This window comes from Callithrix jacchus, chromosome 1 (assembly GCF_049354715.1).
Source record: "Callithrix jacchus isolate 240 chromosome 1, calJac240_pri, whole genome shotgun sequence".
NCBI lineage: Eukaryota > Metazoa > Chordata > Mammalia > Primates > Cebidae > Callithrix > Callithrix jacchus.
In genome coordinates this window covers 64,028,919-64,492,413 of record NC_133502.1, presented here as the reverse complement: position 1 = coordinate 64,492,413, position 463,495 = coordinate 64,028,919, and the positions used below count along the sequence as shown (strand labels likewise).

The 463,495-nt window shown below is 41.7% G+C and overlaps 6 protein-coding genes, 2 long non-coding RNA genes and 2 pseudogenes across 26 annotated transcripts; 3 read left to right on the top strand and 7 right to left on the bottom strand.

Annotated features, from left to right (window-relative positions):
- Positions 1–72,378: 72,378 nt before the first annotated feature.
- On the bottom strand, positions 72,379–88,863 carry LOC118153123 (uncharacterized). 2 transcript variants are annotated; one of them, XR_004742387.3, is made up of 4 exons: positions 88,776–88,863; positions 76,812–76,950; positions 74,460–74,655; positions 72,379–72,908 (listed from the first exon to the last, which is right to left on the bottom strand). It is a non-coding gene; the product is annotated as an uncharacterized LOC118153123 (long non-coding RNA). The 2 variants fall into 2 exon arrangements; XR_004742386.3 differs by lacking the exon at positions 72,379–72,908 and having other exon boundaries at positions 74,329–74,655.
- Positions 88,864–98,970: 10,107 nt separating this feature from the next.
- WDFY2 (WD repeat and FYVE domain containing 2) lies at positions 98,971–287,576 on the top strand. Of its 5 annotated transcripts, XM_078356370.1 has the most exons (13): positions 98,971–99,334; positions 102,013–102,132; positions 174,706–174,773; positions 194,161–194,234; positions 222,199–222,253; positions 235,164–235,314; positions 243,659–243,771; positions 254,560–254,686; positions 272,760–272,865; positions 276,772–276,873; positions 278,013–278,143; positions 279,200–279,308; positions 280,742–287,576. In XM_078356370.1, exons 3-13 carry the CDS (start codon positions 174,767–174,769, stop codon positions 280,769–280,771), a joined length of 1,005 nt encoding a protein of 334 aa, XP_078212496.1. In that variant the 5' UTR covers positions 98,971–99,334; positions 102,013–102,132; positions 174,706–174,766; the 3' UTR covers positions 280,772–287,576. The 5 variants fall into 5 exon arrangements, with proteins under 5 accessions (XP_078212496.1, XP_002742698.1, XP_035153569.1 ...); XM_002742652.7 differs by lacking the exon at positions 102,013–102,132; XM_035297678.3 differs by lacking the exons at positions 102,013–102,132; positions 174,706–174,773.
- On the bottom strand, positions 148,169–148,597 carry LOC118146873 (small ribosomal subunit protein eS26 pseudogene; annotated as a pseudogene).
- Positions 226,803–227,987, bottom strand: LOC103791417 (RNA-binding protein PNO1 pseudogene; annotated as a pseudogene). Its single transcript, XR_013529740.1, has one exon. The product of XR_013529740.1 is annotated as an RNA-binding protein PNO1 pseudogene (transcript).
- On the bottom strand, positions 281,970–323,948 carry LOC128931563 (dehydrogenase/reductase SDR family member 12). Of its 8 annotated transcripts, none has more exons than XM_078356418.1 (8): positions 323,642–323,948; positions 319,114–319,262; positions 318,436–318,612; positions 317,489–317,570; positions 308,871–308,952; positions 295,650–295,711; positions 294,572–294,676; positions 281,970–288,052 (listed from the first exon to the last, which is right to left on the bottom strand). In XM_078356418.1, exons 1-3 carry the CDS (start codon positions 323,776–323,778, stop codon positions 318,557–318,559), a joined length of 342 nt encoding a protein of 113 aa, XP_078212544.1. In that variant the 5' UTR covers positions 323,779–323,948; the 3' UTR covers positions 281,970–288,052; positions 294,572–294,676; positions 295,650–295,711; positions 308,871–308,952; positions 317,489–317,570; positions 318,436–318,556. The 8 variants fall into 8 exon arrangements, 5 of the variants coding, with proteins under 5 accessions (XP_078212544.1, XP_078212569.1, XP_078212663.1 ...); XM_078356443.1 differs by having other exon boundaries at positions 319,114–319,247; XM_078356537.1 differs by lacking the exon at positions 323,642–323,948 and adding an exon at positions 292,446–293,487 and having other exon boundaries at positions 319,114–323,572.
- An 8,295-nt stretch (positions 323,949–332,243) lies between these two features.
- On the bottom strand, positions 332,244–364,813 carry TMEM272 (transmembrane protein 272). 4 transcript variants are annotated; one of them, XM_078356006.1, is made up of 6 exons: positions 364,695–364,813; positions 364,454–364,593; positions 357,424–357,504; positions 346,036–346,095; positions 341,426–341,508; positions 332,244–335,886 (listed from the first exon to the last, which is right to left on the bottom strand). In XM_078356006.1, the coding sequence occupies exons 1-5, from the start codon at positions 364,796–364,798 to the stop codon at positions 341,477–341,479; spliced, it is 417 nt and encodes a 138-aa protein (XP_078212132.1). In that variant the 5' UTR covers positions 364,799–364,813; the 3' UTR covers positions 332,244–335,886; positions 341,426–341,476. The 4 variants fall into 4 exon arrangements, with proteins under 4 accessions (XP_078212132.1, XP_078212100.1, XP_078212064.1 ...); XM_078356050.1 differs by lacking the exon at positions 332,244–335,886 and adding an exon at positions 341,089–341,334; XM_078355974.1 differs by lacking the exon at positions 341,426–341,508.
- Positions 364,814–367,803: 2,990 nt separating this feature from the next.
- On the bottom strand, positions 367,804–374,295 carry LOC128931564 (uncharacterized). Its single transcript, XR_008480051.2, has 3 exons — positions 371,701–374,295; positions 370,271–371,431; positions 367,804–368,387 (listed from the first exon to the last, which is right to left on the bottom strand). It is a non-coding gene; the product is annotated as an uncharacterized LOC128931564 (long non-coding RNA).
- On the top strand, positions 370,206–382,950 carry CCDC70 (coiled-coil domain containing 70). 3 transcript variants are annotated; one of them, XM_078355787.1, is made up of 2 exons: positions 370,206–370,465; positions 382,033–382,950. In XM_078355787.1, exon 2 carries the CDS (start codon positions 382,080–382,082, stop codon positions 382,779–382,781), a length of 702 nt encoding a protein of 233 aa, XP_078211913.1. In that variant the 5' UTR covers positions 370,206–370,465; positions 382,033–382,079; the 3' UTR covers positions 382,782–382,950. The 3 variants fall into 3 exon arrangements, with proteins under 3 accessions (XP_078211913.1, XP_078211936.1, XP_002742696.3); XM_078355810.1 differs by lacking the exon at positions 370,206–370,465 and adding an exon at positions 378,380–378,422; XM_002742650.6 differs by lacking the exon at positions 370,206–370,465 and adding an exon at positions 378,402–378,633 and having other exon boundaries at positions 382,033–382,949.
- A 38,716-nt stretch (positions 382,951–421,666) lies between these two features.
- Positions 421,667–425,343, bottom strand: LOC118153108 (melanoma inhibitory activity protein 2-like). The gene is given in 2 exon segments (XM_078347988.1): positions 421,667–425,182; positions 425,185–425,343. Coding segments are annotated over 2 exon segments (1,929 nt in total). The 5' UTR covers positions 425,261–425,343; the 3' UTR covers positions 421,667–423,329.
- An 11,910-nt stretch (positions 425,344–437,253) lies between these two features.
- On the top strand, positions 437,254–463,279 carry LOC100415409 (serine/threonine-protein kinase Nek5). Its single transcript, XM_035297680.3, is given in 12 exon segments — positions 437,254–437,359; positions 437,362–437,397; positions 446,191–446,287; positions 450,883–450,975; positions 451,146–451,150; positions 452,622–452,705; positions 452,791–452,861; positions 455,107–455,193; positions 458,590–458,644; positions 460,879–461,079; positions 461,157–461,238; positions 462,924–463,279. Coding segments are annotated over 12 exon segments (1,128 nt in total). The 5' UTR covers positions 437,254–437,272; the 3' UTR covers positions 463,154–463,279.
- The last annotated feature ends 216 nt before the right edge of the window (positions 463,280–463,495 follow it).

Here is a 463,495-nt window from a genome sequence, read left to right as displayed (position 1 = left end):
TCAGCTTGTCCAGATCACGCAGAGAGTGGGTTCCTCATAAGCTCGCCTGTGCCTTTCCTTCAGCCTTGTCCCAAATACCGTGGGAGGGAAGGCATTCTGTGGCTGCTGTCACCTTACCTGATGTAAGGAGTCCATGCCTGCATGTCAGAGGAAAACAGTTTTCGCAAACGCATTAGTTGAAAAACTGAAGACATTGCCTTAAGTACATACCGAGTTAGAGGCAGCCCTTGTAATACTAGGTAGGTATTTATAGGGCCTCTCCCACTAGCTTTGTTTTTCCAGAGTTTGTTCTTTATCGGGAAATTCTTGATTTGCCCACTGATCATTTAAATAAAGAATTCTATTAACATTGACATAGAAGAGACACTTCGTGGCACTTTTAAAAAATCTGAGTTTCGTGACTTGGACTTATTCCTTTAAGATAAGTTCTGAAACTTAACTGTTAATTTATAGTAGAGCTATTTGAGTAATATGCTCTTCTGTGAGTATGGACAATAGAAGTGTGATATTTTAAAGAGATTTGGACTACAAAATAAGCATGGAATATACGTTTTACAGCCAATACTTGCTGAGGACCTACTGTGTATTAGGTGTGGTGCATATAAAAAATAAAATGTGGTTCCTAACTTTAAAGAGCTTATGTCTTCTAGGCAGAAAGTTGTTAGACACCAAATCAGAAAAAATAAAAATGTATTACCTTGGGGTGATGCAGGAACTTTTTCCAAGGTTGGTATGTTTAAGCTTTGCTTTAAAGTAGTGTTTCTCAAACAGATCGTAGATCTGAATGTAAGAATCAGAGTTCTATGCCAAAATACAAGTTATTTTACCAATTATAAAGATAAAATTTTTCAATGTGATCATTTGCATAATTTTTATAAAACAGTTGGTCTTTAGATCTTTATATTTGTGCTTTTCAAACTGGTCTGTGGACCCCAGCCTACTGAAAATATATTCTCTAGGATCATAAGAATTTATTTTAGGAGTCTGTACATTATCCCGGTTTGAGAAACAATGTCTTAAAGGACTGGGAGGATTTGGATATGGGTAAAGAAAGGGGAAGCTGCTGGTAGAAAAGAGCTTCCCAACATTGAAAATGTGAAGAAAGGAAGTTAGGACAGCATTGCTGAGGGCTTCCTTAGGAACAATGAAGTTCAGAGTTGGAGCATCAGATGCATGTAGAATAGTATAAGCTCTAGAAACACAGGTCAGATCTAGACAGTAGAGGGCTTTTATTCTAATCTAAGGAAGTTTTTTCCCTAGTAAATTGGAGATTTATTTTTCTATTGGGTTGCTAAGTACAAAACAATGTTTGAAAGGAATCAAACGAGAATACTGAAGTAGATAACCATGCATTCATAATGACCTTACTTATTAAAATTATTTGAAGTCATTTTTCAATGGAGCCATTGTCACAGGATCCTTGAGTGTCACTTTTCCAGCCGGAAAAATGGCACCTCTGCCTGAATTTTGGTCGGGCCTGCTGGACTTATTCTGCCAAGTGGGCCTGGCAGGGTGCACTCTGCTCATACTACTGGCCTGGATCCCATGCCTGCCAAGAGCAAGCCAGGTGTGGAGCAGCGAGGGGTGTGTGAGCGAGCAAGTGTGAGGGTCCGGCCACTGCATACTGCCAGGCATGCCACCAGCAGCACGGTGGCCAGCTCCAGGTGCTGGCTCCCTGAAAGGCTGTGGCTGGACCAGGTGTACCACAAGCAACTTCCACAGCTGTCACCATAGAATGCAGTGGTGCCTGGAAACTTGGAGATGCCGGGAAGCAAAGTGCCCCAAAGAGGGTGTCACAGGGAGCTCCTAGGTCTGAGGTCCCTGAAGGACCACAGCTCTTCTCTCCTTCTCTCTTCTGTGCTTCTCTCTTCTGCCCTCTCTTCTTTCCTTTCCTCTTCTCGCCTTCTTATGTTGCCCATAACATGGCGAGCAAGGGGCATATTTCAGCCCTGTTTGTGTTAACAGTTCTTTCAGCCCCGCCATTTGGCAGGTTTTGAGTTCTTGTCCCACATCCAGGAAGAATGAGGTATGCGGACAAGTGGAGAGTGAGCAAAGCAAAGAGGTGCTTTATGGAGCAAAAGAAGAGCTCAGAGGAGACCTGAGGGCAATGGGTAGCTCCTCTCCATAGGCAAGTCATCTCGTTAAGTGTACAGCTCTTAGCAGAGAGGAGACCCACAGTAGGTAGTTCCTCTCCACAGACTGTCCCTGGCCTGAAGGTGGGGTTTTAACGGAGACCTGCCCCTTTTCACCCAGGAGCCTGTCTGGCTCCTGCTGCCATTAACCTGCCATCCACAGTGCCCATAGCACCCAGGTTGTTCATGCCAAGGGGCACTTACAGGCCTGCACTGAGCTGCACTTACTCCCTCCTCAGCCTGCCTTCCTCTTATGCTCGTCAGTGCCCAAACTCCAGAGGGGACCAAGATGGCAGGGGGCTGGCATGTCAACACTGCCCCAAGCATGTGCACACCCGGCCAGGTCATGACAGCACCCAGGCTTGGTCACAACTTTGCTCTGAAATCAGAGAGGGAGTGGAGAGAGGCCAGGCAACGGGAGTAGGCACTTCCGAGCCTGTGGGAGCAGGGGGGCTTCCTGGGCCCGTGAGGGTGGGGAGCCATTGGTCCACAGCCATGGCTGGGCAGCTGCAGCTCCACCCAGGAATGCAGGACTCCCACTTCTCCAACTTGGAAGGGGGCTGGGCTTTTGCCTGTTCCCAGCTCCTGCTGGCTCTATGGTGCACCCAGGCCCTAGCCATGCCTCCCCCATTGCAGCCAGCCTCAGGGCAGCTGCCGCTTTAGACAGGCCACGGCCATCTTCACCATCATGGCTCCTTTTTCCCTGACTCGATGGTGTTAGCAGGTTGTCATACCAGGGTCATAAGTGAAGGTATGTAATAGGGTTAGATGCAAAGGTAAGGAAAGCCAAGTACAGTGAGCCAGCCAGAACCTATGCTTATGAGGATGACTTCTGAGATCAAAGATTATGTTTCCAGTTCAGAAGTCCAGAAGTAGTGGAAGGCAAGGCACTGAGGCAGAACAGGAAAGAAATGAGTACATACATAGGCAGCAATCAGAAACTGGGAAGCATTGACAAGCAGTTCCTAGGCAAAGTTGTGAAAGAAGCTAAGTTTATTCTTAGTGACTCTAGTTGACAATTTAGGTATTGGTGGATGGCAGCTTAAAGCAGTGATTATTAGTCAAGAGATGCACATCAGTATCACCCATAAGGCTTAAAAAATAATGTGCCAAGTGCCCATCCCCAGAGGAAAGGAATTAAGTAGATTTGATATAGACCTTGGTCATGTCTTTTTTTTTTTTTAAGTTACTCAGGTGAATCTTATATATCTAATTAAAAACCACATGCTTAATATAGAAGAGTAATGTATGTAGTACTCATCTAGTAGTACTCAGTAAATAACTTTAAAAATTAACCAAACCTTAGAGTTACTGCATTTTTTGATAGAACTCCTAAAATAAATCTGCACACTAAAGGAAAAAAAAATCCTAGGTGATCACCAATATATTTAAACAATAGATTTGTATCATATGCATATTTATGAACTCAATTATGTTTGGCAAAAAAAGTAAAAGAGAAAACTAAATAATGCTGGAGATTCCCACTGTTCCCTCAGTGAGCTTAGGTCCTGGAGTGAGCAAAAGATGAGAACCATGAATCTCCTCTTCACTCAACTTCTATCTGTGATTCTAGAAAGATTCTGGTTATATTCAGCCTTATTTACTAAAACATGGCCCCCAAATGCAAGACAAATATTTCACCAGACTCACCTGAAGAAACAGTAAGCTCTTGCAATGCTAGAGGGAAAACTCGTTGAAGTCGTCTGTGCTGAGCCTTGTAATGTTGCAGTCTAAAGAATTAGAGAAGATTTTTCTGGGAGGGCATTGGTCAGAATAGGCATTATTGACGAAACATCCTGTTTCCTGCTGTTTTTAAAGGAATGTTTTCTTAATGCCCTTGCTCCAATTTAAAAGGGAGTAAATAAATTATATGAAAATCTTTGAAAGAATGGTGACCCTGGCTTAAATAATAACCGAAATTGTTGAAATGGAGCTATTGTAACAGAATTAAAACTGATGAATTAGATTCATTTGTAAGAGCCAACCAGAGCCCTTTTAAATTATTTTAAACCAATTAAGCAGGGTAACACAGTTTAAAAATAATTACGTGCCAATGACTTGGCTTTTGGTGTCTGGATATGCCATCTGAGCAGAATAATCAGATGAACTTAGTGTTCCTCATATGTAACCTAACAAAGTTTCTTTTGGATGTCTTACCATTTCCTCAGCTCTCTGTTATAATACTCTCTTTGAGATCACATCAGTCAATGATATGGAGAGGTTGAGAGCATCAAATTGAAAGTTATAAGAATAAAAAAATTAGATGCGAAGCTATCCAGCCAATGTAATCAGTTAATACATATCTCAGGAAATTTAATTTTGGTCATACTAATGTTATATCAGCCCCCAAAAGAAAATGCTAGTAGAGATGACTATTAAGAAGAAATTAGATTTTTCCAATGAGTGGTGTTTCACGGTAAGAGTTGAAGTCTCAGACAGTTCAATATCAGCCCTGAATATGGATCTATCCAGATTGAGAATTAGAATCAGGGAACAGCAAAAGAACATGAACATTGCAGTCATTCTTTCAACTAATATGAATTCCACATCTAATATGTGACAGCCACTGTGGTATGTCCTCAGAGAACTTACAATCTAGTATAAAGACAAGACAGATAAACAGATAATGAGAATACAATATTACAATGTCAGCAGACCCCAGGCATAAAATAAGATGACTTATCTTACAGGGTTCCTTTGACAATTTGAGATAACATACCATATTTTGTCAATTTTCAGTCCATGAGTTGTAAGAAACACCATTATTTTTGAACCATGGAGGAGGCCAGAGGGAAATGCTGCTATTCAAACGACAACACAGTAGTTTCTTATCACTTAGAATTTTTCCACATTTGTACTGAATTTTGCAAAGAGGATTAGTGATGCAACATTTTTTAAAAGACTATTTCACTATTATCTTTGGCATTTTTTGCAAATGTTGGGGTCCATTCTATGAGTTTTGATGCTGGTGCTTTCTTACTCCAACTTGAAGGTATCAAGGGTTTTCAGATCACAACCAGGATTTAAACCTTTCTTTAAATGATTGATTGACTGAAATGTCAAGGGTTTGCAGTTGTCTAGTCATGCCATCAAGAATAACCAGAAAGTTGCACATGTGCAGGCTATGACAACTACATCACAACTGCCTTCTGGTGACAGCATTGTAAGGTGCCATGATTGTAAGATGCCATTCCAATTTTAGAAATGTTAAAATGGAAAGAAATGTACATCTTAGATTTGGCAAAATACCATTTCTTGCTGGCAGTTATTAAAATAAGTGTTATTAGGAGAATATACAAAGAGCTCTGTGAGCACTGAGGATAGAGCTGCTAACTCTCACAAAGGAAGTGATATTTGAGCAGACAGAAGTCATGAGGATGCATGAGTGGGTAAGAAGGGGCAGTAGAGCTGAAACTGTGTGTGGGGGAGAGTAGAGGGATTGGGTGCTGGGGCATGTCAAGAAGGGTTTCTTGTGCTCAACTAAGAAATTTTGAATTTTATTCTTTGGGTGATAGACAAAGTTTTGGGGTCAGAGAGTGACCCTGATGGTATACTTTGGCTATATCAAATCTCATGTTGAAATCTGATCGCCAGTATTAACGGGGGTCTAGTGGGAGGTGATTGGATCATGGGGACAAGTCCCTCATGAATGACTTGGTGCTATTCTCTGAGGATTGAGTGAATTCTCACTCTTAGTCTCTGCAAGATCTGGTTGTTAAAAAGAGCCCGGCACCTTTCTCCCCTTTTCTTCTTGCTCCCTCTCTTGTTGCATGACACACCACTTTCCTTCCCCTTCAACCATCATTGGAAGCTCCCAAAGCAGAGGCTCATGCCATGCTTCTTGTCCAGCCTGCAGAACCATGAGCCAAATACACCTCTTTTCTTTATAAATTACCCAGCCTTGGGTATTCTTTTATAGCAATGCAAAACAGACTAAGACACCCAATAATGACATTCTCATTTTAGAAAGATAAATTCAGTAGTGATTTGGAGAATGGATTAGAATGAGAAGATGATAGGCAAGAAGACCAGTTAGAAATTTTCTTTTTTTTTTTTCTGACTAAATCTCACTTTGTATCCCAGGCTGGAGTTCAGTCGTACTATCTCGGTGCACTGCAACCTCCATCTCCCAGGTTCAACCAATTCTCATGCCTCAGCCCTCCAAGTAGCTAGGATTACAGGTGCATGCCACCATGCTTGGCTAATTTTTGTGTTTTTAGTAGAGACAGGGTTTTGCCGTGTTGCACAGGCTGGTCTCAAACTCTTTGACTCAAGCCATCCACCTTTGGCCTCCCAAAGTGCTGGGATTGCAGGTGTGAGCCACCACGCCCAGTTTATAATTTCTGCATTAAACCACAGAATACATAAAAGCAGTGTGGAAGTGGCAACAGGGAAGGTGAGGAGAGGATTGTCAAAGACATTGAGATGATAGAATGGATGGACTTGGTGAACTGAGTTGATGCAGGCAGAATCATGATATTGTGTGATTAAAAATATATAAAGTGAATATCATCAAGCTACTGATAACTGTAAATTCCAATAAGATGTATAACTCTTTCTAAAGAACAAATGATGTTTATTCAGTCACTTGCTTAACAAATATTTATTGAATTTCTACTATGTGTAGGAGCTGGGAATTTAGCAATGAATAAAACAGGAAATAATGCCTGTCCTTATGAAGTTTACCTTATAATGGGAGAGGTAGACAAATAAGTAAAATATGTGGTATATTCTCACACTAAGTGCCAAGGAGGAAGAATACAGCAGGGAAAGGAAATGAAGTGCTGCAGAGGGAGGAGATTTGGAGTTTAAGACATGGAGAATAGGCAAAGGAGTCGCTGAGAGCATCCATGATGTTTCAGTATAGACAGGAGAGAAGTGACAGACAGAGCTGTGCAGATATCTAAGGAAAACCCCATTTTATCTATTTATTTTATTGAAGTGTGATAGTCTGAATGTTTGTGTCCTATCAAAATTTGTGTTCAAATCCTGACCCCCAAGATTAAGAAGCGGGACCTTTGGAAGATGATTAGGCAGAGACCTCAAGAATGAGATTAGTGCCTTTATAAAAGAGGCCTGGGGGGGCTCATTCACCTCATGTGAAGACAGAGCAAGAAGGCACCATCTGCACACCAGGTCCTCATCAGACAGCATATCTGCCAGCACCTTGATCTTGGATTTTCTAGTCTCCAGAAGTATGAGAAATTTCTGTTTATGGTTTTGGTTTTCTGTTGTTTGTTTGTTTTGGAGACAGAGTCTCTGTTGCCCAGGCTGGAGTACAGTGGTGCGATCTCGGCTCACTGCAACCTCTGCGTCCTGGGTTCAGGCAATTCTCCTGCCTCAGCCTCCCACGTAGCTGGGATTACAGGCACCTGCCATGATGCCCAGCTAATTTTCTTATATTTTTAGTAGAGACAGGGTTTCACCATGTTGGCCAGGCTGGTTTCAAACTCCTGACATCAAGTGAGCTGCCCACTTTGGCCTCCCAAAGTGCTGGGATTATGGGTGTGAGCCACCGCGCCTGGCCAGTTTATGGTATTTTGTAATAGTAGCCTAAACTGACTAAGACATGAAGTTTGGTAAAACATTTGCAGTTTGCTATGTTGATACTAAAGTATTATCTGTTGGCGAATATTCTTTGCTGATTCTTTAACTATTCTTTAAATATAAGAATATTTAACAACTATTAATAATATGTATTCCTCACTAATGCTTAATACAAAGCCTTACTAATAGCATTATTAGTATTAATTTGTATTAATCAGTATTTTTTGCTAATAAGAGTTCTCACTGACAGAAAGTCAATTATTCATTAATATTATTGAGATATTTCTTGATCTTATAGTAGACAGGTACTGTTTTAGATTCTTGGGATTCAGTCCTATGTGAGATAGATCTAATCCCCACCCTCATAGCGTTGCCAGAAAATAAAACATAGGACTCAATTAAATTGGAATATCAGATAAATAACACATAATTTTTTAGTATAGATATGTTCCATGTGATATTTGGAACATGCTTATACTAATATTTATGTGTTGATAATCTAAAATTCAAATTTAACTGGGCTTCCTGTGTTTTTATTTGCTGAATCCGGCAATTCTATGCCATCACTATACTTACAACCTAACATTCTGAAAGCAGAGATTTTTAAATATAGTTAGCATACAGTGGACAATGCTGTATAACCTGGGAAGCCATAAATTAGAAGGCACCGGAACCCTAAATGTATGGAGGAAAACTGTCAGCCAACCAGGAACACACACCCTTAAAGCAATAAATAAACTGCTGTTGTATTTTGAGCCGTTATGTTTTGGATCCATTTGTGCCATGGTCTATTTGTTATGCCATCTTAACCGAACTAACATAGTCCTGAAATCTACTATCATTCCCAAATTTACTATAGAATCAAAAGTTTTAATATAATGTACCAACAACTAACAAAATATATATAAATAAAGGCAACAGGAAGATGGGCCAAACCCTAAAAATGGTTATACTGTGGTCATCATTCTATTAATAATATAGCTTTAAACCTAAGTATTTCCAAAATGATCATGAGAGATATCAGATCATTTTAGGAAAATTACATAACTTGATGGCTTACCTAAGCAACTAATACTGCACATTTATACATTATTCCTGGCTATTGAAACATTTTCTTTCAGATAATTATTGAAAGTAGGACAGGTTTTGTAGGCTCTAAAACTGTAAATAAGACATGGTTTTTGCCTTCAGAAAGTATATGGCCTAATAGAGGAAATAAAGATACAAAATACTAGCAGAATATGATCAGTGCCAAAAGATACATGCAAATTGTATCTCTAATTAGAGTAAGACATTCATTCAGACTAGAGGGGATTAGAAAACTGAAAGAAGCAGCATTTTTTTCCTCAAAGCATTACAGTTTTCTGTCTTTTTTGATTTTAACAGTAGAGCTTATTTTCAAGAATTTGCAAAATACAAATATAAGAGAGAAAAACAAAAGTTACTTCTAATCTCACTATCCAGAGATAGCCACTAATAACATTTTTGTATATATCCCCTCCTTTATGTTTTAAATAAAATTGGGGTATTATTAGATACTCTTTTTTTCCTGTTTTTCCACTTAACATAAGGTAAGCATTTTTCATATCATTAAATAATTTGTAAAAATATGACTTTTTCATAAGTGCATAACCTATCCCTTAGATGTATTGTGATTTGTTTTCCTCTTATGACAAGACATTTTGTTCATTTCTCAATGTTTTACTTTTATAAATAACATTGCATTGAATAGCCCTATACATAGATATTTGTAATAATTCAACTACTATTTTTTGGACACTACTTATTGCTTGGATATTGGAGATACATTAATGAACAAACAGTGCAAAGTCCCTGCCCTCACAGGGAGGAGGAAAGAGAGACAATAAATATGTAAACTATAAATTACTCCAAATAGTGATGAGTGCTCTAATGAAAACTAAATCAGGGATGGAGAATAAGAAGTGATGATGTAGGGGCCTCAGGATTGTACTTGTAAATAGAATGGTCAGGAAAAAATGAGAAAATGACATTTGATTAAATACCTGAAGGTGATGGTGAGGCAGCAAACCAGGTGGATATTGGAGAAAAACGTCCCTGGCAGAGGGAAGCATGTAAAGACACTGAGTTTGGAGTGGATCTTGTATATTTAAGGAACAACAGCAAGGAGGCCAGAATAGCTGAAGCGGAGTTCATAGGAAAGCTGTTGGAGGTGAAGAAGTCCAAGAGGACCTTCTGATGTTATGTGGAATTTGGCCTCTATGCCCAGAGATAGGAAAGCATTAAAGGGTTTTGCACAGAGCGCTATCTGATCATTTTGGCTATTATGTGGGAGTAGACTATACAGGGTGGAAATAGGGAAAAGTCAGGAGGTTATTGCTGTAATTCAGGTGGGCAATGATGTTTGGACAGTGGGGATAACAGTAAAGGTGGTGAGAAGTGGTTTTTTAATTGGCTTAGTGTGGGGTTTGAGAAAAAGGAGTCAGGGATGACTTAAAGCATCTCCAATTAGTTCCTTGGGATAAATTTCTAGAATGAGAATTTATTAATGTGTTTTTAGAGCTCTTTATACATATGGCCACATTGTTGACCTGCAAAGTTAATTCAGTTTATATTTGCAGTATTCACCATGGAAAACAGCTTATAAAAGTTTTTGAGAAAAAGTCTTGCAGCTAGAATTTTTAATAGCTTTGCAAATTACATAAGAATAGAATTACTAGAGCTCTGAACCATTCACTTAAAGTTTGCCTGTATATGTTACTACATTTTAACCAAGAAGATCTTTCTGATAGAGGTTACCAAAGTCTAGATGTTTCCCTTTTGAGCCTATACTATTGAAATAACTGAAACATGAAGTGGAATTTGATAAATGCCACACCCCCAAAAAAGAGTTCCAAATACCATAAGGAACATTTACCCAAGAGAAAAGGACAAGAAAGAGGAACTTTAAAAATTAGCAGAGAAAAGGGTATAGAATTAGGGACCTGACTTGCCAAAAACAAGAGAAAAAATAATTTCTCTTGCTCTTAGAAAAGCAAGTATGTTTTTTAAAAATTACCAAAGCATCAAATGAAGCAAAGACTAAGATCTTTAGATTAAGAAAGCCATTTTTGACTTTTGTAAGTCTTTTTAGTGGAATATAGATACAGAATAAATAAGATAAATTAGATCACTAGGAGTTTTAATGCATGATTGAAGTCAGAGAATATATAACTTCTCTTTTTTCACACACAAAAAAAGGGGGAATAGGATAGTAGTTCAAAGGACCAGAGAGGACCTTATTTTCAAGATAAAGGAAAAACTCGAATATGTTTTTAGGTAGAAAAAGAGCCTGGAAAAACTGAGGCTGTGACAAAGGTATGATTGGTATAGCAGGTCTCTGGAGCAGAAGACATGGTCAGCAGCATAGGTGGGGCTGTTAGGATGTGAAGGATGGAGCAATGACTTCTCTGAGACCAGAAATAATGACAAGAATACAAGAAAAGCAACTAGCACAATTCCCAGTGTGATAGTTAATTTTATGTGTCAACTTGACTGGATCACAGAATACCCAGATATTTGCTCAAATACTATTCTTGGTGTGTCTGTGAGGATGTTTCTGGATGAGATTAACATTTGAATCTATAGACTGAGTACAGCAAACTGCCATCTCTAATGTGGGTGGACCTCATGCAATCAGTTAAGGGCTAAATAGAACAAAAAGGCTAAGTAAGAGAGAATTTCTTCTGCCTGACTGCCTTTGAGCTGGAACATTGCTGTTTTTCTCTGACTTCAGGCTCAAACTGAAATATTGGCTCTTCTTGGGCCTTGAGCCTACTTGCCTTCAGATTGGAACTTCACCATTAGCTCTCCTGGTTCTTAGGCCTTCAGGCAAGACTAGAACAATACCACTGGTATAGTCTCTAGTTTGCCAACTTCAGATCTTGGTATTTAGTCTCCATAATCATGCGAGCCAATTCCTTATAATCTCTTGATCAATCGATCGATAGATAGATCTTCCATTGCTCTTGTTTCTTTGGATAACCCTAATATAACCAGTATTTAGTAAATGTCTAATACATGTTGAATGACAATTACAGAGAAATTCAGAGGTGGAGAGGATGGAGCAGACGGAGCTGTGAGAAGTAGACAGCTGGCCACACTAACCAGTGAAACTAAAGACCTAGCCAGGTTCTTCAGGGAGATTGCTTTGGTAGCTATGGGAATAATATGGACAAGCAAGCAAGTCATCTGGATTCTTGATGGGCAGAGATGCCATGCTGGCAAGCAGGTGGTTAACCTCTAGGCGATTCAACAAGCATGCCTGTGAGGGATGAGAGCGCTGTGTCAGGAATGTGATGGGAAGTAATGGGCAAAGGCAAAATATTATTGGCATTAAGGAAACGGCATTAAAGAAAGCAGATGCTTCACTGTCTACTTGTGTTAGAGCTTCCCCATGGTCATTTAATCTAACGAGCCTGTAAGGTAAGTGTTCCTATTTTTTCAGAAAAAGATGTGAAAACTCAGTAATATTAATTAACATAGTCCAAGGTCACAAAGCAAACTGGAACAAGAACCTGGATTTGAATCCAGAGGCAGAATGCTGAGTAAGTATGACAGTACTTATTGTTGGCCCACCTATGGGAATTGGGGGTTAGGGACAGGTCTCCCAACCCTGTGATGACTATAGGAATCAAGATTCAAGGAAGACACAGACATAGAGGAAAATATTAGGGGGACCATCAACAAAATGGCAGGAATTTGCTCACAGAAAAATGGGAAGGATAAAAGGGGACATTCGTGAGAATATCATTTTAATATTCTGTTCACTAATCTCCAAAGACCCATGTTCTATAAGTATGAATGAAATAGCTTAACATCTTATTATGCAATATCTATCAGTGATGATAGGCACATAAGGAGCTCTGATTACATCCACTTAATTTACCAGATTACCTGATGCTCCTTGTTCCTTTTTACTTTTCCTTTTTAGAGACAGGGTCTTGTTCTGTCACCCAGGCTGGGGTGCAATGGCATGATCATATCTCACTGCAGCCTTGAACTCCTGGGCTCCAGCAATTCTCCTGCCTCAGCCTCCCTTGTAGTTGGACTACAGGTACAAATCACCATGTCCAGCTCTTGTTCTTTAACACATATTCATAGTGCAAAACTAGTAGAATTCTCTCTGATAAATCTGTGAACCGCTGCTCCCACTACGAGTTTTATGCTACTGAAGTCAGTTGCCTTTTTTAAAACCTGCTTATACCAGTTAAACTTGTTATTGAGGTTGTATTAATTAATTATTTAATCCAGCGAGATATGAAACCAAATCAGTCACTAAAGAAATTACTGTCAAATTAAGTGTAAGCAAAACAACTGCAAAAGCCTAGAAAAAGTGAGCAGAAATCTACAGATATTTTGCTGGCAAATGAAATACATTTGTAGTTTAAGCTAAAATTTAAAATTCAAAATCTATATGTACCATTTTTAAATTTCTCTGTTTTAATTGACTTTTTTTATTCACCAATGACATACCAGTGTTGGATAAGGGAACTTTTGCTATATCTTGTGTTGTATTTGTATAGTACTTTTGATCATTCTGTTAATACAAACACAATATCTAGAAAAGCAAAAATAAAGACTGGAGTCCATGTTCTTTTAGTGACTCCATTCAGCACTTTCATGTGAACCCTCAATACTGCATCTAATACTACATATCTTCTTAAACTGTTCCTCTAAGTCTTAGGGGGAATATGATTCTTACATATTAAAGTTTGTATCATGAACATTTATGGCTCACTTTTATTCACAAGATTATGAGGAATTACATATTTAGGGTCAGGTTAGGTTGTCATCATCATTGTTTTTTCATGATAAGCCAGTGTGTACATCATGTTAATAGTTTTCTCTGTAAGAAATCTTAGAAATAATTGAGTACACTTCTCTTGTATCAAAAATGAGTAAACTGACAGGTGGTATGCACTTTTAGTCTCAAGCTACTCAGTTCTGGGCTTTAGTGTGCTATGCCAAGCAGGCATCTGCAATAAGTTTGGCATTAATATAGTAACCACTTGGGAAGGGAAACCACCAGGTTGCCTAAGGAGGGGTGAACTGGTCCAGGTTGGAAATGGAGCAGGTCAAAACTCCCATGCTGATCAGTAGCAGGATGGCACCTGTGAATAGCCACTGCCCTCCAACCTGGGCAACATATCAAGACTCCATCTGTCTCTGATTTTTTAAAAATGAGTAAATTGAGAACTAGGGTTAAAGAAACTTGCCCAAGGTAGAAAATTATTGAAATAAGGGAAATGTTTATATAGCCCTTAACATTGTATCTTCTCCATGATACATAACACTTTAAATGCAAGGATCTCAAAACACTTTTAAATCAGATCATTAATTCTTCTGATAACTATGTATTAAATTATTCTATTTTCTACCAGCTGGGTTGCCTCTTGTCAGACACTAACTTAAAAGTCAACATTTTCTTTGCCGATGAATCAGTTGAGAGTTGAATTCATCTGGGAATAACAAGGGTTTGCCTGAGAAACAAGGGTTATTTTGATCACATGGCTGAGGTAGGAAGTCCAGGGCTCATCTGTCCACTGTGTACTTCATAATATCAGAAACATTAAGCTTTCTCTGTTTTCTTGTTCAGCCATTCTCAACATGTGCTTGTCAACTCATAATTACCTAATTCACCTCAAGTATTGTAGGTTTGGTTTAGTAGGAGTAATGGGAAGCAGAAAAGAAAGCATGCCAGCTGAGCTGGCCTTCCTTACTTTTGTTTTCTTTTTTTTTTTTTTGGCCTTCCTTACAAAAGAGATTTTCTAGAACTGTGCCTAAGTGGTCAAATATTGATCTGATTGGCCAACTATGTCACATGGCCATTTCTATTTGCACAGGAGGCTGGGAAATGTAGTTTTTGTCTGGGCATATTGCCACCTCCAACAAAACTGAGGCAATTAGTAAGGAAGGAGAGGATAGGTGTTGGGCAGGGGTGGGGCAGCTGGCGATCTCTGTCACTGCAGGGCTGTTGCCAAGATTAGAAAGAATGTATGTGTGGTTCTTGGCATATACCTGTCACTTAGTAGATGCTGAAAAATGGGGAGCTCTTATTTTGTTAGAAAACATAAAACAAGTGGTAATGTGTCCATTAATGCATATTTCTTTCATAGTAATTGTGCAGTGTTTTCATACATGCAATGAATCTAATGGGGCAATAAGATAACTTATAGTAGAACACATTTTTACTAAACTGCCATTTGGCATGAAAATACTGGTACCACAACTTTTAAAAACTCATTTGATTAACCAGGTTATCATTTGGACAATGGGCAATGAATGTGTACTATAGTCTCAAAAATTTTTAATATAAGTGAATTGTTTCTCTACTTATGTTTTATGAGTTGGAAAATATTTGTTTATTATATAGTCACATAATGATGTTTCCATCATGGATGCACCACATATACAGCTGTCCCATAAGATTATAACGGAGGTGAAAAATTCTTAGGGCCTAGCGACATCACTTGCAATGTCATAGCACAACAGCTTACTCATATATTTGTGGTGATGTTGGTGTAAACAAACATATAAAAGTAAAGTACATACAGTTATGTCATATAAAAGTAAAGTATGTACAGTTATGTACATTACATAATACTTGATCATAAATGACTGTTACTGGTTTATATATTTAGTATACTAAACTTTTTATTATTATCTTAGAGTGTACGCCTCTTTTTATACAAAAAGTTAACTGTAAAATAACCTCAGGCAGCTCCTTCAGGAGGTATCCAAAGGCATTGTTATGGTGGGAGATGACAGCTCCATATCTGTTATTGCCTCTGAAGACCGTGCAGGACACCATGTGGAGGTGACAGACAGTGACATTGAGGATCCTGACCCTGTGCTGGCCTAGGCTAGTGTGTGAGTGTTGGTATCTTATTTTTAACAAAAAAGTTTATAAAGTAAAATAGAAAATAAAACAAATAGAAAATAACATATAGAATAAGGATATAAAAAAGGGAAATACTTTTGTACAGCTGTACAATGTCTGTGTGTTTGTTTTTTCTTTTGGGAGGTTTGTTTTGTTTGCTTTGTTTTTTGAGGCAAGATCTCACTCAGGTTGCCCAGGCAGAAGTGCAGTGGTGCCTCACAGCTCACTGCAGCCTCAACTTCCCAGACTGAGGTGATTCTTCCACCTCAGCCTGCCAAGTAGCTGGGACTGCAGGCACACACCACCACACCTGAGTAATTTTTTGTATGTTTAGTAGAGGCAGGGTTTCACCTTGTTGCCCAGGCTGGTCTCAAACTCCTGAACTTAGTTCAGCAATCCACCCCCTGCTCAGCCTCCCAAATTGCTGGGATTACATGCGTGAGCCACTGCATCTAGCCATATGTGTGTTTTTATCTAAGTGTTATTACTGGAGAGTAAAAAAGTTAAAAAAAAAAAAAACAAAAAACAAAACCAGGGGTGGTGGCTCATGCCTGTAATCCTGGCACTTAGGGAGGCCAAGGCAGGTGGCTCATCTGAGGTTAAGTGTTCGAGACAGCCTGGCCAACATGGTGAAACACTGTCTCTACTAAAAATACCAAAAAATTAGGTGGGCATGGTGGTGGGTGCCTGTAATCCCAGATGCTCGGGAGGTTGAGGCAGGAAAATCCTTGAACACAGGAGGTGGAGGGAGGCTGGAGAATCACTTGAACCTGGGAGGCAGAGGTTGCCATGAGCCGAGATTGTGCCATTGCACTCCAGCCTGGGCAACAATAGTGAAACTCTCTCTCAAATTAAAAAAAAAAAAAAAAAAAAAAGCCAGGCCTGGTGGTTCATGCCTGTAATCCCAGCACTTTGGGAGGCTGAGGTAGGCAGATCATGAGGTCAGGAGTTCAAGACCAGCCTGGCCAACATAGTGAAACCTCATCTCTACTAAACATACAAAAATTAGCCAGGCGTGGTGGCACACGCCTGTAGTCCCAGCTACTCAGAAGGTTGAGGTGGGAGAGTTGCTTGAACCTGGGAGGCAAAGGTTGCTGCGAGCCAAAACCACGCCACTGCACTCCAGCCTGGTTGACAGAGCAAGACTCCAACTCAAAAAAGAAAGAAAAGTTAAAATAGAAAGTTTATAAAGCAAAAAAGTTATAGTAAGCTAAAGTTAATTATTGAAGAAAAAGAATTTTATATAAATTTAGTGTACAGTATTTATATAAAAAGTCGACAGTAGTATAATGTTCTAGGCCTTCACATTCACTCACCACTCACTTGCTCACTCAGAACAGCTCCCAGCCCTATAAGCTACATTCATGGTAAGTGCCCTAACCAGGTTTGCCATTTTGTTCTTTTATATCATATTTTTACTATACCTTTTTAATGTATACACACATACACACACACACACAGAGCATTGTGTCATGATTGCCTACAGTATTCAGTACAGTATAAGTTGCTGTACAAGTTTGTAGCCTAGGAGCAATAGGCCATACCATATAGCCTGGGTGTGGAGTAGGTTATACCATCTAGGTTTGTGTAAATACACTCTATGATGTTCACACAATGATGAAACCATGTAATGGTGCATGTATCAGAATGTATCCCATTAAGCAATGCATGACTATATTATTAAATTATGTATCATATCATAAATAAAGCCTGTTCACATGGGTGATGTGTTTAAAAAATAACATCTATTGAACCATTAAAATTTTACCATAAATATTTATTTGTACTGTTCATATATTAAGATCTTGACCTTCAAAAGATGTATATGTGGGATTCATTGAGATTTTTTTGTTTGTTTGTCTTTTAGAGCTGGGGTCTCATTATGTTGCTCAGGTTGGACTTTAACTCCTGGGCTCAAGCCTGGTGGGCTTTTTATGACAGTCACAAGAATTTCTAGTTTGCTGTAGGCATGACCACTGGAATGGCAACACCAGAAGTTTTATACAGAGTACCTGATTTTGTGAAGCAACAAGAAGAAAAAGACAAATATTTATTTTTTTAAATCTAAAATGTTAGACTAACATTTGTCTCACACACATGATACATTGTGTGCAGTCAACACAATGATAAAACAAAAAGCCGAAAAACCATGTTTTGTTATGCTGGACTTTAATCATCAGGTCATTGTTTTTAAATAAGTGGGCCAAAATGTTCATATGAAACCTTTTTCTAAATATTTTCTTAATGCGAACTAATTATGAAAACAGTGGATGTATGTGTGTGTGTAAAAAGGAAGGGAATCTAACCATTCTAAAAGTTCATTGAATTCATTCTGTAAGTGATGAATTCAGTCAGTGTATAAAGTTCAAATCCAGACTTTTCTCCTTTATTGCAACATTTATCTCTTTTTTTTAATTACTAAAATACCTGACTTGACTCCATTATCCAATTAATTAATATACGTATGTATGTACATATATACATCTTCAAATTGCGGTTTTAAGCTACCATAGTTTCACCAGGAAGTTGTATATGCTTTTTCTTTTGAACTTTTTCTTGCTTATTTTTTCTTAACTTAGGTTTTTCCCATCACCTATAGTTCAGCTTATTTTAGCCAACCTTTGTCTTTACTTATTTCATTTAGCCTAATTTCACTTCTTCCATATTGATGCCACAATGCTATTTCACCCCAATTTAGCACGTCTTGTTCTTTCTAATGGTACTTGTGTCAACATTATCATTTCATTGGCAACATTCTCACTGCTTGAAGTCAGGCTCAATGATGAAGGAGAATTTAATTTTGTTTTTTATTGACAAATAATAATTGTACATATTCATCATTGAGATGTTTGGATTCCTGTAATCTATAGTGATCAGAAAGCATAATTAGCATATTCATCATCTCAAACATGTATCATTTCTTTGTGTTGGGAACATTCAATATCTCCTAGCTATTTGAAACTATATGTTGCTGTTCACTACAGTCATCCTAAATCTATACAGGGTATAGAAAACTAGAACTTATTCCTCCTGTCAAGCTGTAATTTTCTATCCTTTAACAAATCTCTCCCTAACCCTCCTTTCCCCATGATAATTTATTTAGGTATAAATATATTTTAGAAATAGCTGAAATAAAATGCACATATTTAATTCTTTCAATTTTTTTCTAAACTTCTTAACCATCCAGATCGTACTTTATCTTGTTTTCTTTATTCCTTCCATATTTATATTTCTTTCTAGTTTTTCATGATCTTCATTGTCGAATCTTTGTAATACCCAATTTGTTTTATGTTCCTTCCCTTCCCACATAAACAGAATGTGTACTCATTTCACTAAACTTAATTAAATTGTAGTTTCTCAGGATAGCTGTATATCTTTTATGATTGCTAATATAGTTCTCTCCTTCTTTCTGCATCACCTTCTCCCACAGAACTCCATTGACCATCCTTAACATCCCCTCATCTAGCCAAACTCCTTGTCACTCTTCCAAACCAGTTCAGAAAACCACTCCTGACTCTTGAGCCCTTGGTTCGATACTCAGTTCCAGTACTTAGCAGAGCTTGGGACCATGTCTTACTCGTCATAATATCTGCTCAAATATTTGTTGAATTAGTGAATGATTAGAATACAGGCCTTACTCTAAATTCCTAGTCCAGTTCATCTCTATTTTTCTAGGTAGAACCCCCATTCTACAGTAATACAATTTTTTTCATCTTGAACTTCTCCTAAACATTTCACTCTCTGTGTTACTTGTTGTCTCCCTTTAATCCATTCAAACTTTTGCAGATAAAAACATTTTAATTTAAGTTAAAGTGCTCTTTATTTTTCTCACCGATAAGATCCTTTTATACTTTAAGGACCATTTTCACTTTGATAAGGAATCTGAAACCTCTTGAGATCCAATAGTTTGCTCTTTTTCACAGATCAAGCTAAGCAAACTCCCCTGGCAGGAAGCCACCAGAAATTCCAGTTACAGGATACTGCCATATTCTTGCACGAAATGGGCCTGGAAAGTGCAAGTGATGCCCTATTTCTCTTAGCTATCTCTAACCCCTACTCAAATAAAGGGTAAGTAACAATGGGTGACATGTTAGAGGTTTAAAAATGAAATAAAAATGCATACACACATGGATAAACTGCTTTCTAAAGTATGATCTGGCTTATTTTCTCAGGTATAAAATTATTTCAGGGAAGTTTCAATAAATGTTAAGAAACCACTAAAACATTTTTTGTGAGTTGCTTTCATTTTGTCTGATTTATAATATGTATTTCAACACTCTGCTATACCACAGAGTATGTAGGTTTGTCTGTCATATCATAGCTTTCCAAGGGATATTCTTATTTTAAATCTCTACATCATCATTAAATTGTTCTAATAATAAGAGGCCTAAATTTTAAGTCCTCAGGGACATCAAGGCATCTCATCTGCTGTTATTCAAGCCCTGACAGCATATCACAAAACATACAGGCAATAGAGGGCAAGAACAAAACCTAATGTTGTTACCTTATTGACAATTCCTAAGATATATCATAAAGTTATAAAATATTTTGTTTAAAGCTGGTAGGCTATTTTAATAAGTGAACAAAAGGGAAGGAACTTCTGAGTGTATCTATTTCAAGATACATTTTATAATTGACCATTTTTCTCCTTAAATAAATGTATTCCTCCTAGTACATAGCTCAGAGCATTGTTATAACATCCTTGAGAATGAGTCATTTAAAAATGGAGTTAAGAAAAGTTCACATTTCAGCTTGTAAGTAGTTATGTGATGACCTTGAAGATTTAGCTCCAATTGTACAGTCTCGTAAAGGGTACCTGGCATAGCTTAGAAAAGACAAGACCCCAAAATTTATTTTTACTTAAATATTTTTGCTTATTATGGTTTTGTTGAGGAAGGACTGGAGCCAGTAAAAGGGCAACAAGCATGTGTGTAATGGTCTGAAGTTTGACAGCCAAAAATAAACATAGGAAAAATATCATGACTTTCAGATGTGTGACTTTGAGATCACAAGCTGAAATCCAGTTTACCTTTGCACTATTAAAAAAAAAAGTTTGCTAGGCAGATGAGTAAACAGTAGAGTTTATCTTACTTTATAGTGAGTGTTACACTATCCAGGATCTCAAAATTGTTTATTCGCAAATAATAAAGAGGACCATTGCAGCCACACCTAAAAAAGACCTCATTTTCATACCTGTTTCTTTGCCTTTCATTTATGTTGCTGTGTTTTTAAAGTTATAGCAGTTGTTAAGTTATGAACTTATTTATAAAAACATATGAAACTTTTAGAAAACTTCTAGTATACACACACACACACACACACAGAGCGGGGCATATGCATCTATTTATTTTTAAATGATACAGACTCCCCTGCTGACTCTCAACCAGAGACATTTAACTGGGAAACATTTGAAAAGGTATGAGGGCATTTTTCATTTCTCAATGATAGATGAAGGTCAGGCAGTGAACCACTGACTTTCAGTGCCAGGAACTAAGGATATGAAACAGTCTACAAAATGTGGGACTAATTGGCCTGCACAACCATGAATTATCCCATCCAAAATGCCAATGATGCTGTCACCCTTAAGAAACCCAAAGGACTCAGCTATAAAAACAAATGAAGTGTTCGTCTTGAACAGGTACAGAAGCAGAGGCGGGTAGGAACTCTATGTGAACTGCAGAGACAGCTTGAGTTCAAATCCAGTTTATAGCTGTATGACCTGCATGTTTAATAACAATAATGGTCTGAGACTCAATTTGCCTATCTGTAAAATGGGTATAACAGTAATACCTGACTCATAGACTTGTTTTAATAATTAAACAAGTTAAAAGAAAATGTTTGGCATATGGTAATCTCTCCACTGATGCTGGCTACTGCCATTATAAGTTTGTTTCAGTCTGTTTTATGTTAATTAGTATTGGTGTGAAAAATGTGCAAATATATTTTTTGAAACCTGAAGCTTCTAAATTAAAATACCTTCAGGCCAGAATCCATTATGCACTAGAAGATATTTATTGATGATGATAATCATAATGTAAACATGTTCTCAGTCACTACATGTATTCAGACAAAGCAGTAGGAGAGGGTTAAGGGGTGGAAGGAGCATTCCCAGGCTGAAAAAATTTTTGTGATCTGTGGAAAACAGAGGGTGTAAGGGAATGCTTCGCAGGGTGTAGAGATGCAGAGGAGGCCTAACTGAATTATAACCGCGAGTTTGCAGTGGTGAGCATAGCCGATGAGATGCAAGCAAAAAGAAATTATTGCTGACCTAGGACCATGAGAAAAAAACAAATCCAAGTCAGTCAAGTTGGAGGACATTTGTTGAAAACTCTGCACTTCCATGAGGTCTGTAGCCTTGAGCCTATTAGTGCAGACACAGAACGTTCTGAATAGTTCAATGCCTCTTTCTGTAAAAGGGAGGCATCTCATTCTGCAGCTAAATCTTGGACTTGTTTGTGCACAGAGGTCCTTGCTTATGTAACACTCACTTTTAACTATAATTCAGAGTCCTTTGAACACATAAAGGAAAAGCCCATGAAAGCCAATTTCACTCCTGTTAAGGATTTACAAGCACAAAAATGAACAGTGAATTAATCCTAGTGTTTTATGCATTTAAACAAACAACAAAAAGAATCTAAACCAGAATGGGGTTACTGCTTGTGGGAAGAAGAAGATAGTTCATCATAGGTGAGTGTAACACGTTTTTCACATGTACAAATTAGGCAGCCTGAAACTAAAAGAATGCCAGTCACTCTTCTGATTTGTCACAGTTCTGTGAACTGTTAGATGTGTTGTATGATAATTCAAATGATAAACACTTTAATCACAAATAGGATTGGGTAATATCACCATTAGTAGGAGACTTCCAAAAATAGCAATAATAGTACTATGTTGACTCATTCTCTTTCAAAGACTGAGTCACGAAGTACAAAATCTAGTGAGTTACATTTGATGATGGCAAATATCCTATTCCCCATCACTCTTGCTTCCTCTTCCTACTCTCTAAACCTTCACATAGCTAAAGATTCAATCTCCTCCGTTATGTTCCCTAGCTGTATATTTACATCGTGTACACACGCCCACTTTGCTTCAGAGACCCTCTGTAAAGTTTGCCTTACTTGGTCGGCACTGCTGTGAATGTTTCTCAAATCTCTGTCTTCACTACTCTCCCCTTCCTAACACTCCAGTCTTCATGTTACTGGGAGCTTTTAGATAGTGCTACTTAAATACAAATATTCTACCCTGAAATTCACATGTTTTCTTCCTACTGTTCACATTCAAATCATTAATATATCTGGTCTGCTTTTTAAAAAATACATCTAGAATCTGGTCATTTCTCACCGCCTCCATCCCAGTCTAAGCCACCCTTAACTCTTCCAGAGTTGTTAGAGTAGCCTCCTCACTGATCTTGATGCTTCTGCCCTTATTCCACTATTCCACTTCTCTCTCTCTCTCTCTCTCTTTTTTTAAGACCTCACTGACCTCACTTTGTTACCCAGACTGGAGTGCAGTGGCATGAACACTGCTCACTGCTACCTCAACTTCCTGGGCACTCAAATGATCCTCCCACCTCAGCCTCGCAAGTAGCTTGGACTACAGATGTATACCACCACACTCAGCTCCACATTATTTTAAACTCAGCAGCCAAAGTGATGCTTTTAAAATAGAAGTCACATCCATGACACCCAGAATAAAAGCCAAATTATTTGTGACTTATAAATTTCTACACAACGACACTCTGACCTTGTCTCTTACTCTTCTTCCCCTCGCTCTTGTTCTCTCTGGCTAGAATGTGTCTCCCTGCCTCCCAGGCATCTGCATGACTTGCTTCCTCACCCCCTTGAGGTCTTGAATGAATTCTCCATGAGGTCTCCCCTGACTACCCTGACCCTAGCTTATTCCCTTTTCCCACTTTTCTCCACAATGTTTTGTGCTGACATAAACTTTATAATTTTTTGTCTCTCCACACTGGAAACGGTAGGAACAGGGGTGTTAGTCTCTTTTGTTCGCTGATGGATCTCTAGTGCCTAGAACGATGCTTGGCACACAGTTGCCATTAAATGAACACTTCTTAATAAATCCCAAAATCTCTAACTCTTCTAAAACTGTCTCCAAATATGGACTATCCTACTTTTCCTGAAGATTCAGTTTTCTCCTGCTAAAAGTCTATCCAGTTTCAAAACTGCGCAGTTATCTCTTTGTCTCTGTCCATCACTAAGGCGTATTAGTTGACAAATTCTTTCGATTCCATAATGTTATCAGACTCAGTTCCCCTCTTTCTTAGTTCTATTGCTGCTGTCTTTGTTACTGACAGCTTAGGTTGGTTCAGGCTTGGACCTGAATCCTATCTCCACCATTGATTAATTGTAAGATCTTGGGAAAGTTTATTATGGGAGGGAGGAGGTCTCAGGTTTTCTTTCTTTATTCTCATTATTATTGTTATTATTGAGACAGAATCTCACTCTTTCACCCAGGCTAGAGTACAGTGGTGCAATCATAGCGCTCTGCCACCTTGAACTTAGGCTCAAGCAATCCTCCTGACTCAGCCTCCCAGGAAGCTAGGACTGTATAGGTACATGCCACCATACCTGGCTAATTAAAAAAAATTTTTTATAGAGACTGAGTCTCACTTTGTTGCCCAGTCTCTTACTCCCAGCTTCACATGTTTCTCTGAACTCAGACTCCTAAAGTGCTGAGATTACTGGTGTGAGCCACTGTGCCCAGCCTCATGTTTTCATTGATCAGGTAGTATCTACTTTACAGGATGTTTATGAGCATCACGTGAGATAATGTGTCTAAAGCACACATTCATACCTGACACATAGTAAACAATCAGTCCATTCCCTCATTCCTGATCCATGGCAATGGATTTCTGTTATTCCTTCTCCTTGCCTTATTCCTTTTCAGTACATCACACCAATGCTACCAAAAAACCTTTTGTAAGTGTTGCTTCGATCATGCTACTCAATTACCTGCAACTTTCAAAATATTTCTGGGAAAGGGAATTATAATTTGTGTGCCTACTATGTCCCAGGTGCTATATGTACATGACATAACTTAAAATGCCAAATCATTCACCTGACATTCATACCCTACCCAAGTCTGCCTTTCTACTTTCTAGCTATGATAGTTCATTTTATGTGTCAACTTGGGTAGGCCATGGTACCCAGATATTGGTTCAAGCACCTGTCTAGATGTCTCTATGAAGGTATTAGATGAGATTAACATTTAAATCTAAATTTTGAGTAAAGCAAATTAGTCTCCATAATATGCATGGACCTCATCCAATCAATTGAAGGCCTTAGGAGAAAGAATTGAAATTCTTTTTTTTTTTGTTGAGATGGAGTCTCACTCTGCCGCCCCAGCTGGAGTACATTGGTGCAATCTAGACTCACTGTAACCTCTGCCTCCCAGCTTCAAGGGATTCTTCTGCCTCAGCTTCCTGAGTAGCAGGGACTACAGGTGTGTATCACCATGCCTGGCTAACTTTTGTATTTTTAGTAGAGATGAGATTTTACCACATTGGCCAGGCTCTTCTCGAACTCCTGATCTCATTCATGATCCACACTCCTTAGCCTCCCAAAGTGCCGGGATTACAGACGTGAGCCACTGCACCCAGCCAAGAGTTGAAATTCTTAAGAGGAAAAGACTAATGTCTCTCAAGGGACAAGGAAGTCTCCCTCCAGACTGCCATGTGACTCTGGCTATAACATCAACTCTTCCCTCCTAGACTGACTTGCAGAATTCAGATTTGTCAGCACCCACAATTTTATATACCAATTTTTAAAGCAATCTCTCTCTCCCTTCATCACTCCCTCTCTCCACATCCACACACATATACATCCTATTGGTTCCCTGACTATTATACTAGCCATATAAAGACCTATCAGAGTCCTATATGTTTCTTATGGCCCGTCTCTTCCCTAATCTGTAACTATTCCAGCCAGAAGTTTATTCTTTACTCTACATTCCTTGAACTCCTCAAACCTCCTTCTTTGCATTGACATAATTTGCATTTGTAATTATTTCCCTACCAGGAAGTCTGCTGTCCCACCTCTCTCACTGAGTTACCTAGAGAAAGCTATTTAACATCTCTGAGCCTCTATCATTTCATGGTAAAACAAGAATAATAACTTCCTTATTGAATTAATTTATGGGGAATATCCATGCTTACGGTCTTGTGAAACACATATCATAGTTTGAAAAATGTACTTAACACCACCAATCTCCTGGAAAGCTTGTGTGGCAATGAAATGAGCCATATTATGTCCTATCAGGTCCAAGAATGAAGACAGATCTGCGGGGTTAGGTTGAAAGTGAGAGTCTCAGAGCACAGTCAATCTGATTCTAAAATGAGTACATGAGAAGTTAAGTGTCTAAGGCAGATCCACAACCAGAAAGTTAGTCCGAGACAAAGACTGCTGACGAGACTCAGTACTCAAGATCTAGGGTACTCACCCATTTTGGGAGAGTGCAAGCAATCACCAGTGCTTTACATAGACAGAATGCTCAGGTCAGGAAACTCCAACAGTAAGAATCCAGAATCTGGAAGTGAAAGTACAAGGCAGGTAAGTACACAGTCCTAGGGACTGAGTTTCCCACATCAATGCAGGACCAGGAGTAAGAGTGACTCAGTGTAAAATCAATGAATAACATTATGCCCACCTACCTAGGGCCAGAAATGGTTCTAGAAACAAGATTAAGGCTAACTAATTAGAGGAAGAGAGACAGTAAACCTGAGGACTTCGTTGGTAGCATCTTGTGTGAATCAAGACCTAGGGTTACCTCCCTCTTGTCTGTGGGTGTGCTCACTTTCTTCATGCATAGATCAGCATCTTTATAAAAGTATGGGATTAGTTTTAGGCAGCTCAGTTTGATTACCAATGGTCCCTCTTAGTTGCATGGCAGGATCTGTGCAGGAGTCCAAGGACTAGACAGAATTATGATTGAAATTAAATTTTGCTGCTGATGCCAATCAGTAAAAGCAGCTATTGATTACGGATAGAACAACCTCAGTGTTCCCAGTCATAGGCCTGGTCAATACTTACTGCTCATGTTACGATTTACCAGATATAGCAGATATATCAGTCTGGGTCCCAGCAGGAAACAGAGAACACTCAAATCAGGACAGTTTAGGAGCGTTTATAAGGGACTAAATACAGGGCAGGGTTAAGGGAACAATAAGTGATAAAAAGTATTCAGATAGCAGCTGAGCAGTTACCTCTCTTGGGCCCAAACGGAGGAGGACAGGGAAAATTACGGAGCCTGTAAGGAGAGAGCATCAGGCCTTGCAGGTGCCTTGAGAGGAGCAATGAGTGACCTTTGGATAAGGACCATAGCCAGCTTAAGGCAACCTCTCACTTTCCTCACTCTTCTTGACCCCCTCTGACTAGACCCATTCTGAAGACAAAGGTCATGGTGCCATACAGGGTAGTAAACTCTGGGGCTGACAGCAGAATGAAGAAGGGTAGAGAGTGAATCTGGAGGAGGAAACATAAGTTACCTGGCACCCCTGGATTTCAAAAGCATAGTAGGATCCACCCTCCTTTTTTTCTTGCAGAGTTTCACTCTATTGCCCAGGTTGGAGTGCTGTGGCACGATCTCGGCTCACTGCAACCTCTGCCCCTTGAGTTCAAGCAATTCTCTTGCCTCAGCCTCCTGAGTAGCTGTGATTATAGGTGTGTGCCACCACACCTGGCTAATTTTTGTATTTTTAGTAAAGATGGTGTTTCACCATTTGGTCAGGCTGATCTCGAACTCCTGAACTCGTGATCTGCCCACTTTCGGCATCCCAAAGTGCCAGGATTACAGGCATGAGCCACCACACCTGAATCCCTTTCTTACTTCTCCAACCAATTGATCTTTGTCTCTTCTTCCTCCGGTTCTTCTTAAACATGGCCATCTGCCAAGGCTTCACTCTCAAAGAAGTCCCTTCAGAACTCCAGCTCCCTCTTGCTCTTACTTATGAATTTCACTCTCACCACTATGCATGATTCCTAGGAATGTAGCCCTATCTCAAATCCAACTGCCTGCTCAATAACTCAACCAGATAGCCATTGGCACCTTAAAATCAACAGATCCCAAAACAGACCTATAATCTCCCACTATCTCAGCCCCGGATTGACTTCTCCTCCTACCTCATGACTCCTAACTTCTGTTAATATTAGGTTGGTGCAAAAGTAATTGCCATTTTTGCCATTAAAAGTAATGCTCTGCTAACTAGACAAGTAAAGGGGAGTTATCAAAGGCTTTTTAAAGCACTGGGTTTTGGAGGTAGTTGATGCAGATGAGCAGTTTCTCTGGGCCTCATGTCGTTACATGCAAAATGATTTGCGCCATCATCCCTCCAATTATTCGTCATTGCAAGCTCAGCCATGCTTATCTGCGTGCTTTTTTTCCCCCTCCACTGATTGCAAAGTCTTATACTTGTTCCTTTTCCTATGCTTTTCTAGTGTGGTCTAATCTCACACCTGTCCTAGTGAGGTGTGAGATTAGACCACACCTACCTTTTACTTGGACAGTTGTAATAGATTTCTAAATATTACCCTGGCTCCAATCCATTCCATACCTATTCCAATGCACAGACATCTGTCTGTTGCACCAAGTTACCTCATTGATATAGCCATAACTTTTTCCTCTGCTTTCTTGAAATGGGACATTTGAGGAGAGGGAACAACCTTTAAGATGAATCTTCAAAAAGCAATGTGTTACTCCTTTCAACATGGAGCCTTTACAGTGTGTGTAGACTTAGAGAAGGAGTAACATCCCCCACATTTTGCAAGTAACGACCTGAGGCCCAGAGAAACTGCTTGTCCACATCACCTGCCTCCAAACCTCAGTGCTTTAAAAACCCTTTGATAACTCCCCGTTACCTGTCTAGTTAGAAGAGCCTTGGCTCTGCAGCTTGTTACTCTAGGCTATTTCCACAATGAGTTCCCAGCTCAGGTTTCTAGTTCTTTATCCTGCAGCCACCCTCTATATACAGACTGTCCTCTACCTGAAGACACATTCTGGAATACCAGTTGTGCTTGTCCTCACTAATGGCTTTGTACATGCTTTCTCTTTGCTTGTATTGGTCTTTTCTCCCCTAAATTCTTCAAATTCTACCTAGTGAAAATCTATCTACCCTTCAAAGTATATGCCATTGCACTTTTCCATTAAAATATCTTTTATAAAATCTTTCTGAATTTTCTTTGATCAAATTGTAAGGTTTATTGCCGAGTTTAAAATGAGGAAACTGAGGCCAGTATAAGAAAATCCAATTTATTCAGCTCCCAGGCGAGGTTCCATGGTCCCGGGGAAAGGGGCCGGGGAAGTGGCGCCAACTTCCTGGGGCGTGGGGTTTTTATGGCTAGAAGGAATGAGCAACAGCTGGGTGCTCTGATTAACTCCAGGGGAGCGGAATTGAGATGGGGCAGGCCGCTATTGGTTGGCAGGTTGTTGGGTGGGTTTTCCAGTGGGAGAGCCATCCAGGAGCCTTGCATCAGCTGGAGCCTTCCAGGGGAGCCATGCAGCAGAGCTAGGTGCCGAGTGCAGAGCCTGGTGCCAGGTGCAGAGGTGGGTGTGTCCAACCTCCCGGTGAGGCAACCGGCCCTATGCAAATATGATATTTTCCTCTTTTGAGTCTCTAAAAAATGTTCTGCACTGTTATTTTACCCTCTACAGAGTACTCATATTTCTTGTCTTAGCCCTGTATAGTATTATTAGCTTCTTATAAGCATGGCTTATGCTACCTTCTTCAACCGTGTATTTCCTATAGAATTCATGCAGTGTATTTCCCAGAAGTACTTTTAATCCCTCAATCATTTTAAACCGTGGGCTTAATAATACTTTTTCTTTTTAGAAAGAATTGACTATGTCTATATACTTTCTCCACTATATCTCATGTATAATCTGCTTGGCAGGAAGGGGTAAGCTTTTATTTTTAGTGTTGGTCTTTTGTTTACTAAAATGATATTTACCAGAGTATATCTTACTCCTCTGATTTCTTACCATCTTCCTTATCTAGTAGGTAGGAGATAAAAACCAACTAGTCTAGTCTATTTTGTAAGCAAAGTCTCTTTTCTAGTTAAATATTGTGTGCAATATATTTTGAAGTAATGAATGAGTAATCAAAAGATTTCATATATATTGTCTTAAGTCTCTTTGTGCTGCTGTAACAAAATAAGTGAGACTGGGTGACTTATAAAGAACAGAAATTTATGGCTCACACTTCTAGAAGCTGGAGGTCCAAGATCAAGATTCGTTTGGATGGTACCTTGTTGCTGCATCCTCCAAAGGGGATGAACACTGTGTCCTCGTGTGACAGAAGGGATGGAAGGGCAAGAGAGAGACCAAACTCCCTCCGGCAAGCCCTTTTATAACAGCGTTAATCTGTTCATAAGATTAATCTGTTAGGCCTCATGGCCTAAACAACTCCCACACAAAACAATATTAAAGTATAACTTTAAGCAGCTCAAGGTCAATATGGCAGTTTTACAACGCCTGGAACTCAGGCTCTTGCTGTCTTTTTGCTCTGCCATCCCAGAGTGTGGCATCCCTGTCACCTCCTAGAGGCCCAACACATGAATTTAGGGAGACAAATTCAGAACACAAAACATTTCATGACTGCTTTAAGGCATGCTTTCTGTCTCATTGGACATATTTCTGCTGTAATCCCACCTCTGCTACTACCTATCCTGAGTACCGTGGAAAAGTCATTTAATGTCTCTGGAATTTAGAGAGTATGGACTAGGTCTACACTTTCAAGATTTTGTTTTTAAAAAAAAAAAAAACACTCAAACATGTGTTTTGTAAAACTGATGAAATCACAGTCGATGTAGTTTGGTTGAAAACTGAGGGAGTTTTGAAAAATGAGATGTAACAAACAGTAGACTAAGTGACCTCAAGAGTTCATTTATGGCTAACTGCTCCATTAACCATTTTATTAGAGAATACAACCAAGGCTTTTTATTTTTAAAAATAAGATTCTTGAAATCTTGACACTGGCCTGCATTAATATTCTCATTTTTCTTGTGGTGAATTTATAATCTTTTCTAAACTCACCATAAAAAGAAAGACTCATAGTCTTTCCTTAATGTTTAGATCTCATTTTCACTGCCTTAATTTTACTTTCACTGTAAAATGCAATAGGATTGCTATGGTAAGCAGTCATGAATCTTTGATGCATTGCTTTTTCTTTCATTGACATTTTAAATTCTGTCTTAATAGAATCTGATTTCAGCTCTGTTCTGTTGCCTATGGATATTCTAGGATGGTTTAAACAGTTTGATTAAGTAATAAATTTCAATATATTGATTACCCGAGTGTATATATCTATGTATTAATTGTGAATAAATGACTTCCTTACAGATTATTTTATTTCACATGCTCTTCACTTCTCTGAATGAGTAGTTCTCAATCATCCATACTCAGAGAAAAAGCAGTGGAATGAAAAATCCAAAATGGCAGATCTTCCAAAAATTATTCACATTCGACCTCATATTTAAACACATGTAATTAAACCAGACAGACATTGTAAAGGGCCTGGAATAGCACTTAGCATTTTACATATCCATGGTTCTCAATCCTGGCTATGCAGCAGAATCAAATGTGGAAGTTTGAACATCCATGCCAAAGTCTTGCTCCCAGCATTATTTGATTCAGTAGGTCTGGAGGGGAGTCTTGGCTTTAGAACTTGCTTGCTTTCCTCTTCCACAGGCTTAGCCAATTCATTGAGGCTCTTCGTGTTACTCTGGAATCACAAAATGTAAAAACAAAAGGGGTAGAAAGTCTTGTTGTCCAATCACTCATTCAGTACTCAAGAACCTTAAGCAACAGCCTCAAGTGGTCATCCAGCCTTGCTTCAATCCCTCCAGCGCAGCAGATTCACTTCTTCCTAAGGCAGTCTGCCCCATTTCTGAAGATTGGTAGAATTTCCCTGAATTGTACATTCATACTTTCCTTTGCAGTCCCCAACTTAGGATCTCTTACTGTCATTCTTTTTCTGTTTGTTTTGTTTTGTTTGACTGTTACAAACATTTATTTACAAAACATTTAATATGAAAATGCACATAACCCAATATTTACAACATAGTAAAACAGTCCCTTTGAGAGGAGACATGAATGTCTGTCCTAAACACAGCCATTATATATCCTTGTTCCAAGATTTCTAACAAGATGACACCATTTCCTCATATCACCAACATTCTAGTTTTGCTCTGTTACCCACCAGCTGCGATCTCCACACATTCATCCATCACAGGATTCATGAAGGGATCAAATCCCCCACAATATTCCTTGGACATGTCTGCTACCATTTAATTTCACTGAAAATGTTTTGCACATAAATAATTTCAACTTGGAAAGGTGAGCTTTGCTCATGGTGTCTACTCCATGGACTCACAGAGGTCGAGGTCTTGAAACTGAATTTCTCTTACTGTCATTCTGTCGCATATACTCCTAATCTCTCAAATGTTGCTGCAGGAAGTCACAAAAAAGTATTGATTGGATCTATTCTGTATCTGAGTTACTCACTATGGCTTGCCAACTCTTGTCATTCATATTTTTTGTCTGCTTCTCAAATTCCCCACAGTGGCTGAACCAAACTTTATATATTCTTTTTTTGTTTTTTGTTTTTTTGAGAGAGTTGCCCAGGCTGAAAAGCAGTGGCAGGATCGTGGTTCACTACAACCTCTGCCTCCCAGGTTCAAACAATTCTCCTGCCTCAGCCTCCTGAGTAGCTGGGACTAGAGGCACCCACCACCACGCCTGGCTAATTTTTTTTATTTTTAGTAGATACAGGATTTCACCGAATTGGCCAGGCTGGTCTAGAACTCCTGACTTTGTGATCCTCCTGGCTCAGCCTCCCAAAGTGCTGGGATTACAGGCGTGGGCCACCGTGACTGGCCAACTACATATTCTTAAACCCCATCCCTATTTCTACATTCCCAAAAGATTATCTCATCTCCCAGTTTTTTGTTTGTTTGTTTTTGAAGATTGAGACCGTCTTTTCGTATTTGTTTTTTCCATCTCTGCAAGTACCTATTTTCACCACTGAAGATGATACTTATGATGATCCTCTATTGTCAAGAAATGTTAAATATTTTTCCAACTTTTTTTCTTTTTTGAGACAGAGTCTTGTTCTGTCACCCAGACTGGAGTGCAGTGGTGCAATCTTGGCTCACTGCAACCTCCGCCTCCAGGGTTCAAGCGATTCTCCTGCCTCGGCCTTCTGAGTAGCTGGGACTACAGCATGCCACCACACCCAGCTAAATTTTTGCATTTTTAGTAGAGTTGGGGTTTCACCACATTAGTCAGGATGGTCTTTTTTTTTTTTTTTTAGGGAGGGAAGGAGGAAGGGAGGGAGGAAGGGAGGAAGGGGGGGGAAGGGAGGGAGGGAGGGAGGGAAGGGAAGGGAAGGAAGGAATTCAAGCAATGAGAGAGACATTGCCGACCTGGACCTAGAGGTTTACAAATTGATTCCTTTTTTTGAGAGAAGGAAAGAAAAAAAAATGAGTAAAGGAGAGAAAGAAAGAGGAAGAGAGAGAAGGAAGGTGAATGGAAATATTGCTTTATTCTGAAAAAAAAAATGGGTATTAATAATGGCCAATCAATGTTTCATTTAAACCTATGAGTAGGTGTGATGTGGTATTGACAAGAATGTATATTTTGTGTATTTGAAGTGGAGAGCTCTATAAATATTTATTAAGTTTACTTGTTCCGGATCTGAGTTTGAGTCCTTGATATCCTTATTAATTTTCTGTCTCATTGAATCTAAGTCTCTATGTATCTGGGTGTTAGGATCATTAGCTCTTTTTGTTGTATTGATCCTTTTACCACTATATCTTTGTTGCTTTAAAATCTATTTTATCCACTACAAGAATTGCAACTCCTGCTTTTTATTTATTTATTTATTTATTTATTTTTGCTCTCCATTTGGTTGGTAAATCTTTCTCCATTCCTTTGTTTTGAGTCTTTGTGTATCCTTGCATGTGAAACAGGTCTGGATGTAATATGCCGTTGGGTTTTGGCTGTGTCTTTTGATTGGGGGATTTAGTCGATTTAAATTTAGGGTTACTGCCATTTGATGTTAACTGGCTGTTTGATCCATTCGTTGATGAAAATTCTTCTTTATGTTGGTGCTCTTTACTTTTTGGTATATTTTTAGTAAGGCTAATACTGGTTGTTTCTTTCTGTGTGTAATGCCTCTTTCAGAAGCTCTTGTAAAGCAGGCCTGGTGGTAATAAAATCTCTGAGTTCTTGTTTGTTCATAAAAGATTTTATTTTTCCTTCAGTTGTGAAGCTTAGTTTGGCTGGATATGAAATTCTGGGCTGAAGGTTCTGTTCTTTGAGGATGTTGAATATTGGCCCCCACTCTCTTCTGGCTTGTAGAGTTTCTGCTGAGAGATCTGCTGTAAGTCTGATAGGCTTGCCTTTGTGGGTAACCTGACCTTTCTCTCTGGCTGCCCTTAGTATTTTCTCCTTTGTTTCAACCCTGGTGAATCTAACGATTATGTGCCTTGGGGTTGCTCTTCTTGAGGAATATCTTTGTGGTGTTCTTTGTATTACCTGGGGTTGAATATTGACCTGCTTTGCTAGTTCAGGAAAATTTTCCTGAATAATATCCTGAAGGGTATTTTCCAACTTGGATTCATTCTCTCCGTTGCATTCAGGTACACCTATCAAACGTAAATTTGGTCTTTTCACATAGTCCCACATTTCTTGGAGACTTTGCTCATTCCTTTTTATCCTTTTTTCTCTAATCTTTTCTTCATGTTTTATTTCATTAAGTTGGACTTTGACCTCTGTTATCCTTTCTTCTGCTTGAACAATTCGAGTGTTTAAACCTGTGCAAACTTCTCGGAGTTCCTGTATTGTATTCTTCAGTTCCATTAATTCACTTATATTCCTCTCTAAGTTGTCTATTCTCAATAGGATTTCATCAAACCTTTTTTCAAAGTTCCTAGTTTCTTTATGTTGGGCTACAACATGTTCTTTTAACTCACAGAAGTTTCTTATTATCCATTCCCTGAAGAGTGATTCTGTCATTGGGATGCGCTGTTCTCCATCAAGCCTTGTTCTGTTGTTGATGTGGAACTGTGATCATCTTTAGAGGGAGAGGCGTTCTGATTTTGAGTATTCTCAGCATTTTTACGCTGGTTTCTTCCCATCATTGTAAATTTATCCTCCTGTCGTCTTTGAAATTACCAACTTTCAGATTAGGTCTCTTGACTGGATGTCCAAGTTGTTAGTTCCCAGGGCCAGAAGAGCGGCGTTAAGACTGATGGTGCTTTTCTGCCCAGGATTCTCCTGTCTGTCTTCCTTCTTGTGTCCGTAATGGGTGACTGTGCCTTCCTGGGGCTCCAAACCTCAGTCTGAAGGGGAACCAGTCTTGTTTACTCTGCACTGAGAGCTGCCGCGCTGAGGTGCCTTCACAGCCGCTGCACTGGTCTCAGGAATCATGCTGGGGACCTGTGTGGGTCCTCCAAACCTCGATCAGAAGGGGAACAGGCCCTGTTTACTCTGCTCCAAGAGCTGCTGCGCCAAGGTGCTGGCGAAACCGCTGCGCCGGCCACAAGAGTCGCGCTGGTGACCCGTGTGGTTCCTCCGCTGGGGATCTTCTGCTCCGTGAGCGACCAGAATTTGTCTGAAAGTGTGGCGTCCTCTAGTTCTCTGCGCTTTGACTGAGAGCTGCAATCCCGAGCTGTTATCAATCGGCCTGGAGGCCTGGATCATTCCCGTCAGGATGGTCTTGATCTCCTGACCTCGTGATCTGCCTGCCTCAGCCTCCCAAAGTGCTGGGATTACAAGGCATGAGCCACTGCGCCCGGCCTATTTTTCCAACTCTTAACAAATTCTCTTATGTCCATCACAGTCTTTCATGCTGTGCATGAAACATTTTTCCATAATTTGCCTATTCTTTCTTACAGCTTTCCTCTTTCTCATTTGGGTCTCTTATATTTTAAATGCTATTTGGGTCTCTTGTATTTTAAAAATAAAATGAAAAAAACTTTTTCAGCCCCGACAACCACTCAATCTAGTATTTTCTCTCCCCTTCCTTTACACAACATATTTCTAGGAGAAAAGATCCATTAATCTCTATTAGCTTCCTTGTGTTCCTCGCTTCTTCATGGTACACTGTCCTCTCCACCTTTGCCATGGGATGGACTTTCTGCTCTACTACAATAGACTTTTCTCAGTCTCGCCTTCTGTGACCTCTTCACAGAATGTTATGTGTCTCCCCTTGATGTGACTTCTGCTTTCTCTGGCTTTTCTAGCCCTCGATTGATATACATTCCTGCTACAGCACCTAACCCCTTCTAATGGGTGTAACAGTATCTGCTGCTTGTCTGATCTATCCCACTGGACAGGAGCTCACGTGTAGCAGTGACTTACACAGAGAAGGCTATCTGTGCATATTTGATGAACAATGTTCAACATTTTAGAAATTTATAAGATTTTAAGTAACAATGAAGCCACACAGTAAAAATATGTCTGGGCAGCCAGCCTCCCTTTTTTCGATTTTCCCTCTTCTTGCTTCTCCTCACTTTCCTCTTCACATTAAAAATAGCTTCTATAGTGGATAAAATTTATGTGAGAAACCAAAAGGAAGCCCAGCTTAACCTTCCTCAACTTTCTCTTCTTCTTTCTGAGGTAGAGTACATTTAATTGTTCATTAAATCTTATTTGTGTGTGTGTGCGTGTGTGTGTGTGTACACACATGTAATACACTCTTATAAAGGATTCTCACCAAACTAAAACAAAAAGCCCCCTGCAACTGAAAGTTTGATGGGTATGTTTTAAGTTATTTCTTCCATGCAATTAGTATCTTCAAAAGAAATGTAACCCAAGATTTGCTATAAATAGTTCTGATCAGGATAATCAAATTCTGTAGTCATGTGACTTTCTATTTTTTCTTTCACTTTGATTTATATCTGCCATGTTCTTTAGACATAGCTACTAATGTTTATTGCTGTTAATTCCTTAACACCAAATCTTTCTGAGGGGAGTGTATCATTTTCCATTTTTCCCAAATATACATGTATGTTACAAATCTTTAAGTGAGGAAATTTCTAGCAAACAAAAAATGTTGCATCTGTTCAAATTGTCAAAGAAATTCTGAAAGAATAGAAGTGAGTAGATTTAGCTGAGTAACAATACCAAACTGATAAATTCTGGGAAAAATTATGACTTGGGAAAATGTAGACCACAATAAATACACAAAGTCTCAAAATGAATTCTGTGACATGAATGCAGTATAAAACTCATTTTTAGTCATAAATGGTTCATTTGCATAAGCACTTATTAAGTATCAGGCACTGTTGTAAGCACATTGCATGCATGATGATGGGATTCAATCTTCACACCATCCTTTAGAGATAGATACTGTCATCATTCACATTTTATCGATGAGAAAACTGTACTCAAGTCACACTATTTGTAAGTAGTAGATCAAGTATTTAAATTCAGGTCTGTCTAACTTGAAAGCTCACTTCATTTCTTCAACAAATATTAATTGAACACCTACTCTGAGGCAGGCATTGGGAAACAAGCTGACAATGGTGGCTGTCCACATGGAGTTTACAATCTAGCAATGGAGACAGGCATTAATCAGTTAGTAAAACAAATCATTATTTGGATTAAAATTCTCATACACACAAAACCTCTGGACAGTGGCTGTTAGAGGTCCAATAAATTTGGTTGAATATTGAATAATATTGCTATGAAAGTAAAATGTGGTGGACTTAACCCTGTCTTGGTGGAGGCCAGGGAAGGCTTCCTGAGAAGATAACATTTAAGCTGAGACTTGAAATATTATTTCAACTGATAGGAGGTAGGAAAAGCTTGCAGGGAAAGGGTGTTTTAAGCTGCATGCCTATGGTGCTTGATTCAAGGAAGAACCTTGGTAGATAGAAGGATAGAAAGTAGACCAGTAAAACTGAAGCATAGAGGGCAGGTGAGCATGAGTACGTAAGGGCAGCCCAAGACAAACTGTGGAGGCAAGAAAGCTGTGGTCACCCAGAGGCATATGAGCCATATAAAGACTTTTATCTTGATTTTAAGAGCAATATGTTTCCAGAAAAGGGTTTTCATAAGGAGAATGCCAGCAACAGATTTCCACTGATCATTCTAGCTGAAGTGCAGTCAGTGAGGAAGTCAGTTATCAGTTGCAGCAGTTCAGACTTGGGCAAGGAAGGATGCCAGTAGCAGGGAAGAGGAGAAATGAACAGGTGAGTGTTGCTTTGGAGATGAGTGTCTAGATACCAAGCGTAAGACGGAGTGCATCAGCCAGGGTGCCTGTATTAGTTTTCTATTGCTGTGTAACAAATTACTCCAATGTATAGCAACTTCATACAACAATTATGTATTATCTCACACAGTGTCTTCAGAGGTCAAGAATCTGGGAGCAGCTTACCTAGTTCTGGCTCAGTCTTTCAAGAGGTTGCAGTTGGGCCAGGCACGGTGGCTCAAGCCTGTAATCCCAGCACTTTGGGAGGCCAAGGCGGGCGGATCACGAGGTCAAGAGATCGAGACCATCCTGGCCAACATGGTGAAACCCCATCTCTACCAAAAATACGAAAAAAAAATTCGGTTGGCATGGTGGCATGTGCCTGTAATCCCAGCTACTTGGGAGGCTGAGGCAGGAGAATTGCTTGAACCCAGGAGGCGGAGGTTGCAGTGAGCTGAGATTGTGCCACTGCACTCCAGCCTGGCGCCTGGCAACAGAGTGAGACTCTGTCTAAAAAAAAAAAAAAAAAAAAAGAAGAAGCTGCAGTCAAGCTGTCGCGGGTGTTGCAGCCATCTAAGTTGGGAGCTGCTTTCAGTCTCACTCACATGGGTCTTGCAGACCTTACTTCCTGAACATGTGGTTCTCTCCAGGGGACTGCTTGACACAGAAGCTGGCTTCCCCCAAAGTGAGAATTCCAGAGAGACTCTGAGAGGGGAAGGTGGCGGTGGGAGATGGAGAAAGAGAGAGAGAGAGAGAGAGAGGGAGAGAGAGAGAGGTGAACAAGAAGGAAGCTGCAGTGGTTTATTTTTTAGATCTAATCTCAGAAGTGACATATTATCACTTCTGTCATATTCTACTGGTCACGTAACCAAGTCTGATACAACGTGGGAGAGGACTACATAAGGCCTTGAGTACAGGAAAGATATCACTATGGGCCACCTTGGAGGCTGGTTACCACCACCATGTGATGGCACTTTGAAATTAGGATAATTTGTGAAATTTCTCACACACTCATGCACGTGTGTGTGTGAACAGTTTGTTTTCTTACAAAGGGACCATTTACAAAGATATATGGAGGGGTTAAGCAGAGCACAGAGGGATCATGCAAGTTCCTAGAACTCTGAATGAGACAGAGTTGTGGGGCAAGGCCATCTTGAGAGGAGTCATGCTGGGAGACACACACAGGGATGTGCTGGAGCCACCTCACTGAACACACGAGAGCTGACTGCATCTTTTCCCAATTTGTATTCAATGATGTCACACTGGTAGCCTAAAATCAGTCATGGTGGGAATAAGGTACCATAGTAATCAGCAAATACTATAAACCAGAACCTTTTTTTTTTTTTTTTTTTTTTTTTTTTCAGAAAGCCAGTTGTTAAACATTTACCAGCACACCACTAGGCAGACATACTGAAGCAACCTCCTAAGGTGGCAGCTAAGAGAACAAGAGAACTCACACCCAGAACCTACTCTCTCAAGGTAGAGAGAGGACGAAACTCAACTAGGAAGCCAGAAAACACAGGAGCCACTCTACGTGCTCTACACAAGCCGACCCCTGGAAACGAGAGCAGGGTAGAGACTAGAACCCCCATAGTAAGGCTACCTATCACGAATGGCTCTCTGGTGTATTCTTTAAGCAACTGTGTGGACAGTGATTCAAGTAACTGAAAGAGAAACCAACAAGTATCGTTTGTCACAATAGTTCAATGATTTTATCTTAACTATCCTTATCATTCTTGATATCCCCCTATCAATGGGGGAAACTTTGGCAGACAATTGAAAATATTAGATTTTCTGGTCAGGTCAGTGAATGAGTTTTGCTTTTTGTAAACAATAGAAAATAACTTCTCCAAGTTAAGAGAAAAGAGAAAGATATGGGACAGTTCCCAGAATGGAAGAAGAACCTAAAGAATGAGAGTCAGAAAGAGCAGCCCTGGGTTATCGAAGGGGTTGAAATTGGGTGATGATCTCTTCAGAGCATCGCTGTTGAAATCCTGGTCCAATTTTTTATGTGTGTGTGTGTCTATATATATATATATATACACACAGTCCTTGATTTACCCTGCTTAAGATACACTGTTCTAGAATAAAATTTGATTGGCCAACTCTCTTGGCAAGAAGCAGGCTTCCTTAACTAGCAGTCCCACTGGGACTGCCACAATGAGAAGCCATTAATTCCCAACAAGCAACTCACAGTGCTCTTAGAAACAGAAATGGGAGCTGGGAAGCCAAGGAGCAGCCAACATCCTGGACAATCTAGGACATGACCTTGCTGCAGGGTCTTTTCTAAGTTGCAGGTGGAGAGGAGCAACATTCAGACCATTAAAGTGGAAGCAATTGAGAATTAATTGTTCTTTTAAAGTCTTTAGGCATAATATCAATAATTCAGAATGCCATAGAATTTGACATTAGGAGAGTTAACATTTAAAAATCAAAGATATGTAAATAAACATTGGAACTAAAATAAATAGGAAACTGGAAGAAAAGATGAAATGTACTCCTGTATAAAAGGAAAATCAAAGCCACTGTTTTGCCATATCTGAAGACCACATAAATATGTTCCAGTAGCACTGGGAATAAGTGGAAAATCTGCAGTTAAAATGGAGACAGTAAGCACTGTGAGTTTGTAGGAGACTTTCTGCTACACTGGTTATAAATATGAGGTCAGAGAAAATTCTTGGCCTTGGTGGGGCACAGTGACTCATGCCTGGGAGGCCAAGGTGGGCGGATCACATGAGGTCAGGAGTTCGAGACCAACCCAGCCAACATGGTGAAAGCCCATCTCCACTAAAAACACAAAAATTATCCAGGTGTGGTGGCTCATGCCTGTAATCCCAGCTACTGAGAAGGCTGAGTTACAAGAATCGCTTGAAGCTGAGAGATGGAAGTTGCAGCGAGCCAAGATTGTACCATTGCACGCCAGCTTGGGTGACAGAGTGAGTCTCCATCTCAGAAAAAAAGAAAGAAAGAAAATTCTTGGCCTTGAAGGCTGTGAGTCCCCCTGGTCTGCACTGTTCTGCTCACTCCACTCCTCCAAGCCCTGCTGTCCTTCAAGACTCAGCCCACATGTTTTCCCTCTGAGTCTTCCTGGACCAAATCCAGCCCAATCCGTGATTAAGTAGTGTTTGTCATCTATGCCACGTACTTGGCACTTTTCAAATGTCCCCTTAGCTTGTTACACACATCCTTTTCCTGATCTTCATCTAGGGTTCAATAATATTGTAGGCAGGATCTCTGTCTGACAATGGTAAGTTGGCTGTTGGAGGTTTACTACAAATTTGTAAAAACTTGATCTTTCTTCCTTTTTCTAGTTCCTCTCCTTCCTATACCTCGAAAATATAAACCTTGACAAAGGTTTGCTCCTCTTCCTTCTTCTTTCTACCTCACAATGTTATGTGTTAAAGATTGATTAATGGGAGTATACATATAAAAAGCCCAGGAAGGACTTATGCTCAAAGGTTTTAATTGCATTTGATGTTCTTCCCACTACAAGGTCTCCTAAGCACATGCACATCCCTGTAATGCTAATGGTGATACTATTTGCCTCATGCTGCATGTACTTCCTCAATGATTTCATCTACTTGGATAGTTTCACTGTGATTTTTTAGGGGATGACTCTCCATCTGCCTTCAGCTAACTATCTCCCAGCCCCAGGCCCATATTTCCAATTGGATGTTCCATATACATCTCAGACTCAACACATCCTAAATTGAACTTATCCTTCCATACAAACCTAGTCCTTCTCTCTATGGAAGCACTTGATCTCAAGTCATAACTGTGCTAGATGTGAGACATACTTGAAGTCTCAGAACATTTCAGCTCCAGAATCCCCCTCTCACCCTCTCCTACTCAATATTGGTTGCCAAATCCTGGTTGAGCCTCCAGTCTTCCTAATGTTCTATTTAATCTGTAGCCCCATGTCCAACCTTCATGAAATTTCAACTCAAATCCTACTAAACCATCCCAACTAGTTCCTCTATCTGGTCCCCACTCCAGCCCATCCTCTATACTGTCACCAGAGTTCTTCCCCTAAAACACCAATGAGATTATGCCAAACCCAGGAACGACCGCTTCCCCACAACCATAGATCCAAGCTTTTAGGTCTCCTGCTGTTGCATGTCAACAAGCTATCCACAATTTGTAGCCCCAACCAAGCTTTCTGGCCTCATCGCTCCTGTAATCCTCAAACCCTGTACCATCTCCTTATTTCACATTCCCAGAATATGCCCTCTGCCATCATACAGTTAACTTGGCTGAAGCGATTTCCTTTGTCTAGAGTGGTCTTGCCACCAGGATCTTTATAATCCTGTGTCCTCCAAGACAGCTTACAAATTTTACCAGCCAAAATTAATTATTCCTTCCAATAGTAATAACTGCCTATTATAGAGAACGCAGTGTGTGCTAGGGCCTTGACGTACCTCATCTCATTTAATCCTGACCACAACCCAGCAAGTTAGTTATAACAGGCCCACAATCCCTTATCCAAAGCCATGAGGCCAGCTGGCTTTCAAATTTAAAATGTCTTGTTTTTCAGAAGAGTAATACATTGCTATGTATTTGTTTCCCCACCTGTAATATGAAGGATAAATACAAGCACAGTACATCCCTTATGGGATTGTCGTGAAACAGGCAAGGCGCCCATTCAAATGCATTTTTGGGGTCTATTTGTTTGAATGTTATTTTGGCTTATGAATAATGTGTTACCAGGAAAATAAATGGCTATAACTTAACAGTTACCTAGTATGTAGCAGGAAGGTAATTTGAGCCTTCCTGTTATTGTGTGCTGTGTTTCTTTTTCTTTATTTGCAACTGTTACTTCTTTCTGCTACTTACCCTACCCCACCCTGTACTCAGCATTTTCTATCAAAAGTGCAGTCCTCCTACCATTGCAGTTAAAACCCTTTCTAGGCCAGGTGCCGTGGCTCAAGCCTGTAATCCCAGCACTTTGGGAGGCCAAGGTGGGTGGATCACGAGGTCAAGAGATCAAGACCATCCTGGTCAACATGGTGAAACCCCGTCTCTACGAAAAATACAAAAAATTGGGTGGGCACGGTGGTGTGTGCCTGTAAGCCCAGCTACTCAGGAGGCTGAGGCAGGAGAATTGCCTGAACCCAGGAGGCGGAGGTTGCGGTGAGCCAAGATCGCGCCATTGCACTCCAGCCTGGGTAACAAGAGCGAAACTCCGTCTCAAAAAAAAAAAAAAACAAAAAAACCCTTTCTTCACTTATCTGGCCTATTTTATTATTAATTCTTAATTTTATCTGGCAAAAGAAAAATTATGCTAGACAATGATTCACTTCTCTGACAAAACCACTTCATGACAATGACACTAAGTTTTAGGAATTCAATGTAAACACCATGAATACAGGTTTTCCTTTTACTCCACCATGGGTCTGGATGCAGAAGAGACCAAGAATTTAGTACTGTAAGTGACCCTGAAGCTCAGCTAGCACAGATGACCTGGGATTGTTTAATTATCTATTACATTTGAGGAAACGAAGGAGCAGGGAGGTCGAATGATCTGCTCAACCTCACCTGACTAGTTAGCGAGGCAACACTGGCTAGACCCTAGCTGATTTCACTCTGGATCTGCTGTCACTATTAATTAGTTTTTCCTAAAATTTCAAATAGAATCATACAGTGTGTATTTTTTGTATCTGTCTTCTTTCACTCAGCATAATGTTTTTGAGATTCATCCACATGGTTGCATGTATTGGAAGAATATGCTTTTTTATTGTTGAGCAGTATTTTTTTGTAAAGACATACCCCAATTTATTTCGTCATTCTTCTACTGATGGACATTCGGGTTATTTACAGGTTTTGGTTGTTATAAATAAAGCTGTTATGAGCATTCTTATATTAATACATGGTGTTTTGTGAACATGTATTTTTATTTCCCTTGGATAAATATTTATGAGTAAGTTTGATGGGTCATAGGGTGGGTACACATTTTATTTTATAAAAAATTGCCTGTTGTTATACATCCTTACCCACAGTTGGGGTTGCCAGTCTTTTACATTTTAGTCTTTCTAATGGACGTGAAGTTATATCTTATTGTGATTTGGATTTGCATTTTCTTGGTGATTAATTTGCATTTCCCTGATGGATTTTCATCCACTTACCAGCCATCCCTGTATCTTCCTTTGTGAAGTGTTGTTTCAAATCTTTGGCCCATTTAATAGGGTTGTTTTTCTTCTTAATAGTGAGTGGAAAAATTTTGTTATATATTCTCAATAAAGTCCTTTTTCAGATATATGCATTATAAATATATTTTTCCAGTTCATCATTTGCATTTTTGTATTTTAAAAGAAGTTATTAGAAGAGCTAATTAAAAACAAAATTTAATGAAATCAAATTTATTATTTTCTTGTATGGATTGTGCTTTTAAAATTTCATTTTACTTTCTTTTATGATTTTTTTCAGTATCCCTGTCATGGCATGAATTATAGTTTTTTGTATCTTATCAAAAACATCTTTTTATATTTGCATACTCCACTGCCACAAAGATCTCCCATTTTTTCCAGAAGTTTTATCATTTTAGCTTTCACATTTATGTCTATAATCCACTTAGAGTAATTTTTATGTATGGTGTGCGATAAGGGTTGAGGTTCATTTTTGAATGTGGATTTCTAGTTGCTTTGGTACCATTTTTGAAAAGACTCTACTTTCTGATTGAATTATCTTTGTGCCATTGTTGAATATCAGTTACCATAGGTAACTGCCATCTTTGATTTCTTCCTTTCTCTCATATGCTGCATTTAATCCATCATGAAATCCTATTGGGTCTACCCTCATCATATATCATCCAGAATCTGACCACTTTCAACTAACTCCTCTGCTACAGTCCTGGCCCAGGTCATCATCTTTTCTTGCCTAATTTATTATCTTATCCCCCAACAATCCATATTCTGTAACAACCAAAGATTCTGGGAACCTTTGAAAATCTAACCCAGATCAAGTCAGTTCTCTGATCAAATCCTTCCATGGCTTCCTATCTCAGGCCTAGTAAAGCCAAAGTCACCATGCACAGTAGCTCATGCCTTTAATCCCAGCACTTTGGGAGGCCAAGACGGGTGGATCACGAGGTCAAGAGATCGAGACCATCCTGGCCAACATGGTGAAACCCCATCTCTACTAAAAATAAAAAAAATTAGTCAGGCATGGTGGTGGGCACCTGTAATCCCTGCTACTCAGGAGGCTGAGGCAGGAGAATTGCTTGAACTTGGGAGACGGAAGTTGCAGGGAAGCATAGATGACACCATTGTTCTCCAGCCTGGGCTACCAAAGTCCTCACAATGGTCTGCAAGACCCCATAAGATCTTGGCCTCCAATTCTACCTTTTACCAATCGAGTCTTCATTACTCTTATTTCCACTCACTCTATTCATCCACATGAGCTTCCTTGCTATTATTCTTCAGATATTGGCAAGCTTCTACTGAAGGACCTTTGCATTTTCTGTTCCCTTTGCCTGGAACTCTCTTCATCCCCATTGCCCACTCCCTTATCTCCTTCAGTCCTTAACTCCCATGTTATCTTCTCACTGAGGTCTTCCCTGACTACCCTATTTCGCTCGGTAAGCATTCCCTCTACTCCTCACACACACGCTGCCCTAGCACTTCTTTCCCCCTTCCCTGCTCTATTTTCTCCACAAACATTCACCATCTTCTAACATCCTACATAAATAATTTACTTATTTAATTCATTGTCTGTTTATCCCCATTAGGCCAAAAGCCCCATGAAGGCTTGTCTGTTTTGTTCACCACTGTTTTCTCAGCATCCAGAACAATAGGCATTTACAAAATATTTGAGTAGTGGAATAACATGTACTTCTCCAGAACTCTTAAGGTTAAAAAATGAGTGGATTTCTTCTGTGACCAGGTTGGAGTGTTTTCTCAGGCAAGGAATGCTAAGAAGAGGGAAAGGTTGCTGGTTGTTAAGGAAGAGTTAATTGTAGAAGTGACAGTTTAGTTTAGTTGTGAATGATAATTAGGAATTTTCAAAATAAAGAAGTAGATGGCATTATAGTTAGATGAACATAGTGTGCAAGGCCAGAACACTTTGCAAAAGCACGGCGTGGTCAGAAAATGCTGAAGGGTACTGCATCAGGGAATTGTGGAGCAGGGAAAGAGAATTGGTGGGACCAGAAAGGAGGGCTGGGAAGCCATTCAGAGCAAGCTATGGAAGACAGAGACAGATCAGACTCCAGTCTCCCAACTTCCTCTCCAGCACCTTGTCTATTGCTTCATACAACCTCCCTTTTAAGTCTGAAACACATTTTCTTTTGGCTATTATAGGTTAATACCTTCACTACCCACATCTTCCTTTAGAAAAAAAATGCTTCATGATCCCAAAGTGTAAAATTTAAGGCAGGTAATTATAAAAATATACACATTTTAAAAAGCAAAAACCGAAAGGATTTATATTTTAAAATAGATGATAAATTTGTGATTACTCAAATCAAAAAGACTAAAATAACGGAAACTTCAAAAGAAATGACAGTGCTGCCTATTTTCATCATCAGTTTTATTCCACAGAAAATAAAATGCCATAGAGAGCTGTGGAAATAAATGTAAATTTGGAGGGATTAAAAAAAATGTCCTTTAGGCCCAGCGCAGTGGCTCACACCCGTAATCCTAGCACTTTGGGAGGCCGAGGCAGGCAGATCACTTGAGATAGGGAGTTTGAGACCAACCTGACCAACATAGAGAAACCCCGTTTCTACTAAAAATACAAAATTAACTGGACATGGTGGCACATGCCTATAATCCAAGCTACTCGGGAGGCTGAGGCAGGAGAATCACTTGAACCCAGGAGGCAGAGGTTGTGGTAAGCCAAGATTGCGCCACTGCACTCCAGCCTGGGCAACAAGAGCAAAACTCCGTCTCAGAAAAAACAGTCCATTAAATTTGTTTTTGTCAACAGGCATCTGTTAAACTGAAATTGATTTTATATCATTACTGTTATTATTTGAATTGTTAAATTAAGCAATGAGGAGTGAGAAATTGTGTGTAGTGAACTGATCATGGACTATAATATTAGTTGTTTTTTTCTTAAAGGTACTTTAATTCGATTAGTAAATTTGAAGATCTCGTACCTTTTATTACATTAAAAATAGCCTGGGCAACACGGTGAAACCCCATCTCTACAAAAAAAACTACAAGAAAAAAAGTTAGCCGGGCATGGTGGTGTGAGCTGTGGCCCCAGCTACTTGGGAGGCTGAGGTGGAAGGATCACTTCACCTAGGAGGCAAAGGTTACAGTGAGCCAAGCTTGCACCAGTGCACTCAGCCTGTGCAACAGAGTGAGACCCCATCTCAAAAATAAATAAACAAATACAAACAATAACAATGAGCAGAACAATTATACATTCATTCATTTAACAATTTTTTCTACTTCATTCTATGACCAAGAACTGTAATTTAGTTTTGGATTTTATGTGACCACAAAAGCAAGTAGCTATTTCTCTTTTATTAAAATTCCCATGAGGAATGCATTGATCTATAGTGTGGAGAACAACCATTCAAATTAATCTTTGAGTGTACAGTCTAATATATTAAGAAAAAGTAGTGATGAGAATCTTCCAAAATTCCTATGGAAATCATATCATTTCCATTGACTTGTATATATAAAACTGACTAAAACTTTGTTGATTTCAGATGCTGGTAGAAATCTGTATTTGCCTTCAAATGTCTCTAGGACTTCCTACGTTAGAATACACTCAGCCCCCATCCAGCTTACACAGTCCTGATACTGCTATAACAAGACCTATTTTTCTATACCTAAGAAAATATATTCATGGGACTTTTAAATTGCATGTAGTAAGAGCCACACAGTTGTTCTGTCACTCTGACCTAGCAATCCTGCTCCTAGGAGCTTACTCATAAGAACTAATCCCACAAAAGCAAAAACCCAGTTGCACAAAGATTTTAACACTATCTATAACAGCCAAAATCTGAAAGCAAAATTATTTCTACAACAGGAAAATGACTTTAAAAAGCACAGCGCATCAACAAGCTGTCCTATATGTGACCATTAAAAAGCAGACTAGGAAGTGGCAGAAATGTCAAAAATATTTTTGATAAACCTTAAATTAAAAAGCAGTATTTTTAAAATGAAATTTACATTATGATTATAAATATGCAAAAATAGATGAGATAGTGGAGGACTAGAAGATAATATGGAAAATAAAAACAATTGCTCAGGTTAGGATAGAGGAAATTAGGAGTTTATTCTACTTCTTATAAAAATGTCTCTCATTTTGTTTTACATCAGCTTTTCAATTGAAGAAATATAACCACTTGCTATGCAAAATCAATTTATACCATATAAACATGCCCACATAGGTCACAAATAAAAGCTGGACTTTGACAGAATTGATCCATTTGTGTTCTCCTATAGCTATCTTTCTGGTGCCATAATTTTTACCAGTGTCTTTAAACCATGTGGAGTTGCTTCCAAGATCTGGGCCCCCCTCAAACCTATGAAACCAAAATCTCTGGGGTTTGGGCTTGGGTATATGTATTTTAATCCACCCTCCCATCCCCAGGTAATTCTAACACACAGTTAGGTTTAGAATTAGTGGCCTAAAAGATGACCTTCCAAAAATCTGAAATTAAAAAACAAAACCAAACCTCATTTTAAAGAAATAGAAAAGTTATAGTTGACATTCAGATGTCTACTTTCAATTTTGATTTATTGGGCTGCAGAAAGAAGTGGCAGATGTGTTCACAGTACTACAGTCCAAGGCATGATTTTGTGCTGTCCTTGGAAAGCACCAAACTAAACAAGATCCTAAAGAAAGTAGATGACCCCATCGCAGACCATACCCTCAAGGGGCCAGCCCCTGTATCCACGTGGCCTTGCTAAGAGGCAGCTAGAGGTTCTCAGGGATTTCCCAAGAGGCAAATACGTCTTTCCTCATTAAATTTGCATATGGTGCTCAAAAGGCTCTAGGTAGTCCAGAATTTCTATTATTTTGATTTCTAGCCATTTTCAGTTGCCCAGCTGCTCTGCTCAGGCACATAAATCTCTGTAGCCACCAAGATCAACCACAGCAGAGAGGCTGCAGAGCTTGCAAGAGGTGCAGGAGGAGAGAGCCTACCATAAATGGTTCTCTCAGTTCTAGCCTGATGCAATGGGGCCTGCCTCTTGAACTGCCTTTTTCTCCAAAATGAGTGCATCGTAATCCAGTTTGACCCTTCCCTTTTCTCTGCTTTGTAGGTTATGTTATTTTTGTTCGCTTTACAAAAACAGGCCATTGTCACAATTTAATATTAATTTAGAAGGAAGCTGGCCCAACAGATATGAGAAAACCAAGACCCAGAGAGGATAAGTGACTTGCCCATAGTTACGTAACTTGATGAGGCCAAGCTGATTTCCTGTCTCAAAAGCCGCTTTTCATTATTCTGAGGAAACGCATATGATCGTTTCCTCATATGATCAGCCCATACTCTGTAGGGCATGTGCTTTAGATTGTTCTCATAGCAGGGATGATTGGCAGTCTCTCATCCACACCCTCCTGCCCAACCATCCTGGACGGGTGACACACAGCTGAGACATCTGCCATGGAGTATGGAAGGCTTCACTGTGGGACACCCTGGAGGGACAAATTGGGAGACACAGAACCTGTGGCACTGTCCTTGTTAACAGCACATATTCTTAAGATTAGAGCATCTTAGGAGTGGAAAAGGAGAAGTAAGATTCATTTGTATCTCCAACCTAGGTCACACGTGAAACCACTCACCACAACATGCAGAGCAGGAGGTAAATAATTCAGTGTATTCAGGCTCTGCATGTATGTCATCAACCCTCAGTATGTTTCTATATTCAGGTAGTTGTCAATATATGAATGAGATATAACCTATATTACTCCAAAGAATTTAGTATTTAAAATTCTATATCCATTTTTGTTAGAGAAAAGATTACTGTGCAAAGGCCTACTTAGCCCCATATCACTGGATGTGACACTGATGGTTTCAGGAAACTTAACTGCTAAGGACTGAATTATGTCCCCCACCCCAAAATTCGGGTTGAAGCCCTAACCCCTTATGTGATGATAGTTAGGAGGTAATTAGGGTTAGATGATTTCATGAAGGTAGCGTCCTCATGATGGGCTTAATGCCCTTCTAAGAAGAGACATCAGAGAATTTTCTCTCTCTCCCATGTGAGAACTCAGGGGGAAGGTGGCCAACTGCAACCTGGAAGAGGGTCTTCCCCAGTGCCTGCCCAGGCTGGCACTGTGATCTCAGACTTCCAGCCTCCAGAACTGTGGGATAATACATTTCTGCTCTTTAAGCCACCCGGTCTATGGTGTGTGTTTTTTTTTTTTAATTAGCCTAAGCAGACTAATATACCGACTTCCAAGAACCATACTGATTCTGTTGGCGCACAGCATGGGTACTAGGAATACCAGATGCTGCTTGCCCCAGGCTGCCAAATGGCCACCTTTGGAGGGAGGTCAAGGATCCGAAACAGTAGTATACATTCTAATGCTAGCTTTGGAAGCTATTCCTGTGCAAGGTATCCAGAAATTAGGCATGTCATAGATAAACATAAAAGTACAACTGCACACCAAGGTATGCATTCAATCATCCAACACATATTTATTGAGCACCAGCTATGTGGCAGGCACATAGGTACTAGGGATATAGCAGTGAACAGAACAGACACAAATCTCTGCCTGCTGGGGAGGACAGATAATCCATGAAATAAATAAGTAAAATATATAATCTACCAGAGAGTGCCAAGTGCTAAGGAGAAAAATTAAGCTGCAAGGTGCTAAGGGATACTGGTGGTGATGTTAAATAGGGAGGTTAGGGAAAGTCTCATTAAGTAGATGCTGGGGGAGGTGAGCAAGGGAGCTGTCTATATATCAGCAAAAGAACATTCCAGAATAGAAGGGCAAAGGGCATGAGGGCATGCTGGGAAAATATCAAAAAGGCAAATGTGGCAAAAAAAAAAGAAGAGAAGAAAGGAAGTGAGGGCAGGGGGTGGCGCAGATCAGGCAGCGTTCACCCCATTCCATCAACTCCCCTTCTCTGAGCAGAGCTGCAGCACGATCTGCTCCACGTTTCAACACAGTCTCCCAGGCTGCTGTGTGTGCAGGGCTGTTCAAGTAAAGGCAGCTTTGAAATGCATGCTGTGTGGGTGTCCTAGGGCTGCCGAAGCAAACTGCCACAAACTGGTGGCTTAAAACAAGAGAAATGTATCAGCTCATATTTCTGGATGATGCAAGTCTGAAATTCAGGTGTCTGCAGGGCTAATTTCTTCTGAAGCCTGTGCCTAAGAATCTGCTCCATGGCTTTCTCCCAGCTTCTGGCGGCAGCTGGCAATCCTTGGCTTGTGGCTACATCATTCCAAGCTCTCTGCCTCTGTCTTCATACAGCCTCCCCGCCCCCCCCCCATCCCATGTGTGTTTCTGTATCTTTGGGTCTCAATCTCCTGCTCCTTTCTCTTATAAAGACACAGTCATCGGATTTAAAGCCCATCCTAATCCAGTGCGACCTCATCTTAACTGTATCTGCAAAGATGCCATTTCAGTGCCCAAATAAGGTGGCACTGAAAGTTCTGGATGAGCATGAACGTTGCGGGGAACACTATTCAATTCATTACCTTTCACTAATATACAGCATTTAGGTTTATAAACTAAAAAAAAAATAGCCTTTAAAAATAATCAGAACTAAATTTTAGTCTGTTCCTGCAGTTTATAGGAAGGCAAATAGCAGGTGAAATCAGGGTTGGCTTATCAGCAAGTTAGAATTGGCTGAAAACAAAGTATAATAAAGAAGGCCAGAGTCCAAAGACTCTGAGGAACTAATCTGGCTTATTTTCAAAGTAATAGTGAACATATATGAAAATCAAAAAGGAAATAAAAAAGATATTTTCACAAAATTTTCAGTAATGATGACTTTGGTCCTGGCGTTAGTGAATGGCCTTGGCTCTAACCAGGTGGTCCAGTCGATCTGTGCCTGGGGTCTCCAGTATAAAGTCAGGCTAAATTCCTGCCAATCTTTTACCAGTGACTTTATTTATTTATCTATGTTTTTAGACGGAGTCTCACTCTGTCACCCAGGCTGGAGTGCAGTGGCACAATCTTGGCTCTCTGCACCTCCACCTCTCTAGTTCAAGCGATTCTCCTTCCTCAGTCTCCCTAGTAGCTGAGATTAGAGGTACGTGCCACACCTGGCTAATTTTTTCAGTAGAGATGGGATTTCACCACGTTGGCCAGGTTTGTCTCAAACTCCCGACCTTGTGATCTTCCCATCTCAGCCCCCAAAGTGCTGGGATTACAGGCATGAGCCACCACACCCAGCCTACCAGTGACTTTTTAAAAGGGAACATGTTAGTGCTCCATGAAACAAAAATGTGAAATAAATTCAACCTCTACAAATAATAATTATCAAACCTAAATTCTTATTCTGGCACATCTCTACCCCAAACTCACTCCTTGGCCATTTCTTTCCATGATGCCTTCTATGTCCAGGTCACCAAACTTCAGGCAGAAATCCCTGGAGAGAAGATCAACAAGGACAGCATGGGGGCACTGCTTCTTTTTCCTGTCCAGTTTGCTATGGACAGCCACGCTCCCCTAATGGCATTGCCTGAACATGTTTATGTGGCTGTGCGCCCCTCAGAATAATGTCCTTCTGGGGATGATATTTCACCCCCAGTGCCTGGCCTTGCCAAAGGCCTGCCCCTTAGCCCTTCTACCCTAATGCTGCCCACTTGATGATACCCAAGTATGCTCCTGCCCCCTTCCCATTTGCCGTTGTGGCATATAGAGCTTTGGATGGATCACACATGAAATCAAATTGCCTGCAGGACAGCTACCTGTACAATCCACAGTATGTTGAGAGACAGGCATCCCACCAAAGCCTCCAGTGCAGCACCCATGGAGACCAGTAGTACACACACCCTTCTCCCACTAGGCTACTATACTCAGACCCTGTGCTCATATTTTGGCATGTTAATACTAAGCCCAAAGATACTGAACACATTTTCTTGCATACTTTTTCATTGAGGTTCAGTCTTTTTTGCCTTTCTTTTTGGTTTCCTACTTTTTCATTTAAATGGTAGCATATTAAATACACTATGGTACACCCTACTTTTTATATAACTGTATTGATACATATTTAGCATATCATAAAATTTACTCGTCTCAAGTGTGTACAATTGAATGATTTATTTCTATTCATTTATTTTATTATTATATTTTGAAATAAGTCTCACTCTGTCGCCTAAGCTGGAGTGCAGTGGCATGATCTTGGCTCACTGCAACCTCCACCTCCTGGGTTCAAGCAATTCTCATGCATCAGCCTCCCAAGTTGCTGGGATTACAGGCACGTGCCACCACACCTGTCTAATTTTTGTTTTTTCTTCTTCTTCTTTTTTTTTTTTTTGGTGGAGATGGGGTTTCACCATCTCTATTAAAAGATGGTCTCGAACTCCTGACCTCAGGTGATCCACTTGCCTCGGCATCCCAAAGTGCTGGGATGATAGGCATGAGCCACTGAGCCCGGCCTGAATGATTTATATTTTGTTTTCAGTGAATTTACCAGGTTGTGCAACCACATGCCATAAATCAGCTTTCAATCATTTTCATCCCTCAATAAGATCCCTCGTTCCCATTTATAGTTACCAGTGCCCCTCTTCCCAGCCCCAGGCAACCTCCTTTTCTCCTGATGAATGACTATGAGAGAGTAGTTCTTGGTGTTGTCATCACAATCTAAACAGATTTGGCCCGTTTCCCTCCCATCCTAGGAACCAGGTGTTTTCACCGTGGCTGTCTTTTTGGTATGAGCCAGAGGACGGTCACAGTGGTGATGCCAAAGGCAGGGGGAGGCAAGAAGGAAGCTGTGGCTCGCATACCTCCATGTACTTGAATCCACAAGCCCCTCTCCACCAAACCAAAACACACTGTCTGCCTCCTATGCCAACTCTGCTGACAACAACTTTTTAAAAAACTTTAAAACAAAATTTTCAAGGAAAATGACGAAATGCCTCAGTCTTAATTTTTCTCTAACTAAAAACAAATAAATATATTTTTTACAAATCCTGGATTATAATGACCTAAAAGGTTTTTTCTAAGTAAAAAACACAAAGTTGAGATAAAATAACACATTACCATGCTCAGGTACACAAGGTTATGCCTGTCACTGACCATTTGGAGTTTTGATTTTGTTTACTCAGGAAAGGTCAAAGCAAACACAGGAATCAAGAACCACAGAACTCACATGAAGCCTCCATCAAGGGCTTTTTGAAGAGCAATGGTCAATCACAGAATGAAAAGAGAGACAATTGGCTGGGTGCAGTGGCTCCTGTCTGTAATCCCAGCACTTTGGGAGGCCGGGTGGGTAGATCACCTGAGGTCAGCAGTTCAAGACCAGCCTGGACAACATGGTGAAACCCCATCTCTACTAGAAACACAAAAATGAGCTGGGTACAGTGGCATCTGCCTGTAATCCCAGCTACTTGGGAGGCAGAGGCAGGAGAACCACTTGAGCCCAAGACGTGGAGGTTGCAGTGAGCCGAGATTACGCCATTGCACTCCGGCCTGGGTGACACAGTGAGACTCCATCTCCAAAAAAAAAAGTAAGAAAGAAAGACAATGAGGTCAAGTTGTAATGCATTTTTACTTAAAATGCTCAAACACAAAATAGCTATTTCTGCCTCCACTTTCCTCTATATCTATGCTCTGGAGACCAGGAACATAAAAGGTCTTCAATTAATATTTCTCTAGAGAATGAATAAACAAATGAGGGCCTATTATGTCCTAAGCATTATGTAGCCCTGATGTCGAGAAATTCAAGTGTAATGGAGAAGTGGACATATAAACAAATTATTTCTATATGCAGTAGTCCTCCTTTATCCATAGGGAATATATTCCAAGACCCCCAGTGGGTGCCTGAAACTGCAGATAGTACCAAACTCTGTCTATACTATGAACAAGTTTATTTTTTCTTCCTCACAATAACACAGATAGAAATTTCATTCTTACTGTAGATCTTAGCAACCTTGGAATATGAGGTGTTTCTTGAGTAATCTGATAACTTTTACCTTTTCACTTAAAGAAAGCACTTGATGTCTTTTCTTTGGCATATCCAAATTGCCAGCATCACTACTCTTGCACTGTGGGACCATCATTAAGTAAATTAAGGGTGATGTGGACACAAACACTGCAAAACTCTGACAGTTTATCTGATAACAGAGAAGGCAAATAAAGTGACTCAGGGGCAGGGAGTGTCAACAGTGTGGATCTGCTGGACAAAGTGAGGATTTCCGTCCTGGGCAGGATGGAGAAGGATGGTGCAGGATTTCATCATGCAACTCAGAGTGATGGACAATTTAAGACTTATATTAATAAATTGTTTATTTCTAGAATGTTTCCATATATTTTCCAACCACAGTTGACCACGGGTAACAAAATCGCAGGATGCAAAGCCGTAAATAAGGGGGACTACTGAAATATGACAATCAACAGAAGTAATGTCAAGGTATCATAATACCTCACCATGAGCAGTGATTAATTTGGGTTGAGGAAGGGGGCAATGATGAGGGAAAATGCACATGCTAAATATGAACTTTTTAGGAGCAATAAGCATCCTCCAGGAAAGGAAAGACAAAGAAGGTCATTCCAGGCAGAGGAAATAGCCTATGCAGAGGGAAGAAATAGCTTAGTCTAGCCAGAACATAAAACATAGATAAGTTTCCCTCTGTGGCCATGAGGCACAGGGTAAGCCTGAATGAATGAAGTCCTGGGTGAGGTCAGATGTGGGATGCAAGAAACAGTTTGATGGTTGTATTAGTCAGGGCCCTCTAGAAACGTAGAGCCAATAGGATATATCTATACAGTACTACGTTGCTTAATGATAGAAATACATTCTAAGATGCTTTGTTAGGCACTTTTGTTATTGTGTGAACATCACAGAGTGTACCTACAAAAACCTAGATGGTATAGACTACTACACACCCAAGCTATCTGCTATAACCTACTGCTCCTAGGCTACAAAGCTAACATGTTACTGTGTGAATACTGTAGACATTTGTAACACAATAATAAGTAATTGTGTATCTAAACATAGATAAATTACAGTGAAAATGCAGTGTTACAATCTTAGGGGACCATTGTCCAATATGCTGTTTGTTAACTGAAATGTATTATGTAGCACAGTAACTGCATATATATTCATATAGAGAGAGACAAAGAGATTGTATCAGGCTGTTCTTGCATTGCTACAAAGAAATACCTGAGGCTGGATAATTTACAAAGAAAAGAGATTTAACTGGTTCATGGTTCTCCAGGCTCCAACATCTGCTTCTGATGAGGCCTGAGGAAGTTTTCAATCATGGCAGAAGGTAAAGAGTGTACAGACATGTCATATGGTAAGAGCCAAAGCAATAGAGAGAGGGGGGAGGTGTCAGACATTTTTAAACAACCAGATCTTACATGAAACAGAGCAAGAACTCACTTATCACCAAGGGGCTGGTGCTAAACCTTTCATGAGGGATCCACCCCCATAATCCAATCACTTCCCATCAAGCCCCCCTCCAACACTGGGTATCACGTTTCAACATGAGATTTGGAGGGCCAAATACTCAAACAATATCAGAGATTGATTATAGGAATTGTCTGGTGATTATGAAGGCCAAGTCCCACAATCTTGCATCTGCAAGCTGGAGAACCAAGAAAGCGGTGTTGTGATTCAGCGTCAGTTCAAAGAAGTGAGAACCAGGAAAAGCTGAAGATGTAAGCCTCAGTCTGAGGCTGAAGTCCCAAGAACCAGCAACAATGTCTGAGGGCAGGAAAACATGGATGTCTCAACTGAAAAAAGGAAGAAAATCTGCCCCTCCTCCACCTTTTTGTTTTATTCAGACCCTCAACCAGTTAGATGATACCTGCCCCTATTGGTAAGGATGGATCTTCTTTTTTTAGCTGCTGATTCAAATGCTAATCTCTTCCAGAAACACCCTCACAGACACATCCAGAAATAAGGTTTTACCAGCTACGTGGGCATCCCTTAGCCCAGTCAAGTTGACACATAACATTGACTATCACAATGTTCAAGTTTAAGGGAGTTGGGGGAAGCTGAGAGCTGAGAATGTAGGAAGTTGCAGTTGCAGAAGCCATAGTTTTGATAGAATAGGTGGCATATGGAATTGTTGTATGTGAATTTGGGGATGGGGAGGCATGTGTACCAGATAAAAGTAAAGCAAGCAAATACTCTTTAAATACTCAGTTGAAGAAATTTTAACAATATCTAAAATATCTATTCTATTAAAACCAGTAGAAAAACAAAATACTTGAATTATAAGTCAAGTATAAGGACAATTTACGGTGTGCTGAGTCAGGATAAATTAGCATCATGTGAGATCTGCAAACAGTTGCCTTTGTGGTTAAAACACACTCCCCTCCCTCTAGAAGAAGTCGACTGTAAGAATTATAAGGGCAAAAAGAGTAGAAAGTCCTGCCTTTAATCTCTGGTGCCTCTTGGGATGCAGTGGAAAAATTCTAATTAACATTGAAGAGCAGCTTCTACTCCCAAACTTGTGATGCTTTGTCCAGCACACATGGAATTCTTTTGGATAGATGTGATGTGGTTGATATACTCTTAAAGTGGGTTCTTAAAAACCCATTTCTCAGAATTGGCCAGGGTTCAATGCTACAGACAGTGGTTAAGAACTGTCCAGACCAGAGGACCATGAGATGTGTGAAACATCACTTTCCACTACCAAAGAGCATACAAAACGCTGGGAATTAACCCACAACTTCAGAGATTGCCTTTGTTGCAAGTGGAGAATCCAGTTGACTTGAGTTAGGGTACAGAGACTCAGAACTGGGTGTGGGGCATGGTCTTTAGCAGTGGGATGCCAGAAAAAGGAAAACACAGTCTCTGACTCAGGCAGTAGTGAATCTGGGGAGAAAGGTACAGTCTGAGGTATCAGATTGCAAGGGCACAAGAAGTAGATCACAATGGAAGTGAAGACCAGAAAGATTCCTGAGACTGTGGTATGCAGAGAAGGGAGCTTACTGTGGAGTCCTGTGGTCTGGTCCAAGGACAATTTGAGAGCTATTTAAGATGCTACTGATTAAAATTCCTCTCCCCTCACCCACTATAAAACACTCCTGGAAGGTTTTCAGGTTCTTTCAAAACTGTCCTGAGCAATCTCACTAGAAAGATGTGGAGAATATCAGAAACCTTTAAATTTGTTCGGGGGGAAAATAATGCAAAGCAAACTGCATATTTCTACGAAATACATTCTAATTCTAGAGAGTAACTTCATTGTCACCAAATCTTTTGTGGTTTTCATAAACTTCCAAGTTAATAAACTCTTCTGCTGTTACTTATTATTTTAATTTTTGAGACAGAGTCTTGCTCTATCACCCAGTCTGGAGTGCAGTGGTGCCATCTTGGCTCACTGCAACCTCTGCCTCCCAAGTTCAAGCGATCCTCCCACATCAGACTCCCAAGTAGCTGGGATTACAGGTACATGCTGCCATGCCCGGCTAATTTTTGTACCTTTTGTAGAGACAGGGCTTCGCCGTGTTGCCTAGACTCGTCCCAAACTCCTGGGCTCAAGTAATCCACCTGCCTCAGCCTCCCAAAGTGCTGGGAATATAGGTATGAGCCACCATGCCCAGACTGTATTATAATTATATATCCTTAGCCAAGGTGAGCAATATCTATTTGAGTCCAGTCTACATTTCTGGAGTAGATAAACCCGAGTAAACAGTGCCCTTGCAGAATTCCTCTCTGCACAGTTTTTAAAGGGTTTTTTTGTTTTGTTTTGTTGGTCTAGATATACGCTTATTCATCTACATAATACCATAATAACTTGTAGACAAGATAATCACTTGGTGACTTTGTCTACAGGAAAACAAGTCATAAACAGTTCTGTTTTCATACTGACATACTCCTGATAAAGGAAAGATATTGGGGTCTAGAGTGAGCAGCTCAGCTGATACATTAATGTCTCATTCAGAGAAAAGGGAAGCAGGAAAATGTGGACTGTGACTACATTACATGAGTGAAGTGTGGTAGTTTAGGGGGGTAAAGTGAGGATATTTGCCTTATTTCTCATTGCTATAGCACACGCTGGTTCTGGAATCCCGGCAAAGGCCCCTGTAAATCACCATGCCCTCTCCGACCCACAGTGTTGCTCAGGAAGTCACCACCTTTTCTTGGCATCATAAATTATTTAGCAAACTATTCACAAAAGCAAAACATTATAAACTTCCATGAAAATTATTTTGAGCTCTGAATGACTATATCCAAATCAATATTAATCGTACACGATATTCTTAAAAGGTAAAGCTCAGCTGAAGCTTCCACTAGTTGATTATCTGGCATTTTGAGAAGTCATGGAATAGAAGAGACAGCCTCTTGCTTTACATCACTAACCCTGAGACAGCCGTGGCCACGCCCTGGGTGAGGTTTCCTGAGGCCACTCCCTTAGGCCCATGACTGAGACATGATGTCCTGTGCCCTGGAAAGGGGGCATGGCCGCACTTTGGCACATCTGCCCAATTTGAATGCTCCCAAAACATTAACAGCTGCAGCTGGGCCTGCCAAGGGGCTGCTTTAGTGACACAAAAAGCCTTTCATTACAGTTCTCAGTGCGATTTGTGATGTTTTGGTTCTTCTGTTGTTACTGCTACTCTTGAAGTTTGCTTCCTGTTTTGAGCACTGGTTAAAGCTTGGGAATGTCTTTTCCGTAGACCAAAATTATTTTGTGTACACAGACAGTAGTATATAAGCACACTAAATACTCCTTTGGGACAAATGATCTTCCAGATGGAATGAAAACACCTGAGCTATTCAATACAAACCCACATTTTTAATGTGACATACCATGTCTTATATTTTAGTATTGTATCCTTCTGGCTTTGTCTTCCTCCTGCTTTAAATGTGAAGATTTTTCTTTAATCCAGTTTCTTAATGGAAAAAGAAACTGTTAGGGAGATAAAATGTTTAGCATTTTTAAATGTATGTTTCAGGGATATTGATTTATTCACTTTGTACCCCTTGGTGATACAAATGAAAAAAGGATATCAAGCTAACTTAGAAGTTAGCAGGGGTTTTCTCTCTTAGGATTCTGTGCAATTAATTAGGACAACAGGGAAGCCCCTCATGAAAGTTGTATCTTTGGGCTTACCCTCATGTTCTTTCATCTTGACATGTTGGTTTCTAATCCTCCCACTCCACTCACACAATGATGTGGTTTAAAACCCAATCAAAAAGCAAAGAGACTTTTTAATATTCAGATTTTAATGTATTTAACATGATAAATCATATTTCTAATTTCCAATTCTATCTTTAATTAAGAGGGAAAGTGAGTTTATAAAAGTTACCATCTTCAGGCCAGGCATGGTGATTCATGCCTGTAATCCCAGGACTTTGGGAGGCCAATGCAGACGGATCACTTGAGGTCAGGAGATCGAGACCAGCCTGACCAACATGGTGAGACCCCCATCTCTACTAAAAATACAAAAAATTAGCTGGGTGTGGTGGCGTAGGCCTATAGTCCCGGCTACTCTGGAGGCTCAGCATGAGAATCACTTGAACCCAGCTGAGGTTGCAGTGAGCTGAGGTTGCACACCACTGCACTCCAGCCTGGGTGACAGAGCCAGACTCCATCTCAATTAAAAAAAAAGTTACTATCTTCAATTCACAGTTAATATTTTGGTTAATTTCTTTGATTTTTATCTATCAAAAATATTATTCAGTTCCTAACGGCATCTTAGCAATACGGTACATTTAATACTTCTTTTGAGCCCAGGATAAAACGGGGATCTGTTGGTAAGGGTCTTGTGAACTAGTGGGAGATATCAAGTGGGCGTATATGAAGACATCATTACCAAGCTCTTCTTTGGCATTATAGAAACTGTGGCGCCTTCTGAAGGACTGTGGCGCTCACTTCCCCAGCTGCTGGGAGTGAGGCAGACTGAGTGCCTTCATGGAAGTCCTTCTTTCAGAATTGCCCTCAGTGAAAGACTGCCACCTTGCCCAGGGTCATGCTGCCCCCATGAAAGCAGACTGTATCAATGACTGGTTGATTAGGGAGGGGGCATAGAGGCTCCAGGCTCTTGCCTTAATGCAGAGCAACTCAGAAGGGTCTTTCCAGCTCTGAGATCACTTGATCAATTCAACTCCCTCCTCTGCCCAACCCTAAGTCCTTCACTCCCCTATAGGTATTTACCCCAACGGCGCTCCTCACTGTATTTGTTGCATGCATATCTCTGTGTCAGCGTCTGGTTTTTGAGAGGGACTCAGCCACAGTGGCATTAAATACTTACATAATAGAATTGGGAAGCCCAGGTTTTGTCTCACTCTGGCCACCCTGGTAAGTTACCTCTCTTAGCTTCATTTAGAACTAAAGGTTGAACTAGATCCCCAAAGTAACTCACATCTCTAAAGGTCTATGATATGTCACAATAAGCACTCAATCTTGATTTCTCTTCTATAAATCGTAACTATTATCAGTGGAAAAGAATGTGGAATCAAAATTCAATGACTTGGTGGCCGGGCATGGCAGCTTACATCTGTGATCTCGGTACTTTGGGAGACCAAGGTGGTAGGATCACTTGAGGCCAGGAGTTCAAGACCAGCCTGGGCAACATAGTGAAAGTCCCATCTATTAAAAAAACCCAAAGCCAGAATATTCAGTAACTTGGATTCGGTTACTAGTGTGGTTTGGCAATACAAAATAGATTTTCCCACAAATACCTAAAAATCCCTTTGACAAAACAAGATACTACTGTAAGTCATTCCTATTCTGAGTTTAATTCCACAGCTTTCAGCTCCTTTCTTTTCTCTGAAAGGTTCACAGGTGCAGAGGTAAAACCACTCAATATCTCATTTCCATCTGGAATCTGGCCAGTGGTCTCATAGATGGTTAGTAAAATCCATCTGGAATCAGATATTTCAGAATCAAACAATACTGTATTAGCATTGTTATGTGAATCTTAAAAGAAGGGACTCTTTTATAACAATTTAACAAAGATAATATGGAAAAATTGTGACCAGGTTACTAAATGAAATACACATATATGTGCTACAATATCACTAGTTTTGATACATGACTCCACTACCTAAAGCCTCACGTCACTTGTGTCTTGTTTTATCCTCTTTACTTTTTCTGATTAGATGTATTAAAGCCATTGTAGTACTTGCATCAACCCTCTCCTTCTTGGTAGGTAGCTTTGAGAGAACTTAAACTTCCTCTGAAAGAGACACATTGTCAGATACTGCCACCAGCACCAAGTCATTCTTGCTAGGATAAAGTGGGGCTTTTTTGTTGTTATCATTGTTTTGTTTTTACAGTGATGAGAAAGAATCTTGAAGACAAAGACAAAGGGGAAAATATGTTCTCTCCATCGTTTCTTTGCATATGCTGTTTCCTCTGCCTGGAACACTTCTTTACTGTTTCTTCATCTGGTTAATTTTTTTTTTTTTTTGAAATGGGAGTCTCCCTCTGTCACCCAGACTGGAGTGCAATGGCATGATCTCGGCTCACTGTGACCTCCCCTTACCAGGTTCAAGTGATTCTCCCACCTAAGCTTACTGAGTAGCTGGGATCACAGGCGCCCACCACCACGCCTGGCTATTTTTGTATTTTTAGTAGAAGCGAGGTTTCACTGTGTTGGCCAGGCTGCTCTCGAATTCCTGACCTCAAGTGATCCGCCTACCTTGGCCTCCCAAAGTGCTGGGATTACAGGCATGAGCCACTGTGCTCAGCTTTTCTGTTTAATTCTTATCATTATTCACATCCTTAAAATTCTCAACTCTGACATATCCTCACAGAAAAGCTTTCTGATGGGTAAGGAGGTTTCCACAGACTCCTGTCATGTTCTTAGCAGACAGTCATTTGTCTGTCTCCTTGCGCTGACTAAACTGAGCAACTTAAGGCCAGGATGGCGGACCTCAGCTTTGTAGCCTTAGTACCTAGCACTTAGGTGTCTGCTACATAATATGCGCTAAATATGGGGTAATTAAATTAATGATGATTAAAAACCTGGTAATCTTTACAAGCCAAGAGGACACTTTTTGAACAGCCATGTCATTGCTCTAACAAGCAAAGATATGTATTGTAGTGAAAACCGTCATTTTAAAATGGCATAATAAGCCAAATTTCATTAAATCCCTTTTCTCCTCTTCCTGAGTAGTAAATTGTTGTGGAAGTTACATAAAAGAACATAACTAAGTTAAATGGTGAGAAATTAAAATAAAAAGTCATGTTATCTCAGTGAGGTAACCATGGAGCTAGTAACACTAGTCCGAAAAGCCTAACAGACAACAGCCAGGCTGAAGTCATTTCTACACAATAGCATTGATTTTACTCCTTTATAGAACGATGGGGGAGAAAGATTAATTCCTCCACATTAGAAGTATTTTACAGAATACCTTTTAAAATGATAAAGACGTTGTCTCTGGTTGTTACGGAGAAACAACAGATGTTAATCAAAGTTAAGTGAGTGATTTTGGTTAATGCTGGGGGATTTACTGCTATGATAATCCAGACAATGGTTTAGGGTTACCTGAGAGTCAGGTGTGCAGGCTTTCTTAGAATCACGTTACCATATCAACCTTAGGCTCCTCCAGTATGCAGGGAAGGAAGACTTCAGTAAGAATGCCTAAAAATGGTCCCTCCAGAGGAAAAGGGTTTCAGCTTCCCTTCCCTGCTTTACTCTGATGATCTTTGGTATACCCACCACCCATGGGTGTCTGCCGCTTCCTCTCCCATCACACATGCAGCCTCATCTCAATGCAGCCAGGGGCCTCCTGCTTTCTCTGAGCCTGTTAGACCCGGAGCCAGTGAGGCCATAACCAGGAGGGTAAAAAATGGCCCAGAAAGTTTAACTTGTGATTCTAGGCAGGGCTATCAGTATTTTAATAGATAAAGTCTTAATGCAAGAAAACGAATTCCTGACTTTCAAAGTTTCAGGCATCAACAAGCAAGCAGCAGAAGGGGTTTTCGGGCCTTGCCCATGGCAGCTGTCTGCTCCACCTACTTAGATGGCTGATGTACCTTAGATGTTAGGTTCTTTTTTTTTTCCCCCCCATTTCTAAAAAAAGTCTTTTCCTTCTTTCATAAAAATTTACCTAGGCTTGTGGCCCCTTAAAAATTACAATCTGTTGGGAGTAGTGGCTCACGCCTGTAATCCCAGCACTTTGGGAGACCGAGGTGGGTGGATCACGAGGTCAGGAGTTCAAGACCAACCTGCCAAGATGGTGAAAGCCCATCTCTACTAATAACACAAAAAATTAGCCAGGCGTGGTGGCACACACCTGTAGTCCCAGCTACTGAGGAGGCTGAGGCAGGAGAATCACTTGACCTGGGAGGCAGAAATTGCAGTTAGCCAAGATCGCACCACTGCACACCAGCATGGGGGACAGAGCGAGACTCAGTCTCAAAAAAAAAAAAAAATTGTAATTATTGTACTGCTTTGAGGAAAATCCACAATTTTGAAAACCTCAGGGTAATTCTTCATTCCAACATTTCACATTATCTGAAATTATCAAAAATTAATATGGTTACAACCTCCCACTCCCCAAATCTGATCAGAGGGAAAAAGTTTTGAAGTTAACAGTCTTTCCCCAGCTAATATCATTCTGGGAAAAAAATCAGCATTCAATCAAGTTCAGACAAGATTTTTTCAGTTGTTGTTTAAGATTGCTGTAATGGTTTCATATTAGACTCCCTTACCCCTTTCCAAATTGTTTACAATCACCCCTCCTTCCCCAGGGATTCTGGAATGAATCATCAACTTTCCTTTTTCAAGTACACTATTAAATTAGGATACAGCCTGGAACCTAACATTTGTTTTTAGGAGCATTTCTTTCATGTCCTCAGCTGTAATAGAAACCAGAAATTCAGTAGGCAGGCCTTATCTCCGAGAAAGCAGAAGCAGGACACCCAGGCCCACACGTCTGCCATCGTACACCATTTAAATACATGTAAGAATCATTTTTAAAGGTTGGAGAATTTGTGCTAAAATATAAAAGGCTAATTTAAATGTATATGAAAATTCATAATTTTTTAATTCAGAAGCAACGTATGTCATTTATATTGAGTAAAAAGTTCAAAACAACTTCTTCCTCTGAATGTCAATCTCATGTCCAATGCCTTTAAAAGACATCCACATGTCGAATAGTGATTTTCAAAATCCAGCTTCAAGAAATTAAAGATGCTTTTAATCCTTTTTTTTTTTTTGAGATGGAGTTTTGCTCTTGTCACCCAGGCTGCAGTGCAGTGGCACAATCTTGACTTACTGCCCCCTCCGCCTCTTGGGTTTAAGTGATTCTCCTGCCTCAGTCTCCTGAGTAGCTGGGAATACAGGTGCCCCCCACCACGCCAAGCTAATTTTTTTGTATTTTTAGTAGAGACAGAGTTTCACCATGTTGGCCAGACTGGTCTCAAACTCCTGCCCTCAGGTGATCTGCCCACCTCAGCCTCTGTAAAAATACATGATTGTAATAAAAGCTGCCATTTAGTGGCACATTATTATGAAAATCAAACCTTTACCAAAAGATGTAACTGAGATGTAAAAGCACCTGGCATCATGCATGAATTCATTCATCCATTCCACAAATAATGCTCTCACTCTGCCACTATGCTAGGGACTAGGGATGTAGCAGTGCAGCCAATGTACCAAAACCCCTGTCATGAGGAACTTTTGTTACAGGGAGGGTGAGGTGAGACAGATTATAAACAAGATACATCAAGACATATACTGTAAGTTGGATGGTGAAATGCTATAGAGAAAATATAGGTGGGAAGAAAACTACTGAGTGTTGGGGGTGGGGAAGAAGTTATAACTTTAAGTAGAGTGGTCAGGGAAGGTGGTATTTGAGTAAGCCATGCAGGAGATGTGACTTAGGAGAGGAAGACTCCAGGCACAGGATACCATAAGTGTAAAGGCCCTAAGGCAGGAATGCCTGGCATAGTTAAGGGACAGCAGAGTCCAGTGTGCAGAATGAGTAAGGGGGAGGAGTTAAGAGATGAAGTCATAGAAAGTTCGAAGGAGGTGGGTGAGCAGGTTATATAAGCTTTGTAGAGCATTGTGAAGACGTTGGTTTTTACTTTGAATGATGTGGAAAGATTCTGAACAGAGAAGTGACATGATCAGATTTACTCCTTTAAAAGATGGCCGGGCGCGGTGGGAGGCCGAGGCGGGTGGATCACGAGGTCAAGAGATAGAGACCATCCTGGTCAACATGGTGAAACCCCATCTCTACTAAAAATACAAAAATTAGCTGGGCATGGTGGCGCGCGCCTATAGTCCCAGCTACTCGGGAGGCTGAGGCAGGAGAATTGCCTGGACCCAGGAGGCGGAGGTTGCGGTGAGCCGAGATCGCGCCATTGCACTCCAGCCTGGGTAACAAGAGCGAAACTCCACCTCAAAAAAAAAAAAAAAAGATTATTTTGGCTACTACGTTGCAAATAGATTTCAGAAAGGCAAGAATGGAAGCAGGTTGATATTAGCTGCTCCAAATCACCTGCTTATTGTAAATTGCATTTTTACATTAAGTGCTCCTTTTTTTTTTTTTTTAACTTACTCTACCTTCAAAGAAATTTCTTTATTTTCTTATTCTCCATGTATTTGGGGTGCAATATATTCACATTTGGAAGCAATACAATGGCATTTCTATAAAACATGGAATAAGTTTCAGACTTTTCATCAGCAGGTCGGACTGGTCTCTCATTCGATGTTTCATTTTTTTTCTAATTTGGGCAAAGGTTTAAAAATAATTTATTCTTCCTGAGCAGAAACAACTGCAAATCAACAGAAGTAGGTAGGAGTAGCCAAAAAGACTAATGGCCAACAACTTTTGAGTGTTCTACATACACTAGGTACAGGGCTAGGTTTTCAGCAATGAATTAGCTCATTTAATCTTCACAGTGACTTGCTGAGGTTGATACTATTATCATTCCCATTTTCACAGACAAGGAAGAGAAAAGTTAAAAAATTACTTGAGGTTACCCAGCTGGTACATGGCCAGGCAAAGATTGGAACAAAGGCTGTGGAGCTCAGAACCTGGGTAGCTGACTGTCACATTGTTACTCTTGCCTCTTAGCGATCCGTAGAAAAAGAGACTGAGGAGAGAGGGAAGACTTCAGTAAACCTGGACTGGAGAGTATGCAGTAAAGCGAGTCTGGTTCACACGATGTTATTGTGGTCCATATCTGGAGGAATGATATGTTAACAAAAGGTACTGGCATGAAAAGACAAAAAGAGTTGAGACCACAGGTTAACATATATCAGGGTTTCCCCAGCATTGCCCAGGGAATAAAGAGCTGTATTTGTTGACCAGGAGTATCCTGATCACGCATAGTGAGTATACTCTATTGCAGAATGGGACAGCACATTAAGTTTTTCTGCAGAGTAAATAAAACATCCCTCTAATCCCCCTGTGCTGGTTAATGAACAAATGGCATTTCTGTTTATAAATCAGCCTTTTGTGAGTTCGGTTTGCTTGAGTTAGTACCTCCCCCTTCCCTACAACCCCCTCTCCCCATCAATCCCCTGCTATTCCTCTCCCATCTGCCTCCACTTGCAGAGCTTCACCATTCCCTCTACTTCCCCCCACCCCCAGGGTGAACTAGAGTGGCTACGAAAGCTGCTGGCTTGCACCAGCCAGCTCGCTCTCCAGCTTTACACACCACGATTCTGAGCGGCTGTTCTGAGTTGTTTACAGCATAATACAAATTTATCTGGGGAATGGCTTTTAAGTTATTTTTGTGCCATGGTTTTGATTTATTTAAGCTTCTCCCATCTAATTGAGGAAGCTTAGTACATTTTGGTACAGAAATTTGATTTGTCATTTTGTGCTCTTGATCTGTTGCCTCTCAGGAATGTGTGGTTCCTATCTTATTTGCCATCTGACGCAGGGGAAAGCTTAGGTGGTGGACATTTATATTTTGTGCAGTTAATGTGGCATGGATTCTAGATTTATCTTTTGCTGTAACTTGGTGAGAAAATGTATTTGGAGTTTAAATAAACTGGTAACTGACAATATTGGAAAAGTACCAGAGTTTTTCATCTGCTTCTCTCTGTTTTTGAACAGACTTCCAGACTCCTTCTCAGGTCTTAGCCTTCCATTTGACTCCTTAAAACTACTGAGCACATTGTTTTGTTCACATAGATATATTTTTGTATATATTGCTTATATTTCATATATCTATCTCCCTGTGTGTGTGTATTACATAGGTATATACTTTTTAAATTTATTTGTTTTTTAAACTCTGCTCTAAGAGAATATAGCAGTTGCTTGCAAGGAGAAGAATATGGTGGCCAGGGAGCAGGGTGAAAGGAGATTTTATTTCACTGTGTATACTATTAATATTTTGACCTTTTGAAATTTACATGATATTTGTGAACCAGCTATTCAAGTTCACTAATTGATTTACTTTCAAAATAAAACTATCTCAGATTGAAAGAAATTAATTTTCTTCTTATGCAGGGTAAAAAGCATCATATCATTTATGAATAAGAACTTTAAAAAAAAAAATAGAATAATAGACTGAGCATAGTGGCTTATGCTTGGAATCCCAGCACTTTGGGAGGCCAGGGCAGGAGGATCGCTTGAGCCCAGGAGTTCAAGGCCAGCCTGGTCAACATAACAAAACCTCATCTTCACACACAAAAAATGTTTAATAAGCTGGGAGGCTGAGGTGAGAGGATCACTTGAACCTAAAAGTTTGAGGGTACCGTGAGTTATGATTACGCCACTGCACTCCAGATTGGGGGACAAAGCAAGACTCTATCTTAAAATAAGTAGGGCCGGGTGCAGTGGCTCAAGCCTGTAATCCCAGCACTTTGGGAGGCTGAGGCGGGTGGATCACAAGGTCAAGAGATTGAGACCATCCAGGTCAACATGGTGAAACCCCGTCTCTACTAAAAATACAAAAATTAGCTGGGCATGGTGGCGCATGCCTGTAATCCCAGCTACTCAGGAGGCTGAGGCAAGAGAATTGCCTGAACCCAGGAGGCGGAGGTTGCGGTGAGCCGATATCGCGCCATTGCACTCCAGCCTGGGTAACAAGAGTGAAACTCCGTCTCAATAAATAAATAAATAAATAAGTAAAAGAATGACTCGAACATGAAATGTGGTAGACTTGTGCAAAGAATCTACAAATCCTGACTAAGGGTCATCAAGAACTAAATGAACAGGAGGTTAAACTCTGTTTCTGGATATTTTAATATTGTAAAAAGTAAGTTCTTGCTAAATCCAAATATAAATTAAATGGTATCTCAATGAAAATCCCCTCAAAAATCTGAGAGGTGGAGGAAAAGGGGAAATGTGCCAACATTTATATTTAAAAATATGGAAGAATAAATATGTAAGAACAATGGACATTTTGACAAAGGAGTATAAACATGAAACATAATTTTTAAAAAATAAAGAGATAAGTCATGTCAGATATTAAAATGCATTATAATTTATTTAATTAAAAGTATCGTACAGCCATAGAACTCACAGACAAAACAAGCAATTAGAATAAAAAGTCCAGAACTGATTAAAATTTATTGAAGAATTTTTATATATTAAAGACAGCATTTCAATTGAGGAGAGAAAGGAATGGATTATTTTATGAATGTTGGAATAATTACCTACATAATGGGAAAAAATAAAATTAGAGTCCCGTCTCAGAGATATAATCAAAAGTTTAGTAAGTTAAATATTTAAATATAAAAAAATTTTAAATGAATTCATAAATTACTGAGAGAAAGTACAGTTTCCTCTTAGATCGTTCATCTTAGATCTTGAGTATAGAATGTCTTTTGTTTGTTTGTTTGAGACAGAGTCTCGATCCGTCGCCAGTCACCAGGTGCCAGGCTGGAGTGCAGTGGCGCCATCTCTGCTCATTGCAACCTCCGCCTCCCGAGTTCAAGTAATTCTTCTGCCTCAGCCTCCCGAGTAGCTGGGGCTACAGGAGGGCGCCACCAACTAATTTTTTTTGTATTTTTAGTACAGACGGGGTTTCACCATGTTGGCCAGGATGGTCTCGATCCCTTGACCTCGTGCTCCGCCAGCCTTGGCCTCCCAAAGTGATGGGATTATAGGCGTGAGCCACTGCACCCGGCCTAGAATGTCTTTTTTTAAGCAATGCATTCTAGGCCGGGTGCAGTCTATAGGTAGAATTATATCTATAGATAGAATTATATCTATAGGTAGAATATCTATAGGTAGAATTATAAATTAAAAAATGTTATACATTTGACTACTTCAAAACTTTTTGTACCAAGAAAATCAAATTTAAAATTAAGAAAAATTGGAGAAAAACTCATTAGATTATAGGTAATTCTACATATATGTATGATAAACATGTAGACAGAACTCTTAAAACTTAATAAGATAAATATTAGAATTCAATATTTTATATTCAGAGGACCTGAATAGGCAGTTCAAGAAAAAAAGCAATATGCATAGCCAATAAGCATTTTATTTAAAAATTCAGACTTACTAGAAATCAAAGAAATGCCCCAAAACCAATATCTTGCTTTTTATCTATTTCATTAGCAAAGATGAAAAATAATTAAACATCCAAGTTGACAAAGTTGTGGGGAAAAGGTATTCTCAACTACTGCTGGTGGGAATATAAATGGGAACAATTTGGCAATAAGTGTTTTAAAAAATCTTATATATGTACATACTCTTGGATCTAGAAATTTCACGTCCAAGAATTTGTTCTATGGAAATAACCAGCTAAATGTACAAAGATTTATTCCCACAGATGTCCATTGATGCATTGTTTTTATAAGTTTAAAAAGTTAAGATTAAAACATTAACAATATGTTTAATGGCAAGTTATTAATGAAATAAGTTTGGATTTAACCATACTGTAAATACCATGCATGTTTTTTTTTTTTGAGACAGGGTCTTGCTCTGTCACCAGGCTGGAGTGCAGAGGTGCAAACATGGCTCACTGCCATCTCCACCTTTATGTATCTATTAAATAATATTTTAATGGTGTGCTTATGGCATGGACTACATTTATTATATATTGGTAAGTTAAATTATAAAATGAAAAATATAGTTTAAAAAATTATAAATTCTATATGCATTATTTTGGCAAAAGTATGAAAGCAAATAAATCACCATGAGATGTGGTTTATGAATTATGGATACTTTTTGTTTTTCATTTATCTTATTTACATCTTTCTATAATTATGTAATAAAAAATGACTTTCAGCAGGATGCAGAGGCTCATGTCTGTAATCCCAGCACTTTGAGAGGCCAAGGTAGGCAGATCGCTTGAGCTCAGGAGTTCAAGGCCGGCCTGGGCAACATGATGAAACCTTGTATCTTCAAAAATACAAAAATACAAAAAAAAAATTAGCCTGGAGTGGTGGCAATGCCTATAGTCCCAGCTCTTCAGGAGGCTGAGGTGGAAGAAGTGCCTGAACCTGGAGAAACAGAGGCTGCAGTGAGCCATGTTGGTGCCACTGCAACTGCAGCAGAGCAACAGAATGAGAGCCTGTCTCAAAAAAAAAAGACGTTCAACAACAACAACAGAATTCAAAGATTGAAAAGGAAATAAATGGAGAAGTAACCATCGAAAAATAAGAGAATCCTGAAAACAGATCCACTTTGACCGAATCTCTGAATGTAAGTTAGGCTGTGTTGGTGCCATGTAAAAATACTTTGAACTTTGCCAAACACTGAGCTACAGCTACCCAAGTGGTCTAAGGGAAAAGTCTGAACATTCTTTGTGAATTCCTACCTCCACAGCCGTATTTAAAACCTCTTACTAATTTTTATTACATAATTGTAGAAAGATATAAATCAGATCAATTTTTAAAAAATTATCCATAATTCCTAAACTACATATCGTGGTGATTTATTTACTTCCATACTTTTGCCAAAATAATATGTATAGAATTTATCATTTTTAACTATATTTTTCATTTTATAATTTAACTTACCAATATACAATAAATATAGTCCATGTCATAAGCACACCATTAAAATATTATTTAATAGATGCATAAAGGTGGAGACAGCAGTGAGCTGTGTTTGCACCACTGCACTCCAGCCTGGGTGACAGAGCAAGGCCCTGCCTCAAAAACAAACAAACAAAAAAAGGTGCGTGATATTTGATAGTATGGATACAGCATCACTTACGTCATCAATAACTTGCTATTAAACATACTATTAATGGTTTAATGTTATCTTTTTTTTAAGTGTTTGTAAAGAATCTCAAAAAGTGAAGGCCGAGTAAGTTCCAATGATGGAAACCAATTAGCAGAAAGGATCTATGCTCTAGGAGTTGTTATGGGTACGATAAATCAACATCAAAGGCCTGTATTTTATTTGCAGCAGCAGAATCCATACTGAGGAATTCTTAGGGAGCTCCGTTGAAGTGGCAAACACATTTTATTTACTCTTCATTTTTTCCAACTATACCCTGCCAAAGCTAGGCTCCCTGTTGTTATACATCTTTAAGAAACAAAAATAAATTCTAGCATAATGGGAGCAAAACTTGGTAGTCTCTTATTGTAATGAATTCAGAGATCAGTTATAATGAGCAAAGAGACTACTTCCTTCGACAGCCACAATCGTACAGTACCAAACAGACTTAAGAAGTTTCTCTTCCATGAATGGATGTGTGATACATGTGAAGTGCATACAGCAAGCCCTGGGAGTGTCTGATCACGTATTCTATATTTTGGGTATTATCCACCGTGTTTCCTTTTTTACACTGTGGCTTCGTCTACACAAAAGGTAGAGAAATCTGTATCATTTGATTATTTATTACTTGAATATGCTTAATGACGTCTTTTACTGTCTTAGGTTGGGTTCCCCAGGAAGTAGATTCTGAGGCAGAGAGTTGTGTGCAGAGAGTCTGCTGAGAACACATTTGTGAGGGCATGAGGAAGTAGGATGGAGGCAGAATTTGGCCTGAGGTGCCCTCTTGGGGAGGGGTGCTCAGGAGGTGGGATGACTCATTCAATTTGTCTCAAATTGAGTTAAAAGGATCGGGTCTTTGCATCTTCCACCCCTGTTGCAGCCACCCCCTCACCGCTGTGGATAGGAGATCTTGGGAGAGGCCACTTCCTTCACTGAAGGCAAATCTTCGGGAAGCCTCAGTTGTAACCTGTCAGCAGCCAACACTCCCTGCAACAGAGAGTATGAGGGTCTCCAGCCTGAAGGGGGTTCTGGGCTGGGTGCTATGCAATGGACCAAATGTTTGTGTTCTTCCAAAATTTATACGGTGAAAGCCTAATCCTCAATGTGATGGTATTTGGAAGTGGGTCTTTGAAAGGTAATTAGGGTTAAATGAAGTTATGAGGGTGAAGCTCCTGTGATGGGATTAATGGCTTTCTAAAAAGAGGAGGAGACGAGCTCTCTCTCTCTCTCTCTCATTTTCATTCTCTCTCTGTCTCTGTCTCTCTCTCATTCTCTCTCTGTCTCTCTCATTCTTATTCTCTCTGTCTCTCTGTCTCTCTCTCTCTCTCTCTCTGGATGCATGCACCAAGGAAAGGCCTTGTGAGGACACAACCAGGAAGAGAGTCCTCACCAGTACCTGACCATACAGGCACTCTGATCTCAAACTTCCAGCTTCCAGAATCATGAGAAATAAATGTTGGTTTTTGTAGCCACCCGGCCCATGGAAATTTGCTATAGCTGCCTTAGCTGACTACCACATCGGGCATCACAGCAAACACTACAACCAGTAAGTCTCTGCTTGTATTAACAGTAGGACATTTCCAAAGCCTGGCCTACTCAGGATAAATGCACAAAAGAAAAGTTAGTAGTTGAAGGCAGAATTCTTAAGAGAGCAGTTTTGCATTTTTACCAAGTAACACTTATTTAACTTCTAGGGCAGTAAAGTAAGAAAAATTATTACTCTCCACCTCCTGCCATTACAAATTTAGGAAATGTAGAAAGGTACTGTGTTAATAAAGATGTTAACTTGTTGTCGAAAAGAAAATGTTTATCTGTTTCCCTGTGTTTCTGCCACTTCAGGATTCTGTCCTGTAATTTATAAAACACAGAAATTTATTTTTCACAATTCTGGAGACTGAGAAGTCCAAGATCTCAAGACTCTGGCAGGTTTGGTTCTTAGAGGCAGGTTCTCTGCTTCTAAGAGTGTGCCCTGTTGCTGCATCTTCTTAAGGGAAGGACAAGAGAGCCAAATTCTACGTGAAGCCTCTTTTATGAGTTCCTTAATTCCATCCTTGAGGGAGGAGCCTTTATAAACTAATCATCTTTTAAAGGCACCAACTCTTAATGCCATCACATGAAACATTAGGTTTCAACATCTGAATTTTGGAGGGGACGCAGTCAAACTATAGTGGTCCTTTTGCATTTTGTTCATAATATCAAAAAGGCCACTTATATTTCATAGTAAATAGTGAAAAAGCTTGGATTCAAACTTTAGTTTGAAAAATGCAATACAAATTGTGAGATCACATTTATTATACTTCACATGTAACAAAGTGTAAGCTATAATGATATCTACATACTTACTCTTAGAACTAAGAATAAATTTATTGGAATTTGGAGATATAATTTTCCAGCAAAATTCAATAGTAGGCCAAAGACATTCTTCACTTCATATTTTATTTGTACATCATGATAGTGAAGATGGATATTTTGACAAAAATGTTTGAGGATTTTAGGAAGTTTTCCCAGGGCCTCTCAATCCTTTAGTTTTGGACTCACTGTTTTGGAAACATCTCTGCTCTGCTGTCATTATCCTCCTTGATGTTTCTCCAATTGTAGACACGTCCACTTCGACATCTAAGAGGCATGCCAGTCTTAATGTGTCCAAATCAGAACCCTTGATCCTGTTTTCCTTGCACGCTCTTCCCACCTTCACTCTATCTTCTCTTCTCCTCCACTTGCTCAAGACAGATATCTAGAAATTATTTTTTATTTTTATTTTTCTCTCATACACGATATCCACCAGCAAGTCCAGTTGCCTCCACACCCCTGAACTCACTACTTCTCACCACCAGCTCTGCTGCTCCCTCCAAGTGCCAGCCACCTTCAGCCCTTGCCTGAACTACTTCAGTGGCTTCCTAAATGGGCTCCAGCTTCTACTCTATTTCCCTACAATCCACTCTCCACAGAGCTGTCAGAGTGATTTTTAAATGGATTTGTTTGTATTAAGTACTACATTTTGACAAGGTTCAAAATTTAACACACTATAAAAAGAGATGTTCAGAGAAGTCTGCATTCACTCCTGCACTTCTCACCCCAACCCTCTAATAATAATCCCTTCCATCCATGTATTTTTAAAATCCTCCTAGGGTTTTTAAGGCAAATAGAAACATATTCAAATATATTTTCTCCCACCTTATTACACAAAAGATAGCCTACCACATGCACTATTCTATATCTTGCTTTCTTTCCCTTGCCATATGTCCCAAAGCTCTTTCCATATGTATCACTACATAGAGATCGTCCTTGCTTTGACAGCTGCATGTCATACCATTGTTTATTCAACCAGGCCCCTTTTGCTGAATATGGGAGTCAGGTCCATTTTTTTACTCTTACAAATAATGTAACAATAAATAACCTCATACATGTGTTGTTTCTACACATGGATATGCATCTATGGGATAGAATCATAGAAATATGATTGCTAGATTATATATTTTAGTGTATTTGCCCATTTCAAAATGAAAATTTTAAAGGTGAATCTAATGATCAGTTCCCCTGCTTAAAAGCCAATCAGAATGAAAACCGTTAGTGAAACCCATAAGGCCCTCCCTAATTTGGCCCGTCTACCTCTTCAATACTGAAACTGTGCCCCAAAGAGTTAAAGAAACCAATGACTAACAAATTCTTGAGTTTACAGGATGGCAGATTAAAAAAAGGAACAAACTGCTGAAACTCATTCTGCTTATCAGATAAAACAAATGGCTGAAATCCTTTGGAACCAATATGACCAACTGGAGTCAGTGCAGAATAAGCTTGCTGACAACACACCCTGAATTTCCACTGCATGTTTCATACCAACTTCCCCTGAATTTGCACATTGACACATAGGATACCATGAAGAGATAACTGAGCACACCCAAGGACTTTCCAGACTTCCCCTTTCCTTCCACCAATCACTTATTAATCCAGAATCCACCCCCTGAAACTTTTCTAATAAAAATACTGCTTTGGGCCAGGTGCGGTGGCTCACACCTGTAATCCCAGCACTTTGGGAGGCCGAGGCGGGCAGATCACAAGGTCAAGAGATCGAGACCATCCTCGCCATGATGAAAGCCCGTCTCTACTAAAAATACAAAAATTAGCTGGGTGTGGTGGCACGCGCCTGTGGTCCCAGCTACTCGGGAGGCTGAGGCAGAAGAATCGCTTGAACCCAGGAGGCGGAGGTTGCAGTGAGCCAAGATTGCGCCACTGCACTCTAGCCTGGCAACAGAGCAAGACTCCTTCTAAAAAAAAAAAAAATACTGCTTTGAAGCCAGCATGGGGAGACAGATTTGAACTTGACTTCTGTCTCCTTGGGAGTTGACTTTCATATAAAGTTTTTCTTTTCTCAAAAACACAGTGTCATAGTTTGGACTTCCTATGCATTGGGCAGCGAGCCCCTTTTGCTCGACAACAATATCACCTGTGTTCTTCTCCCTCTTTCACTGTGAACTAAGCAATCAGCTTTCTTTTATTAATCTCATAAAATCCTATGCCATTTGCAATATTTGTTTTATACACATTGGCAATACAGTACAAATATAATGTGTTTGATTTGCACTGAAGTTGTGCTGTATTGGCACTGTGTATAAAAATACAGTCATCAGCTAGATACCCACCTAACAAAGAAGTTACTCCTAGAAGGAAGGCAGCAATGCTAATGTTTAATGGATATGACTATTTGAGTGGCTTTTATAAACAGTCATTTGATAAGTAAACATTACTAGGCTATGATGACTTTTAGTTTCCTACATTGCTTCAAACTTCAGGGACTCAGATAAGATAATGAATGCTGAGATCATGTGGATGTTTCATCATTCTGTAGCATTGTGATCATGGATTCCAGACACATAAAGGTAAAGTTCTAACCTTATGAAGAAACAACATGGTCAGCTAAAGATGATTGGGCTGGAAATTACAAGTCCCAGGTTCTGATGCAGAATCTGCCACTAAGTAAGCTGTGAAGGTGTAGGCAAGCCTTTTAACCTTTCTCTGGCTCATCTTATTTCTATGAAAAGAAAGAAAAAGAAATTCATTATGATTCTCAACCTTTTCACTCTGCAAGGATTCCCTTTATTCCTCCCCCAATTTTCATATGTTGAGAAATTGTGTCTACTAAAATATATTCATCAGTAGTTTGTTCATGTTCTCATGTTCATTGTTTATTATTAACATAGTCATGTTCATTGTTAATTTATCAAAAATATATACATAAAATTTCTAATTCGGCTTAGCATTGCAAAATCAATTGTCATTAGTTGAGTTGATGTAATGCCCTCCAAAGCAAAGAAACCAGATTAATTTGTCTGAGTGGTTCATCTTAATTCCCAAGAATTAAGAGGCTGCAAGCTGGGACTCTGCTCCTAGTTAACTATAGGTTTTTGTTTTTTCTTTTACAAGTTTGAGAGTCAATGATATTTATATTTGTATTTCTATTCAGTCCAGTGCTTGTGCAGATGGTACCTCAGAGGGGCGTATGGGTTCAGCAATGCAGCTCAGGAGCAGAAATGGGAGTGGGAAAAGAGGAGTCTTAGGGACCCCAAACCTATTTCATCTAGAGCAGTCTCATTTTTTTCTGTTCTGTATGCTGGGTTCTGCTTAAGATTTTCTTGTTCTTGTTCTTTTTGAGACAGAGTCTCGCTCTTTTGCCCAGGATGGAGTGCAGTGGTGCTATCTTGGCTCACTGCAACCTCTGCCTCCCGGGTTCAAGCGATTTTCCTGCCTCAGCCTCCCAAGTAGCTGGGATTACAGGCATGCGCCACCAGACCCAGATGATTTTTGTATTTTTAGTAAAGATAGGTTTTCACAATGTTAGCCAGGCTGGTCTCTAACTTCTGGCCTCAAGTAATCCTCCTGTCTCAGCCCCACTGAGATTATAGGCATAAGCCACCATGCCTGGCCTTAAGATTTTCTTTGAAGAAAGGGTTTAAACCACAAAAATAATTTGAAAAATATGACTTTATCAAACTCAATTATATAGATGAGAATAATGAGACATAGAAAAATTAAACGAAACTGGCCCAAGGTTACAGAGCTAATTAATAGCAAAATACTCATTCAGTCTGTCAACAAATATATATTGAACACCGTAGAAATAAAAATTATAAAGCTAAAGCTTTGATTTGATCTTGGTTTAAAAACATATTTGAGTCACTGTATTGGATCAGAAGCATTAGGATGAAAGAATCTTGTTTTCATAAATTGATGGAGAACCGACATTATCATGTATGTTACTATTGTTCAATAAAACAAGGAAGTAAGGGCAGGGGCATATTTACATTCAGGTGACTGCAGGAGGTTGGGGACAGGCCAGGTTTGGTAAAGGGCTTGTTTCAATTTAAATCTATGGTGGCTCATTCTCTGACTGTCACACTATTGCTCTCATTAATGTGCACCAGGAAGGATCCAGGAGCCCCACTTGACCCAAGATTAACATTAAGATTTTGTTTCATTTCCCAGATCAAACATGTGATTAGCACCAAACTTGGAAAAACCAGTGGCTATAGGATATGTGTAACTTTATCTAGAAAATAAATTTATAAAAGCTAATTGGTTGTACTTGTTCAACTCAAGTTCACTGGCATTATGCAAACTTATCCATGACTAGGTATTGCATGTTTTCCTGTTAGTCCAAAAGTTACAGCCCTTCTGATTCTAACTTTCTCTTTACAAACTATTTGCAATAAAGCTTATCTTTAGCAGATTCAAATCCAAATACAACACAAAACTTTGTTCTTTGCCAGCACCAGTCAGAGCAAGCCCTTCTTCTAGGCATGGAGGATACAGCAATGAGCATGTTGGAAGAGTTTCCTGTTTCTATGAACTAGCCCTGGGTCTCTTGCTTTCTGGTCCAATTCTGTTTCCAACACAATATGCAAGGTTGAAGACACATTCTCCAACCTTTTATATTTGTGTTCTGCAAATTCTTGTCAGTACACCTTATGCTTATATCTCCACATTATTTATTCATTTATTCAACAAATATTTGTTGAATAGCTTCTATTACCAGACTATATTAAGTGCTGGGCATCCTGATATGAATTAGCTCTCAAGGTGTCCACAGACTTATGAGAACATAGACTCGTACACAAATTTTAAAGCAGGATAATGAGTACAACAGTGGGAGAGGAAGAAGGTTCAGTCATAATACACAGTAGCAACCGATTAACTCCTTCTAGCATGATATCCACACTTGAATTTGAAAGGTTACTAGAGGGTCCCCGGGCAAACCAAGGACGGTGGGGGTGGAAATGGCATATGAAAAGCTACAGAGGCAAGGGAGAACGTGGCTCATTCTGAGAACCACACCCTGGTTTGAAGGAATATAAAGTACAAGGTGGGTGGGGGGCAGGCAATTCATGGAATTTCAGTCTAATGGCCTGTTTTCTCTGTGAGATGAGAGTGACTGGATGTTTTGAAATGGAGGCAGAAGCTGGGTAGGAAACTTGGAGGGAGGTTTAAAAGGACTGCTGAATTGTTTGTAAAGCAGAAAGGAGTAGGAAAAACCTAAAGGCTCATCAATAGGGCACTGGCATAACAGATTATAGTCCACACATGCAATGAATACCATACAGCCAGGAAAAAGATATGCATTGATACATATTGATATGAGAAGATCTATAAAACATAAATTGTTTAGTGAAAAAAAGAAGATGCAGAACTATGTGTGCCTTTATGTTTTATGTTAAAGGCATTAAAAGAAAAAAAAATCCTGGGGTCTAGGAGAGGGATAGCAGGGGGTGGGGAGATTGGGGAGGGACAAGATTAGGAGAAATACCTAATATAGGTGACAGGCAGCAAACCACCATGGTATGTGTATACCTATATAACAATCCTGCACAATCTGTACATGTATCCCAGAACTTAAAGTATAATTTTTTAAAAAAGAAAAAAAATCCTAATATGCATAAAATGTCTCTGGAAGAACGCAGAGGTAAGTCACAGTGCTGGTTGCCCATAGGTAGAGAATCTGGATGGCTAGGATAAAGTGTTTGAAAGAGTCACTGCACACTTCTGAATTTTGGATCATAGGACTGTATTATTTATTCAAAATGTAAAAATAAAAATCCCTAAAATCCATTTGGTAAAATAAAAAAGAATAATTTCTGAGGTTAATGGAAAATAAAATAACCAAATTTTGGCCTAATGGCTATGTTCCTCTAGAAGCTTGTGCTTAAGCCTAACTTGGGAAAATATGAAGGAAATAGTTTTTTTCATTAGGAGTTCCTGTTTGGAAAACTTGACTTGGTGGAGTCATGGGGATCAGAGCTGGAGAGAGATTTACAGAGAAACCTAACCAAGATTGCTGATTTGGCCCCTCATGGCAGGGTCCCCAGCCAGGCTCTCTTCAGCATCCTAGCAAAGTTGCTTTAGTTACATCAAAGCAGTACCTTAAAAAAGGATTTCAAATAGTTTACTGCACCTATTGGTGCAAAATCCTGTTGGTACAAAGTGAGTTAAAACCAAATTCTGCCCTTTAGGAGCTAAGATGTGGAATGGACACTAATTGTTGCTCAAGACATTAGCAAATAATAAACAAGACTGACTTTTGTGTGTGAATTGTTGAATCAGATTCATTATCTTACAGTCATACTCCTTTATCTCTAACTAATGACAGAAAGAAATATTCTGGGTGTTCGACAAGGAGCCTGTGAAGTACTGTCTCTCTGTGCCAGATTGTTAGGCTTTGGCAGCACAAGGACAACTAAACCATTGCCCTTAGTGTCAGGGACCATATAGAGAAAGACACAAAGAGAAAATTAGAATAAAACGTGATCTACTGGAGAGGCATGAACAGAATTCTGTGGGAACCCCAAAGAGGGAGAGAGTAACTCTGCCTAGGAGGAGTGAGGAAGGGCTTCATTGAGGAGAAAATATGTAAACTGATTCTTAAATGGAGAGTTGAAGTTGAGGGAAGATGATTGGGACATTCCAAGCAAAGAGAATCCAGGGTGCTCAAACAACAAAGCTCAAAATAACACAGTGTGTTTGCAGTATACCATGCAGCTGGCTCTGACCCCAGCATCAGGTGCCTTTCAGGGAGTGGTAAGAGCCAAGGCTGGACAGGCAGGTTGGGACAGGATTATGAAGTACATTAAGGGCCTGGCTAACAAGTTTAGGCTTCATCATGTTGGCAAAACACTGCGTTCTCGGTCAACACGCCGAAAGATGGGTTCCTTTGCCATTGCTGTCTAGCCCCTTTACAAGCAAGCGTCCTCCTGTCAGCTTCCATATTGTTGTTAAAGGCAGAACCATGATATGGAAGGCCGGTTTGCAGACTTGGTCTTGCCTTTTCCATTCTTCTTTTGTGTTCTTCTTTCACATCTAATTAGTTCTCAGAGTCTGTGACTCTTCTTTCACTCTTTTTTCTTAGCTCCACCATGGAGCTAAGCCATGCCTCTCATGCCCTCCACAGCAGCCTTGAAAAATCTCAATCTGACCACAGTGCCTTTGCATCACTACCCCTAAGTTCAGAGAGCTGTGTGCACACCAACTGGCCCTGCTCAGAGCGTGGCACACATCTGAGCCCTGCACAGGGCTAAGCACTTTATAAGAGCCATCTTATTCAATTCCCAAAGCAACCCACTGAGGTTGTATTCCAGTCAAGGTTCTTGGTGGCAAGCAGCAGGTAACTCAAGCAGAAAAGGAACTTGCTGGAAGTATGTATATCAGGCAACCTGCAGCATTCATAGGAAGGTGGAGCACTGAGAGCCAAGGAAAGAAGTGGAGCACGGAGTTAAGGTTCTACCACTGTAACCATTTCCCAGGACATGTTCCCATGCCTCTGGACTCTCATGCCCACCAAAGCAGCCTTGAAAATCTCAAACTGACCACAGTGCCTTTGCATCACTACCCCTAAGTACAGAAAGATGTGTGCGCACCAGCCGGCCCTACTCAGAGCATGTCTATACCCTAGCTGCCAGAGGCAGGCAGAGAACGTTTCCTCTTTGTGACTTCCCACTTACATTGAAATTCACTCAAGTCAGGAAGAATTTTCAGATACCAGACAGCAAAAATGACAAACTTCTACTAGTGTATTACTATTTTCTGCATTTTGTGGATGATGGGATAGATTTAGAGCAGGTAGGTTAGTTACCCAATTACCCAAGTTACACAGTTAGTCAATAGTGAAGCCAGGATTGAAGCCCAAGTCAGTTTATCTGAAAAGCCCACGCTGTTATGCAATCAGCTGCATTGCCTGCTCTAAACGATTCCAGCTTTATTTCACAGCCCACACACGAGTCCAGGCTCCCCACACCTCGTTTGCATTACTGCCTCCTACCTGGTCTTTCTGCTTTGTGTTCCCCCATCTCAGTTCATCCTCTACTCAGTTGCTAAGATAATATTTTTCGAGTACCAGCTACATCGTGTCAGTCTCTTGTTCAAAAAACCTGTGACTCACCCCCTTCAAAAGCCTGCCCTGACTAATATCATTCCACACTGATCACTCCCTCTGTAATCAGTCAAATAATGTTGCTGCTGTGCCATCACAAATGTATAATTCATACTATACTATCTTGTACTTATTAATAGTCTCTAGTCATTACATTTATATGTGACTTTGCTGAGGTCATGGAGCCTGTCTTCTGCTGCCTTTGTGCCTTCAGTGACAGATTCTAGCATCTAACACAGTGCATGTCTTCTCATCTTGGAATCCCAGGACCTGCCAGAATATTTGCATTATGCTCATCCATGTTATTCTTTGCAGAGCACTTCTCAATTGCTAATTCATTATTTGCATCCTTGAAGTTGCCCAACTGCTTTCTATGTTTCTCTGCCACATGTAGTGTGCCCTACCAAGAATAAGTGTATTTAAAAATTGTTGCTAATGATGATAGTTTTATTTCATCTTTTGTAAGTGTTTAACTCTTTGATAGTGTAAGTCGACGAAAGGTAAAAGTGGTGTTTTTCAGAACTGTGAGGGAAAGGAAATAGTATTTGGGGCATCCTTGCTCCCTCCTTTCTGATCAGGACTAATAAAAGGATCTGAAGCATGGATTGTAACATGCAATTAGGTCATCTGGCTGGCCGGGTCACCAGCTTGAGGTTCCCATCGAGAAGCTTCTTGCCTCGTTCCTACCTTTATGGGGCAGATGGCATCTTTAGCAACTAATAATTCCCTGCATCCTCAAATACCTTTAGATTCCTCTAAATCCAGACCAAGAGAGCAAAGACCAGAGAGAGAGATATAACCACTTCACCGTCCATCTGCCGGCGCCCCTCTCTCCAGATACTTCTGAGGACCCATCTCTTTCTCGAGTTTATGATGACAGAGAAGGTCACACCTAACATGCAAAGCACACAACTTGTTGATCCATATTTAAATTGTGAATCAGAATTCATAAACCCCAGAATTTATCCAAAGGATACTCACATGTGCTCTGGGCATTTCATAGGAGCTAAGAGTAAAGAGAAATTGGAGTTTCTGCCCTCAAGGAGTTAAGCTTCTACCTGGGAAGACAAATCTATTAAACAAATAATTGATGAGCAATGGGAAAAAACAATACATTAAGTCTGTACTGGGTATAAGAATGGCACATGGAAGGGTGTGATATATTGTATTTGGGTGAGAGATCTCAAAAGGCTTTACAGAGGATGAGATAGTTGAGCTGGGGTTGAATAAGAGTTATCTAGAGAGAAAGGTGGGAAAGAGCATTCCAGGAAGAGGGCAGAGACATGTACTGCATAATAAAATAATTGTAAGTAGTTTGGATTCTGAAGATGTTTATTCAGCATCCACTCTTTCCTTCCCTCAAAATTTCACAGCTATGGAATTGAGGCTGGAATTGTATAACTGATCTCATGCCCAGCTCCAGGGATGGGCCCTGATTGTCCTTAGCCAATTTGCATAATCCATTTCCTTGCCACAATTGGTTCTCAGACAGGCATGTCCACCAGGCCTAAGCAAATTCACCCTGGAATTCCTCAGGGACATTAGTTTAGGACTGGATATGTATAACCAGAAAGAAGCCCAGAACTTTGGTTTGATGATTGGGGAAAGGGATGCACTCACAGCTATTGGACACAGAAGAGGAAGAGGAAGCACAGAAACCTGAGCTGTTGGTTCCATTTTCTTCCCCTATGGGAAGCCAACCAGAAGACAAGAGAATTGCAGAGAAATGGAGCCAATGACCTAATCAAACTCTGATTAAGTGGCTGCTGGTCTCCTTTTCATTGTTTAAAAGATCAGATGAATGACTTGCAACTAAAATCACTGAATTAGGGCTTGGTGGGGTAAAGGTAGGAAACGAGATTGTAGAAGGAGGCACAGGCCAGATGATGACTGTAGGTTCCATTCTAGAGACATGGAATGCTCTCAAAGCTCTTAGACCGTGTTAGGGAGTAACATGATTTGATGTCAGTTTTAGAAAGATTTCTCCAGCAGCAATAAAAAGGATGGCTTGGAGGGAGCAAGACTGGGGACAGCAAGACTACTGTGGAAACAATGCCACATTTTCACTTCCTTCATTTCACTCAAGGTGCTGGTTATAAGTTCCTTTTTACCAACCTCAAACAGGAACCATCTTTTTAAAAATACTTAGTTCATGGACATATGTTATAGGATATAAGTCCTTTAGAATTGTATACCCTGGAAGGAAAGATGCATGTTTTAGAAGCCCATGGAATTTTTCCAGGATTTAATGTAGGACATCAAAGTTTGGGTTATACTAATTGGGCTATCAATAATATCTTGGGCTCTTTCTGTTTCTGCTTCAGACTTTCAGTTTGTTCTATACTGTGGCTGAGCTCTTTTTATTTTTTGTGGATGCCATCTCTTTTTCTCCTTGTTTTAGAGTTTTTTGTTTGTTGGTTTTAGCACTTTTTCCCTAGAGACAGAATGGCAGTTGAAGGGAAAGAATAACATTAAGTCCTTTGGCACAAAAGCCCTTTTCCCTAGGTATGTTCTGCTCTTGAGGGAAATTAATCTGATCCTAACCAATTTTACTCAAGGGGAGACATCTTTGATAACAAACATTTGTCCTGATCTTTTTGGCTTCCAGTATTAACTGCCAAGTAAATTCTATTGATAGGAGAAATATGGGTATGTGACTCTTCTCTGCTCCATTTCACTGGAAACTGTGCAAAGCTGCTAAGAGTCAATCAATCTTTCTACTGACATGTCATTACTGAGTTCCCTTTTCATGCCTTGCAGAGTGCTTGAGACTTAGGGCAAAAAACAGGAGAGGAAAGGTGAATCTTTTCTTTTCTTTTCTTGGAAACAGAGTCTCACTCGCCACCCAGGCTGGAGTGCAGTGATGCAATCTTGGCTTACTGCGACCTCCACCTCTTGAGTTCAAGCGATTCTCCTGCCTCAGCCTCCCGAGTAGCTGGGATTATAGGCGCCTACCACCATGCCCAGCTAATTTTTGTATTTTTAGTAGAGACGGGGTTTCAGCATCTCGGCCAGGCTGGTCTTGAACTCCTGACTCGGCAACCCAAAGTGTTGAGATAACAAGCGTGAGCCACAGCGCCTAGCTAAGTCTTTTCTTAAAGAGGTCCTACAAGATGGAGTGTGAGGTGGGCCTAACACCATGTCTGGGAGGCCTAAGCAGACACAACAACAATAGCTGGTTCATCTGTAGAATACTTATGCTGTATTAATCCTTGATGCTTATTAAAAAGTTTTTTAAAGTGTCATCAGATATATCCAAGGAGTTTCAGATGTCATTCTGCCAGGACCCCAGTGACCACATTAGAATTTTGGTCATTAACCACTGACTTTTAATCACAGTCCTTGAGGATAAAGATGATCTCATTCTTTGTTAACAGAATCATTTATCTTCCTCATGTGTATAATTTTAGGTGGAATATTAAACCAAAAGCAGGCACTGGTTGAAAACTGTGCTATCCCCCAAAGTTCTAGAAAGATACAAACTGTCCATTCTTTTGTAAACAACTTGAGTTTGGGACAAGTGAATACATCATTTTGCCTAAATGGCAATATATCTCATTCTGCCCATTTCACTATTTCATATGGGCAATATTCATTCCCCATAAGTCCCATTTAATTCCTTTATACCTTCTATTGAGCATTATTTGATGCAGAAGACTCACAGCAGATCTGTGCACAGTTATGCACTGGAACTTTGACATAAACACGGCCTTTACTTTTAAAGCAAATGCTTACCATGCTAACTCCTCCTCTCTGCTTGCTCATTGTTCCCTAGAGCCAGTGGCCCTCTAATGATAAACTTAATGTGTGAGCCACGTTGAGCTCTGCCCTTGACTGTACAAGAGAGTTAATCATATCCAGCACCCAGCTCACTCCCTGGCACAAAGCAGGCTCTAAATAAATATTTTCTGGAAGAATGAATGATTTCAGACCCTCAAATGGCAAACTGAGGAAGAGTTGAGGTTTTCATTCATGGTTTCAGTTAATATTTTTTGAGGGAAACCTTGTTCTAAGAATAGCAGACCCAATTCCTCTTGACCAGATGCACTTGGGATTTCCCTGCTCTGGGTTTTCTAGGGAACAGACCTAACCAGCCACAGTTCTTGTCTCTGACTTTTTAGCCCATTTCAGGGCTAGTGTATGGGTGGATCTGTGGTGGCATGGAAGTTATTAGAAAAGAGAAAGCATAAAAGGAACAGAAACATAAGCTCTCTTCCTTCTGTCTTTTTTGTCGCTACATCACCGTATCGCCACTTCCCTAGGTTGGTTCCCACTCCCACTTCATCCTACCTCACTCTCCTCGTTCCACTGCAGAAAATTCCAGAAGAGCTGGTTTTCCTCTGAAATTTAGATCAACCTCTCATTCACTGCTGGGGGGAATGTGCAATGGTACAGCCACTTTGGAGGCAGTTTGGCAGTTTCTTATAAAACTAATCATACTTTTACCTATGATCTGGCAATCATTCTCCTTGGTATTTACCCAAGTGAGTAGAAAACATATGTCCACCACACAAAGACCTGTATACAGATGTTTAGAGTGGCTTGATTCATGGATGCCAAAACTTGGAAGCAACCAAGATGTCCTTCAATAGGTGAATGGCTAAATAAACTATGGTACATCCAGGCAATGGAATATTACTCAGTGCTAAATAGAAATTTGTCATCAAGCCATGAAAAAACAGGGAAGAACCTTAAATGAGTATTACTAAGTGAAAGAAGCAAATCTGAAAAGGCTCTGTCTGGTGTGATTTCAACTGTATGAAACTCTGGAAAAGGCAAAACTATGGAGACAATTTTTTAAAAATCTGGCTGGGCATGGTGGCTCATGGCTGAAATCCCAACACTTTGAGAGGCCAAGACAGGAGGATCACTTGAGCCCCAAAATTCAAGACCAACCTGAGCAATATAGCAAGACTCCATTTCTATTAAAAAATAAAAATAAAAACAAAAAAAGATAAAAGAAAAAAATCAGTGATTGCCAGAGGTTGTGGGGAGAAATGGGTGAATAAGTGGAACACACAGGATTTTTAGGACAGTGAAACTACTCTGTATGATATTATAATGGTGAATACATGTCATTACAACTTGTCCAAACCCATAAAATGTACAACACCAAGAGTGGATCTTAATGTAAACTATGAACCTTGGATGATGATGATGTGTCAATGCCGGTTCATTGATTGTAACAAATGTACTACTGTGGTGGGGGGTGTTGATAGTGTGCTTAGGGAGTGGGCAGGAGGTGGCACATGGGAGCTCTGTGATTTCTGCTCAGTAGTGCTGTGAACCTAAATCTGCTCTTAAAGTCCATTTTAAAAAGGATAGGTAGGGCCAGGTATGGGGGCTCACGCCTATAATCCCGGCACTTTGGGAGTCCAAGGTGGGTGGATCACGAGGTCAAGAGATCGAGACCATCCTGGTCAACATGCTGAAACCCCATTTCTACTAAAAATACAAAAATTAGCTGGGCATGGTGGCGCATGCCTGTAGTCCCAGCTACTCGGGAGGCTGAGGCAGGAGAATTGCTTGAACCCAGGAGGCAGAGGTTGCGGTGAGCCAAGATTGCACCATTGCACTCCAGCCTGGGTAACAAGAGCAAAACTCCATCTCAAAAAAAAAAAAAAAAGGATAGATAAGCCTTCATTTAGTCCTTTATGTATATAAAAACCTATTTTTAGCACACACTTGCCCAGGTTAGAGAGGAATGGGGAGGACTGGAAAGGTGGAGAAGGTGTAGGGGGAAGGCTTGCTAAAACTGGGTGACTTCCAGCCCAGGTAGGGGAAAAGCAGCAGGCTGTGTTGTATTATTCAATGGGCTATGGGAAAGAGACACTTCCTGCCAATAGTCGAAAAGCCAGCAAGCTGGCCAGTCCCTCATACTGGGAAGGAAAAGGAAGTAAGAGCTGTATCCTGTGGTTGGAAGCCTTTCCCACTATATTGCTGGTCACTCTTCCTGCATGTTTCCATTGGATTCCCAGGTCCACGTTTCCAGATTAGACGAAGCATGGAGATGAAACCATTTGCATAAGAATAATCTGGAAATACTTAATAAAAATTCAGCTTCTCAGGCCAAGCTCCTGGAAGACCAAATTCAGTCATTTGAGAGAGGGTCCAGGAGTCTGTATTTTCAAAAAGTTCCCAGGCATTCTGGTGTGCAGCCAGGCATCAGAACCACAAAACCTTGTTGCTGAAGGAGCTACACGCCTGCTGCCAGAGAATGAGGAAAGGAAGAGGAAGACAAACTGCAAGATGTTTATCTGATCTTCCTGGCTGTAACTAAGACATTCTTCTAGAGAAGCATTATTCATCATGAGAGTTAAATGCCAAGTGAGCATTAGTTTTATACCGTAGGGATTTTTGTGAGCACATCTGAGAAAAACCAATGCATAATTAAGTTAGCAAAAACATTCACTTTAGTTCATTCTAAACACCTGACTTACCCAGGACGGTGGAAGTTATCTGTAACTCTGGTATCAGAATTTTCATCTTTGGAAGACTGGGCCTTCTACAGCAAGATGGACTGGCCTTGACCTGTGACTCAGTTCTGATTGTTAGATTTCTTCCTTGTTTTGTGACATCATCTCTGCTTCCTTTCTTCTGTCTATCCTTCCTGTGGTTCCTTTCCAACTCTTTCTCATATTTCTCCTCTTCCCTTAGAGTACTGCTTGGTAACACTGGGTTTATTCCTTCCAATGAAAGATCTTATTTATACTTCACAACCACTGTGTAAGATTGGTGCTGTGATTACCTACAGGCTACAGATGAAGAAAGGGCAGGGGCTCCAACTGATTAGGTGATTTGCTACAGGACACCCTATTTAGTAGCTCTACTCCTACTTTGTTCCTAGTTCTGACACCTAAGATCATGCCTAGGCTTCCAGCTCAGAACACCAGATCCTTGAGCCCCAAGGCCCTGCCTTGACTTCCTAAGCTATCACCACAGATTTGATTCTTGCCTTTGAACCCTAGCCTGGAGGTTGGTGCACAACTGCTTGTCAGCTGACTGACTGCCTAACTGGGTCTCAGAACACTGTCTGCTTCTAGATTCCTCTTGCTATATGTGGGTTTCATCTGATAAAACCAGAAGCCCCAGATCCCAGCCCAGCCTTCTAATGCCAGTTTGGGTTGCCGAGGATGTGCCAGAAAAACGCATATTCCTTACTACAAGGGCCTTAGACTCTGCTATGGGACTCCTTTTCTACAGTCTCACACTGTTTCCTAATTGGCCTTCCGAGGGTGAGTCCAGTTATTGAGAATAATCCCTTTAATCCTACCCCTACCACAAAGTTCCAGCCACCACTACAGCTGCAGCCCCACTTTCTGTTTCCTAGACTAGAGTTCTCTAAACTGTGACCCGTGTAGTGTGACTCTGGTCTGTGAAAACGTGTCAAGTGGTCCATGAACAAGCCTCGTTTTAAGAATATCCATTTCCAGTGCTCACTTAGGCAGCACATACACTAAAATTGGGATGATCAAAAATTAGCATAGCCTCTGTGCAGAAACATAAATAAAAATAAAGCTGTTTCCAGATCTTTAATTTTTTTAATTTTAATTTTTTTTTTTTAGAGGTTCTGTCACCCAGGCCTGCATGAAGTGGCACAATCTCAGCTCACTGAAACCTCTGCCCCCACAGATTCAAGTGATTCTCTTGCCTCAGCCTCCTGAGTGGTTGGGATTACAGGTGCCCACTACCACATCTGGCTAATTTTTATATTTTTAGTAGAGACAGGGTTTCTCCGTGTTGGCCAGGCTGTTCTTGAACTCCTGACCTCAGGTGATCCACCTGCCTCGGCCTCCCAAAGTGCTGGGATTACAGGTGTGAATCACTGCACCCGGTCAGATCTTTAATTTTTATAGGTACTTTTTCCTAAAACAAGTTTGCCTGAGGATGTGCTAATGTTCACTTCACACATTCTCCCATTTCATAGCCTTTACCCATCCCAGAATGTGCTGTGATGCATTGCCCTGGGTAAGAGAAAGAAAACCTCTTGTGCAGCAACAACAACAAATACCAAAATATTGATTTGCGGGAAACTGTGATGATTAATAAAGCAACTGAACTATAGATCTTTCTGTTGTTCCTTGCCTTTATAAATATTTCTGTTAGGGGAGAAAAAACAAGAATAGTCTGACTTGTCTTTGGAGGTTCTGAATATAAGTAGAGGGTAAATAGAGTGGTGGGAGTGAAGACGTTTTTGTTTAATGATTTTCTCTTCTGTCTGCTGTTAAAAAACATTCATTGTTCTGGAAGGAGAGTACTGTGAGGGTGAAGCTAAGTTACCTGCAGTAGGAAGACGGAATGACCCAAGGACCTTTTCTCAAGTATTTTAAACTAAGCAGCTCTTTTCAGATATTCTCAATACTACTCATGCCTAGCATGAGTCATTAACTAAAAAAAACTTCACAAAAGCCAAATTAGACAAAATTAGTGATGCTGATTCTTTTCTGTGCAACAGGAAGATATTTTAGTACTACCAAGTTTTCAAAATATATTGTAAACAGAGCTTACTGTTAAACTTATTCTTTTAGATTCAGTTATTTATTCAATAAGGTACAACCTATTTACCAAATCATATGAAATACTTATTTATGATCAATCAGCAACTTATTTTATTCTATAAAATGATTAATAGTTTCTATTTTCTATTAACAAAAAATTAAATTATATGCTAGTCCCAGACCAATCACTTTTTTATTTTTTGACACAGAGTTTTGCTTCTGTTGCCCAGGCTGGAGTGCAATGGCACAATCTCAGCTCACTGCAACCTCCACCTCCCAGGTTCAAGCATCAATCACTTTTAGCGTATACATCTTTCTTTTATTTAAATATATAAGAAATTTTTGATTATGATTTTTAACCAAATTAATGGAATCATTTATGATTTTCATATTTGATACTTTACTTAAATATTCATAAAAGTTCAACACAAGAGTTCAACACACATATACACAATTACCAAAAGAATATCATATCTTTTATTTTTCTTGTTTCACAAAAATTTATAACTTAAGCCACACATTACATTATATTAAGTAATAAGAAAAGCATGTTGGTTTACTATTTTCATAAATTATTAACAATTGATAATGATTGTATGTATATTATTAAAATCGTGACTATATTTAATAGTCCATCTTAGATTCATTCCATTATATTTTTGCTGTATTCTTCAAAATGCATATTAATAATTTTTGGATGGAAAAAATGAAGTTGGAATTTTTAAAACAGAAAATAAGTCTGATCTACCTAATTGTTTTGACAATAGCATTTTAATAAGTAGGCTATGCAGTGGACTTTTTCCATAAAAATCTGCAGTTCTAAAATTTGGAGGAAAATATATAAGAATATGATGCAGCAGGAGAGGTGGCTCACACCTGCAGTCCCAGCCCTTTGGGAGGCAAAGACGGGAGTATCACTTGAGCTCAGAAGTTCAAGACTAACCTGGTAATGAGACACTGTCTCTACAAAAAATTGTTTAAAAGTTAGTGGGGCATGGTGGTGTGTGCCAGAAGGCCTAGCTACCTGTGAGGCAGAGGTGGGAAGATTGCTTTAATCCAGGAGTTTGAAGCTATAATAAGCTGTGGTTGTGCCACTGCACTCAAGTCTGGGTGACAGAGTGAGAACCTATCTCAAAAAAGAAAAAAATATATATTTATTTTTAATTGCTGAATAATATCACATTGTATGGATATACCATATTTTATCTATGTATCAGTTGATGGACATTTGGGTTATTTCTATTTCTTGGTTATTATGAATAATGCTGCTATGGACATTTATGTTCAAGTTTTTATATGAACCTAAGTTTTTACTTCTTTTGTGTATATAGCTAGAAGTGGAATTGCTGGGTTACATGGTAACACTATGTTTAACATTTTGAAGACTTGCCAGACTGTTTTCCAAAGAGGTGGCACCATTTTATATTCCTGCCAGCAGCAAATGAAAGAAATTACACCATATCCTTGCCAATATTTGTTGTTATTTATCTTTTTTATTATAGCCATTCTAGCAGTTGTAAAGTGCTATCTCATTGGTTTTGACTTGCATTTCCTTGATGGCTAATGATACTGAGCATCTTTTCATGTGCTTATTGGCCATTTGTATATCTTCCCTGGCGACATGCCTATTCAGATCCTTTGCCCATTTAAAAAATGGGGTTGTCTTTTTATTATTGAGTTGTAAAAGTTCTTTATATATTCTAGATATAAGAACCTCATCAGATATATGATTTGCAAAAATTTCTCCCAACTGTGTGATTTTTCATATTTAACTCAAAAAGAATTCAAAGAACTGAGTGGTAGCCAGACGTGGTGGCTCACACCTGTAATCCTAGCACTTTGGGAGGCCAATGCCTGTGGATCACCTGAGGTCAGGAGTTCGAGACCATCCTGGCCAACATGATGAAGCCCTGTCTCCACTAAAAATACAAAATTAGCTGAGTATGGTAGCACATGTCTGTAATCCCAGCTACTTCGGAGGCTAGGCAGGAGAATTGCTTGAACCTGGGAGGTGGAGGTTGTAGTGAGCCAAGATCGGGACATTGCACTCTAGACTGGGCAACAAGAGCAAAACTCCTTCTTAAAAAAAAAAAAAAGAACTGAGTGGCATTGCTACACCAAAACTCTTTCCATTCCCTCCATTTACATAAATGAGGTTGCTCATTCCCTACATTTACAAAATAAAATGTAGGAATAGAATTGATCCTGAATCCTGCTTAATTCTAAAAATGTTATTATTTATTTTTGAATACAAGGAAATATAAAAACCCAGTCTTGTTGATCTCCAATAAAAATTTTTATTAAAAATTTACTTTTTTGTTGAATAGTTTTATATAAAACTGTAATATATTTTTTTTGTTTTAACTATTGTGAACTTACCATTGTAATGACCAGTTAATCTAGAAGAAACTGAAAAATTAGAACTTATGGCCTTAGTATATTAAGCAAATTATGGAGTTTTAATTTATATATACATATACACACATATATATTTTTTGTTTCAGATAATATTACAAGGGGAATCAATAAGAGATTCTTGGGCCAGGCACGGTGGCTCATGCCTGTAATCCCAGCACTTTGGGAGGCCAACGCAAATGGACTGCCTGAGGTCAGGCGTTGGAGACTAGCTTAACTAACATAGTGAAACCCCTTCTCTACTAAAAATACAAAAACTTAGCCGGGTGTGGTGGCAGGCGCCCGTAATCCCAGCTACTCAGGAGGGTGAGGCAGGAGAATCACTTGAACCTGGGAGGCAGTGGTTGCGGTGAGCTGAGATTGCGCCATTGCACTCCAGCCTGGATAACAAGAGCGAGTCTCCATCTTAAAAAAAAAAAAAGATTCTCAAATGTAAAAAATCTTTATAATAAATGTTAATATTTACAAGGTGCTAGAATTCAGACTCAAACATTGAAAATTATACTGAATTTCTGCAAGGGGTTAGCAATTTTCCAAAATTATTTAAAGTGGTATATAAACAAAGAAATTTGAAAATCATTTTTCTAGAAGTCTACTCCTTTCTGTCCTTGATTTCCCATCAGAATGCCCTTTCTTGTGTGACGGGGAATGAGGCTAAGTAGACTTACATATTTCCTGACCAGGCAGGCATCCCTAAGCTGGATTTCTGATAGTCGTGTGCCTTCTGAAACTGCATGTAAAATTTAGTTTGTACATGGGTACATGCCTCCTCCTACAGCAGATGTATCATGTTGATCTGATTTCTAATAAGGTCTGTGACCTAAAAAGTTAAGAACTACTAGGGTAGTCTTCCTCTATCAGGAAGGCCATAAGCTCTAATTTTTCAAAGTTTCTACTACCTATTAGAACACCTCATTTATTTCATGCTAGGTCTTCTCTTAGATACAAATTACTAACCTGTTGCCTTTACCATACTGATATTTTCCTATGCCTGTTGGACATATCTGCAGTTGTGTATTTTTTCCCAAAGTCAGCCTCATCCCACAAAGTAGGGCAAATTCCAGATTCCAGTGTTTCCATTATGCCTTAATGGAATAGAGTTGAACAAATCTGGACCTGCCTCTGGCTAGTCATTCATTCAACAAATATTTAAAACATGCCTCCTAACATGCCAGGTGTTACTCTAGGGCCTAGGAGTGCAATGGTGCACAGTCAAGATCCTTTCTCTCCCGGTGCTTGTCTTCTAGAGAAGGGAGACTAACAAATACATATGAAACAAATAAGATGATTTTGGGCAGAGGTAAGAAATGTGAAGCATATAAAAGAGTGATATGACAGCAAGTGTTATGAAGAGGTGGGGTACTTTAGAGGTGGTAGGTAAGATTTTTTTTTGTTTTTGAGATGGTGTCTTACTCACTCTGTCACCCAGGCTGGAGTGTAGTGGTGCAATCGGGTCACTGCAACCTCCACCTCCTGGGTTCAAGCGATTCTTGTGCCTCAGCCTCTCAGTCAGCTGGGACTACCGGCACATGCCACCATGCCCAACTTAATTTTGTATATTTAGTAGAGACATGGGTTCGTAATGTTGGCCAGGCTGGTCTCAAACTCCTGACCTCAAATGATCCAGCCACCTCAGCCTCCCAAAGTGCTGGGATTAAAGGCATGAGCCAATGCACCTGGCTAGGTAAGACTTTTTTAGGAGCTAATACTGGAGCTGAAGTCTGAGGATGAGAAGAAAATAACCAGGAGGTACACACAGCTGGTACAAAGACCACCAGCAGGAATAAAGTTTGTGTTTCTGTGGACTTTCTAAGCCATTACTGAGCAGGATGAGAGGTGAGGTTGGCAAGGCATTTTATCCCAGGTGTAATGATAAGCACTGAAGAATTGAAAGCAGTGGAGGGATATAATAAGGTTTATATTTTAAAACAAAAATTACTCTGGCTACTGTGATAAAAATGGATCATATAGGGTTGACGAGAAGGGTTCAACAGAAGAAGCAGAGAAACCAGTTAGGCTACTGTGCCAGGGGCCAGAGATTATGGCAACTGTAGAGACAGCAGAAAGTGGGACAAGTCAAGATATACTTTGCAGGTGGAGCTGACAGGACTTGTTAATAGTTTGGATATGAGTCATGCGAAAAAGAGAATCAAGGATGACTCCTAGGAACTTACTTTTGAACAACTGAGTGACAGATGCAGTAGACTTAAAGATACTGAGGCCGGTGTGGTGGCTCACGCCTGTAATCCCAGCACTTTGGGAAGTCGAGGCAGGTGGATCACGAAGTCAGGAGATCGAGACCATCCTAGCTAACATGGTGAAACCCCGTCTCTACTAAAAATGCAAAAACTTAGCTAGGCATGGTGGCACACGCCTGTAGTCCCAGCTACTGGGGAGGCTGAGGCAGTGGAATCGCTTGAACCCAGGAGGCGGAGCTTGCAGTGAGCCAAGACTGCGCAACTACACTCCAGCCTGGTGACAGAGTGAGACTCCGTCTCAAAAAAAAAAAAACAAAAACAAAACACAATTAGGCACGGTAGCCTGGCACCTGTAGTCCTAGCTACTCTTGAGGCTGAGGCAGGAGAATCATTTGAACCTGGGAGGCGGAGGCTGCAGTGAGCTGAGATCACACCACTGTAGTCCAACCTGGGCGACAGAGTGAGACTCTGTCTAAAAAATAAAAAAATTTAAAAAAGATACTATTTGGGAACATTTAAAACATTTTCCCTACAGACTTGAACCCAGGCCCCTAGTGCTGGCTTCTTTCCATTTCCCGAGCAATCCAGCCTTTTTAGCTTGCTCCAGACACAATGGACAGAGTTATTGTAGTTACTGAATCCATGTTAGGTGCCTACCACAAGGCCTGGCATGTGGGGTTGGTTGTGAAGACTATAAGCTCCGATTTTTTATCTTGTCCAAAATCCTTTCTAAGGGGTCTGGGGAGTCATCCCCTATAAAACCATAAATTCTCATCAGATGGGTTTTCACCCTGTATATCATGATTTACTTTCCAATCTCACTATGACATAACAAGGAAGAAAATCAAAATGTTTTATGCCAAATTATATTTCCTTGCCAAACCTTAAGATTGCTCTGCAAAGGTTCTTGTGGGAAAAATCCACATTCTACATCCCCTTTCCCCTTTGTTTTCCTTCCTTTCTTCCCACACCCAGGAGATCATCAACTAAGAGCCAGGCACACTTTTAGGCCTGGTAAGGAATATTTTACCACCTTCTGTCTCTCTAAAGTCTGCGATCTAAAAGATTCCTCTGCACAATAAAACTTGGTCTCCACAATCCTTTACCTTAATCTGAACATTCCTTTCCATTGATCCCAGGTCTTCAGATAAACTCAACTGTGAACTAAAAACTATTAAAATTTACCTATAGCCTGGAAGCCCCCGCTTTAAGCTGTCCCACATTTCTGAATCAAACCAATGTATTTCTTAAATGTATTTGATTGATGTCACATGCCTTCTTAAAATATATAAAACCAAGCTGTACCCCAACCACTTTGGGTACATGTTCTCAGGACCTCCCAAGGGCTGTGTCATGGGCCACAGTCACTGATATTTGGCTCAGAATAAATCTCTTAAAATGTTTCACAAAATTTAACTTTTCGTCAATAGTCATTATGTGATAATTCTGAGCTCTCCCAGAATAAAGTTAGCTGAAGAGTAGCCATGGTTTATGTGGTGTGATTGAGTTGCAGTGCTCTGGAAGTGAGAGAAGTAATGCCAGAGCTGGGGAGAGAAAGGGACAGGCCTCGTGGAAACACATTTCTAAAGTAGATGTTTGGCAGTCAAGGATCTTACCAATCACTAGAGACATAAGAGAACAAGTGCAAATAACCTGTGTCGAAGCACACAGGGCAACTCTTTACCACCTTCCATTTTGCAGAAATTCTATAAGAACCTCGAAATAGGATTGAGGTATTTTCCAGCTGTAGGACCTAGGGCAGGCATTTCACTTCTCTGAGTCTCAGGTTCCACATCTATTTAAATAGGGCATAACACCTACATCAGGTGGTTCTGGTGGCAATTACAGTTATGACCCAGACACCTTCCCTCATCTCCTTAAAGTTACAAAGGAGGTAGCACTGGCTGCTCCCACCCCAGGTTTTATGGGAATTAGAACCTGAATAGCATCACCACAACCCTGAGTCTGATGCTCAATTCCAAAGAGGCAGAATCTCTATCTTGTCATTCATTCAATAAATATTTAATAACTACTAGTGATAGGCAATGAGAACACAGATTTGAATGCAAACCTCTCAATTCTCAAGAATCTCACAGATCACTAGAGACAAATAGGAGAATAGGTCATCATAGGGCAGTGATAATGGCAAGAATTCTAACAGGGGACTCAGGAAGCTGAGGTAACACAGGAGAAATACCCAACCGGATCTGCAGTGGAGAGGGTTGGGCGGGAAAACCTGCCTAGAGGAGACAAAGGCTAGACGGAGTCTTGAAGGGTGAGCAGGTGCAGTCTAGTTACATGAGTTCAAAGAGTATTTGGGAGTGGGGTGAGTAAAGTAGGGGCAGGCTTGTTAGGGCAGTAAAAGGCATAAGCATAAGAGAGAAGTGAAGGTGAATACGTTACAAGTCCTGAGTGTGGACCGTGGCCTGATAAACCTTGTTCTTGGTTGCAAGGGATGCACCTGGGCACCTGCTACATCATCCTCAGGTGGAATGAGTACTCAAACAATTGATTACTATCAGAGTGGCAGCTGCCACAATGGAAGTGCTAGGAAATGCAGTGAGCGCTGGAGACTCTCAGCTGTTAAATTAGGGAAAGTTTTCTGGAGCAGAAAGAGCTCATCTGGAGTTTGGACCTAGTAAATCCAGACAGAGGAAACAGCATGTGCAAGTGGTGAGAAGTTGGGAGAATTGCCTAGGCTCTTCTGGGAACCTCTAGTAGCTGGTCACAGAGGAGACGTGCTCTGAGGACACAACAGTTCTCCATCACATAAAGGTTAAAACTCAGTCTCGTAAACAAGTCTCTCCGCACCTGTCCATATTTCCAGGCCAATCTCTTGACCTTCCTCCCTCCTCAAAATTTGCCCTCCTGAGCTCCCCAGGCCCACAGCGCTGAGAAGTAGGCGATAGGTCATTCCAGGACAAGGGGGCGGAGGCTCCAAGAAACTACGACTCCCAGGAGGCCATTGGGTGCCATCCGGCAGCCTGGGTCTGATGCATGTTGGGAGCAGTAAGCGGCCTCCCGCCGAGTTTCATTGTTAAGACCGCTAGGCCATGTAGCCCGCGCGCATGCCCAGTGACATCCCAACTAGTTGCGCTTCTTTCCTTCCTCCAGGGCTCTTCTCTTTCCGGTCTTGCTGAGCGCTCTTTCCCCGCCTGACTGCCGTCCCTTTTTCAAGGCATTTCGAAGGGGCGTGGCCTCTAGCAAGCGCGTTCACGGGAGGTTAAAGAGGGAGGGGACTAAACGTTGGATGTGAAAGGCGGAGAGACGACCGCGGGAAAGGAAAGCGCATGCGTCCTAGTGGTGCTGCAGGATCCGCGGAGTCGCGGAGGGGAGGGGGGAGAAATGGGTTTGAGGGACTGACGCACGCGCGTTGGGAAACCAGAGCCCCGCCTTCTGTTCCCGGTTTCCTCCTTCGCCACCGTCCCGGAAGTGGAGCCGCCCGTGCGCCCACCAGCGGCCACCCCCTGCGGCAGGCCCCGCCCACACAGGCTCCGCCTGCCGGCTCTCCGCTCCCCTCCTCTGGTAGTGGCCCCGGCTTGCAACCCCGGTCGTGGCGGTTTTGGTGCCTGAAGCAGGGAGCGCGCAGCCGTTCCCGAGAGAGGCGGCCAGGCTATGCTTGCTGGTTTCCGGCGTTCCGCTCTGGCCAGCCAGAGTCTCTGTCTCAACCTGTGTCTGTGCCCTAACAGTCTCCTCAGCCCGGCCCCGCGGCGCGGTTGGCGGCGGAGCCCCAGGCGCGCCCCCTCCTCCGATGGCGGCGGAGATTCAGCCCAAGCCTCTGACCCGCAAGCCGATTCTGCTGCAGCGGGTCGAGGGGTCCCAGGAGGTGGTGAACATGGCCGTGATCGTGCCCAAGGAGGAGGGCGTCATCAGCGTCTCGGAGGACAGGTACGGACTGCAGCCCCTCGGCCGCGAGAAGCGGCGGGACGGGCCGACGGCGCCCGAGCCCGCGTCAGGGGCTGTGCCTCCACGTCGGCGCGAGTGTAGACTTGTTCCCCCAAGTTTTATTGTAATGCGCATCCTGGCGGTGCCAGTGTCCAGCTGCCCGCCTCCTCTGCTATGTGGCTCCGGGAAGCGGAGCCGGGACCGCGGCGTGCACTCCGGGTTCACTCCGTGCTGAGTGGCGCCTGCGGGAGCCGGGTGGCCCTCGGGCTAACGGTGCGCCCGAGGGACTTTGGTCCATCCCTGAGGACTGGAGGGAAAGAGGGAGGAGCCGCCTGGCCCTGCAGGTGTGTGCTTGGGGAACGATGCTCTGAGCCGCCTCTGCAAGATTACCAAGGGGTTTGGGGTACTCTCTGGTACAGCTCCCGGGGTTTCAAACGGAGAAACCAAATGCCACTCCCTTCTCCCAGACATTCCCACCGAATTCTGATAGCCCAGTCATCTTAGACTGAATTCAATGAATATTTTAAGTTGCACCAGGAGTAAGTTTAGGCTTCTGCGTGGTGCCTTCTCTCCTTTTCCCTCCTCATCTCTTGGAGCTCAGGGAGAAGCGCATAGAACTTGCAACGGATCACTGCTGCAAATAGCTCTTGAGTTTCTTCCCTTTGCCTGTTTCCTTTCTTTTTGCTGAATTTTGCTTAGTTTGCAGAAGTGGAACTAGTTGTTCTGCCTTCAAATATTCTCCATTTTTGCATTTTTTCTTTGACTTAATGTCCTTTAACATACAGAAATAAGGCAGATGAAGCGAATTTCTAGAGGAATGTTGTTTGCATATAGTATTATAATTTCTCTGGAATTGTTTCTTTGCTAAAATCTATTTTTAAAAAACACGGTAGAGGTACGTAACACAGGGGTTTTACGGTAGGTGGGTTTTCTTAATATAAGTTCAAATAATGCAGTGGTAAAGTATCCTTCCTTGGTGGCAATCAAAATTGAGAGGCTAAGCAACAAAGTGCTCATTGCTGTCTTTGTAGTCATCTCAGCACTTTGCATAGTGTGTGGCCTCAAAAATTTTGCTTACTAGGTTTGTTCATGTCTTAGGTTCTTCCGTATAACTAGGATGAGTGTATTAATGACACGTTCTTGTCTACATCATGCTCGATACAAATGGCGCCTGATTAATTTCCTATGTCGATCCAATGGAAAATATTGTAAACATACACCAGTGGCAAGAATTCTGCAATGAACAGAAGAAATTCCTGGCTAAAATGGAATACGTGGATGTGGGATCCTTTTGAAATTCACGGAGAAGCCTTATGAGAAAGTTTGATATTTTCCATACAGGCAAAATTTTATTTAAAAGGCTGCTTCTGGACCTAGAAATTCTTTATCACGGTATTGTTTTTATGCAATATATTCCATAAAATATATTGAAGGGAATATATTGGTAGATGTTACTTTCCCAGTCTGTAGCTGCTGGAGATGGAACTGATCAATTTCTAACTGCTGTGGAAAATTCATGAGTAAGTTCTTGGAATCAAGAGAAGGAGAAAGGTAGTTAAACCTAAGCGCCTTTAAATTTAATTTAATTTTATTTTATTTTTGAGACGGAGTCTTGCTCTGTCGCTCAGGCTGGAGCACAGTGGAGTGATCTTGGCTCACTGCAACCTCTGCCTCCCAGGTTCAAGTGATTTTCCTGTCTCAGATTCCGAAGTACCTGGGACTACAGGCACATGCCACGATGCCCCGTTAATTTTTTGTATTTTTAGTTGAGATGGGGTTTCACCATGTTAGCCAGGATAGTCTCCATCTCATGACCTCTTGATCCGCCCACCTCAGCCTCCCAAAGTACTGGGATTACAGGCATGAGCCTAGTCAAGTAGAGTAGTGAGAAAGGGGAAAGTGGAACAGGAGTTCAATCTGTAACTGACTGTGAACAATTGAGAAGATAAAATTACCTTCAGACCAGCCTAAGCTCCTTTAATATTATAGTGTTATTATAGTACTGAAACTTCTGATTCCCATTTTACCACATTTACCCTGAAGGAAACAAGCTTTACTGGGGTATGTTTTTAAATGTTTGGAGATGCTGAAGTAGTGTATATGAATAAAACTGAAGAATCAATTTCATTTGCTTATAGGATGAAAGAAATACAATGTTTAGCCATATCTTAGCCTAATTTTCACTTTTCTAGTTTATAATTTAAATAATAGAAATTATTTTGTCATGGCGTTACTGTTAAATAAGACTCACCCATAAGTCCAGGATTATTACTAATATACTTTTTAAATTCAGGTTGACAAGTCTGTGCTTCTTTGGGCCATATACTCAAACATGAAAATAACTTTAGAGCTCAGTTTTGGTTATGGCTTCCATTAAAATAATCTGTATTCTTGCTTTCCAAAATTCAGTGTTAATATCACTTGATATAATGCTAAATATATGAAAATGGAATATTGATTTTCATCACAACCTACAAGGCCATTACAATTCACTGCTTTGGCTAGAAACCAGTAATCTTCATTCCTGAACTCTAAGGTTAAAGCCACATGTAGTGTCCCATACCTGAATGGCAGTGTTTCATAAATTCTTAGGAAACCCTGGTTTCTCTTTTTGACCTTTGACTCCTTCATTTCCTTTATGTGTGCCTTTGAAAACACTTAACATTTCCATTTTTTTTGAGGTGGAGTCTCACTGTTGCTCAGACTGGAGTGCAGGAGCGCAATTTCTGCTCACTGTAGCCTCTGCCTGCCGGGTTCAAGCAGTTCTCCTGCCTCAGCCTCCCCAATAGCTGGGACTACAGGTGCGTGCCACCGTGTCCGGCCAGTTTTTTTGTGTTTTTGGTAGAGATGGTGTTTCACCACAGGGTCCATGCTGGTCTTGAACTCCCGACAACCACCTCGGCCTCCCAAAGTGCTGGAATTACAAGCATGAGCCACCGTGCCTGGCCAACATTTTCCATAAACAGTGTTATACAGTATATACTTCATGTCCATTTTATTTTCTCTTCTGTGAGTTCCCTATGGAGCTTTGTGTGTCTTATTCATTGTATCATCCTTAGGGCCTAACATAGTACCTGGCATGCAGTAGGTTCTCAATACACATTTGTTATATCACTGACTGATTTGTTTTTTTTTTCTTTCTGTTCTTGAAAGCACAGCATCTTAACTACTGTAGGCATTTAGTTGGTATTTGTTGAATGAATTATGTTATGACCTATGAAAGCCTTATGTGGATGAATATATACTTGTAGTAAAAGTACTGGACTAGGTGAACCCTAGAGTGCTTCAGAAGTCCATGAGTTGCTTCATTTATTCTGTCAACAAAGGTTTGAGTACTTCTTGTGTTCCAGTCACATGCGTACATGGTGGTGATGAAAATGATAAGGTCCTTTCACCATGGTCACAATTTAGTGGAGGAATTTTAGAAGAATATTGCATAATAAAAACGAAACCATTACTTCCAAGATTTAGTATTGGAAAAAGAATTTGCAGATGGAGAAGAATGGCTGCTTCCACAGTCCATATTGTCCCCTAAATTTTACCTCCCTTTGGAGGAATTTTTCACTCAAACTGCCCTGGGTAGTGGGCCGATAATAATCAAATCTTAAAGCTGAAGAGCAGATAAAAACGCTTGCCTTCAAGTTCCTCTTAGCAGAGTTCAAACAGCCTGCAGCTTTACTCAGTGGAGGAAAAGTAAAGGAGTAGAAGAAGTATAAAAACAATCTGATTTATAAGTAAAGATTTCTGGTGCTACTGTAATACAGAGCCTGTTTCAGGAACTCCCCAGCCTTGTCTGAATCTATCTTTGCTTTGTAGTTAGGTTATATACTGAAAGGCCATACCAAACTTTAATACTTTGGATTCCTCATTTCTCAGCTTCCCTTTGGACTGTCTTTTCTGAGTGAATGCCATTTTAGCATTCCCTAGCTTCCTTTCAGACATCTCCGCTCTGTTTTGGTCATGATTTATGTTTAGTCTAAAGCTTTTCAGGGGCTCCTTTGTTAAGTGGCTGCTGCTTCAAGTGGTGAAAGCCAGGAGAGACCCAGTCCCATGCAGACCTTTAATCTTTATAAGCATATCTTAACACAAGTCAATAATCTTAGCATTCATACAGAGACTTTCAGTAACTAGATACTTTCTATTAGGCATTTATAGGAAATCATTCCCTGACTAGGAGTCAACAATAGGTACAAACATTGTCCTTTGGGGTTGCCAACACATCTCTTGCTGGTGGGGTTAGAGAAGACCAACAGTTTCTTCTCCAGATGGGTCTTGCAGGGTGAGTAGGAGTTCTTGTAAAAAAGCCTTTCTTGTATAGGAAAGGGCATTTTAGATAGAGGAGGAAAGAAAACTCCCGTTCATTAAGAAGCATTAGAATGTCCTGATTAAGGTTAGACAATGGAGCCAGGTGGCTTGAGTTCAGAACTCAGCACTCAGTGTCCTCACATTTTGAGGAATCTGGAAATTAGTGTCTCCAGAAGTGACTATGATAGCAGAAATTACTGAACCTTTTGGGCGAAAGGTTTCAGGTTCTTTTTCTGGATAAAGAGGCCCATGTTTGGTGATAGGTTGTGGAGAAGGAAGCTTTGGGAGAGAGAACTGTAGGGAAGGAAGGTACTGGGGAGGGGGTATGGGGAATGAATTGCCTTTTTGTATTCTGACTTTATTCAGGACCAATTTATACAACATAATTAGCTCTGTTCTGTCTTAAGTTCTGAGGGTAGAACACAAGCAGTTGGTAAGATACCCCAATATAAGGATATCTCACCCCCAGTGCCTGGCACAAAGGAGATATGCATTATATGTTCCTTGAATGAATTAAGCAATGACTGGTGATCACCTTTTTGAATTGAAATGGACCTGAGGATGTTAAGAGTTTCTGTCAGCAAAGGTATTTAAGTTGAGCCTGAGAAGTTCAGCAGCTTGCTTTAGGCCAGGGTGACCAACAATACAACATGGGATGGGAGTGGGAATGGACTGGGACAAGAGGGTTGGATTTTTTTTTTTTTACCTCAAGGGCCTTTTTTTTTTCCCAACTCTAAATTACTATTATTTGAAGTGGCCAGGACTGACTACTTGACTATTTCCTGAAAAAAGTATGTTAACATTTTATTTCATCTTTTGAATTCTCGTAGTATTGGTTCATTTACCATTAATTCTTTTCATTATGAAATCGCACTATCTCAGTTCTCTGCGTCAACTATTAGTTTGACTGATAATTAGACCTTGGCACAGTTCAGTTGAGCTCCTGATAGAGTTTTATGTACCATGTATTTCATAACATTTGCACAACTATTTTAAAGAAATACAAATCAAAGTTTTACAGTGCCTAGTACAGTTCTAAAAGTTGAGGACTTCTCAGAATGATGGAGTGAGGTCTCTGAAGTCAGCAAAATTAGAACCCATTTAAACTAATTTTTGAGTGTGTGAAGTCTCTAATAGTATAAAATTAATACACTTTCAACTACGCACTTGAGACTCATCACTTGGTGGTAATAATTGCTAATTTCAAGGTCCCAAAGAGGGAATGTGTCCTGTATGATTGTAGAAAATTAGACCTTTACTCTGAATTCAAAATATGAAGCACTCTTTATGCCAGCAAATCTTTCTGGAAACAGGCTGTCTCTGTGTCTCTAAAGGTCAGAAACAGACTGATTTTTTAAAAAAAGATCACTATGGGAAAGCTTATTTGAGGAGGCTTACTAGAGGAGGATTAGCTTCAAGTGATCCCAAAGCTCCTTACGGTTCTGAATTTTCTATTTTTATGTTCTTAATTAAACCAGAGTCTATCCACGACTCACAGATGTTAATCAGTATATATTCACCCAGATATTGCAACACTATGGGAAAGTTAGGGTGGCAGTTCAGACCCTCTTAAAGTGAGCGATTTTTAAATTATGAAATCCTGACCAGCGGTCTTACACTTCAAGTGTTACTACTAAACTTACTTTGGAAAAGAAATATAGGTAAAAATCATAGGATTTAAGTAGCTAGAAGAAACTTTAGAGAGATGGCCTTTTCCAAACAAACAAAATCAAAACTTTAGAAAAGGAACTGTGACTTTTTCCTTGCACAGCATCTTTCTCTGGCTGTCTGTTTTCATTGCATTTGGCTTTGAGAAAGCGTGGAGAATCATCTTGATGTCATTAAAAATAACAGGTTGGGGGAAGTGAATCCACTTTGTGGCGTTTAGAAATCAATAAATAGATTGTGATTTAAGACTACACAGGTGATGATTTGTTGATACCTGTAACACTAAACTAAATTATGTACTGTATGTACTTATCTGAGAAGAGAATGACCACCATACCAAGCTTTTCTTCTCAACTACTGTCAGAATAGAAAGAATTCAAAAAGAGCATACTCCTTTATTTTTATATGAATAGGTTTCCCAAGGAGAGTGTTAAACTTAACATAGAAATTCCCTAACAAACAAAAAAACTCCTTTTGTGCAACTTGAGGAAGCTGTCTTTGTTGGTTTGTTTGTTTGTTTATTTGTTTGAAGGACAGGGGGCCTCTTCATCCAAATGTTTTATTTAGTCCTTAGTAAAAATTAATTCAGAAGTGTAAGAAACTAACCAATAAGACCAAAAAAGAAAAGGAAAGGTCATCTACTTGTCTCTTGGCAGGGAGTGTTGCTTTATGCTCTTCTATGCTTTTAATTTAAGGATTCTTGGAAAAGAACTAGGAGTGGGAGTCTGGTCTCAGCAATCCTCTGCATTGACCTTGGCATTTCCTGGGGCATTTCATCACTCTAAGCCTCAGTTTGTCCGTCTGGCAAAGGAGGGAGTTAGATTTCCTAGCTTTGACTTTGGCACTATGATGTGCTCACATAGATAAGTGTAGTCTCTGCAACTGTATCTTCCTAAAGTCTGAAGTAGAGGAAAGCAGGCATTAGGAAAAAGCAGCATGCTTGTGTGAAACTGTCAGCACCTCACATTGTGCAATTGTAAAACCAAGCTTTCTGGAGTCTTTGGATGACAGCAGTTATTTATTCCTGGACAAAATATTAAGAAGTATTTGTTTTGTGTTAGTGCCTAACACCCAGTTGAACTGGATTCACTACAGTCCTACTTCTAGATGAGTCCTTTAGTTTCAAACAGTTTATCTCTGGGTGGTTCCCTAGCACCCAAATCAGGGCCTGGGTTATCTAGAGTAATGCTTTGGAAACTTTTTTTGACCACAAATCAAAGTAAAAAATATAGTTAGTCTTGCTATGCAAGACGGACATACTCTCTCAAACATATACACACAAATGACAGAAACAAAGGTTTTATGAAATGGTATCCTCTTAATGTGACATACACACCATTTTCTGTTCCATTGCAGCCCTTATAAGATCCTAGTTGTGACCCTTTCGGTTAATTTCATGACCCACTAAAGGATTGTGAACAACACTTTGAAATACTGTAGAGCTTTAGAGAAACTGGTAACGTTTTGTATCTTCTTTTCCTTCCTAAAGGAAGGAAATGTAGTTTTGGTTTTCTAGAAGATGGAAATGTAATTCAACTTGGCGACCTAAACACCACCAGCCTACCCTACCCCTACCCTGGCCTGATTTTCTGAAATTCCCCCTGACATTAAAGAATCGACCCAGTCTGACTGGAAGCCTTCAAGTCAAGAGATAACTATTCTAAAGCCTTACAGCCCAGAGCCAGAGAGGGTTCAGAAAAAAGTAGGAATGCAGCAAATTGAGCATTTGCTATTGTTTGAGTGGCTGCATTTTAGCTTCCTGCCATATTTTATTATTGAGTTAGGACTCAGAAATGATGCCTCTCATCTAAATTATGAATGTCACCAGGTGGGGTGGCTCACACCTGTGATTCCACACCTGGCACTTTGGGAGGCTGAGGCAGGTGGATAACCTGAGGTCAGGAGTTTGAGACCAGCCTGGCAAACATGGCGAAACCCCGTCTCTACTAAAAATACAAAAATTAGTTGGGTGTGATGGTAGGAACCTGTAATCCCAGCTACTTGGGAGGCTGAGGCAGGAGAATCGCTTGAACCCGGGAGAGGGAGGTTGCAGTGAGCTGAGATTGCATCACTGCACTCCAGCCTGGGTGACAGAGTGACACTCCTTCTCAAAATAAATAAATACATAAAAATAAAGTAAATAAAATAAAAATAAATAAGTAAATAACGAATGCCAGTTGCTGACCTCTGCATGACTTTGCTTTTCTTTTTAGCTGGTCAGATTTACTTACAATACACAGCTATTTAGAGATTTTATGTATTTTCCATTGGTTATTAAATTATTCTCTCTTCTCTGATTCGAAGGATCAACTTAAAATTTAAATAATAATAATAATAATCATTCTGAAGTATGTTTGCATTTTAAATAAAGATAATATAGGCCAGGCATGGTGGTTCACATCTATACTCTCGGCACTTTGGGAGGATAAGGGGGGAGGACTGCTTGAGGCCAGGAATTTAAGATCAGCCTGTGCAACATAGCAGGACCCTGTCACTACAACAAATACATAAATAAAAGATAATAACCACAATAAAGAATTACTGCTCATAACCGTTAGCGCAATGACTGTTAGTATTTCATGTTTCCTTCTAGCAGTTTTTCTAATGCAGTTTTCAAAAATATGATTGTAATCATACACTTTTATATTCTTGCTCTCATTTAAAATTTTGCCAGCAGCTACCTAGATTTTAACTATTATTTTAAGTGACCTTATATTTTTGCTTTCCTTCAGTATTCACTCATATTTATTTAATGATTATACTGTATATACTTAGCCTCTCATCTCCCATCATGAGCAAGGCACATCCTGCTCTCAAGGTACTGGTAATCTAGTGACTACATCATAATTTATCTTTTCCCTTTTGTTTATTTACATTATTTTCAGTTTTATAAATGTTATTACGAACATTGTTAAACATATAGGTGTCCCCTTCTATCCCCCTGCCCCAAGGTTTTGGATTATGTTTTAGGAAAGATTGAAAGAAGATTGCCATATTATTTTCCGAAAAGTTTATGCCACTTTGAAATGCTTACAGTTATGTATGCATATGAGAATATTAGTTTTGCTATACCTGACCAGCCATGGATATTATTATTTTAATATTTTTTTTATAATTTGCTTGATAAATGGTGGTACTTTATTGATATTTAATTTATATATTTTTGGCTGACTAGTGAATATTTTTCTGTTAGTTTATTTCTAGTTATTTTTCATTTTGTGAATTGTCTGTTTCTTTTGTCTGTTTCTCCACTGAAGTCTCTTGGTTCTTCTTAACAATTTTGTGTACATATATTCTATAGATATAGTAAGAATATTAACCCCATGCCTGTTATATATCCAGACATAGCTTACATTTTGTCGTTGTTTGCCTTTTCATTTTTTTTACATAGAAAATATTTAAATTAAGCTATACAATTATTTATTTATTTTAAAAATGTTTAAATAAGAGACAGGGTCTCACTATGTTGCCCTGGCTGCACTGCAGTGGCCATTCAGAGACACAATCCCACTACTGATCAGCAAGGGAGTTTTAATATGCTCTGTTTCCAACTTGGGCCAGTTTACCCCTCCTTAGGCAACCTGGTGGTCCCCTGCTCACATGAGGTCACTATATTGGTACCTGACTTAGGGTGGACACCTGATTAGCATAGTGAACTATAGCCTAAAACTTTTGGGCTCAAGTGAACTTCCTGCCTCAGCTTGCTGAATAACTGTGAACACAGGTATGTGCCACCACACACCTTTTTTTTAATAATTGAAATTTCTTCTGCCACTCTTAATTTTTGAAAGTAACATTTTTCCCAGAGAGCCACTGATACTCATTTTTCTTTCATCTTAGTTATATAATTTGATGGAAAAATAACTTTTTGATTTGTTTGAAATGTATTTCATTAGGTGGCATAAATTGGGAAGTGTAAATGGATTTTCCTAAAACTTGCTGGTGGTTATTTCAATATTACTTATTGAGTGGTCCTTATATTTTCTTTTGTATTTATTTGTGAAACTACTTTTATCACAAAATTAAGTTCTCATAATCAGCAGGGCCTACTGTGGCCTCTGTTGTGTCTTAATCATCAGGGCCTATGTGGCCTCTTTGCCTTTTTTAATGCCAGTTCTGCACTTCTAATTATTGTAGCAAATGAGTTTTTCTTGACTGCTTGCCATTATGTGTCTGCAATGATAGCCCTAATATCTCTGGCCAGGTCTTCTGGCTAATGGGAGAGGAATCAGATATTGGCTCTTTCTGAAGCCTTGGGATTTTACAGTCTCAGTTTCCACATCTGCAAATTGGGAATAATTACTCTTCCTAGTGTTGTTGGGAGGTTTACATGAAATGATCTTCCTGCAGCACCTGCCTCAGCACTTGGAGCATTGTTTTATTTTTTGTTTGTAACACCAGCACGCCTCTAAGCAAGTAAGCTTTTTCTGTTGCCATGGTTCTATTAGGCAATTTTTTTTTTTTTTTTTTTGAGACGGAGTCTTGCTTTTGTTGCCAAGACTGGAGTGCAGTGGTGTGATCTCGGCTAACTGCAGACTCCACCTCCCAGGTTCAAGCAATTCTCCTGCCTCAGTCTCCTGAGTAGCTGGGATTACAGATGCACGCCACATGCTGGACTAATTTTTGTCATTTTATTACAGATGGGGTTTCACCATGTTGGCCAGGCTAGTCTCGAACTCCTGACGTCATGATTCAGTGGCCTCAGCCTCCCAAAGTGCTGGGATTACAGGCATGAGCCACCGCACTGGGCCCATTAGGCTATTTTAAGACTCACTTTGGATATACAGAGTTTGGGCTGTCGAACTTTTTGTTTGTTTTTGTAGAGTTCTGAGCCCCTTTTTTCTTCTTTAATATATAATGGTGAAGTTAACCCTGTCATCTTTATATCGCCATTTCCCAAATTTGCCCTGTGACAGCCAGTGGTAAGGGGAGGTATGTGGTGGGTGGGTGCTGTGTTCTCCTTTGCAGGCTTCTCTCTTTCTCTTCATTTGCTATCTTGCCCTGAAATGGTGTGTCCCTTGTCCCCACTGGTCTCCTGGACAGCAAGGATTGTGTCTTCATGGCTTCTATAAGGAATAAATTTAAGGAAGGATAAAGGTTTAACTAAATTGTTCTCAACTGGGAGTTTAGGCATTATAAACTAGCAACTAGCGGACTGAAGTCCATCCTTGGACAGATTTTGAGTGGTCCACACACAGTGTTTTTAGAAGTTTTGAATTTGTCGGCAAGGTTTAAACATATGGATTTCATATAAACATCCAGATTGCCAGCTTCTCCTGACACATGGGAAGACAGAGCTGTGCCAAGTCACGAAATTATCTCCTGTGGACCCCTTGCTCCTGCTTTGGAGCGAAGGCCCTCTGAGCTGGCTGTGAGAGGTGAAGGTGTGCTGTCATGGTTGCCTGCTGGTGGGAAAGCAGCGCACGAGACCCAGAGAGTCTTCCTCTAAAATCTGAAATGCTTCCCCTTTTTTGGAGTAAGTAGTTAGAGCTTTTTTGATATTTAGAAGAAGAAAAAGAAAAAAAGGAAATCAAAAGATATCCAGAGTGCTCATGTTTCTAAGAACTTAGGTGTGAGTCAAGGGAGGAAGCATATACATAAAAAATTAAGGCACACCTTTTATAACAGATGCTGATATAGCCAGTAAATATATAAATAAAGGTGGGCATTGGTAAATTAAGGATGGCATTTACCCTTCCTGAGTCCCTCTCTGGAGGCATTTTTTTTGGGGCCAGGGACTGGTGTCAGAGAAGCCTGGGTTTGACTCTTTGCTCTGCCGCTTCATATTTAAATACATTTAAATTCTAGTTTTAGAAAAGTTTAAATTACATTGTTGCTTTTTATTTTGTGCATCTGGATTAATATTTTCCTGGAGTCAGTTTCCATGCCATGCTGTTAGAATATCAGTAACCTGTTTTAGTGTTCATTGGGGGAGGAGGAGTGTTGGAATGGTTAATTTATTTCATTATATTTTGATCTGGGGGATATTTTTGAATTTATGTTTGAATGGTTTAATTAATTCTCTTTACATGTCAAAGCTTAGATTGTTAAACAGTTTTGAAGGATGAATAATTTTTATATAGAATATAAAATTAAATTAAGGAGGTTAATCTGCATGCATAGTTAGATGACTTGGCATGCTGTTTGAATGGATTAAATTGGTTTGGAATTTGGTTGCAGTGTGACTTTTCTGACTTTTCTTATTAAGCTTCCATTTGGGAAATTTCTGTCATATCAGATGTGCAAAATATAAATCTTTGACTTTAATGTGGATAGGACAGGGTAAAGTTTGAGAAAGTAAAGTTCACTCAATCTGACAAGGTTCTGTCAACCTTAAATAATGAGATTCAGAAAATATGATTTAAGTATGGTTTGTCTGAGTGCAAAGCTAGAGGATGGTCACCCAGAAACACTGACTGCAAATGAATGGGGTCAGTGTTCCAAAGCAAAGTTAAGGTTTCACTTATATAGGTAGAGATAGAGAAGTTCCAGCAGGATTTCATTGTTCATATGAGACCTGAACATATACCACAGCAATTCGATTGGTTATAGATGATTGCTACATTCCAGGGAAGATTCCTTACTCCCTGAGAAGGGACAGGAGTCTCAGGGGTCTTATCTCTGGTGCCTCTTGACCTTTCAATTATGTACAGGAAAAAAGGCAGAAGTTGCAACTGTACACCATTTGACTGGGGCTGCATAGCCACATTCCTCTCAAGGCTCAGAGTAAGTTAAAGTTTCAATAGCTTTAAGTTTGAATTATTTTAAGTTTGAACAATTTAATTTCACAGTTCAGTGTAATATAGGGAAAATAAGCTGTCCAGAAAAGTACTCTTGAGGTTCTGGGGGCATGTGTGTGTCTACAGGTCATGTTTCTCCAGGATGTGGTCCTCCCACCTCACTTTAATTTTTTGTTTTCTTTTTAAAAATGTTGCACCCATATTCTTTAATAATTTCTTATTATTGAATTAGTGGAAGTATAGATCAATGTCAATATTGGACCCAGAAGAACTATATACTATATACCAAGTTGCTGCTTTATTGATAAGTGAATGAAAGGTTGAGTTCTTGAGATTACTGTGTTTTCTTGAGGTTACTGTGTTGAGATTTTCAATGGTCACAGACACTTTTCTAAGGGTCTTTGGCTATAATTGAAGTTCTTATATTTTGAGCATAAGAATGATGTCCTTACTACTAAATAATTACTGGGAAACTTCATTCTTAATTAAGCTTGAAGGACTGAACTTCAGCTTGGAAGCTTTCGAAGCAATGAACTGTTTTCACATTATACAAATACGTTTGTCCTTTGAAGGATGCTACTGTAGTCACTATTTTCAGGACCCAGCATTGCTTGTTTCTGCTTTTTCAAAATTTTTGCTTAAAAAGTTGATCTGTCTGTTGCTTTCGTTGCCTAGTAGTCCATGCTTATACATGTGGAAAAGTGAGGTTAATGATGGTGACAAGTCCTGGATGGATTTGCAGAGAGTATGGGATCAAAATGGCAGAAACATTTAGTTATTTGAAATGGAATTTAGCTAGGAGATTGCAACAATTTGAAATTAAATAATCATAGGCTGAAAGAAGTAAGGTTTTGAAAAAGTTACTTATTTGGTAGTTTGTTTCCCTTGAAGAAATTCTGAATATTTGAATGAAAAACAGCAGGTAAAAATAGATACTAGCATTTACATTTACAAAGTAACCTTGGTTTTTAGTTGATGGTACATGTATATGCAAAATTCAGAAAGTTATGATGAGAAAAGTCTCCCACTCACTGGTTTTTAGATTTTGTGAAAGGAAAACTGATAGGATTCGCACAAGATCTAATATATATGTTCTGATATGGATTGCAGTGGGCATTTCCGCTTCAGCTGTGTTAAACTTCTCACTTATAAAACTGCTTTGTGGGGTCCAGGTGCAGTGGCTTACACTTGTATTCCCAGCACTCTGGGAGGCTGAGGCAGGTGGATCACCTGAGTTCAGGAGTTCAAGACCACCTGGCCAACATGGCAAAACCTTGTCTCTACTAAAAATGCAAAAATTAGTCAGGCATGCTGGTGGACACCTGTAATCTCAGCAACTCAGGAGGCTGAGGTGGGAGAATTTCCGGAACCCAGGAGGTCAAGGTTACAGTGAGCTGAGATTGTGCCATTGCACTCCAGCCTGAGGGACAGAGTGCGACTCTGTCTCAAAAAATAAAATAAAATAAAAAATAAAAATAAATAAGACTGCTTTGGGGAATCTGGTCAGGGTCACAGGGATGCTAAGACTGCTTGCTGCGTTGGACCTTCACTGCCCATGCTGTCCTGAGTGTTACTTTTCTGATGCTGCCACAGTGGCCCCCTCTCTAAAAACACAGCCTTCCTAGATCCAGGAGGTATTGCAGGCAGCAAGGATCTTTCACACAGGGCAGCCAAGTCTTGCCTGTCTACTATCTCTTCCTGAATATGGAGGAAAAATTCTTTTTGGGCTGATCCCTGAGGAATTTCTCATTTCTTTATTCTAAAACCACTGTAATAGGACTGTTTGTGCTTGGAAATGGGTTTATCTTGTTTGTATTCTCTATCCAAAGGAATATGTATGGCTATCCTGGAGACCTTCTCTACTATATCAGTAGTAGGGTTACTTGTCTATGTAATTAAAAATGTTCTCCTCTATTGGAGAATTTGCTGATAAACTCAATGAGCAAAAAATTGCCCAATTAGAAGAGGTAAAGCAGGCTTTCCTCAAACAAATCCAGCGTGAGATTGATTTGGAGAAGTCATAGCAGGCACTGGTTCAGAAGCGCCATTTACTTTTTTGATGCCCAGAGGAATAACACAGCTATGGCCTTGGAGGCTACTAACTGAGAATAGCTGCGTAAAGTATTTAAGGCTATAAAGAATTGTCTGGGCCAGGCGCAGTGGCTCATACCTGTAATCCCAACACTTTGAGAAGCTGAGGTGGGCAGATCACAGGTCAAGAGATTGAGACCATCCTGGCCAACATGTGAAACCCCGTTTCTACTAAAAACAGAAACATTAGCTGGGCATGGTGGTGCACACCTGTAATCCCAGCTACTTGGGAGTCTGAGGCAGGAGAATAGCTTGAACCCAGGAGGGGGAGATTGCAGTCAGCTGAGATGGCACCACTGCCCTCCAGCCTGGGCGACAGAGTGAGACTTCATCTCAAAAAAAAAAAAAAAATTGCCTGGACTATCATATCTCTGTGCAGAATATTATGGAAGAGGCACAAAGTGCAGAGCATATCTGCACGGCAAGAAAAGGAGGCATTTGTCAAGCACATTGCTCAGTAAAGCTGCTCACAAAGAAGGCTCAAGCACAGCCAGCTCTGTTAATGTATCTATCCCAATTGAGACAGTTGGACACAGTTGACTGACTAAATGGAAACTAATCTATGTAACAACATGTTTTTGTATTGCTTTCTACTGAAGTTACAGTATATGTTTCCCAAAAACAAAAGTTTGAGTTTCATGTAGTGAGAGAAAGAAGTCCGTTGGCCAGTCATATGTTTCTCATCCTTCTTACTCTGGACTTTGAGTTGTTCCAGGATCACTTTTGAACAAGCAGCTTACTTTTATTAAGCCTTAGTAAAGATTATAAGTTATAGTTTAAATTTGTAATTAATTCTGCCATCTTGCAATACAGTGACAATTGAAACAAGGTTTTCCATGTTGCATAATTTTATGAAGTACTATTCAATTTGTGTCATATGGGTGAAAGTTAAAGTTGCCGTTGAACTACTGAAAAAGCAAAACCCAAACTGCTCTTGGGCTTGCAGTGCTTGCACGTGGCCACTTCTCCCTTCCTCATCTCCGAATAGCTGCATTCTCTTAGCACACTCTTCGCGTATTTATTAAAGTACTGCCTCGCATTAAAATTCTTTCTCTTCTGCCCTGTGATCCTTTTCATTGTGTCTCTCAAGACCTCTAGATCAGGCTGAGAACACAGGAGGTAAAATTGAAACAATATAGGTTTGCGTTATGTATTAGGTCATCCTGAGGGAGGGAGTTTGTAAATCATTTGTCTCCTAATGATACATAATAATGGAGTCCCTTAGGTTTCTTTGATACAGAAACCAGCTCTGGCATTTCCAAGGTAGGAGACTCAAGTATCTTACAGAATCCAAGGGATGCATTTGGGCCTTAGGAATATGGACAACCAGGAAGTCTCTTTTCCCTACTGCTCATCAGTTTTTCTGTATCTGCCTCATTCTTCTCTCTTGCACACACTGGCTTCCTCTGTTTCTTTCTTAGTCCACATGGCAGAACATGGCTGCCAGCTGCTCCTTAATTTTACATTACAGTCTAGAGAAGCAGGGAGAGATTGATCTCAGGCTCCCAGAGTTGCAGAATTCCTTAAGAAGGAACCTCATGGTGTGGCCAGGGTCAGCTGATCTTGCTGGAATTATGGCCAGAAGTAGGGTCATGTTGCAGGGATATGGCAGTCCCTGCTGCAGTTTGTGGATGGAGAGAGGAGGGAAGGGAGGAGGAGCAAGTCTTAGAAAGAGATGAAAGATGAACAATCCAGCAGGTGCGCACTACTGGGCCTTGTGGACATGCAATGAGCCCATGCCCTTGTGGCTTGGAGTATCATTGGTCATTGCTTTAGTAGCAGCAGAATAATGAACACTCGCTGACTCTTGTGTTTCTCCTGACCTCCATTGCTATTTTCCTTGAAGTCTGCTCATATAGCAGGTGACATGTTCAGATAGCCATTTTCGCATTGCTTTATTTGCTGATTTGACATGTGGACTATTTTCTTGTAGTGAATTTAAGATGAAGAATGTATAGATATTTCACTATGAAGGTGCTGAGCAAAAGCCATTGTTATGTGACAAAGTTTAGGATTGGTGAGTAGACCCCATATGATAACCATATTTTCTAAACTCCAAATAAAAACACATGGCTCAACAACAGATTTTTTTCTTCTGGTGGATGAACTTATTAAATTGCATTTTGTGATATATTTAACAAACTAAAATCCAAAAAATAACATGAAACTAGACCACCAAGCACATGTAGACAGTGTATATCCTGTATCAGGGAGGAAGTGGAAAAGCCTCAAGTATGTTCATAGTAATTAATACTAGGTTACTCTTTCTGAATATGTACCATTGGCCAGACACTGGGTTAGTCTGTTTTATGTGCCATTTCTTATTTAATACTAAAAATGATTTTATGAAGCTAGTAGTTTACTGTCATTTTAAACATGTAGATACTGATACAGCTAAGAAGAGGCAGAGTGGGGAAGGGAGCCCTGATTCATCAGACTCCACATCCTTTCTACTCCACCTCACCATACAATGCCACCTCTCCACGAGGCTCTCTGGAACAAGATGGAGAGGAGGGGTGAGTAGGGAGCCTCCATTTAAATCACAACAGGCTGAACTTGAACTCTTTTTCAGAGAGAAAGCTAGCAGTCAGCTAGCCAATCAACAAATGACAATACACATTAAATAGAAGAGGGCAGACACCCCTAAGACATTCCTTTTAGACCCTTGAAGCTCCCTTCTTTACTTGCTCTGAGTAGTGGCATTACACATTTGTAGATATGACTTTTGAGTTGTATCAGGAAAAGCTGATACATTTATTGTTGGAACAGGGTCTTTGAATGAGGAAGTACTTAAGACCTGGGTGGGGCTTTCATTAGTGTGGCCTAACCAAGTACAATTATGTATCACATAACAACATTTCTGTCAACAACAGACTGCATATAAGATATTTGGTCTCATAGATTATAATGGGCTGAAAAATTCCTATTGCCTAATGACATTGCAGCTGTCTTAACGTTGCACTGCAACTTTTTCTTTGTTTAAATCTGTTCAGATACATAAATACTTACCATTGTGTTACAGTTGCCAGTAGTATTCAGTACAGTAACATGTTGTACAGGTTTGTAACCTAACAGCAATAGGCCATACTGTATAGCCTTAGATGAGTAGCAGGCTATATACCATGTAGGTTTGTATAGATACACTCTATGATGTTTGCACATTGATGGAATAGCAACTGTACTGGTTTATTTTGCTCACATTACAAAACGTGTAGAAATAGGTGTTCTTAATCTCTTTCTTCTCCATTATCCCCAGTATGTGGCTTTCATCCTTGTGGTTGTCCCATGGTTGAAGATGATTCTTTGACCCTCCGCTTCACATCTGCTTATAAATATGTCACAAGACCACCTAACTGCAAGGGAGGATAAGGGCATTTATTCATTCATTATTTTTAAGCAATTGAGGTTTTTTGTGTTTTTTTTGCTGAGCACATTGATAATTGAACAAATATGGATATTGGAGAAATAAATACATTAGAATGCCCTCCCATGAGGCCTTTAGTTAAGGGAAATCCTTTGTACTCATCTGACCAGTGTTCATTCTTTAAGCTTGGGAGTAGCTTTTTCTCCAAATGGGTTCCGTTTGCATTTTGTACCCTATAAAAGTGATTATAAGTCTCCTACTTCCAAATCTGCCCCTTCTGCTTGTATTGCAAGATTGCCTTTGCTTCCTGGAACATATTTCCAGATTGGACTGAATGCTGTAATCTAAATCCTTATATCTGGGGTCTTGTGGTTTCTTGAGTTCATGCATGTAGGCCTGGGACTTTTATGACTGATACAAAGTGCTTTGACCATGGACCACCCTGAAGTTTATTAATTAATATGGCAAATGGAAATGCCAGAAAGATGGCAAATTTTTGACTGCCTTTAGGTAACACCAGGAATCATTCCTTTGTTCTTTTTATTTAGACAACACATACTGAAATGCTGGAGGAATTCATAAGAGCCCAACCACTGCATGTTTCCTACTAATGTTTTTATTCCAGAACATCTGTAGCAGAAGTTCCCTTGTGGGGGATTGGGTTACAGGTGTAGTGAGGTAGTAATGGCTGGTAGAGCCTGGAGCAGCAGGAGCCCCAGGGTTGTGTGCTTCCAGCTGTTAGAAGCCCTGGTTAGTTCTTTGGGGTGCTGTAAAAGGGCAAGAGGTACCTCTCTGGGGATACTCATGACTTTTCATGTTCTGTCTACAGCAACCTGGCCATACTTTCTCTGTGACATTTTCAGCAAAATATTGAAAAATGTTTTCTTTACATTATAATGTAAGAAATTTGCCTGCAATTTAAACCATAGATTTTTCTTGGGCTGTTGTCAAGCATTGTCCTGTGGCAAAAAGAGCATGGAAGAAGGAGTTATAAGGTCTGAGTTAAAACCATTTTTTTCCAGTGTATACTTAATTTTTCTGAGGGCTTCCTTTCTAATTTACAAATGGGAAGAATAATGCTCCCTTCTTGACAGGATTTTGGTAAGAATTAAGCAAAATAATGGGTATGAAAAAAATCTTTGTAAAGCTTTATTATTAGGGGTCACTGACTCATATGGCCTTAGGCACAAGGCAGGTAACGTAAATGAGTAAAGCGGCATGCTTTACCTGGATGTCAGCAATATTATGCAAGAGGGAGCAGTGGGGCTTTTGGCACACTGGAGTGTTTGCCTAGTGAAAGAGGGCAGCAATTTCTTGGCACTAGCCAATGTTTGCCATGTGGGAATGCGAACCTAGTGTCTCCAGATCACTGGATTTTCCCAGAAGTGCTAGAAATCAATTTTCATATGAAATATTTACATTTTTAAAGTTAATGCAAAACATTTTTTTAACTCTACAGGACCAAGCACAGTATTAATGTACACGGAGCCAGCCCTTTGTGCTATAAAGACTAATTTCTTTGGAAAATAATGAATGCCAATTTATAATATTTATTGACAAGGTTTCCATAGAAAAGACATTTCTATTTGGGTGGCCTCCCTCATCTTGCCACCTCAGAAATTTTTGCTTTAGATTATCCACTGAAAGATTATTTCCTGAATGTGTTGAGAGAAACATCTATGGTTCTGCTTCAAACAAGAGGCCATTTTCATAGGAATCAGACTATGTTTTGATTTTTAGTTATGAAACAGGAGTGTTCCCAAAAACCTAAGGAAAGGGAAGTTTATTATGAGCCTACAGGGTAACTCCTGGAAGCCAAGGACAGAAGGAAGGTCACTAGACATTATGAATGTCAAGGTTTGGGACAGGCAGACTTGAGGACTATATAGGACAGTGCTGTCCATTATGGTAGCCACTTACTACATGTGGCTATTTGTTTAAATTTAAATTAATTAAAATTAAATAAAAAATTCTTCAGTGGCACTAGCTGCATTTCAGGTGCTCAGAAACCACATGTGGCTAACGGCTACCATACTGAACAGTGCAGATTGTAGAACGTTCATCATCACAGGAAGTTCCATTGGGCATTGTGGATAGAGGGTCAGGGGCATAAAGTGGGAGGTCTAGTTAAAGGTTAAACTAAATAATAGTGCTGTCTGAACTGAAGCATTGTCAGGAGGGTACATCGAGAAGGATTTCAGAGTTACTGACTGAGAGGTAGTGTAGTTCAGGGATTATGAGCAAGGTTTGGGTCAGATGGTCCCTGCTTTACCTTTATTTAGCTGTACCTTTACTTAAAAAGTACTTAAGGCTCAGTTTTCTATACCATAAGTGGGGATTATTGAAGCCTTGGGGATGGATGCAATATTTCAGGAAAGTAGGTAGAATGAAAACGGAGGAGGGTGAGCAGAGCAATCAAAGAGAATGCTGCAAAAGCTGGCACTGAGGAATGGCCATCAGGGAAGGCCTTGGAAAGAGATGGTTGCTCACTGTGTTTCAAAAGATGAGTGGATTCTGGTTCTCTGAGTTGGTCAATGCCAACATATGGATAGCACATTGGATCAAGAGTGGGCAATGGAGTCTGACCTGGGTCCAACGTCACCACTTTCTAGCTGTGTATATGCAGCAGTTAGCACACAGCACCCCATTACCCAGACCTTTGTTTTCTTAGGTACGAAATGGGAATGATAATAGAATTTATCTCAAAGGTTGTGATGATTAAGGGATATAATTCATATGAAGTTGTAGTAAGGGGTCTGATAACTGGTAAGCACTCAACAGATGTTAGTGTTTGTTATTAGAATCCATCCTTCAAAGGTGTAAGTTCAATATAGTATCATGGTAGACATGGGTTGTATAAATATGAAGAATTTTAACCAAATATATATTATTAAAACACCCTATCAGAAACTAAGGATATGAAAGAAATAATTTTGGTAAAATGAAAAGTTTCACTTTACATAATTATTACCTGTGGAACTTATTACCCAGAGCTTTGTAGAGAAATAAGTTTAAGTAAGTTTAGAATTTTGAATTCATTGTTGATAAATCCACAATGGGTGATGAAGGAGAGTGCAAAGGGTATTTGGTGCATCTGAGAGAGCATATTAAGATTCAGGAGCCATTGTAAATGTTCTCCTTGAGGACGAATGGTCACGTGCCTTACAGGGAATGGGGAAGAGGACTTTGCCAGCATTTTATCATGATGAGTTGCCTCTAGGACAGTTCCTTTTTCATCGTTGCTCTATAGATTTTCCTTCTCTTTTTCCTTCTCTTTCATTCTAACAACAATTGCAGTTCATCTCTACTCACTTTAAATAAAAAGCACAATGCAGAGATGGCAAAAGGCAGTTTTGGATGGTGAAGAAAGCCAGTAAGGTCTATTTGGATTATATTCTAGCTCTTCCACTTACTAGCTGTGGGACTTCTCTTAGAGAAATTAAGTCATTTTAGAAATGTGTCATGGTGTTGTGAGGATTAAAGAACAGAAGTTCCTGGCTAATGATAGGATTTTTAGATATTACACTAATGCATTAATTTAGTTGGTATCTCTCATTTACAAATTTTGATTTGATTCTTGGTGAGAATTTTGTCTCCCTCGTCTCAAGTTCAGTGTCAGGCATGTTGTAAGCACCTCAGTAACTGCATTAGATTAATAATCTAAGAATTTATCTAACTCTTTGTATATTTGGAGAAGAAATTCCCTAGGCTGGTATTTCTATTGCTTTTTTATTTAAAGTGATATATCCAAGTTATGTGCTTTTATAACTGTAAATGGGAGCTATTAGAATAATCAAAAACTTGGATTTTAAAAGCAACAGTGTAGAAAATTTACCTTTCACAAGGAAGCTGGCATTGAAACTTTTATTAACAAATATATCTTGTTCATATCAATGGCATATGAACAGGAATGTCACAACATGCCTATACATGCAATACTATAATAAACATTATTGTATTTAGAATTGATTTGATTTAGAATTGATTTGATTAAAAAATTGCAAATGTAATAGGTCCTGGAATGCACACTATGTCAGTCTATTTTCTGCTTCTTAATATACATATATATTTTATATAGGAAAATGGAGAGACATTTTCCAGTGTTGTCACTCTTAATTTATAATTAATACTACCTACCTAAATAACAAAATAATAATTTTTCACCATTCTAGAGGTTGCTAGTTTCTTTCCCATTGAATGAACAAGATGATTTATCTTGCTCTAATATTCTGTGGCAGAAAGCAGCATCCCTTCAGTACCAGCTGTCATTTATTCCGTGACTTAAGCTATATGAAATATAACTGAAAAACAGAAAATAAACAAAAACAACCTTTAGCATCCAGAATGTGGCATAAAACTCTTCTCTAAAATTCGTATGCTTTTCTCTCTTAGAAACACCCTTTAGATACTTACTTGTATACTGACATCATAACATAGCATAGTTCACTGAATTTACTGTTGTGTTACAGTTGCCTTTAGTATTCAATATAGTAACATGGTGTACAGGTTTGTAGCCTAAGAGCAATAGGCCATACTGTATAGCCTAGATGTATAGCAGGCTATGTATCATGTAGGTTTGTATAGATATACTCTATGATGTTTGCACATTGATGGAATAGCAACTGTACTGGTTTATTTTGCTCACATAACAAAACATGTAGAAATAGGTGCTCTTAATCTCTTTCTTCTCCATTATCCCTAGTATGTGGCTTTTACTCAGTGATTTAAACTATATGAAATGTAACTGAAAACCAGAAAATAAACAAAAATAACCTTTAGCAGCCAAAACGTGGTGTACAAACTGTTCCTTAAAATTTATATGCTTTTCTCCTCTTAGAAACACCCTTTAGATACTTACTTATATACTGGTATCATAACATAGCATATTTCATTGATTCTAAAATCCAGTTTTTCACCTTTAAGTATCTCTAAAATCAGGGTTAGTGACTTAAAACAACAATCATAATTTGCACAAGATTCAGTGAGTTGTCTAGGGGTGGTTGGGGTAGCTGGCATGGCTACATAGTCTCTTTCCTTTAGTACACTTGCTTGGATGTGTTCACATGGTAGAAAGACAGCAGCAAGAAGCCACTTCTGGTGCACCAGCACTTCTCAGCCTCTGCTCAGATCATGTTTGCTAATGTCCCATTGAAGAAATAGACTGCTTCTTGATAAGAGAAGGACTCCAGTCACATTGCCAAGGAGTGTATGTCTTAGGATGGGAGAGATTTCCGAGAACATTTTTGCAAACAACCACTATGATACCACAAGGAATATAAAAGTTTAGTGTTTTTTTTTTTTTTTTCTGAGTCATTCATAAAATAATGTATCTTATAATCATGGGCATCTTAGAGTTGATAAAATATAATATAGTCTGGTGGGTTTCTAATTAAAACAATGAAGCATTCAATGTAAAAAATAATACAGAACTATCAGAGTAAAAATACTCCGCTACTCCCATACCCCAGGTCTCAGAACTTAGCTGCACAACAGTTTGGCAAATACTGTTGTGATAGGCTGAATGATGAGGCCCCCCCAACATGTCTATGTCCCAGTCCTCAGATCCTTTGACTATGTTACATGCAAAAGAGATTTTGTAGATATGATTAAGGATCTTGAATAGGGAGATTTTTCTGGACTATCAGGATGGGCCCAATGTAATCAATCACAAGGGTCTTCATAAGAGAGAGTCAGAAGGATTAGAATCAGAGAAGACAAGGCAATGTGTAGATGAAAGCAGAGATTGGAGTGGTATGGCCACAAGCCAAGGAATGCTGGAAGTCTTCAGAAATTGGAAAAGGTGAGGAACAGATTCTCCCTAGCGCCTCCAAAGGAACCATCCCTGTTGACACCTTGATGTTAGCCATTTAACACTCACTCTGGACTTCTGACCTTCAGAACTGTAAGAGAATACATTTGTGTTGTTTTAAACCACAAATATGTAGTAGTTTATTACAGCAGCAAATGGAAATTAATATATTTGTTTATTTAACTTTTAATACTTTAAAAGAAATACATGGTTATTGGCCAGGAATTCAAATAGAATCAAATGGTAAAAAGTAAAATCCCCTATTTTTCCTCATGAACCATTCTTGCATCCTATAGGTTAGCACTGTTAACATTTTCATATGCATTCATTTCTTCAGAAATAGTCATGTTTGGCCGGGTGTAATGTTTGCCAGCTCAGTGGCTCATGCCTGTAATCCCAGCACTTTGGGGGCCGAGGTGGGCAGATCACGAGGTCAGGAGATTAAGACGAACTGCAATTCCAACACTTTTGGAAGTGGTCAGATCACTGGAGATCAGGAATTTGAGACCAGCCTGGCCAATATGGTGAAACCCTGTCTCTACTAAAATTAGAAAAATTAGCCAGGTATGGTGGCACACACCTGTAATCCCAGTTACTTGGGAGGCTGAGGCAGGAGAATCACTTGTACCCAGGACATGGAGGTTGCAGTAAGACAAGGTCACACCAGCGTACTCCAGCCTAGATGACAGAGTAAAACTCTGTCTCAAAAAAAAAAAAGAAGGAAAAGAAATATTCACATTTTTTTCTCTCATTTTTGGTCAAGTAATAGTATATCAGGTATGCATATTTTGTTTTGCAACTTGCTTATTTAATTAAATATATTTTTGAACATATTATCAGTCAGAGTACATTGATCTGCCTCATTCAGTACCGTAATGTATTTTACCATTTCTTTATTAGGGGGCATTTAGGTTGTTTCCAGGGCTGTTTTTTGTTTTTTTTTTTTATTTTCACCTTTTTCTGTTAGGAACAATGCTTAAATGAACTCTCTTCTTCAAATAATGTATGGTTCAATGCACTATTGAAAAGTGAACACTCATATAGTCACCATTCATGTCAAGAAATTGAATATTGTTGCCAGGCACAGTAGCTCATGCCTGTAATCCCAGCACTTTGGGGGCCGAGGTGGGGAGATCACGAGGTCAGGAGATTAAAACCATCCTGACCAACAAGATGAAATCCCGTCTCTACTGAAATACAAAAAATTAGCTGGGTGTGGTGCGTGCACCTGTAGTCCCAACTACTTGGGAAGCTGAGGCAGGGGAATTGCTTGAACCTGGGAGGTAAAGGTGGCAGCGAGCCAAGATCATGCCACTGCACTCCAGCCTGGCGACAGAGCAAGACTCCGTCTCAAAAAAAAAAAAAAAAAAAAAAATTGAGTGTTGTTAGCACCTTGTATCCCCTCTACTGATCACAACCTTATTTCCACTGTTATTTTGAGTAGAACTCTTAACAAAGTTGGTCATGTGTCTTTTTAGCCCTCAAAAGATTAGACTTGTAAAAAGGACTGATTCGGGTATTCATAATAATACAATCAAGCATTGACAGTTGACCTTGGAAAAAGTATAGAAAGTAGATATAAAAACTAAAAATAAAGTGAGAATTTGGGACATTTAGTATTTGTATAGGCAGTCCTCTGTGCAGGTCTGTAGCTCCTGGGATATCTGCATTTAAGGCATCAAATAAAAACAAAAAACACCCACCTCCCGAAAAAAAAAATATGGCTTAACATATGTTTAAGAACACAGGAGAATATTTTAGAAAGGAGACCATCCAAGTGATTAAAAGAAAAAAAAAATAGGGTTTGAAAAGCCATCTGCCTGTTACCTTGAAAATTCGGTCTGAGAGATTGCCTTAATGTGCTGAGATGTCAAATACAGGCATCCATTATATGATGCATTAAGCAACCCCATCTTCATCTTTAACAGTTAAATTGATTCTAAGGGAAGTTCCTAGGAGATTTCATTTAGAGTAGCCTTGAAGGTCTAGTTCTTAAGTCTATTCTGCTTTGTAAACTCCCCGGAGGAGTTCTTTCTGATTCATGCTGATTGGTCAAAGATGAAATTGAATCCTCAACACATACGATTCTTGTCTTTCTTTTTCCTGATTTATACCCAAGTACAGAGAGTAGCGCTAAAAAAAAGCAAGAATGAACTCCTCCTCTACGGAAGACTTGGCTAGGTTCTGGGTTGGGGTGGTGAATGTGTGGAGATGGGTGTGCATAGATGGAGAGGTCTCATCCCTCATCTCAAATGGCTTAGAGCTCGGAATGCCATCTGAGTTGGACTCCCGAGTTACCATCTTCGCTAATTTTTGTCCCCAAACTTATTTGGGTTTTTTTTTTTTTTGGCATAAAAGCCTACCATTTAATCCCTTTTCATTGATGATTTGTATGAATATAGAGTTTCAGGGATTTGGGAAGCATGAAAATAATTAAAATGGAAAGTTTAAAGAAGGAATAGTAATAAGAATATTATGTATTTATTATATGAAATTTGCTTTATTGTATGAATTTATTATATGATTTTTTTGTATGAAATTACTAAATTCTTTTGACTAGTACCCAGGAGATGAATAATTGCTTAAGTACATAAATTTCATTCCCATTTTTAAGTTGTATGACTCTATGGTATCATTTAACTTCATTTGAAGAGTAAGGCAACAAATCCTCTTTGCATCCAATAATGTTATCTTGTTTAGCAAGGATTGTCATGAACATAACATTTACTTGTAAGACTCCCAAATGAAAGTATAATGCCAAATCTACTATCTATTAATGGACAACGGTCATGAAAAACATTCATTGTAGTTTGCTCTTATGATTGATTCTCTGGTTGTATTTTGTGTGTATTTGGTTGTTTTTATACTGTACACGTTGCTGCTATTTTAGTTCTGCCCTTTGCAAGTATCATTTTCAGAAATGATAGCTGAAAGGTGGTCTTCTTTTTTGGCATTCGTCTGGAATTGGTGGGGGGCGGGGGCAGTAAACAGAGGAATTTGAGTAACTCATCCTTTGCTGTATTGGTGAGCACCTGTCAATTTCTTTCCTCTAGATTCATGATTTTATTTTTGGGTGGTACAGGGAAATAAGAGAAGTAAACAAAAACTAAAGTTATCCTAATTAATTAAAAATTATATGTGTTCTGCTAATTTGAGTTCAATGTATGTTTAGTAATTAAGAATACTTGTCTCCAAAAGTATTTTGCAGTTAAGCGTATGCTGTAAGCACCAAGGCAGGGATTTTACTCTGTTCACTGATGTGTCCCCAGTGTTTACATGTTGCCTAGTGTGTAGTAGGTGCTCAGAAAATATTTGTTGAATGTAAAATGGAAGTATATATTGGCCATAAAACCTATTGCTGATGCTTCATTTGGTCAATCTGCATATATTTGAAGAATATGTATTTTCACAGTTGTTCAGAATCTCACATTTTACTATGTTAGAAATGGTGGTCATTATAGTTCGCTATTTTGTGATTTTTTTTTTTTTTAAAAAGAATATCCTTTGTTTTCAGTGAATTTATTTTATTGTTGAGATTTTGCCTAAACATGTAACAGAGCTCCTTAAATAATAATCTCTTGCATAAAGCATTTGATGCTTTGCAGTTTTTCCTGCTTTATCATTTGATCCTTGCTACAGTACTGTGAAGTAAGGGGTTCCCAACACTGTTGATTATCTGTTCAGTTGTCTGCTTCATTCTTTCTTGCTGGTTGAACCTCAGTTTTGTCTAGGTATTTACTCCTACCTCACATGACTCAGGACTGGATCCTGATTACTTCAAGTCTATTATGATAAATTCATTCCCTTTGCCGGGGGTTGGTTTAGGACTAGGCATGAGACCCAGTTCTGGCCAATGATAGGAAGGGGGAAGTCTGCTCGGCATAAGGAAGGAGATACCTCTGGGAGGGGAACGTTCACTCCCTCTGGAAAGAAATATGCAAGGAATGATCCCTATTTTTCTGCTGCCCACTACTTGGAGCTACAGTCATGCGCCCATAAGGAGAGGTAGCCTGAAAATAAGCTGACTAGCTGAATATGGCAGAAGAGAAATATGGAAAGAATCAGACACCCAATGAACCAACCCTGGAGCTGCCCTACTGTTTGACTTCTTGTTACCAGACAAATTTTCCTTATTGTAGTTGAGAGCAGCCTAACTCATCCTGGTATCATTATTACCTTTTACAGGCAAGGAAACAGGATTACAGAACTTGACATGGAATGATTATCCTTAGATGGTGAATTCACTATTGAAGCTAGGAGAATTAAAACATACTGATTTCTGGTCTGTGGCCTGTTCTATTGTGTAGCTTCTCTATAAAACAGCCCTGCCTTCCTGTTTAGGAGGGAACTGGATTACCAGATTTAGGTATTTGTGTATGAGATCCATTTTAGACAGTTTCTTTCTTTTTTTTTTTGAGACGGAGTATCGCTCTTGCTACCCAGGCTGGAGTGTAATGGCGCTATCTCGGCTCACCGCAACTTCCGCCTCCTGGGTTCAGGCAATTCTCCTGCCTCAGCCTCCTGAATAGCTGGGATTACAGGCACGCGCCACCATGCCCAGCTAATTTTTTGTATTTTTAGTAGAGACGGGGTATCACCATGTTGACCAGGATGGTCTCGATCTCTTGACCTCGTGATTCACCTGCCTTGGCCTCCCGAAGTGCTGGGACTACAGGCTTGAGCCACCGTGCCCGGCCCTAGACAGTTTCTAATTATTTGGTGATTGATTACCTAGGACAGATAGATATTACTTTGGAATTCTTACTGATAATCTTGTTATCTACTTTTCTTAACTTGGCTGACATAAATTAGAACTTCGAACGCTTTCAAATGGTGATTCAAATTAACACTTTGAACAGAAGTCTTTTTGCAATTAAAGTAATTTTTTTTAACTCTTTTGTAGATAGGTATTTCAAAAAGTTTGTTAAGCTCTATCTATACTTGTAGATATATATGCCAAAAAGGGTATTAAACTCTGAGGAGTGATACGGTCCATTTGTAAAAGGAAGAATTAAAATAGTAACTAACCAATGTATTGGACTGGATGGGAATAGGGGATTTATGCCTGGCTTTCGCAGCTATATAGTTCTTAGTTAATGTGGATAGTTGAGACCATACACATATATTCTGTGCATTGCCCTTTGTTGCCTTTCTTCTCTGTATTCTACTCTATTCTTTCTCTACCTTCCTTCCCCTTACAGGTAGAGGGTAAAGAAATTGTGATCAGTAGCATGTGGTACACTTCTAATTATAGAGGCAAATCAGGACAGTGTTCAGTGTGAGTAAGGGAGTTTATTCATAGTTGAAGAACTCAATTAAAAATATCTGATGCCATGTGAAAGACACTTTGATGGGGGATGGTTAGGTGGTTTTGAAAAGAAAATTATTCTTGGTCGAGGCCGTGGTGGCTGATCATGAAGAAGCTGCTGCCAGGTGCAATGGTGCCTGCCTGTAGTCCCAGCTACCTGGAAGACTGAGGTGGGAGGATCACTTAAGCTCAGGAGTTTGAGGCTGTAGTGTGTGATGATCATACCTGTGCATAGCCACTGCACTCCAGCCTGGGTGACATAATGAGACCCTTTCTCTAAAAAATAAAAAACGAAGAAGCTGCAAAGATGACAAAGCTAGTCCTCAGTCTCCTGGAGCTTAAAGCTTATGCCCCCCATGTCCCCTTCTTTCCCAAGCTGAAGTGACTGCCATCCTGGAGAGGACCTCTGTCGAGGGCTGAATCTGCTACTTTGTTGGGGCTTTTGCTCCTTTTTCAGCTTTGAAAGACTGGCTAGCTGAAGTGAGGACTAAAACAGGACTACATTTGGAGACTGCTCTCTCTAGTAGCAGAGTGGTTGAACAGTTCCATTACCTTGTGCTTTTCCTTTCTTATCTAGTGAAATACTTTGAAGAACATGATTTTGGAGAACGATGGGACTTTCCCTTGGCACATTCTGTAATATTTTCTTAATTCTATATTTCAAGCTACAAGTGAGCCCAAATTCCTGGGAATAGATTAATGACAAAAATACATACTCAGTCTTGTATAATTGTTAGGAATTCCTTTTCAGCTGCGACTTTTTTTTTCATTGAAAAGTCTTACATGCCTAAATTTTATGTCACAGCTAAAACAAGCCATGTGGTATGCTGATAAGGGTAATTTAACACCAAGTTAGCACAGGTGACACCATATGTTGCTGATTACTGACTTCTCCTTAAGGGTGCTCTTGAATTTTATATTTGAAGTGCTTAATGATTTGATTTCTCCTTTTAAAATTAAGTATATCTGTGAATAAGGCTGGGCATCTTGACTCATGCCTGTAATCCCTCACAAGGTCAGGAGTTTGAGACCAGCCAGCCAGCATAGTGAAACCCCATCTCTACTAAAAATACAAAAAAATTAGCTGGGTGTGGTGGCAGGCACCTGTAATCCCAGCTACTTGGGAGGCTGAGGCAGGAGAATCACTTGAACCCAGGAGGCAGAGATTGCAGTGAGCTGAGATCACGGCACTGCACTCCAGCTGGGGCGACAGTGTGAGACTCCGTCTTAAAAATAAATATACAAATAAAATAAAGTGTATTTGTGAATAGAGAACTTGTCTTTCAAACCAGCATAACTTTCTTTCAAGAGATTATCTCAAGCAATGAAAATGAAAGAATTGTTTTAAAATTTATATGAAGATGTTGGGTGAACCCTGACATATAGTTTAGATATAGATTCTGCTGTGATGAACAGAAAACCTGACTCATTCATAATGTCTTAAACATGTAAACAGCTATTTTCCTTCTATACCAAGAAGTCGAGAGGTAGGGATTCTAGGGTTGGTCAGTGGCTCAGAGAAGCTATCAGAGACCCACGCTGCTGCTGCCTTTCCATTCAGCCCACCTTAGTGATCTTGTCACTTTGAAGCCTCACAATGGCTGCTCTCCAATCAGCATTGCATCTGCTTTCCAGGCAGGAAGGAGGAGAAGGGCAGATGGCAAAAGGCACATACCAGCTGTGCCTGTTCTCTTTCAAAGAGCTTCCAGGAAGCTTAGTTCAGTGACTTCCGCTTACATGTCATTAACCAGAACTGTGTCACATTGCCACCCGTAGCTGCAGACGAGGCTGGGAACTGTAGTTGTTTTGGCTGGGCATGTTGTCACCCTAAACACAATTGGAATTCTGTTGGAAAATATTTTAAAAAGAACTATGTGTCTGTTGTCTCTAAACCAGTGGGACTCAGGAGGAATGAAATAAATGAACATTTATTGAAAATCTACACACTGGATGTTGTGCTGGGTGCTTTTGAGTGCCTTAGCACTCTGAGAGATCATATACACATTGATATAAAAGAATAAAGTAAACTTAGAGTGCACATAAAGAGGTGAAAAAAACCAGGATTAATTGTATCCTTTGTGTATATGTACTCTCAATTGATTTATTAAGCTTGGAATTAGTTTAAAAACTGTATCTTGAAACACAGAAATTATAATGGGAAATTTTGACAAATCTAACCATAAAATCTATATGTTGAAAGCCAGCATTTATAAATGAAGAGTTAGAGAACATATTTGCAACGCAAATTGAAAAGTCTTAGTATTCATAATAGATTAAAAGCTATGAATAAAATTAAAAAGCTAACCCTATTAAAAAAAAACAGAAAAATATGGTCAGGTAGATATTTTTCCAAAGACAACATACAGATAGTCAAAAAAAGTTACAAACAAATAATTAAATCAGTACAAATTTAAAAAAACTCAGAACATGGAAACATCATCTTTTGGTTCTCAGATTGGTAAATATTTTTTTAAATGGATAATATCCAGTTTTGTGAGGATCTAAGGAGAAAAGACACTTTCATGTATTTTGATAGTACTGTTGATATCATCATTTTGAAGAACAATTTGGCAGTACCTGTTGATGTGAAATATACATACCCTTTGATTGTTTAACAAGGGCCCTTTAAACAGGCCCACTTCTTGGGATAAATTTTACTTGTTGGGATGAATCATGCATTGCAATTAAATAAAAATGTGGAACAAGCTGAAATGTCCTTCTATAATAGGGACATAGTTAAATAAATTATGTTATGACCATATAATACAATTGTTAACTGGAAAGCTGTTAAGTAAGGACTTTGCAAAGTAATAGGTAAACACTTTCTGTGACACCGTGTCTCTCTTAAAAAATAAATCTAGGTATGCATATAAAGAAATCAAGGTAAGAGGTTTGGTTATTTTTACTTTTTATACTTAGGAGTTTGAATTTTTTGCTAAGGTGAGTTATTCTGTATGTGTGTTTTGCAAGGATGGATTTCTATTTTTTAACCAGTAGTAAATTTCTGAAAAGGAGAATATTTAAAAAAATAAAATGACAGGCCACATGTGGTTGCTTTTGCCTGTAATCCCAGCTCTTTGGGAGGCCAGGCAGGAGGATCACTTGAGCCTGGAAGTTCAAGACCAGATTAATCAGCAGAGTGAGACTTTGTCTTTACAAAAACATTAGCTGAGTGCAGTGGTGCATGCTCCTAGTCCCAGCTACTGGGGAGACTGAGGTGGTAGGATTGCTTGAACCCAGGAAGTCAAGGCTGTAGTGAATTGTGATTGTGTCACTGTGCTCCAGTCTGGGCAACAGAACAAGACCCTGTCTCAATGTAAATAAATAAGTAAGAGACTGCATAAATTCATGATTCTCATAATGCAAAAATTCAGATAGCAATTTTTATGACTTGTTTTCTGGGACAGTTTGGGGAGCAAATGATATGGCAGGGAAAAAGTTTGGAATAATAAACAATCTAAATTACAGAATATTAGAAAAGAAACTCTATCTTCTTTTTTCCAACGATCTAGTACTCTTCTGCATCAGTTTGGATAGGCTAGGTTAAATTGCAATAACAGATAACTCCCAAATCCCAGAGGCTTATACCCTGAAGATTTATTTCCCACTCATGGTTCCTGACTCTTGATAGTTCTGTGGGTCTCTGCTAATTGAGCTGATAGGCTAACTGAGGCTCTACCAACCTGAGCATTGCCATCTACCATGCTAGGGGAGGAGATTTGGCAGATCCTGCACTGGCTTTTAAAGACTTACGTCACCCAGAAGTGACATGACTTTCTTCCACTTACTCTTCATCAAAGTAAGTAGCATGATCATGGCTAAATTTAAGGAGGCTAGAAAGTGCCATCCTATCATGTTCTTAGGAGGAGGAGAATCAGAATATTTGGTGATGCTTTGGCAGGGTACTATGAGATGAGTTACCGTATGTAAAGCTTTTAGAATAGTGCCTGGCACATAGTTTTAAGTGTTTTATTTTTATAGCTACAGTAACTTACACCAAGCTAGAAGGATTTCTTAAGAAATACATAAGAAATGTTTTTCTATTTATTAAATCAAAAGATATTTGTTGAGTTCATGTCACTGTGATAAACCTGTGAAAGATAAAATGATTTGTATATAATTAGGTGAGATTTTGTGAAAACTTTTCTTAAATTTTTTCAAAATCTTCCTCACTTCTCAAACACGTTTATTCCAATTTTATAAAGGAAATTTCTGTGGAACTTTTAGTGTGCTTATGAAAAACTCCTAGTGTTAACCTAACAGAACTCTAACTTAATCTATTTAATAAATGAATTCCTATTTCTGTCAGCTATCAGATGTGTTTAACAGCTGTAACTCCTTAGCTCTACTTCTAGGTTTCACTGAGTGGGAAGGTTCATTCCATTACGAGAAAGGAAATCTTTCTAGATCCTTTATATATGAAGTCCAAGTGCAGAATTCTTTTTTTTTGAGACGGAGTCTTGCTCTGTGGTACAGTGGTACAATCTCGGCTCACTGCAACCTCCGCCTCCTGGGTTCAAGTGAGAATTCTTTACTTGTTACGATGCTCATTGTTCAGTACAAAGTTGTCCTCATCTGGACATCATAAAGTTATTCTTTCCTCTCTGATCTTCTTTTCCCCCATAATTCTCTGTCTTTTGATCCTTACTGTCCTCAAGGACTCAACTCTTGACTATAGGTTTCATTCTGTTTTCCCATAAATGAGCAGATTTTGCAGGCCTTCAGATTCCTTAGAGTGGAACATCTATAAGACAGAGAAACCTTTCTTCTGCAATCTAGGAGGACGTGGAAAATTCCTCCTGACACTTTAATAAAATGGTGAGTTGAATCTCAAGAACTCAAGTCATATGTCCACAGCCTAGTTTATTTGAGATGCAGGCTAAGTTTCTAGGCCTTCAATTTTTCATACTTGTTTGATTTATTGGTTTTATTTTTCTTCTCTACCATTGACCACAAAAAGTTAAGTCATTGCCATATTTAAAGAAATTTGTTTATAAAAGATAAAGCTGCCCATTTGTTTCTATTTACTATTAATTTCACCCATCATTATTCAGCAGCCTTGGTCTAACTATAGATACCAACATCTAGTTAAGAGAGCCATCACACCTTTTTTGATGTAGACATATATGTTAATGCCCAAATTTGAGATAACTGTTAAGTACAAGTGACAGGCACTCTATTAATTCAACAGAATTTTATGTAATTATCCTCAGGCCCCCTGTCGTTAGTCCTCTATTTTGGCAGCACTTCCTGAAGTGTATTAGTATCGACACTTCTTTGAGGACAGGAAAGAGATTTAGCATTTTTCTGAGCACTGACTATGTGCCAGCATCATGTTATTATATACCTTGTTAGAAATTTGCTTCAGGCTCACAGATGGCTTCACTTCTCATACTACTATCAATGATATTGATAATAAATGGAGAATTGATAGTTTGGTGCTTTGTCTTTCTCCGCTAGCTTCTGAGCCTGTTGGATGCAGAAATTGTATCTTGTTCTGTGTATCCACAGTGTGTTATCAATAAAATTAGTTAATGAATGCCTGTGTATATGGATGAATAATTGGACAAATGAGTGGACGTAGAATCAATTACACAACCTGGTCCCCAATCTGGAGAACTTTATGATATAGAAATAATGAATCTTGAAAATGATTAGTGAATGTTAAAGGGTTTCCTAATTTATAAAGAGTATAGTGAAGCTTGTCTGACTTGTATAAGGTGAGCCTACCTCTTCTTGTCATTCATGACACTGCCCCAAACCCTCATTGCTATTGTGTTGCATCACAGCCTGTGGCTAACTTAACTCACATTCTCACAGATCATTGCTGGGAATTTCCCTGAACATAGAACATTTCAGTTCTAGAAGATGGGAGGTCGGCCAGTGAAAAACAATTAAGGCTTACAGTCCTCCTCCCTGCCTTTTGCCATTATGAGTAGTGGAGGAGGGTGTGTTGAAGAGAGAATAGGCAGTACCACATACCTTTCATCAAGCAGCAATCACAAGACTGCTGCAGCTCATCCACCTTTGGTAAGGCTAGGGAAACGAACCAAAACTGTGATCCCCTTTGCTGCTCTAAAAATGCTGTTACTCTAATGGTGAGCTACAGAGCTCTAAGTAGGAAAAGCAAATTGTGTGCCTCACTTTCTTTGATTTTCTCTCACATCTATGTCTTTTCTGTCATTCTTCACAAGACCTACTTCCTCCATCTTCAAAAACAGGCAAAGAAAGAACTTGAGGCTGCACATGGTGGCTCATGTCTGTAATCCTAACACTTTGGGAGGTTGAGGCGTGTGGATTGCTTGAGCCCAGGAGTTTGAGACCAGCTTGGGCAACATAGTAAGACCCTGTCTGCAACAAAAAATACAACAACAACAACAACAACAAAATTAGCCAGGCATGGTGGTGCACGTCTGTGGTCCCAGCAAGGCAAGAAGATCGAGGCTGCAGTGGGCTGTGATCACACCACTACACTCTAGCCTGGGCAATAGAGCCAGACACCCATCTCCAAAAAAAATCTCCAGAAGATATCAGAAGGTATTTGTATCCCCTATTTAAATTTAGATAATGAAAACTAGGTTTTCAAATACAACTGGGAACTATTTTCTTCATTCTGTATCATACTGTGAGCAATTAAAATAAGGGTCAGAACAAATAATGGTTATTTATGGAGCATGCAGGCAAAGAGAATAAGTCCTGTTAAAAGAAAAACTTTAGACAAATTAAACAGAGCTTGATTGAGCAAGGAATTATTCATGAATTGGGCAGTCCTCTTAACCAGAATAGGTTCAGAATGACTCCAGAGCTGCCACATGGTCACATAACATTTACGGACAGAAAAAATGATGGATAGAAACAGAAGTGGGGTACAGAAACAGCTGGATTGGTTACAGTTGGGTGTTTGCCCTATTTGAGCCAATATAGCATAGTTGGCTGTCTATGGTTGGCTGAGACTTGCCTACTTGTTACAAGAATAGGTTATAGTCTATTTACACATCAGGTTAGGTTATAGTTCCCTATATATGGAGAAACCTTTAGGCCTAACTTAAAATATGTATGGAAGCAGCTTTAGATCAAACTTCATTTAATAGTCTTTCTTTTCTAATAATCTGGGCTGATGTTCCTTACAAGCTTCTTGCCAGTACAGAAATACAGGAGAAGAGGCAGTGCCCAAATCTGGTTCAGTCCCGTAAAATTAGTCTGATGCAAAAATTTAATGCCTTTTAGATAAATGTTCCTTTTAAAAAATGTAAAATGTGGCCAGGCGCGGTGGCTCAAGCCTGTAATCCCAGCACTTTGGGAGGCCGAGGCGGGTGAATCACGAGGTCAAGAGATCGAGACCATCCTGGTCAACACGGTGAAACTCCGTCTCTACTAAAAATACAAAAACTTAGCTGGGCATGGTGGCATGTGCCTGTAATCCCAGCTACTCAGGAGGCTGAGGCAGGAGAATTGCCTGAACCCAGGAGGCGGAGGTTGTGGTGAGCCGAGATTGTGCCATTGCACTCCAGCCTGGGTAACAAGAGCGAAACTCTGTCTCAAAAAAAAAAAAAAAATGTAAAATGTTGTGCTTCTCATATTTCCTCACTAAGATGGCATCTGGGTGTGGGGTGGGTGGTTTGGGAGACTGTGTGGGTAGATGGAATCCATAGACCCCCATGGAGTGACCTCTGGGTCCTTTTTGGCTCTGCCATGGAACAGCTGCTCTGGCCTGTTGCCTGGACCGGAGATGGCTGAGGACGGCATCCTGGTGTCCTCTGTTGAAGACTCTGGCACATCCTTGCCTGTCTTTGCTTGGTGATGTCTGGTGGTGCTCCCGGTGGGCTCTACTTTATCTCTTATGGCATGATTCCCCTCTGGGTCTCTGTCTTATCCTTTATCCTGCTCTTGCCCCAGTGGTACCCTGTAGCCTTTGAAGTGGCATTATCTCTCCTGTACCACTGTGGACTCTCAACCCATCCCAGCCCATCTGCATCTGCTCCCTCCCATCCACCTCTATCCAGACAGGATTTTTCTGCGTCTGTGTAAACAAGTCAGGCCCACAGAGGAAGGATACACTCCAGCCATTGTTCTGTCTGACTTTGCTGTAGCACTGAGTTTCCTTTGATGTAGCTGAGCTGGGGATGGTGTGGTATGGTCTGTGAGGCAGCCTTTCCCCAGAATCCTAAATAGGAAGTGTGGCAGAAGCCCTTGCATGTCGATATTTCTCTCACCCAGTGAGGACTCCTTCCTTCTGAGAGGGAAGTTGGATGTACTCATCTCATCCACTTCTTCTGCCTCTGGCTCTCCTTCCCTCTCCCATTTTCCTCTGTGCCAGGTTTCCCTCTGTCCTCATCCTGTCAGAATAGAACTGCCCTTACACACAATATATAAAACTCTGCCATCAAGTCCTGTTGTTTTTAATATGTTTATTGATGTGAAAGGAATTTAGAAGAAACATTTTCTCTGAATAAAGCCTGAGGTAAACACTCTGTCCTCCCCTCTCTTTCCCCATCCTGCGTTTCTGCTGTTGCACAAGCCTTACTTACACAAATGCATACTTTTAATACATTGGAAGTGGTTGTGTGCAGAACAAGTATATTAATAGCTTTTGAAAATACTCTTGGCTGGACGTGGTGGCTCACACCTGTAATCCCAGCACTTCGAGAGGCCGAGGGGAGCAGATTACCGGATGTTAGGAGTTCGAGACCAGCCTGGCTAACATGGTGAAACCCTGTCTCTACTAAAATTACAAAAATTAGCTGGGCGTAGTGGAGGGCACCTGTAATCCCAGCTATTTGGGAGGCTGAGGCAGGAGAATCGGTTGAACCCAGGAGACAGAGGTTGCAGTGAACCAGGATCACACCACTGTATTACAGCCTGGGTGACATGAGCAAAACTTCATATCAAAAAACAAAAAAAGAAAGAAATATTCTCTTCATTAAATCTAGAGAAATTAAAGGTGCATCAATTACCTGGGAAAGCAGATCTTGATGCAGTTGAGACTATTTTGAATTGAAGGTTCTTATGGACTTCATATCCTAAATAAAGTTGCAAATAATAAAGTGGTGGCTGCCTCAGCTCTCTGAAAGTTTTAAAGAATGCAATGTGATCCTGTCCAGATTTGTCCTTTTGGGTTCCCTCAGACCTAAATGGCAGTCACCATCAGAAAAAAATACAGTTAAGAGTACACTGGTTCTGGAACAGCCATGTCATATTAATGACTCTTAAACTTGGGTGGAAGGTTAAAAAAAAAAAGAACTGAAGTATTAAAAGAAATAGCCCCTGTTTCCCCATTTATTGCAGTGGGATTTTCTGCCTTTAACTCAATTAAAAATCACACCTCTGTCTTTTTTTCTTAATTTTAAAAAATATTTTTGCTCAATTTAGCTTGATGTAGAAAGATGGGTATGTGTGTATCAGAGAGAAGGGAGTTGGAAAAGATGGATTATATAACTTCATCTTCAACATTATATTTTGGGTTGATAAAAAGGCACTGAAATTGGAGGTCATTATTAGTTCTCTTTTCAGTAAAGCACAGGATTAACCTGAAGCACATTTGTGCTGTGATTGCTGCAGGAAGCCATACGCCAACAGTGCTAAGCTTTGTAATATTTGTATTTCTAAAGATGATACATGAATCAAAAAAATTTTTTTAGATGGAGTTGTCCTCTTGTTGTCCACGTTGGAGTGCAGTGGCGTAATCTCAGCTCATGACAACCTCCGTCTCCCGGGTTCAAGCGATTCTCCTACCTCAGCCTCCCGAGTAGCTGGGATTATAGGCATGCACCACCACGCCTGGCTAATTTTGTAGTTTTAGTAGAGACAGGATTTCTTCATGTTGGTCAGGCTGGTCTCGAATTCCTGACCTCAGCCTCCCAAAGTGCTGTGATTACAGGTGTTAGCTACAGCACCCGGCCTTTCAATATTTGAATTTGTTGTGTCGTGAGGATTCAGTGAGTTAATTCAAGGTCCTGGATTATTGCCTAAAGTAAGAGTTTCATTAAAAAAAAAATCTCAATTCTTTAATAACCACCTGTGATTTTCCTTGGTTATATTTGTTGATTATTTGTGTTGTGTTTCTTACAAGTAGCCTCTCAATGATGATTGTGGTTTAATCTTGTTAGTACCACCCATCTCTCCACTGTACCAGACGTCAGAATGTACATCCTGTGAACATTGGGAAGCTACCTGGTTTCCAACTTTTTCTCATTCCCATGAGAAATTTTGGTTATTCTGTTGTTCCTGTCCTTCCAATCTTTTGATCATTTCTGTCTTTCTACAACAGGCAACTTTTAAAGGCAGTTTTTTTTTTGTTTTTTTTTTAATTAAAGGGATAGGCCCCTTTTTTTTCTATAGCAGTTATTCCTTCATTATTTCCACACCATCCCTGCCGTGCACACCAAGCTTTTAAAACAAAGAGGCAGAATAAAGAAACATAACTAGACTGTGTTCCCACTTTTGCTCAGCATTCGTTTAAAGAGCTGTCTTGGAAGTGAATGACCCCTATTTTGAGATAATAAAGGATGACAAATTAGAGAAAGGACCAGGTTGGGAGAAACCTGTATACAGTGAAATTGATTCATTTAGTCAGAGGCGACTCAAGGCATACACTTTTCTTGGAGCAGTTTGGACAGATTACTGTTCTGATAGAGTCAGAACTTGCTGAAAGCAGGAGTTCAGATTTGATTCGATGTATTCAAACCCTGTGTCTCAGGCTTTACCTGATTATTTATAGCTCTGTCCCCAAGAACTGGTATGAGCCGTTGCTCCTCCACCTTTTCCACCCCGATTTGCTTTTTCCTGTTCTATTCATTGCTGGAAGTGGAAAGAGTCTTGTGTGTTGGGTTCTTGATATGACTGTATTATCAGGCCACGTTCACTCTCCTAGTTTTACTTTAATTCAGCATGTGTTCAACAACTGTTAGTTGAGCCCCTGACTCTGCACCAGGCACTATTCTAGGCAGGGGCTAATATTAGTAAACGAACAGAGATCCCTGCCACCATGGAGCTTATGTTGTTGGGGGGGAAAATACATAATGAACAATGATAATGATTGATAAGAATATGTTAGAAAGTGATAAGCACTGTGGACACAAATACAGAGCAGGTGTAAAAGTCTGAGAATGTAGGTCTGAGTCAGAGAGGAGGTGAAGTTTCTACTTTTAAAAAATGAATGGCTTGGGCAGCTCTCGCCAAGGAAACATTTGAGCAAAAATCTGAAGGAGGTATGGGTTTTGCTGTGGAGCTGTCTGGACATGAGTCTTCTTGGCTGAGGGAACAGCCAGTGCAAAGGCAGGAACATCTCTGGTCTTCAGCAGGCCAGTGTGTCTGGGAGGAAGTGAGAGACAGGAGGAGAATATAGGAGGCAAGATTAGGGGGATGACAAGACAGAAACTGTTGTAGAACCACTGTGAAGATTTAGTCTTTTGCTCTAGTAAAATGGGGAGCCACTGCAGAGTTTTGAGCAGATCAAGATCAAGATTTCACTCATTTTAATAGTATCAACTGACTGTTGTATGACAGCCAACTAGGTGCAGGGTGGGATGGATGAGGCCAGAGGCTGGAGGACCAGTTAGGAGGACATTGCAGTAAGGAATGTACGAGTGGCTGTGACAAAGGTGATCTAATGATGGCTGGGGTGGGGAGAGGTGATGAGGTCTGGATATACTTTCATAGTTGTTTCATAATTCAGACTTGGCTTGGTATTTCTGGTCAAGTATATCTGATTGGGCAGCACTTAAGCCACACACATTTCTAATATCTGCATGGCTTCCTCCTCACTTAAGAGTGCATGTGCATGGCATTTGTGTGTGTAAATGTTTGTAGTGTAAAGCTCCTATTCACTAGTTTTAGATTGTTCTGTTTTAAAGCAGGAAGGAATGTAGCTATCCTTTAGCCTTAACTAGTAATAAAAGAGAAAAGGCAAATCTGTTTGATCTTAAAAGTAGTATAGCCTTTAAAAAACAAACTGATAGTTAGCTTTGCTTCTCCCCATCCCAAGGCAACTATCACTAAAATTTGGTACCCATTCTTTTAAGAGTTCATTAAAAATACTCCTCAGTTCAAAGGGTTTCAGAAATTCAATACAAAGGTGGCAGTCATGTATAGAGTTAGTATCTCTGAACTTGAGAACTTAGCAAAAATATTACTGAGGCCAACTGAAATCCTGTGGAATTCAGCCAAGATTAGCCAGTTCAGAGCACTGCCAACATTGGCTGAGGGCAGAATGCTGACAGGGCAGGGATGAGGCACAGCCAGGACTTCGAAAAGGAAACTGATAGCAATGGAGGGAATTTTTCACCTGATGCAGCATTTCATATACTTAGCATTCCAGTGAGTTCCTCCTGTTTGTTTTAATGTTGTCATGCATTGTTTATATATTTATAAATAAGCCCAGATAACAATTTTTCATGCACTCTTTGGTCATAGTTGGGTGCCCCAGAGCGCCCCGGCAGCCAAGCATAGCCTGCTGGCACACCAGTGGCCTGACAGCACAGATCTGAGGGAGGACAGATGCTGAAGGGAAAAGAATATTTCAGATTTCACTTGAAATTCTGAACTCTTAAATAAGTGCGGGAATGAGACCCAAGTTTGTCTTTAGAACATACATTCTTCAACAATAAGATCTGAGTTTCTTTCCATTTCTACAAATACTTGAGGCAGCATTTGTACAGTAGAAAGAAGACAGACAGGGCTTGGAGTGAGACTGGTCTGGTTGAAATTCCAGTATCTCTTCCTGCTATCTGTGAGGCCTGCACAACTTAGCTTCCTTAAGCCTCCATTTACTTCTCTATAAAAGAGGGTTTTAAAATATCTGCTTACTAGAGGTGTGTTCTAAGCATCATACCAACATACAGAAAAATACAGGAACATACACAAAATATAGGAAGCACCTTCCATTGCACAAGGCTCAGTAATAGCTCCTTTCTCTTTCTCCACCAGTGAGGTTTACTCCATACATTTTAATGGATGATTAACAGGTATTTATACTTTGTTCAACTTTGTATATCAAATGTATTATACTTAATAAGTTATGTGATTAATGTGGCAGGGGCTAAATGGAGCTAAAAGGGTGTACTAATACAAATTTTTATTTTAGTATGTTTTTTGTTTACTATTTGTTGTTTATAAATTCCTCTCTTCAGTGTTTCATAGCACATTACTAAAGACAACCACAATAATACAAAAAGGCAGAGATTAATTTTCATTCCTTGGAGAAGTGTCATGGGATCCTTGGGGTGTTGCTTTACCAGCCAGAAACCTCTGACCAGCGGCGCCTTCTGCCTGAGTATTGCTTACACCTGCTGGGTTCATTCCACCTATTCGGCCTGGCAAGCTATGCTTGGCTTGTGGTGCTGGCCCAGATCCCACACCTGCCAAGGGTGAACCTGATGCACAGTGGTAAGGAGGGTGTGAGCCAGCGGGTATGGGGTCCAGCCACTGCGCACAGCTAGGATGCTGGCTGCTGTGGAGGGCGGGCAGCTACAGGTGCCAGCTCCATCCCAGGCTGCGGCTGGACCAGGTGTACTGCATGCAGCTTCTGTTGCAGGCCCCTGTGTCCAGAGGAGGGTAATATGGTGGCACCTGGAAGCTTGGAGACGCCAGGAACTCCAGAGCCTCAGAGAGGATATCACAGCCATGACTTCTTGAGGAGCTCTTAGGTTTGAGATCCCAGAAGGGCTGCAGCTCTTCTCCCCTTGTTGCTGTCAATGTGGTGAGCCGGTGGAGGGGGAAGGAGGGGTGCGGGGCGGGGCATGTTTCAGCCCTGTTAGTGTTGCAGCTTTTTCAGGCTCGCCATTTGACTGGTCCGTAGTTCTTATTTTTAATTTTTTGAGACGGAGGCTCGCTCTTGTTGCCGGGGCTGGAGTGCAGTGGCATGATCTTGGCCCACTATAACCTCCACCTCCTGGGTTCAAGCAATTCTCCTGCCTCAGCCTCCCAAATAGCTGGGATTACAGGTGCTTGCCACCATGCCTGGCTAAGTGTGTGTGTGTGTGTGTGTGTGTGTGTATTTTTAGTAGAGACGGGGTTTTACCACACCGGCCGGGATAGTCTCCAACTCCTAGCCTCGGGTGATCCATCTGCCTCGACCTCCCAAAATGCTGAGATTACAGGTGTGCTCCCCTCCCTCCACTGTCTGGGTCGGTAGTTCTTGTCTCATGTTCAGAAAGAATGAGGTATGTGGACAAGTGGATGGTGAGCAAGGTGAAGAGGTGCTTTATGGAACAGAAGAGGGTGAGCAAGGTGAAGAGGTACTTTATGCAACAGAACAGCTCAGAGGAGACCTGCAGTAGGTAGGTCTCCACTTTAAGGTCAGTGCGTCATCTGCTTAGCTCACAGCAGAGAAGACCTACAGTGGGTAGCTCCTCTCCACAGGCAGGTCGCCCAGTTACCTGCCTGAGTCCAGGGGGGTTTTATGGGCTTCAGAGAGGAGGAAGTACATGCTGATTGGTCCATGGGCAGCAATGGGCAGACCCAGAAAAAGCACCATAAGTTCTCACTCTGGGCCGGACTCCACCTAGAACTGGCAGCCTGGCCCCCAGGCTTCAGGCCATCCCTGGCTTGAAGGTGGGGTTTCACTGGGGACCTGCCCCTTTCTGCCCAGGAACCTGTCCACTTCCTGGCATCAACATGCTGTCCATGGCACCCAGGCTGTTCATGCTGAGAGGTACCTGCAGGGCTGAGCTGAGCCGCCCTCAGCCCCCACTGGGTTCCTTTCCAGTGCCTAAAGTTTCAGAGGGGGCCCAGGCGGCGTTGGGGGTGCTGATGTGTCAGTGCTGCCCCAAGTGCATGTACACCCGGCCATTTCACGGCAGTGCCCAGGCTTGGCTTCAACTTTGTTTTGAAATCAGAGCGGATGCCAGAGCTGGGAGAGGTCAGGGCCCTTTTGAGCCTGTGTGGACATGAGGGCTTCCCAGGCCCGTGAGAGTGCAGGGATGCCTGGGTCTGGAGCTTCACCTGGGTGGCTGCAGCTGCACCTGGGAGTACGGAGTTTCCTTACCGCCAACTGCACAGGGGTAGGCTGTTGTTCCCTGCTCTGGTTGGCCCCACAGAGCGAGTATTCCTGGTGGCACCTCCTCTGCTGCAGCGGGCATCTTCCCAGTGACCCCTCCAGACGGCCGCAGGGGCAGCTGCCATCAAAGGAGAAAAGGCAGGTTGAGCTAATGAGCCCTTGATGCATCACAGATGCCAATGAGCTGCTTTACTCTGCAAGTCATGTTTAACTAAATGAGATTTTCTAACAGGTAGAATTTCAATGTCTTAAAAAGGGCTTTAGAAACCCATTGACCAGCATTTTAAAAATAGTGTCATAACTTTAAGATTGACCAGCAGACTAAATTCTTCCAGGGTTTAGACCTCTTCTAAAGACATATTTGTATGCTCTGTGGGACTTTCTGTTTCTGTGATCCATTCTGATGGTTTAAAACTGTATATTGACAGTTTCCTTGTGTGGGAAATGAAGAGTTTGATTAGATTATTTCTCAGGTCCCCTTCAATTTTGAAATTGAAATTCTGAGACCCACATTTTTAGTTTTAAGCTATGGAGAAGATAGTCTTGGAAAATGCCTATCAACTAAGGGAAAAGTGATATTCCTCATGTGGAAAGTCTCTCAAGCTGTTTTCTGTCTTCAGTGAGGAAGGCTAAGAGAGGAAGACCATGAAGCACACCAAATGGATAGTGTAGGTTTCTCCTAGCCTGCCTTGGTCTCTAAATGTTCATGTCCATAGATTACAGTAGACTTAGGAATGCAGATGGTTACTGGTATTAATTAGATACCTAAAAGAATTTTAAGTCCTTGGAAATTGATATAACCATGGATTTGTTTTAATATTATGTTTGTGAAGTATGGTATATGAAAAGAGGATGTTATTTGAGCTGATTTTGATTTTCTCAGTTTAATATGACTTTGGAAAAGGTTCTTCATTACAAAATGGTCTATTTTTATTTTCTTTATAAGGGTTGTATTCAGTAATGTAAATCAAATAAAGGTGTGTGAAAAGCTCTGTGAACTGTTCTATACAAGCATTGCACTCTACATGGAGGATGATCTTTAACATCATGAGCTTCCTTTTTATACAAAACTGTGTGTGTGATGGAGAATTTCAAAACCTCATACAACAAATCAACTTGAAAGAATTCTAATTGGAAAACACAGAGAAAGTACCTATGTCGTTGTGGCCAAGGGGTAATTGAGCCTTTTTGTTTTCTTCAGTAACATTTCTCTTTAGTTCTTTGATTTTTTTGTTCTTTGTTTTTTTTTCTTTTTGGTCAATACATGTGTTACATCTGAAAAATATGGAAAGTACAGAAACAGTATAAGCAGGAGGCATGAAACCACTCATGATCCCACAATCTAGGAGCAACCACCATTAACATGTTTCCTAACTTTTTTTTCATTGATCTTAGTATAGTTAAAATCATTTTATTTACAGTCTTATAAACCTTGTGTTCACTTAACATAATGTCTCTAGCACACTGATAATGAAAGAGTAGAAATATGGAGCCTTAGCTATTCAAGACATTGAGTTACTGAATCAGCCTGGAACTAACTTCTAGTCCTTTGTTTAAGTCAGACCCTTTTTGTTTAAATCACTGAAGTTGGGTATTGTTATTTGCAGCCCAAATCTTCTTAAACTGAGAAAACTGTCTTGAATTTCTTATTTATTCCCATGTTTGATTTCTTACTTTTACAGCACGTGAATGTAGAGTAAATTTCTGCAAGTGGAATTTCTGAGTCATAGATTATATACTTTTTTAAAATTTCTGATGACTTATTTTCCTGTCAGCTCATCATAAAACTTAAAAATTCTTATTTTAGTGATTTTCTGTGTGTGTGTTTTAAACTGGTAGAGTTTCCTTCCTTTTTTTTTTTTAATATTTGGGTCACCACAATGTGCAACATTATTTCTTTATTTTTGCATACTTTTTGAATAACTGTATGTGTGGCACTTTAGCACACGTTGCCTCATTTAATTACCCAGAAGAATGGGTGATATTTTGCTCTTTCATCCAGTTTATAAGGGTTTCTCCTTTATAGGAGTATTTAACCCATTAGCGTTTACTGAATGTTTGATCTTAACCCTTGGCTTTTTGTGTTATGTTTTCAAATTATTATGCTTTCTGATTATTTTCCTAAATTTTTCTTTAAATTTTTCAAGTTTTCCTTTTTTTTTTTTTTTTCAATTTTCTTTTTTATTGAGACGGAGTGTTTCGCTCTTGTCACCCAGGCAGGAGTGCAATGGTGTGATCTTGGCTCACTGCAGTGTCTGCCTCCTGGGTTCAAGCGATTCTCCTGCCTCAGCCTCCCAAGTAGCTGGGATTACGGGTGTGTGCCACTATGCCTGGCTAATTTTTGTATTTTTAGTAGAGACAGGGTTTCACTATGTTGGCAAGGTTGGTCTTAAACTTCTGACCTCAGGTGATCTTCCTGCCTCAGCCTCCCAAAGTGCTGGGATTTCAGGCATAAGCCACCGTGCCTGGCAAGTTTTTCTTTTTTGTTGTGGGAAGAAAACAAGCTGGGCATGGTGGCTCACACCTGTACTCTCAGCACTTAGGGAGGCCGAGGTGGGAGGATCACTTGAGCCCAGGAGTTCAAGACCAGTCTGGGCAAGACAGAGAAATCCCATCTCTACAAAAAATGATAAAATTAGCTGGGTGTGGTGGCTTGTGCCTGTAGTCCCAGCTGCTTGAGAGACTGAGGTAGGAGGATCACTTGAGATTAGGAATTCTAGTCAGCAGTGGGCCATGATGGTGTCACTGTACTGCAGCCTGGGAGATGAAGCAAACCCTGTCTCTTAAAAAAAAAAATTATAAAGCAGGAAAACAGTTCTCTTGGGACTTGGAAATTATATGTCCAAGTTTTGTTCTTCTGGGTAATTTAAAATTTGAACTTACTTGTTTATCATTAGAACAGTATCTGTGGAGTTCCCCTAAGCCATATGGTCATGTCAGTACATTTTCTTCTTTCCTTCTCCTTACCTTCTAAATTTTGTTGAAATGAGAAATATTTGTTCTTTTTTTTTTTTTTTGCATTACGCTCCTTCAGACATGCTTACTGAATGTTTGCATTATGATTTCAACATTGACACATTATTTAGACCCCTCTAGTTTTGTTTTAATTTCTTGTGGAGACGAGGATCTTGCCCTGTTGCCCAGGCTGGTTTTAAACTACAGGGCTCAAGCAGTCCTCCCCTCTCAGCCTCCCATCTCAGCCTCCCAAGGTACTGGGATTACAGGCGTGAGGCACTGCGGCTGGCCTAGACCTCTCTAGTTTTGTTAGCTTTAGTGCTCACTGCTGTTTCTCTTATACTTCTATTTATTTTTTACTTTCTTGAGTTTTTTATTCTATTTTTTCAGTTGATTATATATCCTCCCTTCCTTAAGAATATTACTGCAGATAGGGTAAATGGAAATATACTTTTGGCCAGTCGCGGTGGCTTACGCCTTTAATCCTAGCACTTTGGGAGGCTGAGGTGGGTGGATCACGAGGTCAAGAGATCGAGACCATCCTGGTCAACAAGGTGAAACCCCGTCTCTACTAAAAATACAGAAATTAGCTGGGCATGGTGGTGTGCGCCTGTAGTCCCAGCTACTCGGGAGGCTGAGGCAGGAGAATTGCTTGAACCCAGAAGGAGGAGGTTGCGGTGAGCCGAGATCGTGCCATTGCACTCCAGTCTGGGTAACAACAGCGAAATTCTGTCTCAAAAAAAAAAAAAAAAAAAAAAATCCCAGTGCGGAAAATACTTTTGAGTCCTTCTCTATATATTATTTCTTCTACTTTCTAGTAATGATAATTATAGTATTGATAATTTATCTAAATTTAGAATTTTTGTGTCATAGACTTATCCTTTCAGAGTCCTATAAATCTTACTCCATTGTGTTTTAACACTTAGTATGGTAGATGAGAAACCCAATGTTTGTCTCATTCATGTTCCTCTTTATTTTTTTAATCTTGGTGGAGGAGCAGATGTCTATTGGACAGTTTTACTCTCTGACATTCCAAAACTCTCCTGGGATGAGCATGGTTCTTTTGTGATTAATTCTGCTAAGCTCTGAATGAATTATTTTATTCTAAAAAAGTCAGTTTAAGTTATTTTTCCCCCCCATTATTTACTTATTACTTTTTCTTTACTTAAATATTATTTCTTTTTTCTGTTTTGTTTTCTCTTTCTGGAATTCCTGCTAGACATAGATTTGATCTTCTCGATCTCTGTCATTCAGGCGCTATCTGTTTCAGTCATGATTTTTCACTTTCCGTTGCTTTCTTGTGAGTTCTGGGAGATTTCGTGGAGCAGGTCTTTCAGGTTCCCATTTGGTTTTCTGCAGGAGCCAGTCTGCATCTCAGTGCATCTCTTCTTTAAAAGCCTACCTGTTTTGCTTTTTACTTTCATATGCTATGTTCTGTTGCTCCTTTTTCATCTTTCTTCATAGTAACTTTTGTGTCAGTGATGCAGATAGAAAAGTTTAAATCTCACCGAGAATATAAATTTTATTTATTGTTTAAGTACATTCTCCATTTTATTTTTCTCTAGAGAATAGTCTGTCTTCAGTCTTTAAGGACTCAGCTCCTTATGTAGGTTTTGGTGGGGGTCGTGGGGCAACAGTTGCAGGTCTAAATCGGGGTAGGGTAGTTTGGTCCTTTCGGGCTTCACGAGATCGATTCCTGACTACTTTGCTATTAGTCGCACAACTTAAACAGTAATGTAGCTTCACAGACAGCTTGGGAAGCACATAGGCATCAAAGACGCTCGCTTCAGAAATGTCCCTGACTGCTGTGGCCTCCACTGTGTTTCGAATGACAAATTTCTTAATGGCCTTGTCTTTGGGCATGCATTGGGCACGGTTAGTGCAGCGAATAGGCTGAACGTGGCGAGGCCCTTTTTGGCACAACCATCGTTCTTTCTTTTCTTTGTCATCTTGAGACACGGACTGGAGAGAGTGAGAATACATATTTTAAAGTAGCAAAACCATATTTTAAAGTGTGCACACTTTTTTTGTTTCTTGCAGTTACCCTAATTATTTAAAAATTTTCACTTCACTTAAAATACTGGGTCTTTCTCCTGTCTAGTTTGCTAGTTTCTCTGTTCACTCATCTGCCAAGTAGGTCTAATTTGTTCATTATTGGTAACTGAAATATGCTTTGTCAGAGGTTGTGTAGGTCATTATTCAGTTCTTTTCATTCCAGGCAAAAATAGGGGAAAAATTATATTTACTGTGATTTTTTTTATCTGCAGCTTGGAGTTCTAATAGTTTGTGTGGGGTAGGGTTGAAGCTGTAGACACTAGGAAACAACTGCAGGGCAAACTTTGTCTTTGTTCAGGAACAGTGTCTTGTGTCTGCCTTGGCAGCTCCTGGCCCACTGGGGTAGTTTCCCTCTCCTCTGAATAGCTGGCTGGACTAGGCATCTAGGCCGAAACTCCAGCATGGCTGCTTCTCCAGCACTAGCCTGGCCTCCAGCCTCTGCTCCAATTCTGGAGCTGTCAGTGGGCTCTGAAGTAGGGATCCTGGTAGACTTGCCACCCCATGTGTAGTAGAGTGATTAAGAGTTTAAACTTGAGTCTGATCGCCTTTGTGTTCTAGTCTTGGTTTTGCTACTTGAGAACTGTATAATATTGGTCATCTTGTTCACCTTCTGCTGTGCAGAAGCTGTGAAGTTTGATTAGTCTTCTATCCAGTAACATTTGTCTATTTTGGCTTTTGTTGCCAATGCTTTTGGTGTTTTGTTCATGAAGTCCTTGCCTATGCCTATGTCCTGAATGGTTTTGCCTAGACTTTCTTCTAGGGTTTTTATGGTGCCAGGTCTTATGTTTAAGTCTTTAATCCATCTGGAGTTAATTTTAGTGTAAGGTGTCAGGAAGGGATCCAGTTTCTGCTATCTGCACATGGCTAGCCAGTTTTCTCAACACCATTTATTAAACAGGGAATCCTTTCCCCATTGCTTGTTTTTGTCAGGTTTGTCAAAGATCAGATGGTTGTAGATGTGTTGTGTTGCCTCTGAGGCTTCTGTTCTATTCCATTGGTTTATATCTCTGTTTTGGTACCAGTATCATGCTGTTTTGATTACTGTAGCCTTGTAGTATAGTTTGAAGTCCAGTAGTATGATGCCTCCCGCTTTGTTCTTTTTACTTAGAATTGACTTGGCTATGCGGGCTCTCTTTTGGTTCCATATGAAGTTTAAGGTGGTTTTTTCCAGTACTGTGAAGAAGGTCATTGGTAGCTTGATGGGGATAGCATTGAATCTGTAAATTACTTTGGGCAGTATGGCCATTTTCATGATATTGATTCTTCCTAACCATGAGCATGGAATGTTTCTCTTCATCTGTTTTTGTCCTCTCTTAATTCTTTGAGCAGTGGTTTGTAGTTTTCCTTGAAGAGGTCCTTTACATTCCTTGTTAGTTGTATTCCTAGGTATTTTATTCTCTTTGTAGCAATTGTGAATGGCAGTTCGTTCTCGATTTGGCTCTCTTTAAGTCTGTTATTGGTGTATAGGAATGCTTGTGATTTTTGCACATTGATTTTGTATCCTGAGACTTTGCTGAAATTGCTTATTAGCTTAAGGAGTTTTTGGACTGAGATGATGGGGTCTTCTAGATATACTATCATGTCGTCTGCAAATAGAGACAATTCGGCTTCCTCCTTTCCTATTTGAATACCCTTTATTTCTTTTTCTTGCCTGATTGCTCTGACTAGAACTTCCAGTACTATATTGAATAGGAGTGGTGAGAGAGAGTATCCTTTTCTAGTGCCAGATTTCAAAGGGAATGCTTCCAGTTTTTGCCCATTCAGTATGATATTGGCTGTTGGTTTGTCGTAAATAGCTTTTATTATTTTGAGATACGTTACATCGATACTGAGTTTATTGAGGGTTTTTAGCATAAAGGGCTGTTGAATTTTGTCACAGGCCTTCTCTGCATCAATTGAGATAATATGGGTTTTGGTTTTGGTTCTGTTGATGTGGTGAATTATGTTTATAGACTGCGTATGTTGAACCAGCCTTGCATCCGCGGGGTGAATTCTACTTGATCATGGTGGATAAGCTTTTTGATGCGCTGTTGCAGTCGGCTTGCCAGTATTTTATTGAAGATTTTTGCATCTATGTTCATCATGGATATTGGCCTGAAGTTTTCTTTTCTTGTTGGGTCTCTGCCGGGTTTTGGTATCAGGATGATGTTGGTCTCATAAAATGATTTGGGAAGGATTCCCTCTTTTTGGATTATTTAGAATAGTTTCAGAAGGAATAGTAACAGTTCCTCTTTGTGTGTCTGGTAGAATTCGGCTGTGAACCCATCTGGACCTGGGCTTTTTTTGTGTGGTGGGCTTTCAATTGCTACCTCAACTTCAGACCTTGTAACTGGTCTATTCAAGGTTTTGACTTCTTCCTGGTTTAGGCTTGGGAGGAGGCAAGTGTCCAGGAATTTATCAATTTCTTCCAGGTTTACTAATTTATGTGCATAGAGTTGTTTGTAATAATCTCTGATAACTTGAATTTCTGTGGAATCTGTGGTGATATCCCCAGTTTCGTTTTTATTGCATCTATTTGGTTATTCTCTCTTTTCTTTTTTATTAATCTGGCTAGTGGTCTATTTTGTTGATCTTTTCGAAAAATCAGCTCCTGGATTTATTGATATTTTGAGGGGTTTTTAATGTGTCTATCTCCTTCAGTTCTGCTCTGATCTTAGATATTTCTTGTCTTCTGTTAGGTTTAGAGTTTTTTTGATCTTGCTCCTCTAGCTCTTTCAATTTTGACAATAGGGTGTTGATTTTAGATCTCTCCTTGCTTCTCATGTGGGCATTTATTGCTATGTATTTTCCTCTAGAGACTGCTTTAAATGTGTCCCAGAGATTCTGGTATGTTGTGTCTTTGTTCTCGTTGGTTTTGAAGGACATCTTTATTTCTGCCTTTATTTCCTTGTTTATCCAGTCAACATTCAAGAGCCAGCTGTTCCGTTTCCATGAAGCTGTGCGGTTCTGAGTTAGTTTCTGAATTCTGAGTTCTAACTTGATTGCACTGTTATGATTTCCGTTCTTTTGCATTTGCTGAGGAGTGATTTACTTCCAATTATGTGGTCAATTTTAGAGTAGGTGCGATGTGGTGCTAATAAGAATGTATATTCTGTGGATTTGGGGTGGAGAGTTCTCCAAATGTCTATTAGGTTTGCTTGTTCAAGGTCTGAGTTCAAGTCCTGGATATCCTTATTAATTTTCTGTCTGGTTGATCTGTCTAATATTGACAGTGGAGTGTTAAAGTCTCCCACTATTATTGTGTGGGAGTCTAAGTCTCTTTGTAAGTCATTAAGAACTTGCCTTATGTATCTGGGTGCTCCTGTACTGGGTGTGTATATATTTAGGATCATTACCTCTTCTTTTTGCATTGATCCTTTTACCATTATGTAATGTCCTTCTTTGTCTCTTTTGATCTTTGTTGGTTTAAAGTCTATTTTATCAGAGATGAGAATTGTAACTCCTGCTTTTTTTTCTCTCCATTTGCTTGGTAAATCTTCCTCCATCCCTTATTTTGAGCCTTTGTGTATCCTTGCATGTGAGATGGGTTTCCTGGATACGGCACACCAATGGATTTTGGCTTTTTATCCAATTTACCAGTCTGTTTCTTTGGATTGGTGCATTTAGCCCATTTACATTTAGGGTTAATATTGTTATGTGTGAATTTGATACTGCCATTTTGATGCTAGCTGGCTGTTTTGCCTGTTTGTTGATGCAGTTTCTTCATTGTGTTGATGCTCTTTACCATTTGTTATGATTTTGGAGTGGCTGGTACTGCTTGTTCCTTTCTATGTTTAGTGCCTCTTTCAGGAGCTCTTGTAAAGCAGTCCTGGTAGTGATGAAATCTCTGAGTACTTGCTTGTTCATAAAGGATTTTATTTCTCCTTCGCTTATGAAGCTTAGTTTGGCTGGATATGAAATTCTAGGTTGAAAGTTCTTTTCTTGAGGATGTTGAATATTGGCCCCTACTCTCTTCTGGCTTGTAAGATTTCTGCTGAGAGGTCTGCTGTGAGTCTGATGGGCTTCCCTTTGTGGGTAACCCGACTTTTCTCTCTGGCTGCCCTTAGCATTTTCTCTTCCATTTCAACCCTGGTGAATCTGATGATTATGTGCCTTGGGTTTGCTCTTCTTGAGGAATATTTTTGTGGTGTTCTCTGTATTTCCTGGACTTGAATATTGGCCTGCATTTCTAGGTTGGGGAAGTTTTTCTGGATAATATCCTCAAGAGTATTTTCCAGCTTGGATTCATTATCTCCATTACATTCAGGTACACCTATCAAATGTAGACTAGGTCTTTTCATATAGTCCCATATTTCTTGGAGACTTTGTTCATTCCTTTTTACCCTTTTTTTCCCTTATCTTGCCTTCTCGTTTTATTTCATTGAGTTGATCTTCGACCTTTGATATCCTTTCTTCTGTCTGGTCAATTCAGCTGTTGAAACTTGTGTATGCTTCGCGATGTTCTCATGTTGTGTTTTTCAGCTCCAGCAATTCACTTATATTCCTCTCTAAGTTGTTTATTCTCATTAGCATTTTGTCAAATCGTTTTTGAAGGTTTTTAGTTTCTTTGCATTGGGATAGAACATGTTCTTTTAGCTCACAGAAGTTTCTTATTATCCACCTTCTGAAGCCTGATTTTGTCAATTTATCACACTCATTCTCCATCCAGCCTTGTTCACTTGCTGGTGAGATGTTGTGATCCCTTGTAGGAGGAGAGGCATTGTGGTTTCGGGTGTTTTCATCCTTTTTGCGTTAGTTTCTTCCCATCTTTGTGGATTTATCCACCTGTCGTCTTTGGAGCTGTTGGCTTTCAGTTTGGGTCTCTGAGTGGATGTCCAGTTTGTTGATGATGAAGTTCTTTCTTTTTATTTCTTAGTTTTCCTTCTACGAGTCAGGCCCCTCTGCTGTAGGACTGCTGAGGTCCACTCCAGGTCCTGCTTGCCTGGGGAGCACCTGCAGCAGCTGCAGAACAGTAAGGGTTGCTGCCAGTTTCTTCCTCTGCTGTCTTTGTACCAGAAGGACACCCACCAGATGTCAGTCTGATCTCTCCTTTATGAGGTGACTCTTTGGATATACAGGGGTCAGGGAGCTGCTTGAGGAGACAGTATGTCCTTTATAGGAACTCAAGTGCTGAGCTGTGAGCTCCATTGTTCATTCAGAGCTGCTGGGCAGGTACGTTTAAGTCTGCTGCAGCAGAACTCACAAACCCCCCTCCCCCCCTTTTTTCCCCAGGTGTTCTGTCCCGGGGAGTTGGTGCTTTATTTATGAGTTTCTGTTGTGCTGCTGCCTTTTTTCAGGGCTGCCTTGCCCAGCGAGGAGGCAGCCTAGTCACTCTCTGCCTGCAGAGGTTTTGCTGAGCTTCTCTGGGCTCCACCCAGCTGCCGTGTGAACTTATCTCCGTCACATTCAGGTACACCTATCAAACGTAGATTAGGTCTTTTCATATAGTCCCTTTCAACTTCCCTGCAGTTGTTTATATGGGTGTAGTTAGAAATGCCTCAGCAATGGTGGCCCACCTCTGTAATGGTGGACTCACTCCGTAATGGTGGGCTGCCTTGGCAATGGCAAACTACCTCCGTGGTGGTGGAGTGCCTCAGTAATGGTGGACACCCCTCCCCCACAAAACTGGCCCTTCCCGGGTTCTGCTGTGCTTGTTGTGAAACTCTCAATCTAGAGCATTTCAGATTGCTGTTTTTTTGTGGGGGTGGGACCAGCCAAGCCTGATCACCTGGCTCCCTGCCTCAGAGCTTTTTTTTTTTTTTTTTTTTAGTTGAATGGTCGACTGTCTCCCAGGTGTTCCAGTTGCCTGTTGAAAAGGCACCAGGATCAGTGTGATTTTCCATGCAGCGACCCACTGCCCCAGCTGAAACAGTGGCGGCACTGAGATTCGTGGAGCTTTTTGGCCTGTGAATCTCCTGGCCTGGCTTCCTGTTTCAGTCTCCCTTTTAATCAGATGAATGGGCGACTCTGCTTTCCCGGACCTCCAATTGCCAGCTAAAACAGCACCTGGACCCATGTATTTTGTATAGAGAACTGCTGCGCCAGGGCCATGGCAAAACAGCCGCGCAGGCCAAAACAGCTGCGCTGGCAACCCGTAGGGCTCCTCTGCCTGATAATCTGGTCTGTGGGCAATAAAAATCTGTCTGGAAATGGGGCGTCCACTCACCCTCCGTGCTTTCACTGGGAGCTGCAATCCTGAGCTGCTCCTAATTGGCCATCTTGGATCCCTCCTGTGATGACATTTGTTTATTGATCAAAGCAATAGGGTGCATCATGGTTGGGTTAAGTGGATTTTATCCAAAGATCAAAGTTGGACAAGAGGCAAGGGAAGAATGCAGAGTTCCCCCAAAAGGAAGCTCTAAACATTTTATTGATTTTTTAATTTTTTAGTTTTATTTTATTTTTTTAGAAAAGGGGTCTTGCTGTCTCCCCCAGGCTGGAGTGCAGTGGCACACTCTAAGCTCACTGCAACCTCTGCCTCCTGGATTCAAGGGATTCTCCTCCCTCAGCCTCCGAAGTAGCTGGAATTACAGGCATGTGCCACCATGCCCAGCTAATTTTTGTATTTTTAATAGACACAGGGTTTCACCATGTTGGCCAGGCTGGTCTTTAATTCTCCACCTTCAGTGATTCACCCATCTCAGCCTCCCAAAGTGCTGGAATTACAGGCTTGAGCTACTGTGTCCTTCAGGAAGTCCTAAACCTTTTAAATGGCAAAATTGAGAGAGAAATTATGAAGTGATCATCATTTTTCATGCCAGCCTGTGAAGAACAGCAGCTTTGTGTAATTGAGAGAATTTCACAGAACAGCATGTATTTTGTCTCTTGTACCTTGAGGCATAAATTAGACATGATCAAATCCAGATCTAACTAATGCACTCTGCAAGGTGCTCTAAATTCCTGTAAGGCATTTTCCTTGGCTTCCTGTCTTCTGTTTTCTAAATAGTGAAAACTTTTCACCAGTCTTCCTCCATTTCACCTTTTTTCCTCCAACTCTGATTTCTTCCTCTCTGTGAGCATTCAGACATCTTCAGAAATAGTCTCATGGTAAGGCTTAGGCTTTTGAGTCAGACTGCCGGGAGGACCTCCTGGTTCTTTCTTTCCCTGTGACTTGGGAGACAGACAGGTGAGGGTTTCCACACTATAGTCCTTCACTTTTCAAGGGGAAGTGAAAACAGGATCTCCCTTCCTCCTAGAACTTTTGTGAGTATTAAATGATATAAAGCAAATAAAACACGTGTCTGAAAATAACAAATGCTCAGTATGTTATTATTCCTTCTGCTATTATTATTTAATTTTCCCAACTAGTGGAAGGAAAACTGGCAGCTTTACTCTAACTATACCCTCATTCCCCATTTCTCTTCTGGTATCCCTGTATCTGGGCAGTGCCAAAGTGTAATTCCCTTCTCAGACTATGGAAGCACTTACATATACTTTAACCTGACGTGACTCTCTTAATGGAAGGAATGCCTACTAGACGTTTCCTCATCTTTTTTTTCATCATGCTGGGTGCGTGCCCTCTTTACATATATCAGGAATCCCAACAGTGATCTATTAGGCAATTGGTGATGTTTCTTGAAAGATTTTGATTTTTGCTGTGTTGTGTTCATTTTCAGGTCAATCAGTGTTAGCTTCAGCTACCTCTGTAACACACATTTATACATGCAGACTTGCCGTTCACACGCTGGCACACACTGATTTGTAAACACGCTTTAGACTAAAAAATTCCTCCTTTTACAATTATCTTAGTTAACTTGGTCATGGTTAACTGGTTATTATCAAAATAGACCTGTAGGCTATGATCAACTCTCAATAACCTCGGAAATACCAGTTCTAGCAGAGAGGCAGAGGGAATTAACCTTGATCCATTAAGGCATGATGGAAAACAGCCAGTCCTTGGGCTTCCTGATAAGAAAGTCTTTTTAGACAGAAAGCAAAATCATTGCAGCAACTACCCAGGGTCAGTTATGGAAAGTAATCACAAGACTCCAAAAGTATATTTGCCTGAGGCAAAGGATACAATACAGTGGGGGGGGGGGGAGAAAACAAGGCAAACATCCAGGAGTTCTGGGATATTCCAGGTCCTCTGTTATTTGAAAGAATGCTCTTTGTCTTTGGATCATGATCCATCTAGATACATGTGAATGAGATCACTTGGCCTAGACAAATAGGTCAATGGAACAGGGTAGAGTCCAAGGAGACCCGCATATATAGGGGTCACTTGATTTTTGACCAAAGAGCAAAGGCAACTCGGTGGAGAAAGAATAGTCTTTTCAACAAATGGTGCTGGAACAATTGGATACCCACATGTGAAAAAATGAACTTCGATCCATACCTCATACCACATGTGAAAATGAATAAATACAAAGCAGATCATAGACTTAAGTGTAAAACTTCAAATTATAAAACTTCTGGAAGAAACACCAGACAAAATATTTGTGACTAGAATCTGTGTTTTAACAACATCCCTAAGTTATTCTTACGCACATTAAAATTTGAAAAGGACTGTCCTGTCCTATAAGGTGTATTAGTTTTGCAGGTGAAAACTGGGGATGGAGGAGGAACAGTTGCCTCAGCAGGAGGTCAGCATCTGCAGGGACATAAACATATGATGTAGTTAGGGCAGGGGTTTCATTGAACAAGTTCATGCAAAAGTTTTTAACAGTGTGCAGTAGAATTTTTTAAAAAGGAGATGGGGCAATGCAATGAGCATTTTATTTCTAGAATTAAATTTCTTCATGTTTTAAAATGATAAGATAATGTTTTTCTTTTTGTAAAATGAAGGTACTAGCAAATTGTAAACTTTTTGTTTAAAATCATTAAAAAAATTTTTTTTGGCAAATGAAAAGTTGGCAACCCTGTGCTTTACTCACTACCTTTTTAGTTGTTTTTGTTACTGTTTTTCCTGGCCTATGAGATCCAAATGTTTGTCACCTACCATGTTAGAGAACTGAGTGTTACAGGAAGGAGGTCCCAATCCAGACCCCAAGAGAGAGTTCTTGGATCTCGTGCAACAAAGAATTCAGGATGAGTCCATAGTGCAAAGCAAAAGCAAGTTTATTAAGAAAGTAAAGTGGTGAAAGAATAGCTACTCCACAGATAGAGTAGGGCATTCCTGAAAGTAAGAGGAGAAACATGTCTACCCTAGGTATGGTGCTTGTATATATAGGATAAAAAAGATTATGGGGAGATGTGCTCTACTGACAAGGGTTTGTGATAAAGGATTGTCTTAATTACTATATTTTGCAAGAATTGATATTATTATCTTTAAAGGAAAATTAGGAATGCTTTTTTTCTCAAGATATTGGGACATTAGGACACTCCAAATCTGGGTCTGTTTAGTAATCATTATTAGTTTGTTCCCTTAACCATAAATATCTAGAGGCCAGGAATACCTAACTTTCTGGGAATGTAGCCCAGCAAATCCCAGCCTCATTTTCCTAGCCCACACTCAAGATGGAGTCACTTTGGTTCGATTGCCTCTGACAAGAGTAGTTTAGTAGAGTATGGGGCCAGCGTTGGGCAGCTAGGGTGGATAGGGCCAGAGAAGCAGACAGAGGTCAGCTCTTGGAAGGCCTGGTAAACTATAGAGTTGGACATGGTTCTCAAATCTTTGAAGGTTCTGACATAATTAGATTTGGATTTTAGAAAGTTAACTAAAGTGACTGGGTGAAGAAGGGATCAGAGAAGGATGAAATGGGAGTAAAGAGACGAGCTAGGATGCTCCTGGGGGTGGGGTATTAATGAGAGTGTGGACAAGGCAATATAGGTAGCAGAGAAGACAGATTTTAGTCACATTAAGGAGGTAGAATTTGACAGAGCTGAGCAACCTTTTAGATGGAAGAGATAACTTTATATTGTTTAAATTATTCTCTGACTTTAAATTTTGGTGAATTTAGTATTCCCAAATAAGTGCAAGTGAGTACATTTCTTAAATCTCTTAAATGGATTGATTTAAATGACTGTAGGGTGATTGAGCTTCCGTGCAGTGTAGTCCCTCAAAGACAAAAAGAAACTCATTAAAATGAGATCAGAGGGTTAATCCATTTGCACACATCAGTACCCATTCATGAAAAGCTGTACTGTGTGAGTCAGAAATGCTGATTTCATTCATTTTATTACCTATATAACTCCTTGGGAGTATGCTGGCTAGTAAAAATATTGGGCACTGCTAAGCTTTTTGGATTCTTATTTTTGCAGGGCTTGATACTGCTGCATATTATGCAGAGCAATGATTTACATATTATGCTTTATAACAGAATGGTCTTTGGTGGAGGGACTGTGTGACTTGTCAGCCTTAGCTCCAGCTCAAGATTCTTTAGAATTTCAGAATCTTTTTGCAGTTTAATAAATTCTTGAAGAAGAAAATTTTAGGAAATAATTTAGTTACAACTATTGCTTTTACCCCACTTTCCCCACAAAAACAAAAATAAGGGCTAATAAACAGAAGGTTCTGTGTTTGTGGCTTCTCTGTGTATTTAATGAGTTTACATGTATGCTTTTTTATTGGCACAGTTTAAAATCAAGGGAGGTCAAGAATATAATGAATTGTCTCTGGCAAGCGACTTTTCTCCAACCAAAAATACAAAGAAATTTTGCTATCGTGGGCTCATCTCCACTTTCGTACACCATGTGCTTTGATATATCAAGGAACATTGAGGCACAGTTCTATAGACGCTTATGAGAAAGGCTCAGTGTGGAAAGAAAGGTAGCGTGATTTTGATTTATGAGATTTATTAACATTCATGAGTATACATTATGTATCACAAAATCCCACAGGAAGAAAGGTTGATTATAGGAGGATATACTGTGGTTTTCCAAGATAACATGAGATTTTTTTCAGCCATTCATTCAAAATCATCATTTTATTCCAAGCAGAATTGTAGAGGGCAGTAGTTATTGTTGTTTGTTTATTTGACTTGGCAGAGGAAAGATGTATTATCATTGTCTTTTTTGATTTTTTTTTGTTTTACACCTCGTTTGTATTTCTACAAAGCATGTCAGATGTATTTAAAGATTTGTGAGAAATGGTTAATCTTACTTTTTAAAATAGGCTAGATTATGAGGGCTTTTATGATTCCATCTAGAAACTCTACTTGTTTCTTTGTCATAAAAGGAAAGTAGATGGATATTCAAAATAATGTAGATTATTTAATGTGGAATATAAATTATGTTATGCAATTTGGTGTTTTTCAGTAGTGAGTAGAATTTAATCTTCTAATGAAAATACATTTAAGCACTGCAGAAGTAGGTCTTTTCATCTACTCCACTAACTTCAAAGAAGCTTATATGCTATTACCTCCTTTCTCAATTGACATGTATACTACCATAGTATATATTAGGAATATTTGACATGAGAGCTTTTAAAAAATTTCTAGCAGGATTATTCTGATACCGTGTATCAATTATTATTTTTGACATTTAGGCAATTATGCTAGATAATTAGCCTCAGCTGTTCAAATCTTTAAAAGCCTAATTTATTCAAGGTGTTCATTCATTTTAGAAGCCCACAATTTGTTATCTAGAAATAAAGTGTTTTATCTGTGAACTTTTTATTAATACCAATAAAGGATATTAAATCCATTCAGATTGCTATGTAAATGACAAAAGTGTTTAGAACTGCTCGAAATAATAATCACTACTATTTTTCTACTCATAGTCTCTTTGTGCTCCCAGAGGCTGTTGTATATATTTATACAATTGTTGATAAGAGTCAAAAGCCGAAGATTTTTAAAAACAGTTTCTTGTGGGCAATTTCAAATATATACAGCACACAAAAATAGCGATATATCCATCACCCGGCTTTAGTTATCAACCTTTGCCTATCTTGTTTCATCTATCTACTTCCTCCACCCTTTGTTGGGTATGGATGCTGGTATTTGCTGTGAACAAATTTTAGATTACGATATCATTTTGCCTGTTAATGCTACAGTACATACCTATAAAGGATAACTGGTTCCACATACCCCAGTACCTTTATCACACAGAAGTAAATAAATAGGCTGGTGCGTTGGATCACTTAAGGTCAGGAGTTCGAGACCAGCCTGGCCAACATGGTAAAATCTCGTCTTTACTAAAAATACAAAAAATTAGCTGGGCATGGTGGTAGGTGCCTGTAACCCCAGCCATTCTGGAGGCTGAGGCAGGAGAATCTCTTGAACCCAGGAGGCAGAGATTGAGTGAGCTGAGATCACGCCATTGGGCAACAAGAGTGAAACTCTCTCTCAAAGTGGGGGAAAAGGAAATGAATAATAATTTCTTAATATCATTTAACATTTTCAAATTTCTTAATTTGAACATCTTTTTGCTGTTGATTTATTCAAACAAGTAGACAAAGTGCATGCACTTTATTTAAGACACTAATATTTTGATGTGGCTTACTCCACCGTCTTCCTACATAATATTTATCAAATCATTTAATTCATCTAGAGTCCTAGCTAGTACCTTCACACATCTGCTGGAGTTGATTATATCTTTGCTCTGCTTACTGGGGTGATTTATCAAGGATAAAAATAAATAGAGACAGTGAAGACAGAAGAGTTGTTTTCTGCTCTGTTCTATTTGATTTTGTTAGTGAAAGTTATTTTCTAAACCCACATTCTACCCAATTTGGGTTCATCTTATTCATGGAGCATTTCTAGTCACTACTGAAATATAAGTGATGGTATTGAAAAACGTGTTTGTTATGTTTCTTATGAGAACATAGCAAAGAAAAGTGGTTATAATCTAATGATGTATAATTGGATTCCTTTTTTCTCTAATGAGGTCTACATGCATTCCTAGAGAATATTTTGTCTAATGTTCCAGGATATCAGAAAAATGGGAGTGTAGTTGAGTTACAGTCATCATAATAATCATACCATTTTGTCTGGGAAAGGAAATAAATATTGATCTGATCTGAGCTAATTTCCTTGTCACTAACTGTCTTCATTTTAGGATTGGCATTTTTCAAAATTTGTCTGAGTTTGAAATATTCTCTCTCAATTATTGACCTTTTCCCCATTTTCTTATTAGTCTTTCCAGTTACATATATCTTAAACCTTTTCATTTTAATCTTTTTTACTTTGTTTTTTATGTTGAACCTTTCACATTTTCCATATGTTTGTTTCTACGAAGACTGTATTCTATTAATAGACTGCTTTTCATTTATCTTACAGTTTATGTATTCTTTCTTTACTTGTATCTACTCTATTTGTCCATTGAGATTTTTATTTTATTTATTTTATTTTTTGAGACAGAGTCTTGCTCTGTCACCCAGGCTGGAGTGCAGTGGCACAATCTCAGCTAACTTCAACCGCCACCTCCTGGACTCAAGTAATCCTCCCACCCCAGCCTCCAGAGTAGCTGGGACTACAGGTGCACTCCACCACTCCTGGATTATTTTATTTTATTTTATTTTTGTATTTTTGTAGAAATGGAATTTCACCATGTTGCCCAAGCTGATCTCGAACTCCTGAACTGGAGTGATCCTCTCAATGTGCTGTAATTAGAAGTATGAGCCGCCATGCCCAGACAGGGGTTTTTATTTTAATAATAACATTCTGAACCAGAATAACTTTTACGGACCTGCTTCGTGGCCAGCCTGTGGGCATGTGTCTTTAATTGCTGCACCTTTGGCAACTCTATGAAGACAGTTTTAGAGAGAGTGAGTGTCATTCTGCTGTTTTCCTTTTTTGTTTATTTGTGTTTTTTTATTGTGGTAACTAACATATGTATAACATAAAGTGTATAATTTTAACTATTTGTAAATGTTCAATTTAGTGTCATTAGGTATATTCACAATCTTATGCAACCATCACCACTATCCATTTGTATAATTTTTTCATCATCCCAAACAGAAATTCTGTATCCGTTACACAGTCACACCCTGTTCCCCTTTCCCCAGCATCTGCTGCGTGTTTAAGATGACTGACCTGGAAGACAGCAGTTAATCCCTCTTGGATTCAGAATAGTAACAGCCAGGGGCATTCTCTGAATCACTGCTCTTTCCATTTACTATTTCATTGTTTCTACTGAGCATTTTTCACATGACTGCCACTGTAACTCGCTGGAGGAATATAGTGATGGGTAGGATGACACAGACCATGCCCTCCCACTGTGTATGGAGCCAAGAACAATATTTAAATCTATATTATTTCTCTAATGGTATCATCCTGATTTCTCCTACTGGGTGGTATTGATGAACACCCTCATATTGTTGAATTGCTCAGGCTGCCAGTTCAAGGCTGATATTCGTGTTTCTCTTGCCTGTGAGGGACTCTGGCTGAGGAGCAGATGGCATGGCTAACGCTGTTAACCAGGACCCCATCCAGCCTCCCATCCAGCCTCCTTGATCTTCTGGTGCATTGCTGTTCCGGCTACTTCCTTGTGGGCTCCTCCTGACCATTGCTTGGACAGTGTTCATTTTTCTCTTTAATTTCCCCTTCTTTGTTCTTTCTTTCCCCCTGTATTTATGTAACCTTTTTAAAGCACCTCCTGTATGCTAAATACTATATATGAGAAAAATGAAAGTATTGTAGGTACTCTAAAAAAATCAAAGATAAAAATTTTTAAATTTTTGTTCAAATAAAGAATTATTGATTATTCAAGGAATTTCTTGTGTCATGGAAAGAAGGACTTGCCAGCTAACATTAATTAATGTGATTTGTCCCAACACAGGCCTGTGCAAGGAACAGTGGGATTCTGGAGCTTAGTTTTGCCTGAGGAATTGCAAAGGCTTCATAGGGAAAGTGGATATGTATGTAACTCTGGGGAGAGACAGGGAGTCAGGGAAGTGTAAAACCCACAACTATGCAAGGACAGGAAGCAGTGCTTAAGCATTAGCCAGTAAGAGTTAAATTACTAAGAAAACAAAAGCAAGTCTATGGTGCAAGGGTGCAAGGGCACTATCTACCGACACAAAATAGTGCTATTTGTAAGAAAACTACTGGAATTAAGGCCTTGTGGCTTCATCTGTTCCTTCCCTCTCTGAAGGCTCTTACTACTGACTGTTTAAAACAATCAGTTTCCAATTGTTTGTAATTTCTCACCTGGTATATGGATCCATTTATCCTCATGTTGAGACTTCATTTTACAGATTTTAAAACACCGAGAATGCTGACACTTGACTGTGATTTTAAAAATTCTAAATTGTGAAGGCTTTCACAGCCCTTGGATTAAGAGAAATGACCCAACTGATAAAAACTCCAAGGGGAGATGGCTGGAATAATACACCTTGCTGAAGCACATGATTGCAAAGAACTGGAATGGCAGTGAATGTTTTTAAAGCAAGAGTGCCATTAAAAGCCCAAGGTGTTGAAATATAAAATAAATAGCCACACCTCTTGTCTCATCACTGATTGCTGAGTTGCTACAGCTATAAGAAAAATTCCAGGTGTATGATTCAGCAAAGTTGTTTCGGTCTGTTGTACCAGGGTCATTAATGTGAGAACTGAGCTACTTGGCAAGAGGGGACCAGAGGCTGGACAATACTGGACAACACCCAGCTTGAGCCCCCCATTGTTGAAACCCTTGGCCACCTCAGTTCACTTGCGGTTTCCACACAGTAGCGTCTGTGTATCATGGAGAAACCCTGAATACAAAAGATGCACAGTGCATTGTAGAAGATTGGGTTTAGTTTATTTACTATATGTGGTCAGAATGCATTTGCTGGGAACCTCTCAGTTTGTTTTTATTACAAGTAACTAAAGAAATCTGATAATCATTGAGAAATCAACTTTAAAAAAATCTTTCACCTATGTTTTCTAAGAATCTCTGCAACATTTTCTGCATTTGAATCATTTTTTTTTTCTCTTTAAATGAATGACTATAAAAACAACAAAAAGGCATTGCTGACCTGACATCCTGTTGCTCAAAGTTTTTCTATTAGTTTCCAGATCGCTGGGGGCTGCCTTCCTTCTGTTTGTTTTGCTGTTGTGGGGTGTGATCTGTAGAAAATGATTCCCTGGAAATTCAGGGTCTTCAAAACACAGTGGGATTCACTTCTCCCAGCCCCTACCCCAAGTTACTTCAGTGGTGGCAAAAATAACAATTGTCCCCTGGGAAATGAAGCTCATTGCTATGGTAACTAATGAAGGTTGCATCATTCTAGGGCACATTTTTAAAAGCCTGATTTCAACATGGGTAGACGCCCCGTCTTATTTTATTCAGTAGCTTAGCAACCTGTGGTATACTGTTTGTTGCCACCCCCAGCCTTCCCTTTTCTCTCAGAAAAATGACCTATATAGATAGTATTTTATTGTAGGCATGTTTTCACTGTGAATATAGTTCAGCTCTTAGTTGTGCTTATGATGACCTTATTTTCTGGACCAAAATTTAGGACTTATTTTGTGTCTGTGAAGTAAAGAAGGATTTTCTTCTGCCTCTTTCCTGGCATGTGCTAAGGTCTTTGCAGATGTTTTTCTCTTGACACCCGTTAACTCTTGGTGTTTGTCTTTATTGTTGGCTTTCTTTTCTTATTCTCTGGTAGCTACTCCTTATATGCTGATGTCTCCCAAATCTTAATTTTCAGCCCAGGTCTTACCCCTGAACTTCATGTAGACAGTTTTCTCTGCAACAGTCCTAACTGGATTTTCCCCACACGCATGTGTTCAAGATGAACTCAACATTGCCTTCCACCAAAATCACTTATTGATGAATGACACCACCATTCATGTGACACCCCATATCCAGCCAGCCCCCAAGTCCTGATGCTTCTACTTCCTGACTGCTCTAAAATCTGTCTCTCTCTCTCTCTCTTTTAGGCCTTCGTCCTGTTTTACTTGGTTTACTGCCTACATCCTCCACACTGGTTACTTCAGGGTAACCCAGCCTTTTCCAGGCTGCCCCCAAACAAACAAAAACAAGCGTGGTTTTGTGACCAGCATCCTCATCCTCAGCATTGGTGGCCTTCTGCCTGTTCTTTGTCCAGGCTGGATTCTCGCCACTCCTGCTCACTTTGCCTTTGGTGGCAGAGGCCATGGTCCTGCGAACATGCTCCTACGTCCTCTCCACTTTCCTCTGACAAATGCCTGTTCACCTTGCATTTCAGACACTATCATCTCTGAGAAGTTTTATCTAACCCCGCCTGAGCCCTGGCTTTGTAGTCAGAGTTAGATGACCCCACGTGTTCCTGTCACAGCATGGACATCTCCATACCTTACCTCTTATCTTGCTGTGTTGTAATGTCTGTGACCTGTCTGCCCCAGTGGACTGTGAGCTTCCTGAAAACAGAGGTAGCACTTGTTTGTCTTTGTGGTTCCAGTGTGTTTCACATACTGGTAGTACCTAGTATGTGTTTGATAAATGTTTGTCGAGTAAATGAACGAATCAACAAGTCGTTGAATGAATGTATAGAAGTGCACTTGCGGGGCAGAGGGGGAGAATTCCTAACGTCTAGATTTTAGTAGTCTTGGAAAATCCCAGTTGTTCCAGAACCTGTTGTTCATTATCTCCATCATTATAAGCAGACTCCTAAAGATTGCTAGAATATAGCACAAAGGATATAACTTGGCAGGCTAGGATTGTTAGGGACATGAACCTGGTGTGGTGCTTTGGCCATATACAGTTTGCCCTTCTTATCTGTGGATTCTGCATCCATGGATGCAACCAAACTTGGATAGAAAATATTTGGGGGAGGTGGGGAGGAAGGATGGTTGTATCTGTACTGAATATGTATAGACTTTTTTTCCTTGTCATTATTTCCTGAACAATACAATATAACAACTGTTCACATAGCATTTACATAGTGTTAGGTGTTATAAGTAATTTAGAGATTAAAGACTACGAGAGGATGTATGTAGGTCATATGCAAATACTGTGCCATTTTATAATAGGGACTTGAGCATACAAAATCTAGGGGAGGTCCTGGAACCAGTTTCCCATTAATATAGTCATGTGTCACTTAACAGCGAGGATGCATCCTGAGACATACATCATCAGGCAGTTTAGTCATTGTGTGATTGCCATAGAATGTACTCACACAAAACTATATGGTGTAGCCTACTACATACCTTGGCTGTATGATACTTTTAGCCTGTTACTCCTAGGCTGCAAATTTGTACATCATGTAACTATACTGAATGCTGTAGGCAACCCAGAACACAAATGGTAAGTATATGTGTATCTAAACATAGAAAGTGTATGGTAAAAATATGGTATTAGAATCTTAGGGGGACCAGGTGCGGTGGCTCATGCCTGTAATCCCAGCACTTTGGGAGGCCGAGGCAGGAGGATCACTTGAGGCCAGGAGTTCGAGACCAGCCTGGGAAACAGTGAGACACCCGTGCGCGCACACACGAGTCAGTTTAGCAACTGTGTCTGATAAAACTCTACTGCAGCTTATGTATGTCAGCACAGTTTAAAACAAAGTCAAATACAAAACTAAAAAATTAGGATCTCAAAAAGGGAGCATATGATTCCCTGCTCCGCTGAACATGTGAGTCCCCCTCTGCATAGTCATACTGGCTACTGTGCTCAGTGCTGTCACACTTCCTTCCCCTAGTTAAGGTTGTAACTGAGGCAGGCACTGAATTCAGTCCTTTGGAGAGAAGTTGGTGTGAGATGGGAGTCATTGTGGGAATTCCCTGTTCTTCCTTATTTCTTTAGGAAGTAAGGGCTGGAGCTGTGCAGTTAAGGATTCATAGTTCCATCCCATCATCTCACCCAGAGCAGTATATAGGCTTCTCAGCATCAACCTAGCTTCCTTACTGCCTTTTTGCACCAGGCCTCTGTCCATGTGCAGTCAGAGGAGTTCCTGACAGTGGACAAGTAGGTTGGGGTGGCCATGGCCATAGGAGAGAGATTTTTTTATTGATTTTTAATCTTTCATGAACAATGAGCACCAGTTTTTGATCTGATACAGTCCTTAGCCTTGGGGCAAATATCAAGTATGGTAAAATACGGTTCCTTCTCTGCTTGTATTTATAGTCCAGTGAAGGAGCAAACCAGCACTGATCCTAGTAGAATTTTGATAAATACCACAATTTATCCAACATCTATTTTAACCTTAAAGAAGCAATTTTGGGGTGAGGTGAGGGAACTTAAAGGACGGGTCAGTAGGTACAGCAAACTCCCATGGCACATGGATACCTCCGTAACAAACCTGCACGTTCTGCGCAGGTATCTTGGAACTTAAAGTAAAATAAAAATAAAGATAAAAGCAATTTTGTTTTAGGTCTAACGAATAGGGCTAATATCTAAAAGTAACTTTAATCTGTTGAAATGTGATCAACTACATCCAGTATAGAGTGAGATCACGCTGTTTTTGAATAGCTCAGGCTGGGCATGGAGGTTCATGCCTATAATCCCAGCACTTTGGGAGGCTAAAACAGGAGGATCACTTGAGGTCAGAGATTCGAGACCACCCTGGCCAATATGGTGAAACCCTGTCTCTACTAAAAATACATAAATTAATTGGGTGTGGTGAGATGTGCCTGTAATCCCAGCTATTTGGGAGGCTGCAGCAGGGGAATCACTTGAACCTGGGAGGTGGAGGTAACAGTGAGCCATTGTACTCGGCACCTATGTAGTAGGTGTAGCCTACTACATACCTGGGCTGTAAGATCACGCCACTGCAGTTCAACCTGGGTGACAGAGTAAGACTCTGTCTGAAAAAATTAAAAATTAAAATAAATATCCCTGTTGCTGAACTACTTAGACCCACTGTGGGCTACCTCGTCTTGGTATTTTTTAGATGAGCATTGTATCTCTCGCAGTGTTGGTTTCTGCCTTGTGCTGGGAGCCTGGGAGAGAAGAAGAGGCAGGAAGAGAAGAAAACAGCAGGTGCAAGATGGACCGTGCAATGCATTTGGCCTTGTCCGTTTTCTGCGAACCCAGGGCTTTGTGTGGGGGGTGAAAGGACACTTTCCTTGCATTTCAGTGGTCAGACATTTTTCTTCCTAAATATCCTGACCTCTGCTGGCTTAATGTGACTCTTAATCACAGTTGTCAGTTGTCATTTTCTGAAAGTTTTCTTCAGGGAAAAATGTTTTTCGTGTTGCTTTTAAAATGCAATTTTCAGAAAAATCAAAACTTCTAAGGCTTTGCATGGTAAAAGTTACATTTATTTAGGAAATTCCTAACCATCCAAATGGTACTTTTGATTTCTAAGATGCAGAACCCTTTTTTCTTTTTAAAACTGCTCTTGTACCTCAGGAGATAAGAGAACAGATACTTTTATATGCTGTACTTTAATTTTTAGGTGTAAAGATTTATCAATTGCCGTTAATACAAGTTGGTATAAGGAGGACAGTACATTTAATGAAGACAGTTCTATTTAATAGGGTATTGTAAAGATTAAATATATATGTAAAGTGTTTTGGGGGCTGTAATTTCTTTAGAAACGTTTGTTATTAGAAACACAGCTGGTTTTTGTTTGCCGATCTTGTACCTTGTAACTTTGCTTAATTTATTAGCGTTAGTTGTTTTTTCTTGAGTGGATTCTTTAGGATTTTCTGTAAGTAGAATCATGTTGTATTCAAATAGAAATAGTTTTACATCTTCCTTTCCAGTTCGGATGCCTTTTGTTTCTTTTATTTGCCTAATTACTCTGACTAGGACTTCTAATAATGTTGAAGATCAGTGATGAAATTGGACATCCTTATTTCTGATTTTAGGGAGAATGTTTTCACTATTTATTATGATGTTAAGTGTGAATTTTTCACGAATGTCCTTTATTAGGTTAAGGAAGTTTTCTTCTACTCCTAGTATGCTATGTTTTTTTCTATGAAAGATTGTTGAATTTTGCGCACTCGTGTGTGTGTTCATTCTATTAATGTGTTGTATCACATTGATTGATTTTCCTGTTTTGAACTACGCTTACATTCCTGGGATAAATCACACTTGGTCATGGTATGTAATCCTTTTAATCTGCTGTTGAATTTGGCTTACTAGTATTTTGTTTTAGAGTTTTGAATCTCTCTCCATGAAGATTTAAGTATGTAGTTTTCTTGTGGTATCTTGTCCAGCTTTCATAGAATGTGTTATAAAGTATTTCTTCCTCTGGTATTTTTCTTAAGTTTGAATAGGATTGTTGTTCATTCTCTTTTACATGTTTGATTGACCTCATCAGTGAAGCTGTCTGGTTTTGTACTCTCTTTGTTAAGAAGTTTTTGATTATTGATTCAATCTCTACTTTTTTTAGGTTTGTTGATATTATCCATTTCTTCTTGAGTCAGTACTGGTAGATGGTATGTTTCTAGGAATTCGTTTATTTAATCTAGATTGTCTAATTGGCTGGCATATAAATTTTCCCCTGTAATCCTTTAAATTTCTGTTTAGCTAAAGATTCGTTACTTTCGCTGATCTTTTCAAAGAAATAACTTTTTGTTTCATTGATTCTAATTTTTTTTCTTTCCTGTTCTAATCTTTGTTACTTCCTTCCTTTGCTGACTTTAGGTTTAGTTTGCTTTTCCTTAAGGTATAAAATTTGGTTATTGATTTGTGATCTTCTTTTTTAATATAGGCATTTATAGCTACACATTTCTTTCTGAGTACTGCTTCAGCCCCTAATACATTTTAATGTGTTGTGCTTTCATTTTCATTCATCTGAAAGTATTTTCTAATTCTCCCAGTCATTTCTTCCCCAGTTTGTTATTGGTTTTAGCCTCATCCCTTATAGTTGGAGAAGATACTTCGTATGATTTCAATCTTAAAATTTATTGAGAATTGTTTTACAGCCTAACAACTGATCAATCCTAGAGAATATTCCATGTGTACTTTAGAAAAAAATGTATGTTCTGTTGTTGGTTAGAGTGTTGTTTATATATCATTAGATCTAGTTGGTTTGTAGTGTTTTTCAAGTCTTCTGTTTTCTTATTGCTCTTCTATATGGATGTTCTATCTTTTATTGTAAGTAGTGTCTTAAAGTCTGCAATTATTGTAGAACTCTATTTCTCCCTTTAATTCTGTCAGTACTTGCTTTTCATATATTAATATTTTGGGGGCTCTGTTCTTTGGAGTATTATATTTGCAATTATTATATTTTCTTGATGACCCTTTGTCAATACAGAGAAATATCCTTTTCTCTTGTAATAAATTTTAACTGAAAACCCATTTTATCTGTTACTAGTATACTCACCTAGCTCTCTTTTGGTTACTATTTGAATGGAATGTCTTTTTTATTGTTTCTTCTTCAACCTATTTGTGTTTTGGAGTTTGAAGTGAATCTCATTTAAGTAGCATAGATTTGGACCATGTGTGGTTTTTTTTTTGTTTTATTTTTAAATCTCTTCCTATGGCTTTGAGCAAACAGAACCATGTTTTCTTTAAACTCCATTCTGCCAGTCTTTCTTTTTTTTAATTTGTGAGTTTATTTATATTTAAAGTGATACTGATAAGGAAAGATGGACTTCTGCCATTTTGCTATTTATTTTTTATGTCTTAAATCTTTTTTTGTTTTTCAATTTCTCCACTGTTGCCTTCTTTTACGTTTGATTGATTTCTTTCTCATGTACCATTTTGATTCCCTTATTTTTCTCTTCTGTATAACTAAATTTATATTAATCTAGTTTAAATTAATATCAATTTATTTTTACTAGTGTACATTAACTTTGCTCCTAGTTAGCTTTGTTCCCACCCCTTTTATTGCCCATTTACATAGATAGATTTAAAATTCTTGTTTTATGTGTATGTCTTTTAATTCATTTAGGAAACAGAAAGAGGAGTTATAAACAAAATATACAGTGATACTTGCTTTTTATATTTACTTGTGTAGTGACCTTTACCAGTAATCTTTAATTCTTGTATGGCTTCAGGTTACCATCTAGTGTCCTTTTGTTTCAGCCTGAAAAACTCCTTTAACATTGTGATATAGCTGGCCTAGAGTTAGAACCTGTACAATGCCATTTTATAAAGAACAAAGCTGTTTCCATTCTCCTCACAATGGCTGCTAACCTTGGCTTTTGTAAATTGGTAGATCATTTGCAGGATGCAAATTGAGGTAAAGCGGCATACCTTCTTTTATCTGTAAATGCCAGAATTGCTGGCCTTTGTTTACCAGAGTAAGCACCCCCAGATAATTCCGTCCTGGCGCCAAGTAAATAAAAATCTATGGATCCCACCCCTACCCAGACGATGTGTAAACAAATGTCAATCTCAGCATCTATGAACCCCTTAAATAACAATCAGAATGTCAAATAGTCCCCCGGCCCTCAAAATGTTTGGAACCTCCTTACCCTTCTCTCCGCCCAGAAGGTGATTTGAATCCCCTGGCCCCCTCGGAATGTCTGAAGCCCCTCACCCCATCCTCTCCCCTTACCCCCAAGGTGATTTTACGGGTATAAAAGGTCTTGTCACCCTCTTTTACAGGGCCACGGGTTGGAGAGACGTGAGTCCTCCGTGGTCACCGGCAATAAACCCTGCAATTTGGCAGACTTTTGTTCTGGTGTTGACTTTCTGTGCTCAGTTCGATATAAAAACATTTCTTGTGAAGAAGGTCTACTAGTAATGATTTTCATTAGCTTTTGTTTATCTGAGAATGTCTTAATTTCCCCTTCATTTGGAAGGATAGTGCAGCTAAATAGAGAATTCATCTGTCTTACTATAGGAATTCCATATTGCATTTGTTGGTACACTTGATGTCCTATTGGTCTCTCATGGTCTTTATTTTTTTTTTCTTTCCTCAGACTGGATAGTTTCAGTTGTCTCATTTTTGGGTTTGCTGGCTCTTCTGACTCTCAAAACCTGCTGTTGAACCTCATTATGGAATTATTCATTTCAGCTATTGTACTTTTCAGCTCCAGAATTTCTATTTGATTCCCTTTTGAAATTTCCATCTCTTTATTGATATTACCCATTCGTTCATAGAACCTTGTCCTGATTTCCTTTGTTCTTTGTCTATTTAAAACTGTTAAAGTCTTGGTATAGTAAGCCTGTTCTAGCTTCTTCATGGATGGTTTCTGTCCATTTCTTTTCTTCTTTTTCTGTCAACTTTTTTATTTTTATTTTTCTCCGTGTATTTTGCAATTTTTGTTAAGAACTAGACATTTTGAATATTATAATGCAGTAATTCTGGAAGTCATATAATCCTCCCTCTGCAGGGGTTGCCGTTCTTACTTGCTGAATGCTGAAGTTATCTGTTTAGTGACCTTTCCGAAATATTTTTGCAAAGACTGTATTCTTTGTTGCATGTGATCACCGAGGTCCCTGTTCTGTTATCTCTATGGTCAGCCAGTGATTTCCTTAAATGCCTGCATCCAATAAGGGTAAAAAAGTTTCTGTATCTAATTTCTTTTGAAAGATCCTGCTTGGGAAGCCCTTCAACCCTAAGGGTTTGAAACAATAGGCAACCTTTGCTCCAATCTCGAAGTGAATTTACAGGCAAATCAAAACACACCCCCTGCAAACTGTGGAGGACAATGTTCACTTCCTGGTACAAGCAGGCCAGTCAAGGAATATGAGCCACAGTCTCCATGGCTGCCTACCATAGAGATGGAGCTGACAGTTCTTGCCAGCTTAATAGTTGATTTACTGAAGGGACTGCTTTGGAGTGTCTTACTCCACCATCTTCTGCGATATATGCTGATATATATATCACTATATTAGCAGTATGTGTATGCATAGATTTAATTCTTATAAGTTATTTACCATTGTATCTATTCACCTTACAAATTAGTATAGTTGACCAAAAAGACTGAATTTTGCACATATATGTAGTGGTGTCACTACATTATCACTACGTCGTAACTTCTGACTGTGCAGATAAAATGTTCTTTCTTTATTATATCTGTAGTTGGTCTTTTTTCTCCTACTTATTTATAGAAGACCACCTGATTAGCTGGAGCGGGGGAAGGTGGCAAATATAATTTAAAACTTTGTCCAGTGTGATGACTTAAATAATATCTTTAGGAAGTATCTAACTCTCTCTGAGATAAAAGTGCTCGTTTCTCACTCTGCTTTTAACCCTGGGATGGTTTAAGAGTGTCGGGTGAGGTGTGTAGCCTATGATATCTTGGCAGTAGGACACTGACTTTTTCCTTCTGTTTGATGTTCACTGTTTCCTCTGGTCTCTGGAATAATACCTTTTAACCTCCTACTTGTGTTTGCCTTGCTGGCTTAAGCTGATGATGTTATAGCTGGTAATTCATGGTTGGGCATTTCTGTTTGGTCAGAAACTCATGGTGCTTCCCAGGTAGTTCAGTCTTTGGCGTCTGCTCTGAGTTCTCCTAGGTATCTGCCTTGTCTCTCTACAGCTGCTGGCCTGGAACTTCATGCACAGCCTTTGCTGCAGTATCACCCTGTTTCATAGCAAGCTCCATGGACACCACTAGCTCAGAAAATCTGCCTCAGAGCTTATAATTATTTGAGCATATTGAAAAACTCCCTTGAGACAATGGCTTGACTTACAAAATCATGGACTGTATAATCCTTCTGTTCAGGTCAGATACTGCATATTTTTTCATTTGACCTCTTTGTAGTTCCTTCACTAATAAAACCAAATCGTTCCCCAGCCAGATGAATGCTTCCAGCAGTCTTGGGCAAAGATCAGATGCTTGGAAAGGCAAAACAACAAGAATGAAAATAATAATTTTTAATTTTTAAACACTCTCATGATTATACACGTGTGGCATGATATTTAAAGAGTTATATGTAATTCTAAATGTGTAGAAACCTCAAGCTTAAGGAATGTAGAATCTTTAGAGAGGTATATATGGTGTTCATGTGTATGTATTTATGTTAAGATACATATGTATATATATTATGTGTAGTTAAGGTATTCTCTCTCTCATTTTTTAATTTGTTAGATTTTTGAGACAGTCTCACTCTTGTTGCCCAGACTGGAATGCAATGGTGTGATCTTGGCTCACCACAACCTCCGCCTCCCAGGTTCAAGTGATTCTCCTGCCTCAGCCTCCCGAATAGCTGGGATTACAGGCGCATACCACCATGCCCTGCTAATTTTTGTATTTTCGGTACAGACAGATTTTTACCATGATGGCCAGGCTGGTCTCGAACTCCTGACCTCAGGTGATCTGTCTGCCTTGGCCTCTCAAAGTGTTGGGATTACAGGCATGAGCCACCGCGCCCGACCTCTCTATATAATATTAAGAGGTTTATTTTCTATGTATCGACATTTTCCCATGACTAAGAATAATGTGATTTCATGCACATATTTTCTTCTATTGTAGGACAGTTCGTGTTTGGTTAAAGAGAGACAGTGGACAGTACTGGCCAAGCATATACCATGCAATGCCTTGTAAGTATTCCAATCTCTGTCTTGAAAAACCAGACATGTACCCTAACTCTCCTTCCTTCCCAGATTGCCTTCTCTGTATTTTTTTCTTAAGTAGAGAAGACTGAGGTTGGGATTCTCATTATAATGAAAAGTACCATATTAAATCATTTTAGATTTTCTAAGGCTTTCACTATGTAAAGTAAGAAAATTGTTCTGAAATTGACTGTATATTCATAGCTTTTGAATAAGATTAATGGAAGAAGGACTACAGCACATAGGCTTTCTGATTGCAGCAGTCTTCCTCTCTTTTCCAACTTTTTGTTCGGCTATTTTGTAAAGTATGTCCTTAGGCAATTCAGAATTTTGTCCAGTGATTACATTTGTGAAGTAAATTTGTCCTTGCCTTATTGTTATATCATTTATTCAAATTCAAGACATTCAGCATTGAACATTCAATTCTAAAAGGATTTGCTTAGGATTGAAACATTCTAATTAGAAGTTGATTTCATTTTTCCAATCTTATCTGAGAATTTTGTCCTTGCACTGATAAATAATGAATCTTCCAAGTACACTTTTAAAAGAAAAAAGATATGTGTGATTCTTAGATTATTCCATTTGCAGAAGTTCCCCCACAGCTGGAGAAGAACTGACCCCCCCCAAAATAAAAAGTTTCTTTTTAGTCTAGCCTTTTATTTTTAAAATTAGTGAAGTTTGGGCATCCTATGCCATGTTTATTTTAGTGTAAAATAATTATTTAAATTTATTATCATTTGTATTAAACATTTCCCTTACTCCCCTCCCTTCAAATCTTAATTAAAATGGATATTGTAGAAAAATACCCCAGGTTTGTTGTTTGGACTCCTATACTTTTGGCTTGCTGCAGTGTATACCTCCTTTCTTGATATAAGTATCCCAGTTTCAGAAGGACATGCCAAAATAAATTCATGCTAAATTGTAGATTTGCTTAAAATTATGCTTCTGGCAAAAGAATACTATAATAAATAACAATTTTGCTTGTTTATAAACAAATGATTATTAACAATGTAATGGTTTTCAATGACTTTCAAATTATCTTTGAAGCTTTGCATGTTTTTAGAATTTTATAGTAAATAGATGATGACAACCGAGCTGAACAAAGTATTCAACCCTTTTTTTGAGAAGAAACTTCATGTAATTCTAAATACTATATCCTTTCCTTACCTGTTTTGATTCTAGAAGATACTATTGTACATTATGAAATCAAGCTGAACTTTCTTTTTAAGCCATGGCAGTGATAAGGGGTTAGCTAAATGAAGAAGGAGAGCATTCTCTAGTTTTTTTTTTCTTCCTGATTTTTTTTTTTTTTTTAAGGATAGAGTCTTGCTCTATCGCCCCAGCTGGAGTACAGTGGCACCATCTTGGCTCACTGCAACCTCTGTCTCCCACGTTCCAACGATTCTCCTGCCTCAGCCTCCCAAGTAGGTGGGAGTATAGTCTCGTACCACCACACCCAGCTAATTTTTGTATTTTCAGTAGAGACGGGGTTTTACCATGTTGGCCAGGCTGGTCTCAAACTCCCGACCTCAGGTCATCCCCCCACCTTGGCCTCAAAGGTGCTGGTATTATAGGTGTGAGCCACCATGCCCAGCCATTTTTACTGTTTTTTAAATGATTTAACCAGTTTTTTTTTTGTGGTCTTGCTTCATCAAACCTGCCACAGTTTCTAACTGTAAGAGATAAGGGAAGGCTGTAATCCAGCACGTTGAAGTTGGCCTCAGAGATAATAGATCCCATGACCTGCAAATAAAAGAGACTAACCTGGGCAAAATGATGGGAATTTGAAGATGGCAAGCAAGGAATCTTCTTGAGATAGGAGAAGCATTAATAGGAACCTCATGAAGGCACAGGATCCCAAGCAATTGGTAACTTATTCCCTTCCCCCTATACAAATACATATACATTTTGGTGTCATCCTCTAATGCTCTCTTTATTGGATATCACTGAGAATGCAGAGAAGTTTTTAGTTGCATTTTCATCATTTATTTTATTTATTATTATTATTATTATTATTTTTTGAGATGGAGTTTCACTCTTGTTACCCAGGCTGGAGTGCAATGGCGTGATCTCAGCTCACCGCAACCTCCGCCTCCTGGGTTCAGGCAATTCTCCTGCCTCAACCTGAGTAGCTGGGACTACAGGCACGCGCCACCATGCCCAGCTAATTTTTTGTATTTTTAGTAGAGAGGAGGTTTCACCATGTTGACCAGGATGGTCTTGATCTCTTGACCTCGTGATCCACCTACCTCGGCCTCCCAAAGTGCTGGGATTACAGATGTGAGCCACCGCGCCCGGCCCTATTTTCATCATTTATTAAGCTATATGCAAGAATGACTAAAGTTCACTGTAGCTCCCACATCTGGCATAGGTGCTGCGTAAATACTTATTGAAGGATTTAGTCTGATAGGATTACCATCCATTTTCCTTATGACTGAACATGAACTTTGAGAAAGAGGACCTTGTAATTATTTGTATACGTTGCCTTTTGTGTTCTACTAAATAGAGTTAAAAAGGGATTACTTTGCTATTCAAAATGTGGTCTCTGGGCCAGTAGCATCAGCATCACCTGAGAACTTACTAGAAATGCACTCTTGGGTTCTACCCCGGAGCTACGCAATCAAAATCTGCATTTAACAAAATCTCTAGATAGGCTGGGTGGGGTAGATCACGTCTGTAATCCCTGTGCTGTGGAAAGCCTATGTAGGAGGTTTCCTTAAGGCCAGGAGTTCAAGACCAGCCTGGACAACACAGTAAGATGCCACCTCTCTCTCTCTGTCTCAAAAACAAACAAAAAACCCAAACCCTAGATAATTCAAATATACATTAAGGTTTGAAAACATTGTCTCGTGACATTATACCAAACATGTTGGTGATCTATGTACGTATGTTTATATGAACACATGTAAAGCCTTATCTATATACAGTATTGATTGGTAAATATATGGATATAAGTATACATGCTAGGCGATCAAATATTTACTGTGTGTCTGCTGTATACAGGCCACAGATCAAGATGCCAGGGATTTGCAGACAAACAAGATGTATATGGTCAAGATAATTTCAGTAATCTTTTGAATGTATTCAATGTGTAGAGATGAAAAAAAAAAAAGTTATCTTCATCACAATTGGTTAGAAATTGGATTTTGTGTTCCAAGGAATCTTATGCATTCAGATGACAGAGTAACTGACCTCTGAGCAAGAATTTAAGATTTGTTTAACTTGAGAGAGGCAGAATCTTATTCCGTAAGGAAATAAGCTACATTTCCATCAGAGAACGTGAAATAGATTTGAGTTTCCAAGGAATTGTTTTGTAGTCCTTCCTATTGAAAGGTGTTTTGTTAAGAGGTTACTCAGTATTATTCTTACATGATGGTTATGTGGTAGTGGTTTCAAAATAAGTGAAAATATACAATATATTCAGAGGCTATAAAATAAATACCACAAAGCAGATACAACCATATTTTGTGTTTATTCTAATACATAACAAGTAGTATTCCAAGTACAGAAGAAAATAAAATTCTGCACATTTATTAAAATATGATTTATTTATTTTGTCCATTAAAATACCTTTTAAATATAGTATTTGCCATGTTCCAGCTAAGAGAGTAAATTCATTATAGCTTTGAGAAGAATTTGAAGTTTAACTAAGGTAGGAAGTGGAAGGCATTGAATGAGATACAATAAACAATGAAGGCCAAGTTTGATGACCAGAAAGCAGCTTGAAAGGCAGAGTGTGATGAGGCTGAGTGATCTTGGAGGACTGGCAGACAAGAGAAAGAAGAGCAGATGCATCATGGTCAAAAACAGAAGCCCTGCTTTGGGGATGTCTTCCTATCCTGTCTTTTCTGAGAAGCTCCTCCTCCATAGGAGGGAGCCAGGAAAAACCAAGCTTGCTTGGTTAAGGCTGTTTGTCCCTGGGCCAATCTGATTTTCCCAGGAATTTAGAATTTGGAGGTGGACATGCTAGTTTCAGCCTGGGCAGGGCCATTTTACTGGGAGCATATAAACCCAAGAGCTGTGAAGCATTTGTGTGTATGGAGAAAGAGTGAAAAAGCTGATCTGCAGGAAAGGTATGGTGAACAGGGAGAGAAGAACATTTGGCTCCTAAGGAAGAGAAAGCAAGCAAGTGATGCTCAAGGTTTTCTTCATCCTCCTAATCCCCTGAGAATCCTGGCTCTGTTCTGCCTTTGAGCTCAAAAGATACCCCTCTTTCTTATTGGATATGCCCATTTGTACCTAAGTTCACATGAGCAGATTTCTGTTACTTGTGACAGCAAGTATTAAGCCTGGGCCTCATTGCACACCTTTTAATTCCTACTCTTTCGGTTTTTCTGGGATCTCTGTGATATTTAATGAGAAAGGACTGAGTCATGGCCCTATTGGTCCATGGTGGAGTTGAGCTTAGCATAGTCTAGGAAAGGTGTAAAGAAGGAAAGCAGAAAGTAATATTTGATCTTGTTTAATTTCTTTGGATAGCTCATTCAACAAATGTTAAGTGTTTCTTCCACATCCAACACTGTGCAATGTACTAGGGATGTAGTAGTTAAATATGGCAGATGGTTCCTGTCTGTGGTGTTTATACTCTGGTGGGGAAGGCAGACATTAAATGAATACCAACCATGATGTTTGGTGAGTGTTGTAACATGGGAAGTAGGCATAATGGGGACATGGTCACAAAGTCTCCCTAAGGCAAGTTCATTTTAAAACGTACTCTCTGTAGAGAATTTGGGGATGACTGCTGCCTTGTTTTGTAGTTTGCTATAAGCTAGCTGATTCTTATGGATGAATGAGAAATCAGAGCCTTTCCTTATCAAATATTCTTTCAAAACGGAATATCCCCTTGGTATATCTTATGTAGTAGCTGTGCATCACCTGTGACAATATCACCTTGCAACCTACCCATCTGGAACCCTGCATGAGCTTGTAAACCAGGTCCTCAGGGTAAGAGTGGAAGTTTCAGTTACACCCGTAAATGTGATTATTTGTTCTAGGCTTCTGATAGATGCAATTTCAACCGCCATAGTCGCATCACATTATAGAGAAAAATTATGTAAAAAGCACAAGCATTTCTATTTCTATGGCTGAGTTATTTCATATTTACTTTACTAGCTGGTTTGCCATTCATGGGGTCAGACCTTTGTCCTTTGAAAGGTTGGGGAGGAACCTCTGCGTATGCAGAATAGATCAATCAGCTTGGCCGCCAAAGATGTTGTTAAAAGGAGGCTTGAAGAGAGCTGGAGTCTCTGGCCAGGTGTGTTGGACAGTTGGAAACCCTCTTTGGGCTCTGTTGTTGCCAGGGCAGGTGAGTGGAATTTACTTTGGCTCCTAAGTGTTTATAAATTTTTCCACAAGCCAAACAAGACTTTTTTTTTTTTCCATTTTTTCAAATGTAGTTACAAATAAATAGGCACACCTAATGTAGCAAAAAAAAGTCCTGTCTTGTCACCTTCCCAGTTCTCCGCCTTGGGCTTGGTGGGATGGCATTTGCCCAATCTGAAGTGCAGTTGGGCTGCTCAGTTTTCACACAAGTATGGATACCTACCATCTGTTCAGTTAACGTTTAAAGTATAGGAACTCAAGTCCTCTCTGAAACATGTGATTTTGAACTGCTTGCTTCCCAGTTTTATCAAAAGCCTGGTTGAAAGGAAGGCTATTTCTGGTGAACAGCGTGAAAGATATCTAGTCTGATTATTCCTCTAAATTTGGAGTTTTCCCACTTTGTGTTAGCCTTCTGCAGAAATGCCTTCATTCGGCCGGGCGCGGTGGCTCACGCCTATAATCCCAGCACTTTGGGAGGCCGAGGAGGGTGAATCACGGGGTCAAGAGATTGAGACCATCCTGGTCAACAAGGTGAAACCCTTTCTCTACTAAAAATACAAAAATTAGCTGGGCATGGTGGTGCGCGCCTGTAGTCCCAGCTACTCGGGAGGCTGAGGCAGGAGAATTGCTTGAACCCAGAAGGCAGAGGTTGCGATGAGCCAAGATCATGCCATTGCACTCCAGTCTGGGTAACAACAGCAAAACTCCGTCTCAAAAAAAAAGAAAGAAATGCCTTCATTCATTGTGCCCTCAGCTTTCTTTGATGTGTACATTATATGAAATGCTTTCTGGCTGTTTTTGAATTAATTGTCTACCATAATATGCAGGAGCAAAAAGGTAGAATATTTTTCAGACATGAGGGCTGGGAACTTTTTGCTGTCTCAAATGCAGAACTTCCCAGCCTATGTGACACAGCCTTCTGGTGTTGTCTAAATGGATTACAGGTTCCCGGAGAACTGATCCCTTTAGCTAAGCAAAGAGGTGGAGAAAAGTGTAGAGGGAGGGCGAATCTCTTCTGTTAATTTTAGTGGCTGTACAAATGTAATTTTCCATGTATATTATGAGGCAGAAAAGATTGGGGGCAACAGCCCTAGGACCTGGTACTTTGTCATTAATGGATAATGTGAGACATGAAACTTAATTGAATCTCACAACAGATTTTTATTTTAATTTTTTTTCTGTTTACACACACACACACACACACACACACACACTCTCTCTCTTCCTTAGTCATGACTTCTTTTTGCTCATTTCTATTGTTTGGTTTTATTGTATCTGCTTTTTAAGCCATTTCAAATGGTAGGGAATAATATATTAAGTATAATAAATAATCTTAGTTAAGATAACTATGGAAAGGATATTTGAACAAAGTCTGTTATTTACATTAAATTCATCCTCCAAAAATGTATCATTTCCGATTGGAGTATTCAAAATGGCCTGTAGGTTAGACCTTGTGCCTGGGTAGGAAACTGGAATCTGATTTTCATTTTTGATACAATTTGCTGAATCACTTTGGGCAAGTTCTTCACATTTTCTCTGCTTTGAAGCCTAACAGATAAACTGTTCTCTTTGTTCTCAAATTTTCAAATATATTTTGGTTGTTAGATACACCAAATAACTATTTGTAAAATGCTTTCCGGTTCTTGATGTTTAACAGTGTTACTCAGTTGATAGTAACTCAGCTGATAGTAACTCAGAGTTATTAGGAAAAATTGGCTACTTTGTGAGGTTGTAGCTGGGTTGGTTTCCTTTTCTCATTTATTGGGACTATAATCTTAAGGTAACAATAAGTTAAAATTGGGGATTTGGAAAATTAAGTTGGTTAATATATGTACATGCTTTTATCTGGAATGGAAATGAGTTACTTTGTAAGTAAGTTGAAAGTGTTAGTTTTCCCATTGGTGAGGAGGACTTTCAGTACCTTAGACTGTGGAGGTGCTTTGTGTGCTTATTCCACCTCCTCTGCTGGGTTTTGTGGAGTTTGGGGGAAAAGTTCATGTGGGTGTATTAGTGGTATTATAGAAAGATATTTAGAATTATGAACTAGGCAGTCTGCTTTTATAAGGTGGTGATTGTTTTCCTGACCTTTAAACATCTTTAACTCAGTTGATATAATTTCTTGGCAGACTGGGAGAACAGGTTTATACTTGAGAAATGCTCATTCTGTTGTTTTAATTTATACCTAATTTCAAGAAAAACCTCTGGGTTCCTGGTTGTGAAATGTATTGACCCATTTATTGCTTTTTTTTTTGGATATAGGTTATATTATGGAATCATGTGTAAAAACAATTTGTTGTTTTTACTGTTCATAGTCTTAAAAACTATAATATAATATAATCTTTTAAATCTGTATTTACTAAGAAGAAAAAGGTACTTGAGGAACTTTTCATTTTTAACGGAAATGAAGGAAAACATAGATTATCCAAACTAAACATGCTATATATTATTTAATTTGATTAAGTACAGCATTTATTTAGCATCCTCTTCTTTCATTTTCATCTGACAGGGCATTTTAAAATTTACTGTAGTTAGATCACTTTACTGTAACTTAAAACTTGTCTGGGAGTGACCACGTCTAATTCACTGTGCTGATATTACTCAGACTAGATGAGAAGAAAACAGAACGGTTAATGTTAGTAGAGTAAATAAAATGTTGGATTTAAATGTGAAATGCTTTTTAGTGCTAGAAAATTAAAGTCCTGAATATAGGTATGCTTAATAAAAATAAAACATGGGTTGTGTACTGTAAATCTAATAAATATTATTCTGTTATAAACAGGGCTGAATCAAATAGTGTCCATGAATTAAATTTTTGCTTTGTTGGGGTGTATTGCTCATTGGAGGCTCTATTGAAGACCCCCCTATTGTAGAATCTTGGCATTCAACTTCACCAGGTTACCGTTAGCACCTGAAGTTTTATTTGCAGAAGTCACCATTGTTTATTTAGCTTTAAAGTTTGAACCAGAAGCTCTCATGAGGAAGATTAGTGTCTCCTGCCAAATAATGCCCTTAGCATTGTAAAGCAGTGTGATTGAAATCCACAGCTTAACTTTCAATGAAACTTGTGTTTATTTGAGCAAAGTTAACTTTTCAGCAAAGGACAAAAAATACGTTAGTCATAAAATGAAAGAATTATTGGTATCAATAACATAAATTAGAAAAATTTCCTCCCAAATCGAAATATTTTGAGATTGCCTCCTTTTAAGTACATGTTTTTTTAAATAAAAAGGGCAATTTTTAAAATATCAATTTGAGATACAAGTATTAGAAATGCAAATAGTTACTTTCTCCCTAATCCATTTAATTATTGACTCTGAAGAGATTTTATGCTGATCTCTTGGGTCCCCTTTGTCTAGGGCTGTGTCTCCTGTGCTTTCCTCTCATCAAATTATATGGCCTTGACAAATGACATCACTGTACACATTTCACTCTGTATGGTTATTCTCATGGGGAAATAGTTAAAAGTGGGGGTAATAAATATATCTTCGCAATTTGTATCATGCTGTATTTATTTCATCTATCAGGAATGTAGTTTTGATAGAGGAAGTCAGTAGAGAGCAGCTATATTATAATTTTATGGTTCTGGTCAGGCACTTCAGTCTTTGGAGAAAGCAATTTTGTTGTTGTTGTTGTTGTTGTTCATGGTAGCTTTATTCATACTTGTCAAAACCTGGATGCAACCAAGATGTCCTTCAGTAGGTAAATAAATAGGGCACATCCAGACAATGCAATATTATTTGGTGATTTTAAAAAATGAGTTAAATTCCAGCCGGGTGTGGTGGCTCACGCCTGTAATCCCAGCATTTTGGGAGGCCGAATCAAGCAGATAACCAGGTCAGGATATTGAGACCGTCCTGGCCAACATGGTGAAACCCAGTCTCTACTAAAAATACAAAAATGAGCCAGGTGTGGAGGCATGTGCCTGTAATCCCAGCTACACAGGAGACTGAGGCAGGAGAGTCGCTTGAACCTAGGAGTAGGAGGTTGCAGTGAGCCGAGATCGAGCCACTGCACTCCATCCTGGTGCCTGGCTACAGAGCAAGACTCCGTCTCAAAAAAAAAAAAAAAAAAAAAAAAAAATTCTTGGGATTTCTTTTTTTTTTAATTGTGCTTTAAGTTCTGGGGTACATGTGCAGATCTTGCAGGATTGTTGCATAGGTACACTCATGCCATGGTGGTTTGCTGTCTCCATCCCTTGTCACCTACGTCAGGCATTTCTCCCAATGTTATTCCTCCCCAACCTCCCCATCCCCCACTGTTGCCTCCCTAAACCCTCACCTCCAGTAGACCGCAGTGTTTGACGTTCCCCTCCCTGTGCCCATGTGTTCTCATTGTTCAACACCCACCTATGAGTGAGAACATGCAGTGTTTGGTTTTCTGTTCTTGTGTCAGTTTACTGAGAATGATGGTTTCCAGATTCATCCATGTTCCTACAAAGGACACAAACTCATCATTTTTTTATGACTGCATAGTATTCCATGGTGTATATGTGCCACATTTGCTTTGTTCAGTATATCATTGAGAGATATTTGGGTTGGTTCCAGATCTTTGTTATTGTCAACAAATTACAAAGTGCCACAATTAACATATGTGTGCATGTGTCATTATAATAGAACGATTATAATCCTTTGGTATGTACCCAGTAATGGGATTGCTGAGTCAAATGGAATTGCTATCTCTAGATCCTTGAGGAATTGCTGCAGTGTCTTCCACAATGGTTGAACTAATTTATACTCCCACCAACTGCGTAAAAGTGTTCCTATTTCTCCATGTCCTCTCCAGCATCTGTTGTCTCCAGATTTGTTGATGATTGCCATTCTAACTGGCGTGAAATGGTATCTCAATGTGGTTTTCATTTTCATTTCTCTAATGACCAGTGTTGATGAGCGTTTTTTCATGTTTGTTGGCCTCATATATGTCTTCTTTTGAAAAGTGTCTGTTCATGTCCTTTGCCCACTTTTGAATGGGTTTGTTTGCTTTTTTCTTGTAAATCTGCTTCAGTTCTTTGTAGATTCTGGATATTAGCCCTTTTTCAGATGGATAGATTGCAAACATTTTTCCTGTCTGTTGGTTGCCGGTTCACTCTGATGATGGTTTCTTTTGCTGTACAGAAACTCGTAAGTTTAATTAGATCCCATTTGTCTATTTTGGGTTTTGTTGCCATTGCTTTTAGTGTTTTAGTCATGAAGTCCTATGCCTATGTCCTGAATGGTTTTGCCTAGGTTTTCTTCTAGGGTGTTTTATGGTGTTAGGTCTTATGTTTAAATCTTTAATCCATCTGGAGTTAATTTCAGCTTTCTGCACATGGCTAGTCCGTTTTCCTGACATCATTTATTAAACAAGGAATCCTTTCCCTGTTGTTTGTTTTTGTCAGGTTTGTCAAAGATCAAATGGTTGTAGATGTGTCGCATTACTTCTGAGGCCTCTGTTCTGTTCCATTGATCTATATCTCTGTTTTGGTACCAGTATTGTGCTGTTTTGATTATTGTAGCCTTGTAGTATAGTTCGAAGTCAGATTGTATGATGTCTCCAGCTTTGTTCCTTTTGCTTAGGATTGTCTTGGCTCTACAGGATCTCCTTTGGTTCCATATGAAGTTTAAAGTGTTTTTTTTTCAGTTCTGTGAAGAAGGTCAACAGTAGCTTGATGGGGATAGCATTGAATCTATAAATTATTTTGGGCAGTATGGCCATTTTCACCATATTGATTCTTCCTAACCAGGAGGATGGAATGTTTTTTCATCTGTGTCCTCTCTTCCTTCCTTCAGCAGTGGTTTGTAGTTCTCCTTGAAGAGGTCCTTCACATCCTTTGTTAGTTTTATTCCTAGGTATTTTATTGTCTTTGTAGCAATTGTGAATGGGAGTTCACTCATGATTTGGCTCTTTGTTAGTCTATTATTGGTGTATAGGAATGCTTGTGATTTCTACACATTCATTTTGTATCCTAAGACTTTGCTGAAGTTGCTTATCAGCTTAAGGAGATTTTGGGCTAAAACAATGGGGTCTTCTAAATATACAATCATGTCATCTGCAAATAGAGACAATGTGACTTCCTCCTTTCCTAACTGAATATCCTTTATTTCTTTTTCTTGCCTGATTGTTCTGGCTGTAGCTTCCAATACTATATTGAATAGGAGTGGTGAGAGAGGGCATCCTTGTCTCGTGCCAGTTTTCAAAGGGAGTGCTTCCAGTTTTTGCCCTTTCAGTATGATATTGGCTGTGGGTTTGTCATAAATAGCTTTTATTATTTTGAGATATATGTTCCATTAATACCTAGTTTGTTGATAGTTTTCAGCATAAAGGCTGTTGAATTTTGTTGTAGGCCTTCAATGCATCTACTGAGAAGATCATGTGGTTTTTGTCTTTGGTTCTGTTTATGTGATGGATTATATTTATAGATTTGTGTATGTTGAACCAGCCTTGCATCCCCAGGATGAAGCCTACTTGATCCTGATGGATAAGCTTTTTGATGTGCTGTTCCATTCCATTTGCCAGTATTTTGTTGAAGATTTTTGCATTGATATTCATCATGGATGTTGGCCTGAAGTTTTCTTTTTTAGTTGTGTCTCTGCCAGCTTTTGGTATCAGGATGACGTTGATCACATAAAATGAGTTAGGGAGGAATCCCTCTTTTTGTATTGTTTGGAATACTTTTAGAAGGAATGGTACCAGCTCTTCTTTGTATGTCTGGTAGAATTTGGCTCTAAACCCATCTGGACCTGGACTTTTTTTGTTTGGTAAGCTATTAATTGCTGCCTCAACTTCAGCCCTTGTTATTGGTCTATTCAGGGATTAAAGTTTTTCCTGGTTTAGTCCTGGGATGGCGTACGTGTCCAGGAATTTATCAGTTTCTTCCAGGTTTACTGGTTTATGTGCATAGAGTTGTTTGTAGTAATCTCTGATGGTAGTTTGTATTTCTGTGGGATCGGTGGTGATATCCCCTTTATCATTTTTTATTGCATCTATTCAATACATCTCTTTTCTTTTTTATTAGTCTGGCTAGCAGTCTGTCTGTTTTGTTGATCTTTTCACAAAACCAGCTCCTGGATTTGTAGATTTTTTTTAAAGGGTTTTTTTGTTTCTCTGTCTCCTTCATTTCTGCTCTGATCTTAGTTGTTTCTTGTCTTCTGCTAGCTTTTGAATTTTTTTGATCTTGCTCCTCTAGCTCTTTCAATTTTGACAATAGGGTGTTGATTTTGGATCTTTCCTTGCTTCTCATGTGAGCATTTATTGCTGTAAATTTCCTTCTAGACACTGCTTTAAATGTGTCCCAGAGATTCTGGTACATTATGTCTTTGTTCTCATTGGGTTCGACAAACATCTTTATTTCTACCTTTATTTCATTATTTATCCAGTTGTTATTCAGGAGCAAGTTGTTCAGTTTCCATGTAGTTGTGTGGTTTTGGGTTAGTTTCTTAATCCTGAGTTCTAATTTGATTGCACTGCAGTCTGAGAGACTTATGATTTCCGTTCTTTTGTATTTGCTGAGGAGTGGTTTACTTCCAATTATGTGGTCAATTTTAGAGCAAGTCTAATGTGGTGCTGAGAAGAATGTGTATTCTCTGGATTTGGAGTGGAGAGTTATGTAGATGTCAATTAGGTCCACTTGGTCCAGATCTGCATTCAAGTCCTGTATATTCTTGTTGATTTTCTGTCTCATTGATCTGTAACATTGACAGTGGAGTGTTAAAGTCTCCCACTATTGTTTGAGAGTCTAGTCTCTTTGTAGGTCATTAAGAACTTGTTTTATGTATCTGGGTGGCTGTATTGGGTGCATATATGTTTAGGATAATTAGCTCTTCTTGTTGCATTGATCCTTTTACCATTTTGTAATGCCCTTCTTTGTCTCTTTTGATCTTTGTTGGTTTAAAGTCTATTTGATCAGAGACTAGGATTGCATCCCCTGCTTTTTTTTTTGCTCTCCATTTGCTTGGTAAATCTTCTTCCATCCCTTTATTTTGAGTCTATGTGTGTCTTTGCACATGAGATGTGTCTCCTGAATACAGCACACCAATGGGTCTTGACTTTTTACTCCGTTTGCCAGTCCGTGTCTTTTGATTGGGGCATTTAGGCCATTTACATTTAACATTAATATTGACCTGTGTGAATTTGCTCTTGTCATTTTGTTACTGGCGGGTTGTTTTGCTCATTAGTTGACACAGTGTCTTCATTGCATCATTGGGCTTCACCATTTGGTATGTTTTTGCAGTGGCTGGTACTGGTTGTTCCTTCCATGTTTAGTGTTTCCTTCAGAAGCTCTTGTAAGGTAGGTCTGGTGGTGATGAAATCTCTCAGCAATTGCTTGTCTCTAAAGGATTTTATTTCTCCTTCACTTATGAAGCTTTTTTTTTTTTTGGCAGGATATGAAATTCTGGGTTGAAAGTTCTTTCTTTAAGGATGTTGAATATTGGTCCCACTCTCTTCTGGCTTGTAGGGTTTCTGCTGAGAGATCTGCTGTGAGTCTGATGGGCTTCCATTTGTGGGTGATCTGACCTTTCTCTCTGTCTACCCTTACCATTTTTTCCTTCATTTCAACCCTGGTGAATCTGATGATTATGTGCCTTGGGGTTGCTCTTCTTGAGGAATATCTTTGTGGTGTTCTCTGGATTTCCTAGATTTGAATGTTGGCCTCCCTTAGTAGGTTGGGAAAGTTCTCCTGAATAATATCCTGAAGAGTGTTTTCCAGCTTGGATTCATTCTCCCTGTCCCATTCAGGTATACTGATCAAGTGTAGATTAGGTCTTTTCTCATAATCCCGTATGTCTTGGAGGCTTTGTCCATTTCTTTCAGTCTTTTTTCTCTAATCTTGCCTTCTCGGTTTTTTTCATTGAGTTGATCTTCAGTTTCTGATATCCTCTCTTCTGTTTGATTGATTTGGCTACTGAAACTTGTGTACTCATCATGAAGTTCTCAGGCTGTATTTTTCAGCTCCATCAAGCCATTTATATTCTTATCTAAGCTGTTTATTCTATGTCGCATTTTGTCTAATCTTTTTTCAAGGTTTTTAGTTTCTTTGCACTTGGTTGGAACATACTCCTTTAGCTCAGAGAAGTTTGTTATTACCCACCTTCTGAATCCTGCTTCTGTCAATTTGTCAAACTCATTCTCCATCCTGTTTTGTACCCTTGCTGGTGAGGTGTTGTGATCCCTTGGAGGAGGAGAGGCATTCTGGTCTTTGATGATTTCATCCTTTTTACATTGGTTTCTTCCCCTCTTCATGGATTTATCTACCTTTGATCTTTGAAGTTGGTGATTTTGGTTGGGGTCTCTGAGTGGACCTCCTTTCTGTTGATGTTGAAGCTATTTCTTTTTGTTTTTCAATTTTCCTTCTAAAGGTCAGGTCCTTCTGCTGTAGCACTGCTGGAGGTCCACTCTAGACCTTGCTTGCCTGGGAATCACTTGTGGGGGTTGCAGAACAGCACGTATTGCTGCCTGATCTTTCCTCTGGTAGCTTCATCTTGGAAGGGTAACCACCAAATGACAGCCAGAGCTCTCCTGTACGAGATGTCTTTTTGGTTATACAGGGTTCAGGGAGTCACTTCAGGAGGCAGTCTGTTCCCTGTCTGCCTGCAGAGATGCTGCTGGGCTGTCTCGGACTCAGTCCAGCTGCTGTGTAAGCTTCCTCTGGCTTTTGTTTACACAGGTACGTTTAGACCTGCCTCCGCAATGGCAGACACCCTTCCCTCCACCAAGCTCAATTGTCCCTGGTCAAGCTCGAACTGATGTGCTGGCTGTGAGACTCTCAAGTGAGAGGGCTTCAGTTTGCTGGTCTTTGTGGGGGTGGGTTCCGCCTGTATCACCTGTCTCCCTGCTTTCAACTCCCCCTCTTTCTGGGAAGAGAGTAGCTCCGTCCTGCAGGCACTCTTGGTGCTAGTCAAAACGTTCACCCAGATCTGTGCCAACAACCTGTGGCGCCTGCCAGAGCTGCCACTCAGATCTGTGTTGGTAACTCATGAAGCCTTTCAGCCCAGTGGGGATCTCCTGGTCTGTGGGTTGCAGAGGGCATGGGAGAAGTGCAGTATCTGAACCAAAGTGCTGGTGGCAGAGGAGGGGAAGTCAAAGAAAGCACTTTTAAGGTCAGGGAATTGACAAGTCTCCAGCCAATTTGTCTGTAATTTGCATATTCAGATGTCATAGAGACCAATTATTACTTTATTACCTTATGAATTATTTGTCTTATAGCATTTAAAGAGTCCACCCAGCACTTGGAGCTGCACCTTTAAGGAATTTCCATACTGTTTTCCATAGTGGTTGTACTAGTTTGTATTCCCAACAGCAGTGCAGAAATGTCCCCTTTTCACCACATCCATGACAACATTTATTATATTTTGATTTTTTGATTACAGCCATTCTTGCAGGAGTAAGGTGGTATCGCATGGTGGTTTTGATTTGCATTTCCCTGATCATTAGTGAATGTTGAGCATTTTTTCATGTTTGTTGGCTATTTGTATAAATCTTTTGAGAATTGTTGATTCATGTCCTTAGCCCACTTTTTTATGGGATTGTTTGTTTTATTCTTGTTAATTTATTTGAGTTCCTTGTAGATTCTGGATATTAGTCTTTTGTTGGGTGTATAAATTGCTAAGATTTTTTCCAACTCTTTGGGTTGTTGGTTTACTCCGCTGATTTTTTTTCTTTTTTCTTTTTTTTGCTGTGCAGAAGATTTTTAGTTTGTCTCATCTATTTATCTTCGGGGTTTTTTTTTGCATTTCCTTTTTTTTTCTTTTTTCTTTTTTTTTTTGACACAAGGCCTTGCTCTATCGCCCAGGCTGGAGTGCAGTGGCGCCATCTCAGCTCACTGCAACCTCTGCCTCCCGGGTTCAAGCAATTCCTATGCCTCAGCCTCCCAAGTAGCTAGGTCTACAGATATGTACCACCACACCTGCCTAATTTTTGTATTTTTAGTAGAGAAGGGGTTTCACCATGTTGGCCAGGCTGGTCTCAATCTTCTGATCTCACGTGATCCATCCATCTCAGCCTCCCAAAGTGCTGGGTTTACAGGCGTGAGCCACCTCAGTCAACCTGCATTTGCTTTTGGGTTCTTGGTCATGAAGTCTGCCTAAGCCAATGTCTAGAAAGGTTTTCCAGTGTTATTATCTAGAATTTTTATGGTTTCAGTCTTAGATTTAAGTCTTTGGTTCATCTTGAGTTGGTTTTTGTATAAGGTAAAAATGAGGATCTAGTTTCATTCTTCATTCTTCTACATGGGGCTTGCCAGTTATCCCAGCACCATTTGTTGAATAGGCTGTCTTTCCCCACTTTATGTTTTTGTTTGCTTTATCAAAGATTGGTTGGCTCTAAGTATTTGTATTTATTTCTGGGTTCTCTTTTTTGTTGCATTGATCTGTGTGCCTGTTTTAATACCAGTACCATGCTGTTTTGGTGACTATGACTATATATTTAGTTTGAAATCGGGTAATGTGATTCCTTGAGATTTGTTCTTTTTGCTTAGTCTTGTTTTGGCTATGTGGGCTCTTTTTTGGTTCCATATAACTTGTAGGATTGTTTTTTCTAGTTCTGTGAAGAATGATGGTGGTATTTTAATGGAAATTGCATTGAATTTGTGGAATGCTTTTGGCAATATGGGGATTTTCACAATATTGATTCTACCCCTCCATGAGCATGGGATGTGTTTTCATTTGTTTGTGTCATCTGTGTCTTCCAGCAGTATTTTGTAGTTTTCCTTGTAGAGGTCTTTCACCTCCTTGATTTGGTATCCCAAATATTTTATTTTACTTTTTGCAGCTACTGTAAAAGAGGTTGAGTTCTTGATTTGATTCTCAGCTTAGTCATTGTTGGTGTATAGCAGAGCTACTGATTTGTATACATTAATTTTGTATCTTGAAACTTTGCTGAATTCATTTATTATAGGAATAGTCCTTTGCTTTTAATTCTGGTCCTGTTTCTTACTATGCATAAAATGATTTGAACCAATAGGGTGAAAGTATCTTGCAGTTTCTATATACAGTTGGTTTCACAATGTATAATTTTTTTGATTTTTTGATGGTAGCAATAATACCTTATATATAATTGTAGGACAGGCCTTGAACATAGTAAGCATTCTAAATTTTTCTTGAGAGAATAACAAGAAATATACGAAATTGGGGGGAAAAACAAGGAATAAAGGAATGACCATGAAGATCTAAGAGTAGCCTATGCTTTTTGTATAAAAGTATTTTAAATTACATTCAAAGTTCAGTGGATTTTCTAATTATAGCATAACTGGATATGGACTTTGGAGGAAATCACACAGGAAATACTTTCAGATGGTCAAGTGAGCAGCCAAATAAGGTTGTTCCTGGCTAGTCACTAGCCCCTTGGGGCTGAAATAGAGTTTTGCTTCATATGCTCATACTTATGGCTTCATAAATTATGACATACTTGAAATTAATTTTAATAGGAATAGCAAAATAAAAGTAAAGACAGTGTTATAGAAATAATCTTATCACTTGAACACAAGAATAGTTATTTTATGTATCCTATACTTTTAAGTGTGTATGTACTTTACACAGTTGTAATAACTGTGTGTTTTTTTCATTAGAATTTTTTCAGCTAACATGATAATTTTCCATGACTTTATTAGATTTTAATTCTGCACATATGTTATGGGATTTTGAGACCTGGCATCTTACTGTTGTATGGAAATTGTGCCAACATAGTTTACAGGTCAAGGGCAATAAAACTGACTTTCTTAGGGCAGTGTATTAAATATCATTTGATTCCTGTTTTCAGCAGTGTACTCTTGGGAATCTGGTTTTATTTTGTAACCAAGTAGGAAGAAGTCTGTTGTACTGCTAGAAGTTTTAGGGGGAAATTCTTTTTAGCATGTTTTTATTTCTGAATATATCATGATAGAAAATGAGAAAAAGCTAAATTTCAGTTTAGAAGATCTGTTTGTTGTTTTATTCAGGGCCCTTTTATAGAGAGTGAAAAATATGTTACTAAGTGATATGTTTATGAAGTGGCTGTCAGTAGAACTTGAAGTTCTTTTCTAGGTTAAAAATAATCTAAGTCGGTTGTTTGAAAATGGGACTGTACGTTTGAATGATGTCTTTGAGTCTTTTCCAACGGTTTCCTATGTTACCTTGGGTAAAATATCTAATCATAACTGTGAAAAGTAGGAATAAAAATATTTGATGCTGACTGTGATTATGGTAATAGGTAGTTCATGATCTATGTAGCTTTTGTGAATATGAAGGGAGACATATAAAAACTGTGTTGGACTCCTTAGAATAACTATCAAATATTTCAGTATTGGGTAAATTGTCAAAGATTGAGAAGGCAGGGGTGTAGGAGCTGAATGTGTAGTAAGCACTTGTTGACCACACATGGCTTCCAAGCATACCTAATTTACTTAGGCCCAGGTGTCCTCAGGCAGTCAGTCTTGCAGAACAGGGAGACCCAGATCAGTCCTGGGTGTACTGACTCACCTGGTCTCTTTCCTACAGTGTCTAGCCCTATGATGAGTTGGTTCTTTTTTAGATTGAGAAATACACCTCAGCCATTTTTAATCAGCAGACTCCAGCATACCCTCAAAGGCCCAGAGCAAAAAGTTCCTGTTAATTCACACACCCCAAATCAATTCTGAATCAAAAAATAGAGTCTGTACTCATATATGTATGTGTCTGTATGTGGGTAGGGAGGGTGGAGGGATAATAAGATCTTTCGTTTGTGTAGTTCAGAAAGGATAGGTTATTTCTATTTAAGATGGAATTGGAGTGGTACATAGAGAGTGGTAAGAGAAACATTACACAGCACAAAGTATTGTTAATCTAGTCAAGCAAATTTAGACTCCATACTGACAGAACCAGCCACCAAGCCCCTTGGAACTTGTCCAGTTTGAGAATATCTTGTTATATTCATTAAAAGGATAACTCAACAACTATGGGGTGGCTGTAAAATTACTGTTCTTATTTTTTGGTGAGTGGGTGTTAAATGAAATGTTTTCTAGGAGATAGTGGGAAAATACAGCTCCACACTTTTAGCTAGTTGGGCACGCCTGAATCGATGAGAATCATGGTTTTGTTAATTTCATCAACATGTTCATTTCTTTCAGCTCCATGTTCATGCATGTCTTTTAACCCGGAAACAAGAAGACTGTCCATAGGTCTAGACAATGGTACAATCTCAGTAAGTACACATAAATAAGATTTCCAGTTGAAATACTTCCCTTCCTGTGGAGTATGTATATGTATTTATTAGTTTTTTCAAATTAACAATACTTTTCTTGCTAAGTAGAGTGAAAATTGCAGCATAGCAAGTTATGTTGAGGTAAGAGATTCTAATATAGGGAGAGCTATTATCAGTATCCACTTAAGTGCTGACAAAGTTCAGCTTGACCTACCCTGTAACACAGTGGCTAGGATGGGGGCATTCGGAGGCCAGTGAGTAAACTTCATGAATCTGCATTAGCGAGAGCAAGCTGTGATACTAGCGGCTTTAATCAGATGGTTAATCATGGTGCCTTAAGCTTTGCCACATAAGCAACTGAACAGGAGGAAAATGCTTTCCCTTATGTCTGCATGTCTGATCTGGTCTTTGATACTCTGTGTTCTTTCTCTCTTCCTTCTGCTTCTTGTTTTTTTTCCAGCTCCATCTAGCATCTGAATAGAATTCTGTAAATTTGTATGAATTGCGAAAACAGCATGGAGTCTTGATTTAGTCTATAGAGTAGATCCACATAAATATTAGACCCTTTGATTATAGATGTTGGAGGAATTAATGTGATTAAAGATTGGAATTTTGGATTTTATTTATCTACTTAATCTTTCTACATATTATGTTTCAACTAGTATACTAACAGTAACGTGACTGATCTGGTAAATTCTCCATTTGGTAAATTATCCAGCATTGCTTTTAGTCCTGGGCAAGAAAAGTCCTGCTTCAGAACCCATGAATTTAATTAGAAGGCCCTTTTTTGTTCACACTTCCCCATAAGGTGAAGGATCTGAAGGGCCAAGGGGATGTGATCAGCCCAAGTCCTCCCTCTCTCCCACTTCATAATCCCCCTACCAAAACTCTGGAATTTCCTGCCCCCAAGCTGCTTAGAATCTGCTTCCAAAGTCTTCACTGGCCTTTTTCCTGGATCAGTCCTTAGATAAAACCAGTGAATATGCTTTTAGGCCTGAGAGGTGGCAAAGAGGTAGCAGTTTGTGGTAGACAGGATGTCCACACTTGAGTGCAAGGTCCCTCAAGGTCTTGACAAAACTGGGGAACAAAAAGGGGGGAGTAGGCTAGCCCCAGTGTCACCACAATATGGCATGGAACTTCAAGGAGTCTAAGAATTCTAAATTTGAACCTGTGTACCTCCAACTGGTGAAAGGTGTATTTGTCAAGATTGGAAGATGAGACCATATTTTATTTACTAGTTCAACTGGACTTGTAACTTTTAAATATGTAAACATGGGACATGGGCCTCTATTTGTAATCTTGCCCTAGCCCCTACAAATGTTACTGGGTCTGAAGTTTTCTATTTGATCTTTAGTCAAAACATTTGCTTGATGGCCTTTTTGGGACTATTAATAATATTGTTAAATATAAATCAGCCTATTGACAGGTATTTATGAAATTTCTGCAATATTCAATACATTTGGTAGATCTGTAAACTGTGTTTCTTAGGTGGATAGAAGTTTACGATACAAAGTTGTCTAAGGAGAGCCATTTTAAAAAGGAGGAGTATGTATGAGATAAATTTATTTTTAAAAGATAAAGGGAGATCGTTGGATTATTCAATGGACTTCTGAAGTGTTCATTGCAAAGAAAATCTGAAAAGATGAACTGAGATCCCTCCATTACCCAACAGTTACAGGATAGTATCCATTATGCTCACTGTTCGTGAGAAGACTTAGGTTTATATATAACATAGGAGTGGTTTGTTGCAGTTTTGAAATCAGTGTAGGTGGTTTATGGATACTGATAAATGTGGCTTTGAAGGCAAGAAAGATGAACAAAGTAAGTTGTGGAGAATTCTAGCTATTTATTCTATGTAAGAGGAGAAACCACCTTAGCTATTATTTAACCTGCAGTAAATGAAACTGCCAGAGAAGCAGAATATGAATCAGGGCCAATCTTTTCAAGTATGTCAGTATACGGTGAGACCTTAACTTACTCCAGTCTTCTGAAAAAGATTGAGGACCCTAGCTTATATGAAATGATTTCCTTAAAAGTACCACCTTTGTATTGTTGAGGAAGATGAGTTACACACCCTACCTCTTCTCATCTACAGAATTAGAACAAGTTCTAAGTTAGCAAAAGGTACACTGACAGAACAGCATGTTTCAGGTTCAGGATTCTCATTGATCACTACAATAACAGGCTCTTTACTGAAAATGCTGTCTCAGCTGTTTAATAATTTACTTTTTAGACATGAGAAATCCTAGTCAGAGACTATATATTCCGTTTCCCGAATATAGCCAATACATTTTAAGAAGAAATAGTGGTTAACTTATTTTAAAACTAAGAAAGTGTGAAATCAGAAAGTAACATTATTATTTCACTTGATTTTACTGAATAAAAAGAACACATTTTGTAGGATATAGAGACAAACTTATCCAGCTAGGTAGTGAATTAGAGATGAAGTAGAGATAAGACCTAGAGACCATTATTTCAAAAATGTGGCCACAAAGAGCAGGAAGAGGGAGAGCATGAGCAGTGGAGCAGGGTCTGGTAGGAGACAAGCAGCAAGAGGGTCCTGAACAATGTGGGAAAGTTAGCTGTGGGAAAGAATGGGGACAGTTGAGAGAGAAAGAAAGGAGAGAGGAATGTCATTCAATTTTGAGATATAGGAGAGGAATGTCTTTTACTTTTTCCTGTGAGCTAGCAGGTGAGGTCACCTACTAAGAGAAGCTAAAGATATGGGGTGAGTAATTTTCTATCTCTGCCTTTTGCTCTTTCTGATCATACAGCCCAGAATCCCTCTCTGCCATCTTGGTCTACAAAGTTGTAATTATTTTTCCCACCTCATTCAAATGTTATCTTTTTGTTTACATTTTTATTTTTGGCGATGGTTCCTGAGCCCTACCAATGGAAATCAGTCACACATGGTACTCAGTAGATTTGCTATATTGTATTGTGTATTTAAATTCTGCTTGTGAAGTGTTTTTAAGTCTGTCTCTTCCATTAAACTGTTGGATGTTGAAGAGTTGACTAGTCTTTTATTCATCTTTCTTCCTGGTAGATCTTATTGTGACTGCTTGTATACAAATTGGGAACTCAATGAATAATTTGTTAAATAGTTTATTGATTAAAGTACAAGCACTATTACTTAATATAGCTGATTGTAATAATCACGTGCTTAAATTCTGAGATAGTTTATTTGTACAGTTCTTTTACCATTCAAAATGTTTTTCAAATAGAATGACCTTCTATAGGGGAAAAATTTATGCCAGTAGTTTAATTTATCTTGAGCTTTTTCAGAAATGTCTTCTGTTTTAATAGAGAAGTCAGGCAGATTGTGCTGCTATTCATGCTGAAGTAAAACTTTAAACTTTCCATTTTTACATCTCATGTATTTTAGCCAACTAACAAATATTTGAATATCAGCTCTGTACAAAAGGTTATGCTCAATTCTAACATAGTGTGGCTTCTGTTCTCAAAGTATTTATTTTTCACTTAGGGAGTTAAAATGAAAAATGAAGTTATGGAATAAGTAATGCAAAGTCAACAAATAATCGCAGAAGTACCGTTACACCAATGAGTGTGGTGTTGGCAAAGCAGTGATGTCAGAAGACAGTGAGAGATAATGGTCTAGGATGGCTCCCTGGAGACTGGATGTGAACTGGATTTAGAAGACTGGCTAGGATTGGATTAGCTGAAGATAGGAAAGTCAGGTATTTCGGACAAAGTTAATGGAGTAGGGGGAAAAAAACCCGAAACCATGGAGGTGCCAAAGGACCGAAGATGTTTGGAGAGAAATAAACCAATTTGTTAAGAGGATTAATAGGATATCCTGAAAGCCTTGATTCAGGATGAGTGGTAAGCATTATGTAAGGTAAAGGAACTGGATCCGTAACATGGAAGATTCTCTCAATTCCGCTCTAAGACTTCATACCATATTTAAAAGGGATAATTGACTGATGAGGAAATATCAACACAGCCATAAAGAATTTTCCATTAAATTAATTTTCACCAACCCTACTAATAATTGCTATAGGATAGTATAGGGTGGATGTATATATCTTTACGAATACTTATTTTCTTCTTCATCACAACTTATAGGGAACCAGAAGTTTTATTAATATCTTGCTAAGATAAATTCATGGTCATGGAAGATTTTTTGAAAAAGGACTTAAAATGGTAAAAAAATCTCTGTTCTCTGAAGATTAATCTCATGTACGTGTTATAGGAAATTTGATTGGGATGAGCGGATTGATTGGTAAATGGTCAGCATTCAAAATGGTGATTATTGTATAAAAGTAAATTATATTGACTATGTATGGATTTGTTGTTGTTTTGGTAGTTCTTGCAATTGTGATTATTATACTCTTACAGTATATAGTTCACGTGAGTTATCTGGTATGTTAGTTTCCTAGGGCTGCCATACCAGTACCACAGATTGTGTGGCTTCAAATAGCAGTTTTTCTCTCATGGTTCTGGAGCCTGCAGTCTGAAATCAGGGTGTCATGGGGGCCATGCTTCTTCTGAAGGCTGTAGAGCATTCTTCTTTGCTTTTTCCTAGCTTCTGGTGCTTGATAGCAATCCTTGGCATTCCTTAGCTTGTGAATGTGTCACTCTATTCCTTGCCTGCATCTTCACATTGCCTTCCTTTCTATGTCTCTGTGACTTCACATGGACTCCTTGAAAACAAACAAAACAAAACATGGAGTCTCTTTCTGTTGTGCACACCAAAGAGCAGTGGTGCAGTCATGGCTCACTGCAGCCTTGAACTCCTGGACTCAAGTGATCTTCCCACCTCAGCCTCCGGAGGAGATGGGGCTATAAGTGTGCACCAGCATGCTTGGCTCATTTCATGGATGTTTATTTGTTTGTTTTAGAAACAGGGTTTTGCTTTGTTGCTTAGGCTCGAGTGCAGCGGTGCGATCATACCTTACTACAGCCTCAAAGTCCTAGGCTCAAGTGATCTTCCCGCCTCTACTTTCCAAGTAGCTGGGACTGCAGATGTGCACCATCCCACCTGGCTAATGTTTTTGGGTTTTTTTAAATAGATGGGGTATCACTATGTTGCCTTGGCTGGTCTTGAATTCCTAGGCTCAAGGGATCCTCCCACCTTAGCCTCCCAAGTAGCTGGGATTACAGGTGTGAGCTACTCTTCCTGGCTCCACATGACCTTCTTAGGAAGACACCAGGCATTGGATTTAGGTCTCCCCTGATCCAGTATGATCTTGTTTTAGTTACATCTTTCAAATACCCTGTTTCCCAAATAAGATCACATTCTGAGATTCTGGGTGGACATGAATTTTGAGAGGATATTATTTAACTCAGTACACCTGGTAATATTGTATCTACTGTGTTTCCCTAACAGTGCTAAAACGGTTTTCTCAATATGAGACATGATGTCTTCAGGAAAAAGTATCTAAGGATATTATAAGAAGATGGTTCTAAATCTTCTTGTGGGAGATAAGAAAATATAATTGAAAGGGACCTTCTTCTGCAGCTAATGCCACTATCTTCTAGATTAAGTGATACCTTGAATAGGTCCCATGGCAGGATAATGGTGGCAGAGCTAGGACTTCCCTGAGCCCTAGACAAATTTTGTTTGTATTGTACCAGGCCAATTTCTTCATACAAGTAGGACAGCACAGCTGCAAGGAATTGCCCTAGGGTACTCACTAGTGAATTAGGAGTGAGCTTGTGTTATTCTATGCGTCCAGCCACTTTTTAAAAATGTGTGTAGGGTCGGTGGGTCGGGGGTGGATTTTCAGCATTTAATCTAACTAGGTGTTTTGGAAAAGTTGTTTATTACCATGGATTATGAGCCTATGGGAAACTGAACCCAAATGATAAGAGCATGTTCTACAGTGATGACAAGTGGCATCTGAATAAAGCGCTTCAGCTGTACCCAAGCCAGTTGACTATATAGCTAGTTCACTCCTGCTGGAGAGAAAGTCTTGAAAATTTTCACCTTAATCAGCTTCAAAACAGCAGTGTAATCATTGACTTTCTCTTATTCAGTCATCATGATGCATTCCAAGTTTTGTACTTACAGGAGAATTGATATTGCTTCTGGAATTTTCTGTTTTCCAGGATTTCCAGTGTGAAACCATTTATGAACAATATCCTAATCATGAGGGTATAGAAGGTGAATTTGAAGAAAATTTCAGGAAGTTCTGTGTTCAGAGAAATCTGGGCCTGGAATCTATGGGGCCTACTCCTTTTAAACTGTTTCATAACCCTGCCATTATTTATGATTCTGTCATTATACCATGGTTTCTGTCACAGAAGACCAGTATTTCTGAGTCATTTTATCATTCTGAATCACTGGACTTCCTAATGTGAGGAGTTCACTTTACACAATGTTAAGTAAGTAGCCATTTTCTTCTGAGTTTGTGCTAAGTTACAGTGAATTTACACACACACATATATATTACATATATAAAATATGAAAATATGCATATTTTAATACTATAGGTGTGGAGTTATGCTTAGCAGGAAAATAGTCTTAGGATGCTGACAATCCACTTACTGTTTACTTATTTAATATCATTTGTTGGTGGTTTTATCAAAGAAACCCTCATTATATTGTAGGAGTTATTGTGCCCTTGATATTTGTGTGGATCAAAGACCTCTCAAAAACTAACCTTATCCCTCAGGTATATCATTGTACATGGAGCCCAGTCATCTTCTGCTCAGCACCTACATTTTGTCTAAAAATTCGGTCAAGCAGTCGTGAATGCAGATGCCAAGAGCATTTTTTGACCTGAGATTAATTTGTGGCACTTCCGTTGCAGTTGTGAACTTTGAAAGGCCTTCCTGAACCAACTTTTAGACCAATTCTGTAGTGTGAATACCCATACAATCACCCAGATTGCTCTGTGTTTTGAATTAGTTACTGAAGAGATTCAGTAGAGTGGGTGCTGGATTGAAATCATTTATACACTGTCTACAGGAGTTATCTTGGCCACATCCACACAGCACCTCTACACTTCAGAAAGCAATGGCTGGGAACTGATGAGGGTATTATGTTCCAAGCTACTTTGCCTTTGTCCTAGGAACTTTATATCTAAATAATCTCTTTCCCCTGGAATAATCACTGATATAATTATTTTATTGATCACATATAGTCAGCATAAACTCTACAAGGCAGGGACTCTGCGCACTTGACTCTGTTACAATCTGGCACCCAGTACAATGTCCATGAGTTTTAAGTGCTCTGTAAATATTTATAGACTGAATTAATGAGTGAGTAAACGAAGGAATATAGTTTATTTAGTTGATATTATATAGAGGTTAAGAGCACAGGCCCTGAAATCAGATTGCCTCTACTCCCTCAAGTGTATCACTCTGGGCAAGTTGCTTTACTCTCTGTGTCTCAGTTTTCTTATCTGTAAAATGGGAATAATGGTTGTATCTATTTTATAGCGTTGTTATCAGGACTATCTGACATAATACATGGGAAGCTCTTTGAACAGTCCCTGTATGTATTAAATGCTTCATAAATATTAGCTCCTGTCAGTGTCATTGGCATCATTATGAGTAGCAGCATCCCTCATTTACAGTAACTGGGAAGCCTTGGTTGAGGTCTATGTCATGAGCATTTAGTGGGCCAGTTCCAAGGGGAGGAAGTGTCTTAGTTATGGCATATTCCTTAGGATGATTCAACATGCTTTTTACCCCATCTTCAGTCTTTGCTACTGAATCACAGTAATTTACCAGTGATTTGCAAAAACATAGACTGTCAGACACTATTTTTTACTGCAGAAGAGTTTCTTATTCCAAGTTGTCGCCATTTTAATCTTCATCATCCTCAAGAAAAGGAGTTGGGCTTGGAAAGATGTACAGAGTACTGAAGATGCTTTGAATGGATGACTGGAGAAGACATAGCAAATTTATCATCACAAGTGACTCCCTCATTTTAGTGGATTGAGAATGTGGAAGAAGGAAAAGTTGCAAGCCATTAAGGGTTAAATTGCTTTCTATTCCTTTAGGAATTTGGATTTTATGGATCAATGTCCAGAGAACTATCTGTGGTCCTACAACTTTTAAAATCAACAATAGTAATCAGTCTTGTTGGTATCAAAATTATTTTCTTAACCATGTCCATCTAGACATTTGGGAATATTTTCTGTATATGCAAATATTTTGCCAGTTTTTACTTTGAGTTCATCTTTATACAAACTTGAGGTAAGCCATGGTTCTCATATCACTGTCATTCGTATTGCAAGGTTTCAAGCTCAGGTGGGCTGGTGTGTGGCATTTTACTGTTAATCCCTTTGAAGGCATTTCTCTCAAGAGTATCTTGACAACAGCAGAGTCATGAAACATACCCTCTAGAGAACCATCTGACATTTACTCTTTTGCAGTAAAGCTTGAGAACTCACTAGAGCCAAAATGCATGAAGGAAGCAGTTACTCTTTTATAGTCCCTGTGGTTGCTGAACTGCTGTCACCTGATGTTGCTCCACCTGCTGTGTGATCTGAGGCAAAAGGCTGCCTGCCCCCTTGCTGGCTAGATGCTTACATTAGCAGAGAGGGGAGTGGTATTCAGTATGTCCTAGTCTCTGGGGTTTAGTGCTGGTTTAAATGCTGGGCTTGTATGTCTTTGCTTGGCTGCAGTTGGATGCTACAGTGACCCAGGGTGGTGGAAACCTGAGTAGTTTTTCTTTCTGAGATATATGCCCTTCCTTGTTTATTTACTGCTCCTCCCGCACAAAGCCTTGAATGCAGACTCCACACCTCACTCTTCTGCAGCTTTAACTCATTACAGATGGAGGAATAACTCTTCTCTTAGTTACCAGTGAATGTTTTACGTTTTTATAAACATATACTCATTTAGTGTAGGAAGACAACCATCAGTATTAGACCTTAAGCTTATTGGAGCAAATTGCACAGTTGCAAAAAGACTTGTAACCATATTGGCACCAAGAATAGAACAGCATTTCCATCTGTAGCAATCATCGAGGTCTAGCTTGTTTCTTGAATTGGAGAAGTCAAAACATTAGGGCAGCTTCTTCAGCCCAGAGCTATTGTTATGGGTAGAAAAAGAAAGGAGCAAAAAAGATGCCTTCCAGTGGATTGAGTGGTATCATGGTTGAGTATTTGGTGTGGTTTTTCAAGTTTAATAAACCCTGAGTTCTCTCCAGATTTTTCTGTTGGTTCTTTTTTCTCTGTCAGAGCTTAGATGTGAATTAAGCCAGAGGTGTAGCTCACCAAAAAAAAAAGAGTACGCAGCAGGAGGGCAGAACCTTTGGGTTAAGACAGAGTTAAGCCACAGAACCTATGACTTAATTATCCTTTACTTACAGTTCTCAAGACGGTGTCCCATTCTGTTCTCCTGAGCCCGAGACTGCACTCCAGTTAGCATATTCTAAATAGAAATAATTCTCTTTCCCCCCAAATATGCTCTTCTCTGTTCCTTCAGTAAATGTCATCAGTGAGTAACCCCAACCAGAAATATGACCCACATTTTTCCTCTAACCTCATGGTATCAGTGCCCGTGGCCTGCTGACTTAGCTCAGAGCTGTCTCCAGACTCTGTCCCTCTTTGTCTGTTCCCACGAGTACTTTTGAAATTTCTCTCTCTTGCAGGTTTGCTTGGATTGTTGCAATAAGCCCTAGATTGGTCAAACTGCCTGTCTAGTTTCCTCTAGCTGCTCCACCATCAGATATCTAGAGTTCTATACACATTCCACAGTGTATAGATGCAAACCACTTTTAGAAGAATGAAGCTCAAAGCTTCATTCTCCCCCTTTGTCAGCCTCACCTGTCACAACTTTCCCACCAAACATCAAACTTGTTTGGTTCAGACATCCATGCCTGTGTGCATTCAGTCCTCTACCAAAAATAGATGTTCTCCTTCACTGACCTCCTGCTGCCCCTATGGAACTTCTTTCCTACCCTCAAGAATTAGCTGTAAGCCCCAAATCCATTCTTATGAGAAGCCTGCCCTACTACAGGACAGGGGTGAAAGATCTTTGTAAGAATTCTTATAACCCTTAGTTCAGAGTTCTACTTTAGTATTTATGTATCATTAGATTACAGGTACCTTTCATTTGTATAATTTTGTATTAAGTAAGGTATATATACAGTTGACCTTTGAACAATATGGTGATTAAGGGCACTGACTCTCTCCTCGTGCAGTTGAGAATTTGAGTATAACTTTTGATTACCCAAAAACCTAACTACTAATAGCCTACTGTTGACAGGAAGCCTTACTGATAGCATAAGCAGTTGGGTAACACATGTTTTGTATGTTCTATTTATTGTATACTGTAGTGTTAGAATAAAGTAAGCTGGAGAAAAGAAAATGTGACTAAGAAAACCATAAAGAAGAAGTTTGTTTTCATTAAATGGAAGTGGATCATAAAGGCCCTCATCCTCACCCTATTCACGTTGAGCAGGCTACTGAGAAAGAAGAGAGGTTGGTCTCAGGTGGCAGAGGTGGAAGAAAATCCATGTATAAGTGGACCTGTGCACTTCAAACCCATGGTTCAAGGGTCAGTGTAGTCCCCAAATGTGTCTAGTAAATAACAGTTTCCTTGTTTTCTTTATCTCCATTAGACAGAGCAACTTGGAGTCAGGAAACATGCATTGGCATTTCCAATACCCAGTAGAGAGCCTTGTGCAAATTGGAATTGCAGTTTTTTTTAATGAATGAAAGCCAAACCAGTTTCCTTTGTGTTTTCATTCATAAGTTTATTCTCCTTTTACCTTCATTCTTATAGTCCAGTCATCTTACAGAAACCCTTTCTTCCCAATAATTTGATAGGGAAGCAATTGTTTTATTCTCTTCCCTCTCTTCATCAGGTAGAGCTTTCTCAGAGTCTATGGGAGAAATGATTGTTAACATATCTTGCCTTCATAGAGCAAGAGCAGATGTGGTAGTGGTTGATGTACAAACTTTGCTCCCATAAAGGTCTGTATCTGTATTCCAGCTCTTCTATCTTCTAACTTGATAATCATGAACAAGTTGGTTAACCTCACAAACTCTTCAGTTTACTCATGGTTGATTGAGGGTGATCTGTGCCTCTTGGGGTTGTTGTGAGGATTACATGAGGTAATGTTTAAAGGTCTTGGCACTCAGTAAGCCCTCAGTAAGTGGTAATTATTGTTTTCACGGCAGAAATTGTATTCATTTCAGTAGTAGGTGAACTTTAACTTACTTTTGGATAAGGTTAATTTTATCTGAAATTAAAGAGTAGCATTTTTTACGCAATTATTTGCCACGTCAGGTTTAACGATAATGTTTAAAAACTCACTGTTTTTAAACTGGTTTCTTGTGTGTGCCATTTTTGACACACATAAGATTGAGTTTTACATGTGATATTGGCTTTCTTTTAGTGCTCATTATTTGCTAAATGTGTATTTCTGTTTGAATAATGTTCAGGACTGAAAGTATATCAATTTAAATCCAGAAAAAGAGATAATTATAGCATTTTAGTATGGAGACCATGGTTATAAACAGCTCGAAAAAGCAACATATTGTTATGTTTTCTATTAACCCAAGAAGTAAAGCATAGTTAATACTGAGATTTGAGTCAAAAGTATGTACTATTCTATTTTTCAGTATTGATTAGGAAAAGTAATAGTTTACTTAGCAATTAGGCTCTCTTTTTTTGTTCTTTTATTATTTGAATGTCTGGTAATTGGACATATTTTCATTCCAAACTACTGTGGGTAATATTGAACCCTCAATTGAGAAATCTAGTTCCTACTTTCAAGCCTACTATTGATGAGCAAATTGTTTAATCTTTCTTTGATGGCTTATCTAAATGAAAATACTAATATTGTCACACTCATTTATTGTAACCATCACTGAAAAAAGTTATATGTAATATTTTAATAATATATTATGTATTAATATTTTCATATATTTAAAATATATTAATAGAGAACTATGTAAATTAATAAACTTAAAATAACGCTTTTATTCAATTTTTAAAATATATATTGAATACCTACTATGTGCTAGTCAGTGTTCTAGGTACTTGAAATGCATCAAAATATACCCCCTCTGCTGAAAAACCCCCTCCCCTTGTTTATGTTGCATTTAGTAATCTCTATATAAATAAATTACGTTGTAATCTATATATGTTAGAAGGTCATAGAAGTGATACATGCTGTGGGGAAAAATAGAACAGAGTAAGGGGGATTAGGAATGTGATCACGAGGTAGAAGGACTGGATGCTGGTAGGGTAGGCTTCATTGAAAAGATACCATCTGAGCAGAAGCCTCAAAGGTTGGAGGAATGAATCTAGTGTTTGTCTGGGAAAGAGTGTTTAAGGCAGCGTAACAGTCAGTACAAAAGCCCCACAGCAGGAGTGTTTATAATAGTAGTACAATTAAAATCCTGACTTGATTTTTGTTTTTTTTTTTTAAAAACCAAGGAGTATTATTTCTTTATTTTTAATATTTATTGATTACCTCTCATATATTGTGTATTAGGAAAAATGTTGGACATGTAGGGGAGACATATTCGGAAAACAAGAATTTCATTCCTCAAAATCTATAAGGAGAGATAAAACGATCTGATCGTTGATAGCTTTCATTTAGTGCAGATTGTGTTGAAGAGCCTAAAAGAGCTACAGAGTCTCTTGAAAATCAGCATGGAGAGCTCCAACCTGCCTAAGGTGATTATATGAAAGCAGACCATTCAGAAGGATAGGTTTGAAAAGTGATGGAGATTTGGGAAATGAGACAAATCAAAGGCTAGGAAACGGGGATGTGCAGGTCACTGTCGAAACATAAATGTGATTCACTTGAAAATGCATTGGAAGGGGCTTGGATTCCGGAATGATGGTAAGGATCTGATGGCTAGATGTGTAGGAGAAATTGAATGGGGAGAAGGGATAGTTGGCAAAAATAACTCCCAACCAAGCTTATGTTCAGTCAATACACAGTTGCTGCTGTCTGTAGCCAGCGGCTGTTCTGCTTTGCCAGTGTCCATGGCAAGACCATTTGGTCCTGCTTCCAGGTGTCAGACATTGGTAACAGGGATCATGATGGAGGCATTAGTTGTGTGTGGTGCTTTCTGCTTCTTTTTCTTTTTTTTTTTTTTGAGATGGAGTTTTGCTCTTGTTGCCCAGGCTGGAGTGCAGTGGCACAATCTGGGCCCACTGCAGCCCCCGCCTCCCAGGTTCCGGTGATTCTCCTGCCTCAGTGTCCTGAGTAGCCCAGATGACAGGCATACACTGCCACACCTGGCTAATTTTTGTATTTTTAAGAGAGATGGGGTTTCTTCATGTTGGTCAGGCTGGTCTCGAATTCTCAACCTCAGGTGATCCACTTGCTTCAGCCTCCCAAAGTGCTGGGATTACAGGCGTGAGCAACCACGCATAGCTTCTGCCTATTTTTCTTTTGTGTTTGTTATAGTGCATTGTCACCTGGATTTTTCTGAAGAGTGTAGTGGCTTCAGAATTTGCACTGTAATTTTTTTCTTTGCTCATAGAGATTCAGTGAAATATTCTCCTAAGTTTCAATGTCATTTTGAGGGGGCTATTTGAGGGTTATGTGAGTCAAAGATCAGTGGATTAAAAAAATCAAGAGACAGACCCACATTTTAAGTGTGGGATATGCAACCTGCAACCAAGTGAGCCTCTGACCCTGATACTTTTTCCTTAGTATCTCTAGACTTTCATTTTGCTATGTAAAAAATGAGTCATTGTGCCAGGTAATCTCTAAGAGCCCTTAAAAACTCTGAAACTCCACCAAATCCAAAACTTAACTGAAGATCCAGTCTTCTTTTACCAGCCGCTTTCCTAAGTAGAGAAACAGTAATTATCAGCCTCTTAACCATTAGGCTAAATATGATGATGATGTTAGGTGTAAGCAGTTTTAAATTTCAGCAGGGAGCTTTTTTGTTCATAATTATTTTCTCAAAAGTTTTGAGCCATTTGTTCTTTTTAAAAATAAATACCAGCAACTAGACTATCTAAGCGGATCTCATGTCATTTTCTATTTAATATTAAGGCAGAATTTTTATTGTGTATAAATGTTACTTAAAATACCCAACACCCTCTTTCACTGAAGGGTGGTGGGGGCACAGAATACTTCAGCTAGCAGCTTTCTTTGTGTGATATATTACATCAGTGTTCTGGCTTCAGATTTTGGCCATGAGCAGGATATTCCCCGTATTCTGAATAACTTCCAAGATCATCTGTCCTTAAGATTCTGAAATTTGCCAGAGGCAGTCTTGAAAGTGGTTGCATCCAAACCTGTGTGTGTTTTCTCTTTTACCTTCTCCCTTCCATCCTCTTGGGAGGGGTATTATTGAGAAGCCAACTACATCTGGTTACTTGCAATCAGTGTGGGGGACTGGGGGTGGGAATATACAAAAACATGTTACCATTGATGAGAAAAGATGATGACAGGTAAACTGTGAAGCATCCAGGCAGACTAGAGGGGCAGCAGCCAGACAATTAAACTGTTCTTGTGTGGAGAAACCTTGAAATTGCTTTGTTTTGTGTGTTATGTGTCTAAACCTGAATTTGAGCAAGAATTTATAGGAAGAGTTTGTAAACCTGAATTTGTCTCTTTGTAGGTGATACTTGGAATCTGGAGAGGCAAGCAGCTGTGATTGCTGCACAAACTCCAATTATCTTTTATCTCTTATTTCTCATGCTTCCATGTCATGTGGCATATGCCAGTCTTAGAAATGTGACCTGGGGTTTCCTTTCCTTATGGAGTTCAGAGCCTCAGTGGGGGATTTGTATGTGAGGCATCCGTTCCCCCGACTTTTTAAAATACATGTGGTCAGAAAAGATTAGGCTCATAGACATTTGACAGGAGGGGGAAAAGGCACCTACCCTCTGGGTTTCTGGGTTAAACAGTGTCCCATTGTTTAGTAGCCAGCGAAACCGTTTTTCATAATTATAAACAAACAAGAATAATTCTTTGAACTCTGTAGCACATTTGCAGAATCTGAAATGAAGATTAAGCAAAGCCTAATGTCAAGTCAGTCACTGAAACCAGTAGTTTTCAAACTGTGATCTGTGAGATGAAAGCTATTTTCATAATAATACTAAGATGTTATTTGCCTTTTTCACTCTTATTTTCTAAGAAGTGACCCAACTGTATGTAGAAGCAGAATGGGGATCTGTCTTCTGTTAAGCTACACATTAATGAGATTTGCTAAAATAGAAAACAGTGCCACTCTTTTCACTAAATTTTTTGTTTTGTAAAAAATTGTTATTTTTATAGGTTGTTATTTATATTAACATGTAATACATTTACTATTGTCATTTTAATAAATTAATATTTTAGGCCGGGCGCGGTGACTCAAGCCTGTAATCCCAGCACTCTGGGAGGCCGAGGCGGGTGGATCATGAGGTCAATAGATCGAGACCATCCTGGTCAACATGGTGAAACCTGTCTCTACTAAAAATACAAAAAATTAGCTGGGCATGGTGGCGCGTGCCTGTAATCTCAGCTACTCAGGAGGCTGAGGCAGGAGAATTGCCTGAACCCAGGAAGCGGAGGTTGCGGTGAGCCGAGATCACGCCATTGCACTCCAGCCTGGCTAACAAGAGCGAAACTCCGTCTCGGGAAAAATAAAATAAAATAAAATAAATTAATATTTTTAAATTTTCTGTTTTAATTTCTTTTTTTTTAAATTTTTTATTGCATTTTAGGTTTTGGCGTACATGAGCAGAACATGCAAGACAGTTGCGTAGGTACACACATGGCAGTGTGTTTTGCTTCCTTTCTCCCCTTCACCCACATTTGGCATTTGTCCCCAGCCTATCCCTCCCCACCTCCCCTCCCACTGGCCCTCCCCTTTTCCCCCCAATAGACCCCAGTGTTTAGTACTCCCCTCCCTCTGTCCATGTGTTCTCATTCTTCATCACTCGCCTATGAGTGAAAATATGCGGTGTTTCATTTTCTGTTCTTGTGTCAGTTTGCTGAGGATGATGTTTTCCAGATTCATCCATGTCCCTACAAACGACACAAACTCATCATTTCTGATTGCTGCATAATATTCCATGGTGTATATGTGCCACATTTTCCCAATCCAGTCGATCATCAATGGGCATTTGGGATGGTTCCAGGTCTTTGCTATTGTAAACAGTGCTGCAGTGAACATTCGTGTGCATGTGTCCTTATAGTAGAACGATTTATAGTCCTTTGGATATATACCCAGTAATGGGATTGCTGGGTCAAATGGAATTTCTATTTCTAAGGCCTTGAGGAATCGCCACACTGTCTTTTACAATGGTTGAACTAATTTACACTCCCACCAACAGTGTAAAAGTGTTCCTATTTCTCCACATCCTCTCCAGCATCTGTTGTCTCCAGATTTTTTAATGATCGCTATTCTAACTGGCGTGAGATGGTATCTCAATGTGGTTTTGATTTGCATCTCTCTGATGACCAGTGAGGATGAGCTTTTTTTCATATGACTGTTGGCCTTCCTGTTTTAATTTCTAACATGATATATTTTAATCAATACATCCCACATAAATAAAAGCACATCAGAGCCCTTACTAGTTTTTTTGGCAGTAAAGATAACCTGAGACCCAAAAGTTTGAGAACTGCTGATTTAAATGAAAAGACAACCAAAGGGTGCAAGTTCTAGGCCACTGGTTGTTCAAGTGTGGAGACAGCCATAAATAAGAGGCATAAATATCCTAGAGGGTCTTTTGTAGAGCCATTCTTATGGGATTTGACAGTTTTTTTAAGAGCAGTTTTAGGTTCACAGCAGTGGGGTTTTTTTAAGAGCAGTTTTAGGTTCACAGCAAATTGAGAAGAAGGTACAGAGACTTCCCACATACCCGCTTCCATACACATGCATAGCCTTCCTCCTCATCAACATTCCCTGTCAGAGTGATATATTTGTTACAACTGATGAACCTGCATCATGAATGCCTCATTACCACACATAGTTCATTGGTGACAATTAGAGTTCATTCTTGGTGATATACATCCTATGGGTTTGGACAAATGTGTAATGACGTGTCCACCATTGCAGTATCATACAGGGTAGTCTTAACTGCCTTAAAAATCCTCCGTGCTTTGTGACGGCCATGTGCAAACTCCAGTTATGAGAGAAGAGAAGCTGACCAATCAGAAGAGACCAGTTGGTTGACAAAGGATAATATGAGCAGATTACTGCACCTACAGAAAAAAGCAGAGATACCAGGAGAGAGGCCCTGAGCCTGTGAGACACAGAGAGTAACTAACTAGTAGTACAGCTTCACTGGCCAGTGCTTTTCCAATTATACCTTCTGTCTCTACAGTAGATCCTCTCTTTTCAAGTGGGCTAAAGTTCTTGCAACCAAAAGAGCCAAGTAAAACCTAGAATAACACAAGTATGGGGATTGTAAGGACCAGCACAATTTTTATGATTAAGACTTGATTTTGGTTCTGAACTTCTTGGTAGTCAAGGCAAAAAGGAGACTGTTAATCTTGAAACTATATAATTTTTTAAAAAGGCAGTTTTAAAGGTAGTAATACTTTTCTAATACTGAAATTAAATCAATCACTGTCTTATGCATAGAGGGTTTTTTTTAACTATTAAAAATAGAATTACCATATGATTCAGCAGTCCCACTTTCAGTATTACCCAAAAGAATTGAAAGCAAGATTTTGTAGAGACATTTGCACACTCATGTTTCTTGTAGCGTTATTCACAATAGCCATGTCTATCAGCAGATGAATGAATAAAGGAAAATGTGGTGTATATATACGATAGGATATGATGCAGCCTTTAAAAAATAGGAAATCCTGTCATATACTATAATATGATAAACCTCAAGGACATTATACTAAGTAAAATAAGGAAGTCACAAAAGGACAAATGCTTTCTGATTTCATTCATATGAAGTATCAAAAGTAGTTAAAAATCATAGAAACAAAAAGAGTGGAAAGGTCGTTGCCACAGACTTGGGGTAGAGGAGAAGAATAATTAGTGTTTAATAGATAAAGAGTTTGTTCTGCAAAATGCAGAAGTGGTGGAGTTTGATTGTACAACAATGTGAATATACTTAACACTGCTAAAGTATACGCCTAAAAATGATTAAGAGAGAAATTTAATATTGTATGTTTTTACCACAGCAAAAAAAAAAAAAAAAAAAAAAAAATCAGTCACCTTCCTTTCAATTAATAATTGAGACACTAAATATATTTGACAATATCCTGGGCATTTCTAAAGCAGATATAGAAATCAATTTTATATGGAAATATAAATGAGAAGTTTACTAATATCACGCTTCCCAACTAGACTTCACCTTTAAACCAACTTCTCTTTTATGTAGGCAGATGCAGAAAGAAAACAGCTTTATCCTCAACCAGAAATGTTGTACCTTTGTATTCGTGAAAATTTTTATGTATATATCTCTTCTCTTCAGTAATGGCTTTAGATAGGCACACAAATAATATTACTTCAAAGCCATATATACTTTCTTTTTTTTCTTTGAGATGGAGTTTCTCTCTTGTTACCCAGGCTGGAGTGCAATGGCGCGATCTCGGCTCACTGCAACCGCCGCCCCCTGGGCTCAGGCAATTCTCCTCCCTCAGCCTCCTGAGTAGCTGGGATTCCTTTCATATGACACTTCTGCTGGGTAGTTAAACTGATGACATTATTCTTTCCTTCATTTTTTTATCGCATTTGGGCCAAATTAAGAATTCCTGTTTGTTTATTAAATGAACTCCTGGATGGTTTGAGGTGTATATTTCTAGGAGGAGAGAAAAATGTATATGGGAAATGTAACTACCATTTCGTTTTCTTCCAAAAATTGGATCTCTCAAACATTTCATCACTTTATATCTCTAATATGCAATAAACATGACAAAGAATCAGTAACAAATCTAATTTTAGATTATTTTCTAAATATTTTAAGAAATAAAAGATAATTGGCAATTTCAAGTAGAGAAACTAGCAATTGATTTTTTTTAATGTATAAGGTGCTATGGTTCTATTATTATAATTCTTGAGGATCTATTTCATTGAAACTTACTTAATAGATGAGCAGGTAGGTAGTGCCTAGAAACTGTATGTATTCCATTATCACTGAAGATAGAGCATGAAAAGTCAGGGTGACCATGGGAACAGCAAAAGAACCAAGCTCATTGCTTTCTAATTAAATTTTTTATTGTTCAAAAGTTCTTTGAATTGTTATTATTTTTAATAGAAACAGAGGTCTCACTGTGTTGCCTAAGCTGATACTGAACTCAAGTGATCAAGCCTCGGCCTTCCAAAGTGCTGGGATTACAGGCATGAGCCACTGTGCCCACCCTGTTTAAAAGTTTTTATATTTTGCAGTGGCTGAACAGTACGTTTAAAAAGAAAGAAAAAGAGACACAGCTGTGGTGGCAGGGTGGGGAAGGGGAACAAAAACTGACCAGTAAAAGTACTTGGCCCCAGGGTAGGGGCTGTTGCCTCAACAGGTTCATGAAATTGAAAGTATCTTTGTGTGGGGTGCAGATACTTCAGATTTCTTCCTGCATGTGTTAGTCTGTTCCTTCTGCTGTAATAAAACAACTGAAGGTGAGTAATTCGTAAACAACATAAATTTATTTCTCACTGTTCTGGAGACTAGAAATTCTAAGATCAAGGCACTAGCAACTTTATTGTCTGGTAAGGGCCTGGGCTCTGCTTCCAAGATAGCACCTTGAAGCCTGTTTCCTCTGTAGGGGAGTGAACACTGTGTCCTCACATGGCAGAATTGATGGAAGGGGCAAAAGGGGCAAATGCTCCCTTGAACTTCTTTTACAAAGTCCCTAATCCTATTTAATAACCTCTTAAAAGTTGCACCTCTCAATACTATCATACTGGCAGTTAAGTTTCACCACAGGAATTTTGGGAGGGACACAAACATTTAAATCATAGCGCTGCACCTAGGCCTCACTGTGCCCTGCCATACTCACTTCCATGGATGGAACCAGAAGCCACAGCACTTGTGGACCCATAGTCTTCCTTTCCATTTCTTCCTGCTTTTCACAGACAGATTCCAGACATCACTGAGAACTTGTGATGTGCAGGAAGAACCTAAGGATGACCAGAAAACAAAATCCTACCTTTCATTTAAATAAAAAAAGAAAGTCCTGCCTCTTGGCCTCTTACTTAGACTGACAGAAAGCTGAGAAACAATTTGACTCAGATAAGGCGACCTCTGTTACCAAACAAGAGATATGGTGTCTGTTTGGCAGATGCATTTTTGTAAGCCAGTAGAAAATGACTGTGCTTGAGAAAAGTGCCACAAGAGGGTTGTAAATGACATGTGTATATGCAGGCATGGGCCTTGTACATTCTTTAATGACGGCATGCTAGAACCTTTTTTTTAGAAAAAGACAGTGTTGCCCAAATACAGTAATATTACCATCTGATTTACTCATTCTGCAAGGCTTGGCTTTCATAGGAATTTAAAGAGACAAAGAGGAGTAGAAAAGGCATTGACAAATGAACAAACAGGCTTATATTATTAGTTTTCTCCATTTTTATTCTTTTTTCCACCCCTAGCCCAAAGCATTCACTGCTAATAATGTTGCAGCCTAGTCTTCTTAAAAAGTCTTTTTTTCTTTTCTTCTCTTTCCTTAATTTGTTGTGATACATCAAAGAAACCTTCTTCCTTTCCCTCTAAATCTTAGGAATTAGGAGTGTGTTAAGTGTCCTACGTACCCTATCCAAGATTGTTCAACTCACTCTGACTATCACGTATCAAGATTTTAAATGGATTGGTAGTGAGCCTTCCAGGAGCTGTGATATCAGTGTTTTTCAGTTTTGGTCCAAAGTTAGCACCTATAAATCTACTTTTTTTTTTTTTAAATTCAGAGTTTACCAAGCAGTAGAAAAATGATCCCGTTCACAGAAGTTACTATCACATAAATATAGAAATAATTTCAAAAAATATGTAAATCAGTTGAAAAAAATTATAAAAATTTACTAATATATACAAAAGAAGACCTTTAAATGTCAAATCTTTCTATATATAAAGATTTAATTCAATTCCAATAAATAGTTGATGTGATTTTTCTTTTTTGTTATTAAAAAGGTTATTTATTATGTTCATCTAGCTGCATTTTTTTCTTTAAGAAGAAAGGAGACACATAGCCTTTATATTAACACACAAGTTATATCTCCTATTTTTGTTCTAGCAAAGGAATAAAGCAGCATTAAAGAACCCCCAAACAGACTGAGTTCAATGAAAAAAAATAAAATATGGTAAAGATGACCACAAGTCAGCTGTGGATAGGAAAACTTATTAAATAAATAGTGCTGGAGCAGTTGGTTTGCTTTTAAGAAAAAGACATTTTAATTCTCACCTCTTGTCTTATACCAAAATTAATTCCAGGAACATGAAGCAGCATTACATCTACAAAGTAAAGCCTTAAAAAAGAAAAAGAAAAACTAGAAGTCAGTTGACTAGACATTTATAGACAATCTACCGAGAAGAATGTTGTAAGCTTAAAAGAATGGAAGTCATAAAGAAATTTATTATTATATTTAACTATGTAATATTCAGAACTTCTCAGCATTAAGATAATCTACTTAAATATGTTTTTTGAAAAGCAACAAATAGTTCCTTGGAATATAATAGAGAAAGGGAAATATCCTCAGTTTATGATAAGCATATGCAAATAAGAGAATCACTAAAATCTTGTAGATAGAAAAGTCATGAAAGAAGAAATACTAAAGGCCAGTAAAAATTTTTAATTCTATTTTTGTCTAAGTTGTAATTTTAGAATATACATGTCAGCTAGAATTGAATAAAATAGGCACTCTAGAACATTAATGGACATAAATTGGCACAAACTATTTAGAAAAAATATTTGTAATATTTATCCAGAGCTTTAGAAATATTTGTACCTTTATGTCAGTAATTTCACTACTAGAACCGCATCCAAATAAAATAATCTGAAAAATAAGCAATGATTATTCATAGGGATATTCCTATTTTTGTAATAATAAAACATTGGTTTCTTAGAAATATAATAGACCAGATGCAGTGACTCTCACCTGTAATCCCAGCACTTTGGGGAGGCTAAAGCAGTCAGATTGCTGGAGCTCATGAGTTCAAGACCAGCCTGGGTAACATGGTAAAATGCCGTGTCTACAAAAATTTAGCCAGGTGTGGTGGTTCATTACTGTAGTCCTAGCTACTCAGGAGGCTGAGGTGGGATGATCCCTGGAGCTTGGGAAGTTGAGGTTGCAGTAAGCTATGTTCATGCCACTGTACTCCAGCCTCTGTGACAAAGCAAGGTTCTGTCTCAAAAAAAAAAAAAAAAGGAAATGTTATGTAGTCATTAAAATTCATGTTTTCAGAGAATATTTAGTGACATGAAAAATGCCCATATAATAGTGTTAAGTTAAAAAGGAGAGCTACAAAACATCATAAAGATTATTTCTATTCCAATTATATGTGTTTGTATGTATACACAGGGAAAAGCTTAAAAAACTGAATTCTAATTCTTCGATTATAATTGTCCAGTATCTCTCAAAGATTTTTTTTCTTTTTTGAAATTACTGAGCAACAAGGCAAGGATCTGAAAAAGACTTTTTTTTAAAAGAAAAGTTTCTTAATTCATTTTACAAAAGGTAGCTTTTTTATTTTTTAACCTGGCTCTCATAGAGTACTTACTATGTGACAGGCCTTGCTTTAAATGCTTTATAAACATTCACTCCTCATACATGAGGCTATTACACAGAAGGAAAGTGAAGCTAAGAGCTCTTGAGCAACTTGTCAAGCTCATTTAACAAGTATGCGTTTTAGCTCAGACTTAAACTGGACAATTTGGTTCCAGTGCCCAGGCTCTTACCCACTTTGCTTTGGTGTCTTTAAACCACAACCTAATGAAGAAGATAGCACCAAAATGGAAAACATAGACCAGTAATACTCTTAAATGTATGTGTAAAAATTCTTATCAAATATTAGTATATCAAATCCATTAATGTAATAAAGGAAGAATACATCAGGGCAAGTTTGGATTCTTTCAGGAAGTTAAGAATGGGTGACTATTAGAAAACTGTTTAACAATAATCAATTACTTTTATAAATTAAAGGTAACAAATTTCACTTAATAGATATCAAAAACACATTCCATTCAATTTAGTTAAATTCAGCAGCTGTTCTTAATAAAAATTACAGATAAAACCAAAATAGCAGGGATTACCTAAACTCAGTCAGGGTTATTTGCCAAGTGAACAACAAATGCCGTGTTAGGTGCTACAATAGCATACTTAAACTTAATATATGTATATCTCAAAACCAAGAGCTGTTTTCATTATGTGTGAGGAGTAACTCATTAGAAATTTAAATAGAGTTGGGGGAAATGCCATTTAAACTAGTAAAGAAAAATTATATTTAAGTACTTGAGTATATTACAACTAAAATATTATTCCTTCCCAAATTAAAACATAAAAGATATAATGCAGTTTTAACTCATAATGCCATGGTTGGTTGTTAATTTTAAAAAAAATTCAATACTACAAAAGGTTTAATAGATAAAATTCAAAGGCAGAATATTAGGAGAGAAAATACTATCAATTCACATATTAAGTAAAGGATAACTATCCCTAATAATCAAAGAATTGCTACAATTTAGTAAGACAATTAGACATGCAGTAGACAAAAAGGATCAAAGGATATGCCTGGGCCACCTCATATATACTGCCTCAGATTTTCATGATTGTACTTGTTTCCTGGACTCTCTTTGCACCTTGTTCTTCTCTGAGATCAAAGCCCAAAAGATCTGGTTCCCCTGCTACTTCTGGATTACACGAAGCACAGCACTGCAAGGCTACAGATCTGACTTTTCCAGTGGCTAAGACGGGGCTAGATGGTACAACTGTCTGCAAGGACAGAGAAATTAGATTCATGTGGAGCTATGATCAAAATGCAAAGGGAGATGGAGACAGCTGGTAGATAAATTCCCTCTCCACCCTTTCCTCCAGTGGATTTTTCCAAAACCTGGTGTTTCACTTCTGTGTGTCCAGAGACTTCCTGAATGCTGGAGGAGCAGCTGGGCTTCTTCGTGAAACTTAGGCAAACTTGGTAATGCACCACCAACTTTGTCTGCTTTGCTTTGCTTTGCTTTATCCTCACTTCTGCTGCCAATATTCCACCTTCAAATAAAGCATTAGACCTAAGCTTTGCCTCACATGCTGTTTTTCAGAGAACCAGGCTACAGCCTTGAACAGAAAATTTCTAAAACAAGAAATGAATGAAAATAGCAAATAAACACAGAGTTCTCCAGCTCATAAATAGTGTAATGAACATAAACCACAATGAGATACCCTCTTTTTTTGCACATCAGTTTGGCAAAAATTGAAAAGATGAATAGCATCCAATGCTGATAAGATATGGGGAAATACACTGTCAGGTGAAGGTGGGGGTAGGTGAGAGAGTGCATGGCTGCATGCTTCCTGGAAAGTAATCTGGCAGTTTTTATTAAAACATTAAATATACATAGTATTTGAGCCAGCATCTCTTCTACATAGACATTAGTTCATATGGATATACTTGCAAAGACCTTTCTCAAAGTACTGCTGTAATTGTAAATTGTTGCAGACAAATGGAATGTCTACTTCAAATGTGAAATACTTGAATAAAGTTTGGCATATCTATTTTATGGAATATTATACAGCCATCAGAAAGAATAAGTTAGAATTATGTACTTCTGGAAAATAGCTCTGCTGTATTTTAGGTTAAAGCACCAAGTTACAGAATAATATCTATAATGTTGATCCTGTTTTTGTACAACAAAACAAAAAAAATGTATATATGTTTGTAAAGGGACTTAAAAAAAGACATGGAGGGATATACCAGACTGTTAACATTGGTTGCCTTAAAAGGGTAAGATTGATGGTGAAGACAATTGTTAGCTTTTTGCTTGTATATCTTATATTGTTTGATGTATTACAGTGATCATTAAAAACATCTAAGTGATAGATGGGTGGACAGCTGAATGGAAAGAGGAAAGGATAGAAATAATTAAGGAATACAAACTGTTTTATCCAAAATAATTTCATATGTGTATATCTTTTATCTAATTTCTTTTGAACTTTCATTGGTCTATTCTAAGAAAATTATTGCAGCCAAAGCTTTTCATGTTAATTGTTTGTGAGTGTTAATAGATAAAATCTTTTAAAAACTCAATTTGGCTGTATCTATCAAAATTTTATTGGTCATACTCTTTGTTCCAACAATTCTACTTGTAGGACTTTTATAGAAATACTGCTGGAGACATATAAAGATGTAGTACACTTAATGTGATATTTTTATTTATTTATTTAATTTTGAGATGAAAGCTTGCTCTGTTGCCTAGGCTGGAGTGCAGTGCTGTGATATTGATTCACTGCGACCTCTGCCTCCCAGATTCAAGCAATCCTCCTGCCTCAGCTTCTCAAGTAGCTGGGACTACAAAGGGCACCCACCACCACACCTGGCTCATTTTTTTTTTTTTTTTTTAGTAGAGACAGGGTTTCACCATATTGGCCAGGCCTTGAACTCCTGACCTTGTGATCGACCCACCTTGGCCTCCCAGAGTGCTGGAATTACAGGTGTGAGCCACCGTGCTTGGCTAATGTAATGTTTTTAATAAGGAAAACTGGAAACAAGATACACATTTATCAATAAAGGAATATTAAAAGAATATTATAGGCTGGGTGCAGTGGCTCACACCTGTAATCCCAGCACTTTAGGAGGCCAACCAAGGCAGGTGGGGATCACAAGGTTGGGTGTTCAATACCAGCCTGGCCAAGATGGTGAAACTCCCTCTCTACTAAAAATACAAAAAAAAAAAAAAAAATTAGCCGGGCATGGTGGCAGGTGCCTATAATCCCAGCTCCTTGGGAGGCTGAGGCAGAGAATTGCTTGAACCTGGGAGGAGGAGATTTCAGTGAGCCAAAGATCTCGCTGCTGCATTCCTGCCTGGGTGACCGAGTGACACTCTGTCTCAAAAAAAAAAAAAAAAAAAGAATATTATAGTACATCCTATGCAGTCATCAAAAAGAATGAACTTGATGAATATGTACTCATGAAATTATATGCATGAACGATAAAAAGGAAACAGCATTGCCAAGTAGTTTTTATGTTTTGTTTTATTATACATTATTGCAGTTGTGCTTTCTGTAATACTTATCTTTGAGAAATAGTATCACAAGGGATTTTTAGTGTTTATTTTTCTTACATTTCTTAGAGTAGTATGTTGTGTTTCTATGATCAAAAAAGTAATAACAAAAGCTGACAAAATCTAAATTTTCTCCATAATTACATTTTTATTATCACAGGAAAAATAAATGACCAAAAAATTAGGTTTTACCAATGCAGGGAACTGGTAATTTTATTTTTAGTGTATATATTAAATCCTAAATGCAAACCTCTATTAAGTTGTATTATTTTATACCTTACATTGTTTCAAAAGGAATTGAGGTATCTTTTGACCAGGCCAGAGAACCATTTCAATATATTTAAAATAGCATGAACTATATGAACTCAGAAAATGCTTAGCCAAATAACAATTGTTTTTACTAAATTTATTTGTGTGTGTATGTGTTAGGACATTTGGGACCCTGTAAGGTGGGAGTTAGGGTCAAGGTCCTGTTGCTGGGGTTGAAAGGTTGCTAGTGAATTGTTGCTCGGGCTCATGCCACGTTTTCTTACCCACATTATAGTGCTTTGTGGGCCAGCTACTTTGCTTCTTTAAAAATGAGTCTGCTCTGTCAAATTGTAGGTCTGATTCTTCCAAAACAAGGGGTGGATCTAGCACCACTTCTTGAAGAAATAATGATATGAATTGTTAAAGTGACAAGTTGAATAATGTTATTACTGAGAAAATCGTGGTGAAAATTCATTTGTAGATAAGCTTTTTAAAGGGGCCTGGGGTAGAAAAGTGAATAAGCAAAGGAACTTTATTGCCTTGTATATTCTCTCATATCATCCCCTACTTTGCCTGTGTGACATTTATCACAAAAACAATAAAATAATTATTTCTTTCTAAAAAATTACACAAACTGCCGAACTCAGGAAAACCCAGATAGCAAGTAAGGCATTTGCATATCAGTCTTCCCATTCCCACGGTTTTTAAGTTATCAAAGAAAAATCCTGGATGTTTCCAAATGTTTTGAAAAGATTGATTGTGCTGTTTTTAAACTCAGATAAAGGCATCAATTTATTATACTTTGCAGTTTTCCTTACGTTTCATAATGAACTGTTTAAAAATACCTGGATATTTTGCATTTGAATGAAGCCTAAAGATTCAAAACCTGGCTGGATCTCATAAACACTCAGTCGATTTCTACATACAGGTCACCGTTTATGCAGATGCTTGGGTGAAACAACACACACCTTTTATGTGTCCCCACAAAGGGGATATATAATGTGCAATATAGAAACTGATTTTTTCAGTAAATTTGACATTCAGACTAATCTCATTAGATTAAGAGGTATCTTCCTCTCAATCTAATGTGATCATTGTTTATTATATCTGTGTGACCATTATTTATTATTTACCTGCTGTACCAAGGGACTGTGCCCGATGCCCTGGGGATACAGGGATGAGTAAGATGCAACCTTGAAACACTTGTAGTAAGTAAGGGAAAATAAATTACTAATCTTAGAAAAAGAATCTTTAAAATATCTTTTAAAAATAAAAGAATAAAGTTTATTTCTTTATTAGAGAATTGCTATCAATTTCCTTACTGGTTAGAGCCTTGCAAATTTTTAGCTGCGGCACCCTTGAAAGAAAAGTATTTTGAATTATTTTTATCCTCAAAATTGACCAGTATCAGGATGCTGAACTTGATCTGGTTTTCTTCTCATACATGCACAAAAAAGTCAATATTTATAAGGTAAAATTATGATAACTGCATTGGATCATAATTATGATTGTTACTTTTAAGGGGTACAAAAATTCTGAGTTGATGGGTACAATACAAATGTTAGATGTAATTGTCAGATAATTTGCCCTGTACAGTCTGTTTTTACCAAATACAGTAATTCACTTAAAGAATTTATTTTCATCTAATATTTTTATTTTCTTTTACAGGAGTTTATATTGTCAGAAGATTATAACAAGATGACTCCTGTGAAAAACTATCAAGGTAGGGAGTGAAAGGAGTACTTTCATTACCCAGATTCTAAAATATTTCTTGATGGTTTTCACTGCCACAAGAGAATACATACTTGATAATCATCAAGGGGACAAAACAGAGCAACCTTTTGAGTGAATGTTATCCCTGTTTTTGGATTAAAGAACTGAGGCCCAATGAGGTTGGGTGACTTGCCTGGGGTTCTAGTCAAGAGCAGGGCCAGATCACGTCACTGTGACTCCCAAACCCACAGCCTTTGTCTTCCTGCTATACCACGCTGCCTTGCAACAGTACAACAAGTTTAGAAAGTGGAGCCAGTAAAACGCTGCCATACAGAGGACTCATCTTGTATTTGGTTAAATGTTTAAAAATGCTCAGAGTGTATTGTCCAAGGGGAAGAATTGTGGTTTTATCATGTCTTCAACATTGGCAGGCCATCTGCCAACAATTTTTGGAAGGGATTTTTATGCAGACTAACAGTGTTGTGGAACCAGAAAGTTAGAGGTAGACCTTTTAACTCTTAGAGGTCATTTCATCCAATTAATTCTCTTGACTCACCTTTGTGAGTGGAGAGTCATCCAGCCTCTCTACCTCCAGAGACATAGTACCATTATGATTTTGGAAAATTCTGAGCATTAAGTTTTTTATTTTAGGGTTTGGAGCTAAAATTTATTTCCCTTTATTCTTTAATTTTTTTCACGTATCATTCATCAAATATTTATTGGGTACCTATTGTGTTCCAGTAACAGAATTGTAATAGTGAACCACACATGTATAGTATCTATGTGTAAGCAGTTTATAATCGTGGAAAGGATACAGGTAGTAAGCAGGCCATTAAAACATTGTGTGAGGCCAGGCGTGGTAGCTCACACCTGTAATCCCACCACTTTGGGAGGCTAAGGTGGGCAGATCAAGAGATTGAGATTATCCTGGCCAACATGGTGAAACTTCATCTCTACTAAACATACAAAAAAATTGAACAGGTTTGGTGGTGAACACATGTAGTCCCAGCTACTCAGGAGGCTGAGGCAGGAGAATCGCTTGAACCTGGGAGGCAGAGGTTGCAGTGAGCCAAGATCGTGCCACTCCACTCCAGCCGGGCGACAGAATGAGACTCTGTCTCAAAAAAAAAAAAAAAAAAAAAAAAGGTGTGATAAGTGGTAAATGTTTCTGTATTGGTGTTTGCTTAGCCTGCTGGACCTATAGAAACTGAGTACAATCTCTTACACATGGCAGCCTTTCAGTTATTTTAAAACAGCCGTGAAAGTTTCTACCCCTGCCCTTTTGTCTCCTCTTTCAATCTTCCGTGTTCTGCTTTCACTTTTCTTTTTCAGCCTATATATTTTACATCTCTAATTTTTATTTTACATTATCTGAGCCTTTACTCTTTAAAAGTTTTTATATCTGTCCTGTAAATATGTACAATTATTATTTATCAAATTAAAAAATATATTACATAACAAAAATTTGTTTTAATTGGCTTGGTCACATATTTGGGATATCGTATGTTACTTTTAGAACATACGATATGTTATGTACCATTTAAAAATATGATACCCTGTTGTAGGTAACCTTTAAGATGGTTCCTAATGATCATTGCCTCCTGAAATTTACCGTGTACCTCCAGTGTGGGCAAGACCTAGAACATGGCAAGTGATGGATATCACTTCTGAGATTAGGTTAAAAGATTACCAGGACTTCCACCTTGCTTGCCCTCTCCTGCGCTTGTATGTCCTTGCTCTGATGAAAGCCAGCTGCCATGTTGTGAGCTGCCCTGTGGAGAAGCCCATGTGCTAAGAAACTGAGGGAGGCCTTGTCAAAAGCCAGTAAGGAACTGACACCCCAGTTTAACAGCCCACAAGGAACTGAATCCAGCCAATACTACGTGAGAGAGCTTGGAAGCAGATTCTCCCCCAACAAGCTTTCAGATGAGACCACAGATCCATTCCATACCTTGATTCCATCCTGTGAGAGATTTTATTGGCAGAGGCACCCATCTAAACTGTACCAGTATTTCAGACTCTGAGATAATTGACATTTACTGTTTTGAAGCACTATGTTTTGGGGTAATCTGTTACACAGCAATAGATAACTAATACATACATGTAATCTGATAAGTACAACATTATATTTCCCTTCTCTCTTCTTAACACTCTTCTTGTAATACGAAGAGTGAATTTTTGGCAGTCGTTTTACACCATGGGCTCATGTGGAGTGGTCAACTCAGGCTTCTCCACAGTTCTCACTTGAATTGTTTGGTTATTTTAGTTTTTTTTACTTTTTAATTTTTATGGGTACATGGTAGGTATATATATGCATAATAATCACATCACAGTAGATCTGTCACCTCAAGCATTTATCCTTCATGCTACAAACAATCCAGTTAACTCTTTTGGTAATTTTAGAATGTTTTGGGTTATTTTTAAGCTGTATCTTTACTACTTTTGAAGCTGGTTTTTGTTTTTAGTTTAAATGCTAGACTTGACATTCTGATGTTCACTGTCTTACTTTATTTAGCCCATCACCCTCAGCTTATCAAGATATTTAGAAACCCCAGTTGTCATTAAACATACTAATTTCTACCTAATTTTGTGTTTTCCTTAAATGTATAAGCCCAACATGCCATTTTCTATATCTTTGTTAAAATAATGATTGGCCTCAGAGGTGTACATATTATGAGCGTATCACTAGAAACCCCTCTTCATATGCCATTATTCTTTGGGTTTCTTGATATTTTTTATGTTTATTTTGTCTACAAGAGGATTGTGAAAAATTGATAACTAGAGTACTATAGAAACCTGTTCTCCACAAATACCTGGAGATAATGACAAAATGGCGCTTCTTGTTGTTTTCGTCATTCTTCTCAATACAATACTAGGCTCATGAGAGATACAAATAGAAAATTCCTATGAGCCAGAAACAAAGAGAAAAGTAAAACTCAGAGTGATATACGTACGATCTGTCATTGCAGCTGTCTTGGGGAGATGGAGAACCAGTAAGAGATAGATACTTGTGTATCAACATGTACTTGGGAATAAGAAATAAGGCCTAGGGCCTGATTGAGATGAAAAATTGGAACTTAGATTTTCCATAAAAGGCTGAATCTTATAAAGAACTGTAGCCACACAAAAATGAGAGGAAAGACTTTCCACTAATTGTCCCTGATGACTACAGGGAAATGTATTCCTGACCCCAACTCTGGATAAAGGATGAAATTTTCCCATGATAAATCAAGAGCAAACTGAAAACTTTTGAGTTGGGAATACAAATTTTAACCAATTATAACATGCTGGAACTCCATGTTAAGAAATTAACATAAGGTTGGTCCTTGGCCAATAAGACCCAATGGTTACCTGCTAGAAATAAATGTAAAAGCTCTTTTCAATGAGACAAATTGCACAAAGGCCCTACAGCAAAAACAAGCACTGCCTAAGATGAATTCTTAATTTTTTTAATTATAAAACTAACAAGCAATCAATCCACCATGAGTAAATATTAGGAGATATCACAAATAGAATGGTTAGAATACCAAGAATCTTAGATAATGATCAATAAAATGAAAGAAGCCATAACATAATTTGTTAAATGATGAAGAAAAGAAGTTTCAGAAACAATAAGGGAATAAAAAGATTATTGAAAAAACAGGGAGATTTTTAAGAGAACCAAATAGAACTTACAGATATGAAACTTATAGTCATTGAAATTTAAAAATCAGCAGGTAGATTAGATTGCTTTAGACACAGACAGATTAGTGGAGTGGGAGATGGATTTGATGTCCATTGAACAACATTTTTAAACGTTTTTTTTTTTGAGACAGGGTCTCATTTAGTTGCCCAGGCTGGAGTGCAGTGGTGTGATCTCAACTTACTGCATCCTCTGCCTCCTGGGCTCAAGCAGTCCTCCCACTTCACCTTCAGAGTAGCTGAGACTATAGGTGTATGCCACCACACCTGGCTAAATTTTATATTTTCTACAGAGATGAGATTTTGCCATGTTGCCCAGGCTGGTCTTGAACTCCTGAGCTCAAGCATTCCGCCTGCCTTGGCCTCCCAAAGTGCTGCAATTACAGGCAAGAGACACTGTGCCCAGCTCATTTTTAAAATTCTATAAGAAGGAAAAAACTTTCAACATAGAGTTATATGCCTAGAGAAAATACCTTTCAAAAACCTAAGTAAAATAAACATTTTTTTAGACACTCAAAAACAAAGAATTCATCATTCATAGACCTACCTACACTAAAAGAAATGTTAAAGGAAGTCCTTCAGGAAAAAAGAAAATGATGCTGAAGAAACTGTGTGTCTACTCAGAAGAAAGAACGATGTTAAAAATGGGAATAGAAAGGTTTTTTTTCATCCATTATATGAATCTCTTTAAAAGACAATTGACTTTTAAGTTAAAGTAGCAAGGGGTTAATAATATATGTAAATTAAAATGTGCGACAACAATAACACAAAGGCCAGGAGAAATGGAAGAGTACTATTGTAGGTTCTGGAACGATATATATGAAGAGGTGTTATAGCATTTAGAGGAAGACTGTGGTAAGTTAAAGATGTATATACTCTTTTTTTTTTTTTGAGAAGAAATGTTTATTAATTTTTATGAAGTTACGAATTTATAAAAGTATAAATTTATGAATTTATAAAAGTATAAATTCACACAGAGCTGTTTAAACAAGGAGTTTCCAAGAGTATTATAAACTATGCAGTCTGCTACATGTGATTTCAAAGAAATGATAAATTACATCTAATGTGTAGATATAATAATAGAATCAATTTTTGATATTTAAATTATCCTAAAACCTGTTCAGTGTGAATACTCTTAAACCTTTCTTTTCTGTTTATGCTTCTGGCTGAGAATGGAAGAAAGGATGGAGGCTTCAAATGACTGCAATTCTTCAGATGGTTTCTTGTGACCACTCGTAAAGTATTTTTCTCCAGAGTCCAAAGGCAAGATAAAAAGTCTCCGACTTGAAATCAGAATCGATCTGTTGATCTGCTAGCCACAGCTCGAATATTGCCATAAACCTTGGCAGGAGGAGGATTTCCCAAGATTAGGTTGCAAATGGCAGTTTTTGCCATCTTGATGTTTTGGAAGGAGCCAAGGATGTGAACTTTGACATCAGCCAAAACTATCCGCGTCCGTGTCACATTCTCTATGGTGAATTTGTTTTTTCCTCCTTTGCCAGCAATTCTTCCTATTGCCCTGGATAGATGGTCTCCCTTTAAGGGTTTAACAACTGTAATTTCAAAAGACTCTAGGAAGAGGTCATCCAACCTGATGAGGGCAAGTGCATCCTCCACCTGAAAGCCAAGAATAAAGGCTTTCACAAAATCAGCTGCTTTTGTCAGAGCACTAACATCCCTTGTTTCTTTACAAGTCCTGATTTCTACATTCCTTGATTTCAAGTTAAAGCGTATCTGAAGTCCCAAATGTTCCACAATAGGAGTAAATATCTTCAACCAGTTTTCTTTTAATGGTGTGTATCTGTTAGCTGGGACCGGAATTTTCCTTGTTTCTTCTTTCCCAGTCAGGAACCCGTCACCGCAGAGGGGCGGGAAGACTGGCCTCTTTGCCGACCTGGCCTCTTCTGTGTCCATAAGGCCCACATCCCTGCCCTCTCCCGCTGCGGACAGCTGTTCAGCCTGCCGTTTTTTCGCCCGCCGGCCACCCTTGCAGGTGACCTGGGTAAAGCCCTCCTCTGCCCCGGTGCTCTCTGCTTCCATTTCGGATTCCAACCCTGGGATTCCTAAAGATGTATATACTCTTAACTCTAAAGCAACTATTTTGTTTTTTCTTGGAGATGGAGTCTTGCTCTGTCACCCAGGCTAGAGTGAAGTGCCACGATCTCGGCTCACTGCAGCCTCTGCTCCCCAGGTACAAACAGTTCTTCTGCCTCAGCCTCCTGAGTAGCTGGGATTACAGGTGCCCATCACAACACCCAGCTAATAATTGTGTTTTCAGTAGAGACAGGGTTTCACCATGTTAGCCAGGCTGGTCTTGAACTCCTGACCTCAGGTGAGCCACCCACCTCGTCCTCTCAAAGTGCTGGGATTACAGGCGGTAGCTACCATGCCTGGCCTAAAACAACTATTAAAATACAAATTGAGGACCAAGTACAGCTGCTCACACCTGTAATCCCAGCACTTTGGGAAGCTGAGGTGGAGGATCATTTGAGCCCAGGAGTTTGAGACCAGCCTGGGCAACACAGCAAGACCCCATCTCTTAAAAAAACTTTTTTTTTAAATTAGCCTGTAGACTTAACTACTAGGGAGGCTGAGGTGGGAGGGTTGCTTCAGTCCAGGGGTTTGAAGTTACAGTGAGCTGTGACTGCACTTATTGTACTCTAGCCTGGATAACAGCAAGACCATCTCTAAATAATAAAATAAAAAATAAAATGAATAGCAAATCAAAAAGTGACCATTAAGAGGCAAACCCAAGAGATAAAGTAGAATCATATAGTAATTCCCAATTAATAAAAAAAAAAAAAAGCAGACTAAGAAGAAAAAAAGGATAAAGAACAGTAGGAAAATATAAAACAAAGAGCACAATAATAGATTTAAACCTAACAATGTCAGTAATCACATTAAAAATAAATGATCGAAAGGCAATTAAAAGGTGGTTAACGTCAGATTGAGTGAAAGGTGAGACCCAAATATAAACTGTTTACAAGTGTGCTTTACATATTAAAGACACAAATTGGTTAAAAGTAAAAGGATGGAAGAAGCCATACACTGAGAATACTAGTCAAAAGAAAACTGAAGTGGCTTTTTAAATATCAAAGTAGATTTCAGAGCAAAGAATATTAGCAGTGATCAAGAAGGTATCATAAGGGCCAATTCACCAGAAGACCATAACAATCTTAAATGTTTATGCACCTAATAACATGGTTTTGAAATATGTGACCCAAAACCTGATAAAACTTTAGGGAAGAAATAGATACAAGTTACAGTTAGAAATTTTAATACTTTGAATAACTTATTTGAACATGTTAATTGATAGAATCGGTAGGAAGAAAAGTATAGCAGACTTGAACAAAACAGTCAACAAACTTGCTCTGTAGAACATTCTATCCAGCTAAAGTCTGTTTTATTTATACATTATTTTCAAGTACACAGAGAATATTTATCAAGACAGACAATATTCTAGGTCATAAAATAAATTTCAATAAATTTGAAAGGATTTAAGTCATGTAAGGTATGTTCTCTGATCAAAAGGGAATTGGGGTAGGAATCAAAATGGCTCACACATATTAACCCAGTGCTTCCGGAGGTGGGAGGATCACTTAGAGGAGTTCAAGCCTGAGCAACATAGTAAGACACTCTCTCTATTAAAAGAAATTGAAAAAATAAAAATAAAAAAGACCAGGCGCAGTAGCTGACGCTTGTAATCCCAGCACTTTGGGAAGCCAAGGCAGAGGATCACGTGAGGTCAAGAGTTCAAGACCAGCCTCATCAACATGGAGAAACCCTTTCTCTACTAAAAATACAAAATTAGCCAGGCGTGGTGGCACATGCCTGTAATCTCAGCTACTTGGGAGGCTGAGGCAGGAGAATTGCTTGAGTCCTGGAGGCAGAGGTTGCGGTGAGCTGAGATCACAGCATTGAATTCCAGCCTGGTCAACAAGAGCAAAACTCTATCTCACACACACCTTAAAAAAAAAAAATCAGCTGAGCATGGTAATGCACACCTATAATCTTTGCTACTCAGGAGGCTGAGGCTGGAGGATCACTTGAGCCAAGGGCTTCAAGGTTGCAGTAAGTTATCACAGTTCTACCACACTCTAGCCTGGGCAACAGAGCAAGACCCTGTCTCTTAAAAAAAAAAAAAAAAAAAGAAAAGAAAGATTGATCTCTGGAAAATCGCCAAATATTTAGAAACCAAATAACACACTTCTAAATAATTCACAAGTTAAAGAAGAAGTCAAAATAGAAATTGAAAAGTATATTGAACTGAATAAAAATGAAAGCACAGTATAACAGAATTTATGGTATGATGCCATAGCAGTATTTAAGGAGAAACTTACAAGACTAAACATCTATATTAGAAAAAAAGAAAGGACTCAGATCAGTAACTTTGACTTCATCCTTCGAAAGCAGAGAAAGAAGAGCAAAGGAGACCTAAGCTAAGCAGAAGAAAGATAGTAGAAGTTGATGAAATAGAAAACAGAAAATAGAGAAATATCAGTGAAACCGAAAAGCTTATTTTTTGAAAAACTCAGTAAAATTGAAACATATTTAGCCAGACTTAATCAATATCAGGAGTGAAGGATATTACTACAGAGAGTCTATATTTAAAGGATAATAAGTAATATTATGAACAACTTTATCCTAATAAATTTGAAAACAAATTTTAAAAATCTTTGAAAGATACAAATTGTGATAGATCACTAAAAAAGGTATAGGTAATCCTAATAGTTCTGTATCCACTAATGAAATTGAATTTAATATATAGGTAAAACCTTCCCACAAAGAAAGCTCCAGGCCCAGATGCCTTTATTGGTGAATTTTATGAAACAGTCAAGGAAGAGGCAATGCAAGCTTTATAAAAACTCTTTCCTAAGTTGCAGAAGTGAAAGACTTTCCAACCCATTCTATGAAATCAACATTACCTGTTGTTAAAACTAGACCAAAATAATACAAGTAAAGAAAACTATAGGAGACCATCATTCCTTACGGTAATGGGTACAAAATATCTAAAAATTTCAGCAGATGAAATCTAGCAATATATAGAAAAGATAATACATCATGATCAAGTAAAGTTTATCCCAGAAATACAGTGTTGGATTAACATTCAAAATTTAATTAGTGATATACGCCCAGAAGAAATGAAAGTAGAGGCTCAAGAAGATATATGTACACCCATGTTCGTAGCTGCATTATTTACAATAGCCCAAAGGTGGAGGCAACTTAAATGTCCATCAACAGACAATGAATAAACCAGTTTGGTGTATGCATACAGTGGAACATTATTCAGCCTTAAAAAGGAAGGAAGTTTCATCACATGCAAATGAACCTTGAGGACATATGCTAAGTAAAATAAGCCAGTCAGAGGACAAGGGCAGATGTGGCTCATTCCTGTAATCCCGGCACTTTAGGAGACCGAGGCAGATGGATCACCTGAGCTCAAGAGTTCTGAGACCAGCATGGTGAAACCCCATCTATACTAAAAATACCAAAATTAGCCAGGCATGGTGGCAGGCGCCTGTAATCACAGCTACTCGGAAGGCTGAGCCAAGAGAATCACTTGATCGCAGGAGGTAGAGGTTGCAGTGAGCTGAGATCACACCACTGCACTCCAACCTGGGCAACAGAGCAAGACTACGTCTCAAAAAAAAAAAAAAAAAAAAAACGAATACTGAAGGATTCCCGTTATATATGAGGTAGTTATTGTAATCAAATTCATAGAGACAGGAAGGAGAATGACGATTGCCAAGGACCAGGAGAGAGGGAAATGGCAAGTTAGTGGGTATAGAGTTTCAGTTTGGGAAGAGGAGAAAATTCTAGAGATTGAAAGGTGGTAATGGTTATTATACAAACACACACATTAGCCCAGGCCTACTTAGGGTCAGGATCATCATATCATCTTCCACCTCCACAACTCATCCCACTGGAAGCTCTTCAGGGGCCATAGTACCTGTGGAGCTGCCATGTCCTATGATAACAGTGCCTTCTTCTGGATACCTCCTGCAGGACTTGCATGAGGCTGTTATACAGTTAATATTTTAAAAAATATATATAAATAGAAGGAGTACACTTTAATGATTTTTAAAGTATAGTACAGTAAATACGTAAGCCAGTAACATGGTCATTTAGTATTATTATCAAGTAGCATGATTGTCTGTGGTACACTTTTATATGACTGGCAGCACAGTAGATTTGTTTACACCAGCATCACCACAGACAGGTGAGTAATGCATTGCGCTAGAACAGCCATGCCCTTTCAGCTCCATTATAATCTTATGGTGCCACAGTTTCCATCACTGACTAAAGCATCATTATGTGGGGCATGACAGTATTCACACAAAAACTCATACATAGCTCCTCATAGCAACATTATTTGTAATAACCAAAAATGGAAATAACCTCAGTGTCCATTAGTGATAAATGGATAAACCAAATGTGGTGTATACATACAGTGACTTACTTGGCCATTTAGGAATGAGGTACCTGCTACAGTATGGCTGAACCTTGGAAACTTATGCGAAGAGCAAAAAGCCACACACAAAAGGCCATGTATTGTATGATTACATTTATATGAAGTGTCAGGAATAGGAGAGAATTCATAGAGAAAGATAATAGATTAGTGTTTTCCAAGGATGAGGGAAGAGGTAGTTGGGGACATAGAGTTTCATTTTGGGATGATGGAAATGTTCTGGAAATAGATAATAGTGATGATGCACAACATTGTGAGTAACTAATAGCCAGTGAATTATATACTCTAAAATGGTTAAAGTGGTGAGTTTTCTGTAATGTTAATTTTATTTCAATGCAAACTTTAAAAATCAACCAGTGATTCCAAAACCAAAGGCCTTACAAGAAAGAAAACTACAGACCAATATCTCTCATGAAAAAAAACAAAAAACAAAAAAAAACCGAAAAACTGGCAAGTTGATCCCAACCATGTATAAAAAGAATTGCGCAGCATGACCCAGTGGGATTTATTCCAGATATGCAAAGCCAGTTCAGCATTCAAAATCAATGTAATCCATTAGATAAACAAATTAAAGAAGAAAACCATATTATTATATTAATGTGAGAAAGCATTTTGTGAAATCCAGTTTGTTATAAAATATTCTCAGCAAATTAAGACTAGAGGAAGCTTCTTCGATAAAGAAATATCTACGGAAGCCCTGCAGCTAACATCATCTTCAATGGTGAGAAAAGAGATACAAGGAAGGTGTCCCCCTCACCACTCCTATTCAAGAAGTATAGCCAGACATCAAACCTGCATTTTTTCTTATATGAGTTTCTGAAGCTTAGTGATAAGTTATGTATCTTTGAAGTTTTTCAATAAAAGAATCTTTTTCACCTTAAACAAAAATACGTGATCTGAGTGTTGTGGTTTTTTTGTTTTTTGTTTTCCAGTAGTCAAAGGTAGCCTGTCACTGAGAGAGAGAACCAACTTTAACATCAGGGAGAATAGGGTTTTGATTCTATCTTTGTCATTCATTGGTTTTGTAGCTTTGAGCAAGCCACTTAATGTTTCTTCTAGCTTTTGACTCCTCTGGCCCAGGAAGGCTGCTCAGAAGGCTAAAGCCCCTTATTATCTAGGGCTGCTGTCATCCCCTTGGGCTCGAATATGATAGATAAAAGTCTAAAGGCCCCCTCAGTAAAAAGAGGGGTGAGGTGTTAGGGGCCACTTTCTGCTTGAAATAGACTTGAGTATACTTGAACTCATTAGAGAGTTCACTTTTTATTTCATCACTGACAGAACTTGAATTGAACATTTGATGATAGAGACATAAAAAGATCTTCATGAGTTTCTCCAAGAAGCCACATCCTTTAGTTCAGGTCTATGTTTTGATCTTGATGGTGGCTGGTACTCTGAAAGATGTGTATTGTAGAGACATCACAGTGCCACTGCTTCCCTATTCCATTCAATTCTCCAAGCTTCAAATACCAGCTCTTAAAACATCAGGCATTTGTTGAATGACCGCCCTATGGTTCTGACTATACTGTGTGGTAGCAATGTAAAAGGGCCATCTTGCTAAGATTGTATTTGTTGTAAACTGATGAAATCACCCACTTTGCAGGGTCATTACAATGATTAAACTAGAAAATGTCTTTAAGTGCCTGGCACTTGTTAGACACTCAGAAATTGGCAGATGATATTGTTATTGTCAGCAGGGCTGTATTTATTCACCCATACTGTCTAACTCCATTTTCATGATCAGAATGTGAAATCAGTGTCTTCTCCGTGACCTCACCACAATCATGATGGGTGTGTTCATGCCCCATCAGACTGCCAGCCCTTGAGAGCAGGGCCCGGTGGGGTGTAGGTTGCAGGATATCAGTCTTTGTTCATTTCAGTTAGCTCTGTTCAGTGACTGCAGATGCCCTCTACCTCACTGCCTGGAATATATAATAAGAATGCAAAAGTCCTTCCACCTGATTTCATTTGGTAATTGAGAAGCCATAAGACTTCAGCCAAACTACTCCACCTCATTGTGCCTCACCTTGCCCATATGTAAAATAGGGAGATGGGTTAACTGGTTTTAATAGCTCTTCTAACTCTGGAATTGTATGACGTGATAACTACGATCACATTGCTCTTATTAACAACTCTAGGAAATGTGCTATCATTATTCATACACACACACACACACACTTTGACATAAAGGTTGCTTCACTTTCTTCTATATGGTTCTTAGAAATAATTATGTCCTTCCCATGCATTTAATTTTTGAAGGAAAGTGTTTATATAGAACTTTTGTATGGCTTTATAAGACAGACTTCATTGAAAGAAGAACAGTATATGCCAGTTTTTTTATAAGGGCACATAAACTGATGGTAGTGATTATGTTACATGAACGTCACTGCTAATGTGTGTTGTGGTCACAGCTGGATGTGGCTCTCTGCAGTTCAGCAGCCCTAGCATGTCTGAGGGAGGTGGCCCAAGCCCTTTGGTAACAGGAGCTATGTGTGGCAGTAATCCTTGGCTTGGCATATGTGGGGCAGGAGGGGGAACATTGGGAAGAGATGGATAGTTTTTTTAAAATCACCAAAAACACTCAGACACGCCTGCCTACTGGGAAATATGCCCACCCCCAACAAGAACCACTGTTCTACCCTGTCCTTAAAATGGTTCTGCTGGTCAGCTTATTCTGGAGTGGGGAGAAGAGAATGGTGCATCCCCTTGGGCCATGTTCTTCCAACCTTCTTAGGATGCTTTATAGGTTGTTTTCTTTTCTCTTGGTTTTCAGCGCATCAGAGCAGAGTGATGATGATCCTGTTTGTCCTGGAGCTGGAGTGGGTGCTGAGCACAGGACAGGACAAGCAATTTGCCTGGCACTGCTCTGAGAGTGGGCAGCGCTTGGGAGGTTATCGGACCAGTGCTGTGGCCTCAGGTCTGCAGTATCCTTTGCTGGATAAAAATCTCTTAGTAGGAACTTACCTGTTGACCTCTTTGTTTCATGAAATTTTGGAGTATGTGCAACTTGTACGTTTTGTTAATGATTGAGTTGCCCAGTGTGATTACAGTGCTCATAGAGTTTCCTAAGGCACAAATCATTAAGAGTTCCCATGTGAGCAGAGTGAAGTGCGGTCACTTCACCTGAAATAATAGACTGCTGGGCCATTTGTGAGCCTAGTGTAACACAAGGTCTGACATCTAGACAGAACACAGTGCAGATTCATGAACCTCAGCTGTCAGAAATTATGGTACATGAAGATGAAATCGTCACCAAAATGTAATCTTTGCTTTTTGTACAAAAGTAATTTACACATAGATATCAAGGTTGTGAACATTACTGTTGGTGCCTGGGAAAAGAAACACAGGATTCCTGTTCAGTTTTAAATAGTTATTGAGGGGCTACCATACCAGGACCAAAGTAGGTGAGCTGTTATCTACATGGTAACGTTAAAAGTTTTGTTCCAGGAATGAGACATTTTCAGGATAGGTAGAATGATATTTTTGTCTCCCAAGTTGCCAAGGTCCTCGTGCTCAGGGTGAATCCTTGCTGTTGCTGGGTAATGCTCACATCTGCCCGACTGGGCTCCAGCTAAACACAGTATTGAGCAGTGCATGACATATGGATGAAGCTGCCATTGTAGGGAGTAAAGGACCCTACAGTTCTTAGTTTAAAAGGAAGACAGTCTCTTTATCTTCTGACAAATTAAGAAGTTGGTAGAAACAGGTCACTTGTCAGTGAAAGCAGAAACAGTAAGTCCTGCTTCCTAATTTCATCTCCGTATTTATAAAACGCCTATTCAGTGATTCTCAGAATCTGACAAAGTACATTGCTGTTTCTTTGAAACCATGTGGCATTCAAAGGTATATTTTTGTGTTCATGTAAGGTAATATCACTCTTATTTTTCTCACTGGAAGAGCAAGGTAAAGAAACTAAGAATGACCATTGTGGAAAGTTGTGAAAGTAGCAAGTTGCCAAGAAGACCAAAGGCAAGGATAATAAGGAATGACAGGCAGGATCAGCTCATCTTTGAGAGGCTAATACTGCCTGTTAATAAACTCCAACCTTTATTTTCAAAAGCCAATTCAGATGAGCATAATACTGAAATTGAAATACATGAGCTCTCTTGCCAATACATTAATGACTTTTTACAGTATTAGAGCTGGAAGGGCACTTAGAGATCACCCAGTCCAACCCTTCTGTCTTTGTCCATTTGGGCTGCTATAATAAATTACTGTAAACTGGATGTCTTATAAAAAATAGAAATTTGTCTCTCACAATTCTGGAGGCTGGGAATTCTAAGATCAAGGCACCAGCAGCTTTAGTGTCTGGTGAGGGTACTTGCTTCCTGCTTCACAGATAGCATCTCCCCATGTCCTCACATGATGAAAGGGCAGAGGAGCTCTCTGGGACATTTTTTTTTTTTTATAAGGGCACTAATCCCATTCATGAGGATTCATATCCAAACATCATCATACTGGGAATTAGATTTTAACATATGAATTTTGGGGAGACATAATCATTCTGTCTTATTTATCTCTCTATCTCACACACACTGTTAATTATGGGCGGTGATGGATGTGTTAATTTGACCATGATGATTATTATACAATGTATATGTATATTACATTGTCACATTCTACATTTTGAATATATACAATCTTTGTCAATTAAATTTTTATTTAAATTCAGTCTATAGTATCCTTATTTTAGGGATGAGCTGACTGAAGCCCAGAAAGGGTCCTGTGTCTTATCTGAGGTCACCCAGCTAGTAAGAAGGAAAATACTCGCAAGAACCCAGGCCTTCTGCCTTGGACTCCTATTTTTTCACCATTATACTGCATTGCTCCTTCAAGAAGGAACTAATGGCATCAATTTAATTTGGTCTTATGCTGGTTTATATATTACTTAGCCAAGCCCAAGGAGTATGGAAAAAAAATGCAGATATTACCCACAGGAAGCTAACTTTTTAAACTATTTGAAAATGAAAAACAAAAAACAGATGCACAATGTTCAGCTTGCCCAACTATTGTAGTCTTTGATGCAGGATTATAACCACCACAGCTACTCCCTTTGGGCATCTCCAGGAGTCATCCTCATTTTGTGACTATTCCCTTTTGCCACACCATGTGGCTTACCAAGCAGAAAGTCATGTGACTGGGTATCAGAAGCCTGTGTGTGTGAGAGCCTCTGATTTCAGTTCCATCCAATCACCCTCACTGTTCAGGTGGTAAAGAGCTGCAATACTACAGACAGTCCCTCCCAAAAGATTCCCTGACCTCTGCCAGCTCTGCCTTGCCAACTATGATTTTTGGAGCCATGGTGCCAACCTTTGCTCTTGAGTATTTTTCCATTGCTAAACACCGATGGCATGAAAGCTCTGTGCTTTTGTCAGAGGGTCTTAGCCAAGAACCATGTGACTTTTCTAAGGCTGGAAGTTTTTTCTTGATGCTGGCTGGTAAGCAGACTGTTAATAGGCAAGCCATACAGTATTAGCTTTCACATTTAAATTTGGCTTTTAAAAACATTTCCTCTTGTGAACATCCCACCCCCACCCCTCTCCTTTCCTTCTTTCTGTCACCTTCCACACTTACAGGGGTTTTGGTTTCATTGTTCGTTTGTTTTAGTGATGAGAAGGGAGGAGGAAGATCTGATAAATCAACATGAAATATGAATAATATCATTACCCCTATTTATCTTAATAGTACATAGCTAATGGTTGATAAGAGACCTCCGCAGATGACTCATTCTCTCCTAGTTCCACCTCACAGTCATTCACCCAAGGTAACAAGTGACAGACTAAATCAGATTGAATTCTGCCTTTATTCCTTTTCTTTCAGGCATCTTAGTGGAAAATAAATATGCAGTGAAAATAACCAAATTTCAAGTAGAAAAATAAAGGAAGACAGACTGGTTCATAAATTGAATTATCAATTTATGATAATTCATAATATCTTAGATTGCAGGCTTTTACACATTACATTATTCACCGTCAAAACAATAATGTGAAGTAAAAACAAAATTGAATTATCAATTTATGAATAACCTCAAATTATTTGTTTTGACTGAAGATCTGAAGCTTTAAATATAAATGACCTGTAATAGTAACAATAAGAATGACAATAATAATAAAGAGGAAGAGAAAAGGAAAAGGAAAAAGAAAAAATATCTTAGATTTGCAGGTTTTTACCCATTACTTTGTTCACTGTCAAAACAATAATGTGATGTAAAAACAAAAGACCTAATTATTGCTTTTCACAATGTAGAAACCATGGCTCAGGAATAGGTGACTTGCTCAAGTTCACATGCCTGTTAACTGGCAGAACGAAGATTAGAATTTGGGGATTATAATTTTTCAGCTGCCCAGCAGAATGGGGTTATTTCCCGAAGGCCCCATGGGAGGTGGTACATAATAGGAAGTGGAAATGTGTTCCTTCCCCACTTCACTTGTTAGTCTTTAAATTTGTAAGTACTTTATCCAGCTTCATTTGTTAGTGTCTTGTTTGACCATATTTTGATTATGTTTTTCCTGTTTTTACAAAAATACTTCAGATACTCTATTTTAGGATTTTATTCATGTTGGAGATATTTCCAAGATGTCACCATGTGTAGTGGAATGTTTCCCACCTAAGGCAATCTCTTAGATTTATTTCTGTTCAGGTAAAGAGTTCTGAAAAACTGTTAAGATTATGTCAGTTTCTTCATATCATTCTTAATGCCAGTCACTCACATCCACTGTTGATTCTTCTATCCCTTTTTGCTTTCTCTCAATGTTTGCTATTTTACGGCAAATTCTAGACCTTATTTCATTTTATCCTTATATACTTGATTGAAAATATTTGGGTTACTTTTTCAGCAATCATAATACCATTATTACATCTGAAAATTAACAATCACTCTTTGATCTCCTTGATATTGTTGAATAATCAATCCATTTTCAGATTTCACTGATTATTTTGAAAATAGCTTTTTTGTAGTGGGTTTGAAATTGGATCTAGACAAGATCCACACATTGCACATGATTATCATATCTTCTAAATCTTTCTTCATCCAAAGCAGTGCCCCCTTCACTTTCTTTTTAATGCCACTGCCGAGTTGAAGGTACTGAATCTGTTCTGCACAGTCCCACATTCTAAATTGATGTCATTTAACTTGCTCCTTTGCCTATCCTCCTCACATGTTTTCTGTAAACTGAAAAACTGCCCCTATAATCTTGATTTCATTCAGATTCAGCTTTTTAGTGAGAGCATTTGGTTCTCACCAAGTATGCTTCATAGAGCTTCCCATTAAAAGGCATGTGACATTGCATTGTCGCCCTTTCAGTTATGCCAAGATTGATCGGCAGTTCTGGTGGTGACAGCCAGATCCCTGCAGCCCTGTCCTCCATACCAGTCTTTTCATGGTTTCATCCACTACTGACTTTGCCTGAACTCTTTTTTCGTTAATGTTGCAAAATGGTGATTTTCTAATCCTGTCATTTCTCCTATGTATTTGTTGGAATTCTAAAGGATAACTTCCCCCTCATTAACTAGGGCTGTTTGGTTACCCTGACATACAATTATTATAGGAAAAGCAGGATACATTCTTATATCTTTTTAGTTGCTAATTTTCAGAGTACAGATTTAGTGCCCTGGTTACCTTTAATAGGAATCTTTTTTTTTCTTTTTGAGCACTATTATAAATGTTAGGTTGTTTGTTTTTAAATAATAATATGTTCAGTATATTTCAATAAATTGCCATCTTTTTATTTTATGTTCAAATTATCCCATCTTTGGCCAGTAACAGCCCCATTAAATGGACCCCAATGTCTATTTTATTTTATTTCGAGACAGAGTTTCACTCTTGTTGCCCAGGCTGGAGTGCATGGTGTAATCTCAGCTCACTGCAACCACCGCCTCCTGGGTTCAAGTGATTCTTCTGCCTCAGCCTCCTGAGTACCTGGAATTACAGGTGCCCGCCACCATGCCTGGCTAATTTTTTGTATTTTTAGTAGAGATGGGATTTCACTGTGTTGGCCAGGCTGGTCTCAAACTCCTGACCTCATGGTCTGCCTGCCTCACTCAGCCTCCCGAAGTGCTGGAATTACATGCGTGAGCCACTGCACCTGGCCCAGTTTTTATTTTTTAAAGACTATTTTTTTAGAGCTGTTTTAGATTCATAGCAAAATTACGCAGAATTTCCTGTGCACCTTATGACCTCAACATGCATGTCCTCCCCATTACCAGCACCCCCACACCAGAGTGATACCCTTGTTACAATCAGTGAACGTACTTTGGCACATCATTATCACCCAAAGTCCATAGTTTACGGTCCACTCTTGGTGTTGTACATTCTGTGGATGTGGATAATATATAAAGACATGTATCTACCATTGTAGCATCATATGGAATAGTTTCATGCTGTAAATAGCCTCTGTGCTCTACCTGTTCGTCCCTTACCACCGTGTCTACAAGAAGCCTATTTAGCCTTTGGTAGCCTCCTTGCTTTCTGACTCAACATGTCTCATGTTCGTCTTGTACTTTTTTCCTGTCTAGTCCTGGAATCAGTCATTTTTTTTTTAGTGAAGAACAATATTCAGAGGTAGCTAAGAAGTATATGTAAATGAGTGTGTATTTTTAAAAAGAGAATGGATCATCAGTTCATATATTTCTTAATTCAAATTTAACATTACAGGATTTTTACTTTTTGGTTTTTGTACTTGATTCTTTATCTTAAGCTGAAAATCTTAGTTGTTAAAACATTGGCATAGTTCCTCATTTGCTTTATCCTATGGTTTATTTAAATGGTTCAAAAATAATGAGCAATACTAAATAACAATAAGACTAGTGAATGTGATTTTAGATTTCTTTGCAACTCTCTTTGTCCTTAGAGTATATTCTACCAGTGTTGGGGGTGAGACTTCTCCCTTGTCATAGTTCCCATTTTGGAATCCTGTAATATTTTGATGTATTAAAAAATACATAAAATTTTTGGTCAGGCATGGTGGCTCATACCTGTAATCCCAGCACTTTGGGAGGCCAAGATGGGAGGATCACTGAGCCTAGGAGTTTGAGACCAGCTTGGGAAACAGAGTGAGACACTGAAACATTAAAAATGTTGTGTTTTAAAGGCACTTGAAATCATTCTAACTATGTGATTATGTCACCAATTTGATAGTTATGTTCATTCATTTTACTTTGTTTTCAATATGGGGGAGTTTAAAAAAAATTATTTGAAATACATATATATGTGTATATATATTTTTTAAATTATTTGAAATACACACACACACACACACACACACACACACACACACACACACAATTTTAAAGACAAGGTCTCACTGTGTCACCCAGGCTGGAGTGCAGTGGTTTGAACATGGCTACTGTAGCTTCTACTTCCCGGACTGAAGCAATCCTCCTGTCTAAGCCTCCCATATAGCTGGAACCACAGGCATGTGCCACTGTGCCCAGCTGATTTTTTTAGTTTTTGTAGAGGTGAGGTCTCGCTTTGTTGCCCAGGCTGGTCTCAAATTCCTGGGCTCAAGTGATCTTCCCTCCTTGGCCTCCCAAAGTGCTGGGATTACAGGCATGAGCCACTGTGCCTGGCTACAAATTTTATGTACCTTTTAATATGTAAAAATATTACAAAATGCCAAAATAGGAACTATGACAAGGTAGAGGTCTCACTCCCATCACTGTCCCCTCACCTTGCAGGAGCCACTTTCGTAAGATCTTAATCCTTCTAGTACTTCTCTTTCTAAATATGAGTAGATACATGCACATGCACACACTTACATACACATTTGTATTTCTCTCCCTTTCTTACACAGAACTAGTATAGCTTTTAAACTCTCATATGCCTTGGCTGCCCCCCCCCAACTTAATAATATATCCGGTCGTTCGTGTATAAAGATTTCCATTCTTCCCCCAGCTGCGTAATATTCTATTGTGGGGATGTAGCATAGTTAATTCAGTAAGTCCACTATTGATAGACACATTATTTTCAAACTTTACCTATTAAAATAACATGGAGTGACTAGCCTTGGGCATGTGTCATTTTGTATTTTTGCCTGTGTATCTCTGGGACAGATCTTTAGAAATAGGGGGTTGCTAGGCGTTGTCAACCAGAGAAGCTTATTAGAGACTCCATGCCTAGGGCTTTTACTGGTTATGTAGGCAGGTACCTGGGACATTCCAAAATTCCAGATTCCCAGAAGGAAAGCAGCTATTCAGCATAAGCCGTATTGTTTGAACAGTTAAGGCACAGTGAGTCACTTTTATCAGTTAATGGTGAGAACCTTTGCAAAATCCAAATTCTCAGACACCATGCCAACTTTGTAAGCAGACTTTCAGAAGATCACAGTCAGAGCTGCTGTGTTAACTCTTTTTGCACAGCACCATTTTGATTTCTCCTAGATCTACCTATTAATAGTTCCATTCAAATTTTGCCCATTTTTCTATTAGGTTTGTGATCTTTTTCTTCTTGATTGCTCTTTTTATGTTAGAGATTTGGGCCCTTTGTGACATAAGTTGCAAATATTTTTTTCCAGTTTGTCTTTTGGCTTTGGTCAAAGTATTTGTTGTGGCTTTGAGTCATAGCTTTTCCCACTCTGAGGTTACAAAGAAACTTTCCTACCTGAGCTTATGTTTTCATTTTCTACATTTGGATCCCTAATTCATTTGGAATCTGTCCTGGTATACAATGTGAAATACGGATTCTATTTTCTTTTTCCAGATGGCTATCCAGTTTGTGCCAGCATCATTTTTTTAAATCTATCTTTTCCTTATTCATTTGAAAAGCTACCTTCATCAGACATTTACTAAATTTAAGTGTGCTTTCGGGTCTATTTCTTGACTTTGCATTCTGTTCTATTAGTCTATTTCTACATCAATACCATGCTTTTAATTAAACTTTCTAACATTTTAAAATATCTGGTAGGGCTAACCTCCCTATCACATAACATACTGTTCTTATTTTCAGAGTATTCTTGCTTCTTTTTGCTTATTTATTTTTCCATATGAACACTTACTAGAAAACATGTGTTGATAGTTTAAAAATGTAATGTATAGATTTTAAATGTATACATTAATGGAGCAAGAAGTGACATCTTTGAGTTTTAATCCTTATCGTCCAATAATACTGTATGTCTTTCATTTGATTAAGTTCACTTTTGTGTCTTTCAGTACTCTCTTCCAAGTTTTCCTCAGGTGGCATTTGTGTATTTCTTGTTAATTGTATGTCCTGTTTTTTCATTGTAAATTCCCCTATTCAGTTTTGAGAAACAATCCTTAATGCTTACATGACAGATTTGATGTTGAAACCCGGCATGTGTTTATTGGTGACCACTCAGGCCAAGTAACGATCCTCAAACTGGAGCAAGAAAACTGCACCCTGGTCACAACATTCAGAGGACACACAGGTAGGATCAACAGCAAAATCATCATGTGCTGATAACACAGTGAGATATTGCCTGCTGCATCTACTGATGTTCAGATATGTTTTGAAAGTGGCAAAGTACAATCCATGCTTGTGCAAAAGTACACATGATATGCTTAACCAATTTCAAAATGGTTCAATAAAATGTAACATCAAACATTTTTCTATATAATCCAAACAAAGAGAAACCAGTCTATTTTGAAAATGTTGATACTTTGGTTCTCTGTCATATTGCGCCAGAGAAAGCCAGTGTTGGCTTACAATAATGAAGCATTGTTTGAGACCACGTGGCCTCGGATGGCTCAAATCCCAGAAGGCCCAAACCCCAGAAGGTCAAAAAGACAGCTGCCTTGGTCTGACCTTGCCCTTCCTGGAGTTAGAAGATGGTGTACAACAAAGATTCCCATTTCCAACTCAAATGAAAAGACAGGTATACTCTTTGTGGGTAGCTAGACTTTGTGAAAAAGGTCAAGTTCCTCTCCAACTTTCCTTTCTTTGTATTCTTTTCAGTTTAAAACCCAAGGTCCCCTTTATGTTATTGGTCTGCTCAGGGTCATTTAAGCAAGGTAACATAAAATATTCATCCTTAGCCTTTGAAAGACTTCATAGATGATAATGATTAACTTTTTACTAGTAGTTTTAAACTACTATTGACTCTAGAATACATTGACCCTAGAAAATGAGTCATTGCCAGTTTTCATGGTTATTTTCTCTGTTTTTTACTGGCTACCAACCCATGATTTTGTGCAAAACAGGATATCCTGAGTTTAGATGTTTTAAGAAAAAAGTAGGGGATAGAGGATGTAAAATTGGGTAGTACCTAGATCATAAAGGGCTTCCTAAAGGGAAAAAAATGGAATGCTGGAATAAGAAACATATAGTAAGGAGAAAATTGAATTCAAGGAAGAAGATTCATAAAAGATCAACTTTATTTATGCCTTTGGGAGGAAGAACACATTGAAATATACCCTATGGATAGGACCCTGGTCTTCCCTCATGGAATTTCTTTTTTAGCCACTCACCAAACTTTGGCCAAGACTGGGCTTAGGGGTCTGGGGGGCACCCAGAACTGTCCCACCTCAGAACTCTTAAACTTGTGTGCTTCATTGCAGACTCCAGCCTCCTCATCCTCCAGTTCCCTACACCTTTACTTTGTTCCACTTATGGTTTCCCCTTGTGGTACATTCCAGCCCGCAGTCCCTCCCTTTTCCCAGCACCTCAGCCCTTGCATCACCTTTCCTCCCAGTGGTGCATTAATTCACCCATGCCTTCCCAGTGTTCTCAGTTCTGTAAATGTAAATATTCTGCCTTCTTGACAAGCCTTTCTGATTCATACTAACTCTCTACCTTTTCTCCTTGTGCAGCCAGCTGCTGAGTCTACAGTAGTCATGCTGCCTTGAGGCTTAGACCATCATGACCATTGCACACTCATGATTTCCTCTGCAGAGTCATGAAGTTGCCTAATAATCCCTCTCCCTGTTCTCAGTTCACTCCTTCTCCCAGGCCCCTAAATAGAGACCTTCACCATTCTTCCCAAGCCCCTGTCTCCATCTCATTCCTTGCCTCGTCCTTCAAAAGCTATCAGATAGAAGCTTTTTTAAAAAAACATATTTCTTGTCCACTGTATATTCCCCCCAGCCCAACAAACAAATTTTCTTCTCCCCATTTCTCCTCTTCTCCGTGCAGGAAAGCTGCTTTCCTCTGGCTCCAGGCTATTCTCAGGGTCACCATACCAAAATAGATTGCCTTGGTCTCTCTTTTGACTAACTCAGCCTTCTCCATTTATTAACATGCTTATGTTTCTTGCCTCTCTGGTAGGAAAACAAACCAACACCCTCTCAATCCCATGTCTTATAGCAATTTCCTTCTTATTCTCTTAATAGCAATGTTTTTTTTAAAAAAGTGGTAAAATGGAAAATTTACCATTTTAACAATTTTTAAATGTGCTGTTCTTTGGCATTAACTACATTCACACTGTTGTACAATCATCACCACCTTCCGTCACAGAATCCTGTTCATCTTGTGAAACTGAAACTCTCTTCCCTTGGATATTAAGTCCCCATCCTCCCCACCTTCCTGTGCCACCCCCCACCCTGACCCCACCATTCCCTGGAAACTGTTATTCTGCTTTCTGTTTCTATGAATTTGGCTAGTCTAGGTGACTCACAGGAGTGGAATCATGCAGTATTTGTCCTTTTATGACAGGCTTATTTCACTCAGCATAATGTACTCAAGGTTCATCCAAGTTGTAGCAAACAACAGTGTTTCTTAGAAGAATATAATTTTCCCAGCTGCTTCATATTTTTCACTTCCAATTTGCCTTCCAGCTCCCTGCAATCTGGTTTGTCATTATTACACCACTGAAACTGCAGTCCCCGAGGTATCCAGCGGCCTTCTGAGGCATGCTGTAAACCTTGTGGTACTTAACTTTTCAGCAGCATTTTACATTGTTGCCATTCCTTCTGGCTGTAACTGCCTTCCTTTGGCTTTTCTTCCACTACGCTGCTGGCTTTCTCGGGCCCCATTGTGGTCTGTGGCGTCCAGGATCTTCCCTGGGTCCCCTTCTCTTTACACTCTGTGTTGTCCCTTGTCATGTCAGCCATTCCTCCCAGCCACAGAGTAAAAGGCACAATCATTGTCCTCAAATTCTTCACAACCCAGTGAGAGAGAGAGAAGCTGAAGCACAGTTCTAGTGCATGGTGGCAAGGGCAGGCAGGGAGTGAGCACCTTGTGCTTCTCGGAACACGGAAGGGCAGCCCTTTTGAAGGAGGCGGAGGCAGTTAGGGATGGCCTCCTCGGGAGTCATTGCCTGACCTCAGATCTTTGGGGATGCATAAGTATTGAGTTCATGGAAAACAAATGAGAAGAGCACCTCAGTCAGAGAAAACCAGCGTGTTCAAGGCAAGGAAATGTGCAAGAGCATGGCTGTCTTGAGAACTGCTATCACTCTTTTTTTGGTGGCAACACTGAGTATGAGGGAGGGAGCGACGGGGAGGTCAGGGTGAAGGGGCAGCCAGAAATCACTTCCCATCACTGAGGCAGTGCTGGCACATCACTGAGACTATTAAAGAGTTTGAAGCAAAGAAGGTAACCTGATTGGATTTTAAAAGATTGTCTGGCAGTAGAGAGTAGAATTGGAAAGCTGGTAGGGAACTGTCTCTTGAGATGGGACCGTGGCAGTGGGAAAGTAAGGAGTGGATGGATTCAAGGTAGAATTCAGAGGTGTATTCTGCAGGCCTGATAATGGACCTGATGGTTTCCAGGTTTGCTTTAGGCAGGAGTGGCTTTCAGCCTGACCTCTTGAGTCTCCAGTAATCAGGCACTCACCCACTCACCCAGTCACTGTATGGCAGCTAATAGGAGCCCTCTGAGTTTTATATTGTTGCCTCCAGGTCAGAAAAGGGGCAGTAGCGGTTTCTAAGCCTGTTGTCAGCCACATGTGGCTCAAGGGTCCCATGTTTTACAGGCTTGTTCTGATATGAAATATGACCTTGACATTGTGCCTTATCTTTCTTAAAGAGTTTAAAGCATTTTCATTTTATTTTTATCAAGAAATATCTTAGAGAAAAACAGGAAATGGCCCAGGAAGTTCACTAACGGACAGGAAGGCAAATGTAGCAGGTCAGATCGTTACCTAGTCGTTATTCCTAAACAGTAGTATCTGCCCATCACGAATGTGGCTACAACACAACTCATTCCTGTAAAGCTAGAGTGAGGGCATCTAAGAGAGTCCATGGTGGTTTCAACATATTGTTGAGCTCTTCCTAAGTGGTAGGCTCATTCTGGGTCCTGGGAGGTCCCAAATACAGCTAGTCTCAATTCTGGTAAAGGGATTTTTGAAAGGACAAAACGAACACCCTAAAGTTAACCCAGTTCCATTAAAGAGCAGCTTTGGAGGTCCCATCACTCCAGATGCAAACTCAGAAGCAGACAGGTCTTCAGTATGTGTCCAGAGTCATAGCCTTTCACCTCATCACTCTCTCTCACAGTACAGAAGGTCATACAAAAATGTGGGTTAATGAGGGGATCGACCTAGTAGTCATGCACAGAGGCCAAAGCATAACGTTTTTCTAATCCCTTGGGATTTAGGAAACTAGTTTTATGTTCTTATGCTCCCTCTGCTGGTTTTCTTTCTGGAGCTAAATGCCAAGTATCATAGTTCTCTGCCATTTCTGCTGTTTCTGCAGAAAGTAGAATGTATTTCTGTGAAAAAGTCATAAACTAACTTTAATAAAGAAGAAAAAAATCTTTTTTTTTTTTTTTTTTTTAAGACAGTCTTGCTCTGTTGCCCAGACTGGAATGCAGTGACAGTGGTGTGATCTCGGCTCACTGCAACCTCCACCTCCCAGGTTAAAGGAATTCTCCTGCCTTAGCCTCCGGAGTGGCTGGGACTACAAGTGCCCGCCACCATACCCGGCTAATTTTTGTATTTTTAGTAGAGGCAGGGTTTCACCATGTTGGGCAGCTGGTCTTGAACTCGTGACCTCAAATGATCCACCCACCTCAGCCTCCCAAAGTGTTGGGATTACAGGCCTGAGCCACCACATCCAGCCAAAAATCATATTTTGACCATTGGAAATTAATAGTGTTAATAACAGTCTTTTTTTCTTTTATTTCTAAGAAATTATTTTATTAGCATGAACATATTTGAAATGGGGGACTTGAATGTAAATCTGCCAAAACATACTCATTAATGAAGAATTAAATACAAACTTGTTCATGAGCCATAAGGGGATTATTGAAGGGAACAGTGTAACTATAACAAAAATAACTAAACAAACTAAGAAAGTCACAGTTCAATGCAAAGATGCAAGTTCTTATAATTTAGAACTTCAATTTTTGTTTAAGGTGGAGACTCACACAGATCCAGTTTATATAAACTGCAGGTCAGTAGGTGTGAATTGTCATCATATATAGATATGATGGTGCCAGGATATGTGAGTGAATAAAACAAGCATAATTTTTGCCCTTACCCATCTTCCAGCCAGCATGCATTAGACCAGTGGTTACAGATAATTCATCCAAACATTATGAGTAGCAGGCACTGTGGAGCCCTGATGTGCAAAGTGGCTTCTTTGGAAGCAAATTACAAAAGATCCTCTCCTCATGCAAAGAACTAAAGGGGAGGGTTCCCAAAGAAGGGGTTTTAGTTTTGGTTTTTTCTTTCTCTTCTCTTTCCCCTCCCCTCCCCTCCCCCCTTTTTTGAGATGGAATATTGCTTTGTCACCCAGGCTGGAGTGCAGTGGTGCAGTCTTGGCCCACTGCAACCTCTGCCTCCTGGGTTCAAGCAATTCTCCTGCCTCAGCCTCCCAAGTAGCTGGGATTTACAAGTGCATGCCACCATGCCCAGCTAATTTTTCTAGTTTTAGTAGAAACGGGGTTTCACTATGTTGGCCAGGCTAGTCTCAAACTATTGGCCTCAAGTGATGTGTTCACCTCAGCCTCCCAAAGTGCTGGAATTACAGGCATGAGCCACTGTGCCAGGCCAGAAGTGGTGTTTAAATAGCACCTTAAGGAGAAAAAGGAATTACCTAGGTGGTGGGGCCAGTCCAGCAGCATAGAGTGGGAAAATGTTAGCAACCACACAAAGGCAAATGACCTTACAAGTAGTGTTAGGAGCGGCATTATTCTCAGGTTGGTGGGAAACCAGTGATGAAGTCTAAATAGAGTAGCGACATGATTTGCATTTTAATAAGCCACCGTGGCAGCAGTAAGTGGTAGATTGACTGGGAACAGAACAGATGAACAGACACTGAGAGGCTACTGCTGGAGTCCGTCGGAAAGCTGACTTTGTTTGGACTGGGGGACAGCAATGTGTGGAGACAAGGCAGGGAGATTTAAGATCTGTTTGGAGAGCAGGGGTCAGTAGCACTTGGTAACTGAGTGGGGTAGCAGTGACTCCCAGGGCTTCTGTCTATAGCATGTATTGCTGGTGTGTCTGGTGATGGCATTTCCTGAAACCTGGAGCACTGCTGAGAGAGAGCAGGTCTGGGAAAGAACAGCACTGTGCTTGAACTGAACATGTCCCTGCGGTGGCAGAAAAGAGACAGCTGGGTGAACAGTTATGGATCTCAGAATGAAGATACAGTCTAGAGATGGAGGGCATTTCGCTTGACAAAAACCCTTAGAGCAAAATGCAGGAATCAGAAGGTCAGATATTTTATTCAAGAGGCTCTTCCTCTCCTTTAGCCTCATGTTGGCCTGCACCTATTACCCTTGAGGGTGGTGTGACACTCCCTCTGCTGAGTTACCAGATCACACTCTGGGAAGGACAGACCCAGCAGTTTCCAACCCTGATTTTGTAACACTCCACGTGGTCTTTCACTTTTGCAAGGTATGTGGTAAAGGTCTCAAAAAAAAAAAAAAAAAAATTAGTTCCCTAAGCATTTTGGTAATATATATTAAATTTCTAAAAATCTTTATACTCTGATTCAGTTCTACATTTGGGATTCTCTTCTAACTAATTGGAAATGTGAACAAATTTGTATGCATAAAAATGTTCATCTTAGCAAAATATATAATACTTAAAAGTTAAGAAAAATCTAAAAATAGGTGAAATAAGATATATACATGTGTGAGATACTAGTCAGCAACTGTTATATTTATGAGGGTATATAGTAGTATAAATTGTATAATTATGAAAACTTTAAAAAATATTTTGGCAATTTTAAAATTTTGATTAAATACATATAACATGAACTTTACCATTTCAACCTTCTAGGTGTACAAGTCATGCACTATACAAGTCAGTGACATAAAGTACATTCACAGTGTTGGGCAGCCATCACCAATATCCATTTCCAGAACTTTTTCATCATCCTTAATAGAAGACCTGTGCCCACTAAAGAATAAGTGGAATATTTTATTTCTAAGAATTAAACCATTTAATTAAAAAATTATTCTATAGGTCATATTAGGGAGGCCAAAGGAAGGAAGAAGCATAAAATAAAACACTTAAAGGGACCAAAAAGATGGAATAACTTGAAATGAAATCAAATGAAATGGAACAAATGCTTTTTATTATTTAAAATAGAAACACTGGAAAACCACAAGCATTGAAGCCCTGGGCTCTGCCCTCATCATGGGTTGGGGGGTGAGGTGTGAAGTGGGGTGCACTTCTTGGAATGCAGGCTGGCTGAAGGTGGTTTCTCTGCTGCCAGAAGCGTTAGTTCATCAGGAAGCCCTATGTGCAGAGAGATGTAGGAAAAAATAAGGGAGAGGCTGTTTCCATCAGCACCTCTCCCCACCGCATCTCTGATACTTGGTGTCTTGCACAGCCTTCCCATCAGCTCCCACCCAAGGGTGTCCTGGATGCCTCTTGCTTATTGCTCTCCCATTCCTCTCTGCCATTCAATTCACCAGAACAGCTGAGTAAACATTTATTGAGCACCTCCTGTGTACCAGTCACTGTGTGCTGTGCTGGAATACAAAGATACATAACCCAAAGTCTATTGTGGGGACAGATTTATAATCCAACCAAGTTCAATGTAGTGGGGTCTTTGTAACAATAGAGATATGCACAGAGACTGGAACCTCACCTCCAGGAAAGCTTCCTGGAGGAGAGGGTATTTGAGCTGCATCTTGAAGAGGGAAAAAAGTTACTTGGGTGATAAAAGGCAGGACAGGCACTCCAGATAGGGGAAGCAGTCACATATCACATAAGAGAATGGATCCACCAAGCATAGGGTGTGTGCTCTTCTTGTTCTCAAAGGTAATCCCTCATCATATTGTGCATTTTTGGTGGGTAGAGTCTAAGTCTTATTTTATTATATCTGCTAAGCCTAGCATAGTTCCTCCACACAGAAGAGGCTCAGTACATGCTTATTGAACTGATTTGAAATGAATGCTGTAATTTAGCATTTATAAGCCGACTTTAAATGACATCATTGTTAGGACATTTACACAGAGCAGGTATGGGACTCCAGAGTTATTTACTCCCTACCCCATCCTAAAGTTTTTCTAGTCTTGCAGCTTTTCCTTCTTTCTCTTCCACTCTGAGCCCTGGGAGGGTCTGATGAATATACTCTGACTTGCTTTAACCAGATTATCTATTTCCCTTCCTAACTCTGTGTTACTAAGAACTCCCCTTCCTAGCCCTGGCCTGATACAGTGTGGCAAAGCTAGACCTTAATTGATCTCATGATGGCTGGGATAGCACAGAACAAGATGGTCACTGCCTTAAGGCTGACTCAACAAAGGACACTATCACAGAGATTGTATAGATGAGGTCTCTTGTACTGTAATCATTTAGTGAGTAATGCTTCCCATATGCTAGGCACTGTTTTGTGTGCTTATATATATTAACCCATTTAATCTCAACAAAACTGTAGGTTAGGTACTATAATCATCCCTGTTTTACAGATGAGACATCTGAGACACAGAGACATTAAGTAATTTGCACAAGGTACTGTACCTAATAAAGATAGATTTATTTATTTATCTGGGATTTAAGACTAGATTCCGGTTTCAGAGCCTGTACACTTATAACACCATATCTAAACTTTCTCTTCTATCGCCATAAACCATCCTCATCCCATAGTCATCAACAAAGAAAGCAGAGGGACTGCTCTTCATGGCACAGTGTTGTTAGATGTGTAGGTGTATATTGGTCAGGGAAGTCACCTGGCTCATGGTAAGCCCTATTTCAATATTTCCATGTTGATTCTGACAGGATGAACAATGCTTCCAATTAAGTCTTTTTAAGTGAGTCAAAAAAGCCTTTCTAATCATTGTTTTTACCAGTGCCCACCATTATTAAATCTGATAATGATACCTTAAAGAACCTGAACTACCCATTTCATGTGTTATATAGGGGAAATTAAACACTTGTCACCTTTCTCTTATCTAGCCCCTCACTTGTAGTGACTTAGTCAGTCAGGCAAGACCATCTCAGATATTGTCCTTGACACAGGTATGCCATGACCTAAAGAAGTGAGCAGTCGAATAGATGAAAGCATCACATTAACAGTAGTAGTCAGCCAGGCACATGCTTCCTGTGTGCCAGGAACTGTTTTATGTGCTTATATATATTAGCCTATTTAATCTTAACATATTTAACCTAATTAACCCATTTAATCTAACATTAACCCATTAATAGGTGTTGTATGTCTGTTTCATCAGCCAGAAACAAAGCCAAGGGCATTCTTTCATATTCTTACTTCATCATTAAATCATTTGCCCATTTGTCCAGGCTTATTGAGTGCTTGCTATAGGTAAGGCAGGCAGAATTCTAGGTTTTAGGGATCCTGTGGAGAACAAGCCACAGCTCCAGCCCTCCTAGAGCTTCTGTTCTACTGGGGCAGTAGACAATCAATTAAAAAAAAAAAACGGAGTAAGCAGGAGAGTGATGAGCGTAGTCAAGGAAGGTGTCTCTGAGGAGGTGACATTTAAGCAAGGGCTTGTGTGAAGTGGAGAAAATGATCTTTATTTTGCATTCATCTGCTCCTTCATTAATTCAGGAGACAATACAGTTTAACAGACAATACAGTGAGTGGCCTGTCTGCGCCCATCACTGTGTTTGGTTGCTGTTGTGGAGAATGTTGGTGGTCGGGGGAGAAGGCTGGGCTGCAGACAGTAGCTAACCACATATGCACTGGGGGAAGCTGTGTTTATTTTTACAGGGGCAGGGGTGTACACCAGCAGCACTGGTGCAGGTTTAAGAAGATACTAGGAAGCATAATCCCGAATAGTAGAGTTTGGGGTTTCCCTCCCCTTTTTGAGCTTAAAAAAAAAATCTTACTAAGAAGAGTCATTTGAAAAATAAGAAAGTATTCTTCTGAAACAAATGCATGAGAGAAACTTCCCTCAAAACTTTTAAAGTATAGCCCTTCATTAGAACAAATTGATAATCTAAATAAGAAAAATGTCAGATTCTAACAAATTAGGAGCTATTTTATGTTATTTTCAGAATACAATATTTTTTAATAATACAAAAATAGTATTTCTGACATGTAGGCTTTGTGCTCATCTTATGTGGAAAACATTGTCAGTACATAAGGGTTTGATTTACAAGGAGACTACCATAGAAAATCTATTCTAATATTTTCTAGCCATCCACTAGAGTAATCCTAATAACCCACATCTGTACTGCACACTACAGTTTAGAGTGGTAGAGTGGTCCTATGTAATTGATCTAATACTCACTACAACCCTAGGAAGTAGGTAATGGCTAGGTTGATGTTATCATTCTTAGTAATAGTCAAAGTGGTAGTGGTGTTACTGTCATCTGCATTTTACAGTTGAGGAAACTGACATTTAAGAACATAAGTAGTTTGCCCGGAATCTGTAAATTAAAATTCCCAAGGAGAAAACGTAATTTAATTTCTGATATTGTGGCCTAATTAAATCTGATATTCAAGAATAAAAAAATCTAATTGAGCATTTGTAAGCCCTATTTTTTTCTCATCTGTTATTGTCAGGGGTGGGAGGTAGGCAGCAGTTAAGAAAATGTGGTTAATATTTTCGAACAGTGCAATATTTTTAATTCTTCTTAGAATTACGTCTCCCTTTTAAAGGTCAATTTATTATCTTTTAAATTTTCTTTTGGTCTTTACAGTAATTTATGGTACATTAAATGTTGGTGAAGAACACTTTAAGGGTGGGAATTTCCTTGGAGCCAATTTTTTTCTCTTTGGGGACTTGTTTGTTCTTTCAACAAAAATTTATGGTGTGCCAGGAACTGCACTAGGTCCTATCTCCGCTGCATTCACATTTCTTTGGTGGGTAAGAGTCTTACCTTGTGACTGATGTCTGGCTGTGTCTGTCCTCTCAGGTGGGGTGACGGCTCTCTGTTGGGACCCAGTCCAGCGAATGTTGTTCTCAGGCAGTTCAGATCACTCTGTCATCATGTGGGACATCGGTGGGAGAAAAGGAACAGCCATCGAGCTCCAAGGACACAAGTAAGGCTGCCAATGCTTTCATAAGGAACTCTCAGAAAAGATTCTCGGCTAACAGCTAGAACAAAGGAGTACAGCCCAGTATCTATGGCAAGATCCTAGCATGGGAAGGAACATGGCGGGAACACAAATACTGGCCACGTTGATTTATAACTGTGTAAAGCTGTGTTTATATACTTATACCCCATTTTATTCCACAGAGCATCTGAGAGTGCTTATAAAACCATAAAATAATAGCAGCAAATAAATAAAAGGCAAAAATTAGAACTGAGAAGAATGTAACAGTAAAAATTTGAGAGTGAGGAAAAAAAGAGCTTAAAAATACAAGCTGTGAAGGCTTACAAAATTTCTATAATTGAGTTCAAATGTGGCTTCAAGCTCCTTGGCAGCGTATAGAAAAGAGGAGAGGTAAGATCCTTCACAGTACATTTTGTACTTGACTAAATATTTATTGAGTTCTTGCCTTGATTCGTGTTAAGCTCTTCTTCCTTAAGGGTTAGGTTTTATGGGACTGCAATGAAGTGCAGAGAAAGACTTGCATTTCCTTAGAGCAGTTCTCAAACTTTGCTGGGCACAGAGAATCAATGAGGAATTTGTGAAAAGTTGCCCGGTCCCTGTTTGCTAAGATTCTGGTTGTCCTCTGGCGCTGTGTGGATCTGTGTTTTGACAAGCTTCCCAGGCAACTCACCACTGGTGACCCTCAGCCCACACCCTGAGATGCCCTGCTGTCCCTGGGGGAAAAGCCTAATCTTTTTGCATAAAAGAATGTTAGATCTGCTTTACAACTCTAGTGCTCATCATTGTTTTTTACTTATAAAGTTTTCAAAATTATATTGAGCAACCCTTGGCAGCCATAAACAAATGTTGGTAATGCTCCTATGAACTAACTGGTTTTAAGCAATGTTAGCTTTTCCTCTAAATCTGCTTGGAAACCCTAGTTTCAAAATATTCTGCTAAATAATTAAATGTAGTTTGCAGTTGTTGGACATAAACTAAATTTTGGAGGACCCATATACAAATAATTGTTTTAGTTTTAGAATTTAGTGTTAGAGAAGTAGCTACTAAGCGCTTCTTTCTCATATTGGAGAACAGAACAGCTGTCTGGGGTCACTCCTGGCTTGTGGGCCACTCAGACCTTGTCATCAGTTCATTAGAGGAATCGTTCCCTTATGTTTATCTTATGACAAGGGAACACACATCCAGGTTTTGTAGAAGGAGTTCACATCATCCATGTAAGAGAAGAAAAAAGAAGCCAGGGCGCCAGGCACGATCATGCCTATAACCGCAGCACTTTGGGAGGTCAAGGCAGGCAGATCACATGGTTAAGAGTTTGAGACCAGGCTGGCCAACATGGTAAAACCCCTTCTCTCCTAAGAATTCGAAAATTAGCTGGGCATGGTGGCATGTGCCTGTCATCCCAGCTACTCGGGAGGCTGGGACAGGAGAATCACTTGAACCCCGGAGCTGGAGGTTGCAGTGAGCCAAGACTGTGCTACTGCACTCCAGCCTGGGCAACAGAGCCAGACTCCATCTCAAAAAAAAAAAAGCCAAACCACAGTTCTGTTGAATAACACTATTATCATCTAATCTGCCAGGTAATTGCTGGCAACTTGGACTCTCTCAGAGAAGTAAAATGCAGGTTTTGAATGAAAATGACTAATATTTACTGGACTCATTCAGTTTAACTCCTAACTAGTTTTATTTTTACACAGTGGTTTAAGACTGCGAGCACTCTTGCACGATTTCATGCACCAGACGATCAACTACAGCAGGGCTTAACACCAGCATCACTGTGTGCAAAGGGCCCTTGACCTGAATGGAAAATGTGGTTCTGAGAAACTTACACCTACAGTTTGTTAAGCAAGGAAAAGATATGAAGTTTAAATAAGTCTGTTGGTCCTAGAAAAATAAAACTTTAACAAATAGGTCTTTCAGTTTCTAAGTATAGACTTGCCCTTTTAGAAAATGGAATAGACCCTGCTTGGAGTCCATGCTGATAGAATCATGCCCTTAGAACTTGCACAGGTAGGCAGGCAGGCTGCTGAGATAAGGAGCAACTAAGCAGAAGTGCCTTTACACAGGATGAAGGGCAGAGGGCCTTTGCCTGGTGCTTTATTTAATTCAAGCTTAGTAATACGTAAAGTGAGCTCTATGAGGGACTCCTTGTCATTAGGTCTTAGCCCTGAGAGGTGGCTCTGGTATCACAGAGCCAGGAGAGTAAACTTCCTCAGCATCAATCAGTGTCACTCTGTTAGAGTGGGTCTGAATACCAGGGTGGGGATAGAGAAGTCCCTGGAGCTGCTGGAAGTAGTGAGATGGCATGGAAAGGTTTCAGGATCATCTGGCAGAATAGGAGACCACTTTCAGGCCAGCAGGGAACAACTCACAGCCACCATTCCTTCACCCTGAAAGTCAACTGCTGGCATTCAGTGATTCTCATATTTGAGTAGCACCTAATATTTTGTCAAAGAGCTGTCAATCTTTTTCAATCAGTTTAATCTTGCAATAACACTATAAAAGAGAGCGCTCAGATACCATTTTTAGAAGAGACTATTGAGGCACTGTATTCAATGACCCCAGCTGGTAGCTTAGGTCTCTAAACCTTAATTGAGTCCAGCAGGGAGCTAATTAGTACCTTTTGTATATCCAGCCCTCAGTAAGGCACTTGGTATTCTAAAGTGAACATTGACTGACACATGGACCCCAACATGCCTGGTGGTGCTTAGACCTCATGGCTGCCCTTTGCTCTCCTACAATTCCTGGTTTTCCCTCTACCCCCAGGTGACTGATGGTGGCCAGAGTTCCAAATCGGGGGCATAATTGGTGAGCCTGGAACTAGGGAGAGCAGACTGGCTTTCCCAGGATGGAAAGACTACCTTTCCTTGGTATGGAAATGTCCAGCCATTCTGTTGAGGGACAGCTGCACATGTCTTCTGTTCTGGGTTCTCCAGCTTCTTACCATCTTTCAGCAACAGAAAATGTGACATTTTTATAACTAGCTTGATTTGGTGTGTAAAAATCCCATATAGCAGAGAAAGCTTTAGCACCAAACAAAGTGATTGATGACAGTAAAACTGTTTCCAAGTCCAAGGGAAACAAGCTAAGAAAGTATTCTTTTATACAATATTATCTGCATTGGAAGCATTTTGGTGTATTTATTCCCTGTAGCAAGTGGATTGTGATTGCGTGCTGTGCTAGCTCTGTGGGAGGAAGGGCCAAAAAAAAAAAAAAAAAAGATTTAGATTCCAGGAACAGTTATGTTTGCAATCATCAGTTACTAGTTGGATGGTTGTCACAGAAACATAAACCTGGACATGTATTCTCTCATGCCTACCTTGTCATAGATAATAATGGTACTTGGTCTTTTTAGATCCCTTTTAAATTCTTACGTAATCCTGTCATTTCATGACCAACTTTATGCCCATAATTTTTCTTTCTAATAGTGTTTTCCTAGACTTCTAAGACTTGATGGTAATTTAATATTACCTGACTTACAGTACAAGTAAAGTTCTTTGCTATTCCTCATGTTGGAACCCTCACCAAGACTGGATTCAGCAGCTTGTGTGAGGCTAGGTCACAGCCATGACCCTTGGCACTTAACAGTCTGTGTATTTGCTTTCTCCTTCCAAAATCCAAGCTCTTGATTTCTGTCTTACTACTCTTAGCATTTGAGAATTAGCATTGAGAATTTTGTTATAAGCCTCCTTAAAGCTTTTGGCAAAGAAATAAGCCACTTGTAAATAAATATACATTGAGAGAATTTGTGCTTTTCCCCTTGTATGGAGTAAATTGCATTGAAAGTAATAAAAGGAGCAGAATTCTTGCATTCAGCTTCTGGATTAGGGGACAGGAGCACAAGCATCACTATGAATGACAGCTTGCTTTCTGTGCAAATCTGTGCAATTTAAGAGCATTTCCCACTGTAGTACTAGAGTACTGTTAGGATAGAGGGGAAGAGATGTCTTTTTTATTTCTAACTATTTAGCTAAACACATAATAGATCAAAGTATTAGCTGTGAGAGTTTTCATAGAAGGTAGAATCTTCTCAAAGACGGAAGGGCTGGAAAATGTGGTCATTAGTGTGCAGGCCTCTGAGTCGGGTCAGACTATATTTGAGCTGGCCTTCCTGCCAATGGCCTGCAGCCTCAGGTGAGGCACTGTGCTTCACTGATCTTCAGTTTTCACATCTCTAAAATAAGGACAAAATTGGAAGGAAAAACCCCCACAAAGTTGTCAAAAAATATAAATGATGTAATACATATAAAATAATCGGCCCAGGAATTCGGGCCTGGTAAATGGCAATTGTTAAGATTACTCTTGTTAATAAAAATTCCAAGTCAAAAAACCTACTTTGGGATTCGACTGTTTCTCTCTGTAGAAAATCCTGTGGAAATATTAACATATATTCATAACTCAGTCAACACATTTACTGAGCTCCAGCTGCATACCAGACTTTGTGTTAAGCACTTAGGACAGAAAAGTGAGTTAGGAAACAGCCCTGCCTTTGTGGAGCCATGCTAGAAGTATGAAAATAAACAGGTGGCACCATTCACTTTTATTTGAAAGTGGGAGGCCTCTGGCGGGGGGGCGGGCAGGGGTGAAGGGGCATCACTCTTGGTTTGGATGTTAGATGAAGAGATTCTCATAGTTTTCAGGATTAGGAAGTTACCCAGAACAGCAAACAACATGAACTAAAATACAGGGGGTTCAGGAAATGCCAGTGGACAGAGAGCGAGAGCCTAATCTGAATGTCCACCCTGCCACCAAACAGCAGAGCATCGCTGGTGCTCAAACCAGTGCCCCTAGACGAGGGTCTGTGAGTTCAGGTTTAGCCTGGCAGTGGCCCAAGGATCCCTGAGGAAGCAGATCCCTTTTAGGGTCCTTTGGCTTGGGATGACCGTACATATTGTCTGGGAGACCTCACTTGTGTGGATTGCTCACAGCTTTCTCTGGTCCTTGGTGAAGACTTATGCACATAGGAGAGTGAGATCTCTGGTAGAAGCATAACTAATTAGATGCCCACCAAATAACATAAGCTTTTCATCAAAGAAATGAACAATACTATACATTTGAGTTCCTCCTACTTTTAAGGATGAAGGAAAACCTTAAGTTGACCATTGGGCAGATGTTAGCTTGTGTCCGAGATCTGTTTCTCTAAAGAAGATAAGGCCTTCTCTTCCCTCTTTCTTAATCATCAGACACAGGACTGGCTTCATAGGTCTGTGACCTGTGCAGTCACACAAGGCCCCATTCTTAGAAGGGCCTCACACTTGGTTTAATGCACTGCTGCCACCATCTTGTAATTTCTAATAAAAATTTTTAAAGGGACTTTGTATTTTCATTTTAGACTAGTCCCTCGAATTGTATAGCTGCTAGGACTGGTGAGAAAGGAAATGAGGCCATCCCACTAAGTGTAGTATTTATAGACGACAGATCCTGGTAGTTGTGAAAAGTGGAGGCTCTGTGTACTTGTAAGAGCATTTGCAGTGCAGTACATGGAACACTCATCCATGAAATAATTATCAGTCTTAAAATGCTTTCTAGTATAAACGTTACAGTGATGTCAGCTGAAACATGAATGTTTGAAGGTATCTTTTCATTCTTCATAACCCTTAATCAGTAACCTGGGATGTTCCCTCACCTAGCTTTTAAGTGCAAGGTGGTTACATTTTGAATCCCTAAATCAAGAAGTCCCAGAGCAGCTTTGTTATCAAGCTTGGAATCCAGCATTCATCACTGTGTTTCACTCTTCTATGTTGGAATATTAACAGTACTGGAGTCCCATAAATTATGTATTTGTTGCTGAATGTTGCTGCCAGCTATGAGTGGCAAAGAAGTTCCTTATGTAGCTTATTTTGGTTTTACAAGATCATTGATGTGTATCAAGATGCCTCAACAAATGAAATGTAATTCAAATCATAGAGTTACGAGTCCGTGCAACTAGATAGATGTTTCTTGCCCTTGAGTGTCACAGTGGTGGCACTCTGTACTTTTATTAGTAGTAGTATTTTATATATATAATATATATATTAGTAGGACTAATATGTATATATATTAGTAGTAGTATATATATAATACTAATAATAATAAAATATATATATATATATTATTGTACTTTAGGTTCTGGGGTACATGTGCAGAACATGCAGGATTGCTGCATAGGTACATACATGGCAATGTGGTTTGCTGCCTCCATCCCCCCATCACCTATATCTGGCATTTCTCCCCATGTTATCCCTCCCCAACTCCCTACCCCCTGCTGTTCCTCCCCTAGTCCCCCTCAACAGACCCCAGTGTGTGATACTTCCCTCCCTATGTCCATGTGTTCTCATTGTTCAGCACTCACCCATGAGTGAGAACATGCAGTGTTTGATTTTCTGTTCTTGTGTCAGTTTGCTGAGAATGATGGTTTCCAGATTCATCCATGTCCGTACAAAGGACACAAACTCATGTTTTTTTATGGCTGCATAGTATTCCATGGTGTATATGTGCCACCTTTGCATTGTCTAGTCTATCACTGATGGGCATTTGGGTTGGTTCCAGGTCTTTGCTATTGTAAACAGTGCCACAGTGAACACACATGTGCATGGGTCTTTATAATAGAATAATTTATAATCCTTTGGATATATGCCCAGTAATGGAATTGCTGGGTCAAATAGAATTTCTGTCTCTAGGCCCTTGAGGAATCGCCACACTGTCTTCCACAATGGTTGAACTAATTTACACTCCCACCAACAGTGTAAAAGTGTTCTCCACATCCTCTTTGTCTCCAGATTTTTTAATGATCGCCATTCTAACCAGCATGAGATACCATCTCAATGTGGTTTTCATTTTCATTTCTCTAATGACCAGTGATGATGAGCATTTTTTCATATGTTTGTTGGCCTCCTATATGTATTCTTTTGAAAAGTGTCTGTTCATGTCTTTCGCCTACTTTTGAATGGGTTTGTTTGCTTTTTTCTTGTAAATCTGTTTTAGTTCTTTGTAGATTCTGGATATTAGCTCTTTGTCAGATGGGTAGATTGCAAAAATTGTTTCCCATTCTGTTGGTTGCCGGTTCACTCTGATGATAGTTTCTTTTGCCGTGCAGAAGCTCTGGCATTTAATTAGACCCGATTTGTCTATTTTGGCTTTTGTTGCCAATGCTTTTGGTGTTTTAGTCATGAAGTCCTTGCCTATGCCTATGTCTTGAATGGTTTTGCCTAGATTTTCTTCTAGGGTTTTTATGGTGTTAGGTCTTATGTTTAAGTCTTTAATCCCTCTGGAGTTAATTAGTGTAAGGTGTCAGGAAGGGGTCCAGTTTCTGCTTTCTGCACATGGCTAGCCAGTTTTCCCAACACCATTTATTAAACAAGGAATCCTTTCCCCATTGCTTGTTTTTGTCAGGTTTGTCAAAGATCAGATGGTCGTAGATGTGTGGCATTGCCTCTGAAGCCTCTGTTCTGTTCCATTGGTCTGTATCTCTGTTTTGTTACTAGTACCATGCCGTTTTGATTACTATAGGCTTGTAGTATAGTTCAAAATCAGGTAGCATGATGCTTCCAGCTTTGTTCTTTTTGCTTAGAATTGACTTGGCTATGCGGGCTCTCTTTTGATTCCATATGAAGTTTAAGGTGGTTTTTTCCAGTTCTGTTAAGAGGGTCATAGGTAGGTTGATGGGGATAGCGTTGAATCTGTAAAGTACTTTGGGCAGTATGGCCATTTTCACAATATTGATTATTCCTAACCACAAGCACGGAATATTTTTCCGTCTGTTTGTGTCCTCTCTTAATTCTTTGAGCAGTGGTTTGTAGTTCTCCTTGAAGAGGTCCTTTACATCCTTTGTTAGTATTCCTAGATATTTTATTCTCTTTGTAGCAATTGTGAATGCCAGTTCATTCTTGATTTGGCTCTCTTTAAGTCTGTTATTGGTATATAGGAATGCTTGTGATTTTTGCACATTGATTTTGTATCCTGAGACTTTGCTGAAGTTGCTTATCAGCTTAAGGAGATTTTAGGCTGAGACAATGGGGTCTTCTAAATATACAATCATGTTGTCTGCAAATAGAGACAATGTGACTTCCTCCTTTCCTAATTGAATACCCTTTATTTCTTTTTCTTGTCTGATTGCTCTGGCTAGAACTTCCAATACTATATTGATTAGGAGTGGTGAGAGAAGGCATCCTTGTCTAGTGCCAGATTTCAAAGGGAATGCTTCCAGTTTTTGCCCATTCAGTATGATATTGGCTGTTGGTTTGTCGCAAATAGCTTTTATTATTTTGAGATATGTTCCGTTGACACCTAGTTTATTGTGAGTTTTTAGCATAAATGGGTGTTGAATTTTGTCGAAGTCCTTCTCTGCATCTATTAGGATAATCATGTGGTTTTTGTCTTTGGTTATGTTTATGCGGTGAATTACATTTATAGACTTGTATATGTTGAACCAGCCTTGTATCCCCAGGATGAAGCCTACTTGATCGTGATGGGTAAGCTTTTTGATGCGATGTTGCAATCAGTTTGCCAGTATTTTATTGAAGATTTTTGCATTGATATTCATCATGGATATTGGCCTGAAGTTTTCTTTTCCTGCTGAGTCTCTGCCGGGTTTTGATATCAGGATGATGTTGGTCTCATAAAATGATTTGGGAAGGATTCCCTCTTTTTGGATTGTTTGGAATAGCTTCAGAAGGAGTGGTACCAGCTCCTCTTTGTATGTCTGGTAGAATTCAGCCGTGAACCCATCTGGACCTGGGCGTTTTGTGGTCAGTAAGCTATTAATTGCTGCCTCAAATTCAGCCCTTGTTATTGTTCTGTTCAGGGTTTTGACTTCTTCCTGGTTTAGGCTTGGGAGGGTGCAAGTGTCCAGGAATTTATACATTTCTTCCAAGTTTACTGGTTTATGTGCACAGAGTTGTTTGTACTAATCTCTGATGGTAGTTTGTATTTCTGTGGAATCTGTGGTGATATCTCCTTTATCATTTTTTATTGCATCTATTTGATTCTTCTCTTTTCTTTTTTATTAATCTGGCTAGTGGTCTGTCTATTTTATTGATCTTGTCACAAAACGAGCTCCTGGATTTATTGATTATTTTGAAGGTTTTTTTGTGTGTGTGTCTCTGTCTCCTTCAGTTCTGCTCTGATCTTAGTTATTTCTTGTCTTCTGCTAGCTTTTGAGTTTTTTTTTTTAATCTTGCTCCTTAGCTCTTTCAATTTTGACAATAGGGTATCGATTTTAGATCTTTCCTTGCTTCTCATGTGGGCATTTATTGCTATAAATTTTCCTCTAGACGCTGCTTTAAATGTGTCCCAGAGGTTCTGGTATTTTGTGTCTTCATTCTCATTGTTTCAAAGAACATCTTTATTTCTGTATTTATTTCATTGTTTATCCAGTTGACATTCAGGAGCTGGTTGTTCGGCTTCCATGAAGTTGTGTGGTTCTGAGTTAGTTTCTTAACCCTGAATTCTAATTTGAGTTCTAATTTGATTTCACTGTGGTCTGAGAGACTGTTTGCTATGATTTCCGTTCTTTTGCATTTGCTGAGGAGTGATTTACTTCGAATTATGTGGTTAATTTTAGATAGGTGTGATGTGGTGCTCAGAAGAATGTATATTCTGTGCATTTGGGGTGGAGAGTTCTGTAAGTGTCTATTAGGTTTGCTTGGTCCAGATCTGAGTTCAAGTCCTGGATATCCTTGTTAATTTTCTGTCTCCTTGATCTGTCTAATACTGACAGTGGATTGTTAAAGTCTCCCACTATTAAGTCTCCCACTATTATTGTGTGGGAGTCTAAGTCTCTTTGTAGGTTGTTAAGAACTTGCTTTATTTATCTGGGTGCTCCGTTATTGGGTGCAGATATATTTAGGAATTAGCTCTTCTTGTTGTATTGATCCTTTTACCATTATATAATGTCCTTCTTTGTTTCTTTTGATCTTTATTTGTTTAAAGTCTATTTTATCAGAGACTAGGATTGCAACTCCTGCTTTTTTTCTTTTTTTGCTCTCCATTTGCTCAGTAAATCACATGTCCTTGCATGTGAGGGTTTCCTGGATACAGCACACTGATGGATTTTGACTTTTTATGCAGTTTGCCAGTCTGTGTCTTTTGATTGGGGTATTTAGCTCATTTACATTTAAGGTTAGTACTGTTATGTGTTAATTTGATTCTGCCATTTTGATGCTAGCTGGTTGTTTTGCCCATTAGTTGACACAGTTTCTTCACTGTGTCAGTACTCTTTACCATTTGTTATGATTTTGGAGTGGCTGGTACTGGTTGTTCCTTTCTGTGTTTAGTGCTTCTTTCAGGAGTTCTTGTAAGGCAGGCCAGGTGTTAATGAAATCTCTGAGCAATTGCTTGTTCGTAAGGACTTTATTTCTCCTTCACTTATGAAACTTAGTTTGGCTGGATATGAAATTCTAGGTTGAAATTTCTTTTCTTTAAGGATGTTGAATATTGGCCCCCACTCTCTTCTGGCTTGTAGGGTTTTTGCTGAGAGATCTGCTGTGAGTCTGATGGGCTTCCCTTTGTGGGTAACCTCACCTTTCTTTCAGGCTTCCCTTAGCATTTTTTCCTTCATTTCAGCCCTGGTGAATCTGATGATTATGTGCCTTGGGGTTGCTCTTCTTGAGGAATATCTTTGTGGTGTTCTGTGTATTTCCTGGACTTGATTATTGGCCTGCCTTGCTAGGTTGGGGAAGTTTTCCTGGATAATATCCTGAAGAGTGTTTTCCAGCTTGGATTCATTATCTCCATCACGTTCAGGTACACCTATTAAAGGTAGATTAGGTCTTTTCACATAATTCTATTTTTCTTGGAGGCTTTGTTCATTGCTTTTTACTCTAATCTTGCCTTCTCGTTTTATTTCATTGAGTTAATCTTCAATCTCTACTATCCTTTCTTCTGCTTGTCGATTCAGCTATTGAAACTTGTGTATGCTTCATGAAGTTCTCGTGTTGTGTTTTTCAGCTCCATCAATTCATTTATATCCTTCTCTAAGCTGTTTGTTCTTGTTAGCATTTCATCAAACCTTTTTTCAATGTTCTTAGTTTCTTTACATTGGTTAGAACATGTTCTTTTAGCTCAGAGAAGTTTGTTATTACCAACTTTCTGAAGCCTGTTTCTGTCAGTTCATCAAACTGATTCTCCATACAGCTTTGTTTCCTTGCTGGTGAAGAGTTGTGATCTCTTGGAGGAGGAGAGGCATTCTGATTTTGGGTGTTTTCATTCTTTTTACACTGGTTTCTTCTCATCTTTGTGGATTTATCTACCTGTGGTCTTTGTAGTTGGTGACTTTCAGATGGGGTCTCTGAGTGGATGTCCTTTTTGTTGATGATGAAGTTATTTCTGTTTCTTAGTTTTCCTTCTAACGGTCAGACTCCTCTGCTGTAGGACTGCTGGAGGTCCACTCCAGATCCTCCTTGCCTGGGGATCACTTGTGTCGGCTGCAGAACAGTAAGAGTTGCTGCCAGTTTCTTCTTCTTTTATCTTTGTCCCAGAAGGATACACACCAGATGTCAGCCTGAGCTCTCCTTTATGAGATGTCTCTTTGGATATATGAGGGTCAGGAAGCTGCTTGAGGAGATGGTCTGTCCCTTACAGGAGCGCAAGTACTAAGCTGTGAGCTCCATTGTTATGTTCAGAGCTGCTGGGCAGGTACGTTTAAGTCTGCTGCAGCGAAACTCATAGCCACCTTTTTTTCCCAGGTGCTCTGTCCTGGGTAGACGGGGTTGATTTGTAAGTTCCTGACATGCTGTTGCCTTTTTTCAGAGATTCCCTGCCCAGTGAGAAGGTAGCCTATTCACAGTCTGCCAGCAGAGGCGTTGCTGAGATGCCGTGAGCTCTGCCCAGCTGCTGTATTAACTTCCTTGTGGTTTTGTTTGTAGAGTATAGTTAGAACTGCTTCGGTAATGGTGGTCTGCCTCTGTAATGGAGGACTGCCTCTGTTGCGGTGGACTGCCTCCATAATGGCGGACACCCTTCCCCCACAGAGCTGGACCATCTTGGGTCCAGCTTTGCTTGCTGTGAAACTCTCAATTCAGAGCATTTCAGATTGCTGGTCTTTGTCGGGGGTGGGACCTGCCAAACCAGATCACCTGGCTCCCTTTTTCAGGTCCCCTTTTTTCAGTTGATTGGGCGAGTCTGTCTCCTAGGCGTTCCAGGCGCCAGTTGAAATGGCCACCCAGATTTGTGTGAGTTTTTGTGCAGAGACCTGCTGTGCTGGCTGAAACAGCTGTGCTGGAAACTTGTGATACTTTTCCGCCCAGGAATCTCCTGATCTGTGGGCAGTAAAAACTCTTTTGGAAATGCAGTGATCACTCACCGTCTGCATTCTCACTGGGAACTGCACTCCAGAGCTGTTCCTATTCGGCCATCTTGGATCCTCCCCCTACCACCGCAAACCCCTACCCCCACCGGCACTCTATACTTTTGAAAGTTGAAATAACAACTAGGAGAGAGAGGGAAAACCTAACGGGCTTTTTAAAAAATGAATACATGTGAAAGATTTTATGTTAGGCATTAATAATTAATTAACTGGCAGAGTAACATGTTACAGCCAGTCCAAAAGAAAATCCAGAATAGGCACATACATAGGCAATGGAGAATGTGAAAATGAATTTGTTAGCAGACACACAGCTGGCTTCTCCCATGGGGAGGGTGGGGTGTGGGGATTAGGTATGTCTTCTCTGGACAAGATTTGTTTACAGTAATACCAGTATTCTTTTCAGTTGTAAATAGGTTAGTAAAGATACTGAAAGGTGTAGTCCCCTGTGGAATCAGCCCAGAAGAGTGTGCTAGACAACACCTGAAGTTCCACTAAAAAGATACCCAGTGATCTCTTTTTGCCCATTTCAAGTCTTTCTCAGTTTACCTGACTGTGCTTCCCCCCTCCTCCCCTGTGATCATTATGATCTCAGTGATTACCGTTCATCACAAAAAAACAGTCTAGTCTTAAAAGGTTAGGCCTAATTATTTATGTTGGTACAGTAAAGAGTGTTAATTAACCAGATAGGCACTCAGATTTGCTTTGTATATACAGAGCCACAGAGTATTCAACAATTTTACAGTAAGCCCACAAAATTCACTTCTGCCTGGAAATTTTTATAAAAAATCTTGGACTGGACTTTTTTTTTTTCAAGACAGAGTCTTGTTCTGTTGCCCAGGCTGGAGTGCAGTGGTGCAATCTTGGCTCACTGCAATCTCCACCTCCTGGGTTCAAGCAGTTTTCCTGCTTCAGTCTCCCAAGTAGCTGGGATTACAGGCATGCGCCACCACACCCAGATAAATTTTGTATTTTTAGTATAGATGGGGTTTTTCCACATTGGTTGAGCTGGTCTCAAACTCCCAAAGTGCTGGGATTACAAGTGTGAGCCACTGCAGAACCGGACTTCTCAAAGCCTCGATTATTTGCCATACCAAGGCTAGAAAACCAAGCCCAAGAAACTCTACCATATTTCACCTACAACACTTGCAGCAGTTGAATTCCTCAAAGTTTCCACCATTTGCTAGGTTCTTGGCCTGGTATCTTCCTTACCAGCTGTAAGGCCAGGACCCTGCAAATCAGTTACCAGGCCAGTTTTCCTGGGAAAGCTTTGTAAGCCTTGGCTCCATGAGTTCTTAAAGTGGCTAGTCATATCTGATTCAATGAGCATCATTCTCACATATGACATGCCAGGTTATACAGTTGATTTGCCCAGTTTTATCTTGTGGATAGATTCTCATTGAATCGATACAAATAACTATGTTTCCATGAAAATTAAGGAGTCTCTGTAACAGTTTTTTTAAATTCTGGGCAATCAGAACTGGATATCATTTCTTAAATGTTTTGATTTAACTTATAAAAATAGAGTTTATGAAATTGTGGGTTAGAGATAGCTTTAAAATAAGAGAAAAGGCATCCTTACATATCCAGAAAATAGAATATTAAAACAGCATTAACAGTATTCCAGACAAATAACCACAATAAAATTTCCCTCTTCAGTTTATTCAGTTCTATGAATGAACTGTAATTAATTCTTGTTCTGATGGTTCTTGGTTTAGCAGTTCACATTCATGAAGCCATCTGCATCCAGACTAAAAAGAGTCCAGAAATGCAAGGAAATCCTGACTCAATCCACCAGCACAGCTTAAAAATTATCTAAGCAATGGCAGCTTAGCAGCCTGTGCCAAAGAGTCGGTTCTTTGAAATATCAATATTTTAAAGTACTAGTACAAATAGTTCTTTTCCATGAAACTCTGAGGCCATCTTTTATTGAAGTCACAAACTCTACTTTATAGCAGAGCCCTTAGGCAAGGATGAGAGTAATACAAAAATTATCTACAGATTACAAAGATTTAGTGACTTAATGGTTAATTTGTAATTGTGATCAATGATATCAGAATGAGGGAAAGTAAAATTCCCCATTGAGATATGCTATATAACTATTTCCTAAGAATTGTGATTAGTATTTCCCCAAGGGTAGAAACATATTATAGACAATAATGACATTGGGAAATTGCTACAGTCTTCCAATAAAACATATAATATCTGAAATACTAATAAAATTTTTTACTGACTTAATCTAGGGCAGGCTGAGCATCTCTTCTGATCTGACAATTTTTCTGATGTACTCTTAGAATAGTAACACATCAAACAAATGCAATTATTTATAGCATTTCTTTTTTAAAATTTTTTTCATTTTTCAGACAAGGTCTTGCTCTGTCTCCCACGCTAGAGTGCAGTGGTATGATCACAGTTCACTGCAGCCTCAGTCTTCCAGGCTCAAGCAATCCTCTGATCTCAGCCTCCCTAGTAGCTGGGACTACAGGCGTGGCGTGTACCACTATGTCTAACTAATTTTTTTATTTTGTAGAGACAGGGTCTCACCATGCTGCCAAGGCTGGTCTCAAACTCTTTGGCTCAAGCAGTCCTTCTGCCTCAGCCTCCCAAAGTGCTGGGATTACAGGCATGAGCCACTGTGCCTCACCACATTTCTCATCTTTATGGTTTTCCAGGACCTCTCTGGGAAATCTCAAAGAAAGTTTTAGGCATAAAGCACATCCTAAAATTTTTATTTTTTCAAAATAGAGGGTTCAGTTTGAAAAGGCAAAACCAAAGTCATCAAGGGAATTTTAAGTAGGGTAAGACAGGAGCGCAGATGCTCAAGAAACAATACCTGGTTATCTGTATATTCAAAGCATTAAAACATTTTAAAATAAATGTAGATGATAACACAATTTTAAATAATTTAAAATTCTTTTCACAAGTGAGTACTCCTTGTTCTTTTTTTTAAATCAAGAACATTAATCAAGTTAATATAAAGCACTAAAAATAATTCTGGTGAGACATGGAATTTCTGCTAGCTAGGCAGACTCCACAGAAGGTAAAGAATATCCTTTCACATTGTAGGCATTAATCAGTAAACTAAGGAAGCAAGCCATCAAAACTGAGGGAACTTAGCCAAAATTGTAATGCTTTTATAGCTGTTTTTTATACTAAAGTATTACAAGCCAAAGCAAGTAAAACTCACTTTCCAAGTTTTGTCCTTCATTTTTTCTCTTTCATATTCCAAGACAAACTGACATTTTAGGATTGCCCTTTTCATCTCCATTCTCTCAAAAGTATACAGTGGAGTTTTCCAGAAGCTACATGATAAGTGATATTATGATTATGATAAATGTAGAAAGAGATGATTATCCAGCTCTCCTATTAAATCAGACATTAGAAAGACTTGCAAAAATAGTAAACAATGTCATTTTTCTCAACAAAATTTTTTTCTTTTGGAAAACATTTTTTTTTTACAGAATATGTGACCTATGTTGAAATGGATTCATCATTTCTATTTTCAAATGAATATTTTTAAAATTTCTGTTTTAATTGTAAATACAGTAAATATCAATCATTATCACTTATTAAACCAAAGCTCTTTGGTGCCGTCAAATAAGTTTAAGAGTATAAAGGGATTGTGAGAACCAGGAAGTTCAAGAACCACTACTTTGAGACAAAACTACTCTGTTTTTCTTTGAAAAACAAAACACACACATCATTGTATTTCTTTTTCAGTATTGCTTCTGGTGTAATCTCAACCACCCATTTAAATTATAATAATTAACCAAAGAAGCTAATTTATATTTCACAGAGAAAATGAGGAGGAGGGAGGATATGGACAATTGAAAATCATCCCATATTATCATTTTAGCAGACTAGCAAAACTCGTGAACACACATTACTGAAATTTCCATAGTGACATAAGGTACCTTTACATTCCCTTAAAGTGATAAAAAATGAACTCATTTATTGACACAACCAAAGGTATAGCCTCACTGTAGCACAGAAAAATAAGCAAACATATAAACTTAATATTATACTTTATAATCAAAGTCACAGTATTCTAACTTACTTAGAAATTATCTAGGTATCCAATGATTATTGATTAGCTCAAGTTAAGATTAGTCCATTTTATTACGTAAAGATCTTGGAAATTATCTCTAAGTTGATATGCTACAACACATAATTGCTATTCATATAAAAAGTTTGTCAGAATAATTATTCAATTCAGCTGAATACAAATTTATATATATATATATACTTTTTTTTTTTGAGACAGAGTTTCGCTCTTGTTATCCCAGGCTGGAGTGCAATGGCACGATCTCGGCTCACCGCAACCTCCGTCTCATGGGTTCAAGCAATTCTCCTGCCTCAGCCTCCCGAGTAGCTGAGACTACAGGCATGCACCACCATGCCCAGCTAATTTTTTGTATTTTTAGTAGAGATGGGGTTTCTCCATGTTGACCAGGATGGTCTCGATCTCTTGACCTTGTAATCCACCCGCCTCGGCCTCCCAAAGTGCTGGGATAAATTTATATTTTTAATAATTTTAAACATTATGTATGAGATCATTTGACCAGCTATCCTGAATAAATTTAGGAGAAATAAACCCACATAAAATAAAATACACACTTGTATTCTGCTTTAAAACCTATATTACTAGTTTCATTTGCCAAATGAAACTTAATTTTATGAACTTAGATTCTTAAAATATTACTGATTGGCTAGCAGTTTTTGTTAAAATAATTTTTATGTTTAAGTCTAGCAGGTTCAAAATAGTAGAAGTTTGATCTGTGATTTTAGGAGGATTCAATTTATAAAAGCACTTGTTTATCAGTCAGAATAAGTTCTTTTAATTTAAAAGGTATCATAATCCAATTTATTGACACCCTCTACAAGTAGGAAAGCATTCCACATACAGCAAGAGTCGAAGGCTTTTCTGGATTATAAACACATAGACACACAGAGCTTAACAGCTTTAGTTTTTCAACTTCGGCCACAGATCAAGAATAAACAGAAACACAAAAAATCACCAGTCTAGATATCAAAGAGCTGTTCTCCTTCCCAGTAGAAACAAAAGTCTTCATTGATTTGAGCTCAAAATAGATGAACATACAAAAAAAAAAAAAAAAAAAAAAATCAAGAAACTTCTCTCACCCAACAGAGAATGGATCTCTATAAATCCATTGTTAGTGATCACTCAGACCATAAAACTAAATTCTCCATCATTTTTGCTGCCAAGAGGGAATAACTTGTCAGACATGCACAAACTAGAAAGAAAAATAAAACAGAATCAGGAGAGAGGGAATAAAAACTAGAGAAATACAGAACCTGTGATATTCAAGTCTGTTACTGATATGGATTCACTCTGGGAGCCAAGAAAAGGCACAGCTGGTCCCAAGCCACCTGTGAGATGCACACCTCAGGTAACACAGTTTACCTGGCTGTGTCAGGTAAATCCAGTGGGCATCTTGACAGATGACCTCTAAAACTCTTCAAGAATAATTTCTTAAAAGGGAAAATCATGACTCTTGAAGAAATATAAAATGAACACCTTAAGTGTTAAAACTGACAGATTACTTCTTCCTGGGGCCTGAGCATGTCAAGGAGCATTCAGACTTATTTTAAATCCTGGACATTCTCCTGACCTTTAGCATGCTGAAAATTCCATCAGGTTTTTAAGATCTACACTTGGGGCTAGTGAGTGTGCCCATTGGCTGACTTTGCTGAGGTTTCTGCCGTAAGGCCTTGCATTTGTTCTCCTAAACAGTCACTAACCCTTGGTTTCTTTCACAGCGACAAAGTACAGTCCCTCTCCTATGCACAGCATACACGGCAGCTGATCTCCTGTGGCGGGGATGGTGGGATTGTCGTCTGGAACATGGACGTGGAGAGGCAGGAGGTAAGTGGCACAGCAGGGTGGGGTGGGCCCTTTGGTTCTGGCCCTGCCTCCCATCCTGCTTATTTCTTATTTCTTTTATGATTAAACCATAAAATAAGGCATGGAATGTCAAAGAATTAGAAATTATAGCATAAAAGGAGTTGAGTTGGGTTTCTTTGGGGTTTTTTTTGCCCCTCACAAATTGGCATGTAACATTACTGTGATGGAGATTTCATAAGAATTTTGACTGAGACTAAGCTGTTTAAATCTGTTACACCATTCACAGCAAAAGTGCAGGCGAGAAAAAGAAACCATCTATTTCCTGGTGATTAGTCCTTTTTTAGTATAAAATGCGCTACAAAAGCAAAGGACTCGTAATATATTTTATGGGGGAAAATAGTGGCTAAGATGAAGCAATAATCCTTAGTTTGGTATTAATAGAAATACTAGAAATAATTATTTTGTACTTCATAAGTCATGTTCTAAATAGTTCCCCAGATATAAATATATCATTAGTTTTTTAGCATGTATTTACATGTTATCAGAACATTCTTTTTTATGAGTTTTCATTTTAATCTTTGAGCATCTTAACGAATATGTTTCCTGCATATCTCCTTTGATAAGTACTTTGAAGTTACCGTTTTCCTGTTACATTAGAATTATTCTGGGCAGACTTTCCCTTTGATAAGGCACATTCTTATAATTAATTTCTTGCAGGATGCAAGAATTAAATAGAAAAGCAACTCTTTAAAAAGACAAAAGGAGTCTCCCACCTTCTTTCCATGCCCTCACCCCAGTCTCATTTCAAGAGAGTAGTTGCCATTACCCACAATGTAATGCCTTTTCAAATGCCAGTAATTATATGCTTAAGAAGATTAAAGCTTTATTTGCTCAGATCTTAAGTCCATGGGAGTTTTATCAGTAACTAATCAAAATGATCATTACTGTTAGAAGGTGGGGAATTGTAGAACATTGCTTTTGAAAACTATACTTGGCATCATCAGTATAACGTCTGGGGATCTTTGCAGTGTCAATCATACTAACCAGGTTCCCTTGTGGCCGATGATTATGTCGTGAGTTGGTTCTGCATGGTAGCCTGCTTTCGGTTAGGGACAGTCACACCTGGTCTGTCCTGACTTCCTTCACCCACCTAATCAAACCAGGGGAGGGGAGAAGGACCAGATTCTTTTCCCTTGGTGCACACAGTCTGGACCCTGTATGGATGGGGGGCCAAAGGAGGATAACAGTGTGGTGTCCAGAGATGAAACCAAGTGGTTTATTGGCAGTTCTTTGAGCAACCTTGTTAAAATTATGCCTCTTGCTATGCAGATATAGGGACACCCTATATCTATTGACTAATTTAAAATCTTGTCCAGTGAGTCAACACTCTAAATAAGCAATGGACATTGTTACCATTCATTTTTTGCAAGTATCATTTTTAAAACATATTTCCTGAGATTTTTGTTTTAATCTTAGCCTCAGTGGAGCTGCTTCCTGGTTATGATAAGTGCTGTGTGATGCTCACCTTGGGAGGTCTGAGACATATAATGAAGTCATCTCTAACTTGAAGTACTGATAGACTTCCCGGAAGAAAAGGCTTGTAGGAGGAAACTTCAGAATTCTATCAAATGGTGTAAATGATGAAATTACAGTTGATACATGCTAGAACACAGTGCTGGGTATTTCAGAAGGGATGGAGTCATCTTTGGCTAATGTTCTCAGTAAAGGATTGATGGAGGAATATTGTGATGAAGGATCAACAGGGTCTGGATGTGCTCTGAGCAGGAGGAGCACATGGGCTTTGCAGGCCAAGAAACAGTAAGAGTACGGACAAGGTTAACATGATAGGTTGATGTGTTCCTTAGTGCTCATGTACACTTTAGAGAATCAGTCAGAAATGAGAGGAAGGCAGCTAGCTGAAAGATAAGGGCAGATGGTGGAAGACCTTGAGTGGCTGGATGCAGATAGAGTGACATCCCATAGGTTGAACAGGGGTTTTATACAGTTAACGAAATCCCATTTTTGTTAACTTTTAGTATTTTTAAAAAGTATATATTGTATATAATATTCTTGGTAGAAAAGTTACAAAAGGCTCAGTAGTAAATAGAGAAGATGCCAGTTACTCATGCTACCACCACCCAGAAATATCACTCTGAATGTGTTGGCAGTCATCCTTCCTAACATTTTTCTCTGCATGTAACATGTGTGTAAGACTTTTTTTTTTCAACAAAAAGACTCACAAACATGCTGATTTTTCCTCCCTTTATTGGTCCTTAACTCCTAAATGCCTCCTCACAGATACCCACTGTGATGCATTTGATGTGTGTCCTGAACACACATGCTTCATGCTTCCTTATAAATGTGTGTGTGTGTGTGTGTGTGTGTGTGTGTGTGTGTGTGTGTGTGTCAAAGTTTACATAACTGGGCCGGGCGCAGTGACTCATGCCTGTAATCCCAGCACTTTGGGAGGCCGAGGCAGGTGGATCACTTGAAGTTAGGAGTTCAAGACCAGCCTGGCCAACATGGTGAAACCCTGTCAACAATACAAAAAAATTAGCTGGGCATGGTGGCACATGTTTGTAATCTCAGCTACTCAGGAGGCCGAGGCAGGAGAATTGCATGAACTTGGGAGGCAGAGGTTGCAATGAGCCAAGTTCATACCATTGCACTCCAGCCTGCGCAACATGGCAAGATTCTTGTCTCAAAAGAAAAAAAAAAAAAAGTTTACCTAACTGATGTTCTGTAACTCTGGTTTTATTTCCAACTTTCATCATTGAACCCTTCTGGGCTCTCCCATCCTGCTGTTTCTTGTGGTGCTTCTGCATAGGACCCCATAGTGTACAGTAGTCACATTTTACTTGTTTCCCAAGCAAAGGGCATGTAGATTGGCACAAACTCCCTGATAACCACACACAGTGCCCAGATGACCTTGTATGTGTCCCCTCAGAGACCTGCCCTGTGTGAGACTCTCAGGGCCATAAACCCAAGGGTGGGATCAGTTGAAGGTATATTCTTGATTTTGCTACAAATGAGTACAGCTATTTGGTTGTATAAACAACTGTACTCATTTATACTTCTAATGGAGAACAGGGAGGTTTCTGACACCTCACATCCTCACTAATAGCTATTGTTACCTCCTCTCTGTTTTTGCCCTTTTGGAGACAGAGGTAAAATAGCATCTCATTTTTATTTGCATTCTCTATGTAACAGTAGATTTGAGCATCTCTTATGAAGAGAGGCTCACTTTAGCAATTCAGACTTCCCTGCCTATGAGCTGCATGCTCATATCTTTTGTATCTTCTGCCAGTTTCTCAACTGTTTCATGTTATTTCCATATTGATTTTCCAGGGGTTCTTTGTACACAGTAATTTGCAGGAGTTGTTAGTTACAAAGTTTATAAATATCTTCTCCTAGTGTCTCTTAACTTTGTGCTACTATACTATTTAATAACCTGGGGGGGTTTGTTTTAGTTTATTATATATTGAACATGTTCCATTTCTTTAAATATTTGTTTTTGCTATATAGTTTTAATGGTAATAGGCTGGTATTTGAGAAATTGTTTCACAAACAAACATTAATACTGCCTCCTCCAGCCTCATCCCTTGTTTCCTCCATCTGCACTCCAGCCATCCCCAGATCTTAGTTGTCTTGTCTGAGAACCTCAGCCTGGGTCAGAGGCTCCTGTGATGCCTGATGCCGTGATCATATTCTCATGATGGTGGAGATTCTTATTTACCACTGCATCACATCCCCAGGGCCTGCCACAGAATAGGCATTCAGTAAATGTTTTTTGAATTATTGACTGAGAAACCACACCTCTGTTTCTTATAAACACATCCTAATTACTCCATAAATTTCATCAGGGTCAGTGGTTCCATTGTCCTTACCGCTGGCCACTGTGACCTGTTCTGTGCTTTATTTGACAAGACCCCTGAATGGTTGGACAGTGATTCCTGCCAAAAATGTGATCAGCCTTTCTTCTGGAACTTCAAGCAAATGTGGGACAGTAAGAAAATTGGTCTAAGACAGGTGAGTGATACGGATGCTTCATCAAAATGCAATTGTGTGGAAATAGCTCAGCCCATGTGATCTTAGAAGAAATAACACCCCTGGGTGGGGGTTGTGGTGGGGGTAAATTATTACCCTGGAGTCACCTTGTGATTGCACAGTAATTTCCTTGTCTACCATAGCTCATTCCTACTGGATTTGGTTTCTGTAGTTGGGTGGTTCGCAGTAAACAGGGATATGATTTTAGAATTCTAGTGGCCGTTATTGCAGTACACCTTACAATTAGAGGTGTCATGCTTAGTTTATATGTATACCAAACCATGAAATTATATAAGTGATATTTCTCTCTCCTTAATTATTTTACTTTCCCTCTTTCTGATTAATTTTAGTTATTGAGATCTACTTACAATACTCAGTCTAATTCCATGGTTCTGTTTGGTCTTCCCCAAGGAAATCCAATGTTAGGTTGCCTAGACTTAACACCATGGCCAAAGTCAGCAGATTGAATCAGGTTTCCTGCATGTTCTCCTTCAGCAGCATAATCTCCAGAGATGGCACTTTCTCATACACCCTCTCTAAAATCACCTGGTCACTGGGTGGTTCCTCTGTAGTTCCTAGTGTGATAATTGGAAAGGACCAAGAGTAGGGAAAGCAGGCTGGGTGCGGTGGCTCATGCCTGTAATCCCAGCACTTTGGGAGGCCGAGGAGGGCAGATCACGAGGTCAGGAGTTCTAGACCAGCCTGGCAAATGGTGAAATCCCATCTGTCCTAAAAATACAAAAATTAGCTGGGCATGGTAGCCGAGGTCACCATGAGGCAGAAGAATCGCTTGAACCCAGGAGGCAGAGGTTGCAGTGAGCCAAGAGTGTGCCACTGCACTCCAGACTGGGCAATACAACAAGACTCTGTTTCAAAAAAACGAAAGAGTAGGGAAAGCAAGAGAGGTGTCCGTCCCTGTCAAATGTGTTTCCCAACTGTCCTTGTTGAATAAACAGAGCCCCAAATGAGAACATAATCTAATGTGTTCCCTTTAGTTCTGGGGCCCTCTTGTTCAGCATCCTCACCTGGATGCAGTTAAATATACCTCTCTCTGCCAGGAGGGGTGAGGAGTGGGGGCCTCAGGAGCCATGATGACTATCTATTTTCTCTCCCTCCTCCAGCACCACTGCCGCAAGTGTGGGAAGGCTGTCTGCGGCAAGTGCAGCTCCAAGCGCTCCTCCATCCCCCTGATGGGCTTCGAGTTTGAAGTGAGGGTCTGTGACAGCTGCCACGAGGCCATCACAGATGAAGAGTGAGTTCTCGCAGCCTGCATACTGCTTGAGGTTGAGGCAAGGATGGAATCTGAGCACTGCGCTTGGTTCTGCAGCCATCACCCGGGTTGTTCTAGTTTCTGCTGGTTTAGAACATAGTCTGTGGTAACTAGTACAAGTTGTCCTTTGCCACTGTGAGATTTGTATCATCCTGTGAGACAGGAGAAGAGAAAATAAACTCAAAGAATTCAGCTAAAGACGCAGACCCTAAGAGTCTAAGGGACTTACAATTAAGCCTAACTCTTCTAAAAATTTAAAGTAACCATTTTAATATACTGAAGATCTATCCTGCAGATGAAGCTATAGAAAAAAAGTTGTCCTGAGAGAGCCTCCTGCAGTGGAGTGGATCCCGTGAAGCATGAGAAGAGCGCTGTCTCCTAGGCTGCACCATGCGACCTTCTCCACTTGTGTCCTCTGCCTTTTCTCTGAGGAAGCACTTGCATTGCCTCTGGAGCACCTAGGCAGTTGACAAGCCTTCTTACTTTAAAAAATATATATATCTTTTAAAAAATCCAAAAATGATGATGTTTATTTTTTATTTTGTTTTGCTTGTTACAGCTTTAGAATACTGTAGAAGAACCAAGTCTGCAATCATACTGGTGAAAAAGGAAAAATGAATAGAGGTGGATAGTTCTCCAGTTAGAATGACACTTAGTAATATCATGGCCTTTTTAAAAATTAAATAGACCAAGGTAGACTATTTTACTGGCAAGTCCTTCTGAGCTCACACTTAGCAGAAGCACTGTGGTTTTTAAAAGTTCAGGTGGAGATTATCGCTATATTAGACATTATTGGAGCAAGACATTCTCCAGAAAGACTTTTGGAAATTTCATCTCTTCCATTTTAGTAAGAATCCTTATACTTTTTTTTAAAATCATAACTGGTTGTAAGGGAATAAAGGCAGATCTGAGGAGCATTCCTGTGAGTGAAGCTGTTTTAGCCATGAGGCCAAAATGTAGAGGCTAATGTCATTCTAGATCTCTTTCATTTCTATGTCACCACCTTTTCCTCTCAGAAACTTTATTTGCTCCTTCCAGACGTGCACCCACAGCTACCTTCCATGACAGTAAACATAACATAGTGCATGTGCATTTTGATGAAACCAGAGGATGGCTACTGACTTCTGGAACTGACAAGGTTATTAAGGTAAGATGCCATCTTATTAAGAAGCTTTCCATCTTTGGCCTCACATAAATACACAGGAGCACCAAGAACATGGGGAGCACTGCTCTAAAGGTTATCCTTGAGTAGCCAGGCTTGGTGGTATGTGCCTGTAGTCCCAGCTACTTAGGAGATTTAGGTGGGAGAATTGCTTGAGTCCAGCAGCTGAAGCCTACAGTGAGCTCTGATCACATCACTGCACTCAAGCCTGGGCAACAAAGCAAGACCACATCTCTTAAAAACAAAAGTTACCCTTGAAGATGAGTGTTTTTGAGAACCTGTTATAAACCTGCTATCTGATACATGCACAGCCTCATGCCACAAGAAATAAAACATAGCTCCAGCCTGCAAGGGATAGTCTACTTGGGACAGACTCTTTAAAAAGACTGTAATAGGTCACATGTGCAGCAGTCAAAACAGTAATACAGATGAGAATTTATAGCGCACTGAGCTCTACCTCCCTGACCTATTCTTTGAGGTCACAACAGGATTAGGTGGCTAAAACAACCCACTTTGGAAGCTACCAGATCTTCATGACTTTGAGAGGAAGTTTAAAATAAACTCGGGCCTGGGTGATGGCTCATGCTTCTAATCCCAGCACTTTGGGAGGTGAGACTGAAGATCACTTGGTCCCAGGAGTTCAAGACCAGCCTGGCCACCATAGTGAGACCCCCAACTCTACAAAGATTTTAACAATGAGTCAGACGTGGTGGTGCCTGCCTGTAGTACCAGCTACTGGGGAGGCTGAGGTGCAAGAAGTGCTTGAGCCCAGTAAGTTGAGGCTGCAGTAAGCCATCACTGCACCACTGCACTCCAGCCTTGGTGACAGAACAAGACCCTGCCTCAAAATTATGAATTAATTAGTTAAAATGGAATAAACTTTGGGAGCCTCAGGTCCTTTATTTTTGAAAGCAAGATATCTTGTAAAGTGGAAGTTTAAATGGAAAGGACACAGCATGTGCTTGGTGTCCAGTTAATAGATTGAGTTATTTAATGGATTCAGTCTATTTGGAGGGTAGGCCTAATCTATGTTGTCTCTTTAATGTTGGCTCATCTAAAGCTGCCTCAGATATAAACACAGTGCTCTGCAACGTTACCCTTTTAGTGACTCACAGGAGGATCTGCAGGGCAGCTTGTCTTCCCAGTCCTCTTAGCCAGTAATAGATTGTCTTCCCAGTCCTCTCTGCCATTATTCTTCATTAGCTGCATCAAAATTTCAAGTTGTCATTGTCATGTTTTTGAGCTTTCTTTGAAGTTTTTTGATGAAAAAATATTTTATAGATTTAGAAATCATATTAGTATAGTATGTAGTTTGTTAAATGAAAAAAAAAATTCCTTGAAGAATTTAGTTATAAGGACTGTTATCCTCAACACAATTTAATTTTAGTTCATTCTGTATTTTCTTTTTCTTTTTGCAGCTGTGGGATATGACCCCAGTTGTGTCTTGATGACTCTCCCAGGAATACTAAAGGAATGGTTGTTTTAATCCAAATCATCACCAGAGCAGTAAAGCAGATGTGTGAGAAGTCAGAAACTGAAGACCCTGGATGAATTTGCAGATTACTTGTGCGTACAGTGGTAACCCAGCAAGTGCACACTTGCAAGGGGACTCTTCCAACTTGTTCATACAATAGAAAAGAAGCTATTTTTTTAACAAATGGTTTATACGGTCTGGCTGTGCTGCATTGTTTTGATTATACCGAAAAATCTGTGTGGGGTGTTTAACTTTTATACTTTTCAACACTCCATTTTACTTGTTGCTTTGTGTGTCAGAGAAATAAGGGAAGTATCTATTCAGAGTATTTTGGTCATTATAGTTTCTGTGTTTTCTTTACTTCAACATGTGTCACGTGGCCAGGGTCTTTTTCTTATCATCCCTCTGCATCTACCTGCACCTTCTCTGCCTTTACTGGAGGGGATGTTTCTACATCATTTATTCCAGTGTTTCTGCTTTCATGTCCTCCACAGTGGAGAGACTTGCAAACCCATCATGTGGGTTCGCCAGCTGGCTGTAGGAATAGCCTGAAGATTTGTTTGGAATGTCTGCCTCATTCATGGTCTTATTAAGTAGAAAAGACTGTGTTTCTGCCTCAGTTGCCTCTGTCTTTCCCACATTAAAAAAAAAAATGCTGTGAGAAAGCTGCTCCCAACCATGGTTATCACAGAAGTAGATTATTTTAACTCAGAGCTTCGATGATCAGTGCCTGGATCATTTAGAATTCAGTTGGAGCCTCCTGAGCCTTAGTTTTTGGACACAGCTCTTCCTCAGTCATAACAATGGAAAAGGATGACACACACACAGAACCCTACATCAGCAGTCCTCAACTTTGTTGGCATTAGGGACTGGCTTCAAAATGAAACTGTTGCACCTCAGATCATCAGCATTAGATTCTCATAAGGAGCATGCAACCTTGATCCCTTGCATGCACAGTTCACTATAGAGTCCGTGCTCCTATGAGAATCAAATGCCACCGCTGACCTGATGGGAGTCGGAGCTGAGGCAGTAATGCTCACTTGCCCGCTGCCCACTTCCGATGTGCAGCTCCATTTCTGTCCTCACAAGCCATGGACCAGTACCCATCCGCAGCCCAGGGTTGGGGACCCCCACCATACATGCTCAGAAAAACACATTTTCTGTGTGACATCATTTCTGAACTTGAATGTGTTTATTACAGCAAGGTTGTACTTCTGCTGTATTCCTCATCCTCTGTAGTTTGTCCCTTTAAAAACTAGGTATTTTTCTTCAGAACACTTTGCACACTTTCTTACTAAAACAGTATGTGATTGGTCCAAGATAGGTACCTCCAGCGCAGGCTGTGTTCCCATGGGGAATGGAAAAGAGGACTTTAGAGAGTACACCTGAAGAACTCTTATTTCTAAGGGAGTCCAATCAAGCTTGAGAAAATGAAATATTCTTGTGTGTAGTGGCTCAACTCAGGATATTGAAGTCCTTTTTAAAGTCTTATTTTCACCTGTAAAAATGGAAGGAAAATTAATGGAAAGCCTGCCCTGGGTGCCTGCCCCTCCTAAGCACTTTACACATACAGCTCATTCAGCCTCGTGTGTCTGGAGCATCAGGGAGCTCACCAGTCTCTTGAGGATCACAGGCCAATTGTTTGTCCTTCTCGACCCAAGCCCCACCCACAGTGTCTTGCCCTCTTCTGATTTTGCAGGTTTTTGGTGGTAATACATATGGGAGTGAAATTGTAATCCCCCCTATTATTTTCCCTCTTTTCCTGGAAAGCCATTTTTTGCCCTCACAATCATCCATTCCTTCTCTAACTAGGGGGCAGGACTACAAGCCATCCTCAGTTACTGCCCCTACGTGTGCTTTCTTCCTAGAGGTGATTCTGCTGCCCCAGCATTGGGAAGTAGGACCAGCACATGTGTCCCACACAGCCATGCCTTGCTTGCATCAGTCAAAACCGTTATAACTACTTGGAATCCTTTCTGCATGATTGCTCTGTGAGAGAGCTTTAATAAGGGAATGAAATTTAAAGTATTCAAATGTCTATTTTGTAGTTTATTACTAGAACCTGCAGCCACTTACTAAGTTGTATGTAATAGAGGACTGCTGTGGGAAATGAGTAATAGACATGAATCACTCTACTGTCCCTTCCTGAACTTTGATCTTGGCCTGTCTACAGAGAGAGGAACACAGTATTAGGACAGCAAAGCCCCAGCAAGCCTGTGTGGGTTCTGAGATGGGTCTAGATGCATTCAGACCTCATTCAGGAAGCAGAGTGTCCTGTCAGATTGCCTATGTACTCTACAATCGCTCTGGCCTATGGCCCTGCATGCCACTCTGCCATCTCCCTCCCAGCCCACAGAGCCACTCAGAGGCTGAAGCCACTTCACATCTCACTGGTGTGAAAATTCACGATCAAGAAACCACAGATAAGTCAAGGTATCCATTGCTCTTCCCTTTTCTCTCATCTGTGTGGGTGCTTGAATTTGGTGAAATACGTTTAGCAAACCAACTGTGTGTCTGTAATACTGTGAATTCTTGAGTTTTGCATTAAGTGTCTCCCCCATTTTTGTAATTTGTAGAGAAATATGTACTGGTGTTGAGTGTCTTCCAAGCATTTTATGGAAATTGAGGCTCCATTCCTTAGGAGTGAAAGCTGGCGCCGGCACTTGGCTTTTGTCCTGTCCAGGTGAACTCTCATAATTCTTGTTTCACCTTTGGATTTGCACTTTACATATATTTTTGCTCTATTACTTAAACATACAGCAGCTCTTGCCAATAATGCCTAACGTGACTATGTTGAGAAAGTGGCAGATAGACACATCATACACAGAGATGTTCTCTGCCTGGCAGGACAAAACCAACCACATGCTCTCGGTTCCTCCCAATGAATGACATTACTTGACATTACTGCCTGAATGTGTCTTCACAATAGCAAAACTGTTAAGCGTTTGGAATCTTGTGTCATTTTGCATTAGGTCAACCCACCGTGAATTTCTCATTTGATTGTTTTAATTATTCAAGAAATCATGAAGTCACAACACTGGAAGGGATCTTCAGAGATCTAGAATGTTCCAAGCAGAAAACACATTTAGTTATACCAGGCAGTTAGCTATGGCTGAGATGTAAACAAGAGAATCTAAAAGAATGTTCAAGAAATAGCTGTTTTTGAACATTACTTAGTAATGGCATAAGTGGGAAGAGAGACTGTCAGCGCTTTGAGACAGGATGCTCTCTGGAACCAGGTTTGTTCCTCTTACTGCAAGCGTATATGACACTTACTTTGGCCCCAGCCCTGTGGTGGGGGAGGTAATTATTGCCTTCATCCACATAAATTCCTTCCTATACATCCCCCTTAGACCACCCCAGGGGCAAAATTGAAACAGAAATCTAGGGGCACTTAAAATTCACCCTACCCCATTTGGCCATGATTCCTGGGCTTACAGCACTGCCCTTATGGAATTATTATATTTTCATTTTCTGAGATTCATTTTACAAAAGTATAGGCCAGGTGCCCTGGCTCACACCTATAATCTTAACACTTTGGGAGGACAAGGTGGGAGGATCACTAAGCCCAGGAGTTCAAGACCAGTCTGGGCACCATAGCAAGACCCTGTTGCTACCAAAAATATAAAAATTAGTTGAGTGTAGTGGCACACTCCTGTATTCCCAGCTACTCAGGAAGCTGAGGCAGGAGGATCACTTGAGCCCAGGAATTCAAGGATGCAGTGACCTATGATTATACCACTGCAATCTAGCCTGGGGAGCAGAGCAAGCCCCCGAATAAATAAATAAAAGTAAAATTTATTTTTGCCTGACATTAATCACTTCTTAAGGCCCAAATTTTGGTTTTTAAGCAAAAGGATAGCTCTAACTGTGGGTCACAGTTACTGGACATTCACTAAATGAGATTCCTTTGGTTATGGCTGTTCATAGAAGTTTAATTGTATATAAGTGTTCCTGTTCACTAAGATTTATATTTCAAAGTGAAAGAAAGCACTTTACCAATACATTCTTATTTTTTTCTCCTTTAACATAATGTTGTTATTTTTCCGGTATGAAGGCAGATATGTATTAACTTGAGATTTGAAAATGCAGAAATTAAGTTCATGTTGAACACTGAGTTATCTAGATGATCTTTGAGATTTGGATGTTCATATCAACTGTGCTGAGTGCTCACCAGGCTTTAAACTAGGCACTGGCGGTGGAAGGCATCTGAGGCCCATTCCCAGGCTGGGCAGAGGTCACACAGTGAGTAAATGGGTCATTTCAGTACAATGTGGTCGTGATAGAGGCACGCCAAGGGTGCCACTAACCCAGCAGGTATGGCAGGAGGAGCTTCACAGAGGAAAGGACTTGAGCTCAGTGTTAAAGAATGAGGAGTGAGTCATAAGGGGGAAATATGGAAATGACTTTCCGGGCTTCAGAAGTAGCATAAACAAAGGCTTGAGAGCTGGAGTCAGTGTGGTGTGTCCAGGGATCACAAGTGGGCTGGAGCAGCTGTAGAAAAGCCAAGTGGCTCAGCTGCAGTCCCGGAACCAAGCTCTCGTCACTATCAGATGTTGCTGCTCCCTGGCCTCAGAGGAAGTAGCACACCGCTCACCAGGAGGGGTTTCCCCAGGGGCTCCTCCCGCAGCCAGTGCTACTAGTAGTTTGTATTATAATCGTATCCGTTTCTTTTTCTTTGGAAATCTAGCCCTTGAACTGCTATCTGAAAACAACCCAGGATAACTAATTTTGGATCTTTGGGTGCACAGCCTCTCACTGGAGTCTGGGAGGAGGAGGAGGTGGAGACTATTACATGCACAGCCTGCAACCAGGAAGGACTCCCAGACTGACACCAATAGTGTGCTGGGCTCAGCTGGTCCACTTTGGTAAAGGAAAGCCCTGGACCTGCGGCAGGAATGGATTGTTCTAGTCGTGTGGCATTGCACGGACAGGCGGTGCCGAGGCTTTGGGTGCAGATGCTGGCAGCTGCTGCCCTCCACTTCCTGCTCTTGCAAGTCACAGATCATTCCAGTCCGATGTGGGAGATCCTGTTCACAGCAGCACTTGCAAGGGGAAGGGAGAGATTTTGTTAATTCATGTACAGGTCTGCCTGGGAGACCCAGCCCTGTGGAGGCAGGAACACTGCACCACATGGGGGCATGGAAGTGCCTGTCTTTGCTATCACATCATTTGCCTTTTCCTTGTAGGACCCAAAGATCTATGTCCAAAACAGTCCAGAAACATCTGTGTTCCTGTTTAAACTTCAGCTCAGCTTCATAAAGAATCACATGTCAACCCTTCAGGGTTGTGGTTTGTATTCTTGCCTTTAAACATTATCCTTTCCACCAAGAAGCCTACTTAGGTTTAACACATGAAAGCAGTGTCTAAAAATTAGATCTGTCCTAAACTGGAATGGGGTGTCTTCCTTGTATGTCCCATACTAGGGATTTTTTTTTTAACAGAGTATGTAGCCTTTGCCAGCCATGTTGAAAGGGAGATTAAAGGCTTGAGTAAGGGATGAATTTAATCATCATTCTTAGTGCCTTCCAGTCCTGTGAGTCTATGATTCTATGGGTCTTGTTTATTACTGGACTTGCCTAACCCATCACCAGTGACCTGCCCGCATATTGCTGCCTTTGCTTGGATAAAGGAGAGTCTATCACCACATGCCTTTGTTGTCTTCCATCATATCGAGTGAGTTGCTTTCTGGACTTTTTCCATCTAGAGCCTACTACGTTTGGTTTTGGAAAAAGATGAAGTTTCTTTTCATGAGTTTGTAGGAAAAAAATTTTTTTTAAAGATGGTAAGGGTGGAAATTAATCATGGTACCATCTCATTAAAAATAGATACCTCAAAATGTTTACCTTTACAAGTCAAGAAGAATACCTGACTTGGAAGTGTCAGGAATTGCAGGTTAGCTGAAAAGTTAGATTGAGAATCTGACCTTGATATTTATGATTCTTTTTTCCCTTGGTTCTCGGGGATGCATGAGAAGGTGAGCGGTCACTCACAAAGGAAAAATGGTTTGAAAAATACGTTTCACATATATATACTCTTTTTATCATTTAAGTGGATGGCAGCCTTACAGTAGTATATGCCAATATGAAGTATGGACCAAAATACTAGTGTCACTCGTAACCATTGTACTTTCATGTATTTGTGTCTTATACCATTTGCCTTGCTTTTTAAATGACTTTGTTTTTTCAAGGTACTGTCATTTTGCAAAAGGTAATCTTTATATGAAAAGTACAAAAATTGTTACTAACTGGACAACAGGGAAGGTGCTGGCCCCACATTAGTGCCTGCCTACCACTCAACTTCTAACCAGGGACATGGATCTTCCATTCTGTACCTCCACCGGGCTGCAGCCCACATGTGGACCTGGCTGCAGTGGGCATGTTACTGTATGAGTATCTTTTTCTTTCTTTTTTTGAAGTGAGGAGATTCTTCCGGAGGTCAGGCTGAGAAGGTAATAAGCCTGGCATTGGAACAAATTTCTCCTGTGTGGTCTAGCTGGACCCCTCTGGCATCTGCCACACTCCCTGCCAGTCCTGGTCAGTCCTGACTTTGATTTCCTGAATGTGATTAGGTGGTAATGAGCAAAAATTTCCGAGGATGTTGAAATGTCTGTATCCAGGCGTCCATTCAAATGCTGCTGAATATTGTGAATGTTTTTACTCCGCTCACTTTCCCACTGTGCTTCCCTTTAACCGAAATATACGTGCAGCCATTACCAACATACAACTCTCAGTGTGGAGTTGCCTCCATGGTTTAAAATAAATGTGTGTGAAAACCTTTCTGCAGCTGTGGTCCCGTCACTGTTCCATGTGGCCACACACACACCGACAACCTTGCTGTGTGCTGTTTAGCCCCATGGGTTCTGTCAAGTTGGTGGGAAGGGGAGCTTCCGACCACTCCACCTGGTCTAGATGCCAGGGAGAGCTGCCGTCTGGAGGTGAATTTGGGCCCGTTCACCCCAGTCTAAGCACATATGCGGGCTGTGGCTAGGGATCCCTTTTTCTGTCATGTAAGTCGGCTTTTTCCTGTGTTTAGTAAACTTTCCAAATGAGGAGGACTTCAGGGAAAACACTGCTAGGGAAAGCCTCTTTTAAAACTTATGGGGTTCATTTTATGGAGAAGAAAAATAGGTACAAAGATACCAAGTGACCTGCCTGTTACGGAATCACCGTCGACAAGGTGGCTGAGTTGTCCTGTCCCAGTGCTGCCAGCACAGCCTTGCCCATACCCAGCACTGCTGAGGCCCATCTTCCTCCTGCAGAAAAGGAGGCATGCAGTTAAATGGAGCTGGTGCATGCTTGACAGCACTACCTGTTGTCAGAAAGGTGCTGATGTTTCAGGCTGGCACATCCAGAAAAAACCCTTGCCTTGAGGTCTTGGCTGATGAGACACTTCCATCCAGGGCTCAAGGACCACTGAGAAGCTGCAGCCATCTGGGTTTTCCTCTGGGGTATAAGTTATGTTTATTCCACCATGGACACCAAGAATCTATGTAGATATATTCTAAATCTGTGCATTGGTTTTGCTACAGCTTTCTCTGGAGCCACTAAGAGGTAAAATGCTATAAATTAGACGTTTTATCACAGTATAGTACCAGAATGCCAGATGCATTACAGAAGCCACTCCTAATCTTAAGCAAATGTAAACTAGGCCTCATGTAAATGGTTTATGTGAATACACATTGTCCCTTGATTATGCTGTGCTCCTGGGACCATGAACAGCAAAGGTAGTGCCCAGCCCTCTCCTGCAGGGGGGCCCAATAGCAGCCTCTGACACTGAAGATCTGAGAAAGGGAGGGGAAGCACAGTCCACAGCAGGGCATTCCTGCTACCTCCACCCCTGCCTCCCCTCAGACTGACAATGGTGGTTCATCTCAAACTTCAAATTCTTTAGAAAACCACATTTTCAAATAAATGAGAGACTTAAACAAGAAAAGAGCCTGCTGCAGGAGTTCAGAGTGAGCCTAATCACAGCCCCAGTAGGATTTATTTTGAAACAAAAGTTCCCATAACTTGAAGGCCCCTCACTGTAAGGCACATCTTCAAGGGGAAGTTGAAGTGAGGTCTGTTCACCGGTCCCTAGACCACACCTTCTGGTATTTTCTAAGGCAATTCTGGTACCACATTGTGTCTGGGTTGGCCTATTTAAATGTCTGAGCCAGCTGTTCTAGGATTTCAATGAGTTTCTTTTCTTCAGCCGGTGAGGAGGACGTTCTAGCGAGAGGCAAGTGTATAGAAACTGGTTTCCGATCTAAAAGCGACAGGGAACAGCAGAGACATGTTAGCCGCCGCAGCAAGGCTGGGGCTGTCTTTGTGCTGCTCAGGCCCTGAAGTGACACCTGCTCGGGAGGGAGTGGTGGTGGCCCGCGGGTGTTAGACCCCATCCTGCCCTCAGAGGTCCCACATGGATTAGGCAGCGTGGGTCTATTGTGAAGTGCACTTTGGGAACTGGCAGGCTGCACCCAGGGCTGGGCAGGAGACCACTGAGTGATCAGCAGGAAGGGGCACGGCCATCCTCCCAGACACCCCAGGGTCACCAGAGCTTCAGGATCCCTCAAGCAAGGTGGTTCTCATCAAGGAGAAAATAAAGAGAAGCAGAGCAAAGAGCCTGGCTTCCACCCAAGGTTAAGTGTTCTCTTTAGATGGCATGCACCCATACCCCTGGCCCCTTAGGAGCCCACTGGGAAAAGGCGTGAACAGATCACTGCTTCCAAAAATAGAGTTGATTACTCCCTTTGCACTGGAGCTTTAAATAGCGCCCCTCCTGGGCCTCAGGAAACTGCAGAGAAAATCCCCAAGGTACCACTGCCTCTACCTTGTCCCCATAGGACCTTGATGACAGGGTTATCACAAGTCTTCAAAGAATCTACCAATCAGGGGTAAGGCACTTCACAAAACTAACCTCAGCAGGCAAAGCAATCATCTCGCCAAAGAGGTCCAGGCACCCCCCCAGGGGTTGATCCCAACGGAGGGGAAGGTGCACCTCTAAGGCCCAGCTGCCCCCAGCCCTGTGTCAGCTGCCTTCATAGCCAGGGAGGACGTCACCTTGAAAGAAGCAGCCATTGGGCTGCGCGGCTGTGGCAGAGCCAGCTACAGCATTGTGTCCGTGCCCTGGGCCTCAGAGCACAGGCGGTCCCTGAACCTGGTGTGAAACCCCAGCACCGCCTGCCTCACACCTGGGAAAAGGAAGGGGCAGGCGGGTTAGGACAGAATTCTCCAGCAAATGTGGTTGACTTCCCTTACTAGAAAAAAAAAAGTGTAAAAATGAAATGGGATCATAAACTGCTCTTTCTACTTGAAAGCAGCCCTCACAAGCCACTCCCAAGTTCTTTGGAACCGATTCCAAAGAACCTTGTTAAAAAGCCCCTGAGGTGTCCCTGATGGGCCTGATTGAGTCCCCATGACCCAGGGACACCAGCACCCAGCCCAGCCGGAGAGCAGAGTCTCCAACAGAATCCCCCTTTCCACCCTAGGAGAGGATTCTAATAAGCGGTGGGCCCACAGAGAGGCTAGGCCGAGCAAACCTTGACTCCGCCTCCTGGGTTTGGGTGCCCTCTCAAACCATCCTAGGCTCGGAGGATCCTGGCTCTTGGTTCCTTGGACTGTTTTAGTATTTTCCTCTTTTTAGGGAGGAGTAGATGAGAGGAACTAATTCTTCACTTCCTCTGCCAAACCCCTCGAGGTGTCCCTCCCTCTGCATCCCAGGGCTACAGGGAGGTTTTTGCCTGGAGTAGCCTGCCCAGGCCTGGCCTGTGCTGCAGGTGGCCCCAAGCTGGCGGCTCTACCTGCCCACGCCTTCGAGGACTCAGCCATGGCTCTGGCTGCCGGCCACACCCCATTTTCCTACAGACTCCAGGGAACACAGTGTCTCCACAGTGAGCACGTTGGAAAACAAAATAGTTCTCTCTCAAAGCCAAGGAAAGAAACGAAACCAGAGAAAACAACTATTAAGAGCCTTACTGAGATCATGAGCTTAGAGACTGAAAGGATCACCTAAGCTAAGGCCCTCCTTTTTTAAATTAAACATCTTTTTTCTTTTTACAGAAGCAATACTTGTCAATTGTAGAAAAGTCAGAATGCTCTGCTAGGCAAAAATGAAAAAATCTGAAAACCTGGTGTATCACTCAAAGGTGACAAATGTCCACATCCTCAGCCCTCCCAGGCCCCTGTGGCCACAGCCAAGGTCGTGTGCACCTGAGAGCTGCTCTCTAACCTGTGAGCAATACATGGTAGACCCAGATGACAGATCCCAGTGGAAGGCGTGCCAGGCAGATTTTAAACATCTTAGCTGATGTTGGGATTCTCAGAATGGTATCCTTGGAGGGTAAGAGGCTAGGGGTCCCCTATGGTCTCCTGGAATTCACCTTGGACAGACAGAAGCAAGCATGTCTTCCATTAGGCAGTCAAAAGAATGGAGAAGCCACGCTCCCTGAGCCCTCCCCTGGTGCACTTTGCTGAGAACGTCCTATTTGTATTTAAGGCAGGAGACTCCCATCTGTGCAGCAGAGGGCTAATTTCTGCCAACTCTCCAAGCTGGTCTCCATGGGATGTCACAAAGCACCAGCGCACACCTCTTTCTATAGGGATGTGGTAGTCACAAAAATAAGATCACAAGGTATGTACTATTTGGGAACTTGTATCTTCATTTAATGATGTAGTGCACACAGGGGTTTTTCCATAGGCATGATTGACAGCAGCGTCTTCAGCCCTGAGCAGATTTTGTACAGGTGTTCCATAATTTATCAACTTCATCTCCTACCACCAGCACTGTGATAAGCAGTGCTTGTTTTCCCTATCTTTATTTATTAGGATGAATTTCAAGGCTTCTGATATTCAGAAAGGCCATGCCAGCAGTATGTGAGAGCCTAATCCCCAATACCCCCTGGCCAGGACCAGCCTCTTTGGGCCTCAGTTCCCTCATCTGTAAATGGGTATGATAACAGACAGTAGTGGCCACCCCACGGGGGCTCTTAGGGTGAGTGAGTGAATCCACAGACAGCACTGAGACCAGCTCTTGGCACCGCGGGTGCACCCTAGGGTGTGTGCTGTGGCTGCTGCTGCTTTCAGTTCCCTTATTTGTGGAGGAGAAAAGAGCTGCAGAGAGCCCAGGTGAGCTGCCTGATGTCACAGAGTTGGTGAGGCAGGTCAGAAAAAGAATTCTGCTCCCCTCTACCGCTGCCCCAACTCGCTTTCAGATCATTCGAACTGTGTCCTTGTGGCCATCATTTACCTTCAAGCATCATTATTTCCAAAAACCTGGGGAGTGGTGAGGCAGCCTGGGCCTCTCCCACTACCTTCCTTCAGGCCCTGCTCATTCCTGTCTGACATGGAAATGACAGTGGTCAACAGCTCCCTGTCTTGCCAGGATATGCTGTAGTTAGGAGGGCAACCCAGCACCGCCTGCTCCGGTTCCCACCGTCCCTTTCCCTGACTTGGGCAGGGCAAGCTGCAAGCAAAAGCTCTGTGTCTGCATGAGGCTTCCCCCAGGTGCAGTCCCAATGCATCCCTGCCTAAATGGGAATGAAGCAGCTCCTCAGTCCTCATTATGCTGGTTTTAGGTCATTCCTGGGGAGAGTCAATCCTGCGGCGGCTGCTCAGGTATTCTTAGATGAAACCTAAGTGGCTCAGCAATTAAAGGTTATGACATACCTGGGGTGTCGGCCCAGCCAGGATGCATGGAAGAAAAATGGATGACCGGGTGCCCTTGGGCCCACCGCTCCATCAGAACCTCTGGACAGGAGCAAGGGGGTGAACAGCAGAGAGGAGGCACCATTAGGTGCAAGGGCAGGAGATAAGCCCTGCCCAGCCTAGCATCCCTTACACTGGACTCTGCAGTATGTACGGCCCCTTGATATCACCCTCATCCAGAATCACTCTTGACCAAGAAGGTCTGAATAGGACCTAGAAGGTTCTGCCTCCTCCAAAGGAAGGGAAAACAAGCAAACCCAGCAAAATGCTGTGAGAGGGGAGAACAGCAGACCCACCACCCATGAAGTTATGCCCCTCAGCGCCCAGGTGTTTCTCGTCCACAAATGGCCTGTTTGACTCTATTCTTTGCTGCTCACTGAGGGCAGGGGTGGTATCTGTCTTGTTCACTGCTGTACCTCAGGCCCCCAGCACAGACTGGCATGGAGTGGGTGTTCTGCTAATATGGGAATTAAGGCCAGGTGCGGTGGCTCACACCTGTAATCCTTGCATTTTGGGAGGCTGAGGCAGGTGGATCATCTGAGGTCAGGAGTTCAAGACCAGCCTGGCCAACTTGGTGAAACCCCAGCTCTACTAAAAATGCAAAAACTAGCCAGATGTGGTGGTGGGTGCCTGTAATCCCAGCTACTCAGGAGGCTGAGGCTGGAGAACCACTTGAACCCAGGAGATGGAAGTTGCAGTGAGCCAAGATCACACCACTGCACTCCAGCCTGGGCAACAAGAACGAGACTCCATCTCAAAAAAAAGGGGGTGTGGTGGGGGGAATTAACTCCTGCCTTAGGCAGAGCATAGCAAATGTACTTGGAACAATGTACTAGAAAATACATCGGTTATAGACATTAAAATCCTTAAATACTTCCCTTTCCCAGCTGCAGTCACACTACTGCCCCATCCCAGGGCAGCTGGAACATGCTTGGCAGAGAACTCCATCTCTGGGCCTCATTTATAACAAGTGGATGGTTTCTTCCCATGTCCTCTGGGAAAACTGTAAAGAAGTGCGGCTCTTTCAAATGTCAGGATTTGGAGTCATGAGATGTAATTCACCAGGATTTGGTCTGGGGTCAGGGAGCAAAATTGGGCACACCTGGGGCATACAAGCAGAAGTGGAGGCACAGAGAGTCCCAGACAGGGCCCCCTTCAGAAGGCACACAGCACCGACAGGGAAGGTGGAGGGGCTGGCAGACTTACAGACAATGTGGGCGCCCTACCAGGTGAATTTAAGGGCAAGAACTGTAAATATGGAAGTTATATATATCCGGCTTTTAAATATAGCTGTAATAAGCAGAGACACAGCAGTACAGGATGAGCATCCTTCATCTGAAATGCTGAGGCCCAGAAGTGTTTCGAATTTCAGATTTTGGAATATCTGCATATACATAATGAGATACCTTGGGGATGGAACTTGAGTCTAGACACCTTATACAAATAGCCTGAAGGTAATTTCATACACTATTTTAAAAATAATATTGTGCATGAAACAAAAGGTGTATTGGTGGAACCATCAGAAAGCAAAGGTGTGGGATTTTCCAGTCATGACATCATGTCAGTACTCACAATGGTTTAGATTTTGGAGCATTTTGGATTTGGGATTTTCAGATGAAGGATGCTCAATCTGTAGAAATGTACTTTCTGTTCAGAGTACTTAAGGGTTCTGGATTCTGGCCCCTTCGATCCCTCAAAATTCCATGTGCAGCCCTCCCAGTGAGCCTGGGCATCTGTCTAGCCGGGGGGAGCCAGGAGCTGCCAGAGTAGAGAGGAGGGACCTCATTCCTTTTGAGCAGCACAGGACAATGGATCTCCCTGCTAGGATTCTGTTCTGTTTGGGTCTGAGAAACATCAAGAGGAGACGTGGCAGCTTTGTAGCTTCTCCTTGGATGCTGCTGAAAGCCCCCCCGGGCCTGAGCAGCGCTGTGCTCCCCAAAGAGGGGCCCTCTTGGTCTGGGAACATTTTCAGGTGCTACGTAACTGCTAAGGTTCAATTACTGTGCATCCCAGAGTAAGCTTTCCTTGGAAGAGGGCCTGCACAGCCCGTGGGTACAATGCAGTCTTGGGAAACCCATGTCTCTGACCTTGTTTTGTGCATAGACCACAGTTCCATCAAACGGTGTTCTTTCAGACCGGAGATCATTAGTGTTCAGTTTCTGAACCAACATTCCTCCTGAGGAGACAGTTATCTGCAATAAAGGTAACAGATTTACAAAGTAAAGCCTGTGACTCCTTCCACTCTTCGCCCTCTGTGGAGCAGAACGTTTGCTATGGCTTGACACAACACACGTATTCTCCTACAGGATTCTCCTCCATGTATTCTCCCTCGGTTCTGGAGGCCAGAAGTCTGAGATGGGGCTCATGGGGCTAAAATCCAAGGGTCAGCAGAGCCTCGTCCCCTCTGCTGGTTTCAGAGGAGACTCCATTTTTTGCCTTCAGCTTCTAGAGGCTACTCCTTGGCTCACAGCCACATCCTCCACCCTCTGCTTCCACAGTCACTTCTCCCATGACTCTGGCCCTCCTCCCTCCCTCCCATAGGACCCTTGAGACTCCATCAAGCCCTTGGATACTCCAGGACATGCTCCCCATCTCAAGACCCTGAACTGAACTGCAGCTACCAAGTCCCTTCGGCCATCTAAAGGTGACATAGTCACAGGTTCTGGGATTAGGATAAGAACTTTTGGTGCAGGCTGAGGGGGTATCATTACTCTGCCCATCACAGCAGAGAGAAGGCAGCCTCCATCAACTGTCTTCTTCCTACTTCCTCCAATGTAAGATATTTCAACCCACTGGGGGAGAATAGGCTCCAGTAGCCAGTCACTTCCCCTCTGAGCAGGGGAGTTCCCAAGAACAGCACCACCACCCTGACCTGAGCACCCTACAAGCTGCCCCTGCTCTTCAGAGGCCTCCCTCCCCAGTGCTTTACCAACATCCATGTACAGCTGGGGGTGGGGTTGGGGGGGTTCAGAGAGGGCTAGGGTCTAAATGTTCTCTTGGCATGCCTCCACCTCCCTCTTGGCCCCCCCCAACAGAATTGGGGTTTTGCTGTGGATGTGGACAGAATGGCCCCCTTAGGGCAGCCTGGCAGCAAACCTGGGCCCACCAACTTCCCATCAGGAGCAAAGTCCATTACTCTCAAAATATCCCACAGGGTCAACTCACCACTTGGGGGTCTTGTTCTTTCTGAAGCACAGGGATCAGGCTGGTTGTGAAAATGTACACACCTGCGAGAGCACACAGCATCCTGTGAGGGGCTGCAGGAAGCCCCACTCGGGGTCCTGCAGGGCTGATGTGGAGGCCTGTCTGCCCGCACCCACCCCCCTCAAGAGGTCAAGGGGCCACCTGGGGGCAGCCCTCCTGAGGATCCTTCTCCCAGAAGTGGAAGGAATATGCCTTAGAGCCTGTACCAACAGGAAAAGTCATCCACACTACAGAGATGCAGGAAGGGAAAGAAAACTGCCAAACAGCAGGTGGATCCACTTTGCAGAAGGGAAAATGCATCTACCTGTCCAGTCTGTGCACAGAAAAATGTGAAGATGAAATTTAGTCATACTGCTTAGGTCTCCAGGGTGGAATTCAGTAAAACTTTTCCTTCCTTTGCTATGCATACCGCACTGTTTGGAGTTGAGTATTTTTACAGTGAGTATATATAACTTTATGGTTTTGTTACATCTTCAATCAAGAAATATACATATAGCATTTCTAATGGAATGAGAAAATCACCGAAGTGTATTTGACTTGGAGAGACATTCCTAACGTAAGGAATGAGAAGTTACAGAATGGTGGGAACACCACCATTCCCTTTTGGTGAGGAAAGATGTGTCAAGATGAAGAGAAAGTGTCTGCAAGGATGAGACTGGTGCCCTGAATGGTGACAATGCTCATCTCTGAATGGGGGGATTATCACTTCTAAATACTTCTTACACGTTCTATATTCTCCTTATACATACCTGTAATTTTTTTTAAAACAATGAGCACATATTACCCTGTGTTTACAAAGAAGGGGAGCATTTAAAGCCCCTTATCCCAAAGTGAGGCAGGAATCTAGTTAGGGGCTTCAAGTGGTGAGTCCTGGGCTCTTTTCTGGGCTGCGCCATGGAGCTTCTGTGTGACAAGCTCTCACCACCGTTTCCTGCACCGCCCGTGACGTGGTCTGCACCCAGCCTGAAGGAGCTTCCTGACATCATGGGAAGGGTGCTGGAGGCAGATCCAGGGGCCTGCCTCTCAACCCTGGCTCTGGCACCTATCAGCAGTGTGACCATAGGCAAGCGCCATGGCATTTTCAAGAGCTAATAGCTGGTCAGCCCACCTCACAGGATCAGAGGAGTTTGTGGTGGAATAAAAATGTGTGCATGATCTGTGAGGACTGGAAAGTTCTCTGGGCAGGCTGCGTTTGTCCTGCTCTTGCCGTATTATCATTTGTGATTCTGAGTTGTGACTTTCATCCCAGACAGCATGCTTAGTTGTTCACAGAGCAATTTATTTGGAGGAGCCTGCCTTGTTAGTATTTGCGGATTTGTAAAGTCTCCTGAACCCTGGGTCGCTAATAGCTATTAACCTTCCAGCCAGCGGTCTTGGACTTTCTTTGTATTCACCTCCGGTGGCTTTCTCTGTGATTTAATTTATGACAAGTAGAAAGGACTTCTGCCAAAAGCGATCTGCCCCATCAGCCTGCCCTGACGGGTTGTCATAAATGGCTCTTACGAGGAAGGGAAATGAAGGTCGGCGGCTGGCCTGGCTCTGCTGCCTGTCGAGGGCACCTCCTCTCCTCTCAGAACGATGAGAGCTGGGGACAGCCCCTTTGCACCTGTACTCCCTGCCTGGGAAGTGCTCGGCTTTCATTTTCAGTCACCTGCAGGAGGGCTGGCCGGGCCGATTGTCCCTGCCAGGTACCTGTCCTCTAGGGGACAGCCAGGTAGCAGGTGCTTAAAAAAAAAAAAAACTCCTAGAGAATGAGCACAGTTTCTAGCAGTGGGCCTTTCAGATCTTTTTAAAAGTCTCCTTTCTCCCCAAGTCTACAAAAGGTTCCCATGCTCACCCAGCTCCCAAAGGGAGCAGAGCTGAGACAGTGCTAGTTTCTGCTCACTTTTAGCCTCCTGGGTCACCAAAACATGCCTAATTCTTCACATCCAGCAAGCATCCCTCCCCCATGAGATGACAAAGCAGCTCTCTTCCTAGCTACAAGCAATTTACAATCCTCCAAACTCCAGCAGGCCTTCTGAGACCCTTCCTTTCCAGGCCAGCAAAGAGAAACACAATAATAATCTGCTAAAGTAATACACATAAGTATGTAAGTGTATACATATGTGTGTACACATATACGTATGTGTATATATATAACCTATTAATGAAAGAATTAGAGTTACAGAATCCCATAGAGGTTCAGTGACTTATCCAAAGTCCCAGCAAATTCATACAATGTGGAAAACAGAGGCAAATCTCCCTTTTCTTGAGTCGTTTAGCATGCTGCATGCCAACCAATGCCAGGGAGAAGGAAGATGCCCATCATCTGCAAGTCTTTCTTTCCTCAGTGGACATGGCACAACTGCTCCTTGCCCAGCTCACACAGATCCAGAGAGAGGCCTGTCATTAACACATGAGGCAGCATCACTCTCCTGCCCCCAAAGTCCTTTAACACTCTGGTCCCCCATCAAATCAAGCAAAACTCAGCCTGGTCCAGTAAACTTCTTTGGGAGACATGCCCCATTCCCTCTCTTCAGGTAGGCCCCAAGTACATCCTGTTTATAACAACAACAAACACGTAACTGAGTCTTTGCCCCAGGTGAGGCTCTGGGTTTATCCCATGTGGCCTTGATCCCACAGGCTCTCCTGGGGTCTGGGCCAGGAGGGTGACACCTGGTCCAAGCTGTCCCAGCCGAACCCTCTGTGCAGGAGTGTGAACATGGGACGCTGAACGGGGGACAGGTGACTCAGTGGCAGCCGTATGTGACCCAGATGCAAGGAAAAGCAGAGACGGGGAGTGAACAAGGCAGTTGTGGTGAGAATCCATGGAGAACAGTACCAGGGAAGCAGAAGGTCCCCTCAGCGCTGACAGGTTCTCCAGTCCTGTCTCTGGCCCCCAAGCTCAGCTGTACCTCTGCCACTGAGTTCTGTGAGGGCTGCCCTTGTAGCCTATTGATAAATCATGTTTTTGTCTAGTCTTCTTGTGTGGGGTCCTGTTACTTGTGACCACACAAACCCTAAGACACTTGGCTTGTCTCAGGAAGTTCACCAGTTCTCCTGAGGTAACCAGCTACCCTTTAAAATAAGAATGTCTTAACAGGCACAATGGCTCACACCTGTAATCCCAGTACTTTGGGAGGCTGAGGCTGGTGGGTCACCTGAGGTCAGGAGTTTGAGACCAGCCTGGCCAACATGGTGAAAGCCCATCTCTATTAAAAATACAATAATTAGTTGGATGTGGTGGCGGGCACCTGTACTCCCAGCTACATGGGAGGCTGAGGCAGGAGAACTGCTCGAATCCAGGAGGTGGAGGTTGCAGTGAGCCGAAATCGTGCCAGTTATACTACAGCCTGGGCAACAGAGTGAGACTCTGTCTCAATGAATGAATGAATGAATGGTCTCTGGACAGACAGGTGAGGCATGGATCTAAATGGTTAATGGGTGTTGTTAGTCATTCATAGCTTTGTGTGAACCAGTTCAACAACTTCCTTTTCTCTAAGACTTCCTATTAATATCAGGGACATTTGGGTGATTCAAGGTTTTGATGAGAGAGAGAGAGAGATATTTTAGAGTACTGAATCCCACGGGAGCGCAGGCCTGGGTGGGAGGAAGGCACCTTCAGCTACTGGAAAAGTTGCCCAAGGTTAGTCCTGCTCCCAGTAATAAGGAAAATAATTCATTATCATTAAGACTCATTAGTATTTTTAATTTAAGTAATGCCTTTCTTCCAAGGACCTCATTATGTCGATGGAGGTTCATTACGAGAAAGAGATCTGGGAGTGGAATTTATGTTGGACACAGCCTTCTAAATACGGAAACAAGAACTTTTATCACATGGGTACATGACTCGAAGCAAATCTATCAGCTAATTAAGAAGGGAGGTAGAACTGTGTCAAGCCCAGGTAACACTAAAGGAGAGATGCCGCGTGTTCTTAGAGCGCTGTGAAACCCATGTTTGTGTCCTCCAAATATTAAATTCATCGTGTTTCTCAAATTATAAGGTATCTTGAGTATGATATTTTAATGGCATTAAAGGTAATTATTTTTAATGCAAAAAATATATTGCAATTTTTAAACTTAGCATAGGAAATCTGATTGGCATTTCTATTAAGAAACCTTCAAAGCCGCCTTGAATTAAAGCTACTTTGGGTACTGGCCAATGGGTTGTGTACTTCCGTCCATTCTATCTGCTGGAGAAAATCATTGTCCTGTTATCGCTGGGAAGTTTCTGTGTCAGTTTTAAAGGAGAAGACAGCTGCAATGGGGAACGTGGTTTGGTAATTCTTTTGTAATGGTAACAAAAACATCCCATAGCGAGCCTGGGGGCTCACATGCTAATCTCACAAATTATATAAAGATGATTTCAAAGATCACATTACCTGGAGAAGCCAGTAGGACAGAGTCCCAGAGAAAATGAGCTATTAGAAGACATTCGAGGCACTGGCCTCTTATGGAGTATTCTTGGTTTAGGCTCAGAGGGTGGTTAGCATGAGTTACACCTTCTCCTTTGCCCCCAACCTCAACTCATCCCCACCAACTTATCCAGTTTCATGGACTGAACAAGTATTTCTCAAGGGCCTGCTGAGTGCCAGACCCAGTGCTAAGTACTCAGGATACAGACTGAGGGCTCCCTGGCCTCTCGGTGCCCAGCAGGCATTCCCAGGCATTATACATGTTACTATGTGACTAACCTACACTCATGATCGAGGTAAGTGTGAGGCTGCTATGGGCACGTGGGGGTTCTGCATGAACTGTGAAGGGATATTTCAGCTAAGACCTGGAGGAGAGGTGGGGAAAGGCAGGTGGAGGGCTGGGGATGGGAAGGAGAGCTGCAGGTATGGAGCACACCTGTGCAAAGAGGCCCTGAGGCTGGAGAGTGCAACCAGGACAGCTGCAGCCGAGTGAGCATGGCAGGGGTAGGGCAAGGTGAGGCTGCAGCTCCGAGGGCAACGCCACATTCACTCACCTCGTATGAAACCAAGGGGTGACTTTAAGCAGAAGGAAACAGATTCGCATGCATAAGGATCACACTGTCAGCCTTATGGAGGAAGCTTCTGTTAGGGAGGTGAGTGCAAGGGGGCACATAGGGCCCCCATATTACTTCACCACATCACAATGAGTGCAGTGGCTTGGGCGGCGTGGTCGCAGTGGAGCTGAAGAGCAGGAGACAGACTGGAGACAAGCTGTACAGGGGGTCCAAAGGCACGATCATTGCCTGGATATGGGAAGTGAGGGGGCGTCAAGGATGAGCGGTGATGGACATGATGCTGGCCACTGGGGTAGGGCCCATTAAAGGAGAAGACTGGTGAGGGACTAATGGTTCAGTTTCAGGCCCGCTGAGTCTGAGCTGTGAGATCTGGGCCTGGAGCACAGAAGAGAGATCTGGGCTGGAAGGAGGCCCTTGGGAGCCAGTCACACGATGGCATTTGGGGCAAGGATGAGATCCTCACGGAGAGTGTGGGAGGAGGAGAAAGGAGGGTGCAGGATTGGTCTGGGAGAGACCTCAACATTTAAAGTCCTCACAAACATGCTGGCTAAGGAGGCTGAGAAGGAGCGAACCCCCGAAGTTGGAATTGCAGGTGGTTTGGAGGCCCACATGCCATGGGAGCATGGACAGCTGCGCCCAGTGCTGCTGATGGACATGATAGAGGCGCACCCTCTGGAACCGGGAATGTCAGGGTCATAGGTGACCTCAGCACGACAGTGGCCAAAGGTGAGGTAGATAAGCCGCCTGAGTGAGCTGCAGGATGCCCGGGACTGCGGGCAGAGAGGCTGGCTGAGGAACTGCTGTGAAGGCTCTTCCCAGGGCCTAGCCAGGTGACTCATGTCACCCCTGCTGTCACAGCCGCAGCCTTGAGGGTCCTGCATGCTTCACTGCGACGTATGAAAGAACCTGCTTTACTGCAGGGGGAACCAAATGTGGGCACTTGGGCCTCAGCTCATTAAAAGGACAAAGGTGCTTATTTGGGATTTTGTTTCTAAAACTCCCCAAATGAATGCTTGTTACCAGCATGCCTTTGAAACACTCACCAAATCCCTGCTAGATAATTAGATAAGGTTCTGGCCCACAGGAGTCAGTGCCCTTAGGCCAGGAGACTTAGAAGGATAGACACCACAGAGCCCAAAGAGACCCCTGCACCACCACAGAGCTGCCCAGAAGGAAGAGCGGGCCAGAGTGTGCTGCACAGCGCGGCCCAGGAAGCTCAACTCTGGGAAGCTTTTGTGTCTAATCAGAAGCAGCTTCCATGGCAGGCAGAAAACAGAAAATCAATGGAAAAATGATCTGACTTCTGAGCTTGTTCATTGTTGCTCCTTAGGAGGGCTCCCAGTGCAGTTTAAACCAAGAGCCTCACCTGGGGCTCAAAGGCCCTTCTAGGGGTCAAGGGGAAGGAGGGTTCCTAGAAGCTCCAGACTCCACCAGCCTCCCCTGTGGTCTGAAATCTGCCCCCACCCCAAGCTGGACAGGATACAACAGCAGTTCACTTGTTACTGAGGAAGAGCACCAAGTAACAATCATAACGAATAATACTCCTCTTGCGATGGAACAGACTCACTACATGCCAGGCATTGTGCTGAAAGTTACAATGCTTTTTTTCTTGTTCATACATATAACTACTTTTTTTTTTTTTTTTTTTTGAGACAGAGTTTTGCTCTTATTGTCCAGGCTGGAGTGCAATGGCACGATCTCAGCTCACCACAACCTCCACCTCCTGGGTTCAAGCAATTCTCCTGCCTCAGCCTCCCAAGTAGCCTCCCAGGCATGCACCACCATGCCCAGCTAATTTTTTATTTTTAGTAGAGACGGGGTTTCTCCATGTTGGTCAGGCTGGTCTCAAACTCCTAACCTCAGGTGATCCCCCTGCCATGGCCTCCCAAAGTGCTGTGATTACAAGCATGAGCCACCTCGCCTGGCCTAATTTTTTTAACAGAGTAAAATCTTCTGTGTGTGTGTGTGTGTGTGTACACACAGTTCTGAACTGTGACAGATGCAGAGTTGTGTAACTATGCATTAGCCTCTGGTGTGACTGACAGGAACTCTATCACCCCAGATGTTCCCTCACAGCCACTCGGATTCCTTTGTAGTCACACCCTCCTCCTGCTCCTCACCACCCCTTAATCCCACCCCAGCAGCCTCTGACCTCTTCTTGGCCCCCTTGGTTGCCTTTTCCAGAATGTCCTATAAATGGAATCAAACAGTCTGCACCCCTTGGGGTCTGGCTTGACTTTGGCTGGTGCATGTAAGAGTCACTCACATTGTTCTGCATGTCAACATTTTGTGCCTTTTAATTACGGAACAGCATTCCGTTGAATGGAAGTTCCAGTTTATTCACCACATGAACACCATCTATGCTGACTCCAGTTTCAGGCAATTATGAGTAAAGCTGCTATAACATTCACATGCATATTTTTGTGTGCACACAGGTTATTTCTCTTGAGTTAAATAACCTACAAGTCTTTTTAAAAGTATTCACTTCTGGCCCCTAAAAGTATCATCATTCCCATTTTACAGAAAAGGAAAGTAAGGCGTGGGGAGTCTGAGGACATTCATAGAGTCAGTAACTGGAGGAGGTGGACTACAGCCCCACTCAGTGCAGCCAGGGGGACTGAGAGCCTCCTGAGAGCCAGGTGGATTCCACCCTCAAGGATCCACACTCTGTGCAAGGAACCCCCCCATCAGCAGGTGGCTTCTACTGAGCCATGACAGGCACACAGAGGGGGCTGCAGGAGCCCAGAGGGGTGCACCTGACCAGGCTCTGGGTGGGGAGGAATATGTCTAGCAGAGTCACAGAGGAGCAGTACGATTTACTCAGGTGGGGGACATTTCTGGCAGGAAAGCAGCAGGACAAAAGCAGGGAGGTGGCACTGCCAGTGGCAAGTTCCAAAGTAAAAGGCTGATGGTTAGAGGGTTCATGTAGGAAAATAACGGGAATACTTTTAGACAGGAGGTGGGGTCTGCTAACAAAGGACTTCAATTCCAGGTTAAGGAATCTGGATGTTAAACAACATTAGCTGCCATTTCTACAGTGCTATTTCCCAGGCTCTGTGCCTCTCTGGTAGCCTTGAAGGTTTGTGACCTGGAAGGAGATCTTAGGAACAAAACGGTGTGCGAGGAAAGCTCAGAGTAAAGGTTATTGACAGGTAAGAATGCCTGGCACCAAACGCATGCCCTGTCTAAGGAAGCATTCTGCCTGGGAAGCACTGTTCTCTGTTTTCCTCTGAGTCTCCGTACCAATATCCCTTCATGGATGAAAAGAACTTTACCCTATGATTACTGAAATTGTGTATGTGTCTAATGCCCCCACAAGGCCAGCAGTCCCTTCCATTTCTCGATCCCTATAACTGGCCACACATCTGGCATAAAATGGACACTATAAATGTTTACAGAACAGGCCATGTGTGGTGACTCACACCTGTAATCCCAGCAATTTGGGAGGCCGAGGCAGGTGGATCACCTGAGGTCAGGAGTTCGAGACCAGCGTGGCCAACATAGTGAAACCCCATCTCTACTAAAAGTAAAAAAATTAGATGGGTGTGGTGGTGTGCACCTGTAGTCCTGGCTACTCAGGAGGCTGAGGCAGGAGAATTGCTTTATTGCTTGAACCCAAGAGATGGAGGTTGCAGTGAGCTGAGATCCTGCCAGTACATTCCAGCCTGGGTAACAGCGAGACTCCATCTCAAAAAAAAAGTTTATGAAACAAATAAGGTGCCTTTGTTCACTCGGTATTTTGATTAATAAATAGTTACCATATTAAACTCACATGACCCACTTTCAAAGAATTAGAATGTAAAAAAAAAATCTTGTGGCAGATTATTGTTCAACAATATTCATTCTCTCCTCGCCACCTCTGTGGGAGAAGCATACTTCTCTGATGCTTGATTTGGGGCTCTGTGAAATGGTTTGCTTTGATTAACTGGATATCTACTGATTTCTGGATTGGTTAAGTGGATATCTACTGATACCCAGTTAATCACAGGGGCTTGGATGCAAGCAGAGGCTTGGAATTGCTTGCACAGCTGGGCTCTGCTGTTGCCCTGAGAGCACAGCTTGGTCAAGGAGGATACAAGACATTTGGCACATACTCCACACCAAACCTGCAGCTTGGAGACACATAGCTGAGCCCGGCTGAGATCAGCCTGCCCCGTGGGTCTGCAGAAGAGTCAGCAAAAATGCAAGCTTATCACTGTGCGCCCCTGAGATTCTGGAGTTGTTTCGTAGCAATAGCTAATGATACAACACTAAACTAAAAATGCCCCAACCACCATTTTGTTGTCCTTTGTTTATGAAGCGAATCACAAACTGGTTTCAGACTACCTCTGAGCCTGCTTCCTCATTTATAAAATCTGTAAAATGGTTACGAGACTGAATGAGACCATCCAAGAAGAGCCTTCAGCGCAGCCCGGGACACGTGGACTGTGCTCAGTGTGTGCTGTTGTTATGAAGGCGTCTCTGGACCTGGGGTTCCCGCGTTGAACAGCAGCTCTCACTAGGCACTGGGACGTGCCCCTGAGGAGGGCAACAGATAACAGAATGTCAAGAGACAACACTCTGTCTCCTGACATATGTCCTTCCAAAGTGACCTAAGGTGAACTTCCTCTCCTTCTGCCAAAGAGCTAAGGCACCACTGCCTGTTTATCACAGTCAATTAATTGGTGATGCAGCTGTCCTGGTAGAGATAGAATCAGTGTCCTCGTCTTGTGTCCTGTGGTGAGAGAGGCTAAGATGCGGGTGAGAGTTTTAATCTGCTAACGCTAGGCTGTGCCAGGCTGCCAGCAGGGCACTTAGCTCAGCCTCCCCATCCTCCCCCTCCCATCTGTCTTCACTCCTCATGGACTCTTAATGCCACTGAATGCTAACAGGGAAAACGTATGTGACTGGAGGAGACCTGAAACAAAGGGGTGAGAACAGTCACCCAACAGAAGCTGTCTCCTGCCATCTCTCCCTCTCTGTGGCTCATCTGCCCACCAACCTACCCAGGGCAGCTCACTTTTGTCCCTCAGAATAAGCTATGAAAACCTCTCCAGGCCCCACCCACCCTGCAAAAGATTAAGAATTATTCTTTCCAAACTATCTAATTCATACACTGTGATGTCTCAACAAAGCCGTGTGCAGGCATGGGCACTGAAAGCATTTTGCTTTTAACTATTCCACCAGCTTCAAAACCCTTAGGATCTGGTGATAAATCCTGCAAATGCTGAGGTTTATGCTCTCCTCAGAGTATCAGGAACCTTCTGGTATTTGGCTGGAGACTGCAAATGTTTCTGACAGCGCATATGAATCTTAGAAAATAGAAAACAACCTATCCCACATTACATAATCAGGCCAGGAAAACATGTTTCATATTAGAAAGGCAGCCAGCAATCTCCCAGGACTCAGACAGAGGTCCGGGTTTTTTGTCTGGCCTGGTTCTGCTGAGGAATCATGGCACTTTAACCTCTCTGGATCTCCTCGTCTCTCAAGCAAAGACCCATGGAGCTGCCCCTCTGTGCTGGCATGCCTCTTTGTGTATTGTATTATTTCTTTCACTTGAGAGAAGATGAGTAAATATCCAAGCCTGAGAATTATTACGCTTCTCAGAGAGGTTGGAATGATCAATAAGATGCTTCTAACACAAATAGGAAATGAAAATGGAGAGATAGCAAGGTCTTTAGACGCAGGCTGGATCCTTACAAAGGTGCAACATAATCAGCTGCATAATCAGACAGACAGTCCCTTTACAGTCTATCAAGCCTGTCTATATTCCCAAGCAAGGTCAGGTTCCTCAGATTACCCTCGTTTTCACCTTCCAAAACCTTTGGGCTTCTCTGAGAGGTGCTCCCAGCCCCAGCCTCCCCTGGCTCAGCTGGTCACCCACTCCCAGTACTCTTTAGCACTTATTTAGGATAACACAACAATGGGGTGAGGGAGGACATGCTGGGGTGGGTGGAACTGTGCGCTGTGATGAACATGGGCTGTGGAGGAAGTCAGACCGAGGTTCACATTCTGGCTTCTCCAATTGACCTTGGGCAAGTGAAACAATCTCTCTCAGCCTCAGTTTCCTTATCTGTAATGTAGGAATATCTCCATCATCGCACTAAATGAAGAGAGAGAGAAAGAAAGAGAGAGAGAGAGAGAGAGAGCGCGCGTGAGCGCGCGCACGCACACATGCCCCAGCGGTAAACACTTGGCAGAATTGTCTCAGATGGTAGGCGGATGGGTGAGCGAAAGAGCTGGCTTCATCCTGCGAGGTCACACAAAGCCCAGCACTCGGAAAGACGCTGCACCTGGTTTAATGCTCTGTTGTCGCTTCACTGAAATCCTTAATTTTTGAACATGGAGCCTCACATTTCCATTTGGTGCTGGGCTCTGCAAATTATGTAACCAGTTCTGCCAAATAGTGCCTCAGGGGCCAGCTGTGGCACTCTGGGAGTCTCAGCTGTCCCATCAAGTTGTGAGCCAAACTCTAGCATGACCCCACATTTTGGTATTTTTGGTAATTTCGGCAAGCATACCACATTTGGAACAAAGTCAGTGATGAAAATATTTTGTAGTAAACCTTGTCATTTCATACAAGCTTCCAGGTATTTCTTTTTAAAAAGGCAACCTCATCACTGGGGAGAAAGCATCTTCCCACTCCTAGCCTTTCTTTCCTTGAAAAGAGAGTGCAATTAGGGTGAGTCCTTTCTCCCTGGGATGTTCTTCCATCTGCCAGGGAGGTGGAGCACATTTCAACAGTAAATTTAGGCTGGGAGCACTGACTCACACCTATAATCCCAACACTTTGGGAGGCTGAGGCAGGAGGATCACTAGAGGCCAGAAGTTTGAGACCAGCCTGGGCAACACAGTGAGAGCCCACCTCCACAACAACAACAAAAATTTTTAATTAAAAAAATTAGGCATGGTGGTACATGCCTGTAGTCCTAGGGACTTGGGAGGCTGAGGTGGGAGGACTGCTTGAGCCCAGGAGTTCGAGGCTGCAATGAGCCATGATCACATCACTGCACTCTAGCCACGGAAACACACCAAGATCCTGTCTCAAAATAACAACAACAAAAACAGTAAATCTGGGGACAATGTGCGGGGCTTGCTCAGTTCTTTTCCTCCTTTTCTGCTCTTTCTGGGAGGAGTCCTGCTCTTCTTCCCCAGAAAGAAGAGCAGGTGACCAGGTAGGTGAATCCTTCTAATTCTTGGGTTCCATATGAGGAAACCCATCTGGCTCTTGCACTGAGCCATGCCTTTCAACCAGCCTTGTCAGCAACAACGTGATATACTGGCTTTCAACTGTTATTCATCGGCTTACTCCTCAGTTTGCTCAGTTCTTGGTTGGGAACAGGGTTGCTATATAGTGGATAACCTCAGTGACTCCAACAACCACCCAAAGCCCTGCCATCCATCTTGTGGCCCAGAACAATACTTAATTAAAACACCTCCCTCATTACAAAGTAGGATAGGTCCTGGGAAGAGTCTTAGATTCACTGCATCTCAAAACTGAAAGGCAGGAAGACAATCTACTCCAGACCCCTTGGCTCAAGGAGACTAAAAGCATGGTATATCAGTTATCAATTTTTAGTGTGCATCAGAATCATCCAGAAGGCCTGTCAAAATGGATTTAAACTCTTAGCCTCATTCCAGAGTTTCAGATTCTGTAGATCTGGGTGGGAATCTAAGAATGTGCCTGTCTACCTAGTTCCCAGGTGATGCTGATGCTGCTGGTCTGGGAATCCCACTTTGAGAGCCACTGGCCTGGTATAAAATGACTTCACTCTGTTATTACAGAGGAGCAACCAGGGCCCAGGTATCCTGTGCTCTAGCCACCACCCTTCTCAGTCCATCTTCTTGCCCATTGGATGCAGCTTCCTCAGCCCCGGCTGGAAGTTCCCTCGGCTGTAGTTTTTATATTTGTACTCAACACTTAAGCTGAACTTGCTCTCCTCTTCAAAATAGTATCTATAAAGAGCATTAAGCTTCCTAAAAAAGAAACACTTTAATACTAAGTATTTCTGGCACTAACACCCATTATAAGAAACATGAAAAGAGAAAGTGTTTTATGAAGAAAAATAAATACGATTCAGGATAAACTTAAAGCAAATGCCATCAGGCCCAGGACCCAGAACCCAAAAAGCTGGTCAATGTTGTTGTTGTTTTTTTTCCTTTTTTATCCTTCTACGGTACATTCTATGTTTATTTTCCTAAAAACAAATAAGAAAACTTCTTGTACTTACCCAGAGTACTGGTAGCGAAGTTTTTTTCAAGTCCGTCTTCTGTGAGTTCTCTTTTATCGATCATGCAACCTGCATTATTGATCTAAAAATTATAGTTCCTATTTCAAAATAAAGAAAAATAGGGCCAAAAGAACTATTTCCATCCCCACACCTCCACTACCCCACCCCAGCTCTTTCTCAACATTCAAGCGACAATGACAATTTGCTCAACTCATTCTTCATTCCAAACCCCTTACAGGAAAATACCACTTGCACAGAGGACCCAGCCACAGAACTATGCAAAGATCGCTGAGTGGGAGGGCTTGGCCAGGCCACCTAATTCATGAGAGAGTGCTCCGGAAATTCATCTGGTCCACAACTGTCCAATCAAAGTGTCTAATCTTCAGTTTTCTAGTAGCCACATTAAAAAGGTATCAAGAAACAGGTAAAACTAATTTAATATATTTAACAAAATATATCCAAAATAGCATCATTTTAACATGTAATCCATACAGAATATTAATGAGATGGAATGCCTAGTTTTTTTTAAGTCTTTGAAACCTGCTAGTTTTTATACTTACAGCACATCTCAGTTTGGACTAGCGACATTTCAGATACTTCACACTGGAGAGCACAATTCCAGACCCTGGGACAACATTTTAGAGCACATCGGAGACTCTTTGGACAGAAAAGCAACTTAGCTCAAAGCAGAGCATCTGGGAAGAGCACACTGGCACCTTTCTGAGTCCACCCAGGGTCCCCATGGAGTTTTGTGGTAATTATGTTACTAAAAACTTTGCTTGCCGGCAGTCAGTATTCTTTTGGACTAAAAGAACTTCTAATTTCAATACAGCAATCCCCAAATCTACAGAACCAAGAAATATTTATATACAAATTTTATAAAAAACGGAACATATCTATCCCCCCACAATACCTACCCAGTGGATGTCCCCTTCCTTTCCCCACTAATCTAACTACATGGGTCTCCTCTCAAATCCAATGAGTAAATCTGATTACATGAACAGGCCCAAGCATAAGAGTCTTACTAAGATTCTTCCATAAAGACACGCAAACATACATATTCGTCCACATCCACACAGACTAAAAAAATGTGCCAACAGAAGTTTATTCTCCACTTTTGTTTACAAAGCTCACCAGGACATTGAGTTTATGTTCTTGCTTGAATTTTTCAACAAATTTCCAAATTTGCTTGGGATCAGACAAGTCCACAATGTGCAGAAAAATGTTCCAAATTAGAAAGCGAAAAAATATATAAACCCTTTTTAAAAAGATATGAACTAGCACTTTTACTTTAAAAAGTACATGATTTTTAAAAAGCAAATACTTTGAAATGATATAAAATGGAAAATACCAGTCCCACTCCTCAAAAATAAACCATTGTTCACAGTTTTTTGTGAATCATCCAGAAATATTTTAAGCATACACTATATATACAATGTATATTTTTTAAGATGAACACACACACACACACACACACACACACACACACACAAATAGGATCAGACTATGCATTGTTCTACATCTATCTCTTTCACATAGTATGTCTTTTAGTTTACAGCAGTAAAAACACATTTTACTTTTTTTTCTTTTTCCAAGATGGAGTCTTGCTCTGTCACCTAGGCTAGAGTGCAACATGATCTCGGCTCACTGCAATCTCTGCCTCCTGCGCTCAAGTGATTCTCCTGCCTCAGCCTCCCAAGAAGCTGGAATTACAGGCGCACGCCCAACTAATTTTTGTATTTTTAGTACAGATGAGGTTTCACCATGTTGGCCATGCTTCTGTCGAACTCCTGACCTCGTGATTCACCAGCCTCACTCTCCCAAAGTGCTGGGATTACAGGTGTGAGCCACTGTGCCCTGCTTTTTAAATTTTATTATGATAAGAATACTTAATATGAGATCTACCCTCTTAACAAAATTTCTCGCATGCCGACTAGGTAGATGTTGCACAGCACACCTCTAGAGTGTATTCACCTTGCCTAACTCACACTTTGTGCCCTCTGATAGTGACTCCACATTTTCCCGTTGCCCCAGCCCCTAGAACCACCATTCCACTCTTTGGTTCTATGAATTCGGAGTACTACAGTTACCTCACATAAGTGAAGTCAGACAGTCTCTGTCTTTCTGTGCCTGGCTTATGTAACTTAGGTTGGGTCCTCCAGATTCATCCATGTCATCGCAGGGTTTCTCTCCTTTTAAGGCTGAACGATATTCCACTGTGTGTATGTCTGTACCACATTTTCTTTATTCATTCATCTGTCAATGGACATTTACGTTGTTTCCACATCTTGGCTATTGTGAATAATGCTGCAACGGGTGTGGCAGTGCTAATGGCTCTTCAGGATCCTGCTTTCAATTCCCTTGGATAAGTACCCAGAAAAGCAATTGCTGGGTCAGATGGTAGCTCTCTTTTGAATTCTGGGAGGACTCTCCGTACTGTTTTCCATCCTGGATGCACCAGTTTGCATTCCTACAATCGGTGTGCATGGGTTCCAATTTCTCCACAACCTCACAAACACTTTTTGTCTTTTGTTTTTTTAACAGTAGCCATCCTGAGAGGTGTGAGGTGATATTTCACCTGGTTTTGATTTGCATTTCCCTGATGACTACTGACATTGAGTATTTTTTCATGTATGTGTTGGCCATTTATTGTTTTGTTCCTTGAGATGGATTCTCACTCTGTTGCCCGGGCTGGAGTGCAGTGGCATGATTTTGGCTCACTGCAACCTCTCTGCCTCCCAGGTTCAAGCGATTCTCCTGCCTCAGCCTCCCGAGTAGCTGGGACTAGAGGTGTGTGCCACCATGCTCGGCTAATTTTTATATTTTTAGGAGAAACAGGGTTGCACCATGTTGGCCAGGCTAATTTCAACTCCTGACCTCAAGTGATCTGCCTGCCTCGGTCTCCCAAAGTGCTGAGATTACAGGCATGAGTCACCTTGCCCAGCTCGTGTTGGCCATTTGTATATCTTCTTTGGAGAAATGTCTATTCAAGTCCTTAGACCTTTTCAAATCAGTTTATTAGTTATGTTGTTGTTTGTTTTGCTACTGAGTTGCAGGACTTACAAAAGGTCGTGGAGATAATTTTGTTATACATGAATATACCTATTCCTTTTAATGACTACATAACATACTTTTACATGGATATGTCAGTTTCTTGCTACCGATCATTTTTTGTCAGAACTTTGCTCTTAAGACAGTACCTTAGGCACATCATAAATAAGAGGACAACTTCTGCTGTGACCCTTAGTCCTTGCTCACAATGCTTTTCAATCTCTGCTTTGTATCATGGTTACCACTAGACACAGCCGCCTCTCCAGGAGACTTAGAACTCCGTCTAATGCGCCCTTGCTCCTTGTGGTATTACACAGAATCATATGCATGGTATTTGACCAATGGACCTTGGCTGTCTAAACCTTTTTCTCTGTACCCAGAACCTAAGTCCAAACTTGCACTGTTAGCATCCAGTGAATGCAATGGCATCCTCTCTGAGTATCAGTGGACATATGTGACTTATCACTAACCCAAGGCAGAGACTCCTGCTGCTGCAGGCACCCAAGTGAACCTACAGACAAGGATCTGAGCAAGAGCCACAGCTCCTCAGTTTCCCCACTAATCGAGCTATAAAACCCAAAGCTGTAGTCAGAATTTCTTTCTACTGATCTTCAAACACATTGTTTTCTCACCTGAGACAAATGAGAAAACAGAAGCAACTCCACATTTTCATGACTCAGAAAGTCTGGTCAGGTTGAACACCATATTTGGCTTAAGCCCGGCCCAACTGAATATTCCTCTGCCTTCAAAGGACAGGGAAGATGTTGTCCATACAGAACTATTCTCTTTCAAAATGTCTGTGAAGGCCCTTACCCAGCCAGAGTGAACAAGGCTGCTGAGTCATACCTGAGTCAGCCGGGAGCCTGTACCAATCACTGCAAACTGAGTCTAGACACCTAATCCTACCATGTTGAGGCCTTCCCTGCAACCACCCTAAACTCCCTCCTACCAAAAAGTGCTGTGTAACATGCATACAAAATCCAGGTTTAAACAGCAACAAAATTCAAGGGAACTAAAACCAATTCTGCTTTAAACATTCCACAAGTTCTCTGAGCTTCCTGGAAGTGGCTGAGAAGTCTCAGAGTGAAAAGGAGATTGCAGCAGGGAAGAGAGAATCACACTGTCCCAGACAAATCAGCCATGGAGCTGGTGACACGAAGCACCATGAAAAGAGGAAGGAAACCATCTGTGTTCCTCTGAGGTGAAACAGGAGGCCACAAAGCACACAGAGGGCGAGGCCAGCAGACTGCTGTGGCCAGGAGAAGGAATGGAACTGGGAACTAGTGCATGTGTTTAAAAGTCCCAATCTGCAGAGCCACACACTGAGAAGGCTAACCCTAGGAGCCACTGGGCCCCAACTATGATACAAGTGTGGTTACTGAAATTGAACAAAATAAAACTCAACTGGGATCCTCTCTGCAGATGAGCCACCATCCACAGTGGCTGTGTGACTCAGGAGTCATGAGGTGACATCATGGGGACTGACCCCCTGTCAGAGCAGTTCCCACAACGAACATGGTAAACCGTGCATGGAGGTGCTTTGTCAAGTAGAAATCATTCTGGGGAAATGAGGCAGGATTTCATAAAAACACTGAGGTCTTGGAAAGCCAAACCAGTCATTCTCAAGAAGCTAGAAATCTGCACTGGCCTGGAGGACCTGGAGAGTAGAAACCCGTTTTTTATCACGGCGTGTTATGTTGGTGGAGTCAATCCCCCACAAGACCTAAGCGCTTTCACAGAACCTTCCAGCCACACCAGGAGGCCTGCAGGACCAAAAACGTCACCCAGGCACCTGTACCTCTGTGATCCTTCCTTCTAAAACCCATGACTCCAGTGTAATCATGAGAAAGACATCAGACAAATCCCAAATGAGGGGCATTCTACAAACACCTGACCAGTACTCCTCAAAACTGCAGTCATTAAAAACTGGGAAGTGTGAGAAACTGTCACGGCCAAGAGGAGCCTAAAGAGACATGTAATGTCCTGTGGGATCCGGAAATAAAAACAGAAAATTAGGGAGAAAACTCAGGAAATCTCAAAGTATGAAGTCGACTGATTTTAATATTGCATAAATGTTGGTTTAGTAGATGTGGCAAATGAACCACACTCATGCAGGATGTTAACAAAGAATAAACTGGCTGGGGACAAATGGGAAGCTCTGTACTATTTTCACAGGTTTTCTGTGCATCTAAAACTATTCTAAAATTAAAAGGTTGGCCAAGTGTGGCAGCTCACACTTGTAATGCCAGCACTTTGGGAGGCAGAGGTGGGGAGACTCTTTGAACTCAGGAGTTCAAGACCAGCCTGGGCAACATAGTGATACCTCATCTCTACAGAAAAAGAAAGTAAAACCAGCTGGGTGTGGTGGCATGTGCCTACAGTCCTACCTATCTGGGAGGCCGAGGCAGGACAAGCTTGGAGTCCAGAAGTTTGAGGCTACAGCAAGCTATGAACACACCACTGCACTCCAGCCTGGGCAACAGAATAAGAGCCTATCTCAAAAAATAATAAATAAAATACAACTATTTTTTTTTAAATGTTGCCCATGGGGGTAACTGCTAGACAAAAGTCTGGAGCCAGGAAGTAAGGTGGGGCTGAACTGCGACCAGAAGCCTGGGGAGAAACATCCACGCTGTTTCTCCCCCAGGCCCTTTGGGAGGATCGTGTCCAGTGGACTGGTGAGCGGGGAGGCTGCTCTACAGTAACCAGCACTCCTTTCCCCAAACTTAGGCCACACATAACCTCTCTGCAAAGATCACCTCGGCATGATATTCACCTCTCTATAAGACCAAACGCCTGATCTTACCAAGCTAGCATGCACAAGCAGCCGAGATTCCCTCGTGACACTGAGTCTTACCTGGCGCCTGCACTCCCTGGCTCAGCGGGTCTGCTGCACACCTCACCCAGACCCTCCTGCCTGAGGGATCCTCTTTCTTTGATGTTCACCCAACCATGCAGGCAGGAGCAGCTGCTCCAGGGCCCTCACTGCTCTACCACACATTTCTGCTTCTGGGGGCCTGCAGGCTTCCACCTCCCACTGAGCAAGGTCCAAGCACTGAGTCAACAGAACAAAGCTGAAGCATGGAATGAAAGGTTGGGAGTGGTAATAATATTAGTATACACAATACTGATAATACCAACAATAATTATAGTAGCTGCTTCTATTGACTGAGAGCTGTTTATTCTTAGGACACCCTGAGCTTCCCATCTTGTAGCCCTTTGTTATTTCAGTAATGTCTAACAGACACCTCTTTCAAGAGAGGGAATTGAATGCAGGGATTAACTTCCCAGGTGATTAAGGAAGATGAGAACTCAACCAGGATTGGTGGAGTAACCCAGAGATTAGTAATAGCAGCATATTATCACCAGCCCTAGGCTCAAGGAACAAAGGGGAATGCAGTGTGGCCTGAGCCCAGGAACCAGAAGGAAGAACCAGAGAGGAGATTCAGCTGTCACCGGGGAAGCCAATATCTCAATTCCCCACCTTCCTTCCACCTGCCAATCTTCCTCTAATTCCTGCCATTGGTCAAACCCAGCCAAAAGCTGTCTGGCTGCAGGAGGTGAAGAAACATGTAACTTGAGGTTCACATGATTTGTCCCCCAACCCACTTGGGCTGTGATACACAGCACAGTGGCCAGGCCCAGGACAGGCACACAATTCAAAGAAACTGCTTGTTAATCGCTTTTATCCTGCATAAGACTGTCAGGGGCTGTGTCTGTCCCAATCACCTGTGTCTCCAGTTCCCAGCATGCTGCTTGGCATATAATTCACCCTTAAATACACATTAAAAAACCAATAAAGTCGTTACCCCTGTTTTTCAATGAGGAAAGGAAGGTTCTGGGAAGCTAAGAACATTGCCTGAGCTCACAGGCCAGGAAGGGCAAAACCAAGACTCCTATCAGAGCCCAACTTCCTCCTGTATACCATGATTTTGTGTGGGGGCTGCCTACCAATGGTAGACCAGATGAGGCTGTGGAGTGGGGCCTCTTCATAAGCAGGGAGGGGCAGCTGATCCCTGGCAGGGCTTGGAGGACACACTGAGTCAAAGAAGCCACAGGCACTTGCATAGGCAGACTGGGACCCTCATCCTGCAGGCTCCACCTGGAGGATGGAGCTGGAGGCCACTTATAAACCCAAGAGAGCAGTGACTGTCTGCGTGTGCATTCAAATCCCACCGAGTGCATCTGCATGGAGGTGACGGGGGCAGTAGGCAAGGGCCGGTTTCCTCCCCAGTCCAGGAACATGCTCGCTTCCCTTTTCAGCTCTCTTCCCCTCCTAAAGATGGTGGCATTGGTTATAAGCCTGGCTGGATATTACAAACAGATCCATACTATCATCATTTTCCATTTAAATACACTTTTTAAAGCCTGTGGCCCACACCAGAGCAGGCAGGAATCCAGGCAAACCTCCTCCTGCCGGCGGCCTGAGATTAGTATTCTTGTTGCATCCGGCAGCAGCACCACTGAAAGTTATCAGCAGGCAGCCAGCCAGCTTTCAATCTCAAGAACTGCAGCCCGCGGATCGCAGTGGCACTTGCAGACATTAGAGGGAGATTTAGAGACCCTCACGCTCACAGCCAGCACGAAGTCTCTGGTAGGCACCTGATGGCATGAGACTGGGGATTTCCACGCATAGGGGAAAGAAACAGACACTTAGTGTGAAAATGTTATTTCAAAGTTGATGCAAAATATTCCTTCCTAGATGGGGACATTCTGCTTTTTGGCCAAGGTCCATGCCTGAGTGGGGGTACTGTCTGTCCCTCCCCAGCTCCTCTTCCACAGGCCCTCCAACTGTGGGGTCTCCTAGGGAAGAGATGGGAATGGAATGAGGATGTTCTTTGGTGACAGTGAGCGAGCAGCCATGGTGACTGAGGGTCCTTTCTCTCCACTTGGTGGCAGGGGTCAGGGTTTTCCATCCAGGGCCAGCCTCATGGCTGCACAATGTATCATGGGAACATGATCCATACAGATGCACAGGCCCTGCAATCAGGCCTCAAGCTTGGTTTAAAGTTCTGCCTCTATTGTGTTGAAATTCCTAAATAACTTTTACACAAGCATCTTGCATTTTCATTTTGCACCGAGCCCCACGAGCCAGTCCTGGTTCCCGCTCTCTCAGAAGAGAAAGACCACAAAATGTGAGGCAGCTCTGAAAGCTCGTGTCGGAAAGTAGCTCTCATCAGGACCCAAATGCTGTCGGCGGTTTCTCCTTATTAGAAGGCACAGGGTCAATGCAGGGCTCTGCGGCACCCAGGTGACCCTTGCTGATGTGGCTGGTAAGAAGCCTGGCACTATCATTGTCCAGCATAACGGGCCCCTGCCTGCTGGCCTCTGCTGGTTTCACAGGCAGCCCAGAGCCGTGCAGTTGAGCCTGAGCGTCCCACTTATCTCCTGGTCAAACCTAGCCATTCAAAAGCAGGGCCCAGCTCTCTGCGGGGTGAGGCTGCTTCCAAAGCAGAAGCACAAACACAGGCCGTCGCCAACCCAGGGAACGTGGGCAGGAGTGCAGCCTGCTCACAGCTGACCATGGAGGCAAGAAAACCCAGCAGGAGGGGTGAAGAGCTGCTCACCTGGTTACCGTTCCCCGGATGATCTCACTCCTGGCATCTTCTGCTCGGGCTTGATCTCGACAAACCAGGTGAACTGTGCCACCTGGTGGAATTCAGTGAAAACATTTGTGAGTTACAGCGAGAGCTACAGAAACCAGCTCCTCCAAATGAAAAATAAAGACATATGGGCTCACAAAAAGAATACCTGAAACTGACACCCTTCTGTTAAACCTAGATGGGTGGTCCCCACAGTTAGAGCAGCGAAGGCGATCGTGAGGGAGGTACTGGAACCTTCTTGCCTATCTGGGCCGACAGTGCTTCTGGGAGAACATCCTGATTTTTTAAGAGCCTGAACACATCAAGTATAAGAAACATTGATCCAGGTCGCATCTGCCTCCCTAACATCTAGCATGGCAGCTGGCACGGAGATCTCAAACCTGGCTGCACTTTAGACTCACCTAGGGAGCTTTTAAAGATCCAGGCCTGAGTGTGTTTTACAGGCTCCCTGGTGATATAATGTTCAGGCAAAGCAGAGAACCACTGGCCTAGCATGTAGTAGAGACTCAAGTATAGACTGAGCAGCGCTCATATCCCAGCAAATGCCACACCATCATCAATCAAGGTCAACTTAAAGCAGAACGTCTTCGTCGCGGCAGCTAAGGAATCATTACGGAGTCTGCTTTCTCTTCTAAAAATCACCCACTTGATTAAATGGGGTCTGTTTCACTGGAGGCTACAGGCTAACCATACCACTAGCCCCTGTCCTCTCCCTTCCTCTCCACACTTCAGAGTGCTTCCCAGCTGCTAAGATGCACTTAATCCTCTCCCTGACTTGGCAGATAATGAAATAAAGCTTCAAATGACATAAAAGTCCCCTGAAAAATGCCTAACTTGGATTTAGAGAGAGGAAAAAAAGAAAACATCTTCAGCATCTTAAAAAGTGATAAATTCACAACCTAGTTCCCCACCTTCTGCTGGAACATCCATTTTTCCAGAAGAGGCTCTGGAGAGATGCAGGAAAATTTTCTAGCCACTGCAGAGCCAACTGGTGACCCAGGATAGTTGAGCTCATGCAGGAAATTCTGGCATTCACCCATGAGGAAGACTTCTGCTGACTGAAGACTTCACAGGCATCTGCGGTGCCTCTTTATTGTCAAGGTTAGGGGAGGGAAGCAAAAAGAAGGAAGTTAGTTCCACACACTCCTCTCTCCAGGTATTTTGGGGGCATTGGTTCATAACTACCGTCCACATCCAAATAGTGGTGGACTCCCAGGCTCCCCCTCCCCTTTCCCCATCTCCAGGGAGTCTCACTGAGAAGACATGAGTTAGAGACCAGGTGTTCATTTTTTTTAAAAATTAAATTCCACGGGGGATTCTGATGTTCAGGGTTTGCTTCAGCCCCTCACTGCTCTTAATCAGAAAACACTGGTACACGTGCGCAAAACCCGAGCTCTCCCGTGAATTAATTGTTGAGGAAAGGCCTCCTGTTGCTCTCGCCACCTCTAGCTTGAGGCTCAGAAAGCTGACACCTGTGCCCAGAACCATGGGATTGCCATCCAGGACTTCCTGACCTGCCTGTGACACAGTGGTGAACCGGCCACAGTCTGGCCGTGGGGCTCAGTGGACACATGTTAGCAGCTGCTCACCTCGCTTGGCTATTTCAAGGGCAGTTGCTTTGCCAATGCTGCTGTTTCCTCTGGTGACCAAAAAGACTCTTCCAGGAACCTGGACCTCCAAGTCATTAGGGAGAAAGTCCTTAGATGCAGATTCATAGTCACTCCTAGAAACAGCAGACCTGCGAGAAGACCAGCTGTAAGGAGTGAGGGACACAAATCCCTGCAGAAGAAGCCGAACTCTAGGATAGGCATTATTGCTGTCTCTGCCTCTCCCAGAACATCGTGAAACTCCTTTCTCACTCGCCCTCCCTGGTCTCACAAACACCACCATGTCAGGGCCTGCATTTCCTGGGCCATTATCTTCCCAAACTTTTGAAAATATTGGAGATTCCAACACTTTGGCATCCAAACTGTTTTCTTCTGACTGCGCCGATACTGGGGAGTGGCAAAAAGAAAAAAATCCTTTGTCAGACGAATTGCTCTGTTCCCTTTTGTGGGGGGCAGGTTTCGGGAAGCTTAGGAGACCATTTGCATTGTGCTTACTGCATTGCAGGACAGATATCCTTCCTTACCAACTTGGAGAAATGGAGAGATTTGCAAGTAGGGGATGAAGAGGAGGAAGGTAGAGGCATTTAAGCTCTGCGCCCAGCAGAGGAAGCCAAGGCTCCTTCAGGGACACAGGGTGTGCACTGCACAGCACTAGGGAGTGCCATTTGGATCATAATGATGGAAGATTTGTATCTGCATTATGACAACGTTCTGGCAGATGACAGAAAAGCATATTGCGGAGAGGCACTTTTTCTGATTTGCACGAAGGCATCATATTGGATTGATGCAAACCATGAGTTCCTTAACTGTTTCTCTCTCTCATTCCTTTGGAGCTACCTCTCTACCTTTACTCTCCTAGTATTTCCTGGCTATGAATTGACTAAGGGCAGTGGTGGCAGAAGGGTGGGGTTGGCAGCAGGAGACCCAGAGGGCAGACTCTGCCCACACACAGGCAGGCTGGGGTCTCACAGCTTGCATCTCTCCCCCAGAGCCAAGAGATTTCTCCCCGTCAGTACAGAATGGACTGTAATCTCAAGGCTCCACAGAGGCCGAGAGCCCTCCCACAGGACCTAGTGACAAACAGCTAGCCAACAGCTGGCCTCCTGCTCCATGCCCCGGTACAGCACAACTGCCAGTTACATGCCCTGGATATTTATGAGCTTGGGTTTTGGTTTGAAAGTCACTGCCACAGGGCAGGCATTGCCACTTGTTTCAGTAAACTCAGATGTTCTTAAGAGAACAAGAAAAATGTTCCTGTTTGCACCATCTGTAACTCACCGGAACATGCAGGGCAGCTTAGAGAACACCCTACCCATGACCAGGCATGGTGGCTCACGTCTGTAATCCCAGCACTTTGGGAGGCCGAGGCGGGTGGATCATGAGGTCAAGAGATCGAGAACACCCTACCCATTGCTTCTGCTGTGAGTGGCAAGCAAGATTTCTTATTCCAAAGCCTTCCTGAAAGGTTGACTTGAAACTCAAAAATATTAATAGCAAGGGCTTGAATAACCTGGGTTTGTCACAGTTCGGCCTCTTACTAGCTGTGCAGTCTTGTGTGTTGGCTTGACCTTTCTGGGCCCTTAGATCCTCATCTGCAGATAGGGAATAATAGAGATACCTCTTGGGCAGCATTTATGGCACTACTTGGAACATATTAGGAGCTCAATAATTAGCAGTTGACATTATTGTTATTATTTAGACGGAGTCTCTCTCTGTCACCTAGGCTGGAGTGCAGCTCCAGCTCACTGCAACCTCTGCCTCCCGGGTTCAAGTGATTCTCCTGCCTCAGCCTCCTCAGTAGCTGGGATTACAAGCACCCACCATCACACTCGGCTAATTTTTGTATTTTTAATAGAGACAGGGTTTCACCATGTTGGCCAGGCTGGTTTCGAACACCTGACCTCAGGTGATCTGCCTTCCTTGACCTCCCAAAGTGCTGAGATTACAGGCATGAGCCACTGCACCTGGTCAACATTATTATTCCTATTAATAATGACAGTAGCTTCCATGTTCAAACTTGTACTCATTTGGCCCCCAAGCCTTCAAATCAGTAGGGACTTTGAGCATTTTAAACTACAAACAGAAGGAACTGAAAGTTGTCCCCCCTTATACACAGAGGTGAGCCCTGGAATCTCTGTGAAAGGCTTTTCCGGTAGAGGCAAGGGCCTGAGTCAATAAATAGGGGCTTAGCTAGGAGGAGGCATTGTGGGGAAAGAGTGAGAACTTCCCAAATACAATAGAGCCAGAGAAAAAGCTGTCCACAGGGAATAGGCTTTAAGAGCCCTTCTCCAGGGGCAGGAAGCTGACAGGCTTTTCTGTGACACCCAGCCAGAGGGGACATTAGCCTCTGGGCTCCACACTGATCCATATGTTTGCTGAGGGTGGCTCCTCTGGGTTAAACCTCTTCCTCAAACAGCATGCTGGGAGTGCTGCCAAGTGGGCAGTGCCGGCCTGGGCTGCAGGACATGCCCCTGCCCTCTACCGGGTATCTTGCCTTCTATACAAGAATTCATTCTGGTCCAATCTGTTGTTAGTGGTAAGATTTGTCTTTTATGTACTCTGCCCCTTATTGGGAAGCATTTTATTTTCACAAACTCTAGATAACAGTCTCTATTCTTCAAACACAGACAGACATGATTTTCCCAAGGTCACCAGAAAGTAGTAGATCAGGCCAAAGGCTGGGTGTTCCATTCTTCAACACCCAGCCTCGGTGCCAAAGGGCGGCGCCCAGACACGCTGCATCAGCATCACCTGGAAACCTGTTGGAGATGCCTTGCCCGCAGACTCAGAAGTGCTTGCTCGGCAACCTGTGGTTGCATGTGCCTTGCAGGGGATTTTGATTCAAACTTCGAGAGGACGTCTGTACTTACTGTTTCCTGAACCTGAGGGGACAGGGACGGGGAGGGGAAAGCTCACAAGTATCCGTGTCTCCTGCCCCCTCAATTTACCCAAATATGGAATTTGCTTAGGACCCATCTATACTTGCCCAGGGTTTAGAAGTCTGTTTACAATTGCCCCAGGGAATTATTAGGTTCAGCAAAGTTTAGGAAACAATGATTAAATCCTGCTGCCTAGAAGCCCAAAATAGGGAAGCTTTATAAAAATCCTTGTGCCAAGAGAAACGCTGCAAACCCTAACTCCTCGCTCTCACTCTGAAGTCAAAATAACGTTGTTTTTCTCTCCCAGTCACTAAATCCACAACAGCGGGAAAACCCACCTAAGTTTGCCAACTGCCTTCCCCTCCCCGCCCCCACAATTGGTGTTGGATTGGGCCCCTTGGCCTCACTTCTACTTTCCCTCCCTCAAGGTGGGGAAATCAGAGCGAAAGAGTCCTGGGAGAGATTTTTAGAGCCTGCCTTCCCTGGGGCCCACCCCGGGTTGGAAACGGACTCAAGCTTTCATACTGTGTCATGTGGAAAGATCCATCAATGAATGGTCATTGCCAGAGGACACCCCTTTGAAAGAAAAAGGCCGACACTGTATTCTCCGAAAAGCAGTGGGACAGGGCACAGGGCTACACTTTCCCAGCATTCTCCGCAGCAGGGGCTCCAGGGGCAGAGCTGAACTTTTCCCAAAACGATGTGGGGTGAAGAGAAGGGAGTTGCAATTCCTACCTCCCCTAGGAGTGCTGGCCAGGTTGCCGTGGGAACCGAAAAAGCCCCAATGCAGGGAGAAGCCTCTGAGATGAGAATCACCTGGGGGATTTGCATAAAATGCCAGTCCCGGCCCCTGTGAATCAGAATCTCTAGGAATGTCAGAATCTCTCTAGCTCAGAAAACTGGTACGTTTAATCCTCCCGTGATTCTGATGAGCTGACAGGGTTGAGAACCACTGGTTAGCCTAACCAATTCTAAGATAAAACCTCCATCTTGCCTCGGTCACAGGAACCTGTTACCTCTAAAAACCACAATGAGGTGGAGAGCCAAGTAGGGCTCACTGAGCGTGGTCACGGGGCGGCGAAACCACCATGCACCGTCACCCAGTAGCACACACTGGGTGCACAGCCACCCTGGCTGGGGACCCAGGCTGGAAAGTGCCAGCTGGAGCCAGAGGTCGCAGTCCAGGTGCCGCATCTTCTTAGAGGAAGAAGCTGCTAAGAGAAAGCCTTGGCTAGCGATTTAGATCTAGCCCTATCTGACGCCGCCAGCAGCACCGCGAAGACACTAGCCGAAGCACACCCCGCGGGGCGCCGAGGTGACGCCCAGGAGGCTCGGAGGCGCCGGGGCCGCCTGACGTCAGTGGGACGGGCCCGGGCCTGGGCGCGCCACAGTCCCGCTGCTCGGGCTCCAGTCCCGGTCGCGAGCGCGGAGGGGCTGCACGCTGACCACCGCCCCACGTCCAGCCGCGGGCCGCTAGATGGCGGGCGCCCCAGTAGTTCGGAGCTCGCTTAGTCGGTCAAGCGAGAGGGTGAAGGGGCCGCGGGCGCGTTCGCGGCAACGCCGCTCGCCCCCGCCGAGGCGGGCCACGTGACAGCCCGGGACACACCCCCCGCCCCGCCGCGCCGCCTTACTTGGTGTACTCGCGCAGCCCCTTGACGAACCGCACGGCACTGCGGTACAGGGACAGGCCGGGCGCGCCGCACGCCGAGCCCCGGCGCGGCCTCCGCCCTGGTCCCGCCCTCCCGGGAGTCGCCCGCCCTGACAGCATCCCGGTTATTTAAGAGCTGCGGCTTCCGGGGCCTTGCTCCGCCGGGAAGGCGAAGGTCTCAGCGGCGGCCCGTCGACTCCGCCGCAGCCTCAGAGGGTGGAGTGAGGGCGGACGGGCCCTGCTGGGGACCGCAGTCGAGGTCCACAGTGTCCTGGTGGTTGAAATCAGGCGTCAGCAACGTTGAGAGAACACCTTTTCGCTGGGCATGGCCGGGAGGCGTGGATGGCCCTGTAACGCACCTCCTGGAATTTGGTTACCTAGAAAACCATGTGGAATAAAACGACGAGGCTTATGATATTTAAAAGATTTCTGCGTCGAATTGGTGTTAGTTATCATAAGGGTTATTGTAATAACTGGCGTTCTCTAAGTTCCTCTGTATCGGGGGATGCGGCGCCCTAGCACATACATCTCCGCTCTCCAGCAAGCACGGTCAGATTGGCCACACACAGGCAAGAGGCCGCCGTGGGGCTCCCACCTGAGAAGGAATTGTCTCCGTGGCCCAGACTTTTGCCACTGGTTCTGCAACTTCATGCATTGCCAGGGAAAGCCCCAAATCCTCATCAGTCTCCTTCCACCCAGCCCCAAATAACCGGTGTGAGTAAAAACGTGTGGTTGCTGTGTGAACCCAGATCTCAGACTAGTCATCCCCCCCACCATTCCAGCCCTGTTATGTAGAACCCAGACACCCCTGTCCACATCTAACCTCCAGCCCTAACGCCGCATTAGAAATGGAGACCTACTGCTGCTCTCATCCTAGTCACCCTGTTAAGTTCTATGCTGGTTTACCCAAGTTGCCCAGAGACTGAGCCCTTCTTACATAAGCTGAGCGGAGACCGGCTGCTTTAATAGCCTCATTACCTAGGATACAGGATCACTGTCCACCCTCACCACGCAGTAGGCAAGTTTTTACCTCAGAACAACTTTAGAAATCAATTTCCCCAGAACATCTCGCCCCTCTAAACAGGACTCTGAGGTTCCACTACATTAGTGTTATTCCTGACAGAGTGATGAAAGGAAATTTAAACAAGTGGCGTTTTGTAAAACCACCCAGCCTGGTGTGACTGTCAATGCCTGTCTGGCTTGGCTGGGAAAATATTTTAGATCCCCACGGCTACCCACTGTGATTTATACACTCCGCTTTGTGTCAGTGATGGAAAAGGTGTCAGTCTGCTCTGAATCTCTCTGACCACCTCAGGAAATACGCTTTTGTCTCACAGAGAGGGGGTGAGAAATGGTTTTGAACCACAAAGTCTCTTGAGGATGTCAGCAGCCCCTTGAATAAAAGTCTGGCTGGAAACCCAGCTCTCTGTTAACCAGGTGAACCAGAACATACTGCACACGCCCTCAGTCTTGGTTTTTAATGTGTAAAATGGGAATGATGCTCACCTCACGGGGTGGTTGTGATGATGAAAGCATTCATTATAAAGAGCTTAGTTTCCCACGAAGTGATCAGAAGCGTTCATTTCCCTCAAGTTCTCTTCTCATTCCTTTCTCCGCTCCACTTACAGCCATGCAGTGTATATTCAAGAAGTGTTCCATGAGGGCATGCAGTGTCCACTGTTAGCCTCACATCAACAAGTGTCCACGAGGTAGGGCATACATTATATACACTTCCAGAGGAGGTCTTAGGAAAAGCCGACCCCTGTCTCAAAATCAGCTTCTGCTCTCACTTGGATGCCAAGTAACACACACGCACAAAGAAACAAAGGGCAGTGTGGAGTTCATAGGGGAATGTTCCCGTTTAACTGGAGTCAGCTGAGCTGCATTCTAGTCCAATTTCTGCCAGTTATTCCCTGTGTGACCCGTGTGATAAAATGTATAGAAGGCTTAAAGTGTTCCAAGCATTGTGGAATACAGCACTAAATTCTCACACTGACCCATATGGTTACTCTTGCTATTATCCCCATCTTACAGATGAGCAAACTGAGAGAGGTTACGTAGCTTGACTGAGGTCACAGTAAATGCATAGTGGGGCCAGGTTTTGAGGCCAGGTAGTATGATTCCAGAGCCCACACCTTCCCCAGTGCATCATACGGAATGGGGGCAGGTCACAGCCTCTGGGCCTCAGTTTTTCTCATCTGAACAAAAAGGGAGCCAGACTGACACCCGGGACCCCTTTCAGCTCCAACTTTCTGTACTTCTAATAAGAAAATTACATATGGATGTTAAATAAGTTAGGCCCAGGGTGCTTCTAAGAGCAACGTCAAAGTGGGTAGAGTTGCTGCATTTCCCATGGGTGGAAAGCCACTAAAATATTTCTCCTGTGTTCCTGGTTCCAATTTGCCACTCAAAAAGCCAAACAAAGAAATCATCCTCCAGAGCTCCCTTCCAATTGATTTAGATCCCTGAGGCTAATTTTGACCAAATTGGAAGGAGAAGCAGAAGGTGTGGAAATCCATGGCTTCCTGCGCAACAGATACACATGATGAGAAGTCTGTATACACACACACACACACACACACACGCGCGTACGTGTTCATATTGCCTTCCACTGAAGCTCATACCAGTTCCTCTAGCCAAGTTGTCATGGCAACACCAGCTGCCAATGAGATCATGGAAGACAAGGTCATAATGGCAATGGTGCCTTATATTTTACCTGGCAAAGCTACTTAGTTAATAAGATGAATAACCATAAATCATAAACTCATAGGAAGTCAGACACCATTCATGTACATGTTTAGTGGGCAATTGGGGGTGGGGAATGGAAATGACAGTGAAGGGAAAGGAACGAAAAGGAAGAGAGGATGAGGCAGAGAGCAGGGAAGAAGGTCTCTGATGCTGATCCTTATTTTTCAGTGTGAACCATGCACAGGTGCTGACCCTGCCGTGCGTGGATTAAGGAACTGGGCTCTTCCTGATGACAAGAAGTTGTGGGGTGGGTCATGGGCTCCCAGCCTCAATCACAAAGGCTTATCAGAAACCCAGAGGCAACTGCTTTCTGGCATTCACTCTAGCAGAGGAGAGCAGCAGCCCAGGGAAGAGGTACAGTGGTAGACACCAACCCGCCCTCCCCCCAACTCCGCAGCTGACAGTCGCCATGTGGAAAGGCCTTTCCGGCTGCCTCCCCGTGTCCCTCGGTGCCCATCATCCTTTACAGACGGGCTTGCCCTAGGGCTGTCTGTTGCCCATCTGAACCAACTTCCTACCGAACAAGTCAATTTGATTTAGGGGTTTCCTTCCTTTCACAAGAAGCTAATCGCAGTGTGGGCCTCTGGCCAGAACTTTGGCAGTGGGGAGCTGAGGCGGGAGACAGACTCAGTTTTCACTGAATACCTTCTGTGCCATTGAATTTTGTACCATATGCATGAATCACTTGCTTAGATTTCAGACACGCAGAGATCCCCCTTCTTTCCCCAGCCCTGAGCACCCTCCAAGGACTGCAGACATTGGCAGTGAGATGGGCCCAAAGTGGGGCACTAGTGAAGCCAGGGAGGTCAGCCTCCATATAGCTGAGTTGATGGAGAAAGTGATTTTCCACAAACGGGACTCAAGTTTGTTTTAAAAACTCATGCAGCCTGCTTCCAGGGCTTCAGTTTTACCGCAAGCAGATTCTGTTCTGACTTGGGCTTTCTCTAGTGGTGCCTGGGGCAGAAGCGTGAGGCATGCAGGCTGCTTGGTGAGGTGGTTATAGTTCACGCTACCCACGCTACCCACCCTCCCTGGACCACCTCGTATACACTGCTGGCCTCGGGAGGAGGGCCACCCACACAGGCAGGAGAGGGATGCAGACACAAGGCGAGAACTGGGATAGAGAGTCAAAGGGCCCACGTTCAGCCCTGACGCATCTTCAGAAAAGACACTTTACCTCCGCCAGCCTCAGTTTCCCTCTACAGAGGAGCATAACTGTACAGTCCTCACAGCATTGTAATGAGGGCAAAATAAAGAAAATTTTCTCTTATTTAACAAATACTTATGTTCCACCTACTATGTGCCATGCACTGTTTTAATCTCCTTACAAATAAAAATGAGGTACCGAGAGTTTCAGTGGCATATCCAGGATCACATGCATCTGGAAAGAGGCAGGGCCAGGATCCCAGCTTGAGAGTATGGGTCCAGATGCCACATGCATTAACCCCTTCTCTGTAAGGATGAGGGATGTGTCCCATGGTGGTGTCTCCTAGTTTCTTTTTTTAGTAACTTCTGTGGGACTGGAAACTTCCACTACTATCCCCTCTTCTTTTTTGGTTAGTTGATTTGTTTTTGTGTGTGATGGGGTAGCTTATAACTCCCACAGTTTTTTCTACCAGGATTCCTCCCAATCCCAACCCCCCCAAGCCAGGGGCACTCAGAGACTGAAGCTGGGTGCTGAGCACTGCAGTCACTAAGAGTGAGGTTTGGTTTGCAGCCTGGCCCTGTGTATGCATGGAATGACCAAAGGACCCCGTACTGGCCAGCTATTTAATACTGAGTGACTCCATCATTCTGTAGAGGCTTGGGAGGACCGAGGAATACATTACTTATTTTTATTTTTGACTATGGCAAAATACACACAACATAAAATTTACCATTTTAGCCATTTTTAAGTGTACAGTTCAATATTAACTACATTTATATTGCCACGCAACGGTTCATCTTCAGAACTTTTCCACCTTACCCAACTGAAACTCTGAACCCTCATTCAACCCTTCCCCAGCCCCTGGTTACCACCATTCTGCTTTCTGTCCCTATAAATTTGACTACTCTAGGAACTCATCTAAGTAGAAACATACTTTGCCTTTTTGTGACTGGCTTATTTCAGTTAGCATCATGTCCTCCAGGTTCACCCATATTGTAGCAAGTGTCAGAATGTCCTTCCTTTTTAGGGCTGAATAGTGTTCCATTGTGTGTATATACCACATTTTGTTTATCTGTTCATCCACGGATGCTTCACGGATTGCTTCAATTTCTTGGCTATTGTGAATAATATTAATATGAACAGCAGTGTGCAAATACCTCTTTAAGACTGAGATGTTAGTTACTTTGTGTGTATACCCAGAAGTGGAATTGCTGGGTTATATAGAAATTCTCTTTTAAATTTTTTGGGGGCCTGCCATACTCTTTCCCATGGCTGCTATGCCCGTTCTGTTCCCACCAGCATTGCCAAGGGCTCCGACTCGCCTAATTCTCACCAACTTGTTATCTTTGGAGTTCTTCCTTTTTTTATTTAATAGCATCCATCCTGAGGGGTGTGGGATGGTAGAACCTCATTGTGACATGTTATTAACTTTTCTTGTGTGTCTTAAAATACATGTTATAATTTCTGCAATACTCAGGTGTTGCCTCCGTCTTGTATCTGTTGCCGAATATATCTCAGTTGTAGGTATTTGCACAACCACGTAACATTGGAAGGATAGTTTGGTCCTTAAGTATGCGGCTTTGTTGATTTTTTTTAATGGTTTCATTGGTGATGATGGGATTTTGTTGACTCTCACACTCCTGAGGAACACAGGATGGCATCCACCCTAATCAGCCTCTCCCCTCGCAGGAGTTCGATGTGTTGTGGAATCCAGGTGAGTCTCCCTCAGGTGCCTCACGTGCCTGATTCAAAGGCCCTGCAATGAACTTCCCCACAAGCCCTGTTCAGCCAGGGGCTCCCTAGGTACATGACAGGAGGAATGGCAGACATTTCCTCAAACTGACCTCTCAGTTGTTCATTTGTCAAAATTACAGTTTCACATTACTGCTCTTCCCATTTTGATTCACAGAAATGACAGACCAGGCCAGTTAACAGAGGCTGTGCCTCTTTAAATGAGCCTTATGAATACGCGTTAGTCATGTTTGAGGCAGAGCTCTCCACTGATGATGGAAAGAAATCCATGATCCAGGAAGTAGAAAAAAAGCAGCTTGCCGAATAACATGAACAGTCTGATATAGTCTGTAAAAAGTACGTATACTTATGCTTAGCGATACATAGACATATTTCAAAAGGATACTACAGAATTAGCACTGGGTACCTTTTTGGGGACTGGGAGTTGGGGTGGGGCTTCAAATCTTTTGCTTTTTACCTCATACTCTTTGACAAGACTTGACTCTCTAGCCATAGCATGTATCACATTTACAATAAAAATAAAGCTTTAAAATCATCATTTTAGGAAAATAAAAGGGTTGTAAAGGGGATATGCTAGTAATTGATGTCATGCCTCCAGCTGTGGAGAAATAACCCTGGCTTAGGCCAGCTTCCCTGGAAGCAGAGTCTGAGATGAAGCTCTGGGATGAGGGACATGGTCTTGGGAGAAATGAACTAGGGTAAGGGAAGACACAGGGAAAAGGGAAGCATTGGGAGAGAATGTGGCTTCCCATGAAGCCCCACTTTCACCTGACCATGAGAACAGCTCTGGAGCATAAATGACACAAGTCTGACCTGCCCTGAAACAAGGGAGTTGGGTTTTTCCTCCCTCTTCCCCGACTCAGCCCTTAGCTCTGGGTGTCAGTGGGGTGAACTGGGAGGGGGCGGAACTCTCAGGCTCCTCTCGGCAGCTGGCTCCAGTCAACCAAGGCGGCCCCAGGAAAGGGTGCTGGTGTGCACCATGATCGCCCTCACCTGCTGCTGGGGCCCGGAGGGGACACTGGGCTGACAGATGGGACCCCAAGGGAATCTGGGCTTCAACCCCTTTCCACAGTGACTTGGGAATCAAACCCAAATGCTTCCTTATAAACAAATGTATAAACTGTAAACTGATGTAGGAAATGTTTTTCTTTTCTGTTTTCTTTTTGATGGCCATGGAAAAGTAAGTACAGGCTACAGGACATTGTATTAATAGCAGCTGAAATACTCAAATGAAGATATAAAGAGTAAACACATCAGTCTGGAAGAGTCCGCTCAGACGGCAAGAGCTCTGCAATGGTGGGAAAATCATTGGAAGCTGAAGAGGAGGACGTGCCAGCCTGCTCTCAGGAAGCAGGCAGCGAGTGTTCTGACCTGGCTACTGATGGCGGTCGAGAAGACTTTTCAATTTTTTTTTTAACTTCATGGACAATGTACATCTCACCACCAATTATATCACCCTTCCTGCATTGAGAATTTGAGAAAATTCAAAGACAGATTTGAATCCAGGACTAAATAACCCAGGGAATATGGCCAAAGAAAGGTGGGGGTGGCTGTAGGAGGCTGGATTGTAAGGCCTACAGTTGTGTGGGCTGCCTTGCTATCTTTGGGCCTCACAGAACTGTGAGTGAGTTCCCCTGCCCTCACCAGGCATGCCCCTGACCCAGCAGGCAAGGTCTCCCACCTGACCAATCCCCTATCAGTTACTTACCAGGCACCAGCCTAATTGTTTCACTTCACTGCCGGTCTGTGAAATTACTCAAGCAAGACAGGAACATCCTCCCATGGGAACACGGGGTTACCTGATCCTCTTGTTACTACAAGGCATGACCCCCACGGCCCCTGCCGGTCCACTCTGTTGCCGAATGCAAGCCCATGAGGCCCTGCATGGTACGTCATGTCTTCCTCCCCCAGGCATTGAGTCTGGTGACTAATAAGCTGCTGTCCATCTCATCTGTCCAGTGGGGGAAGGGGTGCATTTGGGCTTCTCCCACTATTTAGGACAGGAACCCCACCCTCACCAATAGGGTAAGTAGGAAGTCATCAGAACAGAGAAACATTTTGAGTCACCAGGCTTTTGGGAATATGCTGTATGTACAAACTCTTACTACCAGCAGCAAGCCCCAGTTGCTTTTCCTTTGCCTATGAAGCAGAGCTTACTCCTCTGAACAATGCGGTAAGTTTTAAAAGCTGACTGGTGTAACAAAGGAAGGAAGTGTCTTAGAGAAAACAACAGGGCTGGGTGAGGTGGCTAATGCCTGTAATCTCAGCATTTTGGGAGGCTGAGGTGGGAGGGCTAGGAGTTTGAGACCAGCCTGGGCAACACAGTAAGACCCCATATCTAAAAAAAATAAGAAAAGAACAGGGCTGGTGGCATTCCTGTAGTCCAGCTACTCAAGAGGCTGAGGAAGGAAAATTGCCCCAGTCCAGGCGGTCAAGGCTGCAATGAGCTTTGATTGTGCCACTGTACTCCAGCCTGAGTGACAGAGCAAGGCCCCATCTCAAAAAAAAAAAAAAAAAAAAACAACACTCCTCTCTTATTTCACTTCTGCTTGCAATGGCGAAATGCTGCCTCCTGGGATATCCAAGATAACTGAGCTGTTGTGATTCTAGGCTGAACTGAAAAGTGAATGACTGAAATTCTACCTCTAGAAAAGACAGATTCGTTGTCTTATGAGTTCTGTACTCATAAAAGACATGATCACTAGGATCACTAAGCAGAATTTTCTGTTAGATCATTTTTCTAGAATCTCCACTACAGACTCATCTACTGACTTGAGGATTATGAGTTTTATGGAGCAAAATTTGCCTAGAACAGGTTGTCAGCCTCTGTGGACACAGTCTGTACCTTTGGGAATCCCACTGGAAGAAAGAACCAATGAAGCATCCCAAGGACTGGAGGATTCTCTTCCCCCAGGGCATTCAAGGAAGACACTGGGGGACAAATTGAACAAAGTTTATTTCATCAACAATGAAAATGCCCAGAAGGAAATGAAGCACAAAATCTGGTCACACAAAATTGAAAGCTATTGACCACTTGGCCGCGTCTCACACTAAAAGAGAAGGAAATAACACAAGTGCTGGAATACACATTATCTTACCCTCACAGTCATGACCAGGACAGGCCCGACACAAGCCAGCCCAGGCTGTGTGTGTGGCCTGAGTGTGCACATGTGGTTCTCTGGCCACTGAATCAGAACCAGCCGGGCCCCGAGGGTCAGAGTCTCTGGGGGCTGTGATGCTGCATTGGAAACACGTCCTTGGGGAGTTCTGAGGGTTTGCCGAGGTTTGAGAGCCACTGGTGTGGCTGACTCCAGTGAAACGGCCCTATTTTTACTGCTGTCAACTGTCATTTATATACATTCAGGCAAAGAATGGTCTTTAGAATGATGCCCAATGTAGCAAATAAAATGACCTCAGCATACAGTTTGCTTTTGCTGCAGTCTTTTCTCAGATGGGAAGAACTGATTATCCCTCTCCGCCACTGAATTTGTTCCCTTGAGGTTTCATAGCCTCCAGAAAGTTCAGTGTTCCCGTGTCCACTTCTCATTGCCTTGCCAAGTTTCTGTTGAGGAAGGCTGCCCATCTCTTGGGCCAGTCTGGGGCATTTTCATTCTGCAGGTGTACACAGCACACTTCACATGAGTGTGGAATGCCTACTTCAGGCCATGCCAAGGGGTATAACCAGGAACTTCTTACACTCACCTCCAGCTGAGTGAAATCACACTAAGAGGTGATCACTTAAAGGGCACATGGCTCAGCCCTTCTTAGACAGTCCGATGTCATCCCAACAACTGAAGTCTGGAGTAAGTCAGACTTCAAAGAACCACAGTTACAGACCATTTGCCTTGGCCCCAGAACCTTTCCCTTGAAATGTGCCTTATCATAACCATCTCACCATCCCCTGAGGGAGGCCTTAATCAATCATCATTCCAAGCCTGCTGTGCTGAAGATGTCACCCACTGACCCACTCAGTGTCCCCTCTATGAATGAGTGCACATGAACATTTTCTTTCATAACTAACCTGTAATTTGTTTTTTAGAGATGGGTTCTCATTTTGTCACCCAGAATAGAGGGCAGTGGCACAATCATGGCTCGCTGTAACCTTAAACCAGGGAAGATATGTGACTTAGAGCAAGAGACCATCACCTCTTTTTTACTGCTTTGGTGACAAGGAAATGGAAAGCTAAAAATATAGTCCAGATTTTAGCAATTATTTAGGACCTATGACCAATATTCTCCATTACAAACAGGGGTGGGCTGGGAGGGGGTACATATAAGAATGAGCACACTTCATCCACCACTCCCTCTGGAAAAGATTTCTGCAACCCTCTGGGGATACTCATGCCTACCAGAAACTGGAAATGTCCAAGTTTGAGACCGAACTACTGATACACCCAAAGCACTAACCAGTCCCTGCCATCTGCTAACAGAAATCTTCATGCCCACAGCTGTTCACAGCTCCTTCTGCCTTTCCCACGGACCCTGCAACAGAAGCCTCAGAGGCTCTCATGTGGGAGTCATGCAGGGGCCCCTGGGCCCAGGTCTTTGCTGCTCACAGATGTCCAAGCATTGTCTAAGTGACTAGGCGTGGCTGATGACTCATGGACTGGGGAAAGGAGAGTGGGAGGGGAGCCCACAGAACCCCTGTCCACCGCAGCACCATAGCCCACAGACTCTCCCCGGTCTCCAACATGGAGAAGGCAACGCGGGACACAGTGAGGATGGAACTGGGCATCATAGGTGAAGTAGGATCTGCAAGCTGCACACCGGCTGGTCTTCTGCCATGGCTCAAGTGAAAATGAAAACAGAAACTGCCCAGAGAGACTGGAGCAGAAAAAAGAACTGTTCCTCCTTTGTCCAGCAGATGGCACACGAAGCACTTTCTTCTCACCTGGGAGGAAAGGGGGATCAAAGGTGACTGCAGGTGACAGACGTTGGCGAATGCTTCTAAACTCACAGGGCCTTTCCCTTAAAGCTATGGAGAAGAATGAGCCTCTCGGTGTGAGCTGACACTTCTGATGAAGGGAGATGCCTCCATTCATGGCCATTCAGGGATTGGTTTGATGATAAAGCACCAAATAAATTTAAAAATTTCCAAATAAACACAGCTCAGCAGTGTGTAAATATACAGAAAGGCTATGCACATGGCTGAGAGAAGCACAGTTAAGCAGGTGCCACGTGTGCCTGGGCACTGCCCTAGAAACACTCATGACAGCATCTTCATATGAAATTCTAAAGCATGCGGACTTCAGTCATAAAGAGGCTCCCCAGCAAGCACTGACAATGGACCTGGACCACAGCTCCCAGAGACTTCTCAACAGCGGCAGCTGGAGGGAAGGTTAGTGGTCACTGTGTGGTGTCATTCCGGACTTCCAGACATCTTGATTTATAAAAGGCTTCCAAAGCCTAACGGGTCATTAGGTTGAGGAGCCATTATTTGACATTTAAGCTCAGAAACCAAAAACAGCTACACTGATGGCACCCCAACTCATGCAACCTGGCCACCCAGGCAGCTGCAGATCACAGACAGGTACATGGATAGCCAGGGGCAGAGACAGACTCACGGCCAAGTGAAGAATCTGCAGCAGCGGCACTGGGTGCACATGGCGCTGCACTCTGCAATGCCAGGCTAGCAGGCCAGCCCTACCCCCTAGGTGGAAGCTACTGCCTTGACCTTGGCAGATTTTTTTTAGCTGACCTTGGAATGTTCCACTCATCACATCAAAACCATCTGATATTGGGCTGGAAGAGACTGCTCCTTCACTTTCTCAAAAGGCAGCTAGAGTCACTAAAAGAATATCTTTCTCCTTTTAATAACAAAAGCCATCATAGGGAGTGAAGTTAGATCTATCTGGTTTGAAAGTCAAGGTGACCATGACTGAATGACAGCAGCAGTGGCAACAACCAACATTGCTCTTGTACCAGTCATTGAAACTGCACTACGATTTGAAAAGGTCTCCCATTCTTTGGCTCCCACACTTCATTTCCTCAAAGACAATTATCCCTGTGAAAACTCTTGTGAGGACAAAATTCTCACTCTGAAAAGAGCAAAAGTGCTTTCCTCATGTCCAGGCAGGTAATGGTTTCTTTAGTCTGCTCTCATTATTCAGTGTATTTGGGTGGCTTTTTAAATGCCTGCAGGAAAGATTTTCTAATCTTTATGCCCTTCTCCTGAACCTCTGTGTGAGTGTACGTGCACATGTGCACACGTGGTATGCTGTCAGTCTTCAGCAGCAGCAAGTCTCCACCTGGAGCACAGGTAGACACAGCCGCTGCACAGCACGAGCAAGACCAGCACTGTGTGACTGAGCGCCAGGACCCCAACTGCAAACAGGTACAGGGTTTTGTCACAGTAGTCCTGAGGCTGCTGGAAAGGGGGAAGAAAATCAGGCAGGTATACAGAAAAGACCCAGTAGTTTCCCAGGATGAACCAGAGGAAGAGGAAGAGGCTCAGCAGGAGGTGAATGTAGTATCTGCGCATTCTGCCTCCAGGGGTACTCGTCGTCGTCATCGTCATCGGTCACCACGGCCTTGGACAGCAGTCGCCTCATCCTGGTGGAGTCGTACAACAGGAGAGACACCTGGGGCGTGGTGGGGAGCCAGGGTGGCAGGGCAGAGCAGCAAAACAGAGGGGAGGAGGGGGTATAGGAGGTAGCCATGGCAGGGTGTTGGGGGCGGGGAAAGAGAAAGAGGAGAAAGAGGAAGGTGTTACGAAAAGTGCACACACCAGTTAGAAATGCCACCAAGCAGCGACATTTAATGTGAAGAATGAGAATTAACACTGGCAAGAATGAAGGCATAAATTCATCGCCAGCATCCTCAGTGGCGCTTTCCTTTTAGATGTGTGAGTTGGTTTGGACAAGGCGTTAGCTGGGGCAACTTATCTCTGCATCAAGGTTCAGACTGACTCTCCCCTGTATTGTGCTAGCACATCTGCACCCACACATAATGTAAAAAGGACACCTGGTCCACATGCTAGAGGACCTTGAAATAGCTCCCTCTGCCTTGGGAGGAACCAGACTTTTCCCTGGTACTTCCAGGCCATGTAACAAGCCTGGCCGAATCCAGGTACCATGGAACCGATTCCTCCCCACCCCAGCCGCGCCCAGCCTGCTCTCTCTTCTTGGACCACTCCCCATCTCAGGCATCTGGAATTCCCAAGTGGGGCTGTGCACTGAGAGAGCTGTTCCTCTTGTCTTCGTACATCTCTCAAGTCAGGAGCACAGACCCTTGTCCTTTAAGTGATACTCTTGGGGACAAAGACCATCTGGGCCCCTGGTAGATGGTCCCCGACTTCAACCTGACACTCCTTTGAAATTGTGCTTCCAGTTGTTTACACAAGACACCACAACCCACCCGACTCTAACTGTCACAGATGCCTTTGTCACAGGGGAGCACATTTGCCTCTGGAAATGCAGTGGCAGAAGAACACAGGTTGTCTTTGCTAAAAAATCTCTTAGCAGCTCCCCATCTTCTCTGCCTAGCGACTTGACCTGTGATTTTTTGAAAGCCTTGCCTGTGATTTGCTCTCTCTGGCTTCCCAGGCTGCCTACCTCTCCCAAGGCCAAGCTCATGGCACCCCTAACCCTGTAGAGCAGGGCATCAGAAAGAATCTTGGATGATGGAGGATGTGGCCGACTGGCAGAGATGGGGAGAGATTCTGAGCTTGAGTGAAATGGAAGGGCAAGTGGGAGCCAAGAGATGCAGCTAACTGGGCTCCAAACTGTGCAGAGAAGCAAGGATAGAATCAAGAGAGACAGAGAGATGGAAACAGCGAACCCCAAGCCATGTGTTTGGGTGGGTGGTGACTCCAGGTTTGGACTTGTTCCATGTTAAATTCCGGATGGAAATGCAGGGGATAGTGGCGCACAGTGGGGCAGAGTCAGAGCCTGGAGGTGAAGAGAGAGAGGTGAGGGCTCCTGGCCGAGATCTGGGAATTACCCCTGGGGAGGTGATAGGGACTCTGGGAATGGATATTGTACTAAAGCAGACCCCAGTGCTGGACAAGTGCTCAACATACATTGTCTCAATGAATTCTCCCAGCCTGCAGCGAGAGGTACTAAATAAACACCTGCACAGGACCGAAACTAGAGCCATGGGGCCAAAATGTCAACGGCGATTTTCTCTGGGTGGTGAAATTTCCAGATGATTTTGATTTCTTCTTTGTGCTTATCTGCATTCTCTGATTTTCCAAGGTGGAGAGTTATTACTTACGAAAGATAACAAAACCTAAGGACAGTGGTTAGTTCAATGCTTGGTATGTGTGATATTTAACGTCCATTCTAGCCTGGGGCTGCCAATTATCCCTGTTGCCCAGATGAGGAAACTAAGGCTCAGAGAAGTTAAGTCACTTCACTCAGATCCACAGTGAGTAAGAGAATGAGAAGGGCAGTGGTCCACACCTCTCTGACCACTGTCTACACCACAGTACACTGATGTTGAAATCGGAGGAAATTAAGTCGGAGGGTTCTCTCCTAAGACTTGCAGGCTGGCTGGGAGGCAGAATATCTCCGTAAGAAAAGGAAAGTAAGGTGTTAGGGGAGTTCAGAGAACCACTCACCATAGAGCTGACTCATCCAGGGTGGGCTTCCTGGAAGAGGGGGCATATTTTGGAACCCTATGCACAAGGAGATGTGTGAGGGTCCTCCTCTGAAGAACAGTGGTGTGACAAAGGTAAGGTGTGGTGTGTTTAGGGTAGGGAAGAAGCCAATTGACTGCAGTACTTGGCTGATGGTAACTGTGTGCTGGGGCAAGCCCAGGTTGAACACTAGCTTTGCCGTTTCCTCACTGTAAGCTGGAACTGAGAGTCCAGCTCAAGTTTCCGTCACTCAGATGCATTTCCCTTCCTTGCAGGGACCCGTTCCTTGGAGGAATTCCCCTGCTACCTGCCATGTGTCCACAGATCTGGCTGCCCTCCCAGGACTGGTTCCTGGCTACAGCGATGCCAAGAGAAAGGAACTAGCCCCAGGAGAGCCGTGGCAAGTAGGTCCCACTGCCCAGGCTTTCTGGAGCCACCTGACCCCCTTCTCTCCCACTATCCTTTGAAGTTGTAAGCTCTTCCAATCAATTACCTCTTAAGTTAGCCAGAGTTGATTTTTTTTGGTTGTTGTTCCTTATAGTCAAAGAATCCTTCCTGAAGCAAGTACCTGCCTCAAAGGGACATGGTGAGGACTGAATGAGTTCCAAACAAGGGCAGAGCTGTCAGCATGGCACCAGCAAAAATCACTTGCTCACCAGGGGTAGCAATCACCACTAAGAAGGGTGATGTGAGAAGATGAGGGGGAGCGCAGGGTAGGCAATGGTCACTGATTCCATATTTTGGAAACTCTCTTTAACACAACCTTCAGTAACAAATGCATTTTATGTCAAGTCCTAGTAACAGGACAACTGCATGTCCTTGTTGGCTTAGAGAAGTCCTAGTTTACACTGTTGTTCTGGCAGGATGATTATTAGAGCCCCCTTTGTACTCTCCAAAGTGTCCCAGTTAGGGTGATAAATTATACGGTCAACTCTCCCAAACACACACATGCCCATATGTAAGTATCACACATTGCTTAACTTACTAAGCACTCTAACTTTCTATTTTATTTTTTTAAAAAGTGGGTCATGACCTAGTTAATTCATTTCCTAATCTTCTAATGGGTCATGACCCTCAGTTCTTTTTGGAAGCTCCAGGAAATGTCAGCTCACATCTCTTCAAGTTTCTCTTCATAGAATGCAATACGGTGAAGCTATCTGATGCATTTCACTAAGGATGCTGGGACAGCATAGGTACGTTCTGTGGTTGAATACAAACCATCATCATCACAGGTAAACTTCTGCCTCTGGGGGCTCTAACCCTGTTTGCCGCTGCTCTAATGGTTATGGACTCACTGTATATTATCTTGCTATCATGAGCACAAAAATTTAATTTGGCTTCAAACAGTTTTAAATTGCCAGGGAAAAAAATCAATGTTGCTTATTAAGGCCTTAGTTTGTTCATTAAAATAAATTACCTTTGGGTCCTGGGCTGGCCTTCAGAAAGGAAAAGTTTGCTGTTATTAGGAGGAACAGACCCCATGGACAGTAATATCTCTAAAGGAAAGCTCCACTCAGGAGCCTGATGATGAGATAGTCGAGTGAGAATGGGAGGGCAGAGGTAATTACTGCTGGAAATGTTGCCCTTGTTTTGAGCATCTCTATGGCACTCAAACCGTCAGAGCCTTTCCTTAACACTGTGGGGCCACAGGGAAAATGTGGCCCCGCTGAGCCAAGCCCCTTTGGGTTTCCTTGGAGCTGAACAGAGTCCCAGGTAGATCCCACGGGATGAGGACGATCATCCCGTGATGAGGATGATCGTGGGCATTTGTACATTTTAGGACACTGCCCACCAGGCTGCTGCCAGGAGATGGGGGCTTTTAACAGCAAGGTAACCTCAAACACAAAAGCCTTCAAAGGTCTGCCCCAAACCGACACAAGAACAGAAAACCAAATACCGCATGTTCTTACTCATAAGTGGGTGTTGAACATGAGAACACATGGACACAGGGAGGGGAACATCATAAAACGGGGCCTGTCGGGGGTTGGGGGGGCTAGTGGAGGGATAGCAGGGGTGGGGAATAGAGGGAGGGATGGCATTAGGAGAAATACCTAATGTAGATGATGGGGTGATGGATGCAGCAAACCATCATGGTATGTGTATACGTATGTAACAAGCCTGCATGTTCGTTACATGTACCCCAGAACTTAATGTATAATTTAAATAAATAAATAAATAACAAAGGTTTGCCCCAAATCAGATGTCTCCCACGACAGAGTTGAGCTTGTGGCTACTGATTGCATATGAGAACCACAATTTTTAAGACATTCCTTTGATGTCTTAAATCAACAGCATGACCAGCACCACTGGCCAGGATCTCTCGAAGGATCCCCCCACCAGAAGGCAGCTGGCAAAGAAACCCGACAGTGGGTCTGAATGAAAGTCCACATTTGGCACTCTTGACACAAAACATTTGGTTTTCTTGTGTTACTGCTTTGTTTTTATAAAACCATCTGGGAAAATGAATGATCGTGTTTGCTGGCTCTGATATAGGAAGCAGTGAGGTGGGTTTGGAAGGGTGGGAAGAGTTGTTGATATCCAGAGGCTGATCTAAGCTTCTCTTGGTAGATGCAACATTTCTGAGGGCCAGAGATCTTGAAAACAACTGCAGGCTATGCCACCCCTGATACTTCTTTAGTTGTTTTTCCTGTTTAAACAAATGTCAATACAGCCCAGGAGCAGATCAATTGCATAAGCTTGAGAGTCACAGAGAAGCACTCCCACCCCAGACACAAGAATACTTGAACAGTTGATTGATAACTGCAGCCAATTAATCCTATGTTAGTCAACTGAGAACTAGGAGGTATAGTTAAAAGCAGAAATCAGAACTGCTAAAGCAAGCATTTTTTTGTTGTTGTTACCCAGGCTGGAGTGCAATGGTGTGATCTCGGCTCACTGCAACCTCCGCCTCCTGGATTAAGGCAATTCTCCTGCCTCAGCCTCCTGAGTACCTGGGATTACAGGCACGCGCCACCATGCCCAGCTATTTTTTTTTTTTTTTTGTATTTTTAGTAGAGACGGACTTTCACCATGTTGACCAGGATGGTCCCAATCTCTTGACCTCGTGATCCACCTGCCTCGGCCTCCCAAAGTGCTGGGATTACAGGTGTGAGCCACCGCGCCTGGCATCAAGCATATTTTAACCAAATACAAATGCTGCCCTCAACAAGAAGCTTCCCCCCGCCACACGCACACAAAAGCAGTAACAGTACAAAGAAAGGCCATGATTTTATTGGCTGAATTCAGTGGTATAACTGTCAGTCAGGGACTCCTCTGCATCAGCTCTTGTCAGACCTAAGCCACAGCTTAGTACATTGAACTCAACAGCAGGAAGGAAGCTCTTGCAAAGAGGCACGGCCCTGGGTAAACGCGCTGCATCTGGAAAAATCTGTCTCTGGAGCCAGCCCCATCACTTCAGCAACAGGCTTTGAGGGAAGTGACTCTGGCTCCCCTGTGAGTAGCAAGCAAGTAACAGGTGCATTCTAGGATGCTGTGAGTTAAATTTCTACAAGGACTACGAACAACAAACAAAGACACTTTACCTTTAAGGTACTGACGATGCCACCCACTAGCAAATATAAAGGAATGAGGGGCTATATGGGGCAGTCCTCCAAAAACTTCATTCCTACATAGGGCAAACAGAGGAGGATTGAGAGAAAGACATTCAACAGCACAAAGCCCAGTTTTGAATGAGTGGAACAAAATGTTCATCATGCAAACCTTATGCTCGTAGGGTCTGCACAGCCTCACCAGTCACCTGATCCTCAGGGCGCTCAGTGGATTGACGCCACAGAACTGGCTCTCACAGCGGAGTAGTGATAAATCCCCCTGCAGACAGGGCATGGACCAGGTGTCACTGCACCTTTTTCTGGGTATTAACTGGCTATGGGTCACACTCTGCTCATCTGAAAAGCCAGTGTATGCGAACTCACTGATACATGATTTGTTGTTTGCTTTCTCTACTTTGACCACCTGGAAGCCATGGGTGGCGATGGCTAGTTCTCAAGATTGAAGCAGCTTGGAGTATTATGTCATTACACTGCCTGGGAAGTCCCCGTGCCCCCTGACCCATGATGGAATTTGCATAAGCAAATTTCAAGAATTCAGGATTCAATATACAGTTTCCTTGATATGCTTAAAATAAGATTCAATTTAGGAGTCACGTTTCCAAAATGTGACTCTGTGTGAATGAGGTTCTCATCTACTCTGCTTCCAGGGGCCAGGTGGCAGGTGGCAGGGAGGAGCTGCTCTTCCTCCTTGTTCATCGAGCCCTCTGCTGTGTTAGTCACAGTCACCCTATGATCACCATTGACCATGTCACTGGCTGGACCCCACGCTGGGAAACACACGTGAACTCACATATGCCTAGCAACCAGATGCAGAGTACTAACAAGCCAGCCCGCTCAGATGCCTACCTTTTCTTAATGGTAATTTTCCTCCCCAAGGCAATGCTCTGTCTACTTTTCTCAGGTCTTTGTTCTCTAGACCTATTATTAACTGATGATATGATGTGTCTATTTAAAACATAAAGAAGAAATGCCCATTTCCCTCAGGGACTAGTCTGGCTCAAACGACCAGGCTCCAGATGGATTCTAACACACACCTTTGCTGTGGGAGACACTGACTGCCCAGTATGTGCCTCCCACATTGCCCACCTCCCTTCCTGGGTAGCAAGACAGTCTGACCAATTCTGACCAGTGGGCCGTGGGACACTTTGGGGCCAAAGCATTTATTTATTTATTATTTTTGAGATAGAGTCTCGCTGTGTTGCGCAGGCTGGAGTGCAGTGGCATGATTCAGTCATAACTCACTGCAGCCTCAACCTCCCAGTCTCAAGCCATCCTCCCACCTCAGCCTCCTGAGTATCTGGGATCACAGGAATGTGCCACTATGCACAGCTAATTCTTTTTTTTCTTATAGAGAAGGGGGACTCACTATGTTGCCCAGGTTGGTCTCAAACTCCTGGGCTCAAGTGATCTTCCTGCCTGGGCCTCCCAAAGTGTGGGATTACAGGCATGAGCCACTGTGCCCAGCCTTGGCCAAAGTATTTAAAAACTGATACATGATTTGTTGTTTGCTTTCTCTACTTTGACTACCTGGAAGCCATGGGTGGCGATGGCTAGTTCTCAAGATTGAAGCAGCTTGGAGTATTATGTCATTACACTGCCTGGGAAGTCCCTGTGCCCCCTGACCCATGATGGAATTTGCATAAGCAAGAAATAAGCCCCTAGAGTGTCAAGCCACTGTGATTCCAGGGTAAATTTGTGACTATAGTACAGTTAAGTTACCCTGACTAAGACATCTGTCAACGGAGCCCAAGGAAAAGAATTCTTCCTGTAGAACCAAAGCCTCCTGTTTCCATGACATTTCGACTTCTAGCTTTGATTTGACATTTTATTTCCCATAAGTGCCTTGATACTTAAGCAGAGGGAGTAAGCCGTTTTCCTATGACTATACCGTATTCCACTGACATGAACAAAATTTTCTAGGTATACAGAGAGCCATAAATTCAGGCCCAGAACAGAACTTAGTCAAATACACACGTTGATCCAATCATCAGCCAGGCTTGTCTTTTAGTTATCTCTGATGTTTAGCCGAATGCGTTATTAAATGAAAATACTTTCCAAGTCTCAACACAGCCTTTTCACACAAACACCTTTAAGTACTTGATGCCAAATTTGTTGGACATGGACTGCCTTTCAATTCACAGGCCAGCTGTGAAATGAACATTGAGTAATGGCTTCGGTATCTGCTCATTCCCAATGAATAAAAACAGCTGCTGTTCACAGGAGAGTCATCAGTGCACAGATGGCTTAAAACAATCCTAATAAATTTAATAAAAGCCGTCTTTCCCCCTGCGTTCTCACGTACTGCTTAGGACCTACTTTACCTCATTGTCTGACCTGCCGTATCACGATTACTCCCTTTGCCTTTAGAGCTCTCCCCAGTTCAGATAACAATGACCAGATTAGTGATTTTTAAAATATTTGTTATTGTGATAAAACATCTCAACAAAAGTTGCCATTTTAACCATTTTAAGTGTACAATTCAGCATAATTACATGCATCATCTTATGCAACTATCACCACTATCTATTTCCAAAATGTTTCCATCACCCAAACACAAACTCTATATCCAATATTGCTCTATAAACATTAACACTCCAAACCCCCCTTTCTGTAGTGGATGTGGTGATTTTAATCTAATATCCATGGGAACTGGCTTGTAGGGTCTTGTCACTTTTATGCAGCCTTATTGGTGGATGAATTGTTGCAGTTAAGTTCATTTGAAAGATAACTGGCCGGGCACAGTGGTTCATGCCTGTAATCCCAGCACTTTGGGAGGCCAAGGTGGGCAGATCACTTGAGGGCAGAAGTTTAAGACCAACCTGGCCAACATGGTGAAACCCTGTCTCTACTAAAATTACATAAATTAGCCAAGCGTGGAGGTGGGCGCCTGTAATCCCAGCTACTAGGGAGGCTGAAGCATGAGAATTGCTTAAGCCTAAAAGGCAGAGGTTTCGGTGAGTCAAGATTACTCCACCACACTCCAGCCTGGGTGACAGGAGACCCTGTCTCTAAAGAAAAGAAAAGATAACTAACCACATAGTCCAAAGGCTGGGATTCTCTTACCTCACAGATTTGCATAGAACGCCCTCTGGAGGGTACGCCCAACTTCCTAAGCAGAGTATGCCTAACATCTTGTGAACTCTTCTTGGAAGAACAGAGCCACATGAGAAATGTTAATTTTTGAATTGCACTATAAGCATCACAGCACCAGGGCCTGCTGAAGTGATTGCATTGTTCACTCTGACACTAAATGGCCCCAGACTACTCGGCTGTTTTAGTTCTCTGCAAACCTTAAAATCTACTTTTTTATTTCTTGTCAGGCTGTCAGCTTTCATGTCTTATAGATCTAAGGATACGGTTTTTCTTTCATTTTTAGTATTGTGGCTTTTGGCAGGGGTCCTAGGGTGAAACTCACATAACAAAATAAACCATTTTAAAGTGAATAATTCAGTGGCATTTAGTGGATTCACAGTGTTGTGCACTACCACTTCTATCCAGTTCAAAAACATTTTCATCACCTTAGAAGGAAGCCTCCTACCCATTAAGCAATTAGGGTACCGGGTGTTTCGTTGTTTGGCAATAATTCCTATGCCCTTTTACTTTATGCTTCAATATGCTGTGAGCTTGGACCTAGAACTCTGGGCCTGCTGAGCTTCTTTTTTGGAGGGGAGTTGGGGGGACGACAGTGTCTCACTCTTGATACCCAGGCCGGAAGTACAGTGGCACGATCATCTCACCTCAGTCTCTGGAGTAGCTGGGATTACAGGTGTACGCTACCACGCCCAGCTAATTTTTAAGTCAAGACTTGCATTTTTTGGTAGGGACAAGGTCTCACTATGTTGCCCAGGCTAGTCTCAAACTCCCAGGCTCAAGTGATCGGCCCGCCTCAGCCCCACTAAATGCTGGGATTACAGGCATGAGCCCCTCTTCCAGGCCATGTGAGGCTTCTAGGTAAATAAGGGTAGCTACATTTTGTACACGGGGCTCAGGGGCTCCCATTAGCAATGTTCAGAAGCATAAGATTAATTTCACTGACATGTGATAACAACTTTTAGCTACTCAAGGAGCTTCCCCTATCCTGCCCCTCTCCCCACTTCTGCAACATATCACACTTCTGTGATTATGAGGTTTAGTATGCATGATTTATGGAAATATTTATTCATTCATTCAGCAAAAAACATGTATAGAGTGCCCACACGTCATCTAGCGCCAGCTGCACTTTTTGTATTGCTCGCAACCTGCTTCCACAAGGGAACACAGAAACTGGAAAGGGACTCTGGGAAACCTCTAGTCCAGTCACTTCCGAACTTGGCTAGAGGGATCAGAAGCATCTGGGGACAGATTTCTAAAAGCAGGAGTCTGTCCCTACCCAGATACACTGCATCGATATCTCCCAGGATGAGCCCCAGGAAGGCGTATTTTTAAATGTTCCCCAAGTCATTCTGAGATGGCACATAGGTGTCTGGGAATCATCGGTCTGGCCAGTTCTTAAACACATATTTAATGTTTAAAGATCACATGCTGTGTGCCCACGCCCCAACCTGTCTGACCTGTGGCATCCAGTAGCTCGGCAGGCAGCTTACCTATGAAGGCCATGGACAGCGGCAGAGCGAGGAAAGTGCAGAGCACAAAAACGAAGCAGGCTGCAAGGAGAAGAAGGGGCAGGCACTGGATTAGAAACATACAGACCCTGGCATTTCCTCTTCACTGCAGTTTCTTAAGCATCCTGTGAAACCTGACCTTCTCTCCAGTGGCAAGTCAGCAGACGGGAGAAGGTCGAAGCTCACCTGGGGCTTCCACACGGTGGATGCAAGCCAAGACTCACATTTCTCAGTGAGCTCAACATCTCTCGTCATCACTCTGCCAATGCCAAGGCCCAGATTTTCTGCAGGCCCTCTCCAAGTCTGACAGCTTATAGAAAAGGAGTTTATAGACTGCCCCTGTGCCCGTGCCAGGACACCAGAAGCTGCCAGCATTCACGCAGCCAGGCAGGATCCACCCTGTGCTTCCTGGGTGCCTGTACCCAGGGCAGATGGTTCTTCTCTTCCCTGGTTAAAATTCACTGACAACTCACTTTATCACTTAAAGTCTTTGCTTCACAAAATCGTTTTCCCTTTCCATTCATTTGGTTATATATTCCACAGTCCATGACATTAGGTGGCCTCCTAAAACTTCCTGCTGACACACAGTATAATAGAGCTTTGAACTGGCTTGGGGTTCTTCTTTCTGCTCATGCCACCAATTCAACTTTTAGACATTGGGAAAGAACAGAGGAATGGGGGCTACACAGCCTTGGGTCCAAATCCTGGCACTGTCACTCACTGGCCATGTGGCTTTGGGCAAATGTTTGACCATCCTGAAGCCCTGTTTTCCTCTTCTGTAAAATGTGGTGGCAGATGTATGCATGAGGACTCAGTGTATGGCAACTTTGATAATTAAGCAATTACTTTCCTGCTTTGCTTCTTGGTTTCCTCATCTGTTAAATAGACTGCAGATATAGGTTTTACGTGGCCAGCATGTTTCTTGAAAGTATTAATTTGAATGCCTCTTGGGTAGGTCTACCCCCTAGTTCCCTCTTTCAAACTCTTGACAGCATCACGTCTGGGTTTTCTGCCGAGTCCTGTTGTCATCCTGAGCAGAGAGAGGATCTCTGAGCGAATGTCATGGTAGCCCCTGCAGTGTCTACTCCTTCCGCTCTAGGTCATCATCTCAATTATTTTTGGGTACCCCCACCTCCCGACCTCCCCATTCTCCTGTGCCGTTTATGTACCCTGGCAAAAGCTGACCCCACCCTGGCCTTGGAAAAGGGCATGAAGTTTCACCCTCAATTAACCCGCAGACTCCCACTCACTGGATATGTTATTAGTGGATGGGCTCATGACTTATACTGGGAGATTTACTGAGAGTCAGGAAAGTGCTTTCTCACTCTTCTGACATAACTTCCAGAAACAAGGTTTCTCCCTCCCTAGCCACTGGTGAGGAATTGACTCACTCTGGGGGTAGCTGGCAGCCTTCTTGTCACCATGAGGGGAAGGCAGCCTATGAATGAGGCCAATGTCCTGGGAGGCCAGAGGAAAGGTAAGAAGAAACTGGGTCCTCAGTGACATTCGTCACCCATGGAATCCCACCACCCTTGATGCGAAACTACTTCTGGACTTGCCATTTATAGGAGCCAATAAATGCCCTTTGCTACTTAAGCCAGCTTGAGTTGGGGTTTCTATATTTATACAGAGCCCTCTGTACCTGGCTTAATCTGCAAGGTCCTTTGCAGTTTTGAATTGTCAAAGATCTGGGATTTATCCGGGAAATTGTCTTCTCTAGAGGAGAAGAGATCTAAGGCTGCAAGTGCCTCCAGCTGGGAGCCTCACGTGCACACTACCAGATGCCAGCTCTGATCTTGCTACCCACAGTGGGCAGGGTGCACAGGGCTGGGTGCTGCCCCTCTCTCAAAGAAACTCCAGGAGTTGCCCTCCATGACCATCTTGACCTTCACCTCCAGGAAATGTTGATGGAGACAGGCATGCACAGTGATTTGCCCCAATTTCCACTCCTCCCCTCAAACCACCCCTGAGCTGGCTATAATGCTGTCACCAGAGCCAGCTTCACAGGCGTGAAACTTAACTACCCCATGCTTGGGTAGACCCAGCATCTGGTTTGACGCTGTTCTGTTGTCATCTTGAAATTCTAAATAAATTTCTCTCAAAATTGTGTATTGTAAGTGAAGCTGGACAGGACAGTGAGGCATACGTGTGAACAGAGGGGTCTGTGAAATGCTTGTGTGGGCTGCTCTTCACCGCCAATATTCACATTTAACTTTACGAGACTCAGAGCCAATACAAGAAAAGCGTGTTGTGTCTTCAACTGAGTAAGCAGGGGGCTGACAGTCCTGAGAAGATATACTCCCATTTGAACCAGAACTTGCTTCAGATGCAGACAGAAAGCAATGATGTTCTAAGAAACAGGAACCACCAAGGAACCCACCAGCCCATTTCTGACCCCTAAATTAGTATATCTTTTCCTCTCAGACCTTCTTCACCCATCCATGAGCAGAAGGTGGAGAATATGGGTAGAATGCGCCCGTATCAAGAAGCGAAATGAAGAGCTGTTAGTTTTGTGCAATGTTTCCAATGTTCTGGTAAAAGCAGAATACGTACGAGAACTATGAAACACAAGTTGCGTCATTTCAGTGACTCAACATATGAGTTAAATGCTCTCACAGTTGCCTTTAAAATGAACATATATGATATGAAGATGAATGGTAAGTTATATACTAATAAACATTTTGATTTCTCCCTACTTAAAATGACATTAAATAGCTAATAAAAAGGCCAAAAGGAGGCTTCAGAAGAAAGGAAAAAGCTTTTTCTATTTTAGTCCCTTGTACGGTGCTTTTTTCCTGCCTTTTGAACAAGGAGCTTTGCATTTTTCTTTTGCTCTGGGGTCCAGCTGGTCACAGGTGACACAGTGCTGCTGGCAGGTGTGGCGAGTTAGAGAGAATTTCAGTTAATCTAGCCACATCTGTTTTAATTCTCAGAGTGGGGTTCAAGGAAGAAATTTCTTGCTGGCAAAGGATAGACAGTCAGGGGTTGATGAATCCCATTCTCTATTTCTGACCTTGGAGCTTGTTACCAGGATGATAAGAAGTGATCGGCATCCCGGAAAATCCTGCCCTGTGTGCAAGCTTGAGGCAGATGGTGCCACCTGGCCACATATATAATCCAGGTGGTCGGTGACACAAAGAAATGGAGCAGTCCCCAGGGAGGCACCTGCCACCCAGGCTTCCTACTGAAGGGTGGCAGAATATGTCGCCCCAAACTATGCGGTTATGGCATAAGGGTTATTTTGAGCTAAAGGCACATAAAAAATAACAGATGGAAGACGGGTGCCCTGACCCTCTTTTTCTCCTTCTTGAAAGTGGGAAATCAAAGCCTCATGTAGAGGATGTCCTCCCTCTACCAGAGGAAGGCACCATTGTTATCACCAAGGACGGGACATTGAGACCAAGAGAATTCTGTACAAACAGATTGTGTCAGAATCACCCTTGTCTTCCCTTAGCCCCCCACATGGTTTGCTTACTTTTCTACAATTGCCTCTCTGTTCAGCCCAGTATAAAAGCACTCATGTTTTGCTGTTTCTTTGGGTTTCCACTCCTTATGAGGCTCTTGCGTCATGTGAACCTGGTACTGAATTAGTGTGCTTCTCTCCTGTTTGTCTTACGTAGTTTAATTCTCAGGCCCAGCTGAAAGCCCCTAAGAGTGGAGAGGTAAGACGTTACCTCCTCCCCTTCACTACCTCCCAGCAGGGCTGAGAGAGATGGCCCTGGTCACCACCTGGAGGAGGCTGTAGACTCATCACCTGCAGCCAGGACACCTGAGTCCCAGCCCCATTCCGCTCCTCATGACCTGCAGCAGAGACTGCAGGACTCTTAACCTTTGAGGTTTTAGTGTCCTCATTGCACACACGAGCATGATTACAAGATTTTCCTAACAGACTTGTCAAAATCATCAAATGTCATAATCTGCGTAGGGCACTAGACACAGGGTCTGCCACATAATAAACACGGATAAATGCTGGCCATTATCATTACTATTATTATTTTCCTTTCCTGATGGAGAGACTCGGGCTTCCCCTTTATTTCAGCCCCCACTTCAGAATCAAATGGAGAATCAAGAAAACAACAGGGGAGGTGTACACTGTGGTTCTCATGGTCTCTGAGCAGAGATGAGACTGTTCTACATCTCAACTCCCAAGTGGGTGCTGCCTTACTCCCTGGCCCTGTTCTCAGGCTGCGCCCTGGCTTCATCCAGCAAGCCTGCTTCTCTGGATCGCCTCTCTAATGAGGCTCACTCTCACTCACCGCACCTCAGAGCCGTGACTCTCAGGTTCTCATTGGCTGCTCTAGATCTCACAAACCAGGATCAGTACAAATGGTGCCTGGGAATCTGCATTTAAAAAGCAAATTCCACCCTGACATGTTACTCAAACCTGTATTTCCAGCATTTGGGGAGGTTGAGGCAGGTGGATCTCTTGAGCCCAGAAGTCTGAGACCAGCCTGGGCAACATGGCAAAACCCCGTCTCTACAAATAATACAAAAATTAGCCGTGCATGATGGTGCGCCTATAGTTCTAGCTACTGGGGAGGCTGGCTGAGATGGGAGGATTGCTTGAACCCAGGAGTTCAAGGCTGCAGCGAGCTGTGACCCTGCCTCTGCACTCCAGCCTGGGCAACAGTGCAAGACCCCAACTAAATAAAATAAAATAAAATAAAGGCCACTCCCAGGTGATCGTGAAGGAGCCATGTTTCTGTACGCTAGCTGGAAAATCTTCAGGGGCTTCCTAGAGCCTGTCTGCTCAGGGCAGTGGGAGGTGCTGGGGCTGGGCTGGGTAGTAGGACCACTGGGACGGAGTCATCAGTAGTTACCAGCATGAGGGTTTCTTTACAGTTGGTCCTAATAAGGACACGCAGGCCACAGTCAGGAATCGGGGAACCCCACTCTCGCCTGATCCCTTTGCCTCCTGGGGCATCTGGTTACCCAGACCTTGGTGTTTGCAGCTCTCTGGAACAGAGGCTGAGCTTCCTGGTGATGTGGCTGTTGCCATGGCAGCAGCTTGACAGCAGTGCCCACCACTAGTTCATACTGCTCTGTCTTCTGGTCTACTAAGCACCAATTCCAATGCAACTCAGAGCGCCACATTCTGGCTTCTGATACCATGAGAGTCTCCATCTAGAAAGTCAGTTTGAAAGAGATGAGGGAGAAAAACTCATCAACTTGAGGGTCCCAAAGGAGAAAATAATCCAAAATTAGAGCAATAGTAGGAGGATATTAGAATCAAAACGTTGGCATCAAGTCATTCTTTATGCCAAGAACACAGATAAGCTGACTCCTGACTTACTGAAGGTTGGGAAAAGACAGCACATGGGGAAGGGCGCCCTCCTCAGGACGGCTTTTGCGTTGCTGGCTCCGTATCCTTACTCCCCTCCTGCGGTGCATTTCAGGGTGGGCTGCTCTCTTGACTGCTTGTTGCTGGGCCCGTGATTGTCGGAGGGAGCGACCTGGCAGCAAGTGTTAAAGATACACTGCCATCCAGCTGTCAGTCAAAACAGGAGAGTAGCCCGGAGAATTCAACGCATTTTTAAATGTGTAATCTTGGTAGGAAAGTGGGTCGCTTTTGGTCTGTTCTCAAGGATCTCCAGAGTCTGTTTCCTAAGAATAGCAAGTATTTAACATATCCCCAGATCCTTTGCTTAGATAGTTTAGTGCAGAAACTGAGACCAGGATCCAGCAGTTTTTCTCTGGAACACCCCCCTCTGGCGTTCCAGAAGGCAACGGGCAAATACCCAGAAGGCAACAGGCAGAGAGTGCAGGAAGGGAAACGCCAACTAAACTCCGCTTTCCAAACTGCCCTCTCCACCTCCCCGTATCATAATGGTGCCCAAACCCAGTCACCCAGGCCTCTTCTGCCCTCTCCTGGTGTGTTCAGTCATTCTGTCTCTGCTTCATATTTCCACTTACCCCTCTTCCCAGCCCTGCACCAGCACTCTGCATTGCCTTAGCCACCCACTAATCCCCACAGGTCACAGGCAATAGCAATTTATATGAGGGGGTATTTTTTTTTTTAGCACCTAATCCACTTTGAACAGAGATGAACTTCTTTATAGATATTCAGCTATTCATTCTTGCATTTGACCAAGATTTGGGCAGATGTAAAGTGAGTATGAGAAGCCTCGGCAATGCGGACTTCACAACTGCTTACGGGAGATGAGATGTGCACCCAAGGGACGGTACAAATGAGTGTGTGGGAGGAAACAGCAGGGGCAGTGCACGAAGCAGTGAGGAAGCCTGGAGGAGGAGAGTCCCCAGGAAATCAAGGAAGACCTCAAGGAGGAGGTGATGTTGGCACTGGGTGTTGATGGATGGGTAGGATTTTGACAGGCTGAGTTGTAGGGAGATGGCTTTTCAGTCAAAGGAAGAAATCTAGAGGAAACAAAAGATTTGAGAGACAGAGACACTCAGAATGGTTTGCGGGAGTGGCAAATCATGAAATGGAGCTGAGCGTCTGTCATCCATCATAAAAGAGAAGGAGAGATCAGATGGAAACTAGATATTGAGAAGAGAGGGCGTTTCTGTTTTGCATAAGGACATTTTGATTTTATTAGGAAGATAAAGAGAGTTGGGGGATTTAGAATTGGAAAGTGGCATAATCAAAGCTGAACCTTTGGAGAAAATGGGGACTCAAGGGGGTGTCAGCGGGTGCAGAGGCCAGCGAAGTGGCTGTTGCTTAATTCAGCCTGGAGAGAAATTGCAAGGCTTCCGCGGGGCTTTGAGCACACTCTAGATGTGGAATGAAGGGAAGAAGGGGTAAAGAAGGACGCAAGTGCTGTGCTCAGGTGACAAGAATGATAGAGGCACAGACAGAAATGTGAGGGACAGAAAGAGGAGGGGCTTGGGGGAAAGGATGTATTCAGTTCAGAATTCACTGCATTTAAAGTGCCAGGGGAATGAACTGGAGTATGGGATTCCAGAGCTCCAGGAGTTTCTAAAACCACCTCCACTGTCTGCTTTTGAGATTTGCAGTTGTTCATGTAACAGGACAAGTTAGTAAGAAACATTGAGCCCTTCCACAAATATGGATGCTGCCATCTATTTCTCTGATCCCTGAAAAGAGAAGGCAACTTTGTGCTTCTAGAAGCCCACTGAGAGCAATTCTATGGGATTGTCCAAATTAAAAGGGATGCAGGGAAGTCCCCCAAAGAGGAGGAGCAACAAAGGGGTGGGGGCGCTGCTCAGGATGGAACCTGGGGTTGGTGGCCCCTTACCTGCAGTGTCCAAAAGGAATTGCTACTAGAAGCACCTACGTAGGTGGCACCAGGTCCCCAGGCTTGTAAAGACCCCAACATCTCAAGCTTGACTCCGGTGCTGGCCGGATAGCAAGGACAGAGCGTGCTGCTGTGTGGTTTGTGCAGAGAAGAGAGGGCCTGTGTGAGGCTGTGGGGCTGAGTGAAGGTTGGAAATCCTCTCACTTGGAAGAAGGGCGCACTTTTCTTCCAACAAAATCACTGTCTACTCCTAAGCTGTGTCCTGGAAGCTACCACTGCCAGGGGCCACCTTTGCAACATGGCACAAAGGGTCTGTAGAGGTCATAATGGCTTGCCACAGAGCAGAGCACACCCTGCCCCAGACCCCGAAAGAGGAAAACGTGACTCCCCTCCTCCAACTCCAACACTTGAATTCTTGTGTGACCCGCAAAGCCCAGGACTGATTTTCCTGCTACTCTGGCAAGTAGGAGCTTGGAGTCAGACTAATTTTATTTAGAGAGGAAGAAGTTTTAAAGTTTTGAAAGTACATTAAAAATAAAATAACATGCTATTTCTCCTGGCCAGAATTGTAGAGCAAAATCTGCCACTCTCTGTTTAGTATGCGGAGTGGCATAAATTTCTCTCATAGCTAGGGGGCTGCAAACACCACCTAGTGTCACGTCCCTCATCCAGGCCTGAGCAGAAGGTCTTACTCCTGGTGGCCCCCTTGAACATGCACTTTGCTGGTCCCATCTCTGCTGCTGTCTCTGAGTGAAGAGGACTTCCCGGGACCCCCTGACAGGTGCAATGACCTGGGTTCACTGCACTTGTCTGTTTAATTGAGTTATTTTGTGAGGGCTGGAAGCTGCTGCACACACTGCATGTGGATTCATCGAGATTTCACTGCTGCCCAGTGATGAAAGTCACCCTCTGGGGCAGCAGGAGGCCGCAGGGAAGCAAATGTTCCGCAGCAGAGAGCTTGACAGAGAGAGCGCGCCAGATGGAGAGGCTGAGAGCAGGGCTGTGCGGTGGCCCAGGAGAGCTCCAAAGCTCCCCCAGGTGGCTTGCTGGTGTGTGAGGGCACGGAGGCCACCCTGCTCCCTGGAAAGATGCCCAGATGAGCAGGCCACCCCTCTGAGGCCGCCACCACTTAGCAAACTCCACATGTGGATAGGGACAGCACCAACCTATCTAAGGGGATATCTGGAGAGTGTTCTTAAAGCATAAAATAAAATAAAAATAAAACTTGCATTCTCTAATTACAAAAGTATGTAGCTTTATAGGAAATGTGGAAAATGTAGACCAGACAGAAGAAAATTTAGAAGTCACTTGAAAGGAAAACACTATGGCACATGGATTTGCATCTATGTACTATGTCGCCAGGTCACGGATGCCAATTTTTTCCAGCCTAAAAAGACATATTAATTATGAAAATTCATAAACATTCATACAAGTACAGAGAGTGATAGAGCAAACATTCAGAGTCTTGCCACTCAGGTTTCCATCTGCATGCCTTTTAAGTTTTTTAATTTTTTAGTTGGAAATAATCCCAATGTGCATTTCCTGGGGATAGGGATATTCTCTTATTAATATACTACCTTAGGACAGTGGCAGCTTCTTACACTGACACAGTGTTTTAATCTGCCATCCATATTCCAGTGTTGATGACCTAATAAAGTCCTTGCCTCCAATCTAGGGTGACATGTTGCATTTTGTTGTCATATCTCCTTTGCTTGATGTGGTTTGAATGTGTCCCCTGAAGTTCATGTGTTGGAAACTCAATCCCCAGTGCAAAAATGTTGGGAGGTAGAACCTAAATGAGAGGTTATCAGGCTATGGGAGCACAGTGAATGGGTTCATGGCCTCACTGGAGCAGGTTCATTATAAAAGGGGGAGTTGAGCCCTTTTTCTCTCACCCACGTGATGCCTTCCTCCACGGGATGACACAAGAAGGCCCTTCCCAGCTGCTGGCCTCTCAGTCTTGGACTTCTCGGCTTCCAGAACAGTCAGCAAACCACTTTCTGTTCATTATAAATTACTTAGTCTGTGGTATTCTGTTACAGCAGCACAAGATGGATTCAGAGACCTCCCTCAAAGCTAGAACATTCTCACTGCCTTTTTTGTTTTGTTTTCTAGGATGTTGACATTTTTGAAGAACACAGTCCTCTCTGCTTCTTTTAAAGAGAACACTCCTCACTTTGTAATTGGCAGATGTTCTCTTGTGTTTGGATTTCGGCTGTGCATTCTTGGCTGGATTACTGCATTGGTGACAGGTACCCGTCCCTCACTGGTAATGTTCATTTTAAACCCCGAACTGTGGTCTACTTTTTCCACTGTATGAGGATTATTCTATTCCTCCCTTGCAACCAATATACTTCTTGTCATCAAAATTTCCTCTTAGATTTAGTGTCTATTGATAATTCTTGCCTGATCCAACCTTTATCTGCAGGGGCAGGTGGGAGGAAGTAGACATCTAGGCAAAGAAACACATGTTGGAAGGCCCAGGGAGAGAACAGAAGCTGGTGTTTTGAGGGAGCCTAAAATGTTTTTGTCTGGCTGGATTTTCCAGAGCGAGAAGGGAAGAAGAAGGAGTGATTCAAGGGGTAAACAGGGACCCGATCACAATGGGTTTCACGGGAGAGCAGAAGCTTTGGTTTTATTCTAGGGAATGGGGAGTCACTTTGCAGTGAAGGACTCCCCAGAGGATTTGCTGAGGGGGCAGGCAAGAGGCAGTGAGAACAGTTAGGAGGCCTTGCCACTGTGCTGGCTGAAGACAGAGTTATTCATAAAGCGAGGGCAGAAACCTCAGCAATCAAGGAGGCCGTCGTCAGGCCAAGGTTGGCTGAGACCTTGACCTGCAGATTTACAGTGCAGCCAGGAAACATCTCTTTTTCTGGGAAACCCTGAGCCTAACACTTCCTCTCTTGCCAATCTGGTGTTGCCATCAGCACTTCTGTTGCGTACACCGGTAGGACGTGTGTTGGGGGAGGTCGTGGTAGTTAATTTGCTGATGATACAGAGCAACAATATAACCGGTGGTGTCTCCTTTCCCTGCCTCAGTACACCTATGAGCTTTCATCCTGCAGAGCATCAGAGGCCCTGGCGCAAGGCTCCAGCACCACTGTCCCACTCTGTGGGGACAGCAGTAGGTGTGCTCCAGGGGTGAAGGGGGTGGCCCTCAGAGCTGTCCTTGGGAGTGAAATGACAGGGCTGTGCCTTAGGAGAATGAGGTGGGCACTGGGCCCACTGGCGAATAGAGAAGGTCAGTTGTATCTGGGAGCTGGCGCTTCACTCATTCATCTGCTTAGTCAGCCAGTACATATTTATTGAGCTCCTAGTGTATGTCAGGCACTGCTGGAGGTGCTGGCATGAAGCAGTGCAGGAAACATCATGGGAGGAGAGGCGGGAAGTGGAGAGTGTGTGCTAGGACATGGTAAATGCAGGTAAGGAGAGGTACCAGGCACCTGTCCATCAGCCCCTTGTTCTGCTGTTCCTCCGCCTTCGTCTGCCCCCACCCACTGACTGCTGCTGCCTGATACTAGTATCTGGAGATGAATTGCTTAAGGCTTCCCACAATGTTCCCTTTATTCATGTTTGATCTGTAAAAGTTAGACCATACATCTCACCATGAGGTAAAACCTTTCAGTCCAGGGACCCCCAAGGCTTGGGATCTGATTTGGGGATCTACTTTTGGGATAGTCTAAATACAAGAGAGACTGGGCCTTCTGTAATGTGGTCCAGCCCTTCCGGACACAAAGGACCCCAGCAGGTGATGGCGGGAGAAAGTCCAACTTGGTAAGGAGACAAGTTGAGGTGGGAGTAAGGGAAAGCTACCCAGGTCCAAAGTGTCACATTGCCCTGCGATGGTGCCCCACACAGCTGCCATTATACCTGGGTTGTATCAGTGACTCTATTCACACACATATTTTTCAAACACGTATTACACAGAAAACATATACAGTGAACTATGGAAAGCTAAAGATGAATAGGTAAGGAATGGAAGGAGAAGTCAGCCAACCGAGGGCCGGACACTGTCTTCCCAGGTCTACTACCCCGGGGCCACCCTGAGCCAAGCGCATCCCACCCATGTGACCCACTCCAGCTTTAGCTCACCATGTCATCCCAGAGCCCTCGGTCCTACAAAACCAGGGCGTTTCTCAGAGCTGTGACTCACCATTGCTGGCGATTTTGGAAATGCATTCATGACAGGCTTTCTCCAGACCTCCTGGCATTGTTCTTCCTCGCTCTTCAAGTTCTGAGGATCAGAAATAACTCATTAGAAAGGATGCTGGAAGGATTTACTCAGCACTAATAACCAACCCCCTCTGTGCATGTCAGTGGTGGCCTGAGTCAGCTTGGGGGTCTGGGTGCCAGTGTCGGTGCTGCTCTTCCTGCAGGTGTGGCCTTGTTAGTGGTTAGCGGGGCTGAGAAAAAGATCCTCAATTCCACAGATGAGGGAACCAAGCTCAGAGAGGTTAAGAGGCTTGCCCAGTGATACCAGCCAGGAAGACACGGACCTGGAGGGGGAAATGGTAAGAGCTCTCACTTGCTGAGCAATGACTGTAGCCAGGCATTGTATTAATTCTTTAAATAGGTCATCTCTGGGCCGGGTGTGGTGGCTCATGCCTGTAGCCTGTAATCCCAGGACTTTGGGAGGCCGAGGCGGGTAGATCACGAGGTCAAGAGATCGAGACCATCCTGGTCAACATGGTAAAACCCCGTCTCTACTAAAAATACAAAAAATTAGCTGGGCGTGGTGGCGCGTGCCTGTAATCCCAGCTACTCAGGAGGCTGAGGCAGGAGAATTGCCTAAACCCAGGAGGTGGAGGTTGCAGTGAGCCAAGATCGCTCCATTGCACTCCAGCCTGGGTAACGAGCAAAACTCCATCTCACACACAAAAAAAAAAAAAAAAAAAAAGGTCATCTCATATTTAATCCCACAACAATCCAATCTAGGAAGTGTTACTGACTCCGTTTTACAGATAGTATCTTAGATACCCAGAGAGCTTAAGATTCACCCTGAGATCAGAGCTGGCAACTGGCAGAGCCCAAACTTGATCCAGGTATGGACCCAGGTACAGAGCAAGAGCCCTCACTTCCCAGTGTAGCTGCTGCACCCTCCCGGGGCCCAAACGGGAAGGGAGCCATGCGTTTGACCAGAGCAACCTGGGCCGAGACCCGAGCAGCCTGGAGCACCACCCCGGCTCCCCTGCAGATCTGCTGTGGTCTGAGCAAGCTTATTGACACTGTGAGAAAGGACGTTCCTTCCTTGGAAGAATAGCCTTACACATTTTAAATCCACCAAAAAACTCCAGCTCATCAAGAAAGCAAATTTTCCTGGCCAGTGAAATGAGGTAGCCCTGTAAAGACGTTAGGAGAGGAAGGGAGTTCCTAGGCCAGGCGTGCGGAGTTCTACCACTTCCCACCATTTCGTTGCTTGGGAGTGAGGCCTCCATGGGGGCTTATGGTGATCCTGGTAGGATCTGGGGCAGATATCCTTACTTCACACACAAAGTCTCTCCAGGGACCCGTTGTGAGTAGGCACAGAGTCATGTGAAAGCACGATGTAACAGGGTCCTCATTCCTCATACTGCGGGGATTTGCAAACCAGGGGACCGCCATATTTGAGCAGTGCTGCCTGCAGGCCCTCCTGGGTGAGCTAGAGGTTAGTGCAGGGGGAACAGGCCATGACAGGGAAGACTTGTGGTCCGAGGACAGAGGTGGTCATGATGACAAAAGGAGAGCTTGCTTTGGCCAGAGCTGTGGCTCACGGACGGCGAGTCACTCCAGCCCCAGCATGGGCCTCCAGGCAGGAGCCACGTGGCCCACAGCTTCTCTCTGCAGCTGATCCACAGCTAATGTACAGGCAGGGTGATTTAGCTGAGATCCAGGGTTTCTATTCCCCATCACTGTGGTTCTAGGACATGCCATGCTCAGAACCTGGCTTTGTGTCAGCAGGATCTTTACAGCAGGAGGCAGTATGACCAGAGTCAGTCCCCAACCAGAGGCATGTCACCAGCACCCTGCCAAGATCTTCCACATTGTTAACTCATTTAATCTCCCCAGTTCTTTCAGGGACAGGTACGTCCCATCTTACAGAGAAAACCAAGATTCAGATCAATCTGTTTGCTCTAAGTCACCCAGCTAGTAAGTGGTAGAACTGGGGTTTGAAATGAGGCCTCCATGACTCTATCTGAAACCTGGACTTTGTGCCTTCAAAGCCCACAATCTCTCTACTTCACCCCAGAGCAAGAATAAACAAGAAACCTAGAAAGGAGAGGCTTCTCAAAGTGAGTCAGGGACTAAGCCAGGAGATCACGGTGCCATCCTGGTCAGATCTGTTATGCCTGGGTCTAATTAACTAGGCAAAGATTCTTATCCCCATTTTACAGATGAAGAAACTGAGGGTCAGAAAAGTGAAGAACTCACCCAGGATCACACAGCCAGATTGGGATCCGGGTGTCCTGAGATCTGCCAAACTTGAGGTGCCCACTCTCTGTTAACCAGAATCGACTGTGACAGTTTTGACTGCAGTGAGATAATGGGACCGAGTGGCAGGGCTGAGCACCCAAGATTTTCTGACCCCTCCTCCAATCCCTGGGAATCCCAAATGCAGTGCTTGGGATTCAAATATCTCTTCCCAGGCTCCATTTTCCCCCATAATGTCCTTGCAAAAACTACAGCTGTGGTGTCCTTACAGACAGAAAGCACTGCAGCCCTGGGTAAACCACAGCCTCCTGCCCTTGACTCGGCATTCTACCCACCAAGGTGAAATTAGACCAGTTCTCTGGCCTAATGGGGTGTGCCAGGTGCACATCCTTCTGTTAAACAGCGAATAGGCCCCAAGCCATGGACAAATGGCTACTGTATGGATTACAGACTTCCCACTGATGTCCACACTTCATGAGGTTGATGGCCACAGGGCGTCACAGAAGCTAAGCAACTTAAAATCCTGCCTGAAAAACAATCCTCCTGAACGCAATGATAAGCTCAGTTATCTAAAGGGGCCACAGCCCATCAAGCCTCCTAAAGGCCTGGAAGGTCAGTTCCTTTCCTCACTCTTAGGGAAAACAGAGGTGCGCTTCATGTCACAGGGAGGGTGTGTACTTTACATCTTCCAGCCACGAACCACAGCATTTTACTCCTGCCTCACAGAAGGGATAGAACAGAGGGAGGAGAAATGTGAGCCATCTCTTTACACTTCCATGGTGGAGTTGCCACTGTTATATAAACTTCCTTCGAAGTGTGCTGAATGGTCTCTATCGATGCCTATAAACCAAGACACTCCAGTCTTCAAATCCACAGGAGCTTTGCAGAAACCATCTGTGTCACATCGTAACAACACATTTCTACCTTGGGCCATTCACTGGGGTGAGAGGTGCAAGCTTTAGTCTATGAATCCTGAAGAACAATGTTCTACCACAAAGAGTAATATAGGGCTGCATATACATTTTTTAAAATTCAAATGTTCTAAATTGGCTGATCCTTTTAGCGACTAACTGCAAATAAGGGTAGAAACATCAAATTTAAAAACAATGATATCTTTACTGATAATGTCAGACCAAATGAGGAGGGAGCCAATAGAATGCACCCACACAAGGCACAGGTATTAGATCCATTTTATAAATGAGGCGACTCTTATTCCTTCAAGCTTGTTATTTTCATAAACTGGCAAGATGGATGAGAACTAAAAAAAGAATGATATGTTATTAATTCTGTAACACCTTAAAGAATGTTCCCTAAGAGACAGGTAGCAGTGGCAGTAGAACTTAGCTTTGGCACCCAGCCAGAAAGGGAAGATGGAATTCCCAGCCACAGTCCCAAATGCTGGCCGACAAACTTTGCATATTGTGTTCAACTTCCCTTACAAGGAATAAAATGTTAAACACACACACACACACACACACACACACACACACATCATATCACCTTGTGCATATAATAATGTCTGCAAATCTACAGAAACACAGAAGCCAGGCACAGTGGCTCGTGCCTGTGATTCCAGCACTTTGGGAGGCTGAGGCAGGCAGATCATGAAGTCAGGAGTTCAAGACCAGTCTGACCAACATGGTGAAACCCCATCTCTACTAAAAACACAAAAATTACCCAGGTACAGTTGTGGGCACCTGTAATCCCAGCTACTCAGGAGGCTGAGACAGGATAATCACTTGAACCCGGGAGGCAGAGGCTATGAGCCAATATCATGCCACTGCACTCCAGCCTGGGCAACAGAGTGAGACTCCGTCTCAAAAAATATATATATATATAGAAAACAATCAGAAGCATAAACACTAAACCACTGTGAATAATTGTTCCCTGTGAAGGCAGGTACAGGGATATGGGGCCACTGGGGCTGGGCTAGGGAGGAATGTGCTGGAAGCAGGTGTGGGATGTATTTGTTTTAAATAGAGATGGGGTGTCACCATGTTGGCCAGGCTGGTTTCGAACTCTCGACCTCAGGTGATCCACCCATCTCGGCCTCCCAAAGTGTTGGGATCGCATGCGTGAGCCACTGCGCCCCACCTCAAGGGATGTATTTTTATTTCCACTGATACCCAATTATTGCCTTGCCTTTTCCCCCATTAGCAGGTTTTACCATTATAATTTTAAACTTCTTTTTTAAAACCTCTTAAAATTCAAGAAGTGTTATTTGAAATGAGAAGTAGTTTGCTTTCCAAAAGTCCAGAGATTTTTAAAAAGTTGCATGTAGGGGATAGATAAGCAGAAAGGAGCAAGTCCACCAGGGAGCAAACAGAAAAAGGAGAGCGATTATGTGACGGTGGTAGGTAATCTTTTTTCTCTTTTGGAATATTTTCTTTATAAATTACAAAAGCAACTTCGCAGAAAAATTAGATCACAGAGAAAAGACAATCATTAGTCATTATAAACAACGCAGACTTCCAGCCCAACAACGGTTAGCATTTGGGGGCTTTCAAGTATCTGCATATGCACACACGCATGTGTGCAGGTACACACATTTCACATGGTTGCAGTATTCAGGCGCATTAAGTGAACACTTCACATTTTGACAGAAGCATTCTGTTACCATTTGCTCTTCAGAACTTTCATTTTCGCAGCTGAATTATATTCTACAGAGTAGGCTACATCAAACTATATTTCTCTGTATCTTGTTTTGGGATATTTACTTTTCACTCATAACTAATCCTAAGAGACATTTCTGTCTGTGAAAAGTGCTTTGTTTCAGGCATCACATAGATCTCCTGGAATAGTTATTTACTTAAAAAGCATAAGCAATTTTTGGGGTTTGAGGTAAAATTGACTTCTAAAGGAGCTGTATCTATTTCCAGCGCCACCAGCAGTATGAGAGAGCCAGTTCCACCACACGGAACCACCACTGGGTGGCAGAAAGGCTAATGCATTTTTATTACTCTCATAGGCAAACGTGGAAATGAATTATTTTAATTTACGTTTTTGATTGCCAGTGATATTGCCAATTCTTTCTAGGCTTGTTTTCCAGTTGTATGTTCCCCTTTGTGATTTGGTTTTTACAACTCATGATATGGATTTATTTCAATTCAGATCAAGCCCACAAAGAAAGCTGCAAATTGAGAAAATAGCAGTGAATCTGCTTTTTGATTCACAGAACTCCCTGTGTGAATTTGCAGATTCAAATATGCTACAAAAGACCTATTCGCTATTATGGTGGGGACTTGAACAACTCACAAAACTCAATTACATGTTCCTTGGAGCCCTTTGAAGTGGTAGCTCTTCCAAGACAGGGTCCCTCAACAGCAGGAGATGTCCAAAAGAGCAAATACATAGTAATGATGGATTCATGTCAATGCAATCCATTTAATGGATTTCTATGCCTCCTAAGTACTAAGAAAATGGGCATTTTTTCTTATTTGATAGAGATTTCTTATTTGTTAGAAATCTGAAACAGGAAGAGATTAGGGTAACAGGCTGGGCAGTGTCTTCTCTCCAGTGTGATCAAGCAGTGACTTAGAAGTTCATGCTTGTGCATGCTGTGATAGGACGCTGTGTCTCACACCTAGAAGGCTAGTGAGAGTAGCCCCTGCTGCTTCCTCTCCTGGCAGCTGAGTGATAATAAAGGGTGCCATGAAACTAATCAATAATTGCCAAATGACATGCTCGACGCACTTCCAATTCTCAGTCCAACTGATACATCTCAGTGGTTCTCAACCACAGGTGATCTGACCCCCAAGGCACATTTGGCAATATGTGGAAACATTTTTAATAGTCATGGCTGGGGCAGGGCTGTGGATAAAGAGACCAGAGATGCTGCAAAACACCCTACAAGGAGCAGGGCAGTGTCCAAAAACAGAGTTATCTGCTCCAAAACGTCAATAGGACTAGGTCTGAGAAAACTTCTATGACTAATGTTCCCAGTTTTAGAGTTCAAATTTATAAAATTCTACTTTATTTTTAACCTCTGATTTGTGTCATGAATCAACAGTGAACACATATATGTGACTATGATTTTACTGATTGGCTTGGTAAATTATTCATTCCTAAATCAGCTGTGAGGAATAACTCACTGCTTGGTTTTGAATAACATTGAATATTTGACATTAACCATCCCCATACCTGTTCCTTCCAAGCAGATGTTAACTAGCATTGTTGAATATTTCCAACAAACATTTCGGGTGCTCAGGACACAGGCCTCTCTTATCTGCAGCTCTCTATGTAACCTGTGCTGTTTTCTCTCCTAGCTATGCCCGCATGCACGAATTCAGCCGAGGTTACTGCATTCCTACTGTGTCCCAGAGTCATTCCACAACCTCCCTAGGATGCCTTCATTGTTTGGCTCCTAGGAAATGGAAAATGCACTTCCTTTGAGCTCTACCACCCCTTTAAATTGACCAAGTCAAAGCCATTTGCTCAGAGCCCCAACAAGTAAAACGTGGAGGTGACGTCTGTGGTCCCCACTCGCTGTCCTGCAGCCGCCAAGTTGTTTCTAACAGTCCCACAAACTTGCTTTCACCCTACGGTTCATTATTCCTTTACGATTATCCACTTCTTTCGAAAACCCTTTTCCCTTAGCCTCAATGAAGACTATTTTCTTTCCCTCCACACAATCAAGAAAAGCACTTCCACAATACAGTCATTTCTTTCCAGGAAGCATAAATCAGCACATCGGCAACTTCCTAGGAACGATTCCAAGAAACCCTCTGCTAGGACTCTCTCCAACGTCACAGGCCGCCCAGGGCTTCCGGACTCACCTGAGCTGCGCCCAGTGGGATCCAGAACCAGGCAGCACTCAGCCCCTCTGGGGACCCGGTGTCCAGGGCTGACTCTGTGGGGCTCCTCTTCACCTGGGGCTCCCAATCCCTGTCGCACGCTTTCTTTCTCCCTTTCTCTCCTGAAACGCAAGAGCAACTCGTGGCTTTTCCTCTAAGGGGCGGGTTCTCTCCATTTCCCACTCCCACGTGTGGGGAGAGCAGCCCCACTGCCGGCTCATACCCCTGCAGTGTTCCCGGGGCCCGCTGGGGGGCGGCAGAGCGACCCGGTAGCTGTGGAAAGATGGCCGACCCCTCGGAGTTAGGACTTCCCGCGGGAAACTTCATTTCAGTCCCTTAGACGCGAAACCTATGGATTTACTTCTGGTGCGAGTCCCTTCTCACCCCTTGCCCTCCCTGCGTGCTCGTGGCACATGAGGGAGAGTGGACCGAACAGCGGCTGCTTAGGAATGTGGGTGAAAGTACTCAAAGTGGGCTGAGGATATGAGGTGCGCTATGGACTTGAGCACTGCCACGTAGAAAAGGGATTCAGTTGATTCTGGGTCATTCTAGACGCCAGCTCTGAGACAGAGTGAAGTTACAGGGAGGCCAAATTGTGCCCCATGTCATCAACTTTCTCCCAGTGGCCTTCCTAGTCCTGAAGCAGGCTGCTGTGTGACGCTGTTGTGTGTTGGTAGCAAGCACCTAGGAGTAGAAGTTCTCAACTGCTGATTTATAAGAAGTGCCAGAGATTCTTTATTGAAATGCGGATTCCTGTACCACCTCCCAAAGATTCTGAATCTGTAGGTCCGGCCTGGGCCCAGGAATCTGCAGTTGAGACTCTGGTAAGCCTCCTGCAGGTGCTCCATGGACCACAGTTTGAGAAACTGGCGCCACACGACATTAAAGACATTCTCCAACCCTGACATTCAGATTTTTGTTGTCATTTTGGTGGAAAAGGACAGTCTACTGAGGAGGGACTGGGGTGAGGCAAGAGCAGAGCCTATGATGCAAAATGTAAGGAGCTGCTCCCTCAGAGGCCACCCCTGCACTTGCAAGGCGCTGGGAGGGCACCTCCTTAAGCCTTGTGCCTCAGGCCACTCTCTCGGCTCACTCCAGGGCTGGCCCTGCCACTGTCCCAGTCCTGAATCCAAGCTGACCACTTCACACCACAGGACAGGGTGGGGCAGAGGAGGAAGGGGAGAGGGCGTACAGTTACCGTTACGAGCCACATAACAATGTTTCAGTCAATGATGGACCACATGGATGGTGGTTCCCTAAGATTGTAACGGAACTAAAAGCTTCCTATCACCTGGTGATGTCATAGTAGTTATAATGTTGTAGTGCAACACATTGTTCATGTGTTTGTGGTGATGTTGCTGTAAACAAACCTACTGCACTGCCAGTCAGGTAAAAGCATGGCACACACATTGTGTATAGTACATACTTTACAGTAATAAAAAACAATCAAGTCCCTACTTTATTGATTATACTTTCTATCATTACCTTAGAGTGTACTCCTTCTACTTATGAACAAAAATGGTGAACTGTAAAAAGCCTCAGGTGTGCAGGCTAGGAACAATAGGCTGGACTTATGACAGTCTAATGCCTGATGATCTGAGGGTTGAACAGTTTCATGCCTAAACCTTCTCCCATCCTCACCCCCATGAATCTGGTCTCTGGTGCCAAAAAGGTTGGGGAGCACTGGGTATGTAGTAGGCTATGCCATGTGAGTTTGTGTGAGTACATTCTATGATGTTCACACAATGGCCAAATTGCCTAATGACACATTTCTCAGAACATATCCCCATTGTTCAGTGAAGCATGATGGTACTTGAATCTTATCTCACATTAAATGAGCAGAAGCAGAGTGACTATGAGCAGTGAGGTCAGAGCCTTAAGACTTCCCTGCTACCATGGTGGCGTCTGGGAGCACACAGTGATCAAGAGCCTGCCCTGGACCTGGCCAAAAAGGGACAGTAGACATTTCTGAGCACATTTTAGCCCAGACATCAAAACAAAGAAAATGTCAGGTTATGGGGCAGTCTTCCTGGGAGTTCAGGAAGGGAGAAAATAATGGCAGGTCATTCAGGAGCTTTTCCACATGTCCCCAAAGATGCAGCAAAACATCAAAGAATATTTTTCTGCCAAACCAGACAACTGTATTTGTGAGTGCAGAAATAGGAGATTTTTGTGGAAGAGGAAGTAGGAGTGTTTGGAAAGTGATTATGAGACTCCAAAGCTAATGATAAATGATAGTCATAATAATCGCTGTGTCAGTTAGGAAAACAGGGAATTCGATATGGGGAATTAGTTACAAGAGCCATGGAAGAGGTGAAAAATCACACACGACGTAGGTGGAGTAACCCAGAGATTAACAATTGACAATGGAAGCAGCTGCCAACCCTAGAGATGTGAGCAGAAAACCACCACTGGAAATGCTGCCCAAAGCAAAGCAGGTGCGATTAGTACCCCCACTTCACAGATGAGTAGCACGAGGTCCAGAGAGATTAAAGGCACATGGCTACAAAGCAAACTCATACCATGTGATAGAGTCCACATGTGGCACCACTACACTATTCCCATATGAATAAAGGGCACATTGGAGGCGAGGAGAGTAGAATTGATTGAAAGTTGAATTCAGAGTATACATTTTTAAATGCATGTTTTTAGTTGAGGTGGTTCTCCTCGTAAAAGTGAGTTTATTCATTCATTGAACGAATACTGCTGACTCCAAGCCAGATACTATGAGTAAAAAGATTACTTAATAAAATCAAACGTATCCCATAAGGAATTTTGATTTTGATGCAAAAGTAGTGAGTTAATGAGCATGTCCCTGAGTTTAATTACAAAGGCAACTGTGAGTTAATGAGGGTAGGCCTGACTTCTTGATGGAAGCTGTAGTAATGGAGATACTAAAGTTGCCCAAAGACCAGGTTGTGCACCCCACAAGGAGCAATCAGAAAGCCGAGGGACATTGATGAGTGTTCACTCTCGCTCTTCCCCAAGACTGCGCAAAAGGTTGTCTTTTTTCATCTTTGCTTGTGTGGTATTCCCCAACGAATTAGTTCTGTGTAACCATCCTCATTCTTTGAATGCTTTTTTGGAAGTTTTCCATTCTGATGTCACTCTTCTACTTGAGTCACCTTTTCTATATTTACCATCTCCTCATCCTGATGGCTTCCTAATTTGGGAGAAAACCTCACTTTAACTTTTACCTGAGTCAAAAAGCATTTCAATAGAAGTTTTCATTTTTTTTTTGACTTTTCACAGTATTTTAATTTTCCTGAGGACAATTTAAGAAAAAGAGAAACAGAATGTGTGAGTCCTGAAAGTAGTTCATAGTCCAGAAGAAGAAGAATTAAACCACAGGCAACCCCTGACCACGCTGCAAGCTTGAGGCCATTATGCTGGGAAATAAGCTAGCCACAGAAAGGCAGATGTAAGATTCCACTCACATAAGACAGAACAGTCTACTCTCATAGAAACGGAAGTCGATGGGCGCTGGAGAAAGGGGATGGGTGCAGGGGTTGGAGGAAGGGGAGCATGGGGTGCTGGTGTTTAAGGGATGTGGCATTTAAGTTTTGCAAGATGAAAAAGATTGGTTGCACAACAATGTGAATATTCTTAACACTACTGAACTGGACATTTTTCAGTGGTTAAGATGGAGAGTTTTATGTTACCTGTATTTTAGCACAATTTAATCAGCAAAGAAATCCAGCATCTGAGAGGCTGGGGAGTCAAGCTCTAACATTCCAAGGGTCCTGCGGAACCCGGCAGGTGTCCAAGGTGCTCTGGAACAGAGGGACCCAGTCGTCTCTTTCAGGAACAGGCTGGACAAGGTGGCTCACACCTGTGACCGAGCACTTTGGGAGGCTGAGGCAGGATGATCGCCTGAGGCCAGGAGTTCGAGACCAGCTCAAGCAACGTAGTGAGGCTAAAAAATAAAATATTAGCTTGGCATGGGGTGGTGTGCCTGTAGTCCCAGCTACTTGAAATGTTCCCCTGTGGAAAGAAAAACCCTTCTGTAATTTTGTTTGAGATTGCACTAAAGTTTATACATAAATTTGGGGAGAATTGGCATTCTACTGTCATTATCAACTACAATTTTAAGTTGATTTTCTCTCCCCCTCTTTATTAGGTACTAAGCCAAGTCATCTATAAGTAATGATGATTTCTTTCTAATATTCATACCTGTTTTCTTAGCCTAATAAATTGGCTGTTATTTACAAAACAGTGACTGCTACCCACTTTGCCTTGTTCTTTAATAATGTCTTCGGGGATATTTTGAAAGTATTTAAAAGCTAGACAAGAGCCCTGAACAGTCAGAGTGGAGGCATCAGTCAGCTGGTATACTTACATCAATGTGAAATTATGGGCACACAGTAAGCCCTGAGTGTTTTATCATCAAGTATGTTTGCTGATTTGTAATAAATTTAAAATAATACTTTAATTCTTATTATACCTATAATTTCTTCTCAGGATAGAGTCAAAGGTCTTTATAACTTGGTTTGGACCTATCTTTCCAGCCTGATATTTCTCAACATGGCCCAGCAGGCAGCTCGCCGCACTAAGTCCTTCAGCCACTGTCCAGCATTTAAAACCCCCAGTCACATGAAACATGGGTTTCCAGATCTGATTCCCATGGCTCCACGCCCTTCTTGTGGGCTCTCTGTTTGAGAAACCCTTCCAACTAATAACTTGGAAAAGCACCCAGTTTTCATGACGTGGCCTGGTCCATATCCTCTCTGAAGTCTTCTTTGGCTATCTCCTGCTCTCTGTGCAATTGAACTCCAATAAGAAAGAGTTGGCCCCTTTGTCTTTTGCACACCCCCAGTGTATCCTGGACTGTGGTGTTTTTCACACTGTATTTGTATTTAATTGTTTCCATTTCTTCTGCATTTGTGGACTTTGGGCTCCTCTTAACAGTGAGCACAAGATTTGATGCTTAATTAGCACTTGACCAATATTTATTGAGTGAATTAATGAATAAAAAAGTGAATGAATGTCACTCTGAACACAAAGATTTATCATGTAAAACGAATATTTTTTAAAACATCAGATGGTTACATTTTCACTCCCCTTAACTTTTGATGCCGTGGTAAAGAAAAGAGCAAATATCACTGTTCTGATGATCTACTGGGGCATAAACACTCCAAACTAAGGAGTATGAGCAATTATGACTGTTAATGATTATACTGTCTCTCAGTTCTATGGGTTGGCAGGGCTCCACTGGGAGGTTTTCACTTGGGTCTCTCATATGAATGCAGACAATAGCTGGGGTTGCAGTCATCTGAAGGCATCCTCACTCACATGCATAGTGGCAGCTGACGCTGGCTGTGGCTAGAACCTCAGCTGGGGCTGTGGGCCAGAACACTATATACAGCCTCTTCATGAGCCCTGGGCTTCTTCCCAGCATAGGGGCTGGGATTTAAGAGCAAGTGGACTGAGAGAGATCCAGAGGAAACCATTCATCTTTTATGATATAGCCTCAGAAACAGTGGTGCACTTGTATTTATTAATCAGCTGTGTGTGTGTGTGTGTGTGTGTGAGAGAGAGAGAGAGAGAGAGAGAGAGAGAGAGAGAGAGAGAGAGGGGGAGGAGAGAGAGAGAGAGAGAGAGAGAGAGAGAGAGAGAATGATTTGCTGGCCCCTATGACATAGGTAATCTCTCTGTGGTTGTTTTCAGGCTGTGAGCATGGAGCTAGGAGAAGATTAGCACTCTGGTTGGCTGGTAGAAAGGGCTTCTGCACCCAGCTGCCCTCAGTGATTACACATCACTTGACCTGCACTCTGTGGGTTGAAGTAACTGAAGGCTCACCTGGGTTCAGATGGAGGAGATGACTCTGCCTCTTGATGGCGTATTGGAGAGGTCATAGTGTAAGAAGAGCGTATGGATGGGAGATGTTAAAGCCATCTTTGGAAAAGTCAATCTGCCACAATCACCAAGAACGAAGATCCAAAGGAATCCACAGAAGAAAATGAAATGTAGAGAAAGTCCCCTGAAATTGCCAAGGTAAGGAAAAATTCTTCCTTCACTGGAAGAAGAAAATGGGAGGAGGAGGCAAGGATGAAACCTCTGCTGGGATAAAAAGTGTGATGGGAGAGGCAAAAGAATAGAAACCACAGATATATAGAGAGAAAATCTGAAAGTAGATTTCCCCTGCTTTCTACTTAAAACTCTAGTAATAGAACATTTATTTATTTATTTATTCAATAACTATGTTTATTATGTGCCAGACACTGTTCTAAGTTCTGGGAATGAAACAGTAAGCAAAATAAAGATCTCTGCTGCATTCATTTGCTCAGGCTGCCCTAACAAAGTACCACAGACGAGGTGGCTCAAACAATAGTAATTAATGTTCTCACGGTTCTGGCGGCTGGAAGTCTAAGATCAAGGCGTCAGTGGGATTAGCTTCCTATGAGGCCTCTCTCCAGGCTTGCAGGCGGCTGCCTTCTCCCCTTATATTCAGCCTGTGTGTTTCTAGGTCCTGATTTCCTTTTCTTATAAAGATACCACTCAGGTTGGACTAAGGCTCACTCTAATGACCTCATTGTAATTTAATTACCTTTTAAAGGTTCTATCTCCAAAAATAGTACATTCTGAGGGCCTGGGGGTTAGGGCTTCAGCAGATGAATTTTGGAGGCCACAACTCAGCCCCCTTCACCTGTATCCATGGAGGTTATATTCCGGCACCTCACAGTATGCCCTTTACCAACACCATGTGGCTGAAGCAGAAGGGAAATGGGAATGGTGCACAGAGGGAAGCTTGCAGGCAGTGGCATGCTCCTCAAGGTGGGCAGACCCTGTGGAGCAGGTCATGCTCCTGAGCTACCCTTGGGATCCAGGTGTTGCCCTTCTCCAGCTGGGACCCAGCCTCACGTAGCGTTCCCCTGCCCTTTCCTGCTTCCTTCACTCCCCGGCTCCAGAGAGTCTTCCTCGTCCCCCAGTAGATCACAGGCTCTGCTTCCAGAGACTTGCCTATGTAAAAACAGTCACATTGTGTTACATCAAGAGGCTCTGATACCTGGCTGACCCATACTTCCTGGTGTTAAATTAACCATTATACAGATAACAGCCTGATCCCTCTATCATGCAATGATATATATTCCACTTAGTTTTATTTTCAGACACTATGTCTAGTTTCCCATCAACCATGTATATAGTGCTTTCAAAACCAATGGATCAACTCGCCAAACTAATCACTTAATTAGGAATGTGAAACAATAGTTTCTTTCTGATTCACTCACTCCTTCTGTGTAGATCCATCAGCATTCTTCTCCATAGCTTGCCCGTATCAACTGGAGCTTTGGTGTCATGATGTTTGCAAAGGAAAGACAAAATACATTATTCATTCATTTTCTTATTTTCAAAGAAATGGACTTAATAGCCTTAACTGTCACCTTAGATGGTGACAAATGAGTTCTTTCTCTCTCTTTTTTTAGTATCATGAATTCTTAGAGATTCCATGGATTTCAAGCAATTATGAACATTATTCTTTTTTTCTTTTTGAGTTAGAGTTTTTCTCTGTTGCCTAGCCTGGAGTGCACTGGCACGATCTTGGCTCACTACAACCTCCGCCTCCTGGGTTTAGTGATTCTCATGCCTCAGTTCTGGAGGAGCTGGGACTACATGCTAATTTTTGTATTTTTGTAAAGATAGGTTTTGCTGTGTTGGCCAGGCTGGTCTGGAACTCTTAGCCTCAAGTGATCCACCTGCCTTGGCCTCCCAAAGCCTTGGGATTACAGGCATGAGCCACCATGCCTGGTCCCCTGTGTCCTTTTGATGTGACATAAAAGTTTCCTTGCTGTCTAAAAAATATGTCCAAAGTTGAGTTTATACTTTCCATCCCCTGTCCCTAGAAAAATAGTCACTTATCAGTGGAGCCCTGTCTCCTCTTAGTGGGGTATAGTATTAGAGCCTATGATCTGTGCACAGCAGGTATGCATGGCTTCTGTGATATTGTTGCTGCTGGTCCATTTCGATAAACAGAGCTGTACCATATCTATTTTTTAAATTATGAGTACTTTTTAATATTTAAAATTTAATCCAATGCTATACTGTTTGTGTTATTCATGAATTCCACACCTATGTTGTTCAAGGGTCAACCATAATATATCCCTAATGGAATAATTTTCCAACATAGGCAAGTATAGACTGTGGCAGCAATGAAAAATTGTGTTCTCAAAAATGTTTAAAGAAATTGGGATGCTTGAATGATATTATATGAAAAAGCAAGCCACAAAACAGCATACACAGAATAAAACCAACTGCATAGATTATATGTGGTCATAAGTACAGGAAATGTATTAGAAGAATATACCCCAAAATGTTTATACTGGTTACCTTTGAGTATTGAAATATGGATGATTTTCATTTTCTTCTTCATCTTTGCTCTATTTTCTAATTTTTGTTTTACAATGAACATGCATTGCCTTGAAAATTGGAGAGAATCGTAAACTATATTTTAAAATAATAGCATTGAAAAAAATTTAAGTTAAATGTCTGTCACTCATGAGGCACTGATTTAAAAATATTTAAGTTAAACTGTCTATCTTGAGTGAATAGAAATTTTTGATTTGGTACACAGTGTGAGGCAGGGGGAGAAAGTATATCCTTTTTGATCCCATGAGCTTGCTGATGTTAATTGATTTACTTTCTGTACTCCATTCACATTCAACAATAATAATCTTATTGCTGTTTCCTCCAGAGGCTATAAGGCTTACCTGAAATAGCAAACATTTTATGAATTATGAATCACTGAGAATCCCAAAGTTTCATGTAAGAATACTGCCCCAGCCCATCTAAACCAACTCCAGCTCAGTTTCACATTTCTATCAGCACATGATCACTTTCCAGATCTTGAGGCCAGGTAATTGAGACCTTTCCTTCATCTTCATGCCATGCAACAATTTGATCACCTTTTGAGTCTTTCTTCAAAATATTTCTTGTAGCTCGTTGTTCTTCTCTGACTCCCCAGCTATAATGCTCATTGTAACTTGGGCTATTGATGTCTATATTATTATAGTGACATTCTATTTTAAAGCACTATGATCTCTGAGCAAAACTGTCTTGGCTCAAATCTAAGCTCTACTTCTGTGTAGCTTTAGGCAAGTTTCTGAAATTTTCTATGCACTTCCTTCCTCATATGTAAAATGGAAATGGTATTAATACCTAATTTGTTCATTTATTTTTAAGATTAAATGGGCTATATATACGAAAGTACTTAGGACTGTGGCTGAGTGCATAGGAAATGGTCAACAAATGCTAGCTACTTTAATTATTATTATTGATTTATTTACTGCTAGTTTGGGCCTTTTGGTCAGGTCAACATTCTAAAGTTCTATTATATGACTCTTTTGGTTATAACCCCCCATATGAGTGTTGCACTAGGTAAAGGCTGACTAGGTTGTTTGGGGCAAAATATCATATTGGGAACAACTTGAGGAACTGGACATCTCACAGACACCTAGTCAGGGAGAAAAACTTTGAGACCGAGACCTGAACAAGCAATAAAGACAGTGGAGGTGAATATGGCATTTGAAGATTCTTTTCCCTCAAGTCATTTGATTTCAAATTGAAAGCAGTGAATGAAAGGCTGAGAAATTTGAACAGAAATTTTAGCAAGGTAAAAGAGGTCTAAGGATTAAAATTGACCTAAGGATCTATCAGGGAGGAGAGGTTCTGAAAAATACCACGAGCTTTTGTTTGAAGAAAGGATCAACTGAAGAAGCCTATCTCACAAGAAGGGAAGCCCAGTTTAGAATTATCTCAATTCCAGACTGGATTAAAGTAATTCATTTCTAGCCTCTCTGCCTACCAGAATAAAAAATAAATACATCTGGAAGAAGATAACATGCTGAAGAGCCTCAGAATATTGGCACTCTATCAAAAGAACAAGCCATATAAGAAAATAAGTTTTGACAGAAAATCCAGAGGGAAAACAGACAATAGAAACATTCACAGAAGATCTAGATCTTGAGAAATAATAAGACATAGACTTTAACGTAACTACAATTAATGCATGGAATTAAAAATCAAGATGGATAAATTTGGTACCAGAAAAACTGAGAACCAAGTGAATATCCTAGATTGTAATAATATTTAATAAAGAAAATCAAAGACTGAATCAAAACAGTAGATTAGACACGGCTGAAGAAAGAATAGTGAAATGGACTATAGAAGGTTTGAACGACGTAGGTAAAGACTCAACCTAATTCAGACATACATAGAGAGGGAACACTGTAACAAGCAACTGAAGAATACCAATTATTTTCAAGTGGACATGGAACATTTACCACAATTGAATGTATGCAGGGGCATAAGGCAAGTGTTAGCAAATTGAAATGATTGAAATTAGAGTATACAAACCATATTCTCTGTGCAAATCATAATGAAATTGAGCTGGAAATCAGTAACAAAAAGGTAATTGGAAAATCCCCATATATTTAGAAATTAAGAAATATACTTGTAAATAGCCAATGGATCAAAGAAGTAATTCCAATGGTATCAGAAAACATTTTAACTGAATGGTAATTCAAAGGTGACATATCAAAACATGTGAGATGCAGGTAAGTGTCCTTAGGTGGAAATGTTGTAGGACTTTCTCCTCAGTTTAGCTGTAAATGAGGTTCTTGTCACACAACCAGGAAAGAATAGGCTTGTGGACACCTAGAATGGTAAGAAAAACAAAATTTATTATTAGGTGTAAAGGGGGGAAAAACTAAGCAAAGTGAAAGGGGTTCCTGCTAATAGACCCCATCTCACAGATTGAATCCTAGGTTGCTACCCAGGAACATGAGAGGCCAGGATCCTTCCCCTCTGCAGACGGTGTGAACTTCCCGAGATCCTGCCCTGTCCACCCGTGGCAGGTGGGAGGTTCTCCCAGGAGCCATTTTTACTCGGCTGTCTCGGAAACTGATAGTCTTAAGCCCATATATTAGAAAAGAAGAATGGTTTTTAAAAACCAATAATTGAGATTTCCAGAATGACTGAGTAAGAGTTAGGATGGATTCTTTCCATCCTCAAAGAATTACTATTTGGCGTGTTTGGCAGTTCACTGAAAAGCTTCCTTTATAGAACTTGTATTTATCGGACTTGACTCAGCGCTTACTCTGTGCAACTAACCCTATCCTCAGGGCACTGGTAAAAAAAAATAGTGGTAATTATCTCATATCATAGCTGCCCAATTTGTCATTACCAGTTGGGGTTGACCAGAGGCTTGACCAATAACTGAAAAAGAAAAACTGGAGTATAAAGTGGAGACTTTGAAGAGTTTTGATATATTCCTGAGAATCTGGGTCATGTGCATGTGACTGTGCACAAGGCTGAGAAAGACCTGAGAAGGCCATAATCTCTCACCTCAGGCTGACTTCGAGGCTCTCACAAGAAGGACATGAAGGCTAAGGCAGAATCATAAACTGCCTGCATGATCATTAAAAGCATGCCCAACCCTCACCTCCCCACCACCCACCAAACACACACACACACACACACACACACACACACACCCTCAGCAAAGGAAAGGAGACATCAGTTCATGGAGATCTCTGTCCAATCATTAGCTGATCATTAAGATAATAAGCAGACTTCAGTGCCCACACATGACAAAAAAAATACAGACTTCATAGAATTTGTCCAAGAAAGTTAGCAAACAAACAAATAGCAACAGCAACAACAATAAACATCCACAACAAAACTTGGGAGTGGGACTCTCATTTTTAGTTACTATATTAAGTGTCCAACTTCAACAACAATTTTTGAGGCATGCAAAGAAACAGGAAACCCTTTATTGCAATCAGAGTAAGGGGGAAAGCAGCCAGTAGAAAAGGGGAAAAGCAGCCAATAGAAACTGTTATTCTATTTTTTTTTTTTTGAGACAGGGTCTCACTCTGTCACCCAGGCTGCAGTGCAGTGGCACAATCATAGCTCACTGCAGCCTCAACCTCCTGCACTCAAATGATCCCTTCCTTCTCAGCCTTCCAAGTAGCTGGGACTACAGGCATGTACAACCAAAGCTGACTAATTCATTTTAGTTTTGTACAGACAGGGTCTTCTTATGTTGTGCAGGGTGGTCTCAAACTCCTACACTCAAGCCATCTTCCCACCTCAGCCTCCCAAAGTGCTGGGATTACAGGCATGAGCCACCAGGCCTGGCTTGAAACTGTTATTCTCTGAGTAATTCTGTTTTTGGTTATAAACTGTGCCCGAGGAATTGCAGACATTGGGCGATTAGACCAAGATTTTTAGTCAGCCATTACCAATGTAGTTAAAGAACAAAAAGAAACTGGCCCTAAAGAATGAAAGGCAAACAAGGCCAGGTGTGGTGGCTCACACCAATAATCCCAGCACTGTGGGAGGGTGAATGGGTAGATCACATGAGCCCAGAAGTTAGAGACCAGCCTGGGCAACATGGAGAAACCCCATCTCTATAACAAATACAAAAAATTAGCTGTGTGTGGTGGCAGACACCTGTAGTCCCAGCTACTTGAGAGGCTGGAGTGGGAAGATCACTTGAGCCCAGGAGGCTGAGGCTGCGGTTAACCAAGATCATGCCATTGTACTCCAACCTGGGTGACAGAGACGATGTCTCAAAAAACAAGCATTAAAGGAAAAAATTTAAAACTATGTCTCATCAAACAGATATAGAAAAGCATGTGTGTGTGTGTGTGTGTGTGTGTGTGTGTGTATAAAAGTATGTATATATACACACAGACTTCATGTATATATACTTTACATATATATATAGAAAAGTATCTATGTGGAAAAGTATATATATAGAAAAGTGTGTGTGTGTGTATAAATAAAGAGAGAGAAGTATATATATATACTGTTCTATATATAACCAAATAGAAATTATGGAGACACAGTGAAAATTTCTGGAGAAATTCTGGATGGATTAGGGGTCCATTGATGGATGGATAAACAAATTGTGGTACATATATAAAGTGGAATATTATTTGGTCATAAGAAGAGAATCTTGCCATTTGCCACAAGATAGATGAACCTGGAGAACATGACGTTAAGTGAAAGAAGCCAGACACAGAAAGAAAAATGCTACACAATCTTACATGTGGAATCTAAAAAAATAAAAAGAAAAAGAAAGAGAAAGAAAATAGTCAAGTTCACAGACACAGAATAAAATGGTGGTTGCTAGGTGTGGGGAGCGGGCAGGAAGACGGAGGTGAAAGGGTATAAAGTTGCAGATACAAGGATAAATAATTTAGAGACCTAAGGTACAGCATGAGGACTAGAGTTAATAACCTCGTATTCAGGATTTTTGCTAAGAGAGTAGATTTTGGGTGCTCTTGCTACAATGCACAAAAAAGGGTAACTATATGAGATGATGGATATGTTCATTTATTTTATTATTTTAAAAATTTACTACATAATAAAAATTCTGGAGTTGAAAATGAAAAATTAAAGAGGGGCTCAACAGCAGATTTGAACTAACAGAAGAAAAAAAATCCATGAACTTGGAAATAGGTTGAGATTATCTAATCTAAGCAAGAGAAAGAAAAAGAATGAAGAAAAATGAATACAACTTTAGAGACCTGGAGGACACCCTCACACTACTAGTATTCACATTATATGAGTCCTAGAAGGAGGGGAGACAGAGAAAATTGAAGAAAGACTATTTAAAGAAATAATGGCCCAAAACTTCTGAAATATGGTGAAAAACTGCATCAAATCTGCATATACAAGAAGCTCATCAATCTCCAAGTAGAATAAACCCCAAGACCAAGACACATTATAGTCAAACTATCAAAAGCCAAAGCCAAAGAATCGGGAAAGCAGCAAGAGAAGTGATTCATCTCATGCAAAGCCCCCACCAGAACATGACTTCCTAGAACCATGCTCCTGGAACCAATGGGCTGACAGAACCTAAGGTAACAATCGCTTGTGAGTCATCAACAGCACCACCCTATCAGTGAAGTCAAAGATGGAAGATGAACTCTTTCAAACCTTTCAGGTGCTCCCTCCTTTCCTTAAAGTCTCTTATGGGGAGCCCCTTCTTGCCCCTCTCCATCCTATGAGTCAGGACTGAAAGGGCACAGACGGGTCACCGCCAGCAGTGTTGGGGTGAGCCTGCAAGCATGCATCACTGGGGATCTGATGTGACAATGACTGCCTGCCCACCTCTGAGGGCTACAGGACTTGCCCAGTTGGGAAGCAGCTAAGCAGTAAGTAACTGCTGACTTAAGACTGTGTAGTATTTGTTCTAGGCATAAGGTCATATATAATATTTTTCTTAAAAAGTTCCTAGTCTTACAGTACTGAAAACTAGGAATGTTTCTTTAGTGCATGCATTTATACATGATACATGTCTACAGTTTTATTTTATATCTTAATACACATCTATATATTTGTACTTTATATCTTAATACACATCTATTTATTTGATATGGTTATTTTATTTCCTTCTTAAAGACAGTTTAGTGTTCACTTGAGAAAAACTTGGAAGTGGATTTTTTTTAACATCTTAACCCGGTAGACGGCCATTCATCCAGCTGCTATTTCCTGAACATCCATCCTGTGGCAGACATTTTGCTGGATGTCAGACATAGAAATGGAAGATGAGATGTTTCTAGTGGGACAGAAAGGGCACAGGCTCAGTCTGAGCTTCGTGAGGGGGCATCAGGAGAAGCTGCCTGGAGGAGGTGACTCCTTATCTGAGTCTTGAAGGATTTGCTAGGTGAACTGAAGTGAGGTTGGGCAAGGCTATCCAGGGAGAGGGGCCAGCCTGGCATGGAAGCGAGGGAGGACATATTGGAAGGATTCCAGACAAAATCATACAATATAGAAAATCAAACTTCCAAAGCGCAGTTAAATTCAGCTCAATTCAACCAATATTTTCTCCAATTCCCTCCTATATAGATGACTTTATATTACAATAGCTGCAAGGTTTGCTAGATTACAGAGATGGCAGGAAGACATGTCCACACCTAATTTCAATCAAGTGTGACAAGTAACAGTGGCGTAATAGACAGCGTCAGGAGGTGGAGAGGAACTTTGTCTGGAGGGTCTGAGTAGCTTTCAGAGGGGAAGGATGAGCAGGAATTCAAGCCCACATCAGGAGGAAAAGGGGCCCTCAGTAGAGGACGAGGCATGTGCCTCACCATACAGGCAGGAAACTGCAGGCAGGTGCCAAGAGCTGAAGAGAGCTAGTTAATACTGGGCCTTGGATTTGGAGTTGGAGGCAGGCTGAGTGGGAAGGAGAGGGAGAAGCAAGCTGGAGGTGGGCTGCACAGGCCCTTCCTAGGGCGTTCAGTTTTGATCTTTGGGCTACGGGGTCTTTGAAGGTGTATGAACTGACATGATATGACAAGAGAGCATTTTAGAAAACACCTATAGGGCTTCAGCGCAGGGGTGGATGAGAGGGTAAGATCAATACAGAGAGCAGTGAGGCTCCTACAGTCATCCTGGCCTGACCTGGCTGTGGTTGGGGAGAGGGTATAGGGACATAGTTTCAAGAAATATTAAGGATCTCAGGTAGGAGAGCTGGGTGATTGAGGAGAGGTCTGGTGAGGGACTGGGAGAGGGAGCAGTTGAGAATGTGCCCCCTGTTCTGGATGGATGGTGATGCCATCAGCTGTCCACAGCCTAGCCCCTCTCTCTTCATATGTGTGCATGCATGTGCACACACAGGCACACACACACACACACACACACACACACACCAGCTATGTGTCTTTTCTCTTCCTTCACTCCCTGTTTCTGAGCCAGAAATGGAAAAACCTTAAGAAAGCCCTGAAAATTTCCCCAAAAGGTCTCGTGGATGATGGGTCGGTGAGGTCCACTGAGTGAGGCCAGACCCTGGCAGCTTCCTCCAGAAGCCACAAAATGCAAAGCAATGCTCTCAGCGAGTGCATGCACCCCTCATCTGACAACACTGAGCTCTTTCCTGCACTCTAACCACCTTCCCATGTCCAGCACTTTTTCTCATCCCTTGACTCATGTTTGTAGTTACAGGAATTGTTATGGATAGTTTCAATATCCGATTCCTCAGATATATGGCAATGTGTGAAGATCATTCTCTCTCCTCTACTCCTTCCTTCCTTCTCCCTCTTTCTTTCTCTTTTCTTTTCCTTCTTTCTTCTCCCTAGCTTTTATTTTATTGTGAAATATACGGTATCAACTGGGGTACATAAAATATCCACGTACCACTTAGCACATTTTTATAACGACTCACATGAAACCAACACCAAGCAAAGAATCAGAATCCTGCTTTTGCTGCAGAAGCCTGTCTCGGGTACTCACCTAATCACAACCCTTAGTTCCACCTCCTCATCCCATACCCTTGATCCCCTGACACCAGCAACTACTACTCTGACTGTGGGACCCACTTTCTTGCTTTTCTCTTTCTGTGTTAACACTGAAGTATGTTCCCCTAGACAATGGCGTTTAATTTGCTTGTTTGGAACTTCATTCTTTGAAATTCCCTGATCCTGCCTCTCTCTTTCGGCATGGCATTTGGAAGACTCATCCATGCTGTTGTAGGCAGCCGTGCTATCTGCCATGTGGATATACCACCATTTTTTATTCCACTTTATTTGGAATGGTGATTGGATTGTTTCCAGAGTTGAGGTTTTTTTTTCTGAGACAGAATCTTGCTCTTGTCACTCAGGCTAGGGTTCAATGGCACAATCTCGGCTCACTGCAACCTCCACCTCCCGGGTTCAAGCAATTCCCCTGCCTCAGCCTCCCAAGTAGCTGAGATTACAGGCACCCACCACCATGCCCAGCTACCTTTTTTGTATTTTTAGTAGAGACAGGGTTTCACCATGTTGGCCAGGCTGGTCTCGAACTCCTCACCTCATGATCTGCCCAACCCAGCCCCCCAATGTGCTGGGATTACAGGCATGAGCCACCACATGAGCCTGGCCAAGTTGAGCTCTTATGAACAAAGCTCCTTGAACACGCTTGTACATGTATCCTGGTCACAGTTCCCGAGTTTCCTCAGGGTTTATATCTGTGACTGGAGCTCCTGGGTAATCAGATGTCTTTCTGATTGTTCCATATAACTCAGTATCATGTGAGGGTCTTCTTGGTCCACAACACTGGCAACATTCACCATTGTCTCTCACCTTTTTGTTTGAAGCTACTTTTCCCACAATACACTCCCCTCCTCTCTGCTGAGGTCAGTGGGTCTATCCTCTGTGTCCCAGCCTCATAATAGAGGACATTCACATGTGAGCACGCCTATAGGCAGCTAGGAACCATTCCCAAGTGAGTACACCAAAACCTAAGTTCATTCGGATTGATTTGACAAACGTAAATTCTTCTTGGCTGTATAATGTCACACCTGTGTGCTCTGATACCCTAGTTGAGAGCTAGGGTATCTGTCCTTGTTGGCCGAGTGTCCATGGTTTCAGTAGCCTTGAGCTTGAATGTCCTGACTGTCTCTCTAGCTCAAAGGCATGACCACCCTGCATGCTTCTCTACCACAGCTTGTCCCTCACGAACACCACCATGGGGACAAAGAGCAGTGATTACATTTTCCCAAATCCAGGAGTACAGACCCAAGGGTTAGCCCCTGGCATGTGACACTCACGGACCTGTCTTCTCTGCTGCCCCTGCAGGATTTGACCAGCTGACCTGGACTTGGCCAATAGTCCTGTCCTCCCTCATGGCCACCCCACCATTCCAGCTGATAAGGAAGATGTTTTCCTTCAAGGTGAGCAGATGGACGGGGTTTGCCTGCTTCCGGCCTCTGGTGCTATCCTCTCCCAGCGTTCGCCAGAAGAAACTAATGCACAAGCTGCAGGAGGAAAAGGCTTTTCGCGAAGAGATGAAAACTTTCCGTGAGAAAATAGAGGACTTCAGGGAAGAGATGTGGACTTTCCGAGGCAAGATCCATGCTTTCCGGGGCCAGATCCTGGGTTTGTGGGAAGAAGAGAGACCTTTCTGGGAAGATGAGAAAACCTTCTGGAAGGAGGAGAAATCCTTCTGGGAAATGGAAAAGTCTTTCAGGGAGGAAGAGAAAACTTTCTGGAAAAAATATTGCACCTTCTGGAAGGAGGATAAGGCCTTCTGGAAAGAGGACAATGCCTTGTGGGAAAGAGACCAGAACCTTCTTCAGGAGGACAAGGCCCTGTGGGAGGAAGAAAATGCCCTGTTGGTGGAGGAAAGAGCCCTCCTTGAGGAGGAGAAAGCTCTGTGGGAGGATAAAAAGTCCCTCTGGGAGGAGGAGAATGCCCTCTGGGAGGAAGAGAAGGCCTTCTGGGTGGAGGGCCATGGCCACATTGCCAGGGACCAGATGCTTGAGGACGGGCCCCTTGACACCAACAGAGGGCAGCGCTCACCGGCCTTCTCACGAGGCAGGGCATAGCCAGCATGCGGGTGCAGAGCCTGCGGTCCAGACTCCACTGAGATGGGATTCAAGTCCAGGGTGAACCCATGTGCTGGAGAAAATACACACTCACTTGTCTCCTTGCTTTAAAGATCTAATAAAGTCCTGAGACAAGGTTTGGAAAACCAACTTATTTGAGGAAGGCTGGCCACATTTTTTCCAGGTTTTGTGATGCTTCAAGGTCATATGTCACCTTGGGGCCACAGAGCTCGGTCCCAGGCAGCTCCCAGTGACCCCAGCCTGTGTGGGTGTTTGGAAGTAGAGATGCTGTGGCTCTCTTCAAAAGAGTCAAAATGGGGAAGAGAGGCGTGGGCAGCACCAGCTAGAGACATACAGGGATGGAGAGGGGCTGAGACACTGTTGCCTCCACCACACTGTGGGGACGTCACTTCTCTTCACTTGGGGCCATCTTGGAGGCCTGGAGAGGGCTGTTAGCATTCCAGTAAAGGCCACCGTGCCGTTAACTCTTCATCTGTGCCTCTTCCCACCTGGTAGGCCACGTGGAGGACTCAGGCAGAATCCCTGAACAACCCACTTGCTGGCAGTTCCAAGTTCCACCAAATGCCTCGGCTGCCCTGCTTAGGCATGAGAACAGGGCCTTTGCATGGGGACTGAGACTCAAGAGTGCGGCCCCCAAGAGCACTGACCTTCCTGATGAGGGAGTCCAGTTGACCCACAGAGTGGCCTGGGCAGTTTCCCGGCCCCCACATATTCCCACTCACATAAGTCTCATGGTCCCTGTGTTTCTGTATTATATGTTCCTTTTGGGGGGCTTCCTGCTTTCATCCATTTTAAAATTAAAATACCCTAGGGAGGTAATACATTGAATGAATGTGCATGAATGCGGTCAAGCAACTTATGTGCCCAACTTTTCTTTTGGGGGTGGGGAGATTAGATGGCCTACATGGGGAAAGCTATGGAAAGGACCAGAAGTAAGGGAGTAGGAAACACCACCACAAATGTGTCCTGCTTCCCCTTTCCTTAGGCCTGGCCTTCACTGTTTTCAACACATCAACTTACCTTGCTGTGGTGGGTCCCCTACTACTTGACAAGCACTTTCTCATGCACGTCTTCATGTGACCTTCACCACAGTTCTGTGGGCTGGCAGGGAAGATGCATAGACCCATTGTACAGATGAGGAAACAGAGACCTAAAGAATCAATGTGAGTGCATGTGGTCCAGCAAGTAGCAAATGCGAGGGCCAGGACCAGAACCCACATTGTCTGCCTCTCAGTATTATGGCCCCTTCCTAACACAGCTCTGGGTCATGGAAAGCAACTTGGCTGTGTCATGAGCAAGGTCTGACTCTTGCTCATCTATTGCCCTCTCCATCCTCACATTATTAACCTCAACAAAGCTATTCCTCACTGCCCTGAGGAGGGTGGACCATTTCCTAAGGTCTTATGTGCCAGCATTAGACTTCCTGCTGTCTAGAATTCTCTTGTCCCTTTAAACATATCAATGGGGCTAGCTCCACCCTTGTCCCTAAATGAAAACTCAAGTAGACACATGGATTCTTCCAGTCACTTTAAGTTAAAAAACACAGTCCCAATTCAGTGTGTGTGTGTGTGTGTGTGTGTGTGTGTGTATGTGTGTGTGTGTATATATATATTTTTTGAGACGGTCAAGCTCTGTCGCCCGGGCTGGAGTGCAGTGGTGCGATCTCAGTTCACTGCCACCTCCACCTCCTGGTTTCAAGCAATTCTCTTTCCTCAGCTTCCTGAGTAGCTGAGATTACACGCACACATGCTACTACACCCAGCTAATTTTTGTATTTTTAGTAGAGATGGGGTTTCACCATGTTGGCCAGGATAGTCTCGATCTCTTGACCTCATGATCTTCCCACCTCAGTCTCCCAAAGTGCTGGAATTCCAGGCGTGAGCCACTGCACCCAGCCCCAATTCAGTAATTAAGATGTTCCATTCCCATGTGATGGTCAAAGTTCTGAACCCTCAAGTAGGCTCTGCAGCAATCAGAAATCTTTTTTTTTTTAAATTTTTTATTGGATTTTAGGTTTTGGGGTACATGAGCAGAGCATGCAAGACAGTTGCGTAGGAACACACATGGCAGTGTGCTTTTCTTTCCTTCTCCCCCAGAAATCTTGCAGCTGAAGAGAAGGTAAAACAGTGGTTACTTCTCCTTTTTCTCTCCTGGTTGTGCTCATGTAGGTTTAGATCCTTCTGAGGTGGAAGTAGAGGGGATGGAGGGCAGGAAAGTTCTTCCATGACTGGTCCTATTCTAGAGCTGTAGCTTTGACCTCCTCTGGATTTGACAGCTGTTTAAAGCTGCTTCCTGCTCTTTATGGTGGCTTTTGTGGTTCCTTGGTTACCCCTTGCCCTGTGAAGTCAATGCCAAGGGGAAGTCACTTACATGAGGCCCAAGCAAAGTGAAGCCAGGCAGTCATGAAGGAGGGGATCTCATGCTCATATTTCTGAGATAAGAACACAAGGACCTTCTAAAAACCCATAAACCCCTGAACATCCTGCATGTCCTGCACATCTTGCTGCTCGACACAAGTCTGTAGCAGGGCTACCACAAGAAATTCCGCAAGATTGTGGCATTCCAGATAAGCTGCTTGTATAAGACTTGCCTAGCAATGGCTGTCTCCACCAATGAGCGAGCACCAGCTCCTGCCACAAGCCCCTGTGGCCAATGATTTTTTGTTTCAAAATAGCTTATGTGGACCTCTTCTTTGTCTTCTTAAAGTTTCCCCTTACCTTAATTTATCCGGATATACCCATGATCATCATGGACTGCATATACTGGATGGCAATTCCCCATCGCTATCAAATGAACTCTTTTTTTTTCCAGAACCTCTCTATCTACCATTAAAATAGGTTGGTACCCCCAACATACACACACATTAAGAGGACGGACACTCTTACCTGCCCTCCCATCCATGAGCATGAGATGCAACTATTCAGCTAGTTGCTTACTACACTTACCATGGCCTTACACAATCATGGTACTCCCAACCTTCTCGGAAGTCTTGCAAAGGATCTAAGACACTGGTTCTCTTTCCTTTGCAAAGCCTATGTCTTCTCCGTGGGGATACATTCATTCATTTTGGCTTCAACAAACTCTGGAATGCAATTACTTCTCAAACCGTAACTCTCTACTCTGATACTAGCAGCTGCTTCAGTCAACCTCTCTCACCCTTTGGATTTCGCAGGCATGACTTAGTCACCAAGACTAAGTGACCCAAACTGTAGGTACCATGTTTTAAGCTACATATGTGACATTAAAGTCTTTGTCTCTCTTGACTTGGAGTAGAGTGTAGCCCCTTCCCAAGTCTTTCCCCTTGATGGGAGTTTAAGTATTCACAATATAGGGCCTTTATAAGTAAATCTTCCAAAATTCTCTAGAAATTCCCTACTCTTGACTCTTTGGTATCTTCAATGTGAGTGAGGGTCTAAGAGTTATGCAAACTTTTGAAAACTTGCTTGGTAAATTCTGCATATGGTCTGACACCTCTCAATTCTTCAGCTAAAATTTCCTTCTAATGTTTTGTTAGATCTGCATATATGTAACCAAGTTCTAGTACTTTCTGGATTAGTTTCTGTTTTGGTGACTTCAACTCCATTGAAGGTACCTTCCCAGGCATATGATGCCCCCATGAAGATGCCTTTGGCGTTTGGGATAGGACGGTTCTTCATTGTACAGTGTTTTCTCAGCATTGCCAGATATTAAGCATCCCTGGCCCCACTGCATGCCTGCAATGCTGCCCAATCTCTGATGACAACTAAAAATTACCCCCACCTATTTCCAAACATCCCAAGAGATACTTCTGTTCCTTTTGACAACCAATGCTCTCTCAGTTAAGGAATCCTTGGATGAGAGGATGAGTTCTCATTATCAATCAGTACAAGTTACCTCTTTGCATAGGGGTATGCGCCATCCTTCATGGAGGAACTAAAGCAGTGCAGTTTGGTGAAGTGTGGTTGACTCAATACAAGAACATCCATCCTACTACTGCTGGGTCAATAGCATGAGTTTTGTTGCTTCAGTTGCTTTCCCTTACCTGATGCCCTTTTTCACTGCAGATGATAGTGCTGTTCTGGTTGGATAATATTTTGAAATATATAAAAGTTCTTTGCTTTTTTGTGTGTGACTATCTATTTAATTAGAGCCATCCATTTTCTTAGGAGAAATTAAAAACACATATGGAAAGGGTCTTTATTCAGTTTTAGGCCTTTAAAATAGGTTCTTGACCCATTTCAGAAGCTTTATCGGGGGGCGGAGGGGAAGAAAAGAGAATAATTTTCAAATTGAAGGGCAAAGCCCAGAAGAAGTGAGGATGAAAGAGAAGAGGAGGGGATGTCCAGTTAAAAGTTACAAAGCAAATGCATGCACTGGCTTCTACTCCCCCACCTCAGTTCCCAATAACTCGCAGAAAAGGGATTGATTTTAAAAATCAGAAATAAATCCACAAGAATAATGAGAATCAGAAAGAAACCAATAGCAACACGATTTTGAAAGCAGAAAAGCTGAGGGATGAATGGAAATGGACTTAGCCAAAATATTAAAGCTGACTTCTAAACTGGCAGTGGGGAAAGCCAAGAACGCACCCAACTCACACTGCAGGGCCACCTCCCTCTCACCAAGCCTGGAAAATTAGCAGGCCAGGTGCTTCCTGAAGCACAGGAACCAAGGACAGACAGACTACATGAGTCTTTTCAAGAAGCAAACTCTTCAGTTCTCTCCCCTACAAACCGCTCCTCCATTCTGTAGAAGATAGGAGTATTATTCTTTGGGGAGGACAAAACTCGGGATCCTCAAACTGCAGATATCAGGTATTGCAGAAAATGGCAATATCTCCCAAAAAAAATGGCTAAAAGGTAAAATTGTACATTATGTGTTGAGACCTTCCTCCTCCCCCTCTCCCACCCAGCCCCTCCCCACTGTAAGAGCCAACTTACCAGATGACTCCTAGTGATTCTCCCCATCCTGGTATGCACACCCTTGGATCATCCCAACCCACGCTGAGTAGGGCTGATCTGTATGCTCAATGGAATAATAAGAAAAATGACAGCGTTCTAAGGCTAGATCATAAAAGACACTGTGGCTTCTGCCTTGCTCTCTCTTGCATCGTGTTCTCTGGAAGAAGGCAGCTGCCATGTCATGAGAACACACGGGGAGTAAATGAAGCCTCCTGCCAATAACTGGCATCCTTTGCCACTTGCCAAGAAAGTAAGCAAGCCACTTGCGAGGCAGAAACTCCAGACTGAGCCAGATGGCTGCAGCTGTTCCACACCTCACTGTAATCTTATGAAAGACCTCAGCTAGAACCACCCAGCTAAGCTGTTCTTAGATTCCCAACCCACTGAAATTGCAAACTAATGTTTATTTTTTAAGCCACTAAATTTTAGGGTAACTTATTATAAAAAATAGATAATTTTCTCACCACACACATAGAGAGAGAGAGAGAGAGAGAGAGTGAGAGCACGCACAGGCTTTCCAGGCTTCCTTCCTCACTCAGCTCCCAGAATGTGGCAGCCAACATTGTCCCTTGCAGCAGGAGAATGGAAACATCTCTGGGGAATTTGACCAGCTCAGAATAGGCCTAGAAATGCTAACTCTGAGGACTTGCCCATTCACACAGAGCTGCCAATAACTGTTTTATTGCTCCTCTCATAAATATGAGCACACATCCAAGGGTCACCAGGCACTTTTGGAAAGCCTCTAATATGACGTAGCCTAAAATTAATAAATAACTGTAGCTTGGAGGAAATAGAGAACATACAGGGAGAAAGAAAGCTTCTAAAATATTATAAATTATTATTAACATCCAGAGAGAGATAAGAAAAGATATTGCATCACTGAAACAAGAACAGAACGGTAGGAATCTTCAGAAAACCAAAAACAGAGTTATTGAACAATATGACATGGCAGGAATGAAAAGTTCAAGAAGTGAGTTGGAAGATAAGATTGAAGAACCCTCTGAGGAAGATGAGCAAAAAGACAAACACAGAGAGGTGAAGTTTAAAAAAGAGAGAGAGAGAGAGGGGCTTAGACCAGGAGTTCCATCCTCGACATATCGAGATCCAAAAAGAAAGAAAAGGAAAACAATGTAGGGGAAGACATGCTCAACAAAATTATTCAAGACTATGTTCCAGAACACAAGTGTGCAGATGGAAAGGGCTCATGAGTGCTCAGAAGAATGGATGAAAACAGACCCAGCCAGGACTCGCCACTATGGGATTTCAGAATACTGGGAGCAAATAGAGGGCCTAAAATCTCCTAAAGAGAAAAAGAGGAAGAGAGACAGAATAAGAGCAAGTAACACAATAAAAATAAAGTTACATAAAATAAAGCAAGCGATCAAAGTAGCTTCAGATTTCTCAATGACACCACTGGAGGATGCCAGGACAATGGAGGACAAGGAAAGACTGATGTCAAAATTCTGAGAGAAATGATTTTCAACTGCAAGTTGTATTCTTAGATGAATTATCAAGAATGAGGTTAGATAACAGCATTTTTCAGGCACTTGGGGTCTCAATTTACACGAATGCACCCTTTTCTAGGAAGCACCACCAAATTGTGGGGGTTAAGCAAGACAGGGGTAGAGGTGGCATCAGGAAGCAGGAGACCCAATACAGTGGTCAGGGGAGGGGAAACAGGAGACAGCTGTGGCCCGTGCCCAGAGAGGACCCCAGTCTGGACTGGAGCAGTCAGAGGTCATTTAAAAAGATGAGATGAAATTAATGAAATTCCTAAAGTAATTGAAGGTGTTAAAAGGAGATGAACACTGCTGGAGGAGGGCTTGAGAGTGAACTAGTAGTAAGTACGGAGAAAACTCAGCAACTGAGAGAAAAATGACATTACATGTTAATGTCAAACAAAGAGTTGTACAGGAAAGGAAGAATAGTATGGTCTACTACATACGCAGCTGTGAATGGCATTTATGTCATTATGTAAAACATAAATACCACCAAACAGTGATCCACCCAAATTACAATATATGTATTGAAATGAGAGAGGGGATGGGAAGTCTGCTCATTTTTTGATTGTGGGAAGTCAGTATATAATGCCTAACACTAAAAATTTTTAAAGTAGTAAGATAAGCATATTATTTAAAGCAACATTTCTTGAACTTCCTCATATATCAGAATCAACCAGAGGGCTTGTTAAGTCACCAGTCGTTCTGCCCCATTCTTCTGCTCTAGACACACAGAACATCTCTCACTTCCCTGAAGTGTGGCATTCCCTTGTGAAGTTGGACTTTTGCACGTGTCACTCCAGTAATTGAGATATTCTTCCCTCAGCCTCTGCCAGGATGAGCTCACGTTCATCTTTCAAGTATCAGCCTAGATATGGCTGAGGAGCCTTCCCTGACCTCATCATCTGGGTGATCCTTCTGGGGTCCCTCTTCTACATGTACTTCCCCTGGTCCAGCATTGGTCACCCTTGCTGAATCTTCTAGCAGACTGTAAGGAGAAAAGGGCAGAGACAACTCAGGGAACACTCAAAGGCTTTGCGGGTGCCCAGTACCTTTGGAACACCCTTCTTGTGTTTAGAAAATTTCCCATATTATCTGCAAAAGTCAGAAATTTATTTCTCAGCCTTCCTTGCAGCCAGAACTCAGACATGTGACTCAGACTCCACGAATCACAGGCATCCATGCTAGACCTCAGTGAAGAAAAAGATGCCAAATGAAAGTCATTGTGTGAGGGCAGGAAATCAAGCTTTCAGAAGGAGCAGGGATAGAGACCCTGCCGGAGGAGTCCTTGCCTGGTACAGTAGTGTGAGCCAGAACCCACACCCCGCTGAAGGGGCAGTAGGGGCTCTTTTGAAGCAATCCAGAACTGTTCTCTGCATAATGTTCCTGGCTGTGTAGCCATCTACCCTCACTCTCTGGCGATGGGGGAAACTTCCTGAGCCACTTAATTTCCTTCAATAAATACCATTTATAATAAGCTAGCAAGAGTAGGTTTCTTTCTCTCACTTTTTTTTTTTTTTTTTTTTTGACAGAGTCTGGCACTGTTGCCCCAGCTGGAGTGCAATGCTGCAATCTCAGCTCACTGCAACCTCTGCCTCTTGGGTTCATGCAATTCTCCTGCCTCTGCCTCCCGAGTAGCTGGGATTACAGGTGTCTGCCACCATGCCTGGCTTTTTGTATTTTTAGTAGAGACGGGGTTTCACCATGTTGGTCAGGCTGGTCTAGAACTCCTGACCTCGTGATCTGCCCGCCTCAGCCTCCCGAAGTGCTGGGATTACAGGCATGAGCTACCGTCCTGGGCCCTTTCTATTTTTTAACTAAGAACCAGGACAAGATAGAGAGTAACTGTCTTGCTTTAAGTTTTATCCTCAGTGCCCAGCAAATCTTGGGCATGCAATAGATACTCAATACATGTTTAATGATATATATGAATGAAGGAAGGACTATTTGATGACCTCTGACTTCCCCGAGGGAAGGAATGTGAGGCCATAGTAGGCATTTTTCATCCTGCCGCTTCCCACTGAGGAACCACACATCCAGGTTTGTATCCAGGCCTTATAACCCCACACGCAAATGCAGGCAAAGGAGAGATGCCCCCTTGATGTATGGAGGATCCTGTTCTGAAAATCACGATCACCTCCTTAACCCCAGGGAAGGGTGAGTCATACGGGTGACTTCCCCCTCTTTCAGCTGCAGGTGGGTAGGAGCACACTTCATTACTTGTTTTCCTATTTTTGCACCCACTGTGAGCTCCTCGAGCCAGAAGTGCTGGTTTTGCTCATGTTTTATGGCTGCACTGTCTGTGCCTGCCTCCCTCCTCCTCCACAATTTGAAACGAGCTCTTAAGTAATATAAAACAATGCTTCGTGACAGTCTGACTGGGGCTGGATTGGTAGGGGCGGTAACTGCACACCAAGCTGCACATTTGCAGAACTAGAGCTGGTTGCTTAGCAACACAATGAGATGCTAGCTTAATTAGTTCTAGACCCACATTTCCCTAATCAATGCAGCTTTTACCCTTTGCTGCAGAGCAAAGACGCTAGCAAAGCCTTGAGAAAGGGAACAACTGCTAGTGTTGGCAGAGAGCTTACTGTGCTTTAAGCACTGTTCTAATGCTGTGCAGCACATTATATCTCAGTTAATCCTCATAACAACCCAGGGACGTGGCGCTAGTATTAGCTCTGGTTACAAACGAGAAACCTGACCTGTAGGGAGCCCAAGGTCACACAATCAGTAAAAGGTGGAATGGGGATTTGGACCCAGGCTGTTCGGTTACAGAACCCAGATTTTTTTCAACCAAATTAAAATGCTCTGTTCAGGCCAGGCGCAGTGGCTTATGTCTGTAATCCCAGCACTTTGGGAGGCCAAGGTGGGTAGATCATGAGGTCAGAAGTTCAAGACTAACCTGGCAGAGATGGTGAAACCCTGTCTTTACTAAAAATACAAAAGATTAGCCAGGCGTAGTGGCATGCACCTGTAATCCCAGCTACTTGGGAGGCTGAGGCGGAGAATTGCTGAAACCCAGGAGGCAGAGGTTGCAGTGAGCTGAGATCATGCCACTGCACTCCAGCCTGGGCAACAGAAGCAGGACTCCATTTCCAAGAAAAAAAAATGCTTCATTCAACAGTCACTTCCAAATGCCTTTTCCTTAAAGCAACTAAAGCATGAAGCTCACCAATGGACAGATCTGCTTCTTTAGCGGCGAGCAAAGTGAAGGAGCTTAACATGCTCCTTACACTCCAAGGGCTTACATCCACAAACACCCTGGTTTTGATGCCAATGCCCTTATACCACAGCATGACACATGACCAAGAAGATATTCTGATGACAGTTCCCTTGGCACTCTACCCACCTACCCATCCCCAAACCCACTGGAGTGTCAGCCAGACTCTGACTTGGCCCAGGGGTCATTTCTTGAGCTTCTTGGGCACAAGAGGTTGTGGCTGCGCAAGGGGCACAGAACTGGGAAGAAAAGAACAAGGACTTGCAGGAGCTGCTGATCAGGGCATGAGCACAAGCCCACATGCAGCCTCCTGGTCAGGCTCAGCTCCTGCCTCCTGTACAAAACCACCCAGACAAACCTTACTGAAGGCCTCCAGGTAGGAGACCTGTGGGAGACAACTGTCTTTTCCTCCTTAGCCACAAAGATCAGTGTAAACCCCAACTCCAAAACCAAAGCCCTTTCCTTCTCCCCTGCTCTTCCTCCCTCCTGTGTTTTCACCCAAGGTAATTCTTTCCTAGCTAGGTTTCCCTCTCTGCCTCTGGTCTGCTAGGTTTCCTAGAGCGGATCTCTTCGTAAGCTGGGGCTTCACTGACTGGCTCCTTTTAATCCTCAGCCCTGTGACCTCCCTCGTTTGTTCTTTGCAGCTCTCCTAGGGGTGTTCCCAGAAAAACAGGAACACATGTCACTGGAGGGTGACTGGGAACTATTTGTCAGAGCACTGGCCTCTTGGCTTCTGGAACATCTTCCACAAACTCCTTGGACTCCACCATGACCTCGTCCCAAATTATGTTCTCTTTTAATAGCTCCTGTTGGATTTCCTCTTCAAGTGTGGTCAGCAGACCACTATGTGGCCCCTGGTGGTCTGTCTATTAAGAGATCTTCAGGCAGGGAATTCAGGATGTCATAAAATCATTTCATTACCATATATTTTACCAGTTTGAAAGGAAGCTTAATTGTGAGAACAGATATCCTGTTAGGTTCTCAATAATCATTTCCTATGCATAGATTCACACATGCTACAAAAATTACTCTGTGCCTTGGTTAATACTCAGTTAACTTCTTTTCCCATCATTTGCATTTAGGATATTATTTACTTTTGTTAAATTTGTACACTCTGACTTTATTATTGTGTGGTCTTATCCTCATGATTCTAAAATGGAATCATTGAAGGGAGATGATGTTTGGGGGAGCTGGGTGGTTAGAAAGCAGGTAATGATGGAAAATTAATTTTGGTGTGTAAGTCTATTAGGTATTGGGAAACCATTAAAAGTCTTTGTTTGCCCACTTGTTTTTGCATGTGAGCATGTAATGCGCTGTTTATCACCCCAACTGTTTTATAGGAGGTGGGATTCAGTTCTACAGAGGGGCCTATGTTTGAAGAATACTCTGTTGGGTTTGAGATGCAAGCTGGAGAGCAGGATAGGGAGAGGCGGATTTCCCCGGAAATTAGTAGGATTTCCAGGACCTCCAGCCAGCAACAACTCCAGAATTTCTACACTGCAGGAAATTGAAGATTTGGCTGGAAGGGAGACCCAAAGCTAAAGCTCCTTCTTCCAGCCGAAACTTGACACTCACCGGTGTTCCAAGGAGTGACCTGAGAGGCAAGGATTGAGGACCAGTGACAGAAGATAAGTAACTTGGCAAGATGCACACAGCTCTGTCCAAGCTGCACAATGTGACCCCCTCTGAAGCCCTCTTCCCACCCCAACTTATCATTTAAATGCTGTGTAAGTAAACACTTCAGAAGATTAAATGCTTCACAGATTACCTATGTTAATAGGCAAAATGCCAAGCATACAGAAATCTCTCAATAAATGTCTACTTCCTGCCTTTTCTCCCCACACCCATGTCATATGCTGTATTACATAGAAGGCAGGGCAGAGGTTCTGTCTTGTCTATCTCTGTACCTGCAGCTCCTTGCACAGAGCCTGGCTTATGCAGTGCTCAATGAATGTTTGTGTGCTTGAGAGAATGGGCCATAATTTACTAAGTCATTCTACTAAGCCATGTATTAATAATTGAGCATTGTGTTTGTTGTTAAATTTGCTTCATTATAAACATTTTTACAATGAATATATTTGTCCCAATTTTGGATTGTTTGTTCAGTTTAGGCTCAAGAAAGTAGAAATAGTAAACCAAGATGTAAATTTCTCCAATTACCTTGCACAAGGTCCCTCCCCCAACACCTGGGGATTAAAATTTGGATTCCAATTCAAGATGAGATTTGGGTGGGGACACAGATCCAGACCACATCACCCCTCCAGTAGCTTATTTTTAATTATGTAACTCTTGAATGTATATGGAATTAAATTGGTATTTGATATATGGAGAAAGGTAAGGGCCAGAGAAATTTTTCTAAATTGCTAATTAGGAATTTCTTTACAATGTATTAAACAACTCTTCCCTTCACTATATGAAGGCTCTTTTGTTATGTATTAAATTTATATGCAATATATTTGTATTTCTTATTTCTCTTTAATGTTTTGCTGCATTTGTTAGAATTTCCAAAAGGACCTAATAAAAAGATGGTAACACTGGGCTTCATGGTTTTGTTCTCAGTTCTCAAGACAGGTTGATTTGTATTTACAAATCTGGGAGATTCTGGGAATCTAAGGCCTACCAGAGCCTCCCTTAGGAAATGCTCTGGGCAAGAAAAGCCACAGCCCTGGGCCCTACAGATCACAAATAAAAAGACAAAGATTTTTGAGCTTCATAACCACTTTGGTCAATGGGAACATGAGCAGAGCTGGGCCTGTTGGCAATGGATGTCTCCTTTTCCTGTGGACTGAGAAAAAGAGAAAATCAGTCTGCGGGAGGAGAAGAAAAGAGCAAAACACATTTCCAGAGACAATGAAGTGAGAGTCCCGGACAGGGACTTCCCGTGCTCCTTACAGCATGCTGGTTTCTGGTCCCTGACCTCCTAAGCCCAGGCTGTTCTATGAGAAAATCCAGTACCCTAATAAGACTTTCACATTTTCTTATGTTAGTTCATGTTCTTTTTCTTAAAAGTGAAAAAGTCCTAACAATAACTGCCTTGGATTGGATGAGCTGTCTACAGCCACGGCTCACTGTCACTCTCAGAAGTAATCCATCAAACTATGGGCTGAGAAAATTGCTGATGACTTTAAGGGATTTCTTGTGTCATCCAAACCCATCTACAGAGATTATAACAATAAATTTGTACAATTCAGAGGAAGATTTGGAATAGGGGTTGAAGTTAAGATGAGTGGTTGCTATATAAAGGCAAATGAAAAATGTGTCCTTCACTTTCACACACACAGCCACCCACCCAACATACGCATGACCCTACCACTTCCACCAGGAACATCAGAGCACCTGCTTTGTGCCAGGCACTAAGCATACAATGGGGACTTGTAAATGAACATTGTCCTCAAAGACTTTAAAATACAGTGGGAGGATAAGACTTAATTTCAACAGAATGTGGCAGGTGCTCAAAGAGAGGTTTGTAGAGGGTGGTTAGGAATGTGGAGAAGGGTCATTTAGTCCAACAAGAGGGTTCAGCAAGGGCTTTCTAGATAATAACAGGAGAGAAGGAATCAAATGAGGAGTCAAGTCATTATGGATGCCTCAAGTTGACACCCTTGTTGACAGCTAAAAGAGTCAGATGCTCCAAATATTCTCTTGAAACAACCAGAATTTATTACTCCTCCCTCTACCATGTTATGGGGCTTAAGGGTGGAATAGTTAGGAGTGGGAGGGGTGGACAACAAAGCTGTAGATTCTTCTGTTTTTAAGCTTAAATTCTATTTGAGAACATTAGTAATAGCACATGCATGGGTAATAAATGATAGAGTCTGTAGTTTTGATGGGTGGCTTATTTTTGGAAAGTAGTAGGTGGCTGCAGTAATTTTGAAGCTTTTATATTGTTGACTTTCAAATTCAATTCCTTTCACCAAAAAAAGTAAGATCTCTAAGCTAGGCTATGAACAAAGAAGGACTGAGAATCTATTGAAATACTTGAAGAGAACCTGTGTAATTATTATTCTCCACCCTGAGTCGTGGGCCTGTAGTATTAAAGCATTTGGAAATCAGAATCAGTTACTTTTAAAAACCTGATTGGGAGAACCAAGAACGTATGTAAATGATGAAACATGTGGGGAATTTTTTTTAAGTCACTTGTTGTACAAAATGCCAAAGAATAGTACAAAGAAAAAAGTCGGTCCCCAAACTACCTTTCCACCCATAGAAATTCCACTTCTGTAAAATAAAGCAAAAATTGACACAATAAACAAATGCTAATTGCTAAAAGGAAAAATCTTGAAGTGGAAATTTTTCAAGACTATTTTTTTTCCCATTGGGCCATGTACTTTAATGTAGGCAGCAGGCCCCACAATCCCATGGGTGCCATGAAAAACCACAGATCTTGGTCAGCAGGATCTAAATTACAGCCAAGGAGAGGGTGAGGGAGAAAAGACTACAAATGGGGTTCAGTGTATACTGCTTGGGTGATGGGCGCACCAAAATCTCACAAATCACCACTAAAGAACTTACTCATGTAACTGAATATCACCTATCCCCAAAATACCTATGGAAAGAAAAAATTTAATATATAAATTTCAGCCAAAGTCCTGGAGAATGTTGGGAAGAGGTGACTAAAGTGATTGTGGCCTACACTGAAAAGTTAGGTGAACTGTCATTGCACAGCCAGAGGAAAAGGAGGCTGAAGGATGAGCTAGTAACAATCACCAAGTATTCTGAATGTGCCCAAACAACTGAGTAACATCGAAGGAAAGGTGTGGAGGCAGCAGTAAGCGGGGACTTAGGTCACACGTGCTGAGGCTTTTAGTCAGATGGTTGTTCTGTTCTGGAAAGGATGCAAAATCTCTTCTCTGGGGCTGCAGGGATAGAGTAAATTGTCATTTACCAGGAATAGTTCTAATATATTAACAGCCTGAAAGGTTATAGATGACATGGATGGTGTGCCTTGAAAGTTTATTACTGTTTTCCTCAATAATAACTCTTTTTTTCTTTAATCAGAGAATGAGAAATGAAGAAAGGACTAGAAAGGTGGCAGGAGGAATGAAGAATTTGAAATCAACCTATCTCATAGAAAGCAGAGAGAAAGAGGGGGAAGGAGGAGTAAAACCTTTATGGGCTGGACAAAGGAGGGGAGGGGTATTAGTGAACAAAAGCTCCAAAGAATAGCTGCTGTGGTCTGAATGTGTGTGAGCTCACAAAATTCATACATTAAAATCCTAATCCCCAAGGTAATCTTAGCAGGAGGTGGGGTCTTTGGGAGGTGACTGGGTCATAAGGATGGAACCCTCATGAATGGAATTAGTGCCCTTATTAAAGAGGCCCCAGAGAGCTGCCCCGCCCCTCCCACCATGTGAAGGAGCAGCAAGAAGATGCCATCTATGAACCAGGAAATGAGCTCTCAGCAGACACCAAATCTGCCAATGCTTTGAACTTGGATTTCCCATCCTCCAGAACTGTGAGAAATAAATTTCTGTTACTCATAAGCTGCTCAGGTTATGGTATTCCATTATGGCACCTTGAAAGAACTCAAATGGTAGGGGTACAAGAGAGAAAGAAGACATGAGGTGTTGGTAAGTCTTATGTGACATAAGAGTGGATTCGCATTTAATCACTAAAATTCTTTAGTGGAGGACTAAAGAATTTAAAGACAATAATAAAGAAAAACATATTTAAAACAATTTCATTTATGAAATTGTTTCTTTGAATGTGACATTGTTTTAGGACTGAACCATATGAGTCTATAATCCTGTTGGGATTACATAAATTAGCCCCTCATTTACTCATCAAAACCTCATTCAATGTCAAATATGTGCCAGGCACCATGCCTGAAATTCTGTGACTATGTCATTTAGTTACCCTAGCTGTATTCAGTAAGTAATATACACATTGTTAATTATTCTTAATGACATTTTAGAATTGGACTGTTGGGTCTTTATATTGCCGAGACTCCTAATTCCTATTGAAAGAAAAGCTGGATATGTTATCATCAGGTGTAAGCTCATTTATTGTCTAATCTTAAATAGTATATTGAAGCATTAACATCCCAACTAATTTTCCTTAACTAGCATCTAACCCTGGTTTTGTAAGTTAGCTTCCTAAGAAATAAAAATCAGACAGGTAGAAATACCAAAGCGTGGTCACAATATCGCATGATCTAGTTATATCTTTGAAAAAACCAACACTTATAAAAGTGTTGAAGGGACGCAAGGGTGGCATGTGGCGGGGTGTGGACAGTTACCATCAGAACCATGAAAAAGCTGGCTTCAGAAATGGTGAAACCTAAGTGATGGTTTTATTTACTCTGTAAAAGTATAAATGTCACAAACTTTTCATAAATAAAAATAGCCTGGATGCAGTGGCTCATGCCTGTAATCCCAGCACTTTGGGAGGCTGAGGCAGGCATATCACCAGGTCAGGAGATCAAGACCATCCTGGCCAACAAGGTAAAACCCTGTCTCTACTAAAATACAAAATATTAGCCAGGCATGGTGGCACGTGCCTGTAGTCCCAGCTACTCGGGAGGCTGAGGCAAGGGAATCGCTTGAACCCGGAAGGTGGAGGCTGCAGTGAGCCCAGGTTCCGCCACTGCACTCCAGCCTGGTGACAGAGCAAGACTCTGTCTCAAATAATAATAATATAATAAAAAATAAATATAAAATTAAAAAGTAAAACATAATACAAATATAGAACAAAATTAATAAAAACTAGAAAAATAAAAAATAAAAATTGTTGTGTCATGGGATTCCTTCAGTGCCTCTTTGCCAGCCAGAAATATCTGTGGCTGCCAGGACCTCTACCTAGGGCCTTGTTTAGGCCTGCTAGCCTTGCCCCACCCACTCCAATTGGCAGGCTGCACTCGGCTGGCTCCCTGGCCCGGTTCCCACACCCACCATGGCTCTGGGCTCAGCCTGTGGCTGAACTGGGTGTGCCATGAGTGGCTTCCATGTTGGGTGCCAGTGTCTAGACAAACACAGTGGCACCTGAAAACTTGGAGATCCCAGCAATGGGGAGAACTGAGGTCTAAGCTCCCAAGAAATGTTGTGGCTTCTGTAGTTCAGCAAGCCAGCCAGGAGGGAATGGTGCTCAGTGGCTTCTTTTCTTCACACTCGTAGCTCAGCAAATGGGGCAGGTTACAGCTCTTTTGTTCCCAACTGTCTGCAGCTCAGTGAACAGGGGTGTTACAGTTTTCTTCCCACTCACCATTTGGTGGTTTCCAGGTTCTTGTCCCATGACCAAAAAGAATGAGGTATGCAAGCATCAAAGAGTGAGCAAGGCAGGGAAGAATTTTCTTGGCAACAGAAAATCTCTTGACCAAGAGGGGACCTGAAGTGGGTAGTCCTCAGCTGCAAGAGGGCGCCCTAAAGTGGATGGCCCTCTGTGAGGGTGAGTCCAGAGGTTTTATGGGCTTAAAAGGGAGTGTGCCTGCTGATTGGTTCATGAGTGAGCTTTGGAAAAAGCACCATTCAGTTGGTTAAAAGGCATCATCTAGAAAGAATCAATAGATAGAGAGAGGGTAAGACAGGGATAGAAGTTCTCACTCTGGTCCTGGACTCTATCTAGGCCCGGCAGCTAGGTTTTTAGGCTTTAAACTGTCTTTGGTTTGAAGTTTGAATTTCACCAGAGACTCATCCCTGTCTGCCTAGGAATTTGTCTGTTTCCTGTTGCTATCAGTTGAAAACACAACTAATGATGATACTTGAATTGTGTCTACACCTGGCTTGTGTTTGCCAAGTACACTTGTGAGTTCTCCTGCACCCATGTAAAGCTCTGCTTCCCTTGATAGGTCCATTTCTTTGACATTTTATATTCCAGTTTTCATCCATTCTGCTCTTTCCCTTTGTAACTAAAATTACTTAACAGTGATGTCAAAGTAAAAGTCTGTGTTGTTCTTTTATGTTGGAAGAGTGAGGGAAACACTGGCAAGGTGGAGAGACCAGGTTTTCAATTATGATCAATTAGTGATACTAAGCACTTAATCACTATCATTTATTGACCAGTGTTCATAGAGCATGAATAAAGAGGTAGAGAATGATGCACTCTCAGGCCAGAATTCTACGATAGTGGTTTGCTTGTAGAAAAGCCTATCCTTCCACATCCCTAAAATGTCCACAGTAAATAAGGAAATCACCCATAACCTGTGTTTGACAACATGCAAGATTCAGGGTTGATCTTACATTTTCCACAGATGGGGAGCCTAGAAAGTGAAAACTGGTTGTGGCAATGTTAACCTGGGTTTGAGATTATTTCTGTCTCCTATTTACTGTGACCTTATTTAGATGTCCCAGGCTTTGCTCTCTCCTTTGCAAATAATATTATACTTCATAGGATTAGATTGATAATGACATGAACTAACATGTGAAATGAATAGTTGATAGCCCTACAGCAGTGTGCTAATGTATGGTGTGGGCTATGGTATAGCCTGACAATTAAGATTTTGGAGACTGGAGGCAGATCAAGTTGTGTTTGACTCCTCACCCCTCCATCTGTCTTCGTCATGTATGGTGACATTAGTACATGACCTCAGTAGCGTATGGTGAGATGCTCTGATACTGGAGTCAGATTTCCCATGTTTGGACCCTGACTCTTCCCCTTGCTAGCTGTGAGAGCTTGAAACTTTTCTCTGCATCTCTCAATTTCATCATCTATAAAAAGAAACTTAAAATGGAGGCTACCCCAAAAGGCTTTGATGAGGATTAGCCAAGCTGATACATGTAAAACACTTAGGACATCACCTGGAACACAGTAAATGCCTGATTATAATGATGATTAAACTCTCCAACCCTCTGTCTCCTTGTTTGTAAAACAGTGAAGTAATACCCAATCCATAGGGCCGGTGTAGGATTAAATGAAACAGTGTTTTAGCACCTACACAATTGTCTCAGGCACAGAAGATGCTTTCAGGGTCCATGTGGTTGGTGCCATGATACGTATGCCAGTCAAAGTCAGTTACAGTAATTCTATCCCCTGGCCACTAAGTTTAGAAATGAGCACCTGACCCATTTCTGTCCAATAAGATGTGAAGTTCAGTCTGCTAAGGGTATTCATGAAACCTTTTGTCTCTCTTGAAAGAGAACATCAGGAAAAAACGGATTTTTTTCTGGATGTGACACGTATCCCTCTATTCTAATATACAACATATATTAGTCTGTTCTCACACTACTATGAACAAATTCCTGAGACTGGGTAATTTATAAATAAAAGAGGTTAATTGGCTCACAGTTTTGCATGGCTGGGGAGTCCTCAGGAAACTTATAATCATGGTGGAAGGCACCTCTTCACAGGACAGCCAGCAGGGGAAATGCCAGACGCTTATAAAACCATCAGATCTCGTGAGACTCACTCACTATCACAAGAACAGAATCATTGGGTAAACTTTCCCCATGAGTCAATTACCTCCTACCAGGTCCCTCCCACAACATGTGGGGATCATGAGGACTGTAATTCAAGATGAGATTTGAATGGGGACACAACCAAACCATATGGCAGCATAACAGCAAATAAATGGGCATGTATAAGATTTGCAGTTGCCAATACATTACGGTAGAATAAAATCTCTGTAGAACAAAAAGACTCATAAAGAAGCCAGGCTCTTGGCTGGCTTTAGTCTCTGTACAGAAGCACGTTTCCCCTCCTAGGCACTTCCCTTTGTATATAGACAGTCAGACTCTGGTCTCGTGGAGGTGAATGCCTTAGATGCACAACCACGTTACCCAAACCACAAGATCCCAGATTTCAGTCTCTGTGCCATCTGAAATCAAGCCAAACAAAAATTAATGTCCAGTGAGAGCAAAGAATTTCTAAAAATGTAGCAAGGGGCATATACAAAGCTTGCCAGCCTTATGCCCCAAACAAAAACTTGGGGGTCATAAACTTTCTTGTATCACTCAAAACTCCATATAAGCAGCAGCTTGTAATCTTCAGGCTCTCCTTCCATGTTCAGCTGCCCCACCTGGTACCTGGAACTTCCATCATAACTACGATTTTCCCTTATTTGTATATGAATTTTGCCCTCAAGGTACTGGTTTGGGAAACTGGTGTAGAGATCCTGAGAGAGAAGAGAGTAAGATTAATGCAGAGGATAAGCATCCAAATGACTGCAGACTCTGGAAAGAATAAAGAGGTGTCGATGGAGAAGATGGGGTTAAAAAACCAGCAGGTGGAGGACTTTGGTTTTAGATTTAAATAACTGTCAAGCTATTAAACAATAATATTCACATTTGTTGAACAGTTAGTACCTGCCAGGTAATCCTCTAAATGCTGCACATATCGTAGCTCACTTAATCTTCAAAATACCCTAGGAGGAGTGAACTTATACTATCCTCATTGTAAAGATGAGAAAAAGAAGACACAGAGCTGTCAAGTGATTTACTCAAAGTCACACAGCTAGTAAAGGGCAGAACTAGGATTTGAAACCAGGCAGTCTGTCTCCAGAACCAATGCTTTTAATCTCTCTACTGTTGGCATCTTGAATAAATTACTATTTTTTTCTATAGATATAACATTTTCTGAATTTTTTATATCATTCTTACTTCAAGTTACACTTACTACCACATGATCCATTACAAGCAAAGATTTGGGGCAGTATCTTGGAGCTGACTGTCATGATTCCACCTTGGTAAGTTCCAGTTACTGGAAACTTCCAGCTGTAAATAATTAAACGGTGAGAACTAAAACCAAATATAGTTTGGTCCCTGTGCTAAACAATGCTGAGACCAAGTGAATAACTTAGCTAGTTACTCCAGAAAGTACTTGTTTCTGAATAAGACTGCAAACCAACTAAAATGGTTGACCTCTGAAACCTTAGCTGACTCCTCAAAACTACCTTCAAGATCTTTACCTTAGCATGCTCCCCAGTCCATAGCCGTTATATCAGAAATTCTACCCAATCCCAATCAGTTCTCCCCTTGCAAGACCTACCTTCAAGTTAGCCAGCCTAGGACCTAAAACTCTTTAAAGGTCTTCTCCTAATTTTCCTCTTGTGAGCCACTGCTAAGACCCTACAAGGCACTGTGCGCTCCACCGCAGTCTCATAAACCTGGCTTTGCTTGGTGTAAGGGTTTGCCTGGTGGTCTTTTGGGGAGCTGACAGTTGTCACTTGAATGCCTTCACCTACTGGTGGTGAGCTGCTCATACTTCTTAGAGTCACTCCGTAAACACCATTAGCTGACTAGCCTGGACAACTATTTAGCGATGACCTGAGCACTGCTTCCGTTCTTAGACATCCGTCAGCTGCAGAATTCTGAAGAATGGGGCCCCAAGATGGCAAGGGAGAACCAAGGGAAACAGTGATGCAAGCCATCTCTATTTTGTATCTGTTAGGATTTTAAAAAATATATAAAGAGATGATATTAGCACAATTTTTTATTTCGAAGGCGAAGACCATCTTTCTACACACCTGCTTTATTTGCTGACAGGCTGCCCAGAACAGACAGGACATGCCAGACAATGAATGTTTCTGCTGTGAAAGTCCTTGGCTTGGAGTCTGTTCCTCCACACTAATCCAGTAATGCATATCCTTAAGTGGCTCATTTTCTGGCCTACTTAAAGGGAATTAGAGGTATTTGTTTCCACGACCAGACCACAGCATGAGGAAAACTGTGCGCCTTTTGGCACAGTAAATCCTTGAAGACTCTGCCAACTTTTCTCAATCCTTCACTTCTCCTCCCATTCTGGAAGATTCCAGGCCCACTGGGGAACAAAGTGTTGCTAAGAGGAAAGGTGGGTTGGGCCATTTCTAGTTCATCTGCTTCCTGTCCTGCCTTGTGCCTCCTACCCCCTAATGCCCAGTCATCTCTAGTTTTCTGGGACAGACATGAGTTTACTTCATTTCATTAACATCTTTAAACGCATACACACCTATATACTTCACATAAATGGTAAAGTGTGACTGCATTATACATATTGTAGTTTTACTTGACACAATCTTTTTTTATTGTATTAAGGTTCTGGGGTACACGTGCAGATCTTGCAGGACTGTTGCATGGTGGTTTGCTGTCTCCATCCCTACGTCACCTCCCCAACCTCCCCACCCCCCGCTGTCCTTCCCCTAGCCCCCCACCCCCAACAGACCCCAGTGTGTGATGTTCCCCCCCGTGCCCATGTGTTCTCATTGTTCCACACCTGCCTATGAGTGAGAACATGCGGTGTTTGGTTTTCTGTTCTTGTTACTTGACATAATCTCCTAAAAATTGATTTCCTCTTTCAGGGATCCCACCTCTGTAACCTCGGTGTCACATCAGTCCCCTCCACCAGCACCTTCCAGGCTACCTGTGTTAGCAACTCTTGTGATCATATAGCAATACAGATGCATATAAGATTTGCTTTCTTATTTATAGTCAACCTATGCACACTTCATGCATCTTGCTTTTTTCGCATGATAACATTTTATAGAAATCCCTCCAGGTAAATTGGTCCAGTTCTAATTAATTCTTTTTAATGGCCACAGAGTCTCTCTGTTGATGTGTATTTCACCATGATTTTTTTTACCCACTTTCTCACTGATGGGCATATACATTGTATCCAGCTGTAACTGTTTGCCACAGTGACAATGCTGTGACGAACACCCTTGAACACATTTTAATTATTACTGGTGGTTTTCTAGCTATGAGACAATTTCTAAGCAATACATTTCTGGGTAGAAGAGCATCTTTTTAAACAACATTGAATAGTTATCGCCAAATTGCTTTTCTAAAAGGCTGTAGTATTCACACTTTCCCTCTATCCCTTCTGTTATGGAATGAATTGTGTCCCTCCAAAATTCATATGTTGGAAGCCGTAATCTCCAAAGCGACTATATTTGGAGATAGGGCCTTTAAAGAGGTAATTCAGGGTAAATGAGGTTATAAGGGTAAGACCCTAAACCACTAGGACTGTGGCCTTAGAAGATGAGGAAGGGATGCCAGGGATGTCTGCACAGAGAAAAAGGCCCTGGGAGGACATGAGGAGAAAGTGGCCATCTGCAAACCAAGGAGAGAGGCCTCAGGAGAGACCCAACCCTGGCGGCAACTTGATCTTGGGCTTCCAGCTTCTAGAACTGTGAGAAAATAACTTCTTATTGTTTGAGCCACCCAATCTGTGGTATTTTCTTGTGGCAGACCAAGAGGAGAGCAGCGATGAACAAGGGGTACAGGGAGGGGCCTCCCAGAGTCCTCCATGGGGTACAGTCCAAGTGCCTGGGAGTGCTGAGCAACACTGGTGGTGGCTGTGAGGAGCCTCCGCTCAAGATGCAGTCCTCAACTTTGAGGACTCTAAACATGGTGGGAGCTACAGTCGGTCAATGGAAACAAAGTCTATACACCTCCTGCTATAGTTTGGAGGTTTATCCCTCAAAACCTCACGTGGAAATTTCATCTTCAATATTGGAGGTGGGCCCTGATGGGAGGAGTTTGCATCATGAAGGTGGATCCCTCATGAATAGATTAATTCCCTCCCTGGCTCGGGGTAAGGCAGTCCTCACTCTGTTCGTTTCCACAAGAGCTAGTTGTTAAAAAGAGCCTGGCATCTCCCTCCCCTTTTCCCCTCTCTTGCTTCCTCTCTTGCCATGTGATCTCTGCATGTGCTGGCTCCCCTTCACCTTCTGCCATGAGTGGAAGCAGCCCAGGACCCTCACCAGAAGCCGATGCTGGCATTATGCTTCTTGTACGGCCTTCAGAACCATGAGCCAAACAAACCTCTGTTCTTAATAAAGTATTCAGCCTCAGGCATTCCTTTATAGCAACACGAAAAGACTAAGACACCCCGCAAAATCAAGTGCACACAAACTTAGGTTAAATGACATGTATGGGAGGCTCGCGTTTTGGACTGAGCTCCTGCACTAGGACCCAACAGACCAGACCAAACCAGAATGGAGTCACTTATGCTGGGTGCATGAGGAACTCTCAGCTGACTAATCTGCTTCTTGTACCTGCTTTCTGCTTCTTTAGTCCTTTTCTGTATATAAAACCAAAGTCCTCTGCTTAGCTCATCTTTTTCAAATCTTTGAATAGGTTACTGTTCAATACATGAATGCCCAATAAAAGCCAATTCGATCTTTAAATTCACTTTGAACTTTTGTTTCTCACTATCATTACAAATGTTGCACAGAAGTGTGTTTGGGTGAACACGAGGGCCCAGGGAAGGTGCAGCTGTGGTTGCGTCTGTTTTAGGAGGGCTGTGACATGGGATGTGGCCAGATCATGTTCCAGACACAAACATAAGAAACGGGCTTGTGTTTGGGGCCCACATGGAATGTGCTGGCAGCCATAGCCCAGTGGTCATTCAGGCAGCTGGAATCAAGGAAAAGCCTTCATTATGAGGTTCCTTCATTCCCTCTCTCTCCAATCTTCTTGGGAATTTCTGCCTAGGAAGAATAATTACCAAAGGAAAACCCTTGATTTTTTTTTAAGAGCTTATAGTTTATGAACCACTTTCAAATTATTTCATTTGCTCCTTTCCTCCAATGCCTCATCCCATGAATAGGGATTATTTGCCATCACCTGACAGATTCCTGTTACCAACAGGCACACAAGCAGTAAAGTTTAGCAATCTTTATGACAAACCTAAGTTAGGTTCTGTCTCCCACCAGATTTGCTAAGGAGTTTATGTGCTTTTACTGAATTGCCCTGGAGTAGGAATTTGCAAACTTTGCTTTGAAAAGGTCCAGGGACCTCCAGTATGAGCCCAGCCTGGGGGAGGTGGTGAGGAGAGGATTGGGGCTCCTGTGCCCAGCTGAAGCACAGCACCTTCACTTTCCCTGCTTTGTGGATTATTTGCTTCATTGAGATGACACCTGAAGGAAGGATTCTGCAGGGGTGGGATGGGGGAGAGGAATAACTACTGTTCTAGGGAAATGGAAGGAAAAAGAGCCAGGACTGTGTCTTATTCATTTTTTATTTGAAACCCTAGCTCTTGGTCCTGAGTAGATGCTCAAGTAGCATTTTTGGAAAGAGTGTTTGGGGAGGGAAGGGTGAGTCTGATCAAGACTGTTTGCCCAGTGGATGGTGGGGATGGGAGGGTGGCAGGGGCAGCCCATAGAATAGAATTAAAAGTCAAATAAAAGCTTTGTAAGGTCAATGATTTTTTGAAAATCTGTGTAAACTTGTGTTAACCAAAACTCTGAAGATCAGGTGGATTAGTAATGTAATGCAAGCCATGTTTAGAGATTTTGCTTTCTCCCAATGGCAATATGGTCCATTTGCATACCTGATGTGGGAGAGGTGGGGAAATGGAGCTCAGGGAGAAGAGCTGAAAGGCTCTCCTTTCCCTGCCTCGTCTGAGTCTCCTGCGGCACCTGCTGACTGTGGGAAAGCTGAGGAAGAGCAGGACTAGTCCCTGCCCCTCAGTGGTGGTGGGATCTGAGACTCTTGGAAAAGTGGGAATCTTTTCCGGTCAACCATCAATAGATATATTGGTTTATGTTGGGTAGTGGGAATATTTACTTCTCTGTACAGTTTTTCTTCATCATCACCATCTCATTTCAGCCTAGAACATCTGCTGTGCCCCAAAGCATACAGACTTGTGTGGCAGAAATACAGTGGGCACAGGTGGGCAAGTTATCTGTCTGTTTGCTTTCAGACCCATTACCCAGCTTCCCCTGTTCTGCTTGGTACTCCCATACCCACTGCTTCCTGTTGGTTTGAGGAAGTTTCATCCAATGGAGGCATGGATGAAAGAAGGGGGAAACTCGGTCATACAGCAGCTCTGCCTCCCTCTCCAGCCTTTTCTTGGGCAGTGACTACATCTCTCTTTATAGGTAACCACATTTCCTCCTTGGACCCAGCTCCACCACACAACCCTTTCTTGGCTTCCATTTCCCCTTCCCGACGTGGCCTTTCCCCCACAGTTTCAGTCATGGGTCCTCAGGTGGCATCTCCTGCAGCCCAGACTTCCAGTTCACCGTTTCTAGGTCTGGAGGCTCAGTCCCCTCCCTTTGTGCCTCCAGGCCTAGCAATGGTGATGGCTTCCTGAAGTTGCTAATCTCTGGGTTGCCTCCCCCTCTCCTGGTTTTATACCACCTTCTAACTAGGCTACTCTACTGAGTTCCTTCCACGCAACTCCCTGCCTTGGGATCTGCTTTCTTGACTGCACCCTGACCACAACACAAAGATTCTGTGTTTTAGCCATTTTAAAATGATTCACCAGTATTAAATGCATCAAAACCTGTCTCCCTCAGTAAAGAAGTACATGCAAGTCTGAGCCTTGTTTCTGTGCTAAAGTGTTGTCCCTCCTTCCCTGTACCCTATCAGACACCCCGTCTTCCTTCAGCTTGACCAAGACCTGCTGCTTCAGAATCACTGTGGTCCTGCAGCTACTCAGGAAAAAACAGCAACAGCGATGAATGTGCGTTTTTCTGGGATTCCCCCCAGAACCATTTTTATTTTAGAAGAGTTGTAGAAAAATCTCTTCCCCTGGCTCACACCATATGTGCTTCTGCTTGGCCTCTTCACATTGAGAATGTGAACATTCAAATGATCAGCATCAGCTGAAGGCTCAATCACCAGGGAGTGTGATCACACTCAGAGGAGGCCACACAGTTGGTTCTGTGTTTTGAGAAAATGTTTTTTTATTCAATTAATGTTATTATTTATTGGATAGGTGCCCAGAATTAAGGTCCTTCCTGAAAAGGCTGTTTTTAGCATGAAATCCTCAATGCAGAACCAGATTTAAATGTGATTTAAGTAGTAATGATAACAATAATAGTAAATGATGAAGACAGCGGAGCTGCGTGCAGAGCGAAGAAGGAAGGAGTCATCAGACAGGACAGAGCCTGGAACGCCCAAGACAAGCCAGCAGCAGTTCTAATCTTCAAATAAAGATTAAACTGATACAGACACACCACCCCTTGCATTGAAAAACTGCTTGGGGCGTGAGTTTATAGTCATCACCACTTTAGAGTTTTAAGAGTCAGCAACAATTCAAATCATCAAGTAGGGCCTGGAATGTATTAGTACAGATAGCTGTGAAAGGACAGGGACAGAAGCAGCTTCAGGCACAACTGAATTCAGGAACTGAAGCAAAGGCATGAGTGCTCTCCAACTCTCCACACCTCCTCACGTGGAGGGCTTGTTCTCTCCGTGACCGACACTCTTTCTTTGTGAGTCAGGGGATTGGGACATCAGCACCAGAAACATCAGCTTTCTGCCCTCCCAGGTAATACAAATCCAAGAAAGAAGAGCCCTACATGTGGACGTTCAGTAAAAGGACTCTGATTGGCTGGGTTTGGGTGACATATTCACCCTTTGAGCCTATCACTGCAGCTGGGGATGAGGTGGTGGTGGCTGGCTGGGGTTTTTCTAGGGAGCTGAGTTCTGTAAATCTGAAAATTACAGCTGCAGGGTGAGAGGCAGATGCCCAGTGAATGTTCAATGGAAAGGTGAGAAAGGACCAAGAAGCTGGCAAAAGGGCAAACCCAAATGTGCAAATGGAGTCTGCAGTCACTTAAAGCAGGAGTCCCCAACATTTTTGGCACCAGAGACCAGTTTTGTGAAAGACAGTTTTTCCATGGACCCAGTCGGGGGACGGTTTCAGGGTGACTCAAGTGCATTACATTTATGGTGTACTTTATTTCTATTATTATTACACGGTAACATATCATAATTTTACATCTGACCATAACGTAGAATCAATGGGAGCCCTGAGCTTGTTTTTCTGCAACTAGACGGTCCCATCTGGTGGTGATGGGAGACAGTGACAGATCATCAGCATTAGATTCTCATAAGGAGAGGGCAACCTAGATCCCTGATGTGCACAGTTCACAATAGGGTTCACGCTCCTAGGAGAATCTAATGGCACTGCTAATCTGAAAGGAGGTGGAGCTCAGGTGGTAATGAGAGTGATAGGGAGCAGCTGTAAATACAGATGAAGCTCGCTCACTCACCTGCCACTCACCTCCTGCTGTATAGCCCAGTTCCTAACAGGTCATGAGCTGGTACTGTTCCATGGCCCAGCGCCCAGAGACCCCTGACTTAAAGGAAAAAGCAACCCGGATTGGCCTGGCTGAGATGCATGTGGTATTGGGGTGGTTTGTGGGGAGCTGCAGAAAACCCAAAACCAGCATGGGCTCAGATACCATTGCCTTCTTCAGCTGCCATCTTGCAGTGGGAAACTGCTTCTGAAGGTGGTTTTCTAAACATTCCTTACACCTGGGGCTCACACTCCGTAGTATCTGCAGGGAAACTGAGCTGCAAGACAGTGGCTCAAGTCAGATTCTTTGTTCTTTAGGCAGGGAATGGATTCTGGCCATCTCTTGGATAGCCCTGAAAAGAACTCCGGCGGGAAGAAGCAGAGGGGTGTTTGCTGTGGGCTCCACCTGAGACATTTACACATCTGCCTGTGGGACAGGGCTGATGCTAGAGCTACCAAGACAGCAGACCAGGCATTTCCTCATCTTCAACCTCCTCTCTCCCTCACCCCGCCCAGCTAAACCCTGATACCACTGCCCACATCCCCCGGCCCTCTGCCCTAGGATTGGGAAAAAGCAAAAACAGCTGAGCTTGCAGCTAATGATGGTATTTATAGCTACCAGTAAGGAGTGTTCCCAATGCACAAAATGCTTAACATCCATGATCTGACAGCCCCCCTGTGATGGGAAATATCCTCTCCACTTTTCAGATTCCAATACACAACCCCTGAGACTCAGGATGCTCTTGCCACGGTCTTTTTTTCGCTTTAAAAAAACTTTTTTTAATTTCCCACACAACATCGACATAACCACAAGCCTCTCTTAATGGCTGCCTGATCCTCCTCCTCTTAGCCCAAACACTTCACCTCTTTTCTGTGGACAATGCCTGCTTTCAAAAGCTCTTTTCTCCAGAGAGAACAAGAGTCTACTAAATTCTATCAGCATTCAGCAAACACTGGGGCCCACTCTCAACTTTGGCACAGGAAAGTCCAACACTCTGTATTCCTTCCCTGGAGGATCCCATCGGTGGGAAATTTAACTCTCGGCCTCAAGAAAGCTTCAGACTGTCTTGCCTTTTTCTCCAGCTCCTTCTAGCTGTGCCATCGGGAAGAGCTTGGTAAATAGAAAATATTTTCAAAGCCTATAACAAGCCATACAGCTCTAGAGGGGTGTGTGTGTATGAGAGAGACAGAGAAACAGACAGCTGTGTGTAACACAAATGCATGTTTTTAGAATAATTATTGAAGTGTTCTTATCATTTCAGAGACTCCGTTTTAAATGAAGGAACTATATGAGCAGCATGTCCAGGAGAGGGCGCCCTCTCACAGCCTGGCTAAAATGCTCGGGGCAGGTCCCAGTTCTGCAATCACTGCCTCACTGCCTCTGGGGAAGGTTGTTCTCTAAGAAGTTGCAGGTGCACATACCCTATGCACCCAGCCGGATGCTCTGAGACGGGGGTGTGGTGGTTATAAGACAAAGCCTGGTGTGACAACCAGAGGAGGCCCATCTCTTCCCATGGGGCACTCCTGAGCTGCCTTCTTCCTTCCTACAGTGTCTTCAGAACCCCGCTGAGTACCTCCAACTGTGCACTGATTGCCTGCAGAAGCTTGGCCAGCTTGGTCGGCCTGGGGGCCCGACCGCTGTGAGAGCAGTGGTCTCAACTGGTCATGTGCTCAGAACAATTCAGAGAACTTAAAGAAACCCAGGTGACTGGGCTCTACTCCAGACACACTGAATCTGAATCATTGCTATGGGCTCCACCTGGGACATTTACACATCTACCTATGGGACAGGGCTGACACTAGGGCTACCAAGACAGCAGACCAGACCTTTCCGCATCTTCAACCTCCTCTCCCCTCACCCCTCCCAGCTAGACCCTGACACCACTGCCCACATCCCCCAGCCCTCTGCCCTAGGATGGGGGAAAAGTGAGAACAGCTGAATCACTGGGGTATGGCCCAGGCAGGTATGGATCGTTGAAACCCCACAGGGGATTCAGATGAGCACCTTGACAGGAGTTAGTCTGCCGCAGTTCCATGTATGCTGGCAGAAGACACGAGACTCCTGGATCAGAGACAAAGCACAGCAAGCAGCATTAACTTCATGTGCAGGTTGGTTCCTTTTGTTCTCTGGCACCACCGGGTGATGCAGAGTGGCCCAGGTGAATTCAGAGCACATATTGGGTTCATCACACAGAGGAGCCCAAAGTTTCAGAAACCCAAATCTTTTAAAAGCTTGAAAGAACTGCAGGCAAACCTGCCCAACTTTTACACCAAATGGAGACATTATCGTTTCGTTTTTGTTTTTTTTCCAGAGACAGGGCCTTGCTCTGTCACCCAGGCTGGAGTGCAGGGGCTCCATCATGGCTCACTGTAGCCCTGACCTTCTAGGCTCAAACAGGTGCCCTACCTCAGCCTCCAAAGTAGCTGAGACCACACACACACACACACCACCATGCTTGGTCAATTTTTTTTTTTTTTTTTTGGTAGAGATGGAGTCTCATTATGTTGCTAAGGCTGATCTTGAACTCCTGGGCTCAAGTGACCTGCATGCCTTGGCCTCCTAAAATTCTGGAATTACAGGCATGAGCCACTGTGCCTGGCCAATATTATCTTTATTATCATACACAGTAAGCAAATCTCTTCCCTGGAGGGGGACACTTATTCTGTCTGCCAAGATGATTTCCTTCATAATCTTGAAAAAAAATCATTAAAAGATAACTAGAACAAGACTGGGCATGGTGGCTTACACCTGTAATCCCAGTACTTTAGGAGGCAGAGGCAGGTAGATCACTTGAGGTCAGGAGTTCGAGACCAGCCTGGCCTACATAGTGAAACCCTGTCTCTACTAAAAATACAAAATTAGCAGGGCATGGTGGTGCATGTGTGTAATCCCAGCTACTCGGGAGGCTGAGGCAGGAAAATCTCTTGATCCCGGGAGGCAAAGTTTGCAGTGAGCCAAGATCACACCATTGCACTCTAGCCTGGGTGACAGAGTAAGACTCTCTCTCAAAAAACAAAAACAAAACAAAAGATAACTAGAACAAAAGTGCAGTGCCCCTGCTCATAAACATGCAGAAATACAAGAGAGTTTTCTCCTAACACTCCTGGTTGAGGATCACTAATGTAGGATATTGTTCTATTACTACATGCTTTGCAGTTTTCACACAACTAATTGAGAAATTAGCTCCTTATAATACAGAGGATGGCTGCCTCATGGATGGAGAAATGGGCAACTGACTTATGGTGTGATGGCAGCTACCACTACATAAGTATCTTTCATTTTCTGAATATTATACAAAACATCAGATTCACATTTGCAAAAGTAGGGAGTACTGTAAGCGTTAAACTAAACAGTATATGCAAAATGTTGCCACATACTAGACGAAAAATGTTAGTTCTCTCTCCTCTTCTGGCCTTTGCCTACTTCACAGCCTATCTGGCTGCACAAGGCCAACAAGACTGGCTTAGATTTATGTCTTTTTCCTGCTGTGGATGACACTGCTGGAAGGAGTCCTTTGGGTCCTTTCCAGGAGAGGCACCCAGCCTGCTAAAAGGGTAATAAAAATGACTGTGCCACCGGCAACCTGTTGTCTGGACTTCCTGATCCACCACTCACTGATTCTACCTTGCACCTGCCTGTCATTCCTCCTGACTTTCTCTCCTCAGTCCCCACTCCAATCTCACAGTCCTAAACCTGTTCTCATTCCCTGCCGATCACTGCTGGCCTTCTCAAGGCCACCTTCTAGACTCTCTAGACTGCAGGAATTACTCCACAGCTCTTACTTATTGATTCATTTAGTGAGAATAATGGTAAGTAAATGAAACTATCTCTATTCACAGATGGTGTGATCTCTTATCTAGAAAATACATAAAAAACCTTTTAGAACCAATAAATAAGTACAGTCAAGTTGCAGGATACAAGGTCAATATGCAAAAAAATCAATTGTATTTCTATATAGTAGCGATGGATAGTCAGAAAATGAAATTAAGGAAACGATTTCATTTACAATAGCACCTAGAAGAAAAAATACTTGAGATAAACCCAACATAAGTGCAAGGCTTCAAAATCACACTGTATCCCATAAAAACATACAGTTATGATGTGTCCATTAAAAGCAGTAATAAAAGCCAAAAAAGGATAATAGCAACTGAAAGAATTTTCCATTTTACTTCTAATCAGTAACATTTGGCACTTGCAAAGAAACTGCGAGTCTTATATGCTATAACTTATAAGATATGAAAGAAAAGAGATCTAAATAAGTGGAAAGACATGCCATCTTCATGAATCAGGAGACTTAAGTATTAAGATGGCAATATTTCCCAAATTGACACACAGATTCAACACTATCCTCTTAAAATTGTCATCTGGCTTCTATGTAGAAATCAACAAACTGATCCTAAAATTCATCTAAAAATGCAAGAAATCCAGAATAGCCAAAACAATCTTTTTGCTTTCTTCAGACAGAGTCTTGCTCTGTTGCCCAGGCTGGAGTGCAGTGGTGTGAACTTGGCTCACTGCCACCTCTGCCTCCCAGGTTCAAGCAGTTCTCCTGCCTCAGCCTCCTGAGTAGCTGGGATTACAGGCATGCACCACCACACCCGGCTAATTTTTGTACTTTTAGTAGAGATGGGATTTCATCATGTTAGCCAGGTTAGCCTGACCTCGTGATCCTCCCGCCTCGGCCTCCCAAAATGCTGGGATTACAGGCATTAGCCACCGTGCCCAGCCAACAATCTTACAACAAAGTTGGAAAACTCAAGTTTCCCAATTTCAGAACTTAATACAAAGCTATAGTAATTAGGACCGCATGGTACAAGAAGAAGCTAGACATGTAGATTAATGGAATAGAACTACATTTTTATTAAATTACAAACAGAAATACTTACTTTTATGGCTGATTTAGACAAGCCTAGACAATTATATAGGAGATGAACAGTCTTTTCAGTGAGTGGTGCTGGGACAACTGGATATTCACATGCAAAAGAATAAAGTTGGGCTCCTATTTCAAACCTCATAAAAAATTAACTCAATATGGATATCGACTTACATGCAAGAGTTAAAACTGTGGAACTATTAGAAGAAAACATGGGAATAAATCTTTATACCTTGAATTAGGCAATGGTTTCTTAAATAGACACTGAAATCACAGGCAATAAAAGAAAAAAATAAGTAAATCAGACTTCTTCAAAATAAAAATCTTTTGTTCTTTAAAGTACACAACCCAGAAAGTGAAAAGACAGCCACAACATGGGAGAAGATATTTGCAAGCCACAGATGTGATAAGGGACTGGAGTCCAGAATAAAAAACTCATACAAATCAACAATGAAAGGACAGCCCAATTTCAAAATACACAAATGATTTAAATAGACATTTCTCCAAAGAGGATATACAAATGACCAATAAACACACAGAAAGATGCTCAACATCATTAATCATTTAGGAAATACAAATCAAAACCACATTGACACACCACTGCATATGCACTGAAAAAAAGAGTAACAGTGTTGGTGAGGAGGTGGAGAAATTGGAACTCTCATGCATCACTGACAAGATCAAAAAAAGATGCAGCCCATGTGTCAGTTCTTCAATGTTATCGTAAAGACACAGTTACGATATTAGCCGAGCAATTCCACTCCCAGGTGTCTCTCCAAGAGAAATGAAATATATGTCCATACAAAGACTTGTATGCAAATGTTCATGCCAGCATTATTCATCATAGCCAAGAAATGGAAACGACCCAAGTATCTGTCAGCGAATGAATGGACAAACACAATGTGGTATATCCAAAAAATGGATTATTATTCAGCAGTAAAAATGAATGAGGTATTACTGATGCATGCTCCAACATGGGTGAACTTTTAAATCATTATGCTAAGTATACAAAGCCAGATGTATGGTTCCATTCATAGGAAATGCTCAGAATAGACAACTCTGTAGAGACAAAAAATAGATACGAGGTGTCCAGGAAAGAGTAAGGCATGACTCCTAATGAGTACAGGGTTTTGTGGGAGAGAAGCGTGGTGACAATGTTCTAAAATTTAAAGTGGTGATGGTCACACAATACTATAAATATATCAAAAACTACTGAATTATAAACTTGAGAAGGGTGAAATTTATGACCTGAATTGTATCTCAATAAAACTGTTTTTTTTTTAAAGTGAGGCCCAGCCTTCTCAAATTTGCGATGTTAATCTCCACGCAACCTCATTTATACTCACAAAAATTGTGAAGGAAGGGAACCTGGGTCCACACACACTATAATGAAGCAGGTTTCCTGGATGTGGTTGCAACTGGCCCAGCCAGAAGATTGTTCCTGGCATTTGACCTGCTAAAAAGCCAAGGAGTACATGGTCTAGAGTTCAGTGCAGAAATAACCCCGGTACATATAAAGAAACCACTCCTGCCGGAGGGGCGGTGCCCTGGTGGAGCTGCCTGTGCCCCACCCACCGTCCCATGCCTCAAACCCCTCTCAGTTGTCAGCTGCCGCTGGAACAGGTACTTCTGGAAATTCATATAGCCGAGGAAAGGCAAAAAGAAAGAAGAAGCCAACAAAAACACAGGAATACGTCAGTTGACTTGGGTCAATGGCATTACGAACTACCCCCGGAGAAGCCTGGACATGTCTTCAGTGCCTCTGTTTTCCTTTCTGCCCTCCTCCAGTGCCCACTCCATCCAAAGTCCCTTTACCAAGCTCTGTGACAGTGGATTTCCTAAGTATCTAGAATCTACCTGCTCTCCTAAGGCTCACTGCCTCCCCGTTTCAGGCTCTGTCTGCCTCCTCCCTGCTTTCCCTACCTCCAGCCCAGCCTAGCTATAATCCACTGGGCAGAAGCCCCATTGGGTCTGTTCACATCCCGAATTTGTGCAGAAAATGCACATAGCTCCATTGGGCTACCCAGTCCAGAGCAAACACGCCAGGCCTTTCTCACTCTGTCATCCAAGTTCAAAATCCAAGAGAGGAGAGTTTCAAGAAGGAGCTTGGGAAGTTACCCACTGGGGTCAAGCTCCACGGAGAGGTCAAATAAAAGAACAAATATAGGTGGAGTCTCTGTTTTATGAGATTTAAAAAAAGAGAAGCAAAATAAAATGGCACTGAAGTTGAAGGTGGTTTTCCAGTTGCCTTGTTACTTTTTCAATGTGGGACTGAAGGGGTGGTGGGAATTGCTTCAACAGAATCACAGCACATTTTGCCCTTCTCATGGCCTGGTGCATGGAAAAGCCTTGGAAATTATTAGCTGCTGCTATTGATGTTGAGGGCACCCACGTGCCTTCAGAGCCACAATCTTAAATGCTCAGCTTCTGAATGTCTAAAATGAACTGCTGAGAGAAATGTTGCAGATCTAAAAGTTAGAAGAAAGTTACTTTATTAAATATAATATTTTAGAATATAGGTTTTATAGAAAGTATTTTATCTTAGCTTCTCTAGAAGCTGAACTTAGGAGAGTCCCACGGTCAGAGGGACTAAGCATTCTGCCAACAACTAGCCCCACCCTGCCAGCCAGGTCAGTGAGCCACCCCAGAAGCAGGGCCACCTGCCTCAGTCAAGCCTGCAGATCACTTGCAGCCCTGATGAACAGTCTGCGGGCAACCTCCTGAGAAACCCAAACTGAAACCACTCTGCTACCTCCCAAATCCCTGACCCCTATGGTCTGTGAGATAACAAATATTCATGGTCTGTTTAATGTACTAAGTTTTAGAGTAATTGATTTTGAGAAACAGATAACTAATACAGCCCCGATGGCAATCAGTTATTGGCTATGGGATGCTGAGGGAGTGGATAACTTCCTAGCACGGTGGCTTCTGCTCTGCCAAGGGCAATTCTTCAGGAAGCAGGCAGCTGCTGTGAGCAATACTCAGAGAAGCTGGGAGATGAGTGCATCCTCCTGGGCAAGGCACCAATAGCATCCACTGGGGGTGTTTATCATAACTGTGGAAATATTTTGCACTTCTTTCGAAGGTCCCAGCTCCTTAGTGTGTGTAACCAGGAGGTACACAACTAGAACTGCATTCATGAGGCAGCAGCAGTGGGAAGCAGTAAGGTGATCTAGAGACACTTTATTTATTACTCACTAAGTCCTGAAAAGTGCTTGCAAATATAGAAAGTGCAGGTAGAGATGATCAATAATAACTGACTATAGTGTCTTCCCTTCATTGCTATTCAGGTCTCGCTTTCCAATAAGACACTTTATAATTCATTCCTAAGTGTTGGAAGTGGGAGAGAGAGAGAGAGGGAGAGGTGGCACAGGAACGAGGTCGGGGGGAAGAGAGACTACGTCGGATGACAATGTCTCAGTTGTCATTTCAGGTTCTGGCTGCTCTCTCCACTGTACAGAAAAAGCCACCAAATAGAGGGCAAACTGCCCCCAGGTCTCCCCAGAACACCCCTTTTCCTAATCCCTAGGGGTAAGTGCAGGAGGCCCTGAGCATCTAATGGAGTCAGACACTAAGTTAAAACACCCAAGAGTCCCAGTTTCTATGCAGCCTGAAGAAAAGGCAGAGTGCTATTTCCCGACTTTGGTGGCAGTTGAAAAATGAAAAAGACTTGTGGGTGTGGGGCAAAGGCTGCCCCAGAATGCCCAAACTTTAGCTTCAATAAACCTATGATAGCCATAACAAGACAGTGCTGGGGCAGAAAAGAGAGTCATACAGGGTCTTTTGCTCTGGCAGAATCATCCTGGTTGAGCGACCAAATAGTCTACTCCCACCTGCCTCCTCTGATGTGCATATTTAGTGACACCATTTGGGTTTCTCCAACAGTCTTTCATATGTGTGTATTTAGAAAGAAGGATCTGGTCACCAGAAGCTCAGATGCTAATAACTCTTAACAAAATGCATTCACACTGAACAAGTGAACACTCAACCTAACAGAGCACCTGTGGCCCTGTGCTGCTAGGAGTGAGGTGGGTTTCTGCAGCGCTGTTTGCCATTCACCATCAGCATCAGAATCAGCATGAGCTTAGTGACTGCTTGTTGCCTGGTTTGCAATGATAATGACAATGATGGTGATGATGATGATGATTATGACGTAAATGAGCCCAGACCAGTTTTAGTGCTGCCTATTTTGAAATTTAAAAATCCATAAGGACAGGAACTGAATTCAGGTAGCACTGGGCTACAGGCAGATGACTGGTGACTGCTTGTTGGCTAGCTTATATGAATTCTTACGATGACCCTGAAGTAATTGATGATGAGGAGGAGGAGGGGGAGGAGGAAGATCTGGGAAAACATCACCTGGCCTTCAGTAGCTAATACATAGTAGTAATGAATGATTTTCTCTGGGCTGGAATAGGAATTCATGGTATGGACATGGAGAAGGAGGCTCTAGACCAAAACAGATAAGATAAGCATGGTCCATTTTCAAGATATTGTGAAGAGTACAGGTTGAGCAATCCAAAAATCTAAAATGCTCCGAATTCTGCAACTTTTTGAGTATCAACATGATGCTCAAAGGAAATGCTCATTGGAGCATTTTAGATTTCAGATTTTCAGATTGGAAATGCTCAACCAGTAAATATAATGCAAATATTCCCAAATCCGAAATCTAAAACACTTCTGGCCCCAAGCATTTCAGTTAAGAAACATTCATTCCATACTGAGGTGGAGGCTAAGAATCTTGAATTTTATTTACCAGGTAAGGAAACACCATCATTAGCAGGGTTTCCTAACCTCATCAGTACTGACATTTTGGAACAGATAATTCTTTGCTGTGAGGGTCTGTCCTGTGTGCTGTGGGGTGTTTAGCAGCATCCCTGGCCTCCACCCACTTGGCGCCAGTAGCACACCTCCAGTAGTTACTGTTTAAAGTATCTCTGGACATTACCAAATGGCCCTACGGGAGGTCAAGCACCCTCGCTGAGAAGCACTTAGCTAAGACAAACAGGAGACACCACAGAGCAGTCGACAGAGGACAGCCCTAAGCAGAAGAAGAAATATCAGGCTGAAGGTGGTTCCTGCAGGGAGAGAGACGGTCCTCTTCCAGAGAAAAGAGCTGTCACGACACTAAAGGAGGACCCAGAGGCAGGACTTCAGAGCAGCAACCTCACAGAGCCATGATTCTGAAGCAGTCTCAGTGCCTGCTGTCACCATCTCGGACGCGGCAGGCCCCACTCACCTTGGCTAGAGCCGCACCTGACTCACCCCAGTCAGGGAGATGCCATTGCCCTCCTGAGGCTCTCTCATTTGGAAAGCACCTTCTTCAAGGCATCCAAGGGAAGCCAGAGCTGCTCTTGAGCAGGGCTTTGAGATGTTTTCGAGAAGGCCAGGTCCCTCCCTCCACAAAGGAAACACCCAGGGAGTAGAGAGGGAAGGGGCAAGCCCTCCCTTGCAGCAGCAAGGTCGACCCAAGCCGGAAGTGGAATCCTCCAGCGAAGCTGCCCCAGCGACCCAAACAGGAAGTGGAATCCTGCAGGGAGGCTGTCCGGAGCCCCTCTGCCTGCTACAGGTCCCTGTAAAAATGGTAGAATAGGCCGGGCGCGGTGACTCAAGCCTGTAATCCCAGCACTTTGGGAGGCCGAGGCTGGTGGATCACGAGGTCAAGAGATTGAGACCATCCTGGTCCACATGGTGAAACCCCGTCTCTACTAAAAATACAAAAAATTAGCTGGGCATGGTGCCGCGTGCCTGTAATCCCAGCGACTCAGGAGGCTGAGGCAGGAGAATTGCCTGAACCCAGGAGGCGGAGGTTGCGGTGAGCCAAGATCGCGCCATTGCACTCCAGCCTGGGTAACCGGAGCGAAACTCCGTCTCAAAAAAAAAAAAAAATGGTAGAATAAGTTCTAGAAAATGCAAAATGTGATTGAAGGCCATGCGACATTTTAAAACTACACCTTGGTTTCCAAAGAAACAATGCTATTATGAGAGACCCTGCCTCATTAGCCTCGGTTACTGTCAGCATGTGTCTGAGCACAATGCCCCGTGGTTTTATGTTGGACAGCAACTCAGCTGAGATGCCGCCTTCTCTTCCTCAATCGGATTGAGAATGACGGCTTCACCCGGGGCTCTGAAGCAGCTGGCGTCTCACTGAGACACCTAGATCCAGAACAAAGGATCACCAGGATGAAGCTCCACCACTGCACAGCTGAGGAATGTGCATTGCACCCAGCGGTGACTGGGGCTCGGGCTCTGGAGCCAGTGTGGCTCCTCACAGGCTTGTGTTCTGGAGGGACTGAAATCTTCTCCCAGCAAATGGTGGACAAGGTGGGGTCCCTGGAGCAAAGAGCAGCATGCAGGGCTGGGCTGTACCTGGGGTGTCAGTGCCCCCTGCAGAGATTAACTGGGCCCACAAAGGGGACTCCCTGAGGCATCTAATAAAAAGGGTGAAATAATCTAATGAGTGCAGCCACACAGAATGAGCAGGTATAGGGGAGAGAAGGAATTCACGGAGGTGCTGGCACGAAATGGGGCAGGCTTTGTAGGGCTCCCATAGCTTCACCCTTAGGCCCAGGGCAGCTCCTAGGGCCCCAAGCCGATTTTGAGCCCCCAGCAAGACAGGGAGCAGGGAGTCCCTAGAGCTTCAGTGTTCTGATATGAAAAAGTAGGATAACGAGGCCTAACCACAGGTGACTGTGAGAACAAGGAAGAGCACAGGAGAAGGTGCTTCACGGGCCCTTAAGTGTGGAGCAGATGCTGGTTGTTACTGGCCTAATTCCATATGCTTTACAAATGGTACTTTCATTGTAATAAAGCATCTGCATTTCTATGGGAGAAGTTCTAGGGTTATTGTAACTCCTGATAAGAAAATAGTATGTCTATGAGAGAGCTTGACCCTAAAGCTTTCAAACAGTTTGCAAACAGGCCTAGGCTCCCTGCCAGAGCAGGCCGGGACTCTCCTGGGATGCCAGGCTCTGGGGCAGTTTCAGAGACAGCAACCCAAAGCCATGCCAACCCTCTTCTAAAGGCACAAAAATCCCTGCAGGCTCCCGGGCAAACACCCAACTGACCCTCAATGTGGGGACCAACAGTGGGAGGGAAGCTATAACCTGACTCCAGACTAGCAAAGACAATGAGCTGGAACCCAGCTGCTTTCTGCTCTTCCTATTGGATCTGGTCCATTCAGAAAGGCCTTGGCAGCACTCCGAAGCCACATCTTCTGTGGCAGGTTGTCGGCAAAAACAACGGTGATGACCTTCCCCTCCCACATGGTTAATGTTCCTCTCCTCTCAGCATGAGCAGGGATCTGGGGTGCGTCTGTGACTTCCTATGACGCATGGGATCAGCAAAAGTGATGTCTTATATCTTCCAGCTTTGCTTGGAAGCTGTACGTGACCTTGTAACTTCTACTGTCTTGAATGGCCCTTGACATCCACTTAAGGGAGCTCCCTCTAGAGCCCTTCATGAAAGGCCGCATGAAGACAGAGGCTCTGATACCATATTAACCATGTCTTTTTGTGTATTCTGATGCTTCGGTGTCTAGGGCCTTGCTTACTTTGGCAGGCCTGTCCCACCCAGGGTTAGCCATTTCCTAGAGACAGCAAACAACTTGCCCATGAGTGTGCTTTTCAGACACAACCTAACCAGTCCAGAGCTCCTGCCCCAGCTACCTACTTCTTCAGCCTTCCACAGGACTCACACACTCTAGGCCACTATTCCTCTGCCCTAATCACTCCAGGGCCAGGAACCAGACTACTAGGGACAGCCCCTATGCCCAGAGCATGTGGAAATTACTCACACTATAGTAGCTAACCTTAACCTGGTTCACCTTGCCTCACTCATTCCTTCCCCTGGAAACCACAATAAAGGCGCTTGCCCATGTTTTCCCATCACTCCTGCCTTCTCAGTGACCACAGTGCCTCCCTATGTGCTCCTGCATGGCATAGTACTTTTCGTTCTCTTGGGATCTGTGAGTCACAAACTGCCTTTTCAGTGGTAATCGACTCTTGACCTGTTGGTCTCTCTGCACCTGAAGAATAATAAGACATATATGTATATATTTTTAAAACAAACTACAATTTATTTAATTAAGCATAAAGTTACTTTCCCATTTGTCAACAACCACAGTAGACCTGGTGTCCTGGTGGAGGAAACATCATCCTACGGTCTTGTTCCCACCGAGGTGACAGGAACCCAGTGTCAGAAGGAGCCCTGTGAGGATCCGGTAACCCACCACAGGTTGATTCTCCTCTTTCATTGGTACTCTGACGATACAGAGGATTCCCTGGGCCTCTTGAGCCTCTTCCTTTCCCCCCAGGAAGCAAAGCTGAGAGTCTGAGTGGACCCTCCAACAGATTTGGAGGACAGAGAAAAGCTCTAGTTTCACATGAAGGTCCACCCATTGGTGAGGGACCGTACAGGGAATGTTCTCTGCCAAATGCCCTATTTGGAACATCAAATGCATCAGGATCTTTTCCTAAGAGTTTAAATTTAAACTCTATTTCAGTTAATTTTTGTCTGCTGTGGGCATTTTCTTTCCTTAAATCATTGAGGTTTCCCTCAGCAGTCCAAGCTGCCAGCTGATCACGATGTGCTTTTTCCTCATAGGCAATGGTCCACCGTTGATAGTGATCAATAGTTCTCTTGAGTTCTTCTTCGAGATCTTTGGCTCGCTTTCTGTAGGTCTCCAGCTCCTCGGTGGGATGAACGATCTTTTTGTCTACTTTAGAAAGTTTCTCTTCTTTCTCTAACTGGCTGTTCTCCTGTAGTGTTAATTTCCTATAGAGTCTCATTTCATTTTCTTGATAGAACTGAGCCATTATTTTAAGTTTCTGTTGAAGCTTCTGATTCTCACTTTCTAAATGTGTGTTTTCTGACTGCAAAGATGCTTGTTGAGTCTGAAGATTTTTAGTACACTGTGTAAGCTCTTCCTTTGTTTTTTCAACTTCAGATAACTGAAAATCAATTTGGTTTCTTTCTCCTTCCAAGATTTTCAAAGAAGCATTTAACTTAGCAGCATGAATCAGTTTCTTCGAAGCTCCTTCTGGAGGATGATCTGAGTTAGCACCATCTTCTGATTCACTGTTCATTGGTAATTTCCAGTTCTCATCTTCCATTATGTCTTCTCCAAGCACAGCAGCCCAGTCTTTCATCTTCAGCCAGCGTTCCGTCAGAGTCTCGATGTGATTGTCTTTATCGTTTAGAACTTGCTCTGCGTGTGCTCCGGAGTCTTCCAATGTTATTTTTTGTTTATTAAGTTCACTCACTTGTTCTTTCCATACTTCAGCTTCTTGCAAAAGCTGTTTCTGGCTTTCCTGAAGTTGAGAATTTTCATTCAAGGCATCTTTTATCGCTATCTTCAGTCGTTCTTCATTCATTTGAGATATCTTGAAGATGATTTTGGCTTCAGCTACTTGTGATTTGAGGGATTTTGACTTATCTTCTAGAGACTGTATCGTTTTTGAAATATCTGTCATCAGTTGCTTTTGTTCAGAATGTTTTGATTTCTGTTCTGTTAACTCTTTTTTGAGACCAAGTATCTCATCCTCAAGTTCATCATTGGACCTGCTCCGCTTTTCACATGTTGTCTCCAAACTTCGTGCCTCTGCTGCCTCGTCCTCAAAGCTGGCCTCCTTTAAAGATGACTCTACTTCACAGCATTCATGCTCTTTTTTAAGTAGGGTAAGGTTTTCAAGTAGTTTACATTTTTTGTCAATTAGTTCAGAAAGCGCACTGGCAAGCTTTTTCTCTCTCCTCTCATAAAGCCGACTCCTAACCGATCTCCAACTTCTCCACAAAAAAATGGGAACAGCAAAAACTCCAACAATAGCTGCCCACATCACGAATTCCCATGGAAACTCGTGGGAATTAGAATCTGTGATCATATTTTGAGGCAGTGCTGCCATAACCCTGCGTAGCTCCACCAGGACCAACCCAAAATAGGGCTGAGAGGTAGACCCGGGCTCTGCACAGCGCTAAGGCTGCTCTGATGGTCCCCACAGTAACTGGGGCAACAATAAGCAGCAGAGAACGCGCAGCCTTCCATTTGGAACCCAAATCCACCGGAGCAGACCACTGCAGAGCTGGCTGCGGGGGGGAGCTTGGGGCACACACAAGTCTCACAGGCCCATGCTGCCCACCCCGCCCCTGTGTTACACTTTACATCCTGAGGCAGCGCTAAAACCTATATTTTAAAACAATACCACATGGAGAGAGACTCAGGTGATCCAGCCACCCAGCTATGCCCATCCCCCAGCTGACACCCTAGGAAATGTAGCCTTGTGCATGATCCCAGGTGAGGCCAGCAGAAGAACCTCCCAGCTGACAGAATGATAAGCAATAACAAACTATTGTTTTAAGTCCCTAAGCTTTGGGGTCATTTGTTATGCAGCAGTAGGTAACTGAAATAGTTGCCACCTTATCAATTTGGTGTTTCAGTATTTGTGGTCTGAAATAATTAATTTAGGCAATTGACTAAGATTATGCCTCATGGTAAATTCTGATAGGTAATTTTATACGTAAAATACACATTTTCTTATTGACCTTTGCTTCATTGAAGAGAGATTTATTTAGCTCCTCCCAAATGAGACAGATTATGCTTTCTAGATTAACTCCTTCCAGGAAAGGGCTCACCTCTGCCTAGCACGATCCTCAGTATCTCATGTACAACAGAAAAATGCTCATCTCGTCCCCAGAAGGCCCAGTGCTGGCACATAGAGAGTGCTCCTCTTCCCTGTCCATCAACTGACCTGCTCTGTGTCCATTTCTGAAACACTGGCACTCCTTCAGCACGGATGATGCACTGCCCTGCAGTGAGCCGTCATCTCCCCCAAGTGCATGTATCGCCAGCTCACCCGGAAAGCTCTCTCCTTCAGGAGAGGAACCAAACTACCCACAAAATATCCTTCATGTACTCGGTGTTCTATAAATATTTTTGTTTAATCGGTTTCAGGAGATCCGGAGACTCTTTTTGTTTTTGTTAGTTTTTGCCAGACACCAGTTGGCTGTTCTGAAGCCGGCACCCATGTTGACCTGATCGTGGGTGCTCACATTGAAGCAGAGGTCACATCTGCCATTCCCCTGCCCACAGCCTCCATTGACTTTTCAACTTGTCCTGAGACAGAGCCTCCACGGCCCTCCATGCACTGGCCCCAGCTCCCTCTCCTCCCCACCCGCTCCCTCCCACTGCTCTGCTTCTGCCTCCTACACCCCCTTGTCTTTCCCTGAACACAGCAAGCCCGCTGCTGCCTCGAGGCTTTTGCACTTAGGTTTCCTCTGCCTGGACCACCCTTACTTCAGGCACTCACATGCTGGGTCCCTCAAGGGTTTGTTTGAATGGCACCTGTCACTGTGGCAGCTCCCACCCTCACGCCAGCCCTGCATGCTCTATCTCCTTTCCTTCCCTTGTCTTTCTCCCTATCTGTCTTCCTCCATCATGGTCTGACATGCCATGGATTCATTTATTTGTTGGTCATTCTGTAAACGTCCAAAAGGGCTGAGATGTGGCTGTTTCCCAGTCTCAAGGACAGTGCGTGCGGCAGGTATTCAGTGACTATTGCAAAGTGAATGGACACATGAGAGGGAGGCAGAGCTCCTGGGACCTGTGTTTCCCATTCACGCTTGTTCTTTGTGCTGCTACCTGTGGCTGTTCTGCAAACAGCCTTCTCCGTGTCACGTGGGGGCAGCAGCCTCATTGGCACCTGAGCCATGGCTGGCACATCCTCCACAGAGCTCCCAGCCCACAGTGTGTTCTCGGGAATCTGATCCCTTACTAAAGGCTGTGGGGACTAGAGAGAGGGTTTGCATGTACACTCTTTGGCCACATTTTCAAAATTTCCCTCTAAACATCTTTCTCTTTCTTTCACTGAGTTCCTACCTAATCATCGCCACCTTGTTTCCCTAGGACCACTTCAAGAGGCCTCTCCAGTGCCTAGACCCAATAGGCAATGCTCTGCAGCTCCACGTGCCCCAGACATGCGGGCTTTCCCCCAGAGCAGCACTGACCTCACTGTCTGCCCACTCAGCCCTGCTCTTCTGCCCCTCACTGCCTTGTAAGCTCAAGGGCAGGAACAATGGCCCCTGTGTCCAGTGCAGTCCTGGCATGTAGTTGACATTTAATGAATGCTCACTGAATGGATGAATGAATACATACATGAATGAAGCAGAAAAAATACTGAGGAATCAGAAAAGGCAGACAGATGGAAATGACATAGAAGGAAGTTCAGAGTTAGAGAATTTACCCTTGTGAACCAAGTATTCTGCCTGCCATTCAGGACCGATAGGTGTCCACTAAACACAGCTTTCCAAGGACAGGAGTTTCACAGCTTCCCCTCTTCCTCTTCCTGGCCAGAGCCTGTTGATTCAGACACCAAATAAATAAGTAGATGAGTGGGCAAACTGCATTCTCAGGGTTCAGTCTGTGCCAATGTTGTCCTAAAGCTAATGCTTCATGTGGAATGCAGTTGAGGTCATGGGGTTGAAGAAGAAACGTCCTCCCCCTCCTCTTGGACACTCTTTTCCCCCAAGGGGCAGTGTAAGAGTCTTCAATCTCTTCCCAAAAAATTCTAAGGAGATACATTAAATCTAAACAAATAACTAAGGAGCTCAGTGAGGCAGTTTGCTTTTACCAGTGGCATTTTGAAATTTACCAGGAGGCTTTTTAAGAAAAGGTATTGGCACCAAAGAAATGGGAGGGGTGCTCCTGAAAGGGGCGATGCAGCAGCATGAACCTCGTGGAATGACTGTAATTATACTGTCTCCTGCTCTCTAAGCCAGTGACAACATGTGCTTAGAGAGCTCTTCCGTGATGAGCAGACACCTCATTCCTCTTTTCCTGGATTTGCAGCTGCATTGCAGAGGCAGCTTAAAATAACCTAAACCCAGGCCAGGCTGCAACTGATGTGAGACCCTCCAGGCTACAGAGCCCAGGGCAGCACCACATAGAGTCTGCAGCCATTATGCTGCATGTCCTTCTGGGAATGCTAATGACCAGAGGTTTGGGACAGCAAGGAAATACAGCCTACCCTCATCTATTCCCTTTTCTCCTGGAAGAGATGTCTGCAGGACAAACATCTGGAACCTCTAGGAAAGAAACACTGCTACACAAGCTCTAAAGGTGACAAATAAAATCACCACAGCCTGTTGTCACCAGGCAGGCCTGTGGTGATCAAGCAGCATGGCTGGGATTTGGGGTGCATTTGGGAGGACCCAGGCAGAAAGAGAATGGCAGAGGCTGCCAGCCTGCTGCACAGCTGCAAACACACACCGAGAGACAGACAGGCAAAGCTGACATCTGTCAGGGAACAATTAGCTGCCATCAAGCCCTTAGCCTCTGCTCAGCCCTCTGCAGGGTGTGAATGTTTGCAGATGTCTTTCTGTTCTAACACCGTCTCTTCTTCACACACATTGAGAAAATGGAAGCTGAGAGTACATGCTGCAAGAAGTAGTCACTTGATTCCCAAGGTCAGTTTAGCCCAGGAACAATGACCCGTTCCACAGGTGCTGTGGGCCAACACACATAGAGTCGGATTGTGTAACTAGTCATATAACACCTCATTTAGTCCCTGAATAATGCTATGAGGTGGGTCATATTCAGCTCGTTTCATGCACAGGGAAACTGATGCTTAGCGGGCTGAGCAGCCTGTCACCAAGGTGGAGAAAGCCAGGCAAGTGGAGTCCAGACAGGTATGGCTGTCACACTGGAAACGCCGGTGCTCTCCTGCTCCCCTTGCAGGTGGAGACTGACTGCAGCATCTCAGGCCAATCCCAGGGAACAGGAGGGGCAGCTCCCACCTGAGGTGTAGGGGGCTGGAAGGGACATACCTCTTGGGGACACAGCGCTGATTCCTGGGACTCCACACTTAGGCCACCTGCCACCATGGTAGGCGGGGGCTGGAGCTGTGAGTTCAGCCTCTGACTCTGCTATCTGGGCAAGTCCCACCACCTCCCTGAGTGGCAGTGGTTAATTGCACTGCCCGAGAGCCGGCCATAGAGCGCATTAGCTGAGAGACCCTGGCTCCCGAGTGTGGCCCACAGAGCAGCAACCTCACAGCACCTGGGCCCCAGCCCACAGCTACTGAGTCAGAATCTGCACCCCAGCAAGACCCTGATTCCAGGGACGCATGTTAGAGTCCGGGATGCCTTTCTGAGGCCCACGCTTGAATTCCGGCTTCAAATCCTGGTTTGGCCATTTAGTGGCTGTGATTCCAGCTGTTGCTTCATTACTCTGTCAGGAATCGATTCAGGTTTGTGGGCCTACATCTTATACAATCTGGAGTATTTTCCTTAAGAAAAGAAGGATGTAAAATTACAAATACAAAATTAGGAGCAAAAGTGATGTCTGGAATGTAAAGACTTTGCCGCCGATTACAAATATCGAAGAGCTGACAAGAACCGAAAACACGCAAACAATCCAGATACCTGATTTCATGTTTCTATCAACCAGTGCACTTCTGCAACACTTTATCCTTATTTTGGGGCCCTGATGGACTCTTCATCTGGCTAGGATTTTATAAAAGATAATTCAGGCTTTCCCTTAACCAGGCTGATAGAAATGTTTCACTAGGAGAGTTGGAATGTGTAGAATATGCCCCTTCACGAGTAGACATACTCAATAGATGGAACACTGCTATCGCTTTCTGCCCTCAAAATACAACAGCTGCAGTGAATTGTATTTCTTGCAACTGCCATTGAAGAAGAAAAGAATCCATGATGTGCTTATAAGCATATAGGCCTCATTAAGTACATTCCTGACAAGAGAGGGCTTTGTTGATGAGAATCGACTCTGCTAACAGTTTTACATGTCAGATAATTGGGAGAATTCTCCACAGTAGCTTTGGACTCCATGTGCTACAGGTCTGGGGTTCCTCTATTGTTAATGTCCCGCTACATAGATGCAGAGACGCCCCTGTCACCATGCCCCTGGGTGAGTCAGGAAGTGGACAGAGGGAGTAGTCCTGGGTCCTGGAAGCCATTCCTGTACAGGGAGCACCTGATACACAGGAGTGGGAGCAAATCATCAGAATAGATCTCGCTCATTCAAATAGTTGTATCCCCAAGTCAATGACCTTTTCCCCTGAAAATCACTGACGCTTGACACAGGGAACGTGCATGTGCTGGAGGGAACATCGGCAAGAGGAAACCTGTCTTAACCAATTACAAGTGAAATATTAATAACCCATTTTACAAAACTTCCAAACACATGACCAAGAGAACGCATGGCTGGGCCCTTCCAGAGCCTGACAGGGGCCTGAGCATCACAGAAGCCTTGAGGGCGGAGCTTCAGTGAACGGCCCAGTGAGTGGCCTCGGCACTCTGGTGTCAGTTCTTTCTCCATGAAATGGCGGGAACGATAGTATTTTACATGTGGGCTGTGTGAGCTGGGAGAATGGGTATGTAAAGGGTTTCTATGTACCTATCATGGTGCCTGGCACATATTTACTGTTCAAAAAGTGGTGGCCGTCATCAATGCATTCTTCCCTTGTTGAAAATGTCTTATTTTAGTCTGTATGTTAGTCTAGAGAAAGGAGCCACATGGAGCCAGGCGCCAGCTTGGGTTTGGCCCTTCCAGCCATCCAAGCATGGACCCAGCCCAGCTCTCCTTCCTAGGTTTGCATCCCAGGAGGGCCTGGCTCCCTGGGGTGCCATTGTCCCAGAGCTCCTCAGGGTCACCTCAAATCAGTTACCCAAGAAATCCTTACATTTCATCTTTTCAATCATCCACCCAAAATATATTTTACCTCAGAGATTTTTCTTCTGAGAATCCTCTTTAAACACACTCTTTCCTCTTTCAATTAAACCAGCAAGAATTCAAATGCCCTCCACCTCTTTCTTCCCTTCCACCCCCTCCACTCTTCCTCCCCTTCCTCCCTTCCTCCCTTCCACCCCTTCCTCCCTTCCTCCTTCCACTCCTTCCTCCCTTCCTCCTTCCACTCCTTCCTCCCTCCTCCCTTCCACCCCTTCCTCCCTCCTCCCTTCCACCCCTTCCTCCCTCCTCCCTTCCACCCCTTCCTTCCTCCTCCCTTTCTCTCTTCCTCCCTTCCCCCCTTCCTCCCTTCCACCACTTCTTCCCTTCCTCCCCTTCCTCCCTTCCTACCCTTCCTTCCTTCCTCCTTCCACCCCTTCCTCCTCCTCCCTTCCACCCCTTCCTCCCTTCCTCTTTCCTCCCTTCCTCCTTCCACTTCTTCCTCCCTCCTCCCTTCCACCCCTTCTTCCCTCCTCCCTTCCACCCCTTCCTTCCTCCTCCCTTTCTCTTCCTCCCTTCCCCCCTTCCTCCCTTCCACTCCTTCCTCCCTCCTCCCTTCCACCCCTTCCTCCCTTCCTCCCTTCCTCTGCCCTCTGAGCATTCCCGCACATGATTCTCCAGCCTCTTTCTCACTGCATCCTCAGGTCTGGGAAGCAGAGTGACTCCCCTGAGGTGATCCAAACTCAGGTCTGTCTGGCTCACCAGTGTTTTATTCATTCCCTTATGCAGAGGAGGGGAAGTAAGGTCCTCTTAATACTAACCTGTGGGCTAAAGCCCTAGTTCCCCACCTGCTGACCAGGAGGACATTCCCTAAAGAGCATGAATGTGACTTATGGATGCCAGCCCACCCACCTCCCAGCCCCACACGGCACCTGCAGACATTGCTACTGGGGGAAGTCCTAATGTGTATGATAAATTCTATTGTTTGCTGAGAACGAGGGCAAGGAAAACATGGCCACCAGCTCCTCCCTCCCCCCATGGAAAACTGCTTGGGGCTTTCTAAAGTAGCAAAACAGTATATGTATATCATACACCAGTTAAAACAATTCTTTAAGCCCGGGGTATGTGACTCTGCCCCTGTGGCTCCCTCACGGAGAATGCTTTCTAGTTTGTCTATATTCAGAGGTAAGCAGGCACCAGCTGCCTCACTAATTTATTTTTGTTCCATGATAAAACACAGAACACCTGTTTTTTTTTTTAATAATAATCCCCTGTTCAGTGAGAATAAATTAGTGGGTGAGCGTCTGCTCGAGGCCCTCAGCCCGGAATGCTCTTAGCCCCCTGAGGCTCTCAGCTCAGAAGGCTGTTGCCCACCCCGCCATAGTCCCCCACTTTGCTGTTCTATCTGGGTGTCTGTTCCTTACTTCCTTCAGTGCCTCTGGGGTGGGGGTCCCTACAGCTGAGCTGGTCTTGGAACAGCACCATGGAGCTCCACAGGGCAACTGCTCCTTCCTGTAAGTGACTTGCCAGTGGATCAGTGACATCCAAGGTCTCTTCTTTCTCAACAAATGGCAGCAGATTGGTGGGTATGTAATGCTGCCAGATTGAGGGCAAGTTTTACTAAGCTTGAGTAAGGGACTGAGGGCAGCTGGGGACAAAGAGGAGTTTGCCCCAGAGAGGGTGATCAGGGAAAGAAAGACAGGGAGAGTGCAGAAGCAGGAATTCTAGAGGCAATCATATAATTCAAGAACAAAGATGGACAGGCACCCCTAGGTTCCTGAATCCCCCAATCTTCTCACATATCCAGGTACCCTCCCACACCTGAGACAATCCAGTCGGCTGTTTTCTGGGAGATGCTAGGGAAACCCACCTGCTGCTCAGGACTGGTGTCCCCAGTGAGCCCTGCGGTTTAAAGACAGTGGTTTTCAGGGCTGTGCAGAAGAGCTCTGTGCTAAAAGCAATTCTGCTACTTGCTAAGTATGTGCTGGGCAAATTACTTAACATCTCTGAGTTCACTTCCCTGAGCTGAAAACACGTTGATGGGGCTTAAACAAGATGATGGAAGTGCCTGCAGCAGCACCCGATAGATCACATGTCACAATCCTGGGTTGACCCTGGTCTCTGCCCCAGGGAGTTCTGAATTCTCATGTCCCAAACTGCAGACTCAGTGCCCTCCGAGAATGTTGCCCCTCTCCTCTCACCTCTAGATGTTTGAGTAACTTCTTCCTGTTTATTGAGAGATCCACCCAGTGTCCGCTTGTTCCCTTCTGTCCCTCTGGGATTTTCTTCCATCAATTTTTGCTTCCTTTTTCGTACCTGTCACCTGAGCTTCTAAATATTGATCTCTCTTCATCCTAACAATATTTCCGTGCCTCATCCCTGCTCAAATGTGATCTTCCTTCTTTTTACCATCACACTTCTCAAAATAATGATTGGCATTTCTTGAATGTTTCTCTCGAAGGTCCTCTGTGAACTATTAGTGCCAATTCCAGCCTTGCCTCAGGGTCAGCACTTCCTCCTGCTGCCTCTGCACCTTCAGCTCCATCCTGGAACTTTCCTGACAGCCCCTCGGTCGTCATCACAACTCATCTGTATCATTTAATGCAACTGACACTTCCCTCTTTAAATATCTTTCTCAATGTCTGGATATTTTGGAAATGTACACTGCAGTATAAGGGGGTGGAAAGACACGATGTCCGGGATTTACTTTAAATTACTTCAGCAAATAAGAAAAGGAAAAGGAGGAATAGAAGAAGTAAAAATGATACACAAAATCTTGACCATTATTTAATTCAAGATGTTCGGGGTGGGTATATGGGGATTCACTCTTAGTCTCTGTATTTCTGTATACAAACCATCAACATTTCCCATGATAATTTTAAAAATTATTTTTATTTAGTAAGTGTTTGGAACAAGGTCTCGCTCTGTCATCCAGGCTGGAGCACAGTGGTGCAATCACAGCTCCCCGAAGCCTTGACCTCCTGGGCTCAACTGATCCTCCCACCTCAGCCTCCTTGGTAGCTGGGATTACTGGTACATGCTACCATGCCCGGCTAATTTTTGTATTTTTAGTAGAGACAGGATTTCACCATATTGGCCAGGCTGACCTTGAACTACTGACTTCCTGATCTGCCGGTCTTGGCCTCCCAAAGTGCTGGGATTACAGGGGTGAGCCACTGTGCCTGGCCAGAATTTTATTTTTTTATATTTAATAATTATTGGTATTATGATCTATTTCTTGTGATAAATTATGTTGTACTAGTAATTTTAACAATTTAATCCAGAAAAAATAAAATTCTATGAGCAGGAAATATAAATTTCCATTTCGATACTTCTTTTTTTTTTTTTTTTTTGAAACGGAGTGTAATGGGCCGATCTCGGCTCACCGCAACCTCCACCTCCCGGGTTCAGGCAATTCTCCTGCCTCAGCCTCCTGAGTAGCTGGGATTACAGGCACGCAGCACCATGCCCAGCTAATTTTTTGTACTTTTAGTAGAGACGGGGTTTCACCATGTTGACCAGGATGGTTTCGATTTGTTGACCTTGTGATCCACCCGCCTCGGCCTCCCAAAGTGCTGGGATTACAGGCTTGAGCCACCGCGCCCGGCTCCATTTCGATACTTCTTTCAGCAGTATGACAGAATGACCAGTAAGACTTTTAAGCATGAAAAAGATAACTGGGATAAAATTCTATCAGGAAAGTAGAATGAAGGTATGATTTTATAAAGCATGTCTAAGAATTTGAGAGAAGAAATTTGGGTGTGGTCACTGACACATGAAATTAAACAAAAACAAGTAGATCATGTACCTACTGGTATTTTGAGGGAGTGTCACTGCCAAAGAAACTAACATTGGATGTTCCAGCTTCTAAACAACTTTCCTGTTACGGGCTGCATTCCCCAGCTCCTTTCCGCCACTCCCAATCCACATATTGAAATCTAACACCAGTAACTTATAATGAAACTGCATTCGGAGATAAGAACTTTAAAGATGCAATTAGATCAAAATGAGGCCTTTAGTTCTGCCCTAATCCAATTTGACTAGCGTGCTTTCATAAGAAGAAGAAATTTGGGAAAGCGGGGCGGGAGCGGATAGATGATTTTCAGGAGGAAGGAGAAAAAGCATTGATGTAAACTTATGATTTTTAAGACTTTTTTTGTGAGTTTGTGTGTGTGATGGACGATGGCGGGTACCATATCACCGTACTGTTCAGATTCAACTGGATCTATTTTACTTCTGTCACTATTTACAATTGCACTTTTTTAAGTGCACTTTTTTCAACTACTTAAACATTTTAGACAGCTTCTTGATGTGCAAATCCAGAATGGGGCAGGGTGGGGTGGGGATGGGGCGTGGGTGCAGACGCTTGGGCAGCGCCAGTTTCGTTAGAATCCCTTGGCAGCGGCCGCTGTGGCCCAGAGAGTAGGAAGCAGTTCCTGTCTCACGTCCACCTCTCGGCAATATGTGAGACCTGTACCAGAAACACTTCCTGTCTCAGTTTAGCTCATCTGTAAAGCTGGGAGACTACTGCCTTGCAGGGTTGGAAAGAAAAGAGACAAGTGCAAAGCAAAGGAATCCCGACCCAAGGCAACAGGACTGGGGGTGACTCTGTCGGGTCTCCAAACTCCCTGGCGCCTGAGCCTGCCTCGCGGTGCACTGTGCGGACGAGTCCCCTGGCCATCCCAGCCCCGCCCCGCCCCTCCTCGCCCCGCCTCGCCCCGCCTCGCCCCGCCTAGCCTAGCCCCGCTCCGCCTCAGCCCCGCCCCCGCCCAGGTTTCCCCGCGCGGCTCCGCCCCGGCTGTGGGGAGGCTTAGCGGCTCCTGGAACCCGGATGCTTTCCACAAGCTTGCTGGCCCCGCGGAGCCGGCGGAGCAGGTATGTTGCAGGGGCTGGCCTTAGTTCTTGTCCGAAGCCGCCTCAGGGCTTCGGCAGCCGTGGGGAAAGAGAAGGAATGTACGTCCCGGGCGATGGGGGCTGCCCAGAGGAGACCTAGCGTCCCGGGCTGCGTGGGTGGAGCGTCCCGGGCGCGTTGGTCTCCATGGCAACGCCTCACGCGCTGAGCTGGGTACTGGTGAGCGTCCCGCGGCCGCCTCCAAGGGCGGCCCTAGAGGAGATGGAATTTTCCTAGACTTGGAGGCTTCCACCCTCTGGTGCCACTTGGGCGGGAGGGTCGCGTGCCCTCAGTTCCCGGCTGGTCACCTCCGACCCCAAGTCCACATCCGTCTCTCTCAGAACCCGGTCCTCGGGTGTCTGCAGCCTCCCCTGGCTGTGGAGCTGGTTCCCAGTCCCCTGCAACCCAGTGGTACCCACTTCCTACCCTGACGTGAAATTATTCGAAAACAACCCCCCTGCTCACCCCATTAAAAACAACAGCGACAACAAAACTGTATTATGGCCTAACTGTAGCATAAAGGGGAAATAGAAGGAAAGCAATAAGAAAGTACATATTTCAATCTTGGCACTACTTGAAGAAGGAGAGAAGTAGACAGTAGTGGCGCCTGGACAGTCGCCGGAACCCGAGGGCAGCAAAGGCAGATTGTTAGGTCTCCAGGACCAGGAACAGCGTGGCCGGCGGAGGACGTGATTTTCCCAAATGGTGAACAGTTCTTGGTAAACCTCCAAACCAAAGTGCAGTCAAGCCTTGATTTACATGTAGTTTCATTCCTAGAAAAAAAAAAATCAGTGGTCATTAAAGCTGTGCAAAAATACTTAGCATTTCCATGTAAAATAGAGTTTGGTTCTAGCCGCAGATAATTACAAACAGATTTTTCCACGCACATGAATTACGGGAAGACTCTCCAAGGTGGTGGGGCTGCGGGGTAATCCTTTATTGTGCGGACTGTCTCTCGAATGGCAGAATCCTAGCATCTCAGGCCCCATCCACCTGGCAACCCCATGCCCCTGCATCTCTGGGGGAAACAGCCTTCCCACCCTCATAATATTTCCCAAATTGCCCCTAGGGGGCAGTACGTTCCCACTAAGAAACGCTGGACTGTAAAAGTTCCTAAGTTTAAGGACATACCGGGTGTATAGTATCTTTTATTCTCAGAACAAACTTGCAGAACAGGTGTTGTTATTCCATTTTAGAAATTAGGAAAGTGAGGTTTTGCTAGGTTAAGTGACTTAGCCAAGGACACAGGGCATAAGTGTATCAAAGCTGAGCTATGACCCATGTCTGACCGAGAAACTGTCTCATTTCGGTTGTTACCTGTGGCCACAAGGTAAGTTATTTCTCTGTCTTGGCAAGGCTGGGAGGAAAGTTTTAGCAAAGCGAGTTCTTTAACACTTTAGTCATCAATTTTCTGACTTTGTTAGTCTTATGAGACATGCGTGATATATTACTGTAATTCCAGGAACCTCAGCCCATCCGAGACCATGGATAAGTACGATGTGATTAAGGCCATCGGGGAAGGTGCCTTCGGGAAAGCATACTTAGCTAAAGGCAAATCGGATAGCAAGCGATTTCCCTTTGTGTCATAAAAGAGATCAATTTTGAAAAGGTAACGTTAAGAAGTTCAAATATCTGTCAATTTTCAGTGGGATATTGAGCTAGCTTTTAATCCAATATAAACAGGGAGTTTGTATCTTTTTATAATTACAAATTTTAAGCCATAATTGATTTTTGTTAAGTCAGCCTCCTAAGTCCATTGTCCAAACAGCAACCAATGATCTTATTTTTATTTATTTATTTATTTTTTGGAGATGGAGTTTCGCTCTTGTTACCCAGGCTGGAGTGCAATGGCGCGATTTCGGCTCACCGCAACCTCCGCCTCCTGGGTTCAAGCAATTCTCCTGCCTCAGCCTCCTGAGTAGCTGGGATTACAGGCATGCACCACCACGCCCAGCTAATTTTTTGTAGTTTTAGTAGAGATAGGGTTTCACCATGTTGACCAGGATGGTCTCGATCTCTTGACCTCTGTAATCCCAATGATCTTATTTTTAAAAAGAGGCTGGATGTAGTGGCTCACCCTGTAATTCCAGCACTTTGGACGGTCAAGGTGGGAGGATTGTGTGAAGCCAAGAGTTTGACATAGCCTGGGCAACATAGCAAGACACCAACCCTATCCCAAAAAATTTTTTGAAATTAAAATAGAAAATCAGATCACATCTCTGTGGCTCCTGTGACCCTCCTTAGGGTGCCTTGCAAGGCCTTGTGAGATGCCACCCTCCTCTGTTGCCCTGACTTCTCTGGTGCACTTCCTCTCTCCTTATTCAGGTCCTCTACAAGGGATTTTCTGCAAACATCCTAGCTAGGGTAGCCCCCCAGCCACAGTCACACCTCATCACCTTATCACACTACCCTGGTTTTTTTCTTTTTCTTTCCTTTTCTTTCTTCTTCTTCTTCTTTTTTTTTTTTTGAGACGGAGTTTCACTCTTGTTACCTGGGCTGGAGTGCAATGGCGCGATCTTGGCTCACCGCAACCTCCGCCCCCTGGGTTCAGGCAATTCTCCTGCCTCAGCCTCTTGAGTAGCTGGGATTACAGGCATGTGCCACTGTGCCCAGCTAATTTTTTGTAATTTTTAGTAGAGATGGGGTTTCACCATGTTGACCAGGATGGTCTCGATCTGTTGACCTCATGACCCACCTGCCTCGGCCTCCCAAAGTGCTGGGATTACAGGCTTGAGCCACCGTGCCCTGCCCTTTTTTTTTTTTTTTTTTTTTTTTTGAGGCGGAGTTTCCCTCTCATTACCCAGGCTGGAGTGCAATGGCCTGATCTCGGCTCACCGCAACCTCCGACTCCTGGGTTCAGGCAATTCTCCTGCCTCAGCCTCCTGAGTAGAGGGATTACAGGCACGCGCCACTATGCCAAGCTAATTTTTTTGTATTTTTAGTAGAGATGAGGTTTCACCATGTTGACCAGGATGGTCTCGATCTCTTGACCTCGTGATCCACCCGCCTCGGCCTCCCAAAGTGCTGGGATTATAGGTTTGAGCCACTGCGCACGGCCCTCTCCATTTTTTTTTTCTTTTTTTTCAGACAGAATCTCTGTCTGTCACCCAGGCTGGAGTACAGTAGCATGATCTCTGCTCACTGCAACCTCCACCTCCAGGATTCAAGCAATTCTCCCACCTTAGCTTCCTGAGTCACTGGGACTGCAGGTGCATGCCACCTTGCCTGGCTAATTTTTTGTATTTTTAGTAGAGATGGGGTTTCACCATGTTGCTCAGGCTGGTCTTGAACTCCTAAGCTCATGTGATCTGCCCGCCTTGGCCTCCCAAAGTGCTGGGATTAAAGGTGTGAGCCACTGCTGCTGGCCTGGTTTATTTTCTTACTAGCATGTATAATGCTCTGCAATTACTTTGCTGTCTTAATTATTCACTTGTTTATTGTCTTCCTCAGTATGCAGAACAGTTCCTGACACGTAATAGGTGCTAAACAAATTTACTGAGTGCACTGAATGAACAGAGGAAAATCACATGTAACTTTTTGTCTAATGATTTTGGAAAATAAATATAGCTAATTAAAAATTAATCGTTTTTGCTAACCCCACCTTAGTGTTTATGTCACCCTGTCTAGTGATATGTTCATTTCAAAATATATTGTTATATAACAAATAAATTGTTTTTAGAATTAATTTTAAGGCAAGTCTTGTTGGTTAGATTCTAGAGAATTTATAAATGACAGTCACATAAAAGGTTCCATACAGAGTGTGTGCAAAATGGACTACCCAAGTTACACCATGTGAATATACTTAATGCCATTGAATTGTGCACTTAAAAATGGTTAAAATGATATAAATTTTATTTTACCACACAAAAAAATTGCAAGAAATCCTACCCAAACTTAAAGCTCATGGGTATATGACTGGCTTCCAGGGATAATGATTTATTTCCCAAAATAGGTCTAATTTTTTTTTTTTTTTTTTTTGAGATGGAGTGTCACTCTGTGGCAGGCTTGAGTTCAGTGGCACAATCTCGGCGGCTCACTACAACCTCTGCCTCCCTGGTCCAAGGGATTCTCCTGCCTCATCCTCCTGAGTAGCTGGAACTATAGGTGCGCGCCACCATGTCCAGCTAATTTCTGTATTTTTAGTAGAGACGTGGTTTCATCATGTTGGCCAGATGGTCTTGATTTCTTGACCTTGTGATCTGCCTGCCTTGGCCTCCCAAAGTGCTAGGATTACAGGCATGAACCACTGTGCCCTGTCCATCTTTTTGTGAATCCATGGCATGTTCATAATAATGTCCTCTTATTCTAGTGGCTCGCCATACCTTCCTTCCCTGACATTATTCTGCCCACTCTCTTTTGTTTACCTGACTGCTCTTCCTCAGGCTTATCTCTTTCTTCAGCCTCTGTATGTCTCCAACCATATGTCCTTTCCTGACCTTCTCTTTCTGTACATTGTCACCTAAACTGCCCCACTTCAGTGTTTACAACTAAGCAGATCACTCTTAAGTCTCTGTACCTGACATCTTTCATTGCCCTAGTTCTGCATTTCTTCTGCCAGCTAGATAATTTTAGGTAATGTCTGTGTTAGTAATCTATTGCTGTGTAGCATACTACTCCAAACTTAGTGGCTTAAAGAATAAACATTTACCGTGGAGATCCTGTGCGTCAAGAACTTAGGATGACAATCATTGAGACCACCTTGGAGGCTAGGTATCACAATTGCACCCCAAAACAAGTATTACTAGCGATTCTTCATTGTTGTAAGCAGACCCACTTCACATCCTACTGCTGCGCTGTGATGTCAACAATGTGTTTATGGTAGCCAGGTTCAACACCTTGGCGTCATTTGTGAGCTTATTCCCTCTCCGCATTCAGTCATTTGCCGAATACTGTTGACTCTTTCTCTTCCTTGAAGTTGTTTCAGTCCTTTTGTGGATGCCTTGGGTCACTTGGATCCTTCAGTCACTTTCTCATAGCTCCAGCCCAATTTTGATAATGCCCCAGCCATGCCCCTAAACCTTCACTGGGACTGAGGCTGTAGAGGAAGAGTTGCCTAGGTTTGACTACATAAATTAGAAAACATTTGTATGTCAAAACAAACACTATAAATAAATTAAAAGAAAACTGAAAAGGTGCCCAGGTATTGACTTAATGGTGTTAGCCTTTTATCAAATCAATAAAAAGATAAAATCTGTATATGAAGTCATCACAGAAAAATTTGAAGCTCATTAGAAAACTAAGAAATTGGGAGTTTATTCAAAGGAAAACCCCATTAACAGCTAGAAAACACATGTCCAACAGTAGGTAATTTGTTAAGTGATTTATAAAAAACTAAGTGGCTGTTAGAAGTCATGTCGTAGGTGAAGCGTTGACATGGGAAAATTTTAATGTTTGCAGTGTTTGAGAAAATAGTAAGTATAGGACGATAGAATCTTTTAAAAAATATATTCTCCATGTATCTGTATACCTACAAATATGTTCATATGTGTACAAAGAGAAGAGACACACCAGATTGTTATTATTGAGAAAGAAAGTGGCATTTGCCTTGTACATTTTTTTGAGACAGAGTTTCATTCTGTGGTCCAGGCAGGAGTGCAGTGGCATCATCGTAGCTCACTGTAACCTTGAACAAGCCATCCTCCTGCCTCAGCCTCCTGAGTAGCTAGGACTCCAGGCATGCGCTACCACACCCAGCCGATTTTTAATTTTTTTTAGAGACAGGATCTTGCTATGTTGCCTAGGCTGGCCTCAAGTGATCCTCCTGCTTTGGCCTCCCAAAGTACTGGGATTACAGTTAGGGGCCACTGTGCCTGGCCTGCCTTGTGCTTTTATGTTGTTTCATTCTTCAGAGAAGTTTGAGAGCCTCTCTGATTTGCTCCAAAATTACGGCTCCCATCACATACTCTACTTTTTTTTTTCCCCACACTCCAGCCTCTGAATTTGCTTACAGGGCTGCTTCTCCCAAGGTCCCTTCCTGCGGATCTCCTAGCATCAAGATCCCGCTTGTTCAAGGCTGAGCTTCACCATTATCTCGAGAATCCTCCCACTCTCAAGAATTTCTCCTTCTCTGTAAACCTTCATAACTTTTTATTGGAACCTCTGTTAGAGTCCTGACTGCTTTCTTTCTGGACATGCTTTGGCTGTTTATTTTATGCCTTCTCCTCGTTATTTAGCTGGAACATGCTCTGTGAGGGCAGAGGCCATGTGCGATTCGTTCTGGTATTCCACACGGCACCTAATGCTAATGCTTGGTGCAGTAGGTATTCAGTAAATTCTTATTGGATAGATGATTCACTGGACAGATGCTTTCAGGCCCTCTTGCTCTACTTTGAAGCTGGTATATACTTAGGAATTGTAAACCCATTTTAATTCCATGTAAAGAGAAAATATTTGAGAGGTGACTCTCCATAAAAATACACATTACTTCATTTCATAGCATCTCTCCCATTCTTTAGTATAATAAAAAATTGACTATATTTTTCTAATAGAGCACCAACTTTTTAAATAACTTTCCTCATGAACTACTCTTCTCACCATGCCATAAATAAGTAGAATCTTATGTTAGCCCTCATTATTCTTGTTTTTCCATATCTGTGTTATCAAATTTGCCAATAACATCTGTGTCACAATAGTAACATTTATTACTTCTTTCTTTCTATGTATTCATGAAGTTTTCCATTACTTCTTATCTAACTAAGTGTGCACTTCTTTTCTCTAATGCCTCCCTACTCCCTACACTAGACCCAAGAACTAAATTGGTTATCTTCTTACAGGTACCAAAAAGATAATATTTTCTCTCATCATCCTACCATTATCAAGCATGTTCTTTTTCTTCTGGGCTCAAATTAAAGTGTTTTATCTCTCCTTTATTATGAAAATAAAAATGTTCATTGTAGAAATTTTGAAAACAACCAAAGACCAGAGAAAAATAAAAATAGCATATAACCTCTTTCTTAATCACTATGAACATTTTCCTGAATTTCTCTGTAGACCATTTATAATGTGTAAGTATACTTTATAAGTTATTAGAGTGATTGATGTCATGGTGGATATACTCTTTTTTTTCTGAGATGGAGTGTGCTCTGTCACACAGGCTGGAGTGCACTGATGTGATCTCAGCCCACTGCAACCCCTGCCTCTCAGGTTCAAATGATTCTCCTGCCTCAGCCTCCAGAGTAGGACTACAGGTGTACACCACCATGACTGGCTAATTTTTGTATTTTACTAGAGACAGGGTTTCAATATGTTGGCCAGGCTGGTCTCAAACTCCTGACCTCATGATCCTCCCACCTTGGCCTCCCAAAGCACTGGGATTATAGGTGTGAGCCACCACATCCTGCCCAGATATACTTTTTTGCGATAGTATTTTACATTAGCAATATATCGTGAATATTTCCTCATGTCAATGTTTTTATATAATAAATGTTGTCTTATAATGATAGTAAATGTTCACACTAATGATAAAGGGACCACCCTACAGGGTGTCCAGTATATGTCACACCATCCTGGGTGTTTCATACATTTAACTCAATGTAATCCTCACAAGCACCCTAAAAGATAGCTCTCATTACTCTCACTGTACAAGTGAAAGGGCCGAGGCTAAAGAGGTTAAGCAGTTAGCTCCAGGATGCACAGTCATCAGCAGATCCATCTAAGTCTTTCTCAGATCTTTCCACACTAACGCATTGCCTCCCTTGATTTTTAATGACTGCATAGCATGGTAGCAGGTTAAAACTACCATAATTTAGCTGGGCATGCAAGTGCCCGTAGTCCCAACTATTCCAGAGGAAGAGTGGGGAGGATCCCTTGACCCCAGGAGTTCAAATCCAGCTTAGACAGCATAACAGAACTCTGTCTTAAAAAAAAAAAAAAAAGTCAGCAAAACAACACCTGTAATTTTTTTAACTGTTTTTCTATTTTCAGATAATTACATTGTTTGGTTGTTTTTCTTGGTTATGATTCAATAACATTTAATATGTAAAGTATGATTCATTTTTATTAAACAATACTATGTATATATACTTACCTATGTATGCATGAAATAAAAAGCTCTAACTATTAACAATAGTTGTCCCTAGGGAATATAGTCTTAGGTTGTTGCAAAAGTAATTGCATTTTTGCCATTCAGAGTAAGGTTACCACCTATGGACTTTCATCTATGGGCTAGATGAGAAAGAAAGAAGGAAGTTTCACTTTTACCTTATTCACTTCTATTTGACTTAAAACAAGTATGCATTATTAGAGTAACTTAAAAACTAGCAATAAAACACTATAACAAAGGCTTTTGTATGAGAATGCTTCTGTACACTTTTTATTATCTTCTTTGAATAAGTTTCTAGAAGAATTAGTAAGTCAAAAATAGAAACATTTCACTCATGCCTGTAATCCCAGCACTTGAGGTTGAGGCAGCTGGATCACTTGAGGCCAGGGGTTCGAAACCAGGCTGGGCAACATGGCGAGACCCTTCTCTACTAAAAATACAAAAAATTAGCCGGGTATGGTGGTGCTTGCCTGTCATCCCACCTACTCAGGAGGGTGAAGTGGGAGGATCACTTGAGCTCAACGGGTGGAGGTAGCAGTGAGCTAAGATCGTGCCTGAGCACTCCACCCTGGGTGGTAGAGCAAGACCTTGTCTTAAAAAAAGGAACATTTCTTCAGCAGGATACAGACCCCCCGAAAAAATGAACATTTTAAAGGTTCATATTATGTATTGTAAAATTGCTTTCCCGGAAAGATTTTATCAATTTGTGTAGTTTTACCAGTAATGAGTGAGTGTCCATTTTGCTACTTTCTGGCCAATAGTGGCTATTGACATTCTTCTCATCTTTGCCAATTTCATACATGAAATACTACATTACATTTTGTTTTAGTTTTTATTTCTTTTTTTTTTTTTTTTGAGATGCTGGAGTGCAGTGGCATGATTTTGGCTTACTGCAGCCTCCACCTCCCAGGTTCAAGAGATTCTGATTCTCCTGCGCCAACCTCCCGAGTAGCTGGGACCACAGGTGTGTGCCACCATGCCTGGCTACTTTTTTGTATTTTTAGTAGAGATGGGGTTTTTACCATGTTGGCCAGGCTGGTCTTGAACTCCTGGCCTCAAGTGATCTGTGTGCCTCATTTGGCTTCCCAAAGTGTTGGGATTACAGGCATGAGCTACCACACCTGGCCAAATTTTGTTTTCGTTTTTATTTCTTTGATGACTGCATGAGGTTGAATATTTTTTCTATTAGTCATTTTTATTTCTCTTGTTTTTTTCGAGTTGACTGTTCTTGTACTTTGCCATTTTTCTATTGGGGTGTTTACCTTTTAAAAAATTATTTGCCATCAATTTATATATTATTATAAATATAAAATCTTTGTCATATGTGTTACAAATATTGTTGCCTAACCATTAGTTTGCCTTTTAATTTTGTTTATAATATTCTTTTGAATAAATAGTAGTTAGGAATTTTTTAAGTTGCTAAATCTATCCAGCTGTTTCGTTTTGAAACGCCTATGTACTGACTATACAATTTAAATTGGGGCAGGAAACACTGAGCTTAGAGAGGTTAAGGAACTTACTGAAGGATCCTTCAGCTGGGATGCAGTGAAGCTAGAATTGAGAACATTAATTTTAAAAAAATTCTTAAGTCTAAATGAGAATGTGAAATTTGGCCAATGTTGAAGACCTCTAATGGGTGGAGGCCCCATGGACACCAGAAAGGTGGGGCAGTCAGGGGCTGGAAGTCAGGGTAGAAATGACAAGTCAGCAAAGCATCAAGAGTGAGAAAGAAAAAGTAGAAATGAGGCGTGACCACTGGCACTGGCACCACACCCCTTGAAAAGTATTGTCTATAGATGAGAAGTAGAACAAGAAAGAACAGCTAGATACATCTAAAGCGAAGCCACACAAGACAATTTCTATTTGAAATTGAAAAATGTAGTCATCTTAATACAAAATTTTACTGGCCTGATTTCTGTATAAAAACAGGCATAAGATATATAAATATCTGGCATATGACACGTTTTCTTATTGTAGATTTCATTTGTTTCTTCTCATCAGTGATTACTCCTGGAATGTTGCATTTTTATAAAGAATTCCTTTGCTCCTGAAAGACAGATATTAAAATACCTTTCCTCCATATGGCTAGATAATGAACACAGTACCATCAGTCCAACTTTTAATATAGCAAAACTTCACCGGAAGTATTTATTTTCTTGATGATGATTGTTGACAACCCATTGATTAGATATAGGGTACTCTGCTAATTCTAGAAATCTTTCCTGCCTTTGAAAGATTATTTTCAAAGTGACATTAAAAAACCAGTGACATTCTAGAGAATTTTAGATGGAAATTAGCAGAAAGCATGTTCTTGAAACCAAGTTACCTCTATAGACTACTCTGTCTCTTAATGTAATTTAGATGCCCATACAAGAAAAAGAAGCTTCAAAGAAAGAAGTCATTCTTCTGGCCAAGATGAAACATCCCAACATTGTAGCCTTCTTCAATTCATTTCAAGGTTTGATTTTCCGATATTCTTTAAGTATTTTTATAAAGCATAGGCATGTGGACATATGTAAAAAGATTTGTTCCTAAGGACTATGTATAAATTAATTTTTGTAAATGTGTCATTTCCCCATTTACTCAATATGGAGTTTGAGACATCCTCGTTATTTCCTCTCAAGTTTTTATAGACAGCTTTCTTATGTTTTCTTGTTTTCCTCCTATCCTTAATTCTCACTCTCCCAAAAAGTTAATGACAGTTGATTAGATTCTTTGCTGTAGTAACAACCCCAGATAGTAACTAACAGTAATACACACCTGTTTCTCATTTACATCACATGCTAGCTATGGTGGGCAAGGGTCTGGAGTCTGGGGTCCAGGCTGAAGGAGCAGCTCAGATAGGGAGTTAGCTATTCTCATAAGCAAGAGAGGAAGACGCAGAGCCCACCACACTATCGCTCTCAAAGCCCTGCTGGTGTGTGTGTGTGTGTGTGTGTGTGTATGTGTGTGCATGTGGGTGTGCATGCAGGTGTGTGTTGAGGGATACTCTGCTTACATGAAATCCTGCAGATTCTTAGGCAACTGGGGCTGTGTAATCCTCTTGCAGAGAGCCAGCAAACAGCCACACATCATAGCTTGGTACACTGCCTCATAGAGGGGGAGAACTTCAGGGAAGGAATTCTCTTTCTCTGTACACCCGAATACAGTTCACCTCTACCATCACTCTAGTGATAAAAATAAATAATATATGAAGGGGCATTTGTCAGACAGCATTCCTTCACTGAACTGATACTTACTGAGTGCTTACTATATGCCAGACATTGTTCTAGGTGTCAGGAATATAGCAGTGAACAAAGATGAAAATCCCTGTTTTCATGAAGTTTATATTCTACTGGGAAGAGATAGACAATAAAAAAATATACAGTATGTCAGGTATGTCTTAAGACGTGACAGGGCTGTATGTACTGACAGTTTTATGAGGGGTCATTCCCAACCCAGCCCCCAGCATGGGGCTGTTTTAAGAGTGGTTAGTAGTTCTTGGAGCAGCAGTGTTAACCTCAGTATCTTCAAGCATCATCAGTGGGGTAAAAGCTAGGATTATAGGCAAGAGCCACTGTGCCAGGCCTTTGATTTTTTTTAATATGCATTTTAGAATGAATTATATTTTATTGTTTAATAAATGTTGGAACTTGACAAATAAAAAGGTTAGCCAGGCGTGGTGGCTTACACCTGTAATCCCAGCACTTTGGGAGGCCAAGGTGGGTGGATCATGAGGTCAGGAGTTTGAGAATAGCCTGGCCAATATGGTGAAACCCCATATCTACTAAAAATACAAAAATTAGCCAGGCATGGTGGAGCATGCCTGTAGTCCCAGATACTTGGGAGGCTGAGGCAGGAGAATCATTTAAACCTGGGAGGTGGAGATCACAGTGAGCAGAGATGACACCACTGACTCCAGCCTGGACAGCAGAGCGAGACTCTGTCTCAAAAAAAAAAATGGTTATTTGGTACCCTCAGTTGTTTTGAGAGGTCAATGATACATGAGCTTTACAGGTCCGGAAACTACTGTCCTATAGTGGACCTTGCACTTTCTTTCTCTTTCTGGGGTATCCTTTTTTTTTTTTTTAATCAAATACTATACTTTAGGAGTAAACACATCCCACCTCATAAATTTAAAGTGATCTCTCTCACCTATGCTCTGAACCCCTCTAAACTCTTACTGGCCTTATCATACATTCACATGGCATTTATAGTGCACTGTATTATTATGTTAATATTATGTTCCAATCCCTCAATGAGATTGGAAGTTTCTTGAGAAGAAGAATTATTTGTTATACCTTTTATTCCCTCCTTCGGTGCTTACTTTTTAAGCAGATGGAAAATTTGAGAGGATAAATGATTTTTCCAGATACTTCCAATAAATATAAAATTACCAGTGGCTAATGGGTAAAATACTTATTTTACAGCCAGATAATGCTAATTGACATAACTGGTTTTTTTCTTTTTATTTTTCTTCTTTTTGAGAGGCCCACACTGGAGTGCAGTGGTGCAATCTTGCACCTCCACCACCCAGGTTCAAGTAGTTCTCCTGCCTTAGCCTCCTAAATAGCTGGGATTACAGGTGCACGCCACCTCGCCTGGTTAATTTTTGTATTTTTAGTAGAGATGGGGGTTTCACTGTGTTGGCCAGGCTGGTGTCAAATTCCTGACTTCAAGTGATCCACCCGCCTTGGCCTCCCAAAGTGCTGGGATTACGGGCTGAGCCAGTAGTTTCTTTAAGATGGCTTAGTCATGACAATCCTTGAGTGTCAGTCAGTTTCTTTCACCAAAAGCCAGTGTAAGATTGAGTGAGCTGGAGGTTGATGAAAGGAAATGAGATGAAATCCTTTCTCTTCTGTCTTATTATTCTGATTCTTTCATGGTTTTGAAATTGCCATCCCTTCATTGCTGTGGCAGACTTTTAATGACTGAGCTTCAGTGATAAGAAACATCAGTTCTCCTAAAATGAACACATTCCTGAAAATAACTGATCTCTAGATATTAGGGCATATCAGGAAGCATCTTCTTAGAACCCTTCCTGGATCTCCAGTCTGACTTGCATGCACTTTCTCCTCACCCTCCAGCCTGCAGACTTCACAGCAATCCTCACCCAGTGCTGAGGGAGCCCCAGCTAGACTTCGCCTCCTTAACAGTAGGATGGATGGCTTCTTTGCTTTTTATTCCTACACAGCATTCCTTGTTTTTGCATGTCCTCAATAGAAGTTTGTTAATAAATGAATGGATCTGTGTCTTAAAGAAGAGACGCGGAAAAATTGAAATATGTGAAAGAAGCTGCATGTTTTGCAAATCAGAAGCAGCCAGGGGTTGACGCTGCCAGGTTCTTGATATCCAGGGAAAAGTTGGTTTAGGTTTTAAAGAGTAGGATAGCAAAAGATAGATATTTGGCAAGAGATTCTGGCATTTAGTGGATACTACAGAGGAAAATGTTAAAAAGATTAACAATTGCTTATAAGCCTGACTTTGTGGCATACGTTTTGTATGTGTGTGTGTGTGTGTGTGTGTGTGTGTGTTTTTAATCCACTCAACAGACATTTCGGCCTCTTTGATGTGCTAACTACTGTTTTGGGTACAAAAGAATGAAGTGTGGACAAACAAGTTAGTAGAAGTTCTTTTTTAACAAGATCCCAGCTGGTGGTTGGTTGGCTAATGAAAAAGCTGGTTAAAGCAGAAAATCGTCTGTTTTCATCTATTCCAGCAGCTATAACAAAAATGCCATAAACTGAGTGGCTTATAAACAACAGAAATTTGTTTCTCACGGTTCTGGAGGCTGGGAAGTGCAACATCAAGTTGCAGGTAGATTCAGTGTCTGGTGAGGATTCACTTTCTGGTTCATTGATGGTTTGTCTCTTTGTGTCTTCACATCGTGGAAGGGGAGAGGGTCTCCTTGGACATCATTCCATTCATGAGGCTCCAGGTTATCACTAGTCACTACAGGCCTCTCTAGTATGTTCAAGTACCTAGTCACCTTCCAAAAGCTCTACACCTCCTAATACCATCGCCATGGGGGTTAGAATTTCAACATATAAATTTGCGGAAGACAAAGACATTTAGACCGTAGCAATTATACAAGCATATTTTAACATAAGAAGACATAATCATCCTTTGAGTAGAAATGGCTGGGAAAAAAAAGAAAAGAAATCTAAGGAAATTACAAGCATTTGTCAAAGGATTGTTTCTTTTCTTTAATATGGAGCAAGTGTTTGTGGATAATCTGTCCACAATCCTTTTAGAAGTTTTCCAGTTATATTTCATTCATCCCATTCAACATTTAGGTCAATAGCTATTTTTTTTAAAACTATTCACTTTTACCGAGTCTTCCAAAATATTCAGCATAGCTTTTGGAAAATAATCACCTTTCATTTTCTATTCATATTTCATCAGTTTATGTTACAATGACAAGAATAAATGGTATAAACATATTGGGAAAAAACACAATGATCTTGGTAGGATTCAGTTTAATTGGTAGGAGCAGAGGTACTTGGACATAGAGAGCCTTGTAGCCTAGTGATAACCTGGATGGGGCAATAACAATGGAGAATGTCCTGTAATCTAGTGAGTGGTTTAGGCAGAGGTCGGTTATAAGAGTTTCTATTGTATTCAACAATGTAGTTGAATAAGTGCCATATAAATATGGTGTTATGCCCAAATTCAAGAAGGGGCTGTTAATTCGTCCTAGGTTGTTATGAAAGAGTCACAGCTGCTATTTTTACAGCAGATTTCTAATCTCTCAAATGAATGTATTAATAAAAATAGCCAACATTTCTTAAACTCTTATTATGTGCAGGCATTGCTTTAAGCATCTGACATGGATTAACTCGTTTAATCTTTCCAACAATCCAAAGAAGAAATTTCTATACTATTATTTCCATTTTACAGATGAGGTAATGAGACAAAGAGAAATTAAAGTGACTTGCCCAGAGTCACAGAGCTAAGAAACAGAAATGGCATAGTGGGATTAGAACCCAGTCCATCTTGGTTCCACAGCCAGAACATGACATGATGATAAATATGTGAAATCCTTCCAGCACCAAATGATTTCTTTTCTTACAGAGAATGGCAGCCTGTTTATTGTGATGGAAGATTGTGATGGAGGGGATCTCATGAAAAGGATCAGTAGACAACGGGGTGTGTTCTTCAGTGAAGGTCAGATTAAAACTTTGAATTTGCTTTTTAATTTTATGTATGTGTGGCAGGGGGAGAATTAAATGTGTAATGTCATAAGTAGTAGACTATGTTGATATAACGCACGTGTTTTGGTAGAGAAATTCAAACCATAAAATAGTGCATCAATGTTCATGGTAGATTCTGTCCAGAACAAGTTTCCAGTTGAACCGAAACTGAATTGTTTTTTAGAGAGTGAGATTTTCTTGAGAAAAGATAGTCTATTTGGACAATCTCATGTATGATGCCTCTGAGATAAAACTTAATGTTTAAAAAAAATCTGAATGTGAGTGTTCCTGAGCCATTTAACATATGACATATTTATAGCTTCACTGTTTTCTCTTTAACAATTTGGTGCTCTGTTTTAAAATAGATATCCCACTTTGCTAGAGAGGATAGAAGCTTGTCTTAGCCATGCCTGTTTAGTTTCATTGGTTACTAAGAGGGGGAGACAAAAAATGAAGAATAATGGCTTCAATTCCCACTTTCTCTTTGCATAAACATATTTCTCTTCTATTCTCCAAGCCTCCTTGAAACCTTCTTGGGAGTGGTACTCATAAAGGAGACAGGTTTGTGTGTTTGGAGAGGAATCTGAGTTAGTGCCTGTGTGATTGATGGTAAGGCCATTGCCTCAAGCAGCACATAGAAAGGCCTGCCATCTTCCCTTTGGCCATTTGTTTCTTTGTTCTAGTTTAGCATGTAAGAGCATCATGCCTGTATAATTTCCACTTAAAATTGAATATTTTGAATACATGAAGGATTAAAGAATCAATATCTCTAATCTCTGTAACATTAATCAAGCATTCTTTGTATGCTCATTTGTATTAGATATTAAATTCCATATTCATAGAAGCTCTCCTTTCTTATCTAGGTATTATTTTGCCACATTTTATAAAAATGCTTCTCATGACAAAATTTTTAGTTATCTTTCTTTTTGTTAGGAATGAACTAAAATTACAACTGAAGATTAATGTCTGGAATATAGCTTTATTCCTATTATTTTCCTCTTTCTGTATAATTTGGCAGACAAAGAACCAGTGAAATTTTAGAATAGTTTAAATAAATCTCTATAGGCACAGGACATATTTTCATAAAGAGGCTCATGGCCAACAAAGATAAAATAAAATCATGACTTAGAAATAAAATTAAACTTTAAAAGTAAAATATTTATTGGTTTTATATTAGATATATAGACATTTCATTACGATTCCTAATAACCTCACAGATCCCGCATTTCTTCCTCTTTCTCTCCCTACCTTCTTTCACTGTAAAGGAAGAACCAATGGTGCCCAGGTTATCAGGAAACAGGGCTGCTGTGTACTATTCCTGATGCAATCAGCATCCCAAGGTTAAGTAAAAAAAGAAGAAAATCATGAATGGCATGCCTCTTTCCCTTGCTTCTACTTGATACCAGTGTTATTTGGATTACTTTTCTGTGCCTTCATTTTTCTAGTTGTAAAATGAAAATAATAATATTGTAAAGTGTATCTATTAAATACACATACACTATGTGTGTGTGCGTGTATATGTCTGTGTATAACTTCTTTCTTTCTTTTTGCATGTTATCATGAAGACATTTCAGTGACTACCAGGCTATTCAATGGCTTTGTTTTGTGTTCTCTCTATAGATCCTCGGTTGGCTTGTACAGATTTCTCTAGAACTAAAACATATTCATGACAGGAAGATATTACACAGGGACATAAAAACTCAGGTAACAGCTCAGAGAGAAGACTAAGAGAGAACTCTGATCTCTTCTTGAAGTGCCTCAAACAACATGACATTTTCTCCATTTGCAGAACATTTTTCTTAGCAAGAATGGAATGGTTGCAAAGCTTGGGGACTTCGGTATAGCAAGAGCCCTGAATAAGTAAGTATTTTGAAAAAAATTTTTTTTTCTATTCAAAATATCCCAAGTATGTATTTTTAGGTATCATGGATTAAGAATATATTAAAATCTTGATTGTCCAAATAATTTTAGGTAGCTTTATGTCAGTGCAATAAATCAGTCAGATGGTACTTTGCGATTAAAATTCTCAAGATAAATTGTGGCATAATAGAATGATGTTGCTAATATTCTGTAGTGTGATTCCAGTTCATCGACTATGGGATGTGACTAATACGCATAAAGCTAGTGAGAATTTAGTGAAACAGGCAGGTTTACACTTCTTAATGAAAAAAGTCAAACTCTGTAAAATATTTGAAGAAATTTATTCTGAGCCAAATACGAGTGACCACAGGACCATGCCTGTGACATAGCCCTCAGGAGATCCTAAGAACATGTGCCCAAGGTGGCTGGGCTACAGCTTGGTTTTGTACATTTTAGGGAGACACAAGACATCAATAAGATGTACATGGGTTTGGTCCAGAAAGGCAGGACAACTCACAGCTGGGAGGAATGGGAGGGAGCTTCCAGGTCATAGATGGATTAAAAACTATTCTGATTTATAGTTGGTTGAAAGAGCTTATCTAGAGACCTGGAATCAATGGAAGGGAGTGTGTGGGTTAAGATAAGGAGTTGTGGAAACCAAGGTTTTTGTTATGCAGATGAAATCTCCAAGTAGCAGGCCTCAGAGAGAATAGATATAAATGTTTCTTATCAGTCTTAAAAGGGTGCCAGACACTTAGTTAATTTTCTCCTGGATCAGGAAAAAGACTTGGAAAAAGAAGGGGATTTTCTCCAGAACGTAGATTTTCCCCATAAGAGAAAGCTTTGCAGGACTATTTCAAGATATGGGCAAAGAAACATGATGTGGAGTAAAATATTTTTATTTCTTTCAGACCTTCTGTCATGTGATATTATGCTAGAGTCAGGCTAGACTTTGGTATCATTGCTACGAAGAGTCTGCTTTGTCAGTCTTAAGGTCTGTTTAATGTTTTGTTTTGTTTTTTTTGAGACGGAGTTTCGCTGTTGTTACCCAGACTGGAGTGCAATGGCACGATCTCAGCTCACCGCAACCTCCTTCTCCTGGGTTCAACAATTCTCCTGCCTCAGCCTCCCGAGTAGCTAGGACTACAGGCGTGCACCACCATGCCCAGCTAATTTTTGTATTTTTAGTAGAGATGGGGTTTCACCTTGTTGACCAGGATGGTCTGGATTTCTTGACCTCGTGATCCACCCGCCTCAGCCTCCCAAAATGCTGGGATTATAGGCATGAGCCACTGTGCCCAGCCTAAGGTCTGTTTAATGTTAATGCTGGTCAACTGTGCCTGAATTCCAAAAGGGAGGAGAAAATTATGAGGCATGTCAGACCCTGCTTCCCATCATGGCCTGAACCAGTTTTTCAGGTTAACTTTGAAATGTCCTTGGCCAAAGGGAGGGTCCATGGGTTGTTTGGGGAGCTTAGAATTTTATTTTTGATTTACACATTTTCTAGTGAATAAATTGGTGCACCTGTTGGGAAGACAATTTGGTGGCAATATATATTAAGAGATTTTTAAATGTTCTATTTCTGGGAATTTGTTCCAAGGGAATAGCTTGACATTTGGAATAACGTAAATGCCTAAATAATTGGAAAATGGTTAAATTTAATAAATCTTGGCATGGCCATGTACCTGAATATATCATAAAAAACATTTATGGTTTTGAAAACTTCTTGATAACTTTGTTATACTAAATAAAGAAAATGGAATTCTGAATTTTAATTACATTGTGATCACAGTTATATGAAAAATATTGGTGGAAAAAAGACAGGAAAAAAGTATATCAGAAGTTTAACAATAGTTGTTTTGGGTGCTAAGATTCTGGGTAACTTTTTTTCCATTATTCATTTTTGTATTTTCTAAATTTTAAATCATGAGGTTGCAATTAGACAATCTCTTACATCAGAGAGATTTTTATAACATAACAATTTCATCTCTTTGTGTAGTGTTTAAGCCATAAAAATATGTTTTAATGTGTAATTTTTTTGGGAGGTGAATTGTAATTTTAAAAATCAACTGATTTTGTTACTTTATCAATGTACCATGTTTTTCTTCCTTCTAACACTTGTATGTACCAAATCTTGTGTTATCCATGTTCTCATTCTTCTTAAATGTCTGTGTCTTAAGACTTTTCTTAGGACTTTATCTCCACTAAAAAAAATGCTAATTTATTATTTAATATAATTTACTAGTTCCATGGAACTTGCTCGAACTTGTGTTGGAACACCTTACTACCTGTCCCCAGAGATCTGTCAGAAAAAGCCCCACAACAATAAGACGTAAGTTGCTGACTCTCAGTTTAAAAGTGTCAGTAAAATCTGATGGATGACACTGAACGAAGATTCCAAAAACTAAAATTCAAATCTCTTCTCTCTTTCTTATGGTACTTTTGTAATTTCATTTTCTTCATGTATGAAATTGTTCCTGGACCAAACTGAGGGTTGGGCTGCTGTTTCTTGTGGCCCCATAATGAGATGCAGATGAAGTAGGGAGGAAGTGAGTTTTTATTTCCGTAACCAGTTATAGGGAGGTTTAGAAATTATCACCATACCAACTCAAAATTGCAAAGTTTTTCCTAGCTTATACACCTTTTAAGCTATATTTCTACGTATAAGGGTGCATTCATTTAAGGACATAAGTGATTAACTCCTTTTAATCTATAACTAAGGTCTGAGTCCTGAAGACCTTCTTCTGGAGCCTCAGTATGTTTACTTAATCTAAATGGGTCTAGGTGCTCGGGTGATTACCCTTAATCTTGTTTCATGCTAAATCATGGAGGTTTGGGGAGTTCCTTCAGACCCCTGATAAAACTTGTTTAATCCTAAATGGGTCCTGTTTGGAATTGCTTCATTATTTTGTCATGCTTTAAGACCCAGGAAAAACCTAGGCAAAACTCTTGATGGGCTTTTGTTACATTCCATAAGGAAGATATCAGGGCACTGGCTTTTTTAGCTTTCAGTGTTTAACTTCACCACTCAGTCAGTACTGAAACAGTTGTGATGGAGGCCTGCGTTAGTAAGACCTGGCCTGCCACAAAATGGGGATCCAAGAGACTATCTCTGAGCAGTGTTACCTGAAGCTTTCGAAGTTGTTTAGAAGAAAACCATTTCTCTTCCTTTAAAGATACAAGTGGTATAAAAAATAACATCAAAAATTGCCGTCACTGTGATGTCCATTTTTTTGTTGTATGTTTATACCTTTCAAGCACTGTTTAGTCTGTTGCAAGACAAGATTGAAGAAGACGAAGCAGAACACAGTGTGGTCTGGTGACTGATCGAATCCTAGTCTTGGCTCGGTTGCTAACTTGACCAAGTCAGTTGACCTCTGTGGGCCTCAGTTCTGTAACTCATAACAATGAGAATATTGACTAGGTAATCTTTAAGGTGTCTTCCAGCTTTAAAACGCAGCTAGTTTTTATGTGTGTGACATCAGAGTCTGGTTCTCAGTAGTAATTATTATTATTATTATTTTTTTTTGGAGGTGGAGCCTGGCTCTGTCACCCAGGCTGGAGTGCAGTGCTGTAATCTTGGCTCACTGCGACCTCTGCCTCCCAGGTTCAAGCAATTCTTGTGCCTCAGCATCCCAAGTACCAGGACCATGCCTGGATAATTTTTTGTATTTTTAGTAGAGATGGGGTTTTACCATATTGCCCAGGCTGGTCTCAAATTCCTGACCTCAGGTAATCTGCCTGCCTCTCAAAGCGCTGGGATTGCAGACATGAGCCACCACACGCCGCCCTCAGCAGTAATGTTAATGTATACAGCAAGAAAAGGTGAAGAACTTTTGCTTCCTATAAGGAGAAGGGAAAGATTTTAACTTTTCAAAGCTGGCTGCCATTGAACAAGTTGGCAATAAGGAAGACTGAGTTCCCTTTGGGTTAATTGTCCTTTTGTTTAGGAAAATGCCCAAGAGATGTTTGGCTATTGGACTTTGAAAGAGATAAATGAAAGGCAAAGCTCAGATGGTAGAGAATTACAAAAAGAATAGTAAAAATTTATCTGCATAATAAAATAACAGAGGTTTTTTTTTTTGAGCTATCCCCCGGCACCTAGGAGTTTGGCCTCAAGTTAGTCATGCAGGAATGCGGGTAGGCTGTGCTGGACAGAAAGTAGGCTGTTCAGAGCAGGGCGTGGTGCTGTGGTGCATTGTTTTGTTTCCTTGTACTGCTTTTCAAGAATTTGAATCAACATGTAAATAGTGCTGGATGTGGTGGCTCACACCTGTAATCCTAGCACTTTGGGAGACTGAGGGGAATGATTGCTTGAGTCTAGGGGTTCAAGACCAGCCTGGGCAACATTGTGAGACCTTGTCACTACATTAAAAAAAATAAATATTGAAAGGCTTTAAAATATGCAGAGTTGGTGCATCTGAAAATGAAAAGATCCTGGCAATAATCAGGTGGGTAGCTGCTGGCTCCATTAGAGCAGCAAACATTCCCTGGTTCACCGCAGTCTTCACCATGCCAAGTGGTCTCAGGGCTGCACTGCCCCCTCCCAACTGCCAGGTGGCTGCAGTACTGGCCTGAGCCCTAAGGGGCATATGAATTCTCTACCCTGGCTGCAGAGGGTGCTCTGGGGACAGAAGAGAAGTTTGGTTCTGTGGAAGCCCTAGAAAAGACAAAATTCTGTGTGGTGTGAAGTGGTCAGTGAGTTTCTAGAAGCTCTAGAAAGTAGACGTTTGTTTCCTGGGTCAGGTGCAGGTGGCTCATGCCTCCCAGCACTTTGGGAGGCCAAGGAGGGAGTATTGGTTGAGCTCAAGAGTTTGAGACCAGCCTGAGTAACATAGTGAAACCTTGTTTCTGAAAAAACAAAAAAATTATTAAGAAACCCCACAAATTTGTTTCCCACCAATCTTGCCATGTCTTGTACTTACGATCTATTGTACTCAAGCCCTTAGTGTAAGAGTCAGTCTCCCTCTCTCTCTCTCTCTCTCTCTCTCTCTCTCTCTCTCTCTCTCTCTCTCTCTCTCTCTCTCACATGCATGATGCATTGCTGCTAGAGGAGGCATTTACCTCACTCCTCACTTTAATGATTCCTTCTTGCTTTGGCTCTTTGACATTTACATTTCTCATTATACATTTTTTGATCTTTTAGATTTAATTGTGCTTTTTGTTCTACAAAATAACTCCTCAATTAAACCAATCACATATAAATATTTATGAAATACTAAATCTGTAAGGAGCAAAGCTCACAATATATATTTTAAGTACATTTTTTAAAATGTCTATCGAGAATCAGATACTGTGTTCATTACATAATATAACTTTGGTTCTGTCAAAAGCCTTGAGTAGGGCATATCTTTCAAAATCAACTCAATATTACCTTTTGAGTCAAAACAAATCCATGGTTGAGTTCTGCCTGCCTCCAAATTGCTCAAAATTTCATCAGATACATTTTATTTGAGCAGGAAACTGAACTAAATATTAAGCCACCAGGCTGTAGCAAAGTTTGTGTGCCTTTCTTCTACTAGAAATCCAACAAACTACAAATTTTATTTTTATTTATTTTACCTATTATCTTCTAATAAGAATTGATGATATATCGGAAAGCATTTGTAAAAACTGGTCAACTTATATAAAACTGTAAAGCAACACAAATTTAAGGCACTGTAAGGGTAGAAGCTTTTATTAAGAATAATGGATGTTTTCTTGGCTTGTAAACTCTGATCTTCTCTAGGGATATTTGGTCTCTTGGCTGTGTCTTATATGAGCTCTGCACACTGAAACATCCTGTAAGTATGCTCTTCATCAAACTAATCTTGAATTATTGGAATTGTAGAAAAGAAATTAACTTCTGGGAGAAAAATGTTAATGTTCGATTTTATTAGATTGTTAAAAATTATATGGATGAGCTACTTAAAATAATGGTAGATCTATATGTCCTGACATGGAAGGATGTCCAAGCAATATTATAAAGTAAAAAGTCTGAGTTGGAGAATAGTATGTGTAGCATATTTCCATTAAAAATAAATTACGTGGGCTTGACATGGTGGCTCATGCCTGTAATCCCACCACTTTGGGAGGCCAAGGCAGGCAGATCACTTGAGGTCAGGAGTTGGAGACCAGCCTGGCCAACATGATGGTGAGACCCCGTCTTTACTAAAAATGCAAAAATTAGCTGGGCATGCTGGCGTGCACCTGCAGTTCTTAGCTAGTCAGGAGGCTGAGGCACGAGAATTGCTTGAACCCAGGAGGTGGAGGCTATAGTAAACTGAGATCACACCACTGCACTCCAGCCTGGATGACAGAGCGAGAGTCCGTCTCAAAAAAAATTAAATAAATAAATTATGTGTGAATACATATGTTCGGCAAAAGGAAAATGTACATGGACAAAGTTTATAGGAAACCAGGCACAAGGTTTTAAGAGTCTTTTCCCAGAGGTCACGTGGATGTGCCAAATCCTCCAGCGCTGTTACCCACGACACCTGTGAAATGTGATCTATAAGAAAGCTCATCAGATATACCCAGTGCCCAGGGTTTTTACTGGGGACTGGTCACATAGGCACCTTCTACCTGGCATATATCAAACTTCCAGACTCCTGGAAAGAAAGCAGGTGTTCAGCATAAGCCATTTTGTTTGCATAAATAGCTGAGGCAAAGAAAACCCCTCTTAACATTCAGGGAATGGTGGAAATTCTCCTGAAATCTTAGTTCCCAGGCCAACTTTGTAAGCAGACCTTTCTGAGGATATCCTGCTACATCAACTCTTTTCTCCACAGCTGTCATTATTATTATTATTATTATTATTAATTATTGTCAAGGGTTGCACAGCTAGTGTCTGATCAAAACGTGTACCTCTTTTTTTTTTTTTTTTTTTTTTTTGAGACAGAGTCCCACTCTGTGGCCCAGACTGGAGTGCAGTAGCCTGGATCTCAGCTCACTGCAACTTCTGACTCCTGGGTTCAAGCAATTCTCCTGCCTCAGCCTCCTGAGTAGCTGGGATTATACAGGTACCCACCACCATGCTCAGCTAATTTTTTGTATTTTTAGTAGAGATTGGGTTTCACCATGTTGGCCAGGCTGGTCTTAAACTCCTGACCTCAGGTGATCCTCCTGCCTCTGCCTCCAAAATGCTGCGATTAGAGGCGTGAGCCACTGTGCCTGGCCAACGTGTACCTTTATTGCTACACCATGGTGTTGAATATTATTATGTATAAATAACTATTGGGTATATACAATAGAAGAGTCTCTGGTTTATGAAGCATTTTAGAGGAAATGAAAAATGTTTATGCTAATTTTAAATAGCAAGAGATAAAATTTCCTATCAGTATGACCCCAACTTTGTACAATAAAAATCATTTTTAAAAAAGATAAGAAGTTATACCTCTGAATGGTAAAATTATACATATTTTCCCATGACTTTAGAACTTCCTATTCCTTCCAGTTTTTTGTTATGAGTAAGCATTATTTTGATAATAAGACAAAATTAAACAAACAAACAAAAAACTTGTTTTAAGTAACATGGCATTTCATTGAGTAACTGCAATATCTGCTCATGGAAGATTAGTTGATGAAAACAATTTAGGGTGGACCATAGTCCTTCTTTTTTATTTTTTGTTTTTTTTTTATTGACACAGGGTCTCACTCTGTTACCCAGACTGGAGTGCAATGGTGTGATCATGGCTCACTGAAGCTTTGATCTCCTGGGCTCAGATAATCCTCCTGCCTCAGCCTCCCAAGTAGCTGGGACCACAGGCTCATACCACCATACCTAGCAAATTTTTTAAAATCATGATTTGGAGAGAGAAGATCTAACTCTGTTTCCCAGACTGGTCTTGAACTCCTGGGCTCAAGTGATCCTACTGTCTCAGCCTCCCAAAGTACTGGGATTACCCAGGAGCTTAGTGCTTCTGCAATTTAAAAACATTATTTTGCTTCTTGGTATATTTGTTACTTTAACACTTTTAAGATTTGTTACTTTAGTAACTTTTCTCTGATTTAGTATCATTGCTTCTTGTCCTTTCAGTTTGAAGTTAGCAACTTACAGCAGCTGGTTCTGAAGATTTGTCAAGCACATTTTGCTCCAGTATCTCCAAGGTTTTCTCGTAACCTACATTCCTTGATATCTCAGCTCTTTATAATATCTCCTCAAGACCGACCATCCATAAATTCCATTTTGAAAAGGCCCTTTTTAGAGAATCTGATTCCCAAATATTTGACTCCTGAGGTGAGTTTTGAGGTGGCTGTTTGAATTTTGGCAGAGATTTTGATTTGTAGGTCCTTGACACGTGTGTTTGGTTTTAGGTCATTCAGGAAAAATTCAATCACATGCTTATATGCAGAGCAGGAGCGCCAGCTTCTCAACATGCTGGGAAGATGGTCCAGAGTAAGTGTGACTTAGCCGTGCAATCAAAAGCATCTATTACACATGTGTCATACAGAGTAATGCAAGGAAATGTCACCAAACATATGGAAAGTGGACATTTGAAAAATACAAGCAGTATAAGCAGGAGAAAAATCATCTTGTCAACTGGCAGCTAGTGAGTGTGCCTGAAAGTTGTATATCTAGCTCATACATTAGCACCTTCCTTCTCATTAGTCAGGAAACCTTCATGAAGCAGAGGACATGCTGAGAGAGATGCTTGAAGAGGTCGAACCCAAACTTAACTTTTGTATAGGAAAGGGATAGAGTGGGAGAAGGTTACAGATAGACACAGATGATGAGATGAAACTTATTTTTCTAAAATAGGATAGACCGGCAATTAAGAATTCTGTTGCAAAGGACCACTGGAGCTGAAGTTAGGATCTTGGGGTCTAATTGGTAACAACGGGAAACTATGTGAAAGTGATGAAGTGCTCTGTGTCAGGGGAGGGGTGCATTAAGGAAGAGAAAATTACTAATTCACTTGAAGCTGTGAAAGTCAAAGCCCCAGGATTTAGCCGCAACTGAATGTCTAGACTTACAATATCAGGAGGAGCAGAAAATCTCTCAAAGAAATCTGTGATAGGGAAATGTTATCCATTGTGATCGAGATGCTAAAATTGAGGAAAGTTAAAGAGAAAACGAATGAGCTTCTTTGCCATTTAATTTGACTGACATTATTGTATATCAGTCTAGATTGAGAATGTTCAGAAAATAGATAAGTAGAGAATATGGGACAGTATATTGTCCATGTTTCTAGTATAGGTAAGATAGGAGAACAAAAACAATTATTTTTTTATTGAGGTCGGGTCTTGCTGTGTTTCCCAGGCTGGCCTCGAACTCTTGAGCTCAAACAGTCCTTCCACCTTGGCCTCCCAAATTGCTGGGATTACAGGTGTGAGCCACCTTGCCCAGCCCAAGAACAAATTTTGATGGAGATAAAGACAAACATTAGAAAATCTACTCATACCTTAATCCCAGCACTTTGGGAGACCAAGGAGGGTAGATCACTGGAGGCCAGGAGTTTGATGCCAGTCTGGCCAACATGGCCAAACCACGTGTCTACTGAAAATACAAAAATTAGCTGCACATGGTGGTGCATGTCTGTCATCCCAGCTACTCAGTTGGCTGAGGCATGAGAATGGCATGAACTTGGGAGGCTGCAGTGAGCTGAGACCCTGCCACTGCACTGTAGCCTGGGTGACAGAGTGAGACTGTTTCAACAACAACAACCAGAAAAAAAAAAAGGAGAGAGAGAGAGAGAGAAGATCTACTCATCAATTCCAATCAACATGGCATGAACGGAGTGGCCTGATAACCCAAGCTCTAATGACCGAATTTAATAACTTTTACTATTACCCCATATATATTGTTGCTGTAAATGTTAATATTAATTTCTGTTTTTCTGAAAAAAAAAAAAAAAAAAAAAAAAAAGGTGCTGTCATGTATTACTTGAAGTATGCAAAGGGACTCTGAAAAAATGGTTTTTTCCTTTTAAAGAAAATGCATATTAATTTTTCAGCTGTACTTCTCTGTGTGTAAAATGTCTCCCGCTAAAAATGTAGCTTATGTTTATACTCTTACAAGTATCAGTATTAAAGGTGTACAATTTTTAAAAACTTGAAGCCGTTTTATTTTGGTTAATTAAGAGTGCAAAATACAAAAAGTGAGATTCCAGGGAAAGTGCCCACCAAGATCAAGGATATCTGTGCCAATTAAAAGGAATGCAATATTGCATAGAAATGAATGGAGACCACCAGCTGGAGAGCAGAAGCCCAGATCTGTAAGTCATTCTAAACACTCCTTTGTGTTTTTAAGCTATTTAAAAAAAAAAATATATATATATATATTTATTTATTTATATTTATTTTTTAATTAAGACAGTTTCGCTAGGTTACCACCAGGCTGGTGTGCAGTGGTGCGATCTCAGCTCACTGTAACCTCCACTTCCTGGGTTCAAGTGATTCTTCTGCCCCAGCCTCCTGAGTAGCTGGGACTACAGGCATGTGCCACCATTCCCAGCTAATTTTTGTGTTTTTAGTCGAGATGGGGTTTCACCATGTTGGCCAGGATGATCTCGATCTCTTGATCCACCTGCCTTGGCCTCCAAAGTGCTGGGGTTATAGGGGTGAGCCATGGTGCCTGGCTGGTATATTCCTTTTCTTTAATTTTTTAACTTAAAATTTTGTGGGTACATAGTTAGTATGTATAATTATGGGGC

Bases quoted from the DNA above. Each gene is read 5' to 3' on its own strand.
- WDFY2 (XM_002742652.7), top strand. From the start codon at position 99,198: ATGGCGGCGGAGATTCAGCCCAAGCCTCTGACCCGCAAGCCGATTCTG. The intron at 99,335-174,705 runs GTACGGACTGCA...CTTCTATTGTAG, and splicing joins ATCAGCGTCTCGGAGGACAG to GACAGTTCGTGTTTGGTTAA. The intron at 272,866-276,771 runs GTAAGTGGCACA...TTATTTGACAAG, and splicing joins TGGACGTGGAGAGGCAGGAG to ACCCCTGAATGGTTGGACAG.
- LOC128931563 (XM_078356418.1), bottom strand. From the start codon at position 323,778: ATGCTGTCAGGGCGGGCGACTCCCGGGAGGGCGGGACCAGGGCGGAGG. The intron at 319,263-323,641 runs GTAAGGCGGCGC...GTCTTCTCGCAG, and splicing joins GGGCTGCGCGAGTACACCAA to GTCTGCTGTTTCTAGGAGTG. The intron at 318,613-319,113 runs GTGAGCAGCTGC...TTGACAATAAAG, and splicing joins CCTTGAAATAGCCAAGCGAG to AGGCACCGCAGATGCCTGTG.
- TMEM272 (XM_078355938.1), bottom strand. From the start codon at position 364,798: ATGAAGTTTCCCGCGGGAAGTCCTAACTCCGAGGGGTCGGCCATCTTT. The intron at 364,594-364,694 runs GTATGAGCCGGC...CTTGCGTTTCAG, and splicing joins GCCCCGGGAACACTGCAGGG to GAGAGAAAGGGAGAAAGAAA. The intron at 357,505-364,453 runs GTGAGTCCGGAA...TCTGATCCTCAG, and splicing joins TCCCACTGGGCGCAGCTCAG to AACTTGAAGAGCGAGGAAGA.
- CCDC70 (XM_078355787.1), top strand. From the start codon at position 382,080: ATGGCCACCCCACCATTCCAGCTGATAAGGAAGATGTTTTCCTTCAAG.